Source organism: Schistocerca gregaria, chromosome 7 (assembly GCF_023897955.1).
Source record: "Schistocerca gregaria isolate iqSchGreg1 chromosome 7, iqSchGreg1.2, whole genome shotgun sequence".
Lineage (NCBI taxonomy): Eukaryota > Metazoa > Arthropoda > Insecta > Orthoptera > Acrididae > Schistocerca > Schistocerca gregaria.
In genome coordinates, this window is record NC_064926.1 from 328748186 (window position 1) to 329324901 (window position 576716).

Consider the following 576716-nt stretch of genomic DNA (forward strand, 5'->3'; position numbering starts at 1 on the left):
ATGTGCTCTTTTCCAATCCTTTGGAACCTTCCGTTTCTCTAGAGACTTGCGGTACACTGCTGTTAGAAGGGGGGCAGGTTCTTTCGCGTACTCTGTGTGAAATCTAACTGGTATCCCGTCAGGTCCAGTGAACTTTCCTCTGTTGAATGATTTTAGTTGCTTTTTCTATTCCCTGGACACTTATTTCGATGTCAGCTATTTTTTCGTTCGTGTGAGGATTTAGAGAAGGAATTGCAGTGCGGTCTTCCTCTGTGAAAAAACAACAATACCGATTGCTTTTTGGTCCTCGCATGTCCTGACTTTGCCCCGCACCCTTTGAAGCTGTTGCCATTTCTGTACCTGCCCGAGGCCACCTAACCTAAAAAACCGCCCAGTCCACACCACACAACCCCTGCTACCCGTGTAGCCACCTGCTGTATGTAGTAGACTCCTGATCTATCCAGTGGAACCCGAAAGCCCACCACCCTATGGCGCAAGTCGAGGAATCTGCAGCTCACACGGTTGGAGAACCGTCTCAGCCTCTGATTCAGACCGTCCACTCGACTCTGTACCAAAGGTCCGCAGTCAGTCCTGTCGACGATACTGCAGATGGTGAGCTCTGCTTTTATCCCGCTAGCGAGACTGGCAGTCTTCACCAAATCAGATAGCCGCCGGAAGCCAGAGAGGATTTCCTCCGATCCATAGCAACACACATCATTGGTGCCGACATGAGCGACCACCTGCATATGGGTGCACCCTGTACCCTTCATGGCATCCGGAAGGACCCTTTCCACATCTGGAATGACTTCCCCCGGTATGCACACGGAGTGCACATTGGTTTTCTTCCCCTCTCTTGCTGCTATATCCCTAAGGGGCCCCATTACGCGCCTGACGTTGAAGCTCCCAACTACCAGTAAGCCCCCCCTCTGCGACCGCCCAGATCTTGCAGACTGAGGGGCAACCTCTGGAACAGGACAAGCAGCCATGTTCAGTCGAAGATCAGTGTCATCCGGAGACAGCCTGAAACCGGTTCGTCAGACAAACTGGAGAGGCCTTCCATTCAGCCCTGCAGAATGTCTTTCGCCCCATGCCACATCTCGAGACGACCTACCACTCTACCACGGGTGAGGGGTCAGCCTCAATGCGGGCAGTATCCCGGGCAGCCACAGCCGTAGTCCGTTCGGGGGATGCGTGGGACGAGCTGGCCGTCCCCGACAAACCCCCATCCGGATCCCCACAGTGATGCCCATTGGCAACAGCCTCAAGCTGTGTGACCGAAGCCAACACTGCCTGAAGCTGGGAGCGAAGGGATGCCAACTCAGCCCACATCCGAACACAGCAGTCGCAGTCCATATCCATACTAAATACTGTTGTGCAAAGAACGTGTGAACTAATCTACAGAGAGCACAAACAATTCGACACAAAATTTAAACGGTTATTAAAATACAAGATTGCGTAGTAAACGCAGCAATGCTGCTACTTGGGAACTGCTCACAAACTGCTCGGCTGCAGAAGGCTAACTGTACTGTCAGTAACGTACAAAGACTATTTGAAACAAATAAACAAATGACAGACAACTACGCGACTTCACAAGTCACAGATATTAAAATGCAAATCTGCCGCTGCTAATTACGAAACTACACAATGATTTGACGGATTTAACTAAATAATTGCTCTAAGAACACTCAGACAAATTTTCAACTTGACTACTATACTTATATGAACACTAAATAAGCCACTTGCTGCTACTTGCGCACTGCTGACACACTGCTCGGTGGCAGAAGTCTTGTCAACACGGCAAGTCTCGCGCCGATTTGGCCTACACCACAGGAACGTCATTCGAACATTGATCCGTATCACGAAGCATTTAAGATCTGACAATTAGTCGATGCCCACGGTCAAAACATAATAAGAATAACGCTTTTAGGAGTACAACTGCGAAGAAACCATGGATAGCACGAAATACTTCAGCTGATTGACGAAAACAGGAAGTATAAAAACGTTCAGTGAAATTCAACCTCACAAAAATGCAAGTGTCTTAGGAACGAAATAAATAGGAAATGCAGGACAGTTAAGGTAAAATGGTTGCGTGAAGAATGTGAAGAAATCGAGAAAGAAATGGTTGTCTGAAGGACAGATTCAGTACACAGAAAAGCCAAAACAGCCTCCCGTGAAACTAAAGGCAAGGGAGGGAACTGTAAGAGAGCAATGGGAATTGCACTACTAAATTCAGAGGAGGGAGCGGATGGATGGAAAGAGTACACATAAGGCCGCTACGACGGGGAAGACTTGTCTCATGTCCTAGAAGAGGAAACAAGAGTCGACAGGCAATAGATAGGGGATCCAGTATTAGCATCAGAGTTTAAAAGCGCTTTGGAAGACTTAAGATCAAAGGAGACATAATGGATGGAAAACATTCCATCGGAATTACTAAAATCGTTGGAAGTGGTAACAAAACGTTGGTGTGTAGAAAGTATGAGTCTGGCAATATACCGTCTGACTTTCAGAAAAAATCATCCACACAATGTCGAAGATTGCAAGGCTCGACATGTGCGAGAATTAGTGCACAATAAGCTTAACAGCTCATGCATCCAAGTTGTTGACAAGAATAGCATGCAGAAGAACTGAAAAGAAAACTGAATATCTGTTGCACAACGATCAGTTTGGCTTCAGGAAAGGTAAACGCACTAGAGAGGCAGTTCTGACATCGCTTTTGATAACTGAAGCAATAATGAAAAAAATCGAAACACGTTCATTGGATTTATCGACCTGGAAAAAAAAGCATTCGACAATGAAAAATTATGCATGATGGTCGAAATTATGAAAAAATTACGGCTAAGCTATAAGGAAAGGCGGGTAATATGCAATATGTAAAAAACCCAAGGGGAACAGTAAGACTCGAAGACGAAGAACGAAGTGCTCGGATTAGAAAGGGTGTAAGGCAGAGATTTGTCTTTCGCCTGTACTGTTCAATCTATGCATCGAAGAAGCAACGACGGGCCTCAAAGAAAGGTTAGCTGATGGCATTGCTATCTTCAGTAAAACTGAAGAAGAATTACTGGATGTGTTGAATGGAATGAACAGTCTAATGAGTACAGAATATGGTTTGAGAATAAATCGAATAAATACGAAAGTATTGAGAACTAGCAGAAATGAGAACAGTGACAAAATTGTCGGAAGTGGGAATCACGAAGAAGATGAAGTGGAGACAACAAAATAACCAATGACGGACGGAGTAAGGACGACATAAAAAATATACTAGCATTGGCAGAAAGATCTGTCCTCGCCAAGAGAAGTCTGCTAATAAGAAGCATAGGTAAAACTTCCTGGCAGATTAAAACTGTGTGCCCGACCGAGACTCGAACTCGGGACCTTCGCCTTTCGCAGGCAAGTGCTCTACCATCTGAGCTACCGAAGCACGACTCACGCCCGGTACTCACAGCTTCACTTCTGCCAGTACCTCGTCTCCTACCTTCCAAACTTTACAGAAGCTCTCCTGCGAAACTTGCAGAACTAGCACTCCTGAAAGAAAGGATATTGCGGGGACATGGCTTAGCCGCAGCCTGGGGGATGTTTACAGAATGAGATTTTCACTCTGCAGCGGAGTGTGCGCTGATATGAAGCTGTGAGTAGCGGGCGTGAGTCGTGCTTCGGTAGCTCAGATGGTAGAGCACTTGCCCGCGAAAGGCAAAGGTCCCGAGTTCGAGTCTCGGTCGGGCACACAGTTTCAATCTGCCAGGAAGTTTCATATCAGCGCACACTCCGCTGCAGAGTGAAAATCTCATTCAAGAAGCATAGGTCTTAATTTGAAGAAGAAATTTCTTAGAATGTACGTTTGGAGCGCAGCATTGTATGGTAGTGAGGCATGGACTGGTGGAACACCAGAACAGAAGGGAGCCTTTGAGATGTCACGCCAGAAAAGAATGTTGAATATTAGGTGGACTGCTAAGGCAAGCAAGAGGAGATTCGCCGCTGGTTTGGCGGGGAAAGGAACATATGGAACACACTGGCAAGAATGTGGGACAAGATGACAGGACATCTGTTAAGATATCAGAGGTTAACTTCCATGGTACTAGAGGGAAGTGTAGAGGGTACAAACTGTAGAGCAAGACAGAGATTGGAATACATCCAGCAATAATTGAGGACGTAGTGAAACGTCCCCTTAGAACAATTACACACGACTGTGCTTAAACTGACACACAATATTTTTAGCGCAACGCAGTCTGACTTTCAATAATCCCTACAAAAGAATGGCCCTGACTAACATTAACCTATACCTTTCACAAAACACTTACCTCACCAAAAATCTTCGTTACTCGAACTACTGCAATACAGCGAGCGCCACTACTGCCAGCTAAATAAAAGATTCTAACTACGGAAGTCACTAGCTACTGATAGGCACAGTTGGCAAATGAAAGATTTTAATAGAGGACAAACACTGTATTTACCTTAATAGTCATAATATATATATATATATATCAGTTATCCATTCTTACAAATTTCAATACTCCGCCATCTCTCTCCCCACGTCCACCACTGCTGGCGGCTCACCTCCAACTGCCAACGCCACGCGCTGTTCACATTCAGCTGCCGCTTGCCAACACTACAATGGCAGACAACAATGCAAACCAGCAACTGATTTTCATACAGAGCGCTATGTGGCGTTACCAATAAGAAAACCTAAACAGCCTACTTACAGTAGGTTGCAAATGCTACTCTGAGGTGGAAAGTTTGGCACAGGAGAGGAATCCGTGGCGGGCCGCATCGAAGCGTAAGAAAACTGATGACAAAAATTAGAAAAAGATGTCTCGAGGAGAAAACAACAGAATTGCTTGCGATATTTTTGGAGGCAATTCGATTGGCTGATTCATCTCCAACTGTGTAACCATATCTACACGATGGATTTGATCTCTAGGCGTTTATTACTAATAACAGAGCAGACCACTAAGCTGGGTGGTGACCCAAGAAGTTTAGCAAAGTGACAATTGGAATGGAACTTTATAAATAACGTCGGATATCAGATAACGCGGTTTTCTTTGCTTAGTTACAACTATTCAAAGCAGCCGTCACAGCTGTTGTTAAATTACGTCGAGCGATCTACCGATAACTTTGGCGCTGTGTAGCTCTCCTGTAGTGGTATCTCATAACACCTGTGGGTCATTGGTAATCATAATTCAATTATGATTATTTTTCTTACAAGATATGCTGAGTGAAATGCGTTCCCTTTAAAATTTGGAATTTCGTGTCATCTTTATGACGAGATACGCTTTGTGCAACACTCCCTCCCCCCCCCCCCCCCCCCCCCTCCTACCCTAAGTTCTGAGGATGAAAACATGGTCCAAATAGGCTGTGTTATTTTTATTACCCGTGCAGTTGGCTATTTTAAGCCGTGTGTCACATACGTTAAGCTTCCAGCTTCCTTTCACATTCTAATACATCGCTGGAAGCTTAAGATATATGTTTGAAAATGATCCATGGTTGAAGATTCCAGCTTCTTTTCACTCTAACACATCGCTAAAAGCGTAAGATATGTCCCTGGAAATGACCCACTGTTGAAATTGGCAAGCTACAAGGATAATAAAAAGTATATAGTCTTCTTCGACCATGTTTCCATTCTCAAAAGACATCTAGGCTGTGGACCCACATAAATCAATTTTAAAACTGTAAGTTGATTTATTTAGGTCATAATATTATACTTTTTTAAGTTCAAAAAAACATTATTTACATTCGATTAGTAACAGTTCCTTAATATGCGATTACATGTCCTGGCAATATCTATGTTTCAGATCCCATTGAACAAAACAAATAATTTGACTATATTTCCAAAAAATACGACGAAACCCGCATTATTAAAATTGATATGCATCTCAGTCTGCTGTAATTGCTTGACCCGTTATCTCTGCCAAATTACATTCAATATAAAGATAACGAAAGGTCTTGGGTCGTAATATTCATTTCTTTTACTACGAAAAATACTGAACACGGGGTAATGACCACTGTTCTAGGGCGAGGTGTTCAGTAAAAATAAGCGTACAACTATCTGTCTTTCCAAAACTAAGCTTACTCATCACAAAAAAAGTAAAACTTAAGTCAGAGTTAACTTTACATATCATCGCCACTTTTAAACCAACCAAACAAAAAAATAGTGTTTCCTCCTACATATAATCTGAAATCGGATACATAATCTAAACTACATTCTACCAGTCCTACTTAGTTACTGTGTCTGGCTTGAGAATTTTAAAACACGCTCCTTCATCATCTTCCAGGGCTTTGAGATAAACATATACTTCATGAAATTCTACTGTTTGTCTCTGACTTCATATTTTCAATAAAACTTACATAGACTGTTTTACAACGGAGAAATGAGCGTTTTTAAACTATTTGTAATCATTATAAAAACAACAACGTTTTGCTGTTCTGGGCCTGATATTCTCTGATTCATGGTGTAGACGCCTGGAAGCTATTGTGGTTCAGACGATCTCTGGTAGGTGGCTCTGCTGTCTCGACACCTCACCGAGGCAGCGCACAGTACATGCAACATCATAATTACAATAACGTTAATACACGTGTAAGATATAAATTTATCTATTCCTTACTGATTAAAAATTAATTAGCAGTTCGACATTCTGAGTGGTGGAAATGTGTAGAAAGTAAACACTCAGACAGGATGACAAAGTGGTGTCTTACACGAGTTAGCTTCCCCGAGTGGAACAGGGCTTTTCTAAAGTCTGAAGATCAGGCTTGGCCAAATAGAGCTTCAGGAGCGCCGGAACTCTGGCCGCTCTCCTGACAAAAGTTACGAGTAGCGAGGCGATTGGGGTTGAGGACGAGAAAAAGAGGAGGAAGAGCAAAGAAATCACCTTGTCACACGCCAAGCAGTTTGTTGGCAATTCTACACACTTGTTTATAAAAGAAAATGTGGAGAAGCCTCATAGTTCATTGCCAAATGGTAACTACCGTAGTATTCGTACCATCTAAAGAACATGCAAAGTGCTCCATATATCATCACACAGTTAAGAGTCGGACAAGCACTTATCGGAATGTCATTACAGTACCACTCACAACAACGATATGGAACAATTGTCTTTTGACTGCACTGCACTGCACTGCACTGAAGGTGGTCGTTAGGGAAAAAAATGAGTTAACATTAAATAGTAGTGACAAAATATTTTATAGTCGACACCACCAATTACTTGAATTCGTTAAGGGCTTTAATGGAACAGGAGAATCATTTGGTAACAGATGCGGTGGAAAAGATTGATCTTATTAAACAAAAAATTAATCCTCTGGAAAAATCAGCTTCATGGTTATGAGATACAACAGTTCCTGAACTCAGGGCGGTCATTTGTGGATCAGACATGTCTAACTACGTTTTAGAAACTGGAACATTTTATCATGGATTCTCAAACAGATTCCAAGAATTCGCAAGACTGGAGACTTATTTTTCAGCCTGTTCTTGATGGTGGCTGTCGGCGTGCTTCATTGCTTACAACTTAAGCTTATAGACATGGGCACCCAGCTCAACGTGCTGGCCGGCCCGCTTGACTGAGCGGTTCTAGGCGCCACAGTCTGGAACCGCGCGACCGCTACGGTCGCAGGTTCGAATCCTGCCTCGGGCATGGATGTGTGTGGCGTCCTTAGGTTAATTAGGTTTAAGCAGTTCCACGTTCTAGGGGACTTAAGTTAAGTCCCATAGTGCTCAGAGCCATTTGAACCATTTTCAACGTGCTGCTTGTTCAAGAACCTAGAAGACTCTTATAAAATTTTACTTCAAGAGAAATATCCTCCACTGTACAGTAAAGCCGCTTAAGTTATGTCAAATTTTGATTCAAAATTTGTGTCTGAACGTTTCCTCTGTAATGAAATTGATAAAGTCCCTCCAAAGTTCGAGAGTAACAGATTTTACTATGCAGATTTTAAGATATCCAGATATATTACATGTTCTAACCTTGAAATGTGTATAAATTTGTAAACATTACAACTTAATAGTAAATATATATGTATTTAAAGCTTTTTGTGTTGTTCACTGTATCGGTGCTATGTAATGTACATATTTAATTAAGTAATAAAAGTTATTGCTTTAGCAGGAAAATAAAAGTAGAAAATAAATACAGTGATAAAATCGTACTTAAGAATGCTGCAATATTCGCTGCAAACACATATTCCTAAGTCTCCTGTTGGTGCAACCTTCGGCATATAGCCGTTTCACTTATCTCCTCTGAATAGCACAGTGGTGGGGGTAGCCAGAGCACTGAGCAGACTCGACTGCGCTTGCAGAGCGCGAGCGCACTCCGGAAGGTCAAGTCTTGGCCAGGCCTGTACAAAAGTATGGGAATCTCCAGGTACCAACGCACAACTCAGGCACGTTCAGTCTATCATTCCCTGCTCCCATTCAGTTTGTTGAAAATATACAGGCTGTCAAAAAATTTCGAGCAATTTGTACCTTAAAGAAGAAAAAGGATGCACCACGATCACACCAATGGGATGGAAATCGGTAGATGTGATGTAAATGTACAGACAAACAAATAATTAGGGCTTCAGAATAATTTACTCATTAATTCAACAAAAAGAGCTTCAGAAATGAGGAAGTCAATAATGTGTTTGTTCACCTCTGGCCCTTATTCAAGTAGCTATGGAGCTTGGCATTGATTGACGGAGTTGTTGGATGTCCCCATCATGGATATAATGGATATCACGCTAATTCTGTCCAATCGGAGCGTGTGATGACTAAATTACTGAGCTGGTTGGAGGACCCTGCCCATATTGCTGTAAACGTCCCAGTTGCGGAGAAACACGGCGACTTTGTTGGCCAAGGTAGTGTTTGGCAAGCATGAAGGCAAGGAGTAGAAACTCTCGCCATGTGCGGTTGGGACTAAGTTGTTAAAATGTAAGCCCATGGTGGCTTGCCATGAAGGGCAACAACAGGGGGCGTAGAATATCGTCGAATTACCGTTGTGCGGGTGACAACCGCAGGGCACCTGCTATTAAACGAAATGGCAACCCAGACCATCGTTTCCGTCAATCGGGCCGTATGGCAGGCGCCAGTCGGGTTAGTACCCTACCGTTGTCTGGGGCGTCTCAAGACATGTCTTCGCTTGTCATCGCAGTTCAGTTCGAAGAGTGTCTCGTCGCTAAAGAGAGTTCTCCTTCAGTCAATGAGATTCCAGGCCGAAGACGTCTCTTGAAACGCCCTCGACAGCGGCGGGATAACAACTTGACTGTCAGCTCCCCCCCCCCCCCCCCCCCCCTCCATACGGGCCGACAATCTGGAGTAAATGTCTGGCGTGCAATTTCCTCTTCATATAAGGCCCCCAAACCCCACCTTCGCCAACAAGGTCGCCATATATCTCCCCAACTGAGAACTTTGGAGCATTATGGACCTGGCCGTCCAGCCAGCTCGGGATATTGGCGATCTAACGCTCCAGTTGGGCAGGATTTGGTACGGTATCCCTCAGGAGGACACCCAACAACCCTATCAATCAATTTAAAGCCCAATAACTGCTTGCGTGAGGGCCACAGATGGGTCAACTCATAGTTGACTTGCTCACTTTGCGAAGTTTTTCTCTTGAATAAATCATCCAGTTTTTCTGAAATTCTAATTATCTGATTGTCTGTACAAGTATACCATTGCTATTGATTCCGTCCCATTCCGATAATTCCTCCATGATGAGTCGCATTTTTGTCGTTGAATTTCTTTAGGGGCTTTTCAATATGTGGGTCAGTATTAAGTCAATAACGAGAAGTAATTGTACGGAAACACCTTTCGATACACCAATAAAAACTATTTCAATGAGGAAGGAAGAAACTGACATTTATTCTTCAAGTTCCATTCTCTTCAACGAACGGGATGCTAGGCAGACTGTGGTTGCGTATTTTCTTCCTGGAATGTAAGTTGGGAGGCACTTTTCTGTATCTCTTCGTCCCCAGTCGTACAGACAAAGTGGTATAATTTTCTGGCTGGAAACTGGTGGCTGAGGTCAGAGTTCGAAACTACTCTTCTAACGAGTTTATTTAAGAAAAGAACAAAATCGAGTAGAGCTGTTATGACATTCGGTGTTTCGGAGTCTGAACGCAACTCGTTATTAATGAGCAAGCTCTGAACAAGTCAGCGAAATTTGTCTCCCGCAAACACACTTATAAGTCGTTCAGTCTCACTGTGAAACTAATTTCAGCTGTCCCTCACCCTCTCTGGGACGCAGAGAAAACGACGAGGCGGGATCACTTCTTTCTTCTGAACCCTGAGAATGCCTTCCTAAGTTTTACTTAGAATGTTCCAGGTGATCGCAGTTGATGGATGTGTATCATATAACATCCACGATATATATTACTAGTGGAATATGAACGTGTGGAAAATTACGTAACTCAATAATAGTCATTCAATTATGTAATTATTTCTTAAAAAGAAGATAATTATGTAAAACAGAGACAATGTTTGTCTCACATTATTTGTTAATAATAGTAAATAATAGTTAATAACAGTAAAAATTTTATTGTATTCTGTTTCCATCAATTTGACCTCGCCCTAGGCAGTGGCGTGAGCAGTTATGTAAACTACTCCTCAGTACTTATGCCCAGCTCCCACGCGCTATTATGCTGAACTAGGGACGCCACCGCGGTATTGCTGAGTGAGAGACGCCAACTTTCTGCCACAAACCCGCCAATGGCAAGACCGGGTGTTGTCACGTGAGGTACGCAAGAGGATCGGCGAGGTAACGGCAGCAACAGCAAAAAAAAAATGGTTCAAATGGCTCTGAGCACTATGAGTCCCCTAGAACTTAGAACTACTTAAACCTAACTAACCTAAGGACAGCACACACATCCATGCCCGAGGCAGGATTCGAACCTGCGACCGTAGCAGTCGCACGGTTCCGGACTGCGCGCCTAGAACCGCGAGACCACCACGGCCGGCGCAGCAACAGCAGGTCGCTGTCTTGCCTGCGAGCTTCCTTACCCTCTGGACGTGTCCACCAGTACTTACTATTGAGGCCGAAATGCTCTTTCCGTGCCATGTGTGGTTCACCAAGCGGCTTTAGCCACTTTCCGTGAATATTGTATCCCTTAGTGAAAGTTATTGGGAATAAAATCTATGTTTCTCTGAAACCTAGCATTCCCCCCCCCCCCTCTCCCTCGCCCCCTCCACCCCCACCACAACCCCCCGGATGGCTGCCTGAGCTCTTGATACAACCTTTCCAGGTACGGGTGGTTGCGAAACTGTTGAAAGCCCATTTTGACTTCAAAACGAAAGATGTGTGGAAGCTGCCTTTCGCAGTGCTAAGATACACTTTCACCTGCTAATATTTAACATTAAGCCAATGTGCGAACAGTCCTCTAAGGTTAGGTTACCCTATAAGAAACTATCAGTCGTGATGGATATCTTCCTCTTCACACCTACCTCCCCCTCCACCCCCCCCCCCCCCCCACACAAGTCATCATTATAAATGTTTTCGATGGTGCTGAGCCAGTAGTATTTGAAGCAGTAAACCACCATTTGACTGTTTATTTTTTCCTGTGTATCACCTAGATTTAGGTTCCCACTCCATTATCGATATAGTGTTCTTAGACCACTAACGCCGTTTTGCTGTGCACTGTGTATCGCGAAATGTACACAGTTCAATGCTTATGTTTAACATAATATAAGTGGCACAAAATTAATATCTTTTGTAATTTGTCCCCATATTCTCTTCAATATTCCTTTTATTCACGTTAAAAAGGAAACCAGTTTCATATTTGTACAAGTCACTTACCCTGCTCCATCGTAAGATGCTCACACATCTCCCACATACTTCATTTTCGTATAATTCCAAATATCATCTTTATTCTACATCTTTCTGTTTCTTTTCATTACACGCTTCTTCTGCGAAACACTGCACCTTCTTCTCATTACATCGATTACAGGACTGTAACTTGGTCTCAGTTTTAACGAACCTCTTACTCCGCACGGCGGGGATTAACAGACTCTGAACGCGGAATGCTTGTTGGAACTAGACACATGGGACATCCCATTTCGGAAGTTGTTACGGAATTCAATATTCCGAGAACCTTAGTGTCAAGAGTGTGCCTAGAATACCTAATTACAGGCATTACCTTTCACCAGAGACAACGCAGTGGCCAATGGACTTAACGACCGAGAGCAGCGGCGTTTGTATATGGCCGTCAGTGCTAACAGACTAGCAACATTGAGTGAAATGACTGCAGAAATCAGTATGGGACGTACGACGAACGAACCCGTTAGGACAGTGCGGCGAAATGTGGCTTTAATGGGCTGTGGCAGCAGACGACCGACGCGAGTGCTAACAGCACGACATCGCCTGCAGCGCCTCTCCTGGGGGTGTGACCATATCGGTTGGACGCTGGACGACTGGAAAACTGTGGCCTGGTCGGATGAGTCCCCATGTAATGCAGAACTGACCGTCGACTTCATGAGAGGAGGGCGCGACAGTATAGATGCGGTGTACTGTGTTGTCGGTAGAGAAACAGTGACAGCGGAGTGGGTCGATCAGGAGAGCTGTGACTTCGGACGTGAAGTAGCCATTGGGTGTCACTTGAGTAACAAATGCACCAGGGGCATTTCAGCACTTTTAAAGCTAATTTTAATAATGAACAGCCTCAGTTGCACCGTTTACCTAGAAATTTGCCTACGTTTCAGTCGGGATAACCCAACCTTCTTCAGAATAACAGTATCTATCGTTTGTCCATAGTGGACATCGTCAAGCTAAAACTTTACAGCACAGCACTCGTGGCTGCTGCATTGCGGTCGCGAAGTGGGGCCGAGGCAGTGCCAGATAAGTTTTACATTTTCACGATAATTTATGGATTTGTAGTTTTAGCTTGACGATGTCCACTATGGACAAGCGATAGATACTGTTATTCTGAAAAAGGTTGGGTTATCCCGACTGAAACCTAGGTAAATTTCAAGGTAAACGATGCAACTGAGGCTGTCCATAATTAAAATTAATATTCATACAGTTGCTGACAGGGCCGAGAAATGTTGAAGATGTTTAACTTCTAAAGCTTGCCAAGTTAACTGTTTGTGATGTGACTGTGAAGTGGAAACGCGAAGATACCACCACAGCTAAGCCAACACCAGATAGACGCCATGGGGTGACGGATTGGGGCCATCGAGTATTGTGGAGGGTGGTTGTAAAAAATCGCATGAAATCAGCGCAAGGAATCATTCAAGAGCTCCGAAGTGCTACCAGCAGTCCAGTCAGCACAATGACTGCGCCTCGGGGGTTAAAAAGAATGGAGCACAGGGATCGAGTAGCTCCTCATAAGTAACATTTCTGTCGTCACTGCTAAGTGACGCTTGAGGTGGCGTAAAGAGCGACGCCACTGGATGGTGAATTACTGGAAACAAGTGATTTGTAGTGAGAATCACGCTACAGTCTGTGACAATCGAATGAAAGGATGTGGGGTTGGCAAATGCCTGTGAAGTATTCTTATGTGGTGTTGTGGCATGCGTCTGGTTTTCGTGGTTAGTATGTGGTCCCCCTATTACACTTAAGAAAATGCTAAATGCACAAGGATACGAACGATTTTATAGCTGGATAAAGTAACAGTTAGGAGACGATGAGTGTTTTTTATCAGCAAGACAACACATGCTGCAATGAAGGAGGATTTTTACACGAATAGTACTCAGCGCTTTAGATAAATTAAGAGGATCTAACTGCAGTTAATGCATTTTTGGAATTCAAAATTTCCCGATTCTCTAACGGACGTTGTGATTTGGATTTTATTTCAGTGACGTTATCGAGGTCGTCTGTGATAGGATCGATGTCTTTTGTCTCCGTAGTCTATCACAAGCTTAGCACCTTCAGTGCTTGTCTAGAATGGGGGTGATGTTTGATTAAGATGTAACTTTTGTGGCTAATTCGCCGTGTTTCGTACTTCGTTCTCCCATGTGTTCACTAGATTATGTTGAGGTACCTATTTGTATTCGCCATCGAACTGAGCTAAGAGTTTTTCACAAAATGAATAACTATTCGTGTACTTAAGTTTTGTCAGTTTTCTTGATTTCCGATTAAACGTCGTTTTGTGATTTTCTTACGTGATTGTTTCTGTCTTCCATTTGCTAATCAGATTATTCTGGAGCGTGCTATAGCATTCCGTAATCGATTTCTCTCTTTATTTAATGCAGAACGAGTTCTCTATTTGTATACCATAGTTTTATTATTTTTTATTTTTCTCCTCCTCTGCCCTCACATAACGATGCTGTGATCGCAGCTTCTGTTTCAAAGAAACTGAAGCATATTCCCCAAAGTTGCATGTTTATGATTAATCTTGTTAGGAGTACATATTATTGTCGTATGATGAGTATTGATTGCCTCATGTCGATTTTGGTGTATGTTGGAACTGAAAATAAATCTGATTCATGAAGTCCTAAACAAACCTTACATATTCTACTTTGCAAGGCAAGTCCCATACTGATCCATTCAGATGCTATTAATGAATATTAAACTTGACCTAAATAGAAAATGTTACGTTTCGTTGCCTGAATTAAATTTGAATGTTAATAAAGCTTGATTTATGGCCGAAGTTAATTTGTCCGTTAATATTGAGAGGATATGTTACACAGATCAGAAATAGAGTTCAGTGAAATAAGAGCAAGCAAAGTGCATGTTTCACTACGTCTCAGAGCTCAGGATAAATTAATTCTTGCGACGATACTGATTAGTCTCAATCCCCTATGCGACCATTAATAATTGCATTATGTGTTTAATGACTGGGACTTTCTGGGGGAGGACAAGGCAGATGTAGGCGAAATTCTGAGTTCACTAAAATTCCTCGCTGGTGGGACGAGAGGCGCGTGGCTATCCACACGCGTGAGGCTTCCTGTGGTTGAATAGCGGCGTCTCGGGATGTTGCTAGAATTTTGCGCTTGGGTGGACTGAGCCGCAAGAGACAGTCGGAGGCGAGGGCGATTTTACGGCCGGTGGTACCGCTAGCCACATTTCTGCTGCATGCTGGGCTGTTCTTCGGGGGCCGGCCGCTGTGGCCGAGCGGTTCTAGGCGCTTCAGTCTGGAACCGCGCATCGCTACGGTCGCACGTTCGAATGTGTGTGATGTCTTCAGGTTAGTTAGGTTTAAGTAGTTCTAAGTTCTAGGGGACTGATAACCTCAGATGTTAAGTCCCATAGTGCTCAGAGCCATTTGAACCATTTTGTTCTTCGGAAGGCTCCTGAAGACATTGAGAAAAGCAGTTGGGCGTTTCCTACCAGCATAACAGAGGAGAACCACCTCCATTTTTTGCTGCGTGAGAAACGAGCGACTTTTTTGCACGGTAAACGTGCATCCAGTAAGGAGAGAGTACCATCTATTGCCAGTTCTGGTTAGTGGGCAGACCTTCCCTGCAAAGTGATGTGGTAAAAGAAATTCACGCTTGTCATGGTGGCGAACCCTGGAACTGGCTCTCTTGGTATGCAAAAGCAGAAAAAAGTGCGTTGTCGGGGAGTCGGGGAGCAAGCAGGTCGCTGGGCGGTCCTGTCTGGCGTTACAGAGTATTTTCCGCAGAGGTTACCAGTGGTGTCCGGAACCGCCTTGCGCACCCAGTTGCTGTTACAAGGAGGTGCGCGAATAGCATTTGTGCTGATTGCAGTCTGCGCAGCTCACAACTTGTGAGGGCTTCCCGCAATCTGCGTTGTTACGATTTGATTAAGAGATTGTATTGTGAAGATCATTTTCCGAGCTTCGCCATTATTGCTGCATTTGAAACTGCCCAGTCTCTGCTAAGTAGTTTGGCCAAGAAGTTAAGTCTTCCAAATATCTTTCAGATGTCTTCTACTTCCATATATTAATTCTGAAGACAGTTTTTAATTAATTTCTCCAAATAGTTGGGATACATCACAGAAACCTGGTGGTAGTGAAGGGGAGGCAGGATTCGGTTACGCTTGTGGACGGGGCCGTAACCAGTTACTATTGGTTGCCTTTAACAGTTACACACATTTATTTTTTAAACAGCAATTCCAGACCCAACAATAAATTTAAAAAATACCACACCTTATTAATGAAGGAATAAACAACTTTGTAAATAATAGTGTTTTCAGTGCATTACAATTTAGCAAATTACCATAAAATACAGATAAAGATAATGTTAAAAAAAAAAAAAAACAAGCCACTGTGATCACGGCTGAAGGCCTTACACGCCAGGAACGGCAATTATATAAAAAAATTAGAAACCTGCTGTAAAACAGCAAATACAAGCAAAGGTTAATTAAAAGAAGCAAGCAACTGACCACCAAACGGGTGAAATAAGATGACGGTAACCTTGTAACACAACCCTTACACTATTAGATTTATTCTAGAAAGCGACCGGAACTATTAACTAGACATACACAACCTTTAATGTAGGCATAACAAGGTATGGTAATAAATAATACAATAATAAAACACAAGGATCAGTCACAGACGGTGCTCCATGAACCGACCTCTGAGAAGGTACTGTGACAAACACTTTCGCGAGCGATGAGGTAGGCGTCTAAGAGTTACATTCACTTCACAAGATGCTAACTCAGATTAGTGCCAGTGTAATGAATGACTGATGATAATCTTGCCGAAGCTATCTGACGTCCGATAAACCAAATGCAACGATGGAATAATACGCCAATGTCGGAACTGGCGGTCTGCACAACGTTCCCAGAATACTCTGTTCAGAGCGCCCAGAACGAGAAAGGAACCACTACCAGATTTCCGTCCGATTCCACAAACCCGTAAATCTTGATAAACAAGTCACAGTACAGAACACCAGACAAACTAACAGTAACTAAAACACCACTCGATATGCGTGCGAGGCAAAACCGAAATGTAACTAACCAGTATCAGCAACCACAAGTCATTGCGAAAACAACCGCAAAGCAAGCCACAACCAAGTACCAAAAGAGTGACATCAAATTCATTAGGCACACAAACGCACACTGAACTCACTGTAACAACTCTGACGATGGTTGGCAGAGTCAAACAAATCTCTTCACTGCTTTATTAATTCACAGTTGAGTAGCCACATCGTCTAATCACCGAGACTGTGCTTTTAACACTTTAGGGTCTTCAAGTAATAAGCAATACGCTGAAAGGTCTCTCTTGGATTCCTTTCATGTTACTTTCTTAAATCTGTTGTCATTTACGGCATAAATTCTTCTTCTAAATTTACTGTGGCGTTTCTGACCATCTGCGAGGAGACTGAGCAGTGGAACGTGTTACTTCTACACATAAACAAGAACGATCTGTCACACTACTACACTTTAAACACAGTTTATATGTAATTCATGACACACAGTCTCATACGGAACCTACATCCGCTTTCTTTTATATACTGTATATGATAAGATACTGTCATCCCCCTTCCCTTCTGTGTGAGAGGATGAATGAGAAAATGTATTTCTAGTTGCATGCTTGAGGGTAGCAGACAAGCCTGTCTGCTAGAGAACAGTAGGACCAACGTCGGAACAGGTAGCTATGCTTTCTAAAAGCAGAGAGGTTTCTATCCTTAGTATGGTTCTGTCCGTCCCTTGTCATGTTGGTACAGGAAGCTGCCCCTCTGGTCACTTCCGTTTTGTATTGGGAAGCACGCTCGGTAGGAGCGCAGGTCAGTCTGTCCGCGGCGAGCGTCTGAAGTGGTAAGATCTCCGGCTAAGCGCGTGTCTGCTAAGTCCGCAGGACAATGGATTTCTTAAGTTCAGCATAACTGAAAATTTAATCACCTTTATTTCAGGTTTTAGCTCTAAAATTTCTAATGTTACCTTAAATTGCAACGCAGTGTGTTTCGAGTGTCAACTTCAGAATAACTTCCAGTAATTGCTTTGTCACTACTTTGTGAGTAAAGTGGAACCACGTGTTGATCAGAAACTCTAACTAAGATCATCAATCTTAAATACGAATGTGCGTGAGATTATAACGTCTCGTCTTAACAGTATTTTTCAATATAGCAATTTTTCTTTATGTTCAACCCACGTGGGGTGTACTTTGTGAGACCAGTACCACGTGCTTATACAATTGTTTGACCCATCAGGTTAATAGTAAGACGATAGTAACCAGTTCCCGGTTTTTCTTTTGTAAACTGCTTTTCGATCTAATTTATTTTAATTATCAAAATTATTGTGGAGTTACACTCTTTGTGTAAACCAAGTTGACCACGTGAAGCATGTGGCGTAATGATCAAAGTAGCTCTCAGCTATTCTTTTCGGGAAGATTTTACAGAGAGTTAGTATGAATTTAGTATACCAGTGTGTGGTAATTACATGACGCACAGGATTGCGCTACAAACGTTACTTCTTTGGGTGAAAATTGAATCGGCTGGTTGTGGTTAATTTCCTCTTACATATGTTTCAATGCTCTTCGTGTGTTATTTTATGAATGTAGTGTTGTATGCAGTCTCCCAATCTTGGCTCCCTATTTGATGTGTTCCGTAAGATTACAAACTCACATTTTCACAATCCAAAATAAGGCACCAGCTTAGTTATGACTCAAGTTTAATATGCTGAAATTTCAAGGATCAATGTTAAAATAAATTTCCAAATATAAACTGATTTATTTATTTTTATTTAAATTCTCTTTTTTATATATGTATCACCGGTTTTCGTATGACTATTAAAAGATTATAATTAATGTTAGTCTGGTTGGAAATTTGGTAAGCTAGATTGGATACCTGGTGAAACAGTTGCTCAGTAATGCAACGTTAACTTCCTCAGATAGCTCACAGCTTTTAACCCTCTTTTATTGTCTATCAGCACCGCTTTCACATAACAAATTAAAGAAACAACATTACAACGCAGATCCACCAAATTGCACATGACGGCGCATTGATAATCTGTCACATCACATACGTACTACGGGGCCCACAAGGGTGACTGACTCTGCTCTACTTGTATTGAAATGCGGCACTGTGTTCGCACACTGTGTGGACTTGGCTGTACCTGAGTCCCCAACCGAGCTGCCACACTCACTCGACCCGGAAAATAAGGCAATGACGTCGCCCCAAAGATAGGGCAACAGTTACTACATATCGATAACCGCCGCTGCTGCCACTAGTGGACAGGCAACGCTTGCGAAACCGAATGGCGCCAGTCAGCACGAGAAGAAGACAAACAACCGCAACCATGCCAACTAAACGGTACCGTCTGGCCTCCAACAGGGGGCGGAAACCTACAAACAGCACCAACGCGAGCCGCAGAACGTCTCAATCTCTGTACTTCATGCTAAGTGATCTTCATTGGTTGAGAAAATATCTTGTATTTGCTAACAGTTCAAGCATGAATCAAATTAATTTGGCTCAATAAATTTACCTTGATTTCACTGATTATTTTCATTTGAGCTTTCCTATAACTACTCTGACGAGGCGACCCTCGCTTAATTTAAAACATACGTCATCAGGTTGTTTTATATCTCTGAATTGTGTGCTCGCTGTGTTGGCATTCCAGAGTTACAGATGACACTATCTGGAACATTACTGATTAACCAGTGCAAGACAATTACTTCATTCCTGGTGTTTATATCTATTTTTATCAATTTTTCTTATTGACAAACTGAAGTTCTCCTACTTCTGGACGCAGCAGAGAGATTGTTGTGCTTTTTAAGTACCATTCTGTGTGCGATAATTTAACAAGATACTAATTTGCTGGAGGAATTAATCGTGTTCCGAGTTCGCGAGTGGTCCTGTCTGCACTAATTATTGTTGAACTCCGAGCGTCTCACATTCGACTAATTACCTTATTATATATGAATTTTCTGATAAATTTAATTGTACTTTAAGTTCGAGAGTGTGGCCCGCATACGGCACTGCCCTCTGTTGAATTCCTAGTGACTGTAAACGAAAAAAAAGGACAGGACACTCAGTGGGAGTCCTCATTCTATAAACTATACCAGACAGCTACCTTTCAGCATCATTGAAAGTACTTGAGCAGTGATAACAAAACCAGCAGCTGCATTTGAATCCGACGTCGTTTATTCTTCTTAACACATACCACTTTCGACACCGAATGGTGTCGTATTCAGGCCCGAAGGATAGCCTGCCCGTCACACCGGTGTCAATAACAATGTCACCATGCTGGACTTTCTATTGCCACGGAATGTACGGAACCCAGTCAATTTTAGTCCGCTGAATACGATTCTGTTCACTGCACATCAAAACTGGTGTGAATGGCAGTTTACGCTTGCGGCCTGAAGATGACACCATTTGATGTCGAAACTGTTAGCATGTGTTAAAAGAACTAAACGACGTTGGATTCGAATGCAGTCGCTGGTTTTGTTGTCGTTAGTCAAGTACTTCGTGTCCGGCTGCAGTCCCACTTTCCTTGATGGATTGACAGAGGATCATTGAAAGTGTCCCAGGAAGACTTCAAGCAATCATAACTCCATATTAATGTCTACTAACAGATGCCCAGATACTTTTGATCAGATAGTGTTTAAAGTCAACTATGCCCCTCAGGGCCCGCTATATGTCTCCTGCACCCACGAGCACTGTCATCCAATTCCTGATTTTTCGTGCTCCAGCTGCTAAAATAGTTTTAAAGCACGCACCTTTCAGCTAATCAGTCTCAGGAGCAAAAACATATCCCGCTTACACGAGTAACATTAAACTGAGAAGTGCTGTTACTTGTCAGGGATTTTGAATAGTTTACTACCAACAATTGGTGGAGAACCCCTGCCATCGTGGGAAAATCACTTGCCCTTAAGACAGTGTAACAGGGTCTAACCACGGCCCTTTTAAATCGATTAGGGAAAGAGTGGTCCACTATCTCCGTACTGACTAAAAAGCCTGCCCCCTGTAATCTAGAAACAGGATCTGTCGCCCATAACAGTCAGAGAAATACCCCGTAGCTGCGGCCAGGAACGATGTGTTACGATTGGAATCGTATTTGGTAAAAGTGGTCTTTTAATTTCTGTACGACCATCCAGGTTAGGTTTCCTGTGGTTTCCCAAAATCACTTTTAGAAAAATGTTGGAGTAGTTCCTTTGAAAAGGACAGCACTGATTTCGTTCTCCACTCCGAGAACGTAATCCATCTTTAACGACCTCGTCGTTGTCGATATATTAATCCGGAAAGCCTCCTCTCCCTTTTTATATTTAATGTTCGAATGTAACTGGTATGACGTCAGTTTTAATGCTCTGAAAATATTACCCTTAGAATACAAAATTTTGACCCATGAATGAATGGCAATGCGATCTGATTACTAAATTTTGACCCACAAATGAATAATAATGCCACACAACTTCTGTTTATGAGCTATTCGGGACTGGAAAGATTTTTATAACGCACCAATAAACGTAGGGGATTTTGAACATAGGTTTAAGTAACGCATAATTACGGCCAATATATCCCCAGCCTGTTAACACAACATGAAAGTATACTGTCTCCTGCATACCTTGTGGGGCTAGTATTCCTGGAAGAAATAATGTTGCGGAAAAATAACATAGCCACAGACTGGGATACTGTTTCCGGAATGAATTCATTCTGGAAGCAATCCCGCAGGCTATGGCTAAGCCATGTCCTCGCAATATACTTTGTTCCGGGAGTACTAGCCCCGTAAGGTAAGTAGGAGAGCTTAGGTGAAGTTTGGGAGGCAGGAGATGAGATATTATGGTGAGTAAAGCTGTGAGGGCGGGTCGTGAGTCGTGCTTGGATAGCTTAGGGGTAGAGCACATGCCCGCAAAAGGAAGAGGTCACAGGTTCGACTGCCGGTCCGGCGCAGAGTTTCAATCCGCCAAGAAATTTCATTGCTGGTGTTTGTTAGGGGAAATACTATTTACGAGCTTCTGGGATTATTTCCAAAAGCATCTGTGGGGACAGAGGACTGAAGGACCTAAGTCGAAACAAGGCCTCTTGAGTAGGCGGCATTCCCTCAGAATTATTGAGAGCATTAGGAGCGCCATCCATGACAAAAATTCCACCTGGTGTGCACGAGATAAGAGACTATCGAAATACCCTGAGGATTCGAGAAAGAAGTAATAATTCAAGTTCCAAAGAAGGCGGGTGCTGAAACTTGTGAATTTTACAGAATTGTCATTTTAATAAACTTCGGTTGCAAAGCGCTGACTAAATTTGCAGATGAACTACACTGAAGCGCCAAAGAAACTGGAACAGGAATGTGTGTTCAAGTACAGAGTTACGTAACTAGGCAGAATACGGCGCTGCTGCCGGCAACGCCTATGTAAGACAACAAGTGTCTGGTGCAGTTGCTCGATCTTTTACTGCTGCTACAATGGCAGGTTATCAAGATTTAAATGATTTGAACGAGTTGCTACAGTCGGTGCACGAGCGATGGGACACAGCATCTCCGAGGTAGAGATGAAGTTGGAATTTTCCCGTACGACCATTTCACGACTGTACCGTGGATATTAGGAATCCAGTAAAACACCAACTCTCCGATATAGCTGCGGCCGGCAAAAGATCCTGCAAGTACTGGATCAACGCCGATTGAAGAGAATCGTTCAACGCGGCAGAACTGCAACCCCTTCCGCAGTTTTAATGCTGGACCATCAGCAAGTGTCAGTGTGCAACCATTGGACGACACATCATCGGTATGGGCTTTCGGAGCCCAAATACCAATGGTGTACACTTGATGACTGCACGACACAAAGCTTTACTCCTCGACTAGGCTGGTCAACGCCGAGACTGGACTGTTGATGACTGGAAACATGTTACTTGGTCGGACTGTAACCTCCCCCTCACTTATCGAACTTAATGATAGTGAAAAATTAAACCGCGTGTACCTAATGGAAATTTGGGAAAAGCAATCGTCACCGAGGTTAATCTGTCGGTAAAGAGGGAGGAAAGGGTTACATCTAAATGAAAGGAAAAATGCAAATGAAACTGGTGGAAATTAATTTTGTAAAGGGGTAAAGTTAATAAAGAAAGTAAATGTGCGGCCGTTACGTTAACAATTAACTACCGGTAATGAGATATTTGAGATTTGGGGAAAATTACTGTCGCCAGTCCTATGGACAATTAGTATAGTAACTGAAAAAGACAATCACTTCAAAAGCTACTTGAATCTACGCAATTTAGAAGTAAGAGATTTAACTTTGAACTTGAAATAAATGATTCTGAACAATTAACAATAGTAAAATTTAGTACGTACCAAGCTGAGCTGCCGTCACAGGTAAGCTAAAATACGGTAACAAAACTCGCACTCTTAATTTGTGCTTGCGTAATCTAAATATTGTAGCCAGCTATTAATACCTTAACTGAACTTTGAAATTAAAGCAGTGAAATCGAGTGATATTACTTTAATGCTGGCGTTTGAATTTCAACGACATTCGGGTTCTTTCCGGAAAAGGAAAGGACCCTGCTTGGTAATGCAATTGGGACAATGAGCAACAAAGGTTCATGCTACGTTGCTGTAATTTTGTGATGCAACAATTATAAAAGCTGAGGTCTGCCGTACAGACCTAAAGCTTTACGTGCTTCCAGTCTTCGTTGTTGGTTGATTGAAGGTTTTAAGTCGTCGATCGAGGAGGTGGCGACAGTCGCTCATTGTCGGCCGTCGCTGTTGCAGAAGCTGGATGTTGGCGCGCCTTCTTCTCGACACGGTCACCAGGCGAAACGGGCTCTTGATGTGTGCCAGCTAACGCTTCCCGTCCGCGACACCATGTCAGAAACTATCATAGCAATTCGAGCGCAATTACATGCTGCCAAACCCCGAAAGCGCGGCAACTCGCGGGAGCGTCACACAACACACCTGCTCCTCTGCACTCCCCCAGCCAGACTCTCCTCTGCCCGCGCTCCACGCGACCGAGTTCACACTACAAAAGATCCTAAACACTTTGGTTCTCCACACGACCTATCGATGTATTCGTTCGATAGCATAGTTTTCCCTAGGCCAGACCCAGCGTATAAATACAAATAATATTCACAAAACAAACCAATTATAAATTGACATAAATGCGTATATATACAAATAGTAAAACAATTACAATATACAAAGACACAGAAATGTTATACTTTCAGGTAACAAAATAAGGAAAAAAAATTGCAGTGCAACAGATGGAAATAGGAGGATATGCATTTCCGGCGTTACAGGACCAATTTCGTTTCAAATTGTATCGAGCTGATGGACGTGTATGGGTAAGCACACAACCTCATTGTATGTCAGCAGGGAAGTGTTCAAGTTAGTCGAGACTCTGCAGTGGTGTGGGGCCTTTGCAGTTGGAGTGATATGGGACCTCTGATACGTCTAGATACGACTCTGACAAGTGACACGTACGTAAGCACCCTGTCTGATCACCGGCTTCCATTCATGTGCATTGTGCATTCCAACGAACTTAACAATTCCAGCAGGACAATGCGACACCCACATGTCCAGAATTGCTACAGAGTGGCTCCAGGAACACTCTTCTGAGTTTAAACACTTCCTCTGGCCACCAAACTCCCCAGACATGAACGTTATTGAACATATCTGGGATGCCTTGCAACGTGCTGTCCAGAAGAGATCTCTAGCTCCTCGTACACTCAGGTATTTATGGACAGCCCTGCAAGATTCATGGTGTCAGCTCCCTCCAGCACTACCTCAGACATTACTCGAGACCATGCCACGTCGTGTTGCGGCACTTCTACATGTTCGCGGGGGCTCTACACGATATTAGTCAGGTGTACTAGTTTCGTTGGCTCTTCAGTGTAGTAGCAACTCATTGCGCCTGTAGGCTGGTGTCACCTCTGACGCACTCCCACAGCTCGTGGAATTACACTCAGAGCAATTTAGCTACGCTGTAGACGTGTATCCTGGCTGCTAGTGTCTAATCGCAGCATTATTCTGACCCATAAGGAGAAATAACTCGCTTTATGCAGTAACGGAAATCAGAAAACATTGCGGAGTTTCACAGGAAAACTATGTACCTACGAATTTTTGCCGGTCTCTTAATGAAAAATCACGTTGCTGTTCTTTGCAACACCATCCGCTTTATTGATGCAAATGTACATATGTGAACTTGAACATGTGAAAAATTAGAAATCTAACAGGAACAAAACTGTCTCAAAATTACTCCTTCTTGACGTACTTACAGTGAATCGACTAGTTTCGAATCGCGAGTGCTTCGTTCGTTCGAGGTAATGTTTCATGCCGCACTGAAATTTCTTTCGGTAATCCCATTTGAAACTGAAACACAAAACATTCTTCACGCTAAATTAGATAGCTTGGGAAAGAGACTATGGTTACGCTTTCACCACTCAAGCGGAGCTTTGTCGTCACCATTATCCATTCAGGACACAAGGCAACCTCATCAGTAGATTATGACGTGACCCACATTCTAGCCGCTCAGGAAAGAGAGACATCTGACATTCTCCCAACGGTCCTAAATGATATTGCAAAAACAGGATAAGAAATTACTGCGAAGTTGTAATTTTGTTCTAACTTATCATGAAATAACATGTCATCACATATTTAAAGTCTCATCCCGACCTCTAACAGAAATCATTTCCAATAATAGTAAGGATGACCACAGGAATGTTACTGTTTTGCGCAAAGTCCCAATTTAGACGGAGACTGTGATCTTCCAGCACTCATAATATCTACAGTTAATAGATGATAATAAACCTACTGTACCGCTAAAATACCCGTGATACGGAAACCGCCGTTTTGTAATTAAGCGCAATTTTCATTTGCTGGACACACAGAGCTAATCAGATAAGAAAACTGGGTTACAGTAATTTAAACCTACCTCTGTTTCTTTAGGCACTGTAGTGATTTTCCAGTTTGTGCACCTGTAACGAAACAAACTGAATCGTTGGAAATTTCTCGCCTTCCAGCAGTCCTATTGCACCGTTGAATTGCTGTAAAGGTCACGAGTTCTTTTGTAGTGTCACAATCAGTCAGTTTTTCAGAGATGTCTCTCTTAGCAATCATCTCCATGATTCTATCCTACTGCGTAACTACAGACTGTAGCATTCTACAGAAGCTGTTCCATCTAATCTGCGTTTCTTGCTTTAACTTTACCTGTATTTGTTCATGAAACAGACAATATATTTGGCAGCATAAGTCGCGGTATAAACCACTGCAACTTCATTTATCAAATAATCGACAAGCGACATGTGTTTCACGACTATGTTCAAAACATTTTTAATGTATGCGTAATGCTGAAAAAGATTGCAATGCCTTGCATGTACACTAAGACAAGAAAAAGATCCACTACGAAGGGATTATCCGAATGGGACGGAAATCAGTAGATGTGATGTACATGTACGTACAAATAACTAATTGCAATTTATGAAAAATTGTACGTTTTTTTCAAGAGAAAGAGATTCACAAATTGAGCAAAACAAAAGCGCGTTGGGCGACCTCCAATCCTTATGCAAGCAGTTATACGGCTTAGCATTGGTAGATAGAATGGTTGGATGTTCTCCTAAGGGATATTGTGCCAAATTCTGCCCAATTGGAGAGTTAGATCGCAAAAATCTCGAGGTAACAGCTAGCAGTGATGGTCTGGCGTATTTTTTCACAGAACGGGGCGTCCCAGGCAAATTTTCACTGATCGTAGGGGCTCAGTTCGAAACGGGACTCATTACTGAAAACAATTCTAGTAGAGTGAATGAGATTCCAGGCCGAAGACGTTACAGCGGTGGGATACCAACTGCCACCCGCCATACGGCCCGACAACGAGGAGTGATGCTATGGGGTGTCTTTTCTTTTCATGTCACGACCCGTTTGGTTGTCATCCGCGGCACACTTAGTGCACAACAACACGCCGGCGATATTTTACTCCCTATTTTGTTGCCCTTCATGGCAAACCATCTTGGACTTACATTTCAGCAAGACAATGCCCGCCAGCATACGGAGAGAGTTTCTCCTGCTGGTCTTCATGCTTGTCAAACCCTACCCTGGCCAGCAAGGTCGCCTGACCTCTGCCCAATTAAAAAGGTTTGGCGTAATGGGGCAGGGATCTACAACCAGATCGGTATTTTTACGATCTAACGCGCCATTTGGACAGAATTTGCCACCATATCACTCAGGAGGACATCCAAGAGCTCTTCAATTAATGTCAGTCCCAATAACTGCTTGAGTAAGGACTATGTGGACCATCGCGTTATTGACTTGCTCAATTTGTGACGCTCTTTCTCTTGATTAATGAACACCACATCTACCCATTTCCGACTTATTCAAGTAATTCCTTCGTGGCGTCTCTTCCCTAGGTGTATTAGCGCCTGGCCGGTGACAAATGAAATTTTATTAAAATGATGGGGATTTATTTCTTATAGTTTCAACAATGTTTCGTCTACGTTGCTCTGAGAAATTTCCCAGATTTTCTTTTTCTTCTCAGAACAGTGATTTATCACCAATTCCATATTTCGCAGTACCTAATTTTGATAAACAAAGTACACAGTAATTGATAGGTAACATGTATCGGTCCCTATATCCGCTGTACATCCAAATGCATGCAAACCTATGACCAGGGTAGTAACTGGCATCATACTCCCTCATATTTCGTCGCATTGTCTTTTAATGTTTCATGCTACTGTCGTAGCACGAGGAATGCAGCGACGTTTAAAAGCTGCCATAAACTGCGAAGTTCTGAACACAATATTAATGAAAACTGAGGAAGATCTCTGGCACACATTTCTCTGCACCTTTCTAATTGCTGTAGCTTTCATTGAACCTTGTTATGCTTCAGAATTTATACTTTTTTCGTGTTCTGCAGATATGTGCCTTCACATATGTGGTGGCATATCTGTAACACAGGAGAGCACAGCATTTGCCAAAGAACACGTAGCCGACATCCTTACCAGTCCCTAGTGAAAATCTTTCCCAAACATTGTTACAACCTCCGTGTTTCGCACTCGGGATATATTCTTTCGACACAAGTTCCGCTTTCGCATTCTCGTTCGTCTCACTTTCACGTGCTATGGTACTACAGCGAGCGGCTGAGTGGCGTTCGGTAACTACAGTAGACGACGGGGAAATCTGAGCATGTCATACTCGAAAGAGCGTCAAGAAAGTCGAGTGCAGTTTCTCTCCACGGGTAGTAAAGGAATATGAAGGAGAGAAATGGGGAGTAAAGGGAAAGGATGAGTGAGAAACAAGTGTCTTCTAGCCGCACAGAGCACTGTGGACACGCAATGGCGAAAGCTCAAAATTTGTGACGGGCCAGGACCCGAAACCGTACTTACTGCTTCGGCCATTCGGACACGGTCCATGACCTCCACAAATATCCAACTTCTCGCACGCTGCAATGAGGCGTCCCTCGTCCATTAATCCCCATTATTGCTTCCCGTAGTAGTTCGGACGATGTTAGTGCATCCGCACTGGAGGAAAGTATTGTTGCACTTGTTGCTACATTTCTCTGGGACGCAAAATGATCTCTCACAACGCCGGCTCCTACAAGCTTATTACACTGAAGAGCCAAAGAAACGCAGTGTAAAACGGAAAACGGTCACTACAGCAGCGCCGCGAGTGTAGCAGACAGGGCGACCTCTGCCCTCCTCCTCCCCCCCCTTCCCCCCGCCCCCCCCCCCACCCGCCTCGTTTGACCACAGCCTGCCTGCTACAAGCATTCGTACTCGCCACGTCCGAGCTGTGTGGCCTCGAGCGAGGGCGAGCGAGCAAAATGCTCTACTTGCAGTCCTCTAGTACAGAAAGCTTTTGACGCTGTTAACTGTGACGTGTCTCGTGCGTAGATGAAGGGCTGGTAACTTGTCGGCCGTGTCTGTGATGAAAGTAGCCGTTGTCTAGGCGAAGGAAGCGGCACACTGGACTGCACTGTTTGAAATTCTGAAAGTAGCACGGATATAATACAGCGAAACAAATGTTATTCGCAGTTTGTATAGAAACCAGACGTTAATTACAGGAGTAGAACAAATCGGAAAGAAAACAATGGCTGAGAATCGAACGAGACTGCGTTGTACCTTATCCCCAACGTTATTCAGTCTGTACTTGAGCAAGCTGTGAACGGAACCAAGGAAAAAGGTGGAAATAAAATTAATGTTCAGGGAGAGGAAATAAAAACTTTGCAGTTTACCGATGACACTGTAATTCTGTCAGAGACGGCGAAGAACTTGGAAGAGGAGTTGGACGGAGATGATACAGCGTACTGTTAGAGACAGCTAATTGTAAGAAACGACCTACTTTCAAATTACATTGTATTTCCTTATTTTCCAGATTTATGTTACGTATCACAGTAGCTCTGGCCACACTCAGAACGAGCTGTTGGGGTAAGATTTCCGTTCCCTCACTGGCGGAAATAGTCGCTCGAACATCTGGCGTCCCAGTACACAGTGGAATGAGATTCTGTGGCTACCTGTGAGAAAAACAATTACGCCAGCACATCATTCGCAGGGAAACCACAGCCATTCTGATGCGAAGCAACTAATTTTGTTTAGTAGATATTTACTAATGAAAGCCACTATAGATATTAGGAGAAGCGTACTGGTCATAAACACTTTCTCATGACAATATTACGACTCAAGAAAGCAGTCGATTCAATAAACAGAAGACTAATGTTTAAGATAACGATGTTTTAAGAACAACACTCCTAAACATTGAAATAAGAACACCGTGAATTCATTGTCCCAGGAAGGGGAAACTTTGTTGACACATTCATGGGGTCAGATACATCACATGATCACACTGACAGAACCACAGGCACATAGACACAGGCAACAGAGCATGCACAATGTCGGCACTAGTACAGTGTATATCCACCTTTCGCAGCAATGCAGGCTGCTATTCTCCCATGGAGACGATCGTAGAGATGCTGGATGTAGTCCTGTGGAACGGCTTGCCATGCCATTTCCACCTGGCGCCTCAGTTGGACCAGCGTTCGTGCTGGACGTGCAGACCGCGTGAGACGACGCTTCATCCAGTCCCAAACATGCTCAATGGGGGACAGATCCGGAGATCTTGCTGGCCAGGGTAGTTGACTTACACCTTCTAGAGCACGTTGGGTGGCACGGGATACATGCGGACGTGCATTGTGCTGCTGGAACAGCAAGTTCCCTTGCCGGTCTAGGAATGGTAGAACGATGGGTTCGATGACGGTTTGGATGTACCGTGCACTATTCAGTGTCCCCTCGACGATCACCAGAGGTGTACGGCCAGTGTAGGAGATCGCTCCCCACAAAATGATGCCGGGTGTTGGCCCTGTGTGCCTCGGTCGTATGCAGTCCTGATTGTGGCGCTCACCTGCACGGCGCCAAACACGCATACGACCATCATTGGCACCAAGGCAGAAGCGATTCTCATCGCTGAAGACGACACGTCTCCATTCGTCCCTCCATTCACGCCTATCGCGACACCACTGAAGGCGGGCTGCACGATGTTGGGGCATGAGCGGAAGACGGCCTAACGGTGTGCGGGACCGTAGCCCAGCTTCATGGAGACGGTTGCGAATGGTCCTCGCCTATACCCCAGGAGCAACAGTGTCCCTAATTTGCTGGGAAGTGGCGGTGCGGTCCCCTACGGCACTGCGTAGGATCCTACGGTCTTGGCGTGCATCCGTGCGTCGCTGCGGTCCGGTCCCAGGTCGACGGGCACGTGCACCTTCGGCCGACCACTGGCGACAACATCGATGTACTGTGGAGACCTCACGCCCCACGTGTTGAGCAATTCGGCGGTACGTCCACCCGGCCTCCCGCATGCCCACTATACGCCCTCGCTCAAAGTCCGTCAACTGCACATACGGTTCACGTCCACGCTGTCGCGGCATGCTACCAGTGTTAAAGACTGCGATGGAGCTCCGTAGGCCACGGCAAACTGGCTGACACTGACGGCGGCGGTGCACAAATGCTGCGCAGCTAGCGCCATCCGACGGCCAACACCGCGGTTCCTGGTATGTCCGCTGTGCCGTGCGTGTGATCATTGCTTGTACAGCCCTCTCGCAGTGACAGGAGCAAGTATGGTGGATCTGACACACCGGTGTCAATGTGTTCTTTTTTCCATTTCCAGGAGTGTATTACGATGTTCCACGATAGTAAGTACGAGGTATAGAATGCTTGCCATAGTCGCCAGACGCAAATACGATGCCTTTCGGTCTAGTTCTGTCGCAAGACCGTGCTCTCAGAAAATAACTAGTTTTAAGCTAAAAGTGATGGATTCTTTCGTTATTTCAGATAACGGCGTTTTCAAAGTTAAACAAGTCGTTAGAAATTACTGGATATTAAATTCCACTTTCCAGAGAATCTGATGGCGCTGATACTGCTTCTACGAGGGACTTCAAGTGCGAGAGTTTTACGGCAAAACAGATAGGAAAAAATTCTACTTGAAGACTTTCAAAGAAAATCCAAGGACAGGATTGTCTTAATCTGTGTAAGTTTCGGATGGGAAAGTACGGCCAGTCATTCTGTCGACTCACTAACTGAACTGAGACGCTTCTGGAGGTTTAATTAAAGAAAGGTAGGGGATCTTACAAAATGAGTTGAAGGAAGAGTCGAAGAGAATGGGTAGTGTCTTGAAATGCATAAGTTGAACAGAATAATTGTATGTAGCCTAATTAAATCAGGCGTTATTGAGGTAATTGTATTGGTCAATGAGGTACTAAACGTGGTAGATGAGTTTTGATGTTCTCGCAGCAGTATGACTGGTGATGGCTTAAGTAAAGAGTAATAGTACAGACTGGCAATAGCAAGAAAAGAAGTTCTGCAAAATAAAAATTTGCTAATATAGAATATAAATAGGAAGTTATTTCTCTGGAGTGTAGCCTGTGATAAGTGAAACGTGCTCCACAAGCAGTCCGGACGAGAAGTGAATATAAGCTTTAGAAATGTGGTGCTGCAGAGGAATAAAAGAAAAGGTAGGTAGATAGAATAACTTATGATGACGTACTAAACCGAATTAGGCGAAAAGAAACTTCTGGCACAACCGGAGTAAAACAAGGTTGATAGTATGCATCCGGAATCATCAATCTGGCAGTGGAGGGAAGGCTTGGGGGGGGGGGGGGTGATTAGAAAGGGAGACCTAGGCTCCTGCACAACAGGCAACTTCAATTGCATGTTGGCTGCATTATTTAAATACTGGACATCAGTAACGGGCTAAGTGCAAAAATGAAAAAAAGTGAGTTAGATCTAAAATACACACCTAAATGCCATTGTCAATACCCTGACAAATAGACTAAATGCAACGAGTATTGGTAATGGTGCACATAATGCTCGGTGGAGTGAGAGGAATGTGCCGAACCGCTGCTGAGACAAAACGGGATAATGCCACCAATACTTCACAGTTCACTCTGAGTGATGTCTATAGTAACAACATTGCGTTATCTAACCTTAGTCGTTTGATTAAAATCTGTTGACTGTGCCTTCACTTTCGGTTTTTATTTTTATTTTAGATAGTATATTGCAGACCAATGAATTTAAACTCTGAGACGAACAAAAAAAGAAAACAAAGGAGAATAAATTTGCAATGAAAGTAAATGTATCAGTGAATGTAACTCTAATGTTGTTGTTGTTGTAGTCTTCAGTCCTGAGACTGGTTTGCAGCAGCTCTCCATGCTACTCTATCCTGTGCAAGCTTCTTCATCTCCCAGTACCTACTGCAGCCTACATCCTTCTGAATCTGCTTAGTGTATTCACCTCTTGGTCTCCCTCTACGATTTGTACCCTCTACGCTGCCCTCCAATACAAAATTGGCGATCCCTCGATGTCTCAGAACATGTCCTACCAACCGATTCCTTCTTCTAGTCAAGTTGTGCCCCATGCTTCTCTTCTCCCCAATTCTATTCAATACCTCCTCATTAGTTATGTGATCTATCCATCTGATCTTCAGCATTATTCTGTAGCACCACATTTCGAAAGCTTCTATTCTTTTCTTGTCTAAACTGTTTATCATCCACGTTTCACTTCCATACATGGCTACACTCCATACAAATACTTTCAGAAACGACTTCCTGATGCTTAATTGTATACTCGATGTTAAAAACTTTTCTTCTTCAGAAACGCTTTCCTTGCCATTGCTAGTCTACGTTTTATATCCTCTCTACGTCGACCATCATCAGTTATTTTGCTCCCCAAATAGCAAAACTCCTTTACTACTTTAAGTGTCTCATTTCCTAATCTAATTCTCTCAGCATCACCCGACTTAATTCGACTACATTCCATGATCCTCGTTTTGCTTTTGTTGATGTTCATCTTATATCCTCCTTTCAAGACACTGCTCTTCCAAGTCCTTTGCTGTCTCTGACAGAATTACAATGTCATCGGCGAACCTCAAAGTTTTTATTTCTTCTCCATGGATTTTAATACCTACTCCGAATTTTTCTTTTGTGTCCTTTACTGCTTGCTCAATATACAGATTGAATAACATGGGAGAGAGGCTACAACCCTGTTTTACTCCCTTCCCTTTCATGTCCCTCGACTCTAATAACTGCCATCTGGTTTCTGTACAAATTGTAAATAGCCTTTCGCTCCCTGTATTTTATCCGTGCCACCTTTAGAATTTGAAAGCTAGTATTTCAGTCAACATTATCAAAAGCTTTCTCTAAGTCTACAAATGCTATAAACGTAGGTTTGCCTTTCCTTATTCTTTCTTCTTAGATAAGTCGTAAGGTCAGTATTGCCTCACGCGTTCCAGTATTTCTACGGAATCCAAACTGATTTTCCCCGAGGTCGGCTTCTACTAGTTTTTCCATTCGTCTGTAAAGAATTCGTGTTAGTATTTTGCAGCTGTGGCTTATTAACCGATTTTTCGGTAATTTTCACATCTGTCAACACCTGCTTTCTTTGGGATTGGAATTATTATATTCGTCTTGAAGTCTGAGCGAATTTCACCTGTTTCATACATCTTACTCACCAGATGGTAGAGTTTTGTCAGGACTGGCTCTCCCAAGGCCGTTAGTAGTTCCAATGTAATGTTGTCTACTCCGGGGGCCTTGTTCCGACTCATTTATTTCTAATCGTCAATGTTACCACCTCTTATTTGATTAGTATATGGACATTTACAAAGAAACAAATTAATTCTTAATTCGTTTCTTAGTGTGTATAGTGACAGAAATATGTTTTGCTTTTTTTCAGTTAAGATGCAAGTGTATACTAAGATTTGCTTATATCGCGCTTAAACAAAAAAGAATTTTTTTCCACGGCTTCTATGCCATCAAAGACAATGTAAAATAAAACTCTTTATTTACGGGTTTAGCGGCCATTACACCTGTAAGAAGAAGGCGACATGGTCAGTACGACGATGCAAAGGAGAGGAGGCGGCTAGCTACTGTTTGTGAAAAGTTGGTAATTTGCGGAAAGGAATACTGGACCAAACTGCTTAGGTCATCGGTCCGTAGGCTTACGCTCTACTTAGTCTAACTTAAACTAACTTACGTAAGGACAACACACACACCCGTGCCCGAGGGAGGTCTCGAACCTCCGACAGGGGGAGCCGCGCGAACCGTGACATGGCGCCCCAGACCGCACCGCTACCCAGCGTGGCTGCTAAAACAGTGACATTGTACAGCTATGTAACAACACTTTCACGCATGTTTTTTACAATAATGGAAATTCTCTTATTAGCCAAAAGAAATTGAAACAGCGTTCCCAGAAAAGAAGGACTATAAGACCAAAAATATTAAGAGATTACCGCTAGTTTAATCGAGAACTACATTTTACCATCACTATCACTTAAACACAACTAGTCAGCAGAGAAGAAGAGGGATCTGCAAAAGATGCTGCTGTGTTTGAAGAAAGATAAAAGAGCACTTGTTCTTAAGAAAATTCAGCTTCAGAATAATCACATGATAATGTACTACTGTAGCACCCTACGTAATACGTACAAAAATTTATTCAACTTTTTCTTACCATAAAATTTATGACTTAACAAGATAGTATAACGCAGAATCAAGCCATTCACCGCCTTATGTTCAAAAGGAAACATCACCAATTAGACCTCATAATTTTATAGAAAAGCAGCACATCTGTAAGATATCAGACCCAGAAATCAATCCCGCGCTGAAATTTGGGCCGCAGTTCTCAAAGTATGCACTCCATCGTCAGACCACGAGTGGCCTACCGGGACCATCCGACCGCCGAGTCATCCTCAGGGGAGGATGCGGATAGGAGGGGCGCGGGGTCAGCTCACTGCTCTGCCGGTCGTTATGATGGTATTCTTGAACGGAGCCGCTACTATTCGGCCGAGTAGCTCCTCAATTGGCATCACGAGGCTGAGTGCAGCCCGAAAAATGGCAACAGCGCATGGCGTGGATGGTCACCCATCCAAATGCCGACCACCTCCGACAGCGCTTAACTTTGGTGATCTCTCGGGAACCAGTGCATCCACTGCGGCAAGGCCGTTGCCTCTCGAAGTATGAGGTATGAATTAAATCTATAGCCTTTTAACTTTGCACGTACCGGTTGCATGTTACTTGCTCCGCCCAACTATAGCTGGTTAATGGCCGGACGTGAAGTACTGTGCACCGGAGTAACATGTTCGTGTTCATAGCGTCGATCAACAAACAAGCGACGGTGCTATAGTCAGTCTGTCAAAGAGAGCTCTTTCTAACCTGCAGTTTATGCCAGAGATTCCCTTGCTTTGTTCCAATACATAATGACGCCAAACGCTCATTTCCATTTTCCGTTGAACACGTATGTGCGTGAGGCGACATGTTAGGTGCACTTTACGAGTACAACGTCTTCTCGAACAAGATTTCAAAACACGTTCGGCAGAAGTGACACCCCCCCCCCCCCCCCAGCCCGTCTTCCCTTGCCGTAACAAACCGCGAATAGGAAAGCTTCGCCTGTCACTCCACAGTGCACCAGGGATAGCGGTAATCGCTGAAAGAACCGTATTTTGGTTGCATAGATTTTTTTCGTCTCTAGTTTACTCTGCCTGTTAAAACCGTTCAAGTTTACTCTGCCTGTTAAAACCGTTCAGAACAACTGGTTTCTGAAATAACCGGTTACTTGTTTCTTTATTGCTGTTACTTCCAGTACTAAACTTAGACTTCGAACAAGGTCTGAAATATTTGAATGAAGGTGAAGGAGTAGGAGATCACGATCGATATATGGTTGAGGCTGTGGCAGAAACCGATCTCATTGTCTCCAGGAAAGATGGCTTAGCTGAAGCTGACGGGAACGGCGATGGCAAGAGCGAAAATTCACAAGTTGAAGACTTCCCAGCATCGTCACTTTTGAATGATATCAATTTTTCACCCTGAAGCTACCACAAAATTAAGGGTTCGGTTGGTACCCCAAGTTTATAGCAAGTCAATGAAATTACAGATTTATTAATAAAATTTAAATGGCTCTGAGCACTATGGGACTCAACAGCTGTGGTCATCAGTCCCCTAGAACTTAGAACTACTTAAACCTAACTAACCTAAGGACATCACACACATTCATGCCCGAGGCAGGATTCGCACCTGTGACCGTAGCAGTCGCACTGTTCCGGACTGCGCGCCTAGAACCGCGAGACCATCGCGGCCGGCAATAAAATTTACCGTCTTTTCCAATGATCATTGTTGATCTTTTCCGCGTACTTGATGTAAGTTTGTTGTGCCTCCTTCCGGTTTTAACCTTTCTCAGCAAATGGATTATACTTCGTTGCTACTGCACTTTGTAAAATACTTCCAACAGTACCATTCTGCAGTACAACTGATATCTGAGGACGACAGCTAGAAAATACTTTATGGAGCTTGTGGGGGCAATACGTGCACACTGTGGCTAAACGCGCACCGCCTAGTAGGTCACGCCACACGCCAAACAGATACGTCATTGTTTCTGCAATGCTATACTGATTCTTACGCCATGTTTTTGTTGCAAGTCTCTAACCGCTGGCGTTTTGATTAAATTAGTGCTCGTCCTTTTCCAATTTCTATAATAACCCGATATTTCAAAGCAACGGAAATGTTACGAACAAACATAACTCGTTTTTAAACAAAGTTTTTTTAAAAAACGAAAAATTTTAGCACTTGCCGCTATGGTGAAGTGATGTGTCTGTTTTTTACCCGGCTGTTAACAAAAAATTAAAACCCTGTCATAGGTGAGACCAAACAAATACCGGAAAATAACGGCTGTTGAGAACTAAAATACCGGTATCTGTTTTAACCGGCCGGTTTTTCCCACGCCTATTTTGCAGTACTTCGCGCTCGGGCGTTTAGCGGATCCACTGGGGCGCAACGAATGAGAAACAGCCGGTGCTCACAAAGTTTAAATTCTCTACATTCAAGTCACAACTGCGAACTGTCATAATTATGGTCCAAATTTTCACGCGGGATCGATGGTTGTGGCTGATGTCATGCAAGGGAGATTTTTTCCTCCTTAATACACTCCTGGAAATTGAAATAAGAACACCGTGAATTCATTGTCCCAGGAAGGGGAAACTTTATTGACACATTGCTGGGGTCAGATACATCACATGATCACACTGACAGAACCACAGGCACATAGACACAGGCAACAGAGCATGCACAATGTCGGAACTAGTACAGTGTATATCCACCTTTCGCAGCAATGCAGGCTGCTATTCTCCCATGGAGACGATCGTAGAGATGCTGGATGTAGTCCTGTGGAACGGCTTGCCATGCCATTTCCACCAGCGTTCGTGCTGGACGTGCAGACCGCGTGAGACGACGCTTCATCCAGTCCCAAACATGCTCAATGGGGGACAGATCCGGAGATCTTGCTGGCCAGGGTAGTTGACTTACACCTTCTAGAGCACGTTGGGTGGCACGGGATACATGCGGACGTGCATTGTCCTGTTGGAACAGCAAGTTCCCTTGCCGGTCTAGGAATGGTAGAACGATGGGTTCGATGACGGTTTGGATGTACCGTGCACTATTCAGTGTCCCCTCGACGATCACCAGAGGTGTACGGCCAGTGTAGGAGATCGCTCCCCACACCATGATGCCGGGTGTTGGCCCTGTGTGCCTCGGTCGTATGCAGTCCTGATTGTGGCGCTCACCTGCACGGCGCCAAACACGCATACGACCATCATTGGCACCAAGGCAGAAGCGATTCTCATCGCTGAAGACGACACGTCTCCATTCGTCCCTCCATTCACGCCTGTCGCGACACCACTGGAGGCGGGCTGCACGATGTTGGGGCGTGAGCGGAAGACGGCCTAACGGTGTGCGGGACCGTAGCCCAGCTTCATGGAGACGGTTGCGAATGGTCCTCGCCGATACCCCAGGAGCAACAGTGTCCCTAATTTGCTGGGAAGTGGCGGTGCGGTCCCCTACGGCACTGCGTAGGATCCTACGGTCTTGGCGTGCATCCGTGCGTCGCTGCGGTCCGGTCCCAGGTCGACGGGCACGTGCACCTTCCGCCGACCACTGGCGACAACATCGATGTACTGTGGAGACCTCACGCCCCACGTGTTGAGCAATTCGGCGGTACGTCCACCCGGCCTCCCGCATGCCCACTATACGCCCTCGCTCAAAGTCCGTCAACTGCACATACGGTTCACGTCCACGCTGTCGCGGCATGCTACTAGTGTTAAAGACTGCGATGGAGCTCCGTATGCCACGGCAAACTGGCTGACACTGACGGCGGCGGTGCACAAATGCTGCGCAGCTAGCGCCATCCGACGGCCAACACCGCGGTTCCTGGTATGTCCGCTGTGCCGTGCGTGTGATCATTGCTTGTACAGCCCTCTCGCAGTGTCCGGAGGAAGTATGGTGGGTCTGACACACCGGTGTCAATGTGTTCTTTTTTCCATTTCCAGGAGTTTATATGAGATGGAGTTAGTGACGGTTCCTTGTCAGTGCGACAAGCGCTTCAACAATACTGGTCAATACTGTTTACACGCCTCCAGCTAGTTATTCGAATGCCCCTCATACATTATGTGCATCTTGCAGCGGCATCAGTGCGACGCCGATTCTCTTCCCTTTAGATGCAACAGAAAGCCAGTCCCGTGCGGCCGTATTCTCCACAGAAACCGAGAGCGGGCTGTGAAAAATCAGGTGCCGCTCGCTTGTCCGCCTAGATTCTGCGTGATTCCGCCGGGCCGAACAAATCAGATCGTCTCTCTGTAGGGGGCTTTGACAGTCGCGCGGAGTAGCCAAGGCGCATGCGCCGAGCGGCGCGGCTGTGTTTGAAGCGCAGTGGGTCGCCGCCTGCTGCCAGTAACGGCACGGCAGCCGCTGCGCGACTCTCCTCTCTACACAGCGGTAGCGGCTTGCTGCGTTACCTGCGTGTCGTGTTGACGTAGCGATCGCCTCGTGTTCACACGAGGAACTCTTTAGGCACAGCCCGCCGGTCTCCCTCAAGCAGACGGGCGGTTATCTTTCAGATGCTCGGCACTTGCCTGTGTTGTATCTTGGATTTGATTGAACACTGAGTTGGCGTATTCTCGCGTAGTGGTGACGGACGGCAGACCACAGTCAAAATGATAGCGCGGAAATTTAAGGGACACACGCCACTTGAAATAACCTTCACGTGGTTTAGCGCTGTTCAGAAAACTATTACAAGTTACTGAACAGTAATAGTGTTTGATGGACACATTAACTTCTGTTTAAAAGAGTTAGCTAGGTCCTGTGTCTACGGTATCAAGCCCAGCGAGCTTCTCTTGAAGCGTTTCGAGGACAGTCGTCCGGCGATGCGTTTCAGTTACGCATGACATTCTTACCAGCAGCTGGAACGAGTTGGGTGCCATGAGGCCTTGGACGCTCATCTTTCTGTCACTGTTCGTTCTGGGTGAGTGACTGTTCAAACTGTATTTACACACACCACAGTCGTGCACCATTTTGGCATTAGTTCCCTATAAGTGATATTCGATTGTATACTTTGCTTCTTCTGTATTGACATCTTTTCTGGTATGACGAAAAAATTCAATATAAGCACATGTCCTCTTGGCGTTTTTCTTTTTGTATCTACCCTCAAATTCCGCGCCTTGTTATTTAGTCTTTTCCGTTATTTTTTGTGCTTTGTGTTTCTTCGGTTTCTTGTTGCTGGATTCACGTAAACTCTTTTGTGATCCGCCTATGCATCGAATATGAAGTAAATAAATTAAGGAAGAGATCTCGACAAGAATCCAGTTAGAGACGAGTCGAATACTGGCGTTAGCATTCCATACGAGACGAAAGAAACATCAGTAGCGCTGTAAGAAGTATGTCGGAAAAGGCCGCGCGCAGAATCGGGTTTGGGGAGGGTCTTGGTGCTCGGATGCTATTTGAGCTGAGAACGTGGCGTGAAAAATTTTTTATTTAGCTCCGACCACCGGCCATTTGTACAGCCGTTCGAACATTTGTCTTACCGTAGCTATGTTAAGTGTATTCATCAGAGTATGAACGTCGAACCGGAGCTGGCACACAGGCTAATTGTGAAAATCGATTAATTCCTTTTGTAAAAAATTATTCAAATGGCTATGAGTACTATGGGACTTAACATCTGAGGTCATCAGTCCCCTAGAACTTAGAACTACTTAAACTAACCAAGGACATCACACACAACCATGCCCGAAGGCAGGATTCGAACCTGCGACCGTAGCCGTCGCGCGGTTCCAGACTGAAGCGCCTAGAACCGCGCGGCCACATCGGCCGGCTTTTGAAAAATATTTTAATTTGTCTGAAATTAATGCTTAGTTAATGGCAATATTTGTGTGAACACCGTTCGAGTTTTACACGAAAACTATCACTCTCTTTAGGATTTTATGTGCAAAAACAGTCCCTCTTAAGTAATTCTGGATTGGAGTGAGACTAATGGTTCAAAATTGGACCATCAGTGCATCGGACCTTGGTGTAAAATAAGTTTTAACCGTTTGAAATAGTCTTCCTTCGTTTGGATTCCGCGTGCAAAAACATGTTTTTACGAGAGGTTTTCGAAGCGTGCCAGTTCTATAAACTTTTACTAATCGGTTCAAACTCTGCACGACGGTAGACAGATGGATAAAACCGAAACGAAATTTTTATGCAATAATATTTATCCGTTGTCGAGATGTGATAGTTTAACGTAATCCTGTTTTTTTTTTTTTTTTTTTTTTTTTTTTTTTTTTTTTTTTTTAAGTGCGCCGCTTCTGTTTCTTAAATCTGGGCGAATCGTTTGCAACTTTGCACGAAGGTAGATGATTGGATAAAGTCAAAACGAGTTTTTTTATCCAATAATCTTTATCTGCTGTCGAGATACCATGGTCTAAAGTCGAGCTAAATGTAGCACGTAAAAAACGATCTCACGCGAATTTAGTGCGCGGAAGCGGTTTAAAGCGAATCAAATGAATTAAAAAATGCATTGTTGCGATAAAATTGAAAACACGTCTTCAGAATCATTCGGATTTCACGTTCAAAAACATGTTTTTTTTGTAAGTTTTCTTTTTACGCGCGCCACTTCTGTTTCAAACTCGTGCGAATGGAATGAATTCTTGGTAGGTAGACAAGTACATGTAATTAATGGCTTTTCTGTTTTGTGAAAGTTTTATTCGTTGCCACGATATAATCAGCAGGGTTTGAAGCACAAAGGTACCTACACCGAAACAGACGTCACACGAGTCGACAAAAACCTACATCGATTGCCAAGCTATAACGGTCTAATTTCAAAATTATGGTAGAGTGAGAGTTGGGAACCAGAATGAAAAATGCTCCTACCGTAGAGCGAAGAAAGGCGAACGTCTCCTGGGCAGAGTTAAGGATGTAAAAGAAGGCCACTAGCTTTTCGATTTACCTGGCAGCTTCAAAGACATTTAAATCAGAACGTCTTGACATATTCACGATTTTTCCTTGTCAGTATTAGTAGCCACATCATGTAAGACAACGCATTTTGGTTAAAATGGCTTTGAAGCTGCTAGGTAAGTCGAAAAACTAGATCCCTTCTTTTACATCCCCAACCTTGCCCAGGACATATTCACCTTTTCTTAAAATTCTGGTGCATTTATGCTTAACTTTGTGATAGGTATATCTAATCATTTCACTAAAAGAAACGCACTAAATAGTTCTGCTCACCACAAAGTGAGACAGTTCTAGGATTCTGTACAATTTCTTATGGAACACCGTTCCTTAGCTAACTCATTCATACCCTGAGATCTTGGGAAACATCAGTATACTACCTAGCTTCGCAATGAGTTCTGCATGACATTCAAAAGGTAAGCAGCAAAACTGCTGCACAGCTATTTTCTATACTTTCCTACAACGTGGACATTCATGTATAAGAACACAGGCTGCCAATGTCCACTTGTAATTTGGTTTCAAAATAATGTCACCTCATACTGAAAAGTAAAGTGGAATAAGAGCCGAGATTTCAGTTATTGTTCAACATGTGAAAGTACTGTTGAAAGCGAATCTAAAAATGGTTTTTTATTCTATTTTACTGATAAGTTGTGAAATGCGATTACACCGGAAGGCTTTGAAATCTGATTGGTTAAACAAAGAAGGAAGCTTACGTTTCAGCGTCCCATTGACACTGATGTCGTTAGATAAGCTATTTAATTGTCTTGAACGCAAAGTTTATTGAACAGAATTACCAGTGTCGGATGTACAACAACCATCTTCAGAATCTATTATTCTACTGTAGTGCAACAAGTCATGTAAAAATACTGAGTTCAAACTGCCATGCATTCTTCAACCGGGTGTATATATGATACAAAGCTATCTTAGACGTTGTTGTGTATGCATAACGCACAGACTATTGTTCGAAGCCGGCCGGAGTGGCCGAGCGGTTCTAGGCGCTACAGTCTGGAACCGCGCGACCGCTACGGTCGCAGGTTCGAATCCTGCCTCGGGCATGGATATGTGTGAGTTCCTTAGATTAGTTAGGTTTAAGTAGTTCTAAGTTCAAGAGGACTGATGACCTCAGAAGTTAAGTCCCATAGTGCTAAGAGCCATTTGAACCATTTTTTATTGTTCGAAGTAATTAAAAGAAGGTTCATTTAGAAGTAGAGTTCTTTAAAGTATTCTCAGTCTTATTTAAGTATACAATTTTTTTTGTATTTAACCATCTGAAAAATATACTTGTCTTCAGACACACTGAAGTTGGTAAAAAATAAAAACTTACTACCGAAATCTTTCTAAAACAGAATACACTATGAGAGCTCTAGAAATAGTATTGCAATGGAAGAAGACATAAACTTCCAGAATATGTATATTGGTCTCTCTCTCATATTTCATTATACACTCCTGGAAATTGAAATAAGAACGCCGTGAATTCATTGTCCCAGGAAGGGGAAACTTTATTGACACATTCCTGGGGTCAGATACATCACATGATCACACTGACAGAACCACAGGCACATAGACACAGGCAACAGAGCATGCACAATGTCGGCACTAGTACAGTGTATATCCACCTTTCGCAGCACTGCAGGCTGCTATTCTCCCATGGGGCTGATCGTAGAGATGCTGGATGTAGTCCTGTGGAACGGCTTGCAATGCCATTTCCACCTGGCGCCTCAGTTGGACCAGCGTTCGTGCTGGACGTGCAGACCGCGTGAGACGACGCTTCATCTAGTCCCAAACATGCTCAATGGGGGACAGATCCGGAGATCTTGCTGGCCAGGGTAGTTGACTTACACCTTGTAGAGCACGTTGGGTAGCACGGGATACATGCGGACGTGCATTATCCTGTTGGAACAGCAAGTTCCCTTGCCGGTCTAGGAATGGTAGAACGATGGGTTCGATGACGGTTTGGATGTACCGTGCACTATTCAGTGTCCCCTCGACGATCACCAGAGGTGTACGGCCAGTGTAGGAGATCGCTCCCCACAAAATGATGCCGGGTGTTGGCCCTGTGTGCCTCGGTCGTATGCAGTCCTGATTGTGGCGCTCACCTGCACGGCGCCAAACACGCATACGACCATCATTGGCACCAAGGCAGAAGCGACTCTCATCGCTGAAGACGACACGTCTGCATTCGTCCCTCCATTCACGCCTGTCGCGACACCACTGGAGGCGGGCTGCACGATGTTGGGGCGTGAGCGGAAGACGGCCTAATGTTGTGTTGGGACCGTAGCCCAGCTTCATGGAGACGGTTGCGAATGGTCCTCGCCGATACCCCAGGAGCAACAGTGTCCCTAATTTGCTGGGAAGTGGCGGTGCGGTCCCCTACGGCACTGCGTAGGATCCTACGGTCTTGGCGTGCATCCGTGCGTCGCTGCGGTCCGGCCCCAGGTCGACGGGCACGTGCACCTTCCGCCGACCACTGGCGACAACATCGATGTACTGTGGAGACCTCACGCCCCACGTGTTGAGCAATTCGGCGGTACGTCCACCCGGCCTCCCGCATCCCACTATACGCCCTCGCTCAAAGTCCGTCAACTGCACATACAGTTCACGTCCACGCTGTCGCGGCATGCTACCAGTGTTAAAGACTGCGATGGAGCTCCGTATGCCACGGCAAACTGGCTGACACTGACGGCGGCGGTGCACAAATGCTGCGGAGCTACGCCTTTCGACGGCCAACACCGCGGTTCTTGGTGTGTCCGCTGTGCCGTGCGTGTGATCATTGCTTGTACAACCCTCTCACAGTGTCCGGAGCAAGTATGGTGGGTCTAACACACCGGTGTCAATGTGTCCTTTTTTCCATTTCCAGGAGTGTATATTGTGATTGGAACAATAACCAATAAAAATGAAAATGGAAAGAAAACTAAAGGGAAGTAACAGGAGGATCAAATAAAAACGTTTCAATAAAATAAATTAAAGACAGCATAATTTGTAGTGGGAAGGCTGAAGCGCAACGGTCGTCGTTGCATAGGGCAGTTTCATAGTAGTTTTTCTCGGCTACAGCTTTTGTTGTGGAGTTGACTGGAGTGGACGTTCCTGCAGGGAGAGATGCGTTGACCCGAGAGCCATACGTACACGAACGTTTGTTTGTAGATGACGGCGGCACTGTTGAACTCTGCAAACCGTCGACGACGCACGTTGAATATTATAACAAAAAACGTCATTAGAGAGGGAGCAGTAACTTAGTTGAACGAGGATCAAGAGTGTGGGTGTATCCATGCTTATGGTAACTTGCAGTTGTTCTATCGAAATGATGTTCATTGTGAATGAAACAGAGTTCCATAAAGCTGGCAGGGCATTAAAAGCAAATTCCCCGTCTACAACAAGTTTGGTTTCAGTACCACAGGACATTAAAGACATTATGAGCTTCCGTTCTAATTTGCAGGGAGCTGGCCTCTACACCCACTTACAGGGATAGCTGCAGTTTCACGTAGACTCCGAAGTACGACATGAAAATGTACAAAGCTTCGCTATTTGTGACAGCCACACTAAGTTCCAGAAAAAATTCTAGTTCTGACTGGGAGACGTACCCTGAAACACGGCGTATCAAATCATGCGACCTCTGAAGTTTTTGTATAGCATATTTATATACTTGCAAGTTGTTATCTTAAGAAGATTATGCCGGGTGACCCTACTAAGAGTCGTGAGGCACATTATCTCTGGTGTTTCTGCAGATTATTGCAACGGTGTTTTTACGACGTGTATCACCCTAAACAGATACTGCTCATCATGGTTTTCGTGCGACGCTCATTGTCGAAGAAGGCGTCGGTTTGTTTCCCATTAACAATAAAGCTATTTTTGAAGTGGATTTTTACGTGACCATTCAGCATAGTGGCCCGAATTTTCGATATTCGTTTTATCTGATGTGTGTTAACAGAGACAGCAAAGAAGAAAGAATAGCCAGTACCCCAGCAGTGGAACGTCGCCCTGGCCCCCGCTGGCTGCTTGCGCCATGCAGCAGCACTACTCAGTCGCTACTGGGGTACTGGCTATTCTTGTGGCTTACTGTCTCTGTTAATTCATATCGATAAAACGAATGTATAAAAAAACTAATTCGGCACCGCTCTAACGAATGAGCACGTAAAACTCTGCTTACAAATAAACTGTTTGTAAGGGGGAACTTTAATATAAATGTAGAAAAAACAATATTGTTCATACGGTTTAAAAATGTAGCAGAGGACTGCCGCTGGCTTCTCTTGACATTCAGGAACGCCTGAATACGCTGAAAGTAGTCGAGTAAATTAAGATCTTTGTTGGACTATTAGGAACTGTGGGAGATGGGTAGACAGGTGCTTGCTAAGAAACAACTTTTCAAAATGGAAGAAGCAAGAAGGTCAAAAGAGTGCTGCCGTATCCACACCCTGCGCAAACCATTGATCCTAGAAGCATGAAATTTGGTGGGATGTTAATTATTCACCGTATGTTCTCATTAAGAAAATGTTTCTGTAAAATTTAACACCTAAAGGGCTGAATTGCTATTACTGTAATTTCTGGGGAAGCAACGCAGTAGGTTTTGAGGTTCAAATGGCTCTGAGCACTATTGGACTTAACATCTGAGCTCATCAGTCCCGTAGAACTTAGAACTACTTAAACATAACTAACCTAATGACGTCACACACATCCATGCCGGAGGCAGGATACGAACCTGCGACGGTAGCTGTCGCGCTGTTCCAGACTGAAGCGCCTAGAACCGCTCGGCCACACTGGCCGGCTACGTTCTGAGAATGAACGCCCAGTCTATAGCATTGGTCCCACAGACATAAAATTTGGATGGAACATTTTTTGTGCAAATTAAATTACGTCTCAGAAACAATTTTTCAGAATTTTTACTCCTAACGGTGCAGAACTGAGTCTCAATATTTTTTATTGAAGGTATTAATATAATTCTAAGTTCGTTCTAGACGGCTGCAGGTCATCAGTTCTTTCGGACACGTCCGAAAGAGCAAACACCGAGAGAGAGAGAGAGAAAGAAAGAGAGAGAGAGAGAGAGAGAGGGGGGGGGGGGCAGCGATAGAGAGAGAAAGGGGTAGAGACGATAGACAGAAAGAGGGGGCAGGAGGTGATGGAGAGGTGGGAGGAAAAGATGGTCAGTGAGAGGGCGGAGGAGGCGATGGACAGAGAAAGAGAGTTAAGGAGGGTGATATGGACAAAAAGAGGGGGGGAGGGGCGGGGAATGACCAGATGGTCAGACGAGGGGGAGGAGGAGATTAGGACGGTATGTCCAATTCGTGTACACGTTCGAAACGTGAGTCTTCTCTTTCCTTACTTTTCCGTTTTACCGCACCGAACCACAGCACCTTGTCCGGGAACTGCTAGTTATAAATGAAAAGCACAATATTGTATATCTTCTACAGTATTGCTGTAGAACTAGCACAATATTGTGTTTTCCTTTTGTAATTAATTTGTTACAAAAGTCCACATTCCAATGAGAGTCACGAGACTTACTCATCTTACATCTCACGTAATGACTGGGAGGATGGAATTGGAGAAATTGTAGTGATATGAAAAGTTTTATTTCTTTTTTCGTCCTAAATCTTCCGATTGAATTAATGCAGCCTCTGTGCTTTATTGTGCTTCCAAAATCGAATTCCTTCACTTCCTCTGTTAAGTGGTCCCCAATGTTGGCTTGAAGTTTGAAGCTTATCTGATTTCGACTGCTCCTCAATGCTTTCGTTTTCTTTGGTTTACTCTCTATCCATGTTCTGAGATCAGCAAATCATGCACTATAATCAGTAGGTTCGTTATTCTTTCTCACTTTCACAGAGGATTTCAATGTCATCGGCGAATCTTTTCATTGATATCCTTCGACCGGAAATTGCAATTGGACTTCTCTTATTTCTAGAGAGTACCGAGATTCTCTTTCTTAGTACCAGCCATGACTGGAACATGTAGGAACGAAAATCTGTTACACTATGCTGCCTCCTTTATACACGCTACGGCGGCTGTGGAATAGTGATGAAGATGTGGAACATGCAGGAAAAGAGACGTAGCACGCATAGTGTTCTTTGCTATCAGCAGGGTATGTTTGCCTGTCCACCACCGATAAACGGCGAGCCTCTTCTCAGCAATATGTACTCCCAGTTTTTAACTTATCTTGTCACCTCAATATAATATGTGATGTAATGCGTAACACAAATTTATTTGAACAATTTAGGAAAAGACAGACTGCTACTTACCCTAAAGGAGACACGTTATGTTGCAAACAGGCACAATTAGACACTTAAACAAAGCTTTCAGCCGCGGCCTTCATCAGCTAAATGCACTCTGGCCCGCGCTGTCGGAGTTTGCGGTCACGTGTGTGCGAGGTGTGCTTGTTTGTGTATACGAATGGTGTGTGTTTCTCTTTTGCTGATGGCGGCTGTGGTCGAAAGCTGTGTGTAAGTGTCTTTTAATTGTGACTGTCTGCAACTTAACGTGTCTTCTTGACGGTAAGTAGCAAAATGTCTTTTCCTACATTGTTGACATTTCCATTGTTTAACAAATTTATTTGATTTAGTTCTGCAATAACAGATGCTACGCATTTTGATTTTTGAGCAATTACGTCACTAACAAAGCATATGTTACTTAAGATTCTAAAACTATTCATCATTCACGTGACAAAGAAAATAAGTCACTGTTCTAGTAAATGGTTAAATGTCATTTATTGTTTTGAGATCCCACTGATTCGGATATTCAGTAACGAGAAAAGGCTGTCTGATCATCGAGGCGAGCACTGTATCGATTCATCCTCAAGCGATACTCGCACTCGCCAAGGCACTCAGTCCCATAACCCCTTTACACAGACAGGAAGAATGCGAAACAGCAGTGTGGTCTCGTACTGAATTTATTCACACAGTCCTCTGTTAAATTATATTATTGAGTTCTCTTTGAACGATTGTAATAGTCTTATAATTTTTCTGTACACTATCACATAAAGTTTCAGAAATTCTGTCGGTTAAATTACAGATGCTGCACACAGAAACAACGAAAGCGAATCTTAGCAGTTAAGCGGTTATCGGCCACAAGCATCATCTGCAACTGACTGTGATACCGGCAGCAGTGCAGGGGATGTGGCGGACCTGAATAGAAGCGACGACGTAGCCAGTTTCGTTCTCTCATTGGTAAAGGTTTGGCAGCTGCCCCCTCAACAACTGTCAGTCACTGTTATTTTGATTGCAGGTGTAGATTTCAACAGTCAGCCGTCCATCTGTATACTTAACCTTTATTCTCGCTGTTTAGACAGAACACGCGTAGGACATTCGTCAAAAGAAGTTGGCACGCTGTGATCATATTAAGATATTCAGCACTGTAGGTTAGACGTTTAGACGTAAAGCTCGTCCTCGTGAAGAGAACCTTAATTTTACTCAGCAGATCCGGGAAGTTTATTTAGGTTGCCTTTCACAAGAATTAAGTCCCCCACAAAATAGAAATAAAATTTTGGACCACTACCTACTTCGGCAGTATTTACACTGAATCTGACCAACTGACCAGGGCGTTCTTTATCATGTTTTCACGAAGGACAACGAGTAAGGCAAACCACTTTTTTTTGCCTTCGGTAGAATCACTGGAAGAAGAACTGACAGTTGATCGTCATTACAGGCGCTGACTTTTAAGAGACTGTTTCGTAGTTGCTTAGAAATTATTGCAGATTATGTTACAAAGTGAAATGTATTGTATTACAGACCCTTTCAATTTTAGATGTCTGGATAAAAAAAGAAGAAATCCAGAACTCACTCCATAACACTAGCCACACAGTTACCTTCGCGACTCATCGGTTGGGAAAGCCTATACACTGATCTGCAAAACTTAAGGGCGAGACATAAATTAACTTCATATTAACAACTGATGATGACCTTGTAAGGCGAAAACCAGTCAACGCAATAAATTAATCCTGTAGAACATAAGCAGTTTAGTGTTTTTTTCATTTATTATAATTTTATTGTACCAAGAACCGTCGTAAGAATAAGTTAACACAAAATTCCTTGATTGCACCTGGGGCGTGTATCCCAACTTTGATGTTAGGTTTGTTGCTAATCGCGTTTCTTCTGCTCCTCAGTACTTCGGTTTTTCTTTCTTTTTTTACCCTTAATCCCTGTTCTGAGATCACGAAACTATAGATTCTCATTTAGCAGGTTCTGTAACTTTCTCCTTTTCACAAGGGGTTGCTCTAGAATCAGCAGATCTATTCATTGGTATCCTCCCACCCGGAATTTTAATCCCAATTCTGAATTTTGCAGTTATTTCCAGAGGGTCTGCGCCGGCTTGGCTGACTGGTAACGTGTTTGCCTACCATGCAGCGCACCCGAGTTCGATTCCCGGCCTGGTTGGAGATTTCCTCCTCCCGTGGACTGGGTTCAAATTGTTCAAATGGCTCTAACCACTATGGGATTTAACATCTGAGGTCATCAGTCCCCTTGACTTAGAACTACTTAAACCTAACTAACCTAAGGACATCACACACATCCATGCTCGACGCAGGATTCGAACCGTAGCAGCCACGTGGTTCCGGAATGAAGCGCCTAGAACCGCTCGGCCACAGCGGCCGGCCGTGGGCTAGGTGTTGTCATCATCATCATCATCATCATCATCATCTCATCTTCACCGACAAGCAAGTCCCAATGTGGCGTCACCTGAAATAAGACTTGCAACACGGCGGCCCAACTTTCCCGGCCAATAATGCCACACGATCATATAATTTCATTTTTGAGAAGATACTGACAATCATTCTTTCCGAGCATCCACCATGAACGGAACAGGTAGAAGAATCTTGAGACGCTGTGAAGCCTCCTTCAGACATCCTACGGTGGCTGTGGAGTATTAAAGGAAGATGCAGAACATGCAGCAAACGGGACGCAGCAAGCAGTGCCTTCTTTAGGGGAACCAGAGCCAGTTTTGTGCCGCTCGGGACCCATATCACTGATGGACTGCGAGCACCAGTTCAGCAAGAAGCGCTTCTGTTTTTTAGGGGTATCATGTCACGAGTATACTGACTGAAAAACAGTGAAGCACCCAGCAGAGGAGGAGTACGAAATAAAATGAAACTTCATGGTTTGAGACGGCGTGTAATGTTATTTCCGTGATTACGGAATCGAGTCAAACTTAATGTGGCAGTAAGATTTCATTTGTCAGTCTGATATTCATCCCTTATGGCCTGGGTGCATACACAGATTCGATTGGGAAGAGTATCATAAAGCTAATGTACCTCCTCTTGAGGCAAACTGTTGTAATTGGTTCTTTGTACCCCAGATACTGGCACTGGAATTGAGTTGTCAGAACTGGACCGACACATGTTACATTGGATACACATATGGTATCTTTCTGGCCACAGGAGTCCTCAACATCCCACAGACGGTTCATATAGGTACATGTGGACAAGCATTGTCCTACTGAAAAGTGGCACCGCAATGAGAGGTAACACATGAATATGCAGGATCTCGTACGTTTGTGCAGTCAGAATCCCTTCAATCGATACCAGCCACGGCCTCAGGTCATACGCGACGTATCCCTCCCCCCCCCCCCCCCCCCAACACACACACCGTGACAGCAGGGGTAACATCCCTGTGTCTATCCAAAACAGTGGAAGAACCAGACGTCACCTCAGGCCATCGTCGTACTCACCGAGACAGTGGTCATCTGGAGTAGTGGAGAACCGCAATTCGCCGCTGAACACAACGTGACGTATTCATCGGCAGTCCCTGCTTGCCGGTCACGGCGCGACTCCAAGCGCCGCCGCCTACATTACGGTGTTAAAGACAGCCCACGCATGGCTGCTGCAAGTCTCGTGCCATTGGTTCACGATGACACACAGTGTTGCTTGATCTCGCATGCCAGACACAGATGTAAAGGGCTTGCGATATGCTCGGGGCACAATACGACGATGCTCCCTTGTGGTGGTCAGCCGTGTCGGCCAGAACCTCGACAAAGCCTATGCCTGCCCTCATGTAACCATGTAGTCCTACGTAGCAGCACTTACACCCTAAACCCTACCATGTAGTCCTACGTAGCAGCACTTACACCCTACACCCTCAATTATTTGCTAGAGGTATTTCAATCTCTTGGTTCCTCTACAGTTTTCGCCCTCTACAGCTTCCTCTAGTACCATGGAAATTATTCCTTTATGTCTTAACAGATGTCCTACCATCCAGTCCCTTCTTCTTGTCGTTGTTTTGCATATACTCCTTTCCTCGTCGATTCAGCGCGGAACCTTTTCATTCCTTACCTTATAAGTACACCCAATTTTCAGCATTCTTCTGCAACACTATAGCCCAAACGCTTCGATTCTCTTCTTTTCCGGTTTTATCGCAGTCTACGTTTCACTACCATACAACGCTGTGCTCCAAACGTACGTTCTCAGGAATTTCTGCCTCAAATTGAGTCCTATGTTTAATACTAGCATACGTCTCTTGACCAGCAATGTCCTTTCTGCCAGTGCTAGGCTGCTTTTTATGTCCTCATTGCTCCGTCCGTCATAGGTTAATTTTCTGTCTTGGCAGCAGAATCCCTTGACTTCGTCTACTACGTGGTGTCCTATTCTGATGTTAAGTTTCTCATTGATCTCATTTCTGCTACTTCTAATTACTTTCGTCTTTCTTCGATTTTCTCTCAATCCATATTCTGTACCTATTTGCCTGTCCGTTTAGTCCAACAGATCCTGTAATTCTTCTTCCCTTTCGTTGAGGATAGCAACGTCATCACCAGATCTTATGATTGATAGCCTTTCTCCCTGAATTCTAATCTCGCACTTGCACACTTCTTTTATCCGCATAAAAATCTGAATACTGCACTGCTCGACCAGCCGATCAAATGGAGACCCCCGAATTTGGCCCCTTTCAAACTCTGCCAGGCGCTGATGAAACTGTCTCCGTGTTCATCAGTAATCACTCAGTATTTGAAGTCGCTTATGGCTCTTGTATCTCGCACCACATCGAGTAACAGCACTGAACACCAACTACCCTAGTGAAGTCTAGTGACCGTTACTAATAGCTTTTACAAACGAAAACTTAAAAAATGTAAAGCAAACATCTGTCGACAACAACAGGCGCTACCTAAAATTCCTGAGAATTTGAAAATCGCGCCAAAATAATCAGCAGTACAAAATTCCATTTGTAAGCGCCTCTATTCGTCTTTCAACTGACAGTCTGCCTCGTGGTGTCATTGTGAGTGCACATGTGTGAACGTTGTTGCTGATTTCTTTGTACACGTTGTTGCTGATATCTTTGTGCCGTGTCCTCGAATTTCGAAATGGCTCACTTGAAGAAACAAAGGATCTGCATTAAGTTCTGTTTCAAGTGTTAATAACCATTCAACAGCCAAGATCGCTTAAAATATTTCTTTATTTAAGGCAACCGGTTTCAACAGACTTCGTTGTCAGGTTCAGGTCTTAAAAATCTTTTCGTTGTAAGACATGTTCATTTTACGCTGAACATCATGCACAAGATGTTAAGTGGATAAAAGTCAGCACATTATAAAAGGTTTGTCATCGCGCCTTGTGCAACAGGCCATGTCCAAATGCATATTGCTCACAGAGGCTTGTTACATCATACAAACACGGTATACAACAGCACATCTGTTTACTTATGCTGGACATATTCTAAACCGTGTGAATCCATTTTAAATGGTGTGTGAGGTACAAATGACTCTCAGAATTTTATACACTTGACATCTTGTGCTTGAGGTTCAGTGTAAAATGATCATGTTTCACAACGAAAAGATTTTTAAGACCTGAAGATGACAGAAAAATCTGTTGAAATATTTTATGTTACTTTGGCCGTTTAATGGTTTTAACAGGTAAAACACATCGCCCTTCAGTAGGTTCAAAATGAGAAAATTCAGTTCTATTTTAGGCTTTGCAAAACTGTATTCATGCTGAGGGAAGCTTTTGGTGAGCGAGCTTCGAGCCATGCAAGAACATTTTAGTGGTTTAATCAATTTACAGATGGCCGTGAATCTGTGGAGGCAGACAAAACACTCGGTCCGACCACGGTCACCCAAAACTCTGGAAACTGTTGCGAAAGTGCGTTAAATCATCAAAAAGGAGAGTAGGCAGGCAGTCCTTGATGTCTGTGAAAAGGTGGAAATTTCATTCGGGACATGTCAACAAAATGTAGCTGATGAATCGAATACTGCGCGAAGTGAATGCCGACCAAGGACACCATCGGCGCTAACAGCAAACAACAGTTCAAAATGATCCAACTTTTCTGTCCAGGGTCTTAACTGCCGATGAACCATGAGAGTCAGGTCATGTTCCTGAAACTAAACTGCAGTTTTCGTAGTGGGAGACATCATAATCTCCGGGGACCAGAAAAACGCCCTAATTTTTACCCCATAAGTAGTAGGGAGCTTGTTGGGGAGTGGAAAGGTACATAAATTACCAGAACTTGAACAGTGCTTTAGTAACAATAAAAAATTAAAGCTTTTATAATGAAAAAACAATACAGCTAACTATAACCCTTGAAATGTGCGAGAACAAGATGGCAATTAAAAGCAACAAAGGCCGCCCCACTTTGAAGGGCCAAAATGAAATCATCAAATGTTTAAAGTAATAAGCAGTTTTTACAAAACTGTTAACAGTCCTTCGGCGTTGCTCGTTAACAGAGTATTCAAGAACGTTAATTGACTGAGCAATTGCACAAAAGGCTTAAGGCCCATTGATAAGCGTCAACCATGGCGAAGCCATTTTAAGTAATACAATTTTACATACAATCTTCGTTAAGAATTATGTTTCATCGGCCTTAACTGTACAGATTTATACTACAAAGAATCTCAAGAGCATTTACTACAAATACAGGGCTAACAGAATTAGCGGTAGACAGCCATAACATTACAGTGCTTACTGAAATTAGTAACTATTGTCGACGACTTTAAACACAGACAGTTTTATAGAGTAATGGAGGAGAAAAACAGCAGGTTAAACTTATACCAAAGCCCGTCTATAGACGGTGTTTCTTAGATTAAGTCAAACAGAATTTAGAAGAAATCAGTTGCATTAAATCATTCACAACTGACATATAAATCGCCAAAGCGAGCCAAGCGCTTAATTTCAGATGTGACAGGAAAATAAACAGCGGCAGAAGCCGACCAAATGTACAGACGGAATTAACTAAGCCTGATGAGTCGCAACGGTAAATAAACAAGTGGCAAGCTAATTATCACACAGGCGACTAGTTCGGAAAATAGCAAATGACAAGTAATACGGACTGATCAGCTACCTAACCAAACCAAAACAGATTCGTTTTTCACCCTGAATGTCGCCAGATCGATCAAAGCATACAATGAGATTTGTGATAAATAATTCATTAAATAACGACTAATCTGTCCTGTAACACAGACATGTAGACAGAATGAAGCAGCATTCTAGTTAAATAAAAAATTAGTGCATAAAATAAGTTTGACATACTCTGAAAGCGTTAAAATACAGGAGAGCAATGAATAAAGCGAACTGGGCAACAACTAAACGTTAAATACTGTTCTAATGAAATGCCAAACCATCAGTGAGTTAAAGCTGCGTGGCACTGAATAAACGCAAAAACACAAGCCACAAAAAATACGTGAGGCAGGTAGTTCGCAGTTAACCATAACAGTAAGTCCCCTGAACACTGCTTTAATAAAACATAATAGACTTTGAAGAAGAGTAACAAGCATGACATAAAAGAATCACGGCAGATATACAAAGACTTGTATGACAGAAAGCACGACTTGTGCACACGCTGCTCCGTAACGTGGCTAGTAGAGAACAAAATTTGAAATGTAATACATTCTTCTTCTTCAGTAGCGCTACAGCCCTTGGTGAACCTTGACTTCTTCAGCAATCTTCCTCCACACTTCTCGGTTATTTGCTGCTGTTTTCCACCTCCGGTTTCCATACTGGTGATATCCATTATTACCTCGTCGATCCATCTTCTTCTAGGTCTCCCATTTCGCTTAGCTGAATGGATCACACCTTTCATCATTTTCTTTGGAATTCTATCCTCTGACATTCTCTCAGAGTATCCTAGTCATCGTATTCGCTGTGATTTCCCAAATTTTCCTATGTCCCTGCCCTGTATTAACTCTTGTAACTCGGCATTGTAGCGTATTCTCCAGCCTTCTTCCTCCCTTATTGGCCCATAGATTTTGAGTAGTATTTTCCGCTCAATGGTTCTTAGTGCATTTTTATCGTGTTCTGTCAACGTCCATACCTCTGACCCGTATGTGATAACTGGGCGGACTGGGGAATTACATATTAGCAATTTTGTTTTTCTTGTAACAAGGCTATTTTTGAATAGTTGCATATTTGCAAAGTAGGCTCTGTTTCCTGCTTGTATTCATGCCCGTATAACCTTTCCAATACTGTTATCGTTTGTTGTTAGGGCTGCCAAGTAGTTGAGAGAGGACATTCCTTTGAAGTATTTGCCATTGCTGTTTAGGTTTTTAGGGGTTCTTCTGGCCTCAGATTGTGACATTAGCATATATTTTGTTTTGTTTTCATTTACTATGAGACCAATTTTTAAGGATTCTGTTTCCATTGCCCGGTATTTCTTCCTGCTATAGCAATGTCATCAGCGTATGCACATATCTGGCTAGTTTTCATAAATATGGTGCCTCTTCTGTTGATTTTATTTACTACACTATGCAGGGCTATATTGAATAGGACAGTGGAGAGACTATCGCCTTGATTTACACCTTTATTAAAGTCAAAGCTTTCTCTTGGTCTGCGAGGGACCTGTAATACATTTTCGCCACAAATGGCGAATACATGTTCAGAAAATCTGCCAGACACAGGCAAGCATGAAAACACAAACGAGCACCTTTGGCTCACTACAGTGGAACGGAGGAACGACACAAATAGCAAGTAGGCCCGAAAGAGACGAGATAAGGTTCACGTATAGATTGAGAACAAAGTTACTGCCCATTACAAAAAAGGCCTCTCCGTATATAGTCCACAATATGGGCATCCAAAACTTCCCAGAGCAGGCTCGCATCCCTCAACAGTCGAGTAGCTGACAGGTAAACTCCACCTGGCATGATGGCGTCAACCGCACTCCACGCGCCAGGCCGACACCTTCCAACTGTGTTCGCCCCACCAGAGCGCTCACACGTCCTGAATGGGCAGAGACGAACAGAGGGCAGGTACAGTCGGTACTAGAACACCAAAAATGTCGTGCACTTCCGACACATTGACATATTCCGTAAGGAATTACTTCCGTATGGTCAGACAGTAACAAGGAAGTTCTGCTGCAAAGTTTTCACGAGATTGAGGAAAGACGTTAGACACAAACGTCCTGAGAGATGGGAGAATAGAGACTGATTGATATAGCGTCATAATCCACCTGCACACCCTCCACTCATTGTCTGAAAGACTGGTTGCTATAACGTCATAATGCACCTGCACACCCTCCGCTCATTGTGAGAAATTCCTGGCGGAAAACAACATGGTAATTACTCCTGAATGTAGCCTACTAGCCCTTGCGATTTCTTCGTCTTCCTGAAAATAAAATTTGCTGCATTGTGGTCTGTTGTAGGGTACACATTAACTACAAGGTTTGCTCGGCCTCAGCGTACTCCAACACTTAAAATATTGTAAGGCGCCGGCTGTCATTTTAAGTTCGGTAACAAGGAGCTCTCTGATTTTAAACTTTTGAACTTAATCTACATTTTTGATTGAAAATGGACAAAAGTGTGATAGTGTTACACTTAATCAATAATTCCTATTTTTCTTTTTACACGTCCTCTGATGATGGTGTTGTACACCATAAGTGCAATCGCCACACTGTGGTTAAAGCAGAATGAATTTCTGCCCTGAAAACAAGTGAAACAGTTTCTTTGATATAACATAACGGACACAAACAGCATAGTATGGCCTTGCGGAAACAATGTTTAGACGTACCTAAAATATTTCTTAATGTATTGCCTTATGCAGCTGAAAATGACGTGCGATACTTGAAGTAAAAGATTGAAATCAAACCATTGGATTTATTGTCAGTTAATAGTACGCGAAGAAAATCAGAACTGCAACTCAAACAATGTTCTTAAATGCTATTGGCCCTTACGAAATAAGGAGTAGACAATAACTTAGCAGAAAGTGATCAGCATCGGAGGCAGCCTCTACGGGAACACGGGAAAGGATTTTATAAGCTTGTATGTGGTCCAACATTCTACAACAGAGATTAACGTTGCTGAGGGCAAAGAACAAGAGAGAAAGATGCTGTTATTCACTTACAGAGATTCGCAGTGCTGATAAATTTACACTTTCGTTAACCGATTTGCGCCGGACAAGAGCGGAGCGAAAGAGAAGCGAATGTTAGTTGTTGAGGTTGGCAGGAGAGCCAATACCGCGTTGCTAGAGGAGGCCGAAAGGCACGCGTTTTAGCTCACGCAGGCTGGCGTGAGGTCTGGAACAGGACAAGGAAATTAGAGTTTAGAAAAACTGACATAGCTGGTGGAATACTTAACTTTAATCCATTAATGACGAACGTCGGTTTTGACGGTAAATAGTTCACCACATCAATAGTAACTGATAATGGCGCCTTGCTAGGTCGTAGCAAATAACGTAGCTGAAGGCTATGCTAACTATCGTCTCGGCAAATGAGAGCGTAGAAGTCAGTGAACCATCGGGACCGCGGCCGATTTAAAGGCTACCACCAAGCAAGTGTGGTGTCTGGCGGTGACACAACATTAGTACAGCCATTGAAGCAAGAGGATGAACACACTGGCCAACCTAAAACAGAACGGTGTAAAGTATTTAGCTTACGACACACGTGGCAAAGACTTCAGGTATTTGGAAGGAGTTTGATACGCATAACTATTGGCTACTACGAAGCTTCGAACGTGACCTAAGTAACAGTACGCCAGCAACCGGTTGCACACACCCCACCGCCAGTGCCTCGTGGCACAGCTGCTCAGCGAGACCCCTCTGGCCAGCAGCGTCTCCAACGCATCCATAAAGCAGCTCGTCCCGTCTTCGACTGGTTACCGTTCGTTCCTAAATACCCCCAAGAGAAAGCACTTTTTGGCGCACATTCCACCCAATCTCAGGCCTAGTTTCAGGGCGCAACGAAACGGTCTAATCAGTTTGCGTCAAAAGCGTGCTTTACGGATCCATTGTTCGCCCGTTTTCACCTTCAGATCTTCTAGAAATATCCGTAACCTTCTACCATGAACATCCAGCAACCAACGGAAACATTCGCCAACGAATTCAGTGGGAAAGATCGCCCCACCTACGCGCTCCAAGTCACGTACGTCGATACAGATGGGGCTTGGGTCCTCTGCCGCCATATCTGTTCTTGTTCTTCGGTCCTCACCCCTGCTATTGTTCTGTGCATTCCAGCAGTTCAGCCGCCCGTTTCTAAGCTCAGGGACAGCAAAAAACCCGCCTTAGAGCACAGTCGAACTTACAGAATGGATTGCATGAAATACAGGGAGTGTTCATCATACAGAGGCTGCTGATTGTAAAGGGAAAGTTAGGATCAAATAAAACACATACTCCACAGATCACTTCCTACAGGCATTGGTCCGAGTAGAATATGATAGAGATGGGATATAAAAACCGAAAATACCGTACCAAGCTGATAGGATATACTCTAAGACAGGAAGTTCTCAAATATCTCTCAACACGTAGAAGTGACTGTAAGTTCTACTAAGATGGCTCTGACTAACACAATTAAAGAGCAACTGTTCAAAGTTCACACTATTTACTGCGGAATCAGTTACATACACTCAAGCTCATAAATTAAGGATAATGCTGATACATGGTGAAACAACGCTCTGGTGGGCGGTTTGTGGGTTTAAATCACCTCGGGATATGACCATGCAGTGCATTTGACCTGCAGTCGTTGCACGGTGGCGCTGGCAGCAGTCCACATACGCAGAGGTGTGTTGGTGCATGTCAGAGTACGGTGCAGCGAGTAAGTGTGCAGATGTTTTCAAATGTGCTAATGATGACTGTGTGTTGAAAATGGCTCAAGGAACACATATTGATGACGTTATGAGGGTTAGGAACCTAGGGCGACTGGAGGCTGGTCAAACACAGCAGGTCGTAGCACGGGGCTTCCGTGTGCCACAAAGTGTGATCTCAAGATTATGGCAACGATTCCAGCAGACATGAAAAGTGTCCAGGCGCTACAGTACGGGACGTCCAAAGTGTACAGCACCACGAGGAGACCGATATCTCACCATCAGTGCCCGCAGACAGCCACGGATTATTGCAGGTAGCCTTCCTCTAGATCTTACCGCAGCCACTGGAACAGTTGTCTCCAGTCTATAGACGACTGAACAAACATGATTTATTCACCCGAAGACCTGCAAGGTGCATTCCACTGACCCCTGGTCACAGGAAAGCCAGTAAAGCCTGGTGTCTAAAACACAGTACATGGTGATTGGAACAGTTGTCCCAGGTTATGTACACGGACGAGTCCACGTATAGTCTGAACAGTGATTCTCGCCGGGTTTTCATCTGGCGTGAACCAGGAACCAGATACCAACCCCTTAATGTCCTTGAAAGGGACCTGTATGGAGGTCGTGGTTTGATGGTGTGGGGTGGGATTATGATTGGTGCACGTACACCCCTGCGTGTCTTTGACAGAGGAACAGTAACAGGTCCGGTGTATCGGGACGTCATTTTGCACCAGTATGTCCGCCTTTTCAGGGGTACAGTGGGTCCCACCTTCGTCCTGATGGATGATACCGCACCGAGCTGCCATCGCGGTGGAGTACCTTGAAACAGAAGATATCAGGCGAATGGAGTGACCTGCCTGCTCTCCAGACCTAAAGCCCATCGAGCACGTCTGGGATGCTCTCGGTCGACGTATCGGTGCATATCATCAAACCCCTAGGGCACTTCAGGAGCTCCGACAGGCACTGGTGTAAGAATGGGAGACTATACCCCACCAGCTGCTCGACCACCTGATCCAGAGTATGCCAACCCGTTTTGCGGCCTGTGCACGTGCTCATGGTGATCATATCCCATATTGATGTTGGGGTACATGCGCAGGCGACAGTGGCGTTTTGTAGCACATGTGTTTCGGGACGGTTTTCTCAACTTATCACCAATACCGTGGACTTACAGATCTGTGTCGTGTATGTTCCCTATGTGTCTATGCTGTTAGCGCCAGTTTTGTGTAGTGTCCCATTGTGTGGCACCACTTTCTGCAATTCTTAGTTTATGAGGATGAGTGTATAATACTAAATTATCGTTGGGCACAGATACGCCCTCAGATACAATATTTGACAAGTGCCATTCTGAATCAAAGTCCTAAACGGTTAGTAGATACTTCGAAGAAATTCTTCTAAGTCCAATCGCAAAGTGATGAACTGGTGGACGAGCGGCTGCCGTTGCAGTCTGTTGTCCGTTGGCATTTTCGTAACTAGAACGTTGGTCGCTAGAGCCAGAAGTGGACCTGTCAGTTGACTCTCTGGTCGGATCTGCTTTTCAGGCCGTGTAGCCTGCATAAATACACGGCCGGTGGAATGATACCAAGCAACGCTATATTTCCGCACATGTGATAAGTAATTCATAATAGATCGGAAACCGTTTCGCCCTCCGTAGTCCAGACCGAAGCTATGGCTTTAGCTTAACGTAGTCTCGGCGCTGAACACTTACTGAGCAGGCAACCCAACTGACACCGCTGTTCCGCATGGATCCTCTGTGCCCTGCTGGGTGGAGCAAAATTAACGTTGAAAGCGCGGCGTTTTGACTACATGAAAGAGATTCAAATAGAGCGGAAACTAATTTTGAACACTATTCAGCCAGCAGAATTCCAGAACTCCACCCACAAATTGGAAAATCGCTGTAACATTGAAAACAAGCACGAGGGGGCTGCTGTACAAGTGACGATGGAACTTAAGATGGAGAGTAAGTGTTCTGATTTTTACGGGAATATCTTTGGAAATTTTGGGTAGCCTCTCCCATTGTGGCCCGAGAACGTAGTAAAGGTCTGCAGACCCAAGTAAAACAGAACATGTAAATACAACTGTTGTATCAGTTTGTAATAAGTGAAATACTAGTTATTAAAATTTCGATGAACATAGTCTTGAAACGTTCGGAAATATACGGAATTTTATGTGCTTTAAAAGAACTACGCAATCAGGGCCTCATACTCTTACACAACACTATTATTTTCTGATCAAACCTGCTAATATTTCATTATCCCCGTACAAATATGTGGTACAGTCTGGGGCCCCTGCCACTTGGATAAGTCGCCTCTGATTGTACTCATTCGTGAACATAAATGTCACGTCCATAAAACTTGGTATACGTTGTTAGTGACACGACATGTACTTTGTGTGTACCACACCAAACAAAAGGCGAAGATACACTCCTGGAAATTGAAATAAGAACACCGTGAATTCATTGTCCCAGGAAGGGGAAACTTTATTGACACATTCCTGGGATCACACTGACAGAACCACAGGCACATAGACACAGGCAACAGAGCATGCACAATGTCGGCACTAGTACAGTGTATATCCACCTTTCGCAGCAATGCAGGCTGCTATTCTCCCATGGAGACGATCGTAGAGATGCTGGATGTAGTCCTGTGGAACGGCTTGCCATGCCATTTCCACCTGGCGCCTCAGTTGGACCAGCGTTCGTGCTGGACGTGCAGACCGCGTGAGACGACGCTTCATCCAGTCCCAAACATGCTCAATGGGGGACAGATCCGGAGATCTTGCTGGCCAGGGTAGTTGACTTACACCTTCTAGAGCACGTTGGGTGGCACGGGATACATGCGGACGTGCATTGTCCTGTTGGAACAGCAAGTTCCCTTGCCGGTCTAGGAATGGTAGAACGATGGGTTCGATGACGGTTTGGATGTACCGTGCACTATTCAGTGTCCCCTCGACGATCACCAAAGGTGTACGGTCAGTGTAGGAGATCGCTCCCCACACCGTGATGCCGGGTGTTGGCCCTGTGTGCCTCGGTCGTATGCAGTCCTGATTGTGGCGCTCACCTGCACGGCGCCAAACACGCATACGACCATCATTGGCACCAAGGCAGAAGCGACTCTCATCGCTGAAGACGACACGTCTCCATTCGTCCCTCCATTCACGCCTGTCGCGACACCACTGGAGGCGGGCTGCACGATGTTGGGGCGTGAGCGGAAGACGGCCTAACGTTGTGCGGGAACGTAGCCCAGCTTCATGGAGACGGTTGCGAATAGTCCTCGCCGATACCCCAGGAGCAAGAGTGTCCCTAATTTGCTGGGAAGTGGCGGTGCGGTCCCCTACGACACTGCGTAGGATCCTACGGTCTTGGCGTGCATCCGTGCATCGCTGCGGTCCGGTCCCAGGTCGACGGGCACGTGCACCTTCCGCCGACCACTGACGACAACATCGATGTACTGTGCAGACCCCACGCCCCACGTGTTGAGCAATTCGGCGGTACGTCCACCCGGCCTCCCGCATGCCCACTATACGCCCTCGCTCAAAGTCCGTCAACTGCACATCCGGTTCACGTCCACGCTGTCGCGGCATGCTACCAGTGTTAAAGACTGCGATGGAGCTCCGTATGCCACGGCAAACTGGCTGACACTGACGACGGCGGTGCACAAATGCTGCGCACCTAGCGCCATTCGACGGCCAACACCGCGGTTCCTTTTGTGTCCATTGTGCCGTGCGTGTGATCATTGCTTGTACAGCCCTCTCGCAGTGTCCGGAGCAAGTATGGTGGGTCTGACACACCGGTGTCAATGTTTTCATTTTTCCATTTCCAGGAGTGTATGTTCCTATATAAATCAACTTTAACTAAATATGAAACAAACGGACATAAATACTTTCGTTGTCGACCCATCTCATATTGGATGACTAACAAGGGGAGGCCACGACGTCTGGAACGCGGATTTACTGTAAACTTCGCACACTCGTAGTACTCCATGAGGACAACAAAATGTGTAAGGAGTAGCGCGTACTACTCAAGCGTTTTTGAGAAAATCGAAAGATAATTTCGCTCGTCAAATCTATGCGTGGCCATTTTAACCATGAAGTCAGCGGGTTAGCTACCCACTGTAATATAACGAACGAAAACGAACAAAACGAGATTTAAAAAAAAGCGAACGGATGAACGAACAAGTGAAACGGGTGTCATCGGACGTCCGCCCTGAACACATTCAGCGAACAATATAGAACAAAATGTAATTTTTTTTAAAAGTAGTTGGCGTTCAAGCCGCTGGATCGCTGGATCGAGTTCCGTTCGTCAGTTTGTTTTGATTTTCAGCACAGTCATTTTCTTTAGTATTTATATTACAGTTGATATAATGGGAAAAATACGCGTAATGGGATGGACTTTTGTTAAATTTACAATGTTATTAGGCAGTCTACTAATTTTTATTATCACGAATAATGTAATATACATAACTATCGACTAGTAAATCACCAAACGCATAAAGTCATACTGAAAATATATGCTTGTCCATGTCTTCAAAACAGTTCGTATTTAATCGAAAGAAAGCGAGAAATTGTTTCTCGGAAGACGCTATGAAAATACACTCGATACTGCATAACCAATTATCAGCGCCGATTTGTAAGGAAATACTGCGTTATGCATGGTTTGCTTCCAAACTAACGTCTGAAAATGAGGTTTTTGAAAATGTTAACGAGGTTTGTTTTTCCACGGAAAACGTCAAAAGACCTTGCGTATGTGGGAACATAGCATTTATTCAATGCAGCTGGTGCCGTTTAACTTTGTTTTCCATGTTTTTACGAAAAATACCATCCTGCAACTGGCACTCGTAATGTCGAAAGCGACGATTAATTGTACAGCTTTCGAAAGCTGTCTGTGCCGGTCAGAACTTGGAGGTAACAAGTCGCTTCGGGCTTCTTCCAGGTATAAGGGATTTCTCAAATCACTGACAAGCATACATTTTTAGTATGACTTTATGCGTTTGGTCGTTTGCTAGCCGATAGTTATGAATATTACATTATTTGTGATAATATAAATTAGTAGATTGCCAAATAACATTGTAAATTTAATAAAAGTCCATCCCATTACGAGTATTTTTCCCATCATATCAACCGTAAAATAAATAATAAAACAAATGACTGTGCTGAAAAAAAAATCTGACGAACGGAACTCGATCCAGCGGCTTGAACGCCCAATACTTCTTAAATAAAAAAAAATTGTTCTATATTGTTCGTTTAATTTGTTCAGGGTGGACGTCCGACGACACCCGTTGTTTATTCGATGATCCGTTCGCTCAGTTTTTTTTTAATTATAAAGTTTAGGTAACGCTCTGACCGAACACGCTGATCTACCGTACAGGAACCACTTGGCTGCAGCCGCTTCATGGTTAAAATGGCCACGCACAGATATATATTCGACGACCGAAATTATCTTGCGATTTTCTCAAAAACGCTTGAGAAGTACGCCCTACTGCTTACACTTTTTGTTGTCCTTATGGAGTACTACGAGTGTACGAAGTTTGCAGTAAATCCTAGTTCAAACGTCGTGGCCACCCCGTGTAAGACAATCGACATTATTTCCAGAGGGATTTCGTGGCTTCATATTTAATTACTGCACAGTGAACCCGTCTGTTTGACTGAGTGTGAAATATGCAGAGCATAGATACTCGATAACGTTCTAGGCATTTAAATAGAGTTCGTTCTGATCCCCCGCCGCCTCCCTAAAGAGGCTATGCGGTAAGCAGTATGAACTGAGTTATTGTCTCGGTGGAAGACAGCCTTGTTTGTAAATACAATTTGCATCTTAGTGTGCTCCTGATTCGTTGGTATGTTTTTGTTTGACTTAAGACAGACATAGTACGTCAACCAGTATACTGTGACACAGTGGCTCAAACCATTGCCTTAAATTTGTTTGCCATTAATGTCGACAGAAACAAGCTTGAGGACTGCATCTACATATGTTCTCTATGAACATCCATGAGATGAGTGGTGAAGGATGTGTGGTGACCAGAATTTAATTACCTCTTTCCTATTCTACCACCCATAAGAAATGCCCGGTAATTTCAATGCCGAGTGTCGCGATTTTGACGTACATCGCTGACGGGGCACAAAAAAAAAAAGGTTCAAATGGCTCTGAGCACTATGCCACTTAACTTCTGAGGTCATCAGTCGCCTAGACCTTAGAACTAATTAAACCTAACTAACCTAAGGACATCACACACATCCATGCCCGAGACAGGGTTCGAACCTGCGACTGTAGCGGTCGTTCGGCTCCAGACTGTAGCGCCCCGAACCGCACGGCCACTCCGGCCGGCTGACGGGGCAAAAAAGAAGGGGTGGAGCGTCTGTAACAGGAGGTGTGACAACCTTCTCATCTTGTGACACGTTCAAGGTGGCGTTTGGCAGAACTGTAGCGAAATTTGGTGCCTGCGTGACATCGTTAAACCACCTTAAAGCTCAAATGAACTTCTGAGCCTGCGACCTTTTTTTCACATTTGTCGACACCTTGCTGTGTGAAGAGTTGCTGAGGATGATGTTGCTGCGCGCTACGCTTTTGAAGCATTACAGAGGACAGTTGTAGCACCTTTGACCCAAATTTCAATCATATGCATAGGAATGAGTGACAATTACGGGGTTTCGAAAACGAGATCTTTTAATTTTGTTACGCATTGTTGACACAAGAACAGATCAAATGTTGCTGGTGTAGATGAATATAACACCCAATATTTTAATATTAAATTTCAAATGTATTACTATAATTCAACACTACAGTGTTTTGGAGGAAAATCTACATAAAATATCTACTTCAAAGTTATTAAATATCTACATACTACTCTTGCCACAGTGAATACACCGGTTCCCGTGAGATCACCGAAGTTAAGCGCTGTCGGGCATGATCGGCACTTGGATGTGTGACCATCCAGGCCGCCATGCGCTGTTGCCATTTTTTGGGGTGCACTCACCCTCGTGATGCCACTTGAGGAGCTACTCGACCCAATAGTAGCGGCTTGGGTCAAGAATACCATCATAACGACCGGGAGAGCGGTGTGCTGACCCCACGCCCCTCCTATCCGCATCCTCCACTGGGGATGACACGGCGGTCGGATGGTCCCTCTGGCCACTCGTGGCGTGAAGACGGAGTGCTAAACACTACCCTTTGGGCATCTCATGCACAGAGAAATGCCGATCCGGAATGGAGAAGGCACAATATGCTGCCTCTCTACTGCGCTATACCCTACTGCTACCTCACAAATTTTGAAATTTATAAATCCAGAATACATTACGCTATACAACCTAAACCATGCAGCACTGCAGTACACTATTGTATTTGGTATCAGAAGCAAAGCCAGATTACCTCATTTTGCCCGTATTGTTAGCTCCTGGCACGTTGGGACACCACTCTGGATTAAGAGGGGCCCTGCTGTCGTGCTACACAAGCTATAGAGATTGGGAGGTGGCAGTCAGGGTCTCAGGAAATCCTTCCTGGATAACCCCGAGGCTCACGTCCTCGTTGTTTCCTGAACGTCATTGTAGTTGGATGTTCTGCTACGTATGTCGCGTTGTCAGGGTGTGTGGCCTTTTATTGATTGCTTCTCTACCGTGTAAGCGTAATGTTTGTAAGCTTATATTTTGGCTGTCAGCAAGTCATCTAGTGCCGCATCTCCTTATTATGATGTATACTGATGTGTTAGCAAAGATGTTCCTACACTGGTCTGTGATATTTGTATTTTTTGGACACTAGCACGCTTTGTGGTCTGGGATGCTGATTGATCTACATTCACAAGTGTGTGTGCGGTGCGTTGGCGTATTTTCAGCAAGTAACTAGGATGAAGACCATCCACCATCAGTTAGCGTATTCTTCCCTCTGTAAGAGAAAAGTTCTTTTCTCGATTTCTAAAAAAAATATGCGTCTTTGGATCCCGTATATGATGATAAAAAATTTCTTATCTTAAGAAGGAACTGGTACGTCCTCTCCCGTGTTTCTGTCCTATCCCACGTTTCCTGTCATTTTCTATCAGTGAGTGCCTTTATTTCCGTTTTCGATTTAGGTCATATATATGGTATCCTCTTCGCCTTACCACATTCGCCAGTTCAGAGACCCTCCAGTCCTTAAGCCTAGGACCAGTGAAAGTAAGCCTATTATTAGTGTTGTTCTAGACGCGCCTGTCGGGTATAGGCGTAAACTTCTCTACGCTCGCCGAAGAGCCTGTACTGTCTTCACCTTTACTGGCTCTACGACCGCATACGCTCACATCAACGATTAAGATTGCGTTGTAATACTTCCATATTGCACTTGCGAGGGGAAGGACTCAGACACGGCCAAATGATAAGACACAAATTCACACACAAATTCGCTTATGTACAAACTAAAATGAAACACACTAAGATATTTTGGCTCAACACCCCTCCGAAACTTCTACGACTACCCTTTACATTGCCATCAGGTACACGCTGTTGAACGATAACAGCGCTGGCGTAGCGACAAAGACATTTGGCTGGGGAGAGGAGAATCCGTGTTAGATTCCCAAAAGTATTCTACAGTTTTTTATTTGTACGTTTTTTCTGTATCGAAATTGGTAGTATTAATAAGGTAAGTGGATCAATAAGGAATAATGACAAGGTAGCCAAATACATTCCTCAATCGACATTGATTAGTAACGAATTAAAATTTTAAGCCTCATTGTATGAAAATAAATCCGAGTAACACTGCTGCGGATTTGTCACGAGGGACCATAGACAGCAAAGCGTTGCTTGTTTACAGTCAGACGCGCGACAGAATTTTATTTCGAGGCTTCAAAATTGCAATGTTTTTTCTGGATATCCAGCGGGAGTTGGCCAGCCGTGCGGGGGGAATTCATAGCATAATTCATGATCAGCTGTCAGAACCGATTTTTCAGGCGATGTTATAGTTATGCATGGTACGCATCAAAATTTTAAATCCAAACCAAGTCTGTTTTCCGACGAATCTTCTGAAGGAACAATGTAGGTACGCGAACGTAGAATCAATTAGTTTTTCTTGATGTCTTGAGTATATTTTCTTTGAGTATTTATATGCCAAGTATCATATATATACACACATTAAAAAAAGTTTTGCATCACCTCGGTTCCGAGAGTTCGGGAACCTGCACAGAAAATTGGAATAGAGATCAACATAAACATCACTTCCGCCATTTTTATTGCTCATGAAAACCACACACTGCATGTTGTACCACCACACATCGACACCTTCAGAGGCGGTGGTCCACATTGATGTACACACCCGTACCTCTAATACCCAGTAGCACGCATACATTGATGTATGCCTGTACACGTCGTGGCATGTTATTCAGAAGTTCATCAAGGCACTGTTGGTACAGATTATCCCACTCCTCAACGGCGATTCGGCGCAGATCCCTCAGAGTGGTTGGTGGGTCAAGTCGTCCATAAACAGCCCTTATAAATCCATCCCAGGCATTTTCGATAGGTTTCAGGTCTGGATAACATGCTGGCCACTCTAGTCGAGCTATGTAGTTGTCCTGAAGGAAGTCGTTCACAAGATGTGCACGATGGGGGCGCGAATTGTCGCCCATGAAGACGAATGCCGCGCCAGTATGCTGCCGACATGGTTGCACTATCACTCGGAGGATGGCATTCACGGGTCGTACAGCCTTTACGGAGCCTTTCATGACCACCAGCAGCGTACGTCGGCCCCCACGTAATGCCACCTCAAAACAGCAGGGAACCCCCACCTTGCTGCACTCGCTGTACAGTGTGTCTAAGGCCTTAAGCTTGACCGGGTTGCCTCCAAATACGTCTCCGACGATCGTCTGCTTGAAAGCATATGCGACACTCATCGGTGAAGAGAACGTGATGCCAAACCTGAGCGGTCCATCCGGCATGTTGTTGGGCTCATCTGTACCGCGCTGCAGATTTTGTAGGCCGTGCCTCGAACACTGTCGTACCGATAAACGAACGTTAAGTTTCAATATAGATAAATGTGAATTTAAATATCTGTAAATGCTACAGATATTACGCCAAACTGCGCAAAGTTGGACAGAATCTTATCAAACATTTGCAACTCCTAATCTGAGACTGATCAACAGAAAGCGGCTTCAAAATAACACGTTACTCATCCACAGCAGCGCCGCTGCAACCAGTAAACGCCGATAGGTTAACCTAGACAAGACTAGGATTGCATTTTACGTTTAAAAGGCCTGCTCACAGTGAAACATGCGGTCGCACTTGTTTCCCATTGGTTAGTTCTCGCGAAAGTATTCTGCTTCACATATCTCGTATAAGTTCAAGTACTGCAATACCTTCACTGATCTACTGCTTGGTGGAGAAACATCTTTACATGTGTCTGCGATGTACAGGGTGTTTATAAATTATTATCGGTGTTTTAACGCTTTATAATATTTATTACATTAAACTTAGAGTTATAAATGATATGTCAAATGGAAGAGTAACTCACAGTTTTACCAAGAACCTTATACATGTTCAACGTGAGCACCATTTATCACACAGCACATGAGTCTATAGCCAAGCGCTGGATAGTCCGCATGGGGCCCAATGGCAGGGCTTGCTTTGCATGGCCTCCACGTTCACCCGACCAAACGCCATGCGATTTTTTCCTTTTGGCTTAATCAAGGATCGTGCTCACGTGCCTCCGCTACCAGCATACGCCCCGAATTAAGAAACCGGATTGAAGCAGCTGTTGCTACAATCACTGAAGACACACTTATCAACGTTTGGGAAGAACCCGTCTATAGACTTGATGTGTGCCGCGTGACAAATAGTGCTCACATTGAACAGTTATAAGGTTCTTGGTAAAACTGTTTGAGTTACTCTTTCATTTGACATATTATATATAACTGAAAGTTTAATATAATAAATATTATAAAGCGTTAAAACCCCGATATTCATTTATAAACACGCTGTAGAATATGTGGGAGAAAGAACAGTTGTAAAAGTTGTCATTGTGACAAGCAACTTTTAAAGTACACTTCTGTTTCTATAGATACGAATAATGGATACCAGTGTTCTTACTGTAACTATCTCTGTTAGCGTGGATGTAACATGAAAGACATTACTGACAATGCAAAAATCTGCTGTGAGTCGGGTGGAGGGGGGTGGGGGGGTGGGAGGGTAGGGGGGATAGTAATGAAGGACGTAAAGCCCTTTTGGCTTGCCACCCTTTCATTTTCATTGTGTATGAAGTTTATTTATCTACAGTATGTCGGTCAATGTTACGAAATGAGAGGCATTGGGTACTGAGAACATCGACAGCTTGTTGCCCTGGTTAACTGTGTGATGGATTATTCCTCCATTTCTCTTTATTTTTCTGGGGTCTGTTTCGCTGCCACGTGGTGAAGAGGAAGTGGTGTTCTCACCGGGCGAATTCTTAGAAGGAGCGGTCCAGGTAACAACCGAGGGTCTGCTTTTACAGGCGGGATGCTGGACTGGCGCCCAGCCCACGCCCCGCTGCTGATGCTGGGCAGGTGCTCTTGCTCACTGGCCGTGTTGTTGTCCCTGCCTTACTGTCACGGCCGCCTGTGCCGGGAGGAGTGGTTTGAGCGCCTGTCGGAGTTTCCTTGCTGGAGGGCCTACCATCTGAGTTCTAAATATGCAGGCATTATGAAAGTTTCTCTTCCAACTAGGAGCGCATCTGGCGCGATGGGGTGGCCATCAGACTGTTACCCACGTAGCTCGGACATTTCGCTATGTCTTTTTGCCTTCTCATTCCTACTGGTTTCCTGTGCGCGCAAAATACTTGTATTCTGCTTACACATCAGACTGTGTCGTCAGTTGACGAAATGGGGCGCCTCTATATTTAGGCGGCAAGACGCCCGGCAAGAGGCGTATGTTTTGCCCTCTTGTACAGCGCAGTCAGTCAGTAGGCCTTTAGTTCAACATCGCCAGCTTAACATTCTATTGATTTCAAATTATTGATGGCAACTGATTCAGTGTTGTATCGTTGTATACCTGTGTGAGACCTGAGTTTCTCCTGGCTTATACAACTTCCAAATAACTTCCGGGAATTCAGCCAGGTAACACTTTCAGCGACCGCCGATATTTCGGTGGGAGAACACCCCGTCATTTTCAAGGCAAACTGCAACGGACAGGCGACGTACATGCAAATATAAAACCTCGGTTCTCGGACTGATTCAGGAAAGATGACACCCACACACTGAACACTAGTGCACCAAAGATGACCGAAGTCAGAGCTGTCGATAGTGAGACTACGAACTCGCAGGTGAGGTAGCATTGACTCTGTCCTCTGTTTTTTGACAAGGGTCAGAGCCGCTTTCCAAACAGAGTTTAAACAGAAACCTCTATCCCTGTTAACGAACTTGCTCACTAATTTAATCTCAACTGCCTCCCTAATAACACTGCCCCAATAGCTCAACGTGCATGCCAATATCTCGGTGTTATTGTATAACACGGGGTGACCAGTATCCAAGCAATGTTCGGCAATAGCAAATCTATTTGGCTGCTGTAATTGTGTGTGCCGTTTATGCTCGGTACATCGGTCCTCCACGGTTCTGGTAGTTTGACCAATATATGCCATGCCGCAGCTACAAGGAATGCGATATACACCCGCCTTGCGCAGACCAAGAACATCCTTAACAAAACTCAAAAGCCCTCTAATTTTAGATGGAGGACAGAAAACACATTTCACATCGTATTTCCGTAAAATACGGCCGATCTTGTTGAAAGTGTTTCCTACGTAAGGCTAAAAGGCAGTAGAGTTAGGTGTCGACTTAAATTATCGTCAATCACCCGATGTACACTTGGTCGATAGCGCAACGCACGTTCAGTCTGTCTCTCACTATAACCATTTTGACGAAATGTAACTTCAGCATGTGACAGCTCAGCTGGTAAAGTCTCAGCGTCAGAAACTACATGTGCCCTGTGACCAAGGTACGATAGACCCCTTCACGCTGAGCCGGATGATGACAACTATTAGCCTGTAAGTACAAGTCGGTCTGAGTACGTTTCCTGTAGACTGCATGTCCCAATGTTCCTTCATCCTTCCTCCTAACCAACACGTCAAGAAAGGGAAGGCAACCATCCTCTCCCACATTCATCGTAAAACGAATGTTGGGGTGGATCGAGTTCAGATGTTTTAGAAAAGCATTCAAATTTTCCCTACCATGAGGCCAAACAACAAAGGTATCGTCAACATATATAAAGAAACAGGCAGGTTTCAAACGCGCCGACTCCAATGGACTACCCATCGCAACTCCATCTGTCTGCTCATAGTATTGATCATTGAATAAAAAGTAAGTGGATGTCATCACATGCCAAAATATCGGCGGTCGCTGAAAGTGTTACCTGGCTGAATTCCCGGAAGTTATTTGAAAGTTGGATACCTATGTTTGAACAACAGATCTTGTAAATATTTCCAGTTTAATAAATATGCTTGTGACATTGAAATTGTCTATTATTTTAAGACCAATCTTATCTAATTCACGTAATAATTTCTTATAAAATTTTGTGGGATATTTATTGAGTGTTTATTAATTTATGACAAGTTCTAACCCGAGACGCACTAATAGAGCCAATTCAGATTAGTGGGCGTTGCATACACCGTTTGTAGATACTAAAGTGGTGTTTCTTGAGGGTGGTATATTAAGGGGGGTACTACAGTACAGAATTTAAAATCAGGCAGTCCAACACCGACGCACCACCGGGTATCTTGCAAAGAGTTAACATACAGCAAATGGTTATCACTATTTGTGTGAAATTACTCCTACATTTCATGGTGACACTTACCTTGTGGATCCAAGTGGCTACAATCGACATGTAGAAAGTGAATATCACACACAAAATAAGTGATTTTTTTGGGCAAAAGTTGTTCGATTCTGTTAAAATTGTGTGTATTCTCAGTTTACTGTTTTAGTTTGCGTACTGGCACTTCTTAATGAATTCTTAATGAATTTTTCTTGGATATATAATCCCAAACTGAATTACGGTAATTACTGTCATAATCAGCCTGTGATGCAGTTCTGGATTTCACGTTTTTGGCCCGCAATGTTACCATAGATTGGCAAAAGAGGTTTTTAAAATCTCCTTTTCAGTAAGCAGCGACTGTTCTTCGTATAGTTTTTGAAACTAACTTATCACGGACTCGACACCTAATTTAGGATTATACACCTTACAAGAAACGCAAATAATATTTGAAACATCAAAAACTGGAAAGCACTAATATATTAACAAGCTAAATTCGTGACACTCTCCAGTAGACATTTCTAACAGTTACTAATAAACGATTCGCATTTGGTAGGACAGCGGTTCAAATCCCTGTCCGGCTATACAGATGTACGTTTTCCGTGATTTCCTTAAATCGTTCCAGGTAAAGGCTGGAATGTTTTCTTTGGAACGGCACAGCCGATTTCCTTCCCATCGTCCACAAATTCCGAGCTTGTACTCGTCTAATGAACTCGATATCAACAGGACCTTAAAAACTGAACTTCTTTTCCTCCTTTTTGTCTACTCTTGTTAGTTGTTCTGGAATTGTAATGAACCACTGTTTAAGTAATTAGAACTTATTAGTTATTATTTTGGTTTTCTGCTACAATAATTAATTACTTAATGTGTATTTCGATAAAAGGAACTCAATCTACATAACTTAAAAAAAACCTATTCTGAGGTCCGATAAGTTCCCCTCTCTTTTTTGTACAGCTGGCAAAATAAATTGTTTCATTGTCATCCCTGATTTTGAACATGGAGAAAAGAATTTTTCTGGTTATTGTATTGTTATGTTTCCTTATTGCATTGCTTCATCTGGGAAGCGGACAGAAATGCTGCCGAGGAGGGATTAGTGGCATGTGTTTGGGTCCGCGAAAGTCCACAGATACAGAAAACAATGGCAGAGATAACGAATGCGTTTACGAACCGCTTTGGCAACAATCCACCTCGTAAAGCAATCCAGCTTGATTGAGGAAAACGTGCTTTTGTTTCAGTCTGTGCCAAAGGCGGAACGCGAGAGAAACATTTACTGCCATCGCTCAGTCAACTGAGCAGTCTTCAGTGAAATGTAGTCGCAAGAGAGCAACTGAACTTCAGGTAGCTCAGTCAGCGATGCATAATCACGTTAAAAATATTTGAAAGTGGAAGAGACTGAAACGACGTTTGTGAATGAGGTATCTGACAATGACATGGGGCAGCGAGTTACGACCTGCCTTGCTTGGTTGATTCAATTTCCATATGCCGTGTTTCGCTCGAAAGTGCTGTTTCCTGCCGAACTTCCAACAGACCGAAGTTTACACAGGGGGAATGTTATTTTCTTGGCCAAGGAAAACCCCCGTTATTAACGAGGGGAGTGCATTAAGTTATAAAACACATTTTTCTGCGAGCAGGTTGGTTCTATTGAAGATAGCCACACACTACATTATCCCCCACTCTTTTGGCTACAAAAACTCTGTTTTTCAACATTATCTACGTTCAATGTGACGGCCTTACGTCGCCTTGCTGGGAGGACTTGGTCGACGTCTGAGCCATCTTCTTGCTGCAACAGTAACCTCCCCATTATCCACGTAGTGCTTCCCGCGGAGTGCATCCTTCACTGGACCAGCTGGGTCAGATGGAGCGAGTTGCGGGCGAAGGACTCAACGGGCACACACCTTTTACTATTCCAACTGATGGACGAGGATGTCGACATTACCAATAGAGACGTCCAGTTGAGCAGCAAGGTATTTGATTGTTATCTGTCGATCACCTAAAATGAGAGTGTCCACATGTTCTGGCATTGCAGAAGTCACAGCTGTGTGCGGCCGAGAGGCAGGCGGGAGATCGGACATTTTCGGGCGGCCTTGTTGCGATGATGACATACGCATCGCCCAACGACTCACCGTGCTTTTATTCACTTCCAGGTCTCTGTAGACATTCCACAAGTGCCTATGAATATCTGCTATGTTCTGGTTTTCCGCCAAAAGAAACTGTGACACACGCTATTTTTGAAGGCAACGTATAGCTCCGCCAACTGTTGGAGCTTCATGCAACTACAGGGACCAAAATGGGAATAGTCAACCATGTCCCACAACAAATTCCGCATTGTTTCAACAGAAATTAGCCGAGAGAAAAGTCCCGGTCCGAAACTACTCATCAAGTATAGAAAAAAAGTGAAATTTGCGACTATGGCTGGTTTTCCGTTGTACTGAGAAAAAAAGAGTTGCATTACTTATTGATTGACCTCTTGTGCAACGATTAGAAGAGAAGTGTGTCACGTTGATATGGATTGGTATGCCACCACGATGCTTGTTCGGTTCATGTTTTTTTAAGGCTTCAGCTGAGAAAATTATTATTTCCTGATGTTGCAGATTCCTCAGGTTGCACGTGTGGTTATACCTCAATTCGAAAGCAAGTAAATGATGAATTATGAGTGGTTGCAGCAGGATGGAGCTCCTGGATACTTTGGTATTTTGGTACTTGAGTTCCTTGGTCAACAATCCAAGGCCACTAGATTCGGTATGGTTCAATATCATCTTCAGATCCACTGGAATGGTCACCAGCAGTCCGAGACCACATGCCAGATACACACTATAAGGAAAATAAAGTGCCATGTGACTCATTTTCATTAGAAAACGAAGAACTGGAAAAAAGTGTTAAAATCTGAAGTATGAGTCGTGAGTGCTCCACAAGTTGTTAGAGTACATGGGGACTCATATATCTCTGTGTAAGGCACAGTAGTACTCATACAAATTGCATAATACTTATGTGTATGTACACCAATATAATAATTTGAAATTCACTGAGTGAGCTATTTCCAACAGCTGCTCTGAGATAAGAAAGCGTGAGTTTAAGTTTGCTAAAGGATCTTTCTCAATAAACGATGAATCAGCACTCTCTGCATGTTTTAGTCGGTTACTTATTAACTGAAGAAGACAGTCCCACCTTAATTGTATGACCTGTAAAAGTATTTCTTGCCTTGATATTGTGATAGAATCGCTGCTTGGTAACACCACCTTAGAGTCTAATACTTCAATATACAATTGTTCACCGTTCACCTCTCGGTGCAAGTTTTGCTAAAACTTTCGTACTTGGTCGTCAGGTTCTTATTGTCAGCACAGCAGCGCAGCTCCTTGTGTCGAGTACAAATTAGAATTCTTCGTATGTTTCATTCAGTGAGGTTCTTTACCTTCTTCTTCTTAGACGTCCTTTTCTTTCATCTTTCCCTTATTCACTAGCCCTTTCTAATATTTACACCCTTTACAGAACTAGCTCGTCCGCCTCTGTAGCCGACTGGTCAGCGTAGGTGGCTGCCATGCGGAGGACCCATATTCAATTCTAGGTCCTCCCGACTGGATGGGATCAAGTCAAACATATGATGCCTCTTGAGGAACTACTCGAATGAGAAACGGTGGCTCGAAAGCCTGCAAAGCCGACAACGGCGTGAATGCGGTGTGCTCACCCAACGCCCATCTATGCCGTAATAGCGCACACAAGTCAGTCCAGTGGCTGAGGATGACACGGCGGTCGGTCGATCCTGTGCATCAAGAAGGAAGGGAGGCCATCTGGAAACTGGGGTCTCCCACACACTACTACCAAACTAACGTTGTGCATATGAGGACAGATGGCACTGTAATGGGACTCTGCGACGGGCAGCGCGCCAGATTGCTGGTCCCGTCATTTTTTGCAGCTGGATAAGGGCTGTACGATGAAGCGACAGAGAATAGATGTAGACTGGGAGTCTCTGTTCTGTCAAGGGTTGCATGCACCTCGAAAGCGGGATAGCACCAAGACTTCCACCGTGCCAGTCAAACGGCACAACTTCCCGTCAAAAGCCAGACAACCGAAAACCCAAAGCCATATAGCGCTTACTAAACCTATAGTATTTCTTGTAGAGTTAGGCAATGGTAAATACGATGTTTTATGGCACTCCTAGAAATCTGTGAAAATTTTATAGCGACAAAACAATTTGTATCGGAGGGGGAAAAGTTCCCTCCTGCCCTCTCTCGCAACCCCTACCTAAACATTGTCGATACCTGCGATTAGGCTGTAAACGGCTTCGTAGTCGATTCTGATAAGCCAGTCCTGACAAAACTGTACCATCTGGTGAGCAAGATGTATGAGACAGGCGAAATACCCACAGACTTCAAGAAGAATATAGTGATTCCAATTCCAAAGAAAGCAGGTGTTGACAGATGTGAAAATTACCGAACTATCAGTTTAATAAGTCACGGCTGCAAAATACTAGCACGAATTCTTTACAGGCGAATGGAAAAACTGGTAGAAGCCGACCTCGGGGAAGATCAGTTTGGATTCCGTAGAAATGTTGGAACGCGTGAGTCAATACTGACCCTACGACTTATCTTAGAAAATGGCTTAAGGAAAGGCAAACCTACGTTTCTACCATTTGTAGACGTAAAGAAAGCTTTTGACAATGTTGACTAGAATACTCTCTTTCAAATTCTGAAGGTGGCAGGAGTAAAATACAGGTGGCGAAAGGCTATTTACAATTTGTACAGAAACCAAATGACAGTTATAAGAGTCGAGGGACATGAAAAGGAAGCAGTGGTTGGGAAGGGAGTGAGACAGGGTTGTAGCCTCTCCACGATGTTATTCAATCTGTATGCTGAGCAAGCGGTAAAGGAAAAAAGAGAAATATTCGGCGTAGGTATTAAAATCCATGGAGAAGAAATAACACTTTGAGGTTCGCCGATGACATTGTAATTCAGAGACAGCGAAGGACTTGGAAGAGCAGTTGAACGGAGTGGACAGTGAATTAAAAGGAGGATATAAGATGAACATCAACAAAAGGAAAACGAGGATAATGGGATGTAGTCAAATTAAATCGGGTGATGACGAGGAAATTAGATTAGGAAATGAGACAAAGTAGTAAAGGAGTTTTGCTATTTGGGGAGCAAAATAACTGATGATGGTCGAAGTAGAAAGGATATAAAATGTAGACTGGCAATGGAAGGAAAGTGTTTCTGAAGAAGAGAAATTTGTCAACATCGAGTATTGATTTAAGTGTCAGAAAGTCGTTTCTGAAAGTATTTGTTTGGAGTGTAGCCATGTACGGAAGTGAAACATCGACGATAAATAGTTTGGACAAGAGGAGAACAGAAGCTTTCGAAATGTGTTGATACAGAATAGTGCTCAAGATTAGATGGCTAGATCATACAACTAATGAGGAGGTATTGAATAGAATTGGGGAGAAGAGGAGTTTGTGGCACAACTTGACTAACGGTTGGTAGAATATATTCTAAGGAAACAAGGGATCACCAATTTAGTATTGGAGAGCAGCGTGGAGGATAATAATCGTAGAGGGAGACCAAGAGATGAATACACCAAGCAGATTCAGAAGGATGTTTATAAGGTTGCTTGATAGTTTGATTTCAACAGCTTCCTTAATAACACTATCCCAATAGCTGGACGTGCAAGCCAGAATCTCCGTGTTGTTGTATTCCATAGGATGGCCGGTGTCAAGGCAATGTTCTGCAATAGCGGATTTGCTCGGCTGTAGTAAGCGTGTGTGACGCTTATGTTCAATACACCGGTCTTCCCCAGTCCTGATTGTCTGACAAATATATGATATGCCACAACTTCAAGGAATACGATAGACACCAGCCTTACGCAAACGAAGATCATCTTTTACGGACGCCAACAGGGCCCTGATCTTAGAAGGTGGTCCAAAAACACATTTCACATCATATTTCCGAAAATACGGCCAATCTTGTTGTAAATGCTTCTTGCGTAAGGCGAAAAGGCCGTAGACTTAGGTGCCACTTCGTTGCTATCGTTACTCACCCGTTGCTCAGAAGGCTGATAGTGCCTCGCTCGTTGGATCTGCCTCTTACTACAACCATTCTGAGGAAAGGTGACTTCAAGATGTGATAGCTCAGCTGCTAAACTTTCAGGGTCTGAGATAACGTGGGCCCTGTGAACCAAGATACGAAGTACTCCTTCACGCCGAGCTGGATGGTGACAACTATCAGCTCGTATATACAAGTCAGTGTGCGTAGGCTTCCTACAAACATAATGTCCCATCGTACCATCAGTCTTCCTTCTGACGAACACATCAAGGAAGGGAAGTCATCCATTCTTTTCCACCTCCATAGTGAACTGAATATCCGGGAGGATTGAATTCAGGTGTTCCAAAAACCGGTTAAAACTCTCACTACCGTGAGGAGAAACAACGAAAGTATCGTCTACATATCTGAATAAAAAACACGCAGGTTTCAAGGTCGCTGACTCCAATGCACGTTCCTCAAAGTCCTCCATAAACAAACTGGCCACGATAGGTGACAACGGGCTTCCCACTGCTAGGTGCTTATGAGAGCCGTTCACACTGGTCCTCCTGTTGGGGCGGCTACCCGCACTGCCTTCTTGGTGTGCGGATGAATCGACTACTAGGCGGATGCAGCAAAGATCTATTAGAGCATGGTCTCAGGTTTCCTGCACTCATATCGTTGAAAGCTCGGCCTGAGCTATACTACACTCAAGTAGTCTAAAAATTTTGCTTCCAAAACACGTTAGTTCTCCTTCAATTACTGCACTGAAACCTGAAAATAGTTGCAATACTGGAGTAAAACAATCCAACGTTTCCATGAACGTGGTGATATATGAAATTTTGTGAGCAAAGTTAAGTGTTATATCGGTTGTCCGAGAAGCAATGGTCAACATTCAGGGATATGACAGGAAAAATAATTTGAAGCAAAAAAGAGTCGTAATAAACATGTGCTCTAAAATACATACGTTAATAGATATGAGCGCTTGTTCAGTAGAAGAGATGTGTTTCACAGTAGCGAAATTCAGCAAGCGCTCATGCATTTCAGAGACCATGTTAACTACGCTATATTGCTTCGAATTATCGTTCCTGTCTCATCCTTGAATAATGATCATACCTTTTCGGACACCCTGTAGAAGGTATCGAAGTTGAACAAGAGTTGATTTCTAAATTTTAACTCCTGTATTAATCAGTAAAACATTTCACTATTTATTTTTGTTGTTATCCAACTGAATTCTCACTGTTATCCCGATATTTTTAATTTCGAGATTCAAGTCAGCATTATTACTGGTACATCAAGAAGACTATGATCATGAATAGTATATTGCTTTACTAGTTAACTCGTTGAATCCGATGAATTTAATCAAATTAATACGTAATTTCCTTTTCCATTATAACAAAAAAATTTACTTTGCATGTGCTGATGAGATTTTATTACCTAATAGTTATGTAGGTAATCTATCTTCAAAACTATATTGAACGTTTAACTATCAGACTTCAGAGACGTAGATTTTGTGTCGACCCTACCGTCTAATAAACTTAGTTTTTGAGGCACTATACGTCGTCAAACTTAGCGAATCAGTTATATAAAAATTAGTTATAATCTTGCCCGCTCTTCGATAAATTTCTGCGGATATTGAGAAACCTAACCATTTTTATTACAGTGCTTGTTACGGCTTGTTACGTTTGCAACTCAGTAGCGTTTTCGTGTTATTTACACAGTATTTCATTTAAATTACGACGCTTGTCATTATTTCACTCCGGGAGATATGTTAGCAAATGCGGCAAACGTACATTCCAACTACAGCCGTACGTGGCATTCACGAGCTTGGGACGCGCCTCTTTGTGTTTGCAGCAAAATTCTGTGTTTGCAGTGCGTTCGCGAGCATTGTTCGGACGATATTCACTCTCTCCTTTTTGTGTGTAGCAGCTGCTGCCCCCTGGGAAACCTCACCAAAGCGTGCCCGGTTACAGAAGTTCTGCTGTGAACACTGTTACTGGCAGTGGGCAGTGTGACATTACGGTCACAGCTTACGAAACACGACATCGACCATGAGGTGACTTCTTAAACCTCTCTCATAATCGCCTAGACTTACTCATTCAGAACTTTTCCTTCTACATTTACTTTTACAGCTCTGAAAGTAGTAGATGCGTTTTACTTTTTGGGCAACAAAAAACTGATAATAACCGAAGCAGAGACAGCATAAAAGACGGACTGGCAATAGCATGAAAAGCATTTCTAAAAAGGATTTTTGAATATCTAAAATCATTGGAAGGCGTGGCAACGAAACAACTACTGAAGTTAGTGTGTAGAATCTGAGAGTGGTGAGGTACCATTAGAATTTCGAAAAAAATCACCCATACAATACCGAAGATTGCAAGAGCTGACAAGTGGGAGAATTAGCGCATAGTCAGCTTAACAGCTGATGTATCTCAGTTGTTGACGAGAATAATATATGGAGAATGGAAAAGTAAGTTGAGGAACTTTTAGAAGAGGTAAAGGCACCAAAGAGGCAGTTCTGGCGTTATGCTTGACAGTGGAAGCAAGATAGAGGAAAAATAAAGGCACTCTCTTACGATTGTTGACAAAAAAAGGATTGGACAACTTAAAATTCTACATATATTCGAAATTCTGGAAAAAAGTGGAAGTAAGCTATAAGGAACGAGAACAGCGAGAAACTTACCATCCCGGTTGGTGATAACGAAGTAGGTGAATTTAAGAAATTCTGCTACCTTGGAATCAAAATAACCCATGACTCACCAAGCAAGGCGGACATAAAAAGCAGATTAGCAGAAGCAAAGAGGGCATTTCTGGCCAAGACTAGAGGTGTCAAATATAGACCTCAACGTACGTTTGGAGCGCAGTATTGTATGGTAGAGAATCGTGGACCGGAAAAGAGGAGAATGAAGCGTTTGAGATGTGGTGCTACAGGAGAATGTTGAAAACTTAGGACTGTTACGCGATAAGGTTCTCCATAGAATCAGTGAAGATAGAAATGTATGAAAATACTGTCAAGGGGCAGGGACAGGGTGATAGGACATGAGTTAAAATATCAGGGAATAATGTCCACGGCACTAGAGGGGGCTGTAGAGAGTAAGAAGTTTAGGGAAAGACAGAGATTGGAATATATCCAACGAGTAACTGAGTACGTAGGGTGCAAGTATTAATCTGAAATAAAGTGATTGGCACAGGAGAAGAGTTCGTGGCGTACCACATCAAACCAGCGAGAAGATGAGGACTCAAAAAGAATTCCAACTTTCGAATGAATTGAGGAGCGATAACACCAACAAATGATAATAATATGATAGGTTTCATGGGGATCACCACATTTAGAGATTTGTGTCATATGTTAACAAACAAAGCTGAGTGCAATATTAAAATTAAATAAGCAACTGTTTTGAAAAGTAAGGACAAAAGGTAATGCTTTACTCACACCACTATAACCCAAAAGCACCCGCTGAATTAATATTACTATGGCATAAATAAGAATATTCAATTCTCTACAAGTTCGGAAATGTTAAGACACACAAAATCTAAGATGAGTTTTGGAGCTACCAGGAAAATTTCTTTGTGAGGAGACACTTTACACATCAATTCTATTTTCTTTTAAATTTCGTAAAAGTGTAATTTATATTGCTGAGATGAGAATCAGGTTTATGAAAATAATAGTGACAAGAATGGTTGACACCGCATTAATATACATTAAAAAAAATCTCCTGTAAGTTAATACAAGTATAAATTAATATGGCGCTGGCGGTAGGACATCCCTTCAGCTAGTGGGGAGAGGTATGTCCTTAAGTACGTTTTTGTTAAACCCCAAGCATCACTTCAGAGTGGACTGATGTTGCGGTACATCACGTGAACCTGCAATACTTTTAATTTTTGTAAATGCCATGCAGTTGCAGAATGACAGTTGTGCAGAAATATGTCCGATGCCACATGTGAGTAATTTACAAGACAAGTACTGTGCTATAAAGACATGCTTTGATTTGTCAACTTTTACATTTCACATAACTGCAAAAAATTGACCGCACAAATGAACCTTGGGACCGGAAACCTGGAATCGACTTTAACCATTAAGTTCATCACATCACGTTGATGACAACCATTAAAACGTTTTGATTTCATGTTGTCAACTAAAACTGAACTGAACTGAACTGGTTTCTTGTCTTGTACTTTCGCGATCGCGAGAGAGAGAGAGATAGAGAGAGAGAGAGAGAGAGAGAGAGAGAGAGAGAGAGAGAGAGAGAGTTGTAATCCTGAATTGTGTAAGTGGCGTAATTACGAAAACAGTGCCTGTATTTTAATTAACTTTTACCAAAATAGTTAGAAAACATGAATCTGTAAACTATAGACACTGCCCTGTGAAATTCTGTATTGTGCAATGTAGTGACCAGCACTACATTGCGTGATGTCAAAGTGTGACTTGCAGTTTCAATGCACACAACTAACAGATTAAAAATGCTACATAAAATTACAAATCAAATTTTCAAATAATAAACTATCCAAAATGCTTCTATTAAAAAGTCCTGTAAATTTACATACCCAAACTGACTCAGTAACTCCAAACATTAAGTGAAACACATACAAATAAAACACTGGACTCTAAGACTCAAAATGTCTGCATAAGAAATGAGATCTGAAATAACTTTACCTAATCTGACCTAATGAAATTTTTGAAACGCAGCATTTAAATGTGAATGATCTTATTGTCCTGACTGTGATGTAAAAATAGTCGTAAGAAATTTTCATGGCTTACCTGTGACAGCGAAAATTCGGTACTGCTCTAGATTGATGAACATTAAAATACGGTGCAGCAGCAAAACAACTAAAAGTGAGAAAACCTTGCACAGTTCAATGCAAGGATATAACAGCTTTCCTAAGAATACGAAGCTTCGGCTTTAGCGACTGTGTTTCGCGATGTGGAAGGCGGTGGTACACAATTAAAAATTCCATATTTTCGTGAGGAGACGGAGGAGGGTATTGCGCTTATTAAATGATGGAGAAGGGACTAGTAGTCAAAAAACTGTATTGAAACTCTGATTCTTTAACAATAACAATCAACTTTACCAGTTCAGAATCGAAACTCTGAGAATCGCCCACTGAAATTTCATAAATGAGTGAGACAATGAAGAATTCAAGGCGGCTGTGCCAACAAACCCTACTCACAGGTGCAAAAAGTTATGAATCACGTGGCCCCTCCTCAGTGCATGGAATACAGTGGCTGTACGTTACATAGTCAACGGGAGATGATGAAAGGCGAATTTTCCGGCTCCTTTAAATAACCCCTAAAGAAAGAGAAAAGCATGGTCCTCCTAGAAACGGGGTTGAGCAGAAGCTGTTACCCAACTCTCGGAAAACACTCACTATTCCTGGTACCCAAAGGAGCCTCGGAAACAGGACGGCCTCAAAGGTCAACGACAAAGCTATGAAACAGGACAAACGAAAAATCATTTATACCAAAATATATTACTCTGCCATGAAATTAATTACTGAACTGGTTAAGGAATTGTGCACCTTAATCTTCGAGAGCAAGCTGTACGAGTAGATAACTTTATTCCGTCACGTGTGAACAATGAAAATAACTAAATTGAAGAAATAATGAAATATCCCATTAAAGCCTTCCCTATTTCAAACACGTAATAAATTACGTGCAAGCAAGTAATGCAGCGAGAACCTTTTTCCGAAAATCTTCACACATCTTTACAAAATCACATTTCCAGAAATCACGGCCTCTGCATTTTTACCCCTGTGCTCTGTTAGCAATTTTCAGGCTGCTCAGCAGTGTGAGCGAAACCCTACTCACAGAATGCTAAACTGGAAACAACAGTGATACTGACTACCAATGATCACATCACTTGTATTCAGATATCTGTGGCGTAACATATTGACTGCTAAAGACTTCCATTTGAAAAAATATCCAGTATAATGACACTTCTAATAAATACATTGCTCACATCAGTTTCACAGAATACCAAAAACAAGCTTAGAAACCCTACACCATAAGTTGTATTTGTGGCAGGCTATGTTGAACGCCAAATGAGACTTTATTTTTACGGACCCCAAGCATAGGTAACGCCGGACCCTCCAGCACTTGCATCGTTAGTGAGACACAAACGGATTAGGCAAATACAACCAGCAAACCACGGCTAGCTTCTTATGTCATACTTTTTCCTGATTACGTCCATGTACAAATGAATACCGGCAATTCAGTGTAAGATTTAGTTTGTCTCGATCGCAAATTTATGCAGAATGATCGGGTTCGATTATCAGGCAAAAATCTGCAAGTCATTAAAGTTTCGTTACTGGGAGTATTTCATCAAGTGCACAGTAAGAATGTTCTGCGTCATTAAAACTGAGTCTTGCCTGATCAGTCCAAACCAGTCACTCTATATAAATTTGCTGTCAAGATTAATTTTCTATTGAAAATTAAGATCACTTTTTCCATCAAATTTTACAATGTTAGATATTATAAAAATAGTGGTAGTTTATTCTGTTATGCATATTTAGTCTAAATTTAATTGGCCTCCTTTCAGGCCCGAAACATAGAGTGTGAACTCGAACTCCACCGATAAGTTTCGGAGGGTGTTGGGGGATATTTTGTAAGTATTTTATCACAATTGACGTCTGGTCTCCGGTGGCACCTTGTGCACTTTATACCACTGGTCGTGCATAACAAAATACTTACAAAATACCCCATTCAAAGTCTACTAAACTTATCGGTGGACTTCTGGTTCGCTACTTATACATTATCTCGTTCACGTATATTGAAAAGTCCCCTTTGAAAAATTATACACGACTGTGCTTAAACTGACACACATTTTGAGCGCAACGCAATCTGACTTTCAATAATCCCTACAAAAGAATGGACCTGACTAACATTAACCTATACCTTTCACAAATCACTTACCTCACAAAAAAAATCTTCGTTACTCAAACTACTGCAATACAGTGAGCGCCACTACTGCCAGCTAAATAAAAGATTCAAACTACTGAAGGCACTAACTACTGATAGCTATAGTTAGCAAATGAAAGATTTTAATACAGAACAGACAATGTATTTACCTTAATAGTCATAATATATATGATAGTTCATGACATCCAGTCTTACAAATTACAAAACTCCGCCATCTCTCTCCCCACGTCCACCACTGCTGGCGGCTCACCTCCAACTGCGCAACGCTACGCGCTGTTAGCATCCAGCTGCCGCTGCCCGACACTACAATGGCGAGTATTACAACAATGCCAACCAGCCACAGACTGCACACGGCACAGCCAGTGATTTTCATACAGAGCGCTACGTGGCGTTACCAATAAGAAAACCTAAACAGCCTACTTACATAGCCCCCATGCTCCCCACAAAAAATTTTTACAAATTGTTTTGGGCAGTGGCCAATAATGATTTGATAAAATTTTTCATAATTACTATGACAAAGAAATGAAATGCACACACTTATCGATACAATGTTGGTCAAAAGTTAAAATTTTCTCACAGTCCATAAAGACAGTCCTGATCATTCATCAAAGTAAAATTTCAGTGTTTTTCTCAAAGTCTGAGTAGTAAATGAAAATGCACTTGGAAGTAGTGGATTTCTAAGCAGTCTTGAAGAAGTAGTGTTGTCCTTCCAACGGACAGACAGTGCTGACTCTTGACATGCAGACAGGTAATGGGCCACAACAGAGTCAGTCGACGTTGAAGACTATCGGTAGGTAGGTCATCACAGAGCAGACCCACTGTAGTCCTGGTAGAGATTACGGTATTGGTGGGCCACCAGATGTGCAGACCCATTGCAGTCCTTGTAGAAATAATGGTATTGGTGGGTCATCAAAGGTGTAGACCCACTGTAGTCTTTTTAGAGATGGCCAGCAGCCATCTGTTTGACTGTGCAGGCGCACAATCACCATTGAAGAGTCTTGCGGATAATATAGCAAGTCCATAACCACCACTTGTGCACTCACAAAAATTGTTTTTGAAATGTCCTTAGAACCAGCAATGCTGTTATCCAGTCCCTTACTGAATTATTAACACACGTGCAAACACTATCAGTCCCTACTTCTCACATATTGTCCATATACTATGACCAACAGAAACGTGTGCAGTGAAATGTAATTTACAAATTACTTAATTTGATGAACTGGTGTCAATTACAATTTTATAACATAAGAATACAATAACAAAGGTACAAAATACATCTTTAAAGAACATAACAATACAGATAACATTTGCTGTAATACAGGCTTTACAAAAGAATCGAAATAACAAATGCATCAGTGTTACAAAATTTATGACATAAGTACATACATAAAAAATCAGAATAACTTTTGAAACATCAACTTCACACATGAGCATTAGAACAAAACAGAATAAATAATGTCTGAACATATTTACAAAGAAAATAACACAGTATTTGAAAAATTCTACAACATAAATCTTATTAGCTAAACACATAAAGACAGGAAAAAGACAAATACACAAGGGTACATAAACACATAGAGGGATAATACGAAAGGAAAGGACAGGGTTTGTTTTACTGCAGTATTTTGCATAGAGATCTCCCTTAGTTCACCATTATTCCCAAAAAGTCCTATCTATACCTGCTTTCTGTATTCTGTTCACATCCTCTTTCAAAAATAGTTTTTCTCCACTGTACACCACTTTTTTTTGGCCAAACCATTTTCTTATAGCTTCTCAATGCTTTTGTTCCAATTCATCAGTTAGTTTCTTATATAGTCTACCCCCTCTTAAGCTAACTTAAACCTACTGAGCTCAGATGCTAAACTTAAGGGACGAGGCAATGCAGCAGCACAAAACAATTAATACAAACAGCAATGACAAAAAAGAATGCAAGTAAGCATAGCGAGCAGCAATAAATGTAATAATTTATATCTAAACATGACGAAGCTGAAGCAGAAAAAATATTACGCTAAAGACAACAATGCAGATAAGGACAATGTCTATTCACATCTTAATGTCTATGCAATTAAAGTGGTGCACCACAAAAACTTATTGTAAAAAAATATTACCATGTACTTGAAAAGAAAATGTTGTATTCAGTTACTGTAATTAATCCCTTCTTATTGTTCTTTCTATTCAAAATGCTCCTTTTTCGAAGAATATGGATCATAAAATTATTATTTAATAGATCTGTTGGCAGAAAGTGTTCACATTAGCAAATGCATTTAATTTTGTTTTATAAAATCAATTATGCAACACAGCTGGAAAACAGATATCAAATGAAATAAGCAACTATGAAAAGCAAAGCACAAAAATATCATTCAATAGTCATGTGACTTTCATTCTCTCAACTCTCGTAGAAAGACGCTTGTCATAATCAAGTGTGGAGAGGTAAGTATCTTTCCAAGTAATGAGCGTGTCGTTTTTGCGATGCTTTCTACAAAGGAATGTCAATAGCGAGGACAAAGGCCTCCCTTTTTTTTTCTTGTGCCTCTGAAAGGCACACACTAATGGCTTGTTTCCTGGTGGCTGTCACCCAGCTGGGCGCCAACGACGCATTACGTGCAGGTGGTCACTTAACTTTCTTATCGAAATATTTACGACACCAGTTTCCGCTACAGTGGCAGTCTCATATAAAAATTTCACAGGTCGAGAATTTGCGTTTCAAATCTGTAGAAACAAAATCCTGTAAATATAACAGTGTGCAAAAAATTTTCGTCGGCATTGTAATATATTCAAGCATTTACATACATTTCATAGCTCTTAAAGTACGATTCTTGGTTTTCAACAACCTTTTTCACAAACCAGAGTCCCTAACCACTACTTGTTATTCCTTGCTTAATTACACATATACACATTCCTAGACACTTCTTCAATATTTCATCATAGTAAATACGTAGCATAATCAAATTCCTCATATAGCATCAGCTTATTGATCATAAACATACCGCAACAGCGTAATACACATCGTCATCATAACATCATAAAACCTCAGCCAAATCTCAAAATAGTTGGAGCTTCCTCCAATAATTTCAAAACCTAAAAAAATTCTCTGCTCATGTCAAAAGTGTCATCTACCTCAAACGTACTTTACAAATCGTGATCCCATACCAAATATGTCATTCAAAGCTCTCATAGTATCACAATGTTTCCGAAAAAATATGAACAGTTCACAAAATACAACTTCGTAAGTGTGAAGTTATCCAATGGTGTAATTACGTAAACATCTGTCACTGATGTAGTAAAGTAAATGTTTGTCTCTCTCAGTTAAATGATCAGATAGCTGTGTAATTTATGTGTTAGAGAAATATGGTACTGATGTGTAAAGTTGTATAAACAAATACCATATTAGCTAGGGCTCCTTGTGCTTGCCAAACACATGGTACACAAAGTAAGCGTGTACCCCCCTGAGGATTAATGTAATTATATCCTCAGGTGTTACAGATTACAGCAATGGAATGTGAAACGTCCCCTTTGAAAAATTATACACGACTGTGCTTAAATTGACACACATTTTTAGCGCAACGCAATCTGACTTTCAATAATCCCTACAAAAGAATGGACCTGACTAACATTAACCTATACCTTTCACAAATCACTTACCTCACAAAAAAAATCTTCGTTACTCGAACTACTGCAATACAGTGAGCGCCACTACTGCCAGCTAAATAAAAGATTCAAACTACTGAAGGCACTAACTACTGATAGGTATAGTTAGCAAATGAAAGATTTTAATACAGAACAGACAATGTATTTACCTTAATAGTCATAATATATATGATAGTTCATGACATCCAGTCTTACAAATTACAAAATTCCGCCATCTCTCTCCCCATGTCCACCACTGCTGGCGGCTCACCTCCAACTGCGCAACGCTACGCGCTGTTAGCATCCAGCTGCCGCTGCCCGACACTACAATGGCGAGTATTACAACAATGCCAACCAGCCACAGACTGCACACGGCACAGCCAGTGATTTTCATACAGAGCGCTACGTGGCGTTACCAATAAGAAAACCTAAACAGCCTACTTACAATATCATCGAAGTTGAGTGGCTTTAAGAGTCAAAATTTCTAGTCGTTATGATGAATGACATCTTGACACCTAGCTCTAAGTTCAGGAAGTTGTAATGAGCAGGAAAAACAAACCCGTAATATTCGGATACAATATTAGTAATGTCCTGCTTGACACAGTCACGTCGTTTAAATATTTGGTAGTAACGTTGCAGATGAACACAAAGATGCATCTATTCTTGGGGACCATGTCCATTGGTACATGCAATTTGTTTCTCCTCGTCTACCAACAGGACAATGCAACGTGTGCCACAGCTAGCAGTGTACGTGCGTCATTCGAAGAGCACAAGCATGAGTTTATCACTGTACACTTGTCTCCAAACTCCCCGGATTTAAAACCAATGAAGAATCTGTGACACCACCTTGATCGGGCTGTTCGCGCCATAGATTCTCAACCGAGAAACCTAGAGCAGCTGGTCACGGCCGTGGAGTTGCCATGGCTCCACATCTCTGTAGATACCTCCCAAAAGCTGACCCACTGTCTTCCTGTGCCTCTCGTGGCGGTCCGTCCTGCAAAAGCTGGTTATTCAGGAATATGTCAGATGATCACATGAAGGTGACTCCACAGTGTATTAACATTCATGTAGTCCACAGCTGTTGTGGAGCCTAGTATTACCATCACAGATTCTATCAGAGTCCAGGTGAACGTCCCCCATAGAATAATACTGCTTCCTCCGGTCTGCATCCGTGGCGAGGTGTACGTTTAAGACAGTTGTTCGCCTAGGTGGCGGCGTATTCGGACAAGACCATCGAACTGATGTAACACGTTTCTTTTCATCCACAGTCCAATCTTGAAGGTCCCGTACCCAATGCAATCGTATTTAGGATGTCATTGAGTCAATATGGGAACACTTAGGGTCGTCATGCTGCGGAGCCCCATGTTCAGCAATGTGCGATGAGTGATGTGCGGCCGGACGTAGTGACCGAGTGGTTCTACGCGCTACAGTCTGGACCGCTACGGTCGCAGCTTCGAATCCTGCCTCGGGCATGGATGTGTGTGATGTCCTTAGGTTAATTAGGTTTAAGTAGTTCTAAGTTCTAGGGGACTGATGACCTCAGAAGTTAAGTTCCATAGTGCTCAGAGCCATTTTTGAGCCAATGATGTGCGCCGAAACACTTATACCTGCACCAGCCATGCGCTCTGTCATCGCTTATGCCAGAGATCGCCGCCCATTCTGCTTTAAAGAATGGGCAAGCCTCCGACTTCCACGTTCTGTGATGATTTGTGGCCAACTACTCGTGGTTGTAGCGTCCTTCAACCGCTTTCCATAGATGCCCCCGGCAGTAGCTCGCTATTAGTCGACCAGCTTCACCGTTTCCGATATGCTCGTTCCTGGGTGCCGGGTGATAGAAATTTGCGCTTTTTGAAAGTCGATTAAGTCAGTTCATTTCACAATTTTCTGCGCATATCGTCTCTAGAAAGCTTCCCCATTTGCACGTGCTCCTCCTCTGCGGTATTCATTTCCTGGTGGGAATTGGTCACGATGTTACGGCTTGTCAGTGCAAGGTGCCGTGTTCGTTCGGGGGCGCTTCACGCACTACACGAATCGCGTCCCAGTTCTCTGTCGCATTTACGCAGAGGAGGGCCGTTCCGAGGGTGCAAAAGCTACCAGAAAGAAGAGTGGTTTAAGAATCGTACGGGAGAGAAATGTGAGTTTTCCTGTCCCTCGTGCTCCTTCTTCTACATACTTGAAGACGGCCGGCTGCGGTGGCCGAGCGGTTCTAGGCGCTTCAGTCCGGAAACGCGCGGCTGCTACGGTCGCAGGTTCGAATCCTGCTCGGGCGTGGATGCCTATGATGCCCTTAGGTTAGTTAGGTTTAAGTAGTTCTAAGTTCTCAGATATTAAGTCCCATAGTGCTCAGAGCCATTTGAACCATTTGAACTTGAAGACGCCTTCCCCTCAGTCCGCGACTGTAAACATGCTCTGTCATGTTCCGAGTGTCATTTCGTCCAGTTAGCATCACATAGAAACAATTAATACTCAGCAGAAGTCTATCGCTGACATGGTTTATGTGGCAACAATGTGCTCCGTTCACTCAAGTGACGCCTACACTACTCGCTCACGTTCCATTATGGAGATTCTGTCAAAGATCGGAGAGCGATTGCTAAAACAAATACGTTATTTGACTGAAGACCTCCGATATTTTGCTAATTATACCGATTGAGGGCTGATGTGGAGTTCTTTAGAGTACTTGATACAACACTAACTGAAACGGAAAACAGATCTCTCATACATCACACTATTTCTTTTAAGTTTCCTGCCCGGAAGCGCCCTAAATGAATGTTCTATATTTAACGTTGAAATATCTGCAGCTTATGTTACTGCCAAATATAGCAAAGATATTGATACGGCAGAGCTAGATAACGAAATCGCTGCTTTTGAATTCCAGGTGAAAGAGCTGATGAAAAGCATTAACACGGCTTTCCTGTTAGATACTTCAGAGTTTTTTTCTTCAAAGTCTAGGTTAAGAGATGTTTATCGAAATATTGAAATTACTTTGATATGAATTTGATAATGCCTGCGGCAGCAGCAACTTGTGAAAGCAGTTTCCGCAAATTAAAGACGAGAAAAGAGGTCGAATGTGAGTGGAATCAGTCTCTGAAAATTTAGGTATGTTGTCGATAGAATACGAGAGAGCAGCTAAACCTCGACTTCAGTAACGTAATCAATGAATTTTCTTCGCTTAAAGCAAAGAAATACAAAGTTATAATAAACCTAATTCCTGGAAAGGAACTTTTATCAACTAATAATTGTAGGCCTTTTTTATTTCTAACTAGCTGACGAACACAGCATTAGCCTGGTTTTCATTCTGTCAGTTTACTATTAGGAGTGAAAGAAAGACATGGCATAATTCTGTAGGTACATTCAGCGGCATATGTGGGTATGGTCTGCTCAATATGTTGCGAGTAGAGTCAGTAGAAAGGAAGTAATAAATTTAAATGTCAGGCACAATGCGGCAGTTATTCACGCATCTCAGTGTTTATGGCGTTATATATCTTGAACTGTGTGTGATATCAGGATATAATTTTGTAGGTACATTTAGCCTCGCATGTGGATAACGTCTGCGCAATTTAGTGAGAATCGAGCATGTAGCACAGAAGTAAAAATTTAAAAGTCATACATAATGCAGCAGTTTTTCAGACATCTCATTGCTTATGACGTCAAATCTTCAGAAATATGGTAGGTAGGTTGTTCTTGTCCCCACAGCGATTGTTGCCTGACAGTAGGGGTTTATGTATCAAGCTTGGCTGAAATCGTTCGGGTGGTTTAGGAGCCCCCCCATATATGATTTATGCAATACTAATAATTTGTGAAGAGCTAATAAAATGATGATGATGTTTGGTTTGTTGGGCGCTCAACTGCGCGGTTATCAGAGCCGGTAAAAATTGCCAACCATTTCTCAGTCCAATCTCGCCACGTGCTTGAATGATGATGAAATGATGAGGACAGCACAAACACCTAGTCATCTCGAGGCAGACGAAAATCCCTAACCCTGCAGCTTATAAAATGATATATTTAAATTGTTGTATGTGATATTCTTCCAGTAACGCCTAATTTGTATTATACTCACTTACAAAATTATAAAAGCGCTAAATGTGGGAAGAAAAAATGCACAAATTAGTGGTGCTGGTCTGTCTTGGGGGGGGGGGGGGGGGAGGCGGGAGTAATCGCAGCTGTAGCATCCTTGCCGAGGGGCGCAGGATCATCTTCTCTGTGAGGTACTGCGTGCATTAGGCCCCACCTGCGAAAATGCGGGCAGCCTTGGCGAGGAGGCAATGCGTTCGTTGCGTGCAGGTAGTGCGTTCTCACTGCTGAATTCTGCTTTGTGAACAATACAAGAAGCGAGTTTTGTGATTGAAGAGGGGCGCAGGAACGCTCAGACGCGGCACACAACCTCAAGCGGCCCCCACCATCCCCACCCGCACGATGAACGCCCACTCTGCCGAGACACACGGCCGCCCCCACCCCCCAGCCAACAAAATCCTGCATTCGCGGAGAAAAATAATACATTTATGACTAACTTTAACCCTAATGATATCTACAATCCTTCAAATTGCAATATTTCGGAAAATATAAATCTCTCGATACGAAACAAAGGTAACGAAGAAAAACTAGCAGCTACTATTCTTCGAGAATATTTGTAAAGTGTAAATAATACGAGACAATACAGTTAAAAATGGATGATTATCTGACTACTTCATTTGGCAATGTGGTTTAAACGGTCAAACGTTCTCATTGCAACTGATAATTGAAACAGAAGAAAAGGTGTTTGATCTGGTAAGTGAAATTCAACATAAATTAAGACTGTTAAAGAATCTTCAGGGTACGCTTCAGAGGAATCGACAGCTGGTAGAAAAAACTATAAGAATTGTGAGAAGGGAGGAGTTTCTGTAGTAGTAGTAGTTGTTGTTGTTGTATCTGAAGCTGTCGATTGCCCTTTACGTTAAAAATCGATGCAGTTAATCATTTATATTGAAAATGCGTTAAATAAAACCTGTAATACGCTGTTACATTCTAAAGTAAAATGCAGGGTGAACATCAATAATACAGAAAAACTGCTGGGATGGATTCCTGACTGGAAATAGAGGAAAAAAGGTTTTATGGACATGTGCCCGGAAATGCTTCTCTGCACGGGAGGTGGCTCTGACGAATGACAGTTTCTCTGACCGTGCTGTGTGTTCCTAGTGTGTTGCAGGCGGTGTGATTGACGTAGCGGACTGCAAGCAGTAAAATGGTCCGGTGTTCGTGTCGGGAAGAAGCTGAAATGGTGTTTGTGTACGGACAAGCAGATGGAAATGGTCGAGAGGCAGCACGGCTATTCCAAACCAGGTACCCTCACAGACACCAATCGTGTCACACAACATATCAAGCCCTTTTTCGGCATTTGGAAGATGATAGACGCCCAAAAAGGACTTGAAATGTTGTGTGATATGGTTGGTGTCTGCGAGGGCACCTGTTTTGGAATAGCCGTGCTGCCTCTCGACCGAAACACCTGCTTGGCCGAACACAAAACACCATCTCGGCTTGTTGCCGACCTGAGTGCCGGAGCATTCTGCTGCTTTCACTTCGCTGCTTCCATCACACAGCCTGCAACACACAAGGAACACGCAGCACATGGGCAGAGGTACTGTGATTCGTCAACACCATCTACTACGCCAATGATGCATTTCCGGACTCATGCCCATAGGGCCTTTTTTCCTCCATTTCCGGTCAGGAATCTTTCCTTGCCGTTTAGCGGTTTTATTAATGTTCACCCTATATATTTATTGGGCGAAAACAACCGCACGTAGGGTAAAGTAACTAATAGTCTCTCCTTTCGTTCAACAACCCTGCTGAATGACGGGCGTTGTTTGCTTCGAATGTAAATAGACACGTAAATTTCTCGTCTTACGTGACAATTTGGAGCTGAGAAAAGGTTATCTTCCATTAAACCTGAAAACAGAGTAATAAACTCTGCACGATCATATGTTATGCTGTAGATGGTGTACACCCAAAATATTTTACGTCGTATTTTTTTTCTTCTTACTAAAGCAGCACGCAACAAAAGCTTCACACTGTCACTTACTTCTTCAGTGTCATACAGTACTATAGCAGAAGGCTGACCATCACGTTGTGTTGTAATTACGTTGAACTCGCCACTCTTTTCATAAAGCCGAGACTGATTGCGACCACGCGATCTATTCCAAAAAAATTACTTCAGAAGACAACTGGTTTGTTCCTCATAACCTAAATTATACGTAATATTCGTAACAGTTGGTTGTGATGTAACATAAAATGGCTAGAAATTGTTCATCACTTCTCTTATTGATCCATTTACTTATATTTACTTTTTCAGCCTCTTTCGCAATGGTTAAAGTTTTCGTATATGGATTCTCTTTTATAAATTATCCTCATAATAAGTTTTGTGGGGGATAGCTGCCATCGAGTAGTTCTAACAAGCCTGCTAAGAGAATACCTAGCGTAAAATACACATCAACTACTTCCATAATATTTGACGTAGACGAAATACAAAAACAGTTTTGTAAACTCTAATCAAACGGAATCGTTAGACGAGCATCATGATGACATTTTGTTCAATTTTTAATTTGACGTTTTTCTTGTGATTTTTATTTTCTTGTTTTTAGCCTTGCCACATCTTTAAACCGGTCCAATCAAAACATTATAAATACAATTTTCTTGTAACCTCAGCAGGCAATTTGTAAGGTATTCCCAGTGTCATTTGGATGCACTGAACTATCTGTATTAGTAGCCATCAACATAATTGACATTTAAAAAAATGGTTCAAATGGCTCTGAGCACTATGCGACGTATCTTCTGAGGTCATCAGTCCCATGGAACTTAGAAATACTGAAACCTTACTAACCTAAGGACGGCACACACATCCATGCCCGAGGCAAGATTCAAACCTGCGACCGTAGCGGTCCCGCGGTTCCGGACTGCGGCGCAGCTTTGTTTTCCCCTGATGTGTAGGGGACAGTAGTGACTCACTGAGGCAGCTGGACGTTACGGTTGATCAGTGCAAAACAACGGACTAAGACTGTTCGAGCTTTTTGTTTTTGATTTATATAATAAAAAGGTCACCTTTAACATTTAGGGTGTCCATAACGAAAGTTTAATTTTCAAACCGCTTTAGAAAGAGAAACACTGCTCAGAATGACGTCAAATTTGAGCAGAATGTCATTAACGCAGGGGAAACGTCGCGGAAAAAAATCAGCAATTTTACCGATAGATTGCGATGTAAGTGTCTTAAATGAGGTCTGCGACAAATGGCATACGAATCGCAATACGACGGCTGTGGTTCGAGTCCCACGCTACACCATCAGCCCTGTGCAATGTGCATGACCGCACAAGTTCGGCTTCAACAGTTATTGAACTGTTAGCTAGGTAAGCCAACCAACCACGGATGAAAAAAATCGGTTTTTAATTGTTCCGAGGCGAAAAGCAACATAAAAAGCAATGTGACATCTGTTTTTAATTGTTCTAGGACCAAAAACAGCATAAAAAGTAATATGACATCGGTTTCTATTTGTCCTGTGGCCAAAAACCGCATAAAAATTACTGTCGTGAAACTGACGCAACACATCCTCAGTATGCTATCCACACTTTTCTGTCACAATTTGAAATCGAGATACAGCATGTTCCACAACAGATCGGAGTGTCTCGGGCGTCACGTTCGGAATGCGTTGCACATTGCGTACCATCAATTCAGCTACGTTCGTGAAACTTCCTGGCAAATTAAAACTGTGTGCCGGACCGAGACTCGAACTCAGAACCTTTGCCTTTCGCTGGCAAGTGCTCTAGAGACTGAGCTACCCAAACACGACTCACGCCCCCTCCTCACAGCTATACTTCCGCCTGTACCTCGTCTCCTACCTTCCAAACTTTACAGAAGCTCTCCTGCGAACCATGCAGGACTAGCACTCCTGAAAGAAAGGATATTGAGAAGACATGGCCTAGCCACAGCCTTGAGGATTGTTTCCAGATTGAAATTTTCATTCTGCAGCGGAGTGTGCGCTGATATGAAACTTCCTGACAGATTAAAACTGTGTGCCGGACCGAGACTCGAACTCGGGACCTTTGCCTTTCGCGGGCAAATGCTCTACCAACTGAGCTACCCAAGCACGGCTCACGCCCCGTCCTCATGTTCGTAACTGGAGCACTGAAAACAACATCTTTCAGGTAACCCCACAGCCGGAAGTCACAAAAATTAAGATCAGGTGGTCTGGACGTACAGGATATAGGGATTTTTTTTTTTTTTTTTTTTTTGTCATCGGTCTATTGACTGGTTTGATGCGGCCCGCCACGAATTCCTTTCCTGTGCTAACCTCTTCATCTCAGAGTAGCACTTGCAACCTACGTCCTCAATTATTTGCTTGATGTATTCCAATCTCTGTCTTCCTCTACAGTTTTTGCCCTCTACAGCTCCTTCTAGTACCATGGAAGTCATTCCCTCATGTCTTAGCAGATGTCCTATCATCCTGTCCCTTCTCCTTATCAGTGTTTTCCACATATTCCTTTCCTCTCCGATTCTGCGTAGAACCTCCTCATTCCTTACCTTATCAGTCCACCTAATTTTCAACATTCGTCTATAGCACCACATCTCAAATGCTTCGATTCTCTTCTGTTCCGGTTTTCCCACAGTCCTTGCTGTACTCCGGACGTACATCCTCAGAAATTTCTTCCTCAAATTAAGGCCGGTATTTGATATTAGTAGACTTCTATTGGCCAGAAATGCCGTTTTTGCCATAGCGAGTCTGCTGTTGATGTCCTCCTTGCTCCGTCCGTCATTGGTTATTTTACTGCCTAGGTAGCAGAATTAAATTTTTATGTCATTCTCGCATATTTAGTGTGCAAAAATTAATAAACAGAGCTACCACTTCTAACTGCATCAACTCTGCGCCAGAGTTCATTAATGGTAGTGTTTGGCGATTTGTGAATAAAGATTAGTCGTCAGTCGGAGGGACTCCGCAGTGCCCAATGTGGATCCGAGCAGTGAAAATGGAACGTCATATAGGGAAGGCGTGAAATGATGTAGACCGTGTAGCGGGCTGGTCCGCAGCATCCAGCTATCCTACTAAGCCAGTACCATCGTAACTGAAATCTTGATGACTAGTTAATGAAATAAGTAGCCGATACAATTTGATTTGCGTCTCACCAACGATCTTGTATTTGATTCCTTCCTCTTAACAATTCATCTACATTCAATTAAGATTAATGGCAGAAAACTACCGATTTCTCATTAACAATTGTCTTCACAGCTTATCAGAATCAAGAGGATACAAAACTAACAACTGTATTCCATGCATGCATATTTAAAAAAATGTTTCAGACAAAACTTGATTACTTTTTTATGGAGAATGCGAATCTGCAATAAAAAATGGGTGTTTCAATTTAAGATTTAAAAGTTGGCTGGAGGTCACGTGTAGTATAATTTTATGTTCCCCTTTCAGCTTACGAACTCGTCTTACCAACTATTTTTACCCGATGAATAGTTTTCGAGATAATCTCATCCGAAGCTTCAGATGGACCACCCTGTATGTATGTATGGTATTTTCAAGGGTCACATTCTTTTTAAATTCTTATATTCCTATAATTCATTCTTATTACAATTCTTATATTTTACTCTCATGTTTACACTTAAGGAAAATGTGCTGCTTTCTCCTGGGTCATACCGATCGCGAAAACATTCGATACACTGAAATTCCGAACACCACGACCATCAAGCGAAGGCATATTCGCCACAGCCACATTTCTTCGTGCGAATCTCACTCGGGAATGAAACGTCTTTAACACTATTGAAGATAAAGCGTTGACAATAATTTTGAAGCAAACAATGCATAAAGTATCACTTTTCCGAAAACTGCTGCTTGCAGTTGACTGTGAATCAAGATTTTTTTTTTTTGTTGTCAGTCTACTGACTGGTTTGATGGGGCCCGCCACGAATTCCTTTCCTCTGCTAATCTCTTCATCTCAGAGTAGCACTTGCAACCAACGTCCTCAATTATTTGCTTGGCGTATTCCAATCTCTGTCTTCCTCTACAGTTTTTGTCCTCTACAGCTCCCTCTAGTACTATGGAAGTCATTCCCTCATGTCTTAGCAGATATCCTATCATCCTATCCCTTCTCCTTATCAGTGTTTTCCACATATTCCTTTCTTCTCCGATTCTGCGTAGAACCTCCTCATTCCTTACTTATCAGTCCACCTAATTTTCAACATCCGTCTGTAGCACCACATCTCAAATGCTTCGATTCTCTTCTGTTCCGGTTTTCCCACAGTCCCTGTTTCACTACCATAGAATGCTGTACTCCAGACGTACATCCTCAGAAATTTCTTCATCAAATTAAGGCCGGTATTTGATATTAATAGACTTCTCTTGGCCAGAAATGCCTTTTTTGCCATAGCGAGTCTGCTTTTGATGTCCTCCTTGCTCCGTCCGTCATTGGTTATTTTACTGCCTAGGTAGCAGAATTCCTTAACTTTATTGACTTCGTGACCATCAATCCTGATGTTAAGTTTCTCGCTGTTCTCATTTCTACTACTTCTCATTACCTTCGTCTTTCGCCCATTTACTCTCAAACCATACTGTGTACTCATGAGACTTCATTCCGTTCAGCAGATCATTTAATTCTTCTTCACTTGCACTCAGGATAGCAATGTCATCAGCGAATCGTATCATTGATATCCTTTCACCTTGTATTTTAATTCCACTCCTGAACCTTTCTTTTATTTCCAACATTGCTTCCTCGATGTACAGATTGAAGAGTAGGGGCCTTGTCTTACTCCCTTATTAATACGGGCACTTCGTTCTTGATCGTCCACTCTTATTATTCCCTCTTGGTTGTTGTACATATTGTATATGACCCATCTCTCCCTATAGCTTACCCCTACTTTTTTCAGAATTTTGAACAGCTTGCACCATTTCATATTGTCGAACGCTTTTTCCAGGTCGACAAATCCTATGAACGTGTCTTGATTTTTCTTTAGCCTAGCTTCCATTATTTGTCATAATGTCAGAATTGCCTCTCTCGTGCCTTCACTTTTCCTAAAGCCAAACTGGTCGTCACCTAGCGCATTCTCAATTTTCTTTTCCATTCTTCTGTATATTATTCTTGTAAGTAGCTTCGATGCATGAGCTGTTAAGCTGATTGTGCGATAATTCTCGCACTTGTCATCTCTTGCCGTCTTCGGAATTGTTTGGATGATGCTTTTCCGAAAGTCAGATGGTATGTCGCCAGACTCATATATTCTACACAACAACGTGAATAGTCGTTTTGTTGCCACTTCCCCTAATGATTTTAGAAATTCTGATGGAATGTTATCTATCCCTTCTGCCTTATTTGACCGTAAGTCCTCCAAAGCTCTTTTAAATTCCGATTCTAATACTGGATCCCCTCTCTCTTCTAAATCGACTCCTGTTTCTTCTTCTATCACATCAGACAAATCTTCACCCTCATAGAGGCTTTCAATGTATTCTTTCCACCTATCTGCTCTCTCCTCTGCATTTAACAGTGGAATTCCCATTGCACTCTTAATGTTACCACCGTTGCTTTTAATGTCACCAAAGGTTGTTTTGACTTTCCTGTATGCTGAGTCTGTCCTTCCAACAATCATATTTTTTTCGATGTCTTCACATTTTTCCTGCAGCCATTTCGTCTTAGCTTCCCTGCACTTCCTATTTATTTCATTCCCCAGCGACTTGTATTTCTGTATTCCTTATTTTCCCGGAACATGTTTGTACTTCCTCCTTTCATCAATCAACTGAAATATTTCTTCTGTTACCCATGGTTTCTTCGCAGCTACCTTCTTTGTACCTATGTTTTCCTTACCAACTTCTGTGTTGGCCCTTTTTAGAGACGTCCATTCCTCTTCAACTGTGTTGCCTACTGCGCTGTTCCTTATTGCTGTATCTATAGCGTTAGAGAACTGCAAACGTATCTCGTCATTCCTTAGAACTTTCGTATCCCACTTCTTAGCGTATTGATTCTTCCTGACTAATGTCTTGAACTTCAGCCTACTCTTCATCACTACTATATCGTGATCTGAGTCTATATCTGCTCCTGGGTACGCCTTACAATCCAGTATCTGATTTAGGAATCTCTGTCTGACCATGATGTAATCTAATTGAAATCTTCCTGTAACTCCCGGCCTTTTCAAAGTATACCTCTTCCTCTTGTGATTCTTGAACAGGGTATTCGCTATTACTAGCTGAAACTTGTTACAGAACTCAATTAGTCTTTCTCCTCTTCCATTCCTTGTCCCAAGCCCATATTCTCCTGTAACCTTCTACTCCTTCCCCTACAACTGCATTCCAGTCGCCCATGACTATTAGGTTTTCGTCCCCCTTTACATACTGCATTACCCTTTCAATATCCTGATACACTTTCTCTATCTGTTCATCTTCAGCTTGCGACGTCGGCATGTATACCTGAACTATCGTTTTCGCTGATGGTCTGCTGTCGATTCTGATTAGAACAAGCCGGTCACTGAACTGTTCACAGTAACAGACCCTCTGCCCTACCTTCCTATTCGTAACGAATCCTACACCTGTTATACCATTTTCTGCTGCTGTTGATATTATCCGCTACTCATCTGACCAGAAATCCTTGTCTTCCTTCCACTTCACTTCACTGACCCCTACTATATCTAGATTGAGCCTTTGCATTTCTCTGTTCAGATTTTCTAGTTTGCCTACCACGTTCAAGCTTCTGACATTCTACGTCCCGACTCGTAGAACATTATCCTTTCGTTGATTATTCAATCTTTTTCTCATGATAACCTCCCCCTTGGCAGTCCCCTTCCGGAGATAGGGATATAACGGCATATAATACTAGCATCTGCGAAATGCCTTTGCAGCAGCCGATTCACTGGCCGTGCAATGTGCGGAGGAGCGCCAGTCTTGATTAATAATGGTCCTAACCACACATTCACACTGTTGAAGGGCTGGAATGACGTTGGTGCGCAAAAGACACGCAAAGCATTCGCCAGTGACGGTGCACTTAACAGGATCCACAAGATTAATCTCCTCGAAAAAGTACGGCCCTTCTGTAAACAGTGCTGTCAACCCGCACCACGCAGCCACTTTTGCAAAACGAAGTGGTACCGGTCGACGCGCGTGCCGATATTGCCCCTATTCGGCAGTTAAGCTTACTGACGTGTCCTTAGAGATGAAAATGGCCTTCGTCTGTCCCCAGAATGTTCCACGGCCATTCATTATCCACTTGTCTCCTGAACAGTGGTGATTTTACATGGATAGCAATGCTGGAGGTTCCGTCGGATATTATGCACAGTGCTCGCAGGCATGTCCAACGTTCGGGCAATTCCCCGTCCAATGCGTGCTTGCACATCAGCACTCGACCCCTCCTGCAATGCTGTGGCCACATCTTCGACAGACGACAGATCAACTGCTTTCCTCCCTCAGCCACAATACGATTCAAAAGAAGCTGTATTTTCGAATTTTGTAATCATTTCTTCCAGACCCTTAGCAGACATCGGAAAAGTGCCTCTTTCCATACCCCTGAGTGTTCGGAACTTCAGCAGGACTACGGGGGAAAACTCACCGCGCGATTCTTCATGGAGCCAGATATTTTGGGCGTCCCGGACACAGAGTGAAGAGGAGCCGCGAGCGGTGCGTCTGTTGACGTTCATATACTGACACAGCGCCAACTACTGGTCAAATTTTCGTTAAGTTTTGTTTTTGTTCCATATTTCCCACTGCGTCAATAATATACTGTTTGAGTTTGACGGCATTCTGAGCAGAGGATCTCTTTCTACAACTTTTTTCTACTGCAAATTTAATTATGGACAACCTGTACATATCAAGTTTTGATCTGTCCATGCACAACAGACGTCTGTTAAATAAGTATATGAACTTGAGAATCTGCATATCGTGGTGGCTCGAGTTAAGGCCAAATAAAATATAAAACTGGACAAATGCGAATAGGCTTCGCGCTCCAAGGGTTCTGTACAAAGTTAATAATATATATGGATAATAATTTCGTGTTGCAGAAGGGCCTGGTGCAAGTCTTTCAATTGGACGCCACGTCGGGCGACTTGCGTGCTCCTAACGTACACCAATTATCCAAACGTGGAAAGAGGACCTGCAGTTTAATGTGGAATCCGAACTGCGTCTTGTTTCTGGCGGTTCCTCACGTTGTTGAGAGGTGAAGGTTAAGGTTAGGTTGAAACGAAGACTGCATAATCCATGGTCGGCCGAGATCGGACCACATAGGTTTTGATGAATGAGTTTATGAGTTTCAAACAATGTGACATACGTGGAATTACAGATAGACAGACGGACCACGAAGTGGTCCCGTAAGGGTGGCGTTTCTACTGATTGAGGTACGGAATTTCTTTTTTTTATTTTTAGTTGTTTGATGCTTCCCGCCATAAACTCCTTTCTTGTGCCAACCTTTACATCTCAGCGGAGTTCCCTAATGTCTTAACAGAGGTCCTAACAACCTGTGCTTTCTTCTTGTCAGTGTTTTCCACATATATTCCTTTCTTCTTCGATTCTACACAGAACCTTTTAATTCCTTTCCTTATCAGTCCACCTAATTTTCAACTTTCATCTGTAGCACATCATCTCAAATGCTTCGATACTCTTCTGTTCCGGCTTTCCAACAGTCCATGTATCACTGCCATACGATGTTCTGCTCCAGAAATTTCCAGGCCTATGTTTGATACCAGTAGACCTACCTCTATTGGCCAGGAATGCCCTTTTAGCCAGTACTAATTTCTTTTTATGTCGTCCTTGCTCCGTCCGTCATGCGTTATTTTATTGCCTTGGTAGCAGAATTCTGTAACTTCATCCACTTCGTGATCACCAAGTATAATGGTAAGCTTCTCGCTGTTGTCATTTCTGTGCATCTTTTTACTTTCATCTTTCTTCGATTTACTCTCAGTCCAGCTGCAGTAGTCATTATACTGTTCATTCCATTCAGCAGATCATGTAATTTTTTTTCACTTCACTGAGGGTAACGTCATCAGCGAACCTTATAATCTGATAATTGATATCCTTTCACCTTAAATTTTAATTCCACTCTTGAACCTCTCTTTTATTTCCATCATTGCTTCTTCGATGTACAGATTCAAAAGTAGGTGCGATAGACTACATCCCTTTCTTAACCCCTTCTTAATCCGAGCCGTACGTTCTTGATCTTTCACTCTCATTATTCCTTCTCGACCCTTGTATTTGTTGTATATTAGCCGTCTCTCTATACAGCTTACCCCTATTTTCCGCAGCATTTGGAACATTTGCACCAGTTTACATCGTCGAATGGTTTTTCCAGTTCAACAATCCTATGACCTTGCCTTGATTTTTCTTAGTTTTGTTACCAATATCAATCGCAACGTCAGAACTGCCGCTCTGGTGCCTTTACCTTTCCTAAAGCGTAATTGATTGTCATCTAATACATCCTCAATTTTATTTTTGATTTTTCTGTGTATTATACTTGCCAGTAGCTTAGCTCTATGAGCTGTTAAGATAACTGTGCTATAATTCTCTGGCTTGGCACCTTTTGCAGTATTCGATACCGTGTGGATATGTTTCCGAAAGTCAGATGGCATATCGCCAGACTCTTATGTTCTACACAGCAAAATGAATAGTCGTTTTATTGCCACTTCTCCCAATGATTTTAGAAATTCTGATGGAATGTTATTTATCCCCTCTGCCTTATTTGATCTTAAGTTTACAACAGCTATTTTAAATTATTATTCTAACACTGGATCCCCTTCCTCTTCCCTATCGACTTCTGTTTTTTCTTCTATCATGTCAGACATGTCTTCCCCCTCAGAGGCCTTCAGTGTACTCTTTCGACCCACCCGCCCTCTAATCTGCATTTAACAATGAAATCCCCACTGCTATCTTAATCTTATCATCTTTGACTTTCCTTCATGCTGAGTAAGTCTTTCCGAAAGTCATTTTTTTCCGATTTCTTCACATGTTTCATGCAGCCATTTCACCTCAGCTTCGCTGCACTTTCTATTTATTTCATCCCTAATTCACTTGTATCTTAGTATGCCTGAATTTACCTGAACATGTTTGTACTTCCTTTTATCATCGATAAACTGAAGTATTTCTTCTTTTACTCTAAAAATAAGTTTTATTTCATTTTGACTTAAGCACAGTTGCTCTAAATTATGACTATTGCTTTTTAGAAATGTAATTTTACGATTATAATTTAATTCTGATGAAGACACCCTTGATAGGTGTCGAAACCTAGGTCAATGTAACTACCAGTTACGTGCAACCGGTTGGCTGTGTAATCCTATGTTGTAAATTGAGATTGTAGATTGAGCCGTTGTACGGCTAGGCGAGCATTTAATCGGTCATCAACTAGTACGCTACTAGACCAAGTCCATGACACGAATGCAGGTGCACAACACAGAGGAGAAATGTGTGGCGCTAGTGTGCCAACGAAAGCCGAGTGCTGTGATGAATTCTCTTCTGGCACGCGACCCATTAGCGGTGAAATTAAAGTAGCCTTGTCCGACGTCCTTCACACAGGACTTTGCCACAGGCGTTTCTCTACAGAGGCTCGTAACGTCTGAGACCAAGTGACAGCTGCAAACGCGATTACAAAGCCGCTGCGTCTACTGTTGCCCGCGACAACGCAGAACTCTCCAGTCACGTAATGTGCAACTCACACACAGACACACACACACAAACGCGCGCGCGTAGATTAAATTCTAGCTCTTTCCGAACTAACTTTTAAGTATTGTTGAGTCACAAGAGCTTTCAGTTGTCTGAAGCGGACGTCCTGTTGTAAATACAAATAGTGACTCAAAAACAAACTATCACATTTGCAGTAAGTGTATTTCTTACTGCAAAATATTCAGGATATAAATCAAAAATAATACACGGAAAATTTGTGCAACCTACTTCAGCGTCAGATGAAGTCGCCAGTCATCACATATATGACCATAATATTGTTGAAATTAGACACGTACTAAACTGGGGGGAAGGGGGGGGGGGTTGGGCTGTTTGGGGGAAGAGACCAAACAGCGAGGTCATCGGTCTCATCGGATTAGGGAAGGACGGGGAAGGAAGTCGGCCGTGCCCTTTCAAAGGAACCATCCCGCCATTTGTCTGCAGCGATTTAGGGAAATCACAGAAAACCTAAATCAGGATGGCCGGACGAGGGATTGAACCGTCGTCTTCCCGAATGCGAATCCAGTGTGCTAACCACTGCGCCACCGCGCTCGGTGTTACTAAACTGGCCGACGTAACAAATAAATGACACTTCACATTCGATGAGACTGAGATTTGGATTCTTCACAGAAACACTTCTTAAATTTTACATTTGATTTTGAGGACAAGTGTGTGCAGTTTCTTTTTCGTCCACTACTCCGCTACCGTCAAGATGTATCGAATTCCACATCAGAAACCGATGTTCGATGCTTTTCACGAATGACAGATTTTACTAAGAAGATACTGAAGTAAATGTTTTATATTTGCAAGTATCTACTGTATTGTAGAGCTGCCTCTACGTTTCGTAACATCAATCAAGAAGTCGTGATTTTAAGCGACCAGAAAAAAATACTGTGTAAAAATCACCTATACGAGAAGAAACTCGAGAATTTACACCTGATGTCTCAGGACAAAATGACACATTGTGCACGTGACGGCTATTTACCAGCAACTAACCGATTAGGGAGAGTGGGATGAAGGGCTGTGCACGGATTAGAGATTGAAGGGACAACGAGCATGTCATCCTACAAGTACGTGTTACACTGTGCCTTAGAGACACACTGAACGAGGGCTTCATAGCATGAGAGCCACATAAAGTCTAGCGGATAACACTAACCTTACACACATGTTGAACGGATGCTATTCACCTGTTACAGGGAGACAATGTGAAGCATGCTGTGCCTGGTGCTGTCACTGCTGCTACATTCTACTTTCATACTAAAGTATAATTTGTCGTCATTGTGCAGTACCTCAGCTGAAATGCTTCTAGTTTCTTCCCTAGTTATCTCACAGTTTCACTTCCGTACTTTGCTGAGCTTGATGTATCTCTCAGAAATTCCTCCGTCTATTCCGTATCGATTTCGGCAGACATACGGATCTGTGACGAGAAAAATGCTTTCTTTTCTTGTGAAAATCCTCTTCTCGCATCCTGTAGCTTCGATCATCTTGTATTATCATATTTTCTTCATACTGCTGACTCACTACAGTTTGTTGTCCTTTGTACTATTCACCACCTTCATCGTAGCTTCGTTTATTTTCCACCATAAATGCTAGATCGTTTGCAAAGCTTGGTATTACTATTGTTAGTTAACTTTTATTGCTGTCCTGTGATTTTTTTCGTCTACTTGAGCTTTTTCTCCATTCAAGCGAGAATGCATTGTTGACGTAAGTCTTTCTTCTCACGAATTTGTCTTTCTTGACCTACTGTTGACTGTTTTAGTTAAGAATACGCATTTTAGAGAAGTTTTCCTTTGCACTTTTCTTCTTAGCATGTATTCCTGGAGCTTTAAATTTACGATAGTACATAGAATTTACCGATAGTAAGAATTCTTGCGAATCACAGTACTTTAATTCTCTGGAGGATTACGAGAACATCACGGTTCTCACAGTTTAGTACCCCATGAAGTTTGTTGTCTAATTGAGAGTAAAAATTTCGGCCATTAAGTACATTGGCAGAACAAGTATTAGTACAGTTGGAAAGACGATGCCGATTTTGATTCGATGACGGCATATACCACCTGGGGGATAACAAATATACTCATAATGGTTTCAACGTCGTCCGAGAACAGACTGCGTAGTGGTACAGTTATAGTGTGTCATCTGTGTGTATCCTTTAAGAGGGAATACTCACCGCTAGACGGCTCAGTGTGGTGCAAACATGTGAAGCAAGAAGGCAATCATGGCACGGGGACCCACTCGTGCTTCCTACAGTTAAATGAGCGAGTTTAAAGAGGGCCAGTTCGTGGCTTTCCGAGTGCTTGGACGGTTCTTTCGGAGAACTGCCATACAAACTGGACGTGCTGCGTCAGTTGTTCAATGATGCTGGTATTAATGATCACTTTAATATTCTGACACCCTGTCAGTGTTTCGAAATAATCAGCTTGGGGTTGATTTCTTTTTCCCGTGTTTGCTTTAATAATACATATGTTTTTGAATAGGACCTGCCTTTAGCAAAACACAATTTTGATTTTTAACCCAAACGTGTTTCGCTGCAGTTGCAGCATCTTCAGTGGGCTTTTATTTTATGGCTGTTAAAGATAAAGAATGTTCTTTACTGTTTGTATACATGTAACTATTAGTTTTTAAATTGTAATTACAGATATCTGAAAAAAACCACGTAAAATTATGAATTCATATCTCTTTACCGCATGGTGTGCTTTTTCTTATATATTGTTTTTCTACAGTGATTGTTTTGTTTCACACAATTCATCAGAAAAACCACACCATATGGTAAAAAGGTATGAATTCATAATTTTACGTGTTTCTTCAAATATCTCTAATTAAGATTTAAAAATTAATAGTTGCATGTATACAAACAGTAAAGAACATTCTTTATCTTTAACAGCCATAAAATAAAAGCCCACTGAATATGCTGCAACTGCAGTGAAACATGTTTGGCTTAAAAAACATAACTGTGTTTTGTTGAAGGCGGTACCTATCCAAAAACATATGTGTTCTGACACCAGTAGACGAGCTTTCGACGTCTACGCAGCAGATAATCTCGTCAGGATCGTCATGTTGTAAGTGCAGCAGTGGCAGATCGTAGAGCTACCACAGGACATATAAGAGGGCTTGTGAACCCAGTTGTGTCAGTACGAATTGTTGCGAACAGATTTTTACCAGTGGGACCGTGGGTACGCACACCTGTAGCCCGTCTTCCACTCACACCACAGCATCGACGTGTACAGCTCGACTGTTGCCATCAGAGGATTGTTTGGAAGAGAGAAAGGCGGGTCGTGGTATTCAGCGATGAAACCAGATTCTGCCTGAACGCAGGTGGTGGTCATTAGCGCGCACGATGTAGACCAGGTGAGAATTGTCTCGTAGAGTGCATTCGTCCAAGACACACTGCCCCCCCCCCCCCCTCCTCCCCAGACCTTATGACCTGTGGTGCGATAAGCCACAACTGTCGTCCACCTTTGGTGTTTCTGGAGGGGACATAAACCCAGTGTTTGGTACGTGCAGAATGTTGTTAGGCTAGTTCTTTTGTTTTCTGGCAACAGTAACGTGATGTGTTGTTCCAACGGGATGACGCTCGCCCATACACTGCACGTGAAACTCTTCGTACTCTGCAAGACGTGCGGCAACTTCCCTGGCCAGCACGATCTCCGGACTTGTCTCCAACGGAGCACGTGTGGGGTTTGATTGGACTCGTCACCAAAAACTTTTACAGAACTACGTGAAGAGGTCGAGCACGGGTGGCACAACGTATCCCAGGACAGTAATCGCCATCTGTATGATTGGCTGGATGTTACAGTCAGCAGTTGCAGTGCCACTCATGGAGGCTACGTCACGTACTAATAAATGTGTTTCAGAATGGAGATACCTCATACCCCAGAACCTCTTGTGACATTGATCTGCAAATGTAATCATTTCATGTAATCCATAACAATAAATCTTATGTGAATTGAAAACCTCTAAAATGGTGCACAATTTTCTCCTAGCACTGTCTGTCACAGTACGTTACATAAATATTCTTATCGTCCCCTTATAGAAAATGCAAAATATTTTTTGAGTAAAAGTTCACAACATCTATTACTGCGAAAATACGTACACTGTTGAAAAGACTTAGGGGCACACGTCTATCAACTCGCGGTAGTTTAAATCTATTTTTATGCATGCGGTACCTGTGGTCTTATTTGCATGATTCCATATCTTTGCTTCCAGTGTAGGCAGCCATTAAAAACATTCGTCGTCCGTTGGCTGTGTTATGCGTTACAGTGTCAGGCGACTACTCAGAAAGAATTGCTTACCGGTGTCCCAGAGCTTTCTAGTGAGTTACAGAGATGACAATTATCATTTGTAGACGTTGAATTGATCGAAGCACATGCGCTGTGATTTCTCAATGCAGTGCAAGTTGCGGTCTCTTTTATCGAAAAGGGATGAACTTTAGGTCGTGTTGCTGTGAAACAAGTCTGGACACAAGACGAGTTGTAAAAGGTCGCCGACACTTTACAGCCCGACGTGAAGACCGTTATATGGGCATCTCGGCGTTGCGGCGTCGTACGGACACCGCCAGAGCACTGCAAGTCAATCTGTGAAGGGCCACTGAATCTGCTGTGTCCGACCAGATAGCTTACGAGAGCGTCCTTACAACCCAGACGTCCTGTTCAAGTATCCCATCTGACATGACAACAGCAGCTCGCTTGTATTTCGTACATTCCCATATCAACTGGCAACTCTTTCACTAGCGAAATGTATTACTCACAGACGAAACCAGATATCTGCGCAAAGTCATGCCCGTGTTCGTGTGCGGAGACCCGTGGTGAGCTGCACTTGTCAAATGTTGACCAGAAAATCGCCAGGTTTCCAAGTTTCTGTGATGTTGTGGGGAGGCTTCAGTGTTGACAGCATAATGATCTTGTCGATGTCCACGGTTGCCTTGTGGGCAGGGAGTACATTGAACAGATCCTGTTGGACCATGTGGTGGCTGCTGCATACAGTAGTGGTCCCGAATTCCTCCTAATGCCAGTGCCTATGTGGCGAAGCCTGGATATTGCAGTAATGGAAAGACTGGTGATGAGTCTCGACCTAAATTCCATCGTGCATATGTAAGACATACCTGACACACGTGTTCGTGGGCGTCTTATTCTACCACAGACACTCCAAGAATTCTCAAGGGCTCTCATTGAAGAATGGGGACGGACACTACAGCGTGACCTCTGTAGATTTATATGGAGCATGACAGTTAGGCGTGAGGCTCACGGAGAGTATACACGTTACTGAAGCCCTCAAAGTCTAATGAAAAGCACCCAAGATGACGGGATGAATGATTATTTCAACTTTGTTTTCGATACCTGTCGGAATTCTGATCTCTATATGAAAGTGATCGAGGATATAATGACCTGTTGTGTACTTAATTTGTGAAAAGTATAGGTCTAATTTGACAACACACTCAGTCGTCAATTATTGCTCAGGGGAGTACGGCAGACGCCCGAAGTCGTCTTCCTCTAATTCTTATGAACAGTTATATACAGTACACAACTGTCTTCTGAGTACACTCGACGTGACACTATATTTGACTATTAATCACTTTGCATCGAAGTCCTAATCATGTTTAGTTACACTTTCAGTAAGTTCTAAGTCCAATCACTCAGCTATGAATGTGATGATTGAGTGACGTTCTTCGAAGACGGGTGGTGGCGCTAATCGTACTAGCTGGCAGGACGTCCGACCCGGAAATCGGCCTGCTGGCGCTCCAATTGAATTCTAGTTGACTCTCCACTTCGCTCTGCTGTTGGTTGGCCGTGCAGCTCCCGAAATGCCCGCCGGTGGAAGGATCCTGAAGTGCCATCTATATTTATCATGCAAGCGGTGTAGAGAGCTAGTGCAGGAAAGGCGGACAAGTACTACGGTGTCACCTCGTCGCATTCGCCTGCTGCGCAGGCAACCCCTCAGACTCTTCTGTACTGCGTGAAGCCTCTGTGGCCCTTGGACACAGCAATCAAATTCTTTTTCTGTGTACTTGAGTTGCAACCGTCAATGTTTTCTTGGTCGTCTTTGGAAACTTACGATCATCAGTCCACTGCATTTTAGTTGAAGTATTGATTGGAAAGGAGCTTTTCCTTATAAAGAACGAAATCGACAGTGGACGTTGTACGGAAAAACAGTCACTGAAGATTGCACAGCCAGTCACATTTGATGGGCGCACAGAGGTCCAGTGAGTGAGTAGACTAGAAACAATATACGCGGTACTCGCTATAGTTGTCATGGAATCAAATCACCCTGACTTCCGTTTCTGGTACTCTCTGTTACTGATTCATTTTAAAATTCACTTTCTATCACTGTTTAAAGGGACGGGAATTTATTTTATCTTAAAAACACAAAAGCTGTAACTGTATTTTTTAGTCTACGTTAACGGCCACAAAACATGGTAGAATCCCGAAATCAATATTAAAATATTAGCCTTGCAACTGCGAAGCAAAGCAAGATATCATTTTAAGATCTATTCGGGAACACATTCTTTTCAAATTGCCATGGAGATCCGGTTGTCTAGCATCGTAAAATAGATGCATTATACAGCCCATATAGTGAAAGTGTTGGAGATAAATGTAATGTAGATATCTCTTCTTCGTGTCAAAGGCAAGACACTAAGCCGACCTAAAAATTAAATTGTATCTTTCTTTCAAAAGGATAGGTCCATACTAGCTGCAATACGTTTAATGTTCTTTATTACGAGAGCTGTTTTGGCTTTATTCCAATTATCATGTAACCAAGGAATGCAACATTGGTGAAATGATGTGTACATATGGTGGTTGTCCCTGTAAATAATTATACACTGGCACAGTACAGCCAGCCGGTTTGACCGAGCGGTTCTAGGCGCTTCAGCCTGGAACCGCGCACCCGCTACGGTCGCCGGTTGGAATCCTGCCTCGGGCATGGATGTGTGTGATGTCCTTAGGTTAGTTACGTAGTTCTAAGTTCTAGGGTACTGATGACCTCAGATGCTCAGAGCCATTTGAACCATTTGAGTAGTACATTGGCACTTACGACTAGTTTGATGCCTCGATATTGCATCTATAGTAAACTGTCATTATCTAATTCGTAGAGATTACGTGACATGTAGTAATTATAAACGTATGACATAGGTTTTGTCACATATTTTAACTTTCATTACTATAAGTTACGATTTGAAATGTATCTGAACAGATCATTTACTCTATGTTTACAAAGTAACACTAAATAATATATTTCGCTAAATGGATTGTGATGTGGATTATATCTTCGGTCTGCGTATATTGTGCTGTCCATATGTACTATGCGTTTTCGTATTCCAGAAAGTCACTAAAGTTTTCTACATAACATTTATTTTCAAGGTCGGTGTGTTCGGTTAGTTTTTCAACTGGATAGTCTTTCGTATGTACATGTATCACCAGTTCTTCAAGTATGTTCATTTTGAGTCTTGTATTGGTGTGTGGTGTTTGTAACGCAGTTTTAATTTTCCTAGCTATGTGGTGTTGGTTTTATGTAGATGTGAAAAGAAGCTGGATTGATTACTGTCTGCGTTCTTTGAATATGATACGAAAATTTCGTTCTGTTTCGTCGCTATAGAAATTTTAGTATCAGCTCCAAAGATTGTACCTAAAACGTTTGCCCTGTATCTTCCTATGTGATCAGTAGCCTCTAGTCTGTGCATATAGCGAACCCTGGATGAGATGTAAGTTGTCGGTTAGCACTGTGTTGGAGCAGGCTTCTTCTTCGTCTTTGTGGAGGAGTACAGCGAGAGTTTCTGTTAGCTTTCTCTGGACGGCTAGCACCTGCATGGATAGGAACCTACGCGAGCAGCTTACGATACCTTCCGTGCACAAAGGCATTCCAATGCTGATCGCAGCATGGAAACTGCTGCAGTTAGAAACCGTAAAAATGATGTTCTTCAACTTTCTATTTAACATTCATCCTATGTTAATACATTGTCTGCCTTAAATTCGCTTTTTTCGTCGCTAGGTTGATTCATCTTGTTCCGCCCATAATGCATACCTTAAGCATGTGCTATCTGAGATCTGAGTGTGACACGAAGAAAACCGTCATTACAAGGTCACACGGGGTTGGGGCGTTTTCCTTACGTAGGGTTAGTCTGCATATCTCAGTTTCAGGGTTTAGATGGTTCATGAATTACTTAAAACGCGGGTATAAACGCGACATAAACATTACACTTGAGGTGAACCAACAATCAAGCATAAAAGGAATGGGCATATTGTGGGAGTAGCGTATTAGATACGTAGCAATATGCCCGAAATCAATAATAGGTACGGACCCTCTTTTCATAATTGGTAACGATCGTCATAATCCTGTAATTGGTCGTCCTACTTTTAGAAATCAAGTTAACACCCTTCAGTTGTAATATTCGTAATAGTAAGTAGTATTATTGTTAGCGTCAGCGCAGAAGGAGCTGTGTTCGTTTTCCGGTACCTCAGATGCATTGTGAAGTGTAGATGGTGGAAGGAGTCCACCTAGCCCTTGCGAGACCGAATGAGGAGCTCCTTGAATAAAGAAACATCGACATCAGCAGGAATCACCTAATGGCAATAACAGCTGGAGCGATTGTCGGCATGATGGTCACGTGTTCGACAATTATAGACCGCTCCTCGTACTGTCTTTGTAGGCACGAGTCAGAAGAGGCATAAGGACTAATTAGTAAGCGGTGTTTATTGTTGCCACATGGAACAAAATATTCAAATCAGGTGGAACAATCAAATTAGCTGGCTCAAACACATTTTGCTGCCATTCTGGGTGTGTGTGATGCGGCTTTTCATCTTAATGCGCCATTGAAACTGTAAGTAGGCTGTTTAGGTTTTTATGTTGGTAACGCCACGTAATGCTCGGTATCTGTGGCTGGTTGGACTCATTGTTGGAATATTTGCTTGTGTTGTGTTGGGTAGTTGGATGTGAATTGCGAATGTTTTATTTAGCTGGCAGTATTAGTGCTCGCTGTATTGCAGTAGTTCGAATAACGAAGATTTTTGTGAGGTAAGTGATTCATGAAAGGTATTGGTTATTGTTAGTCAGGGCCATTCTTTTGTAGGGATTATTGAAAGTGAGATTGCGTTGCGCTAAAAATATTGTGTGTCCGTTTAGATATGATCAGAATAAGTAAAGAGAGAACTGTCTGAGTACGCTGAGCTCTGTTCAGCTGTTTGGAAATCAAATAACGTAAGAGTTTTTCCAGCACTGTCATTCTTTACATTCAAAGGAGAAGTTTCAAAATGAATCAGCGAGGAGTAAAATGTTGATAAACCGACTTTCACAATAGGTGGATACTGGATATTCAAATTACAGTATAACCATCTGCCTAATCGTAGTCACACACCATCTGAGGTCAGTGTAGGAAGGTGTTAGTATGTATATCAAGACACGTAATGAGTCTTTTTCTGTAAGAATTTATCTTCACAATGTAGAAAATACACAAGGCGCACGGCCAAAATTTGCTCACATTTTATTTTGTAAATTGTTCAATTTCTGCAGATGCTCGTATCAACCGAGATACAGATGCAAATATTTTTTGTAAAATGGGACAATGTATCTTTAACGACATTTCAAAGTCTTAAAAATACGAGTACACTGGAATAAGTAGTTTTAATGTTGGAATTGTTGTGGTCTTCAGTCCAGAGACTGGTTTGATGCAGTTTGCCATGCTACTCTATCCTGTGAAAGCTTCTTCATAAAGCTCCACGCCCTAGAGAAAAATTACGGCTGTAGTTTCCCCTTCCATTCAGCCGTTTGCAGTACCAGCACAGCAAGTGTTACAAGGCTAGATTAGTCAATCATCCAGACTGTTGTTCCTGTAACTACTGAAAAGGCTGCTGCCCCTCTTCAGGAACCATACGTTTGTCTGGCCTCCCCACAGATATCCCTCTGTTGTGGTTGCACCTACGGTACGGCTATCTGTATCGCTGAGGCACGCAAGCGTCCCCACCAACGGCAAGGTGCATGGTTCACTGGGGGGGGGGGGGGGGGGGGGGGGAGGCAGGTAAAATTGATTATTTTTCGCAGAAATATTCGATAAATATGCCAAAAGTGGAAGGGCTAGCCTACATTCACTGGCTGACTCTGGCTGTCCGGAGAGCCAGGCTATATGCGTTATCAGACTGGTTGTCATGCCCGCAGGAGTTGGGTAGTGCGTGTAGCCTGCCTCGCATGCTGGCTGGAGTCAGATAGTTCATATGGGCTGGCTCTCTTGCCAGCTGGAGTCGGTTAGTGAGTATAATGTCACTCTCATGTTGGTCGGAGTCAGGTAGTGCACATAGCCTCGCTTTCACACTGGCCAGAGTCGGCTGTTACATACGGCATGGCTGCCTCTGACATCATGTCCTCACTTATGCTAACGTTAATTGAAATCACTAACGCTTGCCAGCAAGCCTGTTGAAGTCAGTCCTGTACCATACAGAAACGTAAACTAAGTTATACGGAACGTCGCAACGCTAATGCTAGTATTATAAGTTTTATTGGAATGTGAATTAATTGCTGCTAACAAACGCGTAGAAGCATTTTAATAAAATGTTGTGGATCCAGTAATAACTGAAAAGTGTTATCGCCTTAAATGGTAATATATGCACTGCGACACGATGTACCACACATGAATAATGGTGACTACTTTTCGTGGGATGGAATTTTTGAGTTGCATCACAGTACTGCAGACTTGAGGTCGGTGCACCTCTGCCTGGGCTAGTGGGTGAGTTAGCACGTTGGGGAAGCGTAGCTGAGTAGAGCAGTAGCGGAGTGCTTGCATGTGTTTCTGTCAGATTCGAACACGGCAGATGTGACGCCAGTTCCACCATCAGCATGCACAAAGGGTAGATTTATGTTGTTCATATTTGCACTCCTGCGGGGAAAGCCATAACAGACAGAGCGTAGTTCAATAAATCAGATTAAAGAAGGAGTGATTAAAACTCTGTTGGTATGCGGACATGGTCTGGAGGTAATTGTGTGAAAAGTTACAAGACTTAGAAGCTTTATTAACTGAAAATAAATCGTCTGACTGAAACTGGAGGACACAAGTGTATTTCTTAAGGTCACCAAAGATGTGAAAAATCACATGGCGAAAGATCCGGGCTGTGCAGAGGACGCTGCAGTGCTTCTCAGCCAAATCACTGAAGCCCAGCCCTCGTCCGATTGGTCAGGCGTTATCGTGCAGCAAGATGACTCTGTCCCGCAGCATTCCAACGCGTTTTGACTTGATGGCGCATTGCATTTTCTTCAAAGTGTCTTCATAGCGGTGTTAATTGATTAAGGTCCCTCCCTTGAGGAATTCGACGATCAGAGGGCCCCAGTATTCGAAGAATAAGATCATCAGACCTTACTGGAACTTGTGTGAACAGCTTTGATTTCCTTTGGCGGGGAGATGTGGGTTTCCACTCTTCGCTGTTTTCCCTCAGGCTCTAAATGGTGGCATCACAGAAGGTCATTATCACCTTCTTCTCCCACTGCATGAGCCCTCTGCTTGTCGAGTTCTTCTTGCGTGGAACCACAATCAGTCCGCAGCACTATGAAGACACTTTGCAGAAACTGCAGCTTGCCTCAAGTCAAAAGTCTAGGAATACTGTCGGAAAGAAACATCGTGTTGCACGAAAAGACCCACCCGCACACTGCCAATCGTACGGAAGCAGTGCTTCAGTGATTTGGTTGGGAAACACTTTAACATCCTGCCTGCAGCCCGGATCGTTCACTCTGTGATTTTCACATCTGTGGTCGCGTCGATGGGGATGAAATAAAGATGATTAGGACAACACATCACCCAGTCCCTGAGCGCAGGAAATCTCCGTCCCAGCAGAGAATCGAACCCAGGCCCTTAGGATTCACATTCTGTCGCGCTGACCACTCAGCTACCGGGGGGCGGACAGATCTGTGGTGACCTGAAGACAGACATGCGTGTGGGTCGGTTTGAGTAGCATGAGGAAGTGTTAAGGGTTGTCGATGCGTCAGCAGCCGATCGCGTTCTGCGAAACAGGAATTGATCGTCTCGTATCCCATTGGGATAAATGGCCTTACACACGTTGTTATTACTTTTGAATTGAACCATTCCATGATCCCTCTGTGGAGGGCGTTAGGATTTCATTTGACTTCCATTTGTACTAAAGGATCGAGCATCAGTTTGTAGACCTCATCAATGCACATAGATTGAACTATTCACTTTCTTTATAAGATAATTAAATACCTTGTCAGAAAATTTTTAATTGAAATTTAATTAAAATTAGCATATCATTTAATTCAAGAAATTTACATGATTAACGAGGCAGTATGTGTTGGCAGACGTGATTACTCTCCATGTAAGATTTTTATTTTTGCCATTTTTGATAAATTGTTTTTAATTTGCATAATTTCGTCTATAGTTTGAAAACTATTAGAGATATGTTAGTTCTTATTACGGCAGTGGAAGGGCAGGAAAATTCGAGTAAGATAGAGGTGCCATGTTCATTTGTATTGCAGTAATTGACGACACAGCGATTATAAACTCTTTCTTCTGCTGATGTTGAAATTTGGAATGTGTACAATTAATTTGTAGGCAAACTACGGAACATATAATAAAGTATAGTATATGAACTATGGTTAGATTTTTATCGTGAATCTAATTGCGCATTCAACTTTTTAGTATCAGTGATACATAAAAAGTTTTAAGAGAGACTGATGATAGCAAAAATTATTAGGTGACGTAGATGCATAGTTTTTTTGTGGAGAATTGGGGGCTTAAAAGCACGGCAGCCACCTTGTTCATTCGCACTGCTTGTGACGTAATTGGAAATATTTCACGTCAGTGCAGTGGGGACTTAAGAGCTTTTCTCCAGTGGTCAGAACTCTGTTTTATTTCTGCCAATTGGCAGCAGAACTTTGATTATTCGTGTGAAGCCAATTTGGACTTTGAATTATTTGCACTGAAGCTGATGTTTTACTCAGTTCGTCAGTGAGGACGTGTTGTGTTCTTAGTTACAGGTCGGCATTTAGGATTAATGCGACGTGTCTGAGTTAGTGCGAAGTTTATCTTGGACTGATCGTTAGCTCTGAACACCGCCTGTATTTCCCAGCTATTCTCCTTTATTTCATTTCATATAGTGTGTTTGCTAATGACTGCGTTGGGGGCTCGAGGTAATTTCAGTTCACCTAATAACGTAGTAACTTATCACCATCCTACGAATAACTGAGTTTGTTAAACATTTTTTGAGCCGTCATCTGATTTGATGCTGCCCATCAAGAATTCCTCTCCTGCGCCAACCTCTTCATCTCAGAGTAGCACGTGCAGCCTACGTCCTCAATTATTTGCAGGAAGAATTCCTGCCTCTGTGTTTCTCTACAGTTTCTACCCTCTACAGCTCTCTCTAGTACTGTGGAAATCATTCCGTGATATCGTAACAGATGTTCTATCATCCTACCCCCTTCTTCACGTCAATATTTTCCATATATTCCTTTCCTCGTCGATTCTGGGGAGAACCTACCCATTCCCTGCCCTTTCAGTCCACCTAATTTTCAACTTTCTTCTGTAGCACCACATCTCAAATGCTTCTATTCTCTTCTGTTCCAGTTCCCCCACATCCCATGTATCACTTGTATCACTGCCATACAATTCTGTGCTTCAGACGTGCATTTTCCCGAATTTTTTCTTCAAATTAAGGTCTATGTTTGATACTAGTAGACTTCACTTGACCAGCCATACCCTTTTTGCCAGTGTTAATCTGCTCTTTATGTATTCCTTGCTCCGTCCGTAATGGATTATCTTACTACCAGGATAGCAGAATTCCTTAACTTCATCTACTATGTGATCACCAATTTCGATGTTAAGTTTCTCACTGTTCTCGTTTTCGTTACTTCTCATTACTGACGTCTTTCTTCTATTTACTCTTAAACCATATTCTGTACTCTGTCTATTCCGTTTAGCAGATCCTGTAACTCTTCTTCACTTTCACTGAGGATGGCAATGTCATCAGCGAATCTTATCACTGATATTCTTTCAACTGAGAGATAATTTTAAAACTAGTGCAACCATAGCCAAAATAGTTTACGTGATTGCGTGTCAGTTCATACAATGAACACTTTCTTAAAATGCAGGTGTTGAAACTACTAAAACGAAATTGAATGAAATGCCCAATGGTCCGCAATAGATGTATTTGTTCAGGTTACTTAAAATTGAATCTTCTAGTGCAAACATAAATGCTATGTCATAGGTTACAGAATGCCGCAGAGGAACAGTTGGCGTGACCAGGTAAAGTTTCCAGCTCTCCTAAATGAATAAAAAACCATCGTCAATGATGACTGTCATCTCTGTGCTAAGTCGCGAACTGAACGCTTTCCTATTAAAATCTTGTCGGGCTACGTCAAGCAACAAAATGTGCCTCAAAGATGTTATTCAGGGACTACTGAGCCCTGCAGTGGCAAAAGCCGACACGCTCCTTTTGTATACACAATATCAGTTGAGGAGGCCTGAAAACTTTACTTAGCAACGCCAATTGTTACTCTGCGACATTCTGTAACCTATTACACAGCACTTGTATTTGCACCAGAAGATGCAAGTTAAAAGCTGCTTGTGTGGGTTTATAAGTGACCTGAACAAATACAGCTATAGCCGACCATTGGACATTTCATTCAGCTTAATTTTAATAGTTTTAACACCTGTACTTTAAAAAACTGTTCACTGTATGAATTGTCAAGTAACCTTTCAGCTGAATTTTAATCCCGCTCTTGAACCCTTCTTTTATTTTCGTCATTGCTTCTTCGACATATAGATTAAACAGCAGGTGCAAAAGGCTAAATCCCTGTCTTACAACCTTTTTAATGCGTTCACTTTGTTCTTGGTTGTCCACTTTTATTGCTCTATCTTGGTTCTTGTACATGTTGTATACTACCCGTCTTTCCCTATAGTTCACCCCTATTTCTCTCAGGACTTCGAGCATGTTGCACCATTTGACACTGTTGAACGCTTCTTCCAGGTCGACAAATTGTAAGAACATGTCTTGATTTTTCTTTAGTCTTGCCTCCACTATAAACCGCAACGTTAGAACTGCCTCTCTGATGCCTTTCACTTTCCTAAAGCCAAACGTCATCTAACACATCCTCAAATTTCTTTTCCATTCTTCTGTATGTTATACTTGTAACCAGCTTGGATGCATGAGCTGTTAGCCCATTATTTACTATTGCCCCTTTTTTGGACGCATATATTTCATTTATTTCTATATAAGCAATGAAACTTTTATCTTAGAGTGTTGTACCTGAAGGTTCAAATAGCTGCTGTAATGCCTGCAAATTGACAAGCTATAATTTTTCTTTAATTAGATTACTTTAGGAAAGGAAGTAATTTGCCTATTTTTTCTGTCTTTCCACTTGACTGACGGTAGTTTCTGTGAAACAATGAATTGTGATTTAGTTGCCTGGGCGTGTTTATGAACATACGGATGTTTATGTAACATTCAATATATTTCATATTTCTTGAAGTGAGTGCTATATCAATTTATTGTATGTGTCCCAGTTATGGGACAATGGCATGTTACATTATGACTCCTTTGCAGATGTGCCTATTTGGACTCGTCGTATACAAAAAAATAACGGCCACGCTCCGTAGCCGCGAGGTCTAAGGGGTCTTGCCACGATTCGCGCTGCTTCCTCCGTCGGAGGATCGAGTTTCCCCTCGTGTGTGTGTGTGTGTGTGTTTTGTTCTTAGCGCAAGTTATTTTAAGTTAGGTTAAGTAATGGGTAAGCCTAGGAACAGATGGCCTCAGCAGTTTGGTCCCATAGGAACTTACCACAAATTTTCCACAAAAATTACTATTTACGTTACTGAGATCAGGTGCCGGCCAGTGGCCATGCGGTTCTAGGCGCTGCAGTCTGGAACCGCGAGACCGCTACGGTCGCAGGTTCGAATCCTGCCTCGGGCATGGTTGTGTGTGATGTCCTTAGGTTAGTTAGGCTTAACCAGTTCTAAGTTCTAGGGGACTAATGACCTCAGAAGTTGAGTCCCATAGTGCTCAGAGCCATTTGAACTATTTTTGAGATCTGCTTTCTTTACGTTGTATGAGACTTTCTCCAGGGTTGGATAGTAGAATGAAATGTTCCGTTTCACATATTACGATTCCGTTTGGATAAAAACAAGCCGCATGGGATTACAATTCAATAAGTTCTAGCAAAACTGGAGAATTATGAATTCAGTGAAAAGTTGCTGTTGATTTAAAATTTGTGATTATTCCATCTAATGTAGATGAAATAACAGATAAAGAGAGAATGAAGAAAATATACTGAACAAAGACTATACTGTACAAAATATAACATGTACTTAGAATTTATAACCACAAGGGATGAAGGTAAAGTTACCGGTTTACCGCCAGTAGCTAAGCGAAGAAAGCCTTAGGCTATGGACTGGAAAACACAAAATACGATAAACACAAAACACAAATATAAGTGGTCTGCATGTGAAGCAACGTACATAAACACTTATGAACCGGGTAGCAACAACACTGTCTAACATATAAGACAGTGTGCCAGGTGTTTGAGGAATTTGTTCCTGAGGAACTAGTGAATACTATTACAGAACAACAGAATCACACAAATTTTCTTCTAGCCAAAGAAGAGCTGAGGTCCATTATAGGCATTCTACTTTTGAGTGGGTATCATAAGCTGTACTGGGAGCAGGCATTTATTACCGGACGAGCAGATATCACTTTATAAAAATCGTTCGTGGTTCTAAGCACTATGGGACTTAAACAACTGAGGTCATCAGTCCCCTAGACTTAGAACTACTTAAACCTAACTGACCTAAGGACATCACACACATCCATGCCCGAGGCAGGATTCTAACCTGCGACCGTAGCAGCAGCGCGGTTGCAGACTGAAGCGCCTAGAACCGCTCAGCCACAGCGGCCGGCTATCACTTTATAGGAGGACAAGATCAGAGAGGTCATGGTGTCATTATTCGCCCAGATGATTGATATCTGAGTAGTAAGCACTTGTCGCGCGTATGAAATAGCTAACCCAAATGAGAAGCTCTCACCTTTGGATGTCCGAACTACAGTAGTAAAGACCCTTTCAAAGAAAACAGCATCAACACAGAAATACGGAGCACCAACGAGGAAGCAAAGTGATTGAAGGACTGGTGAGCAAAGATCCGGAAAACTACTTTATTGTGTCAAGTAAGACACGGAAGAGATGTTCATTCTGCAAGGAAAAGAAACTGACAAAAATGTGTGATAGGTGCGAGAATGGTGTACGTGACAATTGTTTTGTTTCATTTTATGCTGAATAGTCACTCAATAATATTAACAACAGTGTTGCTATCTTCTTCATAATGTTTCTTATAATTTTTTGCATTTAACTTAGTACTGAGCATTTTGATAGCTAATTTTGCCAATGTCCCAAAAAAGAGACAGTCTGTAGTTTTTGTACTAACCTACTGATTTTTTTTCAAGACAAATTTTTTTCACTCGCCATTCAGGGTATCAGATTAATGTTGTAAAATAAAATAATAAAGTTTCAAATAGTATTGGGTTAAGCTGAATGTGCGATAATTCTCTCACATGTCGGCTGTTGCCATCTGGGGAACTGTCTGGGGATAAGTGTCGATTATGTTTTTCCGATGGTGTGATGATATTTCACTAGTCTACACACCAACGTCAATTATCATTTTATTGCCGCCTCCCCCAATGATTTCAGAAATTCGTATGGAATGTTATCCATCGCTTCTGCCTCTTCTGAATTCTGATTCTGTCTGTTCCCTATAGATTACTGTTTCTGCTGCTATCACGTCCTCAGATAAGTTCTTCCCATAATAAAGGCCTTCAGGGAACTTTTCCACCTATCCGCTCTCTCCTTGAGTTTCTTGGCGACGCCGTCTGCTAAATCTGCGTCCTTAAGAAGAGCCCTAGTCTTGTTCTCCACCTTCTATGTGGGTCAGCGTTGATCTTCCTGTAAGATTCGTAATTTCCTTATGGGAAAGAACAACCGTAGCATTGCCTTTGTCAGCCGATAAGACAACAATCTCAGGGCTCTGTCTCAGCTCTCGAATGACTGCCCTCTCCCTGCTGGTAATATTCGACTTGATCGGTTTTAGTTCTCGTCAGAGCACGGCAGGTTTCCCGGCGTACTTCTTCAGCTACTTCAGGCGGTAGACGCGCGGCACCCTGACAATGTCCGCTACCGGCGTGAACCTAGGTGTGGGAGCAAAATTAAGTCCCTTCTCCAAAACAGAAATTACATCCCCAGCAGCATTTACCAGAGGGTGTCGCCAAGAAATTGACACCTCAAGGACTTGTACCACCGAGACTTTATGGTCTCCCTAAAGTCCACATAGAAGGGGGTGCCGTTACGCCCAATTGTGTCAGCAACATTAGGGATCCTACATATTTGCTGGCCAAATACCTGGCAGAATTACTAAGCCATTATGTGGGCAAGTGCACTCGTCACGTTCGTAATTCTGTGGATTTCGTAAAACGTCTCGACATTTTCAAGCTGAAAGATATCCTGGTGAGCTTTGACGTTGTTTCATTATTCAGCAGGGTGCCTCTTTGAGAGTCACTTGAACTTATTGCACAGAAACTCGGCGAGAAGACGACTGACCTTTTCATGCACGTTCTGACCTCCACGTATTTTCTCTTTAATGGAGAATACTATGAACAAAGAGAAGGAGTTGCAATGGGGAGCCCACTCTCGCATGTGGTATCGAATTTCTGTATGAAATACTTCGAGGAGGAAGCTTTGGCGTCATCCAAGTGGAAACCTACTTGTTTTCTCCGTTATGTGGATAACACGTTCGCGATCTGGTCCCATGGAAGGGAAAATCTCCTAGACTTCCTTGCACACCTGAACTCCGTACATCCGAACATAAAATTCACTATGGAGACCGAAGCAGAAGGAAGATTACCATTCCCGGTCCTCACGGTCAAAAGAAGAGCGGATGGCACTCTGGGCCACGGGATATACAGGAAGAAAACGCACACCGTCCTGTATTTACATGACACCACCCTTCGCAGAGGACTGGTGTGCTAAAAACACTGGTGCACAGGGTGCGCACCATCTTTGACGCAAAGAGTCTGCCCCACGAGCTGGAATACCTCAAAACTGTATTCCGGGAAAACGGGTACTCGGAATGGAGATCAGACGCGTTCTCCGCCCCACCTCTACAGTGCAGCGTGTGGAGACGGAAGAAGTCACGGAGAAAGAGATAGCCACGGCCTATATATCGGGGAAAATAGGACGAATATTGAGGTAACACCGAATAGGAACTGTCTTTTGCCCACCAAATAAAACACGAGCATTATTGAGAAGTGTCAAAGACGATCTCGGTTTGCGGAAGGCTGGCATATACCAGATTTCGTGTCGGTGTGGGAAGATAGACAGTGCGCACCATCGAAGATCGTTGCCGAGAACATCAGAGGCACACTCGACTTAGGTACCCCAACAAGTCGGCGGTCGCAGAGTACTGTTTGTCCGTAAATCACGGAATGGACTACCAACATATCGGGGTCTTAGCACAAACATCTAAATACTGGGACTGCGTCGTGAGAGAGTTTATCGAAGTTCGTACCAGGGACGGACTCATCAACCGAGATTGCGGCTATAGCCTCAGCAAGGCATGGGACCAGCATGGAGTCTAATTAAAAAGACGCTCAGCACAGAAAACGAACGGGCGACAGGGGGGACGAGGCAATTACACCGACGCCACGACAGACGCGGACGCCAGCGTCTCAGCGACCGCCGACGCACGTCTGCGGGCGCGGACCGCGGAGAGAACGCCTCGCAGCGGGGAGGGGATGTAAGACGGCCGCCCACCCTCAAGAGGTCAGTTCGTCAGCGCACCTGACGATGGCGACATGTCTGATCGACGAAATATTGTACCCGTTGGACACTACGGACCGGCAGTACACCGTTGGACTGTTCGAGCACGTGTAGTAGGGATTTTGCGTTACACTGTTTCGACAAGTCCTTGGTAAGTTTCCGGAGACACCTACGCCGAGGTCACCGAATTGAAGAGAAAATCACATTCATTTCGTCACCATGTGTCAGCGTTGACTGGTAAATTGCTCCTCGTGGCACCCACCTGGAGGATACTTTCCGCATCTTCAAGTCACGACGCAGAATTATTTTCGCCACGTAAATGCGCACTACGTAGGCGATGTGTTTCAGACTCAATCAGCAATTGTTTTTCGTTTTCACTAGGCGTTCGACATTGTCGCACCCACGAACGCACATTCTTCACATTCGTGGCACCAACACCACGTCGCTCTCATTTGAGGATGTATTTCTATGTGCGTGGCATCACTCGAGTGGAGAGAACGGAAATTTCCTCGCCGTTTTTTAATGAAAACGTAGGTATTTGTAGTAGCAAATTCACTAATCATTTCTCGCCACAGCCGGCATAGTTCTGCATGCAGTTTACAGCTGCCACCTGTGTCACGCATTTACAAACAGTGCCACCATATTTTAAGCCAACAGCTGTTATTGACTGCTTCCAAACCTGAGAAAGAAAATCAGAAATGTTTGAGCACATACGCATCTCGCATATTGTATCCTTTATCAGCAACAAAAATAAAGTCGAAAATGGAAATATTTTGTAGTAAAATAAAGTTGGAAACTGTTAGCTATTTTGGAGTCTAAATCATTGTACATTCTGTTCATAATTGAATGAAATATACCGAAACTTCAAAGTGTGCAAGCATACATCGTTACTTTTTGTGTAGCTTGTGCTACATAGGACATAAATATTCAAAGAAAATCACTTACATCTAAAAAAAACCCTATTTAGTACCAATATCAATGAGGATGATCATATCAGGCAAAATAGACATTAATTAGGTCCCCAGGAATTCTTGGCGTTGTAAACAAAGATAAAATCTTCTGGGTTAAACACTTCTTTAAAAATCTTTTGGGATCTTGCTCGAGATCCCTTTCGTATCTCAGGTTGGCTGCAGCCTCCACAGTGTCATCACTGCTTTTGGCATCAATCCTCATGAAAATAAAATTGTAAGACGCCATTGTGACTGCACTCTAAGTAAAATGGACATTGCTCTAAGATTATACAAGTGGCAAATGTATTTGACACCTGTAACGATGATAATTTATAATGGTTTCTTATAATTTTATGTTTGTTGTTGACGTCACAGTAGTGATGAGGCCGCTCGCCTGTAATAGCAGTTACTATGATGCCTGATGGCGAACGTGTAGCGAGTCAAGGTTTGTCAACAGCTCATATTTCTGTATAAGAACTGTTTTCTTAAAACATATATTGTTATGTTAATGGCTACTGATTGGAATTGGTAAGCTGTGATATATGCGCACGTAAGAATCAATTTGAATTGTTTTGTGTGGCACGATAAGATATCCTTTTTTGTATTTAGATGCTTAAATCTTAAATTTCAAATTCGCAGCGCTTCACAATGCAAGCACATTACATCTCTGCAGATATTAATTTTTGTCGCTGTGAGAGATATAAGACGCGAGGAGTGCCATTTAAGATCCCTCGCTTAAGACGTCTTAATGGAATTGTAAAGAGCTTTCTTACTTGAAGTACTACGCTCCCCGATTCCTCTCAGCTTCCGTGTGGTATTGTTACCTCGATCAAATAAATCCGACACGAATTTTGAGCTTCCCTTTGAACCTCGTCGGTCTGTTCTCTCATTTCAGCCTGGAAATAACGCCGCTCTCCGGGGGACACACTATAGAAGGCCCGAACGAGAATTTTGTACGCAGCATTTTCGGTAATAAACCATGCTGTTCCAGTGTTTCATCAGGCGCACGCTGTTATCTTTCCTGTGCGCTTTACTTTGTAAGTTTGTGAACAGTCTGTCGAAAATATTACCATAAGTGAGTGTAGGAAACTGATTTACCATTTATGATACTTTATGTCTATTCACACCATATTTTCTCCATTTCTTGATCACCACTACCCTCATCATCATCATCATCATTTTCCATGTTACTGTTACATGCTTTCTATTGTCATTCACCAGCACTGCGTAAGGGTGACGTCTCGATGTTTTGAAAACAAGAAAATCAAGAAAATGAATTCTTGGTTCATTTACCATTCATCCGGACGGGATGTACCGGTTTCGATTGTTGTAATCCCCCCATTTCTCAATCCCTACTCCCCCCCCCCCAACACAAACACACAATTATGATTACAGTCACCTTCCACTCGAGAATATTCTCATTTCCCTTTTTTTTGTTTCAATGAATTTGCTCATAGAACTTTTCGTAGATGGTTGTCTACAACTGTTAAATGATTTGGAAAAGGAGTATTTGTGCCCTCAGTGTACAATTTTATGTTTACCTACCTACTTACAATTTTCTGTTCACCTACCTACCTACCTTTGTATGGCTTATGTATGACCGAAACGTGCGGTTAATCTAATAATGATCAACGCTTCTCTCTTTGAAGGTGATTATAACAATCGAAACCGGTACAGAATAAACATAAAACTGTGCTGCTGACGGCACAAATATGCTTTTCCCTAATTATTTCCTAACTGTTCTTAATATTTCTCCCTAGCTCAATCAGCAATCTTCAGTTTCAGAACGTTTGTCGGATTGGACGTCACATCCTATCGCCTCAGTTCAAACTTGAGAATGAACACAGATTGTAAAATTTCTTTGACAGATGCATGGGAATTTTTCCTTTAAAACTTCACCGTAAATGATAACAGCCAAACAGTTGAAGGATAAAAATTTATTAAAATTCTTGAGCACGGTTTCGGTATATCTAAATATACTTTCATCAGAAGTAAAACACACCTGAACAGGAAGACACCTTCATTAGCAAAAACTTAGCATCAGAACTGAGAAAGGAAAAAACACTATAGCTTAAGTAACTGTAAAATTACCAGAGTATTACAAGCACAAAAACTTACTAAAATCACATCCTGCAGTGGAGGTACATAAAACAATTGTGCCAAAGGCGTTGTCAGTAGTTAAAACATCATCTCCGTTTATACAACATAATTATGGACAGAGGGTTGATGCAAACACAGCATACCATCATTACCTCGCCTGTGAACTAGCGTGAAGGGGGTGTGAAAGCCCTAGGGCAGACAGTTTCACCGAGAGAGGGCACTTGTGGTATACGCGAAACACTCGCGCACAGTAAAACTCATGGATACATACACATGCACATCAAAATTATTAATAGTTGTGCTAATTGAAACCTTCTGTCTTAGTAAGTAAAACATCTGAACCATTTAAAAACATCTACGTGAAATAGAAAATATGAAACCAATTTTACCTGTTTCCTAGTGTCAGTCAGAGAGGGCACTAGTGTTAAGCGCGAGGATCGAGCGTAACTGAAAAGGTAAAATACATCACAGCGAAAACAACCAGATTGTTAAAGTAAACCGAAACCATCTGTCGTTGTGAATAAAAACGTAAGAGTCATTTAACCACACGTACACACCGAAAGCCACAAACAGCAAACATCAAAAATACGTAAAATCCCAACAAGACAGGAAAAGCGCATCTCACCAGCATCAACAGGCAAGAAAACTAACTTCTAGTGAAATGACTCTGGGCACCATGGGACTACCAAAACCCAGGCGATCATTGTAGGCAAAACCACCCCTTCCTTCCGCCTCCTTGATTTCTATCTCACCGTCTATGGCCGTCCTATCGCCCTCACCCCCACCCTCAAGTACCTTGGCGTCACCCTCGACCGTCGACTCTCCAGGACCCCACATCTCTGGACAATCCAAGCCAAGGCACTCTCCCGTCTCCATCTCCTCAAGCTCCTTTCCGATCGTACGTGGGGTCTAGACCCCTCCACCATACTCCACACCTATAAATCCCTCATCCGCCCTATCCTTTGTTACGCCCATCTGGCCTGGATCTCTGCCCCCGCTACCTTTTACAAATCCGTGAACGCCATGCTGTCTGCCTCGCCTATCGCATCTGTCTCCCCTACCCCACGCGGATCCTGTATGATCTCATTCCATTCCCCCACTTCCTCCTTTTCCTTGAGGGGCTACGGATCCAGTACACCTCACGCAAACTAGATCCTCCTCACCCGCTTGTCTCGCCCATCCTCTCCCGCACCCACCCGCTGCCGCGCATGTATTCCCACGTCCCACGCGGTCTCCATCTCTCTACCCTCCTTACCCTCTCCCAAGGTGGCTTCCGCCAGCTCCCCCTCCCTGATGATGTCCTCCTTCCCTCCATATACCCCTCCTACCAACTTTGATCCTCCTTCCCTCTTCCTGTCTCTGTTCCTTTGGGCATCCTCCCTCCCTCATCCCTTTCTCCCCACTCCTCCCTCGGGCTTCCCCTCCCCTGTCCCTCTACTCCTCCTCCCATGTCCTCAGCCACTGGCGTCTTTGTTCTCCCCTCTCCACCCCCCACCCCCCCGCCCTTCTTCCCCTCTTGGCACGTTCCCAGACTCGCACACGCTACGTGGACTTTCGCGCGCCGTAGATCATCGCCATCAGTGTCTCGTGTGTGCCGTCGTGTTTAGTGTTCAGTGTTCACCGTCGCACTCCATAGTTCACCTGTGCCATCGCCGTCTTCCGTGTTTGTGCGTCGTGTCACCAGTTTTAAGTGTGTACTATCGTCAAGTGTGAACGGCTCCGTGTTTGCCTTTCTGTGTCAACTGTTTTCTTGCCCACCGTTCTGTAACCTATGTGTACTCTTTCTGTTTTTTCTTATCTTGTATCCTCGGGCTGAAGAGCAGCACAGAACGCTGCTGACAGCCTGCCTGTTGTACAGGTTTTAAAATTACAATAACGAAAAAAAAACATCGGACTAAACATCTGAGGTCATCAGTCCCCTAGAACTTAGAACTACTTAAACCTAACCAACCTAAAGACATCACACACATCCGTGCCCGAGGCAGGATTCGAACCTGCGACCGTAGCGGTAGCGCGGTTTCAGACTGAAGCGCCTAGAACCGCTCGGCCACACCGGCCGACTAACTTCTATTCAGCTAGACTATATTACGTTAGAGCAAGGTGATGTTTGAAACTATCTAAAAAATTAAGAATAAAACCATTTTTGAGACTGATGCTTGAAAATCTCTAGTTCTTCGAAGAGGTCCAGTCTGTAACCCTTATTCGCTTCGTGAAGCAATTCTACGTCATCCAGTTTACGTGGCGTGTGCTGTAAGAGCCATAGATGTTCAAAAAACGTGGGATTATATACGTTTTCCCCATTTTTAACTAGCATGTGTTCTTTATACCTAACTTTACTAGGTCTACCTGTGTGTCCAATGTAATAGTTTGGGCAGTCGTTACAAGTAATTTTGTAAACTCCGGATTTAATGTCAAGCTCTTTAAGTGCCCTAATAGTATGAATCACTCTTTGTTTCAGGTTATTATTTACGGAAAAGGCAACTCTGTAACCGTATTGTTTCTGTAGTCTTTATGTTATAAGTCTGTGGTCTTTACCTTATAAGACACGTTCCCCAAAAATGGAACAGAAATAAAGTTGTTACGCACACTCTTTTTCGCCCTGTTATCTCTTTAGGTTGACCATTTTACAGCTGTTTTTTCCTAATAATTTGATCAATTAATTAATGTCGTATCCATTGTTAGCAGCTAAAAGTTCTTTAAAAGTCTGCGCTGAGGACCTATAAGGCTTTATGCCTTATGGCACGCTGATCCGTCGTTGAAACGCAGTGTATCAGCGATTCTTTGTGGAATGAAATCTACAGGTCCTTCGTATGTTTCCGGGGGCAGGATGAGTGAACGAGATATGGAAACACAGAAAACAACATGTTACGATGCCTAATACGGTGTAGGAAAACCGTTGGCACTCAAAACAGCTTCCAGTCGTCTCGGTGTGGATAAACGCAGGTGCGGTATGGTTTTCAAGGGAATCTCATACCATTCTTCCTGCAAAATAATAATAAGTTCAGGTAACGATGCTGAAGGTGGATAGTGATCACGAACGCTTCTCTCCGAAACAGATCATAGACTCTCTATAAAATTAAGATCTGGTCACTGTGGTGGCCACGGGAGGTGCGACAGTGCGTGCTGATAGAAACGGTCATCGATGACGCGAACTGTGTGAAAAGGGCCCTGTCGTTTTGCAATGTAGAGGGAACAAAGCTCCACGGGATGAACCTCATCAGCTAAAACGGTCACATAATTCTGGACAATAATACGCCCTTGCAGAGTACTAGTGGGACAACGATATGTATACCCAAATCTTCATCAAACCCCACTCCGTAAACTTGGCCAAGTTAGAAACAATGTGCAACAAGACCCATCCGGCCAAAGTGACGTTCATCCATTGCTCCATAATCAGTTTTATGGCTTCGGAATCTAGTTTTCCTGTCTAAGGCATTTACATCACTGATGAGTGGTTAGGGAATCCCAGCCCGCTTTTCAATTCTCTTATTAAGAAGCTCCCTTCTTATTGGTTTAGCGCTGACACGGTTCGCGCGTACAGCATTCAGTTCTGCAGTGACTATTAGAACTGTTGACCTCTTATTTTTCGTCATGCGCCTTGGAGTGGCACATTTAGAATAGCCGGAGTATTTGTAGTTTGGCGATGGCATCGACTTGTGCGGAAAACCGGAGCTACAGAGTGGTGGTGAGTGTGAGTTGGCACGAGCGACGGCCGGTTCCCACTGAGCACGGCCACCACGGATTGCGTGCGAATTTGTTTGCTAGAGTCACTCGGTGCGCGTTCGGACGGATCAGAGATTATCCATGGTTGGGCATGTAGATAGAGACATCGTGCAACTGTGGCCTGAGGCGGAGATTGTTCGATTTCGTAAGATAGTAGTATGCTGAGTGACCTACGGGCAACAAAGGATTAAGGCGGTACGTCTAAACGCAGCCTGTTGTGGATATTGCTGGTGACACATCAATATTCTGTTACCCAAGCTGTGGTAAAAAGAAATTTCCTAATTCTTGTCAAATGTTGGTAATTTAATGTAATCGTTGCCAGCTAACATCCCATAGATGTTCGGGCTCACATGCGGTCCCTCTTCGTTGAAATGTCTTGGCTCAAACTCGTCTAGGGGTTGAACTGTACGTGTCACATTACAAGCCCTAAATTAGACACTTTTGACCCTTTGGTTAAATTGTCTGGCTGATGGCAAGTTTGTGAAATTGTATGAAACATTCAATGTTAATATAACACACAACAACACTAATAATAATATTGGGAGCTAAATTAACGACCCATAAATAATGTGGGCCACACAGTTGCGATTTGGTTAGAATAAAGTTTATTCAGAAAGCAAAGTAAGAGCGAAAGTGGTCGTATTTAGAAATACTATTAAACGCGGGCGCATATCCGTTTGACACAGGTCGATCATTCACAATCTCATCGCAAAGTACGAGCCAATACTCCACCTCGTTAACAACCGAAAAGTTAAGAGTTCACACCAGGCGCGCGCGGCTGCTCACCGCTCAGAGACTAAGTCCTGCGATACCCCACGACGAAAATTTTTTTAAGTCGTTTCATTTCCTAGCTGCCTAATGACCGACGTCCGCTTTCGCGTCTCAATCCGACCTGTACGCTTTGGTGTCGCCAGCCGAAGTGTCCGCTTTCGCGTCTGCACCAGCACTGGCCCTCTGCCCGTCCCCGGCCGGGTTTCCCGCGCGCCGAATGTCCTCGCTCAACTGACTAGGGCAGTTCCCTTTCCTGAAGCCGTCCATCTGACTGGCTACAGCTCATTCTATATTATTTTACATTTTAACATATTTAAGCAATCAGAGCTTCACCACTTTCGCGTTCTAAATAAAGTAACAATAATATTCATTACATGTTGTTGTTGTCTTCAGTCCTGAGACTGGTTTGATGCAGCTCTCCATGCTACTCTATCCTGTGCAAGCTGCTTCATCTCCCAGTACCTACTGCAACCTACATCCTTCTGAATCTGCTTAGTGTACTCATCTCTCGGTCTCCCTCTACGATTTTTACCCTCCACGCTGCCCTCCAATGCTAAATTTGTGATCCCTTGATGCCTCAAAACATGTCTTACCAACCGATCCCTTCTTCTAGTCAAGTTGTGCCACAAACTTCTCTTCTCCCCAATCCTATTCAATACCTCCTCATTAGTTACGTGATCTATCCACCTTATCTTCAGTATTCTTCTGTAGCACCACATTTCGAAAGCTTCTATTCTCTTCTTGTCCAAACTAGTTATCGTCCATGTTTCACTTCCATACATGGCTACACTCCAAACAAATACTTTCAGAAACGACTTCCTGATACATAAATCTATATTCGATGTTAACAAATTTCTCTTCTTCAGAAACGCTTTCCTTGCCATTGCCAGTCTACATTTTATATCCTCTCTACTTCGACCATCATCAGTTATTTTACTTCCTAAATAGCAAAACTCCTTTACTACTTTAAGTTTCTCATTTCCTAATCTAATTCCCTCAGCATCACCCGATTTAATTTGACTACATTCCATTATCCTCGTTTTGCTTTTGTTAATGTTCATCTTATATCCTCCTTTCAAGACACTGTCCATTCCGTTCAACTGCTCTTCCAAGTCCTTTGCCGTCTCTGACAGAATTACAATGTCATCGGCGAACCTCAAGGTTTTTACTTCGTCTCCATGAATTTTAATACCTACTCCAAATTTTTCTTTTGTTTCCTTTACTGCTTGCTCAATATACAGATTGAATAACATCGGGGAGAGGCTAATAAACGTTAAATTCTTTTACATAAAAGCAATACAATTTTCTTCTTAGCTTTCAATGCCATGGGCAGCATCCTTGCACCAATGTGCTCTCTGACAAATAAATAAAGAACAAAAGTAACAATTATGCACTAAACTTTACAATAAATATTCTTTTAACTTTTGATTCAGTACGGTGTTATGCTGTCACGGATCAATGTGTTTTGTGTGAAGGAAATGATCATCTGATGCTTAACTGAAACTACTGATAATTTAAATTTACTACACCGTTTAAACAAATAAAGTTACAGAGTTGATATTTAAAACATTTGTCATTTTAACGATCTACTTCTATATGAAATGTCGATCGTTAAGATGGACCAAAGCGTTCAGATTTCAGCATTCAGGTCTTTGTTGCAAAACTTGTTAATTTCACTTTAACAGTAAATCCTAAACTATTATAGTTATGATAAATAATCAAGTTTTATTGGGATCACTATGAAAATTTATGAATGATGATGGAATAAAATTACTGTTGCTTCATTCCCTGAATCACTACAGAATTATATATTTATAAATGTTTCCCTTTATGGCCCACCATATTTAACACTGGTACGTTTCCTTGGTCACAAAAGGCTTCTACGGGGTTTCCCTATGACGTAGGTTCTCATCTGTCTCACTCGCACTTAGCCCTCATTCAGCACAATAGACGCCTGTGAATTTCCCCATCTCGTGGCGAATCGGCACCCTTTGTGGCACATTTTCCCGGACGACCCGGACGACAGGGTTCGTTTCACAATTCCTGAAGGCTGTCTCTTTCGGCCATACACTTAAATGTGAAGGGTTTTTAATGCTACCTGATTGTAACAATACGTAAGATGCTTTCATTGCCTGGCATGCGAGGTGTGCACAGAAATTGAACAAAATATTTTAATTACTGTTTCCTGGTTAGCAGAAAATTGCGTCTGTGTACTGATTTGTGGAAGTAATTATTATCGTTGTAAGGCTTTTTCGGCTCAAGTAGTTTCAAGTAAGTATCAACTGTGTAAATGGTATTATGCTTTGACGGCTTTTTGGTTAAGTAACCTCGAGTAAATTAAAATTTTAAAAGGAAGTAGTTCTGTTTAGCTGCGAATTTCTGTGAATAACTCCACTATCGTCACCCCTGTATCTCCTGGATCCCTACCCGTCACCTCTGACTCCAGTTCCTTATACACAAAATCCCTCAAATAGCTATTGAACACTACCTCTTTCAGCATCCTTTAAACCCCAAACCCACTATCTCATTCCTCATACACGTGCCTAGCTATATCCTAATAAGTAACTACTTCTCCTTTGAAAGAAAATTATCTGCAGCACATCCATGAGCTCCTGCATGGCACAGTCCTATGTCAAACTATTTATGGGCGGTCTTTAGGAGACCTTCCCTGCTTCCCAAAATCCCAAACCCCTTGTCTCGCTCAGATTCATTGATGACATCTTCATGATCTGGACTCAGGGCCAGGACGCTATTTTCATTCCTTCAAAACCTCAGCACCTTCTCTCCTATCCAATTAACTTAGTTGTCTTCATTCAGCGTACCAACTTCCTTTACGTTGGCCTTCTCATCTCTGATAGCTCCATACACATCTCTGTCCACGCTAAACCCACCAACCACCAACAGTCTCTGCACTTCCACAGCAGTCATCCCTCCCACAGCAAAAATTCTGCACCCCCCCAATCCCCCCCCCCCCCCCCCCCCCCAGTGAGCATGGCCACCAGGAGATGGCATATTTTCAGTGATGGGAGCTTCCTTGCCCAGTATGCTGAAGGTCTCACAAAGGCCTTCACAGACAGGTTGTATCCCCCAAACCTGGTCCACATACAGATTTCCTACACCATATCCCCACTCACCTCTAGTCTTCCCACCGTCGCTAAGAACCAGCTACAAAGGAGCACACCCTTCCTCACGCAATTCCATCCTGACTCGATCAACTCAATCACCATCACACCTTGAACTTAGAGACATCGTACCCAAGATCCAGCCCATCTCTCCAAAATGCATGTTCCTTTGCCCTTGCTTTACTTTTGTTGATGTTCATGCCATAATCTCTTTTCAACAGAATCCATTTTCCAACACATTTCTCGTTTCTGACAGAATTACAATGTTGGCGGAAACTTCAATATTTCATTTTTCTCCTCGAACTTTAGTTCTCTTTTCAAATTTCTTCTTGGTTTCCTTTACTTTATTCTTAGAGTACAGACTGATTAACGTCGGCGACAGGCTACAACACGATCATCATTTCTCTTTTAACTGCAGTATTGTTTTTAAACAACGTTTTATATACCACTACATGTCACATCGATTATCGTGATTTTAGATGACTTTACAGACATTTTCTTAAAATGACATCGAAGTACCTTTTGTGAGCGGTCTGGCTCTGAGTTGTCACTGGATTTATTGTGGACACGTACTGCATCCACTAAATGTGCTCTCAGCCGCCTCCCGATAACTCATCGTTCTCTATACTTTATCCCTGATTCCTTCTGAATTTCGAAGAGTGTATTCCATGCGACATTGATAGTATGTTTCTCTACATTTACAAATGCAATAAACGTAGGGTTGAATATTTCCAGCATGCTAGATGTTATGCGCCAGCAACTCTTACGAATTACGACGCAAAAAGACGGCCAGAGATGGGAAAACTGTAGATGTTGATTAGTAGGTTACCGGCTTCTAGTTAAAATCCAGTTTCGAACCAGCCAAACGTTGAAAAGTTAGATGTACCCCCGAATACCGTAGTACTTCGGATGCATTTTTAACTTTGCACGCCTTGGTTGGTTAGAAAATGGGTATTAAGCCGAAACACGGAATCTAATCTATACACATTTACTTTATTCGTAACCTTGTTCGTTTTTTAACATCAAAAAACATAGGTTTGCGTTTCTTGAACTTATCTTCTAAGATAAATTGCCCAGCGTGTTCGTTTATTTCTCGGAAACTCAGAGTGATCTCCCTGAAATCGGCCTAGGTCCTCATAGCCTCATTCTGTCCAAGATGTCTGTGTTCTGTTTTCCCATGCAGGAGCATTATAATCAGCAGCTAAGTACACAAGTGAAATTGCACCATTGCGCAGCGTATTTGTTCCTCAGTTTTGAAGGGGGAGGCGTGTTTATAGCGACAATAAGTGCAATAGTATCGAAGGTAATTGACGGAGATCCGAAATGTGAAAAAATTTGGGTGAAGGTCACGTTTAAAGCAGGCTCAGACATGGTAATTGGATGTCTCTATAGGCTCCCTGGCTCAGCAGCTGTTGTGGCTGAGCACCTGAAGGATAATTTGGAAAGTATTTCGAGTGGATTTCACCACCATGTTATAGTTCTGGGTAGAGATTTTAATTTGCCGGATATAGACTGGGAGACTCAAACGTTCATAACGGGTGGCAGGGACAAAGACTCCAGTGAAATTTTTTTGAGTGCATTATCTGGAAACCACCTTGAGCAGTTAAACAGAGAACCGATTCGTGGCGATAACATATTAGACCTTCTGGTGACAAACAGATCCGAACTATTTGAAACAGTTAACGCAGAACAGGGAATCAGCGATCATAAAGCGGTTACTGCATCGATGATTTCAACCGTAAACAGAAATATTAAAAAAGGTAGGAATATTTTTCTGCTTAGCAAAAGTGACAAAAAGCAGATTACAGAGTACCTGACGGCTCAACACAAAAGTTTTGTCTCAAGTACAGATAGTGTTGAGGATCAGTGGACAAAGTTCAAAACCATCGTACAATATGCGTTAGATGAGTATGTGCCACGCAAGATCGTAAGAGATGGAAAAGAGCCACCGTGGTACAACAACCAAGTTATAAAACTGCTGCGGAAGCAAAGGCAACTTCACAGCAAACATAAACATAGCCAAAGCCTTGCAGACAAACAAAAATTACCCGAAGCGAAATGTAGTGTGAGGAGGGCTATGCGAGAAGCGTTCAATGGATTCGAAAGTAAAGTTCTATGTACTGACTTGACAGAAAATCCTAAGAAATTTTGGTCTTATGTCAAAGCGGTAGGTGGATCAAAACAAAATGTCCAGACACTCTGTGACCAAAATGGTACTGAAACAGAGGATGACAGACTAAAGACCGAAATACTAAATGTCGTCTTCCAAAGCTGTTTCACAGAGGAAGACGGCACTGTAGTTCCTTCTCTAGATTGTCGCACAGATGACAAAATGGTAGATATCGAAACAGACGAAAGGGGGATAGAGAAACAATTAAAATCGCTCAAAAGAGGAAAGGCCGCTGGACCTGATGGGATACCAGATCGATTTTACACAGAGTACGCGAAGGAACTTGCCCCCCTTCTTGCAGCGGTTTACCGTAGGTCTCTAGAAGAGCGTAGCGTTCCAAAGGATTGGCAAAGGGCACAGGTCATCCCAGTTTTCAAGAAGGGACGTCGAACAGATGTGCAGAACTATAGACCTATATCTCTAACGTCGATCAGTTGTAGAATTTTGGAACACGTATTATGTTCGAGTATAATGACTTTTCTGTAGACTACAAATCTACTCTATAGGAATCAGCATGGGTTTCGAAAAAGACAATCGAGTGAAACCCAGCTCGCACTATTCGGCCACAAGACTCAGAGGGTCATAGACACGGGTTCCCAGGTAGATGCCTTGTTTCTTGACTTCCGCAAGGCGTTCGATACAGTTCCCCACAGTCGTTTAATGAACAAAGTAAGAGCATATGGACTATCAGACCAATTGTGTGATTGGATTGAAGAGTTCCTAGATAGCAGAACGCAGCATGTCATTCTCAGTAGAGAGAAGTCTTCCGACGTAAGAGTGATTTCAGGTGTGCCGCAGGGGAGTGTCGTAGGACCGTTGCTATTCACAATTTACATAAATGACCTTGTGGGTAACATCGGAAGTTCACTGAGGCTTTTTGCGGATGATGCTGTGGTATGTCGAGAGGTTGTAACAATGGAAAATTGTACTGAAATGCAGGAGGATCTGCAACGAATTGATGCATGGTGCAGGGAATGGCAATTGAATCTCAATGTAGACAAGTGTAATGTGCTGCGAATACATAGAAAGATAGATCCCTTATCATTTAGCTACAATATAGCAGGTCAGGAACTGGAAGCAGTTAATTCCATAAATTATCTGGGAGTAGGCATTAGGAGTGATTTTAAATGGAATGACCATATAAGATTAATCGTCTGTAAAGCAGGTGCCAGACTGAGATTCATTGGAAGAATCCTAAGGAAATGCAATCCGAAAACAAAGGAAGGAGGTGACAGTACGCTTGTTCGCCCACTGCTTGAATACTGCTCACCGGTGTGGGATCCGTACCAGATAGGGTTGATAGAAGAGATAGAGAAGATCCAACGGAGAGCAGCGCGCTTCGTTACAGGATCATTTAGTAATCACGAAAGCGTTACGGAGATGATAAACTCCAGTGGAGGACTCTGCATGAGAGACGCTCAGTAGCTCGGTACGGGCTTTTGTTAAAGTTTCGAGAACATACCTTCACCGAAGAGTCAAGCAGTATATTCCTCCCTCCTATGTATATCTCGCGAAGAGACCACGAGGATAAAATCAGAGAGATTAGAGCCCACACAGAAGCATACCGACAATCCTTCTTTCCACGAACAATACGAGACTGGAATAGAAGGGAGAACCGATAGAGGTACTGAAGGTACCCTCCGCTACACACCTTCAGGTGGATGGCGGAGTATGGATGTAGATGTAGATGTAGATGTACCTGGCTACCCTCCTCCGCACAATGGTCCCACGCAGCGTTTCACAATAATCCCACTTTTCAAGATGTGGCTACATCTGCGTTGTCCCATTCAGATGCGGAAGACTCTCGACTATTCCCAATGAGGAAGATCAAACCTTGCAGCTTTCGTCGTTGGGTTTTGAACTACGTGGAAGTTGTTTCCACATTCCGGTGACATCAAAAACGTCTGTGACCCGAAGACCAATTCAAAGTGGCTTTTGTGACTTCAGGCATGCAGCTGGCGTATTTCACAAAATGCTATTTGGAGCAGTTTTCTCATGAGTGTTTGTCTTAAGAAATTTCACCTCTTTGACCCGGAGAAGCAAAATTGGATACATCAAGCTACCACAAAATGGGAGTACATCTGACAGCGCCAGCGATGGTCGTAATTGCCTCATTCAGACGCACATCAATCTCAGTAACATGCGCATTGTTTCCTGTGCTGAGTCACAACATTCAGCAGCAGATTATTTCTGTCTATTTTGTGGAGTAGATATACTTTTGAGGCAACCTTCTTTGACAGCTTCGTGATGTGTTGTTTTAATGACAGCGAGTGATCGAGGGTGATGCCTAAACATTTAGGAAAGTGATCGTGGGAAACTTTGATTCGATCAAATAGCATGCCTATTTATTATTCAGATGGTACACGATACCTCTATTTTCCTTGAGTATGACTGGAATTTTATTTGGAATAATGTTCATTCAATATGGTGAGGTCACGTTAGCGCGTATTTGCAAAATGCTCGAAATCATTGTTTCGGAAAATTAACGCCAAGTCATCTGTATACTGGATTTTCGCTATTGAACCGCGGCCCGATGGACGTCCTATTGTGTTTTGCACAATCTTCACGGAGGGGTCTTCCATGTTCCCCAGAAAACTTCTGAACCACACAGAGAAGATATAAGCAACTAAAATTCCACGGAAGTTGATACCATTTGTTGACCAAAGCGAAAGAAAGTGCAAAGAGAATATTGAGAGTACTGTTTCAGTTGAAGATACAATGAAGAAAACAAAATTGGCGTAAAGCACAAAAAAAGGATGACAGTGAAAGGCAATCGTACAGCAAATTAAGGACAGTGGATCCCGAAATATATGACTCAAGGAACTGGTCTTCGTGCTGTATTTCATGACAGCTTCCCTTGCGTATTTTTCCTCGCGTTATTCTCCCTTTCCTGTTAATTTCCGCAACTCCTAGCCCTTTTTGCGCATATTTGTGAGCGTGGCCGTCACTCTAATTCCATTTTCCCTTTCCTCTCAGAGATAATGGAAGGACTGCCCAGCGCAGCCACTGCTCCCCTGGTCGGCTAATTTACTGCATACGCTCTGACTTTTAAAGCACTCCTGGACAGCGAATTTCAATTTCTGTGTTCTTGAGCAAGTAACTTTAAGCGCTTGTAGTTAATTTCACTGGTTCTGGCTAAACCATGAAAGAAGATAGGCTACTGCAAAATTTATAAACTATCATGCTGAATTTTGAGGAAATCTAGATGGACCAGTAGGAAAAGAGATTTGTTGAAGATATGAACCATCAATTAAAATTATCCGATGAAAAAGATTTCGTATGTTAACATTTTCGGGTGAACGTTGAGTATAGTGATTCTAAAACGAACAAAAGAAACCTTTCCTAGAAGAATCTAGGGATGTTCCAGTTGCACATATTAAATTAATGAAGTAATGTGGCAAATAAACGAGTGAAGTATAAGAAAAATAAGTCGTATCACAAACATCAATAGCAAATGGGTTCTCTGATAACGACATACAGCATCTTATTTTGAATGTTGAAACATGTCAGCAATAAATATGAATATATTAGGGTAATAAATCAGTCACAAATTGAGAATTTTAGGATATTGCTCAAAGACATATACTAGATAGATGTTTACTATACTTTCGATTTAAATGGAAAACACAAAACATTCATTAATAAACTTACTTTCTCATTTGGAAACTCGTTTCCCCTAGAGGTACCTCAAATCAAATAGAAGTCTAAAAATAAACAAAAATAATTTGGTGTGATTTTGGACAAAAAGGACACTGTATAACTATCTAGGAACTATGTGGAATGTGGTGGAGACAGAGACAAGTAAGACCAGAAAGGAAGAGGAACAGATATCTCTAAAATAAGTGAGGTATTGGTAACAAGTACATGTAGTGTTGCAAACCTCTTAAACAAGTACTTTCTTTCTATTACCGACAACTTGGGGTACCAGGTTCAGTAAACAGTGCAAAGGAATATCTGAGATCAGTCTCTACAAGTAACTTCAGTAAAATGGAAACGACACCCTCTTTTGCCAAGGAAGTACCGTTCATCAAAAATCCTTAAAATCAAAGGAATGTTGTGGTTGGGATAACATGTCAACGAAATTAAAGAGTGTTCATGTGAGTTGGGTTCACCTTAAGTTATTTGTGAAATCAATCTCTCATCAGCTAATAATTTCCACACTGGCTAAAGTATTATAAAGTTAAGCCTCTTTACAATAAGGGGATATAGAAATACCGTCAAACCATCGACCAATTTTACTTTTTCCGGCTTTCTCAAAAAAATATTTGAAAGGTTTTGTTCAAGAATCTTCTGAAGCGTTTGACTGCAAATAATGTATTGTCCAAGTCACAGTTTGGGCTCCTTAACAGTTCCGATTTAGAGAAGGCTATTTACACATACTCAAAGAATGTACTAAATTCATTAGATAACAAATTACAGGTTGCTGTATTTTTTTGTGACCTGTCAAAAGGCTGACTGTGTGAATCACAGCATTCTCTGAAGTAAATTGGAATATTATGGCGTCTCTGGCAGTGCAGCAAAATAGTTCGAGTCTTACATAACTAACAGGAAAGAAAAGGTGTTATTGCGAAATAACTGTGGAGAAAGCCATCAGTCTTCATCTGCTTGGGCGCAAATTACATGTGGTGTTCGTCAGCATTCCATCTTGGTTCCGTTGCTTTTTCTTGTGTGCATCAATGACCTCGCATCTGTTACACTGCCAGATGTTGTTTTGTTTGCAGGCAATACAAACATTACAATAAATAGCAAGTCAAATACAGATTTAGAGATGTCTGTTAATGAAATTTTCACTGACATTAATAAATACTTTAAAGCTCATTCACTGTCATTAAAGTTTGAAAAGATTCACTAAATGCAGTCCACAACTTGTAAGAGATTTCCTTCCAGCATCTGTACAACATTTAAAGACATGCAGATAGAAGAGGTAGACAGTGTTAAATTTCTGAGATTACAGCTCGACAATAAATTCAGTTGGAAAGTTCATCCATAGAACTGATGGACCGCTTAAACGAGTCTGTATGATATCAGATACAAGAGATATAAATAGAAGAAGACTTCCATACTTTCTTTACTTTCATTCTGTTGTGTCATATGGGATCATATTCTGCGGTAACTCGTCAAACGGAGCAAAAGTTTTTAGAGTACAAAATCGAGTACTAATACTCATTTGTGGTGTAAATTCAATAACATCACGTAGAAACCTCTTCAAAGACAGTATTTCTTACTACTGCTTCTCAGAATATTTACTCCATAAAGAAATTTTTTGCAAATAATATGTCTCCATTTTCAAGAAATAGCTTTAATGCTAGGAATAAGAAAAATCTACATAAAGACCTAAAATCACTTACCTTGGTCCAAAAAGTGGTCCAATACTCAGGAACACATATTTTCAGTAAATGGCCAGCAGCTAACAACTTGTTTTCAGATAAAGCACAGTGTACACAGAGTTTGAAAAACGCTTTGGTAGGCAACTCCTTCTGCTCTGTATGTGAGTATCTTCATAGGGACTGTTAGACCACCTTAAGTAAAAGTGTTTGTTAGATTTCAGTTTTGACAGGACTTGGCCAGGACAACCAAGATTAGGTATTTTGCGTATGATAAATTTATTAAAATGCATAGATATGTTTCATTCTGACAGAGCATTAGTTCTGTAAACATGAGCAGTTCCAGTTTACTCTAATGTATTCACATCTTTTGACAGTGTCATGACAAACGATCAGGGAAGCGAGAATAATATTAAAATGTTATATGTTTTTTTCTGTTTCACGTTCAAAATGGTTCAAATGGCTCTAAGCACTATGGGACTTAACATCTGAGGTCATCAGTCCCCTAGACTTAGAACTACTTAAACCTAGCGAACCTAACACACATCCATGCCAGAGGCAGGATTCGAACCTGCGACCGTAGCAGCAGCGCGATTCCGGACTGAAGTGCCTAGAACCGCTGGGTCACAGGGGCCGGCTCTTGATCTTCACTGTCTGGAAAAACAGGAGGAAGCACCAGGAAGATATGGTCACATGTAAACGTAAATCTGTTTTTTCCTCCATTTCCAGTCAGGGATCCGACCCTACTGTTTGTCGGTTTTATTAATTTTCACCCTGTATGAGGGTCCCAGTAGAAGCTTTCTGATAACTAGATTTTCATCTAATTCTTCTGGATACCTTGAACGCTTAATCTTCAACCTGTATAGAACTCCGTCACATCCACGTCACAACATACGTTCAAAGGGACCTCCAAGCGCTTGCAGGTGATGGGGATTGCAGCGGTTGTCATGCAGGATACACATAATCCTATTTCGGCTTGCACCACGTTAGAGGACCACTTGCCTGGAGGTTTTACTAGAGTTCGTTTCAATATCCTGTCTGACGACTCGCTGCACATTCCTGTGTTTGAAGAGACCCATGTCACACAAACGTCCAAAAACGACTTGAAAGCCGGCCGCGGTGGTCTAGCGGTTAAGGCGCTCAGTCCGGAACCGCCCGCAGGTTCGAATCCTGCCTCGGGCATGGATGTGTGTGATGTCCTTAGGTTAGGTAGGTTTAAGTAGTTCTAAGTTCTAGGGGACTGATGACCACAGCAGGTAAGTCCCATAGAGCTCAGAGCCATTTGAACCATTTTTTTGAACGGCTTGAAATGTTGTGTGATGTGGTTGGTGTCTGCGAGGGTACTTGTTTTGGTACAGCCATGCTGCCTCTCCACCTTTTCCATCTGATTGCTCGTACACGAACACCATCTCGGCATGTTGCCGACATGTATACTGGGCCGTTCTGCTGTAAGCACACTGCATCAGTTACACCTCCTGCAACACACAAGGAACACACGACACGTGGTCAGAGGAACTGTCATTCATCAGCACCATCTACAGTAGCAACAATGCAGTTCTGGACACACACGTATAAGAAACAGCATCAACTACCTAGGAATATCTCTAATTTTAGCGTTGCATTGCATTATAAAGAATGCTACAAAATACTGAAGCAAGTAATCCAGAAATCTAAGCAACTTTATTAGGAGAAAAAAAAAGAATTACATTGGGCAGCAAAATAAAAACTATATGGAATGTGGTGGAGACAGAGATAAGTAAGACCAGATAGGAAGAGGAACAGATATCTCCAAAGTAAATGAGATATTGGTAACAAGTACATGTAGTGTTGCAAACCTCTTAAACAAGTACTTTCTTTCTATTACCGACAACTTGGGGTACCAGGTTCAGTAAGGAGTGCAATGGAATATCTGAGACCAATCTCTACAAGTAACTACAGTAAGATGGAAATGACACCCTCTTTTTCCAAGGAAGTAGCGTCCATCATAAAATCCTTGAAATCAAAGGTATGTTGTGGTTATGATATCAACGAAATTAAAGAGTGTTCATGTGAGTTGGGTTCATCTTAAGTTATTTGTGTAATCTATATCCAATCAGGAATTTGTCCTTGCAAGTTGTCGGTTTTGTTAATGTTATCCTGTATTTATGAAACGCAGTAGCACGTCAGTATCACAGTAACGTACAATTCGCGCACAGCTTTCATTATGCCAAGAAGTTTTATTTTTTCGTTTTAGAACAGGTATCCTGTCTAAAGTTATCACTCTGTTATTGTGTAACGCGAACCTGCAGCCCTGATAATGGCCTAGGTTCTCGAGTTTCATCCACTACAAACAGACGAACCAACTCATTGATGATTACCAAATCAGAAAGTACTTCCCTCTAAACACGGCTATTGTAGTCTTGGGAGCATACACAGCGTGAAAGACTTGGTCACTGCGTATTTTGAAATAAACATCATGGGTCACGTTCACAGTAATGTGAAAGAGAGCTCAAATTTTGGAACGAATAGCGAATCAAAACATCACAGAACTTCATCAGACCTGCACATACTGCAGTTTAAACATATCATTGAGCGGTCATGCACACGATGTCGATTTCAGGACGAATCAACATTCTCCCCATCATCCATGTACTGCTTTGTGGTGTAAATCCTTCATTTGTCAAACAGATGAAAGAGGCGCAAAATCCGGACAGTTGAGAGGATCAGGAAAACAGTCCAACGAAGTTTTGTGAGCTCCTCTCGGGTGCCCAGAGATGTGTGTGGTCTTTCGTTGTCATGGAGAAGTTCGCTTACATTTTTTTGGCAACGAAAACGTTGAAGACGTTTTTTCCGTTTCCTGAGGGAAGCAAAATACACTTCAGAGTTAGTCGTAGCACCACGAGGCAGGACATCAAACAGAGTAACCCCTTCACAGTCCCAGAGGCCCTTCGCTATGACTAAGGGCTAAGGTTGGGGCTTTGAACTTGTCATTGGGAGTTGGGGTCCTGTGGCGCCACTCTATGGGTTGCCGTTTTGTTTCCGGTTCGATGTAATAAACCCATGTTTGACAAAAATTGTCATGACCAACATCGCAAGGCGCAAGCAATTCCGCACACAGGATTCTTGGTTGCTGTTTATGTTTTTCGGTTCGGTGGCGAGGAACCTATCGGCCAAACCTTTGAGTACCCAAGTTGATGGACGAATATGTCAGCACTACTATCAGAGACGTCGAGCTATTCAGCGAGGTGTTTGATTGTGATCCGTCGATCACCTTGAACTAGAATGTCCACAGATTCCAACATTTAAGGAGTCACAGCTGCGTGGGGTCGGCTGCTAAACGAGACATCGAACGGGGTTGCTCGACCTGGTTGCGATGATGACAGACATTTAGTTCTACGACTCACCGTGCTTTTGTTCACTGCTAGGTGTTCGTAGATATTCTGGTTTTTGATCAAAAGAAAATGATAGCTCCATGCTTGGAATTCATCTCCGTTAAAGACGCCATTTAAAGGCAACCTATAGCACCGCCACCAAAGGAACATCACGAAACTATAAAGCCTTATGCGGGAGTATTCCAAGATGTACCAAAGCAAATTCTACATTATTTAAACCTAAAATGGGGGAGAAGAAAAGTGTTGCATTACTTATTGAACTCCACGTGCAAACATGGAAGCTTCTTTCTGCCACGTCGACCAATTCTGCTGCACTTATTCCAGATAACCGACTGTGCAGATACTCCATCTGACTGCCATGATGTCAGCAGTTGATGGTCACATAATCACCTGGTACCAGTTCCAAAGCATCTTCGGCTCTCCATAGCGTCAGTGGGCTCTATTAACCATTTCTCTGGCCGTGGAGGTTATATCTAGCAACAATTATATTTCAAAAATGCGTTGGAAGGAATACGTCGTACTGTCGCGGCATCTAATTGTATCCGTTTCTCCAGCTGCAGTTTCTGTTCGTTGTGAAACATATCTCTCAGTCCCGTAAAAAGTATACATACCACCAAATAATGTTGTTTTAATGGTCTTTGGGAAGTATATTTGCCACCAAAGCATACTCACTGTGTTCTATAGAAGTAATTTAGCTGCCCCTACCGATGCAGTTTTATGCAACCAGCAGTGTTATATCTTGTCTTCATAAACCATGTGCGAGAGTTTCATATTCTCTCGCTCACTACGTGCAAACTGTTAGTCCTAGAGAAGAAATGAACAGGACATTTCCGTAAAAAATGTAATGAGGTAAAATTATGTACTGGGGTATGTTCCCGCTGGAGTCCACGGTTTAGGAGCTATTCAAGAAAAGAGTATTAAAGCGACCTTCCCTTCAAAAGCACCTCCGCCCCCATAGTCAACTCTCAGAAGTCAGGATTTCTAATATGTTTCTCGTGGCACCCTCTTCTACTACTGTACAAAAGTTTGCGACTATACATTCTGTTCCTGATATTCGACCTTTTTTGGTTTCTGTGATAGGGTTATTACGCCACCAGCATAGTCAACTAGTTCGGTAACGTTATTGATTTAAACGTGCCCCATAGCGAAATGAAAGGAAAACGAGTTTCGTAAAAGTTGCACTAAAATTAATTACGTTAACAATTCGATCCAAACTTACCCCTTTCAAGCACGGAAGTTTCGCAGTCAGAAGCCCTATCAAAGACAGCGATGTAATTGCTCATTTTGTGCTGTTAAAATTCTTTTGTACAGTGGTAATACGGAATGCCATGAACAACATACAAGAAATCCTGACCGGTGGGGGAAGAGTTTGGAAGTGGGGATGTATTGAAGATCACTTTTGTACGTTTTCCTTGAATAACTCGAAAAATACGGTCTTTAGCGAAACTGTATCCCAGTGCAAAAATGTAACTACGTTAAAATTTCCTACACACAGGACCTGTTCATTATACCGTAGGACTAACAGTTTGTTCGTAACGAGCGACAGAATCCGAAAATCTCCTGCATAGTTTATGAAGGCCATTGACACCATTCCGGGTTGCATAAAACTACAGCGGTAGGGCAGCTGAATCACCCTGTTTGCTGTAGAACGGAAGTTGTCTTCATCAGCCTTAAATGCCTCACTTGAGGAGGACTGACAGGTGTCCACTTGAAATATCGTGGAATGCGGTGAACGACGACAGGTTGCAAACCCAAAATTCATTTGAACGTTCAGTTCGCCGTGAAAATTTTAAAATTTATACTAAACTAGTTCCTCCATGATGCTTAGAAGTATGCTGAGGTGACAAAAGTCATGGGATACCGCCTAATAGCCACGCGGGGTAGCCGATCGGTCTGAGGCGCCTCGTCACGGTCCGAGCGTCTCCCCCCGTCGGAGATTAGAGTCCTCCCTCGGACATGGGAGCCCTTAGCGTAAGTTACGAGGGTAATCCCAAAAGTAAGGTCTCCTATTTTATTATAAGTACATAGACCTGTTTATTTCTACAATGGTTTAATCAGTTTACAGCTTCAACATTTAGCTATTTTTCGACATAATCACCGTTTCTGTCGATGCATTTTTGTAGACGCTGTGGCAGTTATTGTATGCCCATGCCATACCAGCTCGCCGCCATGCTTTCAGAAAGTTACGAGCCTCTTCTTTCACTTCGTCGTCGGAGCCGAATCGTTTTCTGGCCAAATATTCTTTTAGTCTAGGGAACAGGTGATAGTCACTGGCCGCCAAGTCAGGAATGTAGGGTGGGTGGGTGATTATGTGCCACTGAAACTGTTGCAGGAGAGCAACGGTTTGCCGAGCGATGTGTGGGCGAGCGTTGTCATGGAGAATGTGCACGCCCTTTCTCAACATTCCTCTTCTCCGGTTCTGAATTGCCCGATTGAGTTTTTTCAGAGTTTCACAGTACCTGTGAGCGTTAATTGTGGTCCAGCTATTCAGCTCCGACGATGAGGTGAAAGAAGAGATTCATAACTTTCTGAACAGCATGGCGGCGAGCTGGTATGGCATGGGCATACAAAAACTGCCACAGCGTCTACAAAAATGCATCGACAGAAATGGTGATTATGTCGAAAAATAGCTAAATGTTGAAGCTGTAAACTGATGTAAACCATTGTAGAAATAAACAGGTCTATGCAATTATAAAAAATAAGAGACCTTACTTTTGGGATTACCCTCGTAGTTTAAGTTAGATTAAGTAGTGTGTAAGGTTACGGTCCGATGACCTCAGCAGTTTGGTCCCATATGACCTTACCACAAATTTTCCAATACAGCCTAATATCGTGTCGGACTTACTTTTACCAGGCGTAGTGCAGCAACTCGGCGTGGAATCAGCAAGCAGTTGGCAGTCCCCTGTGGTCCCTATATCAGTACATAACTGCGGAAATGTTGCCGATGCAGGACGTATGCGCAAGCTGACCTCTCGATTATGTCCCATAAATGTTCATTGGGATTCATGCCGCGCGATGTGGATGGTGAAATCATTCGTTCGAATTGTCCAGAATGTTCTTCAAAACCAACTGAGAAAAATTGGGGCCCGGTGACATGTTGGGGAACATGAAGTTTATGAATGACTGGAAATGGTCTCCAAGTAGCCGAAGACAACCATTCCCAGTCAGTGATCAGTTCAGGTGGACTAGAAGATCTAGGTTATTCTATGTCAACACAACTCACATCGTTATAAAGCCACCACCAACTTGCACAGTGACATGACGACTTGCATCCATGGCTTCGTACGGTGTTCACCACACGCGGACCATACCACCAGCTATTTCCAACCGAAATCGAGACTCATCTGACGAGACCACGGTTTTCCAGTCGCCTATGGCCCAACCGATATGGTCACGAGCCGAGGAGAGGCGATGAAGCCGATGTCGTGCTGTTAGCAAAGAGTCTTGCATCGGTTGTCGGTAACGCCAAATTCCGCAGTATTGTCCTGTCGGATACGTTCGTCGTACGTCGCACATTGATTTCTGCGGTTATATGACGCAGTGTTGTTTGTCAGCACTGACAACTTTACGCAAAAGCCGCAGCTCTCAGTCATTAACTGAAAGCCGTCGGCCACTGCGTCCTCTGTGGTGAGAGATAGTGTCTGGATTTTGGTAATTTCGACAAACTCTTGATACTGTATATCTCGGAATATTTGAACTCCCTAATGGCGTTTGAAATGGAATGTCCTTTGCGTGTTGCTCCAACTACCATTCAGTGTTCAAAGTCTATTAATTCCCGTCGTGCGGCCATAATCACGCCGGAAGCCTGACCACACAAATCACTTGAGTAAAAATGGCAATTCCAGCAACGCAATGCTCTTTTATATCTTGTGTACGCGATAATACCGCCATCTGCATACGTGCATATCGCTATCCCAAGACTTCTGTCTCCTAAGTTTATCATAAAATTATGTTTTTTGTGGATATTGGGAAGTATACCTGCCGCCAACTTGGTGCTTTTGCTAAGTTTTTGGAGATATATCTTACCAGCTGTAGACGTGCCTGACGTCTTGTAGTAGTATACGGTGCCAGATGTATAAAAGCTACTCCAACAATAAGTTTCTGTTTGTTGTGAGAAAACTACTGTTGTCACTTGTGAAATCTGGAAAAATTGCTTCGTTTTCACAATGGGAAATACACTTACCACCAAAATAACAACTCACGAAAGGGCCTTAAGAGTTATGCATACCACCATAGTTTTGGGCCCTACGTCACAAAAATAAAATTATTACAAAAATTAAATTGTGAAAAAATAAATGTTATGAATTGATCAGAATTCTTATACGATGTTAAAAAATCCAGCTTATCTGAGTCTCTACAAAAAAATGATAAGGGATGAGGATGGCGAATGTTTGTCTGGCGAGCTTGCTACAAACTGAAGATGGATTCTGTCGTTATTTTTCTGTAATATAAAACGGAGATGCAAATCATTCATTTAATTACTCTTATTTCATTCAAGCTACTATTGCGCCGTAATAAGTATATTTAAGCAGAAGATCAGAATAGAGAAATGAAAAATAATTGCTATGACAAGACAATTCCAACAATAAGAACCACAGTCCACTTAACGGTTCAAATACAGAATATGGTTGATTAGTACATATGTTGAAGGGGTCAACCTGTTGTTCTGTCCCTGATAATTGCTTTGGTGGCACAACATTGGCTAAGGTATAACTATCAGATTGACCTGAGGTCTCATCCCATCTTTGTAAGGTAATAGGTCTGTGAACAGAAACCGTGTCAGAAATTTCTAAAATACAAATTAGCATCTTAATGAAAAGTAACAAAATGCTAGATAGAATGGGTGACAAATCTGTCTCGTTAGTAACAGGGAATTTTATATCACGTTACGGTCAGTGTGCGATAGCTTACTTGAACTGAGTTGCGTGAAACACGCTACACGAGAGATTGTGTCTCAAACCAAACTCATAAAACACTTTCTCCCTCTCCCTCTTTCACACACACACACACACACACACACACACACACACACACACACACTGTTTCTTTCTTCTCGCCATTTCTTGCAGCCTGTACAGATACAGTTTCACAAAAGCTGTCAAGCACTAAATTGTTGATATTAGGTCTACAACTTTGCTTCTGCCATTTTGTAATAGAAGCAGTCGCGGCAATTGGTGGTGCAAATGGTAGGTTGTAAGTGTCCATACGATAAGCTTAGGCATTTGTAAACATAACGCCATCAAAATAGTAGTCAATTTGTGATTGCATCATAAAATTAATCTCGACTGAATATGTCAACGTATGAGGTTGCAGGACGTATCAATTCTGCTTTAACATGAAGAAGTGTGCAGCTGAAGCTCATAAAATGCAGGGTAAGAGCTATGGTAGGGCACCTATTAGTGAAAGATCATGTAGAGAATGGTTTCAACGCTTTAAGAACGGAGAGTTTGACGTCGAATACCAGTATGACGGTGGAAGAGATGTTTTCGAAGCTACTTAAACCGACGGAACAACGACAAGAGATCGTTATCGAAAAGAATCGATGCGTTTGCGATGAGCACTGAAAGCCAAACGGCCATAGTACAGCGATAAACTTCATGACAATGCTCGACCCCACGTCGCAAGACCCGTGAAGTTATACTTGGAAACGTTGAAATGTTAAGTCCTACTCCACCCGCCACTTTTTCGTGACATTTCTCTGACTACCACATTTTTCGATCAATGGCACGCGTCGTGGTTCATCAGTACTTCCGGTCGTATAAATAAGAACAACACTGAATAGGTTGATGGATTTCGTCAAAAGGCTCCCAGTTATTCCACCGTGGGATTCTTATGCAGCCCGGAAGAACGCGTAAATAGCAGCCAGCGATGACCAATATTTTAAATCTGAAATTATTTAAACATGTTTTGCAATAAAGGCTGGAACTTCGAGAAAAACTGCAGAAGCAAAGCTGTAGGGAGAAGTTTACTCGGAAGCAATACAAATGAGTGTGATACGAGGCTTTTCCGGCGTATATGCTGCTCCCACGGTTTCCAGGTGTGCTGTCGGTCCACGGTATTTCAGCGAATAAATGTTTCGCCATCATCAGTTCGTGTTGATGGAATGCTGCGTCTGCTACATGCTGGAAGTATTTACGCTTGGCGGTCCACAGTTCGGACCACACCGGCGCCGTGCCGTGGTCGGTTGGTGGTAGTGTAGGTGAGGAAAGGGGGGGGGGGAGGAGGACGTGCGGCTGCGGTGTTGGGGGGGGGGGGGGGAATATCATTTGCCTCTCGTGCGTGGTTCCCAGTCGCACCTCGCGTCCCGATGTCGCGTTCCCATTTGATGGAGCTTAGTATTGGCTTCCAAGCCTTGCTCAGGAGGAGCCCGTGCTCCTGCTGAATAAACTAATCAACCACACGGATTTCAATCATTTCTTTGTAAATGGTGTCCCAAAATTTATCGTTGGTAGGCAGGATTTTCGTTTGGTGATAATTTGATGTATATTTATTTTCAATGCAGTGTTCTGCTATTGCAAAATTGTTGGGTTGCAGTAAACTAGTGTGGTGCTCATGCTGTACATCGAGCTTTGACTGTGCGGATCGTTTGTCCAGTATAAGATTTTCCCGCACTCAGTCGGTACTTGATACTCCCGCCTTTTTGAGATTTTGACTGGTGGCGTTATGTGTCGTTTTCGTAGTAGTCTGCCAATTTTTGGCGGTACATTGCTAGTAAACGGTATGAAAGCTGTCTTGTTATCGTCTTCGTCCGTCTTTTCGGCCTCCGTGTCGTCTTTGGAGCTCTTGCGTCCAGGGCTGCCCAAATCCTTTGGTTACTGCGTGTGCATTCCTGGAAAGTGGATTCTAAGTGCTGCAGCTCTGCCGTCAGCCTTTGTTCACAGGAAAAACTGAGACTGTCTCCTCCTTTCCTTTCTTCCCCTTTCCGCCCCACTGCCACAGCAGTACGCCCCTTCGCCACCGAGCATGGCGCGGTGCCCGCGAAGCTGATTGACGGAGCAGCTATTTGCCTATTAGATCCGGCAGTACACTTGAGAACCTTGGAAGGAACACAACTGATTACTAAACTTGAGCTACAAGCCCCATATTGCATCGCAGCCCCACAATATGATACATCGCACCTTACAGGCCTAATTTGTGCAAGGACAATGATTTTGTCGTCTGTTTCCTACACTACCTGATTTGGAAATAAAGAGCTTGCACTGTGAGAGTGATAATTTACGACGATGTGACCTCCACCGCCTGATGTCTCGAAAAACTGTATCAGCGTTAACTTACCTAGATTGCTGAAAATTTAGCATGGAAGAAAAAATAAAGTAACCGTGCCATGTGTGTGTAATATGGCTCCTGAGTAAAATGCAACGTGTGCTGGCGTAAGCTGTCGCCAGCGCTCCGATCGGCAAAGAGGCTGTGAGAAGATCGATAGTAGGCACCGAAGCAAGCGATTCTATCAGGAGAGAGGCCAAAGACAAACTCGTTAGAAACGCGCCGCCAACGCCCTCTCGGCTTCCAGTATTTAGATCGCCACCGCCGACAGGAGATTCCAGTCAGTCACAGCCAGTCTAGTCATCAGTTGCAGTCCAGCCAGTCATCCAGTGAGTCACCGAGTCGCGTCTTCAGTCGCAGCCCAGTTACTTGTAATTGCGGACAGAGTCTTAGTCTAAGGCAGCACATTGTGAGCAGAGTACTGCACATGGCTGACTTGTACTTCACCAGCAGCGAGGCTAATTTGGACTATACGGAAGAGCTTGTACAGCAACATCTGGGATATCTTAAGTTAAGTAGCTTTCTGTTCTGGTTAACAATAAAGAACTCTGTTCATATATGTGAGAGACTTTACAAATGGTTTAGGAACATATGAGTGAGAGAAGCTGTTTGTATTTCACTTGAATTTGCATGTGCTTAACAAAGAGACGAACTACGATTGCACATGTACTGAAACAACTGAAAACAAAAATAAAGGCCCAGTATTATGCACGACAAATTCCTATCCAAAAGATAATGTGAAACTACAAGATCCTACATAATTTCAGTGTCATCACGGTTCCTAGTCATACGAATGCTCTGATTGCTGCATTCTGACCATTATATTGAAGGTTGCTCATCGAATGTGTCAGTATGAAATACGCAAGGCTGTCTGACAGGATCTAGATACAAAGTGACAGTATTCAGCGTCTTATAATCACCACATACACTGACGAAAAAAAATCGCAATACCAAAGAGGAGTTGTACGACGTAAACGAAAGTTGGTAGGCGCGTCTCTACATCTGGAAGATGTCTATTCAGATTTCTCACCAGTCGCATATGAGTGGCGCTAGTAGATTCACTATGAGGATGCATGTCAGATTTTCTTTAGACATACGCTGTAAAGGTCGTGAGCATTTGAGATTGGAGTTGGTGAATTGATGTTAGTTTAGATTGCATTTAAGGTGACAAGGACGCCATTATCAATGCCTCACTGAGTTTGAACGAGGGACGGCCGCTGTGGCCGAGCGGTTCTAGGTGCTTCGGTATGGAACCGCGCTGCTGCTACTGTCGAAGGTACGAATCCTGTCTCGGGCACGGATGTGTGTGATGTTCTTAGGTTCGTTAGGTTTAAGTAGTTCTAAGTCTAGGGGACTGATGACCTCAGATGTTAAGTCCCATAGTACCTAGATCCATTTGAACGATTTTGAACGAGGTCGTGTGATAATGTTGCGGGAAGCTGGATATTCCTTCTGCAATACTGCAGAAAGATTTGGCAGAAATGGGGCCACTGTACATTACTTCTGGCTGGTACGGTCGCAAGAAGACCAGGCTCAAAATGACCACGCGGCACTGTCGTTAGAGAAGACCACCGTCTTCGGCGTTTGGCTCTGGTTCATAGTTTTGCATCTGCAGCATCAATTTTAGCAGCAGTTGTCGTCCAGTGACACAAGAAATTGCTACAAAATGGTCAATTCAAGGACAGCTCAAAGCCAGATGCCAGCGTGCAATTTTATCGACAACAAGTCACACCATTGGCGACCTCAGTAGTGCCAAGCGAGATCTCACTGGACGACAAGGTGGAGCTCTGTTGTGTTTCGTGCAGAAAGCTGGTTCCACCTCGGTGGCAGTGATGGCCGTGTGGTTAGAAGCAGGCCAGCTGAGGGCCTGCAAGCAAACTATCTCCATGGTAGACACACTGGACCTACACCTGAACTTATGGCCTGGAGTGTGATTTCGTATGACAGCAGGAGCACTCTCTTGGTTATCCCACGCACCCTGACTGCAAATTTGTACGTCAGTCTGGTGATTCGACCTGTCGTGCTGCCATTTGTGAACAGAATTGCAGCTTTTTTCTTGGCAGCAGGGTAATGCTCGACCATATCTCACTGTTGATCATGCTCTATAAAGCGCCGACGATGCCTTGGCCTGTTCGATCACGACTCGAGTGCATATGGGACATCATCGGACGACAAGGCCAGTGACGTCCACAAACAGCATTAAACGTCCTTGTATTGACTAACCATTGTAAGATCTCGTGGTCTCCTGACCTTCATTGCTTACATATTCCGCCCTCACAATCATATTCCGCGCATCAAGACGCTTCATTCGAACCTAAAAGTCAATGTTGTAGGAATTCATGCAAACGATATGCAAATACTTAATAAATCGCAAGTGCGCACCGTGGTTGAAATCTCGAAGCTGGCGTACACACATACATTCCAGACACGACGGTCACAGGAGCTTTTAGCTTTGTAGAGGCAACCGCACGCCAGGAGGCCAGGCCCAACCCATCTACGTCGGCCGTTGGACGCCTGTGGAGCAGACAGCGTTCGCCCGAGGGAAAGGAGGAACGACCCCGTGTTCGGCTTAAAAGCAAATTCCACTATATTGTGTAGGAGCAGCCAGCCTACACATTCTTTATACATAGCACGCAGTTTCAGAGATTTTCATAGGGAGACAGCAAACGCCAAACGCCGATACTACAGATTTCCGGATTGGTCGCCTTAAACGAAACGTCATTCTCCCGTTTTAGAAGAGCAATGCTGATTGGCAGACGATATTTCTGACGCCTTGAGCTGAAGGAGTAATGAAAAAGACCGAAAGATATAGCCCTTCACGTCTGGCGTGGAGAGGCACCGTTCCGTTGTCGCTGTTGCAGCGAGGAACAGATCTCTCCTCAGTACTTCACTGGGAGAGCACCGCTGTCGAGAGCGAATCGAAGTGCGATTCCATATTGAGTCCTTGCGATTAAGCTTTTTCCTGTGTTGGCCGACACACACTTATTGTGAGGTGTGAACGGACAGAGTTATAGTTAAACACCTGCGAGCGAATTTTTGAGTGGCAAAGCAGTGGACTGGTTATCTGACCGGTGTACCACGCCAATAGTTAGACTAGAGGAGAATAGAAATCCTTGACTTCATCAAGGCGTAGAGTGATTTTGATTGGCGAAGGTCAATCCAGATAGAACGAGAGTTATCTTATTTGTCAGCAGTGAGCGGCGCATACAGCAGTCATCGCGGCTTACGGCATTATGTGCTACAGCTATTGCCAGCCCCATATTTCCTCCGCAACAGTACACTTCACTGCATTTCACACGTGACGGCCTCGACCGAACCTAGCAACATTCTAGAGGGTAATTATTCAAGTTGAGTAGGAGCGCATCTCAGCCATTCTGCCAAGTCAACAACAATCTTAAACTTTGTATAGAAATTTCATTAGCGAATCCTATCCTTGAGAGGTAACTTCACATTCCGAAAACTAAAAGTGGCATTGTTATTTTTCAGAATTTTTGCAAAATAAATAATAACTTTCGTTAGTTTCAAGTTTTTCTTACACTAACTAGCACTACTCCAGTACCCAAGTATCCCACTAGTTGTCAGAAATTTTGTGAATTTTTGTGTCATTTCCTTACAGCGGGCGACTCCAGAAGATATTTATTGCTGAAATTTTTTTAGGGCATTTCTCTTTAGAACGTTAGGAGCGTCTGTCTGACTTCTGTAGTAGTGTGGGAGTGGAAATTGCACCTTTTAGGAGCCACAGGGTAAAGGGTACATCTTAGATTAATCCGTTGCGCAGAATAACAGAGTCTCAGATCAACCACACACACCACAGACCAAGAGCAACAGTCATGGAACTCAGTCGCACACACAGACATCTGACACCTGCGCTACAAAATGCATGCACCTTTGGAAATCTGGTTACTAATGTACCAGCATTTTATGTTGGCAAGAGCTTATCTCGACCTTAAATTAATCTTTGATCTTGCAATATTAATCACTTAAATATATTACCTATACATGTGTATTCACGAAATCTCATTGCTTTAGATCAATTATTTTATTGAAAGGCTATATTTAACGTGGAATGGCAGTCTGTTTGAAATATTTGCTGCTTTGAGCATCTTTAGATGTCGAAACACGTGTCTGATACGTACCGCCGTCTGCTTCACGTCTGCTGTGCAGCGAGCTACCTTAATTTAAGTATTAACTGTATTTTTCTTACTTGTCACTTCTTCTTCTGCGTGTTTTTGCTTTTAGGAAGCTTTAATAGTCGAGTGCTATTAAGTGTTCCATAGATCTCGTGTTTGTTTTGAATACAGTCAGAGAGTCCCTTTAGTCAGCCATAGTGCTAGTAGTGCTAGTGTTTGTTTTGAATACAGTCCAGAGACAGGTAGTGCTATTTTCCTTGTTTTCTACAAGGAGTGGTTAGCAATCACAGTTTAGTCAATAATCAACCGCCTTTAGTGAATTAGCAGTCTATTTAAAAGTTTATTAACACTCTATAGTAAATTGACTTCTTAGGATGGATAGGATGTGTGGCTGCTGCGTACGGACGCAGGAGGAGCTGGCCACTCTTCGCGAACAGCTGAGCGTGTTGATGGCCGCGGTCAGCCGTCTTCAGGCTGCTGCCTCGGAGTGTAGCGGCAGTGGGGAGTCTGGTGCGTCGCAAGGTACACCCCAGGTGTTATATGCTTCACCCACTGTCCCTGCTGTCGAGACATCTTCGCAGGTACCGGGCGCGGTTGGGCCACCCTCTCCCCAAGGGGAGTGGCGGGTTCAGCGGCATTCGCGGCGCACGAGGCGGAGGGTCAATGTGGAGGCTGGCCGTGTGGCATCGCCCGCTCTGCCTGTGAGTGGACATGTGGCTGCTCCTTCAGCAAGGTCCGAGCAGGCACATGGGGGGAGGGGTTTATTAGTTATTGGGAGCTCCAACGTTAGGCGGGTGATGGAGCCCCTTATGGAAATAGCGGAAAGGTCGGGGAAGAAGGCCAGTGTTCACTCTGTCTGCTTGCCGGGGGGTCTCATCCGAGATGTGGAGGAGGCCCTACCGGCGGCGATAGAGAGCACTGGGTGCACCCGACTGCAAATTGTTGCTCATGTCGGCACCAATGACTCCTGACGTCTGGGTTCAGAGGTCGTCCTCAGTTCGTACAGGCGGCTGGCGGAGTTGGTGAAGGCGGAAAGCCTCGCTCGTGGGGTGCAATCAGAGCTAACTATTTGTAGTATCGTTCCCAGAACCGATCGCGGTCCTCTGGTTTGGAGCTGAGTGGAAGGCTTAAACCAGAGGCTCAGACGATTCTGCGGAGAGCTGGGGTGCAAATTTCTCGACCTCCGCTATCGGGTGGAGAAATGTAGGGTCCCCCTGAATAGGTCAGGCGTGCACTACACACCGGAAGCGGCTACGAGGGTAGCGGAGTACGTGTGGAGTGCACATGGGGTTTTTTTAGGTTAGAGAATTCCCTCCCTAGGCCCGACAAGACGCCTCCTGAGACGCGGCAAGGCAGGAGTAGGCAAAATGCAACAAGGAATAACAATATTAATGTGCTTATAGTAAACTGCAGGAGCGTCTATAGAAAGGTCCCAGAACTGCTCTCATTAATAAACGGTCACATCACCCATATAGTACTAGGAACAGAAAGTTGGCTGAAACCAGACGTAAACAGTAATGAAATCCTAAACCCGGATTGGAATGTATACCGCAGAGATAGGCTGGACAGTGAAGGGGGAGGCGTGTTTATAGCGATAAGAAGTGCAATAGTATCGAAGGAAATTGACGAAGATTCGAATTGTGAAATGATTTGGGTGAAGGTCACGGTTAAAGCAGGCTCAGACATTGTAATTGGATGTCTCTATAGGCCCCCGGGCTCAGCAGCTGTTGTGGCTCAGCGCCTGAAGAATAATTTGGAAAATATTTCGAGTAGATTTTCCCACCATGTTATAGTTCTGGGTGGAGATTTTAATTTGCCGGATATAGACTGGGAGACTCAAACGTTCATAACGGGTGGCAGGGACAAACAATCCAGTGAAATATTTTTAAGTGCTTTATCTGAAAACTACCTTGAGCAGTTAAACAGAAAACCGACTCGTGGCGATAACATATTAGACCTTCTGGTGACAAACAGACCCGAACTATTTGAATCAGTTAATGCAGAACAGGGAATCAGCGATCATAAAGCGGTTACTGCATCGATGATTTCAGCCGTAAATAGAAATATTAAAAAAGGTAGGAAGATTTTTCTGTTTAGCAAAAGTGACAAAAAGCAGATTTCAGAGTACTTGGTGGCTCAACACAAAAGTTTTGTCTCAAGTACAGACAGTGTTGAGGATCAGTGGACAAAGTTCAAAACCATGGTACAATATGCGTTAGATGAGTATGTGCCAAGCAGGATCGAAAGAGATGGGAAAGAGCCACCATGGTACAACAACCGAGTTAGAAAACTGCTGCGGAAGCAAAGGGAACTTCACAGCAAACATAAACATAGCCAAAGCCTTGCAGACAAACAAAAATTACGCGAAGCGAAATGCAGTGTGAGGAGGGCTATGCGAGAGGCTTTCAATGAATTCGAAAGTAAAGTTCTATGTACTGACTTGGCAGAAAATCCTAAGAAATTTTGGTCCTATGTCAAAGCGGTAGGTGGATCAAAACAAAATGTCCAGACACTCTGTGACCAAAATGGTACTGAAACAGAGGATGACAGGCTAAAGGCCGAATTACTAAATGTCTTCTTCCAAAGCTGTTTCACAGAGGAAGACTGCACTGTGCTTCCTTCTCTAGATTGTCGCACAGTTGACAAAATGGTAGATATCGAAGGAGACGACAGAGGGATAGAGAAACAATTAAAATCGCTCAAAAGAGGAAAGGCCGCTGGTCCTGATGGAATACCAGTTCGATTTTACACAGAGTACGCGAAGGAACTTGCCCCCCTTCTTGCAGCGGTGTACCGTAGGTCTCTAGAAGAGCGAAGCGTTCCAAAGGATTGAAAAAGGGCACAGGTCATCCCCGTTTTCAAGAAGGGAAGTCGAACAGATGTGCAGAACTATAGACCTATATCTCTAACGTCGATCAGTTGTAGAATTTTGGAACACGTATTATGTTCGAGTATAATGTCTTTTCTGGAGACTAGAAATCTACTCTGTAGGAATCAGCATGGGTTTCGAAAAAGACGGTCGTGTGAAACCCAACTCGCACTATTCGTCCACGAGACTCAGAGGGCCTTAGACACGGGTTCACAGGTAGATGCCGTGTTTCTTGACTTCCGCAAGGCGTTTGACACAGTTCCCCACAGTCGTTTAATGAACAAAGTAAGAGCATACGGACTATCAGATCAATTGTGTGATTGGATTGAGGAGTTCCTAGATAACAGAACGCAGCATGTCATTCTCAAAGGAGAGAAGTCTTCCGAAGTAAGAGTGATTTCAGGTGTGCCGCAGAGGAGTGTCATAGGACCGTTGCTATTCACAATATACATAAATGACCTGGTGGATGACATCGGAAGTTCACTGAGGCTTTTTGCAGATGATGCTGTGGGGTATCGAGAGGTTGCAACAATGGAAAATTGTACTGAAATGCTGGAGGATCTGCAGCGAATTGACGCATGGTGCACGGAATGGCAATTGAATCTCAATGTAGACAAGTGTAATGTGATGCGAATACATAGAAAGATAGGTCCCTTATCATTTAGCTACAAAATAGCAGGTCAGCAACTGGAAGCAGTTAATTCCTTAAATTATCTGGGAGTACTCATTAGGAGTGATTTAAAATGGAATGATCATATAAAGTTGATCGTCGGTAAAGCAGATGCCAGACTGAGATTCATTGGAAGAATCCTAAGGAAATGCAATCCGACAACAAAGGAAGTAGGTTACAGTACGCTTGTTCGCCCACTGCTTGAATACTGCTCAGCAGTGTGGGATCCGCACCAGGTAGGGTTGATAGAAGAGATAGAGAAGATCCAACGGAGAGCAGCGCGCTTCGTTACAGGATCATTTAGTAATTGCGAAAGCGTTACGGAGATGATAGATAAACTCCAGTGGAAGACTCTGCAGGAGAGACGCTCAGTAGCTCGGTACGGGCTTTTGTTAAAGTTTCGAGAACATACCTTCACCGAAGAGTCAAGCAGTATATTGCTCCCTCCTACTTATATCTCGCGAAGAGACCATGAGGATAAAATCAGAGAGATTAGAGCCCACACAGAAGCATACCGACAATCCTTCTTTCCACGTACAATACGAGACTGGAATAGAAGGAAGAACCGATAGAGGTACTCAGGGTACCCTCCGCCACACACCGTCAGGTGGCTTGCGGAGTATGGATGTAGATGTAGATGTAGATGTACCGGAGATTGTGTTATTAGCATAGCACGAGCGACAAGTGAATCGGCTGCAGAAACGGACAGAATTGAGTCGCCGCTAAGTAGAACTTGCTGAACAAAGAATGAAATGTTATTTGAGATGCTTGCTGATGTGTAACTGACATTAGATGGCTTTTGATACGAGTTTACAGAGAGGCGACACTTTTGGAGAAAGGTAATATGCACAGAGTTTTCATTTGCTGCAGGCGTTATGGAGTAATTATTGTAAAGATTACGTTGTGTTTAAAAGTACCTTCGTTTTGGTATCCAATGCGAACAATCAATCATGTTTTTCAGAATCTTAATTATTATTCTTCTTGACCTTTCGCCTTCAGTTAAAAATATTTCGTTGGAAAAGCAAAGAGTAAATTTTCCAAAATTTACATTTTTTTGGTGTATAACAATACTGCGCCCCCCCCCCCCCCACCCCCCATGAACATTGGACTATGCCGTTGGGGAGATTTGCGTGCCTCAGCGATACACATCGCCGTACTGTAGGTGCAACCACAACGGAGGGGTATCTGTTGAGAGGCCAGGCAAACGCGTGGTTCCTGAAGAGGGGCAGCAGCCTTTTCAGTAGTTGCAGGGGCAACAGTCTGGATGATTGACTGATGTGGCCTTGCAACATTAACCAAAACGGCCTTGCTGTGCTGGTACTGCGAACGGCTGAAAGCAAGGGGAAACTACAGCCGTAGTTTTTCCCGAGGGCATGCAGCTTTACTATATAATTAAATGATGAATGTGTCCTCTTGGGTAAAATATTCTGGAGGTGAAATAGTCCCCAATTCGGATCTCCGGTTGTGGACTACTCAAGAGGATGTCGTTTTCAGGAGAAAGAAAACTGGCGTTCTATGGATCGGACCGTCGAATGCCCGATCCCTTAATCGGGCAGGTAGATTAGAAAATTTAAAAAGGGAAATGGTTAGGTTAAAGTTAGATATAGTGGGAATTAGTGAAATTCGGTGGCAGGAGGATCAAGACTTTTGGTCAGGTGAATACAGAGTTATAAATACAAAATCAAATAATGGTAAGGCAGGAGTAGGTTTAATAAGGAATAAAAAAATAGGAGTATGGGTAAGCTACTACAAACAGCATAGTGAACGCATTATTGTGGCCAAGATAGACACGAAGCCCACGCCTACTACACTAGTACAAGTTTATATGCAAAATAGCTCTGCATATGACGAAGAAATTGATGGAATGTACAATGAGATAAAAGAAATTATTCAGGTAGTGAAGGGAAACGAAAATTTAATAGTCATGGGTGACTGGAATTCAGTAGTAGGAAAAGGGAGAGAAGGAAACACACTAGGTGAATATGAATTCGGGGGAAGAAATGAAAGAGGAAGCCGTCTGGTAGAATTTTGCACAGAGCATAATTTAATCATAGCTAACACTTGGTTCAAGAATCTTGAAAGAAGTTTGTATACATGGAAGAAGCCTGGAGAAACTGGGAGGTATCAGATAGATTATATAATGATAAGACAGATTTAGGAACCAGGTTTTAACTTTTAAGACATTTCCAGGAGCAGATGTGGACTCTGACCACAATCTATTGGTTATGAACTGCAGATTAAAACTGAAGAAACTGCAAAACGGTGGGAATTTAAGGAGATGGGACCTGGAAAAACTGACTTAACCAGAGGTTGTAGAGAGTTTCAGGCAGAGCATAAGGGAACAATTGACAGGAATGGGGGAAAGAATACAGTAGAAGAAGAATGGGTAGCTTTGAGGGATGAAGTAGTGAAGGTAGCAGAGGGTCAAGTAGGTAAAAAGACGAGGGCTAGTAGAAATCCTTGGGTAACAGAAGAAGTATTGAATTCAATTGATGAAAGGAGAAAATATAAAAAGGCAGTAAATGAAGCAGGCAAAAAGGAATACAAACGTCTCAAAAATGAGATCAAGAGGAAGTGCAAAATGGCTAAGCATGGATGGCTAGAGGACAAATGTAAGGATGTAGAAGCATATCTCACTAGGTATAAGATAGATCCTGCTTACAGGAAAATTAAAGAGAGCTTTGGAGAAAAGAGAACGACTTGTGTGAATATCAAGAACTCAGATGAAAACTCAGTTCTAAGCGAAGAAGGGAAAGCAGAAAGGTGGAAGGAGTATATAGAGCGTCTATACAAGGACGATGTACTTGAGGACAATATTATGGAAATGGAAGAGGATGTAGATGAAGTGGGAAATATGATACTGAAACTTCCTGGCAGATTAAAACTGTGTGCCCGACCGAGACTCGAACTCGGGATCTTTGCCTTTCGCGGGCAAGTGCTCTACCATCTGAGCTACCGAAGCACGACTCACGCCCGGTACTCACAGCTTTACTTCTGCCAGTATCTCGTCTCCTACCTTCCAAACTTTACAGAAGCTCTTCTGCGAACCTTGCAGAACTAGCACTCCTGAAAGAAAGGATACAGCGGAGACATGGCTTAGCCACAGCCTGGGGGGACGTTTCCAGAATGAGATTTTCACTCTGCAGCGGAGTGTGCGCTGATATGAAACTTCCTGGCAGATTAAAACTATGTGCCCGACCGAGACTCGAACTCGGGACCTTTGCCTTTCGCGGGCAAGTGCTCTACCATCTGAGCTACCGAAGCACGACTCCTTTCTTTCAGGAGTGCTAGTTTTGCAAGGGTCGCAGAAGAGCTTCTGTAAAGTTTGGAAGGTAGGAGACGAGATACTGGCAGAAGTAAAGCTGTGAGTACCGGGCGTGAGTCGTGCTTCGGTAGCTCAGAATGGTAGAGCACTTGCCCGCGAAAGGCAAAGGTCCCGAGTTCGAGTCTCGGTCGGGCACACAGTTTTAATCTGCCAGGAAGTTTCATATCAGCGCACACTCCGCTGCAGAGTGAAAATCTCATTCTGAATATGATACTGCGTGAAGAGTTTGACAGAACACTGGAAGACCTAAGTCAAAACAAGGCCCTAGGAGTAGACAACATCCCATTAGAACTACTGACGGCCTTGGGAGAGCCAGTCCTGACAAAACTCTACAATCTGGTAAGCAAGATGTATGAGAAAGGCGAAATTCCCTTAGACTTCAAGAAGAATATAATAATTCCAATCCAAAAGAAAGCAGGTGTTGACTGATGTGAAAATTACGGAACCAACAGTTTAATAAGTCACAACTGCAAAATACTAACGCGAATGTCTTGCAGACGAATGGAAAAACTGGTAGAAGCCGACCTCGGCAAGGACCAGTTTGGATTCTGTAGAAATATAGGAACACATGAGGCAATACTGACCCTACGACGTATGTTAGAAGATAGATTAAGGAAGGGCAAACCTACGTTTCTACCATTTGTAGACTTAGCGAGAGCTTTTGACAATGTTGACTGGAATATTCTCTTTCAAATTCTGAAGGTGGCAGTGGTAAAATACAGGGAGCGAAAGACTATTTACAATTTGTACAGAAACCAGATGGCAGTTATAAGCGTCGAGGGACATGAAAGGGAAGCAGTGGTTGGGAAGGGAGTGAGACAGTGTTGTAGCCTCTTCCTGAAGTTATTCAATCTGTATATGGAGCAAGCAGTAAAGGAAACAAAAGAAAAATTCGGAGTAGGTATTAAAATCCATGGAGAAGAAATAAAAACTTTGAGGTTCGCCGATGACATTGTACTTCTATCAGAGACAGCAAAGGACCTGGAAGAGTAGCTGAACGGAATGGACAGTGTCTTGAAAGAAGGATATAAGATGAACATCAACAAAATAAAAACGAGGATAATGGAATGTAGTCGAATTAAGTCGGGTGATGCTGAGGAAATAAGAGTAGGAAATGAGACACTTAAAGTAGCAAAGGAGTTTTGCTATTTGGGGAGCAAAATAGCTGATGATGGTCGAAGTAGAGAGGATATAAAATGTAGACTGTAAATGGCAAGGAAAGTGTTTCTGAAGAAGAGAAATTTGTTAACATCGAGTATAGATGTAAGTGTTAGGAACTCATTTGTGAAAGTATTTGTATGGAGTGTAGCCATGTATGGAAGTGAAACATGGACTATAAATAGTTTGGACAAGAATAGAATAGAAGCTTTCGAAATGTGGTGCTACAGAAGAATGCTGAAGATTAAATGGGTAGATCGCATAACTAATGAGGAGGTATTGAATAGAACTGGGGAGAAGAGGAGTTTGTGACACAACGTGACTAGAAGAAGGAATCGGTTGGTAGGACATGTTCTGAGGCATCAATGAATCACCAATTTAGTATTGGAGGGCAGGATGGTGAGTAAAAATCGTAGAGGGAGACCAAGAGATGAATGCACTAAACAGATTCAGAAGGATGTAGGTGTAGTAGGTACTGGGAGATGAAGAAGCTTGCACAGGATAGAGTAGCATGGAGAGCTGCATCAAACCAGTCTGAGGACTGAAGGCAACAACAACAACAACAACAATACTGGAAGAAAATCATGTTTCATGTTAATGTGAGTAACTTTTGTGTCACTATAAGGACTTCAAGATACTTTCAAAATACCCTTTTATTCATTTGGAAACGTTTCACTGAAGCGTATCCCCACTTGTTAGAATCAAAAGTATAACTTCACTGCACTGTCACCTCTTGCAGTATCGCGTGGACTGCTAGCTGTATATTTGAAAGATAGCAAAATTGTTATTTGTGAAAGCAGTCTAGAATAAAGCAAATGATAAGGCAGTTGGCTGCGGAGAGATTAGTTCAAGCAGATGCAGTTCAGCACTGCATATTCTTATGACGGAACAAGACAGAGGAGACATAAATTCCCCATTGCATGGTAAGAAAAAAATTCTAGGGCGTAAACGAATTTTTTGAGGTGAAATTAGGAACTGTTTTCATTTGAAAAATTTTCATATAAATTCAATACATGCAGTTTTCTGAGAGGGCTTCAGAACGCAACAGTTAGCCTTTGAGTGTGATTGATTGATGAGGAAGCCATTCGGCGTATTACTGATAACAATTCTTCGTATTTAATTGCGGTTATGGATAGTGAGATGCTATTAACATTAAATGGTATCACACGCATCAAAAGTAACTTACGTAGGTAATATTCATGTTCAGAGGCAGTGTAGATGAGGCTACTCTAGATCAGAATAGAAGGGCGGTACTGTAGCCGGAATTTAATAGTATTTGCTTTCACGTTGCTAACGAGAGGTTATGACAAACGCAATATCCAGTTAGCAACTTCAAGTTTAAAAATTTCAGTGTGGTGCAGCGTTTATTCCAGGGTATGGTTATCACTGCGAATATGAATGAGGGCCAGTTCCAGTGATAAAGTTGTTAGGAAGGAAAGAAGATGAGGGTTTAACGTCCCATGGAGAGAAATGGGGAAAGAAATCTTTACTTTAAGCAGCTTAGGGAACTCACGGAAAACTAAAGAATGGGTTGAAGAACAGGTATTCGAACCTCCCTCCGTCCTCTCTAATACGAGTCCAATATCTTGCCCCTGTACCACTTCGATTGATAGGGTTGGGAGAGCAACAACTGATAAGTTCACATAGTTTCTCACGGTTATTTTGGTCTTAAAATTCTTTTGCATCTTGTTTTCCGTCCTCGACCTGTACGTTAATTCGCTCTTCTCTTAATTCATAGGTTCATGACAATAATGCTGCTGCTGGTGTTGACGTTGTGTGCTTCAGATCAAAACCTTGTTCGAGGCACCCCTCTGTACTAGACTCGTTATTTCTGCATTAACTACTGGAGCCACATTAACTTGCTTCTTTCAATGAGACCCTGGGTTCTCTTTACAACTTTTAGGGCCTCAATCTTCCTTCAGTTACCAACTTAACGGCTACAATGCTTTCTAAGATGTCGATGTGCTGTCTGCTAACGTGGACTGAAAGTTCTAAAAATGGTAACTTGCTGAAACATATATTTTTCCTTACTTTTGTCTTTATTCGTTTTGACGTAAAACAATTTTAATGTGGCCTTTATCTCACTCAACTCTCATAAGATACTGAAACAACAATTATTGATTTCACCCAAGATTCATGATTTCTCTCTCTCTCTCTCTCTCTCTCTCTCTCTCTCTCTCTCTCTCTCTCTATATATATATATATATATATATATATATATATATATATATATATATAGGGTGTATATTTGAAACGGCAATAAAAACTAAACGAGCAGCGATAGAAATACACCGTTTGTTGCAATATGCTTGGGACAACAGTACATTTTCAGGCGGACAAACTTTCGAAATTACAGTAGTTACAATTTTCAACAACAGACGGCGCTGCAAGTGATGTGAAAGATATAGAAGACAACGCAGTCTGTGGGTGCGCCATTCTGTACGTCGTCTTTCTGCTGTAAGCGTGTGCTGTTCACAACGTGCACGTGTGCTGTGGACAACATGGTTTATTCCTTAGAACAGACGATTTTTCTGGTGTTGGAATTCCACCGCCTAGAACACAGTGTTGTTGCAACAAGGCGAAGTTTTCAACGGAGGTTTAATGTAACCAAAGGACCGAAAATCGATACAATGAAGGATCTGTTTGAAAAATTTCAACGGACTGGGAACGTGACGGATGAACGTGCTGGAAAGGTAGGGCGACCGCGTACGGCAACCACAGAGGGCAACGCGCAGCTAGTGCAGCAGGTGATCCAACAGCGGCCTCGGGTTTCCGTTCGCCGTGTTGCAGCTGCGGTCCAAATGACGCCAACGTCCACGTATCGTCTCATGTGCCAGAGTTTACACCTCTACCCATACAAAATTCAAACGCGGCAACCCCTCAGCGCCGCTACCATTGCTGCACGAGAGACATTGGCTAACGATATAGTGCACAGGATTGATGACGGCGATATGCATGTGGGCAGCGTTTGGTTTATTGACGAAGCTTATTTTGACCTGGACGGCTTCGTCAATAAACAGAACTGGCGCATTTGGGGAACTGAAAAGCCCCATGTTGCAGTCCCATCGTCCCTGCATCCTCAAAAAGTACTGGTCTGGGCCGCCATTTCTTCCAAAGGAATCAATGGCCCATTTTTCAGATCCGAAACGATTACTGCATCAGGCTATCTGGACATTCTTCGTGAATTTTTGGCGGTACAAACTGCCTTAGACGACACTGCGAACACCTCGTGGTTTATGCAAGATGGTGCCCGGCCACATCGCACGGCCGACGTCTTTAATTTCCTGAATGAATATTTCGATGATCGTGCAATTGCTTTGGGCTATCCGAAACATACAGGAGGCGGCGTGGATTAGCCTCCCTATTCGCCAGACATGAACCCCTGTGACTTCTTTCTGTGGGGACACTTGAAAGACCAGGTGTACCGCCAGAATCCAGAAACAATTGAACAGCTGAAGCAGTACATCTCATCTGCATGTGAAGCCATTCCGCCAGACACGTTGTCAAAGGTTTCGGGTAATTTCATTCAGAGACTACGCCATATTAATGTTACGCATGGTGGATATGTGGAAAATATCGTACTGTAGTTTCCCAGACCGCAGCGCCATCTGTTGTTGACAATTGTAACTACTGTAATTTCGAAAGTTTGTCTGCCTGAAAATGTACTGTTGTCCCAAGCATATTGCAACAAACGGTGTATTTCTAACGCTGCTCGTTTAGTTTGTATTGCCGTTTCAAATATACCGGTCATTTTTGAAACACCCTGTATATGCGTGGAAACAAGTATATGTCAACGATACGTTTTAAGAAGTCTGTCTGCCACAGCAACATTATACGTGAACTGCAACAAATATTGTCTCAAAGGATAAACTTCTTAGACATAGGAAATTACCGTAAATAGTAAGTGCACTCGAAAATTTACGAAATGAATTAAAATGAATTACACAAATAATGTTTTACCTTGTTTTAATAGCTTCTCTTTTATAGTGCTCAATGCAATAAATTTTACATCAATGCCTGTGCTCCTGACTTAACACTTACAAAAAAATGAACCATACAGCGTAATGGCGTACTTCATGCGATATTCTCCGAAGCATGTACTGGAAGAAGTGAAGAAGAAGACACAACAAGCTAAAAGTCGCGTAAAAAGAGCCGAGAAACGCAGTAACTAATGATCGATAAAAATAGTAGGTATAGGTGTTCAAATAATATAGGTGTGAATTTCTTCCCTTTTCTTAGGTTGTGATTTTAAGCTCCTTTTCTCCCAGACTTGACTCAGTATCTGCTTGTTAGTTACCTGATTTACCCATACAACTCTCAGTATTCTTCCAAAGGACCGTTTTTCAAGAGCGTCTATTGGTCGATTAATATCAGTACTTTTCGAATGGAATCTAGATATTATGTGTAACTACAACCCTCGTGAACTTCCATGTAGGGATACACTACACTCACAACCAATATATTTCCGGAGGCTATGCAGTTCTGCTGTACGGTTTAATAATGATGGCATTCTCCTGGGTGAATTTTTTGCAGGTAAAATCGTAACCCATTGGGGTCTCCAGTCGGGCACAATTTTTCACCAGAATATATGTGGAAAGTAAGTAAAAGTTTAATAAAACGATGAGGCTTCTACATACGCAGATCTGCTGTATGGTTTAATAATGATGGCGTTCTCGTGGGTGAAATACGCCGCAGGTAAAATCGTACCCCATTGGCTCTCTGTTTGGGGAATACTCAGTAGCAATTTTGTCGTCAGGATATATGTCGAAAGCAAATAAAAGTTTAATAATACGATGCAATCTCTACGTAGATTACTGCTACTTACGTTATGTGGTTGCGTGAATGGTAACCATTTACGAGTACAAGCATGTGGATTACTTCATGGCAGTTTGACGTTCGTTACATGCCGTCTTCTTGGTGTCGGAGGTTTAATGGCAAGCAGTGTATTTATAACGCCAAAAAATGTAGTGGAGTGGAAGTATTATGTTTTAAGTCGGCGACTGGATTTGTTCAGAATTAGTTTTTTTGCCTGTGTAGCTGCTGGTTGTTAAATTGTGGTGAACAACGTATGTTCATAACTGAAAACAGAATCTGTTATTGTGAACGATGCTGGTCAGAGGCAACGGACGTACAGGTTCCTGTGTGAAAATATTATTGCTGAATTCAGTAATTAGAGGATGGCTCATTTTAAAACAAGTAAGCGTCTGAAAGTAGTTTTCATGCTTTCTTTTAATCAGATTCCCAAATTACAGAACGGTTCCTTTGAAAAAACGTCGCCTATTTCGTTGGCCATCCTTATGAATTGGAGTTTATGCTGCCTTACTAAAGGTTGCATCGACGACAGGACGTTACCTTGTAATCTTCTGTTTTTTCAGAGTAACGTAAACTAATGAACAGCTTGTGGCAATTTCAACCACAGGAGGAAACATTCCGTATAGTCAGTATTCCGAGTCAGCAAGAATTTAAAGGTTATGTAACGGGACGTGGGGCGGGTTTAATGGAACCAAATGGGCGCTGTAGAAAGTGTGAAAGCGCCCCGGGTGGTCAATTAAAGAGAAAACTGTGTCTGCCTGGTTCCAACAGTATTCTGTGTTTCAGGCCGGCTATTTACACGTTAATTCATTGCGACAAAAAATGTACGGCAGTACTCATGGTAAGCTGACAATGAAAAAACGGAAACATGCTATCTACTTTTCGTTTTATTAGAAAGTGTTTTGAACCCTCTCGAACTTAAAGGAGGCCCGTAGGGAGCCTGCCTGTCGTGGTGTAGCGATTATAATCGCTGACTGAGAGCGTGTGGGTCACTGCTTCGATTCCCGACTACTGCCGTTACTTATGATTTGAGATTTGTAAATTGTGGGAGGTTGTGGGACTACGTTAGGGAATACTGGAATCTGCCGAAACATTCTACGGATGTATAAATAAGAGCACTCTTTGCTGAGCCAAACAGTTTAGCTTCGTCTGTACTTTGGCGAGTTCTTCCAGTATGGAGTGTTAGTTCTTGTTGGCGGTCTTGCTATCATAATGAGCAGTGAAGAGTCTTGTATCTTAGAACAATTGTCAGAATTCACCTGTAACAGAAGTGTAATAAGTTTTTGTCTCACTTTTAAATGATATGATTCACTTATTTCTGCTGCAGTCTGTTTCTAAAATTCCAAAAATTACTCCGAAAAAGTAAGATTTTATTTCCAAATGTGCAAAAATGTTGCAAGGTACAACAAGATTATGTACCTAGAATTAAGTATTCTAATTAAATTTATAAGTCTAGTAATGGAGAAAACCTTGTCAATACCTTATTTAATAGTCTACATGTTACATTATTAGTCTACTACACACAAACAATCAGTAAGTGAAATCAGATTAGAAAGTAGTATAATCAAAAATCAGTTAAAGGTTATGATTTGAGAAACAAGCTACTGTAAACTAACGAAAATTTTCTTTTCCAAGGCAGGTGAAAGTATTAAGGAGTTGTAAACACTCAGTTCGTTTGCAAATATCATGTGTTCTATGCTAGAAGACGTTCGTCTGTTCCAGGGAGCCGCAAGACGGTGCACGAGGGACGAAGTCTGGCTTAAGCTTCCACGTGTTGTATAACTTGCCATAGAACACTGTATTCAAAAATTTTTGGAACATTGTTCCAGGAAAAAATCAGTGTTTATAGTAGAACTTATTTCAATGCATACAGTTGTGATCGGATTAAAAGTGTTTATTTTTATTCTAAAAATAAAAATATATAGATATAATATAATATTTAAATACAATATGTAAGTATAATATATACACAATATAAAAATATATAATTAAAATCGCATTTAAGTAGATTATTTTTATTCTAAAAGTAAAAATGAGCTACTTAAATGCGACAACTACTGCGTGTATAGAAATAAGTTACAACATAACTGAAAAATTTCAGTATCTGCAAAATACTTTAACATACTACTGAGCAGTTAAATATGCAGCACTCGTTGTATTCACACACCCTGCACAAAACACAACCTCACGCCTCACAATAAAAAAAACAACAACAAAAAAACTGTACAAAATCACGGAAACTGTTTGCCACGGTATCTACTGCGCGTATCTTCACGTGATTCTAAAATCGATCACTAGTTCGAAACACAGACCAGGAAATATTATGTGTTCATAGGCCTCTCCTTTAGGTACAACACTCTCCTCAACCTGGTTCCGGATGCTACGAAACAATATATTTATTTTCCCTCTTCCAGCACATCGTCTCATTACAGTCTACTGCTTTTCTTCAGATTTTGAAGTTATTTTTTTGTCACACTGTGAAGTAACGACAACATTTTACGTAATTACAACATAATATTTAAATTTTTTATTGATTGTAGTGCAGCCTGTAATTGTACTTGAATTACATAACCATTACGGCCGCTCACCTGAACCTCTCGATACCAGCAATATTCTACTGTGTTTCTGGAAAGTAGTTGACATATTTCTGAGACAACATTCAGATTTGATCTCATTAATGTAGAGGTACTTTGATACATCGATATGTTTATGTTGCAATGATATTATTCTTTTGTGTATTCTTTCTTTTGTCACTATGATCTTTGACGTACTTGTAACTCTGATTTTTGGGCGCGTAAGCGATTATGAGTTAGTTGTTAGAGAGTCGGACCTTGAAAGAGCCAAGTCTTGGAGGTCATGTTGGAGAGACGCGTATTGTAGTCAGCTTATAAAATGTGAACTTTAATAGTGAGGAAGATGTTTTCAAGTATGTTTTGTATTGTGAAGTGATGTTTTGTGTGTTACGTGATATTGCAACAAAAGCAATAAAAAGGAAGTGTAACTTAAATTCGGTGTGCTGATTATTTTTTTACATCATCATTGTCCTGCAAAAGTGTAATCTTCAAGAATGGTTTGTGAAGCGCATCTACAAAACTTTTGAATATAGCAGAGTAAAACCTAGGCCTCTTTGCATCCGAGCTTGGAATCATCACCACCTGCCACATAATAACTTTGTTGTTGCCCGGAAATGCAGTATTTAGCAGCGTGAGCAACACCACAATCATTATTAAATTTTGACCTTTGTTGGGTTAGGCTTGTTAGAAGCCTACATACTGATTATAGTCGATACTAACTCGTGAAAGAAGCTTGGAAAAGTGTGATACTATCTTTGATTTTTAATATCTGAATGTTTTGTTTATTTGTATGAATCAGTAATTGAAATACAATGTGAGATAAGTTTCTATGTGTGAATGACTGTTGAACCCACAGGGGAATTTTATTATATTAGAGTCACATGTGTTTGAATCATCCACGCTTTTTTGACGCGTTTTTTGATGACCATGACGCGCTTACAACGGGACCATACGAACTTCCCCGCAACCATTTGACAGGGGAACGACTAAAAATTGAACAAAAGTTATCACTTTATCGCAACTCTCAATCCTTTTAGAGAAAGCCGAGTTTGAAAGGGAGGGTGAGGGGGTGACGATAAGTAGGTGGAGAACTTGAATAAAAGTAGGCATATGGAGGTATTTACTTCTTCCAGAAATTACCATGTTCATTCAAAATTTTAATAATAAAAAAATTTCATTCAAAATAAAGCAAAAAATGACAAGAGATATTACAAGGGAGAGAAATCCTGACGCATGGAATGAGCAATCTTGAAAGGAATAAAAGTTATAAACTATAAAATAACTGCTCCCGGAATCCACAGGATATTACACCGACTTTACTGGTATTCACCAGAAAAAGGTAACCATTTCCTACACTGGCTTGAAAATACTGCAGTATAACGACTTCTGCGGTGCAAACGAAATCTACAATCGACAAATACCGGTGAAATTTAAAAATCTCTTGCAATATGAACACTTCATCAATGGAAACCCGCCTGCTATTCCGTGATTGGCCGTAGCCAGCTGGCTTAATAGTGGATTCTGTGTGACACGTATCACAGCAGACAGTTCAAGACGGTGGAACAACTATAAATTTCACATGGATGAAGGTAATTTCGGAAAATAAGCGTTGGCACATAGATTTTTATATTACTCTACTTGACTTATTTTTGCTTACAATTGAAGAATGCTATGACGAAGCATTTAATGATAAAATTGCTTTCATTATCTGAAATCTTCTGCAATTACGAAAAGCGAATTATAAGATGGGGAAACACAGTTATTGAGACATATAACAATAATGAGAAGTTTTATACGTAAATTTAGCAACCGAATAATACATTTATTATTTTATTCTCTTTCCCAAATATATCCCGAGAGGAGAGGTTCTGTACAGTCAAGAATATCCAATGTAAAGCACTTAGCTGTCAGAAATGGTGTGTCGTCTTCCCACGACGGCAGCGAATAAACCATTTTCCAGTAGTGTAGTCCGTATTAGTAACTACAATGAGCGACCACTTGCGTCACGATTCTGTGGAACTCGCCTTCTTTACAGTTTCCTTGTTGGTTGAAGGAAGTATAGTTGGCATAGAACTGAGGCAATTCGTACAGAACCTCAGCAGTCATCTCACTTCATTGCTCTTAGTAATCTTCGCTGTTGAAACGTTGTAGCTTTCTCATTATTTTCTTTTGTTGTACGACAAGAAGCATTTTCCTATGTTTATACTTGTAGTTCACAGTAAGTGCTAAGCTTCGAAAACAGTCCACTTAATTAACCTTTCACTTCATTGTCCAAACGTCATAGCTTTCATTAATTCGCTTAGGTGACAGTGTATGACGAGACGCTACTTGCGATTATTTCCCGGCGCTGCAGTCATGGACTGTGCAGCTAGTCCCGGCGGAGGTTCGAGTCCTCCCTCGGGCATGGATTTAGGTTAAGTAGTGTGTAAGCTTAGGGACTGATGACCTTAGCAGTTAAGTCGCATAAGATTTCACACACATTTGAACATTTGAACATTAGTTCCCGACCCACGTCATGGGCCGAAAACAGTCTATTCTACCAGATCAAAAGTATCTCGGCACCTACCAGTGAACAACAATATCGGGTGCGTCCACCCATGGCCTTTAAGATGGCTGTAACGCTGCTGGGGATACTGATGTCTGAATGTCTGTGAGAGTGTGGATGAATGGCAGCCCATGTTAGACACTAGAATGACGTCGACGTTCTAGCTCATCCCAAAGGGTTGCCTCGAGTTCAGGTCGGAACTCTGGGCAGGTCAGTCCATTTCAGGAACGTTATTGTCCACAAACTTTTGCCTCACACATGCTGCTGATAACAGGCTGCATTATCATGCTGATAAGACAAGCGTCAAAAAACTGTTACTGTACTGTACGCAGTACATAATGTTGTAAAATGTCTTCATATCGTTCCGGATGTGGCGTTTTCCTAAGCGCAACCGTAACAACGGAAAACACTCCCATACCGTGACATCACCAACTCCTGTTGGCACTACATATGGTGGCAGATAATATTCTCCTGGCATTCGCCAAACCAGAACCCTTCCATCGGAGTGCCACAGGTGTAATAAGATTCATCACTCCAAATCGATCGTTCCCAGTCATGCATGCACTGTTCAGTAGCGCCATTGTTTCCACCACCACAAGTATTGCTTAGCATTAACTACAAAATATGTTGTTTATTAGGGGCTGCTCATCCATTGTACCCAGTGACTTTCAACTCTCTACGCACAGTCATTGTGCTAGCTGCAGTAGTGATAAGATTTTGCGTTGATTTCATGTGGTGTTTTACAGTTGCCTTCCGCAATTATCGACAGTTCCTGTCTCTCAGTACATGAGGTCTTCCTGATATTAGTTTAGTTATGTTTTTCTCCCAGGTCTTGGTTTATCTATGGTTGTTCCTTCGCATTCCCACTTCAGTCATATCACCAACAGCCGATTTGGGTAACCCTAGAAGGACTGAAGTATCCCTGATGGATTTGTTGCTGAGATTTCACCCAATGACTATTCTACATTGAAAGGCTCTGAACTCTCCTGATCGACCCATACTGCTGTTAATGAGGCGCTACTGGAAACATAATGCTACCAGCCTTCTTTTATCCTGGCAGGTCGGCCTCTCATGACATATAGTGGTCAATTCTGCGTTACTTAGGATACTTTTGATACAGACACTGCAACAAGCACAAAATTCCCTCGCTTACTGATCATCAACATTTTTATCAATTTACACTGCTAATTAGCCATAAAATAACAGTCTCACTCTTAGAGAACATTAACATAATTACTACTTTTTAAACTTTTCCGTACACACTGTACTTCATATTATTTGTGTGGGACATATCACCTCTGAATTAAATTAAGAAATGCATCATATCTCCGGGTTTTTAGAAACGAAACGTAATACAGAAACAGATAATAAAACGTCATAAACAAAACTGTTCAGTAGCTTATAGTCAACATGGCCAGAAGCAACGCGTGACGTATTACACCACAGACAAATATTAAGAAAAAAATGATAGTGTTACTTTTGCAGCACACTGTACTGCAATAGGAGCAATGTTGATTACAACAAAAACCATCTCTCTGGGTGCTTGGCTCTTCCCTGCTCATATGTGTACAATGTGATTTTTTCGTGAGAGTGCGTATGTGCTTTTGGTAATATCGTCAATAATTCTTTCGTAGCTAATGTTTGTGAGAGTTGTTCAGTATTCAGTCCTCTGTGCCCATAGCACCCCACACAGAAACCGCTGGGATCATTAGTACGTATATAAGAGCTCCTCTAGAAAGACCATTTCAAAATATCGGTACGTAGGTCTCAAAGAAAAAAAAATAAATAAAAAAAGAAAAAAATGTGGGACTTACGAAGAAATTCAGATCTAACACTGAGGCAGTTGTTTCCTCGTTATAGACGAGTTACTTATTCTACGAGGCTTCGGTGGCCCTCTGCACGGCCATTTGTCAGATTGAACGATACCATTTTGGGGACTAAACATGTTGTCCAGCTGCAGTGGATTTCAGCTAGCTTTGTAATCGCCAATTTACTCGTTCGTCGATGACATATGACGATGGATGTGCTTAAACGAATTGCGTTTTCTGGTAATCAGATTAGGCCGAAATGTAATTTAAACTCATATCGTGGCATTTTTGTAGCGCAAAAATGCAATGTTCCCGATTATCTCTGGAGCCAATAATCGGTTTGCTGAACCGCGCAAAAACAATTCGGCTTGTTTGTATAATTTTGTCTTTCATTTTTGTTTTACACGAAATTGTAATCAGGGCCGGGAATTATTCGCAGCTATAAACAGAAGTTAATAGCGCTTGTTTTAGTTTTCATTTCTGACTGACCGTAAAATATGATGACCTTTGAGCTTTTTTTTGGGGACTTAATTTGAAATCTCTGTGTCTCACTGGATGCTAATAACGTCCATAAATGTGGCTTACAGTATTTCTTCTTGTTTTGAAGAAAGTACGATTCGTCTCCTGTTTTGCAAGAGAGGAGGAAAGATTTACGTGAAGTGATTTTGACAAACTAAACAGATTTTAGGAAACGAAGCTTTCTTTGTGTCACAAATAGAAAGTGTTCGATCAGTTTTGATTGATGCCAGAGAGTCATGGAATGTAAGACGAAAACTACTGAAAACGAGTAGTGAGAAAGGACGACGAGGTCACAAGAGACATACATACAAGTTCAGATTCGGAAAGGGCGGAGAAAGAAGTCGACTGGCTCTTTTTAGAGGAACCATCACACCATTTGCTGCAAGGGGTTTAGGGAAATAAGAGGAAACCTCAATGAGGACGAGGATCCTCTCAGATGCCATTCCAAGGTTTAAAAATAGTGGCTGGATCTCGTAGTGTTAAGATAGTAAAGATTGTGAAGAAATGTGTTATAAATATAAAATATCATTTGCAGATTATAAAAATCGGTTGACCAATAACAAAGGCCAATATAGAACTATGAATATAACAAAAAGTGAGAAATATGAAATATATAGTGTTGAAGAGATTAAAAAGACTATAAGTTCGCATAATAACAAAATTGTTTTAGAAAATAAAACAGAAATATTGCCATTTTGTTATCATGTTACATTTAACAACATGTATCTTTTTAGATGTACTACTTATACTTCTTTACATGGCTTTGTAAATCATTTCTTTCAATTAATAGATTTAACTGTGTCTAATCAAATATTCCTTTACACCTAGATAGTTAAAATATATATACAAATAATAAATTATTACAAACATTTGAGATCAGTTATTAGTATTCTTTCATAAATATCACAGAATTTTTTACCTCTTTGTTTCAATCAGAAAACGTGCGCACAACTGGTATTAGACATTCTGTAGAGACAGGATGTAAGCTGTTCATAAGAGAGAAAATATGTAAACACTTAAAAAATTCAATATTCATATATTCGTTTTCAACATTAAAATTGCAACCTTCTAAAAAATTGTATATTGCAGAAGAAAATTCCAATTCATCAAAATCTTTAGATGGGTAAACTGATTCTTTAAAACTGCATAATGTTTTCATTAACGTTATAAATATGGATTATGCAAGATGGGTTTTAAATTATTTCATATTTTATACACCCATTTCTCACACTACATGTACATGAGAATTTACCCTCGACGTAGTCAGCAGTATTTATTAATTAAAATTTGAATTAAATAACCTTCTTACTCTAAGACGAATACAGAGAACAAAATGTGGAGGTGTGACATTGGATTTCCTTATTATGTTTTACATACTGATTCTTTAAAAATTTTACGTGTTTTGTATTTGAATACTTCTACGTTTTACCTTAAATTTAGACATAAGTTACTGAAATACTGAACTATGCTTCCATAAAAAAATTCTAAATATATGTAATGTACCAAGAAAACGGTAAAGTAGATATAAAATATGGAAACTTGGTACTTTTTTACAAAATTACACCCAGCTGTTTTTATGATTCACTGATTTAAATTGCATCCCACCAGTATTGTAATCAAAGAATACTACATTTTTGGGTATAATATTACGCTTCTGAACATTTACAGAGTTAACACGCTTTGTACCACTTTGAAATCTTATCAAGGCAGTAAACCAACGGTAGAACATCTGTGCACAGACCTATATGACTCTGATATGAGCCAGATCTTATCTAATTCACGAATTGGGATAAGGAGTTTTGGTTCGGGATACTCGCCCATATATGTGTTGTTTCAAAGCATTTTTTAATATATTTCTTGTCAAACACTGGATTCGTTCTTCATTTTCGTCTCATATTACAAAGCCCAAACTATTAAAAGATGAGTATACACAGAAAGGACTCTATGGAATTCATAGGCACGCGACACAGATCATTTAATTTTAAAGATGACTGTGCTAATGGAAAAGCAGTCTTCCAAGGAGATATGTTGAAGTTAATCGCGGACCCTGGATGAGTCGGGTCGTTCATTTCATTGTCCTCCTCTCTAGTGGAACAAAAGCTGTAGACAGGAACACTCGGCTGCGCGGGGTAGCCGCGCGGTTTAAGATGCCTTGTCACGGTCCGTGCGGCTCCCCCCGTCGGAGGTTCGAGTCCTCGCTCGGGCATGGGTGTGTGTGTTGTCCATAGCATACGTTAAGTTAGATTAAATAGTGTGTAGGCTTAGGGACCGATGACCTCAGCAGTTTGGTCCTATAAGACCTTACCACAAATTTACAAACAGGAACACACGAACACTTCTGTAATTGCTGGTTGAGAGAGATGTCAAGAAAAAAGGTCGCCTGATTTCAAGAATGATTTCTCTGGAGTGTCATCAGCAACTGACGAAACAAAATCTACAATTACCTTCTCCGGATAGAACTGATGTTTATGGAGTCAGTAACACGCACCTCGCCAACACCCTGTTCTTCCTCTGCTTGCCGGCCCTTGTACTCTGTCTGAACCGGTGTGATATGTTGCTCACGTTGAAAATAACACACCATTTCAGACAGCAAACACACTTTGCCTGCTCTAGTACTTAACACGTACAGCGTTGAACGGTTTGAACGGCATTATAACTGCTCTTTTTCGAGACTCAACGATAGTAGTGTTAATCATATGTTATGTGATTAAAATATCGGTGTCGGATTTGTCGATCCGGGACATAGTTCCATCGCCGGTCAGCCCAACTTTTAAAGCTGGCGTATCGCTTGCAGATACCCAGTGAAACTGTGGAGAATATGATATTCGATTGTAGACGCAGCCAAAATCACGCAAACAGCTTTGGAGTTCCGCAGCTTGCACTACTTTACTAGTACTTTCACTCCAGACGAAACAGCTGTGTGGTTTGGAGTCACATAAGAAATGCAATATTTTGAATGTTTTATGTTGTATCCACCTGGGCTCTAACATACATTGAATAAGTAATGCAGTACATTTTTTTTTTCTGAAAGCAGGCTGGTTTTATTCAGGATTCCAATACACCATATTATTCCCCAATTTTTTGGCTACCAAAACCCTGTTTTTCAACATAATCTCCGTTCAGTGCGAAGGACTTACGCCACCTTACTGGGAGGTGCTGTATGCGCGCATGGTACCACTGTACTGTCGACGTCGGAGCCAACTTCTTACTGCATCTATAACATCCCCATCATCCCGGGGAGTGCATACTTCTCGAGCCAAACAGATGGAAGTCGGAAGGTGTGCAGCGTTGAACACTGCACCATGGGGATGGACATCAAACAGAATATCCCCTTTACAGTCGCAGAAGGCCGTCGCTATGATTTTACCGGCTAAGGGTGCGGACTAGAATCTTTTTTTTTCTGGAGGAGAAGTGATGTGGCGTTACTCCATGTATTGCCGTTTTGTTTCCGGTTCGAAGTGATGAACCCACATTTCATCGCCTTTGACGCTGTTCGACAAAAAACTGTCACGAGCATCCTCGAAATGCCCAAGCAGTTCGACACACATGGTCCTTCCTTGCTGTTTATAGGCTTCCGTTAGGTGACAACGTACCCAGAGGGCAAAAACCTGTGAGTACACCTACTGGTGGACGAATGTGTCAACACTACGAATAGAGACGTCCACTTGTGCACCGAGTTGTTTCGTTATGATCCGTCGGTCACCGTGAATATGAGTGTCCGCACGTCCAACATTGCAGAGTGCGGCCGGCCGGCAAGCGGGAAAGTGGATGTTGTCTCGATGATGACGGACGCCTTGCCCAACGACTCACTGTGATTTTGCTCACGGGCTTTTCGAGTAATTTCCCAGTGGGAAGTGAGGGATTTTTGAGCCAAAAATTAGGTGAGCTGGTAGTGGGCCCAAGGGACTGGAAATGTTTGGGAGAGTGTTTCGAGTTCCGACAGTTGCCTTACAAACACAAGATATCTTTATAGTTATTGAATGATAATTTAAGGGACACCCTAGCTGCAAACAGGCTTTGATAAACATAATTGGGGACATGTGTGCCCCGACCGGGACTCGAACCCAGGATCTTCTGTTTACATGGCAGACGCTCTATCCAACTTTTTTTCTTTTTTTTCTTTTTCTTTTTTCTTTAGGTTTTCCTTTTTTATTTTATTATTTGTAGACAGCCCCTTAATGAAATGAAACTTAAAAAAAAAACCTAAGTGCCACCGCCACTTTTCATCCTATAACAAAAAAAATCTGGCCCACTTCAGGCGTTGGCTCCTGAATAAACCTACTCCAGAGAGCTGCCTATATACCAGGGGAAATATGGGAAAGCAAGGTTAGGGCTATCCTTACAAACAAAATCTTCCTTTTTCTGAATTTTATTTTATTTTTATTTTTATTGTTTTTATTTTTATTTTGTTTTGTGTAGTTTTGTTGTGTAATTGATCAGAGGCCTTCTGCGCCCCGATGGTAATATGCTGAGTCACGTCTTCTCGAAATTGATGTGTTCCGTTGAATTGTTCAGAAATGTTCATGGGTTCAAACAGGAAACCTTCTTCTCTCTTGGCTTAACACATTCCAGCTGCGAGGCGGGTCGTCGAAAGCACTCCCAAGGAAGTTCGAGAAAAATTGTCCGTATTTTGGGTGACGGACAACGACATAATGACGGTCATTGACGTATGTCCAAAAATCCATCTGAGCCACCGAGGGCACAGAGAATAGTGCGCCTGCAGGGACTTACCCTCTTGCACGCTCCCCCTTTAATTATCATTTCATTCTAGCGAAACTGCATGGTCATCAACGGTAACTGTTCTTTCGGGAACAAATACTACCTTCATATATATTTTATAATTATGTTAGTAAAACCGTCTGCATGTAATTGCGTTATTATTTCATAGAAAATGCTTTTCTGTGTTTGTATTAAAGCTTGTGCTCTGGTGTAGTTTTGCTGGCAGTTGTTTTGTTCTCTATACGTTTTTCATATGGGTAGTGAGACTTCAGTCATCTTTTTCGTTGTGTACATTCACCCTATTTTCATAACTGTGTAAGATACGTACTCTATTCTAAATGCACACAATTCCGGTGCGAAACAAAACACTTCTCTTTTGAATTCAGTCTCTTTTTCTCGAACTAGGCTACTATTCTCCCTTGATATCGCAGCAGTTGCTCATCCTGTACTGATACCCAGAACTTTTTTTCAGACACATTACACAGAACGCTACATATTGTATTCGCTTATGTACGGCACAATATTATGTAACTCCGCATGCTGGAAAAATATTAACTTCGGGCGACGTAAGATTTTTATTCACAGTGCATTATAATTGTTTGAGACACGTAAATAACTCGTTAACATGCCAATACAATTTTGCCGGGTTATAATGCCTGCGGCAGATAACGTAATGGGCAGTTCGTGCCTTGTTAAGTGTTGCAGACTGATGAATAGGCTAATGTAAATTGAACTTATCGCTCACATAAATACCTCTAGACAAAATTTAATGCGTAGATTTCGAAAAATTTATGGAGTGCGGTAATTCATGACGTGTTGATTATTACGAAGGCCAATACGCCTGACTCATTGAGGGAATGGAACAACGTACGTCTTCCTGACTTTATCGACTGTAAATCCCTAAAAAAATTTGGTACAATGCTTTTAATTCGCGTAACGGAAAAAAGGATCAAAAATTGATTATATGTCCATTATATTATATTATATAAATTGATTATAATCACCCGCACATTCCTTATTTTGAGGGTTGAATTGCTAACTGCAGCCTTGGAAGGGCAATCCAACAGCACACAGTGCCAATGCGTCGATGACACTTTTACGAGGATAGTTCATATCATTAGAGGCACCGCGCGATATTATGGACGCAGTGCAACTGGGTGCTTTAGCGTCGTCTTTCAGGAAATAACAGAAGTCCTTGGGTTAGTTACTCGTTTTCTGAAAAAAGAAAACGCGGTGTACTGATCACATATAGAAGTTATGGTGTGCTAGAAAAAAAGATAGGTCCAGTAATTCATGTTTCACTAAGTGCACGGCGCACCCCTGTTTTCACATCACGCAGAGAATTTTCAAAACTGCAACGTCGATTATTCAGAGTTCACGTATCCCGACAAATGCGGCGATACTTCATCCGAAAGAAAGGCCATTTTAGGATCAGTCTCCCTTTCACACACAGTCAGTTGTGGAACGTGCGTTTCAGGTTGGAACTTAGGACTAGGTCACTAGTCATTAGTATTCCCCATTTTAAGGAAAATATTTTAATAGCTGTCACAGTTTCTTAAAACAGGAAAAAAGATTTTAAGCAGACAGATCATATATATCTGCATGGATACTCTGCAAATCACATTTAACTGCCTGGCAGAGGGTTCATCGAACAACCTTCAAAATTCTCTATTATTCCAATCTAGTATAGCGCACGGAAAGAGTGAACACCTATATATGTCCGTACGAGCTCTGATTTCCCTTATTTTATCGTGGTGATCGTTCCTCCCTATGTAGGTCGGTGTCAAAAAAAATTTCGCATTCGGAGGAGAAATTTGGTGAATGGAATTTCGTGAGAAGATACAGTCGCAACGAAAAACGCCTTTCTTTTAATGATTTCCAGCCCAAATCCTGTATAATTTCTGTGACACTCTCTTCCATATTTTCTTAGTGCTCACCAGTTTAAGTAAAAGATTCGAACAGCTGTCACAATTAAAAAAAAAAAAGACAGTTATTAAACAGACAGATTATATGACTTCTTATTATTCACCAGTTTAAGAAGAAGTATTTTAATAGCTGTCGCAATTTTTGAAATAGCGAAACAATTACTAGCACAGCAGATGACACACTAAGTTGCTGTATACCAGCTCAAACCACAACTGTGTTTCCAGAACACACCTATACTTGAGTACTAATGGCGTAAATTCAAGGAAAGGAAAGATCAGAAGCCAAGAAACACGTGTGAAATTACTTAGCTTAAAAGGAAAGGACGTCTCCTTTGGTTCCATTGGGACAAATCAGTTCTAAATCGCCTCGCCAATGAGAACTTAGGCATGTGTACCATGCCTCTACTAACAGACACTGGTCTCCAGAACAGGCGATCGTAGTCGATGGATAACAAGCTCTATTGGCGCTAAGCACTATGGGACTTAACATCTGAGGACATCAGTCCCCTAGACTTAGAACTACTTAAACATAACTAACCTAAGAACATCACATACATCCATGCCAGAGGCAGGATTCGAACCTGCGACCGTAGCAGTAGCGTGGTTCCGGACTGAGGTGCCTAGAACCGCTCGGCCAGAAGACCGGTGCACAACAAGCTGGTGACCCTTCCCAGAAACAACTGAATGCTTCCGCGAAACGCCAATATGTCAACACAGAAGCTCACACTGCCGATAGACTCCTCAAACTTCGGCAGGGGAGCACCACTGAAGAGAGCGTTTCATCTTCACGCCAAACCATGTCGACTCACACTCCCTTCCCTCTTGCCCCAAGCCAGCACAGATGGCGCCACCGCACGCACTGCGCACTATCGAGGCAACGATGCCGAACCAGAGCAGAAATCAGTAAGAGACAGAGCCACCACGGCTCAAGTTGTTGAAGCGATGTAGAGCAACAAAATGTAAACTGTTACAAAATGTAAACTGACGTATTGTCGTCTCTTTACAGAGTATCAGTTTGAATGTGTGAAGCAAATGCTCCGAAGTACCAGGAGACCTTCATCAGGCATCTTTGAACTTTTTCTTGTTTGTGGTGTTGTGGCGCCACTCCATGGGTTGCCGTTTTGTTTCCGGTTCGAAGTGGTGAACCCATGTTTAATCGCCTGTGACATTGTTCGTCGAACAATTGTCACGATCAGCCTCGTTATGCGTAAGTACGTCCGCATAGATGGCCCTTCGTTGCTCTTTATGGCCTGCTATTTGGCTTCGAGGAACCCAGGAGACACACTCCTCTGAGTATCACAAACGGTGGACGAGTGTGTCAGCACTACCAACAGAGACGTCCAGTTCTGTAGCGACGTGTTTGGTTGTGATCCGTCGATCACCTCGAATGAGAGTGTCCGCACGTTCCATCACTGCAGGAGTGACAGCTGTGTGCGGGCGGCCGGCATGCATTACATGGGACAGGTCTGCGGACCTTGTTGCGATGATGACAGACGCCTCGATCAACCACACATCGTGTTTTTGTTCACAGCCAGGTCTCCATAGACATAGTCTCCATAGTGCGTGTAAATTAGTAGCTGCGATGCTTTTGTTTTCCGCCAAAAGAAACTCAGCGACAGTTCTCTGCTTAGAAAGCAACTCCGTTACAGACGCCATTTTGAAGGTTAGGCTCTGTGCACTATGAGACTCAACATCTAAGGTCATCAGTCCCCTAGAACTTAGAACTACTCAAACCTAATTAACCTAAAGACATCACACACATCCAAGCCTGAGGCAGGATTCAAGCTTGCGACCGTAGCTGTCGCGCGGTTCCAGACTGAAGCGCGCAGAACCGCTCGGCCACAACGGCTGGCTGAAGGTTAGGTGTAGCGCCACTATCTATAGGAAATGAATAAAACTGTTATGGTAGAACCGGGATTACTCTACGATGTGCCACAAAAAATATTTGCAATGGAAATTGGCTGAGAAAAAATGTGTTGCATTACATATTGAACGCCATTCGTATATATTCGATGACGATTACGATATTTGGTTTGTGGGGCGCTCAACTGCGCGGTTATCAGCGCCCGTTCAAATCCCCAACCTTTGCTCATTCCTATCCCGTCCCCTTTCATGAATGATGATTAAGTGATGAGGACAACACAAACACCGAGTCACCTTGAGGCAGGTGAAAATCCCTGACCCCGCCGAGAATCGAACCCGGTATATATTCGAAATGACTAGTGCAGAATTAACAGCAGAGGCGGTTTATCCTTGTAGTACCTGTAGCACATCCTACGGGACCAACGCAGTTAGAGGCCTCGCTACCAAACTGCCCAGTTTTATCCAGGGAAGATGAACTATTGGCAGACTTTAAATTGAAAACAAAAACACTGTTTACGATTAGGCGAGATGATTATCACTGTAAGTAATAGCGAACTGATGTTTTCGGAGGCTGAAGGATACATTAGTGATAACACTAAATGCTAAACGAAGTTTGTTTGTAACTGTTTCCACTATGTTGTGCTGTGGGTTAGTATGAAGTTTTGCCATAATATTACTCTACAGCTCCATCTAATTTCATGAAAGTTATTCAGTGACGTCTTAAGAGATGTCCCACCTCCTGTCCCTTCTTCTTTTCAGTGTTTTCCATATATTCCTTTCCTCGCTGATTCTCCGGAGAACATCCTCATTACATTATCAATCCACATAATTTTCAACATTCCTCTGTAGCACCAGATCCCAAATGATTCGATTCAGTAGACTTTTCTTGACTATGAATGCCCTTTTTTTCCAGGGATAATCTACTATTTGTGTCCTCCCAGACCCGTCCACCAAGGGTTATTTTGCTGCCTAGGTAGCAGAATTCCTTAACTCCATCTACTTCATGATCACCAATTCTCACTGTTCTGATTACTGTCGTCTTTCTTTTCTTTACTCTCAGTCCATATTCTGTACGCATTGGACTGTTCACTCCATTCAGCAAATCCTGTAGTTCTTCTTTACCTTCACTGATGATAGCATTGTCATCAACGAAACCTATCATTGATATCGTTTCACCTTGATTTTTAACTCCAATCTTGAACCTTTCTTTCTTTGATGTATAGACTAAAAAGTAAGGACGAAAGACTACATCCTTGTCTGACACCATTTTTAATCCGCGCACATCTGTCTTGGTCTTCCCTCTTTTTTTTCCCTCTTCGGTGTTGTACGTATTGTATATTACCCGTCCTTCTCTACAGTTTACCCCTAATTTTCTCAGAATTTCGAACATCTTGCACCATTTTACATTGTCGAACGCTCTTTCCAGGTTGAAAAATTAGATTAATGTGCCTTGCGTTTTCTTCAGTCTTGCTTGTATTATCAAGCGCAACGTCAGAATTGCCCTTCTGGTGCCTTTACCTTTCCTAAAGCCAAACTGATTGTCATCCAACACATCCTCAATTTTATTTTCCACTCTGCATATTATTCTTGTCAGTAACTTGGATGCATGAGCTGTTGAACTGGTTGTGCGATAATTCTCGCACTTGTCGGCTCTCGCAGTCTTCTTAATTATGTAGATGATGTTTTTCCGAAAGTCAGCCTGTATATCGCCAGACCCATACATTTTACACAATAACGTAAATGTTCGTTTTGTTGGCCTTTTCCCCAATGATTTTAGAAATATTGATGGGGTGTTATCTATCCCTTCTGCCTTCTTTGATCTAAAGTCTTCCCAACCTCTTTTAAATTCTCATTTTAATACTGGGTCCCCTATCACTTCTATACTGACTCCTGTTACTTGTTCTATCACATCATCAGACAAGTCGTCCCTCTCACAGAGGCCTTCAGTGTACTCTTCCCACCTACCTGCTCTCTCCTATGCATTTAACAGTGGAGGTACCATTACACTCTTAATGTTACCACCCTTGGTTTTTATTTAACCGAAAGATGATTTGACTTTTCTGTAAGCTGAGTCAGTCCTTCCGACAGTCATTTCCTTCTCGTTTTTTTCACATTATTCATGCAGCCATTTCACCTTAGCTTGCCTGAACTTCCTATTTATTTCATTCCTAAGCGACTTTTTTTATGTGTACCTCAATTTCCCGGAACATTTTTGTACTTCCTCCTTTCCTCAATCAACTGTAATATTTCTTCTGTTACCCATGGCTTTTTTCTTTCCAGCTTTTGTGATTCCCATGTTTAGAGATGCCCATTCCTTCTCAGACGAACTGCCTAATGAGCTATTCCTTATTGCAACTCTTCATTCATTAGTACTTACGTATTCCATTTGTTTGACCATTGATTCTTCCTGACGACTCACTTAAACTTCGACCTACTCTTCATCACAACTAAATTATAATCTGAGTCCAAATATGGTCCAGGGTACGCCTTACCAGAGTATCTTAGTATGTAATTTCGGTATGCCTGCCTGACCATGATGTAATCTGAAATCTTCCCGCATCCCCGGCCTTTTCCAAGTATACCTCCTCCTCTTGTGATTGTTTAACAGAATATTCGCCAAGCTGAAATTTATTGCAAAACTCAATTAGTCTTTCTACTCTCTCATTCCTAGTGCCAAGCCCATATTCTCCCGTAACACTTTCTTCTTTCCCTTCTCCTACAACAACCGCATCCCAGTCCCCCATGACTATTAGATTTTCCTCTCCCTTTACGTACTGAATTACCCGACCACGATCCTCATTTACTTTCTTTATCTTTCCATCTTCGGCTTGCAATGTAGGCATGTATACCTGAATTATTGTGGTCGGTGGTGGTTTGCTATCGATTCTGATGAGAACAACCCTACCACTGAACTGCGCACTGTAACTCACTCTCTGCCCTATCTTCGTATTCATAACGAATCCTAGTGCCGTTATTCCTTTTTGTGCTGTTTTTAAGATTATCCTCTACTCATCTGACCACAAATCCTTGTCTTCTTTCCATTTCACTTCACTGATCCCTTTTATAGACTGGGCCTTAGCATTTCCCTTTTCAGATTTTCTAGTTTCTCTGCCTCATTTAATCTTCTGGCATTCCACGCCCTGACTGGGAGAAAGTTGTCCTTCAATTAGTTATTCGATCTTTTTCTCGGGGTCACTTCATTCTTAGCAGTCCCGTCCGAGAGATCCGAATGGGGGAATAGTCCGTCATCTTTTGCCAATGGAGAGAACGTCATGACATTTTTTTCAGGTGCAGGTCACATGTCCTGTGGATTCATGCTATGTGCCTTTAATGCATTGGCTTCGATTGCATTCTGCATCCTCATGCCGTTGATCATTGATGATTCTTTCACCTTTTGGTGCAGTTTCTCACCCCAAGGTTAAGAGAGTGACGTGAACCTCTGTCCGCTCTTCCGCCCTCTTTGACAAGGCCGTTGGCAGAATGAGGATGATTTCTTATGCCGGAAATCTTCTGCCGCCCCTGCGAATGATTTTTATTCAGAATTTAAGTAGTGGCGGTGTTCGAACCCGAGACCGAGGACCTTTTGGTTCAAATGGCTCGAAGCACTATGGGACGTAAGTTCTGAAGTCATCAGTCCCCTAGAACTTAGAACTACTTAAACCTAACTAACCTAAGGACATGACACACATCCATGCCCGAGGCAGGATTCGAACCTGCGACCGTAGCGGTCGCGCGGTTCCGGACTGTAGGGCCTAGAACCGCTCGGCCACCCCTAAGGCGAGGACGTTTTCATTAGCGTGAAAATAGTTTGTTGATACTGTTACCGTCGCATGAAATGACGCAAGCGACTGAGCGAAACTGTAATGCTAAACATGCGATTAGACTACGGATATGAGACTCACGAAACGGTTTCGCGTGGTTGTTTCAAGGGGTCTTCACCGCGGAACGTGTTCCTCAGAGTTGTTTTGTGGTGGACCAAACCACTGCAGGCTCTAGGGCGTGAAACAATCTCACCTCTATAGTTTTCTGTTGTGTTGATATCGTTCCAAGTTGTATGCAAGACAGTGTACGAATAGGAAACCATCCGTCTTATCTAATTTCAGGAAAAGTTACTCGTATTTGTGGAATCTCGAGATGGGCATGGTCATCCTTGGGAACTGGTTCACTGGTGATTGCTCTTTTTGGGAAACGTTCGTTTTTACTCGTTCACCGTTCAATGTGCTTGGTAAATGGTTCTCGCACACTTCTAATTTTCGTGATTCATCCCACCTTTGATGATCGCTCATTTTGGGAACCGTTCGATTTTACTCGTTAACCGTTCAATGTGCTTGGTAAATGGTTCTTGCACACTTGTAATTTTCGTGATTCATCCCACATGTACTTGGCCAGTTGCATAGTCATGTGGCTGATCGCAGTGAAATAATATAAGGTGGCGCACGAAAAACTGGCCGCGAGTACAGACTGCTCGCAAATTACGCACGATCGCTACGAGCAGAATAGATAAACATGTGGTAATTAGGCAGTGAGGGAATAAAAATAAACTAATTCAAACAACTCCGAAACAATAGACCACGATTTCTAAGCGACAATTTGCAGTCTAGTACTAGGGGCCGATTTTTCGTGCACCACCCTGTACCACTGAAATAATATTGTAGGAGTTATCATATTCTCTTTACAAAATGTGACACTATACACTCGATTACGAAGTGCGGGCTTCATTCGGTTGTAAGTCGGTCTGCCTTCCATAATAGTGAACATGCTCTTTTACCTTGGATCAAACTAAGGCGGAAAATGGCCACTCGTGTTTGCCGTGCCGACGTCCTTTGCAAGTGCGATAACAAAAAATCTTGCCTTTTTACAAGCATTTCTTCTGGTTTCTATCGAAATAGTGAGGTAAGCTGATACGACGTTTTGTTACCTGAAAAGATGTATGTATTACATACCACGTAATTTTTATCTAATTATAAAATACATTTTAATTACGGGTCGTGGACACTGAATAGATGACGAAGAGAACCAGAAGTTCAGAGTTCAAAAAAGGTTTGAAACAGATCTAGAATGGGCGTGCAAAGCGAACGAAACGAACAACTCGATACTGAACCAACTATGAGTAGTCGGCAGTGGAACTGCGACCAGTGGCCACGCGCAGAAGGACGAGTCCCGCTGAGCGAGACCGAGACCGAGACGGGAACAGGATCGAGGCTCGAACGAGACCGGCCGACCTGCCCTTCGGGAACGAGACCGATCGTTTTGCGTTCCCGGGAACTATAAGTAGACAGCCGCGTCCGAAGTGAACTAGGAAAGACGGTTCTTTAGCATTCGTTCCTCGCTCGTTCCATTCAACTTGGTGAACTGTTTCTTTGGAGCCGTTAGTTCGCGAACGATACATCTCTAGTGGAAACTCACAGAAAAAGCGTCTAGTTCAGTCTGTACAATTTGACGAGCATCGACACCAAGACATCCAGCACAAACAAGATCGTAGTGAATCTCCTTCCGATACAGTTCTAAGAGATGGAAATACTTCTTCAAACTTTTCTTGCTTAGCCTTTCTTACTATTTTTGTTCTCCTTAATTATTCCAAAAACATTTAAAACTTATTCTTTCATATTATTTACTTTTATATGAAAAACTTGCTATTTTATCATACTTAAAATCACTACACGATAGAGTTAAATTTATTACAGCCTATGTTCGACGTCAACGTGCGCTAACCACTCACAGACGACAGGTAGCAGCACTAGCAGTGACGCGTATATAAGTCGTGTCGGAGGGACGCGGAAAATAGCGCAGTCGTTGTTGTGATGTGGAAATGGATCGATTTATCTGACGTCCAAAATGACACGATCATTGCTTTCGGGCCAAGGGTGGAAGCATTTCCGAGACGGCTATGTTCTTAAACTATTTGCCAGCCGCTGTGATAGAAGTATGCCGTGCGTGGCCAAATGGTGCTGTCCGAATCTGGCTACGAGACGAATGTGGTACACCGTGGGCCATAGATGAGACGGGTGAACGACGGCTGCGGAGATGCGTACGGGCGAATAGACGTGCAAATGTTGAGCAACTGACCGCCCAGATGATCTAAGGCAGTGCCTTCAGGCTCCCCAACGGGAGTCCACCGAACGTCACTGCATATGGGTCTCCGCGGGAGGGGCCTGGTTCATGCACCCTTGCTGAATGTTGCTCATCAGCAACGAAGGCTGGAATCTGCACGCCAGTACCGCAACTAAAAGCTCACTGCATGGAGACAGCCGGCCACTGTGGCCGAGCGGTTATAGGCGCTGCTGTGCGGAACCGCGCAGCTGCTACGGTCGCAGGTTCGAATCCTGCCTCGGGCATGGATGTGAGTGATGTCCTGATGACCTCAGATGTTAAGTCCCATAGTGCTCAGAGCCGCTGGCCGGGGTGGCCGTGCGGTTCTAGGCGCTGCAGTCAGGAACCACGTGACCGCTACGGTCGTGATTTGAATCCTGCCTCGGGCATGGATGTATGTGATGTCCTCAGATTAGCTCTGAGCACTATGGGACTTAACTGCTGTGATCGTCAGTCCCCTAGAACTTGAAACTACTTAAACCTAACAAACCTAACGACAGCACACACATCCATGCCCGAGGTAGGATTCGAACCTGCGACCGTAGCGGTCACGCGGTACCAGACTGTAGCGCCTAGAACCGCACGGCCACCCCGGCCGGCCGTCCTTAGATTAGTTAGGTTTAAGTAGTTCTAAGTTCTAGGGGACTGATGACCTCAGATGTTAAGTCCCATAGTGCTCAGAGCCATTTGCTTAGAGCCATTTTGAGTGGAGACAGGTGGTCCTTTAAGATGAATGACGTTTGATGCTCCATCGGACATGTGGCTGTTGTCGTATAAGGCGAGAAACATCTGAAAACAAACACCCTGCAACAACAGTCATCCGAATGGTCTAAGCCGGAGGAGGAAGTGTTTGTTATACTCTGGGTAATGTCTTCGTGGCGTTCCTTGAGAGATTTCGTAATTGTGGAAGGCGCGGTGGATCAACGCAAGTGCTTCTAGCCTTGGGGGCCGTGTCCGCCCCTACATGCCGTTTGTTTTTCGTCGGCGCGGTTACATCTACCAGCAGGACAACGCAATTTCAGGAGTAAGATATCAAGAATTATCTTAGCGGTTTGTGATGAACTGGATGAGGCTCTAGAGGAATAATCAAAGGTAAGAAGTATTACTTCTAATTGTATTTTTATTATCTACACTTCTGGCAATACTTCTCAGTCTGTTTTTGCAGCACATCCGTTAAGAAAATTTACCGTAAAGTCACAACAATGTTATCAGTTGGCAAAAGTCGGAATAAACACCTTTTGCTGAGCATACCGCTGCGAGGTGTGAAGAAAGAGAGTCATTGAGGTGCTGACAGGAATGCAGGGCAATGCTGACTCTAACGTCGCGGCAAGCTGCGTGAGGCTCCTCGGTTGAGGAACCATGGCGCCAGCAGTCCGACCGAGGTGGTCCCCTAGATTCTCGACTGGGCTTAAACCCGAGGGATCTGACGGCCAGAGGAGCACGGTAAACTCACCCTGGTGCTCTTCGAACCACGCACGTAGACAGCTCCAAGTGTAAAGTTTTCACATTAATTTGGCTGGAGAGTACATTTTCTGTGAAATTTGAAATTTTCCCGGCGAATCAACTGTTCAGAAAGATTTCGGGCTTGCAGGCTGTCGTCGTAAACTTCATTGCACTATATTTCCGCTGGACAACTGCCAACCATCTTCAGGTCAGCCGAACGAGGACTGGCTCACCTCAAGATGGCTGGCAGTTGTCCAGACTAAATACACTCCTGGAAATTGAAATAAGAACACCGTGAATTCATTGTCCCAGGAAGGGGAAACTTTATTGACACATTCCTGGGGTCAGATACATCACATGATCACACTGACAGAACCACAGGGACATAGACACAGGCAACAGAGCATGCACAATGTCGGCACTAGTACAGTGTATATCCACCTTTCGCAGCAATGCAGGCTGCTATTCTCCCATGGAGACGATCGTAGAGATGCTGGATGTAGTCCTATGGAACGGCTTGCCATGCCATTTCCACCTGGCACCTCAGTTGGACCAGCGTTCGTGCTGGACGTGCAGGCCACGTGAGACGACGCTTCATCCAGTCCCAAACATGCTCAATGGGGGACAGATCCGGAGATCTTGCTGGCCAGGGTAGTTGACTTACACCTTCTAGAGCACGTTGGGCGGCACGGGATACATGCGGACGTGCATTGTCCTGTTGGAACAGCAAGTTCCCTTGCCGGTCTAGGAATGGTAGAACGATGGGTTCGATGACGGTTTGGATGTACCGTGCACTATTCAGTGTCCCCTCGACGATCACCAGAGGTGTACGGCCAGTGTAGGAAATCGCTCCCCACACCATGATGCCGAGTGTTGGCCCTGTGTGCCTTGGTCGTATGCAGTCCTGATTGTGGCGCTCACCTGCACGGCGCCAAACACGCATACGACCATCATTGGCACCAAGGCAGAAGCGACTCTCATCGCTGAAGACAACACGTCTCCATTCGTCCCTCCATTCACTCCTGTCGCGACACCACTGGACGCGGGCTGCACGATGTTGGGGCATGAGCGGAAGACGGCCTAACGGTGTGCGGGACCGTAGCCCAGCTTCATGGAGACAGTTGCGTATGGTCCTCGCCGATACCCCAGGAGCAACAGTGTCCCTAATTTGCTGGAAAGTGGCGGTGCGGTCCCCTACGGCACTGCGTAGGATCCTACGGTCTTGGCGTGCATCCGTGCGTCGCTGCGGTCCGGTCCCAGGTCGACGGGCACGTGCACCTTCCGCCGACCACTGGCGACAACATCGATGTACTGTGGAGACCTCACGCCCCACGTGTTGAGCAATTCGGCGGTACGTCCACCCGGCCTCCCGCATGCCCACTATACGCCCTCGCTCAAAGTCCGTCAACTGCACATACGGTTCACGTCCACGCTGTCGCGGCATGCTACCAGTGTTAAAGACTGCGATGGAGCTCCGTATGCCACGGCAAACTGGCTGACACTGACGGCGGCGGTGCACAAATGCTGGGCAGCTAGCGCCATTCGACGGCCAACACCGCGGTTCCTGGTGTGTCCGCTGTGCCGTGCGTGTGATCATTGCTTGTACAGCCCTCTCGCAGTGTCCGGAGCAAGTATGGTGGGTCTGACACACCGGTGTCAATGTGTTCATTTTCCATTTCCAGGAGTGTATCGTGCAATGAAGTTTACGACGACCGGCTGCAAGCCCGAAATCTTTTTGAACAGTAAATTTTCTCTCTGTATGTGTTGTAAATGCAAACTGAGAAGTATTGCCAAAAATATTAGTAATAAAATAAAATTACGGGTAATAATTCATACCTTCGCTTATTCCTCTAATGTCTCAGTCAACTCATCACAAATTGCTGGGATAATTCTTGATATCGTGTTGTTTGAAATTCTAATTGGGGATATCGTAGACATGTGTAATGGATGACCTGTCACAAGGCATCGCAGCGCCACAGCCAGCGTTTCTCCATCGGTAACTGCTAGTTTCAGCTTTGCACCCATCTTTTCGATTTTCATATCTGTTAGTGACACAGGGTATTTGAAATCTTCTCCAGTCATGCATGTAAAGTTCCTGATAGTATCTTCGGTGGGCCCCACTGCCATTTCCCACATAAGCTGTATCACATATGATATCACTGACATTTCTGTATTTCACCAGCAGCGACCTCGTAGCTTTTTTTTATTTCAAACACAGTTCATCGAGTAAAACAGAAGTGATTTCAGGCATTCCGCAAGGTAGTGTTATAGGCTTTTTTGATGTTCCTCATATACATAAACGATTTGGGAGACAATCTGAGCAGCTGTCTTCAGTTGTTTACAGATGACGCTGTCGTTTATCGACTAATAAAGTCATCAGATGATCAAAACAAACTACAAAACGATTTAGAAAAATATCTGAATGGAGCGAAATGTGGCAGTTGACCCTAAATAACGAAAAGTGTGATGTCATACACATGAGTGCTAAAAGGAACTCGTTAAACTTCGGTTACACGATAAATCATTCTAATCTAAAACCCGTAAATTCAACTAAATGTCTAGGTATTACAATTACGAACAACTTAAATTGGAAGGAACACACAGAAAATGTGGGAAAGGCTAACCAAAGACTGTGTTTTATTGGCAGGACACTTAGAAAATGTAACAGACCTCTTAAGAAGACTGCATACACTACGCTTGTCCGTCCTCTTTTAGAATACAGATGCGCGGTGTGGTATCCTTACCAGATAAGACTGACGGAGTACATCGAAAAAGTTCAAAGAAAGGCAGCACGTTTGATATTATTGCGAAATATGGGAGAGAGTCACAGAAATGATACAGGATTTGGGCTGGAAATCATTAAAAGAAAGGCGTTTTTCGTTGGGACGGAATCTTCTCACGAAATCCAATCAGCAACTTTCTCCTCCGAATGCGAATATATTTTGTTGACACCGACCTACATAGGGCGGAATGATCACCACGATAAAATAAGGAAAATCAGAACTGGTACGGAAAGATATAGATGTTCGTCCTTTCCGCGCACCATGCGAGATTGGAATAACAGAGAATTGTGAAGGTGGTTCGATAAACCCTCTGCCAGGCAGAGTATCGATGTAGATGTAGTGACGAGGGCGAAAGCAGTTGCAGCGGCTGGAGGTGCGACAGGTATGATGACATGGTTTACTCGTCAAAGACCACGGCTCACCCTTTCCATGCCTGTTTCCCTTAACATTTCGCTCTGTATAAATGGAAGGACGAGTCACGTGGCTCGCGAAACAGCAGTGCACCGCTGTTTCATGAGGAAAGTCTCACGTAACTCAAACGCTAGAGTTCATTTTAATTAGGATTGTTGCTGATACAGCTCATTTCGACCTGGGTTTTAGGATTCTCGTTTACGTTCCCCTCACGAGTTTTAAATTCGACCAGTTCATGTACTGTCAATACTGCCAATCTGATTAGCGAGACAGCGGCGTGCATCGTGCAGCATCTAGATGAGTAGTGTGGGCTATCCCTGGAGCTTCCACGTTGGTCATTCCGAAAAAGTACAAGACGTCGCACGAAAATCAGCGTTTCCCACCGCCGAACCGTTACTGCGAAGTTATTCTACATGTAGTTGCTAGACTTAATATTTACAACCGACCGACCACTGTTACCCGTGGCTGCATTCATGCATCTACAGTTTTGTCATGATGATTGACAGTGAGTATGTAAGCTACTGTAGATGCAATAACATCACCTGCCCTCACATGTCTCCCTGCTCAGGTAAGGATAGCGCGTGTTGCGTGCCTCGGTCCTCCCCCTCTCCCCGCCCCCACTCCTTCCCTTCCTACCCCCCCCCCCCCCCCCCTCCAAGCTCTCCCAACACACGATAAGTCGGCATGCACAGCATCGATACTAAGTACTAAGCATTGCGTACGTAGGGACATGCACAGTGCCACTGAAGGAGCTATATTACACTACTGGAAATTAAAAATAAATCCAGAAGATAAACCGGTATTCATTGGACAAATATATTATACTAGAACTGACATGTGATTACGTTTTCACGCAATTTGGGTGCATAGATCCTGAGAAATCAGTACCCAGAACGACCACCTCTGGCCGTAATAACGGCCTTGATACTCCTGGGCATTGAGTCAAACAGAGCTTGGATGTCGTGTACAGGTACAGCTGCCCAGGCAGCTTCAACACGATATCACAGTTCATCAAGAGTAATGACTGGCGTATTGTGACGAGCCAATGGCTCGGCCACCATTGACCAGACGTTTTCAGTTGGTGAGACATCTGGAGAATGTGCTGGCCAGGGTAGGAGTTGAACATTTTCTGTATCCAGAAAGGCCCGTACAGGACCTGCAACATGCGGTCGTGCATTATCTTGCTGAAATATAGCGTTTCGCAGGGATCGAATGAAGGGTAGAGCCACGGGTCGTAACACGTCTGAGATGTAACGTCCACTGTTCAAAGTGCCGTCAATGCGAACAAGTGGTGACCGAGACGTGTAACCAATGGCACCCCATACCATCACGCTGGGTGAAACGCCAGTAAGGGGGTGACGAATACACGCTTTCAATGTGCGTTCACCGCGATGTCGCCAAACACGGATGCGACCATCACGATGGTCTAAACAGAATCTGGATTCATCCGAAAAAATGACGTTTTGCCATTCGTGCACCCCGGTTCGTCGTTGAGTACACCATCACAGACGCTCCTGTCTGTGATGCAGTGTCAAGGGTAACCGCAGCCATGGTCTCCGAGGTGATAGTCCATGCTGCTGCAAACGTCGTCGAACTGTTCGTGCAGATGGTTGTTGTCTTGCAAACGTCGCCATCTGTTGACACAGGGATCGAGACGTGGCTGCACGATCCGTTACAGCCATGCGGATAAGATGCCTGTCATCTCGACTGCTAGTGATACGAGGTCGTTGGCATCCAGCACGGTGTTCCGCATTACCCTCCTGAACCCACCGATTCCATATTCTAATAGTCATTGGATCTCGACCAACGCGAGCAGCAATGTCGCGATACGATAAACCGCAATCCCGATAGGCTAGAATCCGACCTTTACCCAAGTCGGAAAGGTGATGGTACACATTTCTCCTCCGTACACGAGGCATCACAACAACGTTTCACCAGGCAGCGCCGGTCAACTGCTGTATGTGTATGAGAAATTTCGTCATGTCAGCACGTTGTAGGTGTTGCCACCGGCTCCAACCTTGTGTGAATGCTCTGAAAAGCTAATCATTTGCATATCAGAGCATCTTCTTCCTGTCAGTTAAATTTCGCGACTGTAGCACGTCGTCTTCGAGGTGTAGCAATTTTAATGGCCAGTAGTGTATACACAACGTGTACATTATGCAACATGTAGTGTGGAAGTATGGATTCAGCATTAGGGCGTTATTCTTTACTTTGAGTTGCATCACGTAGCACATATCCAACAATTGTCCTAAATGTGATGAAGGTCAGAAGTCAGAGAGTAAATAGCTCTTATAAAGAATAAATATTTTGCAATAATTAATAATAAAGCAAAGAGCTTACAGTAGAAAAGGTCCATTGTTATAGGCAACAGAAGGATTTGCGCTTACAACTTTCGACGTGGTCGTTCCCGGATGAGGGCATCTGACGTCAGTTTGATACATTTACTCTTCTGCATCGTCCCTGAAAGTCTATAACACCATCACGGACTCACGCTGTACGGCGCTGCTAGCGTACGAAATGTGGGCGCGAGTGGGCGAGGGTAGCGCTCGGCCAGAATTGCAGATTCCGGCCGCGTAGCGGTCACGTGACCGCCGGAGTTCTTACGTGACGACAATAAAGTCGGCCCGCCATCGGCCATCGGCCATCGCCATCGGCCGCCGGGACAGCTTATTGTTCAGACGCGGGTGTGGTCAGGGCACGTGCCGCGACAGCCGCCGACCGCCGCGCTCTCTGTGGGGAGACTGTTGGCGTCGAACGGGCATCGAGGATCTCTCGTGCAGAGACTCTGAAACTGGAACGGCGTGAATGTCGTCTTATGCTTTGAGAGAACCTTTTACAAGAGCGATAGTAGGACAGGAAACAGTGATTATTGATCAGTCTCGCAGTTTACTTCCTTCTCGAAGTAGCACGCATCACAAGCTATCCTTACCTGAGCAGGGAGACACATGACGGCAACTGATGTTACTGCACGTACAATAGCTTACATGCTCACTGTCGATCATCATGACAAAACCACTAGAAAGATAGCAAATGACAAAAGATGATTTTGGTCTCAATTTGGATTTTAAAAGGATCCCTCACAGAATATGATATTTTTAAATTTACGAAACGGATAATACCAAATTTAAATGACAAAGTATTACCAACTGGTATTTTCTGTGACCTGTCACAAGCACTAGATTGTGCGGCTTACAGTTTTCCTTTAGAGAAACTAAAACCTATACTATCACTGGTGTTATTCGTAATTAGTTATCGTCCTCTCCATCTAGAAGGATGCAGAATTGGGCATTAACAAACAAGGGGGGGTGTACACAAAGGAACAGTTCTTCAGAATGGGAAATAATCAGTATGGGTGTACCGAGCGGATCAATATTGGATCCGCTCTTCTTCTTGTCATGTATAAGTGGTCTGCCAGCATACATGAAAGAAGCGGAAGTAATTCTGTTTACTAATGACGTAAGTATTATAATAAACTCTAATAAAGAATCTTCTACGCTTGAAAGTGCAAATGGGCATTGTTCGAATTTAGATAAAGCGCAAAACATCCATTTATGCGTTCCAGAAGACTCTTACATACCATTACAAATATTCCGTGTTACAGATCTTCTTAGAGTGGGCTTTGCATGAATTTAGATAAAATACCAAAAATTTGTTTCTGCGTTCCAGAAGACCATTACATAACATTATAAGTAATTCCATGTTAGAGACCTTCTGAAACACCTGTGCTTCGAAATGCGGTACGTATAATGATATTTAGAAGATTAAAACGTCAAAAATTTGGCTTACTTTTCCTAATGTCATTCAATAACAACTTATTGCATCATATTCTGGCGTAACTTGTCACTGAGTAAATAAGTGTTTGTTAAAAAAAAGTTTTTAACGTTTGTAACAAGGGTGCTATACCTCGAGAGTACAAAGAGTTTCGAGATTCGGCTAGTAAAAAATGGAGAAAAGTTGAGATGGTGGTTTTAATGCTTCGGGGGTGTCTCCCCCACTTGAGTACAACTTACAGAACATTCATACAACCATGCGAAACTGTCAGGAAATTCCTTCTTTGGGATGTTGTTCAAATTGCGCACTACATCGGCTTGTATGTCTGTTGTGTCGTTAAACCATTGATCCACCATGTGAATTTCGGCACTTCGTCGTTTTGTTCTACGTATACTGTGATTATTTGTTCCAGAAAAGAATTGTCCACGTTTTGCACTTTAACCAAGTCGCGGGCAGCGCCCACGCGTCGTTGTTTTTGTTCGTTAATCAAGGTGTGTGGGACATACAACACAGACACACACACACACACACACACACACACACACACACACACACACACACATACACACTTTTCTCTCTCTCAAAAAGTCCTCGAGAGTATCTTGATAATAAGATTTAGAGATGTTGTCGCAATGCGATTGGTGAATACCAACTTTGTCACCCTGCAGCCTCTCATCCACCGCTTAACACTGCCTACTTACAACTGGCTCGTCGAATGAACATCAGTTATTTATAGAACACAACAGAAACATTCATAAATGTAACCCTATAAGGAAAGATGACTTGCATTATTCATCACTCGATCTTGGTGTGTCACAGAACAGAATGATGTATTGTGTTATAACGGAAAACTGATTCATTCCACACCACAGAGACATGTCGTACTGATGATCTGTGGAACTGAACTGCACTAAGCTGGGTCTACTGAACAGAATAATCTGTAACACTTCAGCGAGCGATGTAATCATTGCCCATGCAAGCTTTTTCTCCATGGTATGCAGGCAGGGACGAATTAAGACACTACCCACAGAAAACTCTTACGACCGTCCAATTCATTATTTTCGGCATCGTGCAACACCTTAGAATATATACTCCACGACCAGCTTGCCATCAATTTAAGTACAAACAACCAATTACACGAATACTTCTGTAAGCATAATAGGACATCTGCCGTAATGTAAAATGATGATAAAGCTGACCTTGGATTTAATCTGCTCATCAGCATGATATCCGCATTCTTACTAGGGATCACTATGCACATATCGTGGTTTGTATGATGTTTGTTCTCATAAGCTAAATTTCTGTTACGAACCCGAGGAAAATATATGCTCATCAGCCAAAAGTAACAGTCACTCTATTACAAGAGCACACGGGCCACCGTGGAGTGCAGGAGATGCCATAAAATTTGTATCAGGCTGTTCCACAGCTGACAGTAAAGCGATATCTATTAGCAGGTTTGTTGTATTGAATGAGGACAGTAAAGTGGGTCGACGCGGTGAGTGACAGATTGGCAGGTAAGAAATAGAGTAATTCTGTGTGTCCCCGACCACATCGTGACTGAAGTTGCCAGAAAATTGGCTGTATCAGCGTGGACTGTCCAGTGCGTCTACAAGGAGTGGTGTACCACCAGCAGCCGTGTCAACAAAGACCTTAAGATGATCGTAACCGTAAGACGAGTATTGCGTCCTGTCAATGTCAGTGGGCTTCGAACGGGATACAAACTTAGTAAGGTACCGCTTGGAAAGTCCACTTCGCGACGATTAGGTCGCAAAAGGCCGTCACTCAGTGCAGCACAAGAAGTTGCACAGATTCAGTCAGCACAACAACAGCGTCAAGAGGAAACTAGACAGTAGCTGACTAGATGCGTGTAGTGTGGTCGAACGAGTCGCCGTATTTCTGGGTGTCTTGCCCGGACGGGCCGGACGAGACCGACCGACCGACCGACCGACCGACCGACCGACCGCCGTGTCATCCTCTGGTAATGTCTTCGTCTGGATGCAGTACAGAAAGCATGGGATCAGCACTCCACTCTCCCGTCGTTGCGAAGTTTCATGACCTTGGAGCTGCTACTTCTCAGTGAAATAGCTCCTCAGTTGGCCTCACGAGCCTGTGTGCACCCGGTTCCTCCTACAAAGTAAAAAATCCATGGTAGTATCGGAACTGGAACCTGTTGCTCTGTATAGCAGTGAAATACACTGGCAATGGAGGCGAACCAGTCGCTGTTTTGCCTATTGTCAAATGATGCAACGAGCCGAGAGCATCATGGCCCAATGAGCTGTTCAACCCACATTGCATGGAGGGTGCAGTTCACGTTGGGTATGATTTTGTGAAATTATTTGTAAGATTATGGTTAGGTGGTTTCTTATTTACGACTGAACACAACTGTGTAAGCTGTAATGGTATTGTTTAATATTGCAATCGTGTCTCGGAAATACACGCTTTTACGCAGTTTACAATGTGACAATGTTAAGACAGTTGTCAAAATGATACATCTCGTCCTCTGAAAGTGAACTAATCCTAAATACAACAGTATTAAAATTTTAACTCTCAGAAAGTTAAATAAACCTAAACATAACAATATAAGTTTCTTTACAAAATTATTCTTACGATTATGTTATGATGTTGGCCAGTACTAAATCATCCGCTTCTAGTTCAAAGTTCGGTACTATTTTTAGGATGACGATCAAGTCTACAGCGGATGGTTGGTTCTGTGACATGTTGAGCAACATATTACCCAAGATTTGTCGAGTTTACAATGGACGCAAGCTGGTGAACCAACAAGTTTATGCCTCTGAACGCGGCGCGGTATTTACCCTAGCTGTGATGAGCTGTTGTCTGCCTGGTTGCTTTCGCCCTCCGAAATTCCTATAAAACTAATTAAACCTTTGCTGAATTTTCCAGCAGAAACTCTCCCTATGTTTCTTGATATGCGAGAAAACATGAACTCATCCCTAGTCTCAGACTATGGCGATATACACGCTCATGTCTGAAGCAGCGTGCATATTATAATGCCCTGTCAGTTCTCGCAAGAACAGTTAACGAACTGGGTGGTTCGTTTCTTCACAGTTGGAGCGCAACGACGCTACAGCTAATTTCTAGCTGGCTGACAGCTACTATGAAGGCAGTGTTCACACAAATTTCTCCTCTGCGGCGTACAGAGCATTATGTGCCCCGTTCTGCACTAGACTCCAGTTCAGAGAAGAGTCCCCAAAAATTTCTGTCCTGTCTTTCTCATAGACGAACTGTCTCCCCACCTTGGTTCTTTCGTTCTCCACGTCACAGCTTATTTCCACCAATAGGAGCATTCCTCTTATTTTGTGGAATCTCTCTCTATCAATCGATAGGGTCCTACCATTAAACTGCGTCGAAATCTCGGCACTTTACTCCTTCCCAGTGCATTTCCGCCAAAAATTTACTTGTGTCTATCACGTGTGTACCATTCTCAATTCACGTGATCGAATGCGTCACTGGTTTTGTTCGTATCCATTTGGAATTCTGAAATGCAGTTTTCTAAAGCTTTTTCTGTCCTGCACCTGGTGGCCTGTCCCGTTACTCTCTCGCCAGTCTGAGTCACCTTGTCAGTGAGTCGTTGACTCTCGCCAGGGACGCCCCTGGGGCGCTCCTTGTGGCGTGGCATTCGCCTCTGCCCGCCCTTGCTTCCAACCCAAAACGTTTGCTCTCTGCTTGTTCCACCCTCTGCTCAAAGAAATGCATTATATAGGATCGGTGTGTTAGTACCATCGATTGAGAGTCATCCCTTTTTGCATTACATACTGATAGGCAAATTTGCTCATTACCACCGAATTAAATTAGGTGTCATATTCACCTTCCCGTTGCGATGAATAAAGTGGTTCTTTAAAGTGCGAAACTGACCTTAATTTGTTCTGCCACCTTACATATTCACAACGTGATTTGGGTCCTCTTACCCATATTACTATGAACATGAACCAGCATGTTTATTTCAACATTCTCGGTCGCCAAGTTTTGCCACCTCTTCAACATTTTAACGAGGAGTACACTGTGCACACTCCCACTCATTCGTGTTCATGTTGCTGCATGCATATGATCCTGGATTGACCATCACCCAGTTACCATATCGCGCCTCAATTTATCCAGTAAATCACCCAATGTTAATCACATAAAAATGTCTGGTCTATTTGGAACAGAGTTTGAAACACTGAAATCAACATCCCCACAATTTGGTAGTTCTATGGGTTCAAACCTTCAAGGAATGCCTTGGTCACCTCAAGAAATTTGTGGACTCTCTTCCTCACATAATTGAAACTATAATCGAACCTAGAGGTGGTGTTACACACTGTTTACGTTGTGTCACCTGGATGGAGGGCGAGGTGTGGGGGGTGGGGGAAGGGAGGAGCATTTTACCTCAGAATATTGGCCTACACAGCCAGAAGTGGATGGTTTGTCACTGATAAAATCAAACCATCAGTTAATTTGTCATGCACCAAAACCCATCAACAGTTATGATAAACTGTCTTTGTGATACATTTAACCATGGTAATTGAAATAGTAATTTCTTTGTTTCCTCAATGGGTGTTAATTAGTGGTGAGCTTAGTATATGTTAAAGCTATATTACTACAGTCTACAAATATTTCCTTGAAAAGTGAGATAATATGCTTAAAAAACGTAATTTTATGAAAATGGAGGCTGGAGCAACACGGCCCTAAAACAGTCTATGAATTAGTGTATGAATTCATCTTGAAATTGTTATTGCAGAGTACTGTTAAAGCAATAAAAGACATACCGTGTTTAAATAACGTTAAACGGTCTGGAAATTGGATTGTGCTGAGCTGCTGGCATGCCTGTGGTTCGAAAATTATCATAAAAGGAGGTGAACAAAAACAGTTTCCAACTTTAAAAGAAAGAACTGAGACTCGAAAAGCGAAGTATGAAAATCAAATTTATGTGGGATTCTACGTCTTGTGTTTAGTTTTAAACTTAGATTTGGCATCTAGCTAATGCTTTTGCAACTTAACGAAATAAGAATTTGGTGTTTCTATTCACCGTACAGAGAGGGGTGAACGGAAACAGCAGTTTTGATCTTATTATTTTTTCTTTTTATTCGTCTTTGGCGTGACCAGGGATATATCAAAATGTTGTTTGGAGATGGAAGAATAATAAACAAGATTTATCTGGTTGAAAAAAATATTTAGCACAGAAATTAAAAATATTGCTTAAACTTCGCTTTTGTTGTATCCAGCCCACTCCTTCAAATTTAGGGTGCCTAGGAAACCTGCTTTCTCGGATCGTTAGACAACTATTCAAGCAAATCGTATTAGTGAATTTTATTACAAAAGGAAATGATTACAATGCTTCACTTTGTGAGATACAGACTTGCTGCGAGCAAAGGGCGACAGACAAACAAGAAATCCCTTCAGTATATACAGTTCGTAATACAAGAGAAGTAATACAGTTCCTAAGTCGCTGCTATACAAGTGCCTATTCTTGATGCCGCTGTGGAAGTAGTGGAACTGCTAGTTTTCAACTGGGCCGCGGCCAGGGCGTGTCGGCGCCTGACTTTACATCGGAACAGGTTTTTCATTCTGTTTTCGAAATAAAGATTATTATATCTCTATTTATTTTATTGGAACATTAAATTAACAGACTTGATTTAGCCACTGACATCATTGTTTATTACTGATATCTTTGAAGCTACAAGTCGTGTCCCAGTAGTAATGAAGAGCTTTCGAAAAATATTTCTTTGACTAAAACATGACTACTCATCTGTCAAAATTAACGTGTTTAATCGGCCTTGTTTTTTTTCCAGAAAACAGACAATAACCTTTGCCTTCTAAATCAAATTTCACATGATCAAATTCTTGGTCTTTTTCTGAAGAAACACTTACGATTACTGTTTCTATTCACTTCACAAGTTCCATCAATGGACAACCCTACATTTTTAACTACCCGAAAAACAAGTCAGATTATTGAATATAATTGGAGAGAGAAACAGCATTGGTCGTATTTTTTTGTATTATTATTGAATTTATGTGATCGCTCTAAGCTTGTTGATACCAGTGCCTACCAATCTTAATTGTATACTACAGCACTGAGGATGGTCACTAAGTGGCCGAAAATCGATTTTGCGGATAATAAAACAAAAAAATACGACCAATGCTGTTTCTCCTTACAATTATATCCAGTATCTGGTCGTGGTGCACAGAACACTCCATCGAGTCGCCAATCAATAAGTCAGATTATAGTATACCTAACAAAACATTTGTTTAACGAAATGGGATTGCAAATTTGCTTACTATCTACCTAAATTAAGACATCATCATTTAGATCAGTACTTGCAAATAAATTTCGAAGTAGGCAAATTCAACACCACATTCAATGCTTGTCATAAAGTGTTCATGAGATCAAGTGACAGAATAGCCAACTTTGAAATTCACAGTTTCCGTGGTAGATCAATTCGTTACCAACTCAGACAAACAAATTTTTAAGTGATATTTCAATTTGTCGTCCGATGCGACTGCATAATTTTTTTTGCAAGCTTTGTTTGTTTCTATTTACTCCATTTTACAGAACAATTGTTGCAGTGCAGTGATACACGTTTGAAACAACATCTAACACAAAAAGTAAGTGTGGGATTCAAACAAGCTAATATTTGGTCTGGTTATTTCCCTTGATTTTCACCATTATGTAACTACACAACAAGGCATAGTAAAACCATGTAAAGTTATTAATTTCAAAATATTACGCACCAAAACGTATCAGAACAAAGCAAACTTTTTTTGTAAAACATTTTTCATAAAAATGTAATTTAAATGAATACAAGTCTTCGCAACGCTGATAAAAAAGGCCGATTTACTCACAAGACAGCAAATGGAATGTAGCGGTAAGACAAAGAACAGAAACGTATTCACTTTTACATCCATCAGCACAGTCACGCTACATTCAAATGCTAACAGTCATACCACATTGATCATAAATGATTTGAACAATGCCGTGTTGGTAAAGGCAGTGTAGTGTCAGGAAATATCTAGTGATTTCATAGTGCAAGTTGATAGGAGCAATTTGATATAACGCTTGATATAATTTTAACCTGCTAATAATGTAAATGTATTTCAGAAATTTTTTTTTTCTGTGATCAAATACCGATATAACAGTGTCTCTTTATTTTCATTTTAGCTTAGGAAAGAGGAATATATTTTTGTTAAGGATAACTACGGAGAAAAACAACCCTAAAGTTCGTTTCAATCACCGTATTTCATGTATAATGTATACGAACTGTTATGGTTGGCAGGAGAGCCAACACCATGTTACTAGAGGAGGCCGAAATGCACGCGTTTTAGCTCACGCAGGCTGGCGTGAGGTCTGGAACAGGACAAGGAAATTAGAATTTAGAAAAACGGACGTAGCTGGTGGAATACTTAACTTTAATACATTAATGATGAACGTCGCTCTTGACGGTACATGATTCACAATATCAATAGTAACTGGTAATGACGCCTTGCTAGATCGTAGCAAATGACGTAGCTGAAGGCTATGCTAATCTATCGTCTCGGCAAATGAGAACGTAAGTAGGCAGTGAACCATCGCTAGCAAAGTCGGCTGCACAACTGGGGCTAGTGTAGGAAGTCTCTCTAGACCTGCCGTGTGGCGGCGCTCGGTCTGCAATTACTGATAGTGGCGACACGCGGGTCCGACGTATACTACCGGACCGCGGTCGATTTAAAGGCTACCACCTAGCAAGTGTGATGTCCGGCGGTGACACCACACGAACCAACACAGTGGTCGATATCCATAACTTACTGAGGCACAACCGAAGTGTAACAATTCTTCAGCACGGTACCATAGATGTTTTACGTAGGAAGGTGTTGTCGGTGCCTCCAGCTTCGTCAGTGAGTACTTTCGCGCTTGCTTAATCGTAATTCATCTTCAAGAGCGAACGTGCAGCTTTCTACACACACATATAATTTTCTTGTTATTGCCCATTATGAAATGCAGAGCACTCCGTCTCTTGCCCGCTTGCATACCGTGCTAGCCACATTCCTACCCTAGCCGCCTGACCGTCACGCAACAGTTATTTCAGAAGTGCTACAGTGGCGTACTAACCACTCGCAAAATAATGAATATAAACGCTTCTACTGCGGTATAATATTTCCATGACAACATGGTTCAAATGGCTCTGAGCACTATGGGACTTAACATCTGAGGTCATCAGTCCCCTAGAACTTAGAACTACTTAAACCTAACTAACCTAAGGACATCACACACATCCATGCCCGAGGCAGGATTCGAACCTGCGACCGTAGCAGTCGCGCCGTTCCGGACTGCGCGCCTAGAACCGCGAGACCACCGCTGCCGGCATGACAACACGACGTTAAACATAATCTGGATATGATAATTTACATAAATTTAAAGTTGCGTATCACTAATGGTTAAGTGAATGGCCAACAGATGGCCCTACAGACTGGTCAATTTGTTTATACGGACATCAGATACAGCAAGGAAAGAAAACAAAAATAATGTCAACTGTATAGCGTGGGTATCAGAAGGGTACTGGAAAAAATTCACGAAAGTGTTAATGTTATCAGCAAACCACTAAAACACAGAGACTTATGTAAAGAACTGATGCCAAGAGCGGGCTTTCATAAGTACTAAATTATGCAGTGATCATTTTCTATTTAAATTTGAAGCTGAACTTGCTTTGTAATAACTTTACAGTTATTTGTCTACATATTGTCGTTTCTGCCACTAACAAAGCCTACCTTACACTTGTTTAACATTTTTTCTCCATCACTCGTTTCATACTTACCGATACTACACTTCAGCACCAAAGAAACTGGTATAGGCAGGCGTATTCAAATACAAAGAGATGCAAACAGGGAGAATACGGCACTGCGGTTGGCAACACCTATATAAGATGCTGGGCCATCTACAAGTGCCTGCGTGCTAAACATTCAACAAAATATCCTCGATATGGGCTGGAGCCTGGGTCCGTCAACACTGGCATTGGACTGTTCATGACTGGAAACATGTTGTCTGGTCGGACGAGTCTCCATTCAAATTGTTTCGAGAGGATGGCGGTGTGCGTGTATTGAGACGACCTCATGAATCCATGGACTCTGCATGTCAGCAGGGGACCGTGGAAGCCGGTGTAAGCTCTGCAAATAGCGTGGGGCGTGGGGAATTGGAGTGATATGAGCCCCCTGATACGACCAGATACGACTCTGACAGGTGACACGTACGCAAGCATGTCTGATCACCTGCATCCATTCATGTCCATTTTGCATTCCGACGGATTTGAACAATTCCAGCAGGAAAATACGATACCTAACAAGTCTAGAATTGCTACAGAGTGGCTCCACGACAACTCTGGCCACCGAACTCCCCAGACATGAACATAGTTGAGGATATCTGGGATGCCTTGCAACGTGCTGTTTAGAAGAGATCTCCACTGCCTCGTACTCTTACGGATTTATAGACAGCACTGAAGGATTCATGGTGTAAATTCCCTCCAGCACTACTTCAGACATTAGTCGAGTCCATGCCACGTCGTGTTGTGGCATTTTTGCGTGCTCACTGGGGCTCTACACGATACTAGGGAGGTGTACCAGTATCTTTGGCTCTTCAGTGTATAACCTCTAGCTTATTTCTGATTGTCAAGACCTGTTGATACCGTACTGAACAATATTGACAGATGATGAATACCTTTATTGTTGTTTATCTTTATTATTGCCATTTGTTTATGTTTAGTACTGGAAACTTTTTAATGTTTGCATCACGAAGGTTACATCAAATGCCGTTAAAATTCTGTCTGTTCAGAGTGAGCATAAACCGACTGACTGAAATGGGAATATAGTAGAAGACGAATGGGTAACTTTGCGAGACGAGGTAGTGAAGGCAGCAGAGAATCAAATAAGTAGAAAAACAAGCCCTAGTATAATTCCTTGGAAACCACCGAAGATACTGAAATGATGAAAGAAGAAAGTATTAAAGTACAGCAAATGAAGCAGGCAGAAGGGACAACAGACGTCTAAAAATAAGACTGACAAAAAGTGCAAAATGGCTAAGTAGAATAGTTAGAGGACGAGGAGGAGGAGGAGGAGGAGATTAGCGTTTAGCATACCATCGTCATTAGAGACGGAGTTCAAGCTCGGATTAGGGAAGGATGGGGAACGAAATCGGCTTCGCCCTTTCAATGGAACCATCGCGGCATTTGTCACAAGCGAATTAGGAAAACCACGGAAAACCTAAATCTGGGTGGTCGGCCTCGGTTTTGAGCCATCGTGCTCCAGAATGCGAGTACGGTGTGTTAACCACTGATATTGGTTAGAGGGCAAAAGTAAGTTTACAGAAAGATGTTTAAGTAGGAGGAAGATAGGTTGCAAAAGCATTTATTTCGATAACCGATTTCGGTAATACTGCGTTACCATGTAATGTTTCTTTTATACATGTTGTAACTTTATGAAAGTGGTAAATGTTTGCTCTGATAACAATGATTGTTATGTATATTATGACTTAACAAGTAATTGTTACTTCAGTTATGTATAGAAACGTTAATGATTTAATTACTGTTGGTTACTGATGTATATGCATGAACTCAACACCTATTTATTACTAGATTTTCTTCTGTAGCGACGACAGTGCATTTATAATACATTGCCAATAGGCATTTGCTTGTGACCGGTATCTACGCTCTGTTAAACGATATACCTAGACATCAAGCAACAAATTTTATATGTAACAAAAGGGTATAGGTTCTTTCACTCAAGTGCTCTTATTAATATACCATGAACGTATGTGATGTAAATTAAAACGATTAACGCCTCCATTCGGTGCTTAGCTATAACATAAAGTCACCTAGATATCGAGTTGTGTAATATGTAATATGCCATAATAAGTGTATATATTGCCATTTCTTAATATGGAATCTGAATACTTAGCAGATTTTATTTCTAAGTACGTTGTTTCAATCACAAACTTGACAATTTGGAGCCTGTTTTACCTTTGTATGTTACAGAATATAAGGAATGTGTGACTTCGTTACATGCTGGATGACGTCATAAACTAATTACATAAACCAATTTTATGTGTTAATAGAAGGAATCTTTTAATATTTCCCTGAAACTTTCTATAAAAAATTGTTATTTTAAGATAATTATGATTTCTTATTTGGACTGTATTGTATATAAATAATGTCTTTTGAAAGCTGTCTTTTCAATTAGCATACGGACAATTACTTGCTATTGTACTCATATATTCATACCTTTGCTTACAGAAAACAATTCTTAATTGTACTACCACAGTGTAAATACGGAATAGTTGTTGTGTTTACTCTGAACCCCAGTCTGTAGACAGCTGTTGTGTGATCATGAGCGCTTGTATTCGACATACTGTCCTTACGTTTGTACATACTCTTCATTTAAATTTGACATGTAGATATCCAGTGATTTTCATGATCTTCACATGGATATTCATGATATGACACGATACAGAGCAGAGGTGGATGAGATTATGAGGATGTGTAGGGCGTAAGGTCTGTAACTTTTCCATCTGTAGGGGCAACTAATCTTCTACATTGTTATAATTAGCTCCTAAACCTATTACCCTCCCAACTTAGTTGTATCAGTTGCAGATCGGAAGATGGTAACGTAGTCTTACCGAAACCGGTTATCGAAATAAATGAAGTTCTTCTTGTGAGTTTTTTCCACTGAAGAGTGCCCCTTTCTGGCACAACATCAGGAATACACTTTGACAATGTTCACTGGAACATACTTTTAGAAATTACGAAGGCGATGGGGTAAAATGGAGCGAAAGGTTTCTTACAACATGCACAAAAACGAGACAGCAGTTATAAGAGTGGAAGGGCATGAAAAGGAAGCAATGGTAGAGAAGGGAGTGCGACAGATTATATTCAGTCTGTACACTGAGCAAGCAGAGAAGGAAAATAAGGAAAAAAACTGAAGAAAGAATTAAATTTCAGGGAAAGATATCAAAAGTTGGAGATATGAACAAACACTTAGAAGATTAGTTGAAAAGAAAGTATTGGAGGATATAAGATGAACTTTAACGAAAGCCAAACATGGATAATGGAACAGAGTCGAATTAAATCAGATGATGCTAAGGGAATTAGATTGAGAAAGGGAACACTAAAATTAGTAGAAAAGTTTTGCTGTTTGGGCAGTAAAATAACTGATACTGGCAGAAATAATGAGGATATAAAATGCAGACTGGCAATGGCAAAGAAAATAGCTTCTAAAGAAGAAAAATTTGTTAACCTCGAATATGGACTTAAGTGTTAAGAAGGCTTTTCTAAAGGTATTTATGTGGAGTGTAGCCTTGTACGAAAGTGAAACGTGGGCGATAAACACTTCAGAGAAGAAGAGACTAAAAGCTTTTGAATTATGAGCTAGAGAAGAAAGCTTTAGATTAGATTAGATTTACTTTCATTCCAATTGATCCGTAGTGAGGAGGTTCTCCAGAAAGTAGAGCATGTCCGAAAAACAATAATACCTGACAAATATTTATAGCTATAACAAATAAGCTAATGTACCTTGAAAGTCAAATGGATAGATCGAATAACAAACGAGGAAGAACCGAACAGAAATGGGGATAAAAGTTACACTCCTGGAAATTGAAATAAGAACACCGTGAATTCATTGTCCCAGGAAGGGGAAACTTTATTGACACATCACATGATCACACTGACAGAACCACAGGCACATAGATACAGGAAACAGAGCATGCACAATGTCGGCACTAATACAGTGTATATCCACCTTTCGCTGCTATTCTCCCATGGAGACGATCGTAGAGATGCTGGATGTAGTCCTGTGGAACGGCTTGCCATGCCATTTCCACCTGGCGGCTCAGTTGGACCAGCGTTCGTACTGGACGTGCAGACCGCGTGAGACGACGCTTCATCCAGTCCCAAACATGCTCAATGGGGGACAGATCCGGAGATCTTGCTGGCCAGGGTAGTTGACTTACACCTTCTAGAGCACGTTGGGTGGCACGGGATACATGCGGAAGTGCATTGTCCTGTTGGAACAGCAAGTTCCCTTGCCGGTCTAGGAATGGTAGAACGATGTGTTCGATGACGGTTTGGATGTACCGTGCACTATTCAGTGTCCCCTCGACGATCACCAGAGGTGTACGGCCAGTGTAGGAGATCGATCCCCACACCATGATGCAGGGTGTTGGCCCTGTGTGCCTCGGTCGTATGCAGTCCTGATTGTGGCGCTCATCTGCACGGCGCCAAACACGCATACGACCATCATTGGCACCAAGGCAGAAGCGACTCTCATCGCTGAAGACGACACGTCTCCATTCGTCTCTCCATTCACGCCTGTCGCGACACCACTGGAGGCGGGCTGCACGATGTTGGGGCGTGAGCGGAAGACGGCCTAACGGTGTGCGGGACCGTAGCCCAGCTTCATGGAGACGGTTGCGAATGGTCCTCGCCGATACCCCAGGAGCAACAGTGTCCCTAATTTGCTGGGAAGTGGCGGTGCGGTCCCCTACGGCACTGCGTAGGATCCTACGGTCTTGGCGTGCATCCGTGCGTCGCTGCGGTCCGGTCCCAAGTCGACGGGCACGTGCACCTTCCGCCGACTACTGGCGACAACATCGATGTACAGTGGAGACCTCACGGCCCACGTGTTGAGCAATTCGACGGTACGTCCACCGGCCTCCCGCATGCCCACTATACGCCCTCGCTCAAAGTCCGTCAACTGCACATACGGTTCACGTCCACGCTGTCGCAGCATGCTACCAGTGTTAAAGACTGCGATGGAGCTCCGTATGCCACGGCAAACTGGCTGACACTGACGGCGGCGGTGCACAAATGCTGCGCAGCTAGCGCCATTCGACGGCCAACACCGCGGTTCCTGGTGTGTCCGCTGTGCAGTGCGTGTGATCATTGCTTGTACAGCCCTCTCGCAGTGTCCGGAGCAAGTATGGTGGGTCTGACACACCGGTGTCAATGTGTTCTTTTTTCCATTTCCTGGAGTGTATTTGCGGTATAAATTGAAGGGAAGGGATCTCTTGATAGAACACATCCTGGGATACAAAGGAATCATCTATTTAATGTTGGAAGGAAGCGTGGAGAAAAAAATTATAGAGGGCGACAAAATATGGACATAGAAAGCAGGTTCAAGGGGATGTAGGTTGCAATAGTTACGTGGTGATAAAGAGGCTTGCAGAGGACAGAGTAACGTGGAGACCACAACAAAACACTGGAAATTTCTTAATCAACAAATAAAACAATTATTATCAATTCTATTTTTAAAAAACTGTCGCCTCACCCGTTCTGTTACAACCTCGTAATAAAAAGTATGGGCCAATGAAGTAAGAGTTCAACCTGTCCCCAAAATGTTACGTAGTGAGCCCGAACTTCCCAAAATTTCGAAATGCGTATTACACTGCTGCCCTTGTCAGCCAAGCCAAGGGTGTTCTTATGTCTGCATATGAAGCACATATAGTTAAAATATTTTGTACCTGAAGTGTTATTCTACGAGCTTCGCATATTGGTAGAACATCCTGCCGGAGGAGGAAACTATATGTTAATGGACAGTGCAGCATTCTTAACCTGGTAAGCATCTCTTCCTTGCTTCGGTGTGAATGGCATAACGTGTACTATGAGTGGACGCGGGCGACTTCAATAACCACAGTTTTCAGTTGTCATCTACAACCACGTGTCTTCCGCTGGCGCATTATCCTCATCTCCCACAACGAGACGGTAGGGCGCGGAAGCACGGCACCTCTGATACACACTACATTGGCTCCTTCGTCGACTGCACCATTTCTTCATACCTCGACATGTCTCGGTACCCAGCACAGTACCTTCTCTGTCATTTGATTTTGGATCGATAGTATGTCCCACTTAAATGAAAATAATAGACCACCTGCAGCCAGCAGTAGGCGAAGAGCCGAATACTGGGTTTCACGAGTTGCTACCTATCCCCACTGTGACATTATGGTCCCAAGCATGACGCGTTGTTGGCAAGACGTCACCGTCGATAGAAATTATTGTACTGCACTTGTGGAGATTGTTAGGCTGCTGAGTTTAGTAAGAAAAATATTGAAGTCGACACTGCAGCACATCTTACAGCAGCACATCTTACAGCATCACATCTTACGGCAATGTACACTTCCCCGGATAAACAGCTATACAATGAGGTGACAAAAGTTAGGGGACGCCTCCTAATATCTCTCATTTTTCTCAGCGTAGTGCAGCAACTCGACATGGCATGGACTCAACAAGTCTTTGGAAGTACAGTGTAAAAAAAAAAAAAAATAATAATATGCCATGCTGCCTCTATAACCGTCCATAATTGGGAAAGTGTTCCCGGTTCAAGATTTTGTGCACGAACTGACCTCTAGATTATGTCCTATAAATGTTCGAAGAGATTCATGTCATTCCCTCCAACTGAACAGACTGTTTCTCAAACAAATAGCGAACAATTGTAACCCAGTGAACTGGCATACCGACATCCATAAAAATGTCATCATTGTTTACGAACATGAAGTCCATGAAAGGCTGCGAAGAACTCCAAGTAGCCGAAAATAATCATTTCCAGTCATTGATCGCTCCAGATGGACTAGAGGACTCGGTCCTTTCTATGTAAACACAGCCCACACCGTTATGGAGCCATCAACAACTTGCACAGTGACTCGTTGACAACTTGGGTCCGTTGCTTCGTGGGGTATGCGCAACAATCGGATCCTACCACCAGCTTTTCCCTACGGAAGTAGGGATTCATCTCACAAGGCCAAGGTTTTTCTAGTCATCTAAGGTCCCGCCGATTTTTTCACCAGCCCAGGAGAAGTGCTGCAGGCGATGTCGTGCTGTTACAAAAGGCACTCGCCTCGGTCGTCTGCTGCCATAGACCATCAAAGCTAAATTTAGCCGCACTGCTCTAACGGGTAAGTCATCGAACGTGTCACACTGATTTCTGAGGTTATCTGACGCAGTGTTGCTTGTCTGTTAACACTAGTAACCCTTAACAACGCCGCTGCTCTCTTTCGTTTTGTGAAGGGCATCGGCAACCGTGCTGTCGTGGTGAGAGGTAATGCCTCAAATTTGGTGTTCTCAACACACTTTTGACAATGTGGATCGCAGAAGATTGAATTTCCTAACGATTTTCGAAATGGAATGTCCCATGCCTCTAGCTCCAAATACCATTCCGCGTTCAAAGCCTGTTAATTCTCGTCGTGCGGCCATATCGCGTCGGAAACCTTTTCACATGAATCATCTGAGTACAAATGACAGCTCCGCCAAAGCAGTGCCCGTTTATACCTTGTGTACGCTATACTGCCGCCATCTGTATATATGCATGTCGCTATCCCATGACTACTGCCGCTTCAGTGTATTATTATTACTATTATGCGATATGTGTTGTGTTAACATGAAACGTTTCTAACAATTTCTAAATATTCCTGATAGCTGATTACTTTCTAAAATTATGACACATTTCAAAGACTTGATGGTCACCTTCGTGGAACAGGACCTGACCCAGGTGAAAAAATGGTTCAAATGGCTCTGAGCACTATGGGACACAACTGCTGTGGTCATCAGTCCCCTAGAACTTAGAACTATTTAAACCTAACTAATCTAAGGACATCACACACATCCATGCCCAAGGCTGGATTCGAACGTGCGACCGTAGCAGTTGCACGGTTCCTGACTGCCTGCCTTAGAACAGCGAGACGACAGCGGCCGGCAATCCAAGAGGAACTGGTTGACTTTGCAGTGTGGAAACTGTTTAGTTTGGAGAAGTAGTGTTACAGCAAATTGAAAATAACCGCTGCACCAGTACACGATTGATAGCCAAGGAGCTAATATACCCACAGTGCCAATGTGTGAAACGTCTTGCACGAGACGGTTATCTACTCATTAAAGTATCGGAAGTATCAGCTAATAAGGCGTCTGCTTTGTTTTGCAACGGAACTTGTAGTGTCAATAGAATCATTAAGTTCTGATTTAGTGACGTTATGCCTTGTCATTAATAAATTAATGACGCATAACGAACTAAGGAAACACTCTCTGATTATTATATTGAAAAAACAAAGTTAAATGAACTGCTGACGTGTACTTAAATCACGGAACTTAATAAATTGCAGTCATAGTATGAATAATTGAGCACCAAAGAATATTAAAATCATTCGTAAGATTCTATCATTTCTAAGATGTAACAGTGGTCAACGTAGAGTCGAACACTGCGCTGTGGGGAGCAATGCCCCTTATGTAATCATATTCGGGTATAAAAAGCGAATAACTGGTAGCAATTCGACTTAGATGATTAAGGTCGCCGTCCGAAAGATTTGGATATGCATCAACTGCCAGGTAATACTACCAACACTGAGGTAACGCTCTATGCAGGATGAACATTAATGAAATTGGCAAGCTACAGGAACGGATTCCTGACTGGAAATGGATGAAAAAAGTCCTATGAACATGTGTCCGGGAATGGACGACGTGCGTGCAATGAGAACAAATCATATTGGAACAACAATACAGAGCTGTATCGCATCCACGTCACAACAGACGTTCAAAGTGGCCTCCATGGTATTGCAGGTGACACATAATCGTCCTTTGACTAACACCATATTGATGGTTCACTTGCCTGGAGTTTGAACTATGGTTCGTCTCAATATCCTGTAGACCAGGGTCCTCCAAATCTGATATACCCGTAGTCCACCGCCGCCTTGCACGTTCGTTTGCACGCTTTATTGCGAAAAGCAATAATATCTCTGTCAACAAAACTTTCAAGTCCTGGGACGTTCGGAGTACTAGAACCTCCACGGCCAATGGCTACAGTAAGCCATCCGTTACCATGATCAAAAGAATCATTAATATCTAAAATAAAATTAAGTCGACAACCACAAAACACAGAAGGTCCGTCGAGCAAAGCTTGAGCAGCAACAGACTTGACTGGTATAAGACTCTTCTTGTCTCCAGATGTTGTAGCAAACTCAATGTTCTCGATGGTTTGGTAGACTGTCTGTTTAGAACGGCGACGGTATCTCATGTACGGCATACGGCTTCTTGGCAGCGTTCAATGATCTTTCTGTTGCTGCTCAAGCTTTGCTCGACGGACCTTCTGTGTTTTGTGGTTGTCGACTTAATTTTAGTTTAGATATTAATGACTCTTTTGATCATGGTAACGGATGGTTTACTGTAGCCATTGTCCGTGGAGGTTCTGGAGTACCAAATGTTGGTGGACTCGAAAGTTTCGTTGACAGAGATATTATTGCTTTTCGCACTTATCTTATGGCAGAACTTGCTAATAAAGACTTTGGTAAATCTGCTTATATCTCGCCTTCAGCGTTGTCTTTATATACTCGTAATAGGAGAAAAATATCTTTAAGTGAGTCTGTATTCATTTGGGTAAAAGGTAAAGGAGTATGTGAATATGTAAAGTTCGTTGGTGACTGCACTGCATTTTTCATAAATAAAGTCATCTTTCTGCAAACTGATTTGTAGCGTCAGCCATTAAGCGGACAAGGGTACATCTAGAACCGGGGGGCTCAAGGATGTAACAGCATGTTGCGCCTACAAAGGCGGGTAACGCAATCCGCCGAACATCTTACGCAATCTTGGCAGCGGGCCAGCGGGGGACCTAGCTCTCAGGCGTACACAAACACCCAAAAAGGACTTGAAATGTTGTGTGATGTGTTTGGTGTCTCTGAGGGCACTTGTTTTGGTATAGCCTTGTTGTCTCTCAACCGTTTTCATCTGCTTGGCCATTCACGAATACCATCTCGGCTTGTTCCCGCTGCTTTCAGTACGCTGCTTCAGTCACACAGCCTGTAACCCAAAAGGAACACACGGCACGCGGTCAGAGAAACTTTCATTCGTCAGCGCCATCTGTCGTGGCAACGATGCTTTTCCGGACGCATGTTGAAAGGCCATTTTTTACTCCATCCGTCCCTGCAGTTTGTCGGTTTGATTAATGTTCACCCTGAGTAATTCACTTTATGGGAAATGTGGAAATACAGTTTCATCCAGCTGACATTGAGCTTTACCTTCACAGGTGAAGCTATCGTGCAGAAGAAGGAGGCGTATAACGTTATAAATAGGGGAAACCACCAAAGAACAGAAGTACTTATTGAACTTTGCAATGTGAAACCTCTAGTTAGACAAAGTTTGTACTATAGCAACACACGAACACTAAACGGCAGGTGACAAAGCACACTTCAACATGAACAAATATTTCATAAATGACTCAGGGACTCACAAAGTACAGTAATCACAAGGATTCAAATATAAAAAGGAACTAAAAATGAGCTAAACTGAAGGGGAGAGTGACTGAATTGAATGCATTACGTTTCGGATTAAACGTTGCAAAAAGGACTTCGTAACCAGCTCCAAGTCTACTGAATACCCTTAGACCCGGAACTTCTGTAACATCAGGCGCATGGATACTAAACGGTGGACCAGAAGCCATGATCGAAAATGTTTAATGATATTGTATTGAAACAGGAAGCAACATGAAATGTAAACACGAACATGAAAAAGACCCTCTAGCTCTAGCTAAAACTGTATTTAACAGAAAATGATTCATGACTGAATCGAATAACACAAACTTTCTCTGCGCACTGACCATCATTCTCAGCGCAGAGTTGGAGGTGGTTAAGGGTTGTCTTTCGTCCAGATATAAACATTACGAGACCGGGAGGTAAGATACAAAGCATATTCACCTTACAGCGGGCCGCTGATTGTTGACAAAGCTGCAAGTAACTGTTTGAACTAATCACGACTCCTATTTATGCAATGATCACTTAACTCATTCATGCTGTCGGGTTGAAATGAAGGTTAATCTTTTCTCAGCCAACGACGCATGTAGGTTCTGGAAATGTTCACCTCCGCTGACCACTTCCTTGTCGATTTTGCTGCTGAACGAAGGAATGATGAATTTAAGTGTTCAGTGACTTCATTATGGTTGTCAAATTTCTCGGGTCATCCATTGCACGGTGCCGCTGTCACAGACTCAGTTGACAGGTCTTTCCTTTCAGTTTTCGTAGGTTAGCCTCCTTTGGGGCTTCTTTCTTGGTGTGAGTAAAAACATTTTCCTTAATTTCGTGGTATGTTTCACTCGTTCATTTCTTTTCATGCAACCATACGCTAAGAAAAAGACGTACTTCAATTGTGAATGTCTGGTAAACGCCATTATAACCCAAATTCTTATAACATTATCACCTTGGTAGCAAAACAGAACACGATCACATGCCGTAGCATTCGTCAGAACCATGAGCAAAACAACAAAATGGTGCAATATTTACATGGAGTGACGCCTGCATTGTTGTTATTTAATGCATAGTAATTATCATACGCATTGTTATAATCTGAGTGGCCTCTACCAGAAGACAGAAGTACTATGGGCAGGGAACATTATTTTCAACCTAGAATACATTTCCAGATCTATGTAATCGCAAAACTGTATTTTAAGTTATTTGAATGCTTCCGGTCGTGACTTCTGGCCCAACTTTTACATTAATAACAAATTTAGCACACTATGTTAACGAAAAGTAGTCGCGGATTACAACAGAACTGAATGAACAGGAAACCTTGAACATGAGCAACCACTTCGAATAACTGCAAAGAAATGAAACGTTCTCACCAATAGTGCAGAGTTACCGCTGCTGCATCTTAACTCCAGCCAAAACGTCCAGCCACATTCAACGCCAGCGAGCAATACCTTTTAAAGCGATTCACAAGCATTCTCTCTTGACTGCGAGCTCGCTTAATGGTCGATCGTCCGGAAACTTGTGAATCTCGAAGAATCTACACTCCAAATATCGATACCAGTTCCAGTAACCTCCTTGCAAAGTATCAGGGAACATATGTTCGCTAATCACTGAAGGAAAGTTGTTGAAAAATTGAAAGTGGCCATTTAACAGGCAACTTTCAACCTGACGACTTCCCCAGCATGTGGAATTTTGCCAATGGCATCAACACCAAGTTATAAGCATCCCTTACTTCCAGACGCGTGTTTTGTTCACTGACGAGGCTGCTTCTACAGGGGAGGAATATTCAAAAACTACGACAGCCATGTCTGTGAGGCGCAGAATCCTAAAGCAGTTCGTATGTTCCACCATTAACAAAGATTTTCCATAAATTTGTGGGCTTGTGTTGTTCATGATCATCTTATTGGACCACAACTTCTGCATTAAACCTTCGATGAAGGCATTTAATGCATCTTTGTCAGTTAAGTGCTATCGGAAGTGGAGAATGTCCCGCTAACAGTCAAACAAGAATTGTGGATCCAGCATGATGGAGCCACGCCACAGTTTGCCATTGAAACTGAAGAACATTTAGAGTTTCTTCAGTTGTTGGGTTGGGGCGGGTCGGTACCGTGCTCATCACATTCTTCCGACCACATTCCTAAATATTTCTTCCTATTGGGGAGGGGGGGGGGGAGAGCGGAATGAGATATTTGGAGGACAAGACTCCATTAATGCAAACAGAATACAATATTGATCACACTGTAGTTCGAACACCGTCTCCGAACGATCCCGGCTCCAGACCCTTCATGGACCCCTAGCAAAGAAAACGTTGCATCTCTGACATTTTTTCACAAAAAAAGGTTTCTTCTTATCTCCTCTGAACAAAAACTTTGTATACGAAATTTTCTTCACACTTCGTATACACAAGGTGGAAAATGGAAACCCCTTTGATGTTACACTAACAAATAAAAAGGATGCGTCTAATGGAACAAACTCAGATAAACAAGCAAAGTTCAGAAATGTACCGTTGTGGAGCTGTGACTCTCAAACGGCAGCTAATTACTGGCGAACACGTGCAAGTTTACCCAACAACTCTACAGAGGGCGGTGTGTCCAGCAGTGCGGTTTTGTTCGAGTAAACTGTTGCCGTGTGATGTAGTACCTGTCTGAAATTGCTTCACTGGTAGCAAACATTGAAACTACTCCTGAGAGCTGGCAAGGGCACGAAGTGGAGAAATCATGCCCCATTCTGCAACCGACAAGTACAGTCTGCAGAGCAAACTGTTCGTTTGCAATGCAGCGTATTCACCACATAAATTCCTTACATAAGATGAAGGAGACATCTCCAAAGAAATCATCGCTAGTGATATGGTCTCAGAGCCAAAAAATCGTTTAAAAGATAGACACAGAGATTCCTCAGTGTTCCATTAAGAAAACTTACGGGGTGAATAGTACGTACTACATGGACGTTGCACAAATAATTGAAATTTTTACTAATTTAAAAATATATGGAGAAACTGCTTATTTCAATAATAATTTATTTTTTGACCTACGTTTCGGGTCATTGCCCATTGTCTAGCAATACTAGAAAAGATGTTATTGCGCATAAACCTACAGACGTACAGTATCTAACTTTCTTAGCCCCCTACGAACATGCTGCTTTTCAATTCATGATCCACCGTTGACTATCAGTTCCAATGTTTACAACTGATTTTGAACAACACCTTCGCACAATCAGAACACTAGCTGTAAATAATAGACCGACAGGGTTAAAATGATGGCCAGAAACTGATGCATGTTATCATTTTTTGGCAGACTTCCGACCAAATTAGGCAATATTTTGAAGAAAAAGAAATATTCATTGACCTACTGTACTACAGAGACCGAAGCAAAAGTTTATTTAGTCACAAAGACAAGCAGTCCCCATTGAAGGAAAGTGGAGTGCGTAAGACTAGTTGCAAAAAATGTGGCTCATACTGCGGAAAACAGGTAAATTAGTGTGCACCAAACTTAAAAACACCACATAAGCGCAGAATTTGGAAGCTGCTGAAAACAGACTTTACCTTTGTGCAGTACTGTCTGGAAACCAAACTCGGTTATGTATTATATGTAGAAATGCTACATCCTGGGCAGAAACTGTCACTGCTTGAAATACTACAGATCAATAGACAGTACAAGAACCACCATGAAGACCTATTGAATGGATAAACAGACTTAAGTTGTTCTCCAATGTTTGATACTACCAAACATGACTGATTGTAGATTACAATTTTGTTAAGCTGTGCCCCATTATAAATCGCTGTGCCACTTCGTTATTTATTTATTTTAGTATCCTATAATTATGAATGTCTAATGCTATTTTGTCTAAAACTGACATGGTGAGACCGTGGCTGTGTACAATTAATGTAGGTTAATTCTTACAAAGAAGACAGCAACTAGTCACTTAATTTGTACGTTTGGTATTAACAATTAAGTTCTATGATTATTGTAAATTCTTTTCTGTACGTTTGTACCATCATACCAAACATCATCTTTACCGGTATTGCTAGATAATGTGTAATTATCCGAAACCTAGAACGCACAAATAATAATTAGTGAAAAAATTGGCAAAGAAGTGCAGTTTACTATACGTTAATGTTTCACGAAGTAATCACAGTGAAACCAATAGTAATTTATTTTGAAAAATACCCACAATAGTTGACAAATGAAAAAAGCAACTTCTGTAGCGGAGCCTGTTTTGAATTATTTTTTTATCTCTTATAGCGGTTTTCCACGTATTTTGCCTTTTCATTTGTTGAGTTCCTTTTGCTATCAGCTCACGCCTCTATCCTAGATAATTGATTTGAAAGTTGTTTCATTCTGGTTTTGTAGTGTACACTTGCAACTGATAGCTACTATTTCACTATTCGCGGATCGTGCCGGCAACCTGACGGACTCGATGTAATTTCTAGTCTACATCTAGTTAATCTACACTTTTAGTTACGTAAATTATATAGAAGCTTCACTTTGAGAAGGCTTTCTATCACAATGATTTTTAAATTGTGAAGATATTTTAATCATGAATTTGAGATTCGACAGCTCCCTACACTAGTTAAAGAAATAAATAACAAATGCTTGCTTCTGAAAGAGGAAGAATACTGTCGTGGTTAATAAAAACAATATCCCTGTGACAACAAACGTCAGCAAACAAGAACTACTAGTAACTGTTAAGGGAAATATATCTATGCCACTGTACGTCGTTGACGGATTTAAAAAGAAGACGGATTTTCTTTTCTACAACCACATCCCTACCTGTGTTAATTGGAAATCGAATTTATTTGAAACTTAATAAAACGACATATATCTATAAGTAACATTTACAAGTCATTTCAGCTGAGATTGTCCCACGCATCTGGTATTAAGGAGATTCTGTAAGTACAGTCATTGTGTATTCTCTTTAAGTTCATGGAAGAAGCCTTATGGGCCGAAGGTGGACCAACGCTTTATTGAATTGCTCAATTTGTGAAGGTATTTCTCTTGAACATATCTTCAAATTTTCTGAAATTGTAATAATTTGTTTGTATGGACATGTACATCACATCTACCGGTTTACCTCCCACTCGGATAGTTGCTTTGTGGTGCTTTCGTTCCTCTTAGAGTGAACTTAGGCGTCATTTTGGGCCAACAATGCGACTAGAAAATCATGGATCGAACAGGCCAATAGAAACCTGATCAATATGAGAAAGTTCCTCATGAAGTCAAACATCAGTTGGTGGAGGTGAAACCTGGACCTTAGAACCAAGTACTGGAACACTAGTTGAAGTCTTTGAAACATATTTGTCTGGTAATCTTTTACGTTCACTCTGGATATTGAAAATATCAGTTGTAGAGCTTCTTCCTGGGCTGAAAATGCAAAAAGAATTTCTACATATTATGAAACAAATGATTACACGACGCGCGGGTCGTGCTATGAGGGACGAGAGATATCAGTCTCATTGTTGAAGGAAAAATACATGGTGAAATGTCAATTGGATGAGTGAAAAACTTCAAGCTGAAAAACATCCGAAGACAGAAGAATGGACTGATTTTCCAATTACATGAAGAAATGGGGACCAGAGACCGCTTTAAGCAGTTTTCCCCATTTTGAGAAATTTTTGTTGTTGCTTGACGTGAGGTTGCGTAGCACACTTAAATGCTGTATAATACACTCTGAAAAAAGTAAAAAAAAATCCCACCAAGGAATTATCCAAATTGGGTGAAAATCGGTAGATGAGACGCACATGTACAGACAAACAGTGATTGCAACAATATTATGCAAGAAGTTATTCGGCTTGGCGTTGATTAATAGAGTTGTTAGATGTCACGCTGAGAGATATCGTACCAAATGCTGTCCTATTGGCGCGTTAGATCGTCAGAATCCCGAGATGGTTGGAGGACCCTGTCCGTAATGCTCCAAACGTTCTCAGTTGAGGATAGATCTGGCGATCTCGCTGACGAATGCAGCATTTGCAACCACGAAGACAAGCAGTAGAAACCCTCGCCGTGTGCGGGCGGCCATCATTTTGCTGAAGGACGGTTTGCCAAGAAGGGCAACAAAAGGGGCGCAGAATATCGTCTACGTACCGCATGCTGTGAAGGTGCCGCGATCAAAGGGGTCGTGCCATGAAATGAAATTACACCCCAGGCCATCATTCCCGGTGGCCGGGCCGTACGGCGAGTGATAGGTTGGTATCCATCCGCTGTCAAGGGCACATCTTCACTGGTCATCGGGGCTTGGTTCAAAGTGGGACTCACCACTGAAGACAACTGTACTGGTGATTGGAGGCCTGGCTTACCATCGCGGACATGTATTGAGACGCCCGAGAGCGATGCATTATGGGTGCAGGGCCCTTCAACCAGCTCAGGATTTTGACGATCTAGTTTGACAGTTGAACGGGAAGTGGCGCCATATCCGTAATGAGGCTATCTAACAGCTCTTTTAATCAGTGTCAAGCCGAATAACTTCTTGCGTATCAGAAAGAGGTGGTCCAATGCGTTACTGACTTGCTCCAATTTGTGAAGCTCTTTCTCTTGAATAAATCCTCCAGTTTTCCTGAAATTGTAATCATTTGTCTGTCTGTACATTTACTTCAGATCTACCGATTTCCCTCCTATTCGGACAATTTCTCCGTAGTGCGTCTTTTTTGTCTTAGTGTGTATCACTGAGATAACTTAAATATATTGTTAATTCTTCAGTTACAAAATTTTAAGTACAATTCTACATTTATAGAACTGATTATATAACTTTCGAATGCTAAAGCTACGTTTCGTCAGCCGTGCGCCATCTTGTACCCTGAAACAGAGGAAGGTCTTTTACCATGGAACATGGAATATTTGCAAATTAACTGAGTTTCGTTCATGTCTGAACAACCTTACCTACTTTGAAAATGGAAATTTGTGTTAGTCTAGAATACTTTGTTTCAAAGTGAATTTAGCTTGTAACCGAATTTTGATCATATTTCTGCTAAATTTCATTTAACCTACAGGTTATTGCTATGTTGGAGATAGACGAGTAAAGCCGGCCGCGGTGGCCGTGCGGTTCTGGCGCTGCAGTCAGGAACTGCGGTACTGCTACGGTCGCAGGTTCGAATCCTGCCTCGGGCATGGGTGTGAGTGATGTCCTTAGGTTAGTTAGGTTTAAGTAGTTCTAAGTTCTAGAGGACTTATGACCTAAGATGTTGAGTCCCATAGTGCTCAGAGCCATTTGAACCATAGACGAGTAAGTGCAATAACAAGACTTTCCCTGTTGTAACACTTTTAAATTTCAATAGGATATTTTTTTCCGAGATACATAACTGTGTTGTACCTTGGAACATGATTTTACATGTAGAAATTTTTTTGTAATTTCAGAAAAAAATTGAAGCTCGTAAAAAATGAATGCCGTTGCTTAAAAATGGAATAAGAAAATAAATTAAACTTCTATTACAGAGCTGGCTAAAGGCGAAAGTTTGAAGAGCTCCTCAAGGCACAACAATCTCCCACACTAACTTATAACGTGAAAACATTTCGAAAACTGAAGAGAGCCCAGAGAGAGGGTGTTAATGGTTAGTAGGAAAACAAACAAGTAGATGACGGAAAAGACTGACATGGAAGATACATTTACGACGATAATGAAAATCAATTAGAGCCGAGGCAGATGTGTAGGTAGGGGAATGCTTGGAATATGGACCTAAGAAGTTCTTTGCTGGTTTCTATGATGTGAGAAAAGACAGTCGCCAACGTGATGGAAGGTGCGAAGCTGGCATCAGGAAACATCCAGAAGCAAAGGCAATGTACGTAAGTATCTGGAGGAAGCCTATATTTACGAAGCGTCGGAAAATGAAGTTACGTACTTACATTTTTGTTTTCCTACTGTCCTGCTACACATTGAAATCCCCACACCACCGCATCGTAGCAGGCTGCTAGACAAGTCAAAACAAAATGACGCAGTCTACACTAAGGTGTCATAAGTCATGGGACATCTCCTAATATTGTGTCGGACCTCATGTTTTCCGGCATAGTGCATAGTTCGACATGGTATGGACTCAACAAATTGTTAGAAGTCTTCTGCAGCAATACTGAGCCATGTTACCACCATAGTCGTCCATAATTGCGAAGGTGTTGTTGGTGCAGTATTTTGTGCATGAACTGACCTGTCGATTATGTTCCATAAGTGTTCGATGGTAAAGATATCGGGTGCTGGGAGGCCAAATCATTCGTTCCTATTCTACAGAATGTGCATCAAACCAGTTACGAACAATTATGGCCCAGTGACAGGCGCAATGCCATCCATAAATGTTTCATCATAGTTCAGGAACGTGAAGTCTATGAACGGCTGAAAATCGTCGGTGATCGGTTCATTTGGATCAAAGGACCCAGTCCGTTCCTTGTGAATACAGCCCAAATTATTATCGAGCCATCACTAGGTTGCACAGTACGTTATTTACAACTTGGTTCCATTACTTCGTGGTATCAACGCCACAGTCGAACCCTACCATCAGCTCTTACCTACTGAATTAGGGACTCATCTGACGGTTGTCTGCTGCCATGGCCCATTAACGCCACATTTCGCAGCACTGTCCTAACGGATACTTTCATGATACGTCCCACAGTGATTTTTGCGGGAATTTCAGGTAGTGTTGCTAGTCTATCAGTGCAGGCAACTGTGCAAACGCTACTGCTCTCTGCTGTGATATGAAGTTCATCGGCCACTGTGTTGTCCCTGGTGAGAGGTAATGCCTTAAACTTGGCATTCTCGTTGCACTCTTAACATTGTAGATCTCGGAATACTGAATTCCTTAACGATTGTCGAAATGTTATGTCCCATGCGTGTAGCTTCTACTATCATTCAGCGTTCAAAGTCTGTTTATTGCCGTCGTGCGGCCATGATCAAGTCGGAAACCTTTTCTCATGAATCAGCTGAATGCAAATGATACGTCCTTTAGTGCACTTCCCTTCTGTACAGGGTGAGCAAATAAAAATGCCACGGACGAGCGAATACGAGTTCACGTGTTTGTATGCAGATAACAACACACCGTGACGCGCACACCACGTGTACGTTGGCCTGTGATCCACTGTGAGGGCTGTGTCAGTGTAAATAGAACAGTGCAAAGAGGACGACGGTACTCACAGTGGAACAGCGGGTGTTTGTTGTGTAGAGTTTTGTGACAACAAAGTCGTGGAAACGGTGTTGTTTGCCGAGAAATTAAATGATGTCAAAGGGCAATTAAAGAGTGCCATACAACGCTTACTCCGAAAATGGCCTCAGACATGATCTGTTTTGTTCTGAAACGTGCCCGCACACCATAAAATGTCGCTACAGTTCACCAGAAAATGCTTCAGAGTCCTACCAAATCAACCCAACGCCTGTCTCAAGAGACGAGCGAATCACTTCAGTCATGCGGACGAATACTCCACTGGGCCAGCACATGCATCCCTACCGAGTGCCTGTTGTTCATGCATTAAGAGCAGCAGATGCTCCTCAGCGCCTCGAGCTTTCTGAGTGGCTGTTCGCTAACAATGAATGGTTTGGACATACATGTGTTCTACATCCCACAGAATCACATGTTCTGTGCAGCAGAGAATCCGCATAATTTCCACGAAACACCATTGCATGATCATAAGGGTGGAGTTTAGTGTCCAGTGTCTGCACGCCGAAATATTGCTTTCTTCTTCGTTCATTAGACCCTGACTTTGGTGCCTTACATTGCCAACATTTTGAAACATTTGTGGCAGCATTAACGGAGGAGGAACAGACCTATAGTTACCTTGCAGTGCTTCTTCATTCCTGACAGAGTTGTTAGCGTAGGTCAGTCTGGTCGCCGCCCTAGCTGCCCATCCAGGTCACCTGATCTGTCGGTGTGCGACTACTTTGTGTGGGGAGGCCTCAAGACTAAGGTGTGTCGCCACGACCTTCATAGTCTTCAAGAACTGCAGCAGAACATTTTGTATGAGACTGCAGCACTTCCAGGAATCCAATTGCTCTCCGCTTTCAGCGACGTGCTGACCACGGGCCAAAAGTGCCAAGAGATGGATGGCGGTCACTTCAATATCAGCTATAGCCACGTTAGTATTTGAGCTGTGTTTCTATGTACCCTGGAACTCTGTGCACTGGGCCACTTTTATTTACCCCAACCTGTATATTGTGTACGCGGTGCCAAAGCCATCTGTATATGTGCATGTCGCTATTCCATGAATTTTGTCATCTCGGTAGTATAATCACTTTACAAATGGGCTGCGTAATTTTGTTTGCGGTGTTCCAGCAGTCTGCTACGGTGTGGCGTGAGGATTTCTATGTGTACCACTGCTGCAGTCACGTAGCAGCAAACAAATAAATATATATACAGCGTAGCACTATTTTCTAGAGGCGATAATTCAAACTTTATTACTGCTTCTCATAGTATTTGTTATGACCAGACGAAATTATAACCGTCCCGCCATAGCTGTGGGTTATTTGACTGGTCTGGGAAATGGCTCATGGTAACAACAACATATGCAATATTATTTCACTTAATTACTTGAATGTTACAAAGATTTACCTAACTCGATCCACTCCTTCGCCACAGGAGTGCTTGCTAATTTACAACTGTCTTTGACTATTAAAGCACAAATGGATGCACTAATTAACTAACTCTTCTCTTGTAATAAAAGTTCAACATTTTCAAAAGTATGAAAATTCCTGGTAGATTAAAACTGTGTGCCGGACCGAGACTCGAGCTTTGAACCTTTTCCTTTCGAGGGCAAGCGCTCTACCGACATTATTTTTCCTTTCTTACATTTTGTTCATTATTGTTCGTTGTATTTGATCATAGCGGACATCACATGACATCTGTTGAAGTTCATTGCTGATCCCTTCACTCATTTTTTTTTTTTTTTATTACAGAGATCAGCCAGCTCTCTCACCGAACACGCTGAGCTACCGTACCAGCTTCAATTTGTTCGAAATCGTTCGTTCTGTTTGTTGGGGGCGGACGTCCCATGACGCTTGCTCAATTTCATCGTTGATCCGCCGGCGATGGTGGCTGTGCGGTTCTAGGCGCTCCAGTCCGGAGCCACTCTGCTGCTACGGTCGCATGGGTGTGTGTGATGTCCTTAGGTTAGTTAGGTTTAAGTAGTTCTAAATTCTAGGGGACTAATGAGCACAGCAGTTGAGTCCCATAGTGCTCAGAGCCATCTGAAGCATCGTTGATCCATTAACTCAGTTTTTTTAATTAAAGAGGGCAGCTAACCCTCTGTCCGAACACGCTGAGCTACCGTGCCGGCAACCGACTGAGCTACCCAAGCACGACTCACTATTCATCCTTATTTCCGCCAGTAATCCGTCTCCGACCCTCCGAATTTTACAGAAGCTCTCCTGCGAACCTCCCAACACTAGAGCTCTTAGAGGAAGGGATAACCGGCCTCTGTGGCCGGGCGGTTCTAGCCGCTACAGTGTGGAACCGCGCGACCGCTACGGTCGCAGGTTCGAATCCTGCCTCGAGCATGGATGTGTGTGGTGTCCTTAGGTTAGTTAGGTTTAAGTAGTTCTAAGTTGTCGGGGACTGATGACCTCCGATGTTAAGTCCCATAGTCCTCAGAGCCATTTTTTGCATGGGGTGGAAGCAGTTTCACTGTAACATTCTGACTTACGACCTTGTGTCACGTCACAAAATGAATGTATTCCTTTCCGTGTTTTGTGATTTATGAGCGAGTGAAATTAGATCATTTTGTAATTCAACAGGTGAGGCCGGTGTTAGTGGTCCAGTTCAGTCTAAGAAAGCTTTTCTGTTCTATAAACCATCTTTTGACGTTTTCGAATATCATTAACTGGTACGAGTTCATTTCTTGTTTGGCTTTTTTCAATTAATATTCTCCATGTCCAGTCCCGTCTGAAGTTTATATTGTTCAGTAAGATTCATTGGTGTAAAACTATTTTGTTTATTTAATGTTTGTGAAATCTTATGGGACTTAACTGCTAAGGTCATCAGTCCCTAAGCTTACACACTACTTAATAAATTATCTTAGGATAAACACAGACACAATGCCCGATGGCGAACTCGAACCTCTGCCGGGACCAGCCGCCCAGTCCATGACTGCAGCGCTCTAGACCGCTCGGCTAATCCCGCGCGGCTTTTGTTTATTATTAGAAAGTTTTTGAAATGTCTCTGTCACGGTTGGCCAACTTTTAAGGAAGTTCTTTGATACCATTTTAATGACTATGGCTTGTTGTTTTCTTAATTATTAGTCAAGTACAATGTTTATCTGTACGCCACTTGTGCTGGTAGAGAACTTGTGTGTAAGATTATTTTAAGCGAAAAAATGTTAAATTATGATCAAATTGTACGCACGCCTCTCGACCCCAGTATCACCACTCCTAAAATCGTTAGTAAATAAATGCAAGATTAAGCTCCGGGACATAGGGTATTACCTATCCCGCTATCCAATGGAGACGAACTTGCACTGTGCCGACATGCTTGAGTCTTACATTTTTATGAGATAATTTTCGTTGCTGACTTGAATAGCACATTTTTCGTAAGTCCTAAAATGCTGTTGGGGAGGCACGCAAATGCAATAAAAATAGTTTCATCAACATCAACATAAGTAAAAGAAGTTAAGAACATCATCCACAGAGCAAAATATTCACACTGTTTGGTGTGCCACTTAAAAAAAAAAGATTAACATTAAGACTTGTCTATTAATCAGGGTACCTTATTAGATATTTCATATCAAATAATGAGCAACCCAACCATTCAGGTCGCGGTCCCGCAAAGTGATGAAGTGAGTTCGGTCATTGAACGTCTTTGTTTAAACGTGCGGCTATAGCTCAGCGAATTCTAAGAGAATTTTTTTTTCGCTTTATTTTTTATTTTTAACCAAGTAGTTGTGCAGCAGTGCATAGGGAAACCGTCATTACTGCCGTCAAAATTGCTTAACACAAACACTGCGGAACATTTAGAGTACCCTCAGCGGTTTTTCTAACGTGAAAGCACTTGGCCTGCGTGAGTGTGGACGTAGACGGCAACTCGCCCTTTACAAAAGCGGTTTTCGACGGAAGAAGTTTTCCTGCGCCCTGCGGCACTTGAATGCGCTTGGGGCACTTCACCACGACTGCGATCGGGTCAAGCCCTGGCCATGGGCCGCTGCCTCTCTCTCTCACTCTCTCTCTCTCTCTCTCTCTCTCTCTATGCTTCTCTCTGGCTCCTTCCCTCTCACTCTTTCGCTCTTTCGCCTTCTTCATCTCCTCTCTCCTTCTCGCTCTCCCCTCTCGCTAGCACAGTGGCTAAACGCTTAGCGTTAGTGTCCACTGCAGCGCCTGCAGGGGGAGGTCACAAAATTTTCTGAAATATCGCTCTGTCGAGTTTTCGATGAAGCCTCGGTTATATATACTGACAATCTGTCGGTGGTAAAATATCGATGTTTTCGATGTTTCAGTTTTTAAGATAAGCAAAATTGTTGTTAGCATTATATGAAAGGAATTTGTTACAGACACGACTGTATTGTTATTTAAGTTTGTTGTACAAAGTGTCTGCTAGCCCTCCATACTGCTAGATGAAAACAGTCTGTAGTTGAAACAGTGCTCTACCAACTGAGCTACTCGAGCACGACTCATGACCCGTCCTCACAGCTTCAATTCTGCCAGTACCTCATCTCCTACCTTCCAAACTACACAGAAGCTTTTCTGCAAACCTTGTAGCACTAGCACTCCTGGAAGAAAGGAGCACTTGCCCGCGAAAGGCAAAGGTCACGAGTTCGAGTCTCGGTCCGGCATACAGTTTTAATCTGCCAGGAAGTTTCATATCACCACACAATTCGCTGTAGAGTGAAAATATCATTCGGGGAGCGGTTCAGTCTGGAACCGCCCGACCGCTACGTTCGCAGGTTCGAATCCTGCCTCGGGCATGGTTATGTGCGATCTCCTTAGGTGAGTTAGGTTTAAGTAGTTCTAAGTTCTAGGGGACTGCCACGACCTCAGATGTTAAGTGCTCAGATCCATTTGAACCATTTTTCGTATTCGGGAAATATCCCACAGGCTGTGGCTAAGGCATGTCTCTGCAATATCCTTTCTTCCAGAAGTGCTAGTTCTGCAAGGTTCGCAGAAGAGCTTCTGTGAAGTTTTGAAGGTATATGTCGAGGTATTGGCAGAATAGAACCTGTGAGGACGGGTCGTGAGTCGTGCTTGGGTTGTTCATGCCGGCACGGTAGCTCAGCGTGTTCGGTCAGAGAGCTGGTTGGCCTCTGTAATAAAAAAACTGAGTGGACGGATCAACAAACGAACTTGAACGGATATCATGTGACGTCCGAAACGATCAAACAACGATTAACAACGAACAAAATGCAAAAAAAAAAAAGAAAGTTGGTAGAGCACTTGCCAGAGAAAGGCAGAGGTCCCGAGTTCGAGTCTCGGTACGGCACACAGTTTTAATCTGTCTGGAAGTTTCATATCAGCGGACACTCCTCTGCAGAGTGAAAATCTCATTCCAGTCTGTTGATGTTATATATTGGAGTACTTACGAATAAAATCTATGTATCCAGCGGATCTGTATTTACACCATCCTGTTTTGCATAGAAATCTGTGCGCCACCATGTCTTTCCTGACATTCTGCAGAGCGTCTCAGGGCTGTGCTTCGAAAGGCTTCCTCAGCTCATTTGCACAGTTGTACGTTAATGTTGCACCGACGTTGAGCTACATTGGATTTGATGATGAGTCGTCTAGCGTGGTCAGCTCCAGGTATCTTGGTGGCCGTTTCGGTGGGGCTGCAGATGCTGGGTGAACTACGTTCAACCCAGCGGATTCAAAATTGTTCATCAACGCTCTCAGTACTTGAATAGCAAAGTGTGCTCGACCTCCGTCCTGCTGTACCCGTACATCATCCATGATTCCTCTGTCTTCCAATTGAGGTATTAACCACTTTGAAATGAATCTAAATAAGAAGTTCCGTTGAAGTTCTAGCCTAAAAGCAAAAATGTTCTCAGTAGTTACAGTTATGACATTCCGGACCGCAGAGTAACGTGGAACTGCTCCTTATACAACTGCTGGACGTAGTGGATCTCTTACTTAGATCATAAAACTCTATTCTTATGTGCCAAATACGATATTTCGCACATTCATCAGAAAATAACTCTCTTGAGCGAGACTCGGCATTTTGAAATTCTGGCAACAAGACACTCGCTGCTCCATGTCGTTGTCAGGTAATTCATCGGCCTAAAGTCTTCCATTTTTATATCATTTTTCATGTGTACATACATTTTTGACAACGTCTGCTCTTCTGCGAATTGATATAATTGGAAGCTTCTGAGTTAGCGATGGCGGCAAACGCGTCGTCTCGCATTTTCTTACGTACAGTACACGAAATGTCTCTAGCACTCCCTGAAACAAAACCCTGTTTCTCCCACTCAAGCAGACATACACACGCCAGTAATCACTCATCAACAATATGTCCACTCATATCAGCCATGGCTTCACAATTTAGACAATTCAGTAGTGAAACAAAACAGTGCAGGACTGAGAAAAAAGCTTTTCGTAATGTTCAAATCGGAAATAGCGTTAAATAATGAAGACTTCCTCAATTGTACAAAGTCAGAATGGCTTCATGACACCTTGTATTAACGCCCTGTCAATGTTGATGTACACACAGGCTGTGACAATAAATTTCTGTAAGTTATATAGTTAAAACTTTAATATTTTCATTGATTTTAAGATAAAGACTGTTCGTATGACTTGTTGGTAACAATTAATTTATTTTCTGAGAGAAAACAGTTCTGCTAAGTTTGCAAATAGCATTGGGAAGTCAGAAACATCAGCACATTTCGTGATATACACTAAGAACTGAAGAGTGGCTTGTTTGAAGCAGTCAATACCAAATGATTTTACCAAACTGTCTACTTCTTTTATGATTAATTATATTCCCAGATTCAGAAAATTGTGTCTTAGCTAGTACAGAAGTTGCAAAACACTCGTCTTCCTAAACAGCGTGTTGCTTACAAATGCTTCAGGTCTCCCCATATCAAGAGTTGTCTATGTGGTTAACAAATATCAAATTCATTCAGAACTTCCAGGATGGTGCTATAGCTTAATATTGGAGAGTATCTCAATATTGACAAGAGGGAACGATGTAGTATTGTAGTTCTCGGATTTACTATGGCATAGATGTCTGCTGGTAATTTTCCTGTGAAGGCTCTAGTTACGAAAATTCCGATTGCTTAACAGTTACAGATTCATAGCAGTCACCATGAGCTGAGACAAGATCTAGAAATAATTACTATGCTTATCATGTTAGTCGTAATTAAGAATTATGACATTACGTAGAGTGTGAAATTCCAGTACCTCTTCAGGTCTAGTGAACTTTTCAAAACTTCTCCTTCGAAAATTCCCCTCATTTTCCATCCTTGTCTTAAATAATAACTGGTATTTACTGCCATTTCTATGAATCTGAGAATCTCTCCTAACCTTAATTACATGTCCCATGACAATCTGTTACTACAGACAATGAATGTGCGATTTGTTAAGTTTATTTGACAGATTGTTTTTTAAAAAAAAATTGGTGACTCGCATCGCTGAACAGTAAAAGCATGTGTAAGGTAGAACTGTGGAAACTCGATACATCGGGGAAACGCATCTATATCGATGACAGCTTTCAACGATTTCCTTTGTCGTCAAAGTCAGGAGTACCATTAGACCGTGTGGTACTTTCGTACCTAGCTGGCCGAATTGTCAGTGCGAAGTCAAGGAGCTTCCGCTAGGACATTATGTTGAACATTATTGGTGGTGCATGGAGATGGGTACTGGGTGCTGAAAGACTAAAGAAAAAATAAGCAAACGAGGAGAACACAGGAAGGCCCATAACCTGATTGCCCAGAAACGTCACTGAGGGACGAGGGGTCTATACAAGAGACTACTTATATAGGCTTGTAGGTAGATACTGGGCCCTGGGCCGTTTCCAAGTAAACGACGGTCAAAGGTTTCGACTACTTTATGCGCCTTTTAGTGAGAGAGTAGTCCAACCGAAGCGTCACTGCTTCGCAATTTTGAGTCCCCGGGTTCGAATCCCGGTTATTATTTTTGTTTTCGTTTTTTGTTTATCTACCCACGTTTGTAGAAGATTACTGAACGAATGTTTTCCAGTATATAATGAAATAACGTTGTCCTTACTCGTCTACTAATTGTATGTCTGATGACTGAATTATAAGAAAAAATGAGAAAATTATTTAAAATTATTTTAGCTGATATTCCTGTAACGCCGGCACGGTGGCTCAGCGTGTTCGGTCAGGGAGCCGGTTGGCGTCTGTAATAAAAAAATGAGTGGAAGGATCAACCACCGAACTTGAACAGGATGTCTTGCGACGTCCGCAACGACCAAACACAACGATAAAAAAAAGGGGGGTAGCGTCCTTGATTCATAATCAAAACGTCTTCAGTCCCGGGTTCGATCCCCGCCACTGCCTAAATTTTGATAAATAATCAGCATTGGCGGCCGAAGACTTCCGGCATAAGAAGTCAGCCTCATTCTGCCAACGGCCTTGTCAAAGAGGGCGGAGGAGCGGATAGAGGTTCAGGGCACTCTCTTGTCCTAGGGGTGGGAAATTGCCCTTAAAGGCGGAAGAATCAGCAATGATCAACGACATGAGGATGCAGAAGGTAATGGAAACCACTGTATTAAAGATACGTAACGTGTATCCACAGGACATGTGGCATGTAGTTGAAGAAGTGTCATGATGATCTCTCCATTGGCAAAAGATTCCGGAATAGTCCCCCATTCGGATATCCGGGAGGGGACTGCCAAGGGGGAGGTTACCACGAGAAAAAGATTGAATGATCAACGAAAGGATAATGTTCTACGAGTCGGGGCGTGGAATGTCAGAAGCTTGAACGTGATAGGGAAACTAGAAAATATGAAAAGGGAAATGCAAAGGCTCAATCTAGATATAGTAGGGGTCAGTGAAGTGAAGTAGAAGGAAGCGAGGATTTCTGGTCAGATGAGTATCGGGTAATATCAACAGCAGCAGAAAATGGTGTAACAGGTGTAGGATTCGTTATGAATAGGAAGGTAGGGTAGAGGGTGTGTTACTGTGAACAGTTCAGTGACCGGGTTGTTCTAATCAGAATCGACAGCAGACCAACACCGACAACGATAGTTCAGGTATATATGCCGACGTCGCAAGCTGAAGATGAACAGATAAAGAAAGTGTATGAGGATATTGAAAGGGTAATGCAGTATGTAAAGGGGGACGAAAATCTAATAGTCATGGGCGACTGGAATGCAGTTGTAGGGGAAGGCGTAGAAGAAAAGGTTACAGGAGATTATGGGCTTGGTACAAGGAATGAAAGAGGAGAAAGACTAATTGAGTTCTGTAACAAGTTTCAGCTAGTAATAGCGAATACTCTGTTCAAGAATCACAAGAGGAGGAGGTATACTTGGAAAAGGCCGGGAGATACGGGAAGATTTCAATTAGCTTACATCATGGTCAGACAGAGATTCCGAAATCAGATACTGGATTGCAGGGAGTACCCAGGAGCAGATATAGGCTCAGATCACAATGTAGCTGGATTGTAAGGCGTACCCAGGAACGGATATAGATCACAATATAGTAGTGATGAAGAGTAGGCTGAAGTTCAAGACATTAGTCAGGAAGAACCAATACGCAAAGAAGTGGGATACGGAAGTTCTAAGGAATGACGAGATACGTTTGAAGTTCTCTAACGCTATAGATACGGCAATAAGGAATAGCGCAGTAGGCAGCACAGTTGAAGAGGAATCGATATATCTGAAAGGGCCATCACAGGATTTGGTAAGGAAAACATAGGTACAAAGAAGGTAGCTGCGAAGAAACCATGGGTAACAGAAGAAATACTTAAGTTGATTGATGAAAGGAGGAAGTACAAACATGTTCCGGGAAAATCAGGAATACAGAAATACAAGTCGCTGAGAAATGAAATAAATAGGAAGTGCAGGGAAGCTAAGACGAAATGGCTGCAGGAAAAATGTGAAGACATCGAAAAAGACATGATTGTCGGAAGGACAGACTCAGCATACAGGAAAGTCAAAACAACCTTTGGTGACATTAAAAGCAACGGTGGTAACATTAAGAGTGCAACGGGAATTCCACTGTTAAATGCAGAGGAGAGAGCAGTTACGTGGAAATAATACATTGAAAGCCTCTATGAGGGTGAAGATTTGTCTGATGTGATAGAAGAAGAAACAGGAGTCGATTTAGAAGAGATAGGGGATCCAGTATTATAATCTGAATTTAAAAGAGCTTTGGAGGACTTACGGTCAAATAAGGCAGAAGGGATAGATAACATTCCAGCAGAATTTCTAAAATCATTAGGGGAAGTGGCAACAAAACGACTATTCACGTTGGTGTGTAGAATATATGAGTCTGGTGACATACCATCTGACTTTCGGAAAAGCATCATCCACACAATTCCGAAGACCGCTAGAACTGACAAGTGCGAGAATTATCGCACAATCAGCTTAACAGCTCATGCATCGAAGCTGCTTACAAGAATAATATACAGAAGATTGGAAAAGAAAATTGAGAATGTTCTAGGTGACGATCAGTTTGGCTTTAGGAAAAGTAAAGGCACGAGAGAGGCTATTCTGACGTTACGGCTAATAATGGAAGCAAGGCTAAAGAAAAATCAAGACACGTTCATAGGATTTGTCGACCTGGAAAAAGCGTTCGACAATATAAAATGGTGCAAGCTGTTCAAGATTCTGAAAAAAGTAGGGGTAAGATGTAGGGAGAGACGGGTCATATACAATATGTACAACAACCAAGAGGGAATAATAAGAGTGGACGATCAAGAACGAAGTGCTCGTATTAAGAAGGGTGTAAGACAAGGCTGTAGCCTTCCCCCCCACTCTTCAATCTGTACATCGAGGAAGCAATGATGGAAATAAAAGAAAGGTCCAGGAGTGGAATTAAAATACAAGGTGAAAAGATATCAATGATACGATTCGCTGATGACATTGCTATGCTGAGTGAAAGTGAAGAAGAATTAAATGATCTGCTGAACGGAATGAACAGTCTAATGAGTACACAGTATGGTTTGAGAGTAAATCGGAAAAAGACGAAGGTAATGAGAAGTAGTAGAAATGAGAACAGCGAGAAATTTAACATCAGGATTGATGGTCACGAAGTCAATGAAGTTAAGGAATTCTGCTACATAGGCAGTAAAATAACCAATGACGGACGGAGCAAGGAGGACATCAAAAGCAGACTCGCTATGGCAAAAAATGCATTTCTGGCCAAGAGAAGTCTACTAATATCAAATACTGGTCTTAATATGAGGAAGAAATTTCTGAGGATGTACGTCTGGATTACAGCATTGTGTGGTAGTGAAACATGGGCTGTGGGAAAACCGGAACAGAAGAGAATCGAAGCATTTGAGATGTGGTGCTACAGACGAATGTTGAAAATTAGGTGGACTGATAAGTAAGGAATGAGGAGGTTCTACGCAGAATCGGAGAGGAAAGGAATATGTGGAAAACACTGATTAGGAGAAGGGATAGGATGATAGGATATGTGCTAAGACATGAGGGAATGACTTCCATGGTACTAGAGGGAGCTGTAGAGGGAAAAAACTGTAGAGGAAGACAGAGATTGGAATACGTCAAGCAAATAATTGAGGACATAGGTTGCAAGTGCTACTCTGAGATGAAGAGATTAGCAGAGGAAAGGAATTCGTGGCGGGCCGCATCAAACCAGTCAGTAGACAGATGATCAAAAAAAAAAAAAAAAAAAAATCTTCATTCACAGTCAACTGCAAGCAGCAGTTTTCGGAAAAGTGATACTTTATGCATTGTTTGCTTCAAAATTATTGTCAACGCGTTATCTTCAATAGTGTTAAAGACGTTTCATTCCCGAGTGAGATTCGCACGAAGAAATGTGGCTGTGGCGAATATGCCATCGCTTGATGCTCGTGGTGTTCGGAATTTCAGTGTATCGAATGTTATCGCGATCAGTATGACCCAGGAGAATGCAGCACACTTTCCTTAAGTGTACACATGAGAGTAAAATATAAGAATTGTAATAAGAATGAATTATAGGAATATGAGAATTTAAAAAGAATGTGACCCTTGAAAATACCATACATACATACAGGGTGGTCCATCTGAAGCTTCGGATGAGATTATCTCGAAAACTATTCATCGGGTAAAAATAGTTGGTAAGACGAGTTCGTAAGGTGAAAGGGGAACATAAAATTATACTACACGTGACCTCCAGCCAACTTTTTAAATCTTAAATTGAAACACCCATTTTTTATTGCAGATTCACATTCTCGATAAAAAAGTAATCAAGTTTTGTCTAAAACATTTTTTTAAATATGCATGCATGGAATACAGTTGTTAGTTTTGTATCCTCTTGATTCTGATAAGCTGTGAAGACAATTGTTAATGAGAAATCGGTAGTTTTCTGCCATTAATCTTAATTGAATGTAGATGAATTGTTAAGAGGAAGGAATCAAATACAAGATCGCTGGTGAGACGCAAATCAAATTGTATCGGCTACTTATTTCATTAACTAGTCATCAAGATTTCAGTTACGATGGTACTGGCTTAGTAGGACAGCTGGATGCTGCGGACCAGCCCGCTACACGGTCTACATCATTTCACGCCTTCCCTATATGAGGTTCCATTTTCACTGCTCGGATCCACATTGGGCACTGCGGAGACCCTCCGACTGACGACTAATCTTTATTCACAAATCGCCAAACACTACCATTAATGAACTCTGGCACAGAGTTGATGCAGTTAGAAGTGGTAGCTCTGTGTATTAATTTTTGCACACTAAATATGTGAGAATGACATAAAAATTTAATATTATTTCTTCCTGCCCAACTGTATATGCACAATACGGAAATTTGTGATATTTTCTGTCCTTCATGATCTTGAAATTTTAGTAGGCAGCCATGTATAAGACATGCAGACAACTAGTCGCAATATGAGTGCATTTATTCACGATTAGTTTCGATTATTCATCTTCCGGTCGATTACATGATAACAGTATTATCTAGTCGCGAATATGTGCAGTTACTTCATGACCTCTTCTGTTTACAACAGTTCAATTTAATTTTCCGTGCTAATTACTTGTGGAATGAAAGAGCGATGGTGTCCCTTGTGATGAGAAAAACTGTGCTGCGATGTTGTTGATCGCTCCAGAAGCTTTGATGCAGATTGAATGTGTTTTACGATTAGGACCAAATGTACTAGCGAGAATTTCACCACCACTCTAGACAGCTTACCCGCAACTCCCACTTGTTCAACTACATTAAGATCACTCCAGCTAAGGTCGTTGTATGATGAATGCTGTTAGTGTAGCAAATTCGTGGTGGAGCTGCACAAAGTGATAATCGCCGTCCGTTGGTGTAGTCTGTCTGCAAACTCAAGAGCGAAAGAACGAGTCCCCGGCCTGCCCACCTAGGTACGTCACAGACTGGTTCTCAAAGTTGTTCCGGCCTCGTCGCAGTGCCCGCATTCAATCTGTGGCCACGAAATGTACAGACATGCCAGGGCAGCATTTATTATTATTTTTAGCTAAATGCTTTAACGCCTTACTGAATACAAAAGATGATTGCCTTCACCCGAAATTGGTCTTAACAGGTTAAATTATATTAACACAAGAACGAAAGTTAGGATTCATATATCTTCTACAAATAGAGAACCTAATATCCGTTCATCAGAATCCATGTTCGTCTGATATCTTCTCCTAAAACGATGAACATATTCGGATATAAATTTAAACATCAAATAGTGCAATTATTTTGTAGACTTTAAGGCTTATTCTTATTTTGTGTTTGTATTGAGAGTCAGTTTTCTTTGAAGGACTGTATTGAGACACAACAATTCTTTTTACGCGACGAGTGTTTAAAGAATAACGAGGAATTTGTAATTTCGCGTATTGTATTAGTACGATTCGCACCACATTTTTGCAGTTGTGTTGGTAAACATGTCCGAAAAGTATCCGTACAATGTTAGGAATATTGGATGTTTAGTCTATTGTTAATTGTCAGGAAGGTTGCATGTGCTTTGGTAGTATCAGTTATTATTTATTTTGTATAAAAACGGATTAGAGAATTTTTATTATATTTGTCATAAGAACGGAATAAAGGACATCAAAGTTTTAGAAATGTTAAATATTGCTTTCGGTGTGTCTGCTGCTCGAAAAACAAGAGTTTACTGTTGGTGTAAGCGTTTCAAATGGTTCAAATGGCTCTGAGCACTATGGGACTCAACTGCTGTGGTCATTAGTCCCCTAGAACTTAGAACTACTTAAACCTAACTAACCTAAGGACATCACACACATCCATGCCCGAGGCAGGATTCGAACCTGCGACCGTAGCAGTCCCACGGTTCCGGACTACGCGCCTAGAACCGCGAGACCACCGCGGCCGGCGTGTAAGCGTTTCGAAGAAGGCTGTGAGTATGTTGAAGACAACGAGCGCCCTTAACACCTTGGCACATCATCAGCTTATGAAATTGTGCAGAAAGTGAATGAAATGACTGAGAAAGATCATCATATCCCAGTGACGGTGATGTTTTTGGTATATCACGTGGCTCGCGCCATGAAACTTTTACGGATGTTTCAGGTAAATTTGTTTCGAAACTGTTCAGTTTTGGACAAAAACAGCGCCTAATACAGGTTTCTCAGAAGTCACCACATGAAATCAAGAGGGGTGTATAACTTTTGAAACTGACGAAACATGGGTTGAATAAAATGCGATGAAACGGCACGAGCAGAGTCAACGTAAATCACCGTACACTGCACGCTCTTTCGGACAGGAAAGGGGCAACTGTTTTGGGGTGTGCCTGTAGGGCAGTTGCATAGTCGTTTCTGGGAGGTTCACTTTCCCCTCCAAGAGCGCTACTCGCTCGTGAGTTTGCCGACATACTATAATTTTGGCTGCGACGGGCTCGTGTGACCTGGAGCGCGGACGGATCAGGCTGCCGTGGCGTGCGCCTGTACACCGGCAACCGTGCACGCGCGCCGCTCAGACCACTCCAGGGAAATCAGGCGCAGCTCAGCCGCCAGCGACCTTGACCAGAGCGCGCCCAACGTGCTGTTCCACATCGCTGGAGGGCGGCTGGTGCAGTCCACCGTAAAGTCAGGCGGCTGTGAACTCGGTTTACTGCGATTTCGTCTGCAAATTGCAGCAACTGTTTAATAACTGGCGTGGGGTTTAGCGTTGCACAATACCGGCATCGTTACTCGAACTGAGATTGCTCTGACCTAGGACTCAGAGTTTTAACCAAAAATGCATGATCCCAACGATATTTAGCTTTTTATTGCTGCCGGTTTAGGAATCGTACCTTCATCTCGGTGTCTGTGCCAAACATAGACACAGACTTAAAGAAATGCACAAAATCAAATTAATTGTGTGCTGGTGGTATATAAAGTAATACAAAAATTAATTATTAATCAGAATATGTGGTCTATCAATATGCAATGCACGTAATACCTCTGCCTTCGACACTGTTACACATGTGTTGTTGTTGTTGTGGTCTTCAGTCCTGAGACTGGTTTGATTCAGCTCTCCATGCTAATCTATCCTGTGCAAGCTCCTTCATCTCCCAGTACCTACTGCAACCTACATCCTTCTGAATCTCTTTAGTGTATTCATCTCTTAGTCTCCCTCTACGATTTTTACCCTCCACGCTGCCCTCCAATACTAAACTGATGATCCCTTGATGCCTCAGAACATGTCCTACCAACCGATCCCTTCTTGTAGTTAAGTTGTGCCACAAACTTCTCTTCTCCCCAATCCTATTCAATAAGTCCTCATTAGTTATATGATCTACCCATCTAATCTTCATAATTCTTCTGTAGCACCACATTTCGAAAGCTTCTATTCACTTCTTGTCCAAACTAGTTATCGTCCATGTTTCACTTCCATACATGGCTACGCTCCATACAAATACTTTCAGAAACGACTACCTGACACTTAAATCAATACTCGATGTTAACAAATTTTTCTTCTTCAGAAACGCTTTCCTTGCCATTGCCAGTCTACATTTTATATCTTCTCTACTTCGACCATCATCGGTTATTTTGCTCCCAAAATAGCAAAACTCCTTTACTACTTTAAGTCTCTCATTTCCTAATCTAATTCCTTCAGCGTCACCCGACTTAATTCGACTACATTCCATTGGCCTCGTTTTTATTTTGTTGATGTTCATCTTATATCCTCCCTTCAAGACACTATCCATTCCGTTCAACTGCTCTTCCAAGTCCTTTGCTGTGTCTGACAGAATTACAATGTTATCGGCGAACTTCAAAGTTTTTATTTCTTCTACATGGATTTTAATTCCTACTCCGAGTTTTTCTTTTGTTTCCTTCACTGCTCGCTCAATATACAGATTGAATAACATCGGGGAGAGGCTACAACACTGTCTCACTCCCTTCCCAACCACTGCTTCCATTTCATGCCCGTCGACTCTTATAACTGCCATCTGGTTTCTGTACAAATTGTAAATAGCCTTTCGCTCCCTGTGTTTTACCCCTGCCACCTTCAGAATTTGAAAGAGAGTATTCCAGTCAACATTGTCTAAAGCTTTCTCTAAGTCTACAAATGCTAGAAACGTAGGATTGCCTTTCCTTAATCTAGCTTCTAAGATAAGTCGTAGGGTCAGTATTGCCTCACGTGTTCCAACATTTTTACGGAATCCAAACTGATCTTCCCCGAGGTCGGCTTCTACGACTTTTTCCATTCGTCGATAGATAAATTGTGTTAGTATTTTGCAGCCGTGACTTATGAAACTGATAGTTCGGTAATTTTCACATCTGTCAACACCTGCTTTCTTTGGGATTGGAATTATTATATTCTTCTTGAAGTCTGAGGATATTTCGCCTGTGTCATACATCTTGCTCACCAGATGGTAGAGTTTTGTCAGGGCTGGCTCTCCCAAGGCCGTCAGTAGTTCTAATGGAATGTTGTCTACTCCCGGGGCCTTGTTTCGACTCAGGTCTTTCAGTGCTCTGTCAAACTCTTCACGCAGTATCGTATCTCCCATTTCATCTTCATCTACATCCTCTTCCATTTCCATAATATTGTCCTCAAGTACATTGCCCTTGTATAGGCCCTCTATATACTCCTTCCACCTTTCTGCTTTCCCTTCTTTGCTTAGAACTGGATTTCCATCTGAGCTCTTGATATTCAAACAAGTGGTTCTCTGTTCTCTTTAATTTTCCTGTAGGCAGTATCTATCTTACCCCTAGTGAGATAAGCCTCTACATCCTTACATTTGTCCTCTATCCATCCCTGCTTAGCCATTTTGCATTTCCTGTCGAATTCGTTTTTGAGACGTTTGTATTCCTTTTTGACTGCTTCATTTACTACATTTTTATATTTTCTCCTTTCATCAATTAAATTCAATATTTCTTCTGTTTCCCAACGATTTCTACTAGCCCTCGTCTTTTTACCTACTTGATCCTCTGCTGCCTACACTACTTCATCCCTCAAAGCTACCCATTCTTCTTCTACTGTATTTTTTTCCCCATTCCTGTCAATTGTTCCCTTATGCTCTCCCTGAAACTCTGTACAACCTCTGGTTCTTTCAGTTTATCCAGGTCCCATATCCTTAAATTTCCACCTTTTTGCAGTTTCTTCAGTTTTAATCTACAGGTCATAACCAATAGATTGTGGTCAGAGTCCACATCTGCCCCTGGAAATGTCTTACAATTTAAAACCTGGTTCCTAAATCTCTGTCTTACCATTATATAATCTATCTGATACCTTTTAGTATCTCCAGGGTTCTTCCATGTATACAACCGTCTTTCATTATTCTTAAACCAAGTGTTAGCTATGATTAAGTTATGCTCTGTGCAAAATTCCACCAGGCGGCTTCCTCTTTCATTTCTTTGCCCAGTCCGTATTCACCTACTACGTTTCCTTCTCTCCCTTTTCCTACTACTGAATTCCAGTCACCCATGACTATTAGATTTTTGTCTCCCTTCACTATCTGAATAATTTCTTTTATTTCGTCATACATTTCTTCAATTTCTTCTTCATCTGCAGAGCTAGTTGGCATATAAACTTGTACTACTGTAGTAGACGTGGGCTTCGTGTTTATCTTGGCCACAATAATGGTTCACTATGCTGTTTGTAGTAGCTTACCCGCACTCCTATTTTTTTATTCATTATTGAACCGATTCTTGCATTACCCCTATTTGATTTTGTATTTATAACCCTGTATTCACCTGACCAGAAGACTTGTTCGTGCTGCCACCGAACTTCACTAATTCCCACTATATCTAACTTTAACCTATCCATTTCCCTTTTTAATTTTTCTAACCGACCTGCCCGATTAAGGGATCTGACATTCCACGCTCCGATCCGTAGAACGCCAGTTTTCTTTCTCCTGATAACGACATCCTCTTGAGTAGTCCCCGCCCGGAGATTCGAATGGGGGCTATTTTACCTCCGGAATATTTTACGCAAGAGGACGCCATCATCATATTATCATACAGTAAAGTTGCATGCCCACGGGAAAAATGACTGCCGTAGTTTCCCCTTGCTTTCAGCCGCTCGCAGTACCAGCACAGTAAGGCTGTTTTGGTTATTGTTGCAAGGCCAGATCAGTAAATCATCCAGACTGTTGCCCCTGCAACTATTGAAAAGGCTGGTGCCCCTCTTCAGGAATCACACGTTTGTCTGGCCTCTCAACTTATACCCCTCCATTGTCGTTGCACCTATGGTACTGTCTGTATCGCTGAGGCACGCAAGCCTCCCCACCAACGGCATGGCCCATGGTTCATGGGGGGGGGGGGGGGGGAAATTCGTCAGTCACACGTAGAAAGGAAGACGAATTTCTTCTTTTAGTCTTTTAATTTTTTTATGACATTTATGTCGATTATTTCTGCTGCTTCAGAATACTTTCTTCTTTTATTGTTTGCTTCTCAAAAAAATTCACATCTACGTCTACATGACTATTTTGCAGTTTTCAATTAAGTGCCTGACAGAGGGTTGTTCGGACCACCTTTAAGCTACTTCTCTACCGTTTCACTCTCGGACAGTGAGCGGGAAAAACGAACACTTAAAATCTTTCCGTGCGAGCTTTTATTGCAATGATCGTTTCTCCCTATGTAGGTGGGCGAAAATAAAATATTTTCACACTCTGAAGACGAAGTTGGTGTGTGAAATTTTATGAGAAGGTCCTGCAGCAACGGAAAAGGTCTTTGTTTTAATGTCTGTCACGCATTAGTGCGTTATATCCAATGCGCTCTCTCCCTTGTTTTGCAATGATAACGAACGATCTGCCAGTCTTTGAACTTTTTCGACGTTCAAGGATAAGAATTAAAGTTGTAAAAACAAAAAAACAAAACGAAGATTTCACTTTCGCTGATTACTATGTAGTCTATATACAAGTCACTTAGGAACGAAATAAATAGGAAGCGCAGGGAAGCTAAGCTGAAATGACTGAATGAAAAATGTAAAGAAATCGAAAAAGAAATGATTGTCGGAAGGGCTGACTCAGCAAGTCAAAACAACCTTTTGTAAAATTAAAAGCAAGAGTGATAACATTAAGAGCGCTATGAGAATTCCACTATTAAATGCAGAGGAGAGAGCAGATATATGAAAAAAGTACACTGAAGGCCTTTATGAGGGGGAAGACTTGTCTTGTGCTATAAGAAGAAACAGGAATCGATATAGAGAACACAGAGGATCCAGCACTAGAATCAGAATTTAAAAGAGCTTTCAAAGACTTAAGATCGAATAAGGCAGAAGGGACAGATAAAGCAGAATGGATGGATAAAATTCCATTAGAATTTCTAAAATCATTGGGGAATGTGGAAACAGAACGAATGTTCACGTTAGTGTGTATAGTGTATTAGTCTGGCAATATAGCATCTGACATTCGGAAAAAAACATCATCCACACAGTTCCGAAGATTGAAAAAGCTGACAAGTGCAAGAATTATCGAACAATCAACCTAACAGCTCACGCATTCAATTTGCTGACAAGAGTAGTATACAGAAAAATGGAAAAGAACATTGAATATCTGTCAGATAACGATCTGTTTGGCTTTAGGATAGGTAAAGGCACAATTCTGGCGAGGCGGTTGATAATGGAAGCAAGACTAAAGAAAAATGAGGACACGTTCATAGGATCTGTCGACCTGGAAAAAGTATTGGACAATGTAAAATCGTGTAATATGTTCAAAATTTTGAGAAAAATAGGAGTAAGCTATAGGGAAAGACGGTTAATATACAATATGTACAAGAGTCAAGAGGGTACAATAATACTGGAAGATCAAGAACGAAGTGCTCGGATTAAACAGAGTGTAAAATTGCGGTTGTAGTCTTCCGCCCCTACTGTCCGCTCTGTACATCGAGAAAGCAATGACGGACATAAAAGAAAGGTTCAAGAGCGGAATTAAAATTCGGGGAGGAAGGACGTCAGTGATAAGATTCGTTGATGACATTACTATCCTCAGTGAAAGTGAAGAAGAATTACGGGATCTGCTGAACGGAATGAAGAGTGTAATGAATGCAGAATATGGAATGAGAGTAAACCGAAGAAAGGCTAAAGTAATTAGAAGTAGCAGAAATGAGAGCAGCGAGGAAAGATCAGGATTGGTGATCACAAAGTAGTTGAAAAATGAAATGAAATGTCGTGTGGTTAGGACCTCTCGTCGGGTAGACCGGTCGCCTGGTGCAAGTCTTTTTAGTTGACGCCACTTCAGCGACTTGCGTGTCGATGGGAATGATTTGACGATGAAGACAACACAACACTCAGTCCCTGAGTGGGGAAAATCTCCGATCCAGCCCGGAATCGAACCTTGACCCCTTTGCGCAGCATTCGGCCGCGCTGACGACTCAGCTATCAAGGCGGCCACGAAGGAGATGAAATAAGGAATTCTGCCCCCTAAGCAACAAAATAATATATGACTGACGGAGCAAGGAGAACGTGAAAAGCAAACTACCACATTTGAGATGTGGTGCTACAGAATAATGCTGAAAATTAGGTGGAATTGTGAGATAAGAAATGAGGAAATTCTCGGGAGAATCGGCAAGGAAAGGAGTATGTGGAAAACACTGACTAAAAGAAGGAAGAGGGTGGTAGGACATGTCTTAAGACATCACAGAATAACTTGATGCTAGAGGGAGCTGTAGAGGGTAAAAGCTGTAGAGGAAGCCAGAGACTGGAATACATCCAGCAAATAATTGGAAGCTTTAGGAAAGGTAAAGACACAAGAGAGGCAATTCTAACTTTGCGATTGATTATGAAAGCAAGACTAAAGAAAAATCAGGACGCGTTCATAGGATCTGTCGACCTGGAAAAAGCGTTCGACTGAGTAAAAACGGGAGAGCGATTTGTGACAAGCCGCATAAAATCAGTCATAAGACTGATGACTCAAGAAAACTGTGTAACTACTATGCCAAAAGAAATAAAAGATAATATAGAAACAGAGGTACGTGAAACACCAGATAATTGAGAATGAGAAGGATGAGAGTAATCGTGATTGTTGGCCTGGTTGGTGGAAGGATATGCCAGAAGTACTTAAGGTTATAATGCAACATGTCAATAATTAATTATCGATTTGCAAAATGATGTAAAGCAAGCGCTGATTGTTGGAAGTCGATCTGAAGTATTTAAAAGTAACGGCTACAGGGAAAGAAGGTTACGGTTTCGGAAGTTTTAGGTCAAACGTGCTGTAGAAGGAGGAATATCTGTGTAATGATTTTTTGTGGGCATAGGGCGTCTGATTCGTTGTGATTAACAATCAATAAAAAATCGACTATTTGATTAAATATAATCTGAGTGTACGAAATTTTATGAATGAAATCGGAGTCTACGAGCAGTTAAACTCAATCGCATCAGCACATTCCACCATACACTGTTTTACATACAATGCTGAAAAAAAAAATTAGTACACACATTTAGAGGTTGCCAGTTCACTCAAAATTTATTGTTGGAACAGTTGCGGGCTTTCAAATGAAATGATGAAATGTGGTGGTTGCCCTCAACTACGTACCCTACGACTCAGAGTTGCAATATTGAAATTTTTGGCTGGTTTCGTTGTCTAGGGCTGGGATACGTAGTTGCCGCATTACAGGTTAAATACTGCTGAGTCTACAGTATACGATAAGAATACACACATGAATCGAATGGTCGAAGGTTTCAATGACTGGGCAATGACGAATTATGAATGTTACATATAAATTTATAAATGAAAGATTGCAATTAAATAAAATCTGCAGGTTCTATCATAACGACTTTAAATCATGAGTACGATAGTATAAGTACTTTTGAGAATGCGGTATATTTCTGCAAAACAGTTATTGGTGTCGATGGTCCAACAATTAAATAAAATATAAGTTGAATAACAGGGAAACAATAGATTCCTACTGCACGTTATTAGTTAAGAACGACAACATAGCTCGCGAGATATTCACTTCTAAACGCATATTTCGTCTTCGCTGTAGAAACCTCGGAAATTTCACAAGTTCACATGTCCGCACTCCGAAGTATTTCTATCTCTCGTGACTACGCGCAAACCGCTCCACCCTCCAAGTCTCTCTCGCCACCGTGCATCCCTCGTGCCGTGTCCTGTGCCGTACTGTCCAGAGCTGCCGCATTGCTTCTCCTCAACCTCCATACGTCTCTCTTAGTAACGAGCGCTGTGATTGACTAGAGCGCTCCCTTCATGTCTCCAAGCCGACATGCACTCACAAACATATTCAAAACCATACGAAATACTGGATTTAGATTTAAATAACTTGAAATTAAATCATACTCCTACAGCTGGACCATAAACACGCTCTATTACACATTGTTAAATACATAAACAAATTAAATAAACATATATCAAAGGAATACCAACAAAAAATGGTTCAAATGGCTCTCAGCACTATGGGACTTAACATCTGTGGTCATCAGTCCCCTAGAATTTAGAACTACTTCAACCTAACTAACCTAAGGACATCACACACATCCATGCCCGAGGCAGGATTCGAACCTGCGACCGTAGCGGTCGCGCGGTTCCAGACTGAAGCGCCTAGAACCGCACGGCCACACCGGCCGCCTAATACCAACAAAATGTAAGCCAGTAGACAAATGTTTCTGTGCTTTCTAAAACACAGTAAATATTTAACCAATTTGTTCATAAATAGTATATATCAGATATAAACAAAAACACAGATGAATAAATATATTTATAAGCATGCTGCTACCGTTTCTTCATGTAGATGTGGAGTACTTATGGCCTGATGCGATCGATAGTAATAGGTCTCTTTGACTCATGTACTATTTAAGTTACATGCCTGTAATTTATACCAGTTTAGATTTACACTAATAGTTTTCTAAAGGCACGTAGGTCGACGTAATCGGATGAACTGTTTAGATTTTGGAAATTCGTTGCTGGGGGTTACATGTATAATTTAACGTCAGATACTGAACTTTAAACTAATAAATATATTGAAAATCAGGTTACACCATCAGAATCGTCGTGCAAATAATGGTAATGTACATGTTTCTTTTTGAGGTATCTCGACTCATCTGGCTACTATTAATTTTTATACGAACTGTGAAACGTCTGCCATTAAGGTTTCACAAAGTCCGCCACCTTTGACACTCCCAGCGTGTCTTCTTCGACACAGCATCACAACGGAATTCTCGCCCGGCTAACGTTCCGCACCACGTGTTTGCTGCCGGGCCCCGGCTGGCCGAGCGGCCCGTGCGGCCATGCCAACTCAGAACTTACAGATTATTTTCAGGGCGTCATAGTTCGCCCGTTACCTCACTCAGTACATATGGAGTACATGAAATGATTACATTTACAGATCAATAGCACAGCGGTTCTGAGGTACCAGGTATCGACCCATGCTGATGGTAGTACACGGTATAGCCTCCACAGGCGACAATGTAGGCGATGACTCTGGCATCCATTGGAACGTACAGATGGCGAATAGAGTATTGGGATAAGTTACGCCACGCCTGCTCGATCCGTTCATGTAGTTCCACAAGTCTTGCTGGTTGGAGAGTGTTGGAGTCATTTGTCATCCCATCGTATCTCACACATGTTCGGTTGAATACAAGTCCGGCGATTATGATAGTCAGTGAAGTTGCTGCACGTCCTTCAGAGCACACTGAGTTTCACGTGCAGTGTGTCAGTGACCACATCACCTTCCTGTTAAAAGACCGGCAAAAGAACGGGTCTAATATCATTCTGCATGTACCGAGCGCTGGTTAGTGTCCCGTCCAGAAGAACTAAAAGTGAACGGGTTGTATCTTATCAAACCCCAGACCACAAGGCCGGGGGAGGGGCCAGCTTGTCTTGGAAAAATGCTCTCTACGAGACAGCGCGCAGCAGCTCTACGTCATGCATTTAAAGGACCATCACATAGGATCAGGCAGAACCTGCTTTCATCGCTGAAGAGCACGGCGCAACGTTTCATCTTCCAAGTGATCCTCTGATGGCACCGTTCGAGCCTTGTACGTCGATGCTGGTGTGAGTGGAAGACGGCCTAGAGCTATGTGTGCCCGCGGTCCCACTGCTAATAACCAGTTGGCAACAGTTCGTGCTGCCACGTCTGGGCTCATGACCCCTCTTATCTGAACTGTTGGGTTGGGGTTGGGTTGTTTGGAGAAGGAGACCAGACAGCGAGGTCATCGGTCTCATCGGATTAGGGAAGGATAGGGAAGGAAGTCGGCCGTGCCCTTTCAAAGGAACCATCCGGGCATTTGCCTGGAGCGATTTAAGGAAATCACGGAAAACCTAAATCAGGATGGCCGGACGCGGGATTGAACCGTCGTCCTCCCGAATCCGAGTCCAGTGTCTAACCACTGCGCCACCTCGCTCGGTGTATCTGAACTGTGGTTGCTGTATGATCTGCCACTCCTGCCCTTACAGTACGACGATCTTGGCGGGTGTCTGTACTCTGTTGACGTCCACAACTTCGTCTAGGGTGTGAGAATGTTTATGTGACCACTGAAACGAGACTCGTCGCACAACTGACACAGTACGTCCACCTTGTGTGGCAATTCTCTGAAACGACCGTCCCGTCACTCTGAAGGCACAATTTGATTCATTTCAAACTCGCTAAGTTGGTGGTCCGAAGCACAATTGCGTCTACGAGACATGGTTGTCTGCTTGTTTCATACGTTTGTACCACATTTAGCCTCTGGCTGTGATTATCCCTCTGAAGGATAGACACACATGGCGACTCTGGTAGCTATGACACCATTTGATGTTGAATCCATTATCAGTAGATCTATCCTCAAGTGGCATATGCCGTCACCGGAACAAAATCGATCCCGTCTTTCCAGGTGCAGTATTGTTTTCAAGCAATGTATATTCTATTTCCAGGAACTATTGTGTTACCGGTGCAGCACCTCACCAATATTTCAACTTCGTCAATAATTTTAACGATGTTTTATGTGTTACTCAAGAAAGAGGAATCGCCAGGCTGGGTACAGCCTCAGAGATTGTAGCAACACTCACTGTCTTCACAACACGAAGTAGGCACAACTTACTTGCACAAATTTTTGATCATAGAAAACGTAATCAGTATAAGCGAGCCAAAAACAAAAATCGAGTCTCGTTTGCATTCATACTGTAGGAAGCAATAATATTTTAAACAAATTTTCCTCTGATATTCAATTTAACGAATCATTTTAGAAGTGGGGTAGGCAAAAATACTCGAATGATTGGTATATTGAAGTAGCAGCTAGGAAATAAGGTGTTTTAAAATAATGAGAGTACACGAGAAGTTTATCTTTGCCTCTAGCTTTGTGCTATGTAATAGCCAGTATTGAAGTTGTTTGGATCGGATAGCAGAAGACAGTTGTGGCGGGCCGTATCAAACCAGTCTGAAGGCTGATGCCCATAATACGCTTAACAACTCTGTTGAGGGCAACTATTAAAAAAATTATGACAAATTTTGCTGGGGTCTTTATGTCCATGAATTTTATGTGTGCGCTGTGAATACAATTTTGCCACCAAAGTAACGATACGTAGCAGGATAACATTAGCAAGGAAGTGCAATAGGGTAAAGAAAAAATCGATACAATTATAAATTAGCGTGTACTCCCGTTCAGAGTAAAGGTTGTCTCGATCACTACGTCACGGAGCATTTGATTGAGTTGTACTTCTCTTCTTTCGCTTACTTTAATTCCATAATGTCTACGGTATAATTTTGTTCGTTAATTCTTCGAGCAAAGCTTAAGATTTTAGGGTGTGAAAACGTATAATACGAATTAGTTGTGGTGTGATTTCAAGAATGACGTTCACATATCTGTTCGGAGAACTGGGGGGGGGGGGGTATTAAATACTGTATCTCAATATATTTATTCCTTAATGAAACTTGTCCCATCCAATACATCACTTCGTTCAATCAACTCATTTCTTGGGATTAGTAGAGAAATAAGATTAATCTACGTAAAGATTTAAAATCACTACTTTGGTCCTGAAACGGGTCTGTTTATCAGGAATAGACATTTTCAATAACTCGCCGGCAGCCATGAACACTTTAACTCCCAATAAAGTTCTGTTTAGGTAGACCTTAATGGATTTATTTGTTGCCAATAGCTTTTACTCCATAAGCGAATTCCTTAATAGGACCGTCTAATGTGTATCATTAATAATATCAAATAAATAGACTGTTATGTAAAAGTTGGCATCTTCAGTGGAGTATTGTGATCAGTGTAAAGCAATATTGCAATCAAATTTTTTTGTTTGATGACGCGTGGCTATAACAGCCTGAGAATTATGATACGCATCTGAGTATATGGTACACTTACATTTTTTTGTGGCAAGTTTGTTATTATATTATATAAATATATTTAGCATGTTGTGGCATATGCCACTTGTAAGACGACCATACCATTTAGGCTCTTTAGAACAGACGTTAGCAACCATTTCATTAATTGTAAATAGGCGGGATGATTCAGCTGCCCCTGCCGTTTTCGTTTTATCCAACCCACACTTGTATATGTGGCCTACAAAAACCATGAGAGTGATTTTCTCTCTCTCACTACGGGCAAATTATTAATCCTACGGAAAAAACCGAATTGGATTTCTTGTTGGAAATTTAATGTAATTAAATTTTATACGAGGACACGTTTTCTCTGGAAGCCACAGTTTTACCTCCCCATTCATCCCTCACTAGACATCCCCATCATCGTACAAAAATTTCCAATTGCATGAACTATTGCCGATATTCGATCCGTTTTTGGTCTGTATTCGTTGGGATATTACGCCACCATCATAGTCGGCTGTTTCGTTTATATTATTAATTTAAACGTGTTCGCGAGGGTAACGAATGAAAAAAGACTTCTGTAAAAGGTACATTAAAGCTGATTATGTTGGTAATTCGATTGCAGTAGTTTCGTAGTCAGAAGCATTGACGAATTCAGAGATGTAATTATTTATTTTATATTCTTAAAATTGACAAAATTGCTAGGTGAAATTTATGCAAACGTCAATTTTACAATGTGCAAGTGTTCGAATGAGCTGATAGCGAAATGAGGCCAAATGGAGAAAAAAAACCGAATATGGGAAGTAATTTGTATAGTGCCATGAACAACATTCTAGAAATCCTAATCAGTGTGAGCTGAGTGTGGGAGTGAGGGTGTTTTTGAAGGTCACTTTTGTGTTCTTCTTCAGTAACTCGAAAACGACGACATCCAGCGAAAGCGTATCTTGATATAAAATTTAACTACACTAACTTTCTACAAAAGGGGTTCTGTTCATTTCTTTCGCCGGACTAACAGTTTACGCGTAGCGAGCGAGAGAATTAAAAAATCTCGAGCCTGGTTTTTTAAGGAGAGATATAACATTGCGGGTTGCATAAAATGACAGCGTATGGGCAGGTGAATCGGCCTCCATATTATGTATTCCTGTTTTATATCGTATTCTACATCTTTGAGGATCTCCTCATTGTGGATCTCTGAAACTGTATTTCTATTGTAGTCTAATTTAAATGAGTGGGAAGATCTGTTTCTTTTGAGTACGTGGAATTAAACTCCCGTCTCGTCATGCAGATCGGATTCTCTGTGGCTGCCCTAAATCGCTAAGGGTCGGTTCTGGGATGGTTCTTTTCAGCCTAGCAAGGATGATTCTGTTACTACGCCTGACCAATTCGAGCACGTGCTCCGCCTCTAATGACATTGTCGTCGACTGCACTTGAAGCCGCAACTTCCGTTTATATTTCGGAACGTTTTATCGAATGAAGTATCTAATACCCCTACGCTTTATAGTTCTTTTGTTTCTTTAACGTTTATTAATTACAATATTATGACTCCCTTGTTCATTTTTACCATAGTCATTAAAATAGGTTCTTAGCAAGAATAAGGTATCTGCGTTGTTATATACTTGCAGGCAGGAGAAATGTTCGGAAGACTACCAAGACACGACAGTAGTTAGTTTGGCTTCTGATTAAAGAGTTGGTTAGCAACTTCTGCAACTTTGAGTGGTAACTTACTATACACTTTGTTAGAAGGCCGAGAATATCTTATAGCACTAAATAAAAGATTGTGGAATAGCTGTCCTCGCAGTGAAGTTCATTGTAATATTATGTAATACACGCAAATAAAAAAACGACGCACCACGCTGCAATCATGCAAACTGGTCAATAATTTATATTCATACGCACATCGATGGAGAATGCGAAATTCTAAACCTAGGCGGGCGATGCCTGAATGTGTGGCGCTGCAGCGAAATTCACGACGCAACAGTCGAGGACAGTAAACAGAGGAGGAGTCGACAGCAGGGCATAAAGTCTTTCGAATTTCATTTCGTGCACACAGTTAGACAGTAACTATGCCCCGCAGACAGTCGCGTGAACGGTGTAGGCAAATGGCACCATTTGAGAGAAGACCGGGGACTTGGGAACGAGAGGCTCCGTCCCGCTGTAGCCCTCAGTGGTTCACGACCCACAACGCCACAACAGGCCACAGCAGTCCACCCACCTCACCGCCGCCCCAGCCCGAACCCAGAGTTGTTGTACGGTTTGCACATTTAATTCATGGCTCCTTTAAGCTTATTTCTTTTTATGGTTTCATATGCTGCTTTAAAATCAATAAATACTATGTTGAGTTTCTATATTGTATTACCTTGTTTTTTTCAGTATGTGTATCAGATGGATATTTGGTCAATAAGTTGTTGATTTACAAGATCTAATGTCGGTCGGATATCCTCCAATTTCTTTGCTTACAGAAGATTTTACACAGATACAAAGCAGGGAGAACAAGATTTTATACGTAGTATTTGATAGTGTAATTCCCCTGTAGTTTGTACATTCCCGGATGTCCCCTTTCTTATATACAGCATATATCACACCAATATTCCAATAATCAGGGATAACTTTTTGCATCCGTATATCTGAGATCAGGACGTGCATGCACTAACCAGATGTTCTCCACCATACTTGATAAGCTCAGCTGGAAGGTTGTCATTGCCAGCTGACTTATTGCTGGATAGTTTCTTTATTGCTTGCTGAATCTGCATCGAGGGCATTCGATTTTCCTTTTCTTCCACTTGTTGGCTTTCAGTTAGTTCTCATGCTTGAACATTCTCTGTGTATAATAATTCCTTAAAGTACTCTGCACAACGGTGGAACACTCCTTCGTGTGATACCATTAGTTCACAATTTTTCTCTCTGCATTGTGTTGTTTCTTGTTGAGATTCCTTTCTAAGGTTATTGACCTTTGCGTAAAATTTCCTGCTTACATTAGCGTTATTCACTGATTCAATGTCCTGCAAATGTCTTTCGAAAAATTATTCTCCTTTGCTTTCATAATCCACTTTTCTGCACTCCACAAGCATTCTTGTTCTTCCGGCATGCATCTTTTTATTTCCATCATTTATTGTTCTTGTTGCCTCCTCACAACCTTGTCAACCCATTCATTCCTTTTAGTCTGTTATTTCATACCAATCAGTTCTTCTGTAGGAACTTGTATTTTATTTCTAATGTTATTCCACTGCTCATTTACGTTCTGCAGGTTTTCTGTCAATCTATTTTCCAAATTAATAGTTAGGTGTTCGGATTCCGTGGGTGTTCAAGTTCTGAAGTATCACACTTATTTAGTCTTTCTCCTTTAATTTTATGTGCATTTGAAATTCTCAGTGTAATTTGTGCTATAAGGAGGATTACCTACAGCACCTCTGAAATTACGGCAGTCACGTACGTTGGAGCTATGCCTGGTATCTATTAATAGATGATCAATCTGGTTCCTAGTATTGTTACCTCGTGACACCCAGGTCACTTTCTGTATATTCTTATGCTGGGACCACGAGCTAGAACTGTCATGTTAAGTGATGCTGCAAAATTTATCAGGTGGAGTCCATTGTTATTACTCTCCTTATGGAGGCTGTCTTTACCGACGGTAGGGAAGAAGACCCGTTCCTGCCCTACCTTAACATTCATATCTCCTATCACAATTTGTATATCATTTTTGGACACTGTCAATGAGCCTGCTCAAATTCCCCATTGAAGATCTGCTTGTCTTGTGCTGTCCTCTCCTCAGTAGAGGCATGTGCATTTAAGAGACGGTAGTTAAAGAATTTCCCCTTGGGCTTACTGCTTTAAATCCTATCTAGTTGTTCAGTGCGTTAGTTGATTATAAATCCAGAATCAAATATGTGTTCAGTGAGGTGGCCGCTGTAGTACATGGCACACTGCTGTTCAGGGAGGTACCATTCCCAGTCCATCTTATCCTATCCTTCACAAGGCCATGATGTCCAACTATCCACCTGGTATAGTTTCACTATTTTAGTCAGGCTTCAAAGGGCTCCTGCTCTATACAACGTCTGTAGGTTTCACTATCCAGTTCTCATATTGCTTAGATACAACAAATTGATGTTTATAAAAGAAATACACAGAAATTTCTATGTTTGTGCTAATGTATTAAATTCAACAGTTTTTGACTTACACACAAATAGCTTAGCATTGACGTCAAATCAGTTAACATAACAAGTTCGTGTCGTAAGCACATTTTCTTTGGATTTAGGCGACACAGCCTAATTCAAATAAACAGTCAAATTAATTACGGTATATTACGTTCTTTGCTTTGTTTGTTGCTGGAGAGCTGTTAAGATTACCGTGCACATCAGTGGGAAGTGATCACCGATTGGATCGTAATTAAGCTATACAGGGTAGGAATTATAAAAGTGGAGTTAGTGCGATAAAAATGTGTGTGAGTAGTATATGATGCTCTGTGTGGCAACTATTCACACTCATAGTCCGCTTGTTAGGATTCATGTTTTTCGTAAGGTATAAACGAAAGGCACCCACTCACGAGAAACATTTCCAGAAACAAAAGAAATATGCACGCTGCCTGTGTCGCCACGGCTGTGGTTGACAGTAATTCCCGGTGTAGATTGTGTGCTTCAAGAGCAAAGTAGGGCGCTCCCAGCATGCGATTTGCTCATCAGGACCGAAAATGAACTTTCTCGCGTCTTCAGCATTCGTACTGAGGTCGCTGTGTCACGCGACATTTGCGAACAACACGCGTGTTCTGTCTCCCTCTGGCACCAGTGAAACTAAAAAAATTACTCTGTCAAGTAAAACACTTTATTCGATTTTAGGCGAAAATTTCCGCAGAGTTTATTGAAATCGTCGAACATACGTATAATAGCAGTGATATAAAGCGGTCTCGTTTTCATTGGGGAAGGTGTCTGACGCCGAATTTATCGACAGATCGTAAAGGATGACGACCGCTAACGCAATTCATTTATGAAAATCCAGTACACGCGCGTTTGTTTGTTGGAGGTTATTAATTTCTGATAAGCCCAGCGCACAGTGTTGTTGTGCAATTGAGAATAATAAAACAGATGGGTATGTTTATTGAAATGTATATCTCTCGTACTGGAATAATTAATCAAGCTCTTGCCTCCCGGAAAGGGGTGTCAAATGTACAATAAGCGTTAAAAGTTCACAATGCTTGCGAATGGACCGGTGCTAACTGCACTGGTGTGTGTATATAAGCTTACAGGAGCCCAAAACCTAGGAATGGCCCGATAACCCTCTTATTCTCCGCTCTTACAGAAACATGTACGAGTGTAGGGTGCGGCACAAAAGTCTGATGGTTTTTAGTTTATAACACCTCGCCAATCACACAGTCAACATACTGGGATACGTATGCTGTTTAAGAGCCGTGAAAAGGAAGTCTGTAAAACAAAGCCTTTGAACATGACGATGTCCAAGTGGTGTCCGCTTTTAACTCAAAGTGTGCTTGCGAAGCTGTCGCAAAAAGTTGATTTTAAAAAGTTACAAATATTACAAACTGGCAAGAAGAAGAAAGTGTTGGGAGCAAATGACGTCACTGCCGTTCTGTTGGAGTGGTTGAATGAAGCGTGTGCAGTTTCGATGGCGGACACAGTAGTTGCAGGATGATTTTTTGATATGCGTTCACGGCGTGACTATGCATTTAGAATAAGGCAATACGGGAAGAATTCACATTTGCTGACTTGCTGCGAGCGCGAATTGTAAAGCTAATGCAAGCTGCTTCGAGAACATTTAACCGTTCGCGAATTATTGTAATATAAAGACCAATTTCTGGTCAACAAGTTAGGCTTTGGCATCCATTCCAAATTTACCAATCATGTGTTCGGGGCATTGATGACCATTCATCATCTCCCAAAGTTAAAACATTTTAGAGGGAAAGTAAAGAGAATTTTTGTGTGGCACAGTGTTCTTTAGTTCCCGTATGAAGTAGTTTCATTGTTTGTCACCATACTGGAAGAAGTTTATAGTTCTACGTCTACATCTACATCCTCATACACACTCCGCAAGGCGGTGGGTACCCTGTACCACCACTAGTTATTTCCTTTCCCGTTCCAGCCGCAAAGGAAGCGAGAGAAAAACGTTTGTCTATGTTTCTCCGTATGAGTCTTAATTTCTAGTATCACATCTAGGTGACCCTTACGTGAAATGTATGTCCGCTGGTAGAATAGTTCTGCAGTTAGGTTCAAATGCCATTCTTAAATTTTCTCAGTTGTGTTCCTCGTCTTCTCTCTAGGGATTCTCTTTAGAGTTGCTCAAACCTAATTGTAACAAATCTGGCAGCTCTCCTCTGAATTGATTCAATATCTTCCTCTAACGCGACCTGGTGCGGATCCCAAACACTCGATGAATACTCAAGATTATTTTGTACGTGAGTTGTTCAATAAAGAATTATCATTTCTTTTAAACATACTTTTACTCATCCTCATAATTTTTATGGTCCTTCTCAAGGTAGTCTCCTATGAGTGCGATGCACTTGTCTCAGCGTTTCTGCTTGTCTTTAAATACATGCTGGAAACCATTTTTGAGAGTCTTCAAAATCGCCTCCGCAGCTTTCACCACCACTTCTGATGACTGATAATGCCTCCCACGAAGGAGTTTCTCCATGTTAGGGATTAGAAAAAAGTCACATGTGACTAAATCTGGACTATAGGGAGGGCGAGGGATGCACGTCACGTTGATTTTTGCAAGATATTCAGCAACAACATTGGCAATAGGCGTGGTGCAGCATCCACCTTGCTTCACGAATATGTGGTCTCTTGCACCTGATATGGACTTGCAATGCTTTCAGGGCTTTCCTTTATCAATGTCCAGTTACTGATGTGTGTGCAGGTACGAGTACAATATGCTGATAAACCATTCCATTAATATCAAATAATGAAATGATCATCACTTTGCCAGCAGAAGCAACTACTTTTCTTTTTTGGGGCGGGTTGGTGATGGAGGAGATTTCCACACTGAGCTTTGGTGATTGCTCTCAGGATCAAAATGATGTAGCCAAGTTTCATCAGCATTGATTACATTTGGAAGAAACTCTTGATCTTCCTCTACATCAACTTTAACTGCATGCAGACTTGCACGTGAATGTCCTTTTCTTCGGGAATCAACAGTGTTGGAACGCATCGCTCACAAGCACGTGCCATGTGTAATTTTTCTGTCACCAACGTATCGGTGGCACCCAATGAAATGTTCAGTATTTCGGAAAGTGGTCTTCAGGTAATTCGTTGATCCTGTCTCACAATGACAGCAGCAGTGTCGATGTTTTCTTCCGTAAGAGCGGTAACTGGAGCACTAGGTCTACCTTCCTTTGAAATAGATTGTCCCCCCTCATTAAACATTTTAAACCATTTTCGAGCAGTGCTGTAAGGAAGAACAGACTGTCGATAGGCCTCCTGTAACATTGTATAGGCCTCAGCTGAAGATTTGTTGAGACGAAAGCAGAATTTAAAAGCCGCATATTGTTCCTCGCGTGTTACGTCGATTGCAGCGGTAGGCGATACTGAACATGTCTGACCTTGCCTGCGTCTTACAGGTGGGGATCAGGAGTCCCAACAAAGAAACTACTACGGCGTGCTTGTTGGGCATTAAGCTAACAGAACACCATAAGATTAAACTTCAGCGCGAGAAATTATGACCATAAAGAAAGCCCTCGTACTAGCGTCCTATATGCGGTCTCCTTTACAAATGTACCAGACTTCATTAATGTTCTGCCAATAAGCCGAAATCAACCATTCGCCTTCCCTATCGTCCTCCTTCCACGCTCCTTCTATTTCACATCGCTTGCAACGTTACGCCCAGATACTTAAACGACGTGAGTGTATCAAGCAGGATACTAGTAATGCTGTATCTAAGCCTTATAGGTTGTTTTTGCTATTCATCCCTACTGATTTACATTTTTTTACATTTAGAGATAGCATCCATTCATCACACCAACTGCGAATTTTGTGTGTCAGTTTGTATCGTCCTAGAGTCACTCAGATTCGATACCTTCCCGAACACCACAGCAGCATCAGCATACAACAGCAGAACTCTGTCCGCCAGATTACTTGCGTATAAAGAAAATAGTAGCGGTACTATCACACTTTCCTGGGGCACGCCTGACGATACCCTTGTCTCCTATGAACAAGGACATCATACTCGATACTATTACTTAGGAAATCTTCGATCCATGGATATATCTGAGAACATATTCTGTTTGGTCGTATCTTCGTTAACAGTTTGAAGGGGGCACCGTGTCAAATGGTTTTCGGGAATCCAAGGAATATGGAATCTGCCAGTTGCCTTTCATTCATAGTGCGCTGCATACATGCGAGAAAAGGGAAAACTGAATTTCGCACGAGCGACAGTTTCTAAAACCATGCTGATTCGTGGACGTAACCTTTTCAGTCTCTAGGAAATCTGTTATATTCGAACTCAGAATATGTTCAAGAATTGCACGGCAAATCGGTTCTAAGTAAATTGGTCTGTAATTTTGCGGGTCCGTTCTTTTATGTTACTTATATATATATATATATATACATAAGTCACTTGCGCTTCCTTCCAGTCGCTTGGGACTTTGTGCTGGGCGAGAGATTAGTGATAAATCCAAGCTAAGTAAAAGGCCACTGCGCTTTATAGAAAACAAACTGAAATTCCATCTGGACCTGGCGATTTGTTTTCAACTCTTTCAGTTGTTTCTCTAACCCACGGATGCTTATTACTAGGTCGTCCATACATGACTGTGAGCGATGTTCAATCGACGGTATGTTTGTAAGATTCTCCAGTGTGAACGATTTCTTAAACGCAAAATTTGAAACTTATTCTTTCGTTTTGCTGTGTTCTACTTCCACACTGCTCTGGTCAACGAGTGACAGGATGGAAGCCTTAGACCCGCTTAGCGATTTTACATAGAACCAGAATTATCTCGGGTTCTCGGCCAGTTCTTCTGCTAAAGTATGACGGTGGTAGTTGTATGCACGCTCTTTTCACAGAATCTCTGCTAATCTTAGGCTTTCGCCATTTCTAGGTTCTCTTTTGAACCGTGAGTCTAACAGCCTTCGTCAGTATTTCCGTATTTCGTTGTTATGACACGGTGGGTATTTCCCGTCCTTAATCCACTAACTAGGCACATAGTCCAGAGCACCAGTTACAGTCCGTTTAAACTATGTCCATTGTTCTGGGGCTTTAGATGTCAGGTCATTGTCTAAGTGGGATACTAAGAACTTCTGATCTGCTCTTTCAAGCAAAAACACTCCCCTAGCCTTCTCGACTGAATTATTAACTTTGGTAACCGTAGTTGCTATGACTACGTCATGATCACTAATAAGAAAAACTAACTCCTCCCGAACAGGCCATGAAGGCCTAACGGTACCGACCGGCCGCCCTGTCATCCTCAGCCCATAGGCGTCGCTGGATGCGGATATGGAGCTTGATCACTGATATATGTCTCTAACCCGATGCCATTGATAAGGTCCAGCCTGTTTGTAGCTACGAGGTTAAAGATATCTCGCGGTTCTAGGCGCTTCAGTGCGGAACTGTGCGACTACTACGGTCGCAGGTTCTAATCCTGCCTTGGGCATGGATGTGTGTGATGTCCTTTTGCTAGTTAGGTTTAAGTAGTTCTAAGTTCTAGGGGACTGATGACCTCCGATGTTAAGTCATACCCATTTGAACCATTTTCAAAGACATCTCCATTGCGTGTGGACTGTCGAACTATCTGTTCAAGACAGTTTTGAGAAAAGCGTTCAGAATTACTTCGCAAGAATGTCTGTTTGTACCCCTGCAGTGAATCCATAGACGTGGCAATCTATATTAGATTTAAGTCGCTTCGACCTACTATTGTATGACTGGGCTATTTACGTGCTATTGACTGTAGAATTCCTTGGAAATGACTGTAGAACTGTCACAGTGGAATCTGCTGACCAGTAAAAACTCAAACAATTAACTTGTTTTCACCTAAGCTTGTCATACCCTTCCGGATAACTTCAGAGCCACACTCAGTTTCGGCTTCAATAGAAACAATATTTTCATTTCCAGGCTGCTCCTGTAAAAGTATATCTCAAGAGAATTCAGTCTTTTCCACTCCTTAGTTTCGAGTCCAGACCTTACAGCTATATAGTGCCGCACTCAGAATATATACATTCAAAAATCTAGTCATGACTTTCAGAGCGGAACTTTTTGAGGTCAGTATCCTTTTACTTTTTCTGAAGCCCAGTTTCGCTTGGCAATCGTTCTTCCTACTTGTTCATTGTTTCATTTATTTCTAGTCACCTTCCTTTCTAAATAATACAACAAATCAACTTATTGCAGAAACTTGTGACATACACTGGGGAATGTCGTTTTCCCTCCTCTTTCTCAAATATTATTTTTGATCTATATTCGTTTATTGTCATATTATATTTCCATTTCAGTTACTTCACACGCCCAGTCTAACTTGGTTTCAGCTAAAACATCTATGCCACCATTATACGTCAGAATATCTGTATCTTAGCGTACCTGTTCTTTTGCCATGTATTATTACTTCAGGTATTTCTCTGGCTTCTTAAAATGCTTCCTCTATGTATGGAATCTTGGCCGTATAGGAATACAAAATACTGCCTCATAATTACGAATTAATTAATTCTGTAATTTTCGTGTTATCCCATGTATGTGCTTTATTACTTTTGTTAATGAATGTAACTTAAAAAACGGTAATGCTTTTATGAAGAACCACTGGATAGTCTTATTCGAAATGGTGTGTTAAGTATGGCAAAACATCGTACATGGATGAGTCAGTGCATATCTGGTCTCAGTATAAAGCATGTGAGAGAATTATCAGTAATTATAGTACTGTGTGGTCAATGCTATTACACTCCTGGAAATGGAAAAAAGAACACTGACACCGGTGTGTCAGACCCACCATACTTGCTCCGGACACTGCGAGAAGGCTGTACAAGCAATGATCACACGCACGGCACAGCGGACACACCAGGAACCGCGGTGTTGGCCGTTGAATGGCGCTAGCTGCGCAGCATTTGTGCACCGCCGCCGTCAGTGTCAGCCAGTTTGCCGTGGCATACGGAGCTCCATCGCAGTCTTTAACACAGGTAGCATGCCGCGACAGCGTGGACGTGAACCGTATGTGCAGTTGACGGACTTTGAGCGAGGGCGTATAGTGGGCATGCGGGAGGCCGGGTGGACGTACCGCCGAATTGCTCAACACGTGGGGCGTGGGGCGTGAGGGACGAATGGAGACGTGTCGTCTTCAGCGATGAGAGTCGCTTCTGCCTTGGTGCCAATGATGGTCGTATGCGTGTTTGGCGCCGTGCAGGTGAGCGCCACAATCAGGACTGCATACGACCGAGGCACACAGGGAAAACACCCGGCATCATGGTGTGATGAGCGATCTCCTACACTGGCCGTACTCCTCTGGTGATCGTCGAGGGGACACTGAATAGTGCACAGTACATCCAAACCGTCATCGAACCCATCGTTCTACCATTCCCAGACCGGCAAGGGAACTTGGTGTTCCAACAGGACAATGCACGTCCGCATGTATCCCGTGCCACCCAACGTGCTCTAGAAGGTGTAAGTCAACTACCCTGGCCAGCAAGATCTCCGGATCTGTCCCCCATTGAGCATGTTTGGGACTGGATGAAGCGTCGTCTCACCCGGTCTGCACGTCCAGCACGAACGCTGGTCCAACTGAGGTGCCAGGTGGAAATGGCATGGCAAGCCGTTCCACAGGACTACATCCAGCATCTCTACGATCGTCTCCATGGGAGAATAGCAGCCTGCATTGCTGCGAAAGGTGGATATACACTGTACTAGTGCCGACATTGTGCATGCTCTGTTGCCTGTGTCTATGTGCCTGTGGTTCTGTCAGTGCGATCATGTGATGTATCTGACCCCAGGAATGTGTCAATAAAGTTTCCCCTTCCTGGGACAATGAATTCACGGTGTTCTTATTTCAATTTCCAGGAGTGTAAAAGTTGCTTGTTACTGAGGAAGAACCTGCTGCCGTTAATAACTGCCGCATAATGTATTACGTCGCACCACTTGCAACTCACCTCAAAGTAAGACAAAGGCATTTAGTTTATTAGTTAAGTTTACGGCTTACAGCGTCATATTTTGAAGTTATTGTGTTTTGTCGAACTGTAATTGATTATTATCCTATTTCACTAACCATCAGTTGCTTCCTATCCTTTCACCATTATTGCCGAGTGAATCATAACTGAAGGAGATAATGCCATTTCGACTGAGAGAAATATTATTACTTTTGTCAGTTTATTTGATATAAGTCAGTTCATAAAAAGTAGCTGCAGGAATAATTAACTAAAACTCATTGCGCATTGTAGTACTCATACTGTAATCTATTACTAACTAAGTAAAAATCGTGCAAAATAAAAATAACTTCAATTCACCGGTAAAATAAGTAAATATTCAGTTTTGACAAAAGTTAGTATTACAATTTTGTTGTGTGTTTGACTTTCATAAACTGACTTTGCAGATGTGTTAGCTGTTAAATAATGAAGTCATTAAGCACTTTCTTGACGAAACAAACAGAGATTGGTCGTGGGTATTTGCTTTACAAAACCTGACGACAGATAGCATTACAGCGAGAGACGTTGCTCAATACACGTCATGTCACGCGTTACTAATGGATAATCATTAAGTTTGATTAGTTACTAAGACTTCCAATGCAATATTAATTAACTTAAAATCCTTTTATAATTCGTGGCTGTTCAGTTCAAGCTAGATCGTGTGCAATTTTGATACACACTTGGGATTATGCACGCAATTTTAGATGCACTTCAGTAATTAACAATTATTAATTTTAGACCATTTTTAAGGTACGATTATAATTTATTATTCCACAACGAAATCCCGTATGATGTCAGTTACATATTGAAAAGTGTACAGCTATGTAAAGTGTAGTATTTAATTGCTTAAGAAATTGCTTCCCGTCTGTTGTCATGCATGATAAGAGTCAATGTGACAGCGACTAAGTTTTAATCTTCTTGCAGTCTTTCGGTTAGCATTATTCTTCGGAATCGATCTTTTTCCTGTAAAATACTAGGTGACACAGGTCTTTAAATTGTTAATATTCAGAAGAGTGCGGGTAGCTTATAACCACATACCTTTCAGAATCTGCTCTTCTCGTGCTGAACGGCCAGTAGTAATAATGGCCTCATTTTGTAAAGATTCCAAGCCCGTTGTCGGTCTCTGCGGTCTGTTCCTACTTTATTCATTATCTCGAAAATTTTTCCCACTTTCCGTTATCAAATATGTCTAATGACAAGTGAAAGGAAGTGTGGCCTTAGAGTTCTCGTGTATGTGTGTGTGTGTGTGTGTGTGTGTGTGTGTGAGAGAGAGAGAGAGAGAGAGAGAGAGAGATGAAGAGAGAGAGAAAGAGATAGAGAGAGATAGAGAGACTATGGTTTCTTATGCTATCACAGCGTCATCCATTATGTCAATGACTGTAAATTTCAAAACAGTGAACTTATATTTCAATTGAATTCATAGTGAAATTGAAGAATTTATGGCTGAGAAATGTGCTAAAGATTCGTATGGTGTTAAGTTTGATATTTATTATGTCATTATTATTCAGTTGTACTATGCAAATGTCGCCATTAAAGTTTCCATATATATTACATTATCGTAACCACCCTTGCAGAGCACCATGTGTTGGGATTTTTTGCAGTTTCCTCCTTTGTGCCACTGCAGCGTTCATGAAATGAGATGTAGATTGCTTGGTTTTGCATGTGCATAATGCATTGGTGCACTGAATTATAGCACTATGGAAAAACCTAGCATTAATTCAAAACGAACATGGAAAGAACTGCGGCAATTATGAACTAACAGCGTGAGGCCATCCGTGTACGCCATTCGGTCACACGCGCTTTCCGAGAGTCGTGTCGTCAAATATTGTACGTATAGCTGAGAAAAGACTATCAAGTCTGAATCGGGACGGTATTAGCATTAAATGTAGGATTTTTATGTGTAGTACGGCAGAATGTTACTATCCATAAGCCATTTAATTTTTTGTTGTAGTGGACGCAAAAGGTAAACGAAACAATTTACGAGGTGAGCGCTGTATGTGGTGCAGTGTTTTGTACTTCGGTGCTTTATTGGTTCCACTTCGTATCCCAGCATTTCGTATCTTGGTTGTAGTGTAACTCATTTGGTTAAAGATAACTGAGTTACGCATAATCAATAATCAGTAATTAATAAAACCGTCCGTCTAAAAATTTCCGCGAATGATTTTTTTCCTGGAGAGCAATTACTGTGGAAGCTTGAATAACATTTGTAAACAACAGAAGTGTTTTCGACTAGTCTGTTGCGTGCAGGTAGTGTTAAGTAGTGTACGTGCGTCTCTAGTGCGTCAAAGCTGTTGGGATACAAATCACGTTGGAACAACATTTTATTTTTATATATTTATTTAACCTGACCTGATTAAGCTCATCAGACCCTCACTTACATCGGATGAGGGTTTCACGAGCACAGTAATGTTTTTACATCATAACTTATATACCTAAGAAATAACAATTTTAATATCACAAATAGTATTAAAATAGTTTGAATGTCTGACATTTCAATGTGAGTAAATAATACTAACTTTGAGCCATCAAAGTTAATACTGGCAGCTGCTGCGCTAACCGTGGTAATAATAATAATAATGGTAGTGGCAGGTATAAAAAGAATTATAGACGTACAAAATAAAAGTTTTCATATATAGCGAGTTCTGGAGAAAAGGAATTTGCGGAGAGTACATTAGCTAGAAATACTTGAAAATGAGGACTGTCTAGTTGTAAAGAAGGATGTGCAGAGGTAACGAGTGAGAATAGCGTTATAAAATAGTCATTAACTATCTTCTGAAGGTGGAGAATTATTCAGTTCTGTAATACAATGCGGAAAGTTATTCCAGACTCGGGTTGCTGCTACTGAGGGGTCTATAAAGCGAGTGAACAGTGGAATAGGAGAAAGGATTTTGCTCTGATGGGAACGGGTGCTTCTGTCACGTTGTTCAGACAAGGGCGTTAAGGTATAGGAAACAAGTGAGGGGCAGTGTTTATTGGTAAGACAGTAGACGGCATGGATAGTAAAGAATACGGAAATCTCTGTACTTGTCTGCATGCAACCAGGAAAGCTGTGCATTTGATGGTGAAATATGACCAAGGAGTTGAACGTCACGGATATAACGAACCCGGGCACTCATAACCAATTCAAGGCGCTATGAGCTTTCCTGAGAAAGGCCTTGCAGGATAAAGTTGCTGTAATCAATGACTGTAAGTATAAATGTTCTTGCAAGTTTGTTTTTCAGGTGAAGAGGAAAGTGCTTTTTATATTTTTGTAGGGCGTGTAGAGATGCTGCTGCATTCTTGCATGTTGATGTTACCTGCTCAGTCATACTTAGATTTTCATCTGTTATTACTCCTAGACTTTTGCTGAAGGAGAGAAGTTGACATTTGTCCCATTTCGGGCTAATGAGCCTAGAATGGCCAACCAGTGCCGCCTAGGTTTTGGGTGGGTTGAGATGTAACACTGATATTGAAGACTTGTCAATACTGATATTGTCGATAGCTGTTTTTAACTTTATGGGATTCGCACTTCCTGGAGGTCATCAGCATAAGTGTGGTATCTGAAGTAGGACGAAACTAATGACACATCATTTACGCACAGTGAAAAGAGTACGTAGGATCTCATACTGAAACGTGGGGTTTCTGTTCATGTGAAGTACCGATTCAGTTCTTCGGCTGGGAAAATGAGGTCACCTGCAGTTTTTACTTTGTCTATGCCCAGACCACGCAGGCTCTTCCATAGGACAACTAGTCTATGTCTGTTGTCGGTTAATGTATGGGCACACCTGAGTTTTGAATTTCTCACAGCTTAACTGACTCCGTTGCGCTTTTGCTTGTAAGCAATATGATTTTCAGATGTGGGGCGTAGTTTGAATGCCCAATGTGCAGCATCTCTAAGATTCATGAGCTGTTTTACGAGGGCTACTCAGAAAGTAGGGAACGTTCTGGCATTAAAAGAACTATGTACAAGAAATACATTTTATATTATACACCTGAAAGAGCGACTGACATACTACTTTTCCACATAGTCACCAAACACATTGAGGCACTTATCATAGCGGTGGACAAGTTCTGAAAGACCTTCGTTGTAAAGTTCTGCCGCCTGAGACTTCAGCCAGTGAGTCATGCCTGCCTGGAGTTCCGCGTCGTCATCAAAGCTTTTGAGTAACAATTTCAAACAACAAAGTCCGTGAAACTTCTGGAAAAGAAAGCGAAAGCTCCGTTATTGTGAAGCGGCGGTTTCCACGAATCGTTTCATCACCTTTAGCGACAAGATCGTCAGTCACAATGTTTGGGCGTCCACTCTGCTTTTCATCATGAACGTTGGTTCGGCTATTTTTAAACCGAATGTACAATTTCCGGACGGAACATTCACTCATTACGTTATTTCCGTACATTTTGCACAGTTCACGATAAGTTTCTGTAACTTTTAGAATTTTTGTCAACAACAACCTTATCTCTGACCGCACCTCACAACTGGCGGGATTTTCGATTGCAGCGCACATTTCAAACTCGAATATCAAAAACACCAGACACGCAGAGACGTTCCGGCTGTCACGGATGGATGCCGACTGAGCTTCCGAGCACGCACATACCAAAATATATGCGATCGGCGGGCACCATCGGCGTCAGACGGAAACGTTCCCTACTTACTGAATAGCCCTCGTAGTTCTTCAGTTAGCCAAGGTGCAGGTTTTCTTCTTACTTTTCCGGTCTTTAGGGAAGCATTTTTGTCATACAGTCGAGTAAATTTGTTGGTGCATACGTGAAGTTTTTCGTTTAGGTCCGAGAACCGAATAGCAGACGTTCCTCAGAATATTTCTGGCCTCTGTTGCAAGTTCGGATAAATTAATGCGTTTGAAGTCTCGGTGAGTGGTCAGTTGCGGTTTCTTTCTGGGATACTCTAGTGATTAGAACCTGAAGATTGTTTTGGGCGGACATACTAGCTGCAAATATTTGAGAGATACGAATCAAGTGTTCAAGACATTCTCCAAAATGTTATCAGGGAGATAAAAATGTGTACAACGCTTTCCCGCGCACCTTAACTTCCGAAAACAAAGAGCGAATCGTAAACGATTGCCGCGAATTCAGTGAAATGATGCAAAATTCGGAGAGTTCTTTCTAGAAAAAAATCATCATGGGTGACGAAACTTGGGTTACCAGTACGAATCTGGCACAAAACGACGATGAGTCGATATGCGCGTGAAGAGCTAACATTTTGACGCATAACCGATATTCAAACCAATGCGATTCGTGTGTTGAAAAAGTCCCGAAGAAAGAGTTTTCTGACAGTTTGACGTAGTTTCCTGGGCGTTCAGTTAGTCTTACTCAAGGGAGGGGGGACTGTGAAGAGCGTCCGAAGTATTACAACAACCATCTTATCTTTTCTACGTTTTTTATTTATCCAGTCTTGAAACTTTTTGGACTGACGGGATAATATATTACTTTTTAATGACGACAAAAACAAAGATTCAAGAGTGGGACAAAAACAAAGATTCTAGAGTGGGACTAAAATTCAGAGTGAGAGGATATTAATGGTATTCTCTGGCGACATAGCTTCCTCACTGAAACTGAAAATGAATTACAGGATATACTGAATGGAACGAACAATCTAGTGTGAACAGGATATGGACTGAGATTAAACCTGAAAAAGACATAAGTAATGAGAAGTAGCACAAATGATAATAACGAGGAACTTACATGAAAATTCGTGAACACGAAGTGGAAGTAGTTAAGGACTTCTTATAGCTTGTAAACAAAATTCTTCATGTCGGACGAAGCAAGGTAGACATAAAAGGGAAAATATCGCAGGCAAAATGGGCATTCCTGGCCAACAGAAGTCAATTAGTATCAAACATACACCTTGAAATCAGCAAGAAATTTCTGAGAATGAACTTTTTGAGCACAGCATTGGATGGTAGTGAATCATGGACTGTGGGAAAAGTGGAACAGAATAGAATAGAGGTATCTGAAATGTGGTGCTACAGAAGAACGTTGGAAATTAGCTGGACTGGTAAGAAATGGAATGAGGTGGTTCTCCACAGAATTATTGAAGAAAGGAACGTATGGAAAATACTGATAAGAAGGAGGGACAGGATGGTGGGACATGTGCTAATGCATCAGGGAATAACCTTCATAGTGCTAGAGGGAACAGTAGAGGGAGAAACCTGTAGGGGAAGGCAGAGACTGGAATACATCCAGCAAAAAATTAAGAACGACACTTTCATCTGCTACTCTGAGAAGATGGATCCGTGACAAGGCAGTTCATAAGATTGATGGAATAGACACTGCACTAAGTACAACAATTAAACAAGAGACTGCACAGAGAAAATAAATTGCTATTTAATGATGTAATCAAATAATAGTAACGATACTGACGAGAAATAAAAGAATTTTCAGAACGTACCAGTCTATTTTGAGGTTTGTGCGTAATCTACTGGCTCACTCAGGTTTTTGGAATACCGCGGAATATCTCATTAGCCAGACGAAAGTTAGTGAACCTGCACCCCACTGGTCTAATTTATCTTCTATTAATTTCTTACTGTTTATATAATTTATGTACAGGGCGATTAAAAAGTAGCCTTGCACAATTCGTGGATGTAATGAATGCACCAAAATAAGAAACAAATGTTAAATAGGGTTTTGTCTGGAACTGTTTTTCTTCCGAATAATGATGTACAATGTCATTTGAGGTCATGGGTCAGTGCAGGCGTTTGGCTTGTCGTATTCACCTGCACATCGACTGAATTTGCTTTGTACAATCCTCTACACTGCTTGGTTGATTCTGGCGCGATATGCCTTCGTTTACTTGACTTCGCTGTGACCCGTTGTACTCTTTGCCTTTACTGTAGTGTAGCAGCACCAGACGTACTATGTAAATTCATTCTGTGGCACTTCACAGACTGCAGTCACTGTCTGCAGTATGGCGTACTCTGACAAGGCAGTGAACACGCGGATATGCGTCTCCTTTAGGGCACAGCAGAAGGCAGCGCTCGAGTAGCAAGACGACGGTATGTGAAAATTTTTGCAAACAGAGGAGTACTAAACTACCAGACTTCCACAGCTGGGAACAGGCGTTTAACGGAATGTGGAATTCATGGTGCGTCATGGTCAGGTGGCGTGGGTGGTGAGGACGTTCTGGAAATGATAGATGAAAATCCGACCATAGGACTTTTTTGGACTCATCAGTGTTCTGACTGGTTAGATGCCTCTTGCCACGAAATCCTTTCCTACGCCAATCTCTTTATCTCAGAACAGCACTTGCATCCTACGTACTCAAATATTTGCTGGATGTATTCCAATCTCTGTCTTCCTCTTCAGATTTCGTCCTCTAAAGCTCCCTCTAGTACCACGGGAATCTTCCATCATGTCTTAACAGATGTCCTATCATCCTGCCCCTTCTCCTTATCAGTGTTTTCCACATATTCCTATCCTCTCCGATTCTGTGCAGAACCTCCTCATTCCTTACCTTATGAGCCACCTAATTTTCAGCATTCGTCTGCAGCAACACACTTAAAATGCTTCGATTCTCTTCTGATACGGTTTTCCCACAGTCTATGTATCACTACCATACATTGCTATGCTTCAAACATACATTCTCGGAAATCTATTGCTCAAATTAAGGTCTATGTATGATACCAGCAGATTTCTCTTGGCAAGGAATGCCCTTTTAGCCAGTGCAGGTCCTTGCTCCGTCCGTCATTGGTTATTTTGCTGCTTAGGGTGCAGAACTCCCTAACTCCATCTTCATAAGCGTCAATCCTGATGTTAAGTTCCTCGCAGTTTTCATTTCTGCCATTTCTCATTACTTTCGTCGTTCTTTGACTTACTATCAATCCATAATCTGCACTCATTAGACTAATCATTCCAGAATCACGTAATTGTTCTTCACTTTCACTTTGGATAGCAATCTCATCAACGAATCGTATCATTTTGAATTTTAATTCACTCCTGAACTTTTCTTTTATTTCAACCATTGCTTCTTAGATGTAAATCTTCCATATTACGAGGTCTTTCCCAGGTACACCTCCTCCTCTTGTCATACTTGAAGAGACTATTCGCCCTTACTAGCTGAAATTTACTACAGAACTCAATTAGTCTTTCTCCTCTCTCACTTCTGGTACCAAACCGATTTTCTCCTGTAAGCATTTCTTTTACTCCTTTCCCTGTACTGCATCCCAGTCCCCCATCACCAGTAGATTTTCATCTCCATTTACGTACTGTATTACCACTTCATTGTCCTCATATATTTCCTCCTTCTCTTTATCTTCAGCTTGCGACGTCGGTATATAGACCTGAACTATCTTTGCCGACCTTGGTTTGCTGTTGATTCTGATAAGAACAGCCCTGTCACTGAACTGTTCAAAGTAACACAATCTCTGCCCTACCACCTTGTTCATAATGAGTCCTCCTCCCATTATATCATTTTTTTCGCTGATGAAAATACTCTGCAGTTATCTGACCAGAAATTCTCGTCTTATTTCCATTTCATTTCACTGACTCCCACTATATACAGATTGAGCCACTGCATTTTCGTTTTCAGTTTTTATAGCTTCCTTACACGTTCAAGCTGCTGACATTCCATGCCCTGACTCGTAAAATCTTATCCTTTCGTTGGTTATTCGATTTTTTTCTCATGGTCAGCTCCCCCTTGGCAGTCCCCTCCTGGAGATACGAATGCGTGACTATTCCGGAATCTTTTGTCAAAGGAGAGATCATCATGACAATTTCTCAATTACAGACCACATGTCCTGTGCACACACCTAATGTGTCTTTAATTGAATGATTTTCATTGCCTCCTGGATCCTCATGCTGCTGATCATTGCTGATTCTTCCGCCTTTAGGGCAGTTTCCTACCCCAAGGACAAAAGGGTACCCTGCAGCTCTGTCCACTGCTCTGCCCTGTTTGACAAGGCCGTTGGCAGAATGAGGGTGATTTGTTATGCCGGAAGCCTTCGGCCACCAATGCTTATTATTAATGAAAATTTATGCAGTGGCGTGATATGAACTCGGACCTGAGGGCGTTTTCATAACTAATCAAAAACGCTACCCCTAGACCGCGAGTGAAGCAGTAGCCGACAATACGTATCCGTTATATAAGCGCCACTGTAGGGTTTCCGCAGTCAACCGTATGGCGCCTGTTCTCGAGGCAGTAATTGCATCCATTTCACCTACTGAACATACAGGAGCTGACACCTGTAGACCACCTTAGACGTCAGAATTTCTGCTAGTGGTTACTCAGTGTCATGCTCCTGATCCACTGTTTGGTCGTCGGCTACTCACACGAGCAGGTACAGAACGCTCATAACATGCACGTGTGGGCATATGAGAATCTACAGTACGAGGATCTCAACATAATTTTGCATTGAACAGTCGGTGTGGTATTGTGGGCAATTAATTACTCCGGCCGCATGTTATTCCACAGCTGCTAACTGCAGAATGCATCGAGAGCTTTTGGAACATGAATTGGGTGGTCTGCTTCATGATGCCCCCACTCACTAAGCGAATCAACTTACTGTTTATGTACGACGGTGCACCCGCACATTTCAGAGTATCACATTGTTGCTTACTCTGATAAGTCGACAGGCCATCAAGCCTAGTTGCTTGGCCGGACAGGTCTCCGGATCTTGAACTCGTGGAGTTCTACTTTTTGTGGCCGTCGCAAGGAGTTCACGTATGGCGTTTCGATTAAGGATGTAGCACAACTACAGCGGCGAAGTGAAAACGGCTGTACAACTGCGCAGAATGAGGTGAAAGGAGCCTGCAACCTTCCAAAAGTAGTAATAAGACGAGTGCGTCATTATCTTCGTCTCCATGGACATCACTTTAAACAGGTTAGGGATAAATCTTCAGCACGTAGTTGTATTGAATGTAGGGTCCATTCATGTTGTTGCTTACTGAGAAAAATTATTTTCGTGTTGCACTTGTGGTTCCCACTCTTGTGCATAGCTCTGAAGTGAAGGAATTTCATATAGCATTTTATTTAACATTTATGCTAATTTTGGTGGATCTATTAGATCCACAAACTGTATGGTTACTTTTGAACCCTCCTATATATATTTGAGGTGCAATTAAAGGTCTATTTCACAATGCCGTTTGGGATCCACTAGCCTGTGATCACTATTGCAGTGTTGCTAGTCCATGTGAGTTGTAAGGAGTCAGGTAAATCCAACACCTTCCATGAAAACCCTGACATGATAAGCAAATCCAGTAGTATGTCACATAGCTCCGAATAAATCGTGACATTAAATTAACCAAAGTAATACGAGTAACAAGTGAGGAAATGGAATACCAGAGACTAACACAAGAATGCCTAAAAGCATGTCATACCTTCACACCGTGAGACAGACGCAGTTCCGAGGGTAGAAACGAGAACAGAAGCCGAGAGCAGAACCATGTTAAGCTAGAAGGCCCTACGATAAGGGACAACAACCCACATCGTCAGCTAACCACCAAGACCACCCCCCAGCCCATGTTAAAAGCTAGAGCCCTCCAGAAGAACAGTATAGATCTTACTATAACACTAAAAATTTAGCGTGAGCCTTTTTCGCCTCTCTGTTACGTTACAAACGTTAAAAACATTGCCCCACCACGAAACGTAACCACCAGGACCACCCCCAGCCCATGTTAAAAGATAGAGCCCTCCAGAAGAACAGTATAGATCTTATGATAACACTAAAAGGGCCACACCAGCTGCAAGTTTTAGCGTGAGACATTTTCGCGTCTCTGTTACGTTGGAAATGTTAAAAACATTGCCCCACCCCGAAAAGTATAAAGTTTCTCATTGAATAGACAGAACTTTTGTAGGCGGAGCTTAAGGTTAACACTGAGACCCTGACTGGTCAGATGAAAACACAGCCAGACAGGTTTTTTTTTTTAAACCAACTTCGGTAAATTGTAGTAAGGAGAAGTTAGGAGAGATGCGTGGAGCTGTGCCGGCCTCCGCCCCCTGATGAACAGCGACAAGGTAATGAATGCACGCGATGCCGCATTTTTGAGCGCATAAGGCTTCACTCAGAACTGCAGAAGTCTCATCTGTTACATCCCCCTTTTTACGTAATACTAGTGTCGATCGTCAATTGAAGCTCATGGTATTCACATTTGCTACGTAAGTTAAAATCTGAAACTCGATGTTTTTTCTGTTATATAATTATTGAGAAGCCACATCAGTCACTGTAATTTACGACAAGTTAGATATGTAATTAAAGATAATTGAGGGTCACTGTAGACTATTTTGAGAGTTTTCTCTTTTGTAAAACTTAATTGAAACCTAGATTATAGATGTGATATATCATAGGTCATCCTTCGATCCATTGTAGAACTTGGAAACCCATTCAGGGAATATTCGTTCACATTTTTGTTGAACGCAGTTGGTTTTATCATCCTGTATTAAACATTTCCTTTTATCAATAGTGCACTTTATAAACAATGTTTTGTGAGTAGAATAAAATTTCCAATGGTAAACTTAACTACTTTTTCGACGTTATTTTACCAGCTAACTAAAAATAGGAGAGCCTTGGACCCTTTCCACTAAATTTATTTAGTATTAAGATTCTTTTACAGGGAGTGCAGTGGAGCTGACGCTGAAATCATTAAGTATTTGGTTATATCATCGCTAGTCTCACTGAACTCTTCTGAACTCTACATGTCATGTGTGGTCTGGCATCTCCTTACCAGCAACAGATCCCAGGTTCAAACTAGTCAATTCCCTAAAAAACACGCTCAGAGCGTCATTGCGCAAAAGTGGTAGGGAGACACAACTTAGAAGAAACTGACACCACACAGAATGTTAGAGAATGGCGACCCTGCCAGGATGGTAAAATACCATGATTGAAGGTCGACCACATGCCTAACTAGGTCAGAAAAATATCCTGTTGAAAAATTTTCATAGTAAAAATTTTTTCTTGTTGAAAGGCATAAATAGTTGATTACAGTAGCTGCAGCGATAGATAGTAATAAAGTATTCAATAGAAAGTGAGACATTCTAGCAGAGACAGTAGCATAATTAAGTTATGAATTTTAATATTGTTAGAATTAAGTTTTCTCTTCAATGCAAGCTCACAGGTAGTGGATACATCGTTGACAAGTTGGTTCTGACCCCAACAAGTAAGTGAGTGGATTGTCAGCCTTGGGTATAATAAGTGTCAAATCGTGTGAACAAAAAGTTTATGAAACGCGTGAGATCGTATGAGCGCATGTTGACGTGAAGTAGGGCGCCTGAATTGCTTTTAAAACAGAAAATAAGGGATTCGGAAAGATTAGCAATGGCTTGGCCCTATTGGGGTAGAGGCCGAACATGAATATGGACAGAGAATAGAGGACAGTACAACAGACGATGCAGTATCGCGAGAAATAGGACAGATAACGCAAAATAACGAGGATAATGTACGCCAAGGCACAGAAAACCTATGTCAGCATACGACAGAGGAGCAGGAAAGTAGAGAGACAGCCGATGAGGATGCTAACTTGCGTCTTGAATGCGTAGAACCCATAGTACAAGTAATCAGAGTTCCCTCACCACAGAGTACAAGGAATTCGAGCAGAACGTATCACCGCCCAGTTCAATGCAATCGGTTGCAAACCAACAATTGGGTGAAAACACAGAGCGTAGGACGTCGGAAGAAAACGCAATAGGACCCAACAATCTGGCAGAATTATTACAATTAATGACGGAAACCATGACGAGACAAAATAAAGAAATTACAAACCAAATTAAAATTCAGAATACAGAAACGCGAAACAAACTGCAGAAACTTCGAGACAAATGCGTGAGATTAAAGAAGAAAACAAAAAAATTCAGTTACATCTAAGTCATATTGAAGAAGAGGCAAAAGAATCTCGAGAAGTGTTAGGAAACTTGGTAACAGGTCACCATCAACTGAGACATTGAGAAGGTACAAGCGGACGTACAAACATTGCGTAATGACACTCAGGACGCGATCAAAACATTACGTAACAACACCCAGGGAGAACTCAAGAAACTAGAGAAACAGATAAACGTAATTACTAGACAAGCAGCAGGTACAACGCGTGAAATTGTTGAAAACAGTGTGTTACACAAACGTATCACAAAAGCAGCGCTGAAAAGATATGATAACCGCATAGTCAAAATAGAAGCCCAAACGAAGCGACAATTTCAATATTTTCGAACAGAGTTGTTGCAAACCATTGAAGAGCGTAGCGAACAGTATCGAACAAGTTCAAAAATGGTTCAAATGGCTCTGACCACTATGGGACTTAACATCTGTGGTCATTAGTCCCCTAGAACTTAGAACTACTTAAACATAACTAACCTAAGGACATCACACACATCCATGCCCGAGGCAGGATTCGAACCTGCGACCATAGCAGTCGCGCGGTTCCGGACTGAGCGCCTAGAACCGCTTGACCACCGCGGCCGGCGGATCGAACAAGCACTGAGTCTGCAACCACATCCGTATCTGTAACAGCACCGGAAAAACAAGCAATTAACGACGATATTACGCTTTTGCGATTCCAATCACAAGCGGAAAGTAACATACGTGAAATCAGACAGCCTGCACAGCAACAAACACGTTTCGAAATTCTTGAAGAACAAACGGCACCACAAACACATGCAGAACCACAAACGTATGCTTCAAGACAGTTTGGATCGTGCAATGAAGCGGCAATGTTAGCCAGACAAAACACCGAATCAATACATGACAATGGAAAGCCAGGTCGTGAAGAGTACAGTGCAATGCATTCAACTAAACGTTCACAACCGATGGAAGAAAATTATTGCGTACAACTTCAACGATACTACGCAAAGGTAGGCGAAACTTACAGTGGACAATATCCAATGGATCTAGCACAACAGGAAAGAACGACGGGAGAAATGATCAACTGGCCGATGAGGCCGAGCGGTTCTAGGTGCTTCAGTCTGGAGCCGCGCGACCGCAACGGTCGCAGGTTCAAATCCTGCCTCAGGCATGGATGGGTGTGATGTCCTTAGGTTAGATAGGTTTAAGTAATTCTAAGTTCTAGGGGACTGATGACCTCAGCAGTGAAGTCCCATAGTGCTCAGAGCCTTATGTGAAGTATTTAAGAAATGACCCGAAACAAAAGTGGCGAAGAATTGTGAATTTCATATGGAACTATGACGAAGTACGACAACGATCATTTCCTCACAGTCAGAAAATTTCAGCACTTTCGAGAAGGAAACTCATTACATCCACGAACTTTTATTGATCAATACCGAGTAGGATTACCAGAACACTGGACGCTATCACACAAATTAGACTTATATGTGCACACATGTCAAGAACAGTCGCAGAAACCATGCAGAATGTTGCAGCGACATGCCGATCGTACGAAGATTTCAGAGAGAAGTTTCTCTCACGATAATGGTCCAGCGAAGCACAGAACAGAGTGATGTACGAATTATTACAGAACCCATATTTTGAAAATACAGGAGAGAAGAGTCCCGTGAAAGTTTTCGAAATGGCAAACAAAAGTCAATGCTTAGATGTACCATACAGTGACGGAGAGTTGATTAGATTATGTGCGATGAAGTTACCATTGAAATACCAGCAGTCATTAGTAGGTCGCGGAGGCAATGACTTCGAATCATTTAAAGGTATTCTCAGGGAACTAGAATTCATATTTTCGGAAGATGATGCAAGAAAATGTCGAAGCGCTCCTGAAAACGAAAGCAGAAAGCAGTGGAATCCACAAGGCACAGTACGAAGAAACAATAATTGCGAATCACGTGATAACTTCGCACCAAGAAATGACAATAGATTTCAACAAAGAACCGGTTATGGATTTAGAAGAGAATATGCCAATAACTATAATTCACCCAGGAACGGCAACAACTATTACAGAGGGAATAACGACAACCGGAACAGGTACTGGAGAACTAATAGACCGACAAATTATCAACAAAGAAACCACTGTCAACAAGCTGAACAAGAAAAGAGAATACAGATTGAATAGGTGGAGTAAGACCACCAAACCCCGATAAACGTTTGAATTGACAGCTAAGTGCCCATGCCAAAGAGAATGACGCACCGACCCAGGACAATTGCAGCACCTTGAACAGAAAGGTAAATACCTTATCACGAGAAGAGAAGCAGGAAGAAACAAAACCGCAGGGACCAGATGAAAACGAAGACAGGAAAATAACAATTTCGTATTGGGACGAAATTAATTGGGAGAATACTGACAAGGAAGATGAATTACCAGATGCATGCACAACGAATGTAGGAGGAAAGGATGAAGTAATGAGTATTGCAGAGCTATTTGAGATGGAAACCAGGGAAAGCGAATTCAATGAGGATAATGCGCACTCGACAGAAGTTGAAAATAAGTTACTAGTGGGCACACAACCCAATGTATATAATGAAGGAAGTTATGAAGCGATAATTAGAGCATTTAGATGCGATTATGTGGAAGTAGCGACGAAGAAGGAGAAGATAGATGAGGATGAGGAAAAAGTAGAGGATGTTGAAGAAAGTGTAAATGAAGGAAGAAATAGAGAAGAGGAAATAAAAGAGAGAGAAGTAGCAGTCGAAGCTCATCCTACAGAAAATTCGAATTCACAAGTTAAATTCCTGAAAAGACTCATGTATGATTCAGTGGATGATTTGTTGATGCAAGAAGAAGAAAAAGAAGAAGAACAGAACCAACCCTTTCAAATTCAAGCAATTGTGAAGGCCATGGTAAAGCATATCCCAGTCAGTATTGTAATTGATAGCGGAAGTGAACTGACTGCGATCTCAGAAAATTTATTCATGCAGTGTAAAGCCAATGAAGAATTGCCAGTTCTGAAAACACGTAAGATTAAAGTAAGAGGTCCTATTAGTTACGAGACAAACAAGGTTAACTCTTTCGTGTCAAGGTCAAAAAATCGAAACCAAATTTGTGATTATACTTAAACTAACTGTAGATTTGATTATAGGTGCAGATTTTTTAAATGAGAGACGAACGATAATAGATATGGGGAAAGGTAGCATAACATTCGGGAATGTTACACTTCTCTTTGAGCAAAAGCTAAAATTAGAAGAAATACCAGTTATAAACAAACAATTAAGAATGATGCGAGATAAAGAGGATGAAGAATTAGAATGGTATGCATAAAAGGGGAAATCGCCTCAACTCATGTTAGAAGTCCATAAAGAAATCGACGAAAAACTGCAAGACGTTCAAGGTATTTCAGAACACAGTAAAACAGAATTAGAAGGTATTTTATGAGATAAAGCAGAGGTATTTTTACCTAAGACTGTCATTATTAAAAACTTTCAGTACAAATTTGAAGATTAATTTTACTGGTAAACAATCAGCACAATATTTCGAGATTATGTTGCAGATAAGATCGTGAGGAGAAACAAGAATGAAGAGAGAGGAAGGTGGGAAAAAGAAAGTAGTTTCAATAAAAACAAAAACAAAAATAACACCAATAGTACCATAGATTAAGGTAAAGGGATAAAGTGTAGATAGTGTAACAGCATGAAATACTAAAATGCTATACACCACGACACTACACAAAAATAAGAAACGAATTTGAGGATTCTTGTAGAAGTTAAGACTCAAAATATCTTAGAATAGTAACATGGAAAGGGCGCCGAAATTTGTAAAGCTTTTTAACAATGTAGGTACTAGACATACGTTAGATGATTATAAGTAAAACTTTTGAGAACCATTGTAAAAAACTCCATCAAAAAACCAAATGCAACGACCTACAAGTTGCAACCAGAGAAGTATCAAGAAAGGAAAGGACGTAATTAGCAAGTCACGATTCCTACAAGGCAGAAGCGCCGAGAGAAGGGAAAGGACAGTGAGACCAACAAAGGGCACTTCTAAATCTACTGCTGAAGGGACCGGTGCAGGGACTGACAAGCAAACACTGGACTTTCACCACTCGTAAACCCCGGGATGCCCCGACTCAGAGGAGCGAGCAAAAAACGGCCCAACAAGAAGACTGCTTGGGCAAACCACCACTGGCAAAAAAATATGTGTTAAAGTCACAATACTGATATTAAACAGCACGCTGATGCACGAAACTGAAGGAAACTTCCACAAAGTCAAAATGACATGCCCAAACAATTTATAAAACTGTTACTAAGAGGAGAACTTCACAGCGACTAGTTATCAATAAATATTTCCATATCCTGCCCAGAGATGAACCAAGAATCAAGTAAGAAGCAGAGAAAAAGCAGGAAGAACAGAAGTTGAAGATTCGCAAGACTGAGACCAAGAAAGAAGATGGGTGAGGAATAGACGACATACCTTCCCAAATCCCTATCATATTGTAAACTAGTCGTCTGCGAAGTATTACAACGAAAAACGACTACATTCAGCGACACATAATGATGACTTTCACGCATACAAAGCCAGTAAATCACGAGATTCAGCACTCACAGCACCATTCCATTATGGGACCTCTACAATAGCAACACACAACTGCAAAGCCAACAAGGAACGACGAACGAGCTGTACATCAAATACTTGTCCACATCCATCTCGCTCACGTCCATCACCTTTGTGCGAAAACATTCACCAACCGCACGCTTAAACATTCATAGGATTGTGTGAAATCAAATTATGTGATGTAGGAATTGTGCAAAAGAGACGTGCGAAAAACTAAATAAGTTAAGCACACCAGACAGCTAATAAACTACAAAATAACAGCCATTGATTATGGACTTAAGTAAAAAATAGACTATCGATAAAAATAAGTCATTAGTTCTGAAATGGACAGTATATAAAAAACAAAAGTAAGGCATAATAAACACTAAAACTATATGCCACTTATTTTCTCATAAAAATAAAACAATAACTATATTTTACTTATTTTCTCCTTATAAAAACAAAGAATAAAAATTATCTTGTTGGAGGTTTTCAATTTTTTTAACATTTGTACCATTTGTTAGGATAATATCTCAATACTTGTGTATGTATATTTGTCTGTCAAAGCAATTCTTGGAAATAATTCTTATTTGTTAGTGTAACAGTGTTGAAATGAGTATCTAGAAACAAAAACATTTTTACTTGTACATGATATTTAGAAAATGTGTTAGGAATAGCTTTTACTTAATTACTACATTAAAAAGAGATATTTCTAAGAAAATCGGTGAGAGAGACTCCTCACTTTCGATAACAAACTTCTTAAAATACAAACTTCACATTTAAATAAAGAAAGAAAATAATTAAAAATAAATAATAATAATGATAGCATAAAAATATTCTTCTCTTGTCAATATAAACATATTTTGGAGAATAATGTGGAAGAACATAAAAATATAAACTAGTAATACAGACTAGCATAGAACCAGAATAATGTGGATGACCAGTAGGCAACAAAATTTAGAAAAAGGAATAATTTTTGACTGACTTGGACAACGATTCATCATTGCCTAACTTCAGTGCAAAAATTAAGTTCAAAGGGTGGTGATATGTAAGGTGTCAGTCAAATCCAACACCTTCCATGAAAACCCTGAGATGATAAGCAAATCCAGTAGTATGTCACATAGCTCCGAATAAATCGTGACATTAAATTTACCCTAAGTAATACGAGTAACAAGTGAGGAAATGGAATACCAGAGACTAACACAAGAATGCGTAAAAGCATGTCGTACCTTCCCACCGTGAGACAGACGCAGTTCCAAGGGTAGAAACGAGAACAGAAGCCGAGAGAAGAACCATGTTAAGCTAGAAGGCCCTACGATAAAGGACGGACACCCACATCGCCAGCTAACCACCAAGACCACCCCCCAGCCCATGTTAAAAGCTAGAGCCCTCCAGAAGAACAGTATACTTCTTATGATAACACTAAAAGGGCCACACCAGCCGCAAGTTTTAGTGTGAGACTTTTTCACGTCTCTGTTACGTTGCAAACGTTAAAAACATTGCCCCACCACGGAAAGTATAACGTTTCTCATTGGATAGACAGAATTTTTGTAGGCGGAGCTTAAGGTTAACATTGAGACCCTGATTGATCAGATGAAAACGCCACCAGACAGTTTTTTTTTTAAACCAACTTCAGTAAATTGTAGTAGGGAGAAGTTAGGAGAGAGTTGCTTCCGAGACGTCGAGATGCGTGGAGCTGTGCCAGCCGCCGCCCGTGACGAACACCGACAAAGTAATGAACATACATGATGCCGCATTTTTGAGCACATAAGGCTTCACTCAGAACTGCAGAAGTCTCATCTGTTACATCCCCCTTTTTACGTAATACTAGTGTCGATCGTCAATTGAAGCTCATGATATTCACATTTGCTACGTAAGTTAAAATCTGAAACGCGATGTTTTTTCTGTTATATAATTATGGAGAAGCCACTTCAGCCACTCTAATTTTCGACAAGTTAGATAAGTAATTAAAGCTAACAGAGGATCACTGTAGACCATTTTGAGAGTTTTCTCTTTCGTGAAACTTAATTGAAACCTAGTTTATAGATGTGATATGGCATAGGTCATCCTTCGATCCATTGTAGAACTTGGAAACCCATTCAGGGAATATTCGTTCACATTTTTGTTGAATGCAGTTGGTTTTTATCATCCTGTATTAAAACATTTCCTTTTATCAATAGTGCACTTTATAAACAATGTTTTGTGAGTAGAATAAAATTTCCATTGGTAAACTTAACTGTTTTTTCGACGTTATTTTATCAGCTAACTACACTCCTGGAAATTGAAATAAGAACACCGTGAATTCATTGTCCCAGGAAGGGGAAACTTTATTGACACATTCCTGGGGTCAGATACATCACATGATCACACTGGCAGAACCACAGGCACATAGACACAGGCAACAGAGCATGCACAATGTCGGCACTAGTACAGTGTATATCCACCTTTCGCAGCAATGCAGGCTGCTATTCTCCCATGGAGACGATCATAGAGATGCTGGATGTAGTCCTGTGGAACGGCTTGCCATGCCATTTCCACCTGCCCCTCAGTTGGACCAGCGTTCGTGCTGGACGTGCAGACCGCGTGAGACGACGCTTCATCCAGTCCCAAACATGCTCAATGGGTGACAGATCCGGAGATCTTGCTGGCCAGGGTAGTTGACTTACACCTTCTAGAGCACGTTGGGTGGCACGGGATACATGCGGACGTGCATTGTCCTGTTGGAACAGCAAGTTCCCTTGCCGGTCTAGGAATGGTAGAACCATGGGTTCGATGACGGTTTGGATGTACCGTGCACTATTCAGTGTCCCCTCGACGATCACCAGAGGTGTACGGCCAGTGTAGGAGATCGCTCCCCACACCATGATGCCGGGTGTTGGCCCTGTGTGCCTCGGTCATATGCAGTCCTGATTGTGGCGCTCACCTGCACGGCGCCAAACACGCATAAGACCATCATTGGCACCAAGGCAGAAACGACTCTCATCGCTGAAGACGACACGTCTCCATTCGTCCCTCCATTCACGCCTGTCGCGACACCACTGGAGGCGGGCTGCACGATGTTGGGGCGTGAGCGGAAGACGGCCTAACGGGGTGCGGGACCGTAGCCCAGCTTCATGGAGACGGTTGCGAATGGTCCTCGCCGATACCTCAGGAGCAACAGTGTCCCTAATTTGCTGGTAAGTGGCGGTGCGGTCCCCTACGCACTGCGTTGGATCCTACGGGGTTGGCGTGCATCCGTGCGTCGCTGCGGTCCGGTCCCAGGTCGACGGGCACGTGTACCTTCTGCCGACCACTGGCGACAATATCGATGTATTGTGGAGACCTCACGCCCCACGTGTTGAGCAATTCGGCGGTGCGTCCACCCGGCCCCCCGCATGCCCACTATACGCTCTCGCTCAAAGTCCGTCAACTGCACATATGGTTCACGTCCGCGCTGTCGCGGCATGCCACCAGTGTTACAGACTGCGATGGAGCTCCGTATGCCACGGCAAACTGGCTGACACTGACGGCGGCGGTGCACAAATGCTGCGCAGCTAGCGCCATTCGACGGCCAACACCGCGGTTCCTGGTGTGTCCGCTGTGCCGTGCGTGTGATCATTGCTTGTACAGCCCTCTCGCAGTGTTCGAACAAGTATGGTGGGTCTGACACACCGGATTCAATGTATTCTTTTTTCCATTTCCAGGAGTGTAAAAATAGGAGAGCCTTGAACCTCTTCCACTAAATTTATTTAGTATTAAGATTCTTTTACAGGGAAGTCAATGGAGCTGACGCTGAAATCATTAAGTATTTGGTTATATCATCTCTAGTCTCACTGAACTCTTCTGAACTCTACATGTCATGAGTTGTCTGGCGACTCCTTACCTGCAACAGGTCCCAGGTTCAAAATAGTCAATTCCCTAAAAAACACTCTCAGAGCGTCGTTGCGCGAAAGTGGTAGGGAGACACGATTCAGAACAAACAGACACCACGCAGAATGTTAGAGTGTGGTCCTAGAGATGTGTTCATTTGGCTCCCACATCCCAGCTGGCCAATTTCTGGCTTTGTTTCACCCACATTTATTACAACAATTCACTTGTACTTCTTGTTGTGCAACCAACATGTGTGTATTTACAGTGTGTAGTGTTGCAGACTGTCGCTGTGTTTTTATCTTCAGTCTTTTGTTTGTGTTGTGTGTGGTTTCCATTTGTTGTGTGTGTGCTTTAGTGAGTGATTTTCTTATGTGATTCCTTGCGAGAGTAACATTGGAAATCGTAAGTAATACGAAACGATAATTCAACCTCGAGAAACTTGCGCTACAAAAGTTATATCTACTCTGAACAACAAGAGAAAGACATGGGAAAACGTAACTGAGGAATATATTTATAATTAATAATAATGCATTTACTGTATATATGAAAAATATATATTAATGGCCACTGAAGATGCTTCATAAATAAAAGATGCGAAACGCTTATGGAACAAAACAATCTGCCTTTATTTATTTGCGAAAACGGAATATACCTCCAGGAATTTGAAGAAAGCAACTAAGGAACGTCAGAAAATGGAAAAAATGACTATAATGCAGCCATGTCAGGCATTTTCCATCAAGCTGTATAACAGTTTCAAAAATATCCAACTCAGACTCCACAAGATCATCCAGCACATCAGATTGTTACTTCTAAAATAAGTAATGTAACTCCACATTATGTTAATGAAAGGTCAGAAACAACTCTTTGGTAGCATCCAGAACAAAATCATTTGCAGGAAAGACATGGTTAAAATGCGAAATCAAGCCACTTTATATCAATAAAGTCATGCTTAATAAAATGTTATGTGATGTACACTGATTAGCCAGAACATTTGACCACTTACCCAGCCGGTATGTCAAACTTTGGCACGAATAACAGCAGCGACGTATTAAGGCCTTGGTACGTCGTTGGGGGGAGTTGGTACATATCTGCACACACGTCACCCAATTTCCGTAAATTCTGTGGAGAGGTGCTATGAGCTCTAGCGCCACTTTCAGTCACATCCCAGATACCTTCCATTGGGTTCAAGACTGGCGAGTTGGGGAACCAGCACATCAATTGGAAGTCGCCACTGTGTTCCTTGAACCAATTCATCACACCCCTGCTCTTGTGGTATGGTGCATTATCTTGTTGAAAAACGCCACTTCCGTTGGGAAACCTGATCGTCATGAAGGGGTGTACGGCACTTGTTGATCGTCACGGCACGAGCTCCATTGGACCCATGGAAGCCCACGCCAATGTCCCCCAGAGCATAATGGAGTCGCCACCATCTTGTCTCCGTCCTGTAGTACAGGGGTCAAGAAACTGCCTCCCATTGGCATGACGAAGAAGGTATCGGGTTTCATCAACCATGCAACGCTGTGACACTGCATCAACGTCCAGTGCACATTCTAGTCGTAGTTGCACATGCATGGGTGTTTTCAGACACATTTTTACTCTGTCCAGCATGAAAGCCCGATGTTAGCTCCGCCACAGTTCGCCACCTCTCCTGTTTTACCATTTTGCCCAGCCTACGACGTCCGACAGTTGTATTGAGGGTGACTGCCCAACCTCACTACTTTTGGACGTAGTTTCACCTTGGTTTCACCACGTTTTGAAGATACACCAAAGAACGCATCGAACATCCGACAAGTCATGCAGTTTTCGAAACGCTCGTGCCGTGCGCTCTGGCTATCACAATCTGCCCTCGATCAAACTCAAACAGATGGCGGGCATTCCTCATTCTACACACGGACAGCATACTCATTGTAGTAAATGCACCGTCTGTCATGGTGTGTCTGAGTAGCAGTCATGCCTCGCTAGGTGACGCTGCTATGGCCTGGACAGGTTTGTATCGATAGTAGGTCGGCGGTCATAATGTTCTGGCTGATCAGTGTACATCTCGGGTTATCTGCGTTTCTTAACCCAGCGCGACAATAATACAATACAGAAAACTGAACAAATCACAGCAAGAACACCGCAGTGTACACAGAACAAACGTAAAACGAGCACACCCACTAACAACAACAACCAGACAGAAAAAACAGCGAAGTATTAGAAATAAACCATCACGGATTCCACCCAAAGCTAATAAACCTTACAGATACAGAATTAACACAAAAAGAAATACAACTATTAGAAAAAGGCCTTAAACGCAGCATCAATGCAAAGAAAGACAATCACTACAAAGAAAATCTGATTCTAGGAACTGGAAGCATCCTAACACAGGAAGAGAAACAAGAAAATAACGTTGTAAACATTGGATCGATACAAGAATTTGTTAAGGAAGAAATACACGACATTAGCACCATGTCAAAGAAAGAGCAAACAGGAAACTTCAAACAGAAAACAGAAATTATAAGAAAAACTACACTTTAATAACATCACAGTTACAATAGCTGACAAGGGGAACAACACATTACTGGTCAATAAACAACAATGTATAGAAAAAGTAAAGATTTCATCTCCTCCAACAGTATAACAAAACTGAAATGTGATCCAACGGGACGTTTCCAGCCAAAAATAAAAAATCTCAAAGAAATCAGACACATTCTCAGAGATAAACAAAGCAACAGATCACACAGAAGAAACAAGAAGTACCAACATTCAGAAGCCAACCCAACCTTTATTCTGGTGGGGCCTGTTATTATCTTCATGAATACACCATCATACCAAGTTTCAAAACACATGAGTAAAATCGTAATGAAACAATATGGAATGAAGAACAGCAAATGAGTGAAAAACATAAATGAACTCATTACACAAGTAAAGGACTTGTACTTTCCGCAAAAAGCATTATTCATTTCTTTCCACATAGAGAACATGTACATCTCGATGCCCATCATAAACACAATAAAACTAATTGAAGAAAACTTACTCACATAGAACAAACTACCTACAGACAATATTAATGAAATAACAAAAATCCTTAAAGCAAACACATCCCAAAATTACTTCCAATTAGAAAAGATAAAATGCATACAGACATGAGTAGTATACAGAAAAATATTCAGTTCACCATGGAAAAAGAAACACATAAGCAAATACTTTTCTTGGATATAACATTAAAAAGAGAGACAGCAGTAAGCATACATCTGATATCTTTAGAAATTCAATAGCTACAGATAGTTGTACATACTACATCCAACCACCCGCAAAATAAAATTTTTTTGACTCTAAACACATGTTACACAGACTAAATAACATTTCACTCAGTTAAGAAAACTATAAAGAGAATTACAAAGCGCAGAACTTGTAGCCACAAACAATGATTACGACACCCACACAGTACAAAGACTCAACCAAAATATAGAAACAGAACTACAGAAAAATGAAAATAAACAGATGACACAAATACCACAAAACCCCACAGACATTGCAGTCTCAGAAACAGAAAACAGTAACACTTTGGACATGAATAATAGAAATAAATGGTACACTTTAACAAAACCAAATCAGCACACAGAATAGATTACTAAAGAATCAAGGATTACACATTGCTTACAGATCAAGGAACAGCCACGCAGTTACAGGTGCCCATCATGGATTGCGTGGCTCCTCCTGCCTTTGGCTCAAGTCCTCCCTCAGGCATGGGTTTGTGTGTTGTTCTTAGCATAAGTTACTGTAAGTAGTAGTTTAAGTAGTGCGTAAGTCTAGGGACCGGTGACCTCAGAAGTTTGGTCCTTTAGGAATTCACAAGCATTTGAACATTCTGATCAAGAAACACACTCCAGTCAAATTTACAAACAAAAATAGCTTAACCAGGTAAATACCGAGGAACATGTATATACTAGTTAGAATGCTCAGAATGTGAATCAGTGCATCTGAGGATGACACGCAGGAATTTTGAAACTAGTTATAAAGAATGTACAAGAAGCTGGAAGTATGAACATAGTCACTGGCTGAAGAACTCATAAAACGTGGACATGAAACATCCAACATGGAAAAGACTTGCAAATTATTAGAGTGGTCAATTACAACAACAAAACTGTCGACATTACAGGAAAATTTTCATCTATAAAGAGATCTTACAATGAAAAAGAAAGCAAGTAATGATCAAATCGACATCAGTAATTACTCACTCATCATGATAACCATTAAAACAACACCAAACAGAAATGTGAAACACAACAAGAATAAATAATTAATTAATCTTCTGTCACCCTCCTCCATCCCTACCTAGACACAACACTATCCACTGACAGAAAGAATAACACATTTACTCATTAAAAAAAGTAAAAAAGCACTTTCATAAGAAATGAAACACACACACACACACATACACACACACACACACACACACACACACACACACACACACACACACACACACATACAAAAAAACCACACACAAACGAACACACAGACACACAAAAACACACGCAAAAGAAATTAATTATCTCAAAACATACACACAACATACACATGAACTAGCAACATCGGAAATCGTAATACCAAACGATAATTTAACATCATGAAAAATTTGCTGCAAAAACAAGAGACAGATATTTGAAAATTTAAAATGGCAACGTATTTATAAGTACTACATTATACACTTATTTTATACATGTATTACAGGCCAGTGAAGATGCTTCATAAATTAAAGAAACGAAACATGGGTGGCAAAAAACAAATTACCTTTCATTTAGCTGAAAAAACAGAACATATCTCCATGAATTTCGAAGCATCAAAGGGATGACAGAAAACGGAAAAAATGACAAGAATTCTTTACACTGTTGAAAAATTTTGTTATCAAGAGGCTGCTATCCGACTTAAATTCTTTTCGTTCTTCTTCTAAAGACGAGGTGTCGATATGTCTAGGTCAAGAATCCAACAAAAACAATAAAGAATTTTCTGCAAATGGTAAAAAAAGTTTTTGGCGTGGTGTTGAAAATTATTCTCTCTTTTTTCCATATTTGCTTCGGCGATTACAAGAATTTTGCAACTAAACAGTCCTTCTTAAAATTTTTGGTCCTAGTTTATCTTGATGCAGTTACGTATAAAGTTCACTTGTGCTTCATGTGTGTTCACTCGAAATGACGAAGTGCAATTTGCACACAGTTCTTGCATTAAACCTGACTCGTGTTCTGTACACAACACTTTAGGCTTAACAAGAAGCTTTGTCTTTACAAGATCTATAAATTTCTCTAGAGTATTACCTGTTAATGAGATGACCTACACGCTGTTGCTTGAAGTAAACTTCGCAGTTTTGCGACTTACTTTTCTGTGTAATTTCCCTAACCCTGTTAACCATGCTGAAGAAGCATGGAAATCAGTAATTTTCGTCTCACAGTGCAGAGGACTCAGGCTCGTAGATCTGCATCGGTAATGCTGGAGTGACTCTCAAGAGCCTACCGGTGTGGCCGAGCGGTTCTAGGCGCTACAGTCTGGAACCACACGACCGCTACGGTCGCAGGTTCGAATCCTGCCTCGGGCATGGGTGCGTGTGATATCCTTATGTTAGTTAGGTTTAAGTAGTTCTAAGTTCTAGGTGACTGATGACCTCAGAAGGTAAGTCCCATAGTGCTCAGGGCCATTTGACCATTTTTTGACTCTCAAGAACAAATCTAAATCTTTCGAATAGTTTTATTTTCACACATTTGTGAGTTTCATTTTGCCGCATATTTCGCACTGTGTGTATATATTTCCTCTATTTACGCAACTGACGTTCAGATTTTATGAAACGAAACTGGGCTTGGGCATTGCTTAACTTTAAGTATTTTCTCTGGTCTTCGTTTAACCAAATATTTACAGTTTTTATCTGTCACTGAAAGCTAATACTGTACATGTTTTCTGTGGATGGGAATGTACTGTATTATTATTATGAGTATTATTTAGCGTAACGATCAGTGTTCAAACCACAATTCGCGGAGCTGTCAGAACTATTGAGAGACCGGGAGTACGGTGTGCTGACCGCATGCCCCTCCTATCCACTTCCTCAGTTGAGGATGACACGGCTGTCGGATGGTTCCGATAGGCCACTTGTGTCCTGAAGACGGAGTGCTACTTCGTCTTTAACCACGCATTGGGTTGATCTTGACAAGGTTGCTTAAGTAAGTTCTGGGGCCATTTCTGAACAAAAAGATAGTGGCGCTTTTACTCGAATAAATGTGGAAATCGTCGACTAAGTGATCGTGTACTAAAATGATTGTTTTTGCTTTATAATAATTCCACGCTTAAATCTAAACGTTTATTAGTCATCAGGTTACTCATTTCTGTCCGTAATGACCATCTTCAGACCTGCGTAGAATTTTGCAAATATCAAGCCATTACATGAAAACTCTTTCCGCGATGATGTAACACCCTATAGTATTCTTGTTAGTCGATGACAGAAATCTGTTTGGAGCACACTAGATCTGCCGCTTTGCATATTTAATCGTTGTCATTATGTTAAGGGTCCCAGTAGTGTTACTGTGCGCGTTCTTGACCAAAAGAAGTTGTAATAAGACACTTTAAAACGATGGTTCATATACCAGCGTAGAAAACACAGCACTTCTATGCACTACGTATCACAATTTGTATACATATGTTCGACGTAAGTCCCTAGAACGAAAGTAAGCGCTATGACACTTTGTTGCATCAAATTCGCTGAAGTGTCGGAGGTAGTTGTCCAACGATGCATAGTTATGCCAACCTTTTAATGTGCCATACTTACAACTTAAAGTAACATATAAGTAACAAAATAAAACATCAGTCTTTTATTTAATTGCATAAAATGGTGGAATCTATGTAAATTCCAACTATTTCACCAGCGTTATGATTCGAACAACTTCTGCACATTGTATAAAATAGAAAGAGCCTGCAAATACTCAGCACCTTTGTGTACGTCAGTGGTGGTTGGAAAGCTAGCTAATGCAAGAATAAAATTATTTTTAGAAAAGCATCATAAAATTATCGTTAGCAAACACTCGATGTTTTCACCACACTTGCAGGTTTTACATCTACAAAGATAAGGTAAATAATATTATTTAAAGTCATTTTGTGGACTATTTAACTTCGAGGTAGCCACGTTGTATAAAAGCTGAAGTTCCCTGAAAAATTTTAGCATTATTTCAAGAATAAATTTTCTCTCTCCTTTCGTGTGTTGGCTGTTTTGAAACTATCTGGCAGATTAAAACTGCGAGCAACACTGGGACTCTCCGGTGCAGCACACAGATTTAATCTGCCACGAAGTTTTAGTTTATATTTCACTTTGAGGTGCAGCGAAACTTTGTGCATCCCGACTACGTCGGACGGTCTGTCATCCGTATTATCGAAAATCCGGGAATTCAGACAAAATTTGAATGGCATGGGTTAAAAAAACGAATATTCACATTGGTCTGTAGAGTGTATGGGACTGGTGATACACCATCGCACGTTCGGAAAAACGTCATCCTCAGTATTCCGAAGGCAGCAAGAGCCGACAAGTGCGATAATTATCGCACAATCAGTTTAACAGCTCATGCATCGAATTTGCTGACAGGGATAATATACATAAAATGGAAAAGAAAATTGAGGATCTGTTAGATGACAATCAATCTGGCTTTAGAAAAGGCATTTTTGAGGTTGCGGTTGCTAACGGAAGCAAGACTAAAAGGAAATTAAGTCACGTTCATATGATTCACCGGCCTCGAAAAAGCGTTCGACAATGTAAAATTATGCAAGATGTTCCAAATTCTGAGAAAAATGGGGGTAAGCTACAGGGAAAGACAGATAATATACGGTATGTGCAAGAGCCAAGAGTGAACAATAAGATTGAAGACCGATAACGAAGTACTCTGATTGAAAAGGGTGTAAGAGATGGGTGTAGTCTTACGCCCCCACTCTTCAAACTGCATAACGAAGAAACAATGAAGGAAGTAAAAGAAAAGTTCAAGAGTGGCATTAAAATTCAAGGTGAAACGGTGTCAATGACAAGATTCGTTGATGACATTGCTATCCTCTATGAAAGTAAAAAAGTATTAAAGTATTTTTTTGAGTTGAATGAACAATCTAATGAGTACAGAATAGGGATTAAGAGTAAATCGAAGAAAGATGAAAATAATGAGAAGTAACAGAAATGAGAATAATGAGAAACTTAATATCAGAATTGGGGATCATGAAGCTGACGAAATTAAGGAAGTCTGCTGCCTAGGCAGCAAAATAACCCATGTTGGATGGAGCACGGCGGTCTCTCCTGGCGGTGAGAAGTCTACTAATTTGAAACATAGGCCTCAAAGAAGAAATTTCTCAGAATCTACGTTCGGAGCACAGCATTGAATGATAGTGAAACGTGAACTGTGTGGAAACCGGAACAGAATAACATCAAAGCATTTGAGATGTGGTGCTGCAAACGAGTGTTGTTAATTAGGTGACTGATGAGGCAAGGGATGACTGAGTATATAGGTTGCAACTGCTGCTCTGAAAAGAAAAGGTAGGCACAGGAGAGGAAATCGTGGTGGGGTGCATAAAGCTAACATGAAAACTCATGACTAAAAAACTTTTTTCGCGTGCACACTGTGATTATTTTCACCAAATATTGAAAACCAACGTGTGTTTTATATCCCAGAATAATCAGTTAAGCTTTTTTAGGGGCAGGCTCGTATTGTGTAGCACGATCACGGAGGTGTTCAAAATAAATGGTTCAAATGGCTCTGAGCACTATGGGACTTAAGTTCTGATGTCATCAGTCCCCTAGAAATTAGAACTACTTAAACCTATCTAACCTAAGGACATCACACACATCCATGCCCGAGGCAGGATTCGAACCTGCGACCGTAGCGGTTGCACGGTTCCAGACTGTAGCGCCTAGAACCACTCGGCCACCATGCCGGCTCGGCGTTCAAAATAAACCGTTGTTTTGTCCACATGTGTTTTGGCCTCTATATGTGTCGTAATGTCTTCATAATGAGCGCCAACTTCATCACCACCTTGTCCGCGGATGAGCAAATGGCGGTAATAACCAGACTTCTGGTCTTTTCGCAGCCAGTAATTTACGTCATTAAGACCTTCGTTTGAGCGTCGCGGAATGTTTGCAAATCTTTCAGTGAAATTTCTGCAACAGTTCTCCTTTTTCTTTGGAGTTACTTTACACTCAAAACGAAAAAGAGACAATACAGCAGTGTACAGCTCAATCTTAACTTGTTGACTAGTACCCCACCAGAATCTGTGAATGGTGGTTGAGTGAAATAATTATCGTCAGCGGTTTTTGCCACCATTACGTCTGGAGTATCGAATACTGTACCGTTGCTTCATTGAAAAAAGAAAAAAAAATACACTCGAGATGTGTTGTGAACCAGATATCCAGATTATTGGAACCTACTGAACATACAAAGGCCACTCCAGAAGAAACGCACAATGAGTTTTGATAAACATCCAGTTTATTTACCGTATCTATGAATTTTTTACAGTATATTGATACATTATTGAGAGGAAAAATGTAATTTTTTCACATAATTTTCGTCCCTTTCAGCTGCCTTAAGCCACTATGGAACTAACAAGGGTATGGTTCAATCCGACGTGTCGAAACCTACCATGAAATTTCACAGTTACCATTTAGTCGAATTGCCAACTCATTTAATATCCACAATAGTTAGCAATTGGTCTGCGATGGAGATAAAACTGAAACACTTTTCAGGACAGGTTTCGACATGTACTGGACCATTCCTTTTATGACCTGTATACCTGCATGGCAGAAGCCAGGATGAGCACATTTGAGTCGCTGTTTAGCAGCCTTTACAAAGCAGTCATCGTCTTCAAATCTCATTCTGCCAAGGGATTCCTTCACTTTACCGACCAGGTGGTAATCACAAGGTGCCAAATCAGGGCTGTAGGGTAAGTGTTACAAAGTTGTACAACCAATCTTTGTCATCTGTTAACATTCTCGGAACCCTCGTGGTGCACATCTTTCTCTCAGCTACTTCAACATTCTTCACTCACTCGCTTTTCCTATTCCTACACTGTTTGACAGTTCGTTTGCTGTTACGCGCTTGTCAGCAAAAGTACTGGTGTGATTACTTTCATCAGATAATCTGCTTGCCAAACGACTAACTGCACTGTGATCAATAGCGTCGTCCCTACATACCTTTTTCAATCTCTTTTAAATGTTGGTAACTGTCTCGTTCTCACAACTCAGGAAGTTTATTTTAGCACGTTCCTTCGGCGAACTTTAAGTGCAGCAGTCAACCTCACTGAGTGCTACGACAGGGCGACTTCCGGAAAAAGTTAAACTGAATTTGAATGCAAGCGGGGTGAATGTTTTTATGACCGTGAATAGCTAACAAAGAAACCACACGGCTATCGAGTTTTTGTATATTTTTATATTTGTGTTACGTTAAGTTCAGAACTCAAACATCAATCCTCAAAAGCCTTTCGGTGCTACACTCAAGAATTCTCGAGAAGTTTTTCCGACCGTCCTTAATACGCTAGAGGAAGGTCGTTGTTCCGACTCTGTGTAGAGGGCACACGCGGAGGTCCTCAGTTCCATACCAGCAACATTACAATTTTCAAACGAAGGTCCATGTTCAACAAGAATTTCCTTGAATTGTAAAATATACAAAGACGCGAAACACTTAATTTTTAATTTTTTTGAAATCAAACGATCTTGATTAACAACTTCTTATAAAAGTTAGGTAGTTAAGAATTTATATTTTCAAAGGAAACTTGAGTTTTTTGTACAATACGTAATTAAATATGAATACGTGAATTTCTCATAAAAATGGCATTTAGATACGGATTAATTTGTATATATTTGACGAATTTTGTATTTGCGTGATATACGTAATCGAACTGAACGGAAAAAGAACGAAAAACTAATGCCCGAAACAAGACTCGCTTCAGCGATTACCAGCCTTGAACGCTACAGAATTTTTACACCTTTACTTATTTTATGCTTCACGGAAATTTTCGTAGAACTTGCACTTTTTTTAACATTTGAATCCGATGGGAATAAAACTCAGAGTGGGCGAGTGCACTACTTCAGCGCAATGCTGCTTGTCGAAAAATGGACCTCCTTTTAGCTCAGTAGAAGCCAGGAATTCTGCTAATACGCCACAGCGGACAACCTGGCAAAGCACGTTTCTTCCACCGCCACGCAACGCTGGAAAAGGCAGAAACTGCGAACGCCCCGAATTTGAATGTCAGTGCAGTCGCAATGCACACAACTTGCTTTTATGTTTCACATTTCTTAACAACATAGATAAAACACGGATCAACTTCTCAGTATTATTGATTTTCGGTGCTATGAGCACATGATATAACTTTTTCTTATGCAAACAGTTAGCATACAGACAGACGCAAACAATATGACAGAAAACAGTACAGCGGGAGTTGGGTCGTTCTGAATACGAAAGTGGGGCAGCGGGTGACTTACTGTGAGCAGTTTGGTGCAGGGAGACCGCCCGGTTAGCCGTGCGGTCTAACGCACTGCTTTCCGGGTGGGAAGACGTGCCGGCCTCCGGCACGAATCCGCCCAGCAGGTAGTGTCGAGGTCCGGTGTGCCAGCCAGCCTGTGGATAGTTTTTAAGGCGGTTTTCGATCTGCCTCGCCGAATGCGTGCCGGTTCCCCGTATTCCTCCTCGGTTACACTATGTTGGCGATTGCTGCGCAAACACTTTCTCCACGTACGCGTACTCCATGATTATTCTACCACGCAAACATTGGGGTTACACTCGTCTGGTGTGAGACGTTCCTGGAGGGAGGGAGGGGGGGGGGGGGGGGGGGAGGGAGTCCACTGGGGGTCGAACCACACAATAACCCTGGGTTCGATGTGGGGCTGTGATGGGGTGAGTGGCCTACTGTAGCCTGTTGTGGGGTTTTGAACCACTAATGGCTAGGCGGGGACGAAGCCTCTCCGTCGTTTCTTGGTCCCCAGTTCCATACAGTACAATACAGTAGGTGCCAGGGCTGTTCTCATCAGAATCGACAGCAAAACAACACTGACAACGATAGTTCTGGTATAGATGCCGAAGTCGCAAGCTGAAGATGAAGAAATAGAGAAAGTGTGCAAGTATATTGAAAGCGTAATTCAGTACGTAAAGGGAGATGAAAATCTAATAGTCATGGTGGATTGAAATACGGTTGTAGAGGAAAGAGTAGAAGAAAGGGTTACAGGAAAATATGGGCTTGCTACTAGAGAAGAAATACTAATTAACGACTGCAGTAAATTTCAGTTACTAATAGCAGATACTATTTTCAAGAATCACAAGAGGAATAAGTACACTTGGGAAAGGCAGAGATTTCGAAATCAGAAGGAGATATAGACACAGATAACAATTTAGTAGTGATGAACAGTAGGTTGAAGTTTACGGTATTACTCAGGAAGAATCTGTGCACAAGGAAGTGGGATACAGAACTATTAAGGAATGAGGAGATATGGTAGAAGTTCTTTGTAGATAAAGATAATGAGTTAAGGAATAGCTCAGTAGGTAGTTCAGTTGAAGAAAAATGGAGGGTTCTAAAAAGGGCAATCACACAAGTTGGAGAGAAAAACATAGGTACAAATAATATAACTGCGAAGAAACAATGGGTAAAATAAGCAATATTACAGATGCTCGATTAAAGAAGGGAACAGAAAAATGTTCAGGGATAATCATCTTGTGATGTTGCAGTTCTGCTTGTCATGTCCGTGTTTGCTATAAAAATAGGAAGAGGAATTCCGCCTTATGCAAGACACCTTTTGTCTGTTTTGTTTCACCCAGACATGTTTCAGCATTTTTTGTGCTATCTTCTGTGGGTTATGTTTTATTTTCTAACTGTAAATTTGTTGTTACATATTAACAGGTACGGAAACTTTTGGTACTTAATATTTTACAATTGTGAATGAATAATTGTTGTAAATATTATACATCATTTGTCCATAGTTCACAGCTGAAATATGTATTAACGACCTGATGCACTATGTGTTGTTTATAACATTATGTCACTGTTCTATTAAAGCTTAATTGGCATAAAGGGTGGATGTATGTAAACAAATGCAATTATTGTCGGAAAGACTGACTCGTTACACTCGTATGGAAAAGCAAAACAGCCTTCGGTGAAATTAAGGTAGCATTAAGGATGTAACTGGAATTCCACTGTTAAATGCAGAGGAGAGAGCGGATGGATGGAAAGAGTACACTGAAGGCCTCTATGAGGGTAAAGATTTGTCTGATGTGATAGAAGAAGAAACAGGAGTCGATTTAGAAGTATAGTTTTATAGTATTATAATCAGGATTTAAGAGAACTTTGGAGAATTTAAGATCAAATAAGGCAGAAGAGATAGATAACATTACATTAGAATTTCTGAAATCATTGCAGAAAGTGGCAACAAAATCATTATTCACGTTGGTATGTTGAATGTGTAAGTTTGACGACAAAAAATCTGACTGTTGGAAAAAATATCATCGACACAGTTCCGGAGACTGCAAGAGCCGACAGCTCACGAATCCAAGCTGCTGACCAGAATAATATACAGAAGACTGGAAAAGAAAATTAAAGGTGTGTTGCAGAGGCAACGGAAAAAGCTTGCGAAGTTCAGAAGAACGCGAAATCCCGAAGATTGGCTAAAATTTACAGACGCGCGAAATTTGGCACGGACTTCGATGCGAGATGCCTTTAATAGGTTCCACAACGAAACATTGTCTCGAAATTTGGTAGAAAATCCGAATAAATTCTGGTCGTATGTAAAGTACACAAGCGGCAAGACGCAGTCAATACCTTCGCTGAGCAGTGCCCATGGTACTGTAACCGACGACTGTGCCGCTAAAACGGAGTTATTGAACGCAGTTTTCCGAAATTCCTTCACCAGGTAAGAATATTCCAGAATGTGAAACACGAACATCTGCTAGCATGCGTTTCTTAGAAGTAGATACCTTAGGGGTTGCGAAGCAACTCAAATCGCTTGATACAGGCAAGTCTTCAGGTCCAGATTGTATATCGATTAGGTTCTTTTCAGATTACGCTGATACAATAGCTCCCTACTTAGCACTCATATATAACCGCTCGATCACCGATAGATCTGTACCTACAGATTGAAAAATTGCGCAGTTCGCACCAGTGTTTAAGAAGGGTAGTAGGAGTAAGTACAGACCCATACCATTCACGTCGGTTTGCAGTAGGTTTTTGGAGCATATACTGTATTCAGACATTATGAATCACCTCGAAGGGAACAATCTATTGATACGTAATCAGCATGGCTTCAGAAAACATCGCTCTTGTGCAACGCAGCTAGCTCTTTATTCGCACGAAGTAATGGCCGCTATCGGCAGGGGATCTCAAGTTGATTCCGTATTTCTAGATTTCCGGAAAGCTTTTGACACCGTTCCTCACAAGCGACTTCTAATCAAGCTGCGGGCCTATGGGGTATGGTCTCAGTTGTGCGACTGGATTCGTGATTTCCTGTCAGGAAGGTCGCAGTTCGTAGTAATAGACGGCAAATCATCGAGTAAAACTGAAGTGATATCAGGTGTTCCCCAGGGAAGCGTCCTGGGACCTCTGATGTTCCTGATCTATATAAATGAGCAGTTCTCTTAGGTTGTTCGCAGATGATGCTGTAATTTACCGTCTAGTAAGGTCATCCGAAGACCAGTATCAGTTGGAAAGCGATTTAGAAAAGCTTACTGTATGGTGTGGCAGGTGGCAGTTGACGCTAAATAACGAAAAGTGTGAGGTGATCCATATGAATTCCAAAAGAAATCCGTTGGAATTCGATTACTCGATAAATAGTATAATTGTCAAGGCTGTCAAATCAACTAAGTACCTGGGTGTTAAAATTACCCTAACTTCAGTTGGAAAGACCACATAGATAATATTGTGGGGAAGGCGAGCCAAAGGTTGCGTTTCATTGGCAGGACACTTAGAAGATGCAACGAGTCTACTACAGAAACAGCTTATACTACACTCGTTCGTCCTCTGTTAGAATGTTGCTGCGCGGTGTGGGATCTTTACCAGGTGGGATTGACGGAGGACATCGAAAGGGTGCAAAAAAGGGCAGCTCGTTTTGTATTATCACGTAATAGGGGAGAGAGTGTGGCAGATATGATACGCGTATTGGGATGGAAGTCATTACAGCAAAGACGTTTTTCGTCGCGGCGAGATGTTTTTACGAAATTTCAGTCACCAACTGTCTCTTCCGAATGCGAAAATATTTTGTTGAGCCCAACCTACATAGGTAGGAATGATCATCAAAAAAGAGAAATCAGAGCTCGAACAGAAAGGTTTAAGTGTTCGTTTTTCCCCCGCGCTGTTAGGGAGTGGAATAGTAGAGAGATAGTATGATTGTGGTTCGATGAACCCTCTGCCAAGCACTTAAATGTGAATTGCAGAGTAGTCATGTAGATGTAGATGCAGATAAAGTTTGGATTTAGGAAAGGTTAATGTACCAGAGAGGCAATTCTGACTTTGCAGTTTATAATGGGAGCGAGACTAAAGAAGAATCAAGACACTTTCATAAGATTTGCCGACCTGGAAAATGCGATTGACAACATAAACTGGTGCAAGATGGTCGAAACTCTCGGAAAATGGGGGTAAGCTGTAGGGGAAGACGGGTAAAATACGATATGTACAAGAACCAGGAAGAAATAATAAGAGTGCCATTAAAAAGGGTGTAAGACAGGTATGTAGCCTTTCGTCCCTACTGTTCAATCTATGCATCAAAAAAGCAGTTACGGAAATAAAAGAAAGGTACAAGAGTAGAATTAAAATTCAAAGTGGAAGGACAGCAATAATGAGATACGCTGATGACATTGCTCTCCTCAGTGGAAGTGAAGAAGGACAGGATCTTCTGAATGGAATGAACAGTCTAATGAATACAATATATGGATTGAGAGTAAATCGAAGAAACACGAAAGTAATGAGAAGTAGCAGAAATGAGAACAGCGAGAAACTTAACATCAGGACTGATTGCTCTCGAAGTAGATGAAGTTAAGGAATTCAGCTTCGTAGGCCGTAAAATAACCCATGACGGTCGGAGCAAGGAGAAGTTAAAGCATACTGGCACTGGCAAAAATGGGATTCTTGGCCAAAATAAGTCTACCACTATGAAACATACGCCTTAATTTGAGGAAGAAATTTCTAAGAATGTACTTTTGGAGTACAGCATTGTATGGTAGTGAAACGTGGACTGTGATGCTATCGAAGAATGCTGAAAATTTGGTGGACTGCTAGGGTAAGGAATTGGGAGGTTCTCAATGAAGAGGTTCTCGGGAAAATCGTCGAGAAAAGGAATATATGTAAAATACTAACAAGAAGGGATGGGAATGATATGACATCAGGGAACAACTTCCATGGTACTAGAGTGAGCTGTAGAGGGTAAAAACTATAGAGGTGAACAGAGACTATAATACATCCAGCAAATAACTCAGGACGTATATTGCAAGTGCTACTTTGAGACGAAGAGGTTGGCGTAAGAGAGGAATTCGTGTTGGGCCGCACCAAACCAGTCAGAAACTGATGTCAAAAATACACATTTGTTGATCGAAATTTTATGGCACTTTTTAGCCTTTTGGAGACGTGGAAACTGTAACTGAGGAAAGCAATGTAGACGTTCTGTACTATTTTACGTTAAAAGTATTTGCCTTTAAAAGAGCAATGACGTCGGAGATCAGTTACATCTGCACGTAGACAGGAGCACTTTAAACGGTTCCTAAAAGGCTCGATAACAGACGTTAGATTGACAGTGTTCTAAAAATGTTTAGGATAATGTCCTTATACCTCTTTCAAGGCCGAAATGAATTTTTCGGACTTTCGTTAACGTTAGTGAGCTTAGGGAACAGGGTTATCATTGTCAGAATTTGTCCCTCTTAAGACGTGACTATCTTTTTAAATGCATCCCCGTCAAATTAGGAATAAATTATCTTACTATATCTTACTGTGGGCAGTGTGCAGTCAAGTCTACTTAAAATACGAAGTGTGCAGTCCATTCCGAATGTCCGAAGTTTCGTTCCTGCACTCCTTTTTCCTTCATAGATTCACCAATAGCAAGTTTAATACCTAAAAATCGTTTCAGGCACACCCCTCGACTTAACCAACGTACTTTGCAGTAACACGTGAAGTTTCCACACTCTTCGATCAGCTCCATTAAAAACTTTCGCAACTGACAGTGGAGTAATGCGTGCGACTTCAGAAATTTTAATATTTGTACCACAAATTTCTTCATGTCCTGCATTCCTGCAAATTTAGCACAAAGTCCTTCTTGATGTACAGAACAATGTCGATTGCTGTAGTTTTTTTACTCCTTCATTATCAACTAAATCTATAAATTTTTCCTGTATGATACTGTAACGTCGTTTCATAGCAATTATACAGTATCCATCACACTGAAGATTCTCATCCGTCTCTTCTGTGATTCGTATTCATTTTAAATTAGTGTGACGATAGATCGCTGGCTGCCAATTTTTGTGCAAACAGCCACTGAGTATGTGAACATGACTCATACCACGAACAAGGAATGAAAGACAAGCCCGCGCGGTTGGCCGTGCTGTCTAACGCACGCCTTTCCGGAGTGGGAAGGAGCGTCTGGTCCCCGGCACGAATCCACCCGCGGATTTGTGTCGAGGTCCGGTGAACTGGCCAGTATTTGGATGATTTTTAGACGTTTTTCCATCTGCCTCGGCAAATGCGGCCTGGTTCCCCTTATTCCGTCTCAGTTACACTATGTCGGCGATTGCTGCACAAACAAGTTCTCCACGTACGCGCACACAACCATTACTCTACCACGGAAACATAGGGGTTACACTCGTCTGGTGTGAGACGTTCCCTTGGGAGGGGGGGGGGGGGGGGTCCACCGAGGGGCCGATCCGCACAATAACCCTGGGTTCTGTGTGGAGCGGCGGAGGCGTGAAGTGGACTGCGGTAGTCGTCCTGGGGTTGAGGACCACTGCGGCTGCGGCGGGGACGGAGCCTCTCCATCCTCTAGGTCCCTGCTTAACATACGATACAATACAATACAACGAAGGGTAAACAACGCTGATACCACGATTCTGTCGAACTCAGCATGTTCGCCGACCGAAAAATGCCACACAGCGATGCTAAACGATATATCACGCTGTTCTGGGTTCTTCCGAGATGCTGCACATGTAAAATTTGGCACGCCGAGGTCAGCCCTGCTTTAGCCTATTAAAAGTTTTGGGAAACATGAAACTTAGTTTTTTTCGAGAATTTTTGAGAGTCGTATCTAGGAGCTTTGGAGGGTGATATTTGAGTTCTGAATTTCACGTACCATAAATATATATAAAAAAATACACTAGTGACATTAAAATTGCTACACCAAGAAGAAATGCAGATGATAAATGGGTCTTCATTGGACAAATGTAAAATACTAGAACTGACATGTGATTACATTTTCACTCAATTTGAGTGCGAAGATCCTGAGATCAGTACCCAGAACAACCACCTCTGGCCTTAATGAGGGCCTTGATACGTCTGGGCATTGAGTCAAACAGAGTTTGGATGGCGTGTACAGGTACAGCTGCCCATGCAGCTTCAACACGATACCACAGTTTATCAAGAGTAACGACTGGCGCATTGTGAGGAGCCAGGGCAGCAGTCGTACATTTTCTGTATACAGAAAGGCCCGTACAGGACCTGCAACATACTGTCGTGCATTATTCTGCTGAAATGTAAGGTTTCGCAGGGATCGAATGAAAGGTAGAGCAACGGATCTTAACACATCTGAAATGTAACGTTCACTGTTCAAAGTGCCGTCAATGCGAACAAGAGGTGACCGAGACGTGTAACCTATGGCACCCCATACCATCACGCCGGGTGATACGCCAGTATGGCGACGACGAATACACACTTCCAATGTGCGTTCACCGCGATGTCGCCAAACACGGATGCGACCATCATGATGCAGTAAACAGAACCTGGATTCATCCGAAAAAATGAATTTTTGCCATTCGTGCACCCAGGTTCGTCGTTGAGTACACCATCGCCGGCGCTACTGTCTGTGATACAGCGTCAAGGGTAACCGCAGCCGCAGTCTCTGAGCTGATAGGCCGTGTCGCTGAAAACGTCGTCGAACTGTTCGTTCAGATGGTTGTTGTCTTGCAAACGTCCCCATCTGTTGACTCAGGGATCGAGACGTGGCTGCACGATCCGTTACAGCCATGGGGATAAGATGCTTGTCATCTCGACTGCTAGTGATACGAGGCCGTTGGGATCCAGCACGGCGTTCCGTATTACCCTCCTGAACCCACTGATTCCATATTCTGCTAACAGGCATTGGCTCTCGACCAACGCGAGCAGCAATGTCACGATACGATAAACCGCAATCGCGATAGGCTACAATCCGACATTTATCCAAGTCGGAAACGTGATGGTACACATTTCTCCTCCTTATACGAGGCATCACAACAAAGTTTCACCAGGCAACGCCGGTCAACTGCTGTTTGTGTATGACAAATCGGTTGGAAACTTTCCTCATGTTAGTACGTTGTAGGTGTCGCCACCGGCGCCAACCTTATGTGATTGCTCTGGAAAGCTAATTATTTGCGTTTCACAGCATCTTCTTCCTGTCGGTTAGATTTCGCTTCTGTAGCACGTCATCTTCGTGGTGTAGCAATTTTAATGGCCAGTAGTGTATATAAAAACACATGTGGCGTGAGATCTTGAAAGACGTAGAACAAAAGTTGGATTTAAAAAAAAATGTATATATTGTGCGTTTCTTATGGAGTCACCTTGTAATGTGTAGAAAAGCGCAGGTTTTCCAAATAAACGGTAAAGTTGCTGTTCGCTGTCTTCATTCACGTGTTGTAAAGCCCTGTGACGCAAAATGTTTGCAGAGTTTGTGTATCCGTGCCGTGGCTTGTAACGGCTGGAGACGGATGTTGCAGGAGGCGCGGGTCCCGGGTCCTCCAGCAGCCGCTTCGTGACGGACTTCCTGCAGGACGGCACGCAGGTGGCGGCAGACGGCGCCGGCGGTCCCTACTTCGACTCCTCGGTGCCCGACAACCTGACCGGCCTCGTGGGGAGGACGGCCTACCTCAACTGCCGTGTCAAGAACCTCGGCAACCGCACCGTGAGTACCAGTTCCTCATCACGCATATCTGTCGCTGGTGTCTCGGGATTTGCGACAGCACAGTGCACTCGACGGCGAGACTCCTTATCAGTTTGGGCTCGCCAAAAGTCAATAAAACATTCAGAAGCCAAGATCGCATAAATATTTATTTGTAACTCTTCAGGTTTTCCCGGCGAGATCTCGACATATGGAATAATCGGGTCTACTGCCGGATGTTTGTGTCGCTCTGGCACAATATTTCGGCCACGTAACTGTTGGCTTCTTCAGGTGCTACCTGAGGCTGCCGTATTGGAGGATCTTGTTCAATATTTGTACCCAGACTGCGCTGGGTGTTCTCTTTGCCGTCCGCGCCCGCCTGGCGCTGCTTGTAAGGTGTTTTCACTTCCACAGTGATCCCTCGGACGTCCGCTCCCGACTTGGTCGCCATCTGTGGCAGCTCTCTGAGGCCCCTCACAGTCACTGTCACTATCGCTTATCCATACGAGTGTGCCCTGACTCATGATGGGAGCAGGCTAAGCATATACTGCTACACTCCTGGAAATTGAAATAAGAACACCGTGAATTCATTGTCCCAGGAAGGGGAAACTTTATTGACACATTCCTGGGGTCAGATACATCACATGATCACACTGACAGAACCACAGGCACATAGACATAGGCAACAGAGCATGCAAAATGTCGGCACTAGTACAGTGTATATCCACCTTTCGCAGCAATGCAGGCTGCTATTCTCCCATGGAGACGATCGTAGAGATGCTGGATGTAGTCCTGTGGAACGGCTTGCCATGCCATTTCCACCTGGCGCCTCAGTTGGACCAGCGCTCGTGCTGGACGTGCAGACCGCGTGAGACGACGTCCCTCAATTCACGCCTGTCGCGACACCACTGGAGGCGGGCTGCACGATGTTGGGGCGTGAGCGGAAGACGGCCTAACGGTGTGCGGGACCGTAGCCCAGCTTCATGGAGACGGTTGCGAATGGTCCTCGCCGATACCCCAGGAGCAACAGTGTCCCTAATTTGCTGGGAAGTGGCGGTTCGGTCCCCTACGGCACTGCGTAGGATCCTACGGTCTTGGCCTGCATCCGTGCGTCGCTGCGGTCCGGTCCCAGGTCAACGGGCACGTGCACCTTCCGCCGACCACTGGTGACAACATCGATGTACTGTGGAGACCTCACACCCTACGTGTTGAGCAATTTGGCGGTACGTCCACCTGGCCTCCCGCATGCCCACTATACGCCCTCGCTCAAAGTCCGTCAACTGCACATACAGTTCACGTCCACGCTGTCGCGGCATGCTACGAGTGTTAAAGACTGCGATGGAGCTCCGTATGCCACGGCAAACTGGCTGACACTGACGGCGGCGGTGCACAAATGCTGCGCAGCTAGCGCCATTCGACGGCCAACACCGCGGTTCCTGGTGTGTCCGCTGTGCCGTGCGTGTGATCATTGCTTGTACAGCCCTCTCGCAGTGTCTGTAGCAAGTATGGTGGGTCTGACACACCGGTGTCAATGTGTTCTTTTTTCCATTTCCAGGAGTTTATTCCAGCATAATCCTATATTTGTGGAGTGGCTTCCTCACGGTCCGAATTGGCCTGAGGTGTTTTCTCGGGGGGAAGGGAGGAGTTGTCCTTTTTCTTTCGCGAGACATTATCCTCGTAACAGGTCAGGACAAAGCGTGGTTGGCCTGTGGTGAATATGTTGGCCCAAGTCCCTAATGAGCCTATTGTCGGACCGTACGGTGCGCTCGTAGAAGACCCGCGCCGATTGTTTAAATCGGTAGCGGAGAAAGGGGATGCCGGTTTGCTGGTGTAGCCGAGCGGTCGAATAGAGCCTCGGTAGGCGTCCTGTTCTGCACCCTCTGCAGCTTGTTGATGTGTGTGTCGGCCGCATTGCCCCACTCCATGGCCGCATATTCCAGCACTGGACGAACCAGCGCCAGGTACAGCGTGATGCCTTGGTGGGGAGGCAGGGTAGACTACGGGTTGAGCAGAGGGTACAGAACGTAGGTGCCCGATTGCTCTGCCCCTGACGTCCTCGATGTGGGCTTTCCACGTTAGCTTCTGATCGAGAATGACTCCCAGGTAACGGCCAGTTGTGCTCCATGGGACGGGGCTTCCCATGACGGTGACTGGCGGAAGATCTGGTGGCAGTGGTCCTCGCGTGAACGCCACTGCCTGGCTCTTCGCCGCATTCTGCTTCAGGCGCCACTTTGTCGACCACGCACCAAGGGCCTCACATCCACTCTGGAGCAGGCGGCACATCTCGACTGCGTTCATACTCCGCACTAATAGCGCCGTGACGTCGGCGTAGAGTGCCAACTTCACCGGCGCCACGCGCGGAGCGTCGGCAGTGTATATGGAGTAGAGCAGGGGGCCGATAACGGACCCCTGCGGCATTCCACCACGGATGGGTCGGTGCGTGGACGTCCCCTCGTCCAGGCGGACGTAGAAAGTTCAGACGGTTGAAATGGCTCTGAGCACTATGGTACTCAACTGCTGTGGTCATCAGTCCCCTAGAACTTAGAACTACTTAAACCTAACTAACCTAAGGACATCACACACATCCATGCCCGAGGCAGGATTCGAACCTGCGACCGTAGCAGTCGTACGGTTCCGGACTGCGCGCCTAGAACCGTGAGACCACCGCGGCCGGCACGTAGAAAGTCCTGTCAGCCAGGTACGATCGGAGTAGGACCCCGTGCGACGTCGGGACCCCGTGCACAAACAGTTTGTACACGAGGCCGTCGTGCCACACAGAGTCGAATGCCCTGGAGACGTCGAGGAACACCGCCCCGAGGTATTCCCGAGTCTCCAGGGCGCGCATGGCCTCTTCCACTGGCCGCATCAGCTGATGGACCGTGGAGTGACCCCTCCGGATGCCGAACTGCTCGTCCGGTATCACTCCTTCTGCTGTCACGTGGCGAATCAGGCGCCTGGCCGAGAGGCGCTCGAACACTTTGGACAGAGCCGGTAGCAGACTGATGGGTCTGTAATTGGCGGCGTCACGCGGGTCCTTGTTTGCTTTGGGGATGGCCACCACCTCTGCATGTTTCCACACAGAGAGGTAGACACCCGAGCGAAGGACCTGGTTGAAGATACCCGCCAGCAGTGGATGGGCCCCTGCTGGAAGGTTCTTCAGCAGGTGGTCGGTGACCCCATCAGCGCCTCCGACCTTCCTAGTATTGAGCGCCTTCAGCTGTGCTGCCACCTCCGCCTCGGCTTCGATTACGTCCCCGTCGTCCCTTGCCTCCAGGAACACCGGGAGTTGCTCGGCTACCCGCTGGATGTGGTCTTCATCCATATTGTCGTCCACGGGGGTGAATGACGATTCGAATTGGTCCGCCAGGACACCTGCTTTCCGTCTGGGCTGCAGACGACGTGTTGCCCGCCCAATATCGGTGGTATGCGCTGTCGTCGGCACAGGAACGACTTCACCGTGCGCCAGGTGCTGCCTTCCTCTGGGTTGAGGGAGGCGACGAAGGCCGACCACACGCTGTTCGTGTGCGCCTCAGCCCCTGCTTTGAGGCCCATCACAGAGCTGCCACAGATGGCGACCAAGTCGGGCGCGGACGTCCGAGGAAGCACTGGGGAAGAGACCTTACAAGCAGCTAAGGCGGGCGCGGACGGCAAACACGAACCTGAAGAAGCTGGAGACTCTCCAGAATCGCATCCTTCGGCTGGCCTTGCACCTGCCTTACGATTTCCTCACCGCTCATCTTCTCGACATCGCGGAAGTACCTCTGTTACGTGACCTGTTCCAGGCGACCGCCCGCACCTTTTACGAACGTGCTGTCCGGTCACACAACGCACAAATCCGGACGCTGGGCCGCAAACTGTCGCGCAGCGTCACCACCCGCTGGCCACACCTGCTCGCTGCAGAACTGTGCTGAGGAGACACCCAAGAAGACAATCTACATGTGAAGACGCATGACATCGGCATGCATGGGAGGCAAAGCTATAACTGCTGCGAGCTCCACCACACATCGGAGGACACGTTATCTCCATGCAGATCCACGCGAGGTACGCGAGGACGGCAAACAGAGCACCCAGCGCCCTCTGGGCATAGCTACTGGACAACATCCTCCAATAGGGCAGTCTCAGGTAGCTCCTGAAGAAGGCAACGAGTTACGTGGCCGAAATATTGTGCCAGAGCTACACAAATATCCGGCAGTAGACCCAATTATTCCACATGTCAATATTTATTTATTTAAAGCAACCGGTTTCTGCTATGAAATGTGTTCGTTTTAAGTTGGACCTCTCGCCAAGTTGTTATCTGGATAAAAAATAGCACGTTATAAAAGGTATGTCATTGCTAAAATATTTAAAAACATAAAACGCGTTTTTAAATGAATACGTTTCATAACAAAAATATATTTTAGTTCGTGAAGATGACAGCAAAGTTGTTGAAACCGGTTATTTTCAATAAAGAAATATTTCTGCGACCTTAGCTTTTGAATGTTTTCAGCAAGTAGGCTTAAAACAGATCGGTCCGTCTGTCTTCTCCAAATGAGAAAATTCACGAAAATAAAAACATCTGAGCAGAAGTATCCGAACATACAGTCATGCTCACAAATTAAGAATAATTCTGATACTTGGTGAAGCAACGCTCTGGTGGGCGATTTGCGGGTTTAATTCACTTCGGGGTAGGACCATGCGATGCATTTGACGTGCAGTCGTTGCCCTGTGGCGCTGGCAGCAGTCCACGTACGCAGAGGTGTATTGGTGCATGTGAGAGTACGGTGCAGCGAGTAAGTGTGCAGACGTTTTCAGACGTGCTAATGGTGACTGTGCGTTGCAAATGGCTCAAAGAACACATATTGAAAACGTTATGAGGGGTAGAATATTAGGGCGACTGGAGGCTGGTCAAACACTGTAAGTCGTAGGAAGGTCCCTCCGTGTGCCACAAAGTGTGATCTCAAGATTATGGCAACGATTCGAGCAGACAGGAAACGTGTCCAGTCTCTACAGTACGGGACGTCCACAGTATGAAACACCACAAGACGACCGATATCTCACAATCAGTGGCCGCAGACGGCCACAGAGTACTACAGGTACCATTGTTTGGGACCTTACCATAGCCACTGGAACAGCTGTATCCAGACACACAGCCTACAGACGACTGAGCAGATATGGTTTATTCGCCCGGAGGCGAGGAGCATTCCACTGACCCCTGGTCACAGGAGAGCCCATAAAGCCTGGTGTCAAGAACACAGTACATGGCCAGTGGAACAGTGGTCCCAGGTTATGTTCGCGGAAGAGTCCAGGTGTAGTCTAAACAGCGATTCTCGCCGAGTTTTCATGTGGAGCGAACCAGGAACCAGATACCAACCCCTTAATGTCCTTGAAAGGGACCTGTATAGAGGTCGTGGTTTGATGGTGTGGGGTGGGATTATGATTAATGCACATACACCCCTGAATGTCTTTGAAAGAGAAACTGTAACAGGTCAGGTGTCCAGAATGAGAGTTTCACTCTGCAGCGGAGTGTGCGCTGATATGAAACTTCCTGGCAGATTAAAACTCTGTGCCGGACCAAGACTCGAACTCGGGACCTTTGCCTTTCGCGAGCAAGTGCTCTACCAGCTGAGCTACCCAAGCAAGACTCACGCCCCGTCCTCACAGCTTTACTTCTGCCAGTACCTCGTCTCCTACCTTCCAAACTTTGCAGAAGGTTCGCAGGAGTTTGGAAGGTAGGACACGAGGTACTGGAAGAAGTAAAGCTGTGAGGGCGGGGCGTGAGTCGTGCTTGGATAGCCCAGTTGGTAGAGCACTTGCCCGCAAAAGGCAAAGGTCCCGAGTTTGAGTCTCGGTCCGGGACACAGTTTTAATCTGCCAGGAAGTTTCATGTCAGGTGTGTCGTGATGTCATTTAGCACCAGTATGTCAGCCTTTTCAGGGATGCAGAAGATATCACGCCAATGGAGTGGCCTGCCTGTTCTACAGACCTAAACCCCATCGAGAACGTCTGGTATGCTCTCGGTCGACGTATCGCTGCACGTCTTCAAACCCCTAGGACACTTCAGAAGCTCCGACAGGCAGTGGTGCAAGAACGGGAGGCTATATACCAGCAGCTGCTCGACCACCTGATCCAGAGTATGCTAACCCGTTGTTTGGCCTGTGTACCTGTCAATGGTGATCATATCCTATATTGATGTCGGGGTACACGCGCAGGAAACAGTGGCGTTTTGTAGCACATGTGTTTCGGGACGGTTTTCTCAACTTATCACCAATACCGTGGACTTACAGATCTGTGTCGTGTGTATTCCGTATTTGCCTATGCTATTAGCGCCAGTTTTGTGTAGGCACACGTTGTGTGGTACCACATTCTGCAATTATCCTTAATTTATGAGCATGAGTGTAGATTAGTGGACATTTATATATGTCCCCTTCGCTTTTGTGACGGCTTCAAATTTGCTGTGACTCCTCAAAAGCCGAAAGCAGAGAAGGTAGAGATGCTGGACACAGGGTCTGGAGGGAAGTCGACATTGTGACTCGTATCAAAGGATTTCCGTGTGTTTATGTCGGTACCCTGGCCAGGCCAATACCTTCCAAGAAAGTTACTGCCCACAAATGCCTTACAGATACTGCTTTGTGACAGGGTGCATTGTTATCCTCATAGAATTTCCAACTCCGAATTGTTCCCCCGCTTTATGTACAACACAATGCTGCTATGTTGATATATTGTCGCATTTAACTTCTTAAACACAATAAAGGGATCATTTTCTAATATTGAAGAACACCTACATTAGCGTAACTCCACTTCCTATTTGCTTCACTCTCAGCACAATATATGTTGGCACGTAACGTTCTCCACGCATTCCTCAAACCCAAATCATTCCAACGGATTGTCAGAAGGTACAACGTGATTCATAACTCCAAATCACTCGTCTCTAGCGATCAATTGTCCAGTGGATTCGCTTTTAACGCCATCTCTAGCGTCGCTTAGTACTGACTGCAGTAACGTATAGCTTATGAGGAGCTGCTTGACCACTGTACCCGTTTCCTTTTACTCACCACCCACAATCCTTGTGCCAGCTGGAATTCTGGTAGCACTTTGGAACGCACGACTGAGTCCTTCTGCTGTTTCCATGCGATTTTTTATTACCAGGTTCTGGAAAGCTCGACGCTCGCTGTCCCTCAGTATGTGTAGTCTATCGTGGTTTTGATTTAGCTGTGGTCGCTCCTTCGGCTTCCGCTTCACAATCACAATACCAACAGTCGACTAGTGTAGCTTTAGAATGGTTGCACACACCATCACAGGACCACCCTGAAAAGGCGTCCTGGAGGAGAATGTGTCTTCTACAGATCCTCTCTCTTCCGTCAGGTGATCAGAGGTCAAATGGCGACTCATCTATGAACAACACTTCATCCCACTGTTTTGCTGTCCAGCCAAGGTACTCTCTTGCGAAATGCAGTAGAGCTGTGCAACGCTCTCTTGTCAGTTCCGGACCTGTACTGAAGATTGGCTCCTTCCAGTCTTCTTCGAACGGTTCTCTCACCAGCATTGCCCCCCGATCCTGGTGGAGTCGATTTAGTGTTTCAATAGCGGTGGTGTCACGGTTGAGGAGCGGTCATCTCTCTGCGATGTTGCTCCTCTCGGGCCTGTTCCTAGTCTCCTTGCGAAGCCTCCATTTTCCCTGTATTTTCGTACTGTTCGGAAATAGTGGAAGGTGTAGCCTTCAAAACTTCTGCAACGTAATGCATGCTGCGGCCATCTTCCACCAAAGCAACAGCTTTCGCAGCTTCTTCGGGGCTTAACGGCATGGTTACTCCAGAAAGCTTATTACCAAAATCAAAAGATCCTACAGACACATGTGATTGAAAGAGAAACAATTCAGGGTATAACCATAAGCCCTACGAGAGCGGGGAAACATTATCCACTCAATTAACTTATCGTAACTGGGATTCACATTCATGTAAAGATTTTTTCAAAGCCATCATGTTTACGCCAGTGACTGTTAAGCTTTTTATTTCCACTATTGCAATTTCGGCCTTAGGCCATTATCAGGTTCAGATGTTCTGGCTTTAAACCATGTCAACTTTATACACGCGGACACATTTATATGTCGTTGTCATTTGCTGTTATATTTATGAATGTATATAACAGCAAATGACAACGACATACACATGTGTGTGCTTGTATAAAGTTGACATGGCTTTAAGCCAAAACATCTGCACTTGATAATGGCCTATGGCCGAAACTGCAATTGTGGAAACAAAAAGTTAAGCAATCGCTGTTGTAAACATGTTGTCTTTAAAAAAATTTCTTACATCAGTGATGTGTTTTACAGGTTGCGCGGGAAAACAACAATTGAGGCTAGTGCAATAAACAATCAACACTTCATTTTTTGATTGCAAAGCAACGCCAGTAACATAACCCGTCTCAAAAAATTGGTTGAAGTTCTTCAATTCGATTAAATAGCTAATTAAACAATTATTGCACATCATGTATTGGCTGTTGCTTTTTCCGTAGTAAGCGACAAACATTTTTTCTTTCATCATATTATGAGTGTTATCAGCGAGAAAAAGTTTCGTGAATGCTTGGAATTATGTGCGAAGTTTGTTGTAAGTGATGTGCATGCGAAGTTTGGTTGGAATCGGTGCCTTGGCTTAGATGGAGATGTTAAAACATACATTTAGGAAACGTACCATATGCTGGGTGATGAGAAAGTCAGTATAGATTAGAAAACTGAATAAATCACGGAATAATGTTGATAGAGAGGTACAAATTAACACACATGCATGGAAAGACAAGAGGTTTTATTAGAACAAAAAAAAAATACAAAAGTTCAAAAAATGTCCGACAGATGGCGCTTCATCTGATCAGAATAGAAATAATTAGCATAACAAAGTAAAGATGATGTTCTTTACAGGAAATTCTCAATATGTCCACCATAATTCCTCAACAATAGCTGTGGTCGAGGAATAATGTTGTGAACAATACTGTAAACATGTCCGGAATTATGGTGAGGCATTGGCGTCGGAAGTCGGTCCATCACGATACACTTGCGACTTCAGGTAACCCCAAAGCCAATAATCGCACGGACTGAGGTCCGGGGACCTGGGAGGCCAAGCATGACGAAAGTGGCGGCTGAGAACACGATCATTACCAAACGACGCGCGCAAAGAGATCTTTCACGTGTCTGGCAATATGGGGTGGAGCACCATCCTGCATAAATATCGTACGTTCCAGCAGGTGTTCATCAGCCAGGCTGGGAATGATGCGATTCTGTAACATATCGGCGTACCTCCCACCAGTCACGGTAGCAGTTACAAAACCAGAATCGCTCATTTCCTCAAAGAAAAAAGACCCGACAACGGTAGATGTGGTAAATCCATCCCATACCGTGACTTTCTCTTCGTGCAATGGAGTTTCCACGACATTTCTAGGATTTTCGGTAGCCCAAATTCTGCAGTTGTGGGCGTTGACATACCTCGTAGCGTGAAATGAGCTTCGTCGGTCCACAACACGTTACTCAACAAATCGTCGTCTTCCGCCTTCTTTTCAAACGCCCGCACCGCAAATGCCCTCCGCTTCACTAAATCGCCAGGTAACAGTTCATGATGCCGATGCATTTTGTACGGATAGCATTAGAGGGTACGCCTATGTGCCAACCAAACAGTAGTGTATGGAATGCCAATGCGACGTGCGACTGCACGATTGCTGACTTCCCCGTGCATAGACGAACCTGCTACAGTCTCCATTTCTTCCTGAACTCTCTCAGCAGCATTACGCCTTGTGCTCGGTCGGCCACTACGGGGTCTAACGTCTAAGGAACTCGTGGCTTCGAACTTGTAAATCATTCTCGCCACAGCTGCATTTGTCAACGGACCTTTACCCATTCGAATCCCCTTCCTATGGCGATAGGATAGTAACACTGAACTAGCACATTCCCCTTTCTGATAATACAGCTTCACTAAAAACTAAAAGCGCCTTTTCAGGTGACATCAACATGCTGCGACTGCTGGCGCATCTGATTCTCTCTCTGTTTTTCTTTTTTTTTTTCTTTATTGCGATTTCATTCCCCTGCCCCATTTGGGCAGGGTATGGCTGTCAGTGGCACAATCCACCGCTCTTCAGCCGAGTGACATGACCACTAAAACAAGAATAAAAGGATACACACATAAGGAGATAAAAAAGGGGAACATAAAACAGAGTAAGGGGAGTAAATGGAGATAAAAATACACTGACATGGAGACGCTCATGGGGGACAGTTAAAAAAGTCACCAGAAAGTAAAAAGAAACACACAGTTGGCGATTCTTAAAACACATAGAAGACACTGAATGCGCATGCACAGGTTAAAAGTCGGCCACAGTATTAAAAACACCCTGGAACAACACACTTAAAACCCACTTGGAGCACATTCGACGAAGAATAAAACTGCCAGGTGGGACCTGCCGAGGGAAAGGTCAGAGAGGATGGAAAAGGAGGGCAGAGCATGGGGCAGCTGGGGAAGCGGCGGGATGAAGAGAGGAGGGGCATCAGTGGGTTCACGAAGAGGCAGGAGACACGCGGGGTGGGAGAGGAAGAGGGAAGACAGGGCGGGAGGAAGTGCAGAGACACTGAAAGGAGGCACAAGATCTTGAGGGGGAGTAGGAGGGGGAAGCCGCTCAGGAGGAGGGAGGGGGAGGAGAGGGAACCCTGAGGAGGAGGCAGGAAGATAGGGTTAGAGTTGTTAGGAAGGGTAGATGTCAGTGCGAAGCTCGTCATCTGAGAGGGGTAGACGGTGGAAGTTGTGTTGGGAAGGGAGATGGAGGGTGTGGAGATGGAGAGAGGGTGGAACACAACGGTAAAAGCGCAGCAACTGGTGGGGGGTGGAGAGGAAGGGAGACACCAGGGGGTGAGGGCGATCAAGCAGGTGGACAATATATAGTGCCTGGATGTGTTCAAGGATAAGGAGAAGGTGGGGGAAGGGGATGAGGTCGTAGAGGATGCGCGTGGGGGACGGAAGGCGGATGCAGAAAGCGAGGCGGAGCGCATGGCGTTCTAGGGTTTGGAGGGCTTTATAGAACCGGGGAGGGGCGGAAATCCAAGCTACACTGGCGTAACAGAGGATGGGGTGGATCAAGGATTTGTAGGTGTGAAGGATGGTGCAAGGATGCAGACCCCACATCGAGGTGGACAGGAGTTTCAGAAGGTGGAGGCAGTTGTGAGCTTTGTTTTGGATGGTAAGGAGATGGGGAGTCCAGGTGAGGTGGCGGTCGAGCGTGAGGCCAAGGTATTTGAGGGTAGGAATGAGGTGGATAGGACGGCCATAAATGGTGAGGTAGAAATCATGGATGTGGAAGGAGGGGGTGGTGCAGCCTATGATGATCACCTGGGTCTTGGAGGGATTAACATGAAGGAATCGCTGGTTGCACCAAGTGGTGAATTGGTCAAGGTGGGTTTGGAGGTTACGTTGGGACCGTTGAAGGGTGGGATAAAAGGCTAGGAAGGCGGTGTCATCAGCGACCTGGAGAAGATGAACAGGAGGGGGAGGTTTGGGTATATCAGCAGTGTACAGGAGATAGAGGAGAGGGGAAAGGACAGAACTTTGGGGCACGCCGGTAGAGGGGTAGAAAGTACGGGAGTTGGAACTGTGGATAGTCACATAGGAGGGAGATTCTCTCTCTCATTACAGCTCCTTTTATACATGATTGTCATGTGCAGTCACTGACGTTTTGCTGTCCAGCGCCATCTGTCGGACATTTTGTGAACTTTGTAATTTTTTTTGGTTCTAATATAACCCCATGTCATTCCAAGCATTTGTGTCAATTTTTACCTCTCTATCCACATTATTCCGAGGTTTATTAAGTTTTCCAATTTCACCGACTTTTTTGATCACCCAGTCTGTACATCCATTTTTATAATTTGTGTAGATTACTCGTCATTTTTCTCTACTCATAAAATCTTGTGTTCTTTTGACTATTGAATGCAGTACAAATGTGACGTAAATACAATAATAAGTGATAAAGCGCAATCTTACGAATACTATTTTCACGCAGCTTCATCCCCTCGCCGGGGAGAGCAGTGAGTTCTCGACGTTGACAGCTGAACGGGTGTTGGTCGGCAGGTGTCGTGGGTGCGGCACCGCGACATCCACCTGCTGACGGTGGGCCGGTACACCTACACGAGCGACCAGCGCTTCGAGGCGCTGCACTCGCCGCACACCGAGGACTGGACGCTGCGCATCCGCTACGCGCAGCGCCGAGACTCCGGCGTCTACGAGTGCCAGATCAGCACCACGCCGCCCGTCGGCAGGCTCGTCCAGCTGCGCGTCGTCGGTAAGTGCGCCCACACCCTGACACGAAACCTGGCCGCCGCAGACACTATGTTTCATTAAAATAAAAGTGTAGTTTGTTGTAATCTATTCGTATTAGTACAGTGAACACTTTAATAGCTCTTTCCCATTGCTTTATTCAACACAACAGTAAGCATAAGAAGCAAAATATTCATCAACAATATTTCTTTCACATTTTTTAAAGAGTCTTGCATCTCTCGCATATTTAATGGAAGCCCGCTCCACTTGCTGATATACTATGTGATCAAAAGTATATGGACACCTGCCTCAAGCCGGCCGCAATGACCGAGTGGTTCTAGGTGCTACAGTCTGGAGCCGCGCGACTTCTACGGTCTGAGGTTCGAATCCTGCCTCGGGCATGGATGTGTGTGATGTCCTTCGGTTAGTTAGGTTTAAGTAATTCTAAGTTCTAGGGGACTGAAGACGTCAGCAGTTAAGTCCCATAGTGCTCAGAGCCATTTCAACCATTTTTCGATCCTGCCTGAAAATGGCTTACAAGTACGTGGCGTCCTCCATCGGTAATGCTGGAACTCAATATGGTGTAGGCCCACACTTAAGCCATCGGCACATGGACTGTGCTGTCGAACGTTAGCGTTGAGCGTACCAAGTTCAACGTGCTGTTGAACGCTCAGGAACGATGCGACTTGTGCATACGACACGTGGGCCCCAACGTGGTATACGCGATCGCAGTGCACTCCAGCGGCAGTTTGAGGATTAGATTAGATTAGATTAATACTTGTTCCATATATCATGAATACGACACTTCGTAATGATGTGGAACGTGTCAGGTTAATGAAAGATGTCTGTACAAGATATTACACTACACAAAATATTGCATGACACTAATGCTTAAGTTAGTTTTTTTTTCTCCCTTCATTTATATCTAAAAATTCAGCCAATGAGTAGAAGGAGTTGTCATCTAGAAATTCTTTTAATTTATTTTTAAATGTTGGTTGACTATCTGTCTGGCTTTTGATGCTGTTTGGTAGGTGACCAAAGACTTTTGTGGCAGCATAATTTACCCCCTTCTGTGCCAAAGTCAGATTTAACCCTGCATAGTGAAGATCATCATTTCTCCTGGTGTTATAGCTATGCACACTGCTATTACTCTTGAACTGAGCTGGATTATTAACAACAAATTTCAAAAGTGAATATATATACTGTGAGGATCCCTAGATCCTTAAATAGATGTCTGCAGGATGACCGTGGGTGGACTCCAGCAATTATTCTGATTACACGTTTTTGAGCAATGAATACTTTTCTACCCCAGAATATGATACCATACGAAAGCAGTGAATGAAAGTAGGCATAGTAAGCTAATTTACTGAGATTCTTATCACCAAGATTTGCAATAACCCTAATAGCATACGTAGCCGAACTCAGACGTTTCAGCAGACCATCAATGTGTTGCTTCCAGTTTAACCTCTCATCAATGGACACACCTAAAAATTAAGAAATTCTACCTTAGCTACAGACTTCTGTTCAAAGTCTATATTTATTACTGGAGTTGTGCCACTTACTGTACGGAACTGTATATACTGTGTTTTATCAAAATTTAAAGAGAGTCCGTTTGCTGAGAACCACTTAATAATTTTGTGAAAAACATCATTTACAATTACATCACTTAGTTCTTGGTTTTTGTATGTTATTACTATACTTGTATCATCAGCAAAAAGAACTAACTTGGCATCTTCATCAATATGGAATGGTAAATCATTAATGTCAGTCTTACTTGATCACTGTTCCTACCCAGTAGCAGAATCTTTGCAACATGTGAATTACGAAGCGTAAAAGAAACAGAAGCAAAATATCTTTATACAAGGAGCGCAAGCTGTCCTGTAGATTAAGCCAATCAAACGAAGTCACCCCTCAAGAAAAGATGAACTTATATTTACATAACATCAAATATTATATCATATACTTATATTAAAATAATAATAAAGTATGAGAACTTAATAAAAACGCGAATGGTAGGAAAGAAATTTGTAAGTGATAAGATACGAACCACCGCCTCAACAAAAGCTCATTTCTGGAGAGAGACGCTACACATTACGCTAAACCAACAACATGCTCCTTGTACTTAATCATTTGTTACCCCTTACTAAAAATGTTAATCGTATATAATTACGTGACTAACTGAAACTCAATTATAACAAATTGTACCAAGAACAATGCGCGTTTTGGGCGGAACTTCAGTGTGTCGCTGCCGTCAAATACCCTACTGTCATAATACGCAAGTTACAATAATTCTTTTGCCACGAATATGATGCTTCTCATTATTTTATTGGAACGAATCACACAACTAACAACGGGTTTTCAAGTGATTCTCAATTTGCTGGTGCTCAGAAACGGCATATATACACTCCTGGAAATTGAAATAAGAACACCGTGAATTCATTGTCCCAGGAAGGGGAGACTTTATTGACACTTTCCTGGGGTCAGATACATCACATGATCACACTGACAGAACCACAGGCACATAGACACAGGCAACAGAGCATGCACAATGTCGGCACTAGTACAGTGTATATCCACCTTTCGCAGCAATGCAGGCTGCTATTCTCCCATGGAGGCGATCGTAGAGATCCTGGATGTAGTCCTGTGGAACGGCTTGCCATGCCATTTCCACCTGGCGCCTCAGTTGGACCAGCCTTCGTGCTGGACGTGCAGACCGCGTGAGACGACGCTTCATCCAGTCCCAAACATGCTCAATGGGGGACAGATCCGGAGATCTTGATGGCCAGGGTAGTTGACTTACACCTTCTAGAGCACGTTGGGTGGCACGGGATACATGCGGACGTGCATTGTCCTGTTGGAACAGCAAGTTCCCTTGCCGGTCTAGGAATGGTAGAACGATGGGTTCGATGACGGTTTGGATGTACCGTGCACTATTCAGTGTCCCCTCGACGATCACCAGAGGTGTACGGCCAGTGTAGGAGATCGCTCCCCGCACCATGATGCCGGGTGTTGGCCCTGTGTGCCTCGGTCGTATGCAGTCCTGATGGTGGCGCTCACCTGCACGGCGCCAAACACGCATACGACCATCATTGGCACCAAGGCAGAAACGACTCTCATCGCTGAAGACGACACGTCTCCATTCGTCCCTCCATTCACGCCTGTCGCGACACCACTGGAGGCGGGCTGCACGATGTTGGGGCGTGAGCAGAAGACGGCCTAACGATGTGCGGGACCGTAGCCCAGCTTCATGGAGACGGTTGCGAATGGTCCTCGCCGATACCCCAGGAGCAACAGTGTCCCTAATTTGCTGGGAAGTGGCGGTGCGGTACCCTACGGCACTGCGTAGGATCCTACGGTCTTGGCGTGCATCCGTGCGTCGCTGCGGTCCGGTCCCAGGTCGACGGACACGTGCACCTTCCGCCGACCACTGGCGACGACATCGATGTACTGTGGAGACCTCACGTCCCACGTGTTGAGCAATTCGGCGGTACGTCCACCCGGTCTCCCGTATGCCCACTATACGCCGTCGCTCAAAGTCCGTCAACTGCACATACGGTTCACGTCCACGCTGTCGCGGCATGCTACGAGTGTTAAAGACTGCGATGGAGCTCCGTATGCCACGGCAAACTGGCTGACACTGACGGCGGCGGTGCACAAATGCTGTGCAGCTAGCGCCATTCGACGGCCAACACCGCGGTTCCTGGTGTGTCCGCTGTGCCGTGCGTGTGATCATTGCTTGTACAGCCCTCTCGCAGTGTCCGGAGCAAGTATGGTGGGTCTGACACACCGGTGTCAATGTGTTCTTTTTTCCATTTCCAGGAGTGTACATATAGGCTTGAAATGAATGGCAATATTGCGCCTCCTAACTCTGTACTGAAAGGAGATGACGTGCGTGTGACGTAGGTGTCGTTGTGCCATCTCATTGGCCAAAGGTCAGACGCACGGTCAGAATATCTGACATGCCAGATTTTGCTCTGCACCTTCGGAAAGACTCCCGAACGTGCTATTCCACGCTATGATGTCAGAAACTCGGCACGCTCAACGCTCAACGTTCGGATGCACGGTCCGTGTGCCGACGGCTTTAGCATTGATAACAGTTTCCACTCTCACAGGCATAGGTTCAGTCAGGTACTGGAAGGTTTTATTCGGGAGTTGGAGCCCATTCTTCACAGAGTGCTGCACTGAGGAGAGGTAGTGATTCGGTCGGTGAGGCCTGATGTTCCCGTTCCAAAACATACCAAAGGTGTCCTATAGGATTCAGGTCAAGACCCTGTGCAGGTCAGGGATATTATTGTCGTGTAACCACTTCGCCGCAGGCCGTGGATTATGAACAGGTGCTCGATCGTGTTGAAAGGTGCAGTCCCCAACTCCGAATTACTATTCAACATTGGGAAGTAAGAAGGTGCTTAAAACATCAATTTAGGCGTGTGCTGTAGTAATGCCACGCAAAACAACAAGAGGTGCAAACCCCCTCCATGAAAAACACGATCACACCATAACACCACAACCTCCGAATTTTACTGTTGGCACTATACATGCTGGAAAATGACGTTCACCGGGCATTCACCATAGCCACAACCTCCCATCGGATCGCCACATTGTGTACCGTGAATCGTCACTCCACACGTTTTTCCATTGTTCAGTCGTCCAATATTTACGCTGTATCACGATGTATAATGACTTCTGAGGTCGCTGATGCGGAATGCCTGGCAGTAGGTCGAGGCACAATGTATCTAATATGAAAAACGTAAGTTTTTGGGGGTGTCCGGATACTTTTGATCACATAGTGTATATGACTAGTTCTTGCTTTCGCATAGAGGCTAATTTCAGGTGGATCTGTGGCCATTCATAATTGAACCTACTGCAGATGAGCAACAGCTCTCTAAAAATGGAGAAATTGGTAAATGCTGAACTAGTTCAATACTTTACCAATTGCACATCCGCACAAATCTATCAGTTCTAGTTGATGTCAAGCCGGATTTGAACTGCATTTTCGTCCAGAAATGTTTTACTGACAGTTGTTCAATGAAGAGTGGATGAGGTAAACTTTTGAGAACACGAAAGTAAAGCATTGAGGGTTGAATTCTCAAACAAGCACTTTTTTTTGAAGCAGCAAAGTGCAAGTGGGCATTATTGTGCGGTAGCAACATGCAGTTGCATGCAATAACCAGTGTTATTTTTGCTACATTGTGACCGAAAGGTGTATCAGTTGTTGACAACAAACGACAGCTACGATGGACACCTCTGTGGGGAATAGTACACAACAGCCTTTTTGTGATACCAGATGCAAAATATACGTTTGTACTGTCCTCTGCTCGAGGCGATATCCTTCATTTGTGTTCAGGAATTAATTTCTTCCTAGAAGGTTAACAGTATCGTTTAGGCACGCATCGTTTATGCAACGATAGTCATCCCTTAGATTTTTTTTTTATTAGAGCATGAACTGCTCTCACACCCGACTTCTGAGCCTTGCTTACTGAATACAAATGTCACACGAAGGTTAAATAGTCACAGTTCAACACATTTATCAGTTATAGAGACTTTCTGGATGTGGATAATTATTCATGCCAGCATGATCTTTGGTGAAGAAACAAAATAATTTGCTAACTTGATTTGTCCAATAATACTGGCTCTACACACAATACAATTGTTTCGGGCTGCCTGCGCTGCCTTCACCCTTATTTTAAGCACAACAATATGTCGCAAATGGTAGACCATTTTCCACTTCTGACGCTATTTTATAATAGTTAAACAATGTTAAAAAATTCAGATATGTAGAATCCAATACCTAGCTGCAAGCGAATACTAGAATTTCAAATAAGAAAATAATTGATAAATACGCTAATAGTAATCTAAGTGCCTTTAATTATTGTACTTTCCCCGTTCCGTTTATTAAAGTGACTAGTCTTTAACCCGTGGCTTCTTTAGGTATATTGAACACAGCTCTCACTCCCTAATGTCAACCTTCTCCTCCCCCTCTCTCTGAACAGCTCGTCTTCTCCCTCTCTATCCATTCGCTCCTTCCCCCTCTCTTTCCATCTCATCCTCTTCCTCCTCTTCCATCTCGTCCCCCCTCCTTCCACCCATCTGCTATACAACACATTTTCACTCCATTACTCACCCCAGTGGAGTGTGCTTCTTACCATCAAAGTACTTCATTACAGACAGTAATCCGTATGTGTAAGTTTGTTTGAACTCGACCCATTGGTTTGGAGGGAGATGTGGAATATGCATATTCTCTTGATATACAGATACAGACGAAAATGAAACTACAATAATAAATGATTTCCAATGTGATAGCAATAACATGCCTAAGATACGACCTGCAATTAGTCCCCGCAAGAGCCTCCCGGCAGTCAGGTTGTGTGCCAAAGACTACATACTTTTTCACGTCCCATGTGATTACGTCAATATCAATGCTTCAATTACTTTTGAATACATTGTGGGAGTGAACAGTGATGAATGTGTTACAAATATTTGCTATCAAAATCAGTCAATCTCAACTTATTTATTACGGTGGTTGGTTTCGACCACTACTGTGGTCATCTTCAGACCAATGAGTAACAGCCCGCAGCTCGTGGTCGTGCGGTAGCGTTCTTGCTTCCCACGCCTGGGTTCCCGGGTTCGATTCCCGGCGGGGTCAGGGATTTTCTCTGCCTCGTGATGGCTGGGTGTTGTGTGATGCCCTGAGGTTGGTTAGGTTTAAGTAGTTCTAAGTTCTAGGGGACTGATGACCATAGATGTTAAGTCCGATAGTGCTCAGAGCCATTTGAACCATTTTTGAACCAATGAGTAACAACATCCTTCTGCTGGAGAATCACTACTCAGCAGAAGGAGGTTCTTACTCATTGGTCTGAAGATGACCACAGTAGTGGTCGCAACCAGTCACCGTAATAAATAAATTGTGATCAAGACTGTTTTTGATAGTAAGCATCAATGCTTCAAATTATATTGGCGTCTCGATAACATCGAAACAAAACTATCTATTGCGACAATACTGCGTGATTCTGATTGCTTTTTAAAAATCGTTTTAAGCTCTCCTTTAACATAAAAATATGCATAATGAGGGTCGACATCTGAACATTTTGCTATTTTTGCACGACTCTTCATTTATATATAATCGAACAGAAACGTAAAGCAATAAAGGACAAATATTCCATTTACACCACCGGAAAAAGTTAGTACATGTGGAAAGACGACGTTGACTTTGATCGGATGACGGCAAATGCGACCTGGGGGATAGTATATGTACTGCATCGTCTGCCAACAGCTAGCATAGTAGCATTGCTACCAGAGCGCCATCTTTAGTAGGGAATGCACACAGCCCGAAGGCTCAGTGTGGCGCAAACGTGTGAAGCAAGTAGGCAACCTTGCCACGGAGATGCACTCGTGCTTCCTAGAACCAACTGAGCAGGTTTGAAAGAGGTCAGATTGTGGCAGACTGGTCCTTTCGCCGAACTGCCACAGAACTGGGACGTGCAGCATCAGTTGTGTAACGATGCTGGTATCAGTGGTCATGCGAACATTCTCACTCGTGTAAATGATGTTCTGGACATCCACACAGCACAGACACCCGCCAGGATCGTCGTACTGTAAGGGCAGCAGTGGCAGACCGTACACCTGCCACAGCAGACATAAGAGTGCTTGTGGGCCTGGATGTGTTGACCTGAGCTATTGTGAACCGGTTATTAGCAGTGAAACTATCGGTACGCACATTTCTGGCCCTTCTTCCACTCACGCCACAGCCTCGACTGGTGCCGTCAGTGGATCACCTGGAAAGTGGAGTGTCGCGCCGTGGACTTCAGCGATGAAAGCAGATTCTGTTTGCACTTACGATATAGACCTGGTGGGCGCTGTCTCGCAGGGTGCATAATTCGTCCAAGATACATCTGTCCCGCCCCAGGCATTGTCGGCTGAGGTGTAATAAGCTACGGCTATCGTCCACTTTCTTGGTTTCTGGAGGGGACGCTAACAAGCTCTCGTATGTGCAGGACGCTTTTAGACCTGTTCTTTTGCCGTCCTTGCAACAGAAAGGTGATGTATTGTTCCAACAGGATAATGCTCGCCCGCACACCGCCCGTGAAACTAAAAGTGCTCTCAAGACTTATAACAACTTCCATGGCCAGCGTCATGTGACAACTGATGAGGGTCCGCAAGAGACACAAGTGTGTACGAAACCAACCCTTAGAAACAAAGGCACTACCAACACACCCAGACTATTTCGAAATAGCCAACTTCTCGATCTTTATGTACACTGCTGGCCATCAAAATTGCCACACCAATGCTGATGATAAACGGGTATTCATTGGACAAATATATTATACTAGAACTGACATGTGATCACATTCTCTCGCAATTTGGGTGCATGGACCTGCTGAAATGTAGGGTTTCACAAAGATCGAATGAAGGGTAAGGTCATGGGTCGTAACACATCTGAAATGTAACGTCCACTACTCACAGTGCCGTCAATGCGAACAAGAGATGACCGAGACGTGTAACCAAAGGCACCCCATACTATCACGCCGGGTGATACGCCAGTATGGCGATGACGAATACACGCTTCCAGTGTGCGTTCACCGCGATGTCGCCAAACACGGATGCGACCGTCATGATGCTGTAAACAGAACCTGGATTCATCATAAAAAATGACGTTTTGCCATTCGTGCACCCAGGTTCGTCGTTGAGTACACCATCGCAGGCGCTACTGTCTGTGATGCAGCGTCAAGGGCAACCGCAGATATGATCTCCGAGCTGATAGGCCATGCTGCTGCAAACGTCATCGAATTGTTCGTGCAGATGGTTGTTGTCTTGCAAACGTCCCCATCTGTTGACTCAGGGATCGAGACGTGGCTGCATGATCTGTTACAGCCATGCGGATAAGATGCCTGTCATCTCGACTGCTAGTGATACGAGGCCGTTGGGATCCAGCACGGCGTTCCGTATTACCCTCCTGAACCCACCGATTCCATGTTCTGCTAACAGTCATTGTATCTCGACCAACGCGAGCAGCAATGTCGCGATACGATAAACCGCAATCGTGATAGGCTACAATCCGACCTTTATCAAAGTCAGAAACGTGATGGTACACATTTCTCCTCCTTACACGAGGCATCACAAAAACGTTTCACCAGGCAACGCCGGTCAACTGTTGTTTGTGTATGACAAATCGGTTGGAAACTTTCCTCATGTTAGTACGTTGTAGGTGTCGCCACCGGCGCCAACCTTGTGTGAATGCTCTTCTTTCTATCGGTTAAATTTCTCGTCTGTAGCACCTCATCTTCGTGTTGTAGTAATTTTAATGGCCAGCAGTGTAATATTAACACGCAAGTTACGTATATTTTTTATATAATGAAAATAGATCAAATATGTAAGAAAATATGCATTATCACAAAAACACGTTATTAATCATTTAAAGTAGAACGATAATTTCAATTGAAATGAACTTTTGAAATACATCATGTACTCCTCCGAATTCTCTGCAGTCACGCAATGTTGCCGACTATCGCAGGACGCTGATGGTGCAAACTTTAAGAGAAGAAATTGAAACGTTCTTCTGCTAGAGAATAGGGAAACAATAGGAAGGACTGGACCTCTTTTGTTATCACTCGTTTTATTTAACAATCATATCAACAAATTCCTTTAGAACAACAATATCTTAATCCTGATTACTTTAGGTAATAAGAATAGTAAGTCACAAGAATTTAGTGAATCTGCTACCAATGTGTCTTTATTAAACAAAGTCTATCTTATATGTAAGGCAATTTTAAAACCACTGACAATGATGCTCCTGACGGCTTAAATTAAGACATGCAATATTTCTGACTAGTCTTCGGACACTGGGAACTGATGTTCTCAAAAACATTTAGGTAAATAACAACTTGCCAGAGATGCACCCAGTAAATAGGAGGATGAAGTTAATACAAGATCACTTGTTTCACGCTCAGGAGTCAATATCACTAAGGCTTACTAAGGTTTCAAACTTCGGCTCCAAGGCCCAGTAACGCAATTAGTCAGCGCAAAGTCTTACTAAGAGTAGCACTGCAAAAACCTTTCACAATTGTGTGTTGTTCTTGAGACAAAGTTTAACAAATATAATCAATACCCAAGTAAATATAATTAGCGTCAGAATTAATTAGCAAGGAGTGACGCCAGGTCACTCGAAGGCAGAACGAAAACGTAACTTGGAGAAGCCAAGGCGAAAGGCGGCGGTTCGTTCAAGACCCACTTCTCGAGCTTCGACCCTGAGTCACCTTCCACTACCAAGGATTTCACAGCCCCGGTACCAATAGGTGGAAAGGTAGCGATTCCTCCAAAACACCAACCAGCCAGCTGTAACACTTAACAAGCACACAGAACAGGTCCGCAGGCAAAATTTAAAAACCACCAAAAGATAATAACAGGTTAAATCATTGACTAATAAAACGGCACACTGTCTTTGCCCCACGGCGAATGAACTACACAGGCAACGTACAACCAACAGCGCAAACCTTATGAATAACCTTAAGGCGAATTACCTGGTATTATGATATTAAAAAAACTTACAATTACTAGCAAGTGTAGCGAGCACTCCAATCTTAGTCACAATTAAATCACGTGAACTCTTATGCCCCACTGTTCAGTGAAAACCGTAACGGGCACAATTCCGAAACTTTCATTATAAGCTTTACTGGGGGCTCACTGCGCTAAGGCTACCAAACCATTGAATGCAGAATATTTGATAAACAGATTACGCCTTGCAGCTGATTACGTATTACATCAAACAACAATTTCCCACGAGTTGAAAGAGGCACGCCCGTGCATTACATTATTTGGCTCCTGTCTTAAACACCATGAACTCTTCATAGGCACACCTTTACTTCCATGGTAACACCCATGCGCTTACAGTTACCAGAAGTAAGATAGCAGCACTCAACAGCTTCACACACGTGCCGTAAGTACAGTCTCACGTAACCATTGGCTGGACGCCCGATATGGCTTGCGTCGGGTACAGCAGTCGGCAATAAGACAGCGGATGACCGTAGACAGCCGTGTCTGGAACCTGCAGCAACAAGCAACAAGCCTCTCCACGGCTCTCCACCAGGCTGCCCCACACACGATGTCCGGAACCAGCAGCACGCAACCCAAGGCAGCAACCAGCCTCTCCACGGCTCTCCACCAGGCTGCCCCACACACGATGTCCGTTCCCGCTCCACTACAAGCGCACTCCGGCCTCAGGTAATACTCAACGCCATACTCCGGCAAAGATAAGGCAGCCAAGACTCAGTATGCGCCACAAGCAAAGAGGCGAGAAATATCCCTGGAGAGATGTTTTCTGGAGCGTCTTTTCCGCCCCCAGTGAGGATGCTGAAGTTAGTAACAAAATTCGACTAGCCTGGATTTATTTGCCTAAACAGCGTCAAAATCATTCACTACCCTCTGCCCAGTATCACCTCTAATGTCACTCACCCTGTCAGTTTCTACAAAGGTAATCCGAATGTTCCCAACTCTTTAATGTTGCTGAGAAGGAAGACGAAGCTGCTATTGATGTATAAAACAGCATTTTAGATCTCAGGCTCAGTGAAAGCATTTCCTATCTGTCGTACTAAAACTGAAGAGACTGTAGGGAACGAAGCAATGATATATTTCACGGTTTGAAAATGTTCATTATAAAAGCCGCCAGCTTCAACCCATGTTCCACACCTCGTTATAACACGCTTAGGCAGTAACGCTAGGTTTGGCAGGGTAAATGGGGTCAACGATGACTGAATACGCTTACGACTGTTGGCACCTTCAGCGTGTATACTGCAAGTACCGAATACATAACAGGAATGTATTCTTCTCACATTACCTCATACCACAGGACTTTAACACTGTCATTCGCAAAAACATTTACTGTTGCATGACTTCTGAGTTCCAGCACTTTGCGGGAACTCAACAATGGCTCTGTGGGTTCTTCTCCGTAGAGCTTTTCGCCAGTGGGATTGCCCATGAAACGTCCACATACGCCCCTTACTTCGTTAACAGTATTACAGATGTGTTGGTTACAGGGCCGGTTTACAGCCCAAGCAAGACAAACAGAGTGGGTGCTAGAGGCACACCAAATGCAGATTTTATATACAGGGTGGTCCATTGATAGTGACAGGGCCAAATGTACCACGAAATAAGCGTCAAACGAAAAAACTACAAAGAACAAAACTCGTCTAGCTTGAAGGAGGAAACCAGATGGCGCTATGGTTGGCCCGCTAGATGGCGCTACCATATGTCAAACGGATATCAACTGCGTTGTTTTAAATAGGAAAAAAATGGCTCTGAGCACTATGGGACTTAACATCTATGGTCATCAGTCCCCTAGAACTTAGAACTACTTAAACCTAACTAACCTAAGGACAACACACAACACCCAGCCATCACGAGGCAGAGAAAATCCCTGACCCCGCCGGGAATCGAACCCAGGAACCCGGGCGCGGGAAGCGAGAACGAGATGCGGGCTCTAAATAGGAACCCCCATTTTTTAATTCATATTCGTATAGTACGTAAAGAAATATGAATGTTTTAGTTGGACCACTTTTTTCGCTTTGTGATAGATGGCGCTATAATAGTCACAAAAATATGGCTCACAATTTTAGACGAACAGTTGGTAACAGGTAGGTTCTTTTTTAATTAAAATACAGAACGTAGGTACGTTTGAGCATTTATTTCGATTGTTTCAATACATGTGGCTTTGTGAACTTTTCATTTCTGAGAAAGCATGTGTAGTAACATAGTTACTAACATGTGTAGTAACATAGTTACAACCCTTTGGGACCCAAGAAGTTGAAATTATTCACTTGTCCTATGAGGTGTGTCCACCCTTCGCATTTATCACGGCTTGAATCCTACTGAAGACACATTCGTTAATGTGTCTGAATGCCTATGGAGGGATGGAAGTCCGTTCTTCCTTAGGAGCCGAAACCAGAAGGTAGAGATGTGGATGCTAGGAATAGGAGCGAAGTCGGCATTGTAACACATCCCAAAGGTGTCCCATTGGTTTCAAATCGGAACTATGGGCAGAGCTGATACAATAATCGTCCCGTTAACTCCTTCTCTACTGTACGCGATATAGAATGCTGAAAAATGTGCTCATATCCTTTTGGAGTTAGCGTTTCTATAAGTCCAACAAAGGGACTACAAACCCACCACGAAGAAGACCCTCACATCGTAACACCACCTCCTCTGTGCTTCACCACTGGATCGCTGGGAGCTGCTGTTATCCATCCTTTTTACTCTCTACACACCACCCTCCGCAACACTCGGTGGTCCCTGCCCATGAGTACATAAGGTCTGCCTGGACTTGGGGTTTAGATGCAGTTATTACTTCGCGTTGACACTTCGCAGTTACATCAACAACATTCAAGTTGGGCAGCTATAGAAGGGCTGAAAGGTCACTGATGGATTTGTTACTAAGATGACCTCCAATGACTAGTCCACGTTCGAGGTGGTCATTGAACCCACTGCCAGGCACTTTATTGTGAACAGCAGAGTAATCACGTGGATGTAGATGTATATGAGCTTACTGAGCTCTCCTGACCAACCTGTGCTGCTGTTAATGCTTCTCTACTGGGAATACAATACTGAATACTCACCGTCTTTCTGTACTGATGGGTCCCTTTCTCGTCACTCCTAGTGATCAATTTCATAGGAGTATCCGGTTACGTTTCATCAGATAGTGTGCGTAAGCATTTTTAAATGATTATATACAGACTAGCGAACAAGGCAACGCTTCACAATTGCTAAATATGTTTGGGAATTCTAAATACGTCCAAGTCTACTGCTCTCCCCTCTCTCTGTCCATCTCCTCCTCTGTTTATGTCCACTCCCCCCACTTCATCTGTTCTTCCCCCCCCCCCCCCCCCTTCCTCTCAGACCTTGAGCTTTGTTTACTATTACTGCCATACTGCCAACGAATCATTGATTTGGCATTGAGGTCGCTTAAAATGAATGGGTTAACTGATTGGGAGTATCGGAGACCTCTCCTGCTGCTGGGTCAGAGAGGATATTAGTTTCAATTGCTGCATTTTGCATAGTTTTAATCTGCAAACGGACTGAATTACAAAGTTTCGGACTATTCAGATCCCGCAATCGTAATCTAGTCAGAAGCCTATAAGCCATAAATACAAATTTTACAGTTTTCTGTTAAATCCTGTTGCTAGGAAGAAAATTAAACAACATATAGTTGTGTACACTATGTTTGATTACATTAGACATAAGAAGAAGGAATCCACTGTATATGGGAGAAACAGTTTGTTTAATGGTTACAATGCCCTGCTATCATAGTTAAACCAGACTGCGAGAAAGAATATGAAACCGCACATTTTTGCAGGTCAGAATTTTCTTTCTAGCAGTCGGTTTTCACAGAAAACCTGTATGTTGCCGTTTAAAAAATGTACACCCATGTCCGTCTGAATATTTGTAACAGTATCATATAAAAATCTGAAGTAAATCGGTCAATAACTTTTCTAGGTTTTAGATAACAACGATTTTACATAACAATGCTTCCTCTTCTTATGTTATTGTAATACGTTTATTACCATATTTATTATAAGATATGTAACTTACATGAATCTGGATGTTTGAATTTCGTGTAAAAATCTCAAGTAAATTGGTCAAGAACTTCTCAATACCATTTGCTAACAACTTTCTTCTGGTTAGCACATTGAACTCAAAATATGTTCAAATGTGTGTGAAATCTTATGGGACTTAACTGGTAAGGTCATCAGTCCCTAAGCTTACACACTACTTATCCTAAATTATCGTAAGGACAAACACACACACCCATGCCCGAGGAGGACTCGAACCTCTGCCGGGACCAGCCGCACAGCCCATGACTGCAGTGCCTTAGACCGACATTGAACTCGCATCCGGGAGGACGATGTTGCAACCCGCGTCCGGCTATTCTGTTTTAGGTTTTCCGTGATTTCTCTAGATCGCTTCAGGCAAATGCCGGCATGGTTGCTTTGAAAGGGCACTTCCGGTTTCCTTCCTCATCCTTACCTAATCCGATGGAAACGGTGACTTCGCTGTTTGGTCCCCTCCCTCAAACCAACCAATGAACAAACTTTTTTCCTTTATACACTCCATATACAGGATGTATCAAAAAGCATAATCCGATTAAAAAAATCATAACTATTACGTTATTTAAGATATGTGCATGAACAACGTACTGTTGGAAAGAGCAATCTCTCGAGTTTTAGGTGGTTCCCGCTAGGTAGTAGCAGTGTGCACCCACTTCAGTTCTAGTAAAAATGATGTCGGGATAATAGTATGTGCTTTGTGTTCTACGTTTTGCGCAGTGCGGGTCAGTAATAACTCTTCAGCGAGACTTTCGTACTAGCTATGGCGTGGATCCTCCTACAGCACAGATCATTAGATGATGGCATGAACAATTCCGAGAAACAGGTTGTTTGTGTAAAGGCAAATCACTGGGCTGTCCCCGAGTCGCTTGCATCCGCCATAGTTGCAGAAGGAGTCCTCAGAAATCCGTTCGCCATGCGGCTCGACAGCTCAACATGACCTCCGATGTCCTGTCAGTATGGCATGTGTCGCGTCGACGTTTCCACCCGAAACCATTCAAAGTTCAGCTACTGCCAGCTCTTTGTGAAGGTGACAAACAACTATTTGTGGAGTTCTGTAATTTCGTTCTTGGCAAGCTGGAGGATGAGAGTTTTCTCCCATGTTTAGTAACGAGGCAACATTCCTTTTAAATGGAAAGGTGAACGGTAATAATGTTAGAATATGGGGTATGGGACAATCGCATGAAGTTGTACAACATGAGAGGGGCACTCCAAAAGTAAATGTGTTTTGTACAGTTTCACAGGGAAGGGTGTATGGTCCATGTTTCTTTTTCCAAGAGGATGGGGCACTGCCACACTGGCATCTGGAAGTGCGGAAAATTTTAAATCAAAGGGTTACTGAACGATGGGTTGGTCGAATTGGACCAAATGATTCAGCCTTGCATTACTGGCCTCCAGGGTCACCGGATCTGACTGAATGTGGTTATTTTATGTGGGAGTTTATAAAAGACTCTGTTTATGTGCCTCCATTACCAATAACAATGAATGAACTGAGACGTCGCATAACAGCAGCTGGTGGAAGCTGTAACTCAAGACATGCTCGCTGCAGTGTGGGTATCATTTGCATACCGCATTGACACATACCGTGCGTCTCAAGGGGGGCATGTTGAACACCTACGAAAATGTGTGAAAAAATAACTTTTTGAGATTCCCGTTAATCAAAAAAGAAAATGCATTGTATATGTTTATTAGTTTCAGAAATATAGACGTGCCAAATAGGATCATTCTTTTTGATACACCCCGTATATTTAAAAATATGTAGCTTATGTCAACCCGACCGTTTATTAGAGTATCGTGTAAAAATATGGAGTAAATCGGCCGAGAACCTTTGGAGATTTTTGGTAACAAAGTTAAAAAATGACTTGTCAGTATATAGCAGTATACATAAATCCTGTAATTTTACTATAAAGTAATTTAATTTCAAAACTCAAAGAGCAATATCTGTGGTAACGCAAGAGTCATGTTTTTTCTTTCCACTACATCAGTATTTGGAACATAAAAGTAGAACTATGTGCCAAAAACTAATATTCGGGAATGAAAATTAAGAAGTTTGATTAAAATGTGATTCCTGAAAACACACTTTTGAATTACCTGTAAGTTAGGAACCAAATCGCTAATGAGTAGCCGCGCGGGATTAGCCGAGCGGTCTGGGCGCTGCAGTCATGGACTGTGCGGTTGGTCCCGGCGGAGGTTCGAGTCCTCCCTCAGGCATGGGTGTGTGTGTGTTTGTCTTTAGGATAATTTAGGTTAAGTAGTGTGTAAGCTTAGGGACTGATGACCTTAACAGTTAAGTCCCATAAGATTTCACACAAATTTCATTTCCTAATGAGTGAGGTGAGAATACCTATAGTAAGTCAGTGTAGAACCAGGAGGTGACGTGGAGCCCGTGTGACGTGTGCAGAGCCGCTGACAGAGGTGCTGGGCGGCCCCGACCTGTACATCGACAAGGGCAGCACCATCAACCTCACGTGCCTCGTGCTGTACGCGCCGGAGCCGCCGCTGGCCATCGTCTGGAGCCGCGACTCGCAGGTGCGTACACCGTCCCCCCTCTTCATATACTGACTGACTTCCTGTGCTTCGGAGCATTTTCATGGTACTTGACGGAACTGCAGAGGGCAAAAACTATCGAGGAAGGCAGAGGCTGGAACACATCCAGGACGTAGGTTGCAACTGCTAATCTGGGAAGAAGAGGTTGGCACAAGGGAACTCGTAGCGGGCCGCATCAAACCAGCCAGAAGACTGATGACTCAAAATGGGGAGGGAGGGACAGAGAGAGAGAGAGAGAGAGAGAGAGAGAGAGAGAGAGCCTGTGGGAGCCGTATCAGACACACGTGCCATGTTATTATACATTAACAAAACAATGTGAGACCTGAGTTTCTCCCAGTGTGTACAACGTTCAAATAACTTGGGAATGCAGGCGCCATTTTCAAGACAAAACTGCAGCAAGTAAGCGCTGCGACAGGAAATTTAAAACCTCGATTTTCAGAGAATCTCCGGAAAGATAAAACACACACACACACACACACACACACACACACACACACACACCCACTCACCCACACACACACTGAACACTAGTGCCATCACAAACCAAAGATGAACGACGTCAGAAGTTATCGGTAGTGAAATTAATAATCAGCAGGTGAACTAGCATAAAATCTGTCCTTCTCTTTTTTGACGTGGGAGAGAGAGCAGGATTCCTTGCACAATTTAAACAAAAGTCATTTCGTGCAGCAAAACACCTTGCTATTCTGTTGAGCCCCATAGTAGATCGGCGTGATCGCCTCGTTAAGAACTCGGCAGATTTTTTACGTCTCTTAGAGGGAATGCGTTTGAATGATTCTGGTATTGTAGTAAGCTTAGATGTGGTCTCTTTCTATAGTCTTGCTCCTCTGATTCGTTACGCTTGATTGAGGTGGGCACTTGCCTTCCTGTTACTCCTGCTTAACCTACTTCAGGGATGTCGAAAATTTAGTCACCACTCGACATCTGCCTCGTAAATACAGGTGGCCCCCACACATTTCAGTGTTGGACATGGCACATATTCGGCCGTTGATCTCTTGGATTGCAGTCCTGTCCTTCTCCCATCTATCCAGTGGAGAGCACATGACGACCTGTGTGATAGTGACCACTTTCCCATCTTCCTGTCACTTCCATGGCGTCATGCCGACGGATACCTGCCCAGATGGGCTTTAAACAAGGCAGACAGGGACGCTTTCACCTTTGCTGTCACCGTTGAACTATACCGCCCCATTTACAGAGTGGGAGCTCCTCAGCGCCCTTGCACATAGCCCCAACACAGTTCTTGGGCCAGATCGGATCCACAGTCGGATGATTAAACATCTCTCGTCTGACTACAAGCAACTTCTCGTCATCTTCAACCGGATCCGGTGCGATGGCGTCTTTCCATGACAATGGCAGGTCAGCACCATGATTCCGATGCTCAAACCCGATCAAAACCCGCTTGATGTGGATACCTACCGGTTCATAAGCCTCAGTACTTTCTTTGTAAGCTGCTGGAATTTATGGTGTGTTGGCGGTTGCGTTGGGTCCTGGAATCACGTGACCTAATGGCTCCACGTCAGGGCGTCTTCCACCAGGGTCGTTCTACTACTGATAATCTTGTGTCTCTCGAGTCTGCCTTCCAACATCTGGTTGCCGTCTTTTTTGACTTACGTAAGACATACGACACGACCTGACGACATCGTATCCTTGCCACATTGTATGAGTGCGGTCTCCGGGGCCCACTCCCGATTTTTATCCAAAACTTCTTGTCCGTGTCTATGCCGGTGCCTCCAATAGTTCCCCCATATTCAGGAGAATGGCGTTCCGCAGGACTCTGTATTGAGTGTGTCTCTATTTTTGGTGGCTATTAACGGTCTAGCAGCAGCTGTAGGGCCGTCAGTCTCACCTTCTCTGTGTGAAGATGACTTCTGCAATTCATACTGCTCCTCAAGCACTGGTGTTGCTGAGCGGCGGCCAGATGGAGCCATTCACAATGCGCAGTCATGGGCTCTAGCCCACTGCCTCGAAGAAGTGTGTCATGCATTTCTGTCGGCGTCGCACCGTCCATCCTGAACCAGAACTTTACCTTAATGACGAGCCAGTCATTGTAGTAGACATATATCGATTCTTAGGACTGGTTTTCGACGCCCGATTGACTTGGCTACCTCACCTTTGTCAGCGGAAGTGCTGGCAGCACCTCAATGCCCTCCACTGCCTGAACAACACCGACTGGGGTGCAGATCGCCCTACGTTGCTGCTGATCTAGAGAGCCCTTTTTCAACCCCGCCTTGACTATGGGAGTCCGGTTTACGGTTCGGCGGTGCCCTCAGCGTTGCGTTTTCTCGACCCATTTCCTCACTGTGGCGTTCGCTTAGTGACGATAGCATTTAGAACGAGTCCAGTGACCAGTGTCCTGGTGGAGGCCGAAGACCCTCCATTGCAGGTTAGGCGTGCACAACTGCAAGCCACTTACGTTGCACACATTCGTACTTTTCCTGCGCATCGGAATTACCGTCTTCTTTTCCCAGCCACAGCGGTTCATCTCACGCATTGGCGGCCCAGTTCAGGGCTTACGGTTGCAGTTCGTGTCTGCTCCTTTCTGTCTGAACTGGAGTCCCTCCCGTTACCATATTTCGTCGCGGTCCATGCACGTACACCTCCATGGTGTACACCTAGGCCGCAGATTCTTCTAGACTTTTCGCATGGCTCTAAGCACTCTGTTAACCCTGTGGCTCTCCACTGTCACTTCCTCTCGATTCTCGACATGTACCGTGGCCAGGAAGTGGTGTACACCGACGGCTCGATGGCTGATGGTCATGTAAGCTTCACGTATGTCCATGGTGAAGTTATTGAACAGCACTCCTTGCCAGACGGCTGCAGTATTATCACTGTAGACCTGGAACGGTCCAGTCGTTCAGTGGTGTTTGTGTGGACCCCAGGAAATGTCGGAATCCCAGGCAACAAACTGGCTGACAGGTTGGCCAAACAGGCTACGCGGAAACCGCTTCTGGAGATGGGCATCTACGAAACTGACCTGCGTTCTGTCTTACGCCACAAGGTTTTTCGGCTTTCCGCGACTGAATGGCATAACAGTACGCACAACAAACTGTCATTAAGGAGACGACAAATGTATGGAAGTCTTCCATGCGGTCCTCTCGCAGGGAATTAGTTGTCCCATGCCAGCTCCTCACTGGCCATACGTGGCTAACGCATGGTTACCTCCTCCGTCGCGAGGACCAACCTCAATGTCACTGTGGCTCACAACTGACGGTCGTGCACCTCTTGCTGGATTGCCCACGTCTAGCAGCTCTGCGGCGGACTTTTAACTTTCCCAGCACTCTGCCTCTACAGCAGTTTTAGTTTTACGTTTTATTCGTGAGGGTAGGTTTTATTATTTGATCTTAAGTTGTAGCGCATGTCCTTTATCCCTCTGTGTCCTCCACCCTAGTGCTTTTAAGGTGAAGGTTTTAATGCCTTGCAGAGTGGCTGGCTTTTCCTTTTTAATCTCATGGTAAGCCAGCCATGGTAATAAGCTCTCTTGTTTTGCGCTCTTCTACACCTTTCTTTAGTCTCTCTGTGGTTTTCTTGTCCGATTTTCTCCATTTTAGCTTTTGTTGCCCATCTGTCTATCTTGTGGTTTCTTCCTTTCTTGCAGCTGTGTTTTGTATGTCTCGATTATGTAACTCCCACCCTTGTGGTATTATTTTGATCGGGACGAGGGACCGATGAGTGTGCTCCCTGCCGCCGTTGGATAAGCAGCTGCAGCAGCAAGTCGTATAACCCTAGCTTACTTATTTGTTACATAGTTTAATTAATTTCTTTGCGTGTTTTGGGTACTTGCATTGTTTAATTCATATATTTCGGTCGTATTATAGTATTTGACAGTTGTAGCATCGCGCTTTAGTGTTTACTTCGTAGATTCTTATTTAAATTGCGTGTGAGTTTCGTATAGGAGGTGCAATTTCGAGTTTTAGTTACTGTAATCGTAAATTCAGCAGATTGTAGCGCAGTCGTTAGGCATTTGTACAGGTTAGTTGATACATTCTTTGCGTGTTCCGCTTGCGTTATCTAGGCACCGACTCGTGTTTCAGTAACTGTTGTTAAACATCGATTAGAATGGACAGGGACTGCGATTGCTGTGTTCGGATGAGGGCTGACTTGGCATCCCTTCGCTCACAGCTGCAATCGGCGCTGACTTCGGTCGCGCAGCTTGAGGCTGTTGCCAATGGGCACCACTGTGGGGAGCCGGACTCGGGTATCACGGGGATGTCAACCTCATCCCGTCTGTCCCCAGATCGGTCTGCCGCTGTGGTTGCCCCGGTTGCTGCCCGCAGTGGGGCTGAGCCCTCGCCTGTGGTTGATTGGGAGGTCGTTCCAAGGCGTGGCAGGCAGCGAAAGGCGTCCCCGGAAGCTGATCAGAAAGCCTCCCCGGTGCGTCTGACAAACCGGTTTCAGGCACTGTCTCTGGCTGAGCCAGATGCAGCTGCCTGCCCTGTTTCAGAGGATCATTCTCAGCCTTCAAGGTCCGGGCAATCGCAGAGGTTGGGCTTACTGGTAGTTGGGAGCTCCAATGTTAGGCGCGTAATGGGGCCCCTTAGGGATATGGCGGCTAAGGAGGGGAAGAAATCCAGTGTGCACTCCGTGTGCATTCCGGGAGGAGTCATTCCTGATGTGGAAAGGGTCCTTCCGGATGCCATGAAGAGCACAGGGTGCAGCCAGCTGCAGGTGGTGGCACATGTCGGCACTAATGACGTGTGTAGCTTTGGATCTGAGGAAATTCTCTCTGGATTCCAGCGGCTATCTGATTTGGTGAAGGCTGCCGGTCTTGCTTACGAGATGAAGGCAGAGCTCACCATCTGCAGCATCGTTGACAGAACCGACTGCGGACCTTTGGTGCAGAGCCGGGTGGAGGGTCTGAATCAGAGGCTCAGACGGTTTTGCGACCGTATTGGCTGCAGATTCCTTGACTTGCGCCATAGGGTGGTGGGGTTTCGGGTTCCGCTGAATAGGTCAGGAGTTCACTACACTCAGCTGGCGGCTACACGGGTAGCGGAGGCTGTGTGGCGTGGACTGGGCGGTTTTTTAGGTTAGAAGGCCTCGGGAAAGTGCGGGATGGGCTGCAATGTCAAAGGGTGCTTGGCAATTACAGGACGTGCTTGGATCAAGGAACAGTCGGAATTATAGTTGTAAACTGTTGTAGTTGCGCTGGAAAAGTCCCTGAGCTTCAAGCGCTAATAGAAAGCACAGAAGCTGATATCGTTGTAGGTACAGAAAGCTGGCTAAAGCCTGAAATAAGTTCTGCAGAAATTTTTACGAAGTCTCAGACGGTGTTCAGGAAAGATAGATTAGGCAGAATTGGTGGTGGAGTGTTGGTGTCTGTCAGTAGTGGTTTATCTTGTAGTGAAGTCGAAGTAGATACTCTGTGCGAATTGGTGTGGGTGGAGGTTATGCTTAACAGCCGAATTAAGTTAATAATTGGCTCCTTCTACCGACCCCCAGACTTCGATGATACAGTTGCGGAACAGTTCAGAGAAAGTTTGAGTCTCGTAACAAATAAATACCCCACTCATACGGTTATAGTTGGTGGGGACTTCAACCTACCCTCGGTATGTTGGCAAAAATACTTGTTCAAAACCGGTGGTAGGCAGAAAACGTCTTCCGAGATTGTCCTAAATGCATTCTCCGAAAATTATTTAGAGCAGTTAGTCCACGAACCCACGCGAATTGTAAATGGTTGCGAAAACACACTTGACCTCTTGGCCACAAACAATCCAGAGCTGATAGAGAGCATCATGACTGATACAGGGATTAGTGATCACAAGGTCATTGTAGCTAGGCTCAATACCATTTCTTCCAAATCCATCAGAAACAAACGCAAAATAATTTTATTTAAAAAAGCGGATAAAGTGCCACTAGAAGCCTTCCTAAAAGACAATTTCCATTCCTTCCGAACTGACTATGCGAATGTAGACGAGATGTGGCTCAAATTCAAAGATATAGTAGCAACAGCAATTGAGATATTCATACCTCATAAATTGGTAAGAGATGGAACGGATCCCCCGTGGTACACAAAAAGGTCCGAACGCTGTTGCAGAGGCAACGGAAAAAGCATGCGAAGTTCAGAAGAACGCGAAATCCTGAAGATGGGCTAAAATTTACAGACGCGCGAAATTTGGCACGTACTTCGATGCGAGATGCCTTTAATAGGTTCCACAACGAAACATTGTCTCGAAATTTGGTAGAAAATCCGAAGAAATTCTGGTCGTATGTAAAGTACACAAGCGGCAAGACGCAGTCAATACCTTCGCTGCGCAGTGCCGATGGTACTGTTATCGACGACTGCGCCGCTAAAGCGGAGTTATTGAACGCAGTTTTCCGAAATTCCTTCACCAGGGAAGACGAATGGAATATTCCAGAATTTGAAACACGAACATCTGCTAGCATGAGTTTCTTAGAAGTAGATACCTTAGGGGTTGCGAAGCAACTCAAATCGCTTGATACGGGCAAGTCTTCAGGTCCAGATTGTATACCGATTAGGTTCCTTTCAGATTACGCTGATACTATAGCTCCCTACTTAGCACTCATATACAACCGCTCGCTCACCGATAGATCTGTACCTACAGATTGGAAAATTGCGCAGGTCGCACCAGTGTTCAAGAAGGGTAGTAGGAGTAATCCATTTAACTACAGACCTATATCATTGACGTCAGTTTGCAGTAGGGTTTTGGAGCATATACTGTATTCAAACATTATGAATCACCTCGAAGGGAACGATCTATTGACACGTAATCAGCATGGCTTCAGAAAACATCGCTCTTGTGCAACGCAGCTAGCTCTTTATTCGCACGAAGTAATGGCCGCTATCGACAGGGGATCTCAAGTTGATTCCGTATTTCTAGATTTCCGGAAAGCTTTTGACACCGTTCCTCACAAGCGACTTCTAATCAAGCTGCGGAGCTATGGGGTATCGTCTCAGTTGTGCGACTGGATTCGTGATTTCCTGTCAGGAAGGTCGCAGTTCGTAGTAATAGACGGCAAATCATCGAGTAAAACTGAAGTGATATCAGGTGTTCCCCAGGGAATCGTCCTGGGACCTCTACTGTTCCTGATCTATATAAATGACCTGGGTGACAATCTGAGCAGTTCTCTTAGGTTGTTCGCAGATGATGCTGTAATTTACCGTCTAGTAAGGTCATCCGAAGACCAGTATTAGCTGCAAAGCGATTTAGAAAAGATTGCTGTATGGTGTGTCAGGTGGCAGTTGACGCTAAATAACGAAAGTGTGAGATGATCCACATGAGTTCCAAAAGAAATCCGTTGGAATTCGATTACTCGACAAATAGTACAATTCTCAAGGCTGTCAATTCAACTAAGTACCTGGGTGTTAAAATTACAAACAACTTCAGTTGGAAGGACCACATAGATAATATTGTCGGGAAGGCGAGCCAAAGGTTGCGTTTCATTGGCAGGACACTTAGAAGATGCAACAAGTCCACTAAAGAGACAGCTTACACTACACTCGTTCGTCCTCTGTTAGAATATTGCTGTGCGGTGTGGGATCCTTACCAGGTGGGATTGACGGAGGACATCGAGAGGGTGCAAAGAAGGGCAGCTCGTTTTGTATTATCGCGTTATAGGGGAGAGAGTGTGGCAGATATGATACACGAGTTGGGATGGAAGTCATTACAGCATAGACGTTTTTCGTCGCGGCGAGACCTTTTTACGAAATTTCAGTCACCAACTTTCTCTTCCGAATGCGAAAATATTTTGTTGAGCCCAACCTACATAGGTAGGAATGATCATCAAAATAAAATAAGAGAAATCAGAGCTCGAACAGAAAGGTTTAGGTGTTCGTTTTTCCCGCTCGCTGTTCGGGAGTGGAATAGTAGAGAGATAGTATGATTGTGGTTCGATGAACCCTCTGCCAAGCACTTAAATGTGAATTGCAGAGTAGTCATGTAGATGTAGATGTAGTTGTAGATGACCTAGCAGTTTGGTCCCCCACCCCTCTTTTTAACCGAGTAACCAACCGAACTTAGCACCTTGCTGGCCAACATGGTGTTTGGCAAGCACGAAGACAAGCAGTAAAAAGACTCGCCGTATGTGGGCATTATCTTGCTGGAACTTATGCTACTAAGGGCAGCAAAACTGGGCGTAGAAGGAACATCGTCTGCGTTACTCAATGACAGTGCAGCAGATTACAACCAAATGGGCCTACTATGAAAGGAATTGGGGCCACAGACCATCACTCTTGGTTGTTGGGCCTTATGGGGTTCAACAATCAGGTTGATATCCCACCTCTGTCTGGAGCGTCTCCAGACACATTTTTGGCGTGGATTCTCATCGGAGGGGAATTGTCTTCGGTGGTGAGTCCCGCATCGAATTGAGGCAAAATGACCAGCGGAGGTGGCCTGGACAGTGCCATTTCTTTCCGTAGCATGACCCCTTTGGTTGTCATCCGCGGAACCATTAGAGCACACCGGTGCCTCGACGATATTGACGACAAATCATTCTGGGCTGACATTTCAGGAAGACAATGCTCAGCCTCACTCGGCGAAACTTTCTACTAATTGTCTTCCTACGTGCCCAACCCTTCTTTGGCCAGCAGGGTTGCCGGATCTCTGTCCAACTGAGAATGTTTGGTGCATCATGGGCAAGACCTTCCAATCATCTCGGGATTTTGACGATCTAACGCGTTAATTGGTCACAATTTGGTTCGATATCACTCAGTAACAATCTTGTCAGTCAACGCCAAGCCGCGTAACTGCTTGTATGGCGGTCAGGAATGGACCAACGAGTTATTAACCTGTTCAATTTGTGAAGCTCTTTGCCTTGAATAACGGTTTATCTTATGGTTTTTGTTACATCTGATTGCAGGAAAGAAAACGAAACAGCATTTTGTCACAGCAGAGCATTTTCTTTCTCGGAGTCAATTTTAACAGAAACCTGTATGCTGTTGTTTAAAAAAATTATTTAGGCTATATTTTTTTCCAATGTTTTTTAGAATCTGTGGTAAATTGGTCAAGAACTTTTTCAGACGTATGGAATCAACGTTTCCTCTTCACATATTACTGAAACCTAGTAGTCAAGGAAGGCAGGATTCGGTTACGATTGTGGACGGGGCCGCAGTCAGTTACTATTGGTTCCCTTTTGCAATTACACACATTTATTTTAACACGGTAATTCCCGACTCAGCAATAAATCAAGATATCACACGTTATTAATGAAGGAATAAACAACTGTGTAATTAATAGTGGTTTCAGTGTGTTACAATTTACCAAATGAGCATAAAATACAGACACAGCAAATAATGTTTTAAAACAAGCCAATGTGATCCCAATTAGAATTTTAAGGCCAGTAACCACAGTCACGGCTGAATGCCTTTAACGCCAATAACGGCAATTATATAAAATTGAACAAACATACTGTAAAACAGCAATGCAATAGGAAAGGTTAATTTAAAAAGACAGGCAACTCATCAACAAACGGGTGAGACAAAATGATGATAAACTTGGTAGCACAACCATTTAATCCTGCTGTAACGCCAGCGACAGCAATTATATAAAAAAAATTAGAAACATACAATAAAACAGCAAATACAATAATAAAACACAAGGGCCAGCCACAGATGGCGCACCGACCTCTGAGTAGGTCCGGCAAAAAAAAAAAAAAAAAAAAAAAAAAAAAAAAAAAAAAAAAAAAAAAAAAAAAAAACTTTCGCGAGCGATGAGATAGGCAGCCAAGAGTTGCATTCACTTCACAAGATGGTAACTCAGACTAGTGGCAGTCTAACGAATGACTAATGGTAATCTTGCTGAGTCTACCTGACGTCCAATAAACCAAAGACAAAGATGTAAAATACGCCAAAGCCGAAACCAGCAGTCTGGACTCCGCCCGCACAACATTGTGCTTAGAGAGCCCGGAACGAGAAAGGAATCACTACCATCACAGTAGAAGAATCGCCAACGAACCTACAATCAAGAAAGCTGTCAAAACTACACGTCTCACCGGACAGCAGCGGCAAGGCGAGGAAACGTACACTGCCGTTACATGCACTAACCCCCAGGGCCGATAACTGGGGCGTTAGCGGCCACGAGGCAGTAAAAATACCACTGGTTGAACTTAACAAATAGTAACAAACTGAAATCAATCAATAGTAATTAGAAGTCCAGGAAAGCTAATCAGATCCGCCTTCCCCAAGGACTCCACTCGATGCTCTTCCCCTCGGCGACACTGGGAGCAGCAACACGAACCCATGTCATTGGAGAATCGCAAGATCTCGCAATGGTGGAGGTTTCTCTACTTGAATCCAAATGCACTCAACTTAAAGCTTGCAGAATGCAGTTTACGACGAGGTCGTGCACCCTTGTGGCCATAGGCCTTCGACCCTGTAGCCCATGCGCGCCGCCCGCGGTCCGAGCGTGTTCTCGCACTGCGCGGACCTGGCTCCTAAGGCCCTAACCGAACTCACACAGACACGACCCGGAAGAACAACGACGTCGCCGAAAAGATAGCGCCACAGTTACTACATATCGATAACCGCCGCTGTTGCCACTAGCGGACAGGCAACGCTTGCGAAACCAAGTGGCGCCAGTCACCACGAGAAGAAGACAAACAATGCAACCATGTCAGCTAAACGATACGGTCTGGGTTCTAACAGAGGACGGAAATCTACAAACAGCACCAACGCGAGCCGCAGCAAGGCTCACTTACTATAAATCATACTTCTTTCACGAATTCTTGTATCTGTTCTGAGAATTTCAGTAGTGTTGCACGCTTTTACTCTGCCGAACACTTTTCCTTGAGCGACAAATCCTATGACGATGTCTCAAATCTTGCTTGCATAATTAAGAGCAACATCAGAACTTCATCCAGTGTTTCTTAAGCTAATTTATCATCTATCAGAGCTTTAAATTTATTTTTACTGATTTTGTATGTTATACTGATCAAGAACTTTGGCGAGTTACATGTGGTGTTGATTCTGCAATAGCTCTCCCATTTACATGTGCCTGCTATCTTCGGGACTGTGTGAAGGGTATTCTTCCGAAAACTCACTAGTGTATTTTGAGTATCGTAGTGCCTTCCGACTTTTGGTCAGTCATTGCACGATTTTGATGTCACCCAGTTTTCATAATCTTGGCACGCTCTTGTTTAAAGCTCGATGTGTGTCTGTTCCCTCGTAACGTGTAACATTTGCACGCTGGTAAACTAAGCCGGAGGGACCGCGCTGTGCAGGCGATCAACTTCGACTCCCCGCGCGGCGGCATCAGCCTGGTGACGGAGAAGGGCGCGCTCACCACAAGCCGGCTGCTCATCCAGAGGGCCACGGCGGCCGACTCCGGCCGCTACACGTGCGCGCCCTCCAACACCGCCGCCGCCTCCGTCCGCGTCCACATACTCGATGGTACGTCCCGCCGCTCGCTATAGCTTCTCTTTAGTCCATAACGGCGGTCAGCGTCACTGTCACTGCCAAATCTTATGTCTATTTCAATCGGTTGTTACGGGTCAGGTTGGTCTGAGAGTTAATGACCCGCAAATGTATCGTGATTACCTCGCAGAACGGTTGACTGGACAGCAGGCACTATGAACCAGTTCTTCGGCACCCTCAGAAGCAAAAAGGCAACGGTAACAATAACAGCTATATTTAGAAGAATTGATACAGTCAGTGTAGACAACGTCCCAATGGTGTGAGCTGACCACAGCAGAAAAAGGCGGCACGTGGCTGCTGCCGGAGCAGCTTAAAATATGGTTCAAATGGCTCTGAGCACTATGGGACTCAACATCGGAGGTCATCAGTTCCCTAGAACTTAGAACTACTTAAACCTAACTAACCTAATAACATCACATACATCCACGCCCGAGGCAGGATTCGAACCTGCGACTGAAGTGGCAGCGCGATTCCGAACTAAAGCGCCTAGAACCGCTCGGCTACAGCGCCCGCCGTAGCAGCTTCACTCACGTACGAAGTGGCTCTCGCCGACGTGATTCGTATAGGCAGGGAGTAGAGACACGATTAGTATAGGCAGGGAGTAGAGACACGATTAGGACTTCAACATATGAGAAAAAGGAGGCGCATCTGTCAACCGTTTTCGAGTAAATCGAGTCTGAAAACTTGAAACGTACTTATATACTTTGTAGGATGGCTAGCATTCAAGGAATCTGCAGCTGAGCGGGAAGCGCTTAGTTTCATAAGCGCGAGGTCTCTGGATTCACCTTGCTGTCGGTACACAATTATTTTGTGAGCTGCCTGCGCCAGTCTTTGGTGATGTGCTTCGATATGCGTGGCAAACTGTGAAATGTGGCGACCGAGAACCCATTATTTATGTAAATCCCGTTTGTTTTGGAATGGCCTTATTGGAAAAACAATCCACAGGGAAAACTTCGCCGTTCATTCCATCTCCTGATATAGGAATAATTGCTCTTTTCCATAATGAGATTACCACTCTGCAGCGGAGTGTGCGCTGATACGAAACTTCCTGTCAGATTAAAACTGTTTGCTGGACCGAGACTCGAACTCGGTACCTTTGCCTTTGGTGGGTAAGTGCTCTACCAACTGCGCTACCCAAGCACGACTGACGCCCCGTCCTCACAGGAGTGCTAGTTCTGCAAGGTTCGCAGGAGAGGAGCTGTGTAGTTTGGAAAGTAGGAGACGACGTACTGCTGGGAGTAAATTCGTGCTTCGGTAGCTCAGTTGGTAGAGCACTCGACCCCCGAAAGGCAATGGTCCCGTTTTCGAATCTCGGTCCGGCTCACAGTTTTAATCTCCAAGGAAGTTTTGCTGTTTTCCATGTTTCTACGATCAGTATCATCCTGATTCGTCCAGTTCTCTATAGGTTATGTATTATACTTGTCTCAAATGTAGACGCAGTAACATAAATAAACCCGATATACTTATTTCGGAGTTCTCGTGCATCCACATTTTTTATTTTCCGATCTCCTCAGGAAAATAAATTTTCTTCGGCTAAAGATTATGAAAATAATAATAGTTCATTAAATACTCATAATATGCACAGTCATCATAAATGTGTTATCAAGACAGCGTGACAAAAAAAAAAAAAAAAAAACTGCCAGCAACGGGATTCCATCCACCGACTTTGCTCTTATGAAACTAGGTGCTTCATTGCTCGGCTGCCGATTCCTTGAAGGCTAGTGGTCCCACAGAGTATTTAAGGACGTCTAAGATTTTCAAACTCAGTTCCTCCCCAACCCCTCAATTCATTTTTATTACCTTTTTCCAAGTTTTATGAAAAACTGCTCATTTTGGAAGACATCTATTATGTCAAAAATATTTCTACTGAAATTCTCCTTGAAGCAGATCATATGCCTGTTTGGAGCAAGATAACCGGACCGGTTGGAGACAGTCTGTCTGGAAGATTAAAAATCCATTAGTCTTTCAGTTTGGCATGGTCTTCAACTTAGATTTTAATTCACTTAAACCTTCTGTTGCTCCTCAATTATTTACCTGTTATCGTCACAGGATAACATAGAAAATTAGGTGGACAGATAAGGTAAGGCATGAGGAAAGGAATACATGAAAACACTTACAAGGACGGACAGTATGGTAGGACATTCGTAGAAACGTCATGGAATAACTTCCATGGTCTAGAGGGGCCTTCAGAGCGTAAAAACTGCAGAGGAAAACATAGACTGGAATGCATCCAGCAAATAATTGAGGACGTAGGTTGAAAGTGCTACTCCGAGGTGAAAAGACTGACATAGGAGACGAATTTGTGGCCGGCAGTAACAGAGTCAGAGCAGTCACAGGATAATGTCTCAGAGAAACAACACTTTTGCATAAATTTTGTAGAGTAGTATGCGCCTGATCCTTCTGTTCCTTGTTCACATGTATCAAAGTTTCCAGCCTCTTCGTCACTTTTGTTGTCACTCCTTCCGAAACATACTCTGCAAATAAAATAGATGATAGGGTCTGGCATTATTCTTCTCTCAGTCCACAGAAACGAAATGAGAGTAAGAAGAAACAGTACATAACGCAGCTAGCTGAGGTCTCCTGCCCAGCTTTAACGCGTTCACCAGGTGATTAATGTGGACACGTGTAGGGAAAAACGCTAGCGACAGTGTTAGGGGAACGGTGAGTGGATGGAAGGCAGAACTTGCCGTTTTCATTGTTGGGCAATGCTGAACTCACGAGAAACTTCATCAGATTGAAAATATAGGGAATTTTCGCATGTACGTAATTACTTTTCTCATTTACTGACTAAGCAATAAAATCTGTTACAATTATGAATGTTATGAGACAGAATTAGTAAGAGATATCCTAAAAGTCGGCGATAATCAACAGCGCGGAAATGTCGCCAACCGCCAGTCGCCACCTGGTAAGCGTTAACATTTCAGTACCATTACTGGGTCACGCACCATCGCCACCTCGCCACTCTCGAGAGAAGCGGCAAACAACGCCGCGGAAATTGGTTAGAAAAGTGCAGACAGAACTGTCAATATTACTCCTGTAGCGTTACACAAGAGAAAAAAAAATGGTTCAAATGGCTCTGAGCACTATGGGACTTAACATCTGAGGTCGTCAGTACCCTAGACTTAGAACTACTTAAACCTAACTAACCTAAGGACATCACACACATCCAAGCCCGAGGCAGGATTCGAACCTGCGACCGTAGCACTCGGGCGGTTCAAGACTGAAGCGCCTAGAACCGCTCATAACGGCCGGCTACACAAGAGACACTAGTTAGTTTGACTAAGCAGTAAATACCCGCTAAGCAGATCTAGCAGAGCTGAAGACCGCTGACGACTCAGGAAGTGCAGAATTAATTCTATCATTGTCAATGACGTCTAGAGCAGAGTCTCTCCTCGACGACATAAATACTACACCTCCAACAGCGTACACAACAGTAGGGCCGATGGCGTACGAAACGTCCCCTTAGAAAAATTTTACACGACTGTGCTTAAACTGACACACAATAGTTTTTAGCGCAACGCAATCTGACTTTCAAAAATCCCTACAAAAGAATGGCCCTGACTAACGCTAACCTATACATTTCAAAAATCACTTACCTCACAAAAATCTTCGTTACTCAAGCTACTGCAATACAGCGAGCGCCACTACTGCCAGCTAAATAAAAGATTCAAACTACGGAAGGCACTAACTACTGATAGGCACAGTTAGCAAATGAAAGATTTTAATAGAGAACAAACAATGTATTTACCTTTATAGTCATAATATATATATCAGTTCATGACATCCAGTCTTACAAATTACAAAACTCCGCCATCTCTCTCCCCACGTCCACCACTGCTGGCGGCTCACCTCCAACTGCGCAACGCTACGCGCTGTTAGCATCCAGCTACCGCTGCTCAACACTACAATGGCAGACAACAATGCAAACTACTGATAGGCATAGTTAGCAAATGAAAGATTTTAATAGAGAACAAACAATGTATTTACCTCACTAGTCATAATATATATAGCAGTTCATGACACCAATTCTTACAAATTTCCAAACTCCGCCATCTCTCTCCCCACGTCCAGCACTGCTGGCGGCTCACCTCCAACTGCGCAACGCTACGCGCTGTTAGCATCCAGCTGCCGCTGCTCAACACTACAATGGCAGACAACAATGCAAACTAAACACAGACTGCGCACGGCACAGCCAGTGATTTTTATACAGAGTGCTACGTGGCGGCGGCGTTACCAATAAAAAAACCTAAACAGCTTACTTACACATGTTATTCGCACTCAATTCTTTGGTTATGGTGAGATTGTCCTAATGTTGATCTCGCTCTAGCTGCCCTTTGCGACGACCAGCGACCCGAAGCCACGGCTGATGGACTCCAACGTCCTGTACTGATGTCAGCATAGCCACCAGAGCTGACCAGTAGACTGAGTGTCTACCAACATGACTCTTGTCCAGGGCAGAAGCTGCTCTTAACTTCAGTGCCACACAGGTCTTAAGGATTACCGTAATGGTGAGCCAGTTTCAGAATACAGCACGACCACATGGCATCCGACATAGCGGTACACCTAAGGGGACAATGTGGGCATGGTCTGGGAGGGATTGAGAACCAGCAAATGGCGTGTGAATCAAAACACTCACGCCGTGGTCACGCCATCTGCAAAAACAGAGCTACCTGTGAGGTGTGCCTACCACTCCATGCTGATGCAGCGCTCCCAGCAGCCGTGGGTCCGCTATTGGATTCAGCGGGTTCTTCTCAGCATTATGTAACCGCCAGTCAGTGCAGAAGAAGTAGCAACGACTTGTATCTTCAATAATAAATGACGTTTTTTGAATATTATTTTATTGCGTCTAACGACGCCACGCAAGCTCTCGGGCCACGCTCTGGCAAATTAGTAGGAATTTGCAGCCCGGCAGAGGTCGGCACCTACATCGTTAACAGAATCCTATTCCAACACTTATATTTCTAACACTGTTCGTCTAACTTAATCCTATCGATACCAAGGCATATTCCATAAAGCGAATTATGAAGAGGGGTACTTTACGCCCACCCGAAGAAAATTAAAAGAACACTACATTAATTAATTATTGTTTAGCTTAATTACCTACGTACTCTTTAAAGAGTTACAGATGTCTAAGTTGGGTCCAGAACCTGAAGATACCTTTTGGAACACTCTCAGCAATACCAACGCATTTCCAGTAATTTGTAATACTGGCTTCATGTTCACCACAAAAAATTTAAAAATGTCGATTTCGTTCATTGACTTTTACTCTCAACATACGTTCTGAAGAGAGTCTGATGTACAAGTAAGGCCACGAATCTGGAATTATTGAATATGACATTCACTAGGGAAAGTGACGTCTGCTATTGAGACTCAAATTTGTGGGTTAAGTTTAACTGAAAAATTTAAAACATATATGCAGTCTGGCAGAAGAATTCTTTAAAACAGAAATATTAATTTCAAAATTAATATTTTCAAAAGATAGGCATAAAATACGCCCCCCCCCCCCCCCGTTCCTTGGTATTGAGAGGTTAAAATATCCACAAGACCTTTCTTGAGTAGAACTTTACTAGGGTTTTTGATATTTACAGCTCCCTTCCAAAAATGAACCATTTTGTGCAAAAAATAGAAAAAATCGAAAAAACTGACTTTCGGCCGTGGTGGTGGTGGGGGCACGAGCTCACACCCTCCCTATGAGGAGGAACTTTTCTGTTTCTTACTACTACACTCAAATTCACGAAAAAGGTGGTGGCTCAGCAGGAAGTCAGGTGCGGGGTTTACCTGAGGTTGGACTGCCAACCATAAACCCCCGAAACGTACCATGGAGTAGGGTGATATGAGCGTGCAGTAGGGCCCCACCTGGAAGGCATCAGTTCAGCTCCCGACAGCACCAGGACTAGGTGCGGCGCATAGACTGGCTGCAGCTAATTGTTGTGAGGCTGGGGGACGCACATGTAGTCGGTGGCTGGTGCGGAATACTCCTCGGTGTAGGCAGCAGTCGACGACAGATACTCCTGAGTAAAAGTGGCCTGAGTAAAAGTGGCCAGCATTTATACTGGCTCGCCTCAGATTTATTTTGAAAAAGGTTTTACTTGCTGGCTTGTACGAGACATAGGCAACAGGTGGCGGGACCCAGCGTGTTGTAATCGTGCGCGCATCAGTGCCGGAGTGCAGGCTTTCTTCATGGCAACTCGGCGCCTCTTCTTTGCTCTGGCAGGAGAATGTGATAGGCAACCTGCTGGCAACTAGCCACAAGTTGTAGAGCCAGCTCGGAAGGCGTAACACAACATTAATTGCTGCTTAAAAAGGTTGTAATACGGCATTCAGGTTTTTATTTGTACAAACTTTTCCTGTTACAGAATACTGACCGTTAGCTAGCCGCACACCTATCATTGTGTTACAGCAACATAAATTTCAGGCACAGTATTTTTGAAATGAAATGATTCAATGAAAGCATATAATGTAAGCAAGGCCTACGAAGGTGTAGTTCAAGATTTATAATTAGTGCTATAAGCACTGTCCACCTCCGTATCGTAGCGGTAGCGGTACCGCCTGTCACGTAAGGGGCCCGGGTTCGATTACCGGCAGCTGACTGGGTGCTGTGTGTTCATCATCATCATCATTGACTCGCAAGTCGCCGAAGTGACGTCAACGAAAATGGACTTGCAATACGGTGGCCGAACTCCCTCTAATGGGGCCTCCGGGCCAACAGTGCCATAGGATCATATCATATATATACTATAAGCACTGCAATTACGTGACAAAATAACTTATCATAGGCACAGAAAGCCTTCTCTCTCTCTCTCTCTCTCTCTCTCTCTCTCTCTCTCTCTCTCTCACACACACACACACACACACACACACACACACAGTGCCACAGTATAGTAATCCACGACATTAAACAATTTCCTTCTACCTCTCAGTATATTGCCACTACTGATAACAACGAGCCACCACCATTAAACAGCATTACTGATGAAATTGGCCACTAGTAATCACTGACTCTTCATCACCTTGCTCAGTAACAAATAACATCGTAGTGCAGCACTGCGTGAAATGTTAACAATGAATATTATCTTCAGTACTATAAATTCAATATTTGCATTTCATTTAAATCTTTAATAAAACCATTGAACATACACTGAGATGATAAGTCATGGGATACCTCCTAATATCGTGTCAGACCTCTTTTTGCCCGGACCGAGCGAGATGGCGCCGTGGTTTGCACTGGACTCATATTCTGGAGGACGACGGTTCAATCTGGTGTCCGGCCATCCAGGTTTAGTTTTTCCGTGATTTCCCCACATTGCTCCAAGCAAGTGGCATGATGTTTCCATTGAAAGGGCACGACCGATTTACTTCACCATCCTTGACACAATCCGAGCTTGTGCTCCGTCTCTAATGACTTCGATGTTGACAGGACTTTAAATCTTTTCTTTTTCCTTTTACCCGGCGTAATGCAGGAACTCCAGTAACACGGACTTAAAAAGTTGTTGGAAGTCCGCTGCAGAAATATCGAGCCATGGTGCCTCTGTAGCCGTCCATAATTGTAGAAGTGTTGCCGGTACCGGGTTTTGTACACGAACTCATCTCTCGATTATGTCTCAAAAATGTTTGATGGAATTCATGTCGGGCGATCTGGGTGGTCAAATCATTCGCCCGAATTGTACAGAATGTTTTTCAAATCAGTCGCGAATAACTGTTGCCCTGTAACATGACGCATAAAAATGCCATCTCTGTTTGGGAACATAAGGCCCGTGATTTGCTGCAAATGGTGTCCAGGTAACCGAACATAACCTTTTCCTGTAAGTGGTCGGTTCAGAGGGATCAGAGGACCCAGGCCATTCCATATAAACATAGCAACACCACTATGTAGCCAGCACTAGCTTGCACAGTGCCTTGGTGACAGCTTGGACCCATGGCTTCAAGGGGCCTGCACCAAACTCGAACCCTACTGTAAGCTCTTAGCAACTGAATTCGGGATTCATCTGACTAGGCCACAGATTTCCAGTTGTCTAGGTCTCTAGGGTGTAACCGATACTGTCACGAGCCGAGGAGAGGTGCTGAAGGCGATGTCGTGCTGCTGGCGAAGGCACTAGTGTCGGTCATCTGCTGCCGTAATCCATTAACACCACATTTCGACGGAGTGTCATAACGGATAAGTTCGTCGTACGCTCCAAATTGATTTCTGTGGTTGTTACACGCAGTATTGCTTGTATGTTAGCACCAACAACTCTGCGCAACGCCACTGCTCTAGATCGTTGGTTGGCCGGCCGGAGTGGTAGACCGCTACGGTCGCAGGTTCGAATCCTGCCTCGGCCATGGATGTGTGTGATGTCCTTAGGTTAGTTAGGTTTAATTAGTTCTAGGTTCTAGGGGACTGAAGACCTCAGAAGTTAAGTGCCATAGTGTTCAGAGCTATCTAGATCGTTGGTTGAAGGCCTTCGGGCAATGCATTATCCTTGGTGAGAGGTAATGCCTGAAATTTGGTATTCTCGGTACACTCTTGACGCGTGGATTTCAGACTATGGAATTTATAAACGATTTCCGAATTGGAATGTCCCATTCGTCAAGCTCAAGCTACTGTTACGCTTTCAAAGTCTCTTAATTCCCGCTGTGCGGCCAAAATCACGTTGCAAACGTATTCACATGAATCACCTGAGTGTACGTGACAGCCCCGCCAATGCCCTGCCATTTTATACCTTCTGTACGCTATACTACCGCTGCATATCGCTGACACATGCCTTTTTGTTACATCGCGTATTCTATAGCGAGCATTATATGATTCCTACCTTAATGTTAAGTATCGCTAAGTGGACGGAAATGGCCATTAATACCATGTTTTACTTAAGTTATAGGATAGTAGCTTGTTAGTTCTGAGGCAGCGTTACCTGCTATACTCAATATGTCTGAGTTACCTGTAGGAAAAAAATGGATCAAATGGCTCTAAACACTATGGGACTTAACATCTGAGGTCATCAGTCCCCTAGACTTAGAACTACTTAAACCTAACTAACCTAAAGATATCAGACGCATCCATGCCCGAGGAAGGATTCGAACCTATGACTGTAGCGGTCGCGCTGTTCCAGACTGTAGCACCCAGAACCCCTCGACCACTCCGGCCGGCTAATTTGGAACAATTCTAACACCTGCGTGGTGTCTGTTTGGTCTAAGTCGTGTCTCCTTACCACTTTCGCGCAACGACGCTCTGAGCGTGTTTTTTAGGGAACTGACTAGTTTGAACCTGGGACCTGTTGCCGGTAAGGAGACGCCAGACCACACATGACATGTAGAGTTCAGAAGAGTTCAGTGAGACTAGTAATGATATAATCAAATACTTAATGATTTCAGCGTCAGCTCCACTGCACTCCCTGTAAAAGAATCTTAATACTAACTAAATTTAGTGGAAGGGGTTCAAGGCTTTCCTATTTTTAGTTAGCTGGTAAAATAACGTCGAAAAAGCAGTTAAGTTCAGCACTGGAAATTTATTCTACTCACAAAACATTGTTTATAAATTGCACTATTCATAAAAGGAAATATTTTAATACAGGATGATAAAAACCAACTGCTTTCAACAAAAATGTGGACGAATATGCCCTGAATTGGTTTCCAAGTTCTACAATGGATCGAATTATGACCTATTGCATATCACATCTATAATCTAGATTTAAGTTAAGTTTCATAAAAGAGAAAACTATCAAAATGGTCTACAGTGACCCTCAATTATCTTTAATTACTTATTTAACTCGTCGTAAATTACAGTGGCTGATGTGGCTTGTCAATAATTATATAACAGAAAAATAATCGCGTTTCAGATTTTTACTTCTAATAGCAAATGTGAATACGACGAAGTTTAATTGACTATCGACACTAGAATTACGTAGAAAGGGTATGTAACAGATGAGACTTCTGCAGTTCTGAGTGAAGCCTTATGGCGGCACCGAGTGCGTTCATTACCTTGTCGGTGTTTAGGCAGCGTCAAGGGGCGGCGGCCGGCACAGCTCCATGCACCTCGCCGTCTCGGAAGCAATTCTCTCCTCGCTTCTCCTTACTACAGTTTACTGAAGTTGGTTTAAAAAAAGGTACCAGGCTGTGTTTTCAACTGACCAATCAGGGTCTCAATGTTTACCCTATGCTCCGCCTACAAAAATTCTGACTATCGAATGAGAAACGTTATACTTTTTGTGGTGGGGCAATGTTTTTAACATTTGCAACGTAACCGAGACTCGTGTAGTCTCACGCTAAAACTTTCAGCTGGTGTCGTCCTTCTATCGTTATCGTAAGATCCATACTGTTCTTCTGGAGGGCTCTATCTTTTAACATGGGCTGGGGGTGATCCTGTCGGTCGGCTGGATACGTGGGTGTCCGTCTCTTATCGTAGGGCCTCCTAGCCTACACGACTCTGCTCTCTGCTTCTGTTCTCGTTTCTTCCCTCGGAACTGCGTCTGTTTCACAGTGGGGAGGTATGACATGCATTTAGGCGTTCTTGTGTTAGTCTGTAGTATTCCATTTGCTAACTCGTTGATCATTTTACTTTGGTTAATTTAATGTCAAGATTTATTCGGAACTATGTGACATACTCCCGGATTTGCTATCATGTCAGGGTTTTGATGGAAGGTGTTAGATTTGCCTGACACCTTCCACAAGACAGTAGTCAACGTACTAACGTTATCTACCGCTGCCAAACAGTGTATGCTAAGTCGCCTACTCCTTATGATCCAATAAGAATTTAACGCGGAAAATATACTGCACTAACAAATATATGCCGTGAGCAATAGCCAACTTTCACAGGTTGGCATGATCTCGACTCCAGACGAAATAGCCGGCCGCGGTGGTCTCGCGGTTCTAGGCGCGCAGTCCGGAACCGTGCGACTGCTACGGTCGCAGGGTCGAATCCTGCCTCGGGCATGGATGTGTGTGATGTCTTTAGGTTAGTTAGGTTTAAGTAGTTCTAAGTTCTAGGGGACTAATGACCACAGAAGTTGAGTCCCATAGTGCTCAGAGCCATATGAACCATTTTTGAACAGACGAAATAAACCAAGCAGTTTCAGCCAAGCAACAAGTTTTCCACTCACAGGTGTGCAATCACTTTCTTAAGAACTCTCAACACAAACGAAATTAGAAAAAAAATCGATCGAACACACTAAACACTAAAAATGTAAACAGCAAGTAGGGAACTTCAAGTCCCTCAGACGTAACCTTCACAATCCAGCCTCCCCCCTTACCCACTACACACACACACACACACACACAGACACAACAGAACCTTCACAATCCAGTCTCCTCCCTTACCCACCACACACACACACACACACACACACACACACACACACACACACACACACACACAACAGACGGAGGCAAACTTGATCAAACAAGTGTTTAGCAAACACTGGTGTGACTGCATTCACTGCGTTTTTTTCTTTTTTTCAAACAACCAATTCATTTATGACGTCGCCAAGTACGACGTCCCCCCAGCTTCAGTTCGATACTTTCTACTACCGTCTCAAAACAACTACTTATGCTTCCAATTTTTGGCTGTCCTGCTTAAGATTACCGATTTAGGTATTCATTACAATTTCATCGATTCACAGCTTTCACAGAACTAACAGCCACCATAACAGAGGAATATTATAAAGCTCTAAAGCCAATGCCCCATTATTCAACGACGACAGTCAATGGCAGAAATTGTACAATAACCAACAAATACAATTAGCGATTAGCAGGCCGCTGTGGCCGAGCGGTTCTAGGCGCTTCAGTCCGGAACCGCGCTGCTGCAATGGTCGCAGGTTCGAATCCTGCCTGGGGCATGGATGTGTGTGATGTCCTTAGGTTAGTTAGGTTTAAGTAGTTCTAAGTCTAGGGGACTGATGACCTCAGATGTTAAGTCCCATAGTCCTCAGAGCCATCTGAATTAGCGACTGAGCTTCCAGGCGGTTTGCATGCGACAGTAAAAATACATCTGTAACTCTATGTTGTATAAATGGAAGAATGGGACTAAGGCTGGTCGATGACTTGCAGGAAACACATATCCAAAACTTTACTAAACTTTTATTGATGCGGGCTGAGCATTAATTTGACTGATAAAGATGCTCAACAAATCGTTTATATTTCTAGATATTAAGGGTTTTAACTAACTCTGGTTTACCAACAATCCGGTAATTGTCAAGTAAAGTAAATTTTCTTCGGAAAGATGGCTATTCCAAACTGCTCGGAGAAATATGCTATGATTCTGCTTCTATTACTTCTATCGAGCTCATGCAATCCACACCACTCTCGTCTAACTGTACGACGTCAGACTTAACCTTATAGATTTCGCAATCTACGTGGTTTTCAATTAGTCGTACGCTGTCATCATCGGCAAACTCGTCATGTTCCTCTTCAAAAATTTCGCCTAGGTTCTCTTTAGTGCCGGCGTCATTGTGGTTGGCTACTTCAATTACAACATTTTGACAAGCCTGCCTTTTTGGTATATGCCTTAATAAACGCTAATTTCCTGCGAGTTGAGAAGCTTCAAATATTGTCCGGTTTCTCCATTAGCATACCTCCCGTTCAATACTCTGTAATTCTTCAGTTCGTCGTATAACAGACGAAACTGCCCTAGTCACACCTCTTCTCGTTCCGCGTTGCCGTGCGCGATACCGCAGTTTTATCCGATATTGGCTTCTTTAATTCCGCTGGCGAATCAGACAGTACTGGAGCCTGCGGTACCGTTATTGCTTTCACAGCGGCCGCCTCTTCCTTAATGGCCGGTGCTCTAATTTCATCGTTATTACGGACAGTGATCGCTTTGTCAATGCGTTTCAACTTTAATTCCTGTTACCGCTGGCGCATTACGCACTCTGTCTCCTTGCACATTCTCCCATCGCCGATTTATCGATTCGGATCTGTTATAACGACGTTGCCTAGGCTTTCTTCTGGGCCGCCAAGGTCTTCCCAGGGCTGGTGGGCCCCATATCGGCCCGGCTAATCGATTTCCCGAGTAAGTACGACACGCCTGTTCCCATCAGTCTGTTGCAATTGGTTCAAAATGGCTCTGAGCACTATGGGACTTAACTTCTGAGGTCATCAGTCGCCTAGAACTTAGAACTACTTAAACCTAACTAACCTAAGACATCACATACATCCATGCCCGAGACAGGATTCGAATCTGCGACCGTAGCGGTGGCGCGGTTCCAGACTGTAGTGCCTAGAACCACTCGGCCACTCCAGCCGGCTTGAAATTGGTGATTTCGCCCATGCCTACTATCATTTCGCTAAGAACTGCTTAGCATATTCACATGATACTGGCCTCTGTCATTTCTACTGTTACTGTTCCCACTATGACTGCTACTGTTATAGTGCTGTAAGTTCTTATTACCATGGTGGTGGTTACCACTACTACCATTATTATTATTACTACGTTTGTTACTATTACCATGGCTCTGAGCAGTATGGGACTTAACATCTGAGACCATCAGTCCCATATAAGTTAGAACTACACTTCTGGAAATGGAAAAAAGAACACATTGACACCGGTGTGTCAGACCCACCATACTTGCTCCGGACACTGCGAGAGGGCTGTACAAGCAATGATCACACGCACGGCACAGCGGACACACCAGGAACCGCGGTGTTGGCCGTCGAATGGCGCTAGCTGCGCAGCATTTGTGCACCGCCGCCGTCAGTGTCAGCCAGTTTGCCGTGGCATACGGAGCACCATCGCAGTCTTTAACACTGGTAGCATGCCGCGACAGCGTGGACGTAAACCGTATGTGCAGTTGACGGACTTTGAGCGAGGGCGTATAGTGGGCATACAGGAGGCCGGGTGGACGTACCGCCGAATTGCTCAACACGTAGGGCGCGAGGTCTCCACAGTACATCGATGTTGTCGCCAGTGGTCGGCGGAAGGTGCACGTGCCCGTCGACCGGGGACCGGACCGCAGCGACGCTAAGACCGTAGGATCCTACGCAGTGCCGTAGGGGACCGCACCGCCACTTCCCAGCAAATTAGGGACACTGTTGCTCCTGGGGTATCGGAGGACCATTCGCAACCGTCTCCATGAAGCTGGGCTACGGTCCCGCACACCGTTAGGCCGTCTTCCGCTCACGCCCCAACATCGTGCAGCCCGCCTCCAGTGGTGTCGCGACAGGCGTGAATGGCGGGACGAATGGAGACGTGTCGTCTTCAGCGATGAGAGTCGCTTCTGCCTTGGTGCCAATGATGGTCGTATGCGTGTTTGGCGCCGTGCAGGTGAAGGCCACAATCAGGACTGCATACGACCGAGGCACACAGGGCCAACACCCGGCATCATGGTGTGGGGAGCGATCTCCTACACTGGCCGTACACCTCTGGTGATCGTCGAGGGGACACTGAATAGTGCACGGTACATCCAAACCGTCATCGAACCCATCGTTCTACCATTCCTAGACCGGCAAGGGAACTTGCTGTTCCAACAGGACAATGCACGTCCGCATGTATCCCGTGCCACCCAACGTGCTCTAGAAGGTGTAAGTTAACTACCCTGGCCAGCAAGATCTCCGGATCTGTCCCTCATTGAGCATGTTTGGGACTAGATGAAGCGTCGTCTCACGCGGTCTGCACGTCCAGCACGAACGCTGGTCCAACTGAGGCGCCAGGTGGAAATAGCATGGCAAGCCGTTCCACAGGACTACATACAGCATCTCTACGATCGTCTCCATGGGAGAATAGCAGCCTGCATTGCTGCGAAAGGTGGATATACACTGTACTAGTGCCGACATTTTGCATGCTCTGTTGCCTGTGTCTATGTGCCTGTGGTTCTGTCAGTGTGATCATGTGATGTATCTGACCCCAGGAATGTGTCAATAAAGTTTCCCATTCCTGGGACAATGAATTCACGGTGTTCTTATTTCAATTTCCAGGAGTGTACTTAAAACTAACTACCCTAACGACAGCAGACACGTTCATGCCCGAGGAAGGATTCGAACCTATGACCATAGTGATCGCGCGGTTCCAGACTGAAGCGTCTAGAACCGCTACACCGGCCGGCTACTATTACCATAGCTTTTAAAATTTTGGCGCTTATTCTGCCACTTATCTTCATCTTCCACCATTTCTAAGAAGCAGTAATTGTTCTGTAACTACTCCCTACACACCTCTTGGAATTATTTGGAAGCTTCTTCCACAGCTCCCAGACAATCTACGATTCAATCTGTCGATCACGCAAATATTCAACTTTGCTGATCAAGTTTTCGCAAAATTGTTTCGTCGTGCCACACGAATTTATGTCTTAGGGTTTTTACACTACGAAACCGCGCCATACACTCTCCTGATTCTGCTCCGATCAATATTCTTTCAAGAACGGTTTCTTAAATTCTTGAACATTCGAAACACTGATGTTCAAGCCCCATCGCTTGGTCTCGCCCACTGGCACGTCAATTACAGCATTAATGCTTGCCTTAGCCGTCCACGATTCAGACAGTAGCCTTTCGCAATTTGCAATGAAGTCGGTAGCGTGCAATCCACCCCTTTTTTGAGGAGATCGAAACGCTCCTCCTTCACCTTGTATTCCAGTGTTACGTGCGTGGCATGACACATGGAGCTGGTTTTCGTCTCATACCTTTTCTAGTTAGGTTGCTTCGTAACTACTTGACACGTGGTTTTTGCTGGCGTTTCCACTTACTCTTTTTCTCATCACACACAGTCAACTGTTTCTTCACTCTAGTACCTACGTCTGATACCAAAGTTTGAAAATTTTTATCCTCTTCCCTATCGTCTGACGCTTAATAGTTAATCAATTTTTATATTTTTGTGACACTCGGTGATTGCATGGAAAGGAAAGAGACCCTGGTTGGTAATAATGACTGAGGATAATGACAGCACAGGTTCCTACAAGCTGTAACTATTGCAAATTATTATTCGATAAAGTTAGTCATTAAAGTTTGTTGCAGAAATGCCACTTGGTAATGCCTATACAATAAAAATTATACTCTGTCAGTTAACAGTCTTACGATGTTGTAGCTGTGCGGACGACAAAGAGTGTAGTCGATGGCAATGCTGAACTGCAGCTGGCTGAGAACCACGAATCGTCTCCAGAGCTACGGATAATTATGAGACTTGCAGTAGAATTGCAGCTTCCTCCTCCTGTCCATCCTGACCGTGTTCTCAACACTCGCTGGTCAATGAAGTAGGCGCGCCTACATTGGCGCGATCATAGCTGCACACGGCGTCTGCTGCAGCGCCCAACAAGCACTTCCGCACTATTTCAAAGACTTACATTGCTGTATCTGATCTCCGCTCTCAGCGTGACAGAGACTCTCCACACACAAATATAAACAACGGCACAGCTGTTGCCATTTCGTCGTTGCTATCGATAAATTTAAACAAACTCCCCTTGGCGATTACTCAGCAATTTACAATATTTACATTATTATTACAATCATTTATATACATTCTCAAATAAATACAGTATTACCTCCATTATCTATAAAATATAGTTTCCGTAACCAAGTTTACATATTCAGAATTAGCAGTATTTTACAAGTTATAAACGAATATTAAACGGCGAAAATTTTTGGATGGTGCATAAGGTACTTTCTCTTCATTTTCAGTGTTACACAACGTGTGTTTGTATGTAATATATTTTATTTTGCTGCCTTTGTACTGTATATCTCTCTTTTTATACTTTCTACTAGTGCCTATATACACTATTGGCCATTAAAATTACTACACCAAGAAGAAATGCAGATGATGAACGGGTATTCGTTGGACAAATATATTATACTAGAACTGACATGTGATTACGTTTTCACGCAGTTTGGGTGCATAGATCCTGAGGAATCAGTACCCAGAACAGCAACCTCTGGCCGTAATGACGTCCTTGATACGCCTGGTCCTTCAGTCAAACAGAGATTACATGGCGTGTACAGGTACAGCTGCCCATGCAGATTCAACACGATACCACAGTCCATCAAGAGTAGTGATTGGTGTATTGTGACGAGCCAGTTGCTCTGCCACCACTGACCAGACGTTTTCAATTGGTGAGAGATCTGTAGAATGTGCTGGCCGGGGAAGCAGTCGAACATTTTCTGTATCCAGAAAGGCCCGTACAGGACCTGCAACATGCGGTCGTGCATTATCCTGCTGAAATATAGGGTTTTGCAGAGATCGAATGAAGGGTAAAGCCACGGGTCACAACACATCTGCAATGTAACGTCCAATGTTCAAAGTACCGTCAATGCGAACAAGAGGTGGCACCCCATAACATCACTCAAATGATACGCCAGTATGGTGATGGCGAATACACGCTTCCAGTGTGCGTTGACCGCGATGTCACCAAACACGGATGCGACCATTATGATGCTGTAAACACATCCTGGATTCATCCAAAAAATGACGTTTTGCCATTCTTGCACCCAAGTTCGTCGTTGAGTGTACCATATCAGGCGCTCCTGCTTGTGATGCAGCGTCAAGGGTAACCACAGCCATGGTGTCCGAGCTGATAGTCCATGCTGCTGCAAACGTCGTCGAACTGTTCGTGCAGATGGTTGTTGTCTTGCAAACTTCCCCATCTCTTTACTCAGGGATTGAGACGTGGCTGCACTATACGTTACAGCCATGCACGTAAGATGCCTGTCATCTCGACAGCTAGTGATACGAGGCCGTTGGGGTCGAGCACGGGGTTCCGTATTACCCTCTTGAACCCACCGATTCCATATTCTGCTAACAATCATTGGATCTCGACCAACGCGAGCAGCAATGTCGCGATACGATAAACTTCAATCGTGATAGGCTACAATCCGACCTTTACCAAAGTCGGAAACGCGATGGTACGCATTTCTCCTCCTCACACGAGGCATCACAACAAAGTTTCACCAGGCATCGCCGGTCAAGAGCTGTTTGTGTATGAGAAGTCGGCTGGAAACTTTCCTCGTGTCAGCACGTTGTAGGTGTCGCCACCGGAGCCAACCTCGTGTGAATGCTCTGAAAAGCTAATCATTTGCATATCACAGCATCTTCTTCCTGTCGGTTAAATTTCGCGTCTGTAGCACTTCATCTTCGTGGAGTAGTAATTTTAATGGCCAGTAGTGTATATTGTAAATTTATTTTATATAATAACAACTGCTACTGCATAACAATTGTATTTTATTATAAGCCTAACGACTTTGTCGAGTTATACAGGAGTCTGAAGATGGCCAGTGAGGCACTGAAACTGGTAGCACAACAAAATTATTACAAAAAATCATTCCTTCTTCGAAAAAAGTACTTATCCACAACAACAAACTCATGTAATTGTGGAGATATCACAACCAAGCAAAATTAGAGTTCCCAAGAAGTGATATGACAGCACTGCAGACAACTCAGACATTATTGACCACTACTGCATACAGATGCAAATTGTAAACAAGGTAGCTGACTTCATCTGACATGTATGATTCACGGTAGTCCGTAATCACCAATGAACCACTAGACATGCAGCACTGCTGACCTTGACTCAGCACTCTCCTGAATGCATCGGTTGACTCATGTACTCACGAGACTAGCAAACCAATCAACCCAATACACACACACGGTATCACACCTCACTTCAGTAATTAAAAGCAGAAGTAGACTTCATGACAGACATGGCCAATGACACCGGCTTGTATGCTCTTCCATTCTACTTGATGGCACTAGAGGAACTGTGGGGAATGATCACCAATGTGTGCCACAACGATCAGCAGCAGAGCACACTATTACTGGTGGGTGTTCAAATTCTCGTGGGCAATAGGCGAATTTGTGCACCTACTCACTGCTCAGCCATTCCTATCTGCACATACACCACCTGGAACATATTCTGATACTACTTGCACAAAATGTCTGTCATGCACACAGCCTGCATACTAGGTGCTACCAATCGTTTACACAGACACACCCAGACCTAAGGGAGATAGGTCGTTCTAAGCTTTCAGTACTTCATCCCAGGTAATAACTAATATGTGTAACAGACGACGTGGAAATCGATCCAATATTTAGAAGGAGTTGTGGAACATTCTCACATACATATGTCCAATTTTATTTGTGTGTATGATATATTACAATCACAAAACTTGCCCTCCTATGTGTCTAAAGCAGACTGCACAATACATTCAGTACTATGGTAATTCCTTATAAATAATATACTTTTTCCCTTAACTCCAAAAATGCTATGTTAAGATTCTAATTTATACAATATGAATAAAAGGTGTATGTAGAAAGAAAAACGATTACTTAGAAAGACTTAAATATGAAGGTAAGTAAGAAATCAAAACAAAAGAAATAAATGTGAGCAACAAATGTAAATTTCTCTAGTTGACCTTTATTTTGCTGGTACCTTGGCACACCTTCTAGTTTGCCTTTGCTGAGTGGGAGAATGGCCTACACCTCAGCCATCTGTTCATTTCCTACATATATTATACATACACATCCAATCTGAATCATCTAGAATTGTACTTATAATTTAGTGTGCAGTTGTTGAGCGACTTAGGAAAAGCATTGATTCATCACCTTTGTAAATGACAATACCACAGTGTTACTAATAGCTGATTTATTTATATGTATTTAAATTATAGTTACATATGCTCTTATTCACCATCAGAAAATAACACTTAGTGACAATGCAGTGTTTTTCGCTACTTATGAGCTTACCATGTCCTAATGGTAGGCAATACTGCCATCCTTGCACACCTCATTATCATATACACTTTCCTTGTCACTCACTCCATCTCTCATATGTTTCTTTTTCTATCTTAAAAACCTACTGTGTACTAGCTTAGTTCATTCCTAGATTTATTAAATGTGATTATGTTGAATAACTTGAGTATGTCAGCATTCCTAATTAAGAATTTAATCACTTCCTCGGGTAAGAGGGTGGAGGGGGAGGGGAGAGTCATGTCGCCTACTTTCGACTTGGCATGGCATACCAGATAGTCAGGGAATCCTAAATAACCAAAGTGCACAATACTGACAGTCGAAAAGATGTGAGGCACCCAGAAAGGGCGAAAGAAACGAAATGATATTTCATGGGCAGAGAGGCTATGTGACGTTATTTCAGCGATTACGATTAGAATCAAATTTAGAAAGAAGTTGCACCCTCCTTGGTGTGCATGCGTGCACTGATCCGATTGGGAACGGAGTCATAAAGCTGTTGCATGCTCTCCTGAAGCAATCTGACCTCCACTGATCATTGATATTCTGGATACGGGAAGTGGGATGTATTTGACGTCCGAGAAGCTCCAACGCATGATCTATTGGGGACTGATCTGGGGATCTTTCGGCCAGATGAGTACCTGCTGAAAACACAAACAGTTCAGTGACATGCGCCATATGGAGATGAGCTTTGTCTTGTCGAAAAATGGCACCATGATACTGCTGCATGAGGTGTAACACATATGGACACAGGATGTCTGTGACATACTGTTCTGCACTCAAGTTCCCTGAATTACCATCAACCGTGTCCTAAAGTGATACCTGACAGCTACCTGTACCACAATGCAATGAGTGTCTGCACTATGCCTCTCCAAAATATTGTAAGGATGGGACCTCTCAGAGATCACTTCTACGCTTACTGATGATGGTCATGCAGGGTAGTGCAGAAGTGTGATTCATAACTGAACACATTGAGACGTCATTTGTCAGCAGCCCTTACTTCTACGTCATTGCACCACTTTAACGGCAGCCGACGCATGAGGCAGCAATTTCCTTGACTAGCTGCTGCTAGCGTTCGACCAATGGTGCAGGGCGACGCAGAATGAGTCCATTACCAATTCTCAGATGGCAGGCACAGATGCAAAGGAGTTATGACGTGTTAGGTGCCAATACAGCGAACCTCCTTCGTGGTGTTCAGGCATGGCTGATCAGAACCTTGGCGACGAGAATGCCTGCTGTAGTGTTCTTGTGTTGTCCAACATTGGACCACTGTCACATTCGAATGCTACACAATTCTGGATATTACACTATTCGACAACTGTCCAAAATGAAAACTACAATGACCCCTCATTCAAACACTGCTTCACACGAGCAAGTGGCATCTTCGTGTCCTTCACGTTACTCATTCAACCTGTTATGCTGTTCACGCCATCTTATGTACGCTATCAGCACTAGTAAAACATTAAACACGAACAGACACTAATGCAATATGGTGGCCATTCTCCGCATCACAGACAACTGCTACCATTTACATACCCACCGCCTGTGTGTACACGTAAAAAGTTACATTGATATTTGACCACGTCTAGTGGGTGCTACCTTTTTATGTGTGGATTCAGGATTAGTGGACTGAGTGCCTCCAGTATACGGAAGACGGGCAATACGCTTAAACAAGAGGCTGTTCTGCCCGCAGGCGAGACGCCAGCCGCCATGCACCACGGCAGCTGCGCCACGGGTCTGCAGCCGCCACCAATCCGACTGCTGCCCCAGCTGCTGCTGATGCTGCTGCTGCCTCTGGTGGCGTCTCGGCCGCTGGCTGTGTGCTAGCACCACTGGCGTCTTTGGTCGATGTTGGCGCTGCCTTCAGAAGCTGTGTCGTGCGGCAATATTTTCACCACTGCCTGTGTGTGTGTCCAATGTCGTTTTTGTGTACAATAATTTAAGGGCGGTAGAGATAAAGTTCAGCAGAATTCCACTAAAAGAAGGACCGATTTGCTATCAGAAAATTCTGCAGACTGCACTTTGTGATGGTACAAATGTTTTTCCTTCTGGATACTATCTTTAGAAACATTTGATGTTGTTCAAAACCTTAGAAACCAGTGCACAGCACATACGAGTACAGTAAACTAATAGTGAGTGTTAAGAATAATGGCACCCTTATAATTTATTTTATTGCGACTTGTCTGACAGTGACATTGGTGGCAACGGAAAACTTGTTACATGTGAGGGAGCAATAAGCACTGTATTGTACGTCTTAGAAGCTTTAAAGGCATTCGTCAGGAATGACGTGAAATGTCATGGATTTGTGAGTCCATGTGGCAGACAGAGAATCGGCGAACGACAGTTTAGTAGCGAGCCTACCTTATGACAGAGCCACATACCCATCTGATATTTCATTCTGAGTATATTTCAAAATCATCGTTGTTCAGAGTTTGACACAGACTCGTGTTCGGTAGGAACTGCGGTGAGTCTACTATGACTTATATACCCACTCAACTCAGATTCGCTTTCTTAAGACAAAGAAAGGCCAATTCCACCTCGACAGATTTACATCATATTAGTCATCTGGGACGTCTACCGATCGATTTCTGAGCAGGATGTCTCGTTATTGAGCAGAGGGTTGATCCGACGGCTTGCAGATCCCGTCTCGGTGGACATTTTATTGTTTACTCTTGGTACTAGCTCTATGCAAGAAAGGTGGAAAACTCTACAAGATGGAGAACGAGAGGGTTCGGCGGGAAAAGGAGGTAACCATCAATTTGATAAGGATTTGTTTGATCATTTTATCTGTTGTCGTTTATGAGAGTAATAAAAAACCAGCCGGAGGCCTGTAAGCGTAAACATGTACCTTAATTTCGAATGTATTGCCCAGCACAACTGAATCACTTTTCTCACTGTAATACGAGGCAGTGAATGACAGTCTCGCAAAATTCATGAGCCGCCGTTGTGAAACATTCCTGAACTGCTGCCTGACCCCCTGGTCTGAGGTCAATGGTTTGCCTGTCGGTGGTTTCATTATCCCCAACGAAAATGGTAGAATCCCATGGAGACAGATCTGGACTGTATGAAGGGCGTCTGGATGTCTGGTATTTCAATGTTTGCCAGAGCTCCTTGACTGCGTTTTCTGTACGGGGCCTTGCATTCTCACGGAGCGGAAAGACTCCTTATCCTTTCGATTTCATCGCTTTGGGAAATGCAGACAAGGTTTGTGAATGTCGCTATGCATTCATCGTTGTCTAATGTTGCAGGAAGCTGATAACAACGGGGTCCTTTTCTTCAATGAAGGTGAACATCACCTTTCCCGCACTTGTGTGGACGGCCTTGGATCTTTTTGGAAGGCTATGACCCTGCATGCTTCCACTGGAAACTTCGGCGTTTTGACTCGAGTTCGAAGTGATGACACCATGTCTCGTCTCCAGTGAACACAGGTGATAGGAACTTAGTTCATTTTGGCATAGAGGTATAGATGTTCCTTTTTTTGAGAATGTTTTGGGTGATGAGGCTTCTCGCTGGTTTGATGCTACCCTTCACGACTTCTTCCATGACAAGGTCATCATCTTGGAGTTGTATCTACATCGAACTTTATCAGTTATTTCGGTGGATTTTCAACTTTTCTCCCATGCTCGTTTCTCCCTTCGCCATGCTCACCAAGAGATCCAAACAGAAACGTAATCAGAGCTATTTGCCAGTGGAGAGATCGCCATGACACTTTTTCAGTTACAGGTCACATTTCCTCTCTATGCGCATTAAGTTTCTGTAACACACAGATTTTTTATTGCCTTCTGCCTTGTCACGCCTTGAAAATTGCTCAGTCACCGCCTTTAGCGACAGTTTCCACCCCCAGGACAAGAAGGTTCTCTGGAGCTCAATCCGCCCCTTCACCCGCTTTTAAAAGGTAGTTGGCAGAATGAAGGTAACTTATTGCACCGAAAGTCTTCGGCTGCCATTTCTGATGATCTTTGTTTAAAATTTAAGAAATGGTTTTGAATCTAACACAGGTCCTAGGATGTTTTGATTGAAAGACTACACTCCTAAACTAGGGTTGTACATTTGTATGTAAGTGAAGGAAAGCAAAAGTCTTAGAGCAATTTCCCATCGATATATTGGTATAAACTAGAGGAGCGCAATTTTTTGCATATTACTTTTACTGTTATGGAAAGCAAATTTGCTGCATCTGTCAGAATACTTTGGGGATGGCGGTACTATGTTCCTTTATTCTGACAGTTTCACAACATACACTGAAGCACTACACTATCGTTACACCCCATGTGAAGTGAGATATATGACGGTCTGCAGGTGTTGAAAGTTGTTCACAATACTACGACACTGGAAAATTGCTTACAGGCTATGGACAGGAACCGATATTTATCTGATGTTATTACCCAACATAGGGAAACTTTCCAAATCCTGTTACTCTGTTTGAAAAGCTACAATATCCGTACTACTAAAAAACGTATTAAGAAATAAAATATTCGCGTACTTCAGAGTTATTACTTTTACAATTGGCACAATGTTTAATTCGGTTTATAAAACCGAAATAAACATTGAAATTCACTGAAAACAATGGTTTTGTGTAAGTACACGATGGTCCTTTGCAAGAATTAGAGCCATCTGCCCGCTATAAACACCACTGTCACCTTCTCCTTAAAACGCTGCTTAAGTGGGTGTGTGGTGGAGTCCTTATTGCTTAATATGTTGGTTTCAACATAGAGGAAACTTGCGGGATACCAAGTTTCCGTTCTTCGAAACCACTAAATTTTCTTTGGTAATTCGATTGTTTAAATGTTATGAAGAACTATCCTCTTTGATGCTTATTTGTGATTTAATCACAAGTAAAGTGATTGATTTTATCCTTCTTGTAGCACACTTGTTTCTAAATCTCAGTTAACTGTGCGGAAACGGAATCATTAAATTTAAGGAAGAAAATATTTTAGAATCTGCTTCTTTATCAATATGTACAATTTTAGAACAAGTATGAGTTCACACAGTGAAGTTAATGAAACATAATAATTTGTTTACAAGGAGGACGAAGGAGATCCTCTGTATTACAAAAGAAGAAGTGTTGTGTAAATTAAAATGCACGAGTATCAACGATAATAATGCTCGTGGTTATTCAGTAGACAGCGACGTCTCCTCTGAAGTCTTGAGGACAAAACAGTGTGTGGTTGTAACACCACGATAGTAGGTATGGTGGTTGAATTAGAAGCCGTTTCTCTGGCCAGGTTCAGACTACAAGTGAATTCCAGGTATACAATCACAATTGTAACCTAATCCTCCCCATCCTCCACCCCAACTCCACAGTGTCAAAATGAAACTATGCATTGCTAGGCTAGATATCGAATTCACCTTTTCTGTGTCACGATTTGTATTTCTTCAACTGATTGCCACTGCAGAGCGTCCCTTCTGAAGTAAGATCTGTATATTTGAAACACGATGACGAGTACTAGTCAGAAACAGGCTTCTGTGAGGTACAACAAGGTTTCACTGTCTTAGTCGTAGTCACATTAAATCAGGAAGGGTGAAACTGAGTCCCGTTCTATTACACTTTCCATCTCTAGTAATTTTGCTATATATAAGCAACATATTCAGTATCAAAGACAACAAGGTTTATGCCCATCTTCCAGCAAAAGCCACACATCTATTTGGACTGTTCTCTCAATTAATAGATAAATGTGTGAACTAACTCTATTTTCTATTTGTAAATGAGCTAGAGGTCAAAATGGACCCAACTGTTCATTTCTACACATTACTGTTTGTGTGATCAACATAGGGACGTCTTTTCCACATTATGGTCTCAATGCAAGCATTTTCTTTTCTGTAGAAATTTGATGAAGAATTTAATTTTAATGCTAAGTTCATTGTAACATCACAGTTATACCCACTTTATGCTTTTTCAGTTTATTTTTATGTTTAATATGGCGAGGGTATTAATTGTGAACAACTGGAACAGGAAGGACGACTGAATTTTCTCCTGTGATGCCGACATATTCTCTAATGATGAAGTCCTGCTCTCCCTGAATTCGTTATAGCTTCCCATCGAAAATAAACTTCAGCACAAAGGAATTATCAGAAATAAATCTGAATTTGCTATCTGGTGCATGTAGATGGACCATTTTTCACTGTCAGATGTTGGCTGAAGAAGCCCAACACGTCGAAGCATAACACACAAAATGAAATGATTAATCTGCTTTGGCTGGTGAAATATATCTTCAGTCTTTCTGCTTGGACACCCAGAGTATGTCCTAAAAAGAACGATTGTCTGCACCAACTCAGCGGTAAGGAATGTTTCACTTCATTTCAAAAATTAAAGAAAACAGCTAGAAGTAAAAAATTTAATTTAATAATCAAATAAATTTTTAACGTTCCAAAATTATTGGATTAACTGGTCGTCCTTTCAAACGATGTCATTCAAATAAATGATGTTGTGAAGTCGACTAAAGGCCACCGTATCTCCTGAAAAATACAGAAGTGAAATATTGCTCTGTAGACATAACAAAATACTGTTTGTACCTCCGTCGGTTCAGATATTTAGGTGACACAAAGGAAAGTTTGAGTTTAAAGACGTCCAGCATAATAAAACTGTTCTCAATCTTTTGGAATTATAGGAATATCGAGCTGAGTGATTGAGCATTGTTTGGCGAAATTTATTAGCTTTGCTTGGAGGGCAAGGACTATGTCTTCTCTTTCGATAAATTAGCGTTATTGTTGTATTCATTGCTCAGGTGTTGGTTTATTTACAAGAGACTTTATTCGGCTATGATGTACGCAGATATTCTGTGACACCATATTCTGTTCACACATGAGTAATTTACTGGCTAAGGCATAATATTTCCTGACGATTGTTTTGAAGAGTGTGTGTAAAGTAACGCATTTATTGTAAACTGTTTTTCATGCACATCATTTTATGTTTGACCTGTTTTATCTTTAAAATTGGCTTTATTTCTATTTCTATTTTAACCGAAAGTAAACGTGAGTACCTCAGGTGTGTAAGAACATGTTCTTTTGATTTACATTACGTTACTTGTGAGAAAATTAGATGTATCTGTGATGTACATTTCTATATACTTTGCTTTCTGTATGTACTGGACTAATAAAAATTTTATACTTTTGTAATGGATGAAAGAAATCAGACACTCATAGTTGTCGTCATCTACAGTGCGATATCACTGAATGCGTTTCTTCTCAGATTTTTTTGTCAACATTCGTATCTGAAAAAACTGATATATATATATATATATATATATATATATATATATATATATATATATATATATATATATATATATATATATATATATATATATATAAAATTTTCTGAAAGGAATGGGATTGCTATGGATTGCGAAGAAATTGTTGTTATAACCTTTTTGGCACTTTAACATGCAGTTAAATGGAAGACTGAGGAATAAGGAAGTTTTCATTTCTAAAGCAGAGTGTAAGATCACACCTTTGTACAAATGCAAGTAGAAGCTTACAGCAAATATGAACAAAATGCTGCTGAGAAGTCATTGTAAAGCTGCTAAGACCTGCAAACGATATGAAATCGTCGCAGAATATCTTTTCGCATGTTTCTGATGTCCAGTCCGCCGTACTGTTGCCCACAAAGTCATGATTCACTGCAATGAAATGCATATATTGAAAATTTGTTCCATTTTGAATATTCTTGGCAGAAAGGTTGGCCAAAGACCAAGTGGTTTGTGATGCACTGCAAAGGAGACATAAAGTGAGGGCAATATGAGATACAGTGTTTTCCTAGTATCTTCCCCTGTTCTTCAATAGCATGTGTGCTATATCCGCCTTTTATTGTTTCTCACTTCAGTGAATAAAGTGAACTTCTTATGGGTAGATACAGAGCGTACTTTACACTATGTGCCTTCTACTCATCACATATTTCTGCTGGTTCTCAACAGTGGGCAGTATAGAGCCGAGAAATGAACTTCTACACGTTTTTAGTAATTTTAAAATATGTGTTGAAAATTAGTGTACACTAAACTATCCAATAACTATCCTATAATTTCATCACAACAATACAACGATGAATTTCTCTTGATGGCACTGGCTTAGGAATACCTTACACTATCACATTATGGTGTGATTGCTTTCATAATATTTTAGGTGTTTAACATTAAGTTTTATGCCTAGTGCTGGCGTCTGTTATTTTTTAACATAAACAGCACTCACTTTGAACTACATTCATGATACAAATGAATGTCATTCACATTAGTGAGGTCACAAATTTACTTTCTGTGTATTAAAAAATGTAAATGTCGTGTGACTAGGGCCTCCCGTTGGATAGACCGTTCGCCAGGTGCAGCTCCTTCGTTTTGACGCCACTTCGGCTACTTGCACGTCGATGGAAATTAAATAATGATGATTAGGACAACACAACACCCAGTCCCTGAGCGAAGAAAATTTCCGACCCAGCCGGGAACCGAACCCAGGCCCTTAGGATTAAAATCTTTTCGCGCTGACCACTCAGCTAACGCGGGCGGACTTCTGTGTATTACACTTTTATATTTAGTGACGCTGAAACCATGAAACTTCTTAAGACCAGCGTTCCTGATCCTTTTTATCTTGAACGAACGAAGATAAGAAGGATGATGTAGGTCTCATGGTCGAGGAAGATGTTAGAGTGATAGAAGTCACTTGTAATCAGATGATGATTCTGTAACACTTGTTGCAATTCAGGGAAGAAGAAATACTTAGTGACAATTGTTACTATACTCTTAGTTTCGTAATTTGTGAAATATCTATGGACAAAGAACTGAATAACATTTGTATTGCTTTCACGGTGTCTGACCGTAATCTGCTTTCGAGGTGGTTCATATGCATCGGATGGGACGTTTACTGTGATGCGATTTTCCGACTGCACTTGTGTGTACATCAGTCCTTCGATGTCCGACAAACTGAGAAATTGTACTAACATCAGAACAGAGAACCCATCAAACAGGGAACTCAGTGAACGCTTGTATATTTTTACATGTAATAATAAATAACATTTTTATGATGCTTACATGAACATATTTATGCATCACAGTTGATAACATATAAATAAAATGTGTAAAAGTGAATATGGAAAATATACCAATGCTGGGATAATAATCGTGCTTGTGTCTTGATGCAGAATACACATTATCTACTCAGAAGTAATAGTGTACTTGTTATGAAACTTCCTGGCAGATTAAAGCTGTGTGCCCGACCGAGACTCGAACTCGGGACCTATGCCTTTCGCGGGCAAGAGCTCTACCATCTGAGGTACCGAAGCACGACTCACGGCCGGTACTCACAGCTGTACTTCTGCCAGTATTACTCCACTAGGGATCCGTGAAAGTTTTGGCGCATGTGATGTGCAAAGATTTAGCAGAAAACGCCGTCTGTTTACATTAAAGCAGCTGACAAGTCTACTCAAACTTCACACTAATATGGGAGAAGTATAGTGGCTGTCAGTCACGAGTGAGGTTAAGTTTTCAGCGAAGCAATGAAATTGCTGCTATCACTAGAAAGAAGTGATCCCTCTCTCCCTCTTTCCCCTTATTTTGTGTACCACACACACACACACACACACACACACACAGAGAGAGAGAGAGAGAGAGAGAGAGAGAGAGAGAGAGAGAGAGAGAGAGAGAGAGGGAGGGAGGGAGAGATTTATGTGGCTCCTGTCGACACCTGATCCGTTAATTCGACCACAAAACAGATTAGGTCAGGTAGTGCGTCGGAAGCTGGACTGCGTAGCACTCAATTTGATCAACGGTGAGTGAGGGCAGGTAACAGATCGCAACTCGCTTAGCGCCTGCGCCGAAAGCGCGGGCAGCGCGGACAGCGCACGGAACGGACACATTGACGCCGCTACAGCCCCGACGCACGGCTCACAGACTGGCGTCAGGCCGTCGTAAAGGGCTATGGAAGGAGGTGAAAGGGGGGGGGGGGGGTGCAGGCAGCGTCAGACGGGCGGGAGATATTGCGGCGCTTTAATTACTGCCGGCTGCGCCCGCGACTGATGACGGCGCCGGAATGCGCCATATTGCATCCACCCTGTCCGCTGCCCTAGCCTGCTCTGGCGGCGCACAGGCGCTAGCTAGGCCTGCCGCGCTACACAGCCGCCTGCCAGCACCACCAACCTTGTGCTCGTCTATACAGTTCTTTTTTTTGGGTCATCAGTCTTTTGACTGATTTTATTTGGATCGCCATTATTTCCTACTCCGTGGAAGTCTCTTCATCTCAAAATAGCACTTACACCCGACGCCCTCAGTTATTTGCTGAATTGTTGAATTTAGAGAAAACTTTCGGCGGTATTGATGTACATCAACAAAAGTAAACTAGAATTAAATCAAGCGATGCTGAGGGAATTAGGAAATGAGACACTAAAACAAGCAGAAGAGTTTTGCTACATGAACAACAGAATAATTTATTCTTGTCAAAAAGAAAAGCTATTACTCGATGTCTGTTTTGCCGAAACCGGTGATCTGAGTAAATTCTCTACTAAAGCGATCTTGGCATTTTAAAGTTTGTTACTTCTATTTTCATATCGCTATACATCGCTCCTAGAGTGAAATAATGTGAAACATTACTGTGTATAACAAGGCGGAAATCCCCATTAATGTATGAGTACAAAATAAATGATCAGTCTTTGGAAGTGGTAATATCAGTCGACTATCTAGGTGTGACTATTCGAAATGATCTCAAATGGAATGATCAGATTACACAAGTAACGGAAAAAGCGAACTCTAGATTGTGATTTATTGGTAGAATCCTGAAGCGATGCAGTCCTTCAACAAAGGAAATAGCTTACAATACGTTAGTTCGTCCAGTCTTAAGACTATTGTTCGTCTGTATGGGACCCCTACCAGCTGGGTCTGATTCAAGAGATTGAGAAGGTCCAAAGAAGACCGGCAAGATTCGTGACTGGTACATTTAGCATTACACATCTCACAGAAATTTTGAAGTGGGACACAGTTGCAGATAGACGAAGCGCTAAACGGAAGGGGCTGCTCACTAAATTCCAAAATCAAATCTTCGGCGGGGATGTAGATCATATATTATTATCACCAACTTTCAAATCGCGTAATGATCATCATTCAAAGATAAGGGAAATAAGAGCTCGTACTGAGGCGTTCAGACAGTCGTTTTTCTCTCGCACGATCAGTGAGTGGAACAGGGGGGGGGGGGGGGGGGATATGACTTTGGCCGAATTGTGCCCTCCGCCACACACAGCTTGGTGGATAGCGGAGTATATATGTAGATGTAGCTCACAAGAATTTGTTAAAATGTAATGTCAATTTAAGTGGCAGGAAGTCTTTTATGAAGGTATTTGTCTGGAGTGTTGCCTAGCACGTAATTGAAACGTGGATGATAAGCAATTCAGACAAGTTTTTCAGTAGGGGTGATGCTGAAGCATGCTGTAGGCGAGGTGGGTAGATCGTATAGCTAATGACGAGATAGCGAACAGGATTGAGGATAAATGGGAGGGTTCTACATCTACATCTACATCTACATCTACATCCATACTCCGCAAGCGGAGGGTACCTTGAGTACCTCTACCAGTTCTCCCTTCTATTCCAGTCTCGTATTGTGCCTCAACTTGACTAAAAGAAGGGATCGGCACTTATGACACTTCCTGAAGCATCAAGGAATCCTCGGTTTGGTAAAGAAAGAACGTGCAGTGAGTAAAAATTGCAAAGGGAGGGCAAGGGACGAATACACTTAACAGGTACAAATGGATATAGGATGCAGTAGTTATTCGAACATTAAGAGATTTACTCAGGGTAGAATAGCGGGAGAGCTGCACCAAACCAGTCGTCAGACTCAACACCATAACAGCAATATTAGATATTTACTTGCATTACCCGTATTTCATTTACTGTTGATAACTGAACAGTCTCATGACGTGAAGTCCTTTTCTTCCTGCTACTACACTTCACTAATGTCCACTATATGTAACTATTCTGAACCCATTATCTCTCTTACAACTTCTGTTTCTGGTTAAGGGATCTAACATTCCATGCTCCAGTCCGTTGTAGGTGTTTTGTTTCTATTGATTACATCCTCCGAGTAGCTCCAACTGCAAATCGAAATGGTGGGCTATTTTACATTTCGAATTTTTTACACAAGCAGATGCTGTCATTACTCAGCTATACAGTGTAGCTGAGTCTCCTTTAGAAATATGAGGGCTGTAGCTTCCCCACTGCATTCAGCCATTCATAGTTCCATTATGGCAATGCCATGTCGACTGAATGTTACAAGGCCAGATTTTGACTCTGCAACTACTGAACAGGCTGCTTTTTTCTTCACAAACTTCAAATTAGTCTGCTCTCTCTAGAGATACCCATCCAGTCCGCTTGTACCTCCGGTAAGGCTACCTCAGCAAGTTCTGTCTCCCACAGGACACAAATTACGATGCATCCACAAATGTGGTGATACCATCATTTTTTAACAGAGAAACAAAAAATCTTATTTATGGCACATATAAATTTTAAAAGTGTGTCTAGCCTTAAATTGATAATGTTTTATCATAATTAAAATTAAAATTTCTCAATAATATTTCTCAAAGCCAACAATGAACAACATATTATGTGTAACTTCAAGAAAAATGTTTTTGCTAATTTTCAATAACTATTTTCAATTTAGATTTATTTCCCCATTTATATTTTTATTTATACTGGTTTAGTGCAGTTAACCAGCTATCTAAGTTTTATTTAATAAACGTAGTGAAAGTGCTAGAATCCGTTTCATTTAAGACAAAAAATCTTTACCGCACTTGTGTGTCAACAATAATGGCAGAAATGTCATGGCAAGCATTTAATATTTAATTTGCTAATTTATTTCAGTATCAACAAATTTTCTCAGAAATGTATCACTGTTTTTTATACATCGAAAATCCGATTGTTGCAAATGTCTATATTCTTCCTACGATATGTCTTTTCTTCGACATGTTGAAAAGTTGACATGTCAGTACTTAAAAATATTTTACTTCCTGTAGTTTTCAAAGATGAAATGGGCACCATGAAGGCTCCTACGAGAGGGAGAGCTTGTTTGATCATGAGTTAAAAGTAAAATGGAAGTCGGTATAGGAGACAGAGTGGATCAAGTATTCGTCAGTGTTTAACACGGCCTTGGAACACTTGCAATCAAATAAGTCAGGTGGGATGGACAACATTTCTTCGGCATTTCTTAAGTATTGGGGGAAATGACAACAAAACGACTATTCAAATTGGTGTGCAGAATCTATGGGACTGGGGGTATACCGTCAGAATTTCGGAAAAGATTCATCCAAGCAGTCCCGAAAACAGACACGGCAATTAAGTGCAAGGTCTATCGCTCAGTCTGCTTAACAAATTACTGAATCAAGTTGCTGACAATAACAATACACAGAATAGTGAAAAGAAAATGAAGGAGCTGTTAGATGATGATCAGTTTGGCTTTGGAAAAGGTAAAGCCACCAGTAATGTGGTTAGGAAGCGGGGTCAGGGAATGGTAAACACCTCAGCCCAGACCAAACGTATTTACAATTTTATTGCAGCTAAAACTGAGTACATTTGATAAAATCATTAAATTACTGAATTGTAAAGAAAACCAAAATAAAAACAGATGAAACTCACTTTTTTTAAAACTCACCAAGGAAGCTCAACGTTAAAGGAGTAAGTAGTATAGGGCACTAATGGTCATTAACATCATAAAACAATTACAACACCAATATAAGATAGTTTAGCATCAAAAATTTTTAAAAACACCAAAGATCAAAGTAAGTAATGTTAGAGCAACAATTTATTTTAAATGCACCAACAATAAAATAGTTTATAATCAAAAAAATTTAAAACCCCGAAGACTAAATTAAACAATGTAATATTAAAACTTATTTTACAGGGGCCAATAATCATAACAGACACTGTAACGTTCCTTAGATTTAAACTTAGTACAAACAAACCTCCAATGACAAAGATTAAATTAGAACCCAGATTTTAAGCTGATGAAGAACGCCGAGGACTTTTCCTAAAAACTATGCCCAGAAGCTGATATTTACATTTGACATTTGTTGTAACTGGTTATCCCCCTAGTTTTACACAGGCAGAATAAAAACGTTTTACATACCTAAAACAGAGAAAAGCAATGTTACCACATATATAACAGCATCTTAAAGCACACAGGTATCATACAAAAGAAGGAATTAGTTTAGTACCATTCTTATCACTTGTAACATAAATGAATTTAGCAAATGAATAATCAGTTACTAGACGGCACACATTGAAGCAAGTGCCAACTTAGGCGGTGAAAGACAAAGCAATTTATGAAAGAATGCCACCCAGGTGGCGTAGTATTTACAAACGAAATTAAGTCACCCAAAACACACATAAGCTACTGCTGGCAGTCTAACTGGAGTTTTGAGTAAAAGGAATACACAAATGATGGGGAATCTGAACTCTCCTGCTGAATAGTACGTTCACTCTCCTTTGGCGCAACTTAGTTACTGAACAGTACAGCAGACACAAGCCCACTATTAACCTCCTTAATAGGATGGTAATAAGTGCCGCACAGCAGGTATACGTCGATGAAGAACAGGTTGATTACAATTGAAGTGCAGCTACCAACGAAGGCCCAGTAGGGACTATAACTATCGTATGGCAGCAACACTTGGTAGGTGAGCTAATGCGTTAATGTGGAACCGATTTACGATGGAAAAAACCAGTTCCAATTCTGGTCATCAGGTGCAAATCTGGCGTTGTACAACATCTCGTGAACACCTCTGCCGCTTATACAGAACAAATTGTGTAAGTGGCAGTTAACCGTAAAATCAGGATTATACCTTTCTCACCTGTTTGCACTTTTCTGCAACGTCCAATTCCTAATCCATTACACATTCAAACATTCCTTTACGTCGTTCTTGCATTCACAGTGTCAGATTTGCACCTTGTTGCCAAAACTGACACATTTTTTTCCATCATAAATCAATTCAGCATTAATGCATTAGCATGTCTACCACGTTTCTCTGTCATACGGTAATTACGGTCCACTCTGGACCTCTGCGAGTAGTTGCGCTTTAATTATAATCAGCCTGTAGTTTGATGACAGAATTAAACACTGACTCCGCCACACTGATATGTTTCACAACATTAGTGGTGATGGCACAAAAGAAGTTACGACTTAACACGTGGCCACCCACCACCACATAGCCACCTTCAAACGGGAAAACCTGTCCCCTCTTAAAATCACAACGCGCCACTTCCCTAGGCGAGCTTCACGTGTTCCTCGTTGCTGGCAGACTGGCTGCCCGTACCCCTTTCATCGTCTTCAAAAGCGGAACATGCGGAAATGGCGCTTTCTTGCGTCGTGCCAAGGAAACTTAAAGTGAAGGCAGCACCTTTAGCTTACCCAAAATATCGATACCAGATGCAACTCTGACATTGCACTTGATAATGGAAGCAAGGCTTAAGAAAAAATCAGAAAAAGTTAACAGGCTTTGTCGAGTTGGAAAAAGCATTACCCACTGTAAAACGGTGCAAGGTGTTTGAAATTCGGAGAAAAATAGGGGTAAGCTATGGAGAAACACAGGCAATACAGAACACATACAAAAACCAAGTAGAAACAAGGAAAATGGAAGATCAAGAACGAAGTTCTCATAGTGAAAAGGGTGTAAGAATAGTAGGGGGCCTTTCGCCCCAATTTACAATTTACGTTACAAAAGGTATGACGGAAATAAAAAAGTTTCAGGAATTGGGTTAAATTCGTTCGAAAGGTTTGTTTGTTGTTGTTGTTTTTTTGGGGAAGGAGACCAGAAAGCGAGGTCATCGGTCTCATCGCATTAGGGAAGGACGGGGAAGGAAGTCGGCCGTGCCCTTTGAAAGGAACCATCCCGGAATTTGCCTGGAGCGATTTAGGGAAATCACGGAAAACCTAAATCAGGATGGCCGGACGCGGGATTGAACCGTCGTTCTCCCGAATGCGAGTCCAGTGTCTAACCACTGCGCCACCTCGCTCGGGCGTTCGAAAGGATTTCAATGTATAAATACGCTGATGTCATTGCTATCCTGATTGTAAGTGTAAGAGAATTACAGGATCTGGAATAAACAGCATGGTGAGTACAGAATTTAGATCGAGGGCACCCCGAAGAAAGAGGAAAGAAATGAGGACAATCAGAAATGAACTAAGCGATAACAGTAACATCAAAATTTGTGGCCCCTAGGTAGCTGAACTGAAAGGCTACCTTGGAAGTAAAACAACACATGATGTACCAACCAAGGACGTAAAAAGGAGACCATCGCCCACATAGAGGGCATTCCTGGCCAAAAGAAGTCTACTAGTATTCAACATTGACCTTAATCTGTTAAATTTTTGAGAATATAAGTTTGTAACGCTGCGGAGTAAGGTAGTGAATCGTGGATTATGGGAAAATTGGGAAATAAAAGAATCTAACCGTTTGAAATGTGATGCTATAAGAGGATGATGAAAATTAAAACGAATGATAAGGAATAAAGAGGTTCTACGCAAACTCGGAGAGGAGACGAACAAGCGGAACACATTGATAAGAAGAAGGAATGGGACGATAGGATTTGTCTTAAGACCTGAAGAAGCAACGTCCGTGGTACTAGAGCGAGCTGTTGAGGGTGAAAATTATAGAGGAAGACAGAAACTGGAATACATCCAAGAAATAATCGAAGATGTAGTGTGCAAGTGGTATTCCTAGACGAAATAGTTGCCGCAGGAGAGGAATTTGAAGTGAGATGGATTAAACTAGTCAGAAGGCTGAAGAACCAAAAAAGAAAAAAAGTTAAGTTCCCTTGGTAGCATCCTCCACTGCCGTCACCCTCAGGACAGCCATCGTGGTAAGTACACTATCATCGTCAGCGACATCACAGCACTCGCCCCGACCAGTGCATATAACACTCATGCCCTGGGCTTGGTTCACCTTTTCCCAAGAGGACAACAGAAACACTTAGCTCTATACCATACTGATGCTACCGCACCCAATCTGTAGGGTAAGCTGCACCTAAACTGACGACGCAGACACATAGATTCTTGTCTGCGCAGACCATCCAGGGATATACAGCATGTAACGAGGCGATTTCTATTAATTAAAAAAGTGTACATTTGTTGTGACAGAAAAACACGTTAGATACTAAGCTGACCCTCAGTTAAAATACCTATTAAAAAGGATTCTGTAACGTAATTAGTGATTATGGTTTGATAAAGATGAAATCATTTTAATGTAAAAGTATGTGTGTCTTCTGAAACTGGTAAACCTCCATTTAGTAAGAGTAGCTGTTGACTTCTGGAATGAACCACAGTCGTCACAAACAGTTTCACATTTACTGCTAGATGCAACTATCTCCTACATGATTTGTTTCGACTATTGTATTTATGTTCGACTCTATGAATTTAACAAAACCGTAACAACCAACAATTCAGAATACGCTTCTCTGGATTAGCGACACCTTCATTTATGGGATATGATGCTGAAACATAATGCGAAACTACACTCCTGGGAATTGAAATAAGAACACCGTGAATTCATAGTCCCAGGAAGGGGAAACTTTATTGACACATTCCTGGGGTCAGATACATCACATGATCACACTGACAAAACCACAGGCACATAGACACAGGCAACAGAGCATGCACAATGTCGGCACTAGTACAGTGTATATCCACCTTTCGCAGCAATGCAGGCTGCTATTCTCCCATGGAGACGATCGTAGAGATGCTGTATGTAGTCCTGTGGAACGGCTTGCCATGCTATTTCCACCTGGCGCCTCAGTTGGACCAGCGTTCGTGCTGGACGTGCACACCGCGTAAGACGACGCTTCATCCAGTCCCAAACATGCTCAATGGGGGACAGATCCGGAGATCTTGCTGGCCAGGGTAGTTGACTTACACCTTCTAGAGCACGTTGGGTGGCACGGGATGCATGCGGACGTGCATTGTCCTGTTGGATCAGCAAGTTCCCTTGCCGGTCCAGGAATGGTAGAACGATGGGTTCGATGACGGTTTGGATGTACCGTGCACTATTCAGTGTCCCCTCGACGATCACCAGAGGTGTACGGCCAGTGTAGGAGATCGCTCCCCACACCATGATGCCGGGTGTTGGCCCTGTGTGCCTCGGTCGTATGCAGTCCTGATTGTGGCGCTCACCTGCACGGCGCCAAACACGCATACGACCATCATTGGCACCAAGGCAGAAGCGACTCTCATCGCTGAAGACGACACGTCTCCATTCGTCCCTCCATTCACGCCTGTCGCGACACCACTGGAGGCGGGCTGCACGATGTTGGGGCGTGAGCGGAAGACGGCCTAACGGTGTGCGGGACCGTAGCCCAGCTTCATGGAGACGGTTGCGAATGGTCCTCGCCGATACCCCAGGAGCAACAGTGTCCCTAATTTGCTGGGAAGTGGCGGTGCGGTCCCCTACAGCACTGCGTAGGATCCTACGGTCGTGGCGTGCATCCATGCGTCGCTGCGGTCCGGTCCCAGGTCGACGGGCACGTGCACCTTCCGCCGACCACTGGCGACAACATCGATGTACTGTGGAGACCTCACGCCCCACGTGTTGAGCAATTCGGCGGTACGTCCACCCGGCCTCCCGCATGCCCACTATACGCCCTCGCTCAAAGTCCGTCAACTGCACATACGGCTCACGTCCACGCTGTCGCGGCATGCTACCAGTGTTAAAGACTGCGATGGAGCTCCGTATGCCACGGCAAACTGGCTGACACTGACGGCGGCGGTGCACAAATGCTGCGCAGCTAGCGCCATTCGACGGCCAACACCGCGGTTCCTGGTGTGTCCGCTGTGCCGTGCGTGTGATCATTGCTTGTACAGCCCTCTCGCAGTGTCCGGAGCAAGTATGGTGGGTCTGACACACCGGTGTCAATGTGTTCTTTTTTCCATTTCCAGGAGTGTATTTTAACCATCCCCACAAGTCACGTAGACGCCGCTTTTTCATGCTGTGAGGGAGCCAAAAATATTTATGTTACACTAACAATGAATATTATTTCATTTACAGAACACATTAATAAGAAAGGTGAACGACATGGCCTTTACACAAATTATAGCAGTGAATCCATTAATATGTTGCGCCGTAGCTCACTACCGTGTCAATATATACTAAAATTCAATCTTTAATCTGACGCCTGTAAACATGCTCAGAGAGCAGTAAACAAACTGGCAAAACAAACGAGCAGCATCTGTTGACGCTGTTTACTGCAGCCAGCCAGCAACGACACACAAACAAAATTTTGATTTGGCTGTGAGTAACTATTAATACCGATTTATACCGCTGTTCGTTTTTTTTAGAAATAGTTACTACTATCACGGTTTAATTCCAGTGATTTTGAAAATGTACTGAATTGTAATTTCGTTACTGTAATCACCTCTATATAATTAGCAGGAAAGATACCCTGGAGGAAATAAAGAAAATTACTCTACTATTTAAGTAAGAAAAAAGCAATCTGCATCGCAATAGCATGAATTTATATTTGAGCATACACCTTCGGAACACCATTGCTGGTACTTCAGGAAATTGTTTGTCTGTGATACTAATGAAATACTAAAATTACAGCCGTGAAATTGCATATTATCCATTTCATAATGACTGACCTTATTTTGGTCACATCGTATGACGAAAATCGATGTGTTGTACCTTCCAAGATTTGTGTAAATGTCTATTTTCGTTTGGTGTATGAATGTTACGTTTTAGTTGAAATACCATACGCGCTAATATTTAAGAGAGAGAGTGCTTTCCTCGACCATTTTTTGTCGAGTTTCAAATTTGAGAAGTCATAGAAGTCAGACTACAGTTAGGAGAAAAATTTCCTTTGCTCAATTTAAAGGTATACTGAAGTTCCAGACAAATTGTCCTTGCTCTCCAATGAGTCGTTTTGTCCTAATGATGGGCGCAGATTGCTACAATTCGCCTGAAGGTGATACAAGTGTGTTGGTAGCCCTGCACAAGGCCGCACGCATGGAGACAGAGCTCTCGTGAAGGATAAATAACTTAGGTTGTAATTAATTGTAGTTGAACAATTGTAACTAATTAAATACGTTTTTAGTGTACTCTTCAAGCTCACCATTAAAAGTTTTTCTTTTAGTTGCGCAGTGTTCCATTAATGGTGGAAAGATCGTTTGCTTACTTACTGCTGCTTAAGCCTAATTTTTCGAGTGTGCCTATTTAGCGTTAAACCGCAATTTTAAGTGCATTTGCTATAGTTTACCTTATTAAATACGTTCACTAGGGTGCTCTTTAAGCTCACCATTAAACGTTTTTCTTTTAGTTGCGTCGTGTTCCAGTAATAGCGAAAAGTTCGTTTTGTTTATATTCCGCGGCTTTGCCTTACTTTCCGAGTGTACATACTTAGCATCATACCGCAATCTTAAGTGCATTTGCCATAGATTAACTGATAAAATACGTTCATTAGTGTGCTGTTCAAGCTTGAAATTAAAGGTTTTTCTTTTATTTGCGTATTCTTCCAGTAATCGCAAGAAGTTGGATTTGGTTACATTCGGCTGTTTAGGCCTAATTTTTGAACGTGCATATTTAGCGTTCTACCGCAAATTTAAGTGCATTTGCTAATAGTTTACTTACATATTAGTTTCCAAAACATATTTAGTGTCCTTTTACATCTGTATTTAATATATTATCGGTATCACCTAGTAAATCTCTTAACTAATTTCCAAACTACCATGACCGAGCGAGGTGGCGCAGTGGTTAGCACACTGGACTCGCATTCGGGAGGACGACGGTTCAATCCCGTCTCCGGCCATCCTGATTTAGGTTTTCCGTGATTTCCCTAAATCATTTCAGGCAAATGCCGGGATGGTTCCTTTGAAAGGGCACGGCCGATTTCCTTCCCCATCCTTCTCTAACCCGAGCTTGTGCTCCGTCTCTAGTGACCTCGTTGTCGACGGGACGTTAAACAACACTAACCTAATCCTAACCAAACTACCATGGATACTAAGTGTGTGAGCTGCTGTAGGAAAGTTAGTTCAGGGGCTTTGTGCAGCTGTTGTGACAGGTGGTTTCATTGGGGAAATTGTAGCGGCGTGGGAATTGGGGAAGCAAATGAGACTCTTCCATTCTTTTGCAGGATTTGCTCAAGAGACAGGATTATAGCTGAGCAGGAGGAGAAAATTAGAGCCCTTCAGGCTGATTTGGACAGAGCGATTGAGGAACTGAAGAGGTTGAGGGGGGAGGAGGGTAAACAGCGGTGGGAAGTGTCAGCTGGGAATGGGGGCCACAGAAAGAACAGTGTCTGACAGTCTCCCAATTGGGACAACCAATATATTTGTCTTGCTACCACAGTTAAGGAAGGAAGACACTCCAGTAGAAGTAGATGTAGTTAAGATTCAACAGAATCTCACTAGGACACCAACTGTTTCAAAAAAAACAAAAAGTAAGAGGAAAGTTCTGTTGCTAGGTAGCAGCCAGAGAATAGGTGTTGGCCAAATTTTGCAGGAAAAATTAGGTGACAGGTACCAGGTCACAAACTTTTTCAAGCCAGGTGCATGTATTAGCCAGGTGGTAGAGGATATAGGTTCCTTGTCAAAGGGTTTCTCAAAGCAGGATCACATGATGATAGTGGGTGGAGTGGGAAACAGTAATATAGGGATCAGGGCTAAAGTACTGAGTTTGACCTGATGAAAATAGCCTCTGCAACAACCCATACCAATGTTGGGCTGGTGCCTGCTTTTGTGCAGCATGATCAGCCCCAGTTGAACCGCTCTGTCAGGAGGGTAAATATCGAGTTGGATCAGTTGCGTATGGCACCCACTCTGTCAGACATTGGATTGGTTCCTGTTGAGGCAATTAATAGGGGGATTTCACAAGGCATGGCCTACACCTCAATAGGAAAGGGAAGGGTAAAATGTCAGGATTGTCAGCGAAATCCATAAGAGGGAACACTAGTTCTCATGGATGTACATCTTTTTTAGACTAATATCAGTGTCCAATGAGAGGTTCAGGCAGGCAGGTGCTGAAGAGGTCCAAAACTCACAACATTCTCACAACAGTAAAGTAAATAATAATGTTACCATATTTAACCAAAATATTGGATGTATTAAAGAAAAAAGTAAATTCTCACAAAACTAAAGTAAAAAATAATTTTACCATTTTTTACCAAAATATTCTGGGGTTGAAGAATAAAGTAAACGAGCCCCTGGCTTCTTTAGATGACATTGAGTCTGATAATGTAATAGATATACTATACCTGTCTGAGCATCCCATTGTGTCTGATAAGGGAAAGGTAAATATCACTGGTTATGAACTAGCTGCACATATGAGTAGAGAGAATAAGGTAAAGTTATCACTGTGTAAAAAGCTTAGGTACAAAAAAGTTTTATCTAGAGCAACATATAGAAGAATGTACTTGTTACAATTATAAAAGAGCCCTCCTTCAGTTTAAGTTGACAGGTACATGTTGCTCTAGACAAAATTTTTTTGTATCTAAGCTTTTTACACAGTGATAACATGACCTAATTCTCTCTACTCATATGTGCAGCTAGTTCATAACCACTGATATTTACCTTTTCCTTATCAGACACAATGTGATGCTCAGACGGGTATAGTATATCTATTACATTTTCAGATTCAATGTCATCTAAACTTGACGATCAACGAGCCGGAAGTTGAAAACATTTTGAATAATCGTTTTCTAAATGTTGTAGAGAAAATAGGATCTAAATTTTCATTAGAAGAAGCAATGCACTTAATGGAAGAGGCCTTACCCACACAATTTGATACAATTGATATTCCACCCACCTATCCTTCAGAAATTAGGAAGATAACAAACTCTCTCAAGAATAAAAGCTCACATGGAATTGATGGCATTTCCAGCAGGACATTGAAAGCTTGTTCCCAAGAGATAACTGGGATAGTCAGCCACATATGTAATAGTTCTCTGAAGCAGGATATTTTCCCAGATAGACTGAAGTATGCCATTGTTAAATCACTGCATAAAAAAGAGGATATGTCTGATGTCAGCAACTACCGCCCAATCTCTCTTCTGACTGCCCCATCCAAAATTCTTGAAAAAGTGATGTATTGTACAGTAGCTTCACATCTTTGTAAAAATAAAGTTTTAACAAAATGTCAATTTGGTTTTCAGAAAGGTTTTTCAGCGGAAAATGATAAATATACTTTCACTAATGAAATATAATATGCTCTGAGTAAGCAGAAGTCACCCATTGGGATTTTTTTGCGATCACTCAAAGGCTTTTGATTGAGTAAATCATGGAATACTTCTAGATAAGCTCAAGTACTGTGGTATGAATGGTACAGCGCTCAAATGGTTTAAATCATACCTAAGTGGAAGAGTGTAGAAAGTTGAAATAAGCAGTTAACATAATATGCAAAAAACTGGTGATTTCTCAAACTGGGGAACAATCAAGAATGGGGTGCCGCAAGGTTCGGTCTTGGGTCCTCTGCTGTTCTTAATATATATTAATGACTTGCCATTCTGTATTCACGAAGATGCAAAGCTGATACTTTTTTCCCATGGTACAAGTATAGCTTTCACACTCAACAGACAAGAATTAACTGATGAAATTGTAAGCTATGTTTTTAAGAAATCATTAAGTGTTTCTCTGCAAATGTGCTCTCATTAAACTTTGACAAAATACAGTATATACAGTTCCACATAGTAAGCGGAATGGCACCATTAATAAATATAGACTATAGATGGCGCTCTAATAGTCACAAACTTATGGCTCACAATTTTAGACGAACAGTTGGCAACAGGTAGGTTTTTTAAATTAAAATACAATACGTAGGTACGGTTTGTACATTTTATTTCGGTTGTTCCAATGTGATACATGAACCTTTGTGAACTTATCATTTCTGAGAACGCATGCTATTATAGCGTGATTATATGTAAATACCACATTAATGCAATAAATTCTCAAAATGATGTCCGTCAACCTCAGTGTATTTGGCAATACGTGTAACGACATTCCTCTCAACAGCGAGTAGTTCGCCTTCCGTAATGTTTGCACTTGCACTGACAGTGCGCTGACGCATGTTGTCAGGCGTTGTCGGTGGATCACGATAGCAAACATCATTCAACTTTCCCCACAGAAAGAAATCCAGGGACGTGGTATGGTGCTTCGACGACGAATCCACCTGTCATGAAATATGCTATTCAATACCGCCTCAAATGCACGAGAGCTACGGGCCGGATATCCATCATGTTGGAAGTACATCGTCATTCTTCCATGAAGTGAAACATCTTGTAGTAACATCGGTAGAACACTACGAAGGAAATCAGCATACATTGCACCCTTTAGACTGCCATCGATTAAATGGAGGCCAATTATCCTTCCTCCCATAATACCGCACCATACACTGACCCGACAAGGTCGCTGATGTTCCACTTGTCGCAGCCATCGTGGATTTTCCGTTGCCCAATAGTGCATATTATGCCGGTTTCTGTTACCGCTGTTGGTGAATGACGCTTCGTCGCTAAATAGAACGCGTGCAAAGAATCTGTCATCGTCCCGCAATTACTCTTGTGCCCAGTGGTAGAACTGTACACGACGTTCAAAGTCGTCGCCACGCAATTCCTGGCGCATAGAAATATGGTACAAGTACAATCGATGTTGGTGTAACATTCTCAAATGGTTCAAATGGCTCTGAGCACTATGGGACTCAACTGCTGTGGTCATCAGTTCCATAGAACTTAGAACTACTTAAACCTAAATAACCTAAGGACATCACACACATCCATGCCCGAGACAGGATTCGAACCTGCGACCGTAGCAGTAGCACGGTTCCGGACTGCGCGCCTAGAACCGCGAGACCACCGCGGCCGGCTAACATTCTCAACACCGACGTTTTTGAGATTCCCGATTCTCGTGCAATTTGTCTGCTACTGATGTGCGAATTAGCCGAACAACGGATAAAACACCTACTTGGGCATTATAATTTGTTACAGGTCGTGGTTCATGTTTCACATGTGGCTGAACGCTTCCTGTTTCATTAAATAACGTAACTATCCGGCGAACGGTCCCGACTCTTGGATGATGTCGTCCAGGATACCGAGCAGCATACATAGCACGCGCCCTTTTGGCACTTTGATTACAACAGCCATACATCAACACGATATCGACCTTTTCCGCAATTGGTAAACTGTCCATTTTAACACGATTAATGTATCACGAAGCAAATACCGTCCGCATTGGCGGAATGTTAAGTGACACCACGTATATATACGCTTGTGACTATTATAGCGCCATCTATCACAAAGCGAAAAAAGTGGTCCAACTAAAACATTCATATTTCTTTATTTACAACACGAATATGTAATAAAAATGAGGTTTGCTATTTTTGAAAAAACGCAGTTTATATGCGTTTGACCTATGGCAGCGCCATCTAGCGGTCCAACCATAACGCCATCTAGTTTCCCTCTTCCAGCTAGACGAGTTGCGTTCGCTGTAGTTTTTTCGTTTGATGCTTATTTCGTGAGATATTTGTCCCGGTCACTATCAATGGACCCCCATGCATACAGGGTGTTTCAAAAGGGTACGGCCAAACTTTCAGGAAACATTCCTCACACACAAAGAAAGAAAATGTGTAAGATTCTGATGTTCATTTCATGGTTTTGGACTTCGTGTAGAATGACTAGAACATCATGTACGTATCAGTGCAGACTGGAAAATTTTGCCTTTTCAAAGGTTTTAGTCGCATCTGGGCACTGGAATGAATACATGGCAGGGGGTGAAAATTTGTGCTGGACCGGGACTCAAACCCCAATCTTCCGCAAAACGCGCGCCTTAAGCACCTCGGCCATCCGAGCACGCTTCCCATTCGACCAAAATTCCCAGCATGCTGCCCACTAGTAGCACAGAGTCATCTATCCTCAGCCGCCGCTTCAGACCTCCGCAAGAGATCGGACATGGAGTGCATCCGTATTGTAAGAATGGATCACACACAAATAAAGAAGAGATGTTATGTGGACAGGTGTCCGCAAACTCTTACTTTCCATATTACAGCTCATTTTATTACTTCTCTTCAAATCACATTAATCATGGAATGGAAACACACAGCAACAGAACGTACCAGCGTGACTTCAAACACTTTGTAACAGGAAATGTTCAAAATGTCCTACGTTAGCGAGGATACGTGCATCCACCCTCCGTCGCATGGAATCCCTGATGCGCTGATGCAGCCCTGGAGAATGGCGTATTGTATCACAGCTGCCCACAATACGAGCACGAAGAGTCTCTGCATTTGGTACCGGGGTTGCGTAGACAAGAGCTTTCAAATGCCCCATAAATGAAAGTCAAGAGGGTTGAGGTCAGGAGAGCGTGGAGGCCATGGAATTGGTCCGCCTCTACCAATCCATCGGTAACCGAATCTGTTGTTGAGAAGCGTACGAACACTTCGACTGAAATGTGCAGGAGCTCCAGCGTGCATGAACCACATGTTGTGTCGTACTTGTAAAGGCACATGTTCTACCAGCACAGGTAGAGTATCCCGTATGAAATCATGATAACGTGCTCCATTGAGCGTAAGTGGACGAAACTAAAATGAGCTCTAACATGGAAATTAAGCGTTTCCGGACACATGTCCACATAACATCTCTTCTTTATTTCTGTGTGATCCATTCTTACAATACGGATGCACTCCATACCCGATCTCTTGCAGGGGTCTGAAGCGGCGGCTGAGGATAGATGACTCTGTGCTACTAGTGGGCAGCATGCTGGGAATTTTGGTCGAATGGGAAGCGTGCTCGGATGGCCGAGGCGCTTAAGGCGCGCGTTTTGCGGGAGATTGGGGTTTGAGTCCCGGTCCAGCACAAATTTTCACCCCCTGCCATGTATTCATTCCAGTGCCCAGATGCGACTAAAACCTTTGAAAAGGCAAAATTTTCCAGTCTGCACTGATACGTACATGATGTTCTAGTCATTCTACACGAAGTCCAAAACCATGAAATGAACATCAGAATCTTACACATAAAATCTGAACATGGTGCAGAGGGACCTACGCACAATTTATATTGCTGCTATTCTCAGTAAAAGTGAGGAATAACTACAAGATCCGTAGGGCGGATGATCAATTTAATGAGCACACATTATGGGTCAAATGCAATCCGCAAAAAAAGAGAACTGCGGCAGAAACGAGATTAGCAATGATCTTAACATCAAACAGGGGACCACGAAGAGGGCAAAGTGAAGTAATTGTGATACCTTGGAAGCAAAATGATAGATGACGATCGTAGCTAGAAAGGCATAAAAATCAGACTAGTACAGGCAGAGAGTGCAAACCTGTTCAAAAGCTGTCTACTTTTACCAAGTATTAGCGTCAATATGTAGGAGAAATTTCTGAGAAAGTACGTTTGGTGCACATCATTGTGTGGTAGTGAGTCATGCAGTGCCGGAAAAGATAAGAATCTAAGTGTTTGAGATTTGGTGCAATTGAAGAACGCTGAAAATTTGGTAGACTGATAATATTGGTTTGGTGCATAAGTTCACGGCGTTTTACCATAAGTTTAATAAACACCACAGATACACATAACAGGACCGTAATCATCAGTAATATAGTCTCCTTCACAACTTACAACTATCCTCCCAAACGGCGCTAAATTTCGATTCTGTGACTAGAAGTTACATGTTTTTGAGGAGTAGAACTCGTAGAGTCGCGCTCGGAGCTAAAAACCTTCAACAGCCCAGATCGCATAAATATTTCTTTAGTGAAAACAACCAGTTTTCACAGGCTTTTCTGTCATCTTCAGGTCTTAAAAAATATTATTGTTATGAAACGTGTTCCCTTTACACTAAGTTATCATGTAGATAAAAATCACATTATACGAATTTTGTCGTAACTAAAATATTTACAAACATAGAGCCCCTTGTGAAAATTGCCCTGTATCGCTCACAGATGGACATGTTTTTAAATGTTTTATTTATGACAAACTTTTTATAATGGACTGATTTTTAATGTGCTGTGAACTTTGAGTGAGGTCCAATGTAAAATGAACATGTTTCATAACAAACACATTTCTTAAGACCTGAAGATCAAAGCAAAACCTGTCAAAACCAGTTGTCCTAAAAAAAAATACTGTAAAAATCACTGTTGAGTTTCTGAAGCATTATATGTCTCAGAAGAACAACTAAAACTCAGCAAACTCAGCAAAAGCGAAAGTAAAACTCTCTTTAATGTGTAGGTACAATTTTTATTAGTAATCATGGTAAGATACTTAAAGTTTCGTAATTATATTTTGTCAACGGAAACTGGGATTAGCTAGAAATCGTCCACAAACAAAACATTTTGTAAAAATATAACGATTGCGATCGACAATATTTACATTCCTGTAGCAGGAACACTTAATCCCTATATTTGCGTTTAATTTACAGATTACAATTATACAATTAATAAATTTAATCAACCTTAATTAGACTTCCCAATGTGGAGCTTAACAGTTTCCATCAACAGACTATCTAAAAAATGACGGTCCATATTATTTTAATTGATCTGTTAGGAGGTGTTCTGCAGCTACACGAGATCATGACTATGAACGAAGGAAGAAGGGAAATGTAAGTGAAACAGTATTGTCTGCAAACCTTGCTGAGCAATTGCCATTTGTTACACTTATTAGGAAATTCGTAGAATTTGTTGAGAAGTACAGATCAAAAGTATCCACTGTGCAATGCGGAACAGACCACTAGATGTCACGAGAAGTGGACTCACCAATACAAACGGAGTTGGGGGGGGGGGGGGGGGGGTTATAGCGTTAACATAGTGAAGCAGTAACGGTAAAATGGGTCGGCCTTGAGGGCTCAGTGACTTGAAAGTGGACAAGTCATTGGGTGTCACCTGAGTAACAGTTTTAGCAGTGGTATTACAAAGCTTCTAAACCGATCCAAATCGACTATTGGTGATTTTATCCTGAAGTAGATACGCAATGGAGCAACCGAAACTAAACCAAGACAAGGCAGACTAATGCCCTGACTCGACAGAAACAGTCGAGTATTGCGGAAACTGGCTGTAAAAAATCGCATGAAATCAGCAGCAGGACTCACGCGCGAGTCACAAAGTGCCACCAGAAGTCTATCTAGCACAATTACTGTGTGCACTGATGTTAAAAAGAGAGATTGAGATGATGTAAAGAGCGATGCCACTGGACAGTGGACGGCAGGAAACGGGTGATTTGGGGTGATGAATGACAACGTACCCTGTGGCAACCAGAGTTGGTTTGGTGAACACCAGGAGTACGTTGCCAACCATCATGTTCAGGGTCAACTGTGAAGTGCAGAGGAGGTGGTGTTACGCTATGGAATCGTTTTTCTGGTTAGGTTTTGGTTTCCTCATTGTCCTTAAGGAAACGCTACATGCAGAAGATTATGAACATCATTTTACAGCATTGAGAACAGCGAACCGCAGAGCAACAGTTCGGAGGAGATGACATAACCGGTTTTCATATGTCGAAGTGAGATTATTTTGTCGTATTGTTATTACACAGAACTCCAGTATCTACCACGTTATTCAATTAATTACAGACTTCTTAGATGAAAGAATGTCATTTTGAAGGGCCATCGATGGCTGGTGAACCGAGAAATGCTGTGGGTTTTGGAACAATATAAGTGAAGACATTACACGTACATTGTTGTACGAAGGATGTCCTTTTCATAAGCTACTGATACTTTTCCTCAGTTCCTTATCTAATTAACTTAACAAACCACTGTTTCAGAAAATAAATTTCTGCTTTTGTTACATTTTCAGCGGAATTCTTTTTAGATGCTAATCAAAGCAGAGGTGACTAATCCTTTTTGAGTGGTCACCATGCAAGAGTGGGTGTGGAGGGACTCCACTTAAGATTCAGAAAAAAATATGAGCTGAGGCGTCAGTTCAGAACGTTAGTTCCCCTCCAGCATTCGGCATTTCACGTACTGCCCTGCCGATGATACATCTACCAGCCACGTAATTTTGCGGACATTCTAACACCCCTTTAAAAAGAGGGCTTTGAAACGCTTTAGTAGTCACTGCTTCTCTTCTAATTTAAGTTGTATGTCTTAGTAGACGGTTTTATAAATCTCCGTAAAGTCCTTTTCTTTCAAAGTCTGACGAAGATCTTATGATACCTACTTGGTTCGCGGCAGGGGCCGGCTGCTGTGGCCGAATGTTCTACGTGCTTCAGTCCGGAACCGCGCGAATGCTGCGGTCGCAGGTTCGAATCCTGCTTCGGGCATGGATGTGTGTGATGTCTTTAGGTCAGTTAGGTTTAAGTAGTTCTAAGTTCTAGCGGACTGATGACCTTAGATATTAAGTCCCATAGTGCACAGAGACATTTATTGCGGCGGGGCCAGTTTTTTAGCCATCAACACTCACCATCTGTAGCCTGACAGCAAACTGGGGAGCCATCATGCTATCAGCATAGTCCCCACTCCCTCCACCCACAAGGAGTACCTAAAGGCTGTTTCACAAGATTATAAGGAATTTTTGATTCAGCGGCGAGAGTGTACACAAGTATGCCCGACAGGTCTATTATACATGAAATGCCTTCACACTGTACGGAATACATAAATTAGTAACTAGTAGTAGCTGGCCGAGACAGACGCAGCAACAGGATAGTAAATGCTTTTGTGGCATTCACGAGTTCCTAACCAGGAGGGAATTTTATTATACCTTCTGTGTGTAAATTTAATATCTACTATGCACAGTTCCCGTGTTTTCGTTTGCGTCAGAAAGTAAACCTGTTTTGTCACATATTAAAAGTTGCTGATCAGGGGAAAATTATTTAGTTTCACCTGAGTGCTTTGGTAGTTAGGGTTTTGAATATCTGGGTGTTGCTAGACACAGTTCGGGCGTCTTCGTTAGGGTCTACATTAGAGTTGCGCAGCATTTTCCGATAGTACGTTTATCTGCATAGTTCAGTTTTCCACGGTCTTTAGTATGGACAGGGACTGCGATTGTTGTGTGTGGATGCGAGCCAAGTTGGTGACACGGCGCCCTCAGCTTCAGGCTGTGATGGCTTCGCTTACACAGCTTGAGGCTAAAGTGAATGGGTGCCACTGTTGTGGGCCGGCGGTGGGGATACAATGGACGTCCAGCAGGTTAGAGTCCTCCGATCGGTCCTCACCGGTGGCAAACGCAGTTACTGCTCGCACTGAGGCTGACCACTCACCTATGGTCGAGTGGGAGGTCGCTCCGGGGCGAAACAGGCGGCGAAAGACTTCCCAGGCAGCCGCACGTAAGGCCTCCCCAGTTTGTCTGACATACAGGTTGCAGGTGCAGTCTGTGGCTGATACTGTCGCTGAGACAATGGGATTATTGGTAGTTGTGACCTCCAATGTTAGGCGCGTTATGGGGCCCCTTAAGGACTTGGCTGACAAGGAGGGTAAGAAAACCAATGTGCACTCCGTGTGCATAATGGGTGGATTCATTCCAGATGTGGAAAGGGTCCTCCCGGATGCTACGAAGAGCGCGAGGTGCAGCTAACTGCAGGTAGTTGCTCACGTCAGTACCAATGATGTGTGTCCCTTTGGATCAGAAGAGATTCTCTCTGGTTTCGAGCGGCTAACAGAAGTGGTAGAGGCTGCCAGTCTTGCTTGCAAGATGAAAGCAAGGCTGACCATTTGCAGCATAGTCGACAGGACCGATTGCGGTCCTCTCGTACAGAGCCGAGTGGAGGGTCTGAATCAGACGCTCAGATGGTTCTGCGACCGTGCAGGATGCAGATCCCTCGACTTGCGCCAAAGGGTGGTGGGGTTTCTGGCTCCGCTTAATAGGTCAGGTGTCCACTACACGCAGGAGGCGGCTACACGGGTAGCATGGACTGTGAGGCATGGATTGGGCGGTTTTTTAGGTTAGAGGGTGTCGGGAAAACACAAGAAAGGCTTTAGTCACAAAGGGAGCAGGCTGAACACAAAAAGAACGTAGACACAGAAGTCACTGGTATAGTAGTTGTAAATTGTCGTAGCTGTGTTGGGAAAGTACCGGAGCTCCAAGCGCTAATAGAAAGCACTGATGCTCAAATCGTTGTAGGCACTGAAAGCTGGCTAAAGCCGGATATAAGCTCAGCCGAAATTTTTGCGAAGAACCTAACGGTGTTCCGGAAGGATAGCCTAAACACAGTTGGCGGTGGCGTGTTTGTTGCTGTCAAAAAAAGTCTAACTTGTCGCGAAACTGAAGTAGATACTTCCTGTGAGTTAGTATGGGCACACGTCATTGTTGGCAACCGGGATAAAATAATAATTGGATCCCTTTACCGACCTCCCAATTCAGATGATACAGTTGCTGAAAGGTTCAAAGAAAACTTGAGTTTGATTTCAAACACGTACCCGACTCATACGATAATAGTTGGTGGGGACTTTAATTTACCCTCGATATGTTGGCGGTACGCTTAAAATATCATCCGAAATTGTGAAAAACGTATTCTCTGAAAATTATTTCTAGCAGTTAGTTTAGGAGCCCATGCGAGTATTAACGGTTGTGAAAACACACTTGACCTCTTAGCAACAAATAATCCTAAGTTAATAACGAGCATCAAAACCGATACAGGGATTAGTGAACATAGGGTTGTCCTAGCGAGATTGAATACTGTAATCCCCAAATCCTCGGAAAATAAGCGAAAAATATACCTATTCAGAAAACCAGATAAAAATTCACTTGACGCCTTCCTGAGGGACTATCTCCACTCATTACAAATTAATAATGTAAGTGTAGACCAGATGTGGCTTAAATTCAAAGAAATAGCATCGGCAGCAATTGAGTGATTTATACCAAATATATTAACAAACGACGGAGCTGATCCTCCTTGGTACACAAAACGGGTTAGAACACTGTTGCAGAAACAACGAAACAAACATGCCAAACTTAAACAGACGCAAAATTCCGAAGACTTGCGATCCTTTACAGAAGCTCGAAATTTAGCGCGGAGTTCAATGCGAGACGCCTATAACAATTTCCATAGCAAAACTTTGTCTCGAAACCTGGCAGAAAATTCAAAGAGATTCTGGTAGTATGTGAAGTACGTTAGCGACAAGAAACAATCAATGCCTTCTCTGCGCGATAGCAAAGGAGATACTATCGAAGACAGTGCTGCCAAAGCAGAGTTACTAAACACAGCCTTCCGAAATGTCTTCACTAAAGACGACGAAGTAAATATTCCAGAATTCGAATCGAGAACAGCTGCCAACATGAGTAACGTAGAAGTAAATATCCTCGGAGTAGTGAAGCAACTCAAATCACTTAATAAAAGCAAGTCTTCTGGTGCAGACGGTATACCAATTACGTTCCTTTCGGGGTATGCTGACGCATTACCTCCATACTTATCAATCATATAGAACCGTTCGCTCGACGAAAGATCCGTACCCAAAGACTGGAAAGCTGCACAGGTCACATCAATATTCAATAAAAGTAGTAGGAGTAATCCACTAAATTAAAGTGCCATATCGTTAACGTCGATATGCAGCAGGATTTTGGAACATATATTGTGTTCGAACATTATGAATTCCCTCGAAGGAAACGGTCTATTGACACACAGTCAATATGGGTTTAGAAAACATCGTTCCTGTGAAACACAACTAGTTCTTTATTCACATGAAGTGCCGAGTGCTATTGACAAGGGATTTCACATCGATTCCGTGTTCCTGGATTTCCGGAAGGCTTTTGCCACTGTATCACACAAGTGCTCGTAGTGAAATTGCGTGATTGTGGAATATCTTCTTAGTTATGTGACTGGGTTTGCGATTTCCTGTCAGAGAGGTCACAGTTTGTAGTAAATGACGGAAAGTCATCGAGTAAAACAGAAGCGATTTCTGGTGTTTCTCAAGGTAGTGTTAGAGGCCCTTTGCTGTTCCTTATCTATATAATTGATTTCGGAGACAATCTTAGCAGCCGTCTTCGGTTGTTTGCAGATGACACTATCTTTTAACGACTAATAAAGTCATCAGAAGATCAAAACAAATTAAAAAACGATTTAGAAAAAATATCTGAATGGTGCGAAAAGTGGCAGTTGATGAAAAATAATGAAAAGTGTGAGGACATCCACATGAGTGCTAAAAGGAACTCTTCAAACTTTGGTTACACAATAAATCATTCTAATCTAAAAGCTGTAAATTTCATTAAATACCTAGGTATTACAATTATGAACAACTTAAATTGGAAGGGACACCCAGAAAATGTTGTGGGGAAGACTAACCAGAGGCTGCGTTTTATTGGCTGAACACTTACAAAATGTAATAGACCTACTAAGGAGACTGCCTACACTACGTTTGTCCGTCCTCTTTTAGCATACTGCTGCGCGGTGTGGGATCCTTACCAGATAGGACTGACGGAGTACTTCGAAAAAGTTCAAAGAAAGGCAGCACGTTTTGTACGAGGTGCATTTAAGTTCTAAGGCCTCCCATTTTTTTTCTCCGGACTGGAAAGAGATAGAAACATGCGCATTGTTTTAAAATGAGACCGCGTTCATTGTCAATACGTCCCAGAGATGGCAGCACCGTATGGGGCAGATGGAATATTGTCGCCAGCGGCGAGAATGAGAACTGTTTTAAATACTTAAAATGGCGACGTTTTCCTTACTTGAACAGCGTGCAATCATTCGTTTTCTGAATTTGCGTGGACTGAAACCAATTGAAATTCATTGACAATTGATGGAGACATGTGGTGATGGAGTTATGGATGTGTCGTAAGTGCGTTCGTGGGTGCGACAGTTTAATGAAGGCAGAACATCGTGTGACAACAAACCGAAACAACCTCGGGCTCGCACAAGCCGGTCTGACGACATGATCGAGAAAGTGGAGAGAATTGTTTTGGGGGATCGCCGAATGACTGTTGAACAGATCGCCTCCAGAGTTGGCATTTCTGTGGGTTCTGTGCACACAATCCTGAATGACGACCTGAAAATGAGAAAAGTGTCATCCAGGTGGGTGCCACGAATGCTGACGGACGACCACATGGCTGCCCGTTGTGGCATATTGCCAAGCAATATTGACGCGCAACGACAGCATGAATGGGACTTTCTTTTCGTCGGTTGTGACAATGGATGAGACGTGGATGCCATTTCTCAATCCAGAAACAAAGCGCCAGTCAGCTCAATGGAAGCACACAGATTCACCACCACCAAAAAAATTTCGGGTAACCGCCAGTGCTGAAAAAATGATGATGTCCATGTTCTGGGACAGCGAGAGCGTAATCCTTACCCATTGCATTCCAAAGGGCACTACGGTAACAGGTGCATCCTATGAAAATGTTTTGAAGAGCAAATTCCTTCCTGCACTGCAACAAAAACGTCAGGGAAAGGCTGTGCGTGTGCTGTTTCACCAAGACAACGCACCCGCACATCGAGCTAACATTACGCAACAGTTTCTTCGTGATAAAAACTTTGAAGTGATTCCTCATGCTCCCTACTCACCTGACCTGGCTCCTAGTACTTTTGGCTTTTTCCAACAATGAAAGAAACTCTACGCTGCCGCACATTCACCAGCCATGCTGCTATTGCCTCAGCGATTTTCCAGTGGTCAAAACAAACTCCTAAAGAAGCCTTCGCCGCTGCCGTGGAATCATGGCGTCAGCGTTGTGAAAAATGTGTACGTCTGCATGGCGATTACGTCGAGAAGTAACGCCAGTTTCATCGATTTCGGGTGAGTAGTTAATTAGAAAAAACATCGGAGGCCTTAGAACTTGAATGCACCTCGTATTACCGCGAAATATGGGAGAGAGTGTCACAGAAATGATACAGGATTTGGGCTGGACATCATTAAAAGAAAGGCGTTTTTTATTGCGACGGAATCTTCTCACGGAATTCGAATCACCATCTTTCTCCTCCGAATGCGAAAATATTTTGTTGACATCGACCTACATAGGGCGAACGATCACCACGATAAAATAGGGGAAATCAGAGCTCGTACGGAAAGATGTAAGTGTTCATTCTTTCTGTGCGCTATACGACATTGGAATAATAGAGAATTGTGAAGTTGGTTCGATGGACCCTCTGCCAGGTACTTAAATGTGATTTGCAGAGTATCCATGTAGATATAGATGTAGATCAACCGTCGCACCCTCTGGCAGGTACCTAAATGTGATTTGCAGAGTATCCATGTAGATGTAGATGTAGATCAACCGTCGAGCCAAAATATGACGACCACTGCGCAGAGAGAGAGAGGCTGAATGATGTTTGGTGTACCCACACACATGACGCGATAAAGTAAGTGCACTACTGGCCATTAAAATTGCTGCACCACGAATATGATGTGCTACGGACGCGAAATTTAACCGACAGGAAGGAGATGCTGTGATATGCAAATGATTAGCTTTTCAGAGCATTCACACAAGGTTGGCGCCGGTGGCGACACCTACAACGTGCTGACATGAGGAAAGTTTCCAACCGATTTCTCATACACAAACAGCAGTTGACCGGCGTTGCCTGGTGAAACGTTGTTGTGATGCCTCGTGTGAGGAGGAGAAATGCGTACCACACGTTTCTGACTTTGATAAAGGTCGGATAGTAGCCTATCGCGATTGGTGTTTATCGTATCGCGACATTGCTGCTCGCGTTGGTCGAGATACAATTACTGTTAGCATAACATGGAATCGGTGGGTTCAGGAGGGTAATACGGAACGCCTTGCTGGATCCCAACGGACTCGTATCACTAGCAGTCGAGATGACAGGCATCTTATCCGATTGGCAGTAACAGATCATGCAGCTACGCCTCGATCCCTGAGTCAACAGATGGGGACGTTTGCAAGACAACAACCATCTGCACGAACAGTTCGACGACGTTTGCAGCAGCATGGACTAACAACTAAGAGACCACGGCTGCGGTTAGCCTTGACGCTGGCTGCATCACAGACAGGAGCGACTGCGATGGTGTACTCAACGACGAACCTGGGTGCACGAATGGCAGGACGTCATTTTTTCGGATGAATCCAGGTTCTGTTAACAGCATCGTGATGGTCGCATCCGTGTTTGGTGACATCGCGGTGAACGCACATTGGAAACGTGTATTCGTCATCGCCGTACTGGCGTATCACCCGACGTGATGGTATGGGTTACCACATGGACAGCTGTACCTGTACACGACATCCAAGCTCTGTTTGACTCAATGCCCAGGCGTATCAAGGCCGTTATTACGACCAGAGGTGGTCGTTCCGGGTAATGACTTCTCAGAATCTATGCACCCAAACTGGGTGAAAATGTAATCACATGTTGGTTCTAGTATAATATATTTGTCCAATGAATACCCGTTTATCATCAGCATTTCTTCTTGGTGTAGCAATTTTAATGGCCAGTAGTGTACTTACAAAAAGTAGGAGACCTTACTTTTGGGTTTACAGTCTTACAAAAAAAAAAAAAAAAATCAGCATCGATAGTAACGAAAGAAACGACCATGAACTGCGCCTATGTAAATTTCCACACGCTACGCTGCACTGCTGAATGTGAAATTGATTCTTGGCGTTTCCGTACGACAGGTGTAGCGTTCGTACAGGGAAGACCACTTCACCCGTACAAGCGTTGTTCGCTCTCCAGTTAACAGTCCGTACCCGCAGATCACGCTGTGCTTCCGTGCTGCGCTGATGGCCGCCTATTGCGGCGGACACTTAATCTGCGGCCTCTTTTGTCGTGCGGTGCAGCAGGCCGGCAAATGAGACGAGGTAATCCCGCTGAGCGGCCGTGCCGTCGCCGTGTCGCCGGCGTGCGGCCTGCGGGTGAGAGGGGCGCGCCTCGCCCCCTCCGGCTGTCTGGGAAGAACAATCGCGCGCCCGTCTCGAGAGCCGCTCGTCCGCGCCAGGTGCTCCTGCGGTCGGCGCCCTTCGCCAGCGCCGCCACCTTCACGAGACACGCCCCACGAGGCGAGAGCAGAGCAGCGCCCGCCTATCCTCTGTATCCATGCTCCACAAGCGTTCTTAAGGTATGCGGTAGGGTGTACTGTGTGAGTGTTACAATAGTGGAAATCAGTACAAACGCAAGCTTTCGACGAAAGTAATACACTGGAGGTTCAAAGAAACTGGTACACCTGCCTAATATCGTGTAGGGCCACCGCGAACACGCAGTCTTTTTCTGAATTTAAAACGGGTCACTTCCCAAAATTAACGGTTTCAAAAACGTAAAAATATGTTCCAAAGTACAACATGGTCATGTACTTAGGAAGAAAATTCTATTGAAATTTAAAAGCGTTGTGATCGAGAAAATCTTCTCTGTACTGCCTTTAGTGGACTATCTGTTGCATTACTATTCTACTACACATCAATAACCAGTAAGTAAAATCAGATTAATTAGAAGAACGATCAAAAACTAATTAGATAGATACTTTTGAAATTGAAGCTGTTGCTAACCAACACAAATTTCCATTCTCAAGACACGTAATATCGTGAAGACATTTACGAAACTCAGTTAATTTGCAAATATCCCTTATTCCATGATAAAAGACCTTCCTCTGTTTCGGAGCACAAGATGGCGCACGGCCGACGAAGTGTGGATGCATGTATCCTTGCTAACGGAGGACATTTTGAACATTTCCTGTAACAAATTGTTTCAAGTCACGCTGGTACCTTCTGTGGCTGTGTGTTTCCATTCCATAATTAATTTAATTTGAAGAGAAGTAATAAAATGAGCTCTAACATGGAAAGTAGGCGTTTCCGGACACACGTACATATAACATATTTTCTTTCTTTGTGTGTGAGGAATGTTTCCTTAAAGTTTGGCCGTACCTTTTTGTAACACCCTGTATAACTAATTCTAAAAATATACATAATTCTAATTGTCATAAAATTCCGTAAAGGAATAAGTAAAACAGTATTCCACATAGATTTAACATATTCTACAGGACTTAAAGGTGTAGAACACGAGCTATTTACAAATGCTGCACAAACACCCGCTGGTCTAACAACAACAAAAACTGTAAGAAATGTACGGAAACTGCTTACGGGCGTCACTGGTACACATTCGTTCCGTCTGATTCTAAATTCAGTTGCTAGACTGGAGTACCGACAAGAAAACATCATGGGTTCCTAGCTACATTACCCACTACGAACAACACTCTCTCTCACATACTCCTCTGGAGTGCGTCTTACAGTAAATTTAAACTTGGCCACAATTCCTCTACGTCCATCATATTGAAAAAAAATGATGTCATTCATTTACTAAGTTTGATAATAAAAATAGGAGAAACCCTGCTGGCTTTCTTTAGGGATGTTTGAGCTTCAGAAATAGTCTATAATGACGCTGTTGTTCCTGTTCAATATTTGTTCTTAGTTCGTGACCTTTAGACTGAGAATAATTTTCACATGTAGCTCTCGCTCTATAGCTCTTAAGGGCATCACTTCTCTTTGCATTACCTTCTGAGGGAATGTACGTGAGTGAGCGTAAATCTTCAGGGTAGACTTTTCTGTTCTTTGAGTACTGTGATTTTTCCAGGGCTGTCTCCTCTATGGACAGCCACTATCTTCACTGAGAATAAACTCTCTGTTCTTGTGAGATTTATCTACCTGAGCCGTAATGAACACACAAGAGATGACGAGTTTTATGTATGTCACCCCAGAGTATCGAATCCGCATGCGGGTGGACATGTCTATCTTGCAACATGGCAATGTGACCATTAGTCTTTCAGTTTCAGTTGTTAATCACAGAGTGGAGAAAATAGAATCAGAATTGAATGTGCTATATTGTCTCTGTTTTTTAAAGAGAGACGACAATATAAAAAAGGGCGGAAGCATTTAAAATATGATATCACAGAAGGACATTAAAAACAATGTGGTCAGGTGCAGCATGGAAAGAGTAGGAGGAGCAAATGGCTCTTGTTGTTGTGGTCTTCAGTCCTGAGACTGGTTTGATGAAGCTCTCCATGCTACTCTATTCTGTGCAAGCTTCTTCATCCCCCAGTACCTACTGCAGCCTACATCCTTCTGAATCTGCTCAGTGTATTCATCTCTTGGTCTCCCTTTACGATTTGTACCCTCAACACTGCCCTTCAACACTAAATTGGTGATCCCTTGATGCCTCAGAACATGTCCTACCAACCGATCCCTTCTCATAGTCAAGTTGTGCCACAAGCTCCTCTTCTCCCAAATTCTATTCAATACCTCCTCATTAGTTATGTGATCTACACATCTAATCTTCTTCTGTAGCACCACATTTCGAAAGCTTCTATTCTCTTCTTGTCCAAACTATTTATCGTCCACGTTTCACTTCCATACACGGATACACTCCATACAAATACTTTCAGAAACGATTTCCTGACATTTAAATCTATACTCGATGTTAACAAATTTTTCTTCTTCAGAAACACTTTCCTTGCCATTGCCAGTCTATATTTTATATCCTCTCTACTTCGACCATCATTAATTATTTTACTCCCCAAATAGCAAAACTCCTTTACTACTTTACTGTCTCATTTCCTAATCTAATTCCCTCAGCACCACCCGACATAATTCGACTACATTCCATTATCCTCGATTTGCTTTTGTTGATGTTCATCTTATATCCTCCTTTCAAGACACTGTCCATTCCGTTCAACTGCTCTTCCATGTCCTTTGCTGACCCTGACAGAATTTCAACGTCATCGGCGAACATCAAAGTTTTTATTTCTTCTCCATGGATTTTAATACCTACTCCAAATTTTTCTTTTCTTTTCTTTCCTTTACTGCTTGCTCAATATACAGATTGAATAACATCGGGGAGAGGCTACAACCCTGTCTCACTCCCTTCCCAACCACTGCTTCCCTTTCTTACCCTTTGACACTTATAACTGCCATCTGGTTTCTGTACAAATTGTAAATAACCTTTCGCTCCCTGTATTTTACCCCTGCCACCTTTAGAATTTGAAAGAGAGTATTCCAGGTGACATTGTCAAAAGCTTTCTCATAGTCTACAAATGCTAGAAACGTAGGTTTGCCTTTCCTTAATCTATTTTCTAAGATAAGTCGTAGGGCCAGTATTGCCTCACGTGTTCCAACATTTCTGCGGAATCCAAACTGATCTTCGCCGAGGTCGGCTTGTACCAGTTTTTCCATTCGTCTGTAAAGAATTCGTGTTAGTATTTTGCAGCTGTGACTTATTAAACTGTTAGTTCGGTATTTGTCACATCTGTCAGCACTTACTTTCTTTGGGATTGGAATTATTAAATTCTTCTTGAAGTCTGAGGGTATTTCGCCTGCCTCATACATCTTGCTTACCAGATGGTAGAGTTTTGTCAGGACTGGCTCTCCCAAGGCTGTCAGTAGTTCTAATGCATTGTTATCTACTCAGGGGGGCCTTGTTTCGACTCAGGTCTTTCAGTGCTCTGTCAAACTCTTCACGCAGTATCATATCGCCCATTTTATCTTCATCTACATCCTCTTCCATTTCCATGATATTGTTCTCAAGTACATCGCCCGTGTATAGACCCTCTACATACTCCTTCCACCTTTCTGCTTTTCCTTCTTTGCTTAGAACTGGGTTTCCATCAAAGCTCTCGAAATTCATGCAAGTGGTTCTCCTTTCTCCAAAGGTCTCTTTAATTTTCCTGTAGGCAGTATCTATCTTACCCCTAGTGAGATAAGCCTCTACATCCTTACATTTGTCCTCTAGCCATCCCTGCTTAGCGATTTTGCACTTCCTGTCGATCTCATTTTTGAGTCGTTTGTACTCCTTTTGCCTGCTTCATTTACTGCATTTTTGTATTTTCTCCTTTCATCAATTAAATTCAATATTTCTTCTGTTACCCAAGGGTTTTTTTACTAGCCTTCGTCTTTTTACCTATTTGATCCTCTGCTGCCTTCACTATTTCATCCCTCAAAGGTACCCATTCTTCTTCTACTGTATTTCCGTCCCTTATGCTCTCCCTGAAACTCTGTACAACCTCTGGTTCTTTCAGTTTATCCAGGTTCCATCTCCTCAAATTCCCACCTTTTTGCAGTTTCTTCAGTTTTAATCTACCTATAGATTGCGGTCAGCGTCCACATATGCCCCCAGAAATGTCTTACAATTTAAAACGTGATTCCTAAAACTTATAAAATAGACTGTTTTGCTTTGGATGTAGAAGGTATGTGCAGAGGAAAACATCTGGAAATAAGTGACGCGAATGAGAAGCAGACGGAAGATAGAGGGTGACATAAGGAAGTCTGCATATTTGTTGCCAATGTTAACACATTGCATTACACAGGAGATACTTACAGTGAAGTGGGAAATTCTAGCAAAAAAAACCAACTCCTCTGCTACAATTCTTTTTATTATTCTTATTATTCTTTTAAACACTACCCGCCACTTTCACGCCAGACCATCAGGTGTCTTTGTCATTATGAATATGCAATGAAAGCATGCATTACCTATCTCTTCTAATCAGCTGTGTAGAAGCTAATTGATGGCACACCACGTTAGGACTTCGGACCTTTACTGTGACAAACACTTGCAGACCGCGTTGACTTTGACTGTGCAGCACTTATAAATGTTTTTCATATTTTGTTTGCACACATATTCTGACGAAGACTCCACGAAAACGAGCGTGCCGGCTGAAACAGACGGGCTTTATTTTTAGCAGCCAAGGTGATTCTCAGTATCAGTATTTCTTACTTTAGTTTACAACAAATTTCTGAACGGCGTGCAGATCGAAATGCCACTCGCAAGATTGGACGGACTAGAAGCCATGGAGCTACAAGCGTAGTCTACTAGCCTTAATAAACCGTGCTAGTTGGGTCGGTGACTTGATCAGCCACTCTATCGTGTGACCCCGTTATGGATCCCGCGCCATCTTCCAGCTACAGCCGCCTGTACTTGGGTTACTTCTCAGAGCGCGCCTAGTGCGTGTCCCGGCCCAGTTAGTGCTACTCCGTTGTTGGCTCGGTTTTTCACGTCAGAAGGCACTGCAGCCGGTAATGGACATATTGGGGGACATTAGGAATGCATTTGTCAGCGCCCGGCCAATATCTGGCAGCCGCGACTCCCCATCATCATTAATCATCGGCGCGGCAAGAAGCTCGAGAACTGCGTTATGCGGCGGCGCACATCCATCACGCCGTCTCGGCTGCTAGGGGCGCTCGGTTGCATGCTCGCGACCGTGTGTGTGTGTGTGTGTGTGTGTGTGTGTGTGTGTGTGTGTGTGTGTGTGTGTGAGTGTATGTGTGTGTGAAGCCCAGGTGCGCATATGTGAGGAGGGTGCAGGCTCACCGTTGTTGTCGTGGGTATTACGGCTGTACTGCACCTCAAGTCACGCTGGAAGGAAAACGTACAAGTATGACTTAATGCCTAGAGCCGGGATTTTCGTGCATATGCGTATCGGATGCATGTTTGCACATTTTTGTCATTTGGGAAGTAAATGTATATTTCGAAAATTTCATCAACACAAATCTATGAATGACATTTGTCAACAAAAGTACAAAAACTCATTCATCAGATGCACAAGGAAACCATTATTCTGTCCACTTTAACGGTTGCGAAAGATTAAGCTATCATCTTCGGAAGTGAAATAGACTCTAATCATTCGTAAACCAACGTCAAATTAAGAGTCTGCCGGTAGTGTCCCTTGATTACCGTCTGATTCTTATTCTGACGTTGGCTTACCACTCCTCTTCTGAAGATGACACTTTAAACTGTCGAAACTGGCAAAGTGAACCAAATAAATGTTTTCCTGTGCAGCTGACGATTTTATTTTTTTATCTTTATTTAAATGTTTTGCGGCTGATGAACCACGACAATGTATTGACATTTACAATACATACTATTATCATTTTTTACCTCAGTGCATATACTGCAATAACTGACATGATAGCATCTTTTATTGATGTTTTTTGTATATGAAAGTGCACAAATGAGTAATTTCAAGAATTTTATTACAGTCTGTGTACTTCATAGTGAGCTCAAGCGCTCCAAGTTGTCTCGGTAGACTTCGGTGGAACTCAATATACTTCATCCCAATGCATATAAATAAAAGAGGGCCTATTGTTGCTAAGCATGCTTTGCCTCATACGATGAAATCCGGGAACATAATTAAAATATATTAACTTAAAGCACGTTACGTGGTTAGCCTATGCGTTACAACATGTAGCTGAAACAGTACGTCTAAAACATGAGAATGTGAATGTGCTCATATCTTCCTCAAACACGCCAAAATACAAAAGTTTCTTATTCATTACAGAGTTAATCAAGTCATATGCTGACTTTTTATCCAAGCGAAGTTATTCTTGAAGGCAGTTGTCGGTAATGCCTGACATGTTGTTTTAACCCTTCTCTGGACCCGTTGGCCAGATTTATGATTTAGAGATATACTGACAGATTTAGCATTGCCTTCACAATTTATTTTAACACCTAGGTGTACCTGAATAAATGCTGTCATCTTTTACTATGATAATTTACAATAGTTAAGTCACTAAGAGATCGGAGGTTCCAGAAAATTAATTGAAATTATCAAACGTTTGCTTCCCCTCGTTGAAAAGTTTTAACTTATTTCCCCTAATTCTTTTTCGGTTTTATGTCGTAGACACTTTCGAAACCAATAATGCAGCTTGCATTAAAGACTGAGATCCAAGAAAACAAATTTGAAGCAAGAACTGCGTTACATAAGATCAAAATTTGTGCATTTTAGCGGCAGCACCTATGAAGTTGAAAGCCACAGCTAACCTCTGGAATCTTTGACACTCAGCAGTTAGAAAAATCTTTGCAATGATACCAATGGACAAGAGAGTTTTGCAGCCGTATCAAATCCTAATATTGAGTTTTCGAAGTTGAAAAAAATTGCGGTGAAAATGAAAATATAAGAGATTTTCAACTATACGAATTTTTACTTAAGTATTCACGTGTCACTTCCGTCTGATAAATGCATGGACTCGAGGCGGAGAAAATTCGAAAGAATTGGCTTTTGTGAGGTGTTTACAAGAAAATAAAAATAAAGAACTGAATTTTTATGCCGCATATTTTTACTCTTAGCTGCCTCGTGATGTATGTTTTATAATTTGAGAGTGCATGAAAATCCGGGACCTGCTAATGATCATGCTTAATGGGGCACATTTTATTTGCAAAAACAGATATATTATTAAAAACGAACAAGTTTTTAGTTTAGGTATATGTACAAAGAGTAACGCATAATTAATGGGTGTTTAGTTTCAAATGTTTCTTATGGAAGAAAAACATGTCAGTAAATTGTGGCAGCATTGCGTTTGTTCGTTACTGTGTATTTGAATGTACGTGCGTACGCACACTTTATCTCAATGATATTGAGAGGCGTAAGCACACTGATGCAGTGGTTAAGGTACTGGTCTTCCACTTGGGTGGGATCCTGGCTAAAATTTCTGTCAGGCATCTGTATTTCGCTTTTTCTGGGGCTTTTCTAATCCTCTGAAAGGAAGCGTCCAAGTGATGTGTTCAAAATGTGCGTGGACGACTTACCCATACCCCCCCAACCTGATTTTGTGCCACCACTCTAGTGACATAGTCCGTTTTTTTTTGTAACTAACTCTTATGTTCGCCGAAAAAACGCTCATTCTTATTAGGCTAAATGCCGTTTCAAACCACAGAGAGGAAAGAATTGCACAAAGGACCATCACTTTACATATATACTCTCGTATCTACGAATACTGCATGTTTTCAGCCATTAAATATTTAAATATTGCAGTTACATACGTTTCACAGAACAATTTAGGCATTTCATGTGTGTGCTATATACGAAAAGTGTAAACAAAACGTTAGTTCCACGTTACATTTAGGTAAGAAGAGTATTAAGAATAAATGAGATTTTTTTTTTAATATAAAAGAGGTGCAGTGGACAAATTGAGAAGTCAGGAAATAACATTAAAATGAGAATACTAAACTAAATGAACGGGTACGCAAACAGTTGATGTACGAACACACGTAGGATATAATTTATGCAGGAAAGGTACATTTTGGCTGAAATCTCGTTTCTGATGCTCTTTAAACCAACGGGGATGAATATTTACTCACTGAATACGAAAATGAGCCAGTATGGAAAATAAGACCATAACACTTTTTCTCGATGTTAATTTTACAGAGAGAATAGTGTCAATTTTACTATCTTACACATGAATATGAAATCTGCTCCAAATCTCCTACAAGAAAACGACGGTACCTTCTAGTAACTCTAAAGCTATAACTTCCACTGTAAGCTATGGATACAATAGCTCTAGGTGAAGATAGCGTATTTTACATGTTACAACTTATTACTTTTATTAAAAAGACAAATCTTTTAAACGTGTTCTTCCATTGCACGTCGGTGTAGCCACCCACGCAGCTGTAGTAATTTTTAAACAACTTTTCTGACTTGAAAACTGTGTATCTTTGTGCACTTAAAATTATACATGTATTAGAAAATTCTATACAGAGGTAATAGAAGATCACATTAAGTGACTTCGTTGTACTTCGAAACTTCATTTTACTTACCCGAATCGTTAGTCAAAAATGAAACCAGGAAGGTTTCTTGGGTACATATTGAATACTACAACTATACCAGAATGTTTCCAGATAAGATGGTCAGTTCAGAGATTTCTACGTAGCCACCTGAAATTTTGAAACTGAGTTTGTCCGGTTTCCAGAGATTCCAGTCGATGTCAAACTCAACCTTCAATACAGCCTTAAAGATTTGTTTTAAAATGGTATAAGAGAAAGTGTAAGCAATGTAGACCTGGCGCATAGTATTTTTTTTGGTGCTAAGTTTCTATGGGATAAGCTGCTAAGGTCATCGTTCCCTAGACTTACACACTACTTAATATAACTGAAACTAACCTACGCTATGGACAACACACACATCCATGCCTAAGGGAGAACTCGAACCTCTGACGGGGGCAGGCGCGCGAACCGTGACAAGGCGCCTGAGACCGCGCAGCTAAACAGCGCGGCTCGTGTATTCTAAGCATTCTTCTAATCTCAAATGTGAAACTAACGCGTCAGTTGAATTATTTTCAAACTATAAGACAAAAAATGCAAATATTCAAGTATTGTTCGAAAAATGTTAATTTACGGTAATGAAATGTACAAAATATTACTGTATTTAAAGAGTAGCAAGGTGCTTCAATCACAAGGTCTTCGTCAGGTGAACATACACATTAAATTAGAATGTCAGTGTATTTGCATTAAAACGTTAAATTCCAGCCGTTAGTGGTGCATCATATTATGCAGTACAAGATACAGTCCAAAGAAGTAGCTGTTTCCTTGAAATAATTATATCAGGAAACATTTCAACCAATCTTACGTGGCAGTGCAACCCGGTTGCACACTGCGCTTAGGTAAAACCTTACTAATTTAAAATCCTTAATTCGGCGGAAAAGTAATTGACACTTTTTGATGGTAATTTATACATCGGTTTTCATTTTTTCAATACCGGGGCGTGCTGAGTTACAATTGTATGGATTGTACTAGAATATGAGCAATGGATGTCATATCTTATGAAAATGTCGTTAAAGTACTTACTACTCATGAATAAGATGCTGTTCTCGTTGTGATAGTGGAGAAATCTTCCTTAGAGAACTGTGCATAATATACCTCAATATGCAAAAAATATATGGGGGTATCACTTCGGTTTTTTTCTGCCCGTCACGGACACGTCCTGTTATCTGACCACTGGAAGATAAGGTTTCATTTATTGCTCTGGTCTCTGACTGTGTATATACGTGTAAACAGTTGTGACAATGTTTTCTTTTTTAATATTTCTTAATAGTAAAAGAGATTTTGGGAGTATTTTGCCATCAGAATTTTCAGGACATGTAGGTTTTTCCACACTTTTAAACCACAAAAAAAAGTTTTGGATAGATATCGTCACCATAGGAGTACATAATGCGCAGTCTGGTATTTAATCAAGGTGCGCAAACTAATAAAGTTTTCTTTCATATAATAATAATTATAAGAGATTAGAGAGCTCCTGTAGTTGTATAATGATACCATTTTAATTAATCCTGGATCATATTGTAAGATATTCAAATTTAAAATTTAGAAAAAGGAAACAAAATCTATTACATTTTAAGATAAATTTGTATTATTCCTTACACCACGTTCAATACATTTTATTCTTCTCCCTCTTCTTCTTTTTTTCACATACTGGGAGTCGGTCACAAATAATGTCTTAACTGGCCAGAACGACTGTAGTGCAGTTATAGAAAGGAAGAATTTGCTATACTGCAGTATATTCATTCATATTAATTGTAATTTCACTTTTAGGCAAATTGCCATTATCAGAACCCAGAATGAAGAAATTATTTTTTGTAATGTGCAGTGAGTCACTTTGAAAAATTGCAAAGACGTATAAAATTTGTTTGTGTGTTTGTATTTATACAGCCAGATTTTACAGCTATTTGTTGATGTGCCAGAGCCATTTTGTTTCTTCCTTGCAAATTCCAATCTTATTCAAGCATTTCATAAAAGTAACTTCTTTGGTATCTGTCTGGGTTTCATGGTCAGTTACCACTTTCACATAGACAGCTCCAAATCTACAGTGAAATTGTTTTCAGCCGGAAGATACGTTACTTTCACAATGAGATATCCATATTACTTATTGCGTATGGTCTCTTTTGTAATTTTTGCTATGATATTCAGATGTTTATCCATTCAGGCTGTCCCAATAGGAATGGCTAATCGCTAAAAGGGAAAATGTATAGTAAACGGTCTCCTTAACGCCTATCTTAAGAGCTACGAGAAAAGATTTTTTTCACATTATCGAAGGGGTCTCATAATTCTTAACGTGTGCACTTTGAAACCCACGTTATTAGACTTTTTTTCGAATGATCGTTCCTTCCATACCGATGAATGTGACTATTCCTCCTTGGACATACCTATATTTTACTAAGAAACCTCTAAATTAAACGTCTAAATTCGATCTTGACATCTTAGAATATTTTTATGACCATTGCTACAGCAAATGTGATGTAAATCCTGTTTCTGTTTGTATAATAACTGTAAAAACTATATATCGTCTTTGAATATTTCATTTTATGGCTCCTTAGTTTCGAAAGAGTTCCTGAGATGATTTCTAACAATCGGAGGACATGGTGAAATACTTCACAACAGCAAAGCTAACGAAACTGAATTGTATGTACCAAAGAGAAAATATCGTTTACTGATAAAGCACAGCAGGTAATTCACGAGGAGTTTCTGACCGCCGACATACGGTGCACATTTTGCGTATGTTCATTTGATGTGTCAGTGTCTTCTTTCACGGCAGCTGTTTGGTTCGGTTTCCACTTGGCACTGAAAGTAAACAGTGCAAATTAATTACGTGGCTCTATTTCCCCGTCACTGCAGCAAGAGGATTTTCAAAGCGTTTTGAAAATGTAGTAATTATCTCGTGGGGGTGCATTTGTTATTCTCTTTGACTAAAAAAATCAAAATTTAACGAAGAAAACTTAATTAATTTTCTACATCTACATTTCTGTTTCATCTTTGATATTTTTCAACTGTTTTCTGTGTAAGTGGGCAAAGACCTATTCATCAAAGGACCTCTCGAAGTCCCGAAAACCCGGCACTTTTACCGAGCGAGGTGGCGCAGTGGTTAGCACACTGGACTCGCATTCGGGAGGACGACGGTTCAATCCCGTCTCCGGCCATCCTAATTTAGGTTTTCCGTGATTTCCCTAAATCGCTTCAGGCAAATGCCGGGATGGTTCCTTTGAAAGGGCACGACCGATTTCCTGCGCAATCCTTCCCTACACCGACCTTGCTCTCCGTCTCTAATGACCACGTTGTCGACGGGAAGTTAAACACTAACCACCACCACCCGGCGCTTTTAAGAATGCACAATCGGATACAAACTCTACGTTTTGTTTCTGTCGTATAACGGATCAGTTATCGGTACACAGCCAGGTATTTTCGTAGGCAGACATAAGTGGAGACTGCGAAGAAGATGAAGAACGGCACCATAAATAATGTACAACATAATAAAACTGAATATGCCTTTAAATTTTTTGTGCGACACCAAACAGCATGTACACTAACCGCAAACTGCAACATAAAAGTTTATTTTCCCACTTTAAACGTGAGCAAGTTTATGACTCATACATATGTTAAAAATAACTCACCGTAGTTAGCAAATATTACTCAATTATGTTTCACCGGATGACGATAATGCTATCGAAACCATGTGTTCAAGTCTTACCAGGCGGTCATGTCTCCCTTTTCAGATGCTCTGAAGCTGTGGAACACCACCCCTACAAAATATATCAAACTTCTCAGAACTGATCGTGTCTCTTATTGTGAAAGAAGATCGTCGACGTGTGAGATTAATTCATGACTGGATCATTCTGTTATTTTCAGTTTTACTCACATAGAAATTACAATTTCGTTTTCAAACAGCTGCATATTGTTTACATTTAATGTTTTCTACAAGGTGAATCCATGGTGATGTTGCAATATTTCACGGGTGATGGAGAAGAGTAAATTATCAATATCAGGTAGTGGATTTGGTTCCGGAAACGACCGGGTCGAAAGTTATAACCGAAACACATTCTTATGCCTCCGACGTATAGCATGACAATACCTCTGAAGGTGGAATACATGTACTGGCACTGTTGTTGCTAGAGATGTAGGGCAGGCAACTTTCAGAATTTTTAGAATGGGCCGCAACAAGAAAAACGTCTTATTATCATGAGCTCTAAAATGCATACTTAAAGAACTATGAGAGCTTGAAGCTTCGATATTTGAAACACAGCGCTTTTGCTGCAAGCTCTTTAGTTTCGATATTTTTGGAGGAGGTGGTATGGACCAAAACAAGAAAAAGATATCAAATAAGCATGGGCTCCAAAGTGCATACCTTCAGTAGAAGAGAAGTGTTTCACAGTAGCGAAGATGAACAAGTGTTGTAGCTCTTCATGTATGCCTTTTATAGCCCATGTTTTCGTGTACACTATCACCTCTCGAAGTTGCTTACCCTACAGTCTTAGCAACAATAGTGCCGATACATATATTCCACTGTGTAAGTTATCAGAACGATTTTCACTTATAACTTTTATTTTGGTTGCTTCCAGACCAGGATCCTTATCTGGAATTGATACATTTACCTTCTCCATCATACCTGAAAGTTTGTAACATCATTACGGAACAACCCTGTAGAAGAAACATACCGAAAATTTTTGTTGTTTTAAAATCCAACCGATAGTTTCAGATCCACCTAGAATCTGTGGCTGTATACACTGACGGAAATGGAAAATGCTTTACCATGAACGGGCAGACGGAACGTAATCAAACAGGTACTCCAATATTTTGATGCCAGAAGGACGCGATTGATGGAAACGGAACTTTCATACTACAATATTACGCATGATTTTATTACCAGATAAGAATTAAAATAATCAAAATATCCACGGGTGTACTACCGGTCACAGTGTCCAACGGGCAAAATATTTCGGCAATCATACATGTCGCCATCATCAGGTGAACTGACGGACTGAGCTCCTGTGAACGTGCCGGCACGGAGATCCGTACGCTATGGCTGCTCGGAGGGAACTGGGTTCGGTCGCGGCGGCGGCCGATTTAAATACCCTCCGCCCGCGGCGCGCTCCCTCCGTTGTCCGCGCCCCGCGCCACGGTAGGGCGGTGGAACAGATTGCGACGGCGTCTGAGATGACGTCGGTGTGATGGCTCTGTCCACTGTGGTCGTCGCAACTATACGTTAGCTCGATTTGCTCTTGATTAACCCAATCGCTGGTTCCCAAGCCTTGCTAAGATTATAGCCACAGTCACGGTTTATGAGGTCGTCATTGGTGCGAATTTCGATAGCCTCTCTAACAACGCTGACCCAGTATCTCGACGTCTGTACCAGAAACCTCGTTCGTGTTTGTTTCCAACAAACAATGTTCAGTGACCGCCGACTTGATCGGATACATCAGTCGAGTGTGCCTCTGGTGTTCACGGCATCGGTCCTCGACGGTACGCATCGTCTGACCAATATACGATTTGCCACATTGACACGGAATCTGGTACACGCCGGCCTTCCTCAAACCGAGGTCATCGTTGGCGCTCCCCACCAGTGCACGAGTGTTATTCGAAGGACAAAACACAGTTCCAACCCTGTGTTTCTTCAAAATGAGGGCGATTTCCCCGAGAGTTCGGCTGTATATGGAATAAACGCAGTGCCTACGTTCTCCCTCGTGATTTCATCCATCTCCATAGGTTGTGCTGTAGTGGTTGGGCGGAGAGCACGTTGAATCCGCCACTCTGAGTACCCATTTTTTCGAAATACAGTTCTCAGATGTTCCAATTCCTGGGGTAGACTCTCTGCGTCAGAGATAGTGCACGCCCTATGTACTAGAGTTTTAAGTACCCCATTCCTCTGTGAAGGGTGGTGGCAGCTGTCTACGTGTAAATACAGATCAGTGTGCGTTGTCTTCCGATACACCCCATGACCTAGAGCGCCGCGGGCGGAGGGTATTTAAATCGGCCGCCGCCGCGACCGAACCCCGTTCCCTCCGAGCAGCCATAGCGTACGGATCTCCGTGCCGGCACGTTCACAGGAGCTCAGTCCGTCAGTTCACCTGATGATGGCGACATGTATGATTGCCGAAATATTGTGTCCGTTGGACCCTGTAGACCGGCAGTACACCCGTGGATATTTTGATTATCAAATACATGAGAGGAGAAACTAAAGAATCGCAAGAATTAAATGATTGAACGTTCACATGACGCAATTAGCTGTTTCACTGTACTCCTTTCAAAGACCCACGACCGGTTTCACACATTAAAGGTGCTTCCTCAGAGGTATTTAAGTAATCAGCTCATGCCTGAGTTTCAAGGTGCAGCTATTAACGAAAGTGAGTGGTCTCTCAAAGGTTGCCATCGAGCTAAAATGCTGTCAAACGCCGATGGTGGGTGTCCTAAATAAAATCTGTAAACTGAGAAAATATAGGTACGGCAATTCCAATAAGCGGGAGGAGTGTTCACTAGAATTCGCACAGTAACGCATGAGGTTAGTTGGCCAGTAATGCGCTTACAAAAATCAATAATGCGTGTACAAAATTCGGTAATGATATTGTCAGGCTACAGTTTCGTCGGCCCCGGATCGTATCCTCCCATCCCGGCGGATTAATGACGACGGCTGGTGTGACGGCAAACTTGTTAAAGTGCTTTTTGAGCAGTTTCCCTCATCCGACTACGAGAATACCGAGCTGGTATATGAATCGCTCCTCAGTTATACGATCCGCCGACATTTAATTAACTTCTGCACTTTTTCATATCAATAACACTACACACAGACAATTGAGGTGTATGTATTCTGTCTCGGGGGGCTACGAGGTGGCGATTGGGGGAGACATCTGGCCACCCCTTAAATTAACTAGGCCTAATCCAATAGTAACAGAGCCAACCCCGCGTATATGTAGGACAAAGACACAAGAAACAGAAGAAGATACATAGTTTAGGAGATATGACGTCATAAACACTGAGATGCATGAAAAACCAGCTTTTACTTGAAACGGAGCGCAAATTACACAGACCTCACTCATCCAGTGCCTGATAAGGAGAGCAATTTGTGATTTCCATCAAACTTTCAACATAATTTCAAAACTTTTCCAAACTTTTTCTCGTCTTAGACGCTTGACGTAATATATTTGACACGTTAACTATCGTAATTTGTGAGGTAACCAGACATTTGACGACTGATTCACAGGCTATAAGGAGCAGCAAGAAAAATGTGAAAATCATTATAATGTGGGAAGGAGAGAGGAAGAGGTCTGTATCCATCAGTGGTGATGATGATGATGATGATGACCGGCACAAAATTCATTAACAATATAAAGAATGACTGAGGTAATTCATTCTCGATGTTACCTACTTACGTACATTCTTTACGGAACATAAGCCGCTGTTTCCTGTTGTTGTTCACTGCGCCCGGGTTCGATTCCCGGCAGGGTCAGGGATTTTCTCTGCCTCGTGATGGCTGGGTGTTGTGTGTTGTCCTTAGATTAGTTAGGTTTAAGTAGTTCTAAGTTCTAGGGGACTGATGACCATAGATGTTAAGTCCCATAGTGCTCAGAGCCATTTGAACCATTTTCTTGTTCACTCAAAGCCCTTCTTGAGGACAAACACAACCACGAAAATAAATAGAAACCTAAGATTTTCAGATTGCACATGAAGAAAAAGATGATACGAGATTTAGTGAAGTGGTATACCCTACGCGTCGGCAGGAATGTAGCACACGGTTTCCCTCTGGTACGTGGAGTTCAGTTTTGGATGCAGTCAGATCAGTAGCGTGTTCCGATACCTGGCCAGGCGCCATCCAATTTAGATGCCATCAGCGCACCACTGATACACAAATTCGCTATCGGTCTGTTCGTCGGAACTCAATTACAATTCACTACTGCTCTATCGGAAGGGCACAATTAGAGAGGGCACAGTTATCGAAACACGACTGAATTCACCGATTTTAAATTTAGTCTAACATCTGGCTGCAATGATTACGATATTTGAAAGTTACATATACGTACACACGCAAGTCGAGATTCGTTCTCTTGGACGAGTCAAAAAACGCCAACAATATAACAATAGCATAAAACAGATCAGAATTGCTTTTCTTGTTTTAATTGTTGCAATGCACAAAGTCTTTCTGAAATCAATTCGCATTTACCTTTTCCCTGCAAAAGTTTGTTTGTTTAAAGCACATCACAAATTATGAGAATCAATTTGCTTTATATTGTGTTAAAATCTGTTATTGCAACCACTTGCTTACTTTTTGTTTTCCAACAATTTTTAGGTCAATTATTGAGTGCTGGTTCACTATTCAAACATATGTGGTTGTAGAGGGAACCGAAATCAAATATCGTTTGTTTCTGCCACGTAGTCGATAAGATATAATAGCCATTTGAAACGCATATTACGACGAAGGGAACCAAAGCCAAATTTGTATATAGGAAGAAGTTGATGAAATGTATACTGACACATGTTGTCGACGTTTGCCCATTTTTTAAAGCATATGGCGTACGTACGAACCATTAGGAAGAGCAACAGTCATTCTCTACGAAATGAGTGTATGAACAGACAACAGAGATCAGCAGCGGTGCTGGTGCCGACATTACTGCAAGACAGTGGATGTCAGCAAATGTGCGGGACCAAACCAGCGACACATAAATATAATCCGCACCAAGATCCTATGAAAGCAGAGACGAAATGTCATTTATAATGTGCAGACTTCATCATTAAATGAATCTATGAAAGAAGATACCTAAGACTTATTATGAAGTTTCCTGTGAATTGTTAAATGCTGCTTTTATGAACTCTCAATTTGTTATTTTGTTTAGAGGTTCCTAAAGTATCTACAAATTATTTTCTGTGGGATGGATCGTTTTATTTAACATGGGAATGTACAATTTCCGACTGAAAGACTTGCAGAATGTTAATATTAATCGATCTTTAGCATTTTTGGTGTATATGGACTTATGTATCATTGTGTTAATAAAAATCAAAATCTGTAGCGGTTAATTATAAAATAATTGACTTAGTAACAGATATACTGCAAACACATTTCCTTTATTTTTTCAGGAAAATATAAAAAAATATACATTTTGCTATGAAACTTACATGTGACAGAAACGTTAATTAACTTTAATGGTATTTTATAGCACTAATTATAAACTATCGTACCTATAGCCACTGTTTGTTGGCTAGAAAGTTGCATTTGTATATGAGTTATCAGCATGGATTGTGGCGGCATTGCTAAAATCGTAGTTAGCTTCAGTGGTCAAAGCCAAATGTATGAGGGAAGTTCATCAGTAATAGTTTATTTACTGATAAGCTATGCTATAGTTGATCATAGTTGTTGTTGCAAATACAGCAGATTAGCTTTCATTGGGATGTTTTTGAGTGTCAGCCACTGTAACGTAAGACACTAGAGTAGTTTGAAACATACATTAAAGAAAACTAAAAACTTGGCAGAAGTTTTGCAGTGCAATAATTAAAGCGTTAACGTTTTTATATCGTTGTTGTGATTGTATGTCAGGCTGTTTCTCAGTGTAAGAATACTTGCCGGTTGGTAATAAAAGCGCACAGTTTAGAGGAATCAAGTCGTCACCTTAGTCATATAACAGGAAAAATTGACATCAGTTAGTTTGAATGTACTTTGCCGCCGTCTAACGGACGATAAAGTTTGATGCATCGACATTGTTTGGGAAGAATGTAGCCCACCCATGCATCTGTAATCCGCGTTAGATGACAGTACTGGACGGTGTATTATATTATTAGACTCCATGTATAATTACATTGTAACTGCGGCAGCAAGAATGAATACTGAATGAAACGGTACTCGGAAGTACAGTTTCATATTCACATTCATATGATAAATGTTTGACAAACAGATATACAATGTATTTGCAAGTACAGATCCGTAGAGTCTTGACAAAGTGGAAACCACAAAAGTTACATATGTCAAAATGAACAAAATACCATCTGCACGGCAGATGTCACACTGCTACGGCAGGAACAGAATGCGCTATTAAGAAAAATGAATGGCAACAACTGATGGTAGCGAAACACTTGCGGGTACAGATAATGATACAGCTGCGATGTGTCGAATCTTCCTCTTACCCATCTCTGTTGGACGCAAGATCACAGGCAGCGCGATGATGGTGCGACCCCTAGCGACTTCCTTGCCGACAGGTGAAAATCTGCTCATGTGCTCTTATTCTTTGCTGATGATGTCCCAAGTAGTATGATAACTGAGTGACTAGGACAGAGAGTACTTAATGGCATGTGCCACGTAGGAGAGGTGCACTCTGGCCAACGATGGCATTTATTACGTCTCTTCCTGATGAACCTTTAAACTAAATTTCGACGGCAGCAACTCAATGAGAGAGTACGCTGACGAAAGCGTTTCTTGTAGGCTATGCTATTTAAAAGGAAAAATAAGTTTGTAATAACTTTATAATGAGGAACGCTCTATTTCAGCATGAAAAGTGGGTGAGTGTTCGCACGGAAAAGAAACTTGTGCGATATTTCTGCACTCTCTGTACCATCTCCAGTGCCCACATTTAAGTAGTATCCGTTACGACCGTCGTTACTGTGTTCCGGCGACTATCTGGTCACGTGAGAGCGGCGTCGACAACCAGCAGTTACTGTTGTATCCCTTACAGCTGTAAAGTGACGCAGCAATGTTCTTACAGTATCCAAGGAACCAGAGGTCAGCACGCAGCGAGTACGTCGTATAGGAACAGTTAAAATCTATGGAAAAGTGCTCTGGAAACCCATAAAAACCACATGCTGTAAATAACTAACTGCAAAAAATGTACGCGAACTTGAGTCGAAGAGAACAGCAACTAGAAGTGCTAGGATTATAGTAGTGTTAGCTGAGTGGTTTCAGGAACAAATCATTTTAATTAAGTGCACAAAAATGGCCATAAGGGCTTTAAACTCCAGCACTATGAAGTAATCCGCTGGGTTGGTTTGGGTTGTTTGGGGAAGGAGAGCAAATAGCGAGGTCATCGGTCTCATCGGATTAGGGAAGGACGGGGAAGGACATCGGCTGTGCCCTTCCAAAAGGATCATCCCGGCATTTTCCTGTGGCGATTTAGGGAAATCACGGGGAACCTAAATCAGGATGGCCGGACGTGGGATTGAACCGTCGTCTTCCCGAATGCCAGTCCAGTGTGCTAACCACAGCGCCACCTCGCTCGGTAGCAATCCGTTCCCATCGACAACAGTGGAAGTTATTCTCTCCTTTCGCAAACTTTTGACCATATACAGGGCGTCCCGACAAACCTTAGGAACAGGAACAGGTTTCTTTTCTTTAAAAAAGTCTGGTAAACAAGAGGTCTAAAGTGCATACCTTAAGAGATGTGAATACTTGATCATTTTTGATACTATGAAACACATATCTTTTACTCAAGCTCTTTGATTTTGATATTTTGGGATGAGGCAGCATGGACCAAAACGAGAAAAAATTGCCTAGAAACGTGGACTTTAAAATGCATGCCTTAAGAGCTATTAGTCCTTGTTCAGTAGACGAGATGTATTTCACAGAATCGAAGGTGAACAACTGCTAATATCTCTTAAAGTAAGCACTTTACACCTCTAATTTACTAGACATTTTTTCTTTTTTTGGTCAGCATCTCCTCCTCCCAAAATATGGAGAGAAAGATCATGCCGTAGAAAAGACCTGTTCCGTAGTATCGAATGTGAACACGTAATCATATCTCTTAAGCCATGCGCTATACAGCCCTTGTTTACTAAACATTTTTTACTTATTTCTGTGTAAGGAACCTGTCCCTAAATTTTGTAGGTTTTTTTTTTGGGACGCCCTGTATACTGGATTATTCGTATGTACTTCCGGGGTTTCAGAAGATGCTCGAAAACTATACAGAAAACCGATACATGTCGGTGGACGGAGCACTTCTCCCGGTTCTTAAATAACATTAAAGGTATTCGGTATATTTACTATTGAAATTTCGGGACAGAACGTTTCAGGAGGAGTCGGACAACATATTAATTCACCCCAAATACATCTCCCGTATTGACTAAGAGATATTAGAGCCAATACAGAGGCATGCCGACAATCTTTCTTTCCGAGCACTGTTCGCGAGTGGAACAGGGCTGGAGGGATCAGATAGTGGTACCGAAAGTACCCTCCGCCACACACCATTAGATGCCTTGCGGAGTATGATGTACATGTAGATGTACAGGTACGATTTGTGACGTGGTAACGTCAATACATCCAAGTCTAGGAAGACTCAACGATAGTGGCCTGCTTTGGAAATCTCTTCACTGGATTGCTTATCGGATGGAGTGACCTGAATCGGTGCAACAATGTGCAACGAAAGATTTGTGTACGTGTTCTGACGCGTCTGTTCCTGTTGGTATGCTCTGCAACTACGCCACGGGGCTTATTATTCGTATAAACTTGGGGAATGTTCCAGCCATTGATATGTGTTATTTTCTTGGATCAAATGGGTCTAAGCACTATGGGACTTAACATATGAAGTCATCAGTCCACTAGACTTAGAACTACTTAAACCTAACTAACCTAAGGATATCACACACATCCATGCCCGAGGCAGGATTCGAACCTGCGACCGTAGCAGTCGCACGGTTCCGGCCTGCGCGCCTAGAACTGCGAGACCACCGCGGCCGGCAGCATTTACATGAGTTGAGGGAGGGGGAGAGGGTGGGGGCAGGCGGGGGAGGAGGGGCATCAAACGGAAGAAGTGGTTGAGAAGCGAGTTAGACAGGGTTGTAGCATATCCCCGTAGTTATTTAATCTATGTATTGAACTAACAGTAAAGGAGAAGAAACTGAAGTTCAAGGAGAAGAAATATAACTTTGAAGTCAGCAGATGACATTATAATTCTGTCAGAGACAGCAAACGACTTGGAAAGCAGTTGAAAGAAATGGATAGTGTCAAAATACACTGCAGTGACAGAAGTAATGGCACATATGAAGATGTCAATAGAATCGCGTACAAAAGGTACAAAAGGGTGGTGCACTGGCAGACTAACCGTTTGTACTCAGATGTTTCATGTGAAAAAGTTTCCAGTGTGATTAGGGTCGCACCTTGGGAATTACACAATCCGAGATCCACAGTGTCAAGAGTGTGCGAGGACACCAAATTTCAGGAATTACCTCTCACCATGGACAACGTAGCTGCTGACGGCGTTCACTTAACGACCGAGGGCAGCGGGGTTTGCTTAGAGTGAAATAACCAAAGATGTCAATCGGAGACGAACCACGAACAATCCGTTATGAATGTGTAGCGAAATTTGATTTCATTTTAATGGGCTTTGGCAGCAGACAACCGACGCTCGTGACCATATCGATTGGACCATAGTCAACTGGAAAACCTAGGTCTGGTCAGAAGAGTCCAGATTTCAATAGTTAAGAATTGATAGGGTTCGCGCCATGGAACCAAGTTGTCACCAAATTACTGTGCTAGGTGATGGTGGCTCCAAAATGCAATTTGATGTGTTTACATGGCATGGACGGGGTCCTCTAGTCCAACTGAAGCGATCATTGACTGAATTTGGCTATGTTCGGCCATTCGTGGATTTCATGTTCCCAAAAAACGATGGAATTCTTATGAATGACAATAAGCCATGTCATCGGGCCACAATTGTTCGCTATTGGTTTGAAGAACATTCCGACATGAATCCCATCGAACGTTTATGGAACATAGTCGCAAAGTCAATTCGTGCGCGAAATCCTGCACCGTCAACTCTTTCGCAATTGTGGACGGCTATAGAGGCAGCGTGACAGTATTTTTGCAGGCGACTTCCAACAACTTTTTGAGTCCATACCACATCGAGTTGCTGCAGTACGTCGACTCTATATTAGGAGGCCTCCCTCAATTCTTGTCATCTCAAAGTACAGAAGGGTTAATTTTTTTCAAGGTCGCGAAATTAAAACCACGGTGAAAATCCTATGAGGCTCTGCACGGATGTGTGCCGATCGCACCACTTCGCGTAGCGCACAATGAACACGTAAAGATGCCTAGAACAATAGCATCCCGCCAAGCAATAAATGCGTGTTGTCATTTCTTCATGATGATTGGTTTCACTTGATTTCAAGCAGCCCACATAACATAACAGTCATGTATGACAGCAAAGTGCGCTAATGGCGCAGGAACTTTGAAGCACGACCTACGTACGTCCATGATGTAGACAGTCATGGAAAGAAGCAATTGTCAAACGATGATCCTGTTCAGTGAATGGATCAGGCGGTTCGAGAAAATCGTCTTCAAAAAGCAACTCAAAACAAGCATAGAGAAATGTTATGCTCAGTCGCAATTGCAGCTGCAACAAAGAAGCTCTGGCAGCGTTTTCGATGTGAAGTGTGTGATCAGTCACCTTACAATCCAGACTTAGCTCCCTTCGATTTTCATTGCAGTGCTCACATGAACCGCTTGCCTTGAGGACAGCATTTTGGCGCAGACAACGAACTGCAGACCTGCGTAGAGAATTGACGAAAAGCACAGACGGCTGCCTTCTATGACGAGATTATTCAAAATATGGTACCACACTACGACAAATGATTAAGACGGAGAGGCGACTATGTAAAGAAGTAACTCTAATGTGCAGCTATTGTTCTAAATAACACATTTTTGATTGCTATTGTGGCCTTCTTCTAGGTACCGACCGAATCATGAAAAAAAATTATAAAAAAAAAAAACAGTCCTTACACGTTTTGGTTTCGTTTGTGATCTTCTTACTGTAAAGGACTGACTACAATATTCAAATTTCACATTCCCCTTAACCAACGTTTTCATTCGCAGGTATAGCTACGCACTCAAAATATAGAAATAACGAAAGAAAAAGGAAATTAAAAGCAAATACTGAGAGGAAGTAGTTAATATATTTTGGTCATTCGGGGCAAGTGGATGTAAACATATGCTCAAAATGGTTCAAATGGCTCTGAGCACAATGGGACTTAACATCTGAGGTCATCAGTCGCCTAGAACTTAGAACTACTTAAACCTAACTAACCTAAGGACATCACACACATCCGTGCCCATGGCAGGATTCGTACCTGCGACCGTAGCGATCAAGCGGTTCCAGACTGTAGCGCCTAGAACCGCTCGGCCACCAGGGGCCGGCTAACGTATGCTGAAAGAAGATGTGGAGGTAGGTGGCAGAGATAGACAACCTAGAAAATAGATGACAAAGTCCAAGGAAAGTATGGACTCTACGGATCTACAAGAAGTGGTTGAGAATATTCTAAACCATCGAGGTCGAGAAATTTTTTTACCTGTCATTTACTTGTTGTTGTTTTGGTCTTCAGTCCTGAGACTGGTTTGATGCAGCTCTCCATGCTACTCTATCCTGTGCAAGCTTCTTCATCTCCCAGTACCTACTGCATCCTACATGCTTCTGAATCTGCTTGGTGTATTCATCTCTCGGTCTCCCTCTACGATTTTTACCCTCTACGCTGCCCTCCAATACTAAATTGGTGATCCCTTGATGCCTCAGAACATGTGCTACCAACCGATCACTTCTTCTGGTCAAGTTGTGCCACAAACTTATCCCCAACCCTATTCAACACCTCCTCATTAGTTATGTGATCTACCCACATAATCTTCAGCATTCTTCTGTAGCACCACATTTCGAAAGTTTCTCTCTTCTTGACTAAACTATTTATCGTCCATGTTTCACTTCCATACATGGCTACACTCCATACAAATACTTTCAGAAACGACTTCCTGACACTTAAATCAACACTCGATGTTAACAAATTTCTCTTCTTCAGAAACGCTTTCATTGCCATTGCCAGTCTACATTTTATATCCTCTCTACTTCGACCACCATCAGTTATTTTTCTCCCCAAATAGCAAAACTCCTTTACTACTTTAAGTGTCTCATTTCCTAATCTAATATCCTCAGCATCACCCGACTTAATTCGACTACATCCCATTTTCCTCGTTTTGCTTTTGTTGGTGTTCATCTTATACTGTCCTTTCAAGACACTGTCCATTCCGTTCAACTGCTCTTCCAAGTTTTGCTATCTCTGACAGAATTACAATGTCATCGGCGAACCTCAAAGTTTTTATTTCTTCTCCATGGATTTTAATACCTATTCCGAATTTTTCTTTTGTTTCCTTTACTGCTTGCTCAATATACAGTGTTAAAAAATATTAACTGCCTTTAATTATCGCTGTCGTTACGGAAAGGGTTCTTTGTCCAGATACAGATGGCGCAGTATGTATGTACACGTGTCAGTGAACACGTAACTGACATCAGTAATACACAACGAGAGTGGAAGTAACAGCATGCAGACTGGACAGAGTTAGCAGAAATAACTGTTGCACAAATAACTCGAGTGCACGTAATGCATATTGGCGCCTGCAAAGGGACACTAACGATCGTTATGGGTAATACTGCGTCTGTTATTCGGCGATTTGCTCTGAATATCCATGCCGGTACTAGACAGGTAGCGGAATATCGGCTTCTGAATTAAATCTGAGAAACAGAGGCAGCTCTCAGTACAGGGGGTTGATTATAGCACGGGTTTCGTGACCACGAATTCAAAAGTGCTTCTGAAGCTGCTATGTTAACGCATACTAATTGTGAAGCACATGGTAAGCGATTGGTGGTGAACAAGTACGAATGGTATTAGGAAAGATCTGTTGATGGGTAAATCCCTGCCCTCTTCAGTGTATCTTTAGACCTGTGCCAATTTCACTTTTCTTCGCACTTGCTGGTCAGTTCACACAAAGAAAAGATGTAGCATAGAAGAGTGGTCAGTTCTCCGCATACATACACTACACTGAGATGAATCAGAGAGTTTTAGATGGCTGACTTCAGCCTGTCTAGTCCATTTTCTTTATTGTTCATCGCCCTGCTGCCTTTGACACCACTAGAAGGAAACTAATAATACTACTTTAATCCTTTATTTGGCAGACGTAAAAGTTGCACAGAAAGAACTTGCCCTTGTTTATCCTCGTTGTATAGACTTAGAATAAGAACAATAAATGTTTTAATTTTAATAATAATTCATTGTATGAAAAATACAGAATGTTGCTCGAGAGCAGCATTGCCAAACACTGATTTACTGAGTGACACTGATACACTGGAGTTTGAAGTCAACGTAATTTCTGCTTACCTTCAATTAATTTGTGACGAATGCGTCGACAATCAACTTATGTTCTTCGCATATGAGATATCTTTCTCCTGAGATACACAACAACTGAAAACGAAGATTACTAATGATAGATAATTTCGCATATTAACTACTTTTGTATGAAAAGCTATGAAAAAATTTCTTCCAGGCACAAAACACAAAACGGTAATGCACCTAGAACACGTAGTACTTGAGCATGCTCTTGGACAATACCGACACCGTCCCTATGATCTATGAATAGACTAGTGATCAAGGCCGTCGAACATCACATCTTGAACAGGCACTGGAAACGCTGCTCTCTTCTTTGGAGGTAACGATTAGCTACTACTTTTCCTTCTTTCTTTTTATTTGCACCCTTTAAAGCATTAGCAATGTCTGTTCGAAATTATTTCCATTAAATTTTCTTATCACAGATTTCACGGCGAAAAAGTAACCATGCATTGACGTTAAACAGTTTCAATAGCCAGCTACAAATTCTCAGGGACCGGTTCTTTGATTTCACTGTACAGCTTGAAAACCACGCCTGGCATTTCTATACCACCCATATGTTTATTGCAATAACTGACAATGTTTGGACATGGCACATCTAGCTTTCGTGTTTGAGCAGCATTCAAACTGGTTCTATTCCACAAAATGAAATTGCTAAACACAGTATCTTGTTATCTGCCCACCTAACTACGATGAATCCTGAATTTTCATCCAACCTATGAACATAGCTTCCTCTACCTCGCTTCAGTAGTGACTCCTCTGTTTCAAGTGGGCAGTCAAATTGTTCAAATGGCTCTGAGCACTATGGGACTTAACATCCGTGGTCATCAGCCCCCTAGAACTTAGAACTACTTAAACCTAACTAACCTAAGGACATCACACACATCCAGGCCCGAGGCAGGATTCGAACCTGCGACCGTAGCGGTCACGCGGTTCCAGACTGAAGCGCCTAGAACCGCACGGCCACACCGGCCGGAAAAGTGGGCAGTCTTTTGTATGATTCCTACCTAATGTTCCTAGACAATCTATGAGCATTTTATCCTTCAGGAAAATGAGCAGTTCCAGAGTCTATAAGAAGTTAAAGTACACTCTTGACTTGAGCGACTGAGCTGTTGTCTTACACAGTAAAATTCCAACTAAGCCGCCAATTACAAATTTCTTTTCATCCGCTGATTAGTCCATACTCCTGTGTTTACCAATATATGGAATATAATTGTATAGAATTCTAGAACTGCTTTTCGTACAAAGCTCTTGAAGCACCATTTGTGTGTTTTTTTTTTCTGAGTATACAGACGTAGATTTCCTGTCCTGGTGCCCCTACAAGGAACCATAATGTCATGAATTGAATATTCATTTTGTGCATCAAGAATTCGACATTTGCTTACCACAGTATCCAACCTGTCCCTGGAAGTGGCAAAATTCTCAATATTATAGAAGTGAAGGTATCTGCGGAGTTTTTTTTAAATATTTTCAAACTCATAAAACACAGGAGATTTTTTTCTGTATTAGTAGATTGAGAGCAATAATCGGCATATGAATGAAAATTCATTATACTCATCAAAATTAGTGTGGCAATGAACAGCTCCATTTCATTTACATTTGTATTCAAGGAAGACGATGTCTGTTGTACAGAACATAGGTTTGTCTGATCAACAGTCAGTTTTATTATCTCAGAGTCAAACAGTGTTTTTAAATATTGTAAGAGAGTTTCGCTTCACAATTCACGTAATTCTGAATCTACAAGCGTTAGGTCTTGCTTCACCCGTTTGAACTGACTTGTTGGGTGAGTTCTATTCCTGGTGGAGGATCCTGGTGTGTCACGTATGTGGTACTGCTTCGACCGTTGTTACTTCATCATTTTCAGAATCAGTTTCTGCTACAACTGTGAACTGATTATTTCGTGAAATATGAGACTGGTCAACCGGCCCTTCATCAGTATTGTCCGCTAGGATATCAACTTCCGAACTTGAGCTGTCACCGTCAGAAACTAGAGGGTCCAGAGGAAAAAGGGTTTGACTTAACACTTCCTTCTTCCATAAAACCTCACTGTATTCGTCTTCGTTACAGCTGAAAACAAACATAACTATTAGCCGTAATATTACTTTTTAACTGCTTTTACTGGCAATGTTGCTGTAAAATAACCTGAATGTTTTCTCTCTTGTCTGTCCTTAAGACTTGCTTTTAAACCACAAATCACCCGCCGTCTTACAATGGCAGACATTTTTACACCAATAAATTGCGCCACGTAAACCATATGAGAGTTTAGAACGCTTCACGGCTTAGCCACAGCTAACCGTTACATTCACTCAAACAAACGATTTCTGCGCGTCTCTCTGCCAGCAATTAGAACAACAACATGCTGAATCGTGTTCAGAGAGTATTAACGGACAGCAACACTGACAAAAAAGTGCCATATATTCATGAAGGCAATAGACAATAAGAAAGAACACGTTGCTTGAGAGCTTGTCTCCGCGGGGCCATATTGAAAGGCGACATTACGGAATGGCCCTCTTTGCCCCTCTTCATTCTTATAGCATCTGATAGTGCCTAGCCATCGATTTCCAAAGCTGTACGAGGAAATTCTACACAAAAAAGGCTTAAAAAATCTGAAGATATTTGAGCGCTTCTAAGCCATGGGTTGCCGAGTGCGCAGCTCGTAAATTGTTAGTAAAAATAACGTTCTTTTATTTCTGTGATTATCCACATTAAATTGTAATTTGGGACGAAAGCGTGCAACAAGCGATGGAAAATAAAGTACTAAATTATTTCAAGAGATTGAGCAGTGTTATTGATGTAATAATTTTTTACTTAACAGTAAGGTATTTTGCATGTTTGTATCAAAATTTAATTTTTTTCTTTTGATGAATTAGAAATGAAAAATATGTCAGTTTCTTTTAGAAAAAATATGTTTCCATACAAGTTAATTAACATTTTCATTTCATAATGAATGTAGAGTTGAAATAAAAGTAAAAAATTATATTACAAATGAAAATCGAATCGTGACATCGAGGTTTCAAGACTGAAATGCTACTGCAGACTCTATGAAAACAGGCGACATTTTTGTACTTAACAAAACTCGTTAATTATCTGATGCCCAAAGACGTTTTCGTTTCACTGCAGAGTCCCGAAGTTCTGTGAAGTAGCTTTTCTATTTGGATGCTGTACTCAGTAACTGATAAGGAGATGATACTGTGAATTACATCGTGGGAAGAAATACTGAAAAAATTCAGCATGGTGTAGGTGGATAAAAGAGCAGTTTTTGTCAGAAATGTTGCAGCTGTACATTCCAAATTGTAAAAACAGGAACTGATTGTTTGGTTGTGTTGTATCTGTCACGCCATATCTGGTGGACCTAACACCACTACTCGACAGGTACTACTCTCATATGGTATTCAAAAGGGTCGTAAAAATAGAACATCGATCTCTCGAAAAAATATCTACTCCAGTCGTGCAGAGGATGACCAAAATCGGTGACATGCTGGGGTATGCTTCCCTTGCTAGTCCTGTGTAATTGCAGAAGGTGACACTGAAGTGCACTGAAAACATTTTTTTAAATGCAAGAAATAACAGTTTAGCTGTTCAGTCTACCCATTTTCTTCAATTTACTCTCAGCGGGAAATCCACCATACGCCACTCCAGTCTCACAGTTCCACTGAAAAATCTTGAACTTTACTGTTGTCCAAGGTCCACTTAATTAGGGAAAAGGAAATGAAGAACAATAAGAAGAAGACGAAAAAAAGAAAGAGGGCGGCACTTTCGGATAAGCGTACCAGTCTTAAGGGATCACACAAAACTGTGTAGAGTTTGATGTATATATGGGTTACTAACTGAGTGTTGAAGCTTTGAGTTGCAAGACGATTTTAGTTTTCTGACATCAATCTTCTGGCTGGTTTGATGTGCCCCGCCATAATTTTCTCTCTTGCGTTAAATTCTTAATCTCGGAATAGTATTTACTTCCAATGTTTTCATCTAGTATTTGTTGGATACATTCGAATCTTTGTGGCTCCATGCAGTTTGTGCCCTCTGTGACAGGCCGTAGCAGTATTGCGGAGTGCAGCCGAGTCTGCTCAGCGCTCCGGCTTTCTCCCCCTCCCCATACCCAAGACTGTGCTAGCGCGAGCAGGTTTGCGAGAGAGATGACTACATGCCGAAGGTTACACACGCGGGGAACTTAAGAAGACGTGTTGACAAGACAGGGCGACAGCTTCAAAGAGGCGAATATGGCAGCATACTGTATAAGGAGGATTTCATTGCTAGTCTTTATTTTAAACTTTTTATTTTTTCGCCAGAGTAATAATTTTACTACTTATTCGGTTACATTAGTCAGTGTTCATACAGTGACGAGAGCTACAAAAGCTTTATGTACAGGCATTTAACGTTAAGTTGTGATATTTATAAATTTATACACCCTTCGATTTTATAATATGCAATACGGTTTGTAATACAAACACTTAGTGTTACGTAGATTAAAATTTGTGAAGCCCACACGTTCGCAGGAATTTCTCAATTTCATAGAAGAAAGAAAATCCACTCACACACACACTTTCGTTGAACAAATCACTGAAATATACGTTTGTTTATGCAGTCGAGGATACTGCTTTTGGGGTGCTGTTATTGTTGTGGTCTTCAGTCCTGAGACTGATTTGTTGCAGCTTTCCATGCTACTCTATCCTGTGCAAGCTTTTTCATCTCCCAGTACCTACTACAACCTACATCCTTCTGAATCTGCTTAGTGTATTCATCTCCTGGCCTCCCTCTACGATTTTTACCCTCCACACTGCCCTCCAATACTAAATTGGTGATCCCTTGATGCCTGACTAAATTCCTGAACTGGACAAACATGTCACTGAGCCACGTGGTAGGCTATACATCAACCATCTCAAGCTGGAGATAATGGTATGAACAAGAAGCTGATTTTTCCATAGGATTAATTTTTCTTTAATACCTTCAATGTTGTCTGTCACATCTGTTTCCAAATGCGATAGCGTATTAATCACTTTGCATGACCTTCAAACTATACTAAAAGTAAAGCAATTCCCATTCTGTACTGAATGATGTGGCTTCTCCACCTCCACAATCGTGTGGATGCCATAGTATTTCTAATGCAGAACATAAATCCAATGTAACAAAATTGGTATTGTTGGAAGACGTGACGAGGCAACTACCTCGCTCTAGTAGCGGTGTCTCTTCCTGTTCTTCCACTGGCCGTTGCGCTCTGACTGCTGAGCAGGAGCGCGGCCAGAGCGCACGGGCTCACAGACCGCTGTTTGGCCCAGTCCTGCTCTATGGCTTTCACGAGCACCATGGAAAATCTTAAATTCTGTCCTAAACACATCTTACCGTTGCAAGCCATTTCCAGACATGCTTTAGGGATCATCGACTTGAGTACTGTGGGTGCTAGAGCTAGTTTGTGGTATTCGGATGGAGCTTTTTCCAGCCTGAAGATTGCAGGCCAGTCTACCAGTAACGCTTCAAATGGGTTTCGATCAGGGCCTGAGCAGTTCTAGGCGCCTCAGTACGGAACAGTGCTGCTGCTACGGTCGCCGGTTCGAATCCTGCCTCGGGCATGGATGTGTGTGATGTCCTTAGGTTACTTAGGTTTAAGTAGTTCTAAGTCTAGGGGACTGATGACCTCAGATGTTAAATCCCATAGTGCTTGGAGCCATTTTTTTGATCAGGGGCTACTATGCAGGCTTAAAGGCTAATGCATTTCCTGCGACACCAGATGTCTTCCTCAACATGTGTTGGAAGTAAATGTTTGAAATTCCTGGCAGGATGCAGCACCTTCCTGCGTTAAAAGAAGTAGGAAATAGCCAATGCATTCTGACCCTGAATTTGTTTCCGTGAAAGGCCTGGAGATGGAACATTTTTGTGAAGCTGGCTGGAGCTGTGTAAATTGAGGACTCGGCTGGCAGTCCTCAAGCTTGCACAAACTGTGTTGGGGGCCCTGTGGGCTATCGATGATTTTTGAGGTGCAGTGTGGACCAAGTCGGGAGTGAGTGAGCTTCATTATCGGTTAAGTTGTACTGTTGTTAAAAAATTTAAAAGCGCACTGCGTGCAATTTGGTTTAGTTATTTTCTGATGTTTTTGTTGAAAAGATGGCTCTGAGCACTATGGGACTTAGCATTTGTGGTCATCAGTCCCCTCGAACTTAGAACTACTTAAACCTAACTAACCTAAGGACATCACACACATCCATGCCCTAGGCAGGATAAGAACCTGCGACCGTAGCAGTCGCGCGGTTCCGGACTGAGCGCCTAGAACCGCTAGACCACCGCGGCCGGCTGTTTTTGTTGAGTGATACTGTTTAGGGAGACAGCAATTGTTCAGTAGGAGGAAAGCCTCATAGTAGAGTATGCTGCTATTACCCAGCTGCAGGTGGTGTTTAATGGACGAGGAGAAGTTGGCGAGGTCTAATAGAAGGTGATACATTCCATTTGTATTTTTTGGACTTGATACATGCTATTTTACAAGTGTCTTTTCCTCCGTCTAATTTGACCTTTTGCCTTGATTATTTTGGAGAAGATAAATCGTTGAGGTTGCTAAAAGCAGAATCGAGTTGGTTTGTTTGGTACGTTTGTTTTCCTATATGGTGATCGGATCGGGGAGTCTTTCTGAAAGAAGTTAGATTACTATAGGACGTGTATAAATGGAACAGGAAGAGTGAGAACTGTAACCCTGTCTCACAACTGAAAGCGAAGCTTATTACCCTTATTTATATCAGTTTAATGAAGAGAATTAATCCGTTTGTATTGTATTGTATGTTAACGGGGGACCTAGAAACGACGGAGAGGCTCCGTCCCCGCCGCAGCCGCAGTGGTCCATAACCCCATGACGACTACCGCAGTCCACTTCACCCCTCCGCCGCCCCACCCCGAACCCAGGGTTATTGTGCGGTTCGGCCCCTCGGTGGACCCCCCAGGGAACGTCTCACACCAGACGAGTGTAACCCCTATGTTTGCGTGGTAGAGAAATGATGGTGTACGCGTACCTGGAGAACTTGCTTGCGCAGCTATCGCCGACGTAGTGTAACTGAGGCAGAATAAGGGGAACCAGCGCGCCTTCGCCCAGGCAGGTGGAAAACCGCCTAAAAACCGTCCACAGTCTGGCCGATTCACCGGACCTCGACACAAATCCGCCTGGCGGATTCGTGCTGGGGACCAGGCACTCCCCCTCCCCCCCCCCCCCCTCCCGCCCGGGCAGCAGTGCGTTAGACCGCACGGCCAACCGGGCGAGCAATCCGTGTTTACAAGCAAACGTTTTCGAGAAAATCTGCGGACTATATGTCGCATGTTTGTCTTGCACTCTGCACTTGGATAAAGGCTGCTAAGGATCCTATTGTGCAACAAGGACATCGTAACCTTTTCACATTTGCACCAACTATCCGAGAGGAAGTGATGGACTGCCTGCAACTTCCTGAGTCATTCCGCACCACTGGTCAAAGCCTAGCGGCAGCCGGACTAGGGAGTTACCGTCCAGTGAATTGGTTGCCATCAACACTACAACACAAACGTCTGTGCTTGGAGTGTGCCGTGATCTGGAAGCATTAACTACTGATAAATGGCGTCGCTCTGTGTTCAACGATGAATTGCAGTTCTGCGCTACCCAGGATGACCTTTGCCGGTGCGTATGGTGACAACCTCGAGAGAGATCTTCCACTGCTTTGGAGAGGCACAGCAGTTTAGTCTTGGCGTGATGGCCTGGGCAGCCGTTCACTCAACCACTGCCAGCCATGATCTGAATTCATATCTGACAGCAGGATGGCATGTCATAGACATCCTGCGTCTTCATTTGTTGTCTCTCGTGCAACAACATCACGGTGCCGGTTTTCAACTTTAAAATACTCGTCCATACATAGCTCTTGTAAATATGTACTGTCTGCCTGACGTTGAGATAGTCCAGCTGCCAGTAAGATCCACATATAAGTACCCAGTAGGTTATGTGTTGAACGAGCTCGGACTTCAACTCAGCCCCAGTGTCAGTATGTAGGACATCAAGGGCCAATTACAGCAGTTACAGGCCAGATTGTCTGAGGAGTGGATACAAGGGCTTCACGACACCCTTCCCAACCGAATCAGTGCATGTATTAAAGCCAGATGTGGTGCAACGCCACGCTGATAAGTGGACTGGTACTGACAAGTTCTTTGTAAATTTGTTCGATTTGTTAATCACTCAAATAAAATCACACACCCTCGCAACCCGAGAAGTTTCATTTTGTTTCCTCCTTGTTCTTCACTTTTATGTCAGGCAGTGTATTTTATCGTTCTGGCAGCCAAGAATTTCTGATGGCCGTTGTCTATTTACCACAGCGCTGTCTTCATTATACTACTTCTCATTGGTCTCCATATGTCTTCTACTGTATACAGAGTATTCGATTCTCCTGTTTCCGTCAATCATTGTCCAAGGCTCACTTTGTGACCTCAGTCATCTCTGGTTCTTTTAATTTGTCTACGTCCATCTCCTTACCTTCCCACTTTTCTGCATTTTATCAGTCATAATCTGCAGTGAATTATCAATAAATTATGGTTAAGAGTCCACATCTGAACCTTCAAATATTTTGAGGTATACAACTTGTTTTCCAAAACTGTCGTACAGTTACATAATGAATATTGAATCTTATGATGTGTTCAGTCCTGTTCCAAGTGTCCAACCGTCTATTACGATTCATAAAATGAGCTTTATGGGTAATTCAACTGAGGTTTGCGTAAAATTCCAAGTGGTAACTTCCTCTTTCATTCCTTTGCTGCATAAATAATTGGTTCCTGTTACCGACACCCCTAGACTAAGACGATACACTTGTTCTACAGTTCAAAGAAAACTTGATTCTCATTTCAAATAGCTACCCCACCCGTATGATAATAGTTGAAGGTGACTTCAATCTATCCTCGGTATGTTTGCGAAAATACATGTTTAAAGTCGGAGGTACGTGTAAAATGTCATCCCCAGTCGTTCTGAATGCTTTCTCAGATAATTACTCTGAACAGTTAGATTAGGAGCGAAAACATACTTTACCCCTTAGCGACAAATAATCCTCCGCAAATAGCGAGGGTCGTGACACATACACGAATTAATGACCACAAGGTTCTTGTAGCAAGACTGGAAGCCGTAACATCCATACTCACTAAAAATAAACGCAAAATACATTTATAAAGTAAAAAATAAAAATCTGCTTCAGGCCTTACTAGGAGACAGTCACCACTCTTTCCAATCTGAGTACGTAATCGCAGAGCAGATGTCGTTTAAACTCACAGAAATTGTATTGATGGCAATGAGAGACATGTACCAAATATATTAATAGCACAAGGTATTGATCCCCCATGGTGTACTAAACAGTTCAGAACACTATAGCAGACGCAACGAAAAAAAGCATGCCAAATTTCAAACAACGTAAAACCCTAATGGTTGGCGAAATTTTACAGAAGCTGTAAATGTAATGCCAACGTCAGTGTGAGATGCTTTTAATACTTTTCACAACGAAACTCTGTCTCGAAATCTGGCAAAAATCCAATGAGATTCTGGTCGTCTGTAAAGTACACCAGCGGAAAGATACATTCCGTACCAGCATTGCCCGATAACAATGGTGATGTTACTGATGATGGTGGCACTAAGGCAGACTTACCAAATACGGTTTTCCGAAATTCCTTCACGAAAGAAGACTAAGTAAATATTCCAGAATTCAAACCAAGAACAACTGCCAACTAGAGTAAGTTTGAAGTAGATAGCCTCGGGGTACCGAAGCAGCTTAAATCACTTAATAAAGGTCAGGCCTCCGGTCCTGACCGTATAGCAGTCAGGTTTCTCTCAGAGTATGCTGATGCCATAGTTACATATTTAGCAATCAACGACTGGAAAGTTGGACTTGTCAAACCAATACCTAAAATAGGAAGAAGAACTAATCCTCTGAATTACGGACTCATATGGATAATGTCGATTTTTAATAGGATTTTGGAAAATATACATTGTCCGAGCGCCGCGAAAGATTAGCCGAGCGGTCTGAGGCGCTACAGTCATGGACTGTGCGGCTGGTCCCGGCGGAGGTTCGAGTCCTCCCTCGGGCATGGTTGTGTGTGTTTGTCCTTAGGATAATTTAGGTTAAGTAGTGTGTAAGCTTAGGGACTGATGACCTTAGCAGTTAAGTCCCATACCATTAAAAAAAAATTGTCCGAGCATTATGAGTTATCTCGAAGAAAACGATTTATTGTCAAACAACCAAGACGGATTCAGAAAATATCGTACTCGTGAAACACAACTATCCCATTATTCTCACGAAGTAATGAGTGCTTAGACAGAGGATGTCAAATTGATTGCATATTTTTACATTTCCAGGAGGTTTTTGACACCATTCCTCCAACGAGACTTCTAATCAAATTGCGTGCCTATGGAGTATCGTCTCATTTGTGCGACTGGATTCTTGATTTGACGTTAGAAACATCATAGTTCGTAGTAACTGACGGACAGTCATCGAGTAAATGAGAAGTAATATCTGGCGTTCCCCAAGGAAGTGTTATAGCCCATCTGCTGTTCCTGATCTAAATAAACGGTTAGGTTACAAGCTGGTTAGCACTCTTAGACTCTTAGCAGGTGATGCTGTCATTTACCGTCTTATAAAGTCATCAAATGATCAAAAAACTGTAAAACGATTTAGACAAGGTATCTGTATGGTACGTAATGTGGCAATAGACTATAAATAATGAAACTGTGAGGTCATCTACATCAATATCAAAAGAGATCCGGTAAATTTCGGTTACACGATAAATCACACAAATCTAAAACTGTAAAACAACTAAATACTTAGATATTACAGTTACGAATAACTTAAGTTGGGACGATCTCAAAGATAATGCTGTGGCTAAAGCAAACCAGTTATTGGCAGAACACTGAGAAAATGCAGTAGGTCTACTAAAGAGACTGCCTGCACTACACTTGCGTGTCCTCTTCTGGAGTATTGCAGTGTGGTGTGGGATCCGCATCAGATGGAACTGAAGTAGCACATCGACAAAGTTCAAAGGAGAGCAGCTCGTCTTGTACTATGGCGAGTTGGGGAGAGAGCGCCATGGACATGATACTTGAATTGGGGTGGGAATCATAAAAACAAACACGTTTTTCGTTGCGGCAGGGTCTTCTCAAGAAATTTCAAATACCAACTTTCTTCTCAGAGTGTGATCATATTTCGTTGGCACCTATCTACATAGAGAGAAATGATCATCATAGTGGAATAAGAGAAATCAGAGCTCTCACAGAAAGATTTAAGAGTTCATTTGTCCTCTATGATGTTCGAGAGTGGAACGGTAAAGCAATACAGTGTAATGATGTAGAGGCAGATGTCACAATTATATAATGATAATACACTACTGGCCATTAAAACTGCTACACCAAGAAGAAATGCAGATGATAAACGAGTATTCATTGGACAAATATATTATACTAGAACTGACATGTGATTACATTTTCACGCAATTTGGGTGCAGAGACCACCAGAAATGAGTACCCAGAACAACCACCTCTGGCCATTATAATGGCCTTGATACGCCCAGGCATTGAGTCAGAGCTTGGATAGCGTAAACAGGTACAGCTGCCCATGGAGCTTCAACACGATACCACAGTTCATCAAGAGTAGTGACTGGTGTATGGTGACGAGCCAGTTGCTCAGCCACCATTGACCAGACGATTTTATTTGGTGAAAGATCTCGAAAATGTGCTGGCCAGGGAATCAGTCGAATATTTTCTGTATCCAGAAAGGCCCGTACAGGACCTGAAACATGAGGTCGTGCGTTATCCTGTTGAAATGTAGGGTTTCGCAGAGATCGAATGAAGGGTAGAGCCACGGGTCGTAACACATCTGAAATGTAACGTCCTCTGTTCAAAGTGCCGTCAATGCGAACAAGAGGTGACCGAGACGTGCAACCAATCGCAACCCATACCATCACGCCGGGTGATACGCCAACTTGGCGATGACGAATACACGCTTCCAATGTGCGTTCACCGCGATGTCGCCAAACACGGATGCGACCATCATGATGCTGTAAACAGAACCTGGATTCATCCGAAAAAATGACGTTGTTCCATTCGTGCACACAGGTTCGTCGTTGAGTACATCATCGCAGGCGCTCCTGTCTGTAATGAACGTCAAGGGTAACCGCAGCCATGGTCTACGAGCTGATAGTCCGTGCTGCTGCAAACGCCGTCGAACTCTTCGTGCAGATGGTTGTTGTCTTGCAAACGTCCCCATCTGTTGACTAAGGGATCGAGACGTGGCTGTACGATCCGTTACAGCCAATAGGATAAGGTCATCTCGACTGCTAGTGATACGAGGCCGTTGGGATCCGGCACAACGTTCCTTATTACCCTCCTGAACCCACCGATTCCATATTCTGCTAAGCGTCATTGGATATCGACCAACGCGAGTAGCCATGTCCGATACGATAAACCGCAATCTGATAGGCTACAATCCGACCTTTATCAAAGTCGCAAACGTGATGGTACGCATTTCTCCTCCTTAAACGAGGCATCACAACAACGTTTCACCAGGCAACGCCGGTCAACTGCTGTTTTTGTATGAAAAATCGGTTGGAAACTTTCCTCATGTCAGCACGTTGCAGGTGTCGCCACCGGCGCCAACTTTGTGTGATTGCTCTGGAAAGCTAATTATTTGCGTATCACAGCATCTTCTTCCTGTTGGTTAGATATCGCTTCTGTAGCACGTCATCTTCGTGGTGCAGCAATTTTAATGGCCAGTAGAGTAACAATGTATAATATATGTGTGGAGCTGTTAAATTTTTTTTCACATAACAGATGGTGAGGAGACACTGCCAGACACTTGCAATTATAAGCGAATGCCTATTGCATAAAAGTAGTGTATGAGGTGTGTTCAGAAGTAAAGCTAAAAAACATATGGCTGCAACAGGAGCTTGTCCTCCACTGTGTCATTCAATTCGTCCTCCGAACTGAGGCGCTTCTCTTTAAAATTTCTTTTAGCGGACCAAACACATGAAAGTAGCTGGGAAAGGTGTCCAGGCTGCAGGGCCGATCCTCAAACCACTCCCATATGAATTCTGCCACTACAGTTTGTGTGACCTTGGAGACGTCTGGACGTGCCTTTGTGTGGAGCAGAATCACCCCCTCCGTCAACAGACCAGGCTGTTTGCTATTGATTGACTTGGACTACAAAGTGTCTCACAGTACACGTAACTGTTAATGGCTTTTTCCATGCACGAGGAATTCGACGAGTCGGACGTCGAAAAAGACGGTGTTTGCTCCGCGTCCCTAGATGTCTCACTCCGTTATCCCAATGTGGGGTATGCAAATTTCATCTGGTTTGGTTGTTACAATGTATCGTACCTTTTCACTTGAACGCTCCTTGTTCTATTGTTGCTGTTAGCTATATCCAATTGTAATATTAAAAGCTGTTATGAGGGCAAAGCAAGTGGTTCTGGAGCAATCAGTTTTATAAATGTTGTCGAGTACATAAAGAGAAAGAGATCAGTCGTCAATGGCAATTCGTTGATGGTGAGACAGTAAAATATGAATAATGAAGTATGTGAAAGCATATATAATAAACACTAAAGTTAAAGAATTTGGCACAACTTCGTCTTTCTTTTGCAGTGCATGACTACCGTACTCGCAAGATCCTCGGAGAACATGACACATTTAAAACTACTGCAACTTATAACGATATGTTTACGTAATGTGTATACATAAACATACGTTATAAACGTCCCCGTTCGTAATCGCTAATTATAACAATATGTTTCTTTTGTGCTGCAACATATAGCTATAATCAGCGGTGGAAATATATTTGAGAACGCCGACCGTGTGCGGCTGCCTCTTGTTGGATCGTCTGATCAGTCGGAAGTTGCATTGCAGAGGACAGTAAATGCCTATTCAAAGTATAATTACTTTTGGAAAGCTCAACATGAATTTCCTAAGGGACCGTAGTTTATCATGCATTTACCAGTAGAATGTGTGACGGAGAAAATATTTCGCCGCATACAACTTCCGTCCGATTTCGACGAAAGAATTCGTGACTGTGAACTCTCTATTTGGCAGAAACATAAAGAAAATTAAATAACTTCATGAAGGAGTGTGACTTAGATTCTACACTAAATAAATAGTCCATACACCAATTCCATTTAAATCTGAATTTATGGCAATTAATAAAAGAACTTACACTGCAATGAAAGATTTAACATGGATGCCGTTTTGACTGGCACTTCTCTTCTGGTAATGACAATAATTCCTTTGACGTTTTCACATACACATCGCACAATAAATTTACTGCTATGCAGTATTGCACTTTTAGTATTGCACTTTACTTTACACTAAAATAATATTATTTTTAACGATAATAATACGGCGGCAAGACATGCGCGTCCGACACAAGTTACAAGAGACAAGAGAAGAATGAGTAACTGTTCATCGAGAATATCTCGTACATAAAAAAAAGAAGTGTGTAAAAGTGTTCTTCTTCTGTCCGTTTTTCGCGCCGCGGTTTTCAAAGTCAATAACTCACTGCATCTCTGACGGTGCTTCGACAATAAACAAGTTACGTCACAGGTCGTTCACCTTTTACATTCTCGCAACATTATTTGCTAACTGTAGCTGTTGCCGAGCGACTGCTCGATTAGTGAATGATTTAAAATGATAAGGCAATCACATAATGTTACAAACTGCAAATCCCAGCTCCCTGTTCCAATGTATATCTAATTCAGTAACGTTATCAGAGAACTTCAATATGAGCATCCTTGGATTACGCCGCATCTCAAAAGCTTCGATTCTCTACTATTACGATTTTTACTTTCGACCGCCTCTACACCCAGTTCGAGAGTCAGATCAGTGAGAAAAGGAGTGGCCCAGTAATAAAATACGCTGCTAGTGAAAAAATGTGGAGCACCCAGAAGACATGGGCGGATGTCAGTGACCTCATAAGTCCATACACGCCGCACTATTCGGCGGCTATGTGAATGGCTACAGTTGCATTGTACTGTGACTGGCAGAATGGCCACCAGAGTGCGTCAGTAGCCGGCTGGGGTGGTAGAGCGGTTCTAGGCGCTACAGTCTGCCTCGGGCATGGGTGTGTGTGATGTCCTTAGGTTAGTTAGGTTTAAATAGTTCTAAGTTCTGGGGGACTGATGACCTCAGAAGTTAACTCTCATAGAGCTCAGAGCCATTTGAACCATTTGCGTCAGTATTGTTCGTTTTTAGTGTTGTTACCAGGCCTAATAAAGTATATACTGATCACCAGGAACATTATGACCACCTACCCAATAGCCGGCGTGTCCACCTATGGCACGGCAAACAGCGACAAAACGTCATGGCATGGAAGCAATGTGGCCTTGCTAGGTCGCTGGAGGCAGGTGGCACCACATGCGCACACACAGGTCACCTAATTCCCGTAAATTCCGGGGGAAGGAGGTTGGCGCCAAGTTCAGTCACAGATGTGTTCGATCGGGTTCATATCTGGCGTGTTAGGGGCCAGCACATCACGGGGAACTCGCCACTCTGTTCCTCAAACCAAGCCATCACACTCCTGGCCTTGTGACATGGTGCATTATCTTGCTGAAAAATGTCACTGCTGTCGGGAAACATGATCGTCATGAAGGGGTGTACTTAGTCTGCAACCGGAGTCCTGTATGTACTCCACTGGACTCATAGGTGTCGACGGAGATGTTCGCCAGGACGTAATGGAGCCGCCGCTAGCTTGTTTCTGTCCCGCAGTACAGGTGTCAACAAGCACTCCCCTGGAAAACGACGGATTTCGGCCCTCCCATCGGCATGATGAAGAATGTATCGGGATTCATCATACCATGCAACGCTCTGCATCTGCGCCATCGTCCAGTGCTGATGCTCAAGTGCCCGTTTCTGTCATAGGTGCCGAAGTCGTAGCACATGTATGGGTCGTCGGTTGCAGAGACCCATCATTAGGAGCACTGTGTTTTCAGACCACTGCCCAACATTGAAGTATGATGTCAATTACGCGACAGTTCGCCACCTATCCAGCTTTACCTGTCGGCGCAGCATACGACATCCTTAATGATGGTGGTCGCTCTACCCATGACGTCTGGACATGTTTTTACCTTGGTTTCGCCACTTGTTGAAGAAAGCCACCACAGCTCTTCCCGAAGGCTCGGCAGGTTGCGCAGTCACCGAAATGCTTGTGCTGAAAGTCCGGGACATCGTAGTCTTCCCTCAGTGAATCTCAGATGGATCGCGCACCTTCCACCATTCTATACATGGACAGCACTCTCACCGATACTACATGGACCGTGCGTGTGTGTGACTAGCACTCACTCCTCGCCATGTTACACTGTTATCACTTGGACGGGTGCACATCGATAGTAGGTCGGTTGCCATAAGGCTTTGTCTGATCAGTCTATAAAGGGTGTGAACAGCGTTAGATGTTGAGTGATCACTGTGAAGGATACAGAGATGCTGTGTACTCTTCTTAGACAGCGTGCATATATACAACGTACAGGTTTGCGGGACATTCAGATGTGACCTTAGCCCGATGGTAGACTGCATGGAGACGTGGGGCCAGGCGTTCTGGACGACCACAGGTGACCACCACAAGGAAGGACCGCCGTGTTGTGCTCCTAGAGCATCGTGACCCCCTCATACTCCGGCTGCCATCCGTAAACAAGTAATGGGCTCTCTACAAACTTCTGTGCCATCCTGCTCCATGGACTGGACACCAGCAGCAGACGGGCTAGCGGATTACCGTCCCATGCGTAGGGTACTGTTAATTCCACGACACAAATGGCCGCGTTGGAATGGTGGCGTGAATGGGAAGCATGGGCTGCTGACGAAAGGTGACGCATTGTCTTCAGTGTTGAATCGCGGTTTCGCGCTGTTCTGGATGACCATCATTGGCGAGTGGCAGTGACCTGGTGGGTTGTCCCAATGTTTCAGTGTTCTGGGAGCGGCAGAGCAATGTCCTTTCTGGGTTCTTGGTGTGCGAAGCCATCAGGTTGTGTTTAAGGGAAATCTGAGAGCACAACTGTTGTGTTTCAGGGAATTCTGAGGGCACAACAGTAAGTCAGAGACAACCTGTGTCTTCATGAGTTACTTTTCATGTGACAGTATCGTGGTGCCATTTTTCAACAAGAAAGTTCTTGTCCATACATGACATATGTCTCCATGAGCTATATGCTTTATGTTACTTCTGGGACCAGATCCTCAGATCAGTCCGCAGTAGAACATGTATGTACACACACAGTAGTTACGGTTACTACAAGCCACGCCACAAGTTGGGAAACCAGGGACAAATTTCTAGTAGTTTACTGTCGAGTTGATATTTTCATAAATGTTTTATTCGTATCTTACAGAAACTAGCAGTACGACAATAAACAGCCTTTTAAACACGCCGCTAACGGCAATCAAGTAATTTATAGCAATACAACAATTTAAAAATAAAAAGAACTACAGAAGCTAGCAGTACGGCAATAAACTACCTTTTAAAACACGCCGCTAATGCCAATCAAAGTAATTGATAGCAATACAACAATTTAAAAAAATTAAAGAACATTAGTAAACAGCCTACTAAAGTAAATACAGAACTTTGTTAATAAGTTACGGTGAGGTAGTGAAGCTACCAACACAGCCATTAAAAAAATTAAACAGGTCTCAGCAAACACACAATTAATGGTAATAAAAGGAATTTAAAAACTTGGCGGAATTTAAAAAAATTTAAACAAATGTGTCCTGGAACATCATTAGAACATAACAGAGATCACGGACCCGTGTAAGGCATCCACAAATCACTCACTGAAGGATGCTCAGGCTAGACAGAATACTGACCAATTTAAATACGCCCGTAAACACAATTGCCACTCTCAGGCTGGTAACTGCACCGACTTTTAGCCAGTGAAAACTTGTTATAAGATGGCTTAACTTGCTGACAGAACTAGAGCTAACCTCGTGCAAGGAAACATTACACCACACAGTTCTGAATGAGCGACCACATGATCAACCAACAAGAAGCATGAATTTACTCATAACCCACGACAGAATAGCGAAACAATTAAACTGTCAAAACTGCACCTCCCATCGGACAGTAAAGAGGAGGAGGAAAGATCACTGTCTTCAATTACACTGGTGCCAGGGACAGGAAACCCAGTCGCCGGAGGCCACAAGACAGAAGAGGCGCTGTTTACACACAAAATTATTACTTAATGATTATACCTGCCACGAACGTAACTTGCAATTATGCTCGAACAGGCAGTACCCAACCTTCGACGGCAAGGATCCACACATCCGACCACGCACGCGTCGCCAGCGACCCAACGCGCCACGGTCACGCGACAACACGCTCTGTCACCGGAGTTCACGTCTTCTCTGCAACGTTGACGGGTAGTGACCGCTCCTTCATGTTAGGTGTCTCCTTTTAAACTCCAGTGTTGAAACGGAGGATTTAAAGAAGCTTGTTAACGTCCCACCAAGGCGAAATGAACAGCAACTACTCTGGGGGGGATTCTGTATACAACCAACACGAGATGAGCTCTTCCGTCAACTCGACCTGCTCGTTACACACAACATACATCACGTGGCGACTCGGTACAACCGTCCAAGCCTGCTTAGCGCTGGAGAGCCACACTGCCCTCCCGTGTCAACCACACACTCTGCGCGCAACGCCCTTCCTTCCGCGCCACCACACGAGGTTACAACCGATCAAAGATCTCACTTCCTCCATAGCAGTTTCCTGGAAGCAAAAACGCAGATATCGATAGCAGAGGGAAAAGACAACAAAGCAGCCACTTAATGACAGACAGCATACCAAACAAACATGTCAGTGGAAGAAAAGGAAAACCAATGCAATCTAAACAAAAGGTGTAGCACGAGCCGATACACGGTTCAGTATGGAACCTGCTCGGACATCAACAGCATCCAAGTGTCCGTATCCAGGATATCTTGGACAAGTTTAAACAGTTGTGGGTCCGGTTGTCTTGACAGCCTAATCAGTGCAGGTAAGCAGGCCAGAGGATGTGCAGTAGGGCTGATACTGCTAAGTTCCATGTAAATTTGACTCGATTTGTAATCACTGAAATAACATCACGTACCCTCTCCTCCTCTTCTCTATGCTTTACTTTTTTGCCAGGCACTGTTGCTCTGAAAGAAAGAGAGAGAGAGGGGGGGCGGGGGGGGGGAGGGGGGGGGGGAGGTGCGACGATATCAGGGCGAAAAGACCGGAGGGAGCGAACCAGCAGCAGAGGAACGTGATCAGCGTACTCTGGACCGCGTACAAGTTTGCAGAGCGCGGCGCCGTTCTTGGGTTCCGGCGTGTTAGTTAACGCTTCCCTACCGCTCCCTTCCCTTCGCGCCGCTTCCGGTAACGAGGGGGCGCCAGGGCCGATTATCGGTGGTAATTATCGGCACCGAAGGACGCACGCCCCCAGTATTTCGCCTGCTGATTATTATCCAATACAGGCGCGGCCGGGCTTTTCCGCGCGGCCTCTGACACCGACCATCCTGCCCTGGTGTTAGCTGCACGGAGGCTGCACTTTTAGCTTCGCTAAGGTAGCAGAAATAGCGTTACACTGCCACAGGGAAACCGAGTAGTGTCTCTGAAAATGCTACTTAAAGCAGTAATACGCAGGGCACCATGATAAGTGCAAGAAAAATTGTGTAGAACATGCGAACTATGACCACACAAGGAAACAGTCAAGGAAATCTAACATTGTGCATGGTGTTGAGTACGGTGTTTCTGAAACTATTGTTACCACATTCACATGGCAGTTAGATGATCCCAACTAAAGTGAGCAGCAATACCGTGCACCGAACTGCAGTCACGATACGACACGACCCTGGTAACGTTTATCCTTCGATCTTTTCACAAAGAACTTACATCGAGATGCGATTTCTGAATGAGAAACGTGCTGCACCATATTTTCCTTTTTACAGAATATAGATTATATTACTTACAGGAACTTTGCGCGACTGCGCAGAAGTGCTGTTTGAGGGTGTAGCTCTCTTGTAAGACGGCTCTTTATTACCTTAACTAGCTTACCGCCCGCTGCTTCACTCTCGTAGGCTGTATGATCTGCACACGTATTTTCGTTTCTCTTTAGTCTAATTTTTCTCTTGTTCATAAAGTGCGACATCTTCTAAACTTTTCAAGCTAATTAAGCCAACAGAAGCATTGCCTTTTCCGAATGCGCTTGTGACGATAAAGCGATTTAGTTAGGTGGAATCGTAGGTTGTTAATCTTGCCTTTTGATTTATTGTGGTTCATGCCCTGCTTCACCGCATAAGGGATGGAATTTCGAACAATCAATTACTAAACGATGCCTACAACATACGAGGAAAGATCCCTCCAATTTTCAAGTTTGAATCCTTAGCGGTTTAGGGTTGGCAAAGATGAAGCATACAATCAGGACATTTCTTTTTATACAGGGTGATTCAGTAGGAATGTCACATAATTTGTGAGGTGATTCTACGTGTCACAATAAACCGAAAAAGTCCTAGGAGCATGTATCCCATTTACGATAGTTCCAGAACTCGAGCGGTTTGGAGACTACACACATCCATGAATTGATATGAAGACAAGTGTCAATGTTTCATAGCGAAATGCTGTGAAGGCGCTGTACTGGATAGAATAAAGGTGGGACGGATGACTGATCCATAATACAAGAGGTGTAGGGGTTTTCCAACAGTGTCAGCATTGTGACATCGCATTGAGGCACAAAAAATGGTTCAAATGCCTCTAATTACTATGGGACTTAACATCGGAGGTCATCAGTCCCCTAGACGTAGAACTACTTAAATCTAACTAACGTAAGGACGTCACACACATCCATGACCGAGGCGGGATTCGAACCTGGATCCTAGCAGGCGCGCGGTTCCGGATTGAAGCGCCTAGAGCCGCTCTGTCACAGCGGTCGGCCACTAAGGCACACGAACATGTTATTTGTGTATGGGGACTGTAATGGCACCCGTGTTCTAGGGTTAACGTCGTTCATTAGCAATGAAAACGTCATTGATCCTGGATTCTAAAACCGCCACTACTTAAGGTTCGCAAAAAAACCATAAGCAATGGCGGCCGATGACATCCGGCATAAGAAGCCGCCGTCATTCATCCAGTGGTCATGTCAAAAAAGATCGAAGAGCGGATAGAGGTTCAAGGCATTTCCTTTCACTTGGGGTGGAATGTCAGAGTTCCAAAGTTGTGGTCGCACGTGGGGTTTGATCCGTCGACCTCCAAATGCGAGTCTAATGTGCTAACCACTGCGCCTTTCAGTGGGAAGAATGGGCAGATACAGAAAGTATATGACGACACTTAACAGGTAATTCAGTACGTAAAGGAAGATCAGAATCTAATAATCATGAGGGATTGCAATGTGGCTGGACGGGAAGGAGTAGAAGAATAGGTTACGGAAGAATATGGGCGTGGTACTAGAAATAAGAGAGGAGGCACACCAACTGACCTTTGCAATAAATTTCACCTAGTAATAGCGAATAATCTTTTCAACTATCACAAGAGGAAGAGGTACACTTGGGAAAGGCCGGGAGTTACGGGAAGATGTCAGTTACATTACATCATGGTCAGGCAGAGATTCTGAAATCAGATACTAGATTCTAAGGCGTACCCAGGAGCAGATATAGACTCAGATAACAATTTAGAGTAATGAGGAGTAGGCTGAAGTTTAAGAGATTAGTCAGGAAGAATCAGTGCTCAAGGAAGTGGGATAGGAATTAAGAAATGGAGAGATACACTTGAAGTTCTCTGTGGTCATCGATACTGCGATAACGAAAAGAACAGCAGAAATTTCAGTGAAGAGGAATGGACGTCTCTAAAAAGGGCGATCACAGAAATACAGAAGTTGAAAAAAAAAGAAACATAGGTACAAAGAAGGTAACAGCGAAGAAACAGTGTGTGGCAAATGTGAACTCTGATAACAATCTATTGGTTATGAACTGTAGATTAAAACTGAAGAAACTACAAAAAGGTGCTAATTTAAGGAGATGGGACCTGGATAAACTGAAAGAACCAGAGGTTGTAGAGAGTTTCAGGGAGAGCATAAGGGAACAATAGACAGGAATGGGGGAAAGAAATAAAGTAGAAGAAGAATGGGTAGCTCTGAGGGATGAAGTATGAAGACAGCAGACGATCAAGTAGGTAAACAGACTAGGGTTAATAGAAATCATTGGGTAACAGAAGAAATAGTGAATTTAATTGATGAAAGGAGAAAATATAAAAATGCAGTAAAAGTAGCAGGCAAAAAGGAATACAAACGTCTCAAAAATGAGATCGACAGGAAGTGCAAAATGGCTAAACAGAGGTGGCTAGAGGACAAATGTAAGGATGTAGAGGCTTTTCTTCCTAGGGGTAAGATAGATACTGCCTACAGGAACATTACAGAGACCTTCGGAGAGAAGAGAACCACTTGTATGAATATCAAGAGCTCAGATGGAAACCCAGTTCTAAGCAAAGAAGGGAAGGCGGAAAGGTGGAAGGAGTATATAGAGGGTTTATACAAGGGCGATGTACTTGAGGTCAATATTATTGAAATGGAAGAGGATGTAAATGAAGACGAAATGGGAGATAAGATACTGCGTGAAGAGTTTGACAGAGCACTGAAAGACCTGAGTCGAAACAAGGCCCCGGGAGTAGACAACATACCATTTGAACCACTGACGGCCTTGGGAGAGCCAGTCATGACAAAACTCTACCATCCGGTGAGCAAGATGAATGAGACAGGCGAAATACCCTCAGACCTCAAGAAGAATATAATAATTCCAATCCCAAAGAAAGCAGGTGTCGTCAGATGTGAATATTACCGACCTATCAGTTTAATATGTCACAGCTGCAAAACACTAACGCGGAATCTTTACAGACGAATGGAAAAACTGGTAGAAGCGGACCTCGGAGAAATTAGTTTGGATTCCGTAGAAATGTTGGAACACGTGAGGCAATACTAACCTTACGAAAGATTGAGAGAAGGCAACCCTACGTTTCTAGCATTTGTAGACTTAGAGAAAGCTTTTGACTGTGTTAACTGGAATACTCTCTTTCAAATTCTGAAGGTGGCAGGGGTAAAATACAGGGAGCGTAAGGCGATTTACAATTTGTACAGAAACCAGACGGCAGTTATAAGAGTCGAGTGGCATGAAAGGGAAGCAGTGGTTGGGAAGGGAGTGAGACAGGGTTGTAGCCTCTCCCCGATATTATTCAATCTGTATAATGAGCAAACAGTAAAGGAAACAAAAGAAAAATTCGGAGTAGGTATTTAAATTCATGGAGAAGAAATAAAAACTTTGAGGTTCGCCGATGACATAATAATTCTATCAGAGACATCAAAAGACTTGGAAGAGCAGTTGAACGGAATGGACAGTGTCTTGAAAGGAGGATATAAGATGAACATCAACAAAAGCAAAACGAGGAAAATGGAACGTAGTCGAATTAAGTCGGGTGATGCTGAGGGTATTAGATTAGGAAATGAGACACTGAAAGTAGTAAAGGAGTTTTGCTATTTGGGGAGTAAAATAACTGATGATGGTCGAAGTAGAGAGGATATAAAATGTAGACTGGCAATGGCAAGGAAATCATTTCTGAAGAAGAGAAATTTGTTAACACCGAGTATAGGTTTAAGTGTCAGGAAGTCGTTTCTGAAAGTATTTGTATGGAGTGTAGCCATGTATGGAAATGAAACATGGATGATAAATAGTTTGGACAAGAAGAGAATAGAAGCTTTCGGAATGTGGTGCTACAGAAGAATGCTGAAGATTAGATGCGTAGATCACGTAACTAATGAGGAGGTATTGAATAGAATTGGGGAGAAGAGGAGTTTGTGGCACAAGTTGACAAAAAGGGACCGGTTGGTAGGACATGTTTTGAGGCATCAAGGGATCACAAACTTAGCATTGGAGGGCAGTGTGGAGGGAAAAAATCGTAGAGGGAGACTAAGAGATGAATACACTAAGCAGATTCAGAAGGATGTAGGTTGCAGTAAGTACTGGGAGATGAAGAAGCTTGCACAGGATAGAGTAGTATGGAGGGCTGCATCAAACCAGTCTCAGGACTGAAGACCACAACAACAACAACAACAACATTTTACTGTCACCGATTATATCCCGGCATCTATTTCCGCTGTAGCAACTACCTCTGCTCATATTTTAAGTATGACAATAATATATTTTACGCTTTGATACATTCTTTATTTGATGAATCATTTGGCATATTAGCTGCTTGTAGCCCCTTTTAAGCGAGATGACGTCAGGTCATCATGCTTAACTGTAAACTGCTTATTTATTCCTTTCAACTAGTCATTTTCATGCTACAACAAACAACTATGGTCACTTTTTTCTTAATACATGTTTACGTTTGCATTTTGTTACGTAAAAAAAATCTGCTGAGCTATGTATTAAAGTAACTATTCTGACTCTGTATGTCAGTTATCGACAGTCATTAATGTCGCTTTCTATCTAAATTAAACATTATTTGTTACATATATGTAGTCATTTTATCACAGATTACATTTCTAATGATATACCGTCAGGGGGAACTTATTTCTAAGATTTACGTCAAAAATTTAACAATGACTTCCTTTACCCCTTTTTCTGGATTCCACCGCACTCTGCAGATGCATTTGATGACTTGGCACACTGTTCGTTCTTGATGCGATTTTTAGAATTTGAGCCTTTTAATATGTGCTTAGAATAGGATACAGTACGTTACTTCTATGACTCACGTATCGATCTGTTAACACACTGATTCAAATTGTATGTCGTCTGTAACTACTTCCAGCGTGGAAAGAAATGGCGGTGTTCGACAACGAAAGCGCGAACGACGTGGAATTAGTTATAAACGTGACTGTTACTGCACGCAGTAAGCTTTCCTGTTTTAATTCTGACGCTTTCAAGTTGCGTTCTCGCTTCCAGACCGGCTTTATCGCCTTTTATTAGTAGGATAACAATTTAACAACACATCGACACCTGTAAGTACAATTTTGACTTTGTGTTGCGAAGTATTTTTTTATTGGTACACCGGTTAGTCAAATTTAAATTTGTAGTATCGTTGATCTGTTTCACCGTAGACTTCGCTTGAAAATGGCTTGGAATGCCGAAGTTGACCAATCGTGTAAGGTGTAATAAACTGGATACTTGTGGAAAAACTGCCGAAATGGAAAACATCGAAATGTTCTCTAACAAAAGCCCATAGGGCTATGGTGCCCCACACGAAGACAATGATCATTACTCAGTGTTGACTTGAGTGTCGGGTACAACATTTCCGACAACAGTGCTGAAAGCCGACCCTCCGTTTCGTGAAAGAAGTTGAGCCCAATTGACATTACTAGTTACTACCTATTTACTTTAGTAACTCATACTTACTCCAAAAAAGAGATTTTAATGATCATGTGTGTTACAGCACTACTTTACACAGTTAAAGAGACGATATCATTTATGCTTTAAAGGAAGTGAGATAGTCAGTAACGAACTAGTCATTTAGTTCTTTCAAGCTGGTAACAGTTAACTGTTGGTTTCTTGTTACAGTTAGTTTTCGACGTCTTCTTAACACTGTGCTCGTTGAACTGACTCCAACAGATTCCTTACCGACAAGTAACGGATCCGAGCTAACTACTTAATTAAAGGCTCCTGTATTTTGTTTAACATTAATTATATTTAACATTCAGTGCTGAACCTAGTTGATTAACTGTTGGCTGAGGCAAGTAACAGGTCGGGGGTGGTAAGGTCTGGTAGCCCAGAAAACAAGTTTAAAATGCTCTTAAGATATTTATTTTAACTCAGAGACCTGTTGCGAGTGAATCTGACACGTTACAACAACCAAATAATACAACTGGTAAAATTATATACTTTTTGCGAAATTAAAAAAAAACTATAATAAATATATAATTTATTTACCCTAAATGTTATCTGATAGCACAGTAAACCTGAAAGGAAATATGCCGCACCTTGACTTGACTCTTAACTGAATCAAAATTTATACTGCTTGAATTATAATGCAAAAAAAGAAAAAAAAATGTTACTGAATCTTAAATCACTGCAGTTATTGCGATTTCGTGAAGTATAGGGTGAAATTTTGAAGAAGAAGCCCTTCAAGGGACAGTAGATCATGTCAAGAAAACATATTTGAGGGTACATAAGCGTAACTTGAGTTTGTTTCAGACTAAACAATAATACCAGCAGTTCACAGAGAAGTAGCAGATTAATTAGATGTGACCGCAGCTGTTTATTAGCTACAATCAGAGCACGACAGGAGTCATCTAGATATCTGGGGACACGGTGTTCAATGTTTACAAGCTTAAATCCTCACCAGGGACAACCACCGGCGTGCAGTCGCTCTGATGCAGATGGGATCCTGACGTTTAACAATGTCCTTATACCAGCAACAAATCAACTCCAAAGCGAACAGGGGCATGTGCAGCAGAAAACAAAATCTCTTCTCAAACCTTCTCGTCCATGTAGTGCCCCACTATCAACTGTCACTGGTTGTGCACGAGTTGCTGTGTCTAGCAGTACTGACTGTCAGAGTCTTATACTGGCGGAAGACACATGCACCTCTCCTGTAGGTTGGACCGCACTGCCCCCCCCCCCCCCCCTCGCCTCTCTGTGGTCAGAGACAAAACTCGCGAGGCACTCTACCTAAAGATCTTTGGTACAAGATCGATTACACTGATACAGCGGAATCGATCCTAGACGACCAGAGCTCAAGCATGTAGTACCAAAAGTTAACTATGAACAATAGCTGTTGGCAGATAAAAACGCCCTAGAGAATATGTTTGGCTTTAGCTGAGCAATTTGGTGGTGGCAGACCTTCTCAGAAAAGTGTAGCGGACGCTGTCATCTTTATCATCGACATTAACTCGTGTCTTATTACTGTAATATTAGGTGCTATTACCCTGAATAGCTCGCAGCTTTTGTTGGACTCTCAGAGTCCTGCATGGCGAGCCGATGGCAGCATTCGCTCCCATCAGCCGCTGTGTGAGAGAGTTCCCCCTGTTGCTCCACCGGGGTCGGCGTCTTCCATTCACTCTCACCGCCTCCTGCCTTCATCAAAAACGCATTCGACAGCATCAGTTCCACCTCTTCGACCCCCACCCTTCGAGAAACATTCTGACCGCTGGTTTTTCGCACTGATTTTTTACTTGAATTATTTAACCACATGTGTACTTCATTTTTTTACAAACTATATTGCTTCCTTATCAAAATAACTCATTGTGGTCTTATCTACACTCATGTTCAGAAAAAAAACAGATCTTGAACGAATGGAGATAGGACGTTCCTGTTCACAGGACATTTAGATTAGTATGTTCTACAAAAACGATTAGCGTTCAGTCACCTCGGTACATCATGTGTCCTGTTGCGTAATAGGCACAGGGTCTGCTACGGGCCCTGTTAACTTGTTCCCCGAGTGATGGCATCGACGCGTATAAGGCGCGAATCGCGTTCTGGGGTATAGGCATCCATGATGCATTCAACTCGTTCCAGAGTTCATTTTTGGTGGTTGGGATTGTGTTACGGCGTTGCACCTGTCGTTTCATCACTTCCCACACATTTTCGATTGGCAACAAAGCTGGTGATCAGGTGGACCAAGGCAAAAGGCTGACATCCAACAACTCTATCAGATAATGCGATAAACAGTGTTCAGCTGTTCGTGCAGCAACATGTGTTCGTGCATTGTCTTGTTGAAAAATGGCGTTTGAGATGTTGTGCAGAAAGGGTATGGCTACAGGTCGCAGGCTGTCGTTCGCGTAGTCACATTGGGCACAGTGCCATAGACGCGCACCAAATGTGGTATGTGGCTGTACCTAACAGCACCCCACATCATAAGGCCTCAGTTGAGGCTATATACCTCGTGAAAATGCAGTCACTGTGACGCAGCTCTCCCTGGCCGTGGAAAACCAAAATGCGGCCATTATTTTCAAACAAACAGAACATGGACCCATCCGAAGACACTATCTGATGCCATATCTGTTCCTAGTGCCGTCGTTCCATCACTGCCGTCTAGCATGACTGTGCACATTCGTCGAAGGTAGGAGGAGAAGTGGACGATGCGCACGCAACCCATGCCGTAATAAACGGCAACGGACTGTCACTCCTGAAAGTGTACGATTTGTTGCGCCAGAGCAGAGGAGGAAGCAGATTTGTCCTGCCACGTCATTCGGATGAGATGTATACCTTCTCGCAGGGTGGTCTGAGTGGTGCGAGCTGGGCCACCACGTTGTGTTCTACGGCCTTCCGTGAACCATTCTTCACACACCCGTTGCACTGCCGGAACACTTCGTCTCACACGAGCAGCAATTTCCACGATGAATGCATCACATTGTCTCATGCCAATAATGCCCTCTCTTTCAAAGTCACTGATTTGACTGTACGGTTAGCAAATACGTCTGCGAGGCATCCTGCACATCTGCCCAAGCCACACTGATCCATTATCTTTGGTTTGTAGTGACAAAAAGAGCAGCAGGGACATTTTACCGACGGGTGGTGTTGCGCCGCGATGTCGATGTTGACCCTGAACCCCCTAGTCGACAAGATTTAAATGCTAATCATTTCTGCAGAACATACTAATGAACATGTCCTGTGGGTATGAACGTCCTACCTCTAGTCGTTCAAGATGGAAGGCCTTTCCTGAACATGACAGGATTTATGATTACAAGTACACGTCACAATCAAGTCACTCAATCCATTTAAATATTCAACCAGATGGAAATTACCGCAAAACTAGTTTGATTTCCAACAACTTTGTATGTGATACTCCAGGTGCTTCGAGTTCTCTGTAGTAGCCACCCCTTCGAATAAGGGGTTTGAGATCGTCTGTATTTAGTTTCTACAACATGCTTATATTTAGTCTCTTCCTGCCTATTGAATCGAATATTTTTAAGGAAATGTTTTCAGTATTGTAATTTTTTCACCTCTCTTGACCATGAAAATGCCGTATTTACCGTAATTGTTCCTGTAAACATGAACCACACACCTGTGAGTATTTCTGGTACAGATTTTCATTGGCATCAAATGGTTCAAATGGCTCTGAGCACTATGGGATTCAACTTCTGAGGTCATGAGTCCCCTAGAACTTAGAACTAGTTAAACCTAACTAACCTAAGGACATCACGCACATCCATGCCCGAGGCAGGATTCGAACCTGCGACCGTAGCGGTCTCGCGGTTCCAGACTGCAGCGCCTAGAACCGCACGGCCACTTCGGCCGGCATTGGCATCAATTCTCACCTTTTTTTTTCCTTTGTGGTCCATCAGTCTTGTGGCTCACGAATTCCTCTCCTGTGCCACTCCTTTCATCTCAGAATAGCACTTGAAACCTACATCCTGTGTTATTTACTGGATATATTCCTATCTCTGTCTCACTCTACCGTTTTTACCATCTAGAGCTCATGCTAGTACCATGGAAGTTATTCTCTAGTGCCTTAACAGATGTCCTATCATCCTGTACTTTCTTGCTGTCAGTGTTTACATTCCTTTCCTCACCAATTCTGTGGAGAACGTCCTCATTCCTAATTCTACCAGTCCACCAAATTTTCAATATTCTTGTGTAGCACATCTCAAATACTCCTATTTCCTTCCGGTTTTCCACAGTTCGTGTTTCACTGGTCTACAATCCTGTGCTCCAATCGCATATTCTCAGATATTTATTTCTCAAACAGAGACCTGTGTTGATACTAGCAGACTTCTCTTGGCCTGGAATGAGCTTTTTCCCAGTGCTAGAACACTTCTTACGTTCTGCTTGCTGCGTCCGTCATAGGTTATTTTACTGCCTAGATAGCAGGATTTGTTAACTCCATCTACTTTGGGGTCACCAATTATCATGTTAAGTTTCTCTCTGATCTACTTTCTGCTACTTGTCATTATTTTCGTATTACCTTGATTTTCTCTCAATCCATATTCTGTACTCATTAGACCGTTTATTCCATTCAAAAGATCCTGTATTTTTTCTTTACTTTGACTAAGAGTCGCAATGTCATCAGCGAATCTTAACACTGATACCCTCCCACCCTGAATTTTAATCCCAGACTTTAACCTTCCTTTTATTTACGTCATTGCTTTTTTTATGTATAGATCGAACAGTTGGGGTGAAGGACTACATCCCTTATAATCTTTTTAATCCTAGCATTTCGTTTTTGGTCTTCCACTCTTATTGCTCCGTCCTGGTTCTCGTTCATATTGTGTATTACCCGTCCTTCCCCATAGCTTACCCCTATTATTCTGAGGATTTTGAAAACCTTGCACTATTTTACACTACTTTTCTCTTCCATTCTTCTGTATATTGTTACTGTCAGTAACTTGGATGCATGAGCTCCTAAGGTGATTCTGCGATAATTCCAGAATTTGTAAGCTCTTACAATCTTCAGAGATGCGTAGATGATGTTTTCAGAAAGTCTGACGGTGTGTCTCTAGTTTCATACATTCTACGCACTAACGTGAATAGATGAATTGTTATCTATCCGTTCTGGCTTATTTGATTTTAAGGCTTCCAAAGCTCTTCTAAATTCTGATACTAATAATGGATCCACCATCCCTTCTGCACCGACTCCTGTTTCTTCTTCTATCATTTCTCCAGCCAAGTTGTCTTCCTCGTAGAGGCCCCCACTTTCTACCTTCTCTCGTTCTCCTCTGCATTTAATAATGGAATTCCCAGGGCAGTCTTAATGTTACCGCCACTGTTTATAATTTCACGGAAGGTTGTTTCAACTTTTCTGTATGCTGAGTCAGTCCTTCCGATAGTCATTTTTTTCAGTTTATTCACATTTTCATGTAACCATGTTGCGTTAACTTCCCTGTACTGTATATGTATTTCATTCCTAAGTGACTTGTATCTCTGTAGTCCTAAATTTCTCTGAACATTTTTGTACTTCCTTATTTTGTCGATTAGCTGAAGTATTCCTACCATTACGCATGGTTTCTTCGTATTTACCTTCCGTTTGCCCACGTTTCTGTCTCGAAATTGCGTGACTACGTTTTTTAGAGGTGTTCATACCTCTTCAACTGAAATGCGTTCTGGGCTATTCCTTGTCGCAATATCTGTAACCACTGACAACTGCAAGTGTATCACTTCATTCCTTAGTAGTTTCGTATCCCACTTGTTGCATATTATTCTTCCTGACTAGTCTCTTAAACTTCAACCTACTCTTCATCATTACTAAATGGTGATCTGAGTCAATATGTGTCCCTGGGTACGCCTTACAATCCAGTGTCTGATTTCAGAATATGAATATTATGTACGGTACCTGCTATCTTCCGTGCATTTCCAAGTGTACCTGCTCCTCTTGTGACTCTTGAACAGATTAGTCGCTGTAACTTGCTGAAAGTTATTGCAGTACTGAATTATTCTCTCTCCTGTCTCATTTCTACCGGTGTTTCTTCTAACTATTAAAACTACTGTTATTATTTTGTTTCCTTACTTCCTTATTAGCATACGTTGATGCTGTTTAAGTGTTACCTCAAAAAAGAGTGTTCGTATTCTTTCGCAGTCCTTTCTTCTACTCTTTTGTATCCCGCCTGGAAGGCGGCGTGTGGGTCTGCTCCTGTAAACTGAAGGGTAGACCGAATGTAGGAAGTGAGTAGGAGCAGGGAAAGGTGAAATGCTTCGGTACTGCTCTTAGAAATGCTTTTACTATCTCACTACCCAATAACTAAAATTCATAAACTCTAACTTAACTTTGGCTGAGACGAGCACGTAGGTGCGAAGCTGTACATCAAATGTAACATCGGCTAGAAGTTACAAAGGCAAAATCTGTAGTGGCTCATCCACTATGAAATAGAAACAATGTTGCTTGGCCGTCTAGTCGGAACCAAATTGGGCTGAATCTAGAGCGGCGCTTGTAGAGCTGCACAGTGCCTGCTAGAGGGCGCTGTCATCGGTGTCGGTGTCGTAGTACCAAGCTACGAGCTTGCACCTACGCCGTGGCACCATAGCTACTGGTACGATATACTCCTTCGCCTGCAGCCGCATTGGTATTCCCCTTGGCTATTAAATTCTCATCTGCCTTTATGTACTGAATTACCCGTTCAACACCCTCAAACGCATTCTCTAACTCTTCATCTTCTGCTTGCGACGTCGGCGTATATACCTGAACTATTGCTGTCGGTGTTGGTTCGCTTTCGATTCTGTTGAGAACATCCCTATCACTGAACTATTCACAGTAACTCACTCTCTGTCCTAACTTCCGACTCATAATGAATCCTACTTCCTTTATACCATTTTCTGCTGCTGTTGATAAAACCCTATATTCGTCTGGCCAGAATTCCTTGGCTCCTTTCCATTTCACTTCATTGACGCCCACTAAGACTGTGCCCCAACATTTTCCTTTTCAGGTTTTGTAGCTTTCCTATCACGTTCAAGCGTCCGACATCCCATGTCCCGGCTAATAGAACGTTCTCCTTCTGTTGTTTATTTCAGCTTTTTCTCTTGGGCACGTCCTCCGTGGCAGTCCTCCCCCGGAAATCCGAATTAGGCACCACTCCGGAATCTTTTGCCTATGGAAAAATCATTAAGATACCTTTTTCAATTACAGGCCACATATCCTATGGATACACACTAGTGTCTTTAATGCAGTGGTTCCCGTTGTCTTCTTCGTCGTGGAGCCTTTAGAGGCAGTTTACCACCCCAAGGGCAAGAGGGTGCGCTGAACCTCTGTACACCCCCCCCCCCCTCTCCACCCTCTTTGACAACGCCCATCAGTGAATGAATGTGACTTCTTATGCCCGAAGTCATATTTATTTTATTCAATTAGTGGTGGCGTTCGAACACAGGCTCGAGGACGTATTGATCAGTAATCAAACACGCTACCCTTAGACCATGGGTCCACCTGCTATTCGTATTTTATAACTCCTAGCGTCTATGTAAAACATTTGATGGCGTCAGAAGCCCAAACAAGAGTCAACGATTGCTGCACACTTGTACCGCATCCTATCAGATTACTGGACTCTGCGAAAAGATTAATTCTCGAAATGCTGTCGACGCAAGTAAATTTCCTTTTCAATTTTATGTAGAACACCAGTTAATAAAAACTGCTTCATAAGATAATTCTCCGCATGCTGTTAACTGTCTTACTAACGCTTTTACAAATCACACTGAGCTTTGACCAACTACTCTTTAAACACACTAGTTTTACAACAAGGCAGAAACTTTATAAATCTTTTTCTTGTCTGTAGCAAGCATGTAAAGGTACTGGCCATTAAAATTGCTACACCAAGAAGAAATGCAGATGATAAATGGGTATTCATTGGACAAACATATTATACTAGAACTGACATGTGATTACATTTTAAGGCAAGTTGGGTGCATAGATCCTGAGAAATCAGTACCCAGAACAACCCCCTCTGGCTGTAATAACGGCCTTGATACGCCTGGGCATTGAGACAAACAGAGCTTGGATGGCGGGTACAGGTACAGTTGCCCATGCAGCTTCAACACGATACCACACTTCATCAAGATTAGTGACTGGCGTATTGTGATGAGTGAGTTGCTCGGCAACCATTCACCAGACGTTTTCAGTTGGTGAGAAATCTGGAGAATGTGCTGGCCAGGGCAGCAGTCGAACATTTTCTGTATCCAGAAAAGCCCGTACAGGACCTGCAACATGCGGTCGTGCTTTATCCTGCTGAAATGTAGGGTTTCGCAGGGATCGAAAGTCGAGTAGAGCCACGGTTCGTAACACATCTGAAATGTAACGTCCACAGTTCAAAGTGCCGTCAATGAGAACAAGAGGTGACCGAGACGTGTAACCAATAGCACCCCATACCCTCACGCCGGGTGATACGCCAGTATGGCGATGACGAATACACGCTTCCAATGTGCGTTCACCGCGATGTCGCCAAACACTGATGCGACCATCATGATGCTGTAAACAGAACCTGGATTCATCCGAAAAAATGTCGTTTTGCCATTCGTGCACCCAGGTTCGTCGTTGAGTACACCATCGCAGGCGTTACTGTCTGATGCAGCGTGAAGGGTAACCGCAGACATGGTCTACGAGCTGATAGTCCATGCCGCTGCGAACGACGTCGAACTGTTCGTGCAGATGGTTGTTGTCTTGCCAACGTCCCCATCTGTTGATCAGGGATCGAGACGTGGCTGTACGATCCATTACAGTCATGCGGAGAAGACGCCCGTCATCTCGACTGCTAGTGATACGAGGCCGTTGGGATCGAGCACGGCGTTCCGTATTACCTTCCTGAACCCACCGATTCCATATTCTGCTAACAGTAATTGGATCTCGACCAACGCGAGCAGCAGGTCTGTTTCTAAAGACTTCAGACAACTTTACTCCTTCTCTCTGACTTTACATGAACAAGAATGCAAAGTTGAACACAGTTTATCAAATTACCAATTGTCCTTCTTCCTTGACAATCGGAATCTACGTATATTGAACATAACTGTAATATAGGTTAATCATGATCGCGAACACAATCTCATGAAAAGAGCGTTGCTGCACTGGTTATTAAATCTGCCGATTCCGCAGATTCACATCCCATCTGTCTCAGCACGTAGTTCTCGTTGCTGCCTCGCCAACCCACGTACGGGGATACAGGATGGTCGATCATAACTCCTCCAGAACAGGCCATGAAGGCCCAACGGGACCGACCACCGCCGTGTCATCCACAGCCCATAGGTGTCACTGGATGTGGGTATGGAGGGGCCATGTGGTCAGCACACCGCTTTCCCGGTCGTATGTCAGTTTCCGAGACCGGAGCCGCTACTTCTCAGTCTAGAAGCTCCTCAGTTTGCCTGACAAGGGCTGAGTGCACCCCTCTTGCCACAGCGCTCGACAGACCGGATGGCCACCCATCCAAGTGCCAGCCCAGCCCGACAGCACTTAACCTCGGTGACCTGACGGGAACGGGTTTTATCACTGCGGCAAGGCCGTTGACATGGTCGATCATCAGTTAACGGATACAGCAAACGTCTCCGTGCTGCTCGCCGCACCAGCAGCTACACAGTTCACCGCTCTCAATACTGCGAGTGTCATTGTCCAGCGGTGCCGCACGGCTTGGCTCAGTGCGCCTTCTCTAGGCGTCCACAATTACTAGCAGACAGCCACGCCACGCTCGTGCTCGCCGCTCTGTCCTCAACTCCGCTCTCCAACTCAGCTTCTTATTTATTTGAATATAATATGGATAGTGTGGTGTCACCGCCACACACCACACTTGCTAGGTGGTATCCTTTAAATCGGCCGCGGTCCGGTAGTATACGTCGGACCCGCGTGTCGCCACTATCAGTGATTGCAGACCGAGCGCCGCCACACGGCAGGTCTAGAGAGACTTCCTAGCACTCGCCCCAGTTGTACAGACGACTTTGCTAGCGATGGTTCACCGACTTCTACGCTCTCATTTGCCGAGACGGTAGTTAGCATAGCCTTCAGCTACGTTATTTGCTATGACCTAGCAAGGCGACAGTATCCGTACTATTGATATTGTGAATCATGTACCATAAAGAGCGACGTTCGTCATTAATGGATTAAAGTTAAGTATTCCACCAGCCACGACCGTTTTTCTCAATTCTAATTCCCTTGTCATGTTCCAGACCTCACTCCAGCCTGCGTGAGCTGAGACGAGTGCATTTCGGCCTCCTTTAGCAATATGGTTAGCTCTCCTGCCAACCACAACCGATAATTTGCTCGCTATCGGTTACGCTGCCTCAGAACATGTACACAGCTGCCAACCTCAGAGCTCCCTTTCTACAACACTCAAATATCGATTATACAGACCAGGTGCTTAGCTTGTGTGTCTGAAAAACAGGCGGAAACTACTCCGATCTAGCAAGATCTAGTCTTCGATGAGGTTCAGGCATACTGGAGGCTTGCAGTTGTTTATTTAGAGCTAGTTGTCATTATCCAGTATGAGAGAACAGTCCGACCAAACAACCTAAGACCAGACCTATTAATGACTAGACGAATTCCTTAAGTTCGGTCAATAATGAAATGAAAAAAGTTAAAATCCAATTTTTCTTGTTGTTGGAAGTAGTTAGACAGACAGCCTGCAACTGGGGTTGGTGACCGTTTAGTAACACAGATGAACTATATCCATGTGGCAGCATATGTCTGTTTTCTAACTATGGTGACATGAGCTCTAACTGTGTTTACCTTTCTAGTCGTATTCGTCAGCCCACACCTCACTGATGGTCTCCACAAGTGTGAAGTATTAAAGAGCAGGGTGTCTATAAATTGGTAATACAAAAGTAACATTTAATTGTGAAATGATAAATAACTTGCATATATGTGTGATGCAGCACTTACTACTGTATATCTTCAAGTTTTATTCCCGCCTAACATTATTAGTTCCCGACGTTTCCGCTAGGTGGCATGCGCAAATGAGTTACTGCAAAGTTATCATAAAGTCGTATAACGATACAGAGGGTGTACAGCGTTGTTTCTGGTTTCATGAGACACTTCAGGACTAAATGTCGTAAGCCAAAACCTCGAAGACAAACTGTTATTAATTGGTACAATCTTTTCGCCGGCTGTGGTGGTCAAGCGGTTCTAGGCACTTCAGTCTGGAACCGCGCGACTGCTACGGTCGCAGGTTCGAATCCTGCCTCGGGCATGGATGTGAGTGATGTACTTAGGTTAGTTAGGTTTAAGTAGTTCTAAGTTCTAGGGGACTGATGATCTCAGATGTTAAGTCCCATAGTGCTCAGAGCCATTTTTTACAATCTTTTCACCGAGACTGGCTGTGTGTAACGCAGGACGCCGGCTCAGAGTCTTATTCTTGGTAAATCAGCTTGGAATTGAATATTCCTAGCGTTACATTGTGGAAAGTATTACGGAAACGCCTTTCATTCAAACCCTACAAATTAAAACTGTTGAAAGCTTTAAGAGAAAATGTCAAAGAAAAACGAACTGAGTTTCTTGTAGAAATATTTAACAAAAGAAGATGTTTTTCTAAATAAAATTGTGTTCATTGAATTAGCGGTAAAGTGAATCAGCGTGATGTTCGGGTATGGGGTGAGCAGAAGCCACGTCACGTAGTCGAACGTGCGTGTGATACGTCCTAGGTAAAGGTTTTTTGCGTTTTAAACCGTAACAAGATGTCAGCTATGATTGACATATCGTACCTGGACATGCTTGAACGTTATGTAATAGCTACATTACAACAGGGTATGGTCGGAGTATTTATTTTTCAGGAAGATGGCGCAAAATCCGATTGAAATTGTCGTGTTTCTCTGCAGCAATGTGTCGACTTGGATACGATGCTGTGGAACAATACTCTGGCTGCCTCACCTGATTTAACCCCTATGGACGTCTGTGTAAGGGGTTTACATTAAAGACATAGTGTTTGTTTATCTGCTTCCGGAGAACGCCGACGAGATGCGGATAATACAGACAGCTACCACCGTACATCAGAACTTGCCTCAGAGAATTTGTCAGGAAAGTGATTGCCGATGAGACATTTGTCGTGTTACTAATTGTAGCCACGTTGAAGTTTTGTAAATAAAACTCGAAGATGCACTGCGCTGAGTGCTTCATTTCTGTTAGTTATTTACTTTTTCACAATCAAACGTTATTTTTGTATAAATAATTTATAAACACCCCGTGTTATTATTATTATTACCATTATTGTGTACCTAACTGACACTGACTACTTAGTTATGCTCGTCTTTAAATCTTAAACAAATGAAAGCAGCTTGCTGTAACTAGCATCGAGGATAATGTTTGTAAGTTACTGCTTGTGTTGTTCTGGCATTAATCTGACTCTTACAGAAATTCATATAGTAATATACTGAAGGTCCTAATCTGACATTAACTTAGTATTACCTGAATGCACTAAACTTATTACATTTTAACTTAAATTTATTGATAGAATCGTGCTCTGAAACAGAAAATATTTTTATTAGCCCTGTGGTTATGTGAAACAGATATAGTCGTTACTCTCTTTGCCCAGCATTTCGTGCAGTTACAAACGTACATCATGCACTGCGTACAACACATTCATGTACCTGATTGTACAGTGTACACAGCTCAGCTCGTGACCGCGGGAGGCATACACAGGGTCAGTAGCTTGGGCAAAAGAAACCGTTATCGATCTAGTTTACATCAATACTTTGGAAGTCAAATTATGAAATTGGGTGTTCCATTTACAGACAGTGTAGATATCCATTTGGCCCCATACTGCTTGCACACAGTGCTTCGCCAATTTTTACTGAAAGCACAAACTTCACGAAGTCACTAATTAATGATAATGAAGTAAGACAGTGACAGGGCACTTTAACGGGCATATAAGAGATTCTAAACAAACGACACGGGAAACAAGAACGTCCACTTGGCCGGAAACCGTCTCCGGTTACCAACTGAACATTACACAAGTTAAGATTCAAATTTGGGACCCGCAAAGACCAACTGATCGAAATTCCGTTACCGTAATTAGATTCAAAACCCTGCAGCAATTAATACTGTCGTTGGCTGCAGTACTCGAGAGAATATTTCGAAGGTAAAAGCGTCCAACGTAACAGTTGGTGTTTCCCCACTCGCAAAGGCTTCTGGTCTCAGGGTCACAGAAAGCTCCACGTCTCCAGTGGCTCAAGCAACACAGAAGCCGGACAGCAGATGATTAGAAGCGTGTGGTGTGATCCGATTTTCAAATGAAACAGGCATATAGTACGCTGACAGCCCAATGAGACAGTGTATGTAGGGTGTAGTTCAAACGGGAAGTGGTTCTGTCATGTTTTCAAGTGTTTTCTGAACCCTGTTGGTTAAGGGGACGTAGGATTCGGTTATGATTGTGGACGGGGCCGTAATCAGTTACTATTGGTTGCCTTTTACAGTTACACACAATTTATTTTAAATCAGTAAATCCATACTCAACAATAAATTTAAAAAATATCACACATTGTTAATGAAAGAATAAACAAGTGTAAATAACCGTGTTTTTAGTGAGTTACAATTTAGCTAATCACCATAAAAAAACAGAACAACAGATAATGTTTTAAAAGCAAGCCACTGTGATCTGGGCAGAAGGCCTCACACGCCACGAAAGACAATAAATTAAGAATTGTTTAAAACTCGCTACAACTTACAAATTACGGGTATTGAAATATTAAAGGCAAGTCGCCACAAACACAGAGAAGGTATCAGACGCCAGGAATGGCAGTAAATAAGATTTTAAGGCTTACTACTAAAATACAAATACCAAAAGAATTTTAAAGCAAATAACCACTATCATGGCTGAAGGCCTTACACGCCAGGAACGGCAATAATATATACAAAAATTTGGAACGTGCTGTAAAACAGCAAATACACTCCTGGAAATTGAAATAAGAACACCGTGAATTCATTGTCCCAGGAAGGGGAAACTTTATTGACACATTCCTGAGGTCAGATACATCACATGATCACACTGACAGAACCACAGGCACATAGACACAGGCAACAGAGCATGCGCAATGTCGGCACTAGTACAGTGTATATCCACCTTTCGCAGCAATGCAGGCTGCTATTCTCCCATGGAGACGATCGTAGAGATGCTGGATGTAGTCCTGTGGAACGGCTTGCCATGCCATTTCCACCTGGCGCCTCAGTTGGACCAGCGTTCGTGCTGAACGTGCAGACCGCGTGAGACGACGCTTCATCCAGTCCCAAACATGCTCAATGGGGGACAGATCCGGAGATCTTGCTGGCCAGGGTAGTTGACTTACACCTTCTAGAGCACGTTGGGTGGCACGGGATACATGCGGACGTGCATCGTCCTGTTGGAACAGCAAGTTCCCTTGCCGGTCTAGGAATGGTAGAACGATGGCTTCGATGACGGTTTGGATGTACCGTGCACTATTCAGTGTCCCCTCGACGATCACCAGAGGTGTAGGGCCAGTGTAGGAGATCGCTCCCCACACCATGATGCCGGGTGTTGGCCCTGTGTGCCTTGGTCGTATCCAGTCCTGATTGTGGTGCTCACCTGCACGGCGCCAAACACGCATACGACCATCATTGGCACCAAGGCAGAAGCGACTCTCATCGCTGAAGACGACACGTCTCCATACGTCCCTCCATTCACGCCTGTCGCGACACCACTGGAAGCGGGTTGCACGATGTTGGGGCGTGAGCGGAAGACGGCCTAACGGTGTGCAGGACCGTAGCCCAGCTTCATGGAGACGGTTGCGAATGGTCCTCGCTGATACCCCAGGAGCAACAGTGTCCCTAATTTGCTGGGAAGTGGCGGTGCGGTCCCCTACGGCAGTGCGTAGGATCCTACGGTCTTGGCGTGCATCCGTGCGTCGCTGCGGTCCGGTCCCAGGTCGACGGGCACGTGCACCTTCCGCCGACCACTGGCGACAACATCGATGTACTGTGGAGACCTCACGCCCCACGTGTTGAGCAATTCGGCGGTACGTCTACCCGGCCTCCCGCATGCCCACTATACGCCCTCGCTCAAAGTCCGTCAACTGTACATACGGTTCACGTCCACGCTGTCGAGGCATGTTACCAGTGTTAAAGATTGCGATGGAGCTCCGTATGCCACGGCAAACTGGCTGACACTGACGGCGGCGGTGCACAAATGCTGCGCAGCTAGCGCCATTCGACGGCCAACACCGCGGTTCCAGGTGTGTCCGCTGTGTCGTGCGTGTGATCATTGCTTGTACAGCCCTCTCGCAGTGTCCGGAGCAAGTATGGTGGGTCTGACACACCGGTGTCAATGTGTTCTTTTTTCCATTTCCAGGAGTGTATAATTGCGAAAGTTAATTAAACAACCAAGCAAATGATGCAGAAGATGCTGCAGGAACCGATCTCTGAGAAGGTCCGGCAACAAACACTTTTGCGAGTGATGAGATAGGCAGGCAAGAGTTGCATTCACTCCACAAGACAGTAACTCAGAATAGTGGCAATCTAACGAATGACTGATGATAATCTTGCTGAAGCTACCTGACGTCCGATAAACCAAATGCAACGATGGAACAATACGGCAAAGCCGGAACCGGCGGTCTGCACTACGTTCCCAGAATGCTGTGTTTAGAGCGCCCGGAACGAGAAAGGAAGCACTACCAGACTGCCGTCTGATTCCACAAACCCGAAAATCTGAACAAACAAGTCACAGTACAGAACACCAATACTGACAGTATTAAACTCCACTCGATTTGCGTGTTAGACAAAAGCGAAATGTAGCCAACCAGAATCAGCAAACCATACGTCATTGCGGAAACAATCGCAAAGCGAGCCAGAACCAAGTGCCAAATGAGTGACATCAAATTCATTAGGCACACAAACGTACACTGAACTCACTGTGATAACTCTGACGACAGTTGACAGAATGAAACAAATCTATTCACTGCTTTATTAATTCACAGTTGAGTAACCACACCGTTTAATCGCTGAGCTAAGTGCTTTTAACACCATAGGGTCTTCAGGTACTAAGCGGTGTGCAGATCCACCAAACTGCACATGACAGCACAATGATAATCTGTCAAAACATCACATACGTACTACGTGGTGCACACAGGTGACTGACTCCGCTCTACCTGGTTTGGAATGCACTCATCTTAAAGCTTGCTGGATCGGGTTTACGACGAGGTCGTGCACCTTCGTGACCACAGCCCTTCCATCCGGCTGTCCATGTGTGCCGCCAGCGGTCCCAGCGTGTTCTGGCACCGCGCGGACCTGGCTCCTCCTGAGGCCCGAACCGGACTCGTACTCTCATACGACCCGGAAAAACAACGACGTCGCCCCAACGATGGGGCAACAGTTACTACATATCGAGCGGACAGGCAATGCCTGCAAAACCGAGTGGCGTCAGTCAACACGAGAAGAAGACAATCGCAACCCTGCCAACTAAACGATACCGTCTGGCCTCCAACAGAGGGCGGAAACCTACAAACAGCAGCAACGCGAGACGCAGCATGGATCATTTTCGTACCGGACCGACTCATTCGGGTTACCATGAGCAACCAGGATATATTAACATTCTTGGTGTCCAAGTGAGTCCCTTTCTTGACCTTATTCGTGACAAGAAAGCTGTCGACACTCGCTCCTTACAGTGACAACAACCGCGTTACCGCGTTCACAAAAGCAGATGTAGTCGTTCCGGGTTTATGGACAATTCAGGTGCATTATCGTAATTGAACTAGCCTGCTGAATCAGTGATCTGTATGCCACAGAAAATGTTTGGCGCTATTTGGAATCAAGATCCCCGAATTTGGTAGCATTACGGGATGTGTTAATCGATAAGTGACTTCATCACGATATGGCATACCCGTAGAAACTTGTTGATTCGCTTCCACCCCGAACTGAGACTGTTATCAACGCTAGAGGCGATGTTACATAATGTTAGCGTGCTTATAAGATTTAGATTACAAAGTTATCAGTGTTCATCATTTATTTACTCCAACGAGTCCTTTCGAGGCCTTACATACCCACCTCCCGGTGGATCACCATATTACATAACATTTTTGTTTGCTCAATGTAGCTAGTTGTCTGTTTCGAGTTTCGTTTAGCTACAAATAAGGTGTAATCAGCACTTTGTACGGGTACAGATTGAATCTACCATTACGCATCTTTCATCCAGCGATTTGCCGTCGCTAACGGGGAAGCCCCATTGTACTAGAAGGGGTCTGCTTAGCGCCTACCGTTTGCTTTGGTGCGTATGTCCATCCTACATCTTCTTGAACAGAGAATAGCGAGTGTGCACGCGATACGCGATCGGAAATGAAAAGCGTTAATTTGTGGGACTGACATTATTTAGGTCAGGGCCGGCAGTGGCGTGCCAAACTTAACGTGGCCCGGGACAAGGCTCGGGCTGTCTCGGTCTTGTTCGCTCCTTCTCGGAATTACCTCATACAACACGACATTTCATTCGGCTTTACGGTGTAGCATTATGTGGTCGGCTCAACTCTGTTCAGTTCGGCTGAATCGTGATGTCAGCACTGTTTACCCTTCGCTGTTTGTCCGTGGAATGAAGGACGTTCATAGGTCCATTGGCTGTTTGCACAACAAAAGGCAGTATAGCGATATGTCGTCATAAGCCTCTAAAACTGAATGGTAATGACAGAAGAGAGGCATGAGAATTCTCATTATCTACTATGCTGTCGCATAAACGGTAAGTACTGCAAACATGTTGTGAAACGGTATTACAAGAACATGCAGAAATAATGTAAAGATTTAGTTGAAAATGAAACAGCGAAAAATTGCAACGATCTAAAGATGGGACTAATTGTTCTGTGTCTCTGCAGGCATGCAACATGTGAAGACATTGGTAGTAGGAATAGTAAAATTTATGACGTTGCACGTATTATTCCACTGTCAGTTGCAATAGCTTTCGATGAAACTGAATGAAGAGTATGGAGACTTTATATATTATTCCCAAGTACATTGGTTAAGTAATGAGGCATGCTTGGACCAATTTTTACACTGTTCCACGAAAAGCTCTATATTGCTGAATTTATGAAGGAAAAAGGAGTGCAGGAACGAAAATTAAAACATCCAGAGTGGATTGCAGGCCTCGCATTTTCAGTGACTTGACTGCACATTGGGGGCAATAATACATTGAAAGGTGAGAAATAGCTTCTTCCCAATTTGATGCGGAAGAATTTAAAAAGAAAATCGCACTAGAGGGACATTTACTGACAAACACAGTGGAAGTCCCTAATTTCAATAACGCTGAAAAAATTTAGAGACCGTTTGCCGTTTCAAAAGCGCCCGTGTGCATATGTAGATGTCACTGATTGTCCTGCAAGGTAATGGCCGTTTTAATGACAAACCATTTTACGTAAAAACTGTCCAAGGACGTCTATATCGCTTTCCTCAGGTAGAGATTCCTCTCTCCGTAATGAGGTTGCAACATTGCAACATTTCGATTGATAGATTTGTGAAAGACCTTTTTTCGATTACGAAACTAAATAAGTCACGCTTACGTGACAACATTAGTGATAAAACCTGAGAAACTGTTTGCGTCCGCCCGTATGCCGGCAATTTGTACCAGCTATAAACGGTATTGTCTCTTCAGCGCGTCAGTACAGGATGACGAGAAAGTGCAGCACTTGGCGTGCGGCATAAGATTCCTCATTCTAATTTAAGACAAAAGCGTATCTAGCAAAACCTAGTTCCGCCAATACGTTTACCAGAAACGCGATTAAAAAATGAGGCTATGATAACGCAGTAACTACATACAGTGTGGCGAAGAACAGATGGCAGAAACGCGGTGTGTTGTAGCTGAGCCATTTTCTCAGTGAGACGAGGCAATGCGTGGGAATGGATGTACAGACTCTCCGATGTTCGTCTCACAATCACGCCAGTCAATTTATGTTTTGGTTAAAGACTCGAACTGTATCCAATATACATCTCCAAAATGTTTTTGTGTATTTTGTAATGTTACTGTTACCTATATTTAAAGATCAAGACACAACAGAACTTCTTACAAACATAAAGGACCACTTCGTGTCGTCCATGACACAAATAAGCCAATAGAATAAAAGAGTGGATACAGTAAGCATAATAATGGCTATAATAAAGTGCACGTTATGCTATGCACAATAATTCCGTTCTGTACGTTTCATGACCAGGCTTATCTTCACGGAACCGGCACGTACACGCACAAGCGAAACACACACTTTTAGAAAAGATGTTGAAAGCGACCACCTTGGATTCTCAAACACTTCGCCACTTGCTGGACCACACCTTGCTGGACCCTACGCAACACACCTGCATGCACCATTGCTAAAGCGGCACGCACGTGAGCCATTAGGTTGCGTATATCCATTGGTTGAGTACTAAAAACGTGTTCCTTTACGTATCCCCCAAATAAAAATCCAGTGGATTAAGGTCCGGGGATCATGGAGACCGGGACATTGGACCTCTACGACCAAGTCATTTATCTGGAATCACTTTATTTAAATAGTTATTCACCACCATGCGGAAACCATAGCTGTTTCCGAACATGAAGCATAGGTTTTCTAATGTGTCATGCAAACCATTGTAAAGAAAACTTACGATACAGGCGCGCGTTCAACTTTTTCGGTGGTAGATAAGGACCCAAAACACTCCTCCCTCGATTCCAGCCCAATGGTTTATGCGAAATTATGCCTGTAAGCCACGTACACGCTGACACGTGGTTGTGATGTGAGTGTTGAAAATACTTCAAGAGTGAAGCTACATTCTTCCGTCTATATCGCGTTAGTTGTAAGGTGTTCGTTATCTTCCACTAGGTGCAAAAGCCATTCACAAAACTGTACTGTCTCTGAATGCGGTCTTCTGGCAGATGGTGTCGAGTTAATATATAACGATACGGAGGCAGTTGTTCGTCGTACAACTTCAGCAACCAGTTTTTGAGATGTCTGGAATTGCCTTGCAGTAATACGGATACTTCGCCGAGTGATTGGTGGATGGTTTCAAGAATCTTGTGGAATACGTCGAGTCCTTGGACGACTTCTGTTCATTACTTGTGAACAAAAATTGCTCGTTTCCCGAAGGCGCAGCTCCAAGCTACGGAAAACATTCTGATTGGGATAACGCCTTTGAAAGTACCATGCAGCATACACACGAGCAGTAGTAGAAGCTTGCTAGCCAGATGCACCCAGCACCAAAAGCATATAAACGTAATCACCGTTCCTATACTCCATCGGAAAGCCACCCTACATGAATTTTACAGGACCAGTTATGGTTGTACACTGCGCTTTTAATACACACCTGCATACAGTTTAATGGCTCCCTCTGTCATGTGACAGCCTGTCAACATGAAACAAAATGATGTCCTGCTTATAAACGACGAGAACTAGGGAACAGACGCCTAAAAAATAAAAAAAGGAACGTGACGAGGATGCGAACCTTAGAGCCATGGTGGACGTGGGTTTGATATCCCAGCAGCCTCGTCAGTGAGCTAGTGTGAGGTGAGACACGTTCCTCTGTATATTTTGATGCGCTGCACCATGTCACAGTGTTTCTAGTTCCTCGTTTTTATACATGTGTTTTCAAAATGCACCCGATCTGATTTTGATAGATAACCTTTTGTAGTGAATCTTTCACCCTGTATACTGAAAATTTATTTTCTTGTGAGCTATGTGGTTCGAAATAGGACGTATAAAATTAAGTCGTCTGCAGGGCATTTAAATGTGGTGGTGTTACTGTTTCCCCCTCTTCCACCTCGTCACGTTCAGCGCGGCTGTGTACTGCAGCACTCGTGTGAGGATATAGCTCATGAGCCGAACTCTTGGCTGCTCTTGGTGATGGAAGTAGGTATAATTTTAAATTATGGACGAATGTAAGAAAATTGGCAGAAATGCCAAACTCAATCCAAGAAGTGTTCGAGTAAAGTCGTCCCTTCGCCACCGTTAAGTCAAATTGCTTTTCAAAATTCAAACGGCCAAAATATGCGACTTTGGTTAAGTAAAAGGAGCAGCTTACAATTTGCTAAACTACTATGGCACTAGATTACATATTTTGCCACCCGAAGTGGCCGAGCGGTTCTAGGCGCTACAGTCTGGAACCGCGTGACTGCTAGGGTGGCAGGTTCTAATCCTGCCTCGGGCATGGGTGTGTGTGATGTTCTTAGGTTAGTTGGGTTTAAGTAGTTCTAAGTTCTAGCGGACTGATGACCTCAGAAGTTAAATCCCATAGTGCTCAGAGCCATTGCATATTTTAAACACAATAAAACTACAAACATTATGTTCCGGAAAAAAAAGAAAAAAATTCTTAGGTTCGCCATTCTGCTGGAACATATGGTAAGAAGCTTTCTTACTGTTTAAAATTTGTAATCCTGATGCTATACTACGTTAGCTAGTGGTGATTATACCTTCTGAAGTTCAAACCACGAGTGGCTACACCCAGCAAACAAAATTGCTATGTAATCCTCTGATCCACCTGAAGATGACGGTGTAAGCCTTCGAAACGCTTCGTAGCAGTTATAATAAAAAGCGACTGCCACAGGTAAGTGTTTTAATTTAACTCTTAGTGTTATAACGAGTTGCAGTTTGCTAAACACACTCCGACATGGAGGACGTAGGGTGATTCCACTGCGGGGAAAAGAATTTTTGTCCACCATCTTGACGTTAGCTACCCGGTGTTTTGGCTAGATCGATGCTACAACGCATATGTTCAAAATACAAGAATTTTGCCTTATAGGTAGGAAAATAAATTTCGACATGTTGCACATTTTTCTATGTATTTTGAGAAACGTCTCTCATAAGCAAGCAAAAAGGCTGAAGTTCCACGGTTCTTGTGTAGAAGAACTGGCGGCAAGCGCAAAAGCCAAAATGAGAGGGCTCTGTGGAGGCCCGGTTCGACGCTTTTCCGCGGCGGAGTTTGTGAGGCGGCATTAATCTGAATTGCTAAACGGCGGGCAATTACTGACCGGCGCGTAATGAAGGAGGGAGGCTCTCTACATTGCAAATGGCGGCGGCTTGGCCGCGGTCGGCAGGTGCGGACGCGGGCTCCGGCTTAGCTGGAGGGCGCTAATTGAGTGGCGAATCCCGACGGCCGCGCAATTACGCTCCAGTGTCACGCCGGCTAACCGCGCGACCCTCGACGAAGTTATCTATCCGGCAGCGGCACAGCATTCACACCTCTTACGGGGCAAGTCGTGAGGCGTGTCGCGTGCCTGACGCCCTGGACTTGGCTGTAGAAACGAAGCTTGTGTACGTATGCAGTTTCGTATAGTCAAATTGGGTGCCTATAGAGTACCATCTCAGTTGTGCGACTGGATTCGTGTTTTTCTATCAGAAAAGTCACAGTAATTGACGGAAAGTCTTGGAGTAACACATCAGTGATACGTGATGTTTTCCGAGGAAGTATTACAGACCCTCTGCCGCTCCTAGTCTACCAGGTCGATATAATTAAAGTGCAGCTACTCCCAGAAGTCCAGCGTCGGTTGTAATTATCGTATGGCAGTGAAACTTGGCAGATACGCTAATGAGTTAGTACAGAATCGCTTTACGAAAAAAAAGAAAAGAAAAAAGAATAGTTCCAATTTTGGCCACCAGGTGCAAATCTGGCACTACACATATTTGTATGACGGTACGACATACAGCTATCATTTGACAAGCCATAACGAGAGTGAACATTATGGCTGTCCAGAAGAGAGGCCGTGCATTATTAATGAAATTGTTTAACGCAGGAAGAAACAAGCAATGCCTTCTCTGCGCGATAGCAATGGAGATACTATCGAAGAAAGCGCTGCCTTCCGAAATTCCTTCACAGAAGAAGAAGAAGAAGTAAATATTTCAGAATTCGAATCGAGAACAGCTGCCAACATGAGTAACGTAGAAGTAAGTATCCTCGAAGTAGTGAAGTAACTTAAATCACTTAATAAAAGCAAGTCTTCTGGACCAGATTGTATACTAATTAGGTTCCTTTCGGAGTATGCCGATGCATTAGCTCCATACTTAACAATCATACAGAACCGTTCGCTCGACGAAAGATCCGTAACCAAAGACTGGAAAGTTGCAAAGGTCACACCAATATTCAACAAATGTAGTAGGAGTAATCCACTAAATTACAGGCCCATATCGTTAACGTCGATATGCAGCCGGTTTTTGGAATATATATTCTGTTCAAACATTACGAATTACATCGGAGAAAACTGTCTATTGACACAGTTAATCTGGGGTTAGAAAACATCGTTCCAGTGAAACACAACCTGTATTTTACTCGCACGAAGTGTTGAGTGGTATTGACACCGGATTTCAAATGGATTCCGTTTTTCCGGATTTCCTGAAGGCTTTTGACACTGTACGAAACAAGCGGTTTGTAGTTCAATTGCGTGCTTCTGGAATATCGTCTCAGTTGTGTGACTGGATTCGTGATTTCCTGTCAAGGAGGTCGTAGTACACAGTAATTGACGGAAAGTCATCGAGCAAAACAGAAGTGATTTCTGGCTTCCCCCAAGGTAGTGCTATAGGCCCTTTGCTGTTCCTTATCAATATAATCGATTTAGGGGACAATCTGTGCAGCCGTCTTAGGTTGTTTGCAGATGACGCTGTCGTTTATCGACTAGTAAAGTCATCAGAAGATCAAAACAAATTGCAAAACGATTTAGAAAAGATATCTGTATGATGCGAAAATTGTTAATTGACACTAAATAACGAAAAGTGTGAGGTCATCCACATGAGTGCTAAAAGGGATCCGTTAAACTTCGGTTACACGATAAATCAGTCAAACCTAAAGGCTGTAAAATTAACTATATACGTAGGAATTACAAATACGAACAATTTAAATTGGAAGGAACACACAGAAAATGCTGTGGGAAGGCTAACCATAGACTGCGTTTTATTGGCAGGCACTTAGAAAATGTAACAGATCTACTAAAGAGATTGTCTACAGTACGCTTGTCCGTCTTCTTTTAGAATACTGCTACGCGGTGTGGGATCCTTACCATCTACGACTGACGGAGTACACCGAAAAAGTTCAACGAAAGGCAGCACGTTTTGTATTATCGCGAAATATGGGAGAGAGTGTCACGTAAAGCAGACAGGATTTGGACTGGACATCATTAAAAGAAAGACGTTTCTCGTTGCGACAGAATCTTCTCACGAAATTCCAATCACCAACTTTCTCCTCCGAATGCGAAAATATTTTGTTGACACCGTCCTACATAGGGTGGAACGATCACCACGATAAAATGAGGGAAATCACAAATGGTTCAAATGGCTCTGAGCACTATTGGACTTATTTTTTATTTATTTTTATAAATTTATTTATTGTTCCGTGGGACCACATTAAGGAGAAGTCTCCATGGTCATGGAACGAGTCAATATATGAAATTATAACACGATTGTAGAAACAGATAAAATGAAATATAAGAAACATATTCAGTTGTAGATTGTACAAACAGATAACATGAAATATAAAAAACATATTCAGGCGACAATTCGCAAGTTTAAATAAAGAAAATCAAGAATGTAGCACTGGAATTTGCTTAATTTTTTAGCTCTTCCACGAGCTCCTCGACAGAATAGAAGGAGTGAGCCATGAGGAAACTCTTCAGTTTAGACTTAAAAGTGTTTGGGCTACTGTTAAGATTATTGAGTTCGTGTGATAGCTTATTGAAAATGGATGCAGCAGAATACTGCACTCCTTTCTGCACAAGAGTCAAGGAAGTGCATTCCACATGCAGATTTGATTTCTGCCTAGTATTAACTGAGTGAAAGCTGCTAACTCTTGGGAATAAGCTAATATTGCTAACAACAAACGGCATTAAAGAAAATATATACTGTGAGGGCAATGTCAAAATTCCCAGACTATTGAATAGGGGTCGACAAGAGATTTTCGAACTTACACCACACATACCTCGAACAACCCGTTTTTGAGCCAAAAAAACCCTTTTTAAATCAGAAGAATTACCCCAAAAAATAATACCATATGACATAAGCGTATTAAAATATGCGAAGTAGACTACTTTTCGTGTTGAAATGCCACTTATTTCAGATACTGTTCTAATGGTAAATAAAGCGGCATTTAGTTTCTGAACAAGATCTTGAACATGGGCTTTCCACAACAGCTTAATGTCTACCTGAACGCCTAGGAACTTGAACTGTTCCGTCTCGCTTATAATATGCCCATTCTGTCTGATTAAAATATCAGTTCTTGTTGAATTGTGAGTTAGAAACTGTAAAAACTGAGTCTTACTGTGATTTAGCATCAAATTATTTTACACAAGCCACGAACTTATTTCATGAACTATAATATTTGATAATGTTTCAATATTACACACAAGATCCTTTACTACCAAGCTGGTGTCATCAGCAAACAGAAATATTTTTGAATCACCTGTAATACTGGAAGGCATATCATTTATATAAATAAGAAACAGCAGTGGCACAAGTACCGACCCTTGGGGAACGCCCCACTTAACAGTGCCCCATTGGGACTGAACATCACTACCACTCTCAATATTGCGGAGAATTACCTTCTGCTTTCTGTTCTTAAAGTAAGAGGCGAACCAATTGTAAGCTACTCCCCTTACTCCATAATGGTCCAACTTCTGCAGTAATATTTTGTGGTCAACACAATCAAAAGTCTTCGTTAAATCAAAGAAAACTCCTAGCGTTCGCAACCTTTTATTTAATCCGTCCAAAACCTCACAGAGAAAAGAGAATATAGCATTTTCAGTTGTCAAGCCATTTCTAAAACCAAACTGTACATTTGACAGCAAATTATGTGAATTTAAATGCTCCAGTAACCTTGTGTATACAACCTTCTCGATAACTTTAGCAAACACCGATGGCATAGAAATAGGTCTATAATTGTCAATATTATCCCTGTCTCCCTTTTGTTTAAGTGGCTTCACTACCGAGTACTTTAATCGGTCAGGAAACCGACCACTCCTAAAGGAAAAGTTACAGATATGGCTAAGTACTGGGCTAACATACATGGAACAATGCTTCAATATTCTGCTAGATATTCCGTCATATCCATGAGAGTTCTTGGTATTTAGTGATTTAATTATTAACTCAATCTCCCTCTTGTCAGTATCATGGAGGAGCATTTCAGGTAACAGTCTCTGAACACTTTTTTCTACGAGCGCTATATGATTCCCTGTTGGGACTAGGTTTCTATTTAGTTCACCTGCTACATTCAGAAAGCGATTATTAAATACTGTACATATATGCGACTTATCAGTAACACGGACATTCCCACTACGCACTGATTCTATATCCTCTACCTGTCTCTGCAGACCAGCCACTTCCTTTACGACTGACCATATGGTTTTAATTTTATCCTGAGACTTAGCTATTCTATCTGCATACCACATACTTTTTTCCTTCCTAATAACATTTTTAAGCACCTTACAATACTGTTTGTAATGGGCTGCTGCTTTTAGATTCTGACTGTTTCTAATGTTTTGATATAATTGCCACTTTGTTCTACAAGATATTCTTATCCCTCTAGTCAGCCACCCAGGCTGCCTGTTTGTGATAGTACCCTGTTTTGAACGTTCTAACGGAAAGCAACTTTCAAAGAGCATGAGAAAAGTCTTGAGAAAAGCATTATATTTATCGTCTACTGTATCAGCGCTATAAACATCTTGCCACTCTTGTTCCTTGATGAGGTTTACAAATGTCTCTACAGCAACTAAATATGCTTTCCTAAACAGCTGATGACTATATTTAACACGTGATGCAGCACAAAAATCTTTTAGAGTTAAAATTTGTGCATCATGATCTGAAAGGCCATTCACCTTTTTGCTAACAGAATGCCCTTCTAGTAATGAGGAATGAACAAAAATATTGTCTATGGTTGTTCTACTGTTCCCTTGCACTCTCGTTGGAAAGAATACGGTGTGCATAAGATTATATGAATTAAGGAGTTCTACCAACATCCTTTTCCTTGCACAATCAGTTATACAATTAATATAGAAGTCACCACATATAACTAACTTTTGTATTTCCTATAAAGTGAACCAGGAACCTCCTATAGCTTTAGCAAAAATGTTGTGAACTCGGAGTCTGGGGATCTATAAATAACAACAGTAAGAAGTTTAGCTCCACTAAATTTAACAACACCTGCACAACATTCAAACACCTTTTCAGTGCAGTACTTTGAAACATCAATTGACTCAAATGGGATACCGTTGTTCACATACATGGCTACTCCCCCACACCGCAAAGAGCTCCTAGAAAAGCTGCCAGCCAATCTGTATCCTGGTAAAGGAAGCCTCTGAATTATCTCCTTATTTAAGAAGTGTTCAGATATACCAATAATTTCGGAGTCAACATCTATAATCAGTTCACTGACTTTATCTCTAATACCCTGTATATTTTGATGAAATATACTAATTCCCTAATTAATCGGATACCTAAGCTTTGTCGAAAGTGGTTTCTTTGTTAGAGAGACTTCCCTTAAGCAGGAATACCTATCAGCTGACTTCAATCTAAGAAAGGTACAGCTCTAACACCCACAACTACCGGAATTTTCCCATGAGTGATCCCACCACCCCCACCTATGCTGTCACCTATAATCTTTGCCAACCTCCCCTTTCCATACCTGTTGAGGTGCAGGCCATGTCTAGTGAAACCCGTCCTGTCGATAGACTCCACCGACACCACTTAAATGTGACTCATTCCTTCTGTCATCAGAGCACCCCCAAGTCTCATGTTATTACGCCTGACGGCTGTATTAAGATGAGGCCGATCGTGACGCTGTAACAGTTCCACGAAATGCACATTCGTGTTGCCAGTCTGAGTGGCTATCTTTTCCAGGTCACCATCTATGTCATACTCCCCATCCCTATCAATACTATTACCAGCCCCACCCACAATCACTATCTGATCCTCTTTAGTAAAATCCCTGCAACCCCCCCCCCCCCCCCCCCGCTATGTTAACAGTCACCTGAGCCAATCCTGCATTAGGCTTCACAATGCTGGTGGCCTGGTACTCACTCTCCAACACTTCCTGAAACTGCTGGCCTACACCTCTACCATGAGAACTACCTAACAGCAGAACCTTCTTCTTTCTCTTAGACTTTGCAACTGTCCTAGCCACCGTAACTGCTGAGGTCTGCTGCATACTTCCTACATCTACAGCTACTAGAGATTCCTCTCCACTACACTCTGACAGTTGGTCATATCTATTACAAACACCAATAGTAAAACTATCTGAAACTCTCCTTCTCCTAGCAGATCTCTTGCCAACAGCCAGCTCCCATTTCCCAACCCCCTTCTCCCTCCTCATCCTATCTAGCTCCTCCTGTGCGTTTTTCAACTGCACCTGAAGGGCACAGATCTTACGCTCCTGCTCCTCTATCAACTCACTCTTGCTACATAACGTGCAGTTCCAGGAGAGGATCTCACCAGAATGCCAACTGGCTTCCCCACTGCATTCCCCCCAGTAAAAATACTTCGAACAAGTCTCACACCGCAATCCACTACTCACAAACCTACGGCAAAGCCCACACTTCTCACTCATGGTAAAATTTTACAGTTATTGAAACAAGAAAACAACTTTATATCTAAGTTCCGCTACTACAATAAGAAGATGTTAAAAACTGACTACAATAATCACAAGCTTGCTCTACAAGGGAAGTAACTACTATTATTGACAGTAGTAATCAACAAAAATGAGAATATAACAAAATACTAATACAGAAAGAAAATCAAACGTCTAATGACACAGTAACGAAACTGAAAGCAGTTCGCAAAAATTTCTTCTGAAGTTATTTCACCGGAAAACACTAAGAACACAGGTTGAACACTACTAAAATTCCTAAATAAACTATTATACACAAACAATTAATTAGTACTTATCTTTCGATGCGCCGCTACAGCTGCAACTGGTCAGCGCGGAATGTAAACACGGGTAAGAGGTTACGTTTCTCGATACGAAACACTCTCAAATATCAGGTCACAACACAAGAAAGGCACAGGTGAATGAAGAAACCACTAATAAGTCACTTATGTAGTAAATATTAACACAAAAACCGTAAAAATATATATCTGAAGCCTAAAAATATATAAAAACTTGGAGAGCGATCTCACACTCTGTCACTAGCTTATGACGTCACACCAAAGCTTAACTGCAGTGGTTATCAGTTCCCTAGAACTTAGAACTACTTAAACCTAACTTACCCAAGGACATCATACACATCCATGCCCGAGGCAGGATTCGAACCTGCGACCGTAGCGGTCGCGAAGTTCCAGACTATAGCGCCTAGAACCGCTTGGCCACATCGGAAATCAGAGCTTGTACGGAAAGATATATGTGTTCGTTCTTTCCGCGTGTTATACGAGATTGGAATAATAGAGAATTGTGAAGGTGGTTCGATGAACCCTCTGCCAGGCACTTAAATGTGATTTGCAGAGTATCTGTGTGGATGTAGATATAGAAGAAATGTGAACGGCTGCAATTACAATGCTGCACTGGGTGCTGTCGACTCAAAGTCTGAGAAGAGGGCCGACGTTACTGAATGGTTTAAAGATGATATTGAAATTCGAAAACGCAAGTGAGCTGAATGTTGCACCTGTAAGAGGAAGGCATTCTATCCCGGTAGAATTTAAAGACTAGGTTTCTGCTGCTGTAACTGACCATGCAGCACGTATCCTGGGCAAGTTTAGTGCTCCTGCTTTGTTACAAGAATTGTCCATCCAATTGTCAACAGCATGGAAAGTTTTGCGATCTATTTTACACTGGTACCCACACAACATCCAGGTGGTGCACCAAATGAAACCTCATATCCGCAGCATGCTTCTGAATTTGCTGTTCAGTTTCTGACACACATCGAAGTTGTTGACATGAGACTGCGTAATATTATACGCAGTGACGAGGCACATATTACACTAAGAGTGCAGTGAATACACAGAATTGCCGAATTTGGGGTACTGTTAAACGACGTTTTGTGCACGAAGAGCCAATGAACTCGCCATAGGTGACTGTGTAGTGTCCGCCCCCGCTAGCGGAGTGGACAGGTAGCTTTTGTCGGCCGTGTTGTGCGAACCTTCGGCGTGTGCTGTGCGCTGCGGTCTGAGGAGCTCCGCTCGGTAAGTTCAATTGGTTCACTTGGCTCTGAGCACTATGGGGCTTAACATCTATGGTCATCAGTCCCCTAGAACTTAGAACTACTTAAACCTAACTAACCTAAGGACATCACACAACACCCAGCCATTACGAGGCAGAGAAAATCCCTGACCCCGCCGGAAATCGAACCCGGGAACCCGGGCGTGGAAGCGAGAACGCTACCGCACGACCACGAGATGCGGGCGCTCGGTAAGTCAAGCGCCTGTTGGGGTAGTTAGCTGCGTTATTTGAGACTCTTGATGGGTTCGAATTAGAAGGAGAGATGGATCAGCCTAATAGAAGAGACACGTTGAAATTTGTTTTTGACGAGAAAGGGAAGAGACCGAATTCGTTCGAAATTGAGAAATGGCTAGAGGAAGTTGTGAAAATTTCGTTTGAGGATATTATAGGTATTCACCTTCTAATTGTGAATAGCATTGTGTATGTCAAGTTTAAAAACACGGAATTGTGTGACAAAATTGTTGAATCTAGTGGCGGAACATTTAAGTTCAAACACCACGATGGCAATATTAGTGAAGTGTGTGTTACGGATGCTGGCTTTGGATTAAGGACTGTCCGTACCTTTGAGCTACCATTTGAAATCTGCTGAGCAGATCAATTCGGTAATAGCTCCTTATGGGAGAATAACTAGCAATTTTGCAGAAAAGTGGTCTCCTGCTCACAAGTTCCCCGTCTTGAATGGTATCAGGCAACTGCGAGTTGATTTACACAAGCACATACCTTCGCATATAAATGTTTGTGGTTATCGGGATATAGTAATATATGATGGGCAGCCAAGAACCTGCTCGTCTTGCGGCGGTACAGGCCATGTCCGCTCGCAGTGTATACAACGCCGAGTGGCCCAGCTACCTGCGGGCGAAGCAGTGAGACCCCCAGCCATGTCATCGCTGCCTTTCACTTATGTAGCGGCAGCCGCAGGACAACTCCATACGCGTCACGCTCCTGACGAATCTCGGGACGCTACACAGGATGATGCAGCTCGCGACAATGAAGTGATAATGGAAGTTAGCGAGTCGACGGTGTCAACACAACCAAAGAGTCAAGAAAAAAGAACCAAATATCTCTGTTCAAATAGAACAAACACCAGAACCGTTTATACTCCTTCAGAATGAGCAGTCTCCAGCAAACCACAAGGATAGCAACACACCACTTGACAGCGAACAGGACCAAGCGCAAGAAATCCAAGAGGCAATGGAAAACGTTGAAACCTCCCCAAGAGTCAGTCCTCCAAGGAAACATAAAAACAGGAGACTAGCTCACAAAGGCGCTGAACAACTGGCACCGCCTTTGCGAGAAAAAGCAAAGCAGATTAGCAACAAACTGCATGAAGAACAACATAGTAATCCGGTTCTGAGTGTGCAGGCACCTGACCCCTTGCAAGCCACATCAAATACGCCATGCGCCATGTCAGCGGACCAAAAAAATGGTTCAAATGGCTCTGAGCACTATGGGACTCAACATCTGTGGTCATAAGTCCCCTAGAACTTAGAACTACTTAAACCTAACTAACCTAAGGACATCAAACACATCCATGCCCGAGGCAGGATTTAAACCTGCGACCGCAGCAGTCACGCGGTTCCTGACTGAGCACCTAGAACCGCTAGACCACCGCGGCCGGCATCAGCAGACCATTCGTCACACGAGAGATTGAAGCTGCTAGCAAATTTCGATGCAGGCAAGGTTTTACCTGAGACTAGAAATGCAGAAAAAGAGACATCGAAAGCTAATCAACACAAAACCTGGGCTGATGAATCGGATGAAGAATTGAATGAAACTGGAAGAACGGAAGAGACTCCTGCCCCAAGAGATCAACTGAACACGATGGATACATCATTGCCGAAACATGCATGTGAAAAAGGATTTTCCTCCGACAGCACTTCGTATGATGAATATTGACTTCGGTAATGAATAGGACAATATGAACGCAGCACAAGCCTACAAAATCGCCACGTTGAACATTAATAAAATACGCTCTTCCCTGCATTCATAACATCTGCAAGACTTTCTATACGCAGCGGACGTTGATGTACTACTGTTACAGGAAGTAACAGATATTAAATTAGAAAAGATACGTGGGTACAACGCCATAATAAACCCCGGTATCGGTGCAGAGCCGGGAACCACAATTCTCACGAAAGAAGGCATCCGTGTCACACAAATAGCAAATCTTGAAAACAGTAGAGGTGCTGCAGTGACTGTTAATGACGCCCGAATCATCAATGTTTTTGTACCGTCAGGCAACAATAACAGACGTGCAAGAGCGGATTTTTTAAAAAGTGAAATCTTTAATCTCTTCGGTACACGTCAAGATTATATAATCCTAGTCCGCGATTTTAATTCTGTACTTATCCCGAAAGACCAGACACCGAATTTCAACAAGTCCTTAGAACTGGAAAGAATAGTCCACCAAATGCAGTCAACCGATACCTGGGAACATACCCATGGCACACAGCCCGGTTTCACATATTTTACCAGTCACTCAGCAAGCAGGCTAGACACAATTTACGTCTCGTCCAACCTTAAGAACCATGTACTCCTGTCTGAGGTCTGGCCCACTATGTTTTCTGACCACGCCGCATACATCACCACAGTAGATTAGGAAAAACAAGAGACTTACCGAGCGGGGGGCATATGGAAACTCAACATTACACGTCTACAAGATGAGGAATGTCGGGTAGCATTTACTAATGTCTGGCAAGAATGCAAGAAACGATTCCCGCTATACAATTCTGCCATAGCTTGGTGGTTACAATGTACTAAGCCTAAAATAAGAAGAATGCTGATCGATTACTCACGACAGAAAAGTTTCTGGATTAAAAAGACGACTGAATTTTATTTTAGCTGCCTTAGAGACCTGTACACCCTGGACACACGATTAATGGAGAACTTTAGCCGGTTCAGAAAGTTAAAGCAAAACTTTTAGTACTGAAGCGGCGACAGCCAGAAGGTTTTAAAGTCAGAGCGAGAATACAAAACATTGTAGAAGGGGAAGAAACAGCTATATACCATGTAATGCGTGAGAATAAGCGAGGAAACAGAAAAATACTGACAGAAGTTACCTGATGGGACCAGTCACACAAAACAGAATAAAATTCAAAACGCTGTTCATAAATATATCTCAGATATGATGTCCACCAAACCTACCGTCGACGAGGCTCGGCGAGATCTTGTTAGAAACGTATCAGGACGAATTAGTATAGAGCAAGAAGAAAATCTCACGGCTGAAATAGAAGAGGACGAATTGAAAGACGCAATAGCACAGAGTCCTAAAAATAAGTCTCCACGACCTGATGGTATACCCGTCGAATTCTACCAAGTGTTCTGGCCATAAATGAGAAGCAAGTTGCTATACATGTACAACGAACTCATGAATGGAAATGTTAACGCTCCCAAAGAATTTCCTGAAGGGGTCATAGTTCTAATTCCTTAAAACTCACTTAGCAAAGCAATTGAAAACCTTCCCCTAGTAACACGACTCAACGGTGATTACAAAATTATTGCCCGCGTATTAGCAGGAAGAATAAAAATGGTTATTAACTCTGTAACTGGCCCGTAACAAACATGTGAAGGCAAAGACAGAAACATCTGTCAGAATATATGCGAATATAGGGATATAATATCAACGGCAAATGTATGCCGAATAAAATATACTTTAGTGTCATTAGACTTCAAGAAGGCGTTTGACAGAGTAGATCATAAATATCTCCTCAGAATCATGGAAGTAATGGGATTCCCACCAAGATTCCTGACGATTATTCAACAAATTTTGATAAACAGTGTAGCACGAATAATGATAAACGGACAACTAAGTAGAGAGATTGAAATGACTGGATCCGTACGTCAAGGCTGCCCAATCTCAATGGCCCTTTTCGCAGTAGCAATAGAACCTCTCCTCGCGACACTCACGCATCAACTGCAACGATTGTGTATAAACGGCAAAAAAATAGTGTGCAACCCCTACGCAGATGATGTGGGCGTCCTGGTTATAAATGAAGATGAAGTGGCGAAAGCTCTTCAGATTGTACACACATATGAACTTCCAAACTAAATAAAAGGAAGTCAGGCATCATGAACCTAGGCAGAGGAATATGCATGCAAAATCGAGGACAACTGACGGAAGTATCCACTCTGAAATGTTTGGGTATTGAATTTAGGAGCAACATGCAACATACTATTGCCGTCAATTATAAAAAAAAAAAAACTACTTGCAAGCATACGAGCATCTGTACAAGGAAACAGTATGAGGCAACTGGACGAGATACAGAAAACCACACTAGTAAATGTGTATATAACATCCAAACTTAACTATGTTGTCCAAGCTTTCCCGATGCCATTAGAAACAGCCAGAAGAATTTTGTCCGCGATACGAAGCTTCGTAAGCCAAGGCAATATTTTCAAAGTGAAGTTCAATACACAAACACTCCCAACAAGGAAAGGCGGTTTAAACCTCGTTGATGGCAGTCACAGGTCACCAGCGTTATATGTGTGTCGAATGTGCGAGCAATGGAAACAGATGCCCGACAGCTTAACGGCCCACTTGCCGAATACAATTGCTCCTGCAAGCATGCAGCGGCCAATAAATGTGCATCATATACCAGCTGGTATTTGTCACCTAAAATTTTTTCGTTGAGTATAGTTATTTCTCATCGAGGCTCTGAGAACAGCAGTTGACGAAAGTAAAGGACATCGATACATATTTGATGGAAGCTAAGGAAGAAAATATTATTGAAAGAAAATACCCCAATAACGACTGGTCTGCAATTTGGAAAAATATCCACGATCGGAACTTACCCTCTAAGGTTAAAGCAACTTGGTATAATGCAGTCAACAGGAAAATATCAAGTAATTCCAAATTGCGTGCTATACATCTCACAAATTTTCCCTTGTACGCGTCATGCAACCTTCTTGACACTGAAGAACACCGATTCGTGTGTGACAGAGTAAGGGACATATGGCATGTAGTAAAGCAGAAATTAGCGACCGTTAACAGGACATCTCTAAATGTTTTCACCGCAGCAGATTTTCTGACTCCAGACGCAGTGCCATATCCTAATACACTCCAGGAAATGGAAAAAAGAACACATTGACACCGGTGTGTCAGACCCACCATACTTACTCCTGACACTGCGAGAGGGCTGTACAAGCAATGATCACACGCACGGCACAGCGGACACACCAGGAACCGCGGTGTTGGCCGTCGAATGGCGCTAGCTGCGCAGCATTTGTGCACCGCCGCCGTCAGTGTCAGCCAGTTTGCCGTGGCATACGGAGCTCCATCGCAGTCTTTAACACTGCTAGCATGCCGCGACAGCGTGGACGTGAACCGTATGTGCAGTTGACGGACTTTGAGCGAGGGCGTATAGTGGGCATGCGGGAGGCCGGGTGGACGTACCGCCGAATTGCTCAACACGTGGGGCGTGAGGTCTCCACAGTACATCGATGTTGTCGCCAGTGGTCGGCGGAAGGTGCACGTGCCCGTCGACCTGGGACCGGACCGCAGCGGCGCACGGATGCACGCCAAGACCGTAGGATCCTACGCAGTGCCGTAGGGGACCGCACCGCCACTTCCCAGCAAATTAGGGACACTGTTGCTCCTGGGGTATCGGCGAGGACCATTCGCAACCGTCTCCATGAAGCTGGGCTACGGTCCCACACACCGTTAGGCCGTCTTCCGCTCACGCCCCAACATCGTGCAGCCCGCCTCCAGTGGTGTCGCGACAGGCGTGAATGGAGGGACGAATGGAGACGTGTCGTCTTCAGCGATGAGAGTCGCTTCTGCCTTGGTGCCAATGATGGTCGTATGCGTGTTTGGCACCGTGCAGGTGAGCGCCACAATCAGGACTGCATACGAACGAGGCACACAGGGCCAACACCCGGCATCATGGTGTGGGGAACGATCTCCTACACTGGCCGTACACCTCTGGTGATCGTCGAGGGGACACTGAATAGTGCATGGTACATCCAAACTGTCATCGAACCCATCGTTCTACCATTCCTAGACCGGCAAGAGAAATTGCTGTTCCAACAGGACAATGCACGTCCGCATGTATCCCGTGCCACCCAATGTGCTCTAGAAGGTGTAAGTTAACTACCCTGGCCAGCAAGATCTCCGGATCTGTCCCCCATTGAGCATGTTTGGGACTGGATGAAGCGTCGTCTCACGCGGTGTGCACGTCCGGCACGAACGCTGGTCCAACTGAGGCGCCAGGTGGAAATGGCATGGCGAGCCGTTCCACAGGACTACATCCAGCATCTCTACGATCGTCTCCAAGGGAGAATAGCAGCCTGCATTGCTGCGAAAGGTGGATATACACTGTACTAGTGCCGACATTGTGCATGCTCTGTTGCCTGTGTCTATGTGCCTGTGGTTCTGTCAGTGTGATCATGTGATGTATCTGACCCCAGGAATGTGTCAATACAGTTTCCCCTTCCTGGGACAATGAATTAACGGTATTCTTATTTCAATTTCCAGGAGTGTAAGAAAAGAAACGCTGTTAACTGGCTAAAAGGGCACACGCTGCACTATATCTTGAAGGCAGAAAATAAAAGCAAAGAAGATTTCTGGGTGTATCTAACGACTCAGCACCATCATCTCATGCGGAGAAAAGACTACAAACAAAATTACGCATGTTTCCTAAATAGAATCATGGAACAAAATTATGCAGAGAACGATAATAGATTAAGATTCGTACGAAATTCAGAGATGTCAGCCTTGCACGATTATAGATAACTGGAACCGGAATGCCTTCGATCCTTTCAGGAGACAGTACAGAAACGAAATCAAGTCCGTGGCAAGACGCACCGGACTACATCCTCATGAAGAAATTATACATCAAATTTTATGTATTTTATTTTTTTAAATTATCTTATGCCATACGCAGAGAAGTTTTTAAGTTCTAAACAACGTTTTTGAAGGGGATACAAGATTTTACGTTTTCTTTATCAAGATGAGAGACTTCACATTTCAGTTTTTTTAACATAATTGTCTTTCCATTAGCAAGAGAGAGATTCATTTTCTTTAATTAATATTAAGAAGAAATATTTATTCTCTTTTATGTTAAAAATGGTAATTTCGGCATTCAGCTTAACGAAAAATTTAGGTGGCCGACAAAACAAAACAAAAAAAGCGGCCGAGCACTCGCAAAAAAGTAATAAAAATGTGGACTTGGCATCAAAACATAAAAAGTACATAAATAAAAAAGTAAAAAAAAGTTGGTAGAAGGATCGACTCTTAATAATACTAATAATAATAAAAACGACAATAGCACAGAAGCTAGCCGAAGAAGGCAAAAAAAAGTGGTCAGCGAGACTGAATGTCAATCCAAAGGGCCCGGGTTAGATTCCCGGCTGGGTCGGAGGTTTTCTCCGCTCACGAACACGGTGTTGTGTTGTCCTAATCATCATCATTTCATCCCCATCGCCGCGCAAGTCGCCGAAGTGTCGTCAAATCGAAAGACTTGCACCAGGCGAACGGTCTACCCAACGGACGGCCCTCGTCACACGACATTATTATACTGTGTAGTGTGGATTCAGAAACATCTTTGTTTTCGGTCCGTTCTCCTTTGATAAGAATGTACCCAGGGGGTTTGACAGGTGTACCGGAACATCTGCTACGGTATGTAATTCCTGATTTTCATGCAAGATTGGCAACACCCAATGCCGCTCGCCTCGTGAAAGATCTGCTAAATGGAACCTTCCACGAACGTGTTTTTTCCACAGGTTTTCCAGATGCAGGGACTGCAAGGTCACGTGATCTATATCCACGTGACTTTTGAGTCTTCAGATATCTAAAAGAACGCATTTAAAAAGCACATTTTCGGTCTCTAAAATGGCTCTGAGCACTATGGGACTTCACACACATCCATGGCCGAGGCTGGATTCGAACCTGCGACCGTAGCGGTCGCGCGGTTCCAGACTGTAGCGCCTAGAGCCGCTCGGACACTTCGGTCTCTATCCGATCTGAAAGGCAGTATACTAAAACACATTGTTCAGATTCCAGCAGAACTACTGCGGGCAACTATTTAGCATGTCGTTTTACGGATGCAGCACCTCGCCCGAATCTTAGTGCTCATATTGAACAAATTGTGTAAGCGATGTTTAATAATAAAATGAATGACATGTGGAATAATCGGGTCTACTGCCGGATGTTTGTGTCACAGCGACACAAACATCCGGCAATAGACCTGATTATGCCACATGTCAAGATCTCGCCGGGAAAGCCTGAAGAGTTACAATAAAATTAATGTTGTGCCTTTCCCACTTGTTTGACCGTATCTGCCCATGTTCCGTTTCTAACCTATTACATACGGAAACTTTTCTATAGGTCTTTCTTACATTCATAGCTCCACCTGGTGGCCAAAATTGTAACTAAATTTTTTCCGGGGCAAATAGGTTCCGCACAACGTATTATAATAGCTACCAAGTTTCACTGCCATTTGGTAATCACAACTCACACTGGAAATCTATCAGTAGCTGCATTTCAGTTATAACCACCCAGTATGTAAATGATTTAGAAGACAATCTGAGCAACACTTTTAGACTGTTTGCAGATGATGCTGTCATTTACTGTTCAGTAACCCAATTGAAAAATCTTTTAGATAATATATCTGCATGGTGATAGAAGTGGCAATTGAGTCTAAAATATGAAAAGCGTGAAGTCATCCATATGATTGCTAAAATAAAACGGTCAAATTTCACTTACGCTAAAAATCAGACAAATCTGAAGACTGTCAATTAAATACTTAGGAAACGATTGCATAGACAATGTCGTGGGGAAAATGAACTAGAGACTGCGTTTTATTACCAAAACACATAGAAGATACGACAGGTCTACTAAAGGACCTGCTTACACTATGCATGTCTGTTCTCTCCTGAAATACTGCTGCGCAGTGTGCAATCGTTACCAAATAGGATTGACGGAGGACAGCGAAATAGTTTAAAAAAAGGACAGCTCGTCTTTTTAGCGCAAAATAGGGGATATTGTGGAACAAATATGAAACGTGAGGCCTTCTTACGAAAATTAAGTCACCAAATTTATCCTGGGATTGTGAAAAAAAAAAGTTGAAAACGTTCTACATAGAGAGAAATGTTCATTATAATGCAATAAGAGAAATCAGTGGTCGCACTAAAATATTTAAGTATTTTTGTTTCTCGCTTGCTATTCAGGAATGGAACGATAGAGAAATAGTTTGAAGGTGGTACAGTGAAGCCTCTGTCGAGCTAGATCTCAATTCTCTTATTTTATCATGAAGATCATTTCTCCCTATGTAGGTGGGCGCCAACATAATATTTTCGCAATCACAGTTGGTGATTTCACGAGAACTTCGTGCCCCAATGAAAGCTACTTTGTTGTAACGATTGATGCCCCTTATTCACCTACCATGCCTGTGTCTCTATCTCCTATTTAACCGTGCGAATGCTACGGTCGCAGGTTCGAATCCTGCCTCGGGCATGGATGTGTGTGATGTCCTTAGGTTAGTTAGGTTTAAGTAGTTCTAAGTTCTAGGGGACTGATGACCACAGCAGTTGAGTCCCCTAGTGCTCAGAGCCATTTGAACCATTTTCTATCTCCTATTTCATGATAATACAAAATGAGCTGCCCTTTCGAACTTTTGTGATGTCCTCTGTCAGTACCATCTGATGTGGATATCGCACCATACAGAAGTACTCCAGAAGGAGGCGGACAAGCATGTTGTAAGCATACTCTTCAGTAGGCTTACTGCACTTTCCAATAGTTCAGCCAATAAACTGCAATCTTGGGTTTGCATTCCCTACAATGTTATCCATGCAACTGTTCCAATTTAAGTTCTTCGTAATTGTAATCCCCAAATATTTAGTTGAATTGACAACCTTTATATGTGTGTGATTTATAGTGTAACCGAAATTGAGCTGAAGCCTTTAGTACTCCTGTGGATGATGTAGCATATCGATAGTACTCATTCAAAAAATACTTCACAACTGAAGCGAGTTGCAATAGAGTTAGACACAGGCACGCGAAAGTGTAATGCGATGTGGAGCGAAGCACAGCTGACAGGTGTTGCGCAGCGCAGCCAGCTGGGCATGGTTCAGCAACAAACGATACTGCAGTATGCTTGTGGAGAAACAGAAGCCTTTCCTCATTTGCTACCATAGATATGTTCAGGGGAGAAGCCTTAAGACCAAAACGAACATGGTATGGAGCATGTAAGTACTCAGCCGTTACTGTACTAAATTATTCTCATCTCTATATCACAGCCTACAGCATGAGCCTGTGACACCCGGAGCGACATCACGGAATGCAGTACAGGGTCCATTCCGTTGTTCGACCACGGGAACTGCCCTAAGTCTTAAAAGAGACGCTGCTGGAATAGGGAGCTGCCCACTCGCTGGAGGGAGGTCACCGCCATCATCAGCTGCTCTGCCATGCCAACATCACGGTCAAAGCTAGGGACGCCACTGACAGTGGCATTCGAGTGGTGTCATGATCGGTCCCGCACTTCACGCTGTCAGCAATGCCAGGAGGCAACTGGACGCCTCCACCATGCTGTTTAGATGTACTAGGTTCAAATGGCTCTGAGCACTATGGGACTTAACATCTGAGGTCATCAGTCCCCTAGAACCTAGAACTACTTAAACCTAACGAAGCTAAGGACATCACACACATCCATGCCCGAGGCAGGATTCGAACCTGCGACCGTACCGGTCGCGTGGTTCTAGACTGAAGCGCCCAGAAAAACTCGATCACAACGGCCGGCTAAATCATTTTGTAATTGTTTTTTCCTAGATCTAATTTCTCTGACAACAGTGTGGCTCAAAGCAGTTCTAGGTGTCATTTTTTAATTTTTAATTTGTAATAGCTTTTAGCAATTTCATATATACAGTGTGGTCTGAAAATGTGTGAAACGCTTGTAGGGATGTTGCAGGGCAGGTTGTACTAATATATGAATGTTACAAAAAGAAACCTATGCGTTGCGCCGTTTCCGAGTTACGTAGCATTGAAGTTAGCCAATCAGATCGTCGCGCGCATAAATTCTAGTTTCAGCTAACGAGACAAAGGACTCACTGGGCAACACCGCCCCTGGCAGGACGCTTGAATGCGAGTACGCGACCCCTTGATTGGCTAAATTCTATGCTAAATAACTCGGAAATGGAGCAACGTATCAAATGTATTTCTCAACATTTAAGTCTCAGTAAAGCCTGCCCTGTAACATCCGTACAAGCATTTCACACATTTTCTGACCACCCTGTATAAGGTCATTGTAATCGCTAGATCTAAGCTATCCGACAAAAATGTGGATCAAAAAATTTCATAATGTGAATCAAAAAACTTCACAGTCTGTAATAGCTTTTTAAGTTTCTGTATGTGCAACACCCTCTCACTTCCTTTGACTAAGTTCTTTGACCATAAACTACATGTTTCTGTATGAGCAACATCTTTACACCTGCTACGTCTAAGTTCTTTGACCACAGCCCACATGTTTGTATGTAAACACAGTGTATTTCAGGAGTGTACAACGTAATAGTGAAATACGCAGCTAAACTTTATAAAATTGAAATGTCGACGTGAAAATGATAATAAGTGTGTAACTAAGTGGAAAAACAGTCACAACAACTTAACTATAGTAATGATGCTTCATCTTTACTTAAGTACAGATATACTTTCGACAAATTCTGCCTTGCCACTTAGAATTGTCCAGTTGTATCTGTTTAGTCACCAGCAAATAATTTTTTTGTATTTATGCAGTGATCTCCAGCAATATAAACATGAACATGAATGTATAAACACCTGAGGATGGGCGCAAGCCCGAAACCGGTCGTGTGACAAATAAATAACTTTTTATTGTGACTGATAGCGGAAATTTTTCTACAACCCATAAATGAACAGTCAGGAGTTCAACAGCATCCACTATGGATAAAATCCATTTAATTGTATTTTTTTTTTGTTTTGATCATCTGGTGACTTAACAAGACAGTAAATTACAGCATCAGCTGCAAACAATATAAGAGGGCTGCTCGGATGGTCTCCTAAACCCCTTATGTAGATCGGGAACAGCATTTGGAAGTAACAAACTGTCGAACACACGTGGTCTCGGTCAGTGTCTGGGTCGATGTAGGAATGCTGCCGGCTGCACTGTGTGGTGAACTGTGCTCGTGCTGTGAGTGATAAATGGCAGAGTGTGGTCATTGAAACATGAGCATACTTCTATAGTTAGGAACCTTAGGAAGTAACCCTGATTGGAAAACCTCTGGTGCAGTCAGCGTAAGCCACAGGTTACTCAGATGTGAATTGCCGTTCCGTAGATGTGCGCTAGCACAAGTACTGCATTAGCACTGGGATATGGCGCGAGCTGCTTCTGAGCACTAGACAGTGCCAGCGAATGGAACACTGTAGTCGTGGACGCGCGGTATGCTAGCAGTGCAGCAGGCGCCTCTTGTGGCAGTTGTCAGAGATTCCGTGGATAACAATTTAGCCTGTTTGGTTGTCGTCTGCTAAGTCTACTAACAAGCGTGGCAAGCACCGGTCAGTGTTCTGGTAGCAGGCCTTGTGCTGGTTGTGGCAGACGTCTCCTGAAGCTTGACAACATCTACATCTACAAGGTTTACTCTACAATTCACACTTAACTGCCTGGCCGAGGGTTCATCGAACGACAATCATACTACTTCTCTACCATTCCGCTCACGAAGCGCGTGTGGGAAAATGGATCGCCTAAATCTTTCCGTTCGAGCTCTGATTTATCTTATTTTATTGTGATGATCATTTCTCTCTACGCAGATGGGTGTCAACAAAATATTTTCGCATTCGGCAGAGAAAATTGGTGATTGAAATTTCGTAAATAGATTTCACCGACTTTGTTTCAGTGACTGCAACCCAGACTCGCGTATCATATCAGCGACACTCTCACCCCTATTGCGAGATAACACGAAACGAGCTGCCCTTCTTTGCACTTTTTCGATGTCCTCCGTCAATCCTACCTGGTAAGGATCCCATACCGTGCAGCAATATTCCAGCAGAGAACGGACAAGTGTAATGTAGGCTGTCTCTTTAGTGCGTTTATCGCATCTTCTAAGAGTTCTGCCAACAAAGCGCAGTCTTTGTTTCGCTTTCTCCACAATATTATCTATGTGGTCTTTCCAATTTAAGTTGCTCTTAATTGTAATTCCTAGGTATTTAGTCGAACTGACAGCCTTTTGAGCGATTTATCCTATACCCAAAATTTATCGGATTTCTTTTAGTACCCATGTGGATGACCTCGCACATTTCTTTGTTTAGTGCCAGTTGACACTTTTCGCACCATACAGAAATTCTCTTTAGATAATTTTGTAATTGGAATTGATCGTCTGATGATTTTTCTAGGCGGTAAATTACAGCGTCATCTGCAAACTATCTAAGGGTGCTGCTCAGAATCACCTAAATCACGCATGTAAATCAGTAACAGCAGAGGGCCTATGACACTACCTTGCTGAAAGCCAGATATCGCTTTTGTTCTATTCGATGATTTACCGTCTATCACTACAAACTTACTTCTCTAAGAGGAAATCACGAATCCATTCACATATCTGAGACGACACTCCATATGAACGCAATTTGATTAATAGCCACTTGTGAGGAACGGAATCAAAAACCTTCTGGAAATCTAGGAATATGGAATCGATCTAAGATCCCTTGTCGGAAGCTCTCATTACTTCTTGGGAATAAAGTCTAAACATTCATGGTGGTGTCTGATTGTTCTATATCGTGTCTCCCTACCACTTTCGCGCAACGACGCTCTGAGCCTGTTTTTTAGGGAATTTACTAGTTTGAACCTGGGACCTGTTGCTGGTAAGGAGACTCCAGACCACACATGACATGTAGAATTCAGAAGAGTTCAGTGAGACTAGCGATGATACAATCAAATACTAAATGATCTCAGCGTCAGCTCCACTGCACTCCCTGTAAAAGAATCTTAATACTAACTAAATATAGTGGAAAGGGTTCAAGGCTTTCCTATTTTTAGCTGGCTGGTAAAATAACGTCGAAAAAGCAGTTAAGTTTACCATTGGAAATTTATTCTAATCACAAAACATCGTTTATAAATTGCACTATTGATAAAAGGAAATGTTTTAATACAGGATGGTAAAAACCAACTGCGTTCAACAAAAATGTGAACGACTATTCCCTGAATGAGTTTCCAAGTTCTACAATCGATCGAAGGATGACCTATGCCATATCACATCTATAATCTAGGTTTAATTTAAGTTTCACAAAAGAGAAAACTATCAAAATGGTCTACAGTGACCCTCAATTATCTTTAATTGCTTATCTAACCTGTCGTAAATTACAGTGGCTGATGTGGCTTCTCAATAACTATAAAATAGAAAAATCATCGCGTTTCAGATCTGTTCTTCAAGTGGCAAATGTGAACACCATGAGTTTTAATTAACGATCACCATTAGTATTACGCAAAAAGGAGGTGTAACAGATGAGACTTCCGCAGTTCTGAGTGAAGCCTTATGCGCTCAAAAATGCGGCATCGCGTGCGTTCATTACCTTGTCGGTGTTTAAGCAGCGTCAGGGCGGTAGCGGCCGGCGCAGCAGCCATCCAGCTCGCCGTCTCGGAACCAACCCTACTCTAACTTCTCCTTACTACAATTTACCGAAGTTAGTTTAAAAAAAAAACTATCTGGCTATGTTTTCATCTGACCAATCAGGGTCTCAATGTTAACCTTAAGCTCCGCCTACAAAAATTCTGTCTATCCAATGAGAAACGTTATACTTTTCGTGGTGGGGCAATGTTTTTAAAGTTTGCAACGTAACAGAGACGCTAAAAAGTCTCACGCTAAAACCTGCAGCTAGTGTCGTCCTTTTAGCGTTATCGTAAGATCTATACTGCTCTTCTGGAGGGCTCTATCTTTTAACATGGGCTGGGGAGTGATCCTAATGTAACAGACACGCGAAAAAGTCTCACGCTAAAACTTGCGGGTGGTAGTGGCCCTTTTTGTGTTATCGTAAGATCTATACTGCTTTTCTGGAGGGCTCTAGCTTTAAACATGGGCTGGGGCTGATCCTTGACGTACCTGAGACGCGAAAAAGCCTCACGCTAAAACGTGCGGGTTGTATAGTCGTACAGGTAGGCTCGCCGCGTGGGTGCCCAGCCCCTCCCTTATCTAGCTTAACACGGTTCTGCTCTCGGCTTCTGTCCTCGTTTGTCCCCTCGGAACTGCGTCTGCCTCACGGTGGGAAGGTACGACATGCATTTAGGCATTCTTGCGTTAGTCTGTGGTATTCCATTTGCTTACTCGTTACTCGTAATACTTTGGTTAATTTAATGTCACGATTTATTCCGAGCTATGTGACATACTACTGGATTTGCTTATCATGTCAGGGTTTTCATGTAAGGTGTTGGATTTGCCTGACACCTTACATATCACCACCCTTCGAACTTAATTTTTCCACTGAATTTGGCAATGATTGAATCGTTGTCTAAGTCAGTAAAAAATTTTCTAATTTATCTAAATTTTGTTGCGTATTGTTCAGCCACGTTATTCTGTTCTATGCTAGTTTGTATTACTAATTTATATTTTTATATTCTTCCACATTATAATTAAAAATGACAAGAGAAGAAAATTTTTATGCTATTATTAATATTTAATTATTTTCTCTCTTTATTTAAGTGTGAAGTTTGTTTTTTTAAGAAGTTTGTTATAGAAAGTGAGGAGTCTTTCACATCGATTTTCTTAAAAATATTGTTTTTATAAATGTAGTAATTAAGTAAAATGTATTCCTAACACATTTTCTAAATATCATGTGCAAGTAAAAATGTTTTTGTTTCTAGACACTCATTTCAATATTGTTACACTAACAAATATGAATTATTTCCAAGAATTGCTTTGACAAAGAAATATACATACACAAGTATTGAGATATTATCCTAACAAATGGTACAAATGTTTAAAAAAAGGAAAAACATCCAACAAGATACTTTTTTATTCTTTGTTTTCATAAGGAGAAAATAAGTGAAATATAGTTACTCTTTTATTTTTATGAGGAGAAAATAAGTGGCATATTGTTTCTTTATATACTGTCCATTTCAGAACTAATGACTTGTTTTTATCGACAGTCTATTTTTTACTTAAGTCCATAGTCAATGACTTATTTTTTAGTTTATTAGCTGTCTGATTTGCTTAACGTATTTAGTTTTTCACACGTTTCTTTTGCACAATTCCTACATCACATAATTTGATTTCACACATTCACATAATGCTATGAATGTTCAAGCATGAGGTTGGCGAATGTTTTGTTTTTGCACGAAGGTGATGGACTTGAGCTAGATGGATGTATTTGATGTACAGCTTCGTTCATCGTTCCTTGTTGGCTTTGCAAGTGTGTGTTGCTGTTGTGGAGATCCCATAATGGAATGAAGTTGTGAGTGCAGAATCTCGTTGTTTACTGGCTTTGTATGCGTGAAAGTCATCGTTATGTGTCGCTGAATGCGGTCGTTTTTTCGTTTATAATACTTCGCAGACGACTAGTTTACAATAGGATAGGGATTTGGGAAGGTATGTCGTCTATTCTTCACCCATCTTCTTTCTTGGTCTCAATCTTGCGAATCTTCAACTTCTGTTCTTACCGCTTTTTCTCTGCTTCTTACTTTCTTCTTGGTTCTTCTCTGGGCAGGATATGGAAATATTTATTGATAACTAGTCGCTTTGAAGTTCTCCTCCTAGTAACAGTTTGATAAATTGTTTGGGCGCGTCATTTTTACTTTGTGGAAGTCCTTCTTCAGTTTCGTGCATCAGCGTGCTGTTTAATAGCAGTAGTGTGACTTTTACGCATATTTTTTGCCAGCGGTGGCTTGCCCATGCGGTCTTCTCGTCGGGCCGTTTTTTGCTCGCTCCGCTGAGTCGGGGGCGCCCTGGGGTTTACGAGTGGTGAAAATCCGGTGCAGCTATCCCCTACTGACGCGTCTCTATAGGGCTCTGTCACTGTCCATCCCAGCAGGGTTCCACCTAGCGGGCATATTTATTGCCCACTTTCGCTACAAGGGCCGTCTGTTAGTTTCGCCTTTCCCTTCTCTACGCTCCTGCTACGTAGGAATCGAGTCTTGCTGATTACGTCCTTCTCTTTCTTGATACATCTCGCGTTACAACATGTGGGTCGTTGCATCTCTTCCTTGCTGGAGTTTTTTACAATGGTTCTTACAAAAAGTTTTACTTATAATCATCTAACATGTATCTACTATCTACTTGTTTTGCGCCTACTTAAAAAGCTTTACAAATTTCGGCGCCCTTTCCATGTTACAATTCTAAGATATTTAGAGTCTTAACATCTACTCAAGAATCCTCAAATTCGTTTTTTATTTTTGTGTAGTGTCGTGGTGTATAGCATTTTAGTATTTCATGCTGTTAGACTATCTACGCTTTATCCCTTCACCTTAATCTATGGTACTATTGGTGTTATTATTGAAACTACTTTCTTTTTCCCACCTTCCTCTCTCTTCATTCTTCTTTCTCCTGACGATCTTATCTGTAACATAACCTTGAAATATTGTGCTGATTATTTAGGAGTAATAAAATTAATCTTCAAACTTGTACTGAAAGTGTTTAATAGTGCCAGTCTTAGGTAAATGTACCTCTGCTTTATCTCGTAAAATACCCTCTAATTCTCTTTTACTGTGTTCCGAAATACCTTGAACTTCTTGCAATTTTTCGTCGATTTCTTTGTGGACTTCTAACATGAGTTGAGGCGATTCCCCCTTTTGTGCATATACCATTCTAATTCTTCATCCTCTTTATCTCGCGTCATTCTTAACTGTTTGTTTATAACTGGTATTTCTTCTAATTTTAGCTTTTGCTCAAAGAGAAGTGTGATATTCCCGAATGTTACGCTACCTTTCCCCATATCTATTATCGCTCGTCTCTCATTTAAAAAATCTGCACCTATAATCAAATCTACAGTTAGTTTAGGTATAATCACGAAGTTGGCTTCGATCTTTTGACCTTGGCACGAAAGAGTTAACCTTGTTTGTCTCGTAACTTCCGCAGCATTGTTTCTAATAGGACCTCTTACTTTAATCTTACGTGTTTTCAGAACTGGCAATTCCTCATTGGCATTACACTGCATGAATAAATTTCCTGAGATCGCAGTCAGTTCACTTCCGCTATCAATTACAATATTGACTGGGATATTCTTTACCATGGCCTTCACAATTGGTTGAATTTGAAAGGGTTGGTTCTGTTCTTCTCCTTCTTGCATCAACGAATCCTCCACTGAATCATACATGAGCCTTTTTAGGAATTTTCCTTGTGAATTCGATCTTTCTGTAGGATAATCTTCGACTGCTACTTCTCTCTCTTTTATTTCCTCTTCTCTATTTCTTCCTTCATTTACGCTTTCTTCTACATCGCCTACTTTTTCCTCATCCTCGTCTATCTTCTCCTTCTTCGTCGCTCCTTCCACATAATCGCATCTAAATGCTCTAATTATCGCTTCATAACTTCCTTCATTATATACGTTGGGTTGTGTGCCCACTTGTAACTTATTTTCAACTTCTGTCGACTGAGCATTATCCTCATTGAATTCGCTTTCCCTGGTTTCCATCTCAAATAGCTCTGCAATACTCATTACTTCGTCCTTTCCTCCTACATTCGTTGTGCATGCCTCTGGTAATTAATCTTCCTCGTCAGTATTATCTCAATTAATTTCGTCCCAACACGATATTCTTATTTTCTTGTCTTCGTTTTCATCTGGTCCCTGCGGATTGTTTCTTCCTTCTTCTCTTCTCGTGATAAGATTTTTGCTTCTCTGGTCAAGGTGCTGCAATTGTCTTGGGTCGGTGCGTCATTCTCTTTGGCATGGGCGCTTCGCTGTCAACTCGAACTTTTATTGGGGTTTGGTGGTTTTACCTCCACCTCTTCTATCTGTATTCGCTTTTCTTGTTCAGCTTGTTGATAGTGGTTTCTTTGTTGATAATTTGTCGGTCTATTGGTTCGCCAGTACCCGTTCCGGTTGTCGTTATGCCCTCTGTAATAGTTGTTGCCGTTCCTGGGTGAATTATAGTTATTGCCATATTCTCTTCTAAATCCGTAACCGGTTCTGTGTAGAAATCTATTGTCGTTTCTTGGTGCGAAGTTATCACGTGGTTCGTAATTATTGTTTCTTCGTACTGTGTCCTGTGGATTCCACCGCTTTTTGCTTTCGTTTTCACGTGCGCTTCGCCTTTTCCTTGCGTCATCTTCCGAAAATATGAACTCTAGTTCTCTTAGAATACCTTTAAATGCTTCGACGTCATTGCCTCCGCGACCTACTAATGATTGCTGGTATTTCAATGGTAGCTTCATCGCGCATAATTTAATCAACTCTCCGTCACTGTATGGTACATCTAAGCATTGATTTTGTTTGCCATTACTTCGAAAAAATTCACGGGACTCTTCTCACCTGAATTTTCAAAATATGGGTTCTGTAATAATCCGTACTTCACTCTGTTCTGTGCTTCGCTGGACCAATATCGTGAGAGAAACTTCTCTCTGAAATTTTCGTACGATCGGCATGTCGCTGCAACATTCTGCATGGTTTCTGCGACTGTTCCTGACATGTGTGCACATATAAAGTCTAATTTGTGTGCTAGCGTCCAGTGTTCTGGTAATCCTACTCGGAATTGATCAATAAAATTTCGTGGATGTAATGAGTTTCCTTCTCGAAAGTGTTGAAATTTTCTGTGAGGAAATGATCGTTGTCGTACTTTGTCATAGTTCCAAATGAAATTCGCGATTCTTCGCCACTTTTGTTTCTGATCATTTCTCTCGTCGTTCTTTCCGGTTGTGGTAGATCCATTGGATATTGTCCACTGTAACTTTCGCGTACCCACGGTGCAGGCTGTATGATTTGACGTATGTTACTTTCCGCCTGTGATTGGAATCGCAAATGCGTAATATCTTCGTTAATTTCTTGTTTCTCCGGTGCTGTTACAGATACGGATGTGGTTGCAGACTCTGTGCTTGTTCGATCCTGTTCACTACGCTCTTCAATGGTTTGCAACAACTATGTTCGCAATTTCTGAAATTTTCGCTTCGTTTGCGCTTCTATTTTGACTATGCGGTTATCATATCTTTTCAGCGCTGCTTTTGTGATACGTTTGTGTAACACACTGTTTTCAACAATTTCACGCGCAGTCCCTGCTGCTTGTCTAGTAATTACGTTTATCTGTTTCTTTAGTTTCTTGACTTTTCCCTGAGTGTTGTTACGTAATGTTGTGATCTCGTCCTCAGTGTCAATACGCAATGTTTGTACTTCCGCTTGTACCGTGTCAATGTCTGTTCTCAATTGATTGTGACCTATTATTAAGTTTCCTATCACTTCTCGAGATTCTTTTGCCTCGTCTTCAATACGACTTAGGTGTAACTGAATTTTTTTGTTTTGTTCTTCAATCTCACGCATTTGTCTCGTGGTTTCTGCATTCTGAATTTGAATTTGGTTCGCTATGTCTTTATTTTGCCTTGTCATGGTTTCCGTAATTTGTTGTAATATTTCTGCCAGATTGGTGGGTCCTATTGCCTTTTCTTCCGACGTCCTACGCTCTGTGTTTTCGCCCAAGTGTTGGTTTGCAACCGATTGCATTGACCTGTGCTGTGACACGTTTCTGCTCGCATTCTTTGTACTCTGTGGCGAGGGAGCTCTGATTACTTGTACTATGGGTTCCACGTATTCAAGACGCAAGTTAGAATCCTCATCGCCTGTCGCTCTACTTTCCTGCTCTGTCGTATGCTGACCTAGGTTTTCTGTGCCTTGGCGTACATTATCCTCGTTATGGTGCGTTATCTGTCCTACTTCTCGCGATACTGTATCGTCTGTTGTACTGTCCTCTATTCTCTGTCGATTTTCATGCTGGGTCTCTACCTCAATTCGGTCAAGGTCTCGATCTGCCATTGCTAATCTTTCCGAATCCCTTATTTTCTGTTTTAAAAGCAATTCACTCTCCCTACTTCGCGTCAAAATGCGCTCATAAGATCTCACACGTTTCATAACCTTTGTGTTCACACGACTTGACACTACCAAGACTGACAATCCATTCACTTACTTGTTGGGTCAGAACCAACTTGTCAACGATGTATCCGCCACCTGCGCGCTTGCATTGGAGAGAAAACTTAATTCTAACAATTTTCAATATTCATAACTTAATTATGCTATTGTCTCTGGTATAATGTCTCACTGTTTCTTGAATACTTTCTTACTCTCTATCACTGCAGCTAATGTTTTTGACTATGTATAACTTTTGAGAAAAAAAAATTATATTTTTTTACAAAAAAATTGTCAACAAGATATTTTTCTGACCTAGTTAGGCATGTGGTCGACCTTCAATCATGGTATTTTACCATCCTGGCAGGGTCGCCATTTTCTAAACATTCATGGTGGTGTCTGTTTGTACTATATCGTGTCTCCCTACCACTTTCGCGCAACAACGCTCTGAGCCTGTTTTTTAGGGAATTTACTAGTTTGAACCTGGGACCTGTTGCTGGTAAGGAGACGCCAGACCACACATGACATGTAGAATTCAGAAGAGTTCAGTGAGACTAACGATGATATAACCAAATACTAAATGATCTCAGCGTCAGCTCCACTGCACTCCCTGTAAAAGAATCTTAATTCTAACTAAATATAGTGGAAAGGGTTCAAGGCTTTCCTATTTTTAGCTGGCTGGTAAAATAACGTCGAAAAAGCAGTTAAGTTTACCATTGGAAATTTATTCTAATCACAAAACATCGTTTATAAATTGCACTATTGATAAAAGGAAATGTTTTAATACAGGATGGTAAAAACCAACTGCGTTCAACAAAAATGTGAACGAATATTCCCTGAATGAGTTTCCAAGTTCTACAATCGATCGAAGGATGACCTATGCCATATCACATCTATAATCTAGGTTTAATTTAAGTTTCACAAAAGAGAAAACTATCAAAATGGTCTACAGTGACCCTCAATTATCTTTAATTGCTTATCTAACCTGTCGTAAATTACAGTGGCTGATGTGGCTTCTCAATAACTATAAAATAGAAAAATCATCGCGTTTCAGATCTGTTCTTCAAGTGGCAAATGTGAACACCATGAGTTTTAATTAACGATCACCATTAGTATTACGCAAAAAGGAGGTGTAACAGATGAGACTTCCGCAGTTCTGAGTGAAGCCTTATGCGCTCAAAAATGCGGCATCGCGTGCGTTCATTACCTTGTCGGTGTTTAAGCAGCGTCAGGGCGGCAGCGGCCGGCGCAGCAGCCATCCAGCTCGCCGTCTCGGAACCAACCCTACTCTAACTTCTCCTTACTACAATTTACCGAAGTTAGTTTAAAAAAAACTATCTGGCTATGTTTTCATCTGACCAATCAGGGTCTCAATGTTAACCTTAAGCTCCGCCTACAAAAATTCTGTCTATCCAATGAGAAACGTTATACTTTTCGTGGTGGGGCAATGTTTTTAAAGTTTGCAACGTAACAGAGACGCTAAAAAGTCTCACGCTAAAACCTGCAGCTAGTGTCGTCCTTTTAGCGTTATCGTAAGATCTATACTGCTCTTCTGGAGGGCTCTATCTTTTAACATGGGCTGGGGAGTGATCCTTATGTAACAGACACGCGAAAAAGTCTCACGCTAAAACTTGCGGGTGGTAGTGGCCCTTTTTGTGTTATCGTAAGATCTATACTGCTTTTCTGGAGGGCTCTAGCTTTTAACATGGGCTGGGGCTGATCCTTGACGTACCTGAGACGCGAAAAAGCCTCACGCTAAAACGTGCGGGTTGTATAGTCGTACAGGTAGGCTCGCCGCGTGGGTGCCCAGCCCCTCCCTTATCTAGCTTAACACGGTTCTGCTCTCGGCTTCTGTTCTCGTTTGTCCCCTCGGAACTGCGTCTGCCTCACGGTGGGAAGGTACGACATGCATTTAGGCATTCTTGCGTTAGTCTGTGGTATTCCATTTGCTTACTCGTTACTCGTAATACTTTGGTTAATTTAATGTCACGATTTATTCCGAGCTATGTGACATACTACTGGATTTGCTTATCATGTCAGGGTTTTCATGTAAGGTGTTGGATTTGCCTGACACCTTACAAAAGAGCTAGATATGTTGCACAAGAACGGTATTTTCTGAATCCGTGTTGATTATGTATCAATAAATCAATTTCTTCAAGTTGATTCATAATATTAGAATATAGTATATGCTCCAAAATCCTACTGCAAATTGACCATGCAGGTGTGTTTCTGGCTACTGCCCGATCGGCGAGTAGCTATGCATATGGCAAGAACTACCTTAGGTTTCTCACATCCTCGTCGGAAGACTGCGGTGTTATGCTCCTATAACGGTTTTCCCCGCTTCGAGTAGAGTCTTGCAGTAACAGATTTTGGTCGTCAAGGTTTTTCGGTGGAATCCAGCTGTTACTACTGCTTGCTCTGCACCTTTTTTTTTTCTTGAAGTCTCCGTGGTACACCCATATCCACGGTAATCAGGCGGCTAAGGAAGAGCAACATGATCACTGATATCTAGGCTCAGAGAGCTACCTGAATGGGTATAAGCAGTTGAGCACCCCATCAGTCGGTGATTCTTATCACGTTCAAAATATCATGCAAGATATTGAGAACTGATTCACGACTGACATGAACTTTTCTATTATCGCCTAGATTGTGATACGCTTGTCTTAGAGTAGCAGATCTTCCATTACGGGGATCTCCAGTTTTTCAAACAGAGACGGATCAATTACTTCTATGTCATTCAGACTTGCATGGTGAAAAGTCCACGACACCAACTCACCGTGTGTGCGGTGGTTCATCGTTGCCGCGCATTTCCACCAACTTAGCATGGATTATTACTGAATTATGCCTTCAAATGAAGCAAGCAAATTGTCACACGATACTCAACTTTATCTCTGGATTTTCTCTTCACTTCTCTAGCGTCGTGCTGCAGTACTGTGAAGAGTGGATTTTAATGTGTGTGAAATCTGCAGTATAAACCTGTCAAGAAATGAAAAAAAAAAATAGTGAACTAAATATATTCTGTAGTGATGATGGTTAAAGCCACCCCTCAAATAATGTTTACACCCTACTCTTTCCTCCATAATCCAGTTGAATACATATTGGTGCCTCACAATGTCAGCAGTGTGCCAATGGCGACTTTGAACCCACTTTTGAAGTCTCCACCCTACGTAACGCTGCTGCTACGGTATGGAAAGGATGACAGTGACAGGTAATTCGAAAGTCCAAGATGGCAGATGGCGAAAAGTTTAAAACCTCAAGATGACAAATGTGGAAAATTTGAAACAAATAAGATGGTTTAAAATTTAAAAAGGTTTAAAAACCAAACGTCCAAGATGGTAGAACTAGCCCACTTGAGTTATCCCTCTCCCCTTTCTCCCCATCCCTACACTCCCCTCTCCAGCAAACTACAGTGTAACATTGAAACAAAACAGCCAGTCATCCTCAAAATGAAACAACAAATTAGTGAAATCACAGATCAGTCACCTCGGCTGTGGTCAAATATACTCAAACAATCTCAATCTTTCATGCAATGTTCGAAAATATTAATCCAAAAAGTTACGTAATTGGTGTAACTTGTACCAGTTCCACATTTAAAGTACTTCACCAGCCGTCTGCTTTGACCGAGCAGTTCTAGGTGGTTCAGACCGGAACAGCACTGCTGTTACGGCAACATTTTCGAATCCTGCCTCGGGCATGGATGTGTATGATGTCCTTAGGTTAGTTAGGTTTAAGTAGTTCTAAGTCTAGGGGACTGATGACCTCAGATGCTAAGTCCCATAGTGCTTACAGCCATCTGAACAATTTGTATTTCACCAACACACACACACACACACACACACACACACACACACACACACACACACACACACGCGCGCGCGCGCGCGCGCGCGTGCGCGCGCTTACGAAAAGTATAAAGTTCACCTGAGTTGTGTAAAATGGTACGATGTTTTAAAAAACCTTACAAACTCTCTTTTCATACTCCAGTAAAAAAATATTTATGTCAAATACTTTACTGTCTCATCAGTAAAATAATTCCATCTCGCATCTGTAAGTTTAATTGGAAAATGTACTACTTTCACAATGAAATGTGAGAATGAATATAAAATCAACTCCCCATAAATAGTTAAAAACCAACATGCACTTATGCAATGCAACTAAAGAATTAGAAATACCTAGTTGCTGAAGATGCGTTTTACTACAAGCACTAGTCCACAGAACTTCAAAATGAGAAATAAGTCAACTGCTGCTTTATGCTTGTCATCACCAATAGATGGCAGCACTTGTAAACGTCCATACTTCATGCTTGGCGTAAGACATAACGGACCATCCGACTGAAAACTTTTCACTTCTGATACGTTTTACAATGCTTGCCAAGGATTAGAAAGTACCCCAGTTCTTTTTTGAAGCTTACGTGTTTAAAAAGACAGTTGACGTTTCATGTTAGACCTGAATGAGGGGATGTAGCAAATCTGACTATCCCAGTCTTATAACTGCAGGAAGTTGTTAAAGTTTTGGGGCAGTTTGGTACACGAAAATTGTTTCGTGAAATTTGTTATGGTTTTCGAGATATAGCTGACACCCACACTAGCTGACACCCACAGAAACTGGCACCCGAATCCCCTTTCCCTCCATTGCTGACGCCAGCAGTAGCAGAACTCATTGCACATTGCACATACACAGGTAGCTACCGTTGATGGAATACTGTTTAAGATCGAGAAAATGACACCTTGTGGGTGGTTATGGCACATTCGCTGTTAACTTCTGGTTTTAGAGTACTACTACCTGATATGCGGTAGTTGACGCTCAATGTAACATTATGGCACTTATTCTGTCACAATACATTCCGGGTAATGGTAGTCAGCATAATCATGGTAACGGCAGTCATCATGTTTACACTTCCCAAAAGCATCGACTGTGTTTTTGTGGCAATCGTAGCCACCATGACTGGAATAGTGGCAGTCTCCATCTGCTGTTCAGTGTACTGTTTCATTGAAGAGTCAATTTTTATGTGTGACAGCATGCTTTACCTTATCATCAGAAGATGGCAACCATTTTATGCCGCAAGATGAAGTTAATATTCTAGCATTGACTCGCTATAACATTTGGGCGACTTTGAAAGCATAGCACGCCCCATTTCCTACCTATATAAATGTACCTAAATTACTACCACCCAGTGTGCTATTTCATCGAAGTATCACGTAGTTTCCACTGCGTGACACCTGAAGGTGACAATGTTTTCAGTACCAAGACGAAATTAATAACCTAACGCGAGGTCGCTATAATGTTTGGCAGTCTCTGATATTGGCTTTAGAGTCAAGGTTTGATTTTTTGAACGTGGCACTAACATTATTTTGGTAGTTCTCCTCGAGAAGTGCATTTTAAGCCATCGGTTGGTTCTCACTCGTGCCCATCTGCTTTTTGAAATGTTGTGGAAGCAATTTTGATGAGTTTTGGTGAATTTATTGCTTGGTATTAGCATGGTACAACAGTCGAACTACATTCATCTACGGACATATATTTCTTTCAATAGTGGCAGTAAGAGAGCCACTTTTATTTTATTAAGTACGTACAGATGTGCAAATACTTAATTTGAATATCCATTGTGTTTGCAAGTGTGGTGCAGCAATCGAACTTTGGTCATCAACAGATGCTGCTTACCTTTTATAAATAAACGTGTGTCAGTTGTGTCAGTATGCAACCCATGTTCAAATGTTCAAATGTGTGTGAAATCTTATGGGACTTAACTGCTAAGTTCATCAGTCCCTAAGCTTACACACTACTTGACCTAAATTATCCTAAGGACAAACACACACACCGATGTCCGAGGGAGGACTCGAACCTTCGCTGGGACCAGCCTCACAGTCCATGACTGCAGCGCCTTAAACCGCTCGGCTAATCCCGCTCGGATGCAGGCCATGTGTTTATATTGTTTGAATATTACACAACAGTTAAGTTATGATAACAGTGCCACATGTGTTTTGTGCTCAAAATCTGAATGGTTTGGTAAATAATACAATTGTAATTTCGTGCAAACTTTTAATTTTAATTCGTCATCAGAGATCTGCAATTAGAATTGCATATTATAATAAGCAACCTGTGTGTGATTTGCATGTAAAGTAGTTACTCATTGTGATTAGTAATTTTTTGTGGCAAAAATTGTACTCTCAAATTACAGTTCTTTCATACCTCTCTTATTTCGACATTACCTTTGTACTTGTTTCGTCTCTGGGTAGTTACAACACCAACCATCTTTGGTGGTATGGTGTGCAAATGCAAACTTTTGTATTAAGAAGCTCTCTTTGTGCCTTCTAAAAACATGCAGTTCAAGTGTTCCATTAAAAAAAAAAATCTTTGTTTGCCTGTCGGCTATGTTATGAATCTTTTTGCGTAACATATTTTGATTAGAATTTGGAATTGGTCTTTAGCTGATTTTGGGAAATAGTCTCTAAAAGCTTTAGGCAGCCTTGATACCACAGATCTAATTGGGAAATGTCCCAGATTCCCTGACTTTTTAAAATTTTATATTATCTCGAGTAGATATGGATCATTTGTAGTAACAGCAATAACTGATAATTGACAATCACTATCATCGAATGTATTTTCTAATGTAGGTGTTTCTTAGGTGAAACGTACTGAAAAACATTGTAAAAACGTCAGGCGACGACAGTTTCATCCATGACTCACCAGTAACACAGACTCAGATTGAAATCCCAACAACGTATACATATTTTCGTTGTGGAGGTACCAGTGTAACATTTGACAAGTATTATAGAACGCTTTAAATGTTTTAATTTTGTTGTCCATCGCGTCCACCAAGTGTAGGCATAAATCTGTAGTTAAATGCATTCTTCCAGTAGGTGGCAGTACTTCAGACTGTCTGCTGGCTTGTGTTCTTGCCTGCTTAGCAAAGAATTTTAGATAACATGTGTTTTTTGCAGTTATAAGCTTGGTTCAGGTTAGTTTTGTTATATCCACTCATTTAAGCCCCACATGAAAACAACGTCAGGTGTTCCTTTTGAATATTATTTGTAACCATTTAGGAATGAAAACAAAAATGGGGCACTTAATTGAGAATTAAGAATCGTGTTTTAGGAACCAGTTTTGCTGTGTGTGTGTGTGTGTGTGTGTGTGTGTGTGCTGACGTATTTTAGATCCATTATGCATTTTTTATATAAATACTTTTGAACATAGAGCTTTCTCTTTTTAAATCCCTCTAAAATACTATATTGAGACTGACGGTTTTTGTTTAATACTACGCTGTAATTGGCTGAAGAGAGATGGGGAAATCGAGGAGGAGGAGAGTGGAAGAGGGAGGGAGACAAAACATACTTTGGTTAACTCTGCAATCTCGGATTTTTTATTTTTAAATCGTTTTTCAAATTTACGCCATCTTATATATCTGTATTTACCACTTGAAGCATCTTCAACACTGAATTTCCTGACATTGGCCATCTTCGATTTTTGAATTTTTCAACAAGGCATGTGACTACAGCACCACCACAGGAATGCTGACTTGATTTGTGTATACCATAGATATGCTACTGATATTTTATATTAACCAAAGCGTTCCTTAAGTAAAATCGTGCCATGACGCTCTTTTCCCCCAAACTAGATTCGACACCTATCATTATTTATCCAGTCGACTCGTCTAAGCTTCAGAGTTTCTCTGTTGCACTACGTTTCAAAACGTCTGTCTTCTTACTGCTCATACAGCTTATCGTCCATGTTCCACTTCCAGGTACATATTTGCAGAAGAGTTCTAACAAATAATGTATATTAGTATGTCTGTTTTGTGGGAACACCCTCTGTTTCGACCGTCATCAGTAATCTTTCCTGCTGATAATATCTTCTGCAACAGTCCCCATCCAAAATTGCGAGTGGATGACTATTTTACCTTCAGAATGTTGTAGCTAAGATGATTACACCCACTCGCTTTACACTATACAGATGGATGATTGAAGTGGAATATGTTAAAATGACTAGATCTGGAGCTGGAATGTATATGAAAACTCGGTAGATGGAATGTGAAAGATATCAATACGAAAGAACAAGAGTCTGAAGAACTAATGAGGAAAGCTATAACTACTATACCTGAAGCAAAAAATAAATGATAAGGTACGAGGATGACTCACTTCTCGCTGGAGACAACTGTGAAGCCGGAACGGACGAGAGTGCCTAATCCATGCAGAGAAGAAGAATAAGATGATTCCGTCATCATTATACAGCACAGAAAAGCTCCATGTCCGCAAGAGATCTGACGGCTGTAGTTCCACCTTGCTATCAGCCGTTTGCGGTACCAATATAGCAGAGACTTGTTGGCCAATGTTAAGGGACAGATCAGTTAATCATTTACACTTTTTCCCTTGTAACAACTGAAAAGTCTGCTGCTCCTCTATATGAACCATATATTGATTTAGCCTCTCCACAGACACCTCTCCAATTTGGTTGCACACAGAACAGGGCTATCTCTATCGTTTGTTACACAGCCGTCTTATCGCGGCAAGAGGCATGGTTCGTGAACAGATTGTTCTTCTTATTGTACAATTTCTTTTGCTTCCACACTGCATGGACGAAAACTTGTTGTACATACACTGATCAGCCAGAACATTATGTACACCTGCCTAATAGCCGATCTGTCCACATTTGGAATGGATAACAGCGTTGACGCGTCGTGGGCTGAGAGCAATGAGGCTTCGGTAGGTCGCTGGAGTGTCTTGGTACTACATCTGCATTCGGAAGTCACCAAATTCCCGTAAATTCCGGAGAGGGAGGCGATGAGCTCTGACGCCACTTTCAGTCACGTCCCAGATGTGTTCCATCAGGTTCAGATCTGGTGACGTGTGCGAGGGGTTGGGAGGAGGGAGGGGGGGGGGGGGAGGAACATCAATTGGAGCTCGCCACTGTGTTCCTCTAACCTCTAAACACTTCATCACACTCCTTGCCTTATGACATAGTGCATTACCTTGTTGAAAAATGCCACTGACCATGGGAAACAAGATCGTCTTGATGGTCTGTAACTAGTGTACCACAAGCCACGTGCCCTGTGCCTTTATTGCACTGGTTTCCATTGTCATATGCATTTTAATTGTATTGATCATTGTCGATTCTTCTGTCATTTAGGAGCAGTCTGACCCCACAAGAAAAGAGGTTGCTCTCAAACTGTGTCCGCTTCTCTGCTCACTTTGACAAGGCCGTTGGCAGAACGAAAATGACTAGTTATATCGGAAATATTCGGTCACCATTGCTGATGATTTTTATCGAACATTTAAGCAGTGGCTTGACTCAAACGTGGGACCTATGACGTTCAAAGACGATACCCACACACGAGTTGATGGATGAGTCAATGCAGCTCATACTCTCTGCCAAGCAGATATTAAAGGCTCCACTCGACTAGCGCCTGAGAGGAAATGAACTTGTTTTCTGCTAGAGAACTGTACTCACAAGCAATGAAACGATGTCTACAGCACTGTGTACTCTCCAGACGGCGAATATTGTTATGATTTCCCTCTACAGAGGAACAGAGAGACACGTGTCGATAGCTCTCAGCGTCCTTAGACGAAGGAGTGTCTCCACGTCGCAGTCCTGTGAAAAGCATAATGTTTGACATATGCATGTGTGGGTGTTGCGAGGAGAACGAACTCTGTAAGACTGCCTTCGTCATTATGATGCAGATTCAGCACTTCAACACAATCACCTTCGGTTCACGTACTCTTTGATTTGGACTCAACTGTTTCATTTCAGAGGTGCTAACTGTGCCCTATCTTCGAGGACTCAGTGCTGTAATATTTCGTCAAGATAACGCAACACCTCTGGTTGCCCTCTCTGTACCCATCTGCCTCGATGCTGAGTGCCTTGGTCAACACTTACTCCGGATCTCCTACCCAACTGCAGTATGTGGTAACTAGTTGCTGACAGACTGGTGCGCCACAACAATGGACGAAACTCTGGCATAGCGTTGAGGTGGCATTAGTAGACTGTCATCCAAACATACTGTAGTTCTTCTGAATACCCTGCAGTGTAGGGCCGTTTTTGGTGTCAAGGAGGCAGCTCTGCGCATTAATTTTCACACTCTGTACAGCGTTTACTGAGAACAAGTGGCCTAGGAACAGTGTCTTTGATTAATAATTAAAACGTAGTCGGTCCCGAGTTTGATACCCGCCATCGCCTAAATTTTGATTAATAATCAGCACTGGCAATCGAAGTCTTCCGGCCTTATCAAAAACGGTGGAGGAGTGTACAAAGATTCAGGGCATTCTCTTGTCCTAGAGGTGGGAAAATGCTCCTAAATGCGGAACAGCACGCAATGATTAACGGCATGAGGATTCAGAAGGCAATGGAAACCAGTGCGTTAAAGATAGATAACGTGTATCCACAGGACATTTGACCTGTAATTGAAGTAGTGTTATGATGATCTCACCATTGGGAAGAGATTCCCGAACAGCTCCCATTCGCATCTCCGGGAGGGGGCTGCAAACAGGAAGTTGAGAAAAAGATAGAATGATCAACGAAAGTATAACGTTCGACGAGTCGGGGCGTGGAATGTCAGAAGCTTGAATGTGATAGGGAAACTAGAAAATCTGAAAAGGGAAATGCAAAGGCTCAATCTAGATATATTAGGGGTCAGTGAAGTGAAGTGGAAGGAAGACAAGGATTTCTGGTCAGATGAGTATCGGGTAATATCAACAGCAGCAGAAAATGGTATAACAGGTGTAGGATTCGTTATGAATAGGAAGGTAGGGCAGAGGGTGTGTTACTGTGAACAGTTAAGTGACCGGATTCTTCTAATCAGAATAGACAGCAGACCAACACCGACAACGATAGTTCAGGTATACATGCCGACGTCGCAAGCTGAAGATGAACAGACAGAGAAAGCATATAAGGGTATTAAAAGGGTAATACAGTATGTAAAGGGAGATGAAAATCTAATAGTCACGGGGGACTGGAATGCAGTTGTAGGGAAAGAAGTAGAAGAAAAGGTTACAGGAGAATATGGGCTTGGAACAATGAATGAGAGAGGAGAAAGATTAATTGAGTTATGTAATAAATTTCAGTTGGTAATAGCGAACACTCTGTTCAAGAATCATAAGAGGAGGAGGTGTACTTGGAAAAGGCCATGTGATATGGGGAGATTTCATTTAGATTACATCATGGTCAGACAGAGATTCCGAAATCAGATACTGGATTGCAGGGAGTACCCAGGAGCAGATATAGGCTCAGATCACAATGTAGCAGTAATGAAGAAGAGCCTAGTCAGGAAGAATCACTACACAAAGAAAGTGGCCAGCGAAGTACCAAGAAATGACGAAACATGCTTGAGTTCTCTAAGGCTATAGATACAGTAATAAGGAATAACTCAGTAGGCAGTATAGTTGAAGAGGAATGGACGTCTCTAAAAAGGGCAATCACAGAAGATGGAAAGAAAAACATAGGTACAAAGAAGGTAGCTGCTAAGGAAGCCTGGTTAACAGTTAATCGATGAAAGAAGGAAGTACAAAAATATTCAGAGAAGTTCAGAAATACAGAAATACAAGTCTTTGGGGAGCGAAATAAAGAGGAAGTGCAGGAAAGCTAAGACGAAATGGCTGAATGAAATTGAGAAAGAAATGATTGTCTGAAGGACTGACTCAGTATATAAGAAGTCGAAACAAAGCTCGGTGAAATTGAAAGCAAGAGTGGTAACATTAAGAGAGCAACGGGAATTCCACTATTAAACGCAGAAGAGAGAGCGGATGTGTGGAAAGAGTACACTGAAAGCCTGTATAAGGGGGAAGATTTGACTGATGCCGAAGAAGAAGAAACAAGGGTCGATTTAGAAGAAATGGGAGATCCAGTATTAGAATCAGAATTTAAGAGAGCTTTGGAGGATTTAAGATCAAACAAGGCAGAAGGGATAAATAACATTCCATCAGAATTTCTAAAATCCTTGGGAACATGGCAATAAAACGAATGTTGACGTTGGTGTATAAAATATATCAGTCTGGCGAAATACCATCTGATTTTCGGAAAGTATCATCCACACAATACCGAAGAGTGCAAGAACTGGTAAGTGCGAGTATTTACAAACAATCAGCGCAACAGTTCATTCATTCAAGTTACTGACAAGAATAATACACAGAAGAATGGAAAAGAAAATTGAGGACGTGTTAGTTGACGATCAGTTTGGATTTAGACAAGGTAAAGGCAATTCTGGCGTTTCGGTTGATAGTGAAAGCAAGACGAAAGAAACATAAAGACACATTCACGGGATTTGTCGACCTGGAAAAGTTTCCGACAGTGTAAAATGGTCCAAGATCTTCGAAATTCTGAGTTTCAGGAGGAGAATTACAATTCAAGGTGAAAGGATATCAGTGATACGATTCACTGAAGACATTGCTATCCTGAGTGAAAGTGATGACGTACATAAATAGAATGCTCAATGGAATGAATAGTCTAAGAATACAGAATATGGGCTGAAATTAAATCGAAGAAAGACGAAAGTAATGAGAAATAGGAGATATGAAAATAGCAAGAAACTTAACAACAAGGTTGATAGTCACAAAGTAGATGAAGTTAAGTATTCTACTACCTAGGCAGCCCAAAACCACTGACGGACGGAGCAAGGAGAACATCAAAGGCAGATTAGCGCTGGCAAAACAGGGCAATGCTGCCTAAGAGAAGTAAACATCAAACATAGGTCTTAAGTTGAGGAAGAAATTTCTGGGAAAGTACATTTGGAGCACAACATTGTATGATAGAGAAAGATGGAATGTGGAAAAATCAAAACAGAAGAGAATCGCAACGTTTTAGATGTGGTGTTTCAGACGAATGTTGAAAATTGTGTGGACTGAAACGGTAAGGAATGAGGGGGTTCCGCGGAGAATTCCAGAGGAAAGGAATATGTGGAAAACACTGACAAGGAGAAAGGACATCTGTTAAGATTTGAGGAAATGACTTCCATGGTACTAGAGGGAGTTGTAGAGGGCAAAAACGTAGAGGAAGACAGTTTGGAATATATCCAGAAAATAACAGAGGGCGTAGGTTGCAAGTGCTACTCTGAGATGAAGAGGTTGGCACAGGAGAGGAATTCGTGGCGGGCCGCAATAAACCGGTGCGAGTCAGAAGACTGATTGCTAAAAAATAAAATTAAAATCACCTACATATTGATTAACGTACTACTCGCGCTACACACGCTTCTGAACCGTCAGCTTGGGAGCGATCTGTAATACTGCGAACACTGAATAAATTTTCACCTGCCAAGATTGCTACAACCATTTATTCACATAGATTATTGTATTCGGCCGTTCACTGTTGTCCTCTACGGAGCCGAAAAAGACGAGAACGAAAATGCTAGGATAGAGCAGCTAACGAACAGCATACGTATTTATATCTAAGATTTGCAATACGTGGAATAACAACATAGCTATGTTTATAGCGTTACACAATCTTCTTCTAGAGTATAGTAAGTGGCGCTGTACAATGCATGTCCATGTTGGTACCGTTAGTTGTGCTGGAACTCGCCATGAAAGTTTTAAAATAATAGCTGTGTAGCGCATGTTATTAAACCGATTACGAGTGATCATGTTCATCATCACTTTACGACTAATAGATCGCAAAGTAGACATATTTATTGATAAATCACTACATTAGGTGGCGCATAGCTAGCATGAATTGATATTATTATCTCAGTACTATTCCATATAATTACGTATGTATAAATTATTATCATAACATATAAGCCAATTCAGTATTCCACAGTTTTAAAAAATTGTATGTAAAACCATGTGCAACATTCATAAAATGTAATTTATGCAGAAACATTCTTATATCAGTTTAATTTTTTAAAACAACCATGTTAGAGAAATTCTTTAAAAAAATCCTCACCAAATATATCTTTTTACAAAATCACAGCCAATGTGACAATCTGTAACCACTTAGATGCTCTGTATGTACATTCAGTGGTATCACATATAAGTTATTTTTGATACATCAAGGAATAGCTTGATATCTATAGGCGCATACATGATAATTCATCAACGATACGAGAGTATATGGAGCGATTTACCGCTTGTATTTCTGCTATACTGAAAGAGAAAACTGTGTCATGATGTAAGCATAGTTATATCGTTATACCGTGTCTTGCAGATCTTGGATATAATGAGTGAGAGTGTGTTATTCTGTTAGTTACTCTGTCCTAGTATTTTCGACCAATCTTTTGCAGATCCTTAGATGGTAACAGAGAATTAACGATAACAGCAGCTGAAATTTTTTTAGGTTTTCATATTCCCATTCCAGATCACAAACAGCGTAGGAACTGGTAGGCAACTAGGATCTGGGAGTAGAAAGCAGCTGAGCGCAAATAAAATATTAGAAGTAAAACTAATTTTTCTTGATTTATCTCATAAAGCAATTTATAATTACAAAAGGAGTTGTTCCAAGAACTACCGAAAATGTTTCAAAATTAGCTCAAGCAGAACACACACACACACACACACACACACACACACACACACACACAAACACACACCAACAAGCCGAGTCATTAACGTTATGACCACTGCCCACCGCGACGTTGGTTGCCGCCTGGTGGCGTTGAGGGTTCGTAACGCGGTAATAAAAGTACGAAAGCGGAGCAGACACGAACGGAGGGTGACCCTGGCGAAGATGTGGGCTGGAAATGGTGAAATCCATTGAGATAAGCAGCTTTGAAAAAGGGCAGATTATTATTACGGAGGACCTATGAACGAGTATCTCGAAAACGACGAATCAGGTCGAATGTTCACGTGTTACAGTCGTGAGAATCTATCTGGAAAGAGGTAGCAGGACGGTGAAATTGCTACGAGGCGCTAAATGGGTTGGACGGCAATGAATCTTCACAGAACGTAGGTTCCGGAGGCTTGTCTGCGCCGTAAAGAAAGACATCTCTGCCGAAAGAGCACACTGCTGATGCACTCGCAAGTGTTTCGGAGCACACGGTTCATTGTACAATGTTCACACGGAACTCTGCAGCAGACTGTCAATACGTGTTCACATATAAACCCAACGATATCTGTAATTACGATCGCAGGGGGCAAGGGACCATCAGGATTCGACCGTCGATTAATGGAAACGTGTCGGTTCTTCGGGTGAACCACATTTTTGCTACCCTTGGTCAATGGTCGTCTCCGCAAACGCTGTCATTGAGGTGAACGGTGGCTCGAAACTTGCAGCATGCCGCAGACCCAGGCTGGTGGGAGCTGTATTCTTCTATGGGAGCTATTCTACAGCATTTGCATGGGGCGTGTGTAATACTCGAAGACGCGCTGACAGCTACTAACCACTTGCATCCCTTCATTCTTGATGTCTTCCCCAACGGCGATGTCATCTTTCAGCAGTTTTACTGTCCGTGTCTCGGAACCACAACTGTGCTACAGTGGTTTGAGGAGCATTATAGTGAATCCGCCTGATATAAATCCTATGGAACCCATCTGGGTTAAAAAATCGTTCAAATGGCTCTGGGCACTATGGGACTTAACTTCTGAGGTCATCAGTCCCCTAGAACTTGGAACTACTTAAACCTAACTAACTTAAGGACATCACACACATCCATGTCCGAGGCAGGATTCGAACCTGCGACCATAGCGGTCACGCGGTTCCAGACTGCAGCGCCTAGAACCGCACGGCCACACCGGCCGGCATCTGAGTCACTATCGGTGAACGCACATTGGAAGCGTGTATTCGTCATCGCCATACTGGCGTTTTACCCAGCGGGATGGTACGGGGTGCCATTGGTTACAGATCTCCGTCACCTTTTGTCCCATTGACGGCACTTTGAACAGTGGACGTTACATTTCAGATGTGTTACGAACCGTGGCTCTACACTTCATTCGATCCCTCCAAAACCCTACATTTCAGCAAGATAATGCACGACCGCATGTTGCAGGTCCTGTACGGGCCTTTCTGGATACGTAAAATGTTCGACTGCTGCCCTGGCCATCACATTCTCCAGATCTCTCATCAACTAAAAACGTCTGGTCAATGGTGGCCGAACAACTGGCTCGTCACAATACACCAGCCACTACTCTTGATGAACTGTGGTATCGTGTTGAAGCTGCATGGGCAGCTGTGCCTGTACACGCCATCCAAGCTCAGTTTGACTCAATGCTCAGGTGTATCAAGGCCGTTATAATGACCTTAGGTGGTTGTTCTGCGTACTGCTTTCTCAGGATCTAGCACCCAAATTGCATGGAAATGTAGTCACATGTCAGTTCTAGTATAATATATTTGTCCTTTGAATACCCATTTATCATCAGCATTTCTTGTTGGTGTAGAAATTTTGATGTACAGTAGTGTATTAAAGTGATTAACATTGCAAGATAAAAAAACAGTTCAAATGTGTGTGAAATCTTATGGGAATTAACTGCTAAGATCATCAGTCCATAAGCTTACACACTACTTAACCTAAATTATGCTAAGGACAAACACACAAATACCCATGCCCGAGGAGGACTCGAACCTCCGCCATGATCAGCCACAAAATACATGACAGCAGCGCCCCAGACCGCTCGGCTAATCCCTCGCGGCAATGCAAGAGCAGAGGTTAATATAACCGTGAGATAAACTACTGCAAATGCGAAATGCTGGTACATTAGTAACAGGTGTAGCAGCCAGAATGTTCAATGCAAGCATGCAAAATGCACGCATTGTGCTGTGCAGGTGCCGTGTATCAGTTTGTGCGATTGAGTTCCATGTCTGTTGCACTTGGTCGGTCAATACAGGGCGGTTAATGCTGTCTATGGACGACGCTGGAGTCGTCCGATGTCTCATATGTGCTTGATTGCAGACGGATCTGGTGACTGAGCAGGCCAAGGCAACAAGTCGACATTCTGCAGGACATGTTGGGTTACGACAGCGGTATGTGTGTTAGCGTCATTATGTTGAAAGACATACACTGGAATGCTGTTCACGAATGGCAGCACGACAGGTCGAGTCATCATATTGACCTACACGAGAGTGATACTGCTGTCATACGAAATGGCACCCCATACCACAACTGCAGGTCCAGTGTGTCTATCACGGAGACAGGTTGGTTGCAGAACCTCAACTGGCCTCCCCTTAACCAACAAACAGCCATCACTGGCACAGAAGCAGAACCAGCTCTCATCAGGAAACACAACAGTCCTCTAATCCTGCCCTCCAATGAGCTCTCCATTGACACCAATGAAGCCGCAAGTGGCGGTGGTTTTGCGGTCAGTGGAGGGCTACAGGGCACCTGGCTCGGAGCCGTCCTTTAAGTAATCATTCGTTGCTTCACTGTGTTACCAACTGTTGTGTCCAGGAATCCTGCGTACAATCACACAACTCGTATTAATGAGTTTTATTACAAAAAGTACAAATATGTAGTCATACAATGAAGGCTTTCACGACCGGATACTTTAGCTACCGAGAATTTTTCCGGGTTATATGGCTGTGGTTCATGGAACTCTTCTATGCCTGACGTTTCGTCCAAAGCTACGTTGGACATCTTCGGAGGCGCTCCTGGTTGTGCTGAGTCTTGCCGACTGACGAGTCGGACGTCGAAGAACGGCCTAAATACCGTGGAAAGCGGGCGAGGTCTGGATTTCACTTGATAGCAGAGATAAACCTCGTCAAGGACAAAATATAACTATCGATCTCAGTACGTAAAAGATAAAAACTTCTCATCGATTCTGTAGCGCCACTGTCCATATGTCGCTGAGTTTCATGACTTCTTCTTTTCTGTTAAAATTATCCCCATGTTTATATATTTCGAAGGCTTCTCTATATAGCCGTGTATAATAGTTCGTCGTAGTACATAAAACATCAGTTTCCGAAAATTTCACCACGTGATCAGCCAAACGACGTAGGTTGCAACATAAATAGTGGCAATACTGCTGTGGAGACAATGCAATGGAATCTACTATTGTCGCTTATAGCACACGTTGTTGACGTACCTACCTTACCTCCGAGCGAATGGACTCGCCCGTCCCATGTCACAGGCATGCGGACAATCGAGGGAAACACATTCACTTGTGAACGAGCAGTCCAACGTAACGGTGTCACCGTGTTTTCGAAATAGGAACAACGGAGTTGGATCAAGATTGAATGTGCTACGGCAGACCGTCTGTGCACAGTATTACTGTTCGTTTTTGGAGCATCACCTGCGACTAGCTTTGCGAAAGAAGCGACGACACTTTCTGCGCAACCCAACCATCATTTTGGACGACAATGCGCTGGTGCATACAGCGCCATCTGTGACTGCTCTTTTCGGCCGATGGGATTGGGAAGTACGGTGCCATTCACCATACTCCCCGGACTTAAGTCCTTGTGACTTTGATTTGATTCCGAAGAAGAAGGAACTACTTCGTGGCATTCGCTTCAGAACTGTTCCAGAGATTCGACAGGCAGTAGAGCGCTGCATTCGCACCATCAACAGAACAGGGTCTGCTACGCATTCCACATAGCTGGCAACGGGTTCTATACAACGCTGGTGACTAATTTGAAGGCCAGTAACAGGTGCAAGCATGTAACTCTTTTGTGATGATGATGATGTTGATGAGGTCCCATATTGCTAGGAGCGTAGAGAACGATGCGGGAGACCCGCACTGTTGACTAGGCAAGATCGTAGCGGAGATGGTTTGCCATTGCCTTCCTCTGACCGAAATGGGGATGAATAATGATGAAGAAGACAACACAACAATACCCAGTCATCTCGAGGCAAGGAAAATCCCTAACCCTGCCGGGAATCGAACGCGAGGCCCCTTGCGCGGGAAGCGAGAACGCTACCGCAAGACCACGAGCTGCGGACTAACTCTTTTGTATCGGTGGTGAATAAATAGTTGCCACTATTTAAGTTCCAACCTACGTACTTTAACTTTTGTCTGAGAATTCTTGTAGTGCTTTGTACATGATCATCCACAAGTACATTAGATGGATGTGTCGCTAGCAAAGAGCGACAGAAAAAAATAATTAGTCCTCTTGAGAAAAGACAGACAAGAGTAACACTTCCGGTCCTAGTGACCGCTATTAACAAAAGTTTGTCAAGTGGATTCCAGTGACTGCTGATCTCTAACTCCTACGTAGAGATTGCTAATCATACGAGGCTTCGATGCGTCAGCTAACATAGTGGCTAACATTGAAGCTGCTATCGAAGTGGGCTGCCACCAGTCGGGCGTCGTCTTCACCTAGGGCGCTGCTGTCGCGTTGTCGTCCTGGAGGGAGGTCGGCCAGCGTGCTATATGCTGGCCTCCTCTCACAGCCTTCTCTTCTCTGTCGTTCCCGACTGGCGTGCCGGCGCTTTCTTTACGCCGTAATACCAACTACTGCTCAAATTGCTGTACAGATACAGTACGATGCGCCAGAACCATGCGCAAAACACGAAGGTCTTCTCTCTGAGTAGTGCCACGTGACCGTCTCGAGCCCGATCTAGTGCGACCATACATTCTCGTGATCACCACTGCCAGCAAACATGTACAGCGCCTACACTCCTGCCAAGTCTTTCTGCAATATCGGAGAAGAAACGTGCAGCTAATCGTAGCCTTTTACATGACCTCGTTCAAACTCCGAGAGGCATTGATAATGGTGTCTTTGTCACTTCAAAGTCACTCTTGACTATCTTTGACTTACCGCTTCCAGTCTCAAAGATACCTAACGCCAACGACCGTTACAGCGTGTATTTGCATTCATCATAGTGGCGCCGCTAGCGCCACTCTTACGTGACTGGCACGGAATTTGAATGGACATCTTCTTTAACATGCAGAAGCGCACAACTTCTTCTTAGTGCTGCGATTTTTTTTCGGTCGGCATATTTAAAATTTGTTTAATAGTTCTTGACTGCGCATTTAAAAGCATTTAAGCTCTCGATAGCACATTAATAAGTTAAGACCTTGTAATGGTTTTTTATTTACGTGACCATTACGTGACTCCAACCCCAGTTCTCGATACTTCTTTTCTACGCAGTAACAGACATATTTTTGTGACAATATTCACGTTTGGTTTTATTAATGTATAGGTACTCCGATGTATCGATATATTACAGTGATATGGTTCTTGTGTGTATTAATTTCTGTGAGACTGTCATAATCGTTGACTTACTTGTAACCGTTTTTGGCGCGAATGCTCACAGAGCAGTCTTTCTTTGACTTTGCAGAAGTTAAGTTGTTATTTCGCTTTGTAAAAGAACAGTCAAGTCTTGTGTTTGGTTAAAGTGGAAATTATAGATATGACGATTGATACAGAACTGTTTCCTTGATGATGATGTGACAGTCAAGAAGAAGTATATGTGAATTTACAAGAAGTTTAATAAAAATGTGGATCGTGGACACCAAGTCGAAAATTATTTCTACCATACCATTGTTCTGATTTGGGATTGTTTGATCATTAAGAATTTCCTGAAAAACGCATTTTCTAGGTCTTCAAATATTGCTAAAATACAGCCGGACGAGGTGGCCGAGCGGTTCTAGGCGCTACAGTCTGGAACCGCTCGACCGCTGCAGTCGCAGGTTCGAATCCAGCCTCTGGCATGGATGTGTATGATGTCCTTAGGTTAGTTAGGTTTAAGTAGTTCTAAGTTGTAGAGGACTTATGACCTTAGAAGTTAAGTCCCATAGTGTTCAGAGCCATTATTATTGTTATTATTATTTTGCTAAAGTACAGATCTGGACCTTCTAGCAGTCAAAGTGGAATCATCCTAGAATCAACAAGATGATCTATAACAACTTCGTCGAAATCTACGCGGGAATCCATTCAAGATAAGTGCCAAAATTAATGACTTTTTTACAGTGACTTCATTATTTCAATTCTTACGATACCATCCACAGTCAATAACTTTGTTGTTGCCCGATAAAGTGAACATATGCTGCGTGAGCAACATTATTAATGTGGTTTCTAGCCTACTTTGCAAGTGGTGGTATTTTAGAACCTTTAGTGGGTATCTGTTCAATTACATACTGATTTCCCATGGGCCCTGCATGGAGCCGGGCGTTCGCGAAGTGTGGCGGACAAGTCGACTAGTGTGACGTCACAATTTCGTTGCGCGGCCCGTGTGTTCGTGGGCTCCGAGCCGAATCCCAATGCGATCGCTGTTGCGCAGCGCCCTGCTTCAATCGCCGAGGTAAGCAACCCTGGGCAAAGAGTTAAGGGGACCCGGAACGTCCTATACCTCCAATGTAAAATGTAAGAAACATTTTCTTATCAACTATTAACACCAGAATGATGAAACTTTTACAGTATAATATTACATACATTTAATACCAGGTACCATATGGATTTTAATTTATTGGTGGTTTTTGGGAAGATATTAATTACTTTGTTACTGAAATGAAATGTCGTGTGGCTAGGGCCTCCCGTCGGGTAGACCTTTCGCCTGGTGCAAGTCTTTCGAGTTGACGCCACTTAGGCGACCTGCGCGTCGATGGGGATGAAATGATGATGATTAGGACAACACAACACCCAGTCCCAGAGCGGAGAAAATCTCTGACCCAGCCGGGAATCGAACCCGGGACCTTAGGATTGACATTCCGTCACGCTGACCATTCAGCTACCGGGGCCGGACATCTTGTTACTGAAAATAATTGACACATTTTCGGCATAGTATCTTTGAAATAAAATCTGTTATCAATTATGTATCACAAAAAGGCTATGATACAAGGTGTATATTGGCACTGTTTACATTCCTTGAAAATTTTAAGTCTTTATCTCTAACAGTTAAGCAGAAAATGTTCTTTATATGACAAAAAGTGAACTTTTGGAAAACGAGTTTTAAAGTTTGACTAACATTTTAGTGGAGTCCAGCACCATAAGAGGGGTTTTCACTGTCGCTAGACATCTCCCCATCTAGCCTTCTTTTCACATCTTTCATTCTTTTTCTGGCTTGCCTCTCACACTCGTTTTCTTTCCTTTCAGCATCCAGTTTCCTCTCATTGTCTATCGGCATCATTGCACTCACCATCTACTTTCCGGGCAGCACATCCAACTTCTGCAGCAGCAATGGCATCATATACTCAAAAATGAAGAGTATGAATTTCCACAAACACATTTTTTTGGAATTCTGGTCCAAATTACATTATTCACACTCTAATTTTGATTTTGTGTACGTCCATGGAGACGTTTCTTCAAAAGTCCAGTTGCAGAAAGATCTCTGAAAATTGGTTTTATAGCCTTCATGACAGTTTCTGGTAGACTGTGATGATGCTTGTATACACGTTCAGATCCCTGATATTTGTTGTACTTGCACCAGGAATTGGGTCCCTGTGGGCATAGTCCATGTAGTGGTTCCTCGTCAGTCGATAAGATGTGGTAGTAAAGTGCCATTACAGCCTTTTCCATTGCAACAACACTGTATTTTAATCTTTCGATTACCTCGCCTGTCAATCTTTTAGCTCCACCCACAGGTTTTCCATCACTGAGTCTTTGGCCTTTCATTGTGGTCTTCAATCGTCGCAGCCTTGTTCCCATACGTTTCTGAACGTGACCTATGCGCTCCTGTTTAGTAATGGTAACATCATTTCCATAAGGTTTCTGCTCAGATACAGCAGTAAAAGACTTCGAATCACCATCACGCAGGAACTGTAGTTATCTGACCTTGTCCCACAGAAGAGAGCGACTGAAAATGTCTTCCACACCGGAAACTTCCATGGCCCCACTAGATCCACTATAATTCCTTCGACAGTTTTCTGCATGCTCATCCTTCACTCTTTTAGGACACTTACAGTGCTTGGATTTAATTACAACATCTATAACTTTTGTAGTATCAGCACTTGTTGCCGTTATTACCTCATTATGTGAAGTGTGCCCGCGCTTCTGCCACGTACCATCTAGTGCGACAGTCAGGTCCCAGAGATTCTGAACATGTGGAATTTCTTCATTCACCGCCACAGCCTCCTTCACTGCTTCTTTCATGGATTCTTGGGCAATATATTCCACACAGGAACCAACAACCGAGTTATATTTTGAGAATTTCGTTGGTGGTGGTGGTAGATTCATTATACCACAAAACATTTGACCAGCAGGGTCTCCCTTACCGATTGACCTTAGAGCATAAACACATCTAATATTTATACCATAGTACTTGCTTTTCTCACTATTAGTTTCATCTTGGCCTATTTCGACATACTCTGAGTTCCAAAATGAAACACTGTAATGGCAACTAATACAATGGAGACAGGTTTCTGCTGCAAGTCCTCTGTGTCGCTTGACATTTACGGACATACTCAATTTGCAGCATTCCTTACACAGTACTGAACTCTCAGTCACCTTTGAGAGCAATTAAATGTTAATTATTTCGTTCACATTATCCTCACTATACTTCTCCAATAAACTGCAGTATTTTCCAGTTGATCCATGCAACGTCTGGCTCGTGGTAGAGACAGGAGGTCGGAGAAATTGTCACAGTTCCACTAGTGTACCTCGGAGGAAGCTTCTTCCTCTTGTAAACTCTGTTACTAAATTGAAGCATATTTAGTAAGTTCCAATTACTCGATAGAAATACAACACAAATCGTGCAATAACCACCAAATGCTCAATGTAAACAACAGTATCGAAAGACTACAATACGCAGAGAAAACAATTGCCTATCAAATCGTGTTGCCAACGTAATATAAAGTCTTTGGAAAGACTGGAAGTTTTGAAAAGCGATGTTTTCAATGAACAGGTATCCATGCAAATTCAATATCACGACATGCTCTCTACAGCTCATTATTAAAAATAATATTTTCAATACTTGGAGTTGAGCTACAGGTAAGATTAATATGTCATTTTAAAGAGGAAGATCTGTAGTATTTTATTTCACAGTAAACTGAAAAACCCAAAATTTCATCGTTTTTAGGTTGCGGGTTCCCTTAACTCGAGCAACGAATCGATATCACCACGTACACTATCCAACATGACTAAAATTTCGTTATTTACTGCCCTGCCTCGTGTTGGATTTTTAATGTCCAGAAGCGTACGTGGTTAGTGCATTATTGACGCTGTGGCCTGGCGCAGCTGTGGAGGACGGTCCGAGAAAGGTGGCAATCTTGGTGGGACGTGCCGGGACATAATTAATGGTGGTATTGACAGGCGGCGGCCACGGCTGGGGGCCCCGAGGCTGGCGCTGCGCCTCGCCTCTTCTGGGCGGCGGCGGCGAGTGCGGCCCGCCGCGGCGGCCCTCCAGAGGATTCGCGATCGATCAGCCGTTGGGTCCGCTGCGGACCTCACCAGGCGAGCGCGCCGGCAGCCGGACTCCTCCGGAAGCGGCCTCATACTTTATTTAGGCCAGTCAGCGCGCCCTCCCGGTACGCTCATTAAAACTGCAGTTTTTCTGTCGTCGCTGCTTCCGTCCTCGGTTCTATCACGGCATCTTCCGCAAATTGCCGGGGAACGAGCAAAGGGAGGTATCGTTCTTCTTGAGACACGAGTGTGTGATGCTCTTTGTACCAGTCTGAAATTAGTTACTTACTTGCTAGATTTGCTGAAGCGTCTCTGTGTAAGTCGCTTCATCGAGCTTCAGGAGTGATACCTACATTTACATTTCAGAACAGCTTCGCTTATGCGTCGATACTCCTGTAAATCCAAACTGAAAGAAAGCCGATCATCTCGTAGCCATAGCTATACACTACTGGCCATTAAAATTGATACACCAAGAAGAAATGCAGATGATGAACGGGTATTCATTGGACAAATATATTACACTAGAACTGACATGTCACTACATTTTCACGCAATTTAGGTGCGTAGATCCTGAGAAGTTAGTACCCAGAACAACCACCTAAGGCCGTAATAACGGCCTTGATTCACCTGGGCATTGGGTCTAACAGAGTTTGAATGACGTGTACAGGTACAGCTGCCCATGCAGCTTCAACACGATACCACAGTTCATCAAGAGTAGTGACTGGCGTATTGTGACGAGCCAGTTGCTTGGCCACCATTGACCAGACGTTTTCAATTAGTGAGAGGTCTGGAGAATGTGTTGGCCAGGGCAGCAGTCGAACATTTTCTGTATCCAGAAAGGCCCGTACAGGACCTGCAACATGCGATCTTGCATTATCCTGCTGAAATGTAAGGTTTCGCAGGAATCGAGTGAAGGGTAAAGCCACGGATGGTAACACATCTGAAATGTAACGTCCACTGTCCAAAGTGCCGTCAATGCGAACAAGAGGTCACCGAGACGTGTAACCAATTGCACCCCATACCATCACGCTGGGTGATAAGCCAGTATGGCGATAACGATTACACGCTTCCACAGTACGTTCACCGTAATGTCGCCAAACACGGATGCGACCACCATGATGCTGTAAGCAGAACCTGGATTCATCCGAAAAAATGACGTTTTGCCATTCGTGCACCCAGGTTCGTCGTTGAGTACACCATCTCAGGCGCTCCTGTCTGTGATGCAGCGTCAAGGGTAACCACGGCCATGGGCTGATAGTCCATGCTACTGCAACCTTCGTCGAGCTGTTCGTGCATTGCTTGTTATCTTGCAAACGTCTCCATCTGTTGACTCAGGAATCGAGACGTGGCTCCACGATTCGTTACAGCCATGCAGATAAATGCCTGTATCTCGACTGCTGGTCATACGAGGCCGCTGGGATCCAGCACGGCGGTCCGTATTACCCTCCCGAACCCACCGATTCCATATTCTACTAACAGTCATTGGATCTCGACCAACGTGAGCAGCAATGTTGCTATGCGACAAACCGCAATCGCGATAGGCTACAATCCGACCTTTAGCAACGTCGGAAACGTGATGGTACGCATTTCTCCTCCTTACACGAGGCATCACAAAAACTTTTCACCAGGCAATCCCGGTCAACTGCCGTTTGTTTATCAGAAATCGGTTGGAAATTTTCCTCATGTCAGCACGTTGTAGGTGTCACCACCGGCGCCAGCCTTGTGTGAATTCTCTGAAAAGCTAATCATTTGCATTGCACTGCATCTTCCTGCTGTCGGTTAAATTTCACGTCTGTAGCACGCCATCTTCGTGGTGTAGCAATTTTAATGGCCAGTGGTGTATTTCAGTACTAAATTACCATATCTATGAAATGCCCTGCTTGACCCGCAGGACAGGACAGATAGCACAAATTGTGGAAAGGGGTCAAAATTAGGGGCTATCAGTTACACTCAAACATACAATTTTATTATGGTGATTAAACATTACAAGAGCCCCAAAAAAATTTCTAAGCACAGAGCTTTAATCTTTGGGACTTAATTACCGACTGAAAGTCACTTTAGTTTAAAAACGGCTGAAGGCCAATAACTTTAAACGCAAGCATAATCAGAAATTTAAAAGGCAAGCGTTATCTTAAAAGAGTTCTTTAGTTAGGCTGAAGCAAGTAAGTTAAATTCAAATTGGCTGAAGGCTGAACATTTAAAACTCCAAAACATTACTTTTTTTAAAAATATGAACGTCCTTACGTGAAACAGTTCCTTAATTTAGGCTGAAGAACCAACAACTGAAACTCAAACCGGCTGAAGGCCGAAGACTTAAAAATTCAATAGGTTGAAGTAAACAAGTTAAATTCAAATCGGGTGAAGGTCGAAGACTTAAAAATTGAATTTTTTTTAAATGCCAAAGGGCATACGTGAAACAGTACTTTAAACTAGGTTGAAGGCCTAAAGAGTAAAACAACTCTAATTTAAAACTTCCTGGTAGATTAAAACTGTATGCCGGACCGAGACTCGAACTCGGGACCTTTGCCTCTCGCGGACAAATGCACTACCAACTGAGCTACCCAAGCACGACTCACGCCCCGTCCTCACAGCTTTAATTTTTCCAGTACCTCGTCTCGTACCTTCCAAACTTCACAGAAGTGAACCTCCTGGTTCGCAGGATAGCTTCCGTAAAGTTTGAAAGGTAGGAGACGAGGTACTGGCGGAATTAAAGCTGTGAGGACGGGGCGTGTGTCCTGCTGGGGTAGCTCAGTTGGTAGAGCACTTGTCCGCGAAAGGCAAAGGTCCCTAGTTCGAGTCTCGGTCGGGCACACAGTTTTAATCTGACAGTAAGTTTCATATCAGCACACACTCCGCTCCAGACTGAAAATCTCATTCTGGCATTGGTGATGTTCAATGACTCACCCGCTATTCATCCAACGCCGTATCGAGGAGGCTCTTCCAGGCCAACTAGAGCACACGTGTATGCTTTTTTATATATTTGAAGGCTTTTCCGGAACTGATTATTTTACAGAATTAATAAAAAATTATCGAGGTATATCAAAATTACATTCATCTTTCCTGAATCGAGGCCTGTCCGCTAATTGTTTCTACTTTACAACCAGATGGTCAGAGTAATTAAGTGGCAGGTCAATTTACGTGGTGACCCGAGATATATTCTGTAATAAAATTCCAATTTAAATTCACATAATAATATCTCAGGCAACACAATAGAATTCTGTGCTTGGCCTAAGTCGCAATCACCACGGCAACGTTGCACATAGACTTTGCCGGACCTTTTCGGAACACTCGTTGGTTGATTGTGGTTGACTCGTGTAGCGAGTTTCCTTTTTCTGTGCCTATGAACTCGACAACGTCACGTAGCAAAATTCAGGTTTTTGCCTAGAAGGTCTACCTGGAGTAACAGTGTCAGATAATGGATCTCAGTTGACGTCAATGAATTTTAAGCATTCTGTGAAAACAATGGCATACAGCATCTAACTAGTGGACCGTTCCATCCACAGTCAGATGGCGAAGCGGAACGTTTTGTCAGAGCCTTCAATCAGCAGATGGCCAAATTTCGCTCCACACACACAGCAGGGACCGAGCACTACAACTGTTTCTCAAGTCCTGCAGTTCGCACCTATGAGTAGGACCACCACCGGCGGAGTTGCTCACGGCGCCGCCATCGGAGACGGCTGCACCTGCTCCACCCTCCTCAGCATCCAGCGCCGAAGGAAGGCCGCAAGTACCGCTTCTTGCCGAATGATATTGTTTTCTACAGGTTTTTTTTTTTTTAGCGGCAGGGGATGGTGGGCGCGAGGCGAGTTCTACGTTGACTTGGGCCTTGCATGTATCTTGTTTCAGGTCCAGATGACTTGCAGCGTCGACATCAAAATCACCTTCGCCGCTGTCACGTGCACAATCATCTTGAAGTGTCTCTTTCCCCAGATTCACGGATCCTGAGGTCAGACCGGCCACAGCAGCCGCGAGAGGGTGTCATCAGGACACCGCGGTACGGTCCCATTGAGACGCAGTCTTCACCTCCTCCGCCTCCTCTCGTCCTACCGATGGAGCTGGACCCGTCCTCACCACAGCAGTCGCCGCCTTCTCCGTCTGGTTCACGGCATCAGTAGGTGGACGCGTACCCTTCAGGTCGTTTTCCTGGGGACGTTTCCACCAAAGCGAAGGCCGGATGGCGGGGTGCGACCGAAAGCTTCAGGTCCAGCACTGTGCGCAAACTCCTGCCCCCCCCCCCCCCCTCCGCCATTTTCACACACCATACACTACATCCACATCCCACATCTACATTTATACTCCGCAAGCCACACAACGGTGTGTGGCGGAGGGCACTTTACGTGCCACTGTCATTACCCCCCTTTCCTGTTCCAGTCGCCTATGGTTCGCGGGAATAACGACTGCTGGAAAGCCTCCGTGCGCGCTCGAATCTCTCTAATTTTACATTCGTGATCTCCTCGGGAGGTATAAGTAGGGGGAACCAATATAATCGATACCTCATCCAGAAACGCACCCTCTCGAAAGCTGGCGAGCAAGCTACACCGCGATGCAGAGCGCCTCTCTTGCAGAGTCTGCCACTTGAGTTTGCTAAACATCTCCGTAACGCTATCACGGTTACCAAATAACCCTGTGACGAAACGTGCCGCTCTTCTTTGGATCTTCTCTGTCTCCTCTGTCAACCCGACCTGGTACGGATACCACACTGATGAGCAATAATCAAGTATAGATCTAACGAGTGTTTTGCAAGGCACTTCCTTTGTTGATGGACTACATTTTCTGAGGACTCTCCCAATGAATCTCAACCTGGCACCCGCCTTACCAACAATTAATTCTGTATGATCATTCCACTTCAAATCGTTCCGTACGCATACTTCCAGATATTTTACAGAAGTAACTGCTACCAGTGTTTGTTCCGCTATCATGAAATCATACAATAAAGGGTCCTTCTTTCTATGTATTCGCAACACGATGCTGATCCGTCGTTTTGCGGGCACGAAGATGAAGAACGATACAGCGGAGCGGAGAGGGCTGACCAGGACGTCACCACGACACGAGCGGCGTCTGCACGAAGGGAATAAGAGCGACGCGCCGCCTAGCCTCGGTCGCACTACAAGGGAAGCACTAGAAGGCTCATTAGAAGAGACACAGTCATATTGACGATAGCAGGGGAGTTCCTTTGGTGACATCACGATATCGCTTGCAACGCCCCCACTGGGCTCTTGAGCATGTCGGCCTGCTCACATGAGTCCCGATTTCAGTTGTTACGAGCTGATGTCAGGATTCGAGCAATGTAACCCAACTTGTCAATTAGGCACTGTACAAGCTGGTAGTAGCTCCGCAATGGTGTGGGCGGTGTTTCGTGTAATTGGCTGGGTCCTCTGTTCCACCTAAAACGATAGATGAATGGAAATGGTTATGTACGGCAACTTGAGGACGATTTGCAGCCATTTATGTAGTATTCCCAAACAACGATGGAATTTTTATGGACGACAGTGCGCCATGTCACCGGACCCCAGTTGTTCGTCATTAGTTTGAAGAACATTCTGGACAATTTGAGAGAATGATTTCGCCATCCAGATCACCCGATCCGAATCCCATCAAACGTTTATGGGACATAATAGAGAGGTCAGTGCATGTACAGGAGCCTCCAAAGGCAACACTTTCGCAATTATAGAGGCATCCCATACGACCGGTACCGTCTTTGATTAGTAATCAGAACGTCCTCAGTCCTGGGTTCTAAGCAAATGTTCAAATGTGTGTGAAATCTTATGGAACTTAACTGCTAAGGTCATCAGTCCCTAAGCTTACACACTACTTATCCTAAATTATCCTAAGGACAAACACACACACCCATGCCCGAGGGAGGACTCGAACCTCCTCCAGAACCAGGGTTTTAAGCCTGCTAGAGTCGAAATTTTGAATAAAATTCATCAGCATAGGCGGCTGAAGACTTCTGGCACAGGAAGTAACCTTCATTCTGCCAACGACCTTGTCGCAGAGGGCGGAAGAACGGACAGAGATTCAGGGCACTCTCTTGCCCTTGGGGTGTGAAACTACCCCTAAAACAGAAGAATCACCAATGTTCGACGGTCTGAGGATGCAGAAGAATATTGAAGTCTCTGCATTAAAGATACACAATGTGAATATACAGGACATGTGACCTGTAACTGAAAAAAGTGTCATCATGATCTCTCCATTGGCAAAAGATTCCGGACTAGATCCCAGTTCGGATCTCCACGAGGGGAATGATAGTGAGGAGGCAACCATGAAAAAAGATAAAGTTCTACGAGTCGGGGCGTGGAATGTCAGAAGTCTGAATGTGGTAGGGAAGCTAGTATATGTGAAAAGAAAAATACAAAGGCTCAATCTAGATACAGTAAGGGTATTGAAGTGATATGGTAAGAAGACAAAGATTTCTTGTCAGATGAGTATAGGGTAATATCAACAGCAGTAGAAAATGTCATAACGGCAGATGAAATCGTTATGAATTAAGTTGGGTAGAGAGTGGGTTACTGTGAATATTTTACTTATAGGGTTAGTCTACCAGAATCGGAAGCAAACCTACACCGACAACGACAGTTCAGGTATACATGGCAACGTCGCAAGCAAAAGACGAAGATATGTGGATACTAAAAGGGTAATTCCGTTTGTAAAGGGAGATAATGGGGGATTGGAATGCGGTTGTAGGAATAGAAGAAAGGTTTACGGGAAAATATAGGCTTGTTTCTAGAAATGATAGAGGAGAAAGAATAACTGGGCTCTGCAATAAATTTCAGCTATTAATATGGAATACTCTGTTAAAAAATCAGAAGGGGAGGAGACATACTTTGAAAAAAGACGGGAGATACTGGAAAATTTCAGTTAGATTACATAATGATCAGGCAGAGATTCCGAAATCAGATACTGGATTGTAAGGCGTACACAGGAAAAGATATGGACTCAGAGTCGATATAGAAGAGATAGCGGATCCAGTATTAGAATCAGAATTTAAAAGAACTTTGGAAGTTTTAAAGTCGAATAAGGCAGTAGCGATACATAATATTTAATCAGAATTTGTAAAATCATTGGGGAAAGTGGTAACAAAACTAATTGGTGCATAGAATGTATGAGACTGGCGATGTATCATCTGACTTTCGGAAAAACATCATCCACACAATCTTGAAGATTGTAAGAGCAGACAAGTGCGAGAATTGTTGCGCAATGAGTATAACAGCTCATGCATCCAAGTTGCTGAAAGAAATAATGTACAGTAGAATGGAAAAGAAAACTGAGGATGAGTAAGGTGACGATCAGTTTGGCATTTGAAAAGTTAAAGGCACCAAAGAGGCAATTCTGATGTTATGGTTTATGACGGAGGCAAGACTAAAGAAGAATCAAGACAAATCATAGGATCTGTCGACATGGAAAAGGGGTTCAACAATGTCAAGTGGTGCAAAATGCTGGAAATTTTGAGAAAAAATTGGCGTAAGTTGTAGGGAAAAGACGGGTAATATACAATATGCGCAAGAGCCAAGAGGGAACATTAAGACTGGAAGACCAAGAAAAAAGTATTCGGTTTAAAATGGGTGTAAGATGGATATAGTCACTCGCCCCTTCTATTCAATCCGTAGATCGAAGAAGAAATGGTGGAAGTAAAAGTTTCAAGAGTGGCATTAAAGTTCATGGTGAAATAATATCAATAATAAGACTCGGTGATAACATTACTGTCTTTAAAGTGAAGGAGAATTACAAGATCTACTGAATGCAATGAATAGTCTAATGAGTACAGATTATGGACTGCGTTTAAATCGAAAAAAGACGGCCGTAATGTGAAGCAGCAGAAATGAAAACAGCGAGAAACTGAAGTTTTGTTTGGTGATCATCAAATGGCTGGAATTAAGAAACTCTGCTACCTCAGCAGCAAAACAACCAATGACGGATATAAAAAGTAGACTAGCACTGGAAGAAAGTGCATTTCTGTACAAGAGAAGTCTGTTAGTATCAAACATAGACTTTAATCTGAGGAAGAATGTTTGAGAATGTACATTTGAGGCGCAGCTTAGTATTGTAGTGGAACATTGACTATGAGAAAACCGGAACAGAAGAGAACCGAAGCGTTTGAGACGTGGTACTGCAGGAAAATGTTCAAAATAAGGTGGACTGATTAAGTAATGAATGGGGAGATTCTCTGCAGATTAGGCGAGGAAGAAAATATATGGAAAACACTGACAAAAAGAAGGGACAGGACGGTAGGACATCTGTTAAGACATCTGGGTATAATTGATAGGGTGCAAGAGGGAGATGTAGAGAGCAATAAGTGCATAGGAAGGCCGAGATTGGAATGCATCTAACAAATAATTAAGGACATGGGTTACTCTGAGATGAAAAGGATGGCACAGGAGTGTTGTTTTCTTACCCGTCTGACAATTGTTACATACCATCTGCATTGTGTTACAGTTCAAGTGGACAGCACTGTAGATATTATATAGCTCACGACAAAAGCTAACAATCGAAATACGATAATTATTCAAAATAATTTCTTATTTCTTGCAGCGTAATGAAACGCTGTTCACTGGTAGTTGTTAAATAAAAAAAGAATATAAAACAGTTCTTTATTAATGAAATAAAAAGCTTTGTTATAATTAATGTCAACTTGTAGTCTCTAATCAACAAAGCCGTCTTCGAGTTAGTTCTGTGAGTTTGCACCTAGCAGAGGTAAGATTAATGGCCGCCGCTATCAGTGTGTCGCCGGAGGAATGCTCACTAGTCAGGGACGTGACAGGAACTACCATTCGAAGGCAGAAAGTCTAATAAACATGGGCTCTAAAATGCGCAAATTATAAGCACTTCACTTTCTATACTGTGAAACAAATCTCTTCTACTTCAAGTTCTTTGCTTTCCACATTTTCGAGGAAGGTAGTACAGACCAATAGAAGAAAAAATTGTATAGTGAACATGGATTTTAAAATTGATACCTTAGGAGCCTTGAGCATATGATAAGTAGAGGACAACAGTTTCACGGTATCGAAGACAAAGAGGGGGTCATAGCTCTTAAGGCAAGCATTTTAGAGCCAATGTTTACCAGACCTTTTTGCTTCGTCATATCCATGAATATTGATTATTCCTCCTGGGACATCCTGCATAGCTACGTGCATGTTTTCGTTCACGCAATGTGAACGATAATCTCCTTTATTAAAATCGACTTGGATTTTGAAAGCAGAGATGATGTGAAACTAAGATCGCGCTCTTGGTCCAAGAGATCTAGAACGCGTACAAAAAGCTTCTCATATTGAAGCCGTCAAGATATTTCGGAAGATATTTCGGAAGATATTCGATACAGTTCCACGCTGTCGCTTAATGACAAAACACAGACTTACTGAGTATCGGACTAGATTTGTGACTAGATACAAGACTTTTTTACAAGTAGAACTTAGCACGTTGTTCGAAACGGAACAAAACCTTCAACGTATAAGTAGTTTCGTGAATATCCCACGAGAGTGTCTATTATACGGCCGCTCCTGTCTACAACTTTTATTGGGTAAATATTAATAAAACCGACGAACTGAAGGGACCGATTCCTCAATGGAAATGGAAGAAATAACGTCCTATGAATATGTGTCCAGAAATGCATCCTGGCCACGCCATCTATGGCGCTGACGAATGAAAGTTCCTTTTACCACGTGCCGTGTGTTCCTTGGGGTCTGGCAGAATGTGTGACTGACGCAGCGTACTGTAAGCAGCCGAATGGTCCGGTATTCGTGTCGGCAACAAGCCGAGATGGTGTTTGCGTGCGGCCAAGCAGATGCAGACGTTCGAGAGGTAGCACGGCTATATCAAAACACATACCCTCTCAGACACTAACCACATCGCACAACATTTGAAGCCCTATTTAGAAGTGTGCGTGATCATGGGTCCTTTCAGGCAGACGAGCGTACAGAGGCGGAGGACCGGGTTCTACAGGATACTAAGACGAACCGCAGTGAAAGGTCCAGACAAATGACCCGCCGGCCTGGTGTAAGCCGAAGTACGATTGTGTGTATCTGTATGACAACCGCTACTAACCCTATCACCTGAAACGAGTGCAAGGTTTATCAGTTTATCCTTCCCTCTACGGAAAGGATTTTGCCCGTCACAATTATGAGATTTCTGTCATAAGTCTTCCTTACTGACGAAGCAACTTTTACCAGAACTGGCATCATCAGTCTGCTTAAACGTCATCTGTGGGCTACAGATGTGGAAGCCGTGCAGCTTTTTTCCTGCGTTCCGGGACGATTTGTTGTCTTTGCATGCTCACTGCTCATTTTCGGACACATGTTGACAGGACCTTTTTCCCTTCATTTCCAGTCAGGAATCCATCCCTACAGTTTGTCGGTTTTATTAATGTTCATTCTGTGTAAATGATCTAGTGGATATCTTTGAAGGTACCGTGAGGCTATTCGCAGGATTATTCTGCTGCCTGTATGAAGGTTATCACGCCGGAAAACTGTAGAATTCAAATGATTCAGATGGCTCTAAGCACTATGGGACTTAACATCTGAGGTCATCAGTCCCCTAGATTTAGAACTACTTAAACCTAAGTAACCTAAAGACATCACACATATCCATGCCTGTGGCAGGATTCGAACCTGCGACCGCAGCAGCAGCGCGGTTCCGGACTGAAGCACCTAGAGCCGCTCGGTCACTGCGGCCGGCAAAACTGTAGAGAATTGTAGGAAGAGCGGCAGAGATCGGTTACTGTCGACGGCTGTGGAAGTTGACCCCGAAAATAAGTAAATGTAACGTATTGCATATAGATAGGCTCATAGATCCACTACTGTCCGAATAAGCTATTGGCAACGGATCTCTGGAAACAGTAACTGTGTAACTGTTTAGAACGGCGACGGTATCTTCTGTACGGCATCTTGGCAGCGTTCAATGCAGTTGCCTGTGCAGCAGCAGCACCGCGACTGAGCCGCTGCGCGGCGCTCGCTCGCTTATATAGTAGTCCGATAACGCGTTACCTTGAGTCGGACTTTCACACTGCCAGCGGTGCGTTATGGCGGACGGGAGCACTAGCCGTACTAGGTGCTCCCGTCCGCTGAGCGCTAAGTCCACCGCTGGCGCGGCGCCAAGATTGCGTAAGATGTTCGGCGGGTTGCGTTGGCCGCCTCTGTAGGCGAAACATGCTGTTGCATCCTTGAGCCCCCGGTTCTAGATGTACCCTTTTCCGGTTCTCAGCTACGCTACAGATCAGTTTGCAAATAAACAATTTATTTATGAAAATATACAGTACAGTCACCAACAAACTTAACATATTCACACACTCCTTTACCTTTTACCCAAATGAATACAGACTCATTTACAGATATTTTCCTCCTATTCCGAGTATACAAAGACAAAGCAGAAGGCGACATATAAGCAGATTTACCAAAGTCTTTATTAGCAAGTTCGGCCATATGGTAGGTGCGAAATGCAATAATATCTCTGTCAACGAAAATTTCGAGTCCACCAACATTTGGTACTCCAGAACCTCCACGGACAATGGCTACAGTAAACCATCCGTTACCATGACCAAATGAATCATTAATATCTAAACTAAAATTAAGTCGGCACCAACAGAAAACTGAAGGTCCGTCCAACAAGGCTTGGGCAGCGACAGACTTGACTGGTATACGATTCTTCTTGTCTCCAGATGTTGTAACAAACTCGATGTTCTCGATGGTTTTGTACACGAGTAACCAACAGGAACGACCTGAAGAAGAATGTTGGTGTTAAACGAATACAGAAGTAAGAAAAACGGATGTGTGATTGAGATTGACTCTGAGAATGTCGAGGAAATGCTATTCATTCACGGAAGAATTGGGTTAAAAAACAATCGTTCGACTGATTCTTGAGTGTTACTTGGTATAGAAAGAAGGTGAACGTCGGTCGCAATGTCATCTGTCTTTCTTATCGCATTGCAGATCTAGTTTTCAACTGACAGCGCAGCAGCCACCATCAGTGCATTATACACTAAAGGAAACTGGTACACCTCCCTAATATCGCGAAAGGCCCCCACGAGCACGCAACACGTCGTGGTATGGACTCGAATAACGTCTCAAATAGTGCTGGGGGGAAATGACACCATGAATGCTGCACGGCTGTCCATAAATCTGTAAAAGTGCGAGGGGGTGGAGGTCTCTTCTGAACAGTAGGTTGCAAGGCATCCAAGATATGCTCAATAAGTTTCGTGTCTGGGGAGTCTGGTGCCCAGCGGAAATGTTCAAACTCGGAAGAGTCTTCCTGGAGCGACTCTGTAGCAATTCCGGATGTGTGGGAAGTCGCATTGCCCAAGTCCGTCGGTGTTCACAATAGACAGGAATGGATGCAGGTGATCAGACAGGATGCTTACGTACGTGTCACCTGTAAGAGTTGTATCTAGATGCTTCAGGTTCCCATATCACTCCAACTGCCCACGCCCCACACTATTACAGAGCCTCCACCAGCTTGAACAGTCCCTTACTGACACGCAGGATCCATGGATCCATGAGCTTGTCTCCATACCCGTACGCGTCCACCCGCTCAATACAATTTGCCAAGTGACTCGTCCGACAAGGCAATCTGTTTCCAGTAATCAAGGGTACACGAGTGCGCCTTTGGCTCCGAAAGCCCATATTGATGGCGTTTCGTTGAATGGTCGCACGCTGACACTTGTTGATGGCCAGCATTCATATGCGCAAAGATTTGCGGAAGGGTTGCATTTCTTTCAAGTTGAACGATTCTCTTCAGTTGTCGTCGATCCCGTTCTTGCAGATTTTTTTTCCGGCCACAGCAATGTCAGGGATTTGATGTTTTGCCGGATTCCTGATATTCACGGTACACTCGTGAAATGGTCGTACGGGAAAATCCCCACTTCATTGCTACCTCGGAGATGCTGTGTCCCATCGCTCGTGGACTGACTGTAACACGACGTTCAAACTCACTTAAATCTTGATAACCTGCCACTGTAGCAGCAGTAACCGAAGTAACAAATGCGCCAGACACTTATTGTCTTACATAAGCGTTGCCGACCGCAACGCGATATTCGACTTTTTTACATCTCTCTGTATTTGAATCAGCGTGCTTATACTAGTTTCTATGGTGCTTCAGTGTAAGTAATGATGTGCCGTTATAATTACACTCAGTCTATGTGACTACTAATAACGCACTGATGATAGCTGCTCTGCCAGTTGAAAACTAGATCTGCAATGCAGTAGAAAGGCGATTCTGACCTTTCTGTCATGAGCCGTCCGCTGTGATCGAGCGGTTCAAGTTGCTTCAGTCCGGAACCTCGCTGCTGCTGTAGTCTCAGGTTCGAATCCTGCCTCGGGCATGGATGCGTGTGATGTCCTTAGGTTAGTTAGGTCTAAGTACTTCTAAGTCTAGCGGACTGATGACTTCAGATGTTAAGTCCCGTAATGCTTAGAGACATTTGACTCATTTTTTCTGCCCTGGATTACATCACGATCGGGGATCAGAATCATTCCCATGTAATTGAACATGATGCGTGTTATTCATCAGTCTGAGGCTCATACTAAGTGGGACTTATAGAAAAAGTCAGACCTGAGGAAGAGAGGCGAGTTTCGTTACGAGGTCGGCGGGGGAGATGATCAACAGTCTCCAGTGACAGACGGTAAAAGAATTTATACATGAAGGATAGTTTTAGTGTTGAAATTTGGGGAGCGAAAATTCCAAGAAGGGTCGAGAAACATAATACTTCCGGCCACACACGTCTCGCAAATGACAACAACGAGTAAGTATGAGAAATTAGGCGTCATACTTCAACGAGAATCATTCTTCCCACGCAACATTCGCGAATGGAACAGGAAACAGGGAAGATGTAGCGGGAACACAACGTAATCTTACCGCCGGAACAGTGTCGTGTATAAGGATGTACATACGGTGTAGGACGTGACGGTGATTAGGTCGGTAGACGTGCGAGTCAGGGCTCATCTGAAGTGCCGGGCTGTCTTGGCTCTTAGGGGTGCGGCTGCGTGCCGAGGCAAACTTCCCCCCAGTCTGCCGACGCAGCGGCGCCGGGGGCGGAGGGAGCGCGAGCGTCTTTTGTTAGGCGTCTCCGCACTTCATTAGCAGAGCGTGTCCGGCGCAGCACGGCCGCACCGGACAGCGCCGGCCCTCGCCGTGGTCGATAGGCCGCCGCCTCCCAAGTAGCTGAGCTGAGCTGAGAGGCACGCGACCACGCCGCCTCCGCCACCGCGTGCTCCGCTGAGTGTGCTGCGCAAACTTCGACACTGAGTGTGCAAACAGCTAATGCAAAGAACAGTTAAAGCAGACGCATCGGGCGGTTTCGATATTGCGAGTCTTACGAACATAAAAACCTCGGGTGCCTGAGGGTACTACCGATTTTTTTGTCCCCTTTAATTACAAGATGGCGCAAGAAATGTGTTAGTATTTTGTTTTTGAATATAAACTTAATTGTCAATACAATCTGAGGGTCTAGTTTAGCAGGGGATACAACCCGTCAGCTTTGACCAATGACGTCAGGATTGGCCAGAGACCGTGTATTACAAAGATGAAAGAGCTGAGAAGAATGTTCAGAAACAAAGGAATGCAAGAGAGAAAAACTGTACTTCACATATATAAGGGCGAGAAGTATTTTCACGTTAACGATATCGCGTGATTGTATCTTAGTATTTCTCCGCAAAATACAACGGAAAGAAATGAATGAAATATATTACTAGCAAAGAATACATCACGTTACATGTATGTCAGTTGTATCTCGAAACTCTTTCGAACTGTACTGCTTAAGTCCAGTACGGGATACAAGTTCAGCGTACGTCGATTTCTTAGTTTCAACTAGCATTGCTGTCCTGTTGTTCACCTGAACTATTGTAGTGTAACGACGTAAGTTTTGTATAAATGATTTTCCTTTGACATATGACCATATGCAGACTTCGTCACCAACGTCAGTTACAAAACTCTTCGGAATTATTTAAACTCTTTTTATAAGTGGTCGCTGAATGGTTCTTGAACGAAACTATAATTAAAACATCATCATTTGAGTCGTATGCGCAGAATTACGTCACTCAGTCCAGTTGGTTTGCGCAAACTTTTTTCAATTTAGATGTCGTTTGTTTCTTCTCAGAAATTATATTAATGCAAGTTATCTGCTTTAATAAATATTAGAACCACATTGAATAAACTTTCAAGGTTCAAACTCGCGATGAACGTTGTCAAAAATCAATAATCTTGTCAAATAAATTAGTAATACCTCTTCCTTAACATAATTCTTCATAAAGAAATTCTCGGAACACGTATTTAAACTTTTGTAGTATACACAGTTTATTATCTTCCTATATACTACATATAGACGTGAACCTGAGCCTTGACGAGATAGGACTGAACATTTACAACATGATTAAACTTTCTATGGCGTCATTGTTGTAGAAACATTACAAATTCTTATTTTTTCAGGTTTTAGAAGCACGACGCAACAACTCGGTTTCAGGATCTACTGTTGTTGTTTGGCTGTCGACCCGCGACGTATAGTGACCAGCAATTTTCTCTCTGGTTCCGGCAGCGAAGATGCTGTCTCCGTTCGTTGCACCGTCCTCTCCGTACATGAAACATAAAAATAAATACAAAAATTTAGATAATTCACAACAATTATAAATATTACAAAATACCTAAACAAAACACTAAATCAAACTGGGCTGACACTGGTGGATGGGTGACGCTTCAATTTCACGTCCCACTACGCTATGTATCCCCTGCTTCACTAAACCGTAAATGAAACGCAGCATACAAATTAAAAGCTCACTCGAAGTGTGTTGCTTAAGTACAGTACGGAATACGAGTTTGTCGTAAGTCGATTTCTTCCTTTTCGCTAGCATTACTGTCTTGTTCTTCACTTGAACGATGTATCCTCCGCTTCAGTAAACCGTAAGTGGAACACTGGCGTGTTGTTTATTTCGTCTCCGCTATTACTAACAGTCCTTTCTTACGGACATATCGGTACTACTGATGACAGAAGGACCTACGTGTGTAACATATGAATACCAGACTTCCGTTGACCTCTAAATATGTACACTGGTAACGAAAAGGCGGAAATAGACGTACCTTACATTTGCAACCTGTACCACAATTGAACTACCCGAAGACAAGAAGACGACACATGTAGAATTTGTATCCCGTACTTCACTATGGGGTACAGTTTTCTTGTTGCCTTGGACGCTAATAGTATCCCATTCGTTACTTGACCTATATAGCTATACGCAACATTTTTATCTTGCTCAAAATTGACATATATAGTGTCGGTGCAAGGGCGAAGTGAAGGACGGGATACAAATTTTAGTTGTGGCGTCAGTGTAAAGGCGAAGTGGAGGACGGGATACAAATTTTAGTTGTGTCAGGGGTTTCGCCTGTGATATAGCAAGTACACATTCGAGCATGTCGTATTCATTCTTGTGCTGGGCAACGAAAGAAGATCGACCGCTGAGAAATTTCTATTACATACTTCACAACACGAAAATACACATATTGTTGAACTAAGACAGTGAAATGTGTCAAAATAGTGGAATACAGTGAAAGAAGCAAATGGAAAAGTGAACTTACCACACGGAAATATCGAGGAATAACCGAAGCTGGCCTAGACAGACAGTAACGAAAATTACATACTCACAAACAGACAAATCCATTCCTATAAACGAAAATAAGACAGTATAAATTATGCTACAATAACAGATTAATACTCCAAATTACCTCAATATCATTGCAAATAATTTTAATGTACAATGATAGCGTTTATTCGGAACACACAACTGTTTTATTATCTATGCCTCGAAGTGCAGACATTACTATCTATGACTAATGTATGACGTCATTAGTCAAAGCCGACGGGTTGTATCCCCTGCTTCACTATACCCCAATCTGAAAGGAACATATACAACAATGAAGAGCCGTCCATGGAGAACTGTTCTAACTCAGGACATGCTCCATATGTCCACCATTTCGTTTCCTAACTTCCTTCAAACGAACACTGAAGTTAGTGATTACCCTACGGCACATGTCTTCCGTAATTTCACTGCAATATTGAAGAATAAATCTTCTGAGCTCCATGAAATCACGTGGACGTCTCGGGAAAAAATTTCCCTTTAGGTACCCCCAAACCACACCGTCTAAATAAAAATGCGCCTCGTCTGAAAACCAAGCGCTGTTGAGAGTTTCTTCCCTATCCTCCGCCCAATGAGCAAACAATAGTCTCTGCTGCTTGTGTTCTTCAGTGAGCTTTTGTGCACAGGTCATCTTGTATGGGTACATATGGAGATCACTTTTAAGAATGCGTTGAACGGAGCGTCTGGATATTCCCAGTTGCACTGCTGCCTTTCTACACGATTTCCCGTGACTTCTCTGCACAGCAACTCGTACCACTTCAATATTCTCCGGCGAATAAAAAGGCTTCGGCCGAAGTCGCTTCGCTTCCAATACTGTTCCCTCCTGCACATATTTATCGAGCAACCTGTGGATGGTCTTCTTGCAAGGGACCCATCGTGTGTTAAACTGTTGTCGAAAACGCCTCTGAGTCACAAAAAGGATTATCGTTTCATGAAAAAGTTACACAATTGCCGATCGTTGATGTCTCGTCAGTCTTCCATTGTCAGCCGTTGCTGCTTACTAGTCTCCTAGCAGCAGTATCGTGAATTACACGTCATTTCGTAACTCATTTGTTTTTCCAAGCTCTGCTGATACTGCTGTAGAGATCCCAGCGGGATATCTAATGTGCGTCGTAAATTGTGAAAGAAACAATTGGTAACACATTTCGTGCGCTACCCTGTATGTCTCAAAATACGTTTGTAGCAGTTCTACCCAACGCATACTTTAAAAGGCCTTAAACTGCTCCTCAAATAACTGAAACAAAAAAATGTTCAAATGTGTGAGAAATCTCATGGGACATAACTGCTAAGGTCATCAGTCCGTTAGCTTACACACTGCTTAAGCTAAATTATCCCAAGGACAAACACACACACCCATGCCCGAGGGAGGACTCGAACCTCCACCGGGACCATAACTAAAACAAACACGAAAATAACGCATTTCATCAAGCAAACGCTGCTGTTAAGAAATGGACTTATTACAACTAAAGTAACAACACAGATTTCGTGACCTTGCTCCATCTAATCGTTCCTGATACTGTCGCTAGATGACGAAACTGCGCTAAGCGCATTGTCTGAAAATTATTTCGAGCAGTTAGCTCATGAGTCCACAGGAATAGTAAACTGTTGTGAAAACACACTTGACCGCTTATCAACAAATAATCCTGAGCTAATAACGAGCATCAAAACTGATTCAGGGATTAGTGAACACAGGTTTGTCGTAGCGACCTTCAATAGTGTAACCCATAATCCTCCAAAAATAAACAAAAAATATAACTAACCAGAAAAGTAGTTAAAAATTCACTTAACGCCTTCCTGAGAGACAATCTCCACTCCTTCCAAATTAACGATATAAGTGTTTGTATTCATATAAATAGTACTTCCAGCAACTGAGAGATTTATACCAAATAAATTAACAAACGACATAGCTGATTCTCCGTGGTACACAAAACGGGTCAGAACACTGTTGCAGAAACAACGAAACAAACATACCAAATTTAAACAGACGCAAAATCCCCGAGATTGGCGATCTTTTACTGAAGCTAGAAATTTAGCACCGACTTCAATGCGAGATGCTTAAACAGTTCCCAGAACGAAAATTTGTCTCGAAACCTGGCAGAAAATCCAAAGACATTCTGGTCGTATGTGAAGTATGTTAGATGCAAGAAACAATCAGTGCCTTCTCTGCGCAATAGCAATGGAGATACCATCGAAGACATTGCTGCCTTTCGAAATGCCTTCGCAAAAGAAGACGAAGTGAATATTCCAGAGTTCGAATCCAGAACAGCTGCCAACATGAGTAACGTAGAAGTAAATATCATCGGAGCAGTGAAGCAACTTAAATCACTTAATAAAAGCTAGTCTTCTGGGCCAGACTGTTTACCAGTTAGGTTCCTTTCAGAGTATATTTGAACAATAGCTCCATACTTAACAATCATGCACAACCGTTCGCTCGACGAAAGATCCGTACCTAAAGACTGGAAAGTTGCACAGATCGTACCAATATTCAAGAAACGTAGTAGAAGCAATCCGCTAAATTACAGGGCCATATCATTAACGTCGATATGCAACATGATTTCGGAACAATTTTGTGTTTGAAAATTATGAATTACCTCGAAGGAAACACAGTAAACACCGATTTAGAAAAAATCGTCCTTTTGAAACACAACTAGCTGTTTACTCGCACGAAGTGTTGAATGTTATTGACAAGGGACTTAATATTGACTCTGTATTTCTAGATTTCCAGGAGGCTTTTGAGACTGTACCGCACAAGCGGCTTGTATTGAATTTACCTGCTTATGGAATTTCGTCTCAGTTATGTGACGGAAAGTCATCGAGTAAAACAGAAGCAATGTCTGACGTTTCCCAAGGTGGTGTTATAGGCCCCTTGCTGTTCCTTATCTTCCGGGTGATGAATAAGTTAGTATAAATTTGAAAACTGATTAATTACGGAATAATGTAAATAGAGAGGTACAAATTGACACACATGCTTGGAATGACATGGGGTTTTATTAGAACCAAAAAAATACAGAAGTTCAAGAAATGTCCGACAGATGGCGCTTCATCTGATCAGAATAGCAATAATTAGCATAACAAAGTAAGACAAAGCAAAAATGATTTTCTTTACAGGAAATGCTCAATATGTACACCATCATTCCTCAACAATAGCTGTAGTCGAGGAATAATGTTGTGAACAGCACTGTAAAGCATGTCCGGAGTTACGGTGAGGCATTGGCGTCGGATGTTGTCTTTCAGCATCCCTAGAGATGTCGGTCGATCACGATACACTTGTGACTTCAGGTAACTCCAAAGCCAATAATCGCACGGACCGATGTCTGAGGACCTGGGAGGCCAAGCATGACGAAAGTGGCGGCTGAGCACACGATCATCACCAAACGACTCGCGCAAGAGATCTTTCACGCGTCTAGCAATATGGGGTGGAGCGCCCTCCTGCATAAACATCATACGTTCCAGCTGGTGTATATCAGCAAGGCTGGGGATGAAGCGATTGTGTAACATATTGGCGCACCTCTCACTCGTCACGGTAGCAGTTTTGCAGTCCAACGCCATCTGTCTGACATTTTGTGAATTTTTTTATTATTTTTTTGTTCTAATAAAACCCCATGTCATTCCAAGCATGTGTCAATTTTTACCTCTCTATCTACATTATTTCGTCCTTTATTAAGTTTTCAAATAGTGGCGTTCGCTGTGTTATTCAGTGGTTTGATATTTAACTAATTTGTAAATGAAAATGATAATCTTATTCTATTACATTGAGTAAATACTAAATAATTTTTCTCCCGGCTAAAGATTTGGTCAAGTTGCTAAAGAACTTCAAGTTAACTTTGTGTTAAATCACCAACTGTTGTCTGTAAGTTTCAAAATGATCATTCAAACCACCTAATATCAGCCGCGCGCAATATTGACGTATGTTACCGGAAACAATATTCTTCGCAACTCGTACGTAATTAATTTCGGCTCCACACATCAGTTAGAAAAGTTTGTTATAAGGATCGTGCTATGAGCACTGTTTTTAAGGAACCAATCTGATTCGAATTATTTTCATTAAAGTGAGTTCGGGACCACCGGTGCACATTTATTTTCACACATTTGTATTACGTTCGGCATTTATGTCTGCAGAGTTGCGTAATTTGAATTTGCTGCTGAAATAATTGTTAAGATGGAGGCAGACAATTGATAGAGACTTTCTATTGTTAAAGCAAATAAGATAAGTATTTGAAATGCTTATTAAACTTTACTTTCGTATTGTGCACTATTTAGACTTCATCAAACATTTAATTTATTCTAAGAAAACACAGACAAAAAAACGCGATACAAATCGCTATCATCAATCGCTGCGCTCCTTGCAGCGGAAAGAAATAATTAACACAGGTAATACTTACTGAGAGGGGAATCAAAGTTACAAATAATTATCCACTCATGTTTATAATAATAATGAACTCTATTCTCAAGTAATAATTAACAAATAATTACAATTTCTTAACAGACCTCAGTCTGATATGCGTCCGCAACGTACAAAAGCCACCCAACAAAAGGTAAAAACAAAGGAAGACAAACGCAGATCATAAAAGGAATTTACAATTATCATTGTCTTTGTATGATACACATCGACATGTTTAATTACATCATAGAATATTATATAAACAATTAATATTTATCATCGTTTTCACTATTTTTTCATATGACGAATAGATAATGTTGATAACTGTTACAGGCATAATTTCCTCTCGTCGCACTGTAGCTAAAATTTATCTCGTGGATGTTACAAAATTTATACTGACATTTTGATCACCCGGTATATAAACGACTTGGGAGACAATGTGAGCACTGTCTTAGGTTTTGCAGATGACGCTGTCGCTTATCGACTAGTAAAGTCGTCAGAAGATCAAAACAAATTGCAAAAAGATTTAGAAAAGATATCTGTATGATGCGAAAATCGGCAATTTGCCCTAAATAACGAAAAGTGTGAGGTCATCCACATGAGTGCTAAAAGGAATCGCTTAAATTTTGGTTACACGATAAATCAGTCAAATCTAAAGGCCGTAAATTCAACTACATACTTAGGAATTACAATTAAGAACGACTTAAATTTGGAAGAAACACATAGAAAATGCTATAGGAAAGGCTAACCAAAGACTGCTTTTTATTGGCAGGATACTTAGAAAATGTAATGGATCAAAATAAAGAGACTGAATACACTACGCTTGTTCGTCCTCTTTTAGAATACTGCTGCATGGTCTTGGATGTTTACCAGAGAGGATTGACGGAAAAAATTGGAATTTTGTGGTAAGGTTTTATGGGACCAAACTGCTGAGGTCATCGGTCCCTAAGCCTACACACTACGCAATCTAACTTAAACTAACCCATGCCCGAGGGAGGATTCGAACGGGGGGATCCGCACGGACCATGACAAGGTGACGCACACAGCGCGGCTACCCGTGCGGCTAGGATTGATGGACTACATCGAAAAAGTTCAAACAAGGGCAGCACGTTTTATATTATAGCGAAATAGGGGAGAGAGAGAGTATCACTCAAATGATAGAGGATTATGGGTGGACATCATTAAAACAAAAACATTTTCGTTGCAGCGAAATCTTCTCACGAAATTTCAATCACCAACTTTCCTCTCCGAATGTGAAAATATTTTGTTGACGCCGATCTACATATGGAGAAACGATCACCAAAATAAAATAAGGAAAATCAGAGCTCGCAAAGAAAGATATAGGCGTTCGTTTTTACTGCACACTATAGGAGACTGGAATAATAGAAATTGTGAAGGTGATTCAATGAATTCTTTGCGAGGAACTTAAATGTGATTTGCAGAGTATCCATGTAGATGTAGACACTTACAGTGCACTCTAAGCACACATTTACAAATATAATGTTGTAAAAACGGTTTTATTGCAACTATCCAATTGCCCAGTTTTCACGGCAGCAGTGACGTGACCCACCTATCGACAACTGGAACCTTTACTTAATGTGAGCACTGCTAGATTTCAAATAATAAATGATGCGATCGATAATAATCGGCCACTTTGACCTCCAATAACTCATGTGCTATTGAACTTACATGCCTGTAATTTATAACAATTTGGGTTTACACTAATAGCTTTCTGAAAACACATTGATCGACAAAATCGGATGAACTGTTTACATTTTGGAAATTCGTTGCTGGGTGTTACTTATACAATTTATCGTTGTAACTTATATAATTTATCATTGTACAGGCATTCTGAGTGCTCTGGCTACTATTGATTTCTATATGAACTGTGAAATGTCTGCCATTAAGGTTTTACAAAGTCCACCATCTTTGGCACTCCCAGCGTGTCTCCTTCATCGACACAGCGTCACCACGGAACTTCCAGCCACATGGCTGATGGACTCTGGCTAACGTGCAGCACCACGCGGCCAGTCCGCCGAGATGCTCCAGTGTGGCCACGCTAACTCCGAGACAAGTAGACAAAGAATAATGTACTCTTTATTACGAGAAGTGCAACATGGAACAGAAAACATCTGAAGCAAACATAATTAAGTTACTGTCTGTCTTTCACCAGTTACAAGAAGAGATAACACCTGGCAAGTAACTCCGTTGAAATCCGCAAACCTTGGCTAGTCTGCAGTTCGGTGTTTGAGCTGCTACGTGGTGGACGCTGCTGCGAGCAGTGCTCACGCTCCGACAGGTGAGCCGCCGTGCGCGCCCGGGCGAGAGCCCGGAGGGTGTGCTTAGTGAATGAGCACGTGCCTTTGGGCGCAGCCAGGGCAAGCCTGCAGGGTATACTAAATGATTCCTTGTGCTCTGCTGGATCGACCGCAAAGCGCAGCCGGCGTTAAGCCCAGAGAGTAAGCGAATGCTGACTGTCAGTCGCCGACATGTGTTTAAACAGGCAGGGAGGTGGATACCCGCGCAGAGCACGTCACTTATTTGCAGATCCGCCGTCGTTGAGGCGCGCTCTGCCGGGCGGCGAGGCTGGTAAGTAAAGCTGCGTTCACAGCGGCGCCGACAACACCGAAGGCTGTCCGATAAAATCACCCTACAGCTCCGTCACAGGTCGTCCGTTCCCCTTCCGTCAGTTTTTGGCGGTACGAAAAAGATTATATTATAATACACTACTGGCCATTAAAATTGCTGCACCAAGAAGAAATGCAGATGATGAACGGGTATTCATTGGACAAATATATTATACTAGAACTGACATGTGATTACATTTTCACGCAATGTTGGTGCATAGATCCTGAGAAATCAGTACCAAGAACAACCACCTCTGGCCGCAATAACGGCCTTGATACGCCTGGGCATTGAGTCAAACAGAGCTTGGATGGCGTGTACAGGTACAGCTGCCCATACAGCTTCAACACGATACCACAGTTCATCAAGAGTAGTGACTGCAGTATTGTGACGAGCCAGTTGCTCGGCCACCATTGGCCAGACGTTTTCAGTTGGTGAGAGATCTGGAGAATGTGCTGGCCAGGGCAGCAGTCGAACATTTTCTGTATCCAGAAAGGCCCATATAGGACCTGCAACATGCGATCGTGCATTATCCATCTGAAATGTAGGGTTTCACTGGGATCGAATGAAGGTTAGAGCCACGGGTCGTAACTCATCTGAAATGTAACGTCCACTGTTCAAAGTGCCGTCAAAGCGAACAAGAGGTGGCCGACACGTGTAACCAATGGTGTCCCATACCATCACGCCTGGTGATACGCCAGTATGGCGATGACGAAACACACTTCCAATGTGCGTTCACCGCGATGTCACCAAACACGGATGCGACCATCATGAAGCTGTAAACGGAACCTAGATTCATCCGAAAAAAAGACGTTTTGCCATTCGTGCACCCAGGTTCGTCGTTGAATACACCATCGCAGGCGCTCCTGTCTGTGATGGAGTGTCAAGGGTAACCGCAGCCATGGTCTCCAAGCTGATAGTCCATGCTGCTGCAAACGTCGTCGAACTGTTCGTGTAGATGGTTGTTGTCTTGCAAACGTCCCCATCTGTTGACTCAGGGATCGAGATGTGGCTGCATGATCTGTTACTGCCAATCGGATAAGATGCCTGTCATCTCGACTGCTAGTGATACGAGTCCGTTGGGATCCAGTACGGCGTTCCGTATTACCCTCCTGAACACACCGATTCCATATTCTGATAACAGTCATTGGATCTCGACCAACGTGAGCAGCAGTGTCGCGATACGATACATCACAAACGCTATAGGCTACAATCCGACCTTTATCAATGTCGAAAACGTGGTGGTATGCATTTCTCCTGCTTACACGAGGCATCACAACAACGTTTCACCAGGCAACGCCTGTCAACTGCTGTTTGTGTATGAAAAATCGGTTGGAAACTTTCCTCATGACAGTACGTTGTAGGTGTCGCCACAGGTGCCAACCTTGTGTGAATGCTCTGAAAAGCTAATAATTTGCATATCACAGCATCTTCTTCCTGTCGGTTAAATTTCGCGTCTGTAGCACGTCATCTTCGTGGTATACTAATTTTAATGGCCAGTAGTGTATTTACCATCAAAGTGAGTTGAATCTGCGATAACTTGCTTCGGCGATGAAGCTGTGGTTGGAGATCTGCTTGATAGCAACAAACGCCGAGTGCTTCTAAATGAGCTACATCTGCCTCGAAAAAAACGTCGCACATACACTCTTCCCTCAGGTAGTGGAATAATCAGACAAGATTTACGAATATATTGAGAAACGTCCTAATACACTGAGGTGACAAAAGAAGATGGCAAATACTGAACACACTTCCCTCGGTTACTGAAATAATTAGACTAGTTTTACGATTACATTCAGAAACGTCCTAATACTTTTGTCCGTCGTAATGCACCAAAAGTGGTCCATAATTGCTAATGTGTTTCCGTTGCACGATTTTGTGCACGCACTGACCTCTCAATTGTCCCACAAATGTTCGATGAGATTTGTGTCGGGTGATGTAGGTGGTCATATCATTCGCTCGAACCGTCCAGAATGTTCAAACCAATCGCTAACGATTGTGCCGCCGTGACATAGACATTCGCGAACATGAAGTCTGTAAAAGCAAATGGTCTCCTGAGTACAAATGACAGCTTCACCAGTGCAACGCTCTTTTATACCTATTGCCATATTTATATGTGCATATCGCCATCCCAAGAGTTTTATCTATTCAGTGTGAATACCTGATATAATTCATGGTGACACTGAGAAGGAAGATAACAAGCAGTATGCACAGTTTCAAACAAAGGAAAACGGACTTACACTACTGCCCATTAAAATAGCTACACCAAGAAGAAATGCAGTTGATAAACGGGTATTATTTGCACAAATATATTATACTAGAACTGACATGTGATTACATTTCCACGTATATTGGGCGCATAGATCCTGAGAAATCAGTACCCAGAACAACCACCTCTGCCCGTAAAAACGGCCTTGATACGCCTGGGCACTGAGTCAAACAGAGCTTGGATGGCTTGTACAGGTACAGCTGTCCATGCAGCTTCAACACGATACCACAGTTCATCAAGAGTAGTGACTGGCGTATTCTGACGAGCCAGTTGTTTGGCCGCCATTGACCAGAGAGCTCTGGAGAATTTGCTGGCCAGGGTAACAGTCGAACACTTTCTGTATCCAGAAAGGGCCGCACAGGACCTGCAACATGCGGTCGCGCATTATCCTTGCGAAATGTAGGGTTTCGCAGGGATCGAATGAAGGTTTAAGATGGTTCAAATGGCTCTGAGCACTATGGGACTTAACATCTGAGGTCATCAGTCCGCTATAACTTAGAACTACTTAAACATAACCAACCTAAGGACATCACACACATCCATGCCTGAGGCAGGATTCGAACCTGCGACCGTAGCGGTCGCGTGGTTCCAGACTGAAGCGCCTAGAACCGCTCGGCAACCCCGGCTGGCTGCATATCACACCATCTTCTTCCTGTCAGTTAAATTTCGCGTCTGTAGCATGTCATCTTCATGGTGTAGCAATTTAAATGGCCAGTAGTGTATTTGTATCATCCTTGAATGACTCTCATTCAGCATGTGTGCGAAAGACAAACATAAATATTAGAGTAAGTACTGTGAGCAGTGAAAACACCTACACCACATATTCAAAACCACCTCAAATAGCAGAATCACCACCCTGTTGGCATAAAAACGGAAGTAAGTAGTAGTAATATAAGGAGCGATCAAAAATATTCCGTTCGAAGGTCGTTTGCCAATCAGGCAAAATCTCTGTGAGCACTGAGGCAATCGTCCCACCTGCCTGAGGAAGTCCTGTTCTGCCTCCTACACGTGTCGTCCGACAGTCATCGTCGAACCCTTTTTCAATGGACCGATGCCGTGATAATGGCAAGGGGAGAGATCAGGTCTACAGGCGCGTTCTGGAGTGTCTTCCACTTCATTTGATTTAGCTTTCTGTTACAACATTTACGATACGTGGAAGTGCGTTGTCATGAAACAGCAGCACCCAGCACGGAAATTGGCGCAACATTAACGGTGGTTTTCGACAATCCTGCCACGTGAATATTCTTCATTCTGCAATGGAGAGGCTTTTTTCCTTTGGCAGCCAAGAAAAGATTAACAACAAGTTGGTCCTGTTTGGAGGCATTTGGTAATAGTTCACGTTTCCTCACTTATCACATGTACGTCGGGAAGACGTGAATGCCAGACTAATCCCTTGCCTACTTGCCGGTGCTTATACAGGGTGGTCCACTGATCGTGACCGGGCCAAGTACGTCGCGAAATAAGCGTCAAACGAAAAAAAAAAACTACAGAGAACGAAACTTGTCTAGCTTGAAAAGGGAAACCAGTTGGCACTCTGGTTGGCCCGCTAGACGGCGCTGCCATAGGTCAAACGGATATCAACTGCCATTTTTTAAATAGGAACTCCCATTTTTATTACATATTCGTGTAGTATTTAAATAAATATGAATGTTTTAGTTGGACCACTTTTTTCGATTTGTAATAGATGACGTTGTAATAGTCACAAACCTATGGCCCACAATTGTTGGTAACATGTAGCGTTTTTAAATTAAAATACAGAACGTAGGTACGTTTGAACATTTTATTTCGGTTGTTCCAATGTGTTACAGGTACCTTTGTGAACTTATAATTTCTGAGAACGCATGCTGTTACAGCGTCATTACCTGTAAATACCACATTAATGCAATAAATGCTGAAAATGATGTCCGTCAACCTCAATGCGTTTGGCAATACGTGTAACGACATTCCTCTCAACAGCGAGTAGTTCGCCTTCCGTAATGTTCGCACATGCATTGACAATGCGCTGATGCATGTTGTCAGGCGTTGTCGGTGGATCACGATAGCAAGTATCCTTCAACGTTCCCTACAGGAAGAAATCCTGGGACGTCAGATCCGGTGAACGTGCGGGCCATGTTATGGTGCTTCAACGACCAATCCACCTGTCATGAAATATGCTATTCAGTACCCCTTCAACCGTACGCGAGCTATGTGCCGGACATCCATCATGTTGGAAGTACATCTCCATTCTGTCATGCAGTGAAACATCTTGTAGTAACATCTGTAGAACATTACGTAGGAAATCAGCATACGTTGCAGCATTTAGATTGCCATCGATAAAATGGAGGCCACTTATCCTTCCTCACATAATGCCGCACCATACATTAGCCCGCTAAGGTCGCTGATGTTCCACTTTTCGCAGCCATCGTGGATTTTCCGTTGCCCAATAGTGCATGTTATGCCGGTTTACGTTACCGCTTTTGGTGAATGCCGTTTCACCGCCCAATAGAACGCGTGCAAAAAATCTGCCATCGTCCCGTAACTTCTCTTGTGCCCATCACCGTTACACCTAGCACCGTACCGAAGACTTCACAATTACAAGAAAAATTGGAAAAACATCATTAAGTCACAACGCGGACAAAACTGTGCGTTGATTGATTATGGCAGACGGTCACTGAAAGACGAACAATGTGAGGACGGTAGCTGGAAAAGTCACAATAAAAGTGAGTGTCGCCCTCGAGAAAGCTCTAAGAATCTAAAGAACGCAAAGGAAGCTCCTTAAGCAGGGAATTTATGGGCGAACTGGAATTCCAAAACCATTAGTCAGCGATGCAAATGGTTGTAACAAGAAAATGTTGTGCCAAAGCCACAAAACTTGGACTGTGGAGCAATGGAAGAAAATCATTTGGTCTTGTTAGTCTTTTTGCACACTGTTTCCAGCTTCTGACCGCGTTCACAGCTTGAGAATGAAAACATTGGGCGGGGGGGGGGGGGGGGGGGGAATGGGGTTGGTGATGATTTGGGTAGTCACATCGTTGTATTCCGAGGGCCCATGGTTACGCCGCAAGGTCGCATTACCGCCAAGTAGTAAGTGGCCATTTGGGTTGATCAGGTCCATCCCAAGGTACTATGGTTCTTTAGAATCGTGATACAGGCTTTGTTCACACAGCCCGTGTCGTCCAGGAGTGGTTATGTGAGCACGAGTATCAACTGTCGCAACTCCATTCGGCACCACAGGCGTGATCTCAATATTACTGAGACTTTGTGGTGCACTTGGGAGGAAAGCGTACGTGATCGCTATCTACCGCAAGCATTTTTACCTGAACTTGCTACTATTTTACAGGATATTTCCTTGAAAACGGACCTGTATTTATCGATTCCGGTGAGACTGGAAACTGTTTTGAATACCAACGTGTTTCCGCATTCAGCAAGGTAATGTGTAGTGTTTCTGGTGTTTCCATTTTTTTGTCCATACATTGTATCTTCATGTAAATTAGAGAATGAAAAAAATAGCATTATGAAACTAGAAAGATAGAGGTACTGAGAAACTCCATAACCAAAATAAAGTAAACCTGTGCGAATGTGCATACTGGTGAATTCAAAATCTCATTTTTTGTGTATTATATAATATTATGTTTCTCCACGTCATGCAGTGTAATATATAGTTCCTGACAAAAAATAAGCACCCAGAAGACGTTATCATATGACATTGTAACTTCTTACATCTATACGTCATCGGCGAGCACGTAAATGATTATACACTCATGCTCATAAATTAAGGATAACTGCAGAGTGTGGTGTCGCACTAGCGCTCATAGCATAGGCACATAGGGAACACACACCACACAGATCTGAAGTCCACTGTATTGGCGATAAGTTGAGAAATCCATCCCGAAACACATGAGCTACAAAACGGCACTGGTTCCTGCGCATGTACGCCGACATCAATATGTGATATGATTACCATCCACACGTACACAGGCCGGACAACGGTTTGGCATACTCTGGATCAGGTGGCCGAGCAGCTGCTGAGGTATAGCCCCCCATTCTTGCACCAGTGCCTGTCGGAGCTCCTGAAGTGTCATAACGCTTTGAAGACGTGCAGCGACATGTCGGCCGAGAACATCCCAGACGTGATCGATGGGGTTCAGGCCTCGAGAACAGGCGGGCCACACCATTCGCCTGATATCTTCTGTTTCAAGGTACTCCCCCACGATGGCAGCTCGGTGGGGCCGTGCGTTATCATCCATCATGAGGAAGGTGGGATCCACTGCACCTCTGAAAAGGCGGACATTCTGGTGCAAAATGACGTCCCGATACACCTGGTTCAAATGGCTCTAAGCACTTGGGACTTAACATCTGAGGTCATTAGTCCCCTAGACTTAGAAATACTTAAACCTAATGTAACACTCCAAGAAACCCGAAAACCCAGATAAGAATGTCATGATAATTTAAAGTAGGGAACAGTGTTATCCTGACAGGTACTACAACTTTGGCAATAATATAAAACCTTGAAGTTTTGATGAACACCAATTTCAATAATTATTGAGTGTGTCATGATATAAAGCTAGAAAGAAAGAAAGGTTATTTATAATTAGATATCAGACATCTCAGTAATAACTGCAAATTAGTACGACGAAAGTTCAGTCCAAAGTAACATGTCGGTCAGAGATAACATTCATTGTGGAAGAGAGTTGTAAACGCGGCGAAAAGGAAATTCAGTGTGTCTACAATTCTCAATCGTGGAAATGTTAGTCGCTTGCTAGCTTTCCTGCTATCAAGTCGAGGGAGAGCACCGTTTGTTATAGTACTACAAACGGAACGCTAAGAAATTATTTCTTAAAAAAAAGTAATATAGTGTAATATAGGTGCGCGGACTTTGTTCTCAGTTATTCTGACTTGAGAACTTGAACTGAAGTGATATTCTGATAGTGTACGACGAGTTAATGAACTTTAATTATTGTAGATATTATTGTTGGACTCAACCTTCCTCAATGTGGACAGTTACAACGAAGAATGGACTTAGTATCGAAGACTGCAATACCTGATTAGCTTGGAATAGGAAACACTAATACGACCACACGAAGATAATATAAATACGCCGATTGTAAAAGTTATCGTAATTGTCACGATCACCGAATTGAAAAGAATCGTAACTGATCTGATCCATGGGTGTGCTTGTGGTGTGATGATTATAAACTAACTGCTAAAAAGGAACAATAAAAATGTTCGTCAGTAATGGAAATCTCACGTGTTGGCTCCATAATTAATTGAACTATGTGATAGTTGATGATCAAAATTAATTAACTGTGAACATTTTAATTGAAAGAGTGACTTGATGAACATTGAGCATTGAAAGGAGTCTTTTGCCGAAATAATATCACGACGCACGACAGCAAGATGGCATTATAGATTATCTCTGGATTTGCGTCGTGCCGTAGTGAACAATTCTGCCTAGCAAAGTAAAAACGAATACTGATATTGAACCTCAAATGAATTCTTCTTCGCTTCAGTTGTGTGAAACGACGCCGGTGATGAATGATTCACTCAATACTGCAATAACTAACTAACGGGGCATAGCAAATCATCATAAAACCATGACAGACAATTAAAATCAGTAGTTCGCATCGCTGAGAAGACTAGGCGGGCTCGTAAACGGACTCTCATACATTACGCGAGAATGAATTTTCTTTAGAGATTTCCAGGTGCTGTTCCACGTTATCCGACGGCGACAACCATCACTGCACGTCGCCTCTCCATTCCACCGACCGAGCTGTAGCAGTAGCGGCTCAACATCAACAGCGACAACAAAAAGGGGAGAGGGAAGTCACATCATTCTGGCGCCTACAACGTGGAGCTGGAAGACGCCAGCTACCATCTCACCTAGCAGACGACGCAGACCCTGACTATGCTAGCAGGCAAATCATCGAGGATATGACATAGTATTCGACGACGACATTTATCTAGCGTTTGTCCACAGAACAGCATTCAAGGACGCCGGATGACACATTGTCCGACGCTTCAAACTAATTGCCAGAGCAGAGGCGACGTATGGAGCTGACGCCTCTACAGCTAAAACGCGAGGGTTAACTCTCCAAGAGTTCGAGAGATCGACAGGGCGACGCAGTGCATCGGAGAGCTGTCAGAGACAACGACAGTAGCTGCCACCAGAGACGAGTACATACCCCGAGGTGATTTAAACCCGCATCCCGCCTACCAGAGCGTTGTTTCACTATGTATCAGCATTACCTTAAATTTATGAACATGAGTGTGGTTGCTATTCTCTACGACAGGTAGAACGGTCACCAGACTGACATCGCGTTGTTTGTGTGTAGTGTTGTGGCCAGGCTTGATAGATTATAAAAGGGGCGAGAACAGCGTCATGATGCTGCATAGTCTCATGAGACAGCGTTTTTCAGCCCCTGACAGAATTAGGAAGGGTATCCATTTGGTTGAAGGATCGAATAGCGCAACATGCAGATTTTTAAGCCGATCACTTGTGACAGTGGCCAAATGTCAGACTGTGTGGCCGAGCGGTTCTAGGCGCTACAATCTGGAACCGCGTGACCGCTACGGTCGCAGGTTCGAATCCTGCCTCGGGCATGGATGTGTGTGATGTCCTTAGGTTAGTTAGGTTTAAGTAGTTCTACGTTCTAGGGGACTCATGACCACAGCAGTTAAGTCCCATAGTGCTCAGAGCCATTTTAACCATTTGTCAGACTGTACAGGAATGTAAGGGCAGGCAAACTCGTCGTCAAGCTTCTAGTCGGTCGTGTCTGACCACCAGAAGGGGCGATTGCTGTACTGTGCACCAGAACCATTGTAATATTAGACCACTGCTGGTATGTGTGGAAACTCTTGACGCAGCAGAAGTCAGCACTTTCAACTAATTTCACATTACTTTTGGTGCCATATTGCATCTGAGGCAATTGTACATGTTGTATTTCACTGACTGGAGAACTTTCTTATCTCCGAGGCCATACCCGGTACCATGACAATTGACCACATGGCAAGGTCAAGAGGGAACGGAAAGGAAGGGGAGGGGAAGGGGGGATCGTGTCATATCAGCATCAACACTATTTTATCTCCAAGGCTTTCTGGGAATCGTTACATCAACATCATTTCACAGTTGGCCATATTCCAACATCGTGTAAGCCTCTCGGAAGGCAAATACGGTAAAGCGCCTCAATTTCTGAAAAATTTGTCCCCTATGTTTGCATTACTGACTTCCAAAAATTCATTTAAAGACCGGATTACCTGTCATACTTACGAATTTCTTCTGAAGCTTCTTCTGAAGCTATATACCATTCGCCATGGAATATTGAAATGAGTGTATAGCATATTTCTCTACAAATAATTAAAGACCAACATCTGCTTGTAAGATATAAATAACGAATCAGGAATTCATATTTACTGAATATCAATTTACCTTAAATACTGTCTCACATACCCTGTTTGCATTACTGACTTCCAAAAATTCATTTAAAGACCGGATTACCTGTCATACTTACGAATTTCTTCTGAAGCTTCTTCTGAAGCTATATACCATTCGCCATGGAATATTGAAATGAGTGTATAGCATATTTCTCTACAAATAATTAAAGACCAACATCTGCTTGTAAGATATAAATAACGAATCAGGAATTCATATTTACTGAATATCAATTTACCTTAAATACTGTCTCACATACCCTGAAAATGAGCACATCCTGCTTGCTTGTGTCATCGGCAGATGGCTGCACTGTAAAAAACTGAACGAAGTTCGTTCTTTGTACCATGATTTCGTACTGCCATCAATAGATTACTGCACTGTTAAAGAAACACAACAGAGTAGTAAATTAATTATTTTTCACATCTAAGATGTCGCAATATTATAAAACAAAATACAGCAGCAGCGTGGAGAGTGCGATGTTCAGGTTGGTTATCTAGGTCCTGTGTGACGCTAGCTATTAAAAAAAAGTGCAACATAATTTCCATATTTACACATATATGCTAATCAGCGCCCAAAATTCATAAGTATATACCCCAAAGCTAAATTTACATGCTTCTTAACAGTTAACATCTTGGAAGGATCGCTGTCGTAAAACTAATCTGACCAGTCTTATAACGGCAAGAAAAGATGTTTTAGCTAAAATATTAAGCTAAGCAGTCCAACATACAAAAAAACTGACACAATGATTGTAGGTCTACAGTTGATGGGAGATTACACAATCAAAGTAGACATTTCAGCATTTAAATTTTTCTCAAACACCATTGTAGGAAAGACAAAGATAATGCATATGTTACACACTAGAAAAAATATAGCAGATGCTATTGATTGCCAATGATTGTTATTATTACAAGTGATACAGGTGTACTGAAGGCTATGTACAATAACAGCAATTGGCAGTCAGACCTGCCACAATAAAACAAAACAAGTCCTAAATTAATTATTTTCCCCGAACATTAATGTTAAAAGATAAAAACAATAAAAATTCCCATAGTGATAAAAGAAATTCAGAAATTTTAGCAGAAACATTTAACAGCATTTAACAGATGATCTGGATGAAATAATTCCCCAAATTAAACAAATAGCTGGACAGGTAGCCCCCATTAATTCCTCGGAAAAAAACACCAGTTGTGGAATGACGAATGTGATAGAACAGTGGAAGATACACACCACGCCTGTTTAAGGTATCAGAGTAAAAAAACAGAAGAATCTTACCTGGAACTCACAAAACAAAGAAAGATGACTCAAAAATACATTAAGGAGCGTTAAACGTCAATATCAAAAAGATATACTTTCTATGATAGAAACACGTAGTAAGAAAACAAACTCACGAGATTACTAAAAAACATTTAGCATTCAACTCCAACGATATGATCCCCCAACACTAATGCTAAAACATAAAAACAATAAGATGGCCCATAGTGATAAAAGTAACTCAGAAATTTTAGCAGAAACATTTAACGAACTACTAAATTGCAAGGATCCTCCTGAGCTTCTTGAAATAAAAACAGAAACTCCAATAAAAACCCCACCACAAAGTATAAACCCAGCGACAATTCAGGAAGTCTACAAAGCTTTGAGCAAGCTCAAGAACTACAAAGCAAATGGAGAAGGTCAAACATTTGCAGAACTCTGGAAATATGCAGCAGAACTCCTAAAGATATCATTACATCAATGCATAGTTAAAAATCTGGATCGGAGAAGAGCTACCAGAGCATTGGACTACAGCTATTCATACACCCATTACACAAAAAGGAGAAAAATCAAATCCAGAGAACGAGAGTGGGGGTTCCCTATTGGGTTGCACATATAAAATATTGTTAAGAATTCTTCGCAACCGCTGCAAAGAGCAACTTGAAAAAGCGCTAGCAGAGTATCAAGGTGAATTTAGACCCTGGAGAAGCTGACCAGAACAGATCATCATATTAAAATTAATAATGGATGCCTACAAAAAGGAGACATAAGCAACTAGTCATAACCATTGTAGACTTCAAAAAAGCTTTGATATCCACCGATCACCTATGCTGGACATATTAAGGACTTTTGGACTTCATCCCAAATTAATAAAAATGATAAAATTAACCGTTACAAACAACAAGTAAAATGTGAAATTCAGAGGAGAACTATCTGAGCCGTTTACGATTAAAACAGGGTGAAGACATGGAGTTGGTCTATCACCACTGCTCTTCAACTGTACTCTTGAATACTCGATGAGAGAATGGTACAAAGAAAATCCTAAAAACATAACAGTTGGAACCAAGAAAGGTAATATAAACTTAAATTGTTTGGGATTCGCAGACGACTTGGCATTACTAGTTAATAATGTACAAGGAGCTAGAAATAAAATAATGAGCCTGTAAAATATAGCGCAAAAAGTAGGACTCCAGATATATTTTGGAAAGACCGAGATGATGGTAATAGACCCGCCAGTAACAGACGACGTAGTGGTAGACAACAGAAAAATTATAATAGTGGTATCTTGGAGAGATTATAACACACAGCTTGGACGAAAAACCTGCTTGGCGAGAAAGAAGCAATAAAATGATAAAAGCTCAAAAACTAACATGGTCTACGTACAGTAAGAAATGTTTATCAATTCAATCAAAATTAAAACACTACAAGACGGTGGTTCAGGCAGAGGTAACATACGCAAGCGAGACACTTTAAAGTCACTCAGAAAAACAGAGTCGGCAAAATACTAAAAGTAGAGATAAGAATAGCTAGAACAACCATAAATAAAAAATACCAGAAGGAAGGACAAAGGCGGATAGTGCCGAATGAAGTAGTGTATAGCGAACTGGAGCCCATCACAGATACTATACGTAAAAAGAGGAGTTCATTCTTTGGCCACATAATGAGGACATCAGAAACCAGATTAGCAAGAAAAATTATGCAGAAACTGTGGAATCTGAAGCAACAAGTAGGATGGATCATGTAAATTAAAGAGGATATGGGAGAACTAGATATAACCTTGGATGATCTGCAGAACAAGACAGAAAATCTCAAGAAACTGAAAGACAAGAAAATAAGATTTAAATCAGAAGTAGACAAACGACACACAGTGAGAAGGGTATTTACAGATGAGGAATGATGGGAAAGATTAGAACGAATGAAAAGATACTGGTCAGTTAAGGAAGTACGGAACATGCGCTTATTGAAGAAGAGGACCAGGAAATGATTTACTAACGTGGCCCAATGAGGCCGTAAAAGCAAATAATAATAGTATATGAGAAAATGCTATAACGATCAAATCAGTTAATGTGATGTCACATTATTGCAACATTACAGTTGCATTGTAAAAAAGAGGGCAAGTTAATTAGTTAATTTCCATATATACACATATCTGCTAAGCTAGTGCCCAAAATTCTAAAGTATGTGTTGCAATGCTAGTTTTCCATGCCTAATAATAGTTGACATTTTAGAGGCTAGCTCTAAGAATTCGATGTCGTAAAACTAAACTGACCAGACTTATAACGGGAGAAAAAGACGTGACGGCTAAAATACTACGTTAAGCAGGCAAGCATGGAAGCAAATTCACAGTCTGAATGGAGCTAATTAGGCCTACTCTTGATGTAAGACACTATGTACTAACACATCATACACAATCAAATTAAATGTTTCACCGTGTAAATTGTTTTCCAGCAACATTTTAGGGGGGACAAAAATAAAGCATCGTACTATTCACCAGAAAAAATAGTAAGCGATGTTACTGATTGGCAGTTATTGCTGTTACTACAAATGACACACGTCTACTGAAGGTCATGTACAATAACACCAGTTTTCAGTGAGAACTATGTTGGAAAGGCTCTCTAAAAGCTTTATAGACTGTATTATTCTCCACAACTATGATTTCACAATATCATCGCACAATATTCTAAAAAAGAAGTGTCCGCATACTGCTCATAGCCATTTGAATTAAAAAGAGTGTGATGTTTCGGTTGCAACAGTAACTAAATTTGATAGCTGTGTATTCAATCTGTGCACCTGCTTTTCAGGAAACTATGGCTGGCGAAAATATACCTTGTAACTAGCTACACAAAACACACACACACACACACACACACACACACACACACACACACAAGTGAATAAGGTGCTTTTATTACAATATGTCACTGAAATCGTACAATTTATGAACACTCAAGGAGGTAGGAGGTGGAGGTTGTGGTTGGGGGGGGGGGGGGGGGGAGCACCATGCTCTTCGTATGTGGGTGGATGTGATGACTGCTGATACCATGATTCCCAGAATGTCTTGCAGGTAAAATAGTGCAGACGCTGATATGATACAACTCCTGTTCTCCTCCAATCCTCTCTCCTCCATGATTTCCTGACCAAGAAGCTTCATGAAGGGCGTCACATTGTATCCACCGATGAATCACATTTCCGCTCTACCGTGGATAACCATCGTGAGCACGTTTGGCGGCAAACTGAGGAGAAGTTCTGTTCTTAGAATTTTTTAGAGAGGGGACCAATCGGATATGATTTGATGCGCAACTGATAATGAATGTGAGATATCTCATGGCTCAACGTCACGTCACAGCGTCCTGCATTTTCATGTGCTAATTCTCATGAAACAGTACTGTGATGTCATTTTCCAACAGAGCAACGTTGGTCTGCACTTCGCGCTTTCCTCTGTGGTCTGCGTGCGTGATATTGAGGTACTCCTGTGGCAGCAAGGCCCCCAGATTTACCCAACACAACAAGTGTAGGACCATCTCAGATGTCAACTGTGCACCAATACTTGTATCCACGATGTTGACGACCACTTACAACAATTGTGGGCCAACCTCCTGCAGGAGAGATTAACACAGCCCTGTGACACTCCTCCGAACCGAATCAGTGCATACATGTATGCCAAGACCGGGTGCCACGTATTCCTGATAAGTGAGTTCATGCTGAAAATTTCTTTATAAATTTGATTCGGTTTTGTTATCACTGAATAACATCACATACTATCTCAATTCGTGAAGTTTCAATTCAGTTCTTCCTACGCTTCTAATGCTTCACTGGCTGTGTACTTATGTGTTTACGACGTGGGAATGGAGTATCGTGGATTACCGTTTGAAAGCCTGGTCCATTACCTTAACCCTGTATGGTTCCTCAACAGGTCGAAGAATGCTACCGATACTTCACTGCCCACATTTTATACTGATGGGAGGTATCCACCAGTTGTATATAACACCAGACCATAACATGTGAGACCAACTTCCCGATGAATTCGTTGGATGCAAGCCTAAGTAATAACTTACATTAATACCTAGCCACATCCGCACTCTTCTAGAACGATCATCAGGTGTCACATAAATCAATGACTCATCGATAGAGTTTTGGCGTTATGGATTCCTAGAGTGACAATTATCTTATGGCGGAGGTATCACATTGGTTGGGCTGACACGGCAATCCCACTTGCCTCCAAAAATACGGAACGCAGTTCGATTACATTTCCTTCGCGTTGTTTGTCTCCTCGGATTTGGTCTCGGATCTTAATTCAAAGCATTGTATTAGTCATCCATCTGCCCGCCGTCTTTATCAGAGACGCCGCTGCTGTTGAGTCCTGCCGAAAACTAATGCCAGGGCTGCAAACAGTAGTCCTACATCGGCCACCATATCGTAGCATAAGACCCACCATATCAAACCGGAGCATAGCTACAAGTGCCAACGTTTCAGTCATATGAGCTGCAAAAAGGGTAGCCAAATGTGTAACTTGCGGCAGAGATGAAAATGAGGGAGATTGCACAACCTCTTCCCCCATCCCTATTAACTCCTCCCTCAATTCCCCACAGTATCTCGATAATCAGGCTATAGAGGAGATCCATATGTGGGAAAGACCTCCATTACCGTCCCTCGGAAAATATTTGCCATCCAAAAGTCTTTCTTTCGATAGTTAGAGCATTAACGACACTATACCACAACCATATAAAGATAAGGCCACACAGACCAGCGCCCTCCAGTTTAGCGCCAAATATCCTAGCTCTATGGTCGCATTCTCATCTACCTCTGCTTATCTGCTCAGCAGTACTGGCGAAGACATGGTAGTACTGTGGGATTGTTCCCTAACTAACGTTTGATGTGGGCGTTGCAGCTGGAAGCGTACATACATTTTGTAAGTTTTTTCCACTCTCCATCAAGCAGAACCAGCACAGACCGTAGATTCTTTTAAATTTTCACTCATCTCCGATGACAAAGAAAGGTATAAAGGTTTTGGTTGATACGAGGGTGATTCAAATGAAAATCTTAAATATCTTTTAAAATATTATTTATTGTGCAGAAGTGGAGCAGAGCTGTATCACTTTCTAACATAATCTCCCTCACGCTCAATGCAAGTCCTCCAGCGCTTACAAACTGCATAAATTGCTTTAGAAAAAAATTCTTTTGGTAGTCCCCGCAACCACTCACGTACCGCATGGCGTAACTCTTCATCAGAACGGAACTTCTTTCCTCCGATTGGGTCTTTGAGTGGTCCAAACACATGGAAATCACTTTGGTGATGAGGAATGGCGCCATTCCTTGCTCGCTCTCTTCGATTCCGGTTGGTGGAAGTGAACCAAGGTTTCGTCCTGGTAACGATTCTTGCGAGGAAGCCATCACCTTCTCGTTCAAAGCGCCGAAGAAGTTTTTCACAAGCATCAACACGTCGTTCTCTCATATCAGGAGTCAGCTGCCGTGGCACCCACCTTGCAGATGCTTTGTGAAACTGGAGCACATCATGCACAGTGTGGTGTGCTGCCCCTTGCCTAATGTGTAAACATTCTGCAATGTCATTCAGTGTCACTCGGCGGTTTTCCTTCACAATGGCTTCAACTGCTGCAATGTTCTGTGGAGTCACAACTCGTTGTGTCTGACCTGGATGAGGAGCATTTTCCACTGAAATCACACCATTTAATAACTTCCTACTCCATTCGTAGACTTGCTGCTGTGACAAACATGATCACCGTACTGAACCTTCATTCGAAGATGAATTTCAATAAGTTTCACACTTTCACTACACAAAAACCGAATAACAGTACGCTGTTCTTCCCTGGTGCAAGTCGCAAGTGAGGCGGCCATCTTTATACTGATTCTGCGACGGTATGTGTGAATCTGCACTATGCTGCCACCTACAGGCCATTCTGCACGCTGTTTGTAGCACGCTTACCAACTTACAGGATAGCGGCGCGAAATTTCGATTTCTTATTACAAATTTAAGGTTTTCATTGACTCACCCTCGTATATGGCACTGCTCTGGCAATGACGCCCACAATTGTGATACCACACATTACGTTACCAATCCCTAGCTGTTATATGCCTTTACACTCCACCTTTATACGTTAAGACGTTTCTCCCAAGGATAGGACTGCAGCTTACAGGGGTACAACGATGGTCATCTGAGACGATATCCATAAAAATATCATTCGTTCGAAATCCCAGTTACAAGCACAAATATTTGGGGCAGTTTAATATCGTTTTAATATCGTTCCTCTCAACACTGACGAACCCACATTTCTTTGGGATTCTACATATTAATTTTCACATCTGGATCTCCCCAGTTCGCAGCGAACCAACGTCTACAGTCACATCAGATGAATCCGCAGTTGCGATTAATGACTACCATCAGCTGTAGAATGGACTGATGATAATGAAAATTTCTACCGGACCAGGACTCGAATCCGGATATCCCGCTTTTCGCGTGAGGTCGCCTTATCGTTTGGCTATCCGAGCACGACTCACGGCCAGACACAAACCTCCATACGTCGTCATCTATACGTCTGCGATCAGTACTCGCACATCCATTACGTGTATTCTCGTACAGATCAGACGTTGCACTTGAAAGTCGCATGCCCGGTAGCGTCATTCCATTCTATAGCTGATGGTAGTCGTTATTCGCAATTGCGAATTCATCTGTTGTGTTTCGTAACGGCTGTGGTTGCCACAGAACATTGTCATCATAATAAAACTGGAATGCCGTAAAGAGTAGTCTGTAGCCTGAGGTACACACCCGAGTGACTTTTTTCCCCGCGCAGTCTGTATGCGGAGCGCCAAAAATCTACACATAAGATGGCTCCACACCTTTCTAAAGCTGACTGGACGATCTGTTCCTCATTGCCGACAGTTTCACAGCAGTCACGAGCAGGTGGAGTATCTTACGACGGTTATCCTCAACGCCACTGGACGTTCATTACTCGGAGTGCGTTCCCTCCCGTGAAGAAACCGAGTACTCTAGTATACTGAGACGTGATTTGCACCATGAGATGTCCTGTCTGTGGCCTTGAACGCCATACCATGTTGCAGAACAGAATCTAGTTTTTTTAAAAGAAATTCCTACAAAGAACCGTCAATTAGACACAACTAAAAAGCCTTGTGGATCTCTTTTGTCAACTCTTTTAATCGTTTTATTACCTCTTCTAATGTTCGCAGTGAATTTCGTCATTTTACTGCCAAAAAGGACAATACTAGTCTGACCGTTGCAAACGATATCATCGTGGATCCTTTTGATACTGCCAACACCTTGGCCTGCCACTTCACAGAGATCTCAATTTCTGCCCAATACCATGCAGTCTTGCTGCCCTGAGAGGGAGTATCGTATGCTCAGGAGAACTTTGCACTTCCTGTGATCGCGAATGTTACATTACAGTGAGA

At 42.8% G+C, this 576716-nt stretch overlaps 1 protein-coding gene and 1 non-coding gene across 2 annotated transcripts; one reads left to right on the forward strand and one right to left on the reverse strand.

Annotated features, from left to right (window-relative positions):
• Window positions 1-39086: 39086 nt before the first annotated feature.
• Window positions 39087-377986, forward strand: LOC126281174 (zwei Ig domain protein zig-8-like). Its single transcript, XM_049979860.1, has 6 exons — window positions 39087-39505; window positions 310317-310501; window positions 322549-322759; window positions 339724-339851; window positions 351063-351231; window positions 372573-377986. The coding sequence occupies exons 1-6, from the start codon at window positions 39463-39465 to the stop codon at window positions 372704-372706; spliced, it is 870 nt and encodes a 289-aa protein (XP_049835817.1). The 5' UTR covers window positions 39087-39462; the 3' UTR covers window positions 372707-377986.
• Trnas-cga (transfer RNA serine (anticodon CGA)) lies at window positions 97660-97734 on the reverse strand. The gene has a single exon. It is a non-coding gene; the product is annotated as a tRNA-Ser (tRNA).
• Window positions 377987-576716: the final 198730 nt, after the last annotated feature.

Bases quoted from the DNA above. Each gene is read 5' to 3' on its own strand.
- LOC126281174 (XM_049979860.1), top strand. From the start codon at position 39,463: ATGAGGCCTTGGACGCTCATCTTTCTGTCACTGTTCGTTCTGG. The intron at 39,506-310,316 runs GTGAGTGACTGT...CGGATGTTGCAG, and splicing joins TCTGTCACTGTTCGTTCTGG to GAGGCGCGGGTCCCGGGTCC. The intron at 310,502-322,548 runs GTGAGTACCAGT...GTTGGTCGGCAG, and splicing joins AGAACCTCGGCAACCGCACC to GTGTCGTGGGTGCGGCACCG.